The sequence below is a fragment of the Pan troglodytes genome, chromosome 12 (assembly GCF_028858775.2).
Source record: "Pan troglodytes isolate AG18354 chromosome 12, NHGRI_mPanTro3-v2.0_pri, whole genome shotgun sequence".
In the NCBI taxonomy this organism is placed as follows: Eukaryota; Metazoa; Chordata; class Mammalia; order Primates; family Hominidae; genus Pan; species Pan troglodytes.
In genome coordinates, this window is record NC_072410.2 from 17,337,110 (window position 1) to 17,913,825 (window position 576,716).

The 576,716-nt window shown below is 42.3% G+C and overlaps 5 protein-coding genes and 6 long non-coding RNA genes across 30 annotated transcripts; 5 read left to right on the top strand and 6 right to left on the bottom strand.

The window, feature by feature from the left end:
• The first annotated feature begins 58,683 nt into the window (after positions 1 to 58,683).
• Positions 58,684 to 136,616, top strand: FHL2 (four and a half LIM domains 2). Of its 8 annotated transcripts, none has more exons than XM_016949218.3 (7): positions 58,684 to 58,815; positions 100,527 to 100,577; positions 110,815 to 110,994; positions 123,716 to 123,890; positions 129,710 to 129,879; positions 133,974 to 134,160; positions 136,008 to 136,616. In XM_016949218.3, exons 3-7 carry the CDS (start codon positions 110,839 to 110,841, stop codon positions 136,157 to 136,159), a joined length of 840 nt encoding a protein of 279 aa, XP_016804707.1. In that variant the 5' UTR covers positions 58,684 to 58,815; positions 100,527 to 100,577; positions 110,815 to 110,838; the 3' UTR covers positions 136,160 to 136,616. The 8 variants fall into 8 exon arrangements, with proteins under 8 accessions (XP_016804707.1, XP_016804706.1, XP_016804703.3 ...); XM_016949214.4 differs by lacking the exon at positions 58,684 to 58,815 and adding an exon at positions 97,909 to 98,377; XM_016949216.4 differs by lacking the exon at positions 58,684 to 58,815 and adding an exon at positions 98,164 to 98,249.
• On the bottom strand, positions 85,768 to 93,801 carry LOC129143188 (uncharacterized). Its single transcript, XR_008546338.1, has 3 exons — positions 92,885 to 93,801; positions 88,889 to 89,157; positions 85,768 to 87,530 (listed from the first exon to the last, which is right to left on the bottom strand). It is a non-coding gene; the product is annotated as an uncharacterized LOC129143188 (long non-coding RNA).
• A 745-nt stretch (positions 136,617 to 137,361) lies between the features above and the next one.
• Positions 137,362 to 160,098, bottom strand: C2AH2orf49 (chromosome 2A C2orf49 homolog). Of its 8 annotated transcripts, none has more exons than XM_063788926.1 (6): positions 159,770 to 159,930; positions 157,716 to 157,882; positions 154,493 to 154,619; positions 154,244 to 154,366; positions 152,083 to 152,157; positions 137,362 to 137,694 (listed from the first exon to the last, which is right to left on the bottom strand). In XM_063788926.1, the coding sequence occupies exons 1-5, from the start codon at positions 159,866 to 159,868 to the stop codon at positions 152,101 to 152,103; spliced, it is 573 nt and encodes a 190-aa protein (XP_063644996.1). In that variant the 5' UTR covers positions 159,869 to 159,930; the 3' UTR covers positions 137,362 to 137,694; positions 152,083 to 152,100. The 8 variants fall into 8 exon arrangements, with proteins under 8 accessions (XP_063644996.1, XP_009441298.1, XP_063644995.1 ...); XM_063788925.1 differs by lacking the exon at positions 137,362 to 137,694 and adding an exon at positions 147,896 to 148,218; XM_054678128.2 differs by lacking the exon at positions 137,362 to 137,694 and adding an exon at positions 148,706 to 149,807.
• On the top strand, positions 160,080 to 165,187 carry LOC134807792 (uncharacterized). Its single transcript, XR_010149040.1, has 2 exons — positions 160,080 to 162,304; positions 162,395 to 165,187. It is a non-coding gene; the product is annotated as an uncharacterized LOC134807792 (long non-coding RNA).
• A 2,291-nt stretch (positions 165,188 to 167,478) lies between these two features.
• TGFBRAP1 (transforming growth factor beta receptor associated protein 1) lies at positions 167,479 to 246,413 on the top strand. Of its 4 annotated transcripts, none has more exons than XM_063788923.1 (12): positions 167,479 to 167,837; positions 189,209 to 189,905; positions 198,828 to 199,022; positions 201,020 to 201,174; positions 213,128 to 213,210; positions 216,797 to 217,138; positions 219,821 to 219,878; positions 221,790 to 221,933; positions 223,803 to 223,949; positions 224,479 to 224,638; positions 227,779 to 228,212; positions 229,925 to 233,002. In XM_063788923.1, exons 2-12 carry the CDS (start codon positions 189,218 to 189,220, stop codon positions 230,099 to 230,101), a joined length of 2,583 nt encoding a protein of 860 aa, XP_063644993.1. In that variant the 5' UTR covers positions 167,479 to 167,837; positions 189,209 to 189,217; the 3' UTR covers positions 230,102 to 233,002. The 4 variants fall into 4 exon arrangements, with proteins under 4 accessions (XP_063644993.1, XP_009441293.2, XP_009441294.2 ...); XM_009443018.5 differs by having other exon boundaries at positions 167,629 to 167,837; positions 189,204 to 189,905; XM_009443019.5 differs by lacking the exon at positions 229,925 to 233,002 and adding an exon at positions 245,406 to 246,413 and having other exon boundaries at positions 167,739 to 167,837; positions 189,204 to 189,905.
• Positions 246,414 to 250,593: 4,180 nt separating this feature from the next.
• Positions 250,594 to 312,252, bottom strand: GPR45 (G protein-coupled receptor 45). Its single transcript, XM_024354612.3, has 3 exons — positions 312,038 to 312,252; positions 272,575 to 272,643; positions 250,594 to 254,209 (listed from the first exon to the last, which is right to left on the bottom strand). The coding sequence occupies exon 3, from the start codon at positions 254,145 to 254,147 to the stop codon at positions 252,846 to 252,848; it is 1,302 nt and encodes a 433-aa protein (XP_024210380.1). The 5' UTR covers positions 254,148 to 254,209; positions 272,575 to 272,643; positions 312,038 to 312,252; the 3' UTR covers positions 250,594 to 252,845.
• Positions 312,253 to 347,839: 35,587 nt separating this feature from the next.
• LOC134807793 (uncharacterized) lies at positions 347,840 to 349,575 on the bottom strand. The gene is made up of 2 exons (XR_010149041.1): positions 349,128 to 349,575; positions 347,840 to 348,814 (listed from the first exon to the last, which is right to left on the bottom strand). It is a non-coding gene; the product is annotated as an uncharacterized LOC134807793 (long non-coding RNA).
• A 38,326-nt stretch (positions 349,576 to 387,901) lies between these two features.
• On the bottom strand, positions 387,902 to 390,278 carry LOC134807794 (uncharacterized). 2 transcript variants are annotated; one of them, XR_010149043.1, is made up of 3 exons: positions 389,585 to 390,278; positions 388,174 to 388,341; positions 387,902 to 388,082 (listed from the first exon to the last, which is right to left on the bottom strand). It is a non-coding gene; the product is annotated as an uncharacterized LOC134807794 (long non-coding RNA). The 2 variants fall into 2 exon arrangements; XR_010149042.1 differs by lacking the exon at positions 389,585 to 390,278 and adding an exon at positions 388,454 to 388,858.
• On the top strand, positions 389,216 to 396,124 carry LOC104005117 (uncharacterized). Its single transcript, XR_008546336.2, has 4 exons — positions 389,216 to 390,566; positions 394,130 to 394,182; positions 394,765 to 394,831; positions 396,035 to 396,124. It is a non-coding gene; the product is annotated as an uncharacterized LOC104005117 (long non-coding RNA).
• On the bottom strand, positions 393,470 to 454,993 carry MRPS9 (mitochondrial ribosomal protein S9). Of its 2 annotated transcripts, XM_515671.7 has the most exons (11): positions 454,095 to 454,993; positions 442,997 to 443,176; positions 421,975 to 422,037; positions 421,861 to 421,891; positions 413,319 to 413,398; positions 404,347 to 404,432; positions 403,422 to 403,497; positions 400,850 to 401,018; positions 399,797 to 399,905; positions 396,109 to 396,278; positions 393,470 to 393,760 (listed from the first exon to the last, which is right to left on the bottom strand). In XM_515671.7, the coding sequence occupies exons 1-11, from the start codon at positions 454,227 to 454,229 to the stop codon at positions 393,669 to 393,671; spliced, it is 1,191 nt and encodes a 396-aa protein (XP_515671.1). In that variant the 5' UTR covers positions 454,230 to 454,993; the 3' UTR covers positions 393,470 to 393,668. The 2 variants fall into 2 exon arrangements, with proteins under 2 accessions (XP_515671.1, XP_016804702.1); XM_016949213.4 differs by lacking the exon at positions 442,997 to 443,176 and having other exon boundaries at positions 454,095 to 454,273.
• On the top strand, positions 453,781 to 557,854 carry LOC746383 (uncharacterized). Its single transcript, XR_127150.7, has 3 exons — positions 453,781 to 453,867; positions 549,026 to 549,099; positions 557,328 to 557,854. It is a non-coding gene; the product is annotated as an uncharacterized LOC746383 (long non-coding RNA).
• The last annotated feature ends 18,862 nt before the right edge of the window (positions 557,855 to 576,716 follow it).

Consider the following 576,716-nt stretch of genomic DNA (forward strand, 5'->3'; position numbering starts at 1 on the left):
AGCTATTCTCAGCACTGTCCTGTTGGCCAGGTTGACTTGGCAAGACTGTCCCTTCACCCCTGCCTTCCTGTGCTGGGTCAAGAGTGAAGGACACTGCCTTTGGGATGCTCTTTTAAGATCCTCAATAAACCTGCTTAAGCCAGTTATTTTTGATGTGTTCTTCATGTGATACTTATTGCACCTATTTTCTATGCAAAAACCCCCATTTTTTTCTATGCAAAACTATTTTATACTAAAACATGCTCATAATATGAAATGACATCGATATTTGACACTTATTGCTGATTTTGCTTTAATAACATGTCTGTTTTTTTTCCCTTTCTATATGTATCTAAACCTCTACATTTAGAAATAGGATCATTTGTGTTGTGATTTTGAGCTCACAGTAGGGCATGAAAATACCCTATTTGAATTTGAGAAGGTTCATCATTTGACTGGGAAGGGGGTATGCAGGTGTGAACCAGAATTAGGTTACTGAGATTCAAAGAATTGTTCTGATGTTTATTTGAGATAAATTCTTAGGAACAGGCTGGGCACGGTGGTTCACAACTGTAATCCCAGCACTTTAGGGGGCCGAGGCTGGAGGATCACCTGAGGTGAGGCGTTCAAGACCAGCCTGGCCAAAATGGTGAAACCCTGCCTCTACCAAAAATACAAAAAATTTAGCCAGGCGTGGTGGTGGGCGCCTGTAATCCCAGCTACTTGGGAGGCTGAGGCAGGAGAATCTCTTGAACCTGGGAGGCGGAGGTTGCAGAGAGCTGAGACCATGCCATTGCAATCCAGCCTGGGCAACAAGAAAGAAACTCCATCTCAAAAAAAAAAAAAAATTCTTAGAAACGTTGTTCCTCGGGAAGGGAACTTGGGTGGGAGTGAGGAGGCTCATGTTTGTGATATCTAAAATGGGAGATTGGAAGGAGATTCCAGAGATAGTGCAACCAGTTGACAAAGTGATTCAGTTGAACCACATGAAGTTCCCATGTTGACCTTAAGACATGGCAATTGTATAGCGTTTAACTGAATGGCATGAAAAGGGAAATAGGAGGGAAGGGAGTAGAGGGAGAAAGAAGGCAGCGGAGGCCAGGAGGACAGGGACTGCCGAGTTGTAAGAGTTGTAAGGCCACTCCCATCAGACAGCTCTTGGGCTAGGCAAGGAATGAGTTACCCATAGTAATGGTAAGGACAATTCAAAAATTATTTAGGGACCTATTCCAGGAAATACCAGAGGAACAAAGAAGCAAACTAGTTCCAGGAGATTCATTTATTCCTGAAATTGAAGGGCGGATCTGAAGCCTAGTAGGAAAAGTTGCTTTGTATCCAGAGATCTTTGTGGCTTCAAGGATGGAAGTGTGGCAAAGAAAGAACACTGTCCCCAGGAGGACTGAGCAGATAATGAGGATAAACAGTGCCTTTGAGACCAAATACAAGCACACATACACGTGCACACATGTGTATATAATATGCAACCCAGGCCATGTATTTTGCTCATTACATCACCTGTATCTCAAGATTCCCTTATTCCAGTAAAAGGCCTGACCATGTGTGTGCTGGGTGTCAAAGGACAGGATCGTCCAGACAAAAGGGCAAGTGAAAGGGGGCAGAGCATCAATCCAGGGCTGGGGGCTTTGAGAGGGATCTCCTCACCCCTTCTCCTCACATCCCTGTAGCCACGATGGGTGCAGGGAATGTCACATCTGAGAAAAGGCCATGGAAAGTCCCACATCCTGGGATCCAGCTGCCCACCTGGCTCAAAGTTAGACGGTTGACAGATATTGATCCCAACTGCCAGTTGGATCCTGATTCACCACCCCTGAGAATTAAACTAGAGAGAGAGTACTTCACACTGTGAGCACAAAGAGTACAGACAGATGGCCTTAGACTTGCTCAAAATATCTTCCCTAGGGTCTCTCATTAGGTAGCAGGCTGTCCTTTCCAAGAATGTGTTTATCAAAAAGGCGACTGGAAACTTTGCTTTCTCTAGAACTCTGTTAACATGCAACTTGAGATAGCCACACATGCCTCTGTTTGGAGAACAGAGGCTAACTATTTATAATAATAACGGCTGGGGCCATCGCCTTCCCTCTGGGGCCTGCCTGCCCAAAAGGTTAGGACACATTCATTTGTCCCTACATGCCAGGGTGAGGCTTCTTTGCTGCACAAGCAGCAGAATGAGAAGACTGCAGATCCTAACTACAAACCCTTCCTTGCAAGTGTGGGCTTGGATGCTCAGATTAGGAAAACAGTCTAATGAGTCCCAGAGAGGCAACTGTTGTATCTCTACCCTCCCAGGGAACTCAGCCATGCAAATCCCCGATGCTTTCAAGGTCTTTCTACCCCTACAGAGAGCAGGAGAAAGCTTGGCTTATTTCTACTGCAAGAGGCTGGCAGAACACAAGAGAAAAACAAAGATGCTTCTGTATTGAAGTTTTAAAATCTCAAGATAAGGCTTCCATCGTGTATTTAGATTTTTTTTTTTTAGCACAAGAAATAGGATCTTACACTCACTGAAGCAAAAGGGATAAGAAGGATATTGCTCGCTCCATTTCCAGCAGATCACCTGACATTTGACTTAGACATTCTGACCTCAGTTCAGTGTGCAATTAATTATCAAGCCTGAATTTGTGAAATAGTACCAGAGAAAGCCTGATAAATCAAAAACACAAAGCAGGCTGGGCACGGTGGCTCACGCCTGTAATCCCAGCACTTGGTGAGGCCAAGACAGGTGGATCACCTGAGGTCAGGAGTTTGAGACCAGCCTGAAACCCCATGGTAAAACCCCATCTCTACTAAAAATGCAAAAATTAGCTGGGTGTGGTGGCATGCACCTGTAATCCCAGCTACTTGGGAGGCTGAGACAAGAGAATTGCTTGAACCCAGGAGGCGGAGGTTGCAGTGAGCTGAGATTGCACCATAGCGACAGAGTGAGACTTCGTCTCAAAAAACAAAACAAAACAAAACAAACAAACAAAAAACACAAAGCAACACAAAACTGTGTAGGTTTGTCCTCCTTCCATGTTGCCAAAAGTATAACCACAAAAGAGCTTAAAATGCGTTTTCATTTTTAGACCTTACTTCTTGGAATAGAACATGAAATCCTTGAGAAGTTTCTAATCTCTGCACATATGCCTGATGTGTAATGCCCTCGTGGGACCATGGTCTGAAGGGGGCCTTCACACACAGCTCATCACCTCTGAAGAACCGTCAGCAAAGCAACTGACTGAGAAGTCCCAGGATCTGGCTGCCTGTGATGGGCCCAGAGGGTGTGGATTTGTGAAAGCAACACCCTAGATAACAGGCGATAAAAAGCTGTTGCTTGTCTTAGGAGAGAGTTTAGCAAAATTACAATTAAAATTGTGTCTTAAAATAGGAAGATTATGGTGTCTCTGCAGATTCTATAATGAACTGATATTGGCTGATTGGGGCCAGAAATCCAAAAGTAAAAAGTCTGAAAGCACACTTTTCTGAGTAAGGAATTGATACAGGAGGAGGCAGGGAAGTGCTGGGTAGAGAAAGGCGGGTCCCTGGTGAGGGCTCCACCCGGGGCCTGTGCCCACGGACCTGGGTGAGGACAGGCACTCCTGCCTTCTCGCCCAAATGTTGCTTTCCCAAGACCACCCTGGCCCGCAACACCCCCATCCTGTGCCTATTAAAACCCTGAGACCCAAGGGGGCACACACACAAGTGGCTGGACGTTGAGAGGAGCGGATCGGCGGAAAGAAGACACAAGCAGCTGGATGTCAAGAGAAACACACTGGCGGAGGAACACGCAAGCGGCTGGCTGTCGAGAGGAGGTTGGTAGCACACTGACAGGCACTGGCGTGCCCGCAGGCAGTCGACTGGCAGAAAAATGTAGAGTTTGGCCAGGGCGGTGGGAGGAGAGCCCAGGCCACTGAGTGTCCCCACTCCAGGGGAAAACCATCACCCTTCTGGCTCCCCCATCTGCTGAGAGCTACCTACACCCAATAAAACCTTGCACTCATTCTCCAAGCCCACCTGTGATCCGATTCTTCTAGTACACCAAGGCAAGAACCCAGGATACAGAAAGCCTCTGTTCTTGTGACAAGGTAGAGGGTCTAATTGAGCTGGTTAATACAAGCTGCCTATAGACAGCTAAACTAAAAGACCACCCTGTAACACTCCCCCACTGGGGCTTCAGCTGTAAACATTCACCCCTAGACACCGCCGTGTGGTTGGAGCCCCACAGCCTGCCTGTCTGTATGCTCCCCTAGAAGTTTGAGCAGTGGGGCACTGAAGAAGTGAGCCACTCCCCCATCGCACACCCTGAGAGAGGGACAAGGGAACCTTTCCTGTTTCAGAATCATCCTTTAAACCATAGCTCTATTTGTAGGTCTTCTTTCTCAAGCCACCACTATAGAAGTCCATTTTCTCATCCTTGGGCGTAGCTTTAGAATCCAGTTTGGAGGCTAAGCAGTTCAAGAACATGGGTTTTGGAGTTAGGCAAAACTAAGCTTAAATTCCACTTCTGTCGCTTAGTACTGCTTACGTAGAATTTAGCATTTTGCTTCACCTCTGTTTCCTCACCTCCAAAACAAGAAAACTGTATCATAAAATTGTAAAGACTAAACAAGATAATCTACATAAAGAGCATATCACTCACAGTAGGTGCATATAGTGAGTGCTTCGTGGCACCAATTACCACCAGTCCCACATGGGGATAGTCCTCGGATCTGGGGAAGCCACTTCCCTCTCCTCATTTCTGGAGCTCATTTCTAAGCCTCCTCCTCTCTCAGTCTCATCCTCTTCTCTTCCATTTCCTACTCTATTTTCCACAACAACAAATGTCATGCTTTTTTGCAAGATGATCTCTGGCAATAGAGATGGTGTTGTACAATGTTCAACCAGGAACGTTTATTTTAAAGAACATTTTAGAATCTAGTCCTACATATTTGTACTTCAGGCTTTAGAAAATCAAAGTTTTGATTCTTACTTTTCAAATGTAGCATTGAACATTTAATACTCAATTAAAACGAATTAAAAATAAATCAAAGATGGAGCCTGATTTTCTTTCCAAAGGCAACTTTATAAAATTATATAAAATGAGTAATAGCTGCTGCTGTGAGAAATAAAGGGGACTTACCTGAGGTTTCTGCAGCCATAAGGCTTATGAGTGTATAGCCAAAGATAAAAGATTTAAGCAAAATCTCTAACATGAAAGGCAGCAACACACACACACACAACCCAAGACAAGTTCATAAAAAACAGAAAATATAGAAGTAGAAGGACATTAAAAAATGAAGTTAATATGCTGGGAGGTAAAGGAAGACATTGTATTCATGGGACAGGCAGAAGATTCAATAAAAAGAAACATTCAACGACCAAAATGGAGCTTTAAAAAAAATAATATTGTGATAGCAGAAATAAAATTCAGTTAGAAGGATTGAAAGTTAAAAATTGAAGAAATGTCCTAAAGGACAGAATAAAAAGGCAAAAAATAGAGAAAATAGAAAAGAACAAATAGGAACTTTGGTAGATCCATTGAAGATATTAGAACTTCTAAAAAGGGCAGAGAGAGAAAATGGAGGTGGGAAAATAATCAAAGATAAAACACAAGAAAATTTTCCAGAACTGAATGTGACATGTTTCAAGACTGAAAGAATCCCAAGTGATTCAAACCAAGACTCATCATGGTAAACTTTGAGCCCCAGAACCCCAGGGACAAAGAGGACTTCTACATTTCTCCAGAAAGAAAGAAGTAAAATTAACCAGGCAAAATTCAACAGATGCAAATGAAAATGGCATTCAATTTCTCAACAATGAACTGGAACTTAGAGGACAAGGGAGAAATACCTTCAAAACCCTGAAGGAAAATAATTTCCATCTTAGAATTCCATACCTAGCCAAATGACAGTTATATGTGTGCACAGACTAAAGTACTTGAGCATTCACAATATCAGAGATTTTATTGCCCAGGCAGTCTTTCTCAAGAAGCTATGTAAGATATACACCATGCAATCCTATGCAGCCATAAAAAGGAATAAGATCATGTCCTTTGCAGGGACATGGATGGAGCTGGGAGCCATTATCCTCAGCAAACTAATGTGGGAAAAGAAAACCAAATACTGCATGTTCTCACTTATAAGTGGGAGTTGAACAATGAGAAAACATGGGCACAGGGAGGGCAACAACACACACTGGGGCCTGTCAGGGGTGGGGTCGGGGGAGGGAGAGCATTAGGAAAAATAGCTAATGCATGCTGGGCTTAATACCTAATGCATGCTGGGTTGATAGGTGCAGTAAATCACTGTGGCACACATTTACCTATGTAACAAACCTGGACATCCTGTACATGTACCCCAGAACTTAAAACAAAAATAAAACATTAAACAAAAAAAGAAGAAGCTATGTAAGAAAGTATTCTACCAAAATGAGTAAATGTTCAAAAAAATTAAAAAAGAAGGTTTAAGATCCAGGAATCAAGAGATACAACCCAGGAGAAAGGAAAAGGAATTCTCACAAGGGAGGTGAAAAGAAATTCTGCAGCTAGAATGCAATCAGTGCAGTTTGGAACAGGATGACAGGGGGGCTCTAGAAAGGATGTGAAAAAGGGTGGGTTGGATTAAACTGATAGACTATCAGTTTGTTAGGAGATGTACATTCCCAGTGCAGAATTTGAAAATGAATTAATGACAGATAATAAGCAAGCAAATAAGGAAAAAATGAGTTAATTGTTAAATCTATAAAACACAACAAGAAAGGAAATAGAGTCATGGCAAAACAAAAACAAAACCAAGGCTCAGTGTGTATAATATTCACAGAGTCATAATGATAATCACCATAAACTGATTTCACAAAAATGTTTGCTAACACCATATTGAAAGCATGGGAAGGCAAAAGAAAGAGGAGAGCGTGAGGAAGATAGTGAGGTTTAAATTAATCAATACCTTATTTCCCACAAGAACAGGACAGGAAGAGCTAAATAACATTTTAAAATCAAGAAACATTTGAAAAATGTTAAAAGCAAGAAATAGTAGTATAAACAACTTACTTGATAAATGGAGCTAAGTGTTCCATTTTATCAAATAACTTGTTTGTACTACCTGGTTTAGAAGAAGCAGATAAAAGAATTTGAAGTTATTGTCTCTGGGAATAGGAGCTGAGAAGTAAAGCATGGAATTGTCCCTTTCCATTATATGTTGTGTAAAATTATTCCGATGTCTTCCAGGAAGACATGAGACCTATGACTCAGATGCAAAGGTCTCCATGATGACGGTGAAAGTAAGGAGAACAGGTGGGTCCAAGTTCCAAGTTGCAAGGCAATTTGATTTCATTCAGAGAAGTATTGACATTGGCAAGGTGAACTGCAGGCCACAGTAATGTAGCACAAGTGCCAAGCAGAAGGCACATAAGTGGGTCATTCTAAGCTGCTTTAATTGAAAAAAATAAGTAGAGTCCCTGTCTTTGTAGCTGTTTATCCAGAAAACATTTGGGCAGGAGGGGGTTAAGTTTTAACCATCAAACAATGACCTCCAAAATACAGGAATATACTCATTGGCCACATGACTAGAACACCAAGGCAATGGGAAATAATGGTTCTCTGCACACTGCCCCGTTGGGAATACTGGGCTCAGTTGGGGTTTAACATTTCCAAGAGAATGTTAGATAGGGAAAACCCTCGTAATAAAAAAAAAATTCATGTGCTACAGGACATGGCTGACGTCAATGAGGATGTTAAACTATAATACAAGAAGATAAAGGTGGGATACAATTATTATTATAAAAATTACAGAGCTGTTATGTAGATGAAGTGTAACTTGTAATGAGTGTTTCTGGAAAACAAAACATTCAAAACCGAGTTCAGTCACCTGCAGAACTTTCGGCTGAATTTGAGGCTTTGCTGGGTACTCTCCTTATGTTCTGCCTATTTCATTGTGGTTATCCCTTTGTGGAACAGTCACTGGCTGTGACCTCATGGGAGGCAGCATGTATCTTTAATTTACCTTTGTGTCCCCAGCTGCCAGTGCCTTGCTCGACACATGGTAGGGACTTCCAGCCAGAAAGCCAGTTGATTCTGGTTCAGTATAATTTTGGCTCAAAGAGCATCAAACAATAAGACAAAGTCAACAATGGACTGAACTATCCGGTGAGATGATGAGTGTTTAGTCACAAACATAATCAAAAGGAATTGGATTCCTCTCACTGGGTAAAGGGTCATAGATGATCTCTCAGATCCCTTCCAGCTGAAGGAGCTTTCAATTAATATTGATGCCACTCTGCTGTTAGAATCCCAGGCAGTCTCTCTTGACAGTGAATGGCTTCCACATTTTTTATCTTTCTCAGGTAGAGAGACAGAAGAGGATGAGATTAGGGGAATAAGTGTGGCCAAGGTGAGAACTCACTTTTGTCAATAGCCCTTAGAGTGTTCTCAGACTTCCTACAACAAGATCAATAACATCTTAGATCAAAGTGATATTAGGGATTTTAAAAGATTTAAAAGGAAATATTTAAAGGGAAAGCAAAGAGATGGCCTGGGTGACAAAAACACTTGAAATAGGGCAGAGGGAAGGAATAAGGGAGTTCCTTTTAATTCAAATTCCCCATATCTTGAGGGCCTCTGTTCCTACCTACCAGATCACTCTATCAGGATCTGTAGAACAGAAAGAACTGGGGAGAAGACAACAAGGAAATTATGGGTGGTAGGGCTGCCACACTGCACAAGGCCAGGGGACCCTATTAATCTCCTCGTTGATGGGAATGGTGCTGTCTGGACTTGAGCAGTGCACACTCTGCACAGCAGGACATGGTAGCCCTGGTGAGATAGGAATGCCAGCTTGATAAGGGTTTGTTTAATACTTGCTCGGAAATGAGGAGGGAGAGATTATTACTAAAGTCCTGGAAAAACAACAGCAGTAGCAACAACCAGCTGCCTCAAAACTTAATCAAGTTTAAGGTGTCCTACTTGGTAGGCTATTCTCAGTTATATTTTCTGTCCTAATCTTGGAGGTTATGATACCTGTAGACACAGCCTAAATACTCTTTCTTCCTTTTCTGTCTGTCTGTCTTTCTTTCTTTCTCTTTCTTTCTTTCTTTTTCTTTCTCCTTCTTTCTCTTTCACTCTTTCTCTTTCTCTTTTTTCTCTCTCTTTCTCTCTCCCTTCCTTCCTTCCTTCCATCTTTCCTTCCTTCCTTCCTTCCTCCCTCCCTCCCTCCCTCCCTTCCTTCTGCCCATCCTCCGTCCCTCCCCCATCCCTTCCCTTCCCTTCCCTTGCCTTCTCCTTCCTTCCTTCCTTCCTTCCTTCCTTCCTTCCTTCCTTCCTTCCTTCCTTCCTTCCAGAGGAGTCTCCCTCTGTTGCCCTGGATGGAGTACAGTGGTGCAATCTCGGCTCACTGCAGCCTCCACCTCCTGGGCTCAAGCAATTCTCTTCCCTCAGCCTCCCTAGTGGCTTGGACTACAGGCGCACACCACCACGTCCAGCTAATTTTTGTATTTTTAGTAGAGACAAGGTTTCACCATATTGACCAGGCTGATCTCAAACTCCTGGCTTCAAGCGATCCACCCACCTTGGCCTCCCAAAATGCTGGGATTACAGGCATGAGCCACCACGCCCAGTCCACCTATATCATTTTTCTAAAGAAAAAACATCTAACTTGATGTGCCATAGTCTCCCAAATGCTAGGCACAGGGAAATCTGACGGCCAGGTTTTATTGGTCCTTGGCCAGGAATCATTCAGTGGCTCTGCTATAAGGAGGAGACCAAGTGGGAGAAGAAGGGGTGGATAATAGGGAGAAGGTGGGACATCAGAGGACAGAGGTGCTGACAGCTGAGAGGAGGTGGTGAGCATGCGTCAGGGGCAAGTGCCGCCTGCTCACCCCTGGCTATTTTTACGCAAGCTCTCTTAGCTGCTGGTGTCACTGAGCTTTGAGGACATCAGTGCCCGGAGTCCCAGAAGCCTATTTTAAGAGACTTCACTTCAATGGCTGATATCAACAACATGCAGATTCTGCCAAATGACTTCACAGATAGGGGATCTGCAGCAGCTTTCATCATCGAAAAAGCAGAAATGTGGCCTCACTCCAAGTGCATAGACTTCAAGAGGAGCCAGTGAGAGGGTCGTGGAAAGACAGCAGCCCTGGGGAATGGGCTTGCTGTGCCCTGCACAACATTTGACACCTCTCCACCCCTTCCTCAGTGTGGATTGGGCAGCTGTGGTTTTATTTTCAGGTCACTTCTTAAGCCTTACTTTACAAGTGGTCTCCTTTAGGGGCAAAGGTTTTATATTTACAAGAAAATATAAAGGTGGAAGAAAGAACCTTGCCGTCCCTCCCCACCCTCCCAGAAGGATGACAGGAGGGGTGGTGGCTGCTGAGAGTGGAGGCTGGGTGGTTTGGAGGTGGCCTGGTCAGCTTGACGAAGGGGACACAGGACTCTTTCCCTGCGACGGGCCACACTCCAAAATGTTCCTCCAATCCTTAATGATTTCTCATGTTCCGTGCACTTCTAATCACAAACCTGAGTCTGCCAGGATCACGGATCACTTTAGACTTGGACACTGGATACAAAGTTCCAGTTCTCATCAAAGCACAAATGGAGCCCAAGGGTGCCCTTCGCTGTCCTCACGGCAGGGGCTGCCTGAAGCATTCTGCCCAAGCTGTGCCTCTCAGAGGGCAGTGACTGGCTCCTGCCTGATGCGCAGGAAAGGGTGAAGGCATGGGGAGGGATCCGTGACCAACATAGAAAACAACAACGGACCAGTCTCACCGAGGGCCCCGCTGTGGTGGGTGGGGCAGCCTGGGTTCCTTTCTCCAGTCCTCCTCATGCCCTGGCCATCCTTGGGAGAAGGTCAGGGGTGAGGCGCCTCTGGCAGGTGGCCTTGTAGTGGTGAGGATGGAAGCCGTGGGCTGACCTCTTATCCCACCAATTGCCTTCAGACCACAACCAAGGAAAACACCCCAACCCTGAAACACTCAGCTGCCTCCAACAAAGCCTAAGTGACGCCAACTGAACACTTGGAAAGAAGAGAGAAAACAAAACAGGATTTGGATAATTGTGGTTAGAAAAATAACTTGAAGATCACTTGGCCTGAATATTTAGAAGACTCAGAGGGCCTGAAGAATGCAGTGGATTACAGGAAGATGGAAATGAACATACATTCCTGCAGAAGCCCCAATTACCAAGTTTTTGTTTGTTTTCTTAGAGCCAGTATGTCCGAAGAGAGGTCATATCATCTTTGAGGCTGGAGAGCAGAGACGTGCTCTGTGGTCACAGTCAGACAAGACAAACGAGGGAATGGAAGAATGTCTAATACCATTAGACTGTCGTTTCTAAAGAAACCTAATTCTAATTTTAAGCCAGCAAGAAGCAGGCAATGAACATTCAGTTGAAGGAGTCCTCAAGAAATCCTCAGGGCATGAAGGAACTTGAATGCACCGCTAGGGATCTGACTGCTAGTGTAAGTCAACGAGGCGACTGGGATAGAATAGGGAGTGGTGAGGACTGGGGTGAGCTGGCAAGTGCATGCTCTGTCCAAAAGGGCAGCCCCTCCTGAGCACCAGTGTCTGCAAGAATTGCCCAAAGCAGGCCCAGAGTTGCCAGATCTCCTGTTGTTTCAAGAGAAACTGTAAATCTGCATTTTAATATGAAATCTCATAATGTGGACAACACATTTTTGAAAAAATAATATTGTTCAGGCTAAAAAAAACCTCTACTGGCTGGATTCTGTCCATGGACTTCCTATTTTATGAGACTTCAATTGCTTTATAATCGCTGACCCATATAAATAGTCTATAATCGATAACTTTATAAGACAATAAAGATATCGAAGAAATAAGATACAAACCATACATTTATGGCCTTGTGGGAATGGAAAATTACTTCCAGATCAAATCAGTCCAGTTTTTATGAGAAACTGAGGCCCAAAGAATTGGGCAAGCGTCTTGGGTGGCCAGGGGAAGGATGAGAACTAGAAACTCTACCTTCTGATGTGCAGTCCGGCACTCCTTCCTCCACGGCAGCCACCAAGCTGGGCACCCACATCTGAAACCTCAGAGCCCTTTTCTTCTCAAAATCAACTGGAGGCTAACTCCAATGTTTTCTCGTTCATACCTTTACAGCTTCATTGAAAAAGAGAATCGACAGGTTTTCACTGGCTGATGAGAGAACATGAATGGTGGCTGAGGAAGGAGGCTATGAGCGCTGTTCCTATCCAGAGGGATCTCTGCCTGCAGCTCTTGGGCCCACAGGTGCCACTGCCTGGAACGCCATCACATTAAGCATTTGACTTCTCGCCATAAACTCACCCCATAAACTCACATCAGGCTTTCACCTCCAACCCGAAGCCCAAAGTGATCCCTCCATCCTCTAAGCCCTCCAGATATTTGGTAAACCATTGCGTTGGCATGACCTCTCCAACTGGATCTGCCATTCCCAGCCTTGGCTGAGCATTAGAATCAGCTGGGAGTTTTAAAACTCCTCATGCCTCGGCTTCACCCCCATCCAATTAACTCAGAATCTCTGGAACTTTGGTTATTCTAATGAGCAGCCACGGTTGAAAACATGAACCGACGTCTGTGCCTTCTGAGGATGAAAATGCCTGCATGCAGGGCCAACTACATAATTTTCAGGGTTCTGTGCAAAATGAAATTGGAGGCTTCTGTTCCAAAATTAAGAACTTCAAGTTGGTGACGGCAGAGCATTAAACCCTTCTAGGCACAGGGTGCTGTACGACTGCCCTGCGGCACACTCATGCCTGACAGTGGCCTTGGACCTATAAGGATTTCAACAAACCAGGTGTGGGTTGATTAGGGTAGAATGAATACCACGGATCTAACATTTAACTGGAATGAAATTGAGCATAAAAGCACAAGTAAGACCTTGAAAACTGAGATCCAAAAAGAGAGTTTGGATAAAGGATGGGGGGAGGGGATTTCAGGGAGGAAGACTTCTTTATAAACAATATTTAATCATTAAGACACAACATAAACTCAGTAAAAAAGGGCACCAGCCTTACATGGACATTTGATAAATTTCCAGATCAAGGCCAGATGTGATGGCCTCATGCCTGTAAAGCATTTTGGGAGGCTGAGGTCGGAGGGTCACTTTAGCCTAGGAGTTTGAGACCAGCCTGAGCAATATAGTAACACTCTGTCTCTATAAAAAGAATTTTAAAAATTCACCAAGCATGATGTTGTGTACCTGTAGTCGCAGCTACTTGGGAGGCTGAGGTGGGGGGATCACTTGAGGCTGCAGTGAGCAGAAACTCAGCACCGCACTCCAGCCTGGGCAACACAGTGAGACCCTGTCTCGAAAATAAGAGAAAAAATTCCAGATCAAGATGCAGGTCTTTGGCCCCTACACAATCAAATCCCCCCTCAACATAGGCACAATGCTGACTTCCATCACCATAAAGTAATTTTGCCTGTTCTCCAACTTTACGTAGAGGGTATCTTTCATGCCAAACCCCTATGAACCTCGGAAGGGAAGGCTACAGGTTCAAGAGGCTGACGAAGAGACCCAGAGCCAGGAAATGAGACATGGGGTTTTATCAGGGGCTTAAACACAGGGGAGAGTCCAGTGGCGGGGGCCAAGGCAGGAAAACTGCAAGCATCTGCAAACATGTAGTTTATACCGCATTTTCACTTAGCACCTTCCTCCCAGTGACCTCCACCTGTCAACCACCTTCATTTAACCCAAAACTCAGAGCCTCAGTCCCCTGTAGGCCAATATTCCACAAGACAGGACAGGGCCTGAGATTTTTGTCTGGGTAAGGAACGAATCTCAGGGTCGGCCACTCCTGGATTGCCTAGCTTGGAGCACACATTCAAGTGTGTCTGCCATGCAGGGTCATTCTAAGGGTATGCTTAAATTCTTGCTGTCAGGTGTGTTGACCCTACAGTCTCATACTGTATGTATTCTTTCACTCAACATGTCTTGTGATTCATGCATAGACAGTAGCTAGTTGACCCAGCACCATTTATTGAAAGGGCTTTTCTTTCCCTGTTACATGTAGCTGTAAGTTGTTCTTTTTATTGCATTTTACACCACCATTTATGGATGGACATCTGAGTCCTTGATAGTTTTGAGATAGTATACATAAAGCTGCTATGAACATACTCAAACATGTCTTCTGGTAAAAACATGCACACTTGGATATTTGCCTATGATTGGAATTCCTAGGCCATATGGTAGACATATATTTAGTTTTAATACATAAGCGCTTGTACCAGTTTACACACCCACCAGCATTGTATAAGACTTCTAATTGTTCCATATTCTCTCCAACACTGGGTACTGCCAGTCTTTCTAATGCCTAACAGATGTCTTCTTGCGGTTCTAGTGTTTCTTAATGGCCTAATGACATTGAACTGTTTTTTCATAAGGATTTTGGCATTTTGGATATCCTCTTTTTGTAAAGTGCCTCTTCAACTCCTTCCCAGGCTTAAAAACTGATTTGTCTGCCTTTTTCTTATTTACTTAAAGAAGTTTTAAAAAATATCTGCTTAATATTCATCTTTGTCTTTAGTATATGGTTGCAAATATCTATTCTAGTCTGGCTTGATGTTTCAGTCTCTAAATGGTGCCCTTAATTGTTCATTTTAATGAAAAACAATTTTTCAAACTTTTATTTGTGGTTAGTGGTTTGCATGTACAGTTTAAGAACTCTTTGCCTAACCCAAGGGTCATAAAGATACTCTACATTTTTAAAGAAACCACTGTTTCACCCTTTTCATTCCGGCTCACAATCCATCTGCAATTGATTTTTATTTTTTTGTCTGTGGTGTGAGATAGAGGTCAAGACTCATGTTTTTTCATAAGTAGCCAGTTGACCCAGCCCCATTTATTGAAAAGGCTCTCATTTCCCTTAGAACATTAAAGTTGCACCTTGATGGTACATCAGGTGGCCCTTTTGTGTGGGTATGTTTCTGAACTTTTTCTACTCTATTGATTTATTTCTCTAGCCTTGTACCAATAGCATGCTATTTTAATTACTATAGCTTTATAAGAAATCTTAATATCAGGAAGACCTCTGACTATTTTCTGCGTTGTGTGTGTGCGTTTCAAAATTGTCTCAGCTCTTCCTGGCCCTTTGCAATTCCACATAAAACTTAAAATCACCTTGTCAGGTTTCAACAAAGAATCTGTTAGTATTTTATATGAGATTACAAAATACATTTATAGATGAATTTTGAGAGAACTGTCATCATAATAATATTGTGTCTTCCAATTCAAGAACACTTATGTAAGTTTTAATGTTTCTCATCAATATTCTGTAAAAGTTGGTGAAGAGTTACACATTTTGAGTTGCAGTTATTAACAGGCTTGTTAAAAATGTTGAGGGCCAGGTGCAGTGGCTCACACCCGTAATCCCAGCACTTTTGGAGGCCAAGGCACGCAGATCACTTGAGGTCAGAGTTTGAGTCCAGACTGGCCAACATGGTGAAACCCCATCTCTACTAAAAATACAAAAATTAGCCGGGAATAGTGGCACATGCCTGTAATCCCAGCTACTTGGGAGGCTGAGGCACGAGAATTACTTGAACCCAGGGGGCGGAGGTTGCAGTGAGCCAAGATCACACTGCTGCACTCCAGCCTGAGCAACAGAGGGAGACTCCTCCATCTTAAAAAAAAAAAAAAAAAAAAAAAATTATTGATATTTATAAGTGGCAGTATTCTTTTAAATTTCATTTTCTACTTGTCTATTGCTAGTATAGAAATACAATGCATTTTTCTATGTTGATTTTATATTTAATGACCTTATAAACACATTCTAATATTTATCTATGGAGTTTTTTATTTTCTACATTCACAATCATATCATCTGAGAGTAATGACAGTTGTAGTTCTTCTTTCTAGTATTTAAATTTTTATTTCTGTCTTGCTTATCACTCTCACTAGGGCCTCTAGCACTATGTAAATTGAAGTAATGTTAGTGAACATTCTTGTTTTAGTCAAATTCAGAGCGAAAGTATTCAATATTTTACAATTATAATATTTACTATAGGTATTTTGTAGACTTTCTATTTTACAATAAGGAAATTCCCCTCTTTTGCCAATTTTTAAAACCCGATTAGGTGATGAATTTTACAAATGGTTTGTTGGGCATCATTTGAGATGAGCATATGAATTTTATCTTTTATTCAATTAATATAGTGAATTATATTATTTATTTTGAATAAATTATTGAATTTTTTAATTTGTGGAATAAACACCATTGGTCTGCTTCATCATCTTTTAAAAATATCACTGTATTAAATTTGCTAATATTTTGTTCAGAATTTTTATATTTGAGTTTGTGAGACATGTTGGTCTATAATTTTTTTTTGTAATGTCCATGGCACATTTTGGTATAGAGGTTATGCTAGCTTCATGACATGAGTTAATAAAACTTCTTTTATCTTATAATTTCTGAAAAGTTTTTGTAAGATTAATATGATTTCTTCCTATATGTTTGATGAATTCAGCAGTGAATTATTAGAGCCTATTGTTTTCTTATGGGGACAAGATTTTAATTGCAGATTTAACTTGTTTACAAGGATTGTACTTTTTTCAAATTTCTTCAGTCAATTTTAATAAATTGTCTTTAAGAAATTTGATCATTTTATTTAATTGTCAAATGTAGTGACATGAAGTTGTTTATCACATTCTTTTTTATCTTTTTAACATCTGTATATTCCATTCTGATTTTCTTGTATTGGCAATTTGTGTTTTTACCCATTTTTTTTCCTTGAGTAGTATGGACAGGGCGTTACTAATTTTGTAAGTCTTCAAAATATCAAATTTTAGTTTTGTCGATTTTTTTTGTTGTGTGCTTGTTTTTCATTTAACTGATTTATTTTATAATATTGTTTCTTCTATTAGGAGCATTGATTTTTCAACATTTCTCCTCTTTTTAAGATGTGCATTTAGTCCCAGGCATTTTTGGTTTATTTTTTATGTTCATTTACCAGCTTCTTGGGACAGAAACTTAAACTGCTAATTATCAACATTTATTCTTTTATAATATATGCAGTTAGTGCTATATATTGTCCTCTAAGCATTGCTTTAACTGCAACTCCCAGGTTTTGATGTGATATATTTTCATTATGAGCCAGTTCAAAATATTTCTAATTTCTTTTCCATTTTTTGTTTTACCTATAGGCTATTTAGAAATGTATTTCTTATTTTCCAAATATGTATTGATCTAACAGTTTTCTTTTTCCTTTTGATCTCAAGTTCAATTCCATTGTGATCAAACAATATACTGTATGTGATTTCAGCCTTTTGAAATTTGTTGAGGCTTGCTTTATGGCCCAGAATATGGTCTATGTTGATATGTGTTCTTTGTGGTCATGAAAAATTTGTATTCTATCATTGTTGTTTGAATTATTCTACATATATCAAATAAGTCTAGATGGTTTTTTGTGTTGCTCAATCTTTTACATTCTTCGTGGTTTCTTTGTCCACTTGTCACAGTCCCAGAGAGAGGTATGTTAAAATCTCCAGCTGTAATTTTGTGTGTCTGTTTCTTTTTAGTTCTGTTACCTTTTCCTCATATATTTTAAAGCTATGTTATTATTTGCATAGCAGTTTAGGCCTGTTATATCTTCCTGTTGATTTGGTATTTTAATCATTATGAAATGTCTCTATCACTAGTAACTCTTTTTTTCTTAAAGTTTACTTTACATGTTGATCATTTATCTGCACTAACTTTACTTTGGTCAGCATTTGCTTGGTATCTCTTCTATCCATTTACTTTTATCCTATCTGTGTCTTTATATTTAAGATGTGTCTTCTATAATCAGTAAATAATGATGTTTTTAAAATCCAATTTGGCATTTTTATCTTTTAATCTCAATGTTAATCTAGTCACAGTTAATGCAACTGCAGAAATGTTTAGATTTGTCTATCATCTTGCTAATTTTTTCCATTTGTCTTCTCTCTTCTTTGTTCTTTTATTTTTTCCTTATTACCTTATTTATCAATAAGCATTTTTATTCCATATTTTTAATCTATTAGCCTGTTACTTATACATTCTTGTATTATTTTCTTGATTAACCATGAGATTAAGAATGCATCCTTGACTTAGTATAGCCTATCTTAAATTAGTACTTTTACCTGTTTCTGAATAACGCAAGAAATTTAAAACAGTTTAACTTCATTTACACCCCTCCTGTTTTTGTGTGTGTGTGCTATTGTTGTCATATACTGTACCTATATTTCAAACTCATAGTTATTATTATTATTAATTTTATTTGCCTTCATATTTGCTCTTACAGGGTAAGGGTGCTCACTACTTCTTTTTGTATTTTTATAATTTCTTTTAAAATCATTTTCTTTCTGCCTAAAAAATTCCATCTAATACTTTTTTTAATGAGGGTGTTATGTTAAAAAAAAGTCTTGCTGGCATTTTTTTCAACACAATAAAGATGTCATTGTCTTCTGGCCAAATAACTGGCCAGACTTTTATTAAAAAATCAGTCATCAGTCTTACTTTTACTGTTTTAAAGATAATGCATATTTTTATTATGTATTCTCTTAAAACTTTCCTTTATCTTTCATTTTCAACCATTTGACTATGATGTGACTAGATTTTGTTGGCTTTATATTTATCTGCCTGCATTCTCCAAGATTCTTGAATTTATGGCTTTTGGTCTTTTATTAATTTTGCAGACAGTATTTTTAAGCAATATTTTAAAAAATTATATCATTTCTGTCCCATTCTCTGTCTTTCCTCTTCTTCTCCTGGTAATCCAATTATCCATACATTAGCCATTTCCATCATGTCCCCTGTCTTTCAGGTCCCATTTTGTGTTTTCCATCTTTTTTCCTCTCCATGCTTCAATCTGAATACTTTTGCTTATCCTGTCTTTAGTTCACTAGTCCTTTCTTATACTGAGTCTAATCTTATGAGAAAACTGTTCATTTAACTATAGCACATTGATCATAGTTATTTTAAAATCTGGTAACTCAATAAATTACCTGCAAGACTTTATATTTTCACTTTTTTCTCGTCTCTTGGTTTTCTGTCATTTGGTCTTAATTGTAGTATGATTTGTGATTTATTCTGAATTACAGATATTGCATATTGAAAATCACAGGGGCTCTGAAAGATGCCTTTCTGTGGTTGGATTAATTTTCCACCTGCAGGCAGAGAGCATGCCTGCTGACGGCCATGACCCTGCCACAGTTAATTTTACGTAGACAGCATTGGTCTGTTTCAGTGTTGCCCTTGCCTCTGTAGTGTAGCCCTTATTCCTAAGATAGGGCCTTTCTGGAGGCTAGAGATTCAGTAATACCAATGCCTGTCCTCCTTCCTAGGTCTTAAACTCCATCTCTGTCTCCCCAGCACCTTGTGGCTGCTGGAATCCCTGATTATCTCTTTAACCTCCAAGTTGCAAATTTCTGTTGGTTTCTTAGTCTTGCCTGTTACACCTTAAGAGCTGGCAAATGTTTCAAGGGAAAGTGTGTATAGAAGGTTCATTTCTCTGCAGTTCCTTTGTTGATGCGCTTTAGACCTTTTTCTAGCCCTGAACTTCAACCTCTCTTTCTTCAGCCCAGTGGGACTCTGAACATCCTGCTCACCCAGGCAGAGAACTGGCAAATAAGGTCAAGGAAGGAGGCCAGTTCCCCACAGAGGGTTCCTCCTCTCGAGGATTGCCTCATGTTTGGTCCTGCTGCTGTTCCTTGCATTTCAATACCTTCAAACCGTTTATTGTGTATGTTTTCCAGCTTTTATTGTTTTCAGCAGGAGGGATAGTCTAATACTACTGACTCTATCATGGTTAGAAACAGTATTCTCTCCTCCTTCCCCAAACCTCCCTAACATTTCTGTCTTTATAGATGTTTATCATCAGTTAGAGTCATAATTTGCCTTCTTCTGGGGCACTTTAACTGCATCTTCACACAGAGAGCAAAGATGGGATTCTTTTCTTACAAATGATTTCTGATGTTTTTTAAAAAAACTATTTAATTTAAGGAAACTCTCAAAAAATACATAGCCACAATTCACATCCCAAGAATCACTAATATCTCTATGTTCAGTGTGTAACACTATATTCTCCAGCCATGGCTGACCAGAATGTTCCAGACCCACCTTTCCAAGAACACCAGAAAAGCAGGCCGGGCATGGTGGCTTACACCTGTAATCCCGGCACTTTGGGAAGCCCAGATGGGTGGATCACTTGAGGCCAAAAGTTCAAGACATGCCTGGTTAACATGGCGAAACTCCATCTCTACTAAAAATATAAAAATTAGCCAGATGTGGTGGCATGTGTCTGTAATCCCAGCTACTCTGGAAGCTGAGGCAGAAGAATCGCTTGAACCCAGGAGGTAGATGTTGCAGTGAGCCGAGATCGTGCCACTGCACTCCAGCCTGGGTGACAGAGGAAGACTCCATTTCAAAAAAAAAAAAAAAAAAAAACTGGACAAGATAATAGAAAATCTATCTGAAATTATCAGAGAGCTGCCAAGGCAATGCAGACTCAGAAGATCAAGATTTGGGGAGGCGGGGCCATATAGAGGGATTAGAGGGAAGAGCAATCAGAGGGTGCAGGCTAACATTTTGTGCCAGTTTGCCTTTGAAGTCTATGCTGACTCCAAAGGGAACAGAGAGGGCTCAGCAATTGGTCATTAATGATCATCATTGGAATAAATAAACAAAATTTTAATGACCAGACCCTGGACCCAAACTCATGCCTTAAACACCGTCATCAGAAATCCAGAGCCCAAGGGATTCATAGATTTATTCTCCGTGTGTTCTTAATTAACTTGGAAAATATTTGTGGGTAGAAGAGGGTGGCCTGCCTGTGCTTCACCCATTAAGAGTAGCCCAATCAAAGAGGAATGAAAAGTCTGAGGACTAGGTTTCTATTAAGCTCAACATGGAGGTAGGAGTAGTATTTATAGCAGCTCTCTCTACTGCGTGTACATTACCTGTCTATCAGGCACAGGGTGAAGTATCTTAGACCCCAAGGCTCCAGAAGGCCCCAGTTCAGCCTTATCTATGCCACCAGCGAGCTGGTTAGAAGTGCAGAGTCTGGCCAGGCGCGGTGGGTCACGCCTCTAATCGCAGCACTTTGGGAGGCCAAGGCAGGTGGATCACTTGAGGTCAGGAGTTCCAGACCAGCCTGGCCAACATGGTGAAATCCTGTCTCTACTGAAAATACAAAAATTAGCTGGGCGTGGTGGCATGCGTCGGTAATCCCAGCTCCTCAGGAGGCTGAGGCAGGAGAATTGCTTGAACCTGGGAGGCGGAGGTTGCAGTGAGCAGAGATTGCATCACTGCACTCCAGCCTAGTCAACAGAGTGAGACTTCATAAAAAAAAAAAAAAAAGAAGTGCTGAGTCTCAGGCCCAGACCTACTGAGTCAGCATCTGCTTTCTAGCCAGATCACTAGGTGATTCAAACTAAAGTGTGAATGTTGGTCTGGGTTCGTTGTTTCATGACCCCTCACTTAAACAGTGGTCTAGGCTCCTTATTTTAATCCTCATAACAAGCCTACAGGGGAGATACTGTTATCATCTCTCTTTAATAGATGTGAAAACTGCCTCTCATGTTTCTCTCCTTGTCAAACTTTTCATCTCCATGTGGCTGGCAGTATTGGAGACAGATCCTGGACCCAAGTCTCCCTAACATCTGAGCTGCCGCACATAGGAAATGTGGCATCACACTGCCCACGGGCTCCTTCTGCTCTCAGTATCTGGCTGACGTACCACATAATAATCCATTATCATTCCGTTTTTTTCAAATAATAATCCATTATCATTCCGTTTTTTCAAATCTTTAATAATTTCCTTGCATCTACATTTTAATTGTGTTATGACCTGAATTGTGTCTCCCCAAAATCCATGTGTTCATGTCCTAACTTCAACACCTATCTCAGAATGTGACCATATTTAGACACACGGTCTTTAAAGAGGTCATTAAGTTGAAATGAGGTTTTTAGAATGGGCCTTCATCCAGTCCGACTGGTCTCCTTGTAAAAAGAGGAGACTGGGACACAGACACACACAGAGAGAAGGTCATGTGAAGACACATGGAGGAAACAGCATCTATGAGCCAAGGAGAGGGGCCTCAGAAGAAACCAGCCAGACTTACAGCCTCCTGAACTGTGAGGAAATACATTTCTGTTGTTTAACCACTCAGTCTGTGGTACTTAATAATGGCAGCCCTAGCAAACTGATACAAATTGATATACTTACCCCATGGCCCAAGGCTACCAATCTATTCTAATTTGCACAAGTGAGTTAGGTCTAGTGCTCCATTAGTCACCAACTTTAAGTGAACTTCTACTATGTCATCCTTACTGTAATTCTATATTCAGATACAGACACTGGGTTCACTTAAAAATTAATCCACTCAAATCTTATACTTGAAGATCAAAAAGTACCTGTATGATTACATGACTCGCCAAACAGCATGCATTTTTACTTGCTTGAGCGTCTTAGCTGTGCTGTGTGCCATCCAGATTTAAGATGAAACAGCAGGTCTGAACTTATATAAGTGTGGGAAGGCAGAAAGTGACTGGGGGGGAGTTGGGGCCCAAGGATAACACAGAACTTACAACTGGCCTTCACTAGTGAGTCACCTGTGCTAAGCATGGGAGATGCTCTGAGAAGAAGAACACTTGCTCTGTTATCTCAGAAACTTGCAATAGCTGAAGAAGCTGAAAGTTAAGTGACTTAATTTAAACAATGTCATAAAACAATTAATGGCAACAAAGACTAGGAGGCCACCATGAATCCCCAGAGACTGAAGCACAGTGATTCCAGTTACTATTTTTCTCAACGGGCTATGGGATAGATTTCAATTCCATGGGACCTGGCATTGTAGACCACTTTGAAACTACATGAACAGTGCTAGCTTTTGAACGCCAGGGGCATCACACAGGATGTTCTTGATATAGTTGCATGAGCTTGGTGAGACAGATGTCCGGTGTTGTCCTCTGATTTAGGACTATTGCACTCATGTGTGGGGGAAAAATGAAGGAGGATCTCTCCAGTTGGGGGTGGAGTTGGCTTGGTTCCGGGATGGACAGTGTACTCCCCTAGCTCCACCTGTCATTCAAGACCAAGCCAGCAGAACAAAACTCAGCTCATTGTGCTGTCCTGGGTCACCTCGGCAGTCACTTCGCCTCTCAGGCCTCAGGTTCCTTGTCTATAAGCTGAGACAACTTCCCCAGTGCACATGATCGTGCTGGGATGAAGATCACAGGTGGGGAGTGCTCTTTGTTTTTAAGGAATTGGGAGAAATGAGAGCAAGGCAGAAAGGCAGTTGCCTCTGTGACTACGTGGATGTAAGCCCTGCCCTTGTGTCGTGTACCCTGCTCTTCCTCCTGGTTCAGTGGAGGAGCTGTCCACCCTCAAACTGGCAGGCTGGGTGTGATGTTGTTAATGGTTCTCCCTGGAGACGTGCCCTAAAGAGGAGGAGTGGGGATTCCATTTCCAAGGCCTCTGCTTAGAGAGAGTACCCGGTGAATCTTCTCAGGAAGTGCTCGACTAATAAGCCAGACTCTACCAAAATGTGCTGGTGTTGGGGTCACCTGTGAACTTCCCCATAGGCCAACGCAGGGACAGATGTATACATCACTAGCTAAGCCACTGCCGGGTCAATTTAGATATTTAAACTTTTCCTCTTTCTAATTGTTTTTCTCTCTTCATTCTGTTTTCATTTACTCATTTAAGTTCCACTTCCTTTGTTGTTGTTGTTGTTGTTTATAAAACATACTGAAAAGATTCTGGGATGTGAGTTTAAAAACTCCTTCAAAATCCAGATATAACTGCCACCCTATTTGAAACACATCCTGAACTGTGCTTCTTTTAAAAGACATTCAGTGGGAAGGTACCACTTCACATGTATTATGACGGCTGTTACAAAACAAGCAGAAAATAACAAGTGTTGGCATAGATGTGGAGAAATTAGCACAGTGTGCTGGCGTAAAATGCTGGAAAACTATATGGTGGCTCCTCAAAAAGTTAAACACAGAATTACCATATGACCCAGCAACTTCATTTCTGGGGACATACCCAAAAGGATTTACAGCAGAGACTCAGACATCAATAGTCAAAAGGTGGAAGCAATCCAACTGTCCCTCAATGGAAGAGCAGATAAGCAAAATGTGGTATGTATGTATGATGGAATATTACTCAGCCTTAAAAGGGAAGAAAACTCTGACACATGTTGCAATATGGATGAACCTTGAAAATATGCGGCATGAAAGAAGCCAAATACAAAAGGACAAGTATCGTATGACTCTACTTATATGAGGTACCTAGAGTGGCGAAATTCTTACAGAACGTGGAAGAGAGGTTACCAGGGCCTGGGAGGAGGGGGAATGGGGAGTGAGTCGGTCCCCATTAAAATGGGGACAGAGTTTCAGTTTGAGAAGATGAAAATAATTGTAGAGATGGATGGAGGTGCTGGTTGCTGTATATTATAAATGAGCTTAATGGCGATGAATTGTACACTTAAAAATGGTGAAAGGGTAAATTTTATATCATGTATATTTTACCATCACCACAACAAAAAGACACAAGTGGGGAACAGCCTGGACGTTTCCCACTCCCTGGTGTCTGTTTGGTTGATCAGACTCATAGCCCAGGAGATATGTATGGATCTCACAGGCAGCTCATGGGTGCAGTAGAGAGATGCTATCGCAGATATATCTAGTGGAAAATGCGTATTTCTGTAAAAATGCTCTTTACATCACTCAAGCAAAGAAAACAGGGCCATATATTTTCCTTTTTCCAGTCAGTTAAAAATAGTGAATTGAACCCAGGCCGATGTGCTGATAGCTCTGTTTACTTTCCATCTCAAAGAATTCCTGCCTGTTCTGGGGAAAACTAAGAAACATTTTTGCGTGCATTTCCATGTTTTCTGAGCCTGAGGAATGTGATTGATCGTGGCCAGAATTTAAATTGCCAATTTCTTAGAAAAGGTATGTTTTTCAACGCCACACCCCACAACCCAATGTCCTTTTCCTCAGATTCTCCAATACCCTAATTTAACTAAATTTAACTCGGCAGCTGATGTTTAGCTTTGCGGTGCTCCCCACACCCCACCCCAGGTCATGATTTCTAAGCTCACACTCTTCAATTGACAGAGAACGTTGAGAACAAATCAACCTAAGGGATGTTATTACAAAAATTGAAATCTCAGGATCACCTCGTTAAATTTTAAGTCAGACTTTCCATCCCAGGGCATCAGAGAAAGTATTTAGTGACCAAATATTTTATGTGGTTTTGTGGTCCTAATCTTACTGTCACAGCCTAAGAATGATTTTCATCTCATTTTATGGACTTGAGCGTGAACATTGCATCTCATTAAGCCAAAACCTAAGTTGGCACAGATTGGGAGCTGCTGCAGGGTTTCTCAAAGTGGATGCTGAAAAAAATCTTCTGAACCATGGAAATACCCTTGGGCCGCTTGGCCAAAATGCACCTTTAACAGAATTTTTTAGCCGTTCTCTTTTCTGTTCCATTTTAAAATTGGGAGTTCAAAAGAGCTTCTACCCTGAGCTAAAACAGAAGACCAAGTCAGAAAAAAAAAAAAAAAAGATTGGCTCACGGTTGTGGAAAAGTTCAGGCAGAGGCCCCTTGAAAAGGTGTGGCCGGGCGCGGTGGCTCCCGCCTGTAATCCCAACACTTTGGGAGGCCAAGGGAGGAGGATCATGAGGTCAGGAGATTGAGACCAGCCTGGCTAACACGGTGAAACCCCGTCTCTAATAAAAATACGAAAAAAAAAATTAGCTGGGCATGGTGGTGGGTGCCTGTAGTCCCAGCTACTCAGGAGGCTGAGGCAGGAGAATGGTGTGAACCCCAGAGGCAGAGCCTGCAGTGAGCCGAGATCATGCCACTGCACTCCAGCCTGGACAACAGAGTGAGACTCTGTCTAAAAAACAAAAAAAAGAAAGAAAAAAAAAGAAAAGTTGTGCTTGTCTCTCTAGGTTCACGTTGGCTGTTCTGAGCATAGAGAAGGGTCTGTGTTGGGTATGAACCTACTCGAAGGAAGCCTAGCATAGGGCAAGACTGTTGAAGGAGACCTATTATTCCCCTCACAGGTGTAGACATTTGTGAACTCAGAGTCTCTTGATCTCATCAAAGTGCCCAGTTAAGGCATGAGCACCCTGTCCCATGTGATTGAATGGTTCACTGAAATTGTCATCACATTATTATGGAGGAGTGGGGATGGTCACCAAAGAAAAAGGCAGAATGGCCGAGCGGCTAAGAACCTGGGCTTCGGTCTCTGCTATTTATAATTGCGTGACTGTTAGCCAGTTACTGAGCTTTTTTAAGCCTAAATCCCATCATCTATACAATAGGAATAGGGATATTACCTAACTCATGGGATGTTTGTAGGGATTAAATGAGGTTGTCTGGGCAAACACAATATAGTGGCTAATAGAGGGTAAAGCATGTGCTAGCTATTATGTCTAGGTAATTATCTCTATTATAATTGTCATGGACCAGACAGTTTACATGTCTGTTCATCAACTGAGGTCTACACAGCACTGTTTGCATCCAACACCCTGGGAAGTGCTGAGAGGTACATCCCTATAAGGTAGGTGATCTGGGAGTTTACAGGCTAATTCAGGAAAGAAAGAAGGGTACACTAAATTCATGGCGAATTGTTTCAGAGTTCAGAGAAGAGCTAGGTCTTCAAATAAGCAATAGACTTCAGGCTGCCCCCAAATAGCAGGTAGAGTTTGGGCAGAGGTTCTGGGCCAGCATTCTAGCTACACTCATGTATCCAAGGCTGTTCCCACTTGACCTCATGCTCACATCCCTCAGGTCAACATTTCAGAGCAGCCCTGACGTCAGGACACATAGAACCATCTTTAGGATGAGGACCCCAGATTAGGAGGTGACAACTGTGAGGGCCTGAGAAAAATGTGTTCCTGGCTTGATGCTGGGTCACCCTCAGGGGTATGAACACAGGAAGGAAGGAAGTTGAGGGACTGGTCCTTTTTCAACCCTTTAATTTGTTGACAAAGAAATGATGCTCAAAAAAGGTGATCTTCCTTGTGTTTTGCTTGCTCAGCATGTCTATGAATTCAGTCACCCCAAAAAGGTGACTACTACTTACTTCTTATGCCTCTTTTCCTGTGAGATTCTTTTTCTTTTACAATATCCAGTTTTACACGTGGCAGAATGGCTTTTCCAGCCTACAGAACATGCAACTTGGTTTGCTTGATTGAGACTCTAGAGAACCAGAGAAAGCTTGAGGGCTGAGCACAAAAGTCACTGAGCCAGGCAGGGTCCAGGCAGGAAACAGATGGCACTCTGCAGGAGGGAGGTCTGCAGAGGTTTAATAAGAGGACTGTTTTAACAAGGGATAGTGGTGCTCCTTAGGGCAGGCAACAAGCAAAAGCATATACCACCCGGGACTTGGAGGGACGGCGAAAATGTGATAACCACCAGCCTGAGAGAGAGGCAATAGCTGTAAAGAGGGCTCCCTGGCAGAACTGTTGCTTTTCACAATGAAAAACAGAAGGAGGCCAGGCATGGTGGCTCACGCCTGTAATCCCAGCACTTTGGGAGACCAAGGAGGGTGGATCAATTGAGGTCAGGAGTTCGAGACCAGCCTGGCCAACATGGCAAAACCCCGTCTCTACCAAAACTACAAAATTTAGCTGGGTGTGGTGGCATGTGTGTCTGTAGTCCTAGCTACTTAGGAGGCTGAGGCAGGAGAGTCACTTGAACTCAGGAGGCAGACGTTGCAGTGAGCTGAGATCCAAGATTGCACCACTGTGCTCCAGCCTGGGTGACAGAGGGAGACTGTCTCAAAAAAAACCCAAATATATGTATATATATATATACACACATACTATATATAATAGAATATATATAATTAAAATGCATACACATTTTATTATGTAAATAATAAATATTTATTGTTAAAAAAGTAAACTAGAGAAAATTTTTAAGAAAAAAATAAAAGTTACCTATTTTTATTTTATTTTAGGTAATATTTTATTTTATTTTAAGGAATATCTTTCTTCTGTGCACATATGTGGGTGTTTTTATGTAACAAAAGTTTTTGTATGACAGAGTAGGATTGTGCTCCTTATTCATTTTTTATGTTTTTATATCCAACTTTCTTCAGTTAAGGTCACAGGTGAGCATGTTCTTGTGTGGCTGGCTACATGGGACCCGTCTTACTGGGACATCATAATTTATCAGACATCTCCTAGCATTGGACATTCAAGCTGCTTCCTGTTTTTTTGTTATTATAATTAGACCACAATGAGAGTATGCACACTTTTGGAAAAAGGTGTATCTGATGTCTTGTCCTTGTTGCCTAAGCTCTCCGAAGTACAGAAAAGCAGTAGAGTTTTAAACACATCTTCAAGGTAGGCAAAGTGTACAAACATGAGCCACTCATGCATGGATTAGGCCTCGCTCTCGCCATGTACAGATCATATGCGTGTCCTACCAAACTCACCTCGAGTCTCTGTTGTCAGTGGGCTCCTGACATTCAGCAGGAGGAGAGACAACACTGGAAAGCAGGCGACTCCTTCAGACCCTGTGGGGCAGCGTGGCTTGTGTGTCCTTGGCTCTGCACCACCCTGCAGGAACAAGTGATCCCACTGGATAGGGCCCGGGATGGAGCACACATAGGCAGGTGGTTGGGCCTGGAAGACTTTGGATGCATCAAGCTCTAGGTTTCCATTCTGTGTTGGTGTTCATACATCACCATTGCTTTCAACTTAGGGCTGCTGAACAGGACCAATGTCCACACGGGATTACCATCTACACCTCCCCAGCCCCAACGTGTGGAGCGCCTTTTAAGTGACTGGAATCTTCTTCCTTCCCCAACCCTGCGGACACCCCCACCCAGCCCCTGCTCCTCAGTCTCTCTGCTCTGAGCAGCAAGGGTTGTCCTCCTGGCAAAGGCTTAGATGAAATGAGTTTGCAGAAGGAGGAGAAGGTTAGAGGACTCAAAACCAAAATAGAACAGTTAGTACAAAAATGGTTTCCTGTTGCCTGTTCTCTGGCATAGGCTTCTCTGGAACCCATCTGCTCCCAACAGAGTTGTAGAAACATTAAAGAAGAGATTTTGTTAAGAGTTCACTTGGGGAAGTCTTGCAAGTCTAACCCACTCATAGGAAGAGAACCTGCTCTACAATACTAGTGGGGGACTTTAAGAGAATGCGCTGAAAAAATAATACTAGCTCATCTGCAGAGTACAGAAAACTGCTCCGGCAACATCTAACACTCTGCATTTCCAGATTCTCTGGCAACATGGGAAGCACTGGCAACACTGGGCCTGTTTGCCCTCGCGGAGCACCCCGAGGTGAGTAGAGGCTGCTCCTCTGCTGGCACCTCCCCCTCACTCCGGAGCAGCGCTGTCTTGGGTCCTGCATCTCAGTGATGGGGGGTGCGCTTCTGACAAGTCAGGGAGGCCCCAGGCCTCTCCACTCTCCTGCAGTTGCCTGTTTGGCAGGACAAGAGGAGACCAGAGGGTCCGCCGGGGGCCCATTATGGGGCTCCAAGTCCGAGCCAAGGAATTTAGACCTTGTCTTTGTGGGTGCTATTTGAGGGTTTTAAACAGAGGAGTGACAGTCCAGCAGGCAGTGCTGTGGGAACCGCTGGGGGTGACTCGCAGGCATTTCAGTGATCTGACTTTGACCCTCTCACAGCTGGCTTGCATGTGGCACCTGGGGGCCCAGTAGAGGGTGTGAACACCTGCAGAGAAGATGCAAAAACATCTTCTCTCCAAGCGTCCCCAGCACCCTCTCCCCTTCCTCATTCTCACCTGATCATCTTGATTTTTATTTCACTGAGAAAAGAAAAAAAACCAGGAAGAGAACCACCTTACCTCCCCACCACCAACTCTCCCCACCCAACTGTTACTGAGGCTCCACCCTGCTCCCAGTAAGGCGGCTCCGTCTTTTGTTCACTGGGTCTCACCCCCTCCTCCTACCCGAGGACTTCCTCTGCATTTTCCTCCTCCTCTCTCTCACCCTCTTGCCTTTCCTTTCTGCTGATTCTTCTCATCAGCAAACACACTATACTACTGTTACCGGAAAGGAGTCTGATCCAGATGCCAAGAATGGTTCTTGGACCTTGCACGAGAAAGAATTCGAGCCAAGTCCATACAGTAAAGTGAAAGAAAGTTTATTAAGAAAGTAAAGGAATAAAAGAATGGCTACTCCATAGGCAGAGCAGCAGCATGGGCTGCTCAACTGAGTACACTTATACTTATTTCTTGATGATATACCAAACAAGGGGTGGATTATTCATGAGTTTTCTGGGAAAGAGGTTGGCAACTCCCAGAACTGAGGGTTCCTCCCCTTTTTAGACCATATAGGGTAACTTCCTGATATTGCCATGGCATTTGTAAACTGTCATGGCATTGGTGGGAGTGTCTTTTAGCACTGTTCACCACCATCCAGTCCCTCCCTCTGGAAATACTTTCTTGGCTTGGCTTTTGGGGCACCATGCTTCCCTGGCTCCCCGCTTTCCTACCCTGTGATTGTCCCCATGCTCACACCACTATTTCCAATATAGGACTTGGTTACTTAGACTTTTGGTCTCTCTAGTTGAGCTCCAAGCTCTGTTTCTTCTCTACCCTGAGTATCCAGACTACCCTGGCACTCAAGAAAGGTAAGCTGAAAAAAGGGGCAGTAAATGGGCCATCGTTTGTACAATGCCCAGAGGAGCGCAGAGGTACATGTGATGCTTAAGAAGGGGAGTCCACCCTTACAAATGACCACAGACTTGCTTCAAACAACAGAAATGTATTTTCTCACACTTTTTTTTTGAGAGAAGTCCAAAGTCTGCATGCCCATAGGACCACACTCCCTTCCTAGGCATTAGAGAGAATGCATCCTTGTCTATTTCAATATCTGGTGTCTCTTGGCATTCATTGGCTTGTGAAGGAATGACTTTAATCTCTGCTCTATCGCCTTCTCCCTGTGTCTTTCTGGGTCTACGCCTCCCTCTCCTTCCTCTTTTAAAGACACCAGTCACTGGATTTAGAGCCCATCCAAAATCCAGCATCTCAAAAAATGTAAAAAAGTAACTAATTATATGTACGAAGACCCTATTTCCAAACAGATCACATTCTGAGATTCCCAGTGGACATGATTTTGGGAGATCCCTATTCAACCTACTATATACAATAAGTTTAGAACTCCCCTTGATATTTAGATTTTCTAAATACCCAAAACAGTCACTAGAGATTCATTCTACTGAGTCTCAAAGATATTTTAGTTCTTCAAATCATATTCTTGAACATTCAAGAAAATGTTTACAAATTAATGGAGCAGACAGTGGTGTGGCATTTCTGACCTATAAATTCGAATATGTACAAATGCATCTACTTTTATTCTCTTATCAGTGATTTTTTAACATTTACCTTGCGCTCCCATTCCACCTAATGGAGAAAATCCAGCTAGTCATTTCCAGATAATTTCAGTCTTTTTTCAGTCCTTTCAGGTTGAAATACATTGAATCCTACTTTCCACTTCAACCACCATCTCCCCCATTTCTGCTTCCAGCCACAGCCCAGCTGGCACCGTGAGCAGGGTCTCTGGGGTCCTGTTTATATTACCAGGACATCCCTTAGGACTGAGTGCACAGACCCTCTGACCATGGACCCCCAGACTTGCTGGCAGCTCTGTGCCTACCACAGACTCGGCACAGACCCATACCAGTGTCCACTTCCCTACATCATCTCTTACCTCGCCCCGCTCTGCTCCTTCCCTCACTTTATTTAGGCTTGGGGCGGTAGGAGATGAAGGTCATGAATAGAAAACAGGCCAGTTCTGCCGGATGGTGTTATACACAGATTTTCCCTTTTAAAAACTTAGACAAAGGTGTTTTTGTTTTGATTTAGTTTTCATGTTTTAACTTAAAAAGCCAAGAATTGTCCTTCGATCTCAGTTTCCACTGTGGCCATTTTCTCTGAGACAATGACTCCTATTACTCAGGACACAAGTGAAGATGTTCGTTAGAGCAAGGATGGAGAGTCCCTGCTGCCGGGACCACATAGTTACATCATACCATCCACAGTGCAAGGAAAGACCACCCATCCTGCCAGAGGCTCTGCTCGTAGCACCCTTAGTGTCTGAGAAATCACTTCACGCTGCCTCTAGGCCAAAGAAATACCCACCAGTTCTTTTTTTTTTTTTTTTGAGATGGAGTCTCGCTCTGTCACCCAGGCTGGAGTGCAGTGGCGTGATCTCGGCTCACTGCAAGCTCTGCCTCCTGGGTTCACGCCATTCTCCTGCCTCAGCCTCCAGAGTAGCTGGGACTACAGGCGCCCGCCACCACGCCCAGCTAATTTTTTGTATTTTTAGTAGAGACGGGGTTTCACCGTGTTTGGCAGGATGGTCTCGAACTCCTGACCTTGTGATCTGCCCGCCTCGGCCTCCCAAAGTGCTGGGATTACAGGCGTGAGCCACCGCACCCGGCCCCCACCAGTTCTTTATGTTAAGAAATTACATTCAAACAACTTAATAAGCATTTATGCCCTAACAACATAGTAGCCATCTGGAAAAAAAATACATCTAAAATGAAAAAAATAAAAATTTTATTTTATTCTTTAATAACCACAATTTTTTATTATTCAGATTCATGCCTATAGGGCACTGAAGCACTTTTTGAACATCACAATCAGATTTAACACCACCTATTATGGACTGAATTGTGGCCCCTCAAAATTCATATGTTGAAGCCCTAACCCCCAGTATGACTGTATTTGGAGACAGGACCTTTAGAGAGATAACTAAGGTTAAATGAGGCCATAATGACGGGGCCTTCATCCAATAGGACTGGTATCCTTATAAGAAAAGGAAGGGGCCAGGCGCGGCGGCTCACGCCTGTAATGCCAGCGCTTTGGGAAGCCAAGGCGTGTGGATCACCTGATATTGGGAGTTCGAGACCAGCCTGGCCAACATGGTGAAACCCCATCTCTACTAAAAATACAAAAATTAGCTGGACGTGGTGGTGCACACCTGTGATCCCAGCTACTCAGAAGGCTGAAGCAGGAGAATCGCTTGAACCTGGGAGGCGGAGTTGGCAGTAAGCTGAGATCGCATCACTGCACTCCAGCCTGGGCAACAGAGTGAGACTCCACCTCAAATTAAAAAAAAGAAAGAAAGAAAGAAAAGGAAGGGATGCACCAGAAATGTACAAGCACAGAGGAAAGGCCACACAAGGACAAAGAGAAAAGGTGTAAGGGAGGAAAATTTTTTTTAGGTTTAATACTTCGGGCCTGTGAATTAAACTAACAAAAGATACATTAACAGGAGAAAAGGTACATCATTTTTCTCAATATCTACATGTATAGGAATTCACAGAAAAGAAGTAGAATTCAAAGCAGCTGTTAGACTCAGGAGCTTATACATCATTTTAACAAAGAAAGGGGATTTGGGCTTCAAAGGATGGTGAATCTTGAGTTGGTGACCGGGTAATATATAGGAGAACGCATGGCAGATAAGGTTTAGTAAGGTCTGTTTATGCAAACTCATCTCAGTGCGGACTCCTCATCTCATTGATAAGAGTGCTCTTCTCTTCCAAGGGAAAGGAGGAAAACTTCACATAAGGAAATGTATGCCCTGCTTTTAGACAGACGAGGAAAGAGCAGACAGATCTTCCTATATTTGTTGGTTCTTAACTGCCTTCAACTCAAGATGGTCCTTAAGCCGAAAAATATTTTGGGGTGGCATATTTTGATTCCCTTCAATGGTATCTGTCAGGCAAGGAGAGAGGCCTCAGGAGCAGCTAAACCCACTGATAGTTTGATCTTGACTTTCAAGCCTCCAAAACTGTGAGAAAATGAATTTCTGCCATTTAAGCCACCCAGTCTGTGGTACTTTGTTACGGCAGCCCTAGCAAACCAAGACGCCATCATGCACATTTCCTTTCTCTTTTTTTTTGGAGACCGAGTCTCACTTTGTCACCCATGCTGGAGTGCAGTGGCATGATCCCGGCTCACTGCAACCTTCGCCTCCCAGATTCAAGCGATTCTCCTGCCTCAGCTTCCCAAGTAGCTGGGATTACAGGTATGCACCAGTACACCTGGCTAATTTTGTAAATTTAGTAGAGACGGGGTTTCACCATGTTAGCCAGGCTGATCTCGAACTCTTGACTTCCGGTGATCCACCCACCTTGGTCTCCCAAAGTGCCGGGATTACAGGTGTGAGCCACTGCACCCGGCCCACATTTCCTTTCTTTACATTTTATTTTATTATAGTGACTTACCTTTGACATCAAACAGCATATCATTTAGGGCTGAAACTACAAACTACCTCAAGCTTGGAGTCCACATGGTGTGGGCCAGAGTCAAGCATCACAATCTTCCCCACTAGAATTTGAAATACCCCAGGGACTTTGTGAATTTGCTGTAGTATATCCAGGGCACTGCAGTTTGGGAACCATGGCATCAGATAAAAAAAAAAAAAAGTTATGTCTTTCTCCTTCAAGAGCCATAGGTTTAATGATATGGGTTAATATTTTTTTCTTATGTATCCATCCTTACTATTGGGTTCATTTGACTAATAATCCTTGCATCTGCATAGTATTATAAAAATTCGTGGTTTTCAGTATTTGGTATCAATGTTGTAGGCAAAGTATAGATATACCATTCAAAATAGTGGAAGAAGAGAATGTAAATTGTTATGAATTCTATCAAAGAAAATGAATGGAATTGCTTAAGAGTTGTGAGGTGAAGGGCAGAGAGGGGTGCAAGGTGGTGTGGGGGTTTTATATTCTATAAAAGTAGAATAGAAGAATGAAAATAAATATTAAAAAATGAAGAGGGGTGGAGAAGATGGGGGAAATTTCTGTGAGCCAAATTCTTCACATACGTGATGGAAAGATAATAGATTCCATCTAAATCTGATCAATTACCAGAGGGATGAATATGTGTTATTAAATTGTTTTAGAAGAACAAGTAAAATGGATACAGGTGGCTACTCCTGGGGTATAATTCCTGGGGTATGTAGGAGGGGTTTCAATTGGAAGCAAGATGCCTTTAGTTTCCATTTGATAGCATTCTGCTTTATTTGAGTTGTTTTTGATTATTTGACTTGATAGTTTTCATAATCAAAGTTTCTAAGGAGAAAATGTTCACCCAATGTTAAATGGAAAAAACAGTATCCATAACAGAATATACAGTATGAGCCTAAGATTGTTTTTATGTCTAGTTTTAATATATATTAGGGTAAAAAGAGTGGAACTGAAAATTTCAACAACTTAGTTTAAAGCTCAAATTGGCTTTTATCAATGATTCATGAATCAGGCAGCATTCCTTGTAAAGATTTAGAAGGATGCTCTGATGAGCTGAGCAGAAGAGATGAGCTTTATGGGCAGAAAAAGGCTGAAGAAAGCAGAAGCAAGGAACAAAAAGCAGATTGGTTGTTTCAAAGTCATTTTCCTTATAGGATTAAAACAGAGGGGATTCCCTTATCACTCCAACTCAGGTAAACTGGAACCCTTCTGGTTGGTTGTGTGAATCTCATTTTTTGGAAAACTGTTAAAGTTCAGTTTGATCAACTGGCACCTACATAAATGACACCTCTCTGATTTGTCTGGTCTGTTGGGGCCCAGTGCAGGGCTCAGTCGAAAACAATAACCTCCCATGCCTTTTATTTAACAGAAATAAATAAACTATACTATTAGCAATGGCTAACTCTAGATGGTGAGAATAACAGTATTTTTTATTTCTGAAATTAGTAGGTAAAACACTTATAATTGGATAAAAAATCATCCTAAGAGCTGATAACAGAATTTTTATTAGGGAAAGAACTAAATTTCCAGTATACGATATTTTTGAAAACATTTTCTTAGCCCTTAAGGGGTAGGTAATAGCCACAGGCACGGATGTCTGCCAACACTCAGGCACTGCAAGGGAACCTGCTCTGCACTTTTTTTTTTTTTTTTTTTGAGGCAGAGTCTTGCTCTCTAGTCCAGGCTGGAGTGCAGTGGTGCCATCACAGCTTATTCACTGCAGCCTTGACCTCCAGGACTCAAGCAATCCTCCTGCCTCAGCTCCTGAATAGCTGGAACTACAGTTAAACACCAGCATGCCCAACTAATTTCTGTATTTTTTGTAGGGGCAGGATCTTGTTATGTTGCCCAGGCTGGTCTCAAACTCCTGGGCTCAAGCGATTCTCCCGCCTTGGCCTCCCAAAGTTCTGGGATTTCAGGTGTGAGCCACCATGCCCAACCTCTGCATCTTTTTTCAAGCTGCAGAACCAGCTTGTGCTTGATGGCCAACCCCCAGTCACAGAGATAAGACCACACTCTGAATTACTGCTCTTCTATAAACTGCTTTTCTGCCAAATTATTTGGCAATATGGTTCCCACTCTGGTTTCCAAATCTCTGTAAAAGTCCAAAATAGCCCCAGGCTGGAAGGATGGAGATCATGGAAGTCTTCATAGGCCTCACATAGAAATCAACATGTACAGATTGATCCTGGGATTGATGTCTGTGTGTAAGTGTAGCTGTGGTGGATGGGGCAGGAGAGGTTGATTTTGGCATGAGCCGCAAGGACTGTCTTCTTTTTTCCAAGGAGCTTCTGAGGAGACTCAACACATGCTCACACCATGAGATTAAAGTGGGTTAGGAGTCACCAGTGGGTAGGTCTGTGTGGTTAGGTCAACTTAGCATTGTCAAAACTTACTAAGTCAGGGCTATGTGCATAAGAAAAACTGCCAGGTAGGTATTGATGGGACATATTGGGGGCAGGTACCTTCCTGTCCCAATTTTTGCATCCCTTTGGAACCTGGTAAGAAACTTTCACTACTGAATCTACAACCTTTAAGAGAGGGTCCAGAGGTTGCAAACTCATGTGCCAACAGCCAGGTGAGTGCATGAATGTGTGACATGGACCACTTAAGACAAGAGGAAATAGTGGAGAGACACTGAAGGGGACAAACAGAACCACAGAAAAAGGGTGCAGTGGGATCCAAGCCCCCAGCTGCAGACGGGCAGCCCTGGAGGAGAACCTAAGGTCAGTCTGGCCAATTCAGATGATAAGGCCGCTGGAAAATTATACCAGGGTCAGAGGCCTTGGCCCCAGCAGTGCTAGCCAAGGTTTCCAGACATCTAACGTGGAACTCTAGCTCTTCCAAACCCAGTTACGTGCATCAGCCTTCTGCTCTGTTGTTTGCCCCACTTCTTTCCCCTTTCCCTCTCCCTCCTACATTTTTCTTCTCCATTAAGCAAAACAGACCTTGAGTTTCTTGCTTCTGGAATGTTACTGAAAACAGCTTACTTAGAAAAGCTGACTTTCCATAAATATCTCAATTTATGAAGAAGAGAACATGATCACTGAAAGCTGCAGATATTCCTGATTAGTTTCTGTTTGCTTGTTTGGCTTTCTCAGGGACATCGGCCAATGCACACATTCTTTTCAGACCTGCACATTAGTTCTGGAGTCAAGACTAGAATTTCTTAAGCCAAAGGAGTTTACAATCAATGACCCTTCAGAGCCCACTGATGCGCGTAAGAGGAAGTTCATTATGCACATAAAGAACACAGAGTTAATGACATACTGGGTTTAACTGTCTTCATCTGGATATGCCCAGGTATATCAAAACAAGAGATTAAAGCAGGACAAAATCATTTACCTTAATGTCTTCATCCACCTCTCATGATGTGCTAGCACAGTGGGAGAACAGAGCGACCCTTAAACTTTCTAGAATAGAGAGCTAATTGGGTACCACACTTATCAATGTGAGGCCAAATACCTAAAGGCTTCCTTTTCTGCTGAATTAATTGTTTTTTTCATACTGAATTCTAAAACCCTTGGAAGTAACCTTTTACCTCTGCCACTCAAACTTCCCACCACTGGCTGTCTCACCCTTTATTGGAGAGGTTGGCTTTGAGAAAAAAGAAATAGGATGTTTTCGTTTTGTTGTTGTTTTATTTTATAATCTGGACTTCTTCTTCTACCTCCTTCCTACCTTAAGTGTTTTAAAATCAATGAATAGCTTCACAAGGGAAAATGAGTATTGCCTCCTTACTCAAAGTCCTCTCTGTTTGATTCCTGTCGGAAATTGAATATTAACTTGGGATTTTTTTTTTTTTTCTTTTTTGAGACAGAGTCTCACTCTGTCACCCAGGCTGGAGTGCACTGGTACAATCTCAGTTCATTGCAACCTCAAACTCCCAAGCTGAAATAATCCTCTCACATCAGCCTCCCAGGTAGCCAGGATCACAGGTGTGAGCTACCATGCCCAGTTAATGTTTTTTTTTAATTAAAAAATTTCTTTTTGTAGAGATAGGATCTCACTACATTGCCTAGGCTGGTCCTAAACTCCTGGACTTAAGCAATCCTTGTGTCTTGGCCTCCCAAAGTGCCAGGATTACACAGAAATAGATGATTATGAAAAAACAGAGTAAACATTATGCATTCAAAGAATGGATATGTCACAGTACATTATTATCACCAGTTACATAGCTGCTTTTTTTGAGACAGTACAAAACCTTTGCTGTGGTCTGAATGTTTCTATTCTCCCAAAATTTGTATGTTAAAATCCCAAGCCCCAATGTGCTGGTATTAGGAGGTATGTTTTGGGGAGGTGATTAGGTCATCAGGGCTGAGCCCTCATGCAGGAGACTAAAACGACCCCAGAGAGCTCCCTCACACCTTATACCATGTGAGGTTATAGTGAGGAGGCACCATCTATGAACCAGGAAACAAGCCCTCACCAGACACCGCATCTGCCTGCTACTTGATCTCGGACTTCCCAGCCTCCAGAACTGTAAGAAATAAGTTTTTGTTGTTTGCAAGCCACCTAGTCTATGATAGTTGTTATAACAGCCCGAATGGACTAAGACAACCTGTACGTAAGAAAAAAGGACACGTGGAGAAGATTAGGCAACTCCTTGAATTAGTTCCTCATGATATGCTTAGAAAGGTTTGTTACCTACTTTATCATTTTGACTTTTTCTTGGAGGAGCGGCCCATCCATCCCCTTGGCAAATAAATTGTTGAGTGTGTGGTAGCATTTTCATGTGACATTTGATTTTCTGGATGTCTTCTAAATCAAAACAAGATGGCTGCAGTCCCGCTTGTTCCTGGTGTGCATCTTCTATTTATGTTTGTCACCGCCCCCAGCTCCCTCTCTCTGTCCTCTCCCCCGTCCTCTTCTCCAGCACTCTCACATTCTTCCTCCCCCTCATTCTCTTCTTTGTACCCCATCAGCCCTGCTTTTAGAACTGAAGTCCGTAGTTTTCAGCTTGAGGGTGGAAATCCAGCCTGATATGATCACTAATGTCTCTTGGCCACCCTTCACCTCTCCCAGTTAAGTGGCAATTCTTCGTGCCTCTGTGCAAATGTCTTCACTGTAGTACCAACAAGACATCAGAGAATCAATTAGTGCCAAGACCACTCATATGTGTCTGGAGAGTTTTCCAGGTCAATCTATGTTGGCTTAAAACCTTCCATATTTTCATAAATTATAATGGTCTGGTACCGTGAAGTGAACTGGAGAACAAGGCCTCTTGTTCTACACAGGGAAGAGTTCATTTCAAGGGGACATTGACAAATACGGTGACATCTTGATTTTGTCAAATGTCACTATTTATTTTTCAACTATTTTAGCTCAGCAAAACCAAATCTCTCCCTTCCTGGACTTTTTATAACTTTACTGTGACTGTTGAATTTCATGTGTACTTTAGATGAAATACAACCTCTATGTTTCTACAACATTTGCACTTAATAAAACTGACTATTGTTTTCTTAATGTCCAAGAACACTTTCAAGAGATTTCAATAAGCCTCTTTTAAAAGGCTTTCTTCTGCCCAGGCCCCAAACCAGGAAACTATATTTTACTAAGGGTAAATAAAATTTTATCATTTCCAAAATTCAAGTGTAGCCTCCACACCAGGCACCCAACATGATTAAAGAGCCTGCTGAATTTGACAAAATGTGTTCTGTTCCCTTTGGTTCAAAAGTGTGTGCATGTGAAACTCCCAAACAAGTTTATAACCGCTAGATACATATATATATATATATATATATATATGTGCATATATTAAATGATAAATATATTCTATAATTGCATTATATATCTCTATATCACCAACTTAATGCTTCCATTCAAGTTCTGATGCAAAGGTCTGTGAGTGGTCATTCAATCTGCATACAAGCACAATCAATAAAAGGTTTTATATTTAAATCAGGACATGCTCAACCTGGCATTGCCAGAAGCCTTCTCACATGGCACCTCTAGACCCCATTGCCTTCCTACTCGGAGGTTCCCTGTCCACCATCCTCTCCTCCACCCAAATGCCATCCTTGGGCTTTTATAGCTACTTACTTCAGTATGTTAACTAAATTGGTCTCCAAGCTCTTAATGAAGTTGCAAAAGCTCATTTGCAATATGACTGCTGTCCTCTTAAAACTGGTAAATACCACCATTACTTTCCCTCCAACTAGGCTGGGCTTGCAGCAGAATGGAAGTGGTATATGTGTGTTGCTTTAATGGGGAACACTCCTTTAGACCTTGAATGCTCAGAAGCTCAATGCTTTGTCTTCCTAATGATTTCAAAATCCTGCTAAACATGTTACAATTGCCCAGGACCCATGCATCTCAGACATCAAATTAGCTATCTTCCTGTATAGATACGAAGATCTTGTCAAAATAGTTGACCCTATTTTCACCTTTCATGGTGTCACTGAAGAACATAAAAAGCATAATTATCAAAGGAAAGATGTATTATCACAGACGAAGACCTTGAGAAAATCTCTAAAGGATTCTGTTGAGTCTGAGGCTCTCTTGATGTGCATTTTCTCCAAATGGGTGGGTGTCACTGTGAGCTCAAAAACCTGAAACCAACCTTTTCCATTACTTAATAATTCAGATCACCATCTGGTTTATTCCCCCACAATTTATCTCTGCACTACACATGATAGAGTGTCTTCAGTTCAGCCCAGTCAGAAGATTCTGGGGATGCTCCAGGAATATACTTTCCTACCATGATCACTTGGCTGCTAGGTTTGATCCTGGTCAATATGCTCCCTTTTGTGTGTGCCAACAACACACTTAGGAAAGGGTTCACACCTAATTCACATCCCTTGGTACTCTGCAAGTAGACACACGCACACATGCATGCACTCATGCACATAGACATGCACATAGAGGCACACGGGAGTTTCTTTATTCCCACATATCCCTGAATCCAACAAGCTTTCCACTCTCATCCCAAAACCAACTGTAAAATCTCAAGCCCCAATGTGCTGATATTAGGAGGTGTGTTTTGGGGAGGTGAAGCTTGTCAGATTCCCTGAATCCGACAAGCTTTCCACTCCAGGACCCAAAACCAACTTTAAAGCACAGCTTTTACCACAGTTACTCCAGACTTAAGCAAGAGGAATTTCAGTGTGTGACTAGGGACCCAGGACTATTCCCAGGTGGCTTTGACTTGGTAACCTCAGAAGGATGCTTGTCCTGTAACCAGCTGTCTTTTGTGGTATGGCCAACAGCCAGGTCTCTGCTCTCTGATGCAATCAGTAGAAAAGACAGGAGAGGCAAAGGCTGGAGGGGATGGTATTTGTTCACTGACTCAAAGGCAAATCATTCACGTTAATGCTTCTTTATTGGCATTTGTTTCCTGAACGCGTTGATTACTGGCTTTCCTGCCTCTCATGTTGTGTGTCCATGGCACTGCCCTAAACACAAACACCCTAGCTAGAAATTGGAAGAAATGAAAATATAGGAAGAGAGTGACTGATCCTGATGATTGCTATCTGAGGGTAGGAGAATGCAAGTGGAGGTTTACAATTTAAAAAGGAAGTAAACAACAAAACAGGAAATTCTGACACAAAGTACAGGAATAGCCAATTAAGATAAACATTTTTTAATAAAAATTTCTTTTGTCCAACCCCTAATCCTCAGCGTTGCTGGAGATCCAATGGCACATAGTTCCGGGGTTGTTGATCTTGGATTCAGTTTTCTTTAAAAGGCTTGCCTGCCTGCTGCCTGACTTCTTTCAGTCCCAGCCTAATGTCATTCGGGTTATAGGTTATTGGCTGTTGGCACTTGAAGCATCTGTGTTGTGTGTGTAAATCAGTGACTATAGTTAGAGGAAGAAGTTCAAAGTCTGGAATTAATGACTCATGTTGCTGGGAGCCATTTGACCCAACTCTCTGCTGCGCCCCAAACCCTAGTTTTACTTGGCCAGAGTTCTCATGAGTACTCAGTGAGAAACTGGAATTAGAAATCAGTTCTCCTCTTTGAAATGCAAGCCTGATGGCAGTACAATGATGGAAAGAGACAGCATTATCCAAGCACAAAACCAAGGCTTGCCCTCTGGTTATTAAAATGTTGAAATACTTCCTTATTCCTTGGTAATAGCAGCCTCACAAGCTCCCCCAGGCGGCCCCACTATGGCATGAAGATGCCTAAGTCCCCCCACACTCTACTGGACTGCTGCCTGTTCCAGCAACCTGATGGTTACCCCCGTACCTGCACAGCAGGAGGCCTCTGTGCCCACCTCCATTCCGATTGGCCAGCATCCCATCAGTAAAATTCTTTGAATGTTATCCCTGCACCAATCATCACTCGTTTTCTCTTTGGGAAGTTCTGGTTGCCACAATTTTAAGAAGACTCAGTGGGACTGAAGTTAGGTAACTGAGACGTTGCCACAGAAAGTCAGAATACAGTTGAGAATTTTTTGTCAAGAGACACAAAAGCCTGGAGAAGGCGATGGTTGAATAGGATGTTCCAGGTGAACCAGGGCTCAAGCTCAAACCCAAAGAGCACCTCTTACCAAAAGTATAAAACAGGTGTGCTTAGATAAATGCAAGAAAGTACTACCTTGTACAGCCTGTTATAAACTCAGGAACACTACATAATATCCAAGATTGTTGAAGATGTAAACAGGTTCAAAATGCATAATCAGTTTTTAAAACGTGAGCATCTGTTAGCTTGAATGTGCTCACTGTAATCTCGCCTCCTGGGTTCAAGCGATTCACCTGACTTGGCCTCCAGAGTAGCTGGGATTACAGGCATGCGCCACCATGCCCGGCTAATTTTTTGTATTTTTAGTAGAGACAGGGTTTCACCATGTTGGCCAGGATGGTCTCGAACTCCTGACCTCAGGTGATCCACTCGCCTCAGCCTCCCAAAGTGCTGGGATTACAGGCGTGAGCCACCATGCCTGGCCGAATGTGCATTCTAAAGGGGCAAGTGGAATCTCTGCTGTAGGATTATAACTGAGGCTGCTGCCAAGGATGGTCATACCTCCAATTATTATCTTGGTGCTTCTATTAAAACAGAATTTTGAACTGAGAGTGATGTGTCCACTTGGACATCAGACACTTTTGTCACAGCTGTCATTGTTGACATGGTGGGGTTCAGAAGAGGATGTGGAAATTCTTCACAAATGGATGGGGGAGGAACCTGAGAACCTTCCTGTTTCTTGCCAGGGAAGTCTCAGAAGTTTCTAATGGAGCATCCCCTGACTCCCACCATATTGCTACCCATGGAGAGAATTTACGGTTTGGGATTGCTGGTGCAACGTACAGCGGCTGCACAACAAGGTGGGTGAGAAGAGATTAGACAGAATCCTGGAGGTAAAATTTTAGTTCCAGCTGAGTCCTGGAATCTTTGTGGAAATTTATTATTTGATTGAACATAACTTACCTTTTTTCTGACTAAAAATGATACATATTTGCTGGGTGAAGTGGTTCATGCCTGTAATCCCAGCACTTTGAGAGGCTGAGGCAGAATAATTGCTTGAGCCCATGAGTTTGAGACTAACCTGGGCAACATAGCAAGACCCCGTCTCTACGAAAAAATTAAAAATTAGTTGGGTGTGGTGGCATATGCCTGTGGTTCCAGTTACTCAGGAGGCTGAGACAGAAGGATAGCTTGAGCCCAGGAGTTTGAGGCTACAGTGAGCTGTGATCATGCCACTACACTCCAGCCTGAATGACAAAGCAAGACCCTTTCCCCACCAAGAGAAAAGAAAAAAAAAAAGAAAAAGAAAAAAAGAAATATGTTTATTATCAAACATAGTAATGCAGAAAAGTATAAAGCATAAAATAAAAACCCAATTTCCCACTACCCACACATGACCCACTGGATCTAATGTCAACGTTGTACTAAATGTATTTCTGGACAGCTTTCTCCATAATATGCATATACACACAAGTAACATGCCATTTACAGCAGTCGAATCATACTATACATGACACTTATGGTTTTTTTGGGGGGGGTGGGGGGGAACAATTTTCGCTTTTGTTGCCCAGGACGGAGTGCAATGGAGCAATCTCAGCTCACTGCAACCTCTGCCTCCTGAGTTCAAGTGATTCTCATGCCTCAGCCTCCCAAGTAGCTGGGATTACAGGCCTGTGCCACCACGCTCGATTAATTTTTGTATTATTAGTAGAGACAGGGTTTCACCATGTTGGCCAGGCTGGTCTCAAACTCCTGACCTCAGGTGATCCACCTGCCTCGGCCTCACAAAATGCTGGGATTACAGGCTTCAGCCACCACGCCCAGCCTATAATATGCTTTTTAAACTCACTGTATAATAAATCAATAAATACAGCGCTATTTCTTTTTTTTTTTTTTTTTTTTTGGAGTCAGGGTCTTACTCTGTTGCCCAGGCTAGAGTGCTGAGGTGCTGTCACGGCTCACTGCAGCCTCAACCTCCCGGGTTCAAGAGATCCTCCCACTTCAGCATCCTGAAATCCTGAGACCATAGGCACATGCCACCATGACAGGCTAATTTAAAAATATATATATTTTTGTAGAGATAGGGGTCTCACTATGTTGCCCAAGCTGGTCTTGAACTCCTGGGCTTAAGCAATCATCCTGCCTTGGCCTCCCCTTACCATTACTTATAAAAATGGCAAAAACTGTAATTACTTTTGCACCAACCTAATAAAACTCTGTAGGAAAGCACTTAGTTTGTTTCCATTTTTTCTACTATATGTTCATGATGAAAATTCTTGCATCCTATCAAACATATTCTTAGACCAGAGTTCTAGATATGGAATTTCTACATCAAATGGCATGCTTATTTTAAATTTTAACAAACATTGTTAAACTGCTCTTAGAGACCTCTAGATTTGTGCGCATATATATGTATATATATATACACACATATATAAATATGTATATGGAGAAAAAGAGAGCAAGGGAAAAAGGATAGATCTATTTACCTATGTATACAAAAAACGACAGAGAGACTTATAAGGAATTGACTCATGCAGTTATGAAGGCTGCTAAGTTTAAAATCTGAATAGCTGATGTCTAGTTGTAGTTCAAAAACCAACAGTCTGCTGTACAGCCAAGAAGACCCAATGATTCATGGCTGATGAAGACCACCAGGGAGAAGGATTCTCTCCTACTTGGGGTAGGGCCAGCCTTTTGTTCTTTTCACGCCTTCAACTATTTGGACGAGGCCCACCCATGGAAGGCATTCTTCTTTACTCTGTCCACTGATTCAAATACTAATCTCATCCAAAATCTCCCTCACAGAAGCACCCACAGTACTGTTTGACCGAATATCTGGATGCCTTGTGCCCTAGTTAAGTTGACACAAAATTAACTATCACACTTGCCCTCCAGAAATCTGACCTTATACTCACACCAGCAGTACACCAGAGTTGCTGTTTGCCTCCAGCTGCACCTGCATTGGCCTCTGCCAATTTCTAATTTTTACCAGTGTGGTAGGAAAAAGTGGTATCTTTATATTGCTGGGGTTTTTTCACTTTGCACATTTTTTTTTTTGAGACTTTCTCCTCTGTGGCCCAGGCTAGAGTGCAGTGACACAATCATGGCTCTCTGCAGCTTTTACCTCCTGGGCTCCAGCAATCCTCCCACCTCAGCCTTTCTAGTAGCTGGGACCTCAGGAGTCCACCACCACTCCTGGATAATTTTTGTATTTTTTGTAGAAATGGGATTTCACCATGTTGCCCAGGCTGGTCTCAAACTTCTGAGCTCAAGTGATCTGCCCACCTTGGCATCCCAAAGTGCTGGGATTACAGGTGTGAGCTACCGTGCTTGGCCTGCACTTCTTTATAACTAGTGAGGTTAGGCACATTTTCATAAGGTCATTGGCGTCTTTTGTTGTTGCTTGGTAAATTAACAGCTTTATGTGCTTGACCAAATTTTCTATTGGATTGATTACTTTTGTTATATTAATGTATAAAAACTCTGTATTAGTAATATTAATACTTCATCATATATATTATAATATTTTCTCCAGTTTGTGTTTGCTTTTTAATCCTTGCGTGTTATGTGTTATGTTATGCCGTTTACTGTTCAGGTGGTCCAATTCAATGTCTTCCTGCATAGTTGCTATTATCGATGCCTTCCCTTATCTAAGGCTTCTGAAAATATTCCATTGGGAAAGTTTCAGCATCTGACAATTAGGGGGACATCCAGCTTCCAAGTTCAAAAATCCTATGTGTTCTGCTTGTTAACACTCACCCTACTCTTTGCCTACAGAGCCAGTTTCTACCCCCTTTCCTAAATTCTCTTTATAGTGCCAAGATGATCAAAACCAACCCATCCCTCCCGCTGTAGTTATAGAAGCTCTCCATCAGCACTGGGCCAGCCCGGTGCCAGGGGTTGGGTTACCAGTTAGGTGCCAGGAGTAACTTTGACATGATCACAGAAGATACACATCAGTTAACACAGCAGCAGCTGTGTGGCTGTGCTTCCAAGACACCTGGGTCCACATGTCTTCAACGGTGCCCACGTACTGAGCGCAAGCTAATGCCAGTGACTGCAGTCTGCAAAGTTAACCCCTCATGGGACTTTAAAGCTCAGAATGATTTTTGTTTGTTTGTTTTGTTTCTTAGGAATTTCTTCTACAGGAGACAAGAGTTTTCAAACTGTACCAGACTCAAACTTTTAACTCTAATTACACAAAGCTGAAGAGTGGCTAAAGACAAAACAGGGACTAATTGAAAGTAAATTAGGGGGCCAGATGCGGTGGTTCACGCCTGTAATCCCAGCACTTTGGGATGCCGAGGCAGGAGGATCACCTGAGGTCAGGAACTCGAGACCAGCCTGACCGACATGGTGAAAACCCCTCTCTACTAAATACAAAGGATTAGCCGGGCATGGTGCCGCATGCCTGTAATCCCAGCTACTTGGGAGGCTGAGGCAGGAGAATCACTTGAACCCAGGAGGCGGAGGTTACAGTGAGGTAAGATTGCGCCACTGCACTCCAGCCTGGGCAACAAGAGCAAAACTCTGTCTAAGAAAGAAAAAAAATTCAATTAGGGGATCAAGAATGAATCATTAAACATGGATTTTATTTGGACATCTCTTCTTAATATGGCAGATGCATTGGGTTTTTAAGGTAATAAGAAGCCATTACATTAAGGTAGTGTGAAATGAATATGCAAGGTTGTGTGCACTAGCACCTGTCACTTAAGTGGTAGTCTGTAGGGGTTTGTTGAATGAATGTATGACTGAATGAAACTCAAAATACATTATTGTTGGATCACCTAAGGCTTAAATAATGTATCTATGGTAAACCATGATAAAGGAACAAACACAAATGATTCTGATCTCTAGTTTCTTCGTATGCCATTAAGAGAGGATTGTTGCAAATATCTTTGAGGGTAACTCTCAGGTTGGAGGTGGAGGCAGGGATTCATTAGAGCAATCTGAGCAGCTTTTCTAAGCTAAACATACCCCACTTCCTCCCACTATAATGGTGTGCGTGCGTGGCCCACCTCCCCATTCTTTGGCTCACTTGGAGTTTCTATACTCTAAGTGGAACTCACTCCTTTGGTGAAATGTGTTCCACTTACAACGTGAGACATGCCCAAAAGAGCCCATCCTTTGTTTGTAAGTTTCTCCACAGGTCTTCTACCGAGCCAGCACTAGCCATAATACCAAGTGCTGCTCCACCCCTCATCAATGTCAACCTCCTTTGCTTGTTGATGACCTCACTGTGATACTGTAAAGGGCAGAGTAGCTGATAATGCACCGAGCCTCTGTGCTCAGGAAGTCTTGGGTGCTCAACATCTGTTGTATCTCTGGCTCAGGTGGGTAATAGTGCTGTAAATCAACAGGTGTTCATGAGTTCACTCTGCCTTACGTGCCTGGGGCCCTGGGTGCATGGAAGGAAGCTTTGGGCACTGGACTGGGTGCTGCAGTCCTGCCCCTCCCAACCTTGCCCTACGTGAACAGGCACTTGGGCAGGGCTCTGTTACACCCTCAGCTGCCCAGCCCATCTCTTGGCTCTCCTGCTGTTGGATACACAGTCCCATGAGCTCACTGATTTAATCCATTTTATTACCACTAACTAAATTTAAGACATTTTCTCCTCTAACACAATAGATTTTTCTTCTAATTAAATACTCATCAAAGTGATTAATTAAATGAAAGGCTAGTGTATTTGTGCTCCATTTTCCATGTCTGCTTTGCTGGTACCCTTTGCAGTCCGGACTTTCCCATTTTCTAGCTGTCAAAATCCCTTTTTCCCTAATTTGGAATGTATTTAGCTAATTCCCTCTGCAAAATCCTATTCACTGATTTAGGCTGGTTAAGGAATTCCCCTTCTCAAAGCGTCGCTCTACTGATCTTAGAGGACACTGAGCTCACTTTAACATGAAAATATAAAATAGCCTCTGAGGATGGGATTATATTTCTAGTTAATTTGTTCAGAACTTCATATAAAATGACACTTTAATTTACATAAAATCTGTCAACCTCCAGAAATGGTTTAAAAGGTCTAAACAGGGCCGCACACAGTGGCCCACACCTGTAATCCCAGCACTTTGGGCGGCTGAAGCGGGTGGATCACCTCAGGTCAGGAGTTCAAGACCAGCCTGGCCAAGATGGTGAAACCCTGTCTCTACAAAAAGTACAAAAAAAGGTGGCAGGTGCCTGTAATCCCACCTACTCAGGAGGCTGAGGCAGGAGAATCGCCTGAACCTGGGAGGCAGAGATCGCGCCATTGCACTCCAGCCTGGGCAACAAGAGCGAAATGCCATCTAAAAAAAAAAAAGGTCTAAATAGGGAAACAGAATCTACATCAAACAATTTCAACAGAGGGAATTTATGCTAGGAACCGGGTGCGTGGATGATGGGGTTGTTGAGAGGCTGAATTGGGAGAGTGAGGAAAAGCCACTGCCAGTGGCCCGGGGTCACCCAAAGGAAGCTCAAACCATGGCAGGGGCCACAGCTGTGCCAGAGACACCAACATAGGCACAGAGAGGGGACCACCCAGCTAAGCCCCAGAAGCTGAGAAAGGAGGCTCCAGGGCAATGTGCTCTGGCAACCTGGAGCAGAGCAGGCAGGAGAAGGGCTGAGAAGTGGACCCGAGGCAAAGGCCCAAGCTAGGGTCCCAGCCTTCCTTCTCCAGGCTCCAACACAGTCCACATGATGTGGGCAGCTGAGGCTACTCCATGGCTCCCTGACAGTGAGACGTGTGCCTCTGTCCACTGGGAACCACTGCATGTCCACAGGATTGAAGAAAATAACTGTCTCAACCCCCCTTCCAGCCACATACTCAGGCAGAGTCTTAGCCATAGTGCCTCCCACGTTGCATCTTTTAACAGCCTGGCTTATGTTCCCAAAATGGTGTTGGACAACTAAGGAAATAAAGAGAGTGACATTTCCTGCAAACTTACATTTCTAGGCTAGGATACGCACCTGCTTCATGAAACACCCACCCTTCTGACATTTCTTCTAACTGAGTCACACAGGCTGAATTTTTCTGATGCTTAAGTTATGTCTGTGCGAAGTTATTCTGAAGGGTATTTGGTGATTTAATGAAGAAAGCAAATATTGACCTTGTACAATGCAGGTGTCCATCCACAGGTAAAAGAATAAACAAAATGTTGTGGTCTATCCATATAATGGAGTATTATTCATCCTGAAAAAGGAAGGAGATTCTGCCACGTGCTGCAACATGGATGAACCTTGAGGGCTGTATACTTAATACAATAAGCCAGTCACAGAAGGATCAAATTCTGTATGATGCCACTTAGAGGGGATATCTAGAGTGATCAAGTTTATAGGAACAGAAATTAGAGTGGGGGTCACCAGGTGCTGGGTTGGGGGGACAGGGAGTGGAGAGGTGTTTAATGGGGACAGCGTTTTAGCTTTAGTTGGGGCAAGTGAAAAGAGTTCTGGAGATAGATGGTGGTGACAGTTGCACAGCAATTTGAATATACTTAATGTCACTGAACTGTATATTTTAAATGGTTAAAATGGTCAATTTTATGTTTACCACAATAATACATTTTTAATTTCAAAAATGTCTATTTACCTTGTGGTTTTGTCCTGAACTGGTATCCAGGGAAGACCTGGGCACCTGAGGACCTGACCTCACTCTTCTCCTGCGTTTGGTCTCTGGCTGGTACTACCCAATGACTAAACCCAACCAGAGGCCAGACAGCAAAGGAGGCCTTTGATGCTTGTTCACATCAACCATCCTGGCACACAGCAAGGGTGTGTGGGGGAGCAGCAGAGTTGCCCAGGGCCCCTTCCACCCCAGCTTTTCCAATGATCCGCCACATGGTGGTTGTAAATGGCTCTAGAATTAGAGTCTTGTTGACCAGATTACAGCCCATTATTTACAGTAATTGACAGGGCACATCTGGGAGTGGCTTCCTATATAAACTCAGGGGCTAGCAAGGCATTTGGTCCACTCCATGCTCTCCCTCAGCTCCTATTTGAGGCTTGGCATGTCACCGGTTCATGTTTCGTCCCTCTAATTGAGGGTGTTGATCGCTGCTAGAGTACAAATAAGTTTAGCCAAGGGGTCACCAGCTGTCATCAATAATGTCAGTTGGTGTGGATGAAGACTCTATGCATAAATTTGAGAGAGAAATTTGAGGGAGACAAAACAAGGGTACACAGTATCCGGAATGTGCAGAGTGATGCTGACCTGTTGGTATACTGTTGTGTTCCATTTTTTGTGTATATTTTTAGCATGTGACTTGAGACAGAGTGAAGTCCTAAATTTAGCGGATGTTTGAAAAGCCCAGCCCAGTCCTCAGCATACAGTAAGCATGCTTACTTTCTTGCTGAAGATATAATAGCGTAACATGAGGTGCTGATCGTAGTCCTGGAAAGCATTACAGTCCTGAACGCTGTAATCCCAGATTCTGAAATCCCTAAAGATCAAAATTCCTAAATCCTAGAACCCTAATGTTTAAAACAAAGTGACACACAGCGCTGTTGCTGTTTGATCAACAGTGTTGTTTCTGCCAAATTTGTGGTCTGTATAGGCGTGCGTGCAGAATGGATTTCACTGTACCCAAAGCAACTTAGACGCATGGCACAGAAGATGGGAAAATTTAACAAGGAATGCTCGTGTCAGTGTACACGGACTCCTAGAAGAATTTCTAAAAGAACAGCATCATATAGAAAATGGAGGTGAATGTATTCTCTGAGGAGGGCCATGTCCTAAAAGAAAATTTGTGATGTAAGACTTCAAAATAAAATTAATGATAGTGAAAGTCAGCCAGCTTTTGTGAACTATCTCTGTGCAATCGCCCATAATCCATCCCTGTAATACACGTTTTCACATGCTGAATTTTCTTTTTAGTTTATTTGGGGGAGGGTTCTTTTTAAATTTGTTTCCCACTATTTTAAACTGTCAGCATTATTTTTTACAATTCTCTCTGCTATGTATTTCATTATTGCATCATTTCCAATACTGGAGGTTTAAATCGTGTAAAGACTTTAAGAGAGTTCTAATTTGTTTTACGCATTTTTTTTTTTTTTGCAAATTTGACTCCATGAAAGTGCATTATCACAACGTTATTTTGTATGTAAGCATTATGTGTGTACATTCTCATTAAGTGAAGACATGTCCTTTTTCTATATCCGGGTTTGTGAAAGACAAAGTTTCTCAAGGTCTTGATTCTTTGGGTGACTGCATATGTGGTAGTGACCATCATGTAGTTTTGTTTTGTTTTGTTCTGTTTTTTTGTTTTTTTGAGACAAGAGTCTTACTCTGTTACCTAGGCTGGAGTGTAGTGGTGCAATCCTGGCTCACTGCCACCTCTACCACCTCCTGGGTTCAGGTGATTCTCCTGCCTCAGCCTCCCAAGTAGCTGGGATTACAGGTGTCCGCCACCACGCCTGGCTAATTTTTGTATTTTTTTTAGTAGAGACCAGGTTTCACCATGTTGGTCAGGCTGGTCTTGAACTCCTGACTTCATGATCCGCCCGCCTTGGCCTCCCAAAGTCTTGGGATTACAGGCATGAGCCACGGCACCTGGCATCAAGTAGTTTTTGATCAGTCTCATCAAAAGGCAGGTTGTCCATGATGGTAGTTCACAAGACCACAGTTAGCAATCTGGTTCACCTGCTCATAACTGTTATACCTGTGCGACTATCATTAGTATACCTAGAGTGGTTATGCTTGTAAAAAGATGTATGTTATTATTGCCTATTTTATTGCATTTAGTGGCCTATGAAGTGGTCTGTCATTTTTTTGATGTTTCTCTAATAAGTCCCCTTTTAAAAATGTAAACAAATGTCTTGTAAAGAATTTTCCATTATTTTTTCTAGAGTTATACTTTGGAGATTTTGATCTTTAAGGATTGAGATTTTAGGGATTTAAACTTTGGGGATTTGGGTCTTTTGGGAATTCAACATTCAGGGTTATGGGCTTTGGGACTGTATCTTTCCAGGTTATGGCCCGAACTCCTTAACACCATACTGAGATTATTATTGGGTCAATTTTCTGATAGGGTAACATGGTTCATTTCAACACCCAGACTAGGTCAGCATAAGCCAAATTCAAAAATAAGAGGTGCCTGGATTCTGTACACCAGCAAATGGTGGTGCTATTTTTCAGGTTGAAACTTCCCAGAGCTGATCATAAATGTATTTACACTTACTGGACATTTATGCAGCCGTTCCTGCCTGTTTATTGTTCTGGGAAGTGCAGAAGGAATGTTTATGTAGAGGTTTCAGGAATAGCAAATGGAGTGGTTAGGCAATGAAAGGTATTCACTTGAAAACGAGGCTGGGCTTGTCCTTCCAGATTCTGCAGACAGGCGCTTGGTAGGCAACACGGTTCACAAACCACTCATCCTCTGCACCCCAACACACACTGGTTCTGCATCTGAGGACTTTCCAGTCCAGAAAAACAACACTTTCCTCGGTCTACACTCTTTTCAGCTTACAAAAAATGATATCGGTCCACGCACTCCCTCCTAAAACCCTATTCTCTCTGCCCCAGAACTAAGTGCTTCTCCTCTTACCTCTCTGCTATCCTTCTCTGGCTCCTTGGCTAGCTGTCTTCCTCTGACATGCAAACCACCAAGCCAGCAGGGAAAAGCCTGCCCATGGTGAAAGAGACCCAGCTCCCTCCAGCCAGGGGCCAGGTGCATTACCCCCAACCCCATGGCTTCTCAGCTCAGGGAGGGAGAGGAGGGAAAGGCAGTCCCAGCAGCAGTCAAGCTGGGTGGGATAGAGGAAATGGAGGGAAACGTGGGCCTGGCTGGCCCTTGTGACAGATAAGAAGCACAAACACCCCCCAGCAGGCTCAGCAGCACTAGGCTTACAGCAGTGGCCTGTGCGGCACTCAGGTGGCTGAGCTTTGTACCATCCTACGTACAAAGCTCAGCTCTGGCAGGCTCCAGGAGCCACAGAACCAGGTTCACAGAAAGATTAAGGCTGCCCACCCCAGAGCAAGAAGCTGTAGTGACAGCGACTCCCTCAAAGATGAGGGTGGTGGCAACAGTGGTAAATGGCACCTACAGTGACTATAAGGGAAAGGTGCTCCAGGTTCAAGGTGAGAGCCTCAGGCTATGACAACAGTGCACAGTTAGTTCATTGCAAGCTCGTTGAGCTGAGGTTCTTCTCTTATGTTCAGGGCTGAGGCACCAAGACCTAGCACAATGCTTGGCACATGGAGGAAGCTCCATGCACAGTTCTTGGAAAAAATGAATGAACAGCAAGGATGGATGAACAAGAAGATTTTATGTCCCACAGGCAAAATGCCTTAGTGCATGGGCCTAGGGGTGCTGAGATTTTGCAGGAGACTCTGCCCATGGTGGGGTGCCCTCACCCAGGCTGGTAGCTGGGGATAAACTGGAGGAGCTCATGGCCATCTGTGAGTCTCCATCCTGTCGATCCTTGTGCCTGCCAGTGTCTGGTTCCTGGTGGAGGCTCAGTACATATTTCCCGAATTGAATAAAAAATGCTTGTTTCAGACCTATCTGTTTTGTAGTTTTGGTCTCCAAGTTTTTGAAAACATGACCAAAAGGTATCTGTCCACCTTTCCCCTATGATACCATAAAAGACAGGCAAGTGCCACATTCATGGGCAGTTCCTCTCCTTGGCACGCCCAGTCCTGACCACAGCCCCAAGTCCTGGCCACGGCGCTCCCTGTAGATATGGCTCCTTCCCACAGTGTCTGCTGTGGGTAGTGAATGTCAGGCAGGCACCCTCCCTCACATCTCACCCATCCCCAAGACTGTGAGAGTGAGTCAGTGTGGAGCGGGAAGAATGTAAAACAGGGCTGCGTAGAGGCAGAAGCGTACAATACCTTTCCTTGCCTTCAGCAGGGTCACAGCCAACACTTCTCTAACAAAAGACAGACCAACAAGAGAAAAGCATAATAAGCTTGGTGCGATGGCTCACATCTATAATCTCAGCACTTCGGGAGGCTGAGGCAAGAGGATCACTTGAACACAGGAGTTGGAGGCCAGCCTGGGCAACATAGCAAGACCCCTGTCTCTACCAAAAAATAAAAAATAAAAATTAGCCAGGCATGGTGGTGCATGCCTGTGGTTCCAGCTACTCAGGAGGCTAAGGCAGGAGGACTGCTTGAGCCCAGGAGTTTGAGACAGCATTTTGTGAGTTGTGATAATGCCATTGCACTCCAGTCTGAGTGACAGAAACAGACCTTTCGAGAAAAAAAATTTATTTCATCAAAGCTTTATGTGACATGGGAGCCTTCAGAATGAAGCCCAAAAGGCCCAAGGAAAGCTGTCCATTATTATGCTTAGATTTGATGAGGGATGGACAGTCACGTGGAAACATGATGAAAAGGGAATGATCTAACGCTAACAGGCTGAGTGGGAAAACTCAGCAAGGCCTGTCTGTTCAGATTCTTTTTGACCTCTCTGTGTGGCAATCCTTCCTCCCAGCTATAGAGCAGAGCCCTTCTGGAATGAAGATCTTATGATCTACTTTCAGACATGGCAGCTCAGAGAATTTCTTTACAGCCAGCTCTTGCCCAGAAAGGTAGGAAAAGGGTAGAGTAATACTTTCAGGATTTATGGCTGGCTTTGCAGGAGAGTTCTGATTTCTATGACTCACCTTGGGAAGAGGATTCTGCTTTCTTTGAAAACTTCAGGGGAGGAAAAGAGGTGGAAGATAGGAAGGCTGGAAAAGGTCAGAGGGCCTTGCTGCTGAGGCCTTCTGAGTAGCCAGTTTGCCAAAGCATCATACTAAAGAGTATTGTTTCCTGAGTCCCAGCAGATGCTGTTGTTAGAGACCAAATACACCACCCCTAAATATGCTGGAAAAGTTACCCTTTCGAAGAGGATTTACATCTGTAAAGGAAATCTCCATTCCTGCACCAGGAAGAGAAGGATGACTAAATCCTTCGAGATGTATCTATGGAGAAGGTGCCAACTTAACATGATCCATTTTGTTCATTTTCTGTGCTTTTCCTGGGCATTCTTCTCCCCCATAACAGGGTTTTCCCATGCCATTCTTTCTGTGTTTCAGAAAATGATATTTCAGCCCAAAGTTTCAACTCCCTCTTGGATCTACCCTAGAGATATGCTCAGCTCACTGTGTAACTCCCATGGATATAGAAGGTACCCACGCTATTTAATATTCAACTTGTTTGTTTTTCTCCTGTTGATCTGTCTTGTGTTCCAGGGCATCCCAGCTAAGAACTCATGAAGGGTAGAGAGAAAACTGTTTTTCCTCTCGTTCATTTTGGGGGGCTGTTCCCAGAGATCAAAGATGAGCCCTGCAAACTGGTGAGCCCTTTCAGAAGTCCTTTATTTGGGCACCCCAATTCCTTGTCCTCCAGCCCAGCTTCCTCCAAGAGAGGTCCTTCCTTAGGACTCTCAGTGCCATCTCTTCCTGATCTTGTCCTTCTCTTGAGAAACTCTACCCTACTCCAGAGGCTGACCTAAGACTGGAAGCCCCACTCTTCCCTGGACACCTGCAGGATGCATTCCATGGTTCAGCTGGCTAGTCTCTGAGGTAGGCAGTCAGCACTTACTTGAGAGGGACTTTGGATAGTCCAAGCAGGGCTTTGGCACTGCAAATTCAAATAACAGTCCAGAGGATGGGGCTCAGCCTGCAGGCTCTGCCCTGGGCTGTGTCTGTCATAGAGCCTCCTCTGGCAGTAAGACCCAACACAAAAGCATTGAAACTACCCCGTGCTATGTCTTAGGCCAGGTCCTGTTCATGGGGGAGGCAACCCCATGCTGGTGTCTGTAGACAGAAGAGGGAATTAAAGGATTTCGGACCCTCTGTACTGCAGGAGCCAGGTCAGGAGAGGGGTCCCCTCTTCCATCATACATATCACTGAAAATGAGTTGGAAGTAAAAGAAGAATTCGTCTATATCACACAGTCAGATCAGGAGGTCATTACTTAAGTTAAAAACAATTTTTAAAAAACAAAATAATCATCAGAACATGCACCTCCTTTAAATAAAAGGCCCATTAAGTGCCTTTCTAATGTCCTGATTGGAGCATAAATTGGGGCATGTTAGGTCAGATAAAAGTGACCTGTGTGATACAATTATACATTATGATTACATATATTATATTAAGTTTATTTTCTGTTTCCTTCTTTTTCTCTTAGTGTTTTTTTTTTCTTTTCTTTCTCTTTTCTTGCCTTGCCTTTGCCTTGACAGGGACACTTAGAGGATTTGACAGGACCAGCTACATCAGATCATTGGAACTGGCATGATAAAGAGCTTCTGGGCCTTACGTAGGTTTTTCCAAAGAGTGGGGAAACCCCAAGGAATTCTGTAGCCTTAAAATAAACTGAGATTCATTAATGCAGAAACACAGAAAGCTGTCTTCTGATTCTCAGAAACTAAGATTTTAGATGAAGTTAATTTTCTTATAAAAGGAATACAACATTATTGTAAATAATTTAGAGATTGCATATAAGACAAAGAAGAAAATAAAATCAGCTATATCCGTTCCTCCAGCCATCACCACCTTCCACATTTGTGGCACATCCTTTCAGGATGTATGTGTGTGTGTGGGAGGGGGGTGCTTACCTGTGTGTAGTAACTTCATGTTATACATACACCTTTTTCCCTCAAGGGTGACCGCTGTTGTTGCCCAGGCTGGAGTGCAATGGCGCGATCTTGGCTCACTGCAACCTCCACCTCCTGGATTCAAGCGATTCTGCTGCCTCAGCCTCCCAAGTAGCTGGGATTACAGGCGCCCACTACCACACCTGGCTAATTTTTTTGTATTTTTAATAGAAACAGGGTTTCACCATGTTGGTCAGGCTGGTCTCGAACTCCTGAACTCATGTGATCTGCCCCCCCTCACCCGCCCCTTGGCCTCCCAAAGTGCTGGGATTACAGGCGTGGGCCATGACCTGCTTTTTATTATCAATATATAATTATATGTATTGTTCCTATATCATTAAATTATTCTCCTTTGACATTTCTAAAGGTTGCAGCATGTTTTGCTTTCCTTTATTTTTGATTTTATTTTTAGAGACAGGGCCTTGCTTTGTTGCCCAGGCTGGAGTGCAGTGACACGGTCATAACTCACTGCAGCCTTGAACTCCAGGGCTCAAGTGATCCTCCTGCCTCAGCCTCTCACAATGCTGGGATTACAGGCATAAGCCACTGTGATTGGTCTGTTCTGCTTTTTTATATACTATTTCTCATTTAATCAGCCCCCTTTTGATAGCCATTTAGGTTGTTTCCAACTTTTCCTAATTCCAAGATAAAAAGAGCTTCGAGAGATGTCCTTGCAGCTGTATCTCTGCCCACATCCACTATTCTTTCCTTGGGATAAATCTGCAGGCTTAGAATTGTTGTGGTAATGCAGACAGCTGTCGCCAAATAGTCCTCAGAAGAAGTTGGCCCTCGCCATGGGTGAGTGCCTTTTCAGCATACTCGTAAGTAAGACATTAAGGAAGAATCAGGAGCTGTTGGTCCCCCAAATCAGTTTCTCTTCCTCTCCCAGCATATGGCTTTAAAAATGCTCTGGGAAGATTTCACTGTTTTAATTCTATAGAGAAAACAGTGTATGGCTCAAGAAACCCTTATAATCATGCATGAGCAGGGAGGATAGGGAGGGAGAGAACTTTCTGCGAATGTATTCCACTCCATGGCTTCACAAATGCCTGGCATTTATTAAGCCGATTGTTCGATCTTCCCAACATCCTCTCACCCAAGCAAAGGCCCTTGTAAGCTAGAGAGAAGGTCAGTGAGCTCGTTCCAAAGGCAGCACTAGAAATCCACATTTCCCAGCTCACAGAGGTGCTGTGTAGCCTGGGGGAAGTGTCCTTCCACTCCTGGGCCTCCATGCCAGTTACCTAATCTGGGGGGTGCACAGAGGTGGAGCTGAGCAGCCTGTTGGAGGCTCTGCCTCTTGTATGACAAAGTGAGGTCCCTTTCTGGTGCTGGTGGCCTTCCCAGTTTAGCCACCCTTTGGATTCCTGGAAAATATGAGGCCTCGTGTGTCCTTGAAGCAGGCAGGACAAACGAGGACATGGCAGCCCCTTCCCATCTGGGAGCTGAAGCTTCTTTAATCTGGAGACCTTAAAAGGCATGTGGGAGCCAGGGGCTGGGTTCTTATCTCCTGGGCCTGGCCAATGTCCAGACGTGCCTTATTTATAGCGCCACTGACAAGGGCAGCGCAGCTGGCTGGCAGCTGCACAGAAGGTTGGGGCCATCCAACCAGGCAGTCCGCCTGCACAGCCGCTGTCCCTGCTCATCGGGCTGGAGGACAGAAGACAGAACCCTAACACCACAGGTAAGGGCCACTGGTTCCCCCGTGCCCTTCTCTCACCCTTGCCATCCTTCCCAGCCTGTCTCTGCAGCAGCTCTGCAGGCATCTTGTTCCATGCAGAGGGAGTGTCCAGCCCTGGGAGGAAGCTCTCAGGCACTGGGAGCTCGCTGACCCCAGCAGAGATGCAGGTGGTGCTGGCAGCTGGCTCCCACCAACGGCAGAGCCTAAGAACAGAAGCCACCCTGCCCAGAGCTACAGGGGGTGTCAGCTTGAAGATAGAGAACCCCTGCTCATCGGGAATGAGGAGAGATTTAAATAAAATTGAACCTCTGCCCCCTCTCAGTGGGAATCTGTTTTGAACAACGGAAAACATTTTTTAAGGGGAAAGCAAAAGAAGAAATGTTATAAAATAAACATTGGAAAGGGAGAAAACCACAGTGCACTTGAACTTTTTCTCCCTGACAGAATTTCCGGAAAGCCTGGGCTGAAAAGGCAGATTACTGATGAGTCTGATTACTGTGGGAAAGTGTGTTTATACAACATGACTCTTCGCAGCTGATGGTTTGAAAGCCCAGAGAGCTATTGCATGCTTTAAAAAGGAAATGCATGAATATTTTACGATTTCCAGAGCAGGGCAAACTCCAAAATGCACAGTCCTGAGTAATGCCCTGGCCAATTGTGTAATAATCTCAATATTGATAGGATGCCATATATATGATAATAGACATCATATATATAAACATCCTCTAGCCAGACTCCATGTAAGACACTTTATCAAGTCTAATCTAAAAAGAAAAATAAAGTTGTCAGTCCAGTTTATTTTTCTAAATTATTCTGACGTCCAAAGATAGTGTTAATAAACACCTGCCTTACAGATTAATGCTATTGTAGCTCATATTTGCTATATGTAAGTTTACTATAGTTGTTTTATTTGTTTCTTGGGAATATTATTTGAATTTTATTTTATTGCTAGGCTTTCAAAATTTTATCGATACATAATATTTTACATATTTATGGGGTACATGTGAGTGTTCAGTACATACATAGAATGTGTATCAGTACATACATAGAATGTGTAATGACCAAGTCAGGGTTTTGGGGTATCCAGGATGGGCTGGAATAAGGTCTATTATGTGTTGAGATCCACCCGACCCCTTACACAAGTTTTTGTATTTAACTGAGTAGGTGACTAATCCACTCAAATGATTACACTTTGGAGGCATTTTCTTATATTAAAAAATATTTTAATGCATAACTTCCATGAAAAGTTGCATATTTTCCAATATGGGGTTCCCTGACTGCTCACCCACCATCTTGCCTTTCAGCAGGTTTCGTACTTTTAGGTTTCATTGTTCTATTCAGGGCTTCCAGAGTTCTCCATTGATTTCAGATCCCCAAGGCCAGGCCAAGCCATGCCTCTCACTGCATTCCCATGACCTAAAGCACAGGGACCTGCACTCTTTCTACCGATCTCTAAAATATTTCATATTTACAAGATATGGCCCAGAGACTGATTCTAATTCATTCTCTCCCCACCAAAGAAAGAGGTAAAATTATATTGATTGTTTATATTTTTTTCACTCTACAAATAATCTGTTTACTATAAAAAATACAGACCAGCAAAAAGAAGAAAATGGAAAATCATATATAGTCTTACTACTTAAAGATAACTATTTTTGCAGTTAATTGTTTATCTTAATTATTTATTCATTCTAAGATATCTTTGATTGAAAGATTAACCATTAACTTAATATTCGTTTTTTTAAAAAAAATACCACTATGAGATATTTTAAGGTGAATCCAGAAACATTAAATTATGTGGGAAACTGTAAATAATAATTAACAAAACATATATATATGTATATATAAATCAAGTTATTTGCTAATCTTCTTTCTTCCAATTTATGGCCAATGTCTTTTACTGTTGATTCAAAATCTAATTCCTTGAAAATTGGTTATCTCTATAGATCATTATGACCAATTTGTTTAGTCAACATATTAAAATATTCATAATAGTTGGATAGATGAGAAGTAAAAAAGGATAAAGATTTAGATAAGACATTTTATTAGAATATAGCAATATAACATGAGTTCAAAGTATGATCTGGTAATTGACTTCTACACTATTACTGGTCCCTTTTGAATCATGAAAAACTCAACCACCTTGCGCCTTGATCTGCATGCCCTCCACACCCCACAAAATCTGGTTTACTGATTTTTTTTTATTACCGTTGATTTGTCAGCACCTCCTCACTTAATCTCTAATACACTAAAATGTGGATGAAAAATAGAAAAGAACTCACATAAGTTCTGAGCAATTTAATGTTTTACAATTTGATACTTCATTTGAATTTAATGGATACATTTTAGATGGAGAAAAGAGGAATAAAAATCCATTTTAACACAGGACTTTTGTTATAGTTAAAAAGTAATACTGAAAAATTAAACTGAACTAAGACCATATCAAGGCAACAATGCATAAAACATACTTGATCTGTTTTATTAAGGAGGAGCATATAATTAGATATTAAGAAGAAAGTGCAAGAATTTCATTCTGGTCTTTTTTATTGTTTGTTTGTTTGTTTATTTATTTATTTATGTTTTGAGAAGGAGTCTCACTCTGTCACCCAGGCTGGAGTGCAGTGGCACAATCTCGGCTCACTGCAAACTCCACCTCCTGGGTTCAAGTGATTCTTCTGCCTCAGCCTCCCGAGTAGCTGGGATTACAGGCGCCTGCCACCATGTCCGGCTAATTTTTGTTTTTTTAGTGAAGACAGTGTTTTGTCATGTTGGCCAGGCTGGTCATGAACTCCTGATCCCAGGTGATCCACCTGCCTCAGCCTCCCAAAGTGCTGTCATTCTGGTCTTTAAAGAGTAAGCATGTCTAGATGGTATCTGAAGCGGCTATGGGAACCACCTATTTTCATGTTAAGTAGAAGCCATCATAGTGCTTTTTGCCTGGGCTTAGTTCTGTGCAGATAAATCTAGAGTAATTTCAACGTATCAGTTCATGGTTTCGTATGAACACAAAATAGAAAATGACATGATTTGAATGTTCTACTCCAAGTCGTATCCTTTGTAGGAAGATGAAATGGTTAAGATGAAGGCACAATGGGTTATATGAAAACATTATATATATGTAATAATATGTAATAACTAAAACCAATAAACAGTGCAATAGCTCAAAAGTGAAGTATGGTTAAATAAAATATGATATAGCCATAGTATGGAATATATGCAACCATCAAAAATAAAGTTTGCATAGAACTTTTGATTTTTAAAACTCAAACTAGAAAGCAATATTCATAATATATGAACTGAAAAAACACACCAAAATATATAAAATTATTGATTCTGAAGGATAAGATTGGTAGTAATGTTACATTTTTCTCTACATTTTAAATAGTTTACTAAATTTTCTATACTAAGTCTGATCATGAAAGTTTTCGTAATGCAAAATTCTATGCAAACATAAAACAGTCTAATTATTACCACCAATTATAAAAATCATAAATAACCAACCAGAATGATTTAGTCTATTAAAAATAATAGCTAGTTTCGGAGGCTGAGGTGAGAGGATTGGTTGAGCCCAGGAGTTTGAAAACAGCCTGGGCAAGAGATCAAGACCCCATTTAAAAAAAAACGTTGAAATTTATTGAAAGATCATTATATCCAGTAACTATGTTTTAGCTCATTTAATACAACAGCACTATAGGTAAACATTATTATTAATTTTATTATTATTCCTATTTTCAGAGAAGGGAACTGAAGCTTATAACCATGTTATTCATTGCCGAGGGTGCAACCAAGTTAAAGATAATGTCTTGTTTTTTTTGTTTGTTTGTTTTGTTTTTTTTCTGAGATGGAGTCTCACTCTGTTGCCCAAGCCGGAGTGCAGTGGCAAGATCTCAGCTCACTGCAACCTCCGTCTCCCAGGTTCAAGTGATTCTAGTGCCTCAGCCTCCTGAGTAGCTGGGATTACAGGCATAGGCCACCACTGCTAATTTTTGTATTTTTAGTAGAGACAGTGTTTCACCATGTTGGCCAGGCTGGTCTCGAACTCCTGACCTCAGGCGATCCGCCCACCTCAGCCTCCCAAAGTGCTAGGATTACAGGTGTGAGCCACCGTGCCCGGCCAATGTCTTTCTTTCCAGTACTTTCCGATCCAGTTGGCATTAGACTTCAATTGCAAAAGAGCAACCCTGTTGCCATATGCAAGGGACAGCATGGTTTGAATGACATAAATGAATGCTTCAGGTATTGAGGGCAAAATCTATGAATGTTTTTAAATACTTGGGATAAAGTTTACAGAGAAAGGGACGTGGTGCCTCAAGGAAAGGAGAAATTAGCAGAGGCTGAGAACATTACAGGTGAGAAGGAATGTGAACAATATGGAGATAGAAAGTGATAGGATTCCTTTGAAGGTACCAGAAAATATGCTAAATGTGTTGAGGGGTGGGTAATGACTTAAGGACAAGGGCTACCTCACTTCTCTTTGTTCTCTTTTGGACATTTTGAAAACTCGACATTCTGTAAGATGAAATAAGAAAGTCTCTTGACTCCCCAAAGTAAAAGGGGAAAAAAGAAAAAAATCATTTTCATAAAGAATCTGGAATAGGACTGATTTGGATTCCAGATTTAAAATAAAATAAAGCTCTGAATTAGAGAGATAATAGTTGTTGGCGTTCGAGTGCTCATGGTGTGTGCAGCAGTGTTGTGTATGATGCACACACACTCAGGATGTACAGGGTGGCTCTATGAGGAGTGTTCCTGGTTTCCTTGTTTACAGGTGAGAACGCCGAGGCACTGAGAGGCAAAGGGGCACAGAGGCAGTACAAGGGAAGCCAGATTTAAATACAAGCAGTGCAATGCCAGTTTCACACTAATCCCACTAGAAACTTGGAAAAGTCTCCACAACGGAGAAAGGACCTCATCTTTAAAATGAAGCCAGGCGCGGTGGCTCACGCCTGTAATCCCAGCACTTTGGGAGGCCGAGGTGGGCAGGTCACCTGAAGTCAGAAGTTCAAGACCAGTGTGGCCAGCATGGGGAAACCCTGCCTCTCCTAAAAAATACCAAAATTAGCTGGGCATGGTGGAACGTGCCTGTAATCCCAGTTACTCAGGAGGCTGAGGGAGGAGAATTGCTTGAACTTGAGAGGTGGAGGTTGCAGTGAGCTGAGATCGTGCCACTGCACTCCACCCAGGGTGACAGAGAGAGACTCCTTCTCAAAAAAAAAAAAAAAAAAAAAAAAAAGAAAAAGAATGAGGACTTTGAACTTATTTTTATTTTTCATTTTCAATTCTCCCTTTAGTTTCAGCACCTTCTCAAGAGGCTGGGAAGGGTATTCATCCACCCTAGTTAAACCCTGAGAGCTAGCACTGTAACCTGCACAGAGTGCACAGCTGACTAATAAATATTTGCTGAACCAAACTGTTGTGTTTAATTCAGTTGAGTTCTAGGAGTGTTGAAATCCAAAGGAAGGAGCTAGAAGTTTCTCTTCTTGGCTAGTACTTTTCCCTTCTGCAATCCTGGCTGGGAACCAGGTTTCATATTCACTCCCTACCTTTCAATACGTAGCACAAGGACGTGTTTTTTACATGGAATTTTTGGACGCAATAAGTATTAACATTCGATGATAATGTATGCTTAAGGAGTAGATTCTCTGACTTGGAAGCTTCCATTTACTAATTTATTAGTTTGTGTGGGTGTGTCTGTACACACATGTCTCTGTTTGTGTACACATGTCTCTGCGTGTGTCTGTGTGTGCCTCTGTATGAGTCTGTGTGTGTTGGGGGAAGAGAAGAGGATGGAAATGCTGAAAAAATTCTAAACTCTGTAAACTTCCTTTTTGAAAAGCATCCGATTTCTTCAGAATCTTTTAATTAACTTACTAGGAAACTAATATTTTGCTCTCTTTAAATATAATTTAGGAACCAAAAAAGCAGGTGAGAGAGAATAGTCTCTTTCCTTCAACTTTATTTACATTGAATAGAGAACCAATGGCCAAATGTTATGCCCTTCCAATCCCAAAATCAAAGACAGAGGTCAAACAAGACAGTCAAATCAGTTAGGTTCAGAGAAAAAATAATAGCGAGTGTAAGACATAAAGCTGAGATGTGGAAAGTGCATGAGACAAACTCCTTTTAGGTCCCTGTTTCTCTACTCCTGCAAATTGAAAATGCAAAAATCTATGAGCAGGTGCAAATGTGTTGGGACTCAAATGAACCAGCATGGGCGATCATCCAAGTGAGGGGAGAAATAAGCACACTCACAATTCCATGTCTACAAACACTCTCAGAAGGAAAATCTCTGCAGGCAGCAAGGAAAAGTGGGATGAGGACCTTCTAATTAAGACAGGGCTCTCCACAAGTCAGACAGTTTGGAAACTCATAGTGGCAAGTTCAACATTGTTTGAATAATGAAAGTTGGGTAGAAGGACTGATAAACCCTTCAGCTACTTTTATTAAGCAGCAGCAGCAGCAGCAGCATATCCTCCACTCTGGTTGCTGATGAGCTCCGGCGGGATCCTGGCATGCTGCCCTGAGCTGCTTCTACTTTTGTCTGCTGTGCTTCACTCTTTCCTGGGAAGTGTCAGCAAACCTCCGCCAGCCTGGGGCAGGGGCAGCCAGGCAACCCCAGAGGCCAATGTGAGCTCAATTTAACCACAGGTCTCTCTTTAAAATTTGCGATCATATTTGTAACTTAAATTAGACAGTGTGTCTCCTTTTCCCAAATGTTCCAATGGCTTCCCAAGTCGAAATAAAATCCTAACTCCAACCATAGCCAACAGAGCCCTACATGATCCAGGCCCTAGGAATCTGACCTCATCTCTTCCTTCTCTCCCTGTCCATCTAGAGAGGCGCCAATCACACTGCCCTGACCCAGCTGTGCCAAGCACTGCCCTGCCCCAGGGCGTTTGCACCTGCTGGCATCTCTGTCAGACTCTTCCCTGAGACAATCACATGCCTTCCTCCTTCCTTCATTCATACCCAATCTGAGAGCTACCCCTAAACACTTCATCTAAAATGACACTCCTTATCAATCTCTAGCTCCTTACCCTGGTTTACTTGCTATCTCACACATATACACATCCACCTACATATATCTCTCCTCCAATAAAATGTGAACTCCAATGAATGCAGAGGCTCTATTTTGTTCACTGAGATATGCCCAATACCTACAGCAGTGAGTGGTGTCTAGTAGGTGCTAAATAAATGTCTGTTGAAGGATGAAGTTGTGAATAATCTATTTTCATGTATTTAATTTGAGATCTTAGAAACTTTTTGACTGTAATTCATATTGTAGAGGCGAAATGTTATAAAACTCTTCCTCCCCATCATAAGGGTCATGGCAGGCATTCCTATCACAAAATCTAGATTAACAAGAGAAAAGCATAACTAATTTATTTCGTGATATGGGAGGCTTGAGAAAGGAAGACCCAAAGATCAAAGAGAAAACTGTCCATTTTTATGTTTAGAGTCGACGAAGAGTGTACAGTGGTGTAAAAATGTGATTGGACATAATGGGTATGGCCTAATGGCAACAGACTTAGTGGGGAACCCCAGCAAGGCCTGTCTGCTCTGATTCATCTTGGCCTCTGTATGGGGCAGTCCTTCCTCCCAGACACAGGGCAGGACCTCTATGGAATGAGGTCTTAGGATCTCCTTTCAGACGAGGTACGTTCGGGAATTTCTTTATAGCCAACTCCTACACAAAAGGGCTGGGGAAAGCTTAAAGTAATATGTTTAGGCTTTTGTTAGATGGAGTTTCGCTCTTGTTGCCCAGGCTGGAGTGCAGTGGCGTGATCTCAGCTCGCTTCAACCTCTACCTCCCAGGGTCAAGCGATTCTCATGCCTTAGCCTCCAGAGTAGCTGGGACTACAGGTGCCCACCACCACGCCCAGCTAATTTTTTGTATTTTTAGTAGAGACGAGGTTGCACCATGTTGGCCCGGCTGGTCTCGAACTCCTGACCTTGGGTGATCTGCCTGCCTTGGCCTCCCGAAGTGCCGGGATTACAGGCATAAGCCACCTCGCCTGGCCTGTTTCTAGGTTTTATTTTGAAGGAAGAGTGGTTCTGGCTTCTCTGACCTGCCTTAAGGGAGGAAAGGAAACAGGAGGAGGACAGGAGAAGATCAGACAGAGACTTTGCTTCAGAGGCCTTTCCAGTGTGCTTCGATTCAAAGCACTCAGCAAGCCACGGCGCCACACTTTGGGGTGTCGTTTGCTAAGCCCCAACGATGCCTATCACTGGTCACAGTGTTCTTGTTAGGATCCAAGTCTAATGTCCCTTGTTCACCACTTAAACTTCACTTTAAAAATTTCCACTACACTTGCATTTTGTCAAGGAAGGGAGGTGGGAGCTGACGAGTCAGGTTGCCAGGGCACAAGGTCCTAGTTCTGCTGTTCACACTGGGCCCAGGCAAGATTTTAACTTCCCAGAACCACGTCTGTAAAATGGGAATAATAACAGTAACCTTGTCCGTCACTTGCAGGGATTCAAGGAGGCACTAACAGCCATGGCTACCATGAACTGAGCCCACGTTGTATCGCAGAAAGTACCCCATACGCTTGACTTGCTTTGCACTGTCCCGTCTTCACAGCAGCCACCTGGTGCAGGGACAATTACAATTCCTAGGCTGCAGATGAGGGAACAAACCTAGAAAAGTATCTGAACTAAGGAGCTAGAGTTGCTGTACTAGTTTCCTATGGATGCCGTAGCAAATTACCATAAACTTACTGTCTTAAAGCAACACAAATTTACTGTCTTTCATTTTTGGAGGTCAGAAGTCTGAAACAGGTCTCATTAGGCCAGAATCAAGGTATCAGCAGGGCTGCATTCTGGAGGCTCTAGGGGAGGAATGTTTCCCCACCTTTTCCAGCTTCTGGAAGCTACCTACATTCCTTGGCTCATGGCCTCTTCTTCTATCTTCAAAGCCCAGAGCATAGCATCTTCACATTTCTCTTTCACCCTGGCTCTCCTGTCTCCATCTTTCATATATAACGACACTGGGGATTACATTGGGGGCTGTCCAGATAATGTAGAATAATCCCCCTATCTCATGATCCTTAACTTAATCACATCTGCAAAGCTCCTCTTGCCATGTAAGGTGTCATATTCATGGGTTCCAGGAATTCAGATGTGCACATTTTGGGAGACCATCATTTTGCTACCAATTACTAAGAGGCAGAACTGCGATTTGACTCCCAGCCGATTTCTTGACCATCATATTGTGGGGCAAAGTCTTTGGTGTTTATTAAGTCCTTTTCCCCCACTTGTGGCAGTGGAGGGAGGGTGGAAACCTCTGGATCCCAGATTCAGGTTTTGTATGCCACATTAAACAGGACAGGTCATCCCTTTCTGCCCTTCTCCTCTGCAGTATAGGACGCCAAAGGCTCACAGTTAACTTTCAACATTGTTTTATCTTATGAAGGTAAGGTTTAAAACAATCCATCTCACCCCATCTCCAAATATATTATTGGCTTTTAAGCAACCACAGACGTTTGATAAAAGTAGGTTACAAAGTAAAATTGAAAGCCTAACATGGGGACAGGCCATGACATGCCTCCTGTCCAACAGGGTGTCTGTACAGAGTACACAGCAGCCGCCAAGGGCAGACCTGGAAGCAGGATCCCCACAGTAAGAGGAGCAGGTAAGGAAGAGCTGAGGCAGCCTAGCTCAGAGTGCTCCAGTGAGGGACACAGAGTCTGGGCACACAGGTGACCAGGGAGAGGGTGGCGACCCAGGCCACAACAGATAGAAGCTCCAGGAACCAGCCTAGCAAGGTGGCAGAACAAGCTGACCCACACGAAGCCAAGGGACAGGGCAAGCATGGTCATGGGGCAGCCATGGGCGGGCCTGTCCGCAGGAGGGGGTAGGAGACGGTCCTCCGAGTCAGGCTGGCGGCCTATGAGGGGCCCAACCTCTCAGGGATGGAAAGATCCCGAAGGTAATTCCAAGGCCCAGCAAACCAGCCAGGTTTGATCCACCAGGGAGGGAGCAAGTCAACAGGACATGAGAATTATTTGGGTACAAAAGAAGTGGGGTTGCAGGGAAACTAGAAGCTGGAGATGAGCTGTAGTTTGGGGAAGATGGGGTGTTCACAGCTCAGCAAGCCCCTGGCTCCCAAATCTGTGTCAGCTGAGCTATGTCCAGACCTCACCTATGGGTGGCATGGGCCGCCCTTACACATATATGCATACCTCCACTCACTTGGGGGTGGCTCAGGGCCTCCAGGACTGGAATCTAAAAGGCCATTTGTTCCTCCAGGTGGGAAAGACTAGGGGCCACCCTCAGCAGGTTTCTAGTGGACTGAGACCTTTTATAACCATGAGTTCTCAGAACAGGATTACTTACCTGGTACCCAGTTGTTTTGATCCTTTGCTTAATGTGAGCATCACAGTGTTAGAAATCAGAGGGGAATTTACATGGGCTGTGTGTTTTTGTGACAAAGCAACAAGAATAAAGTAGATTGCATACTCTAGACATACTTTCCTCAGTTACTCATACTTAGGGTGACTATTGAATTTATGGTCCAAACTGAGGCACTTTTGAGAGCACTTGTAATAAGTATGTGAGGTCCACAGGTGTAACTGCTGGTTCTCGGGGCCCTGTCAGAGGGTGTCCCTTCTCTGAGCCCAAAGCCTCACACCCAGGCACCCAGGGCCTAGTGAAGCTGCCTTAGCTGTAAGCACAATGGTTTAGAGGGATTATTCAACATCTAAATGCTTGCCTGCAACCTCAAACACTCTCATTCCTTTCACATGCAAGACAAGAAATGCCGAATAAAGTTTCTTTTGAGGCAGACCAATGATGTAACTCCCTCACAAGGGCCTCTGTTCGAAAGTCAGGGACACGTTTCTCCTATTGATTATTGACATTTGAGAGTTGCACCTCCATCCCCCAAGCCCTGGAGCTCACTTTTCTTTTGTGACATTATTCTAAATTGAGGTGCTTTTCTGCTGCCCTCTCCACCTGTTCACGAGACACTCTCTCTTGTCCAGACTTCACTGAAACAGAAGTGTTTCAAGCTCCGGGTGAGTTTCATAGTGCATATCATGGGTCATGAAATCAGTTCAGTGGATTGAGATCAGCATATTTTTAACAACAAAATGAAATTGACTAGAGCAGGAAAAAATAGAATTAAAGGGAATAGGATGCTTTTCACATAGTAAGAAATTCTTTCCAGAATTTTTTCATGACAGTATATTTTTCTGGCATTAAATGTGAGGGTGATTGATGTGGTTATGATGTAAAAAATGTACTTCCTGGTGTGGGCAGCCACCAAAATTTGCAGTCCCCTGCTATAAACCATCTTTGCAGGTTTTCTTTTTCCTTTCGCCTGGATTCTTACAGTGCCAAGGGCGGCTCTCTTACTCCTACACACCCCTCTCAGGCATCCTCCATTCTCTGCAGATGGCTTAGTTTGATCCTTTAGGCTAGAGCCAATGAAATGCCTTCCTATTTGATCAGTTCTATCAACATAAGTCTTTATCGAAAAAGGAAAAGAAAGAAAAAGCCAAAACCTTGCACCGTTCACCAAGGAGTGATAGGGCCATGTGAGTAGAGATCTCTGAGAGGCTTCAAAGCAACCCGGCTAATTCTCAGCAATCCCCACACCTCCTCGGCAGCATCTGCACCCCAGCACTATTTGTGCCTAAGTGTGGGAGTGCTGGGTGTTGCTGTGCGTGTGTTCTCATGCACCTCCCTTCTGTGCCACAACATAAGTGGAAAATATCTCCGCCTGAGTGCCTGGCCCCCCTTCTGCATTGTTTTGGGGTCTTTGCAGCAGCACAGGGGCTTCCAGCCTCTTCCTGTAATTTTGCAGAAGGTAGGTGCAGGAGTGGGGAGCCCTCACATCAAAGGCTGCCTTCCAGGACTGCTGGCTCAGGGAAGGGAGGAGGGTGACCCTGGTGCAGAGCAGAAGAGAGCGACCCTAGGCAGGATGTCTGGAAGGAGAGATAAAAGCAAACTGCAAAGGTATTTTAATAGACCATGCTGTTTCCATTCTTTACCATGTGTTTTTCATTCTGCTTTTGGTTACTTTTGACTTGAATTATGGAGCCTGGTTAAGGTAACATAGATGCAATTACTTTTATACATCAAAAATGAATACTGACTTTTCCTAGTGGGGCTGGGGGTGATGGGAAGTGGCTAAGACAGAATGCACATTGCCTTTTAGAAAGCTGGAAAACTCTTTTCTTCTCACTTCCTTATGGCAGCAGAGAACCTGTTTTTCCAAGAGCTAAGAGCACTTTGACAAATGCACCGGGTAAAAGCTTGCATGCAAGATAGAAAGACACCCCCGATGATGACATAGTGTGGCCATTACATTGCCGAAGAGGAAGCAAATACCAAATACATCTATATTATATATGAAGGAGTGGCCTGCCCCTCCACACCTGTGGGTATTTCTAGTTGGGTGGGACGAGAGACTGAGAAAAGAAATAAGACACAGAGACAAAGTATAGAGAAACAATAGTGGGCTCAGGGGACCGGCGCTCAGCACACCAAGGACCTGCACCGGCACCGGCCTCTGAATTCCCTCAGTTTTTATTGATTATTATTTTCATTATTTCAGCAAAAAGGAATGTAGTAGGAGAGCAGGGTGATAATAAGGAGAAGGTCAGCAAAAAACATGTGAGCAAAAGAATCTATGTCATAATTAGGTTCAAGGGAAGGTACTATGACTGGACGTGCACGTAAGCCAGATTTATGTTTCTCTCCACCCAAACATCTCAGTGAAGTAAAGAATAACAAGGCAGCATTTCTGTAAACATGTCTCATCTCCCGCCACAGGGCAGCTTTTCTCCTATCTCAGAGTTGAACAAATGTACAATCGGGTTTTACACCGAGACATTCAGTTCCCAGGGGCAAGCAGGAGACAGTGGCCTTCCTCCATCTCAACTGCAAGAGGCTTTCCTCTTTTACTAATCCACCTCAGCACAGACCCTTTACGGGTGTTGGGCTGGGGGACAGTCAGGTCTTTCTCATCCCACAAGGCCATATTTCAGACTATCACATGGGGAGAAACCTTGGACAATACCCTGCTTTCAAGGACAGAGGTCCCTGCGGCTTTCCGCAGTGCATTGTGCCCCTGGTTTATTGAGACTAGAGAATGGCAATGACCTTTACCAAGTATACTGCTTGTAAATATTTTGTTAACAAGGCACGTCCTGCACAGCCCTAGGTCCCTTAAACCTTGATTTTATACAACACATGTTTTTGTGAGCTCCAAGTTGGGTCAAAGTGGCTGAGGCAAAGTGGCTGGGGCAAAGCTACAAATTAACAACATCTCAGCAAAGCGATTGTTTAAAGTACAGGTCTTTTTCAAAATGGAGTCTCTTATGTCTTCCCTTTCTACATAGACACAGTGACAGTCTGATCTCTCTTTCTTTTCCCTACATTATATATATACTTTAAGTTCTGGGGTACATGTACGGAATGTGCAGGTTTGTTACATAGGTACACATGTGCCACGGTGGTTTGCTGCAACCATCAATCCATCATCTACATTAGGTATTTCTCCTAATGCTATCCCTCTCCCAGGCCCCCACTCCCTGACAGGTCCTGGTGTGTGATATTCCCCTCCGTGTGTCCATGTGTTCTCATTGTTCAACTCCCACTTATGAGTGAGAACATGTGGTGTTTGGTTTTCTGTTCCTGTGTTAGCTTGCTGAGAATGTTCCAGCTTCATCCATGTCCCTGCAAAGGACATGAACTTATCCTTTTTATGGCTGCATAGTATTCCATGGTGTATATGTGCCACTTTTTCTTTATCCAGTCTATCATTGATGGGCATTTGGGTTGGTTCCAAGTCTTTGCTATTGTGAACAGTGCCACAATAAACATATGTGTGCATGTATCTTTATAGCAGAATGATTTATAATCCTTTGGGTATATACCCAGTAATGGGATTGCTGGGTGAAATGGTAATTCTAGTTCTAGATCCTTGAGGAATAGCCACACTGTCTTCCACAATGGTTGAACTAATTTACACTCCCACCAACAATGTAAAAGTGCTCCTATTTCTCCACATCCTCTCCAGCATCTGTTGTTTCCTGACTTTTTAATGATCACCATTCTAACTGGCATGAGATGGTATCTCGTTGTGGTTTTGATTTGCATTTCTCTGATGACCAGTGATGATGAGCATTTTTTCATGTGTCTGTTGGCTGCATAAATGTCTTCTTTTGAGAAGTGTCTGTTCATATCCTTTGCCCACTTTTTGATGGGGTTGTTTGTTTTTTCTTGTAAATTTGTTTAAGTTCTTGTAGATTCTGGATATTAGCCCTTTGTCAGATGGCTAGATTGCAAAAATTTTCTCCCATTCTGTAGGTTGCCTGTTCAACTCTGATGATAGTTTATTTTACTGTTCAGAAGCTCTTTAGTTTAATTAGATCCCATTTGTCTATTTTGGCTTTTGTTGCCATTGCTTTTGGTGTTTTAGTCATGAAGTCTTTGCCCATGCCTATGTCCTGAATGGTATTGCCTAGGTTTTCTTCTAGGGTTTTTATGGTTTCAGGTCTTAAGTTTAAGTCTTTAACCCATCTTGAGTTAATTTTTGTACAAGGTGTAAGGAAGGGATCCAGTTTCAGCTTTCTGCATATGGCTAGCCAGTTTTCCCAACACCATTTATATAATTGGGAATCCTTTCCCTATTTCTTGTTTTTGTCAGGTTTGTCAAAGATCAGATGGTTGTAGATGTGTGGTGTTGTTTCTGAGGCCTCTGTTATGTTCCACTGGTCTATATATCTGTTTTGGTACCAGTACCATGCTGTTTTTGTTACTGTAGCCTTGTAATATAGTTTGAAGTCAGGTAGTGTGATGGAAGTAAATACCTTTAACCAGAAAGACAAGACACAGAGATAAACATTCTTCCTGCTACAGAAATATGGTGGCTTCCTCAATGGCTGTGATCTTTAAAAAGAGAAGCAACTGTTGTCCATCAAATAGCTAAAAATACTGTTAGAAGTATAAATATGTCCCCTGATATTGTCAGAAGTTTCATCGAAGCCTCAGGCAAGCAAAATGTGTCCTCTGTTTGTACCTCAATCTCTACTCCTGCAAAATGCAGATAATTATACCAGTAAAGGACTGTTGTTAGAGTTGATGCAACAGGTTTATGAAATCTTCAAGTGGCTTGCAAATAATTCAAAATCGAACTGTAATTTCCAATCATTCTAAAAGCTGCATGTTTCATTTTTTGGAGACATTATTGCTCTGTTGGCTTTTTCTAACATATGGGTATCACTGACAGCCTCCATTATGTACTAAAATTTAGAAGAATCTTCATTCCTCTGGGGGCAAACATCAGAGAGAGGAATGGAAGAGCTGCCCCAGGGACCTGACGCTTGATACCACTTCCTGAGTCAGGCCCAATGCAAGCATCCTCAGCTTGCTTTCCACTATGAGGGAGTTGTAATGGGTTCCCATGCCGTCTGAGCTGCAGGAAAAGGAAAGAAGTGGGAGAGTAAATTAGTGTTCTGACATTATTGACGGAAGCCTTTACTCTCGTTTCCTAGTTATCTGAGAGGTACAGTGTCTATTGAGTAAAACTGTCAGAACGAAAAACAGTGGTTCTGCAATGATTTTGGTATCTTGTACAATGCAACCTGTAGTATAACTGATACAGACAATCCTTTTCTCAATCAAGTAATCAATTGATAAAATAAACAGGACAAAAAAATCAACCTAAAGATGCAATCTCGTGGCAGTATTAAACTCCAGACAGTATTTAATTTTGATTTCTCTCACCTGGAGCATTTTTTTTTTTTTTTTTGCCAGAGATGAATCACATCTGTCACAACAACAACAAATTAGCAGAAAATTGATTTTCATGGTCCTGTTGTCTCTAAGTGGCTTGTGGTTTAGTTTGTAGATCATGTCTTATCTAGAGCTATAATCCTATAACGAAAAAGTAAATTAAACCAAGAGGAAACTATAAATAAAAAAAAATTTCTCTTATATGTGATCCACTATTCCCATCACAGTTTTGCTTCCTAAGTAGTTTTGTCTTATCTGAGAAGCACCAAGGATCCATCCACATAGGGCCCCTGCAATCCCCATGCACATGACATGCACCTCCATATGCATCTTGCCACCAACTTGAGAATGCCGGGAGCTGGTTATGGTTCACAAGGCATGGGAGTTCTTGCCATTCTCACCAATAACACCAGCATCTTGAAAACCCAAAGCATAAAAGCAAACAAGTTACAAACATAAGCAAACCAACACATCTTCAAGCCAAACAGCTGTTTCTTACTATGGCTTTTCCTTTCTGGTCCACAACGCGGCCAAGATTGCTGCTGGACATGCATGGTGTTGGAGGACTTGCATGTATGTGGGGAAGGGCTGCCCTCCACTGTGATTCTTTCCTAGGGCAACTCCTCTGAGCTACGCTGCCAATGCACGCAACAGGACCCCAAGAGGGACAAAAAGCTAATGGGAACAAAAAGATGGAACAGTGAACTCTGGTCTCAATATAAAAATAGCATGGTGGGCAATAGAAACATCTTTTCCATTAAATCAAAGAAACAGATCTGGAAAACTAAATCCTAGAATGTTGAGTCCCTGATGTCAGAGACTGCATTGCAAGCTCATGCATGGAACTGTGCCCTCTGCATCACAGAAGTGCCTCCATTTGACAGTTACGATATCAGTGTCATGAGGCTGGGATACCTCTCTTGGTCAATGCAAGCCATAGTATAACTGAGCCAGACACTTTCTCAATCAAGCAGCCTTCTGATAAAGAGGACACAAAAATCAACCTAAAGATGGAATTTGGTGGCAGTGCTAAACTGCAGACAGTATTTAATTTTGATTTCTTTCACCTGGAGCATTTTGTTGCCAGAGATCTGTCACAACAACAACAACAACAACAACAACAACAACAACAAATGGGCAGAAAATTGATTTTCATCATCCTGATAGCATTTGTCCTAGAGACAGCATTTGTCTTAAGAGAATAGTGTTTGTCTTTTTGATCAGGAGAGTTGAGCTTATGGTCTTAACTTCAGGCATTGGGCCTTCTGTAGCGTGCTTGTGAATACTCCACCCAGCATCTACACTCCAGTGACCAGGCTTTTGGGTTGCTGGTCTTTGAACTTTGGCCTGTAACCTCAAGCAGGGCAGAACATTGCCACAAAGCCCCAGATCACTGACACCAAATCAAATTTGTGAGGACTCTGTCCCAGACATTCCATGTGAAACTGGCTGTCCTTACAAGCCAGAGAGAACCCAGTGACGATGGGACCAGGGACAGTTCACTTTCTTCCCATTGGATTACCTTCTTTATCAAGGGAGCACTGGACCACATGGAGTCTGACCGTAAACTGCATCTGTCTCATGAGCTGGATCCAGTATAGGACAGGGACACTGGGCCACCACTGGCTCTGTACAACCCCAGTGCCCCATTCTCATGGTGTGGATGGAGCCCCGTTTTCTCCTAAAACTTGTCCCACTAGTTCAGGGGTCCCCAGTCCCCAGGCCATAGATCGGTACTTGGTTCATGGCCTGTTAGGAACCCAGCCGCATAGCAGGAGGTGAGCAGCAGGCGAGAAGCATTCCCCCCTGAGCTCCGCCTCCTGTCAGATCAGCGGAGGCGTTAGATACTTACAGGAGCATGAACCCTAATGTGAGCTGCACATGTGAGGGATCTAGGTTGCATGCCCCTTGTGAGAATCTAATGCCTGATTATCTGAGTGGGAACAGTTTCATCCTGAAACCCTCTGCCCCCCACCTCCCAATTCACGGAAAAATTGTCTTCCACAAAATGGGTCCCTGGTGCCAAAAAGGTTAGGGATATCTGCACTAGTTCCTCCTCGCCATCCCTCTCTCTGCCCCACATCTGTTAGATTCTTCCTCATGTTACTATTAGTTATGAATAATTTGCTACTATTATTAGTGAAGGTGTTATGGGTTGAGTGTCTCTCCCCCAAATTGATATGCTGAAGCCGTAACTCCTAATAACTCTATGGCCTTATTTGGAAATGGGGTTGTTACTGAGTAATTAGTTAAGAGGAGGTCATTAGGGTATCCCTAATCCAATATGAGTGGTGCCCTTGTAAAAGGGGATATTAGGGGGACATTTGGGCAGACGCACACACAGGGAGATACTATGTCCACGTGAAGACAGAGATCAGGGAAGTGAGTCTACAAGCCAAGGGATGCCAAAGATTGCCAGCAAACCACCAGCAGCTAGGGAGAGGCATGGAGCAAAATGCTCCCTCACAGCCCTCAGAAGGGACCAACCCTGCTGACACCTTGATCTTGGACTTCCAGCTTCCAAAACTTGGAGACAATAAATTTCTGTTGTTTAAGCCATCCAGTGTGTGGTACTTTGTGATGACAGCCCTGGCAGACTAACACAATGGGGCATTGGGTGGCTTATCTTTGAGCAAATGAAGAACTGAATCCAAGCAGTCAATTCTCCTCTTGAGACTTTGGCCAATGCATCCCCTCCCACCCTCAACTGAACACTTTCCCTTAATGACTATGCATGTTCAGTCATACTGGACTACATAGTATAGGGGAGGAAAATAAAACTTTTCCTCAACCTTCTTCTGTTCCTTAGCTGGGGTCTGTTAATTACACTGGCAAAAGTGAGACCATCAGGAGAAAAGACAGACAAATCTTATTTTATGTTATTATTTTAATTTTTATGTGAAGGGACATTCATAGAAAAGAAGTGAAGAACCAAAGAGGCTGTTAGACCCAGGAGTTTATATACCATTTTAACAAAGGGTGATAAATTTGCAGAGAAGTAACAAAACAAGCAAAAAGCAACCTGGGCTTCTAGGACTGGGAGAGTACACATATAGGGGAACCTAATGAAAGATAAGGCTGATATTGGTGAGGTTTGTTTGTGCAGACCTGTCTTGGTGCTGACTTTCTGTTTCCAGTGACAAGAGTTGGTCTCCTCTTGGTATGGAAGATGGGAGGAGAAACACCTTCACAAAGGGAAATTTATGTCCTGCTTTTTCTGCATTTGCTGCTTCTTAATTGCCTTCACCTCAAAACAATCCTTATACAAATGATGCAATAGACTTTGGGGACTCTTGGAGAAAGGGTGGGAAGGGGGTGAGGGATAAAAGACTACAAATTGGGTGCAGTGTCTACTGCTTGGGTGACGGGTGCACCCAAATCTCACAAATCACCACTAAAGAACTTACTTATGTAACCAAACACCACCAGTTCCGAAAAACCTATGAAAATAAAATTTTTTTTAAAAAATCCTTATGCCAAAGTGGCATATTCTGGTGTGACATATTTTGGTTTGGCATATTTTGATTCTCCAGTGGCCTTCTATAGATCTACATGTCTGTCTTTCTGATGTATGGGTACAGGAAAGCCTACTTTGTGGACAGACATACACTAAAGAAAATACTTGTATACAAATATTACACACCAGTCTCCCCTTATCTGCTGGGGATAAGTTCCAAGACTTGCAGTGCATGCCTGAAACTGTGGATAGTCCCAAACCCTGCATATACTATGTTTTTTCCTGTGTATACATACATATGATAAATTTTAACTTATAAACTAGTCACCGTAAGAGATTAACAATAAATAATAATAAAATAGAACAATTATAACAATATGCTGTAATAAAAGGTATGTGAATGTGGCCTCTCTCTGTCAAAATATTGTACTGTACTGTACTTAACCTATTTTCAGCCCCACAGTGGACCATGAGTAACTGAAAGCGTGGAAAGAGAAACTGCAGATAAGGGGGGGCGGGAGGAGAGCGCTACTGTGTGAATAAATACACTTTATAGAGAGATATATCCTTGAAGAAGAAATAGAATACTCTATGTCTGCGCATACTTTATCCACAGTTGTATTCATAAAAATGTAAAGTGCAGAACGGAAACTGCTCACTAAATCAGCTCAACTGAAATATCTGGATAATCAGTGGTACCTGGTTTTTTGGACCCAGTTCTCATGAAATGTGCAACTCTGACCTACTTATGAGATTAAAATGGGTTTTTTGTTTGTTTTTGTTGATGTTGTTTGACCACCTGGGTCTCTGAGACTTATTTTCAATAGGAGGAAAATAAGTGGTTTCTGTTGGGGAGAGTGTTTCCCTGTGGCCCAGGTGGCTTGCCCTGGTGCTTATCTGCCTGGCCCCCACATCTTTCAAACCAGAAGGCCCAGGAGTTAGGATATCCAGCTTAACAAGCCCAGCACTATCTCAATGATGAGTCCTTGGCAGCCTTGGGTGGCCATTCGCAGAGTCAAAAATAAGGACAGATATGAAACACTAGCTATACAGACTGTGTCTGAATCTCCACCATTTACCCACATGGTGGAAAATACACTACCTCCAGTCCTATTACAAAATATAATGACTTCCCCAGCCTAAAGTGTTTTAATTCTGTGGTTCTCAATGTGTGGTCCCTATACCCCTGAGTCCTTTTCAAGGAGTTTTTGTGGTTAAAGCTATTTTCTTGATACTATTAAGATATTACTCATCTTTTCACTGTGTTGACATTTATGCTGGTACAAAAGTTGTGGTGGGAAGACTCCTAGTGCCTTAGCAGGAATCAAGGTGGTGGCTCCAAACCAAACTAGTAATCATGATATTCTTCATCACCAAGCAGTAGGGGGAAAAAGAAAAGCCCAGCTGCTTCCAGAATGACCTTGACAAAACAACAGTAACAATTATTAATGTTATTAAATCTGGACCCTTAAACACACACATCCTCTTTTTTTCTTTCTTTTTTTTTTTTTTTTGGAGATGGAGTCTCGCTGTATTGCCCAGGCTGGAGTGCAGTGACACAATCTTGACTCACTGCAACCTCCACCTCCCAGGTTCAAGCAGTTCTCCTGCCTCAGCCTCCTGAGTAGCTGGGACTACAGGCACGCGCTGCCACACCTGGCTAATTTTCTGTATTTTAGTAGAGACTGAGTTTCACCATGTTGCCCAGGCTGATCGCGAACTCTGAGCTCAGACAATCTGCCCGCCTCAGTCTCTCGAATTGCTGGGATTACAGGCGTGAGCCACCGTGCCCAGCAACACATTTTTTTTTTCTTTTTTGAGATGGAGTCTAGCTCTGTTGCCAGGCTGGAGTGCAGTGGCAAGATCTCGGCTCACTGCAACCTCTGCCTCCTGGGTTCAAGCGATTCTCCTGCCTCAGCCTCCCGAGTAGCTGGGATTACAGGCACGCGCCACCATGCCCAGCCAATTTTTGTATTTTTAGTAGAGATAGGGTTTCACCGTGTTAGCCAGGATGGTCTCAGTCTCCTGACCTCGTGATCTACCCACCTTGTCCTCCCAAAGTGCTGGGTTTACCGGCGTGAGCCACCGCGCCCGGCCGCAACACACATCTTTTTAATATTCAGAGTGATGAAAGGGAAGATGCATGAAGCACTTCTGCTCATATCAAAGAACTGTGACTGTCTTGAGGAAAGGAAGTTGTGCAGTGGCCCAAGTCGTGAGTTCAACAAGATGTTTCTTCCATTTTCACTTGGAAGAACAACTGACAGACAAAGCATACTTAGATTTTGGCAGTAGGTATTTTCCCAAAAATGAAGAGTAGCCTGTCATTCTAAGGGAAACAACTGACAGTATTTGTTTTTGTTTTCAAGGATAAAATTTGAGTTTTCAGGTGAAAATTAGCATTTTGGGAAACTGTGAGTGTGGCAACTTCCCAGTGTGTAAAAACTTTTCTGATTAGATGGATGGTGATATCAATTACTGTAATTTGTTAATATTGTATAATGAAATGTATCAGCATTTGGAAGATCTATAGAAGCAATATTTTCTAAATCTAACAAAATAATGTGTAGGTTAAAGATCTGTTTAAAGCTTAAGATAGACCAAATGGGCTTTAATGTAATAGAATATGAAAAGTATTGATGTGATTTCAGATTCCACATTGCAATCTTTAAGCAGTAGTTAAGAAACATCTCTTTTTCAAATTTTGGTGTAGAATCTATCTATTTATAGAGAGAGATGATGATCTGAGATGGCTATCAAGATATTTCTCTTTTCCAACGACATTTCTGTATAAGGTTGCATTTCCTTCATAAATTTCAACCAAAACCACATACTCCACAGATCGAATGCAGAAGCAGACATGAGCATTGAGCTTTCCAGCTGTCTTCTATTAAGCTCAATGTTAAAGAGATTTGCAAAAATTCAAAACCACACCACTCTTCTTACTAGTTGTTTTGTTTTGGAAAGTGTAATTATTTTTCATGAAAACATTCTATGTTACCTGTTACGGATTTATGTTAATTTTAAATGAATTAATTTTTTAGCTTCTAAGTTTTATTTTCTAATGCAGTAAATATAATAGATATAACCTACATAAACAAAAGCACTTTGGGATTCTTAATAATACTAAAGAGTAGATAGGGCTGTACTCTTTGAGGCACTCTTTAAAAACAGGGGTTAAGAGTAGCTGGTTTAATTAAACTTGAAATTGATTGAATATGGTTCCACACACAGTTTCAATTCTTGTTAATATTCCCCATCTATTCCTATTGTATAGAACACTGAGTCAAATACGTATTTTTTGCTGAAATCATCTAGATAATTGTACCATATGGGCCATTTTCCCACCATGGGGTACCATTCAGTTCCAAGGAGTCCCTGGTGCTTAACTTGGGGTTAGGGCCACAAAGAAATAACTTAAAAACACAGGAATCCCGGTGCTTTGAAGAAATTTGCATTGCTTACTTTATTTGTTTATTTATTTATTGTTGGTTCTATTTTAGGAACAGTTTTTCTTCAGGCTGTTTCCCAACACATTTTAATGTGATTTTCACAGACACGGTTTTCGTTCTTGCAAACTGTGTCACATATTATTTCCCTGCCCATTGTGAAGCCACCTTCAATCTCTGTTTAAAAGTGTTATTGAATTTAATTGTTTAAAGACATTATTTAAACCACCTTTGCTGTGGTAAGATATGTTGATTATTTATTTACTTTATATTATTTTAGTTATTAACAGATAATCAATGCACACGGTGCAAAATTCAGAAGGAACAAAAAGAGAATAATTAAAAGTAATTTTCCCCCTCCCTCCATTCTCTTCCTTAGTTCTCCCCAGAAGCAACTACTATTGCCAACTCCTTGTGCATCCTTCCAGATATTCCAAACATGTATAATAGCCACACATCCTTTTCTTACAAATGGTAGGATACTCCACACAATGACTTGCACTTTCCTCTTTCACTTAACACCCTGTCTTGGAGATTGTCCCAGAGAGTGAGATTTTGCCTCACTATTTATAGCGGTGTAGTGCTTGCTCCATTGTATGGACGAATGACTTGACTCTGCCCCTACCTATAAACATTTAGATTGTTTCCCAACTTATGCTACCTTAAAGAATGTTCTAGTATCTGTATACATCTGCGTTTGTGTACAACAAACATATACTAATATAACTTTAAGGATCAAAAGATATGTAAGCCAACATTACTTAGACTACAGTTGTATTAGAGAAAATTGTAAGTCATAGGTTACTGAGGAATTGTAAAGAAGCTGGTGATATTGTGAAACAGATATTTGGTCTTCTTTCAGTTTCCTGATGTACAGCTCCTAAAATCCTTTAAATCTGGCCAGGCACAGTGGCTCACACTTGTAATCCTAGCACTTTGAGAGGCCAAGGTGGGTGGATCACTTGAAGCCAGAAATTGGAGACCAGCCTGGCCAACATGGCAAAACCCCATCACTACTAAAAATACAAAAATTAGCTGGACATGGTAGCGTGTGCCTGTAACCCCAGCTACTCTAGAGGCGGAGGCAGGAGAATTGCTTGAACTCAGGAGACAGAGGTTGCAGTGAGCTGAGATCCTGCTACTGCACTCCAGCCTGGGCGACAGAGCGAGACTCTGTCTCAAAAACCAAACCAAGCCAAACCAAACAAAAAACTTTAAATCTCTTGAGTGACAAGAGTACTTTTGTATGCTAATGAGATAATGGCGGCGGAGGGGGGGCGGGTCCTAGGTAGCTTCAGGATGGGGGTTGGTCACTGGAAAGAACAAGGCATGACTAGAGGGTTGGGACTTTCAGCCCCAACGCCAACCTCCCAGGAGGGCAGAGGGGCTCAAGGTTAAGTTGATCACTAGTGGCCAATGGTCTAATCAATCATGCCTATGCAATGAAGCCTCCATGAAAACCCTAAAGGGCAGGGTTCAGATGGGTGTCCGGATGGTTGAACATAGGGAGGTTCCTGGAGGGCGGTGATCCCAAGGAGGAAACAGAAGCTCCACGTGTCTTTCCCCATGCTTTGTTCTGTATCCCTCATAATATCTTCATAATACATGGTAAACATTAATAAAGTGCTTCCCTCAGTTCTGTGAGCTGCTCTACCAAATTAATGGAAGCCAAGGAGGGGTTCTAGGACCCCCTCCCCAACTAATAGCCTGTTGGTCAGAAGTATAGGTGACAACCTACTATTTGCAAGTGGCATCTGAAGTACAGAGTGGCAGTCCTGTGGGACTGAGCCCTCATCCTGTGGGATCTAACTCCAGGTAGATAGTGTCAGAATTGAATTTGAGGACACCCAGCTGGTGTCTTCTAGAGAATCGTTTGCAGAATTGCTTGGTATATGGAGGGAAAATTACCCCCATCTGGGGTCACAGAAGTGTTCTGCATTGTGAGCATCCAATAGAAGAAAAACAGCTTGGGGTTGGGCGTGATGGCTCACACTTGTAATCTCAGGGCTTTGGGAAGCCAAAGAAAGACAATTGCTTGAGGCCAGGAGTTCAAGACTAGCCTGGGCAACATAGCAAGACCTTGTCTCTACAAAAACAAAAATTAAAAAAAGATTAGTTGGGTGTGGTGGAGCACCTGTGGTCCCAGCTTGTCGGGAGGCTGAGGTGGGAGGATCACCTGAGCCCAGGAACTTGAGGTTATAGTGAGCTGTGATCATGCCACTGTACTCCAGCCCGGGTAACCCTGCCTCTAAAAAAATTTTTGTAAACTGTTTTTTTTTCTGATATCTTACAAAGTTCTATGGTAAGTAGTGCTTAGCTTTGTTGTTAACTGCTAGAATAGCTCCAGGGAGCGGTGCTGTTCCTCTTTTCTTTAAAAGAGAGTGGAAAGAAAATAAATCGTTTCGTTAGTCTGACTAGAAAAAGAAATCAGGCTTTATGCTTCTGGATTTTGGAAACTTTTCAGTCCCTTTCTGTCAGGAGAGTGAAGAAATAGGGAAGAGGGTTGCAGAGAGGCTTTGCCTTTCTGTTTTGACTATTGTATTTCTTGTGCTGGTTGAGAAGGAGACGCTATGAAGATGGGTCATGAGAGCTCAGAAACTGATCACTGCCTTGCTTCAGGAGGCAGCCTGGTGGAAGGGATGGAACCAGGAAACGTGAGCAGTCACACCAGTCACACGCTGTCCTCATTTGCATCCTGTCCTTCTACACCATTAACTCTGACTTTGAGTACATTATTTGCCCTCTCTGGGCCTCAGTTTCCTTACTGAGCTACGTGGAATTTCTTCCATTTTCCCATCAGACCTCTTACATCACCATCTCCACACCCTCCATTGTCACTGACCCTCAGCCCACTGCAATGTGCTTCTGTCCCCATCATGCCACTGATCACATTCAGACGTCACCAACGGCCACTGTGCTGCCACGTGCAACACACTCTCAGCACCCCCTGGCCACTGCTCCTCGGCTGTGTCAGTCACTGGCTTCACTGCCCCCGCCTCTGGCTCTTTCTCCTCATCCTTCCTTGACGCTGCCTTCTCAGCCACCTCTGCGGATGCTGCCCCCTAAACCTTAGGCTCCCCTGGAGCTTGACCTTCGACCCACTCCTAACCATCCACGTGCTTTCTTGCACGACCTCACTCACTCTCCTGGTTTATTTATTTGCTCTTTTGCTCTACTGGTTTTTACCTACCATTTGGCTAATGACCCCTATGTTCGTACCATCAGCTCCAACCTTCTCCCTGAATCTCATCCTTCTACAAGTTTGGGAAAATTTTCTATTTGGATGGCTGTCCCCAAACTGCTTCTGTTTCAGTAAGTCAAAACTGAATTCATCCTCCACCACCAGTTTGTTTTTTTTCTATTTTCCTGATGATTATACCTTTTGGTTATCCAAGCTACCTCTGCCTTCTGGGTTCAAGCAATTCTCATTCAAGCTTAGCATAATGACCTCAAGCTCCATCCCTGTTGGAGCATGTGTCAGAATGTCCTTCCTTTTTAAGTGTGAATAAGATTCCATTGTATGGATGTACTACATGTTGTTCACACATTCACCCATCTATGGAAGCCTGGGCTGCATCCACCTTTTGGCTATTGTGAATAATGCTGCTATGAACATGAGTGTGCAGGTATTTCTTCCAAACCCTGCTTTCAATTCTTTTAGATATATACCCAGAAGTGGGGTATACTTTCATATCTTAACCTTGACCGGAACTTATTGGAGTTTCATCTTTACTCAGCTGGCTCCCTCCCTTCTGGTCACACTGGACTTTAACCGTTAGAAGGGATGGAGTGAGATTTATTCATCTTGGTGGCATTGTGAGGATGAGTCACTTAGCAATCAACAAGTTTCTGCTCAATAGTTTCCCTCGGGCTCTCTACTCAATCCAATTACTAGGAGAAGGATGCCATGTGAACTTTTTTTTTTTGAGATGGAGTCTTGCTCAGTCTTGCCCAGGCTGGAGTGCACTGGCGTGATCTCGGCTTACCACAACCTCCGCCTCCTGGGTTCAAGCCATTATCCTGTCTCAGCCTTCTGAGCTCACCACCATGCCCAATTAATTTTTGTATTTTGAGTAGAGACAGGGTTTCACCATGTTGGTCAGGCTGGTCTTGAATTCCTGACCTCAAGTGATCCGCCCGCCTCGGCCTACCAAAGTGCTGGGAACCATGAGAACTTTTAAAGTCAAAAAAAAAAAAAAAAAAAAAAAAAAAAACCCTAAGTTCAGGACCATTTACAAATTCATCATTTCAAAGATGAGGATTCTGGGTGAGTAGGAAAAAAGAATTCCATCTAAAACCAGGAGTAAGAGACAACGTTTATCAAGCTGTGCTTGAAAAAGAATTAGAAAAAAAATTGTACATTATACTTTTTTAAAAAATTTGCTCAGTATGTGACAGAATTGACAGTTCATAGTATTCTTTCTAAAGTTATAATTTGTCTTTATCTTAAAAAGTTACTTTTTAAAACAAACTCAAAGATAATACTAGGAAATTGTGCTAATAACCTTTAATGCATCTACAGTTTAGGACGCAGTGGGTGTCAGTCTGCCTTAATTTTAGAATCTGTTTTTTGACTGAAATGAGAAAGAATGAATCTAAGGATTAGAGCGATGGTGGTTATGCACACACCTGTGTCCACAGAGGCTCGCTGGTACTTCTCTTATGTTGGGTCATATTACTGTTTCCCTCTCCCCTTCAAATTTCACAAAGATTTAATAAGCAAGCTGTAGTTCAGGGTGGATATTTTGTAAACGATGAAATGGAACTGTAGAATCTTAAAAACCTTCTATGTACTGGTCCCAAGGCATCTCAACTGAGGTTGGCTCTATGTGCAGCACTTGGCTTCCTAAAATAACTAAGTCCATTTTCGAATGTTGGCAGCTGTAACTGCAACCTCCAAGGTCCAGCACTGCTAACTTCTATCTGAAAGGATTACTCATGCCATTGCTCCTCACCTTAAATCTGGCAGCATTTTTTTTCCACCAGTGTGGACACCTCAGGTCTCCAGCATAAGAGAAACACAAGCTGATACAGGAAGACGCACATACCACACACTTCCCTCTGCTTGCCTATGCCAAGAATCCTTCTCGTCTGAGAAAGACCAATGTGTTGGTTTTGGACACCACCACCAAATAATAGCATACGATGTGACACGTTTCCCAGAGATTAGCAGTCAAAACTTTAGACTTCAGAAGGCATCACCCTGCTAAATCTGCTAGTAGGTAGCTTAGCACCATTCGAGTGGTATCTACTGAGAGACTGGTGCTGTTAGAGACCCTCCATTAAAATGGGTCATGGCCCCTGACACAGGCTCACATTCAGTTTAACTCTCACCTCTCCAACTGCCAATAGAATGGTCATGGACCCTCTAGAAGCAGACAAGAGAAAATAATTCATTTTGCAGCTATGTGGGGTTATCTGCTTGGGGAAAGCTGGTGTGCAAGTGAGGCCACTAGATGGTGAAGCAACTGCCAGTAACCTGCCTGGGTTTAAGACGCTCAGTTGTTCTCCTAGCTGGCAAGCTGCCTCTCTGGCCTCTGCCTGATTCCTTTTGGGAGACAAAGCTGTCCTGCTGACCTCCTTCTCTGAATCTGAATCTGATTCTGGGTTGGACCTAGGTTAGCAAACTTCTCCTGTGTCCCGATTCTGGTGTGATCCCTGAACTCTGTCTGGGTCCAGCCTTCTGGATGGCAGACTCAGCTTCCAGCTCTGCCTGAGTGTGCACAGTAATCTCGGCATCCCCAGCTCAGCCTGGTAAGTGGGCTGAGCTCCGGTATTCCTGATCCTCGGCGGTGTCCCTTCATTCCAGCATACTTGGCACTGGCCCTCGTGTGGGAGTCCAGGCATGAGTCGGCTTGCTCTCCTGGCGGAGATGCTAGGGCAAGTTTCCCAGGCATGAACTGTGGCTTTGTTACCTACTTCATGGAAAAGTGCAGCCACGTGTTTTTCCAGTCTGATTCACACAGGCAGCTCCAGGTCTTCAGAGGAATCAAGAACAACCAGCCCTGAGATGGCTCCAAGGTGGATTTTATATCACCCCTTTGCGTCCTCCTTCTGGGACAAAGAGCCTAGATGGGCATGTGAACAATAATATCACATTATTTACTAACACATCAGAAATGGGACTCTCTTAAACAATGATCAAAATGGTAGCATTGATCCTAAGCACATACGCATATTTAAACTGGCACCAAACTGTTAATTATGTTAATGCCTTTATTGCACAAAAATGTAAAATTTACTATTAACTTGGGGGCTGACCTAAAGAGCTGGCAAGTCTCCCCTATCCTTCCCTATCTGGCTATCTTGCTGGGCTTGCAATGCCAGGGCCTACTTAGAATAGCCACAGCCACACATGAGCATCATGGGAGACTTCTGGGGGCAACTTCAGCTTCTTCCTCTGAAATGATTCCCGACTCCCAGAAATCAGCAGGTGAATTACACCCAGCGCCCTTGTTTGCACATATAAATTGCACAGCTGCCAAGTACAGACTCCTTGAACATTTCCCCAACAAAAACTTCCTTTGGCTTGCTCTCCCCATAGTCTCCTTCTTTCCCTCACTTGCCCATTTTTCCTGCAGAGGGTCTCCTTTTGTTCTCACTGGGCCTGCTCCTCCGAGCTGGTCTCTGAGGTTCCCTCTCTGTGAGCTAAAGCCTCAAGGCATGAAGCCTTTCTCCTTCTTTGGGTCACAACACCCTCTCTCAGCCATTCCTACCCCCACCTCCTGCTGCTTTCTTGCGCCCACAGAGAGGACACCATGACCTGGTGCTGCCTTGGCTCAGCCTGGTCTCCCCTCTGCCCTTGCTCTGCTGCCTGCTACATCACGTTGGATGTAGGGTCCCTCTGAAACTGCCTGTCTTCTGAGAGCTTCAGACGGAAAGGAGAAGAAAGTAATCTTTCAAGACTCTAAGAGTAAGATCCACTCTGGATCTCACCTTCCTATACCAAAAATGTCACCCTATCAGCAGTCAAAATATGCTAATAAATAAGATGAACATCATAGTGGCAATCATGGTGGTAGTAGTGATGACGAAAGATTGCTCCTCCAAACTCTGCATCTAGGATCAGGGCCATCAGGTGTATGCTTACTAACTGTCTGCCCCATTAGTTCTGCTCCAGCCAGGAGCTGCTGTCCTTTCTCTGCATCCACGTGCCAGTCGTAAGTGAGGAAGAGTGACCTGTCCAAAATAAACGAATTCTCGATACAAAGCCAACTGGCTGGGTGAAGCCGTACTTCTCGTAAGGGAAGGCTGTGATTCTGCAAGTGCCAAAGTGCTGGTTCCAGTCTTGGTTGGAAAGTGTTCTAAGACAGGCTGTGGATGCTCAAATCAACATTAGGATTACATGACTTGGAAATTCCCAGTCATCTCTGTGGGTTTGGATGGTGATAGTCAAGGAAGGTGTGCATGTATTAGTCAAACTTACCTTTTGAAAATATTTATACATCCAAAATACGTGCAAGTCAGGGGAAAATACCAGTTTCTCAATCCAAGTGAGTCCACCTTAAAATAGGTAGGGTTGAAAGGCAGTGGTCCTATGTGGGCCATCTCTGCCGAATGCCTAGCAAAAGCACAGCGCAACTGTGAGGGTACCTCTGCAAAGCCACAGAATAGTTGTTGTCATGGCAAGTAGGCCTGCTTCCACAAATGACACATGCTCATGCTGGTAGAGATGAAAGAATCTTTATGGAATTTCTGTGGGAGACAGAATTTTTGTTTAACTTTGTATGTTACCATTTATACAGACAGAAATTTTTTAAAGCATTTGATAGAAAATCAACAAGCCTCAAGCAGAAACTAAAGCCATGAATTCCCCAGATAGACTCCTAAAAATTAAGATGGTGGCTTCCATTTGCAGGATGCAGATTTCAAGGAAGTCCCTCAATGAGTGGCCTTCTCTGCGATTAAGGCCTAGGCTCGTGGTGGTGGTGGCAGCGGGGGGAGGATTGGGGCAGGAGAAGCAGCCTCTCACTAGCAAAGAAAAGCTGGACTCTGAGAAAGAAGCACCATCCCAAGAACGTCCACATTTACACTTCCCTGCAGCCTCATTTTCAGCTCTTCATTGTATCTGCGGATGCTATAACCTGGGGGTTACTTCCTTTAATTCAGGCAGAGATTCCCAAGTTTGCATCTGCTGATATCTGGAAGGCCGAGCTCTCGGCTTTGCTTTAATTCAAGTTATTTGCCAACTGGATCTCAGTGCAAAGCCCAGATAACTCGACTGCCTAAATGGGAAATGGGCCTGATGTTTTTGTTCTGAGCAGGGTCATATAGAGCCATTGTATAGCAGCCTTATGTTGGCTTAGGCATTTTCTTTTCTTCGTTTTTTTTTTTTTTTTTTTTTTTTTTTTTTGAGACAGAGTCTCGCTCTGTCACCCAGGCTGGAGTGCAGTGGCGCGATCTCAGCTCACTGCAAGCTCCACCTCCTGGGTTCACGCCATTCTCCTGCCTCAGCCTCCTGAGTAGCTGGGACTACAGGCGCCCACCACCACGTCCAGCTAGTTTTTTGTATTTTTAGTAGAGACAGGTTTCACCGTGTTAGCCAGGATGGTCTCTATCTCTTGACCTTGTGATCCGCCCGCCTTGGCCTCCCAAAGTGCTGGGATTATAGGCGTGAGCCACCAAGCCCAGCAGCTTAGGCATTTTCAAGAAAAGTGAATTAAATTCAGTAATACTGATCAAGCTGCAAAGTGCTGTGAACACAGATTCAAATGTCTCAGTTCTTGCCCCTAAGGAGCTCACAGTCTCCTCTGTTGTTATAAACATGGGAAAGAAGGAGTGGACTGGTCAAAAATGAGGCTATGATGGCTACCCATGCAGCTTTCCTAGTGGGGATACCTTATTTGGTCTAAGGATAAACAGGAGTCCACCAGGCAGAAGAGAGGGAGGAAGGGAGTTCCAGCAGTCACAGGATGAAAGGCTCTCCCCTCACTGGCCGCAGGTAGAACATGTGAGGTGCAAAGAGAGTGAGCAGCGAGGGCTCTCAAAGACTCTCTCCTGCGCAGGATTGCAGTGTCTGCTTTCCTGGCCTCATCATTTTCCAAACATATTCTTAGAAAAAGAAAACCTCTCAAGCATTCTTTCCATCTGCTTCTACCCTGACCTGGAAATTCAAGGGACCAGAAGCAATACAGCAATACAGACAGACCCTCCATGCAAAGAGCATGAGACAGAGAACTGAGTCCAGAAAGTGTTAGCAAGGCCGGGGAGCTAGATTACATTACAGCCATGTGCCAAATGGAAATTGAATTTCAAGTTATTAAAAGGAAGGCAAAAAAAAAAAAAAAAAAGATAAGAAAAGAAAAAGCCCTCGAGTTTAAAGATGGCTACATGAATAGTTCAGCTATCTGATGGTGATTCACCGCTGGAACCCCTCCGGCCCTCCGGGGAGACAATGACTCCTCTGGTCTTAAGGAGGAGTAATTGCTCAGCATCTCTGACTGTACACATGATTCCAAGCATATTTATAGTGTTAGGATGGCCCAGAATTTTTGAAGGTTTTTTATTTTTGCCAAACAGTCCTGCCAGGAGATGCTGAAGGTCAGATATTTTAGAAAATCTGTTTCTGGTACTTCAGCAGTCAACTACTATTGCAATGATGGAGAAAGATGCTTGGTTGTTCCAGGAAGCTCTGTCATGACTCCCAGGTCCAATTTTAAAGTACCTTCTGAAATAGGTGAAAGGTATTCCTAAACATGCTCTCTAGAACTTAAAGCATAGCTTTTCATCACACACAAATCTGTACCATGGGGCAGAATTAGCCACAGGAGACATTCTCAATTGTCAATTAGCCATAAAAGTGGCTTGAGGAAAAACTAGATAATGTGAAATGACTCTTTAAAGGAAGAAGAGAGGTGGTACATTCTTTATTTCACAGATATTGTAAAGAAGACATACAAAGGTGAAGGGTGTTACCTGTGGCCACATACACTGCTCCATAGGAGCTCCTGGACCTGGGGTTCACCCCCTGCCTCCTAGAGCCTGGCCAGCCCAGGATCTTTCTAGTTAGACTATTTGGATTTTCTGTTAATGACCCTAATCAAAGTGGAAATAGCACAAAACGACCTTGGTGGCAGTGGAGACAGAACTTGGGATTTCAAGTTTTTAATGTTGACTCATAAAGTTAATTCACAAAGAATAACAGATCTTGGTGTGGTTTAAAATAAAAACTCTTGCCAGGCATGGTGGCTCACGCCTGTAATCCTAGCACTTTGAGAGGCCATGGCAGGAGAATCACTTGAATCAGGGAAGGCAGAGTTTACAGTGAGCGGAGATTGCTCCACTGCATTCCAGCCTGGGTGACAGAGTGAGACTCTGTCTCAAATAAAATAACATAAACATTCTGAGGAACAAGTGAGGCATGAGACTCCCCCATTTCAGAAATGCCTGGAAGAATCTCCCATTTCAGGTATTTTAGGGAAGCAAACCGTTCACTCAAAAGAGAATTTTGCCAGGTTTGCACAGACTTTAGACATTAATACTTCCTTTAAATGGATTTTGGAATCATTGACAGAGGAAAAAAAGAGTAAAACTCCAAGAGAAGGCAGGCAGAGAAGTGAATGGATTGCTCCTGAAAAGGACTGAAATCAGAGACAAAGAGATCTCAAATAAGAAGCAAAGTTTTTCAGAGTCTACCTTACAAATACTTTTCATCTGAAACCATCCAGCAACATTTACTGGCCCAAATGAACTATGGGTGTGAATAGTTTCATTCTATTGGTCATTAATGTACCAAACAGAATCTTTCTTAATGAGGTATCAAAGCCACAGTGGAAACTGTATCCGACGCTCCAAATAAACTCTAACCAAGGATGGGAAACTCGGAATCATGGAGTTGTTTGTGGATTTGACTAAAAGTCAGGCATGTTTTGAGGCTTTAAACACTGATTATTTATATCCAACAAATAGTTTGTGAAAAAGGAGAGAGGGAAGAAATGGGATATGGAAATTTTGTATCTCAAGAAAGAGCCAAGCATTTTCCCTCCTAACCAGAGCATGGCAGAAGGGAGAAGAAAAGGAAAAGAGCTTGCCCTTTGTGGAAAGCTGAGCTTTTCCTGAAAGTCTGACAGGCAGAGGAACAAAGTTTGAATCCTGCAAGATCATTCCTGTAACCAGATCAAGTTCCTCCTGTTTGCTGGAGGCCCTTGGGTCTCCCGTCACAACTGCACCCAGCTCACGGGCACAGGCAGGTGCATACCCTGCCCGTAGAGTCATCTTTCATAGACTTCCCTGCTGGATCTGGGCAAATAGTGTTTCCAGAAAAAGCGAATCCAGCTTTCTGTGCCACCACCCTGGGATCTGGTACTGTGTCATGGGAAGGCATGCAGGGACTTGCCTCCTGACCCCACTGCTAGGAGGGGTGCTGGTTTGATCACTCCTGACCCCTTCCCGCCAGCGTTTATGATCTTAGACACTTACTCACCTTCCAACCATGTGAGGCAATTAAGAATGATTGCCTCTGAATCAAGGGCAAATCATCCACCAGTTTCCTGGCCAAGGTTTGAGTGGGAGGAACAGCTTGTGTGAAATCCTTTAACGGTGACAAAATGCTTAACAATCTTGATGGCAGTGGTCAGTTAGGGTAACGAACATAGGGCGGTCTGACCTCCAGCTCATGTTTTCCTGTGTTCACTTTCTACCTGGTAATGGTGAGCTCATCCTAATCCCCCTGGGGTAGCCCCCATCCGGGTAGGAGGCTACTGTTGGCCCCTGCACAGATGGGTCTAGCCCACCAGCCTCCCCCGCCACGACCCCACCACAGGGTGGCAGTTGCGAGCACACGCCTAGAAGCCCTGCCTTTCTTTGGCCTCTCCCAGAGAATGAAATGTCAGCATTTGTACAGCTCAGACCCACTGGCTGAAACTTCTACCTCCTGGCTCAAACTTCTACCTCCTGCTTCCCTGAGTGAAGTAACTGACAGAGGAAGTAATACTTCCAACTGGATTTTAGAGTTCCTGAGTCTAGTCTATGTTTAGTCTATCTCTATTTCACTCTCCCTCCCCCACGCCCTAAACTGACATTTCGTAGGTTTCTGGTAAATTACCGAGTCCAGAGTTGGAAGCCCTAAGTGGTATTTATTTTACTTCAAATCACCTTTAGTCATCAGAATCACCTGGAGGGCGTGTTAAAGCAGGAGCCGGCCTGAGAATGTGCACTTCTAACAGGTTTGCAGGGGATCCTGCTGCACTCTGGGACAAGGCTTTGAGACCTGCTAGCCGCAGGAAGTCTTTTCCTCTCTTTCCTCCCTTCCTAGCTGTGCCTCTCCCTGAAGCCCACCTACAGGAGAGATGGGAAAACGTTATGGGCAGTGTTGTCTCAAGAAGGAATGTCAGGATAATTGGAATAAACAAAAGAAGATCTTGAATAACTGATCACAGTCACCGTTGATCCTTTCCCCAGGAAATAGTACTTCTTAATGTTTTTTTTTTTTCTTCCATGAACTAGCCTTTTATCCATAGCAGAGAGGTTTTCTCTCAAGAAGATAACCTGTCGTCTTTAGAACAGGATCTGAACCTTAATTCTTCTTCTGGTGGGAGTTCAGTCCATTTCCTTCTTATTCTGGATTAATTTCCCCTTTGCCATTGAATAAAACAGAGGACTTTACAAAGGGCCTACTTCATGCCAAGTAATGTGTTAATAGTGCTAAGTGGTTTACGTGCATCTCAAAAGACCTTCGCCACAATTTCACAGACTATATGTTATTAGCCCATTTTACAAACTAGCAAACTGAGGGTTAGGGAAGTTTTGTAGTTACTGGAGATCACAGTAGTCATAGGTAGAACAGAGATTCAAATCCTGGCTTGACTTCAAAGATCAAGCTATGCTGCCATAGATAGCATTACGCTTTCTATAGTGAAAGACTTGTCACAAACAATTCTGTGATCTGTCACTTATTCAATACACATATTTATTAAGCACATACTATGTGCCATGCTCTATAATTAATTAGGTCCTAGGAATATAATGATGTACAAGATGGATGGAACTTTTCAAAACACATTTTCTTAGATTGTCTCATGAAAATTTGTTTTTAATACTTTGTCCTTCGATGGAATTGCTCATGAAAGCATATGTCATTAAACCCAGAAATTGCATTCCCCTCCTCAATTTCTTGCCATCCTCCTTTGACTTACGATTAATGTCAGTTTAACAAATTTGTTTCCTAATTTCCTTAAATGAGTCTGTTGCTTTTATTTTTAAAATATATTTAGTTTTTGGGCCAGGCATGGTCGCCCACGCCTGTAATTTCAGCACTTTGGGAGGCCAAGGGGGTGGATCACAAGATCAGGAGATCAAGACCATCCTGGCTAACATGATGAAACCTCGTCTCTACTAAAATTACAAAAAATTAGCCGGGTGTGGTGGCACATGCCTGTAGTCCCAGCTACTCAGGAGGCTGAGGCAGGAGAATCACTTGCACCTGGGAGGCAGAGGTTGCAGTGAGCCAAGACAGTGCCATTGTACTCCAGCATGGGCAACAGACCAAGACTCCATCTCAAATACATATATATATACACACACACACATATATACATATATACATATATACATACATACATATACATATATACATATACGTACATATACATATATACATATATACATACATATATACATATGTATATGTGTATATGTATATATACGTGTATATATGTGTATATATATGTGTATATGCACATATACATGTATATGCACATATATACGTATATATATTCGTGTATATATACGTATATATGTATGTATATATGTATATATATATTCGTGTATATATATATTTAGTTTTTGAATGAGTACAACATTAACATAGCTCAAAATTTACAAGAAATAAAAATGTGTACAGTAAAAATTAATCTCCTTTCCACCCCATGACCCCTAGCCAGTCAGATCTCCCCAGAAGCAACCGCTTATACATTGTCTTCCCCCGTCCTTTCTTTGCTCATGAACACAAATGGTTGGTTTCTACCTACAAAGTGTTCTCTACTTTTATTTTTCTCAGTTGATTTATCTTGGAGATCATGCCAAATCAGTAAATATAGTTACTTCGTTCATTTTAACAGCCGCATATGTAAATAATTCTAAAATGCACCATACTGTATTTAACTAAGCCCTTGTTGACGAACACATAACATGGCCCAGTATTTTTCTATTACAAACAATTCTACAATGACTACTCTTGTGTGTCTATCATTTTACACAGGAGCAAGTATATCTACAAGATAATTTCCTATAAAGGGAAATGCTGGGTAAAGAGCAAGTGGTATGTTCATCTGTAATTTAAAAATTTTTTCATTATGGAATTTTTCAAGCATTACGAAAGGAGACAGACTAGTAAGATGAACTGCTGCATATCCGTCATCAAGCTTCAGCGATTATCCACAATCCATGGCTGATAGTATTTTGTATATATATAGGCCCTATCCATTTCCCCACCCCAAATTATTTTGAAACAACTCCAGGCATAATGTTATTTCACTAGGAAATATTTTGGCACTGTTCTTGAAAAGCAAGGACTTAAGAAAAGAAAAATATATGTGTGTGTGTAATCACATTATCACCCCTAATATAAATTGTTCATTAATACTAGAAAATATCCTGTCAGTGTCATATTTTCCCAGGTTGTCTCATAAAAATTGATTTTCTACTAGTTTATTCTTTGATTAGAATCCAATAAGATCCAAAAAAAAAAAAAAAAAGCATCCAATAAGATCCATACATGGCAGTTGGCTAAGTCTTTTTTAAATCTCTTGGTTCTGTCTCCATCTCCCTTGTTTTTCTTTGTGCATTGTTGTTGTAGAAACTGGGTATGTTTGTTTCCAGAGTCTGGATTTTACTGACCCTATCGAATGACCACAGGGTCATTTAAAATGTTCTGCTACCCATTAGGTCAAAAATTAAACACAAAACTAAATTGCAGAATTTCTTAATAATAAAACACAACATAGCTGAACCTATGTGACACAGCTAAAGCAGTTATTAGAAGAAAAATAACAGAACTAATTAACTCTATCAGTAAAAAAGCAAAGCTAAATGGATTACACCCGTAAGTCAGAAAGCTAAAAAAAAAAAAAAATTAAAATGTAAGACAAAAGGAATCAGGAAGAAGATAAATGCAGAATTAATGTTTCATCATTTTAGGGCTTGTTTTTACAAACTGAAGCTTAAGACTCACCATTTGAGAACTAGGAGACCATTTCCTAATTTGTAACGATATCAACAACACATCTAGGTAGCTGTCAGGGGCTGGGAGCCTTTTCTACACAAACTTTGCTCTGAATTTCAAAATACTAGCCTGCCTTGACACTTAGTGGAAATTCAGGTAGGGTGGCCTTAACTCAGGTTCTTCAGGAAAGCGTCCTGTTTCAGGGACACAGTGGGGTGGGGTCGGGGGAGGGCTGTATTCCGCACATCTAGTTCTGGCTCGGCTTATGGCAAGTCTCAGTCCTCTGGAGTCACCTGAGTGACTGAGGGATGAGAGGCATTTCTCATCCCGTAATATACTTACATGGCTTTGCCATCTACCACACCCCAGTTCAAATCTCAGCTGGCACAGTTACCGTTCACGTGGCCTGGAGCCAATCTGAGCTGAACTTTCCTCACCGTAAATCTGGTAAAAATCTTTACCTTAAAGGAGTGTGGATCAAATGAGATACCAGGTAGAGCTAGTGCTCACCGAGTGGAAGCTAAGGTGATGAAGCCCCTTTATTCTCAAGTTCTGTGATTCCATGATGGAGATCCATGAGGCCTACCAGACGGAGAGTATCAATTAAAAGAAAGCAATCACGGAGTTCTTCCCGCCTTCTCTGCAGGATGTATTCCTATGAGCTGCCCTGAATGATAAAAATAATACACCTGCCCCCAAAGTGCCTAGGACGCCTTTGTGGTCCACCTACTCATCGTCCACCAGTTTCTGCAAATGGACCGGTTACTTGCTCAGGAGCAAATGTTTCCATCACGACGCACCCTCTCCCAGGGATGGGCTCAACCGGTGCTCTCCCTGCGACAGTGCTGAACAGTGCCATCTGTCCCTACCCAGCGTCAGCGTCACGCAGAGGGCCCGGGCTTGGAATGTGGGAGGCACGCTCCCAGCTCACTTTGGTTTTCCCGCCCTGGAGGGGAATCCAAGATGTCTAACTAGTCTTCTGGCCCCGAGAGGGAGAGGTGGGGATAGGACCTTTCTTTAGTCCCCTCCGTAGTGGAACGAAAGATTCTTTATGGTCATCTGTGGTGTTCATTTCGTAAAGAAGCATCTGCAGGGTAAGAAGGAAAAACGTCCACCGTGCAAATATATCCCAGGCACATGCCTCCTGAGAAGTGACCCCCTCCTCCCTCCGCCTCCCCCGGCACGTCCTGGGGCTTCTCCAGCCTCCCGCTCCTGGGAGCAGGCAGAGATCCCGGCGTAGGCAGACCCCTGCCACTGCGCCCAGGCCTCGTCTGAAACTCGCGCCCGAGAGCCCACGCCGGAGGCGACGCTCCCGATAACCACTGTGCTCCCAAGACCCGGAGGGCACGAAGAAAAGAGCCCTGGCAAACAAAGGGTACGGGCCGGGACCGCCGCAGCCCGGGGCGGGGGCACGGCAACCGCGAGGCCTGGGGGCGCCCGCCCCCCGCGCCCCACGCCCGGTGCCAGCGAGCCGAGGCGTGCATCTCCTTATATGGTCAAATGACACGGCGGGGGTTCTCGAGGGCGGGAGCTGCGCAGCGCTCCACTCGGCCGGCAGCGGAGCCGCAGCCACCAGCCGCCCGCGCCCTCCAGCCCTGTCCGGGAGTCCCCGGCCCGCTGCGGCACGGTGAGTACCTCCAACCCCCTGCGCCCCGGAGGGAGGCCGAGGGGCTTAGCCACCAGGGCTCGGAAGAGGGGGCCGAATCCGGTGCGAGACCCAGGGAGAGGGGAGCAGAGCCGGAGGTGGGGAGACTGGTGAGAGGAGAGCAGAGCTGTGGGTCCGGGAAGACCACTGGGAGAGGGGAGCCAAACCGTGCGGGGAGAAGCCGGGAGAAAGGAGTTGAGCTGTGGGGTAGACCCGGGAGAGGAGAGCCGATCCCTGGGGGTTGGGGGTGGGGAGACCACGGGGAGAGGGGAGCGGAGCAATGGGAGGGGTCTAGACCCTGGGGGCGCTGGAGCTCAGAGGAGCCCACCGACTCATCCCCAGAGGGAGGACTGCAGCCCGCGTCCTCACCAGGTGGGGCACCGCCATGCGGGCAGGGACCGGGCGAGCCTGGGTAAAGGCTGGCCGCGGGTCCCAGCCGGCGGCTGCGGGGAGGTGACGCTGTCCGCCTGCTTCCAGGCCCGACTCCCGAGCGGGCTGTCCTGGCACGGTGGTCTGCGCGGGGGAGTCCGGGCCATTTCCCTTTAGTAGAAATAAGTGGAGTTTGCAGTGTGACCTCGCTCCTTGACTCAGGTAGACATTTAATAACTGAACCATTCGGTTAAAACAAAAATGGCTTATTTTAAATGAAAAAGATTCTAAGTTTTTCTTAAGTCGCACTCGTGTGATATCTTAGCATACCAGAAATTGAGGGAAGAAAATATTGAGTGTTTTTCTGATTTTAAATGAATCAGTCATATTTATTTTCATATCCTCAGTCGGGTTTTAACTGGAAGTAGGCTAATCCGGTTAGCTGAAATGTGTAGCTGGCCTGCAAGCAGCAGTGTACTTAGACATCACTGAACTTAAGGCCGGCACTCCCTTCCACATATTTTGGAAGGTAATAAATCACAATTTGGGTTTAGAATCAGGAGAACTGTCTTCAAAACACAACTCCCAATACATCTCACATCTCACATTTTTGGTGCTGACTCTACTAATGAGTGTTTTATAATAATATATTAAAGAAAAGAGGTTTTGCACTATCCTGAAGATGTTTTAGACAAAAAAAAAAAAAAAACAAAAACAAAAACAAAAAACCATTTGCAGCAAGTCTTAGAAGTACAGGAATTCCTAGTCTATCAATTAAACTTTAATAAAACCAAACTCAAAGAACATTTCATTGTGCATTTATATAAAATTTTGTCAAGTGTTACTGGATTTAGATCACCCCCCAGTTTAGAAGATCATCAGTTAATACACAGAATTGTGTTTCCACGGTGTTTATTAGCCTGCCATGGTTTAAAATGCGTTTACACCATAACATGTCGATGAAGGCTAATGATGGGCTTACTACAGACCAGAAACTGTTCTGGGCACATAGGTTCTGTCTCATTTTAGCTCACCGTCTCACAAATAGCCACAGGCAGATGCAGTAGGCTAGGGGATGCCGGGGACTGCATGTAGGCTGCCTAAATTTACATCCGGGTCCCTCAACCTGTGCAGCCTGGGCCAAGTCACTTAATCTCGTGGTGTCTCGGTTTTCTCCACTGGGAAACAGGGACAATGATGTTGTGTTTTTGTTAGGGTTGTTAAAAAGCCTGGACATCATAGACAGTGTATACATATTTGATAGCCTCATTTTTACAGGTAAAGACACTGAAAACAGAGATCAAAGTAACTTTAACTCAGGGTTTCCCGGGCTGTAAATGGTAGCCCTGAGATCTGACCCCAGGCAGCTTAACTGGAGAACCTGAGTTCTAACCACTAAACGCACCACGGGAGGAACATTTGAATATTTATTTATTTTTTTAACATTTGAATATTTCTATGAGGGCTTATGATGCATACTTTGACCCAAGATTGCGTGTTAAACCATTTCCCAGTACTGAAAGATATTTAAATTGCAGTCAAAAACGCCCAATAGAATATTGCCAAAAAAAAAAAAACAGACTAGATATCAGGAGTAGTTTACTCCTGTCCTGTGCCGAGGGCCAGTTACTCAGCCTCAGTGACTCAGGCAGCCTCCTTTGTCAGCACCGGGCCTGAGTTGCTAAGCGGCTCTCTGACTCAGATGCCCTGAGGTACAAAGTTCCTTGAGCTTGGGTGAATGGAAACATTAGACATTGGGTTCTTCTGTGCGGTTTTATTATGAGAATTTGATCAAAGCCACATTTATTAAGTGTCCATCTCAAGTTGCGTTATACTGAGTTCGCTTCCTCAAGATGACCATCTGAAACAAAACACGTGTGCTTTCTCTAGTGGCTGAGAACTGTGTCTTCCTGGAGACTAGGCTGGCATTTTGACTTTGGGGTGAGTCAAGTGAATTTCCTCTGTTATCCTAAATTGTGGATTTCAGTTTTAGCTACTGTGATGGTTACTTTCATGTGTCAACTTGACTGGGCCATGTGGTGCCCAAACATTCAGTCATACGTTCTGGGTGTGTCTGGGAGGGTGTTTTTGGATGAGATTGACATATGAATGGGTAGACTGAGTAAAGCAGGCTGCTCTCCATAATGTGAGTGGGCCTTGTCCAAACAGTTGAAGGCCTGAATAGAACAAAAAAACTGAGTAAGAAGGAAGCCCCCCTGCCGGACTGCTTGAGCTGGGACATTGGTCCTTTCCGCCTTTGGACTCACACTGAAACATCGGCTCTTCTTGGGTCTATAGAGTCTGCTCTTTTCAGACTGCAACTTGCACCATCGGCTCTCCTGGGTCTCCAGCCTACTGACTGCAGGTCTTGGGACTTTTTCACCTTCGTAATTGTGTGAGCTAAATCATTGCAATAAATCTCCCTATGTACATCTCTTGTTGGTTCTATTTTTCTAGAAAACCCTGACTATTACAGCTCTCTGGTAACATCTACTTAAAAAGTCTCCCTACCAACTGTCATTCTCCCTTTTTTTAAGATTTGATCACTACTTTGCTCCTGGGAGTCTTGGCTTTCCTCTTGCTGTAAAACATGCTCTCTGCATGGGGATGTCACGAGGGGTCTGGAGCAGCGTCTGGTCTCCCAGGTCCATCCCAGTGCTCGTGGGTGGTGTCTTGCCTGGTGTGAACTTAGACTTCACACTCATCCTCAGCCTTCGGTGACCCACGCCTTTACTAGCCTGATTCTGTCTGCGGCTTCAAGATCCTCCAGTCATACGGTCTTGAGTGAGATGTGGGATGTCTGTGGCAGAAGCAGCTGCCCTGTTTTCATGGGTGAACAGAAGTAATGCCAGAATGTCCTTGCAGTATGTAAATATGGAGCTTGTCAGTCAACAAGGAAATAGACCTGTCTGTTTGGGTTAATACAACTTTTGGAGTCAGTAAGAAGCAGGCAGTCAATGAATGAAGCAGAAGGAAGTGTGCAAGCCTCTCGGGACAGAGTCCTGTTGCAGTGCGCCAGAGAAACCCCACAGAGTGGCAGGACTGCAGTGAGAAGGAGGTGGCAAGTCATTCATGGAAGCTGCTGGATGCCAAGAGAAAGGCCAGCATGGGGGTGGGGGTCATAGGCACCTCAGATAGCTGGGAGAGTGAACAGTGAGCCGCACTTGGGAGGTGAGAGGAGACCCCTGCCATGAAGAAGAATGGGTGGTTTTCGTTTTGTAGGTGTAGAAGTGTTCGTAACTCACTCAGGGAAGGCATGGTAGAGCCATAGCATGCAGGATGGAGTCTCCCTTGGTCCCCACACTGGTGTGATTGACGGACCCGAGGCCACCCGCCATTCTAGCCTGTGCAGCTATGGTTGTCCTGCATGGCTGCAATTGATGTGTTTTGAGATTAAATGACAAGATGGGATCTTAAAGGTGATTTAAATTATTTGGAGCTAGAACTAGACTGGAACTCCTTCATAGACTGTGTGTTTTATCTCAGCTTCCCAGTGCCTCACGTAGCACATGGAAAACAGTGGTTACTAAACACATTCTTGTCGGCTGGGTTCAAAAGGCTGAACGACATCAAAACAAGTGGAACTCCTCTTGTAGTCATGGACTTCAGATCAGAAATTTGATATTTATTGTTTTCCCATTTATTTTTAGTATTCAATATTCAAAAGATAATTCAGAAGACAGCAGTTTACCTTATTCAAACATTGCCTCACACAGAACCACCAGAGATGAAGATGTTTATTTATTTTTTTTAAGTTGGAAGTTACCAGTTTATGTAAACTATAATACACCTCTGACACCTGTCTGTACATGCATGTAGTAAAGGCTCATTAAATTAATCTGTAAATATATTATACAGTGGTAAGCATAGTCAATTTTATACCTTACAAACTAAGATTGTTTAAAATCCAACAATTTAAAAATAGATTTCAAGTGGATGCTAGATACATTTTTTTCTTTCTTTCTTTTTTCTGTTTCTTTCTTTCCTTCTTTTCTTTTTTTTTTCCAGGGTCTCAGTCTGTTGCTTAGGCTGGAGTGCAGTAGCTTTTCACAGGTGCCATCATAGCTCACTAAAGCCTCAAACCCCTGGGCTCAAGCAGTCCTCCTGCCTCCGTCTCCCAGGTAGCTAGGACTGTAGGCACACATCACCATATCCAACTGATATAAATTTTTTTTTTTTTTTTAGAGACCGGGTCTTACACTGTGGTCCAGGCTGGAGTATAGTGGCAGCACTACAGCTCACTGCAGCCTCGAACTCTTGGGCTCAAGAGATCCTCTCTCTTTAGGGACTCCAAGGCTTGATCCATTATTCTAGTTTATAAAACAGCAACTTTCCTTGACATGATGGCCCTCTCCATTTTATCAGAATTTCTGTTTAAAACAAACCGTTTAGCTAGACAAATGAAGAGTGTTGGGGGTGAGCGGTTTTTGTGTGTAGATACTCCCATCCATAGGAAAATAAAATGGTGCAGGGTATTCTCTGAGCACATTTCCAGGTGTGAGAGTCCCGTGCCTTTGAGTGGAGGATCTTTGATTATAGGCATCACATGTCTGTAGAACATCAGGGCCTTCTGCTGACACCTGGAGCCCGTGTTGGGGATCTGTGCGTTCTTCCCAAAGTGGGCACGACTCCCAGCTGGCTTTTTGCTTCTTGACCTGGCCAGGCTGCATCCTGGACTGTGCAGCTGTGTGTTCACATGGGATTGGAGTCCAAACACAATAAGAAGAGTTATATCCGCTGCGGAAGCAGCAGCTTATCTGGAAGGAGGGACGAGGGCAGCGATGGAAGCTCATGATGTCATATGCCAAACCACATTACATGTTGGGTTTGCTATGCAGAGTGGATTGTTCACATAATATGTTTCTAATTTTTCATGCTTGATTTTTGCCTGTATGTTTGTACTCTGACATGTTTGTATTCATCCACTCGTCAATTCATTTGTTCATCCATTCCACAAGTATTCACAAAGCCCCTGGTCCTGTGTGTGTTCCCTGCTGGTGAGGTCTCAGCGACAGGTAGTGGGCACCCTTCCCAATGCTTACGGTTGGTAGAGGACGGGGCAATTGCATGAAAACACTGCACTTTTATAATGTATTTTTTAAAAGAGCCCACATAGACCAGTTTTCCTAATTGGCTCTGGAAAGCTCTGGTTGATTATTGATAAGTAACTGAATATCCCATGCGGATCTCCGGTGACATCTAAAGATACAGGGACTGACTTACTGAAGCTGCTTTTGCATGTGTTGAAGGGCTGCATGCAGGAAGGGCTTGGGGACGTTCACAGATTTCTCCTTAGGAAATGACTATGTTAGAGGAGCCTCCTGCAGCAGGGTTGATAGGGAGAAGCACTTAGGGTTTCAAAGGGGGAGGAGAAAATGGGCCCATTGGGGTCAGATCAAAGTAGGTAGTCAATAAAAGGTGCATTGAAAAGGATGCTTAAATAGACTTCTTTTGCTAATCTGACCTCTTCAGGCTTTACCTGTAGGGATCTGCCAGGCTCCTGGAACTCCAAGGCCTGAGCCAGCAAGCCAAGGGAGGCTGTCTATCATGGCAGCCCCTCCTTTGATCGAAATCTTTCTGGTTAAAAAAAAAAAAAATTAGCTGGGTGTGGTGATGCACGCCTGTAATACCAGCTACTTGGGAGGCTGAGACAGGAGAATCGCTTGAACCTAGGATGTGGAGGCTGAAGTGAGCCAAGATAGGGCCAGTGCACTCCAGCCTGGGTGATAGAGTGACACTGTCTCAAGAAAAAAAAAAAAAAAAAGAGCTTCCTGGCATGCAGGGTCCTTGCCTCTCTTCTGCCTCATTTCATTTACCCTCCTCCTTCCTTTTTTTGTCCTGTCACCACCCCTCTCCCCTTCTGTTTACTCTTTCTGTTTCCTTTTCCCTTTATTTTCCTCCAGCTTTGATACTTTCCTCACTCATACTTTGTTTTACAGTTTTTGAATCTGAAAATTTAAAAATAGATCACATTGATGAGCTTGTGAACTTTTAAAATTAGTATGAATTGTGAGTAGTAGAGTGCATTGTTGCTCCCTGGCCCTCTGAACCTTTATTCTTACATCCTTTTTATTTCTTTTTCTTTTTTTTTCTTTGGAGACATGGTCTGTGTCACCGTTAGGCTGTTTCCTTGAGGCTGGAGAGCAGTGGTGCTATCATGGCTCACTGCAGCCTTGACCTCCTGGGCTCAAGATCCTCCCACCTCAGCCTCCTGAGTAGTAGGGACTACAAATGCATGCCACCACACCCGGCAAATTTTTTGTGTTTTTTGTAGAGATGGGGTTTCTCCATGTTGCCCAGGCTGGTCTTGAACTACTGGGCTCAAACGATATGTCTGCCTCAGTCTCCCAAAGTACTGGGACTACAGGCATGAGCCTCTGTACCCAACCTATTCTTACATCTGAGTCAAAGCTGGGCTAGCGAGAGACTCAGAGATCAAAGCCTTCCCTGGGCCATCCCCAGACCTCCGAGCTGCACCTGGCACCTGCCTCACCCATTGCAGTTCCCTTGGCCTGGAGTCAAGCCTGTACCCTAAGATCCAGCTTTTTCAAATACCCTATTCAGGGCCGAAGGGGTAATGACATCATGGAATGATTTAGCTTGGTGAGGAATAAGAACTCCAGGAAACTGTGATTTGGAATATGATTCAATGAAATAAAAAGGAGGGGTCACGCCTTATGTTTGGGCATCTCCCTGCAGGCTGTTGCCTGATGCTTTCAGCATTCCTGTGTACCAGCTAAGGAGCAGGAATTATTGATAACCTGTCAGGAGGGATGTGGAGTTCACAGAGAGTAAATGGATTGTACACAATTAGGTTAATAAGTCCTTGTAGAACCAAGATGTCCTACTTTTATTTGAAGAAATCATTCAGAAATGGACTCTGATACCCTGATACATTTTTTAGGAGTCATTGCCCCCTGTCTTGCATAGTAAAGGCAGGCTTCCATGCAGTAAACTTTCACTGGGCTGTCCGTCTCTCCACTGCCTGCGAGGCACACCCAAGTCCATGAACAAGGCACCCAGGCCCTCATTGCCTTGGCTGTTGACTGCGTCTTCCATCTTCCTGGGCTCTCTGCCTACCCTACTCTGTCTCTCATTTCTCTGGCTTTGCCTACTCCACCCCTTGACCTGACCTGCCATCTTACCTGGCTGACCTGTTCCTAGCACAGATAGCATCTCCTCTGGGATGCCTGCCTGCTCTCTCAGGGGCTCCTCCTCTGCGTGCCCATCATACCTGTGCACCTCCAGCACGCACTGAGTAAGGGGCTTGGTAGTCTGTTTGGTATATATCTCTTTTCCTCACTAGGTAACAAGTTCCTTGAGGGGAGGGGCCTGCATTTTAGTCATCTTTGTATCTTCTGCACTTTTCATGACTTTAGACACATAGTTCCAGCTCAATCAATGTTTATTCAGTGAATGAATGAGCAATCAGGTATTTATGGGATTTAAAAAATGCAAGTGGCTCATGCCTGTAATCCTAGCATTTTAGGAGGCCAAGGCAGGCAGATCACCTGAGGTCAGGAGTTTGAGACCAGTCTGGCCAACATGGTGAAACTCCGTCTCTACTAAAAAAATATATATATATATATATATACACACACACACACACACACACACAAATTAGCTGGGTGTGGTGGCGCGTGCCTGTAATCCCAGCAACCCAGGAGGCTGAGGCAGGAGAATCACTGAAACCCGGGAGGTGGAGGCTGCAGTGAGCTGAGAGCATGCCACTGCACTCCAGCCTGGGTGACACAGCAAGACTCTGTCTCAAAAAAAAAAAAATGCAAGTTATAGGAGATTTCTAATATAGGACAATAGGTATACTTTTAAACACGTTGTAATAGAAGGGAAGCTCTGAGCTTGCTTATTAGCTTATGGACTTTTTATTCTGACGCTCAGGGCTTGTGCAGTATGTAACTGTGTGGAACTCCTTCAGGGGCCTGCTTTCACACAGTGCATCCTGCTGTGCTCCTAGGTAGCAGCAGGTGCTCATTTTATGCTCTGCCCTGTTGGTTGGAGTAGAAATGCTCTCTGCTCCTTGTAGAACTCTAGTGTCCTCTTAGAAGATGAGGAACAAGGTAGAAGAGGGATCCACCACTCTCAGAAAGAATTCTGTAGAATTAGGAGCTGAACCACAGGGCCAAGTGCCTCCTCCCAGGTGGACCCACTGAGCAGATAGCAGCTGCTACTGTTCCTGCTGGGAGCTGGTATCACTGATAATGATATTCATCATATCACTGATGATGACATTCACCATGATGACATTCATAACCTCAGTCATACTTTGAGCAAATGTGGAGCCCTACTTATTTTCAGAGTTTATTCTCTTAGATTTTATTTTTTTAGATGGAGTCTCGCTGTGTCGCCCAGGCTGGAGTGCAGTGGCACGATCTCAGCTCACTGCAAGCTCTACCTCTTGGTTCACGCCATTCTCCTGCCCCAGCCTCCCAAGTAGCTGGGACTACAGGTGCCCGCCACCACACCCGGCTAATGTTTTTTTTTTTTTTGTATTTTTAGTAGAGATGGGGTTTCACCGTGTTAGCCAGGATGGTCTCAATCTCCTGACCTTGTGATTCGCCCGCCTCAGCCTCCCAAAGTGCTGGGATTACAGGCGTGAGCCACCGCACCTGGCCAGATTTGTTTTTGTTTTTGTTTTTTTCTGTCCTGGTCCTGTAGAATCAGAGGAAGTGGAAAACACACATCAGGTATATGAGCACCATGATCATGATTATTACCTCAGAGGAAAACAGGTGTACCCCTTTCACCAGCTGCCAACATAAGTGGAGCTCTGCAGACATTAACAGAGGCTGTAGACTGTCTCCCTTCCCTAGCAGGGCTGGTGCTTGTCCTGACCCACACAGATGGCCTTTCAAATTAGACTGGAAGTTCATTTTCTGTAAGTCAGATGGCCATTTGAGAAAGCTCAGTGGACCCTCTTTTTCATAAATATGCGTGGGCTTCAGTTTTTCCATCCATAGAATGAGGAAGTTGCCATAGATAATCTGGGGATTTGTTTCCAGCTTTTACAATTCCACGATTTATAGTTCTCTGTCCTTTCATGGTTCTTATTTCAAATTCCCAAATTATTATACTTATGTTTGTGGGCACGGAATGGGCAGTGAGCCTCTTGTTCCACAGCTAAATCACACCCTTTATTGGAAAAATATATATGTTGGAAAAACAGCTCTCAATTGTGATGAAATAAATGACAGCAACTTTCAAGGCCAATAACTGAACAATTACAGGAAAGCATTGAATCTTGTGCCAGCATGGCTGCTCCAACTCGAGATGGCTGCGGTACAAGGGATATTTATATGTTGGGTTTCAGAATAATAATTCAAGTGCTCAAGAGCCTCATCTTGTGATGTTATCACAAGAATGTCCAGACAATGTTTTCTTTAACTCCAGGAAGAGTGATTTAGAAGGACGGATCTTGCCACATGTGTCCAGCTGCATATTTATTGCTCTTGGAAGAGAATTATTCTGTAAACACAGAAATATCCAAGAATGAATTCTTGAAAGATGATCTTTTCCTTGCTTACAGTTGTCAGGATCGTGTATACGCAATAGCACAAAATTAATGTAATCATAAACCAGGCGGCAGTATTTTATTTGCATCAGAAGGTCTGATTCTGGGATTTCACTCTCCTGTCTTTTGAAGACTGCAAATTGAACCAAGTTTTCTTAGAGCCTGTGAACCCTTGCTCAGAGTTACATAGCCAACCAGTGTGCCTATTTTTTTTTTTTTTTCGAGACGGAGTCTTGCTCTGTTGCCCAGGCTGGGGTGCAGTGGTATCATCTCAGCTCACTGCAACCTCCACTTCCTGGGTTCAAATGATTCTCCTGCCTTAGCCTCCTGAGTAGCTGGGATTACAGGCATGTGCCACTAAGCCCAGCTAATTTTTTTTTTTTTTTTTTTTTGTATTTTTAGTAGAGACAGGATTTCACCATGTTGGCCAGACTGGTCTCAAGCTCCCAACCTCAGGTGATCCACCTGTCTCAGCCTCCCAAAGTGCTGGGATTACAGGCGTGAGTGACTGCACCCAGCCCAGTGTACCTATTTAAGAACAGAGAAAACTTTCCACTTTTAGCAAATGGAATATTGCCATTTATTCCTGAAGAAAATTGTCTGTGTTTTTAATGCCCTATGGCCGTTTCTCCACACCAGCTATTCCTGTGGTAGGCTTTTTCTCTCCAGGATCATTCTAACATGATTTTATAGGAATGGTCATAAGAGGAGGGCCCATCACTTGCTGCTTATGCACACCGCGTATTCATCCTAGAAAAATGCAGTGTGCCGGGCATGGAGACCCCTCTTTTTAAACTTTTATTTTAGGTTCGGGTTACATGTGCAGGTTTGTTATACAGGTAAACTCTTGTCACAGGGGTTTGTTGTACATATTATTTCATCACCCAGGTATTAAGCCTAGTACCCAAGTGTTATGTTTTCTGCTCCTCTCTCTCCTGCCATCCTCCCTCCCCACTCAGGTAGACCCCAGCGTCTGTTGTTCACCTCTTTGTGTTCATGTGTTCCCTCATTTAGCCCTCACTTACAAGTGAGAACATGCAGTATTTGGCTTTCTGTTCCTGCATTAGTTTGCTAAGGATAATGGCCTCCAGCTCCATCCGTGTTCCCGCAAAAGACATGATCTCATTCTTTTTTGTGGCTGCATAGTATTTCATGATGTATATGTACCACATTTTCTTTATCCAATCTGTCATCGCTGGGCATTTAGGTTGATTCCATGTTGTCGGTATTGTGAAGAGTGCTGCAATGAACATTCATGTACATGTGTCTTTATGGTAGAATGATTTGTATTCCTCTGGGTGTATTCCCAGTAATGGGATTGCTGGGCATTTATGTTGATTCCATGTTGTCGGTATTGTGAAGAGTGCTGCAATGAACATTCATGTACATGTGTCTTTATGGTAGAATGATTTGTATTCCTCTGGGTGTATTCCCAGTAATGGGATTGCTGGGTCAAATGGTAGTTCTGTTTTTAGCTCTTGGAGGAATCACCATACTGCTTTCCACAAGGGTTGAACTAATTTACACTCCCACCCACAGTGTATAAATGTTCCCTTTTCTCTGCAACCTCGCCAGTGTCCTGTTCCTGTTGGAAGGGCTTGAGGTGTTGCCCAGGGAGCCACTGACTGCAGCCGCTGCATTTCTGACTATTTGATATCGTTGTTTTGGGGAGTGAGTCTTTCCCTTTATCCTGCTCTCAGGGTACCTGGGCAGCTGCAGGATGATCTTACCCGCAGGGAGCAATGATTCATCCTCAGGGACTTTGGCAGTTTTTCTTGTGCAAGGTCAGCTTGCACTCCCAGGTCAAGGGTAATAGCGCCCTCATTGCATCTAATCTCAGGTTTCCCAGGTCAGATCTCCCTCCCTTTTGCCACTGTGATTTCTTCCTATTCAAATCATGAATCATAAAGAGGAGCTCACGGAAAATCTTTTTATAGAAATGGATGTATTATTTCTATGCCTGCCTTTCTATTTTGGAGGCAGGGAGAAGGGGAAGATGCAAGGCCGGGTCACAGCCAGACAGGATGGGGGCTCTGGTGTCAGCCCTTACCTGCATTTAGAACTGAGATAGCTTTTTCTGACACAGTAAAAAATAATTTGTGCTTTTCAAGAAGTGGAATGTGACCAGGCGTGATGGCTCACGCCTGTAATCTCAGCAGTTTGGGAGGCTGAGGTGGGCAGATCACCCGAGGTCAGGAGTTTGAGACCAGCCTAGCCAACATGGTAAAACCCTGTCTCTACTAAAAATATAAAAATTAGCTGGGTGTGGTGACAGGTGCCTGTAATCTCAGCTACTCGGGAGGCTGAGGCAGGAGAATCACTTGAACCTGGGAGGCGGAGGTTGCAGTGAGCCGAGATCGCACCACTGCACTCCAGCCTGGGCAAAAGAACAAGACTCTGTCTCCAAAAAAAAAAAAAAAAAAAAAAAAAAAAGTGGAATGCATTCAAGCACAAAACCGCCCTAGCTAATGAAAAAAGGTGTTATCATTAAAAATTATGACCGATTAAAGGGTGAGTTTTAATTATTCATCCAGAGGAATTAGCAACCTTTCGGCTAAAGATGACAGACAGTGGGACAGTTAATGCCTTTGCGTGCACCCCTTTCAGAGAGTGCTTAATGGGACTTGGATTTTATTTTCTTTTTGATAGGTTGCTGAAAAGCCAGGAGTCAAAATGACTGAGCGCTTTGACTGCCACCACTGCAACGAATCTCTCTTTGGCAAGAAGTACGTCCTGCGGGAGGAGAGCCCCTACTGCGTGGTGTGCTTTGAGACCCTGTTCGCCAACACCTGCGAGGAGTGTGGGAAGCCCATCGGCTGTGACTGCAAGGTACCTGCTGCGGGCCTCTGCGGGTCCCCGGCGCTCCCCTAGGAAACACGGGTTTCTCTGTGGTTTGTGCTGAAGCCCTGATCCACCACTGAAGTCTGTCTCTTGAGCCCCCTCTGAGGGGCGTGGACCCTGCGTGTAGCCTTTCGGAAGCTTCTTCCCTCTAGCGAATGTGATCTCTGCCCACAAGCACTGGGTGACGGCCTTGCCAGGACTTTTGTGCTTAGTGTCTCTAAGTACATTTTCTGTATTCTAGCAATTAGTGCCCTTATCTAACTACCCAGCTGCCTACCAATATTGGAACTTTCTTAAGGGTGGTGCTCTCTTCCTCTTGTCTGTTTGCCCCGTGGTGAGTAACGTGGAGCAGGTGCTGTGCTCAGTCAATATTTGATGAATGAATGTGTACATGAGACAACCAGCGTTGGTTCCTGGATAAATGGGCACATAAAAGCACAAAGTCCTGGGAAGATTGTGAGCTCTTTTCCTTTGATGAGAGAAGGACAGGATTTGTATTGTTTCCTCTCAGTGGGGAAATGTGTTCACGGCTCTCCTGGCATGTCACAGCGCGGTTCAGCAAAGACCACTGGTCACTTGTACCAACTGCCCCGTGGTTGAGGGTGGTGAACCCTGACCTGCACTTCTCAGCAGACCCTTGTTCCAACCTGGATTGCTGAAGGACACCCTGGGGGACCCATCCATAGCTCTGAACTCTCTGATACCTTCACCCGCAAACGGCTTCTAAAACACCCCAGTGAAACCCCTCATGTGGCTGTCATCCTGAGTGCCGTGAAACTGGCTACAAAATGGGGTTCCTTTGGCATCTCTAAAGGGATTCCCAACTGAATGGGCACCAAGTCAGTTCATGGCATTTTACTATCTCTTTTCTGCTCTCGTTGCTTTGCGCTCTGTAGGGATTTTTGCTGCTCTCCTCCCTGGTCGTTAATATCAGCACATTGCCGCTGACTGATTGACTTAGGCCATGCGTGCAGTTGGATCATTCTAGCACATCCAACATGTGTTCCTTCTATTTCCTTCTCTGATCACATCATTCTTAGGAAAGACAGGAATCAGAAGGCTGCACCATCACTTTCTGTTCCCAGGGATTTAGTGACAGTTGAGGGTGGTTTCCATCTTGTAGCGAAAGAGACCTCTGCCCTGAACAGAGACGAAAGAGGTACAGCACCAGCCCCCTAAACCAATGCTGCAGCCGTGTGTCTTTTGGCTTCAGGGCAGATGCTGCGCTGAATGTAAAAGAAACGAAATTCAGCAGTGGTATTGTGCCAAACCTTTGAACTACCATAAGCAAAAATAGCTGATCTGGCTACTCTAGAAGTTGTGTATCTTCCTGTATCCTGTCTTGCCTGCTGCGTGCCTCACTGCACCTGACGACTTTTCTCTGTCCCTTTTCATGTATTTAACAGGACAAGCATGAGAGCTCAGCCACCAGACTGCCCAGTTCCAGCCCAGGCTCTGTGTCTCACTTGCTGTGTGGCCTTGGGTCAGTTACTTGACCCTTCCGTGCACATCTCCACATCTATAAAATGGGGAGAACCAGGCCAGGGGCATAGGCTCAAAGCCTATAATCCCAGCACTTTGGGAGGCCAAGGCGGGTGAATCAATTGAGGCCAGGAGTTCGAGACCAGCCTGGCCAACATGGCGAAACCCTGTCTCTACTGAAAATACAAAAATTAGCTGGGCGTGGTGGTGCATATCTGTAATCCCAGCTACTTGAGAGGCTGAGGCACGAGAATCACTTGAACCTGGGAGGCAGAAGTTACAGTGAGCCGAGATCATGCCACTGCACTCCAGCCTGGGACACAGAGTAAGACTCTGTCTCAAAAAAAAAAAAAAAAAAAAACAAAAACTGGGGAGAACCAGGGGTCTGCTTCATAGGGTCTTTCTAATATGTAGATACAAGCCCTTGCACTTGCACTCGTACTCTTCTAGCAGCTGACAGGGTAAGCTCCAGACTGCCACCTTTCTGCTGACTACTTCCTTATTCTTTTCGTGACATGTCCCTTCCACACACCTTTCAGAAGCTTCGCCCTCTCTCTTTGTCGCTTTTCATTTTGGAAACATCAATAAAAATGTCCAGTTTGAGGAAGAAGTAGATAGCCTGAGAAAAATATAATTATAAAAGCTTTAGCTGGAAAAGAAATACTTACGTAGGTGAGAGGTTCGGATATCATCTGGCAAAAGGTAAGTCTCACTTTCAAGGACAGATTTTGGATATTTGGGGCTAATCATCCCTGACCAGTGGCTGAAATAAAAACAAAACAAAAATCACTTGCTGTTTCTCCAGTGATTTAGTGGAAAGACCCTTAAAAGCCATCATCCTTACACGCATGTTTTATGAGCAAATAAACAAGAGTCTCCCAAATGGAGCCAAAATCATCAAGGCTGCTGTCAAGCCAGGAGTGAATTGTGCTGAACTTTTCAACCCGGATTAATGTTTTGAGATACGTGGGGTTACACTGTATGATTTTCTACATTTTGGAACAAAAAGAGACATTGAGTTGAAGCGAGACCTTGGCATTTGGGGCTTTTGATGCTTTAGGCGTGCTTTGCTTGACTTTCAAAAATAATCGGGTAGTTGGGTTTGTAGTGGAAGCAATGATAGAAAAAAATGTTCCTGTTTTTTTCTGGAAGTAAAGCCCACAGTCCTGGCAGGCGGGGAGATACCTGATAGAGGAACTGTGCTCTTCGGTCTGGTGGCCAATCTCTTCTCTTAAAATAGCACAGCCACCACAGGCCTCAGCTACTTCCCTCTAAAGGACATGTTCATGTGTGTGAATTTTAAATGTTGGCATGCCTATGGGAATTAGGCTAATTTTGAGAGTCCTCACCTACTTAAATGAGACAGGCAAGACTTCAGAGCCTGTTCTATAGTTTGAACATCCTCTCTACGTAGCCACTGAATTGTAATCTTTATTTCTATGAAGTTACTCTGGGAAAATGCTGTGATCTCAAAGGGTAAAGATTATTGATTTGTATGGCCAGTGTAATAGTGGAGAATAGGCAATGCTAATACAATTTTATGATCCTCTGACGTTACATGCTTCCTGAACCTTTTCTTGGATACCTGTTAGCATTAACAAAATATTTTCGTGGACTGATTACAGAGTTTTTGGGGGATCTGCCTACGTTCTGGGCTTCAAAAATTCAACAAACTAAAGAAAAAATAGGGCTGGGCACAGTGGCCCATGCCTGTAATTCCAGCACTTTGGGAGGCCGAGGCAGGTGGATCACTTGAGGCCAGGAGCTGGAGACCAGCCTGGCCAACATGGCGAAACCCCGTCTCTACAAAAAATAAAAAAATAAGCTGGGTGTGGTGGTGTGCACCTGTAATCCCAGCTACTTGGGGGGCTGAGGCAGGAGAATCATTTGAACCTGGAAGGTAGAGGTTGCAGTGAGCCAAGATTGCGCCACCGTACTCCAGCCTGGGTGACAGAGCGAGACTCCATCTTAAAAAAATAAAAATTAAAAATAGGCTGGCCAGTAACTCCAGAGACTGCTGCTAATACTGTGCATTGAACAAATTGGTGATTGTAAGCCCTGGGCGACACACGTAACCTAGACTTTGAATGTTCCATGGGTCTGCAAGCAATGCCATGAAATTGGACTGGCCGCCATACCCACCCATGTGCTTAGAGGGTGCTACGAAGAGAAAAAAATAATAATAAACAGGAACAAAAGATCTGCAGATCAGAAACTAGCATTCAGGGTTTAGTTTCTAGTGGTAGTCATTGAAACCACTGTGTATCGCCTGATGACTTGTTCCAGGCACTTGTAAATGCCTAAACTGCATGATCTAAATTGCTCCTAACACCCTATAGGTAGGAACTTTTTTCATTCCATTTTATGGAGTAGCCGCTGAGGCCTAGAGAGGATGAGGATCTTGCCAAGGGTTAAAGGGATTAGGAAGTATCCGAGGTACAATTTGAGCCCAGACCCAGAGGGTCCTCACCTAGCATGCGATACCACCTGCTACCTGCAGCCTCGGGCAGGACCCTGTCTATGCGACTCTCGGGCCAGATGTGGTCAGTCCTTATGAGTAAGAGATGGTGACCACCTGGCCTCAATCAAGTGACCTTCAGTCAAAGGCCCCTACTCTTCTCATGGGCCCCTTTAGATGGTGATGATTACATTGCAGAATTGAGGCTCAAGTTGTTTCACAAACTCTCTTTCCAGCTTTTGTAGTTAATAGGAAACATTGAAGTGATGATCAAATTGGCTGTAAAAGTCTCAGTTAATGTTTGGTAATGGACAGAAATGTTCAGTGATATTTTGGCAGAAGGCAACCTGGCAGGGCTCTGAAATAGGAGACGAAGGTTTTCACACATACGGGTTAAATCTAGATGCCCCTGGTATATTTTGGAAGGTTTCTGACCAAGCCTAGTGAAAGTTATAAGGTCAGGTTTGAAAAACCCACCCTTCTGTCCTTGGTGTGACACAGGCCTCCCTCGCTGGTCTTTCTGGACCCTTTTCTGGGAAGAGTGCCTGCTCCAGTCACATTCTCAGGGTCCAGCCTGCCAACCTGGTGCTTTTTTATTTGTTGGGGTGGTTTTTAAGTTCTCAATGAGCAAATTACCTTTTTGGATCTTCTTCCGTGTAGAATTTGTCCACAGAGTTTGTAATGAGCACTGAAAACGCGTATTTATTTGGATTTCCTCCTAAAAGACAAAAATCTGTTTGTGAAGGGAATTTAATCAAGCAGGGTCCTAGGATCAGGAGCAAAGCTGTCTGGATGGATTTCTTGAGAAGGGCCTGTCAGTGCATGAACTTGGCCTGTCAGTGCATGAAACCAGAAGTTCAGCCACAAGACATAGCAGCAGAGGTGCACAGCGCTCAGCAGTGACCTCGCATGCACCGAGGCTGGACCCCGGAACCAAATCTCCCTGGCTCCACCTTTGACAAGCTGTGCGAAGGGGACAAGTCCTGCCACCTATAAGCCTCCGTTTCCATGTCTATACACTGGGGTTCCTAGCTCACGGGACCGTCGGGGTAATCGAATGAGTTAACGTCTAGGGAGCACCTGTGACATGCCAACACAGTGCTGTCATTTCTGCTGTTGTCCATTTTTCTGCATCTTTATTTGTAAGGATTTGAAAGAATGTACAGTTGGAAACCTGATGATCTCAAGCAGAAAATATCTGTTCATAATGCTGAGCATGAATGATATGAGAATCCATGTCTGAAGTGAAATCGTATGGATCTCAAGAATGGTTGGTGCCAGCCCTGGTGGAATGGGGTGCGAAGGAGGGAGGATGAGAGCCAGACGTTTCAGTCTGGGTGACCCTGCCACCCAGAGCCACCTTCCATTAACTGAGAGGTCCAGGGCTCCCTCCAGGCCACTTGCCACTAAAGCTCAGCTAAAGTCTCAAAAAGGACACATTCGGAGCCAAGCAACAGGCACAGCCCATGTTAGGAATGTTTCTGCAATGGAAAAATACAAAACCAGAAAGGAAGTGTGTGGGCCTAATCTTACATGTTTATCAACATTTTACTGCAATGTATGACATTTCTGTGAGCACAAGATTAGCCTTGGTATTTTTTTCTGGGAAGTATAAAAGACTTTTTTTTTCTTTCTTTTTGTTTTCAATTTCTCTCTAGAGGAATTTAAAACCGGATATTTCCATCTTAAAGTTCTTGAGCAAGTCTGTCAAGGTGTCCATATTTCTTACCCTGTTCCTCTCAGCATCTAAGTGCTATCTCTGTTACACTCATGTTTGCTGTTCACAATGGAGTACTAATGAAATAGCAAAATTAAGCTACCGGCATGGTGCTAATAACTGAAACTAAAAATCGGTTTGGAGCTTTTCTGTTTGGAAAGAGTCACTTGAGCCGGGTGTGGTGGCTCATGCCTGTAATTCCAGCACTTTGGGAGGCTGAGGCAAGAGGATCACTTAAGGCCAAGAGTTTGAGACCAGCCTGGGCAATATAGCAAGACCCCTGTCTCTAAACAGATAGATGATAGATGATAGATAGACAGACAGAACAGATAGATAGAAGAAAAGAAAAGGGTCACTTGGCACTAGGTCTTTACAGGTAAAGATTCAGAGTGTGGTAGGAAGCACAGGCTCAGGCACCCGGGTCTAATCAATGACAATCTTGCTTCTAGGCCTTTTGGTGGCATTTTCTAGTCTACCTCTAAGCTCTAGGGAATCGTGTGGCTAAAATCTTCCCTCCTGCTGAGACTCAGAGAATACCATGTTGGCCAAGATCTCTAAAACAATCAAACCTGGCAGTATTGAGTTACCTTCCTCTTATCATAAAGTCTTTCCTCACTTCCTCCTTATTGTGAACTTTCTTAAGAAGCGAGTCCAGGAGGAAGCAGTGACATGAATTTATTAACTTGACTCAGACTTCTAAAGACAACACAAACTGGGCGCCCCATTCAGAGAGTGACAGGGAAACCCCATGGCATAATTAGTTACCTACGAGTTTCCAAATAGGGTTTGGAAAGAGACATACAAGCTAGGTAGCCGGCGTGGCACATGGCTTCCCTGAAGCCAGCATTGCCCCAGCCAAGGAAGCTTTGCAGAACAGATGAGATTTCAGCTGGGACTTGCAGCCAAGTGGGATTTGGCCTTTTGGGGAGAAGGGAAAGGGCATTCAAAGGCCAGGGACAGAGTATGGTCAAAGGCATGGAGATGAGGAAGAGGGGACCAGAGCAGTGGGTCAGGTTGGAAAGCGAGTTGGGGTCAATCTGCAAAGGGGCTGACGTGCCAGGTAAAAAACAGGAGCACAGTTTAGTTTTGTCGGATCATTTCAGGTGGAAGGGCAGTGGGAATGTTGGAGAAAACACTTTTTGGTGTCGTTACATTGAATCTGCTCATCTATAAGAATAAAACTTTATTTCATAGAGTTATTGTATGGCTCAAAATAGGTATGAAGAATTAAGAAAAAGAATTTTAGATTTAAAATGAAAAAGCACCTACAAAAGTAGAGTGGTAGAGTTACCAACGTGGAGCTTTAAGGTGGCAGATATTCTCATTGATAGGACTGTCTTCATAAGGAAATGTAGGTTCAGCAAGTGACACATTGAGGCAACTCTTCTCATTATTAGCTGTGGTCTAAATAATGACTTATACTAACATCCATTGAGCAATTGTAATACATACCAGCAACTGTTATACATGCTTGCTACAGCCAGTGGTAGGTCCATTATTCCTGCTGTACAGGTCAGAAATCTGGCAAGAGAGGTTCGATTACTTGCCAATGGTGATGTACCTGGCATAGGGCGGAGCCAGGATTTAAGTTTAGTCAATCTGGCATTTGGGCCCTTGAATTGAAACCCTAGGGTGAAATAACCAATCAATTTAATCACGTGCTCCTGGGATCCCAGAGGGGCGGGCGCTTGGCCCACAGTGATACAAGAGATGTGGACTGTGGGACCTCATGCTCTCCCATCCTGCTTGCACACAGCAAGCATTCAGGCATTTCTGGCCCAGGAAGCCCACCACCCTGTACTGCAGCAGGGAGGTGGGCCAGTTCTGTTCCCACTGAGGACCCACCCACAACGATGATGCAAGCTTGTTTACAGAGTATTTTTAGTTATTGTACACCACAAAACTTAAGAACGTGAGCATAGGTTAATATTTATCTTCAGGGAAAAGAGTTTCCTTTAGAAGGTTTTAGAATTAGGAACTGCTGCATGCATATTCACTCAGGAATGCGTGTGTGTGCAGTCATAAAGGTAGGCTGAGAGAAACACTGCGGAGCTGAGTGCAGATGGCCCCAGGGAATGATGCCGAGATAACGCAGCCCTGGGCAGGAAAAGGCACTTTGTGGAAGGCACTCTGTCTTCTGTTTCTTAGGACAAAACCTGGATCTCTGCATGCCCCAACCCGAATGGGACGGGGAGCACTTTCAGGTGTCCACTCTACACCAGCCTGAAGGGAAAGGGCAGCATCTGGCAGGAGCCAAGGCGAAATGGTTCCCAGGGGATATAGCAGACCAGGTTGTCCTGAGAGAATGCGGCCTTCACCTTGCGAGGTGGGATCCGATAGAGCAGGGTGTGGGGGCACAGGCTGCGCCTGCAGAAGGTCTCCAAGTCTTGCATGGATGCTTAGTCCAGTAACAGGTGGATAATATCCACATTTAGAGGGACAGTTTCAAGTGTCACGTGTCAATGAATCAGTCTTAAACTGTAGCTATTGCATTTTTGTGCCATAAATATTAACTGTAGGAAAAATGGAATTCTGCAGTGCCTTGGACCCATGCGCATGTCTTAGCCAGCTTTTCCATGTCTGTGCAGGCATGCTGATGTGCTCTTTCCTCCATCTGGGGACTTAATGACCAGACCACTGGCTGTGGTGACATCTAGTGGCTTTGCTTTCCTGTTGACCTTGGAGATTTCTCTCTCAGTTTTTCTTGAAGGTCAGTCCCAAAAGGCAAATTTTCTAGAAATCGTATTTCTCTTCCCTCTCTTGTCACTGATAACTTGCCACCCCTCTGGGCGTAATGCCTCCTCCCTGGGCAGGGCAGCCACCATGTAAAAAGTAACTATCTTCCCAGAGAGAGGCCAAGGATCTCCTCCCCTCTCCCTGGCGCCTGCTCCTTCAGGTCTCTTGTCCCAGCCAGACAGTGACTCTTGGGTCATGGAAAACATTCTGCAGCTTTTCCCCAAACGAGCAGTCCTCTATGAGGTGGCTCGCCGGCACAGGGGGACAGAGATAACTTCTGAAAAGGTGTTTTTTACCTACTACATAACAATCAAAACTTACTTTTTTTTCTTTTGGAGACAGTTTCACTCTTGTTGCCCAGGCTGGAGTGCAATGGTGCGATCTTGGCTCACTGCAACCTCCACCCTCCACCTCCCGGGTTCAAGATTCTCCTGCCTCAGCTTCCTGAGTAGCTGGGATTACAGGCATGCACCACCACGCCTGGCTAATTTTTGTATTTTTAGTAGAGATGGGGTTTAACCATGTTGGCCAGGCTGGTCTCGAATTCATGACCTCAGGTGATCCGCCCACCTCGGCCTCCCAAAGTGCTGGGGTTACAGGCGTGAGCCACCTCGCCTGGCCAAAACTTACTTTTTTATTCTTTTAACTATGGTAAAATACACAGAACATCACACTTACCTTCTTAACCACTGTTAAGTGTACTGTTCTGTAGTAAGTGCATTCAGATGGCTGTGCAACCAATCCCCAGAGCTTTTGCTTCTTGCAAATCTGAAATACTACCCCCATCAAGCCCATTTACGCCTAGTATTCCATTAGTGGAATGCTAAGCATGTGGGACTTATGTATATCTTACTGCTCAAGATCATCGCCAAGGGCTGATTGCAGAAATTCAAAAAATTGCAACCTCAGGCATGAATGGGTTACAGAACCCAATGGGTTACAGAACACATTCTCACTCCCATTCCCCTCTCATCCCAGCCCCTGGCAACCACTCTTCTACTTTCTGTCTCCATGAATGTGACTTCCCTAAGTATCTCACATGTGTGAGATCATGCAGTATTTGTCCTTTTGTGACCGATTTGTCATTTCACTTAGCGTCATGTCCTCAAGATTCATCCATGCTGTAGCATGAGTCAGAATTCCTTTCCTTTCTAAGGCTGAATAAAATTCCATTGTATGCACAGACCACATTTTGTTTACCCCTTCACCTATTGATAGACATCTGGCTTGCTCCCACCTTTTGGCTCTGGTGAATAATTCTTCAATGAATGTGGATGTACAAATATATCTTCGAGACCTTACTTTTAATTCTTTTGGGTATATATCCAAAAGTAGAATTGCTGAATCATATGCTAATTCTACTTTTAATATCGGCCATGGTGTTTTCCACACAAAATTTATTCTTAATGCATTTCTTCCACAATCAGCATTCTAACAGTGATAACATGAATAAAATCTCCATCTCTTCTTAAATTAGGCTGATTACTGTTTTGGGTGGATAGGGCTTCTAATGATTTGTTCAATTTTATTCAAAGTCTAAACAAAGGCAATACTGAGCCACATTCATTTAGGTACAAAATACGTTCTAGAAAGTTGCCAGAGTTTGGTCGTTTCTGGATTTTTTTTAATGGACACACACACACATCTCCTCAAGGCTATCTGTTTTGAAAGCAAAGAGTAACACAGACCCGACCAGGATTTTGCCTGGGCTGGTTCAGTGGAAATAACTTTCACATCAGGAGGACTTGAGCTCGAAGCTTGGCTCAGCTCCGTGCCAGGTATGTGACTGGGCAAGTTACGGAACTTCTCTGACCTTCAGTAATAACATTTACCTTGCAGGGCTGTACCGTGCCTGGAGCTCACAGATGGGGTAATGATGGTCATCACTAGTGTTTCAGATGTCTTTTTGAAGCCGGGGCATGTGCATGGAAAGAATGGAGACCATGCCTGTTCCTGAACGATGATGATGTCCATGTAGATTGTGGGCTTTGCTGTTTCTCATGAGTTCGCATGTGTAGACATCAACTCAAATCAAAGCAGTTTGTCCTCTATTTCACTTGTCAAAATAACCAATAAAGCACAGGTGATGTTCCCCTCAGATTTCTGAAAATACTTTAAGCTAAAAATACAAAAGACGGGTTAGCCCTCTGCCCCCAACTCCCAGTGCATACCCAGTTTGGGTTCTCAAGGATGAGGAGGGCTTGGACATTTCAGCAACCTGCCCCCGAGTCCCCCTGAGAGGCAGTGCCTACCCCAGGGGACCCACAATACCCAGAGGTGCTGGGCTCAGGTGAGAACGAATTCCGCAGAAACAAGGGTGTTTAGTCCAGCTTTGAGAGCACTCTATGTTCCTCTCACCTTCATTCCTTTTGTTTTGAGACGGAGTCTCCTTCTGTCACCCAGGCTGTGCAACCTCCACCTCCCAGGTTCAAGCGATTCTCCTGCCTCAGCTTCCCAAGTAGCTGGGACTAAAGGCATGCACCACCACGCCCAGCTAATGTTTGTATTTTTAGTGGAGATAGGGTTTCGCCATGTTGGCCAGGCTTGTCTTGAACTCCTGACCTCAGGCGATCTGCCCGCCTCTGCCTCTTAAAGAGCTGGGATTACAGGCGTGAGCCACTGTGCCCGACCTCTCCTTCATTCTTTATCGTCTTGCGTCAGCAATAATCCTATTCCCAGATGTTCCAGGAAGCAAACTTCCAACAGGGATAGCACAAGAGGTCACCCCTCACAAAGGTCATAGTCATGACTGTCTTCAAAGTGTCTCAGCGTTCACATTTTTAAAATTCCTTGAACTAAAACAAAATGCGCAAAGAGATCACTAAATCAAATAACTTTAGTTTGGTTCCAGGTTCCGGGAAAACACACATACATGCACATGTGCACGTGCATGCGCATGTGCACACACACACACAGATACTTCAGCAAAAGAGAACTGTTTGTTCTAGTTTTGGTTCCGAGTTAGCTGGTGTTTTAGGACTTTCTAATCAAGGCCAAGATCCATGTCTTCACGTCCTACATTCAGCATAACTCCAGCTTCGACTTCGGTTTCAGTAACAGAGACATCGTGGGCAGGCTCTTCTTCAGGGCCATCGCGTGAACAGCCCTCCTGCGCCCTGTTCAGGGTACCTACCAACTGGAAGCCTGCCCAGGAAACCGTGCAGAGCCTAATATTCTGTTTCTGCCTCATGTATAAATGGATGATGATTTGGGGTCAGAGCTGGGAACACAAAGACAGCAATAGAAACATATCCTTTCTAAGATAAAGCTGGGCATAAAGAGATTGTTATTTTAATTTTGTATTGGCACTTTAAAAAGGCCGTATGTCATTTTTAAAAGGCAAATGTGGAGGGTTCTCTTATTCCTCAGGCAAGATGAAGCCAAGTGTGGAGTCGAGTTTTCTGCGGGGCTCCTTTCTCTCCCTCATCTTTTACTCAAAAGCACACGTCTGTCTTCTCAGGGCCTCTCCCATGTGTGCTCAGTTTTTGTCTCACTTCTCCCACCCTCACCCCCCTCCACTCCCACATCCTTACCCGTCCCCCAGTCTGAGCACTTCACTCTCCTGGTGAAAAGCAGCTGTCCACTGCCTTCAGGATCAACGGAATCTCTACACAGACATAAAAGGCAAAAAGGCAGCCATATGTTCCAGTCCAGCCAGGCCGGGGGGCCCTCCCCCCTCGCCCCGGCCTGTGGTCCCTCCAATCTGACATGCCCCCCGTCCCCAGATCTTCTGTGTCTGTGCTCTTTCTCTGCCTGAAATTCCCTTCCTCCCCCAGCTCACGGCCACCCACAGAGGTAGCACCCACACACACAGCCTCTCCTGACCGTCTCCCACCAAACAGTCCTTGGGCCTCCTGTGAACATCCCGACACCCAGAGCCTCTCTGCCATGCCGGTGACCAGAGTGATCTGAGTTGGGCAGGGCTCCCTCAGCCAAGGACGTCCTGCAGTCTGTTTCTCTGTCGCCGGATGTGGTGTGAGACGAATTGATAGGTGTTCATGTTTTCTGTTTCTCTTTCTTGCAGGCAATACATAAGGGAAATCCCTTTGTTTTTTAGAAGCATCTCTCACACACAGACATGTGCATACATGCACATCTGTCTAACCTGTTGCTCTAAAATGCAGCAAGAGAAAAGCAGCCTAGTCTTAATTGATTTCAGCAGTTAGGTGGTCCTGGGGCATGAATGTGGGTGCGCCAGGGTGCCTCGGCCCAACTTCTTTCCTTGTTTGCCCTGCAGATTCGCAAGGGGCCCCTATGCTGTGGGTCCAAGCCCTCCTGTCCCACCTCTGACTGTCTTGTGTGGTCTGGCCCCACAGGACTTGTCTTACAAGGACCGACACTGGCATGAAGCCTGTTTCCACTGCTCGCAGTGCAGAAACTCACTGGTGGACAAGCCCTTTGCTGCCAAGGAGGACCAGCTGCTCTGTACAGACTGCTATTCCAACGAGTACTCATCCAAGTGCCAGGAATGCAAGAAGACCATCATGCCAGGTCAGGAGACACTCCTTTCTCATGCGTGAGCCAGTCTAGCTACAAGCCTTGTGCACGTTCCTCTGACCCCCTGTTCACATTGACTTGGTTCCAGACGCTCGTGTTGACTTTCCAGTTTGACCTTGAACTACAGAGGAGTATTTAGAGTACTTACGAAGCAGGGACATACAGGTTCTATCATGGGCAGTAACAGGATCTTTTTGCTGTGCACGTGGGGCAGTGTTATGCAGTCAAATTGTTAGAGTAAGTAAATGGTGGGTATCCCCCTTAAAAATACATCTCCTGCATCAGCCCCCACTTTCCCACCACCATAGATAGTTTCTCTTTTCTTCCCTTCTACCTGCTGAATTTGTACTCATTCAGTTATTTCACCAAGCGTGCATGGTGCCCTTGCGTGCCAGGCACTGGGCTCGAGCTGAGCATTCGTAGGGTGTGAGCCGAGGTGCACCTGGTCCTCTGCCCTTGTAGAGTTGGTGTTCTAGACGGACAGTCAAAAAGGGCACAGCTGCAACTGGGCCAGGTGCCGAGGATGGCAATAAAGGTGCCTTGTGTGTTGATGGGACTGTGTCCCTCATGGTTTTTTTGTGCGTGTATGTGGGGGGAGTTATTTGTTTTGTTTTGTTTTTTATGTAGGAGAGCAGAATCTTTTATTTTAAAAAGCAAAGTGGACAAAAATATATGGAATTTCAAAATACAGAAAGAAGCTGGGTGCGGTGGCTCATGCCTGTAATTCCAGTACTTTGGGAGGCTGAGGTGGGTGGATCACTTGAGGTCAGGAGTTTGAAATCGGCCTGGCCAACACGGTTCAGTGGTGCAATCTTGACTCACTGCAACCTCTGCCTCCCAGGTTCAAGAGATTCTTCTGCCTTAGCCTCCTGAGTAGCTGAGACTACAGGCGTGCACCACCACACCTGGCTAATTTTTGTATTTTTAGTAGAGATGGGGTTTCATCATGTTGGTTTGCTTTGTTTTTGATAATAAATAAATACTGAAGAGACTGACATATAGGAAATAGTTTAGAAAGATATGTAGGATGCCAGGTGTGGTGGCTCACCCCTGTAATCCCAGCACTTTGCAAGGCTAAGGAGGGCGGATCACGAGGTCAGGAGTTTGAGACCAGCCAGGCTAACATGGTAAAACCCCGTCTCTACTAAAAATACAAAAAATTAGCCGGGCATAGTGGCGGGCGTCTGTAGTCCCAGCTACTCGGGAGGCTGAGGCAGGAGAATGGCCTGAACCCGGGAGGTGGAGCTTGCAGTGAGCCGAGATCACGCCACTGCACTCCAGCCTGGGTGACAGAGTGAGACTCCGTCTCAAAAAAAAAGAAAGTTATGTAGGATAAGGAATAATCATTTTTTAAAAAGGCAAGGAGGTAATTTGACCTTTGGTAAGATGGTTTCTTACTGCTACTACATTTCTCTGGTTAATATAACTTTAAAACAACTGTGACACACTATGACAGGGAAGAAAAATGCCCAGGCTGACACAGTCCCAGCCCGGTTGGCAGCTGTAAGGGAAAACAGCTGGAAGGGCTGCATGGTGACTTTAGATGGGGCAGCTCCAGGCAGGAAGGCCTCTTCTAAGATCATGTGGATCCTGCAGAGGCTGGAAACTCGGGCCCCAGTGCTGTGCGACAGTGCAAATGAGAACTGAAGCCCGTAGAAAGCCAGGCTGACCTGTGTCCTGCCCCACAGGGAGTCACTGCAGAGACACAACACTCAGTAACAATAAGAACCACAACATTAATTGAAAAACAAATTAAACCCTTACTAGTTTCCTGAACAAGGGCCCAAGGAAGCTTCCACTGGGGACTCTAGGGGCTGTTTAAAGACTTTAACTGTTAGCACCAACCATGACATAAAAAGTATGCATATTTCCCGGATTTTGAATTTTTCACCTGTCTTGACTTTCTGTGTTAGTCAGGTTCTCCAGAGAAACAGAATCAATCAAAGAAATGTATACACATAGATACATACATATGGAGAGAGAGAGAGAGAGAGAGAGAAAGATATATTTCAAGGGATTGGCTCATGAGACTGTGGAGGCGGTAAGTCTGGAATCTATAGAACAGGGCAGCAGGCTGGAGGCTCAGGGAAGAGATGATACTGCGGTTCCAAATGGGAGCATTTGAATTCCGTAGGGCAGCAGGCTGGAAACTCAGGCAGGGTGTGTCTATTGCAGTCTTGAGAAGAATTAGTTGCCCTTAGGGAAACCTTAGTCTTTGCCCCTAAGGCCCACTACCGATTAGATGAAGCCCGGCTCTGATACGTGGGTAACGTGCTGCACTCGAAGCTTACTGACTTAGATGTTAGTCACATCTAAAAAACGCCTTCACGGCAACAAGTAAACCTGTTTTTTGACCAAACAACTGGGTACCAGAGCCCAGCCATGCTGACACATAAAATTAACCATCACACCTTCCCTTTCTCATGGTGTTTACTCGGGAGGGAAAGAAAAGAAAAACATGATCAGATAAGAAGTAAAAACCTAAAGTTCAGTGAGAGGTAACCCATACTGAGTATCTGAGAATTAACTGGCCGGCAGCCTCTTCTACTAAGGAATGAGGGAAGCAAGAATTCAGGCTCTGTGGTAAGAAATGCTGTGTAGTAATAATAACAACACAGCTACAGCTTCCAGCCCCTGAGCACACACACCAGGGTCAGACACTGCTGCTTTACAGAATCCCATTGAATCTTCAGTGTTCCCTGGGTTGGATGGCTTCATCCCCATTTTACAGGTGCCTCTGCCAGAAGAAACGGACTGGGCACCAAAGGCAGGGCATCTAGAAGAATCCTGGTGTATGCAAAACAAACCAGCACCGACAAAACACTGAATCAAAGCACTTGCTTGCCTGGGTTTGACTTTTAAAAGTGTTAGAACCCATTCAAGATGAATATGGGTTACAGCGTCAGTGCACAGCTTTTACGGTGAATTTACATTTAGAGGACAAGTGCAAAACTCACCCACCAGCTCCACACCCCCCACACAAGTCAGTTTCCTGATGACCAATCAGGAAACTGGAATACCATCAGTAACCCCAGTGCTGGGGTTTACCAGCTCTCGCGCCCCTATTAGCAGACGTTGCTTACAGTTGCACCACAGCCTCTGAGCAGACTCAAGTAGCGATTCTGTCTCCAACCCTGCAACCAAATTTCTGGCTCCTCATTTGACTTTTTTTTTTTTTGAGCCAGGATCTCGCTCTTTCGCTCAGGCGGGAGAGTAGTGGTACGATCACTGCTCACTGCAGCCTTGACCTCTTGGGCTCAAATGATCCTCCCACCTCAGCCTCCTACATGTCTAGGACCTCAGGCACACACCACCACACCCGGCTAATTTTTTTTTTTGGGGGGTAGAGACAGGGACTCCCTATGTTGCCCAGGCTGGTCGCCAACTCCTGGGCTCAAGAGATCTCCCGCCTTAGCCTCCCAAAGTGCTGGGATTACAAGGCTGAGGCACCGCAGCCAGCCTCATTTGACTATTTGAATCAGATTAAGACATCCCTTCTTCAAGACTGCGCTTCCGCCTGCGGGAGACTTGGTTCAGAGTGTGCGATTCAGTTAGGAGAAGGAACGCTCCTGCCACCTGCCGGTATTGCTGCATATGACCATGCAGACTTGCGGCCACTGCTGTCGCCATGCCTGAGGTGCACGCACCATGTCCCTGAGGCTCCAGGTGCCCTGTGCATTCCCTGCACGTAGAGTTGACCTCGAACTGGTGTTGATCTGATCAGACTTATTTCAGAACTCGACAAGAATGCCATGAGAGTCATAATTGCCCCATATTCATTGGCAAAATCCTTTGGCTTCTGGGCTGCTTGATCAGAATGAAGGTCAGAGATCCAAAGAGCAAGTGACAAAAGTATGCATGGAGGTTGAAGAAAATCTTTGTGAATTCAAAGTCCTTCCACTATTTTTACTTGAATTTCAATTGCTTCATGTAATGTTTGTTTTAGGATTCATCACCCCACAATTGAATTCCATAGACTGTACAGCTTAGTTTTGAATTATAAGATCGCTGCGTGTCACCATCCCAAATTCCCTCTCACACATTGCCCCCCAACACACACCCTGCTTATTTTATATAATCTCAAATGTCCGGTCTTGGAAGTACAGGAAGCTGAGAAAATGATCCTAAATAACAATCGTGATAATTCTCAGCACATTCCTAATTACTGGAGGACAGACATTTCATGACCAACTTTCTAGCCAGCTAAAATACAACCCCTAGCTTTGTCCTTGGGACCATAAGATTTTGGGGCTGAGAGCTATGGACTAGTCTATAGACTCCTATAAGCCACCTGTGTTACTGCAGCTGCTTCCACCTGGTCTGGAGCGGGGCAGTCCCCCTGTTGGCTTGATTCCCCATCATTCCCTGACCCCCAGTTGAAGTCACATGTATGTGACCCTCATGCCACAGTCCCCAGGGATTGGCAACATTTTTCCTTCAAAAACCAGATAAATATTTGGGGCTTTGTGGACCATACAGTCTCTGTCACAACTACTCAACTATTACAACTACACAACAACTGCACAACTGCACACAGCTGCACACTACTCGGCCGTCTAGTTTGAAAGCGGATGTAAACAATGGAAGTAAATTAATGGGCGTGGCTGTGTTCCAATAAAACTTCATTTGAAAAGCAGGCAGCAGTCTGGATTTGGTCTTACACAGTGGCCAGGCCCCTCAGCTAGTCCGGGCACTTACAACACTTTCCTCTTTCTTTGTCCCTGATACTTATTTCCCCAGATTGTTCTTTACATTTGCTTTATATGAAGGGTACTTGTTTACATGCCTATCTGGAATCATCTGTTACTATAAATAGATACACTTCTTTCTGGCAAACAAAAATGAAAAAATGTCAGTCAACAAACACCGAGCATTTGCAGTGAGTCCAGCTTGGTGGTGGCAGGGGTGACCCATAAGTGTTTCAGTTCTCTAGAGCTCCTCAGTTCACTTGGAGAAATGGTAGAAATGTATCAAATGCTAATAGTTATTCAAAAGACAATGGATGGTGCAGGTTTAGGCAATTACTAAATGGGATGTACAAGTAACACATGAAGATTTCAGCCAGGCATGGTGGTGTGCACCTGTAGTTCCAGCTACTCAGGTTGAGGCAGGAATTTCCCTGGAGCCCAGACGTTCAAGGCTGCAGTGAGCCAGGATCGCACCACTGCACTCCAGCCTGGGTGACAGAGTGAGACCCTGTCTCGAAAACAAAAAAAAACTACATGTAGGTTTTAATTATAGCACTTAGTACAGTGCATAAAACTACCTAGATACATCACAACTTGGTTCAACAGGCAGTATGTAAACTGAGTGTTGTAGAGGCTGCTCACTGAATCAGGTTCGAGGTTCCAGGTTCATTCACACTCCAGCCATTTCCATCCTGATGTGAACCAGACGGGGTGTTCATTATCAGGTGTGCAGTAGGTGAATACAGTCCCTAGACTCCAAAAGTCATGCTCCATGGGAATTCATCAGAGCTATGCCACACTTCTCTTTATACTTTGCATTGCTGAGAGAGACTTAACTTTTTTTAGATTTAACATTCCTAACCACGATATTCAATAAATAAATGTTAAGTACCTAAAATGTACACGTGTTGTTCTAGGAGCTGGGTGTACAGTAGTGAACCAAAAGACAAAGTCCACGCCCTGCACAAAATAGGAATTACCTCCATTTAGAGGCCAGCCTTCAAGAGCTGAAGTGGCTTGCTCTGGTCATAAAACTAGAGGGCAGCAAGCTCTGAAGGCGGATTGCTGGGACTCCACACCCCTCTAACCATAACTCTGCTGTGTTCCTCTTGACCCTGATGACAGGTACCCGCAAGATGGAGTACAAGGGCAGCAGCTGGCATGAGACCTGCTTCATCTGCCACCGCTGCCAGCAGCCAATTGGAACCAAGAGTTTCATCCCCAAAGACAATCAGAATTTCTGTGTGCCCTGCTATGAGAAACAACATGCCATGCAGTGCGTTCAGTGCAAAAAGGTATCTCAGATGCCCCCTTGGCCCTTGCACATTCTGGCCGGTTTGCCTCCATGGTCCATGTCTGTCAGTTCTCGTTCCAAAACCAAGGATACCTGTGATACTTAAGTGGCGTGGGAGCTGTACCTGTCCTGCCTTACATTCTGAGCATTTATCCGTTGGGTCTGGGTGTCCATCCTTCTTTCAAAGACATCAATATTGTTGAGCTCTGTGATCAAATCGTTTAACCCAGCCTTCTTCTAGACCATTTCTAAATATGTTCTTATGTTGATAACCTGAGGTTAGAGGGAAGGGGAGCCACCATCCCAAAGCTGTCTTGTTCAGCTTCTCTCCATGAATAAAACAAGAAAACAACTGCAAACTTGAGAGGGAGAGAAAGATGGAAGGAAGAGGGGGGAGAGGAAGGGAGGAGAGAGAGACGGATGTGAGAAGAAAAGTAAAGGAGAAAAGTCTGCCCCCATGGATATGGGACAGATCATTTATTAAATGTATCTACTCTGGCCGGGCATGGAGGCTCATGCCTGTAATCCCAGCACTGTGGGAGGCCAAGGCTGGTGGATCACCTGTGGGAGGCCAAGGCTGGTGGATTACCTTAGGTCAGGAGTTCAAGACCAGCCTGGGCAACATGATGAAACTCCATCTCTACTAAAAATACACAACCTAGCTGGGTGTGGTGGCACACGCCTGTAGTCCCAGCTACTCAGGAGACTGAGGCAGGAGAATCACTTGAACCCGGGAGATGGAGGTTGCAGTGAGCCAAGATCCCACCACTGCACTCCAGCCTGGGCGACTGACGAGACTCCATCTCAAAAAATTAAAAAAAATAAATAAATAAACTTATCTACTCGATAATGTGCTATTCCAGTCATGGCTCTGTTAGGGTTAAAGAAAGAAAGGGAACTGCATATCTGTAGGAAGCCATCTCTCTGCCCAGTTGCCCCCCGACCTGCACCCTTCCGGGTGTAGCTTAGTTTTCTGCTGTGCCCTCTGACTCTTAGACACACGCAACTCTTATTATGCTGTAGCTTCCAGCGTCTCTGTCCTGTTAGGATTTGCATCAGCCTGTTGAGTGGCACCCTCTGACTGCTCACTCGCCCTGGGCAGTGCCAGCTGTGGAACTCATCACAGGTTCTGTTTGCTCTCCTCCTCTTATTGACTCTGCTCACCCAGCTTCTGCTGTTTTGCCCTTGGGGCCTCTACCCTTGTGTCTGGGCCATGGAGAAACATCCCCGATGCTGCTACCTGTACCTGGCTGGCCTGGGCAAGAATATCCCCACCTTGCCCACACCTTTTCTAAGTGCTGAGTATTCGTACCAATTTCCATTCAGTCTTTCTCTCATTTCCATTTTTTTTTTCTTTTTTTGAGACAGAATCTCACATTGTCGCCCAGGCTGGAGTGCAGTGGCTCGATCTTGGCTCACTGCAACCTCCGCCTCTTGGGTTCGAGCAATTTCTCCTGCCTCAGCCTCCCAAGTAGCTGAGATTACAGGCGTGCGTCACCATGCCCAGCCGGTTTTTTTGTATTTTTAGTACAGATGGGGTTTCAACATGTTGGCCAGGCTGATCTCGGAACTCCTGACCTCAGGTGATCGACCTGCCTCCACCTCCCAAAGTGCTGGGATTATAGGCGTGAGCCACCACGCCTGGCCCCATTTGTTCTTTACTGTTATTTTAAATTTTATTTCTCTTTATTTCCTCTCCTTTTATGCTTCTGTTTTTTTCTTTTTTTGAGACAGTTTCACTCTGCCACCTGGGCTGTAGTACAGTGGCATGATCTCAACTCACTGCAACCTCTGCTTTCCGGGTTCAAGCGATTCTCCTGCCTCAGCCTCCTGAGCAGCTGGGATTACAGGCAGGTGCCACCACCAAACCCACCTAATTTTTTTTTTTTTTTTTTGTAGTAGAGACGGTGTCTCACTTTGTTGGCCAGACTGTTCACAAACTCCTGTTTTTTTCTTTATTCCTAGATTGAGCTCTCATTCCTGCTTTTATTTTAGGAACCCTCTTCCCTGTTCTCTCCCCTTTTTATTTTTATTTTGGTTTGTTTTTCTCATCAAGACCTAACGGAAGTTCATCTGAGTTGCTCTTCCTCTGTCATCTTTCCAATGTGTGCTTTATTCATTTGCAGAAATGAAAGCAACACATCCTTCTGGGATGCATGCTTTTTGTGTGCATGTTCATTAAATACACAAAAACATTCATGCCAGAAGCATCCATTCCTCGACACGAACTTGGCCCTCTCAGGCACTGGGGATCTGATGCTGGACAAGATGCAGACACTTAACTGTAGTCTAGGTGGAAGTACACTCCAGTGTCAAACCCGTCAGTAGTTACTGAGCAGTGTGCTATGGAGGAGAAGAGCAGAGTGTGGAATGGAGGGACCTCAACTAATCTGAGGAGTTGGGGGCCAGGGTGGTGTTTAGGGAAGGAGTCTCTGAGAAAGTCATGCTATGCTCAGAGGCATTGAGTTAGCTGATGTGGGTGGGAAGGATGGAATCCGGAGCAAGGGAGGACTGAGGACGCATGTTGCAGGCAGAGATGTCTTACACACACAGGCTACTGCATTCACATGGATACGTTGCAACCAAGCGTGTTTGGTGTTCATTCTCTTGTGCAGTGGGGTGGGTTATAGTAAGATGCTTCATGATTTATGGTTTAATGAAAAGAATACAAGATAGAAGGGAGTCCGGAATTCTAGTTCCTGCTTCGTCATTAACCAGCTATGAATTCTTTGGCAAGTCACTTTTTAATTTCTCTGAGTCTCAGTTTACTCATCCATAAAATTAAGATAATATCTTTCCTACTTCACAAGCTTTATGTAAAGACCAAAAGAGTTACTGGATGATACTGAAATGTTCAAAAAATAAAAAGCAAAAAAGTTTGATTGTGAGGTGCTTGCACTCCATCTTCCACAGCCTTCGTTTGCCAAGCTGAGGCCACCTACACTCCTCTCTGATAGCTTACTCAGCTCCACCAAGCACTCATTTTGAAATAGAATGTGAGGTGCAACATTTGGAGAAAAATATCAGGTAAAATTGAGGTACTGATGGCCAGTTCCACCTCATGTGGCTTTGCAGCTTCACCTCACAGATGTTCTAAGACCACAAGGCAGGTGAGAATGAAGGCATCCAGCTTATTTTTCCCAAAACTTCCAAGATGCCCATCTCTTCTTGTGGCATCAGCAGGTGCTAGTCCTGGCTGTCCTTTAAGCATCTTCCTTCTTTCACCGTAAGTGGCTGGAGAGACAGGCTCGTGAGTGGCATTGGAGAGGTTACCACTTGCCAGGGTTTTTGTTTTGTTTTGTTTTGTTTTTGAGAAGGAGTCTCACTCTGTTGCCCAGGCTGGTGTGCAGTGGCATGATCTTGGCTCACTGCAACCTCTGTTTCCAGGGTTCAAGCGATTCTCCTGCCTTAGCCTCCTGAGTAGCTGGGAATACAGGTGCACCACCACACTCAGCTAATTTTTTGTATTTTTAGTAGAGATGGGGTTTCGCCATGTTGGCCAGGCTGGTCTCGAACTCCTGACCTCAAGTGATCCACCTGCCTCGGCCTCCAAAAGTCCTGAGATTACAGGTGTGAGCCGCCAGCCCTGCCAGGCTTCTAAGTAAGGACTCCTCATCAACTTGCCCATTTAACCTCATCACCCTCACTTCCTGGATGAGAAAACTGAAGTGCAGAGATCTTTATTATGACCTGCTCCCAGCCACAGGGCTGGTAAGGAGTAGGGTTAGGATTCAAACCCAGGTCTCCTTGATGCTGTATTGAATCCCGACCCCTCCACTGTGCTGCTTCCCTGCTCAGAAAGGTGGCAACACCACTGAGGCACCCTATGCCTTAGATCCCCAGCATCCCTGGGAAGGGCTGAGGGCAACCCCAAGCTCCAGTTTCACTAACAGGAAAGCCAGGGCCTATGACACTGGAATGACAGCGTGTGGCGAGGGTGACGAGTGACTGTGAAGTTTGTAAAGCAGCTTCTTGGTGACTTAACAAACTGGACGTTTCTGGATGAGGATCTTGCATCATCCAGTGGCAGTAGCTGAGACTGAAGATGTCTGCCAAGCACAGAGGCCACACTAACTCTCCCCCTCATCCCTGCAGCCCATCACCACGGGAGGGGTCACTTACCGGGAGCAGCCCTGGCACAAGGAGTGCTTCGTGTGCACCGCCTGCAGGAAGCAGCTGTCTGGGCAGCGCTTCACGGCTCGCGATGACTTTGCCTACTGCCTGAACTGCTTCTGCGACTTGTATGCCAAGAAGTGTGCTGGGTGCACCAACCCCATCAGCGGTGAGTGTCCCGGGGTTCCCACTTCCAGGGGCGATTGGAAGCTTGAACAAGGCCTAGCATTTTAGCATGTGACCCTGTCTATATCCCTAAACTCCCCAGACCTCCCTAAGGCTCTGAACACAGCAGACTTTTCTGCCTATCTGCTTTCCTCTCCTTGGTGCACTGGCTATGCTTCAGCAAGTAATGATTCCTTCCTCTGCAGCCCACCTGATCACAACCATATGGCCAGTGCTCCGGTTTAGTTTCTGCTTTGGGTTGGATTATCTCTAAAACTGCAGTCTGTGAGCCTGTGACATCACAAAAGCACAATAAAAACTGGCCCTTTCAGGCTTAGCAGCTGTGCTGTGTTCTCAGAAGTGTCCCCTAGCATCTTAGTGGGACGGTTGTACTCCAAAACATCTTAATGGGAAGCTTCTACCACAAGGCCATAGCTATATGAGGGCAGAGGGTACATTCTAAGGAGTTTTTCATATTGTATTCCCCCAAAGAATTCAGCTAAGTGAGAGCCCAAAATCTGGCTGGCTGGCAGACCAGGCTTCTGGACTAGACTATTAAGCAGGCTGGAGAAATTCAGTGTGAACAGATGACTTCACACTAAAGTCCTTTAAATGGTCACCACATATCGCTACACAAATGAGTGACTGGGTGGGGAGAGAAAAGTGTGTGTTCTGTAATAACACAGGAGAAGTTTTATGATGTGGGATTTGCAATCCCGTTGCATTCAGTTGACTGGTTCGTTCCTATCAGAGGAAGGTGGCAGACACTTGGAGTACCCGGTGGCCTGGCTTTCCTGTGTGGCTTTTCAGTGTAACTACAGAAACACATCTATACACCCCCTGTGTACTTGTCCTTGACTTTCTTTTCCCTTAGGCCTAGAACCAAGTTCACCTAACTCAGCTAACTCACCTTCCCAGGTCGCTAAAACAGTACTCTCATGTGTAATGCAGAGCTCATTACATTTCCATGTGAAATTAAAATATGAAGAAAAACACAGTATTTACACTTTACCTATGTTAAAATATCTGTTTCTGGTCATTTATATACCAGATTTCCCTTGGAATCATTTCGGGGGAAAATGTAATCTTTTGCCAGAACATATTCATCTTTAATGCTGTTTTCAGCAGTAACTTCTGTTGAGGTAAATGTTTATAACATTAAGCTTTATAAAGTGATACAATCTATATAAAAGCACTTTTAAATGTAAAACATTAGATATGAATGTGAATTGTGGTTATTGTGGCACTGAGAAAAAACACTAGGTAAAAACCAACTGTATTATAATCAGGGACCAATGTACCTTAAATATTTGATTCCATTCTATCTGTCTGCAGCTTTCTCAGGATCTTCCCACTGCGACAATATCCCTCTCCCCTCATTCCCACCCACATCGCACTTTATCTGTGAGGCCTTTCCTGGCCATCCCAGGGAGGATTAACCTTTTCCTCTTCTACACTCCCTTCAGTGCTTCAATCATTAAGTCATAAAAATTTGAGCACCAGGCAACGTGAGGCACCTGGTGAAGACATAAGAGAAATCTGCTCCCTCTTCTCATGGAGTTTCATTTTGTGGGAAAACACATAACAAATACACAGTCAGCATTCTTTGATCGCACTTATCCCATCATTTTGGAACCAGTTTATATATCTCTTCTGATATTCACGAGATCCTCCAGGCTGTGCATAGAATCTGATTTATATATGGATTCCCAACACCCAGTCACTAGAAATTCACATTATCCATATTACACAATCCAAACTTTGAAATGGATCAAACCAGAATTCCTTCTTCAGTCCCAGTTGCCTGATTCTAACTTTCTTCATCCGGTATTATTTTCTCTCTGTTAACAGGACTTGGTGGCACAAAATACATCTCCTTTGAGGAACGGCAGTGGCATAACGACTGCTTTAACTGTAAGAAGTGCTCCCTCTCACTGGTGGGGCGTGGCTTCCTCACAGAGAGGGACGACATCCTGTGCCCTGACTGTGGGAAAGACATCTGAAGTCAACACAGAGAAGTTGCTGCTTGTGATCTCACACACAGATTTTTATGTTTTCTTTCTCACCCAGGCAATCTTGCCTTCTGGTTTCTTCCAGCCACATTGAGACTTTCTTCTAGTGCTTTTCAGTGATACTCACGTTTGCTTAAACCCTTTAGTGCTTTGTGATAGTTCAGTCCCAGGGAAAGAGAAAACTCGCCCTAGGCCCTAGGTGGGAAGATGGTTTGAAATTTTTGTAATCGAGTAAGGCACACCCAAATGTAAAAATCCTTTGGAATGATGCCTTTATAAATCTTTCTCTCACTGTCTATTTAAGTGCAATTAACATATGTCACGAACTTGAAAGTTTTCTAAACTCAATAAGGTAATGACCAGTTAGTATTTACAGCTCTGTAACCTCCTGTTGCGTCAAGTCTAAACCAAGATTATGTGACTTGCAATAAAGTTATTCAGAACAGAATCTTTTGCCAGGCACAGAGTGTGAAATCATGATTACAGGTCGAGGCACTGAGTCTAAGTAACACTTTATTGCATGGTCCCATGGTCACTGTATGAAGTGCAGTTCCAATGTTCCAATGGCCTGGGGCATTGCCAACTGGAATAGCATCACACCCTTTCAAGGAAGCCTTCGGCTGGGCACGGTGGCTCATGCCTGTAATCCCAGCACTTTGTGAGGCCAAGGCGGGTGGATCATGAGGTCAGGAGATCAAGACCATCCTGGCTAACATGGTGAAACCCCGTCTCTACGAAAAATACAAAAAATTAGCCGGGTGTGGTGGTGAGCGCCTGTAGTCCCAGCTACTCGGGAGGCTGAGGCAGGAGAATGGCATGAACCCGGGAGGCAGAGCTTGCAGTGAGCTGAGATGGCACCACTGAACTCCAGCCTGGCAGACAAAGAGACTCCGTCTCAAAATAAAAAAGCCTTCAGTCAGCACCAGGCACCTCTTCCTTGCTACCTTCTCTCCCTTTTTTTTTTTTTTTTGAGACAGAGTCTCGCTCTGTCACCCAGGCTAAAGTGCAATGGCACAATCTCAGCTCACTGCAACCTCCGCTTCCCGCGTTCAAGCGATTCTCCTGCCTCAGCCTCCTGAGTAGCTGGGATTACAGGCACCCACCACTATGCCAGGCTAATTTTTGTATTTTTAGTAGAGATGGGGTTTCACCATGTTAGGCTGGTCTTGAACTCCTGACCTCAGGTGATCCACCTGCCTCGGTCCCCCAAAGTGCTGGGATTATAGGCATGAGCCACCGCACCCAGCTACCTTCTCTGTCTTTCCCATACTCTTTCTCTTGGAATGTAATCCTCTGCATTTGACACAGTAACATAAACTGACAGTGAAGCCAATTTTCAGGTCATTTTTCTTGGCAGAGCTTATCGGCTCTGTCCCAGTGTTACGGATCCACATCTTACACCGACTTCCATAAAGTGAAAGATTGCACAAGGACATAAGCAACTTGAGGCCAGAGACGACATTCTGTTCATCTTTATGTTCTCAACACCCTCGCAACTGAGGGCACACTGGGAGCCTTCAGTGTTTCTGAAAAGCGCAGTAAAGCAGGAGAGACACACAGTCATTACAGTAAAAATAACATTCTGAGCTACTAGTGTGGCAGTAGTCTGTGGAATAATCTCAGATAGCAGTATACAGTTGGGAAGCATGGAGCCAATGTATGGGATAGAACATTGCACAGTTCTCTTTAGAATGGGAGCATCAGTGACCTTTTTGTCCTTAGTTTTCTAAGACAATGCAATATAATAAAATGATAGGCTGAGCAACAGAAAAATTTGGTGGAAATCAAGTCTGATATATGCTGAGCATATGTGAAATCAGTTTCTTAATCTGAGTGTTAGTCACTGTTAGAATGTTTGATAATGTCTTGAATGAGTCTTTTGGTTTTATAGTTGACTTGAGGTTTTGCTTAAAAAGAACAATTTCATCCCTTGTTAGTTGTTTTGCTGTTTTCTACTTCATAATATAAAAGTAAAAGCACTCCAAATTTCATTTTGGAACATCTTACTTGTTCCTCATTAAAACCATAGACTCTCCCAACCTTAAATTACCCATTCTAAAATTAATGGTTAGGGGGAATTCCACTTCTAGTAAATAGCTCCAATTGGACTAATTCTCCTCCAAATTAACAGTCATTCTGGACAAAATATTTATTTAATTGTTGAGAACACTGGAGCACGATCCAAAGCAGGCAGATATTGGAGGGCAGTAGACACTTGGAAGAAGAGAACGACACTGGGTGATTTTCCTGTTTCGGCCTTTTATTCAATGGCAGGCCCCCGCCAGGGATCTAAAACTCTGTTAGGAAACCTGCAGTCTTACTGGCCTGAGGAACCAGAGGCCAGAGTTCGGGACAAACAGCCTCTGGAAAGTGAGGAAGAAAATCCTGAAAAGGAGAGCCCCAAGTTCGTTGCATGAACTTAGAAATTTCTGGCTGACAACGGAACCGTGTATACTTAGGCCAGACTCCAAGCAGCCCAGCCAAGGCTAAAAGCATTGACTGACAGGACTTTACGGATAGTGGTTTGCAGGGCTTAGCTGACCGACCCTCTTCCTACTGAAGGAAATTACTTGTATATAAACCACACAACACAAAGTCTCTGAAAATTTCCCCAGAAGCATATAACAAATAAACATTCATTCAGGAAAATCCACTACTAAGTCTTAGAAAGAACAGTGAGTCTGTGGCATTTGAGCCACAGCCTCATCCTATCCCATCCCCACTCCCCAGCTTCATGTGACAAACTCTACTCTGGACCAATGCAGCCAAAAATTAAGGGGTCTCTCTTCCTCCAGCTACCAGTCTAGGGCTTTGCCCCAGGTGCGACAGGCTGAGAATCGTAGAGCTCCAATTGCCCCTACCCTAGCCTGCTTAGTGCGGAGGCTCCACATTGGGAGGGGCAATCTGAGAAGACCAGTGGCTATCAACCCACTCACAGAGAAGGGATGTCAGTCCTGGAGAAGCAGGCTGCTGTCCAGCCCCCAGAGGAGATCCAGGCTCTGAGACTGGTAACTCAGCAGTTATGCCCAAGGGGACTGGTATTTGGTAGGGAGAACGAGAAATCTTTGCCTAAGGGGATTGTCAAAAACAATAAGACATCTTGCCAGTGAGCCATTAAGGAAGGGGCTGGTAACTCCATGCTATTAGTAGCAAAAAGCAAAATGACAGACCAGCCAGAAGTTTAATACAGAAAACCAGAGAAAGAGATAGCCAAGAAGAGCCCTCCTGGAATCTGGTTTATCCTTGAGGTTCGGGAAGTATGTATGGACTGGGCTGTATCCACTCAGGAGCAATCAGATGTGAAACAAACTTGCAAGCATTCTCTAAGGCATACACAGATCCATCAGCAAAGAGCAGAAATCTTATTAGCTCAAAGTGCTTAAGCAGAACCTCTGACCAAACACTGGCTGAACATATAAACATGTTTGTTCAAAGAACTAAAGGAAATCATATTTAGAAAAGGAAGGTAAAAGAACAATTACAGTTGTTCCTCCATATCCATGGATTCCTCATCTGTGGATTCAACCAACTGTGGATCAAAAGTATTTAGGAAAAAAAAAAAAAAGTTGACACAGTTCCAAAAAGCAAAACTTGGATTTTCCACATGCTGAGTACTATGTTGAATCCATGCAAATGAAGTGATGTGTAGGCATCGTATTAGGTATTATTATAAGTAATCTAGAGATTTATTTAAAGTATACAGAATGATGTGAATAGGTTATATGCAAATTCTATGCCATTTTATATAAGAGACTTGAGCATCCATGGAGTTTGGTATTTGTAGGGGGTCCTGGAATTAATCCCCCACAGATACCAAGAGATGACTTTACTCACCAAACAAACCAATAAAGAGATAAAAATTATTTTTAATAAATCAAATGGAATTCTGAAGTTGAAAAGTATACTAAATGAAATGAAAAATTCACTAGAGGGGCTCAGTAGTAGATTTGAGTTGGGAGAAGAAAACCAGTGAACTTGAAGACGGAACAACAGAAATTATACAATCTGAAAAACAGAAAAAAGAGTGAAGAGAAATTAAAAGAGCCTCAGAGAAATGTGAGAAACCATTAAGCATACCAACATATGTGTAATGGAAGGACTAGAAGGCTAGGAGAGAGAAAAAAAGAACAGGAGAAAATATTTTTCAGAGTTCATGACTAGCCAGGTGCAGTGGCATGTGCCTGTTGTCCCAGCTACTCAGGAGGCTGAGGTGAGAGAATTGCTTGAGTCTAGGAGTTTGAGGCTGCAGTGTGAGAAAACAGCACCTGTGAACAGCCACTGCACTCCAGCCTGCACAACATAGTGAGACCTTCTTAAAAAAGAAAAAGAAAAAAAGAGTTAATGGTTGAAAAAGGCCCCAAATTTGATGAAAAATATTAATCTACATATTCAAGAAGCTCAATAAACTCAAAGTAAGATAAATGCAGAGACCATACCCAGACACATTACATTCAAAATGCTGAATGCCAAAGATAATGAGAAAACTCTGGCTAGATGTAAAATAATATAGCTATATGATTAAGACTTTTTATTAAATTGGGAAATTAAACATACATATACAAAAGTACACAAAACAAATGTCAACAGGCAAAACTAAACCAATGAGATGTTGGAATATTCTGTATCAGGGGTTGTAAACTATGGTCCCTGGGCTAAATTCTGCCCACTGCCTGTTTTCTTTCCTATTTTATTTTTTTGAGACAGGATCTCGCTCTGTTTCCCAGGCTGGAGTGCAGTGGCATGATCACAGCTCACTGTAACCTTGAACTTCTGGGCTCAAGTGATCTTCCCACCTCAGCCTCTCAAGTAGCTAGGGCTACAGGCACGCACCACCATGCCTGGCTGTGTGTGTGTGCCTGTGTGTTTTGTTGTTGTCATTTTGAGACGGAGTTTTGCTCTGTCACCCAGGCTGTAGTGCAGTGGCATGATCCTGGCTCACTGTAACCTCCGCCTCCTAGGTTCAAGTGATTCTCCTGCCTCAGCCTCCTGAGTAGCTGGGATTACAGGCGCCTGCCACCACGCCCAGCTAATTTTTGTATTTCTAGTAGAGACAGGGTTTCACCACGTTGGCCAGGCTCGTCTTGAACTCCTGACCTCAGGTGATCCACCCATCTCGACCTCCCAAAAGTGCTGGGATTACCAGTGTGAGCCACCACACCTGGCTGATGCCTATTTTTAAAATTTTTTTTGTAGAGATGAGGTCTCACTATGTTGCCTAGGCTGGTCTCAAATTCCTGGGCTCAAGTGATTCCCCCCATCTTGGCATTCCAAAACACTGGGATTGCCAGCATGAGTCATCACACCTGGTCTGTTTTCTTAACAAAAAAGTTTTATTCAAACACAGCCATGTATGTTCATTTACGCATTGGTTTGCTGGCAATGTTTTACTATCTGGACCTTTACAGAAAAACCTGCCACCTGTGCTGTACTGTGTATCTTAATCTGGGTAGTGATATACACACACACTGTGCTGTACTGTGTATCTTAATCTGGGTAGTGATATACACACACACACACACACAGACACACACACACACACAATTTTTTCTCCTAAGCTATATAACTTAGAACTTTTCTAACTTTACAGCATTTTATTATAACTCAATAAAAATTTTAAAAGTTTAAAATGTTACACTTTGAACTTGAGTGCACTTGAGTACACTCTGAGTTACTTTAAAGCTTGTCTTTTTTTTCATTAAACAGCAAGCCAACTTGTTTGATCTTCACTTGATTATTACAATATGTGAAACCTTTGGGGGTCAGTCTCTACTGCCTGATGTTTCTGTTGCAGCCCACACTGGGTCCACTGTCTTCTTGTATGCAAGGGTAACTCTGACTTGTGTTAATCACTACCTTTAAAAAGTTATCTGGGGTGTTTCTTGAGACTTAGAATAAGGATGTCTTCCTGCAGAGACGATTGTCATTGTCTTTACCAGACACATGGGCTACCAGCAGACTAGAACTACTTCCCAATCATTTCCAGAGTTACTTTCACCTTCCTGGGGATGTAAATCTTAGCTACAAGTCTGTATGAGAGTCGGCTTGCCTGCCTCCACCCCACTGTGTCCCCTTTCCCTTTCCTATTCTTCCTTCCTTCTTTTCCTTCTTTTTCTTCCCTCCCTCCATCCATGAAAAGGAAAGATGTATTTCTAATTCACACTTATATGTGGTGGTGTTTTTTGAGGTCATACCTATTAGGTTCCCCTCTCGGAACACTCAGAGATTCGACTTCTCTCTCCCTTACATTACAGTCACCTAAACTACAGCTGAGTTTCAACAGAGCATCAAACAAAATTGCCTGCTTCTCAGGGTTCTTGCTGTCTCTTAGCCTGTCAGCTCTTCTGTGCTTTTATGTTTAAAAAACCCATTTTTTTTCCCAGCAGAATTGCTCCTTCCATTTAAGAGCAAGGCTTTTTCTCTAATGTTTAGCAAATGAAAAACCTAATTATACATATTGTATTAGTTACTCCTACTTTGTTACACATTCTACAATGTTAAGATTTACATTGATCGCATCTATTTCATTGGCTTAAGGTTTAATTTAAATGCACAACTACCTTGTAGAATAAATCACATACTTAAACTTTGTGATAATATTTAATATTTAGGATATTATAAAATTCTTTTTTAATTTTTTTTGAGATGGAGTTTTGCTGTTGTCGCCCAGGTTGGAGTGCAATGGTGCGATCAGGGCTCACTGCAACCTCTGCCTCCAGGGTTCAGTTGAGTCTTTTGCTTCAGCCTCCCAAATAGCTGGGATTACAGGCACCTGCCACCATTCCTGGCTGACCTTTTGTATTTTCAATAGTGATGGGGTTTCACCATGTTGGCCAGGCTGGTCTCGAACTCCTGACCTCAAGTTACCAGCCCACCTCGGCCTCCCACAGTGCTGGGATTACAGGCGTGAGCCACCACACCTGGCCAGGGTATAATAAAATGCTTAATAGAACTAGTCTACCCTCAACCGGAACAATGAAAATTTAGTCACTGAAGTAAGTCAAAGAAACAGTTTCACTGATGAGGGAATCATTCTACATGAACCATAAACAAGGCAAGAAACTCATTAAATATATCTGCTGTGGTGCAATGTGCCCTGGAACTACAATGGTTACTACTCCCTCAATATTGCCCTTAGTGACAGCTTTATCTCTGGAAAAACTTTAGAGAAATGCCTGCAAAAGAACTCAGTGGTGTTAATAGAGCAGAACTTTAGAAACTAGCAAAGAAAACCTTGTGATCACAAAAATGAAGCCCGAGGTATATGTATTGAACATTGTGGACTTGCTACAACTAGACACTATCCAATTTGTAAGCAGAGGGCTGCCCTCAAGTCTTTAAGTCAGCACAATAAATAAACCCTAACTCCTTTGGATAAGACTTTGTAAAACTAGTTATATTAAAGCAAAATAAAAGTTATATTAACTTGCATATCACTTAATCATATTACTTTAGAAACTTAAAATATATACTCAATTCTCAATCATCTTTAGTGATGCCCATTCAGACTTGAGGGTACCTCTCATTTTCTGCCTAGTTATTAAATGATAGATTACAGAGGCTCAGGGATAAGGATAAGGTTAATTCTAGAAATACCAAGAAATAAGATCTGGAAGAGTCTTAAGGATAAGAGTGAAATCCATCTGCTTTGCAAAGGAGGAAGTGGAAGCCCAGGAAGAATAAAGCTTACTCAAGACTGCAAAGAGGCCAACACACTAGAAATCAGAAATCTTGACTCCTAGCCCACCGTCCCCTAAAACATGGGCTTTTTTCTTACACAGAGATGAAGATGGGGTAAAAACTAAATACATGAGTTTTTAAACACTGAGAGGGAAATGTCCAGGTGACATACATGCCAAAATGTATGTAGTGACCTTTCAGTGAAAAAGAAAAAAAAATTGAGACTAGAACTCCATTATAAAAATAACAGCAGACTGACTTCATCCCTGACATCTATTAGCATTTATGCATTTTACTCACTACGTTCTGAGGGTGCTATGGTTTGAATGTCTCCCCCAAAAGTTCATGTGTTGAAAACTTAATTGCCATAGGAACACTATTAAGAGATAGGGCCTTAAAGAAGAGATTAGGCCATGAGGACTCTGTCCTCATGAATGGATTAATACCATTATCACAAGGGCAGTTACTGTGGAAGTGATTTCTTGATTAAAAAAAAGAAAGATGAGTTCAGTCCAAGTTCTTCTGTGCTTTGCATACTCGCTGCTGTCTTTCTGCCTTCTGCCATGGGATAACCCTCACCAGGTGCCAGTGCCATGCTCTTGGACCTCCAGAACTGTGAGCCAAATAAACTGGTCTTTATCAATTACCTAATCTGTGGTATTCTGTTATAGGGAGAGAAAATGGACTAAGAGAGGATCTTCTACAAGAAAAATCCAGTTTGTTTTTGATGGGTTTCTCTAGGCTTCAAGGAATTAAAAAAATATAACTAGTAAACTACCTAGTGCACAGAATACTGTGACTTTAATTGTTAAATGTTCTTCAGATTCCTTCTCAAATTTTTATCTAGATTGAACAACTGGGATTAAGAAGAAGAAAAGACCCAGCTGGGCGCGGAGGCTCACCCCTGTAATCGCAGCACTTTGGGAGGCCGAGACGGGCAGATCACAAGGTCAGGAGATCGAGACCATCCTGGCTAACATGGTGAAACCCCGTCTCTACTAAAAATACAAAAAATTAGCCGGGTGTGGTGGTGCGTGCCTATAGTCCCAGCTACTTGGGAGGCTGAGGCAGGAGAATCGCTTGAACCCAGGAGGCAGGGGTTGCAGTGGGCCGAGATCCTGCCACTGCACTCCAGCCTGGGCGACAGAGCGAGACTCCATCTCAAAAAAAAAACGAAAAAAAAAAAAAACAAAAAAAAAAACCCAAACAAACAAAAGAAGAAAAGGCCCTTGCGGACAGGGACCATGTTTTATTTACTCCATTTCCTTATTTAGAGCCTAAGTACAGACACCTTAAAACTGTTGAATGGATGTTTGTCTAGGGATTTATTTTGTTGTTCTTAATAGAGAAAAGTCTATTTGACATTCTTTTTCATTAAAACAAAACTGTGAAACTATCTTAAATGATATGACTTAAGCAACATTAGAAATGAGTGGAGTCTGTAAGATTAAAGGCAAAAGGAATGAACATAATCACTCTCATCTAGCTGGTAAAGTCGTTTCTCACATGGGTACAGGCTAACAATTCTGCAACCTCTATACATGTGTACTGCAATTGAACAATTAAGTAAATGGACGGTGGTTGGTAGGAGCCATGTTTCTCACTGTTGGAGTGGGAGGTTCCAGACATGCAAGGGAAGTCTGGAATGATCAATATGGTAATAGATTAGAGTTAGAGACATAGTATGAACTCATGTTTTAGTTACTGTAGATATAGATGGTTACATATAGAAATATCTATAGAAATATACACCTATAGGGGTTAATATAGGTACATATATTTCCTTGCTCTGTCAGTTGAGGAGGCCTAAAAACAATGACACCCCAGTAGCAATCAGCATACTTAGTACCCAGATCTCAGTTTTTAATAAAAGGAGCAAAGGCTCCTTAGAAAAATGGCTCATTCTAGGGCTTGGGCAAGAAATATACAAAATGACGCTAGAGCATCCTATAGTACCAGAAAGGATGTGTTCAAAGAAAACACAATGATGGGATAAGTCACAGGGAAACGGGAGCGAACTGAAAGAGCTTTCAATGGCCAAAGCAGAAAGAACTGGAGTTAAAACAAAACAAAAACACACATTAGACTTTAACCCAAAATATAAAATAAGTATCCATGAGTCATACTGACATAAATCATTGAATAAAATTAATGGTAGAGAATACTTAAGTCTCCTGTGCAGAATTCCAAATAATTTAGGTACTTCACCAGCAAAGTAACTCTGCATTCCTTAAGTGAGTTTGTTCCAAAGAGCACAGTATGTATGAAAAGGGGAAACAGAAATAACCTTTTTTTGGGGGGGGGAGGGGCGGTGGGCAAAAATGACATTTAGAAGGGAAAAGCAATAACTATAGTGGAAAAAAATGACAAACACTACGTCGGCCAAATGAGGTTAAGGTTAACCTCAAAAGTAGTATCATGTTTACAGCATGTGTCCTCAAAATAATGTGATGAAAATGGCAATTTACCTCTGTAGTCCTCCCCGCAAAACACATAGCCCCAGTCTAGTCATGAGAAAAACAGAAAAATCCCAACTGAGGAACATTCTCCAGGTATTTACCTGACCATTACTCTTCAAAACTGTCATCAAAAACAAGGAAACTCTGAGAAAGTGTCACATCCAAGAGAAGCCTAACATGACATGACAACTAAATAACATGGTATCCTGGGTAGGATCCTGGAACAGTAAAAGGGTATTAGGGAAAAACTCAGAAAATTGAAAAAAATTAAGAACTTTAGTTAACAATGAGTCATTTCAACAAAGGTACCATATGAATGTATGTTAGTAGGGAAACAGTGTGGGGTATGTTAAAAATCTGTACTACTGTGGCAATTTCTCCAGAAATCTAACTGTCCTAGTTTATTTTTTAAAAGTTTATTTTAAAAACTTATATAGCAAGGCAGAACAGACATAACAGAAGGCTTCGAAAGATAGGATGGTTTTATATTTATGAAAAGCATTTGTCTTTCACCATAACTGGTAAAGCATTTTACAGTCTCCTAAAGGTTTGTTAGTCAAAGAAGTAAGTTTTAGTTTAAACTATTTACCTGAAGATTAAAAAAGAAAACAAAACTTGGCTAATTTTACTTGAGGATAAAAGATAGGGCTATTACAGACTTACTCAACTAGTCTATTTTTGATTAAACTGAATGCTTGGTTAAGTCTCAACAGAGTTAACAAACAGCTTCCAATTGGTATTAGAATCAAATCCAAAGTCCTACATTCATACATCATCTGGCTCCTGCCTACCTTCTTTGACTTCATTTTATACTACCACTGCCCCTGTTTTCATTCACTGGAGCCACACCAGTCTTTCTGTTCTAAGAACCTAGTAAGCCTTAGGGCTTCCATGTTTTGTCCTTGTCTGGGACCTGTTACCTACCGCTGGGTAGCAAACTACCCCCGACACTTAGTGGCTTTATACAACTCCCATTTTATTCACTCATGATTCTGAGAGTCATCAATTTGGACTGATCCCACCAGGAAGCTCATCATACAGCTTTAGTCAGCCGGCAGCTAGACCGGGGGGGATAGGTGACTAGTAGTCACATCTGGCAGTTAGTGCTGGCTGTTGGGTGAGCCATGTATTTCCAGTGGGTATGCCTGGGCTTTTTTCACATGGCTGCAAGCAGAAGTCCAAGTGTAAGAGTAGAAGCATTCACTTGATCAAAGCAAGTTACAAGGCCAGGTCCACATACAAGTGGTGGGAAGCTGACTCCAGCCTTGATGGGAGGAGTATGCAGCCATCTAAAATTGGACACATGTAGAATGCTTCTCCTGAAAGCTTTCCATAGCTATGCCTTAGGCATGCTCTCTTCAAAATACAGTATCTTCAGAGGCCTTTCCTAACCACTGTATTTAAAACAGCTTCTCATCCTGCTTTCTTCATCCTTCACCATTTCTTGACCCTGTTTTACTTTCTACCATTACAATTACCCATTATTTCATGGTTCACTGTCTGTTTTCTCTAGGAAAGCAAGTACTTAATCTGCCTTGTTCATTCCCAAGAAAGAGCTAGCATAGTAGGTACTCAACAAATACACAGGCAATTCAAATCTCTATTTTTTATTCCACAATAAGATGATCAAGCTACTAAACAACTGAAAAAGCAATGCACTTTATTTAGTAAAATGCACTTTAGTAAAAACAATCTAAGTGGAAATAAGATTTTTATCTCTTCTGTCCAGACAAAAAAAATGAAGAATCTATGTGTTAAGTACAAAGTAGAAGCTGGGTGTGGTGGTGCATGCCTGTAGTCCCAGCTACAGGAGGCTGAAGCAGGAGGACCACTTGAGCCAAGGAGTTCAAGGCTGCAGTGAGCTATGATCATGCCACTGCACTACACTCTGGGCGACAGAGCAAGACCTCATCTCTAAAACAAAACAAAAGACAAAGTAGAAAGTTACCTGAGTCTTTTCCAAGTTATTTAATTTACAGCATCAGTCTCCAAATATAATAATAGTAAGATAGCAGTTTAGAAATTAACTTTTTTTCAGATCACTCTAACATAAAATCTCTCAACTGAATCTCTAGTTTGTCTCATTTTGTTAAGAGCTTTAATATTACATGGGAAGTTCAGAGACTTCTATTTCCATCCCTCAACATGTAGTGACAGTCAACATGTCAGGCTCTGTAGCACCGTGATATCCCAGCAACAGACCACGCCAGCCACCCTCTCTTTCAAAGAAGGGCTACAAGATATGGCTGGACTACTCGAATCACATCTGATCTTAATCAATCCAGGTACAGAAAGTTGTACTATAAAGAATACTTTCCAAAATTGTTCACTCAAATAAAAACAGATCAAGTCATTACAGAGCATTTTTCCATTTTAATAAGAATAACAGACCTACTCAAGGTAATTTTATTCTGTTTATTTAAATAAGGATAAGGCTACTTAAAAGACTTTTTACATACAAAAATGTACAAGGTTAAACTTTTCTGTACTGAATTACAAAACCTGCACAAGCATGTAATAAAAGAGCACACTTAAAAACATTCTGACCATTATTTAGCCTCTAAAAATTACTGAAGTTCAACAGTAGTAAATAGAGGAAGCTCTTACATATATATATACATATATATATATATGATTTAATCTACTGGCAGTTTTACTTAATGTAAGTATTTAAAAGGTCACATTGCTATTGAATGAGTCTCTAGATCAATTTTAGAATTGTCTCTCAAAACTTAAGTCAACCAAAATATTATTTCAAATAGTAATTCCAATTCTGAAGAATTTTAAAACCAGCAAATATATTATGGCCTCATAGTAGTAACTGAACCAACTTTCCAAAGTGCCTGGTAGCTGTCCAGATGAATTAGGCTGCTTTGGAAAACTGTACTGTCTCTACAGCCATTGAGAAGCCATTCAGTGCCCTGGTGCTGTAGGGACCTGAGACTTTCCAGAATTCACACAGCAGTCTATGATCCCTCAAATGTAAGAGGACAGGGGGTCAGCCTATCTTCACCTCTCAGTGAATGAGGAGGGCCAAGCAATATGACTTGCAAACCTAAGCTAGAAGCTTGGGATCTACAGTAAGGAGGAAGGAGAATTAAAGTAGAGAAAGAAAATGTATAAGGAGAAAGGGAAAAGAAGGAACAAAGAGGGAAAAGAAGAAAAAACAAGGATGCCTGCTAATGGCAGGAAGTGGTAAAGTGCCTATAACTACAACTTACAAGCCACCCACTAATTCTAATGCCATTCATTTGCCTACTCCAATAATAAGAAAAGCTGGCTTTACTGGAATATAGAATCTAGAGCAACATTACCCGCCTCATGTTAGTGAGTAACTAGTATTCTAAAGTTGTTTGCCATACATATCAAGTTCTTCTAACCTTTGAAGCAAACCAAAACACTTCAAAACTCAGGGCTCCCAGGGCTGCTGCTCCAGATTCCCAGCATTCAGCATGCTTCATTATGTGGAGAAAGACATTTCAAGACAAGCTGTATCTATACACCTTCAGAAGGAACAAAGCTCTAAGAAGGTGGGATTATGTTAACACATAGTACATGGTTTAGCGTTTCTCCACATTTCAAACTCAAAATAGCTCAATAATATGCTGCTACATGAGCATTGATTCTGAATGTTCATAATATAAACTTCAATTTGAAGCAACAATGTTACACAGTTCAGCTGTTATTACCAACCTACTCTGTAAGTTAAAATACAAATAAAATATTAATTTTATTGAGTAACTAAAAATAAGTTCCCACTGACTTAAAATCGTCAAATGGCTAACTCTCTCTCAACTAAGAGAGAAACACAGATGGAAGCAGAAAGGACAACTGAATATAAAATAAAATTTGTCAATCTACTCTATAATCTGCACTTTTAAAATCTCCTTTTGCATATATGTATGTATAGGATCACAGTTGCCCACCAACATTATGTCTGTCAGCCCTGCAGATAACAATTTACTGTAACGTTAACAATTTATGCAATACTTAGTATGTTTTATCTTATGTGTACAGATTTACAGTTTGGAATAAAGGCAGAATGATTAAAAACTATTGGGTTAAAGTCTTAGTATGGTACTTACCTGCAAGGCTAAATTAATTTTTTGGAAGGCTATTCAATAGCTGAACTAAAATGCTTGTTTAACAAATCAAAAGAGGAATAAGACTACTTTCAAACATATTGAAAAAGGTAAATCCCAATTTGAAGATCAATCATATAATGAAAAAAGTATGAAGTATCCTTTGCTCTTGCTTAGAAACACATAGCAGAACAGTAGAAACTAGAACTCATGAATATAAGGTAAACCCTATTTTCCCACTGATTTCCATTATACAATTGGAGTGAAAATACCACTCAAACAAAAATAAACAAAAAATCTTAGCAGGTAATTCTGTGTAGAACAGCCATGTGGGAATTGTCTATATTACAGCTGCAGGGAATCTCATGTAAGCTTGGAGTCCATCTTCCTATGTTGCACTCTGCAGTGACTTCCGACTCCAGTAGCTCCTCTATTGCCTACTCCATATTACACTAATTTTTGCCCCTGACTGCTATGCTTCCTGGACTCTTATAAATTCTAGAATTCTACCCCCCACTCCTAACTCTCTAAGCTTTCTTCCATCGAATACCACCTCTAACATGATTACTCTGCCTGAAGACTTTTTAAATCAACTTCATTTTGAAAAGATTAAGCTCCCACGAGCGAGTAATAGCTGAACTCACACAGTGAGATCACAGACTGCTCATGAAAAGAGTACGTAGGACTGCTACATGACAAGAACATTCTAAAGGATGGGCCAGGTACAGAATCGACCAGTCAACTCATAATATAGGTATCAATTGTTACAACTTCAAGGAAAGGAGCAATAGCAAGCACTGATTCCTTTTTGCTTTTTATGGGAAGAAGCAATGTAAGCAATTAAAGAACAGCATTTTTATCTGTATATTCTGAATAGTTTTCCAGCACTACTACAAAGATGCTTTTCTTGGTGAACCTTTAAGGATGAATGCTGCAATATTTACTAAAATACTGTGATAAATTGGTATATGCTTCTGCTTTGTAAAAGAAATAAAATGGCAGGCAAACTAGTAAAATATTTGAGTTTTTAAAAAAAATCTCAAAAATCTCAAATTTCCCCCAAAGACTCTGAACAAGGCTAATGAGAGTAACTCCGAAAATTCACTGAATGCTTTTTTTTTTGAGATGGAGTTTCACTCTTGTTGCCCAGGCTGGAGTGCAATGGTGCGATCTTGGCTCACCGCAACCTCTGCCTCTCAGGTTCAAGCGATTCTCCTATCTCAGCCTCCTGAATAGCTGGGATTACAGGCATGCACCACTATGCCCAGCTAATTTTGTATTTTTTAGTAGAGACGGGGTTTCTCCATGTTGGTCAGGCTGGTCTCAAACTCCTGACCTCAGGTGATCTGCCCACCTCAGTCTCTCAAAGTGCTGGGATTATAGGCATGAGCCACTGCGCCTGGCCAATTCAATGGATGCTTTATAGCACATTTGTAGCTAATAATTTCAGTAGGGTCAATATAAATGACATATACTAAGCCATTGGTTTAAAAAGATATTCTTTCCTAATCAGGGCAAGACAGGCAAGAATTTTAAAAAAGGAAGGGAGGGAGGGAAGAAGGGAAGGAAAATAAATCCTTTATTTTTTTAAACCTATTTGAAACCTCTTAAGAAAATTCCACAATAATCAGGATTTCTGTAAATATTGTCAATATATATGAACATATTTGAAAAACTACAGTTACAGTATATTTACATTTTTGGAAACTTTTCTTCAGGGCCAAGTAACATGTTGTATCTTCCTTTTTGCTTGTGGGGGCTTCAGGTTATTCTGAAAGACATGAACAGAAATCAGTTTATACTTGCAGAAATATCAGAAAACAACTAAAATGAACATTTTAAACAACCAAGGTTTACTATTAATGTATTAATGGAAGATCACTGCTGCCATCTGGTGGGAATATATTTAAAGAAACAGGGGTGAGTTCTCTAGCTCTGTGGTTCTCAAATGTGTGTAGTTTAGAATAACTTAGAGCACTTCAAAACATGCCCCAGGCCTGGTCTTATCACAGAACCAATTAAACCAGAATCCATAAAAGGTAGGGGGATAAGGCTCTGACTTCTTTTTGCTTTTTTTGGAAGCTCCTCAAGTGATGTTAACATACAATCAGAGTTGAAAACCACTGACTGCTCCAGATCTGCTTTCTCCCTGTCCAGCCTATCTCCTCCATCAACTTTACAACTTAACAATCCAAAGTCAATGCAAATAGGCTGGGCAGGTGGCTCACTTCTGTAATCCCAGCCGAGTCACGTGGATCACTTGAGGTCAGGAGTTTGAGACCAGCCTGGCCAACAGGTTTGGTGAAACCCTGTCTCTACAAAACTAAAAAAAAAAATTAGCTGGGTGTGGTGGCAGGCGCCTGTAATCCTAGCTACTCGGGAGGCTGACGCAGGAGGATTGCTTGAACCTGGGAGGCGGAGGTTGTAGTGAGCTGATATCTCACCACTGTACTCCAGCCTGGGAGACAGAGCAAGACTCTGTCTCAAAAAACAAACAACACAACAAAAACACAAAGTCAATGGGAAATGTTAATAAGAAGAAAAAGATTTATATGTGGGCCCTACATAAAAAAGAATCTTTTATCCTTAGTGTTTCACATATAGCGCGCGCTCTCTCTCTCTCTCTCTATATATATATATCTCATATCTATAAAACAGTAAAATTTTGTAGGGTAGAGAAATGCTGTTTAAGAGCCTGGAAAAAAAAAATTCTCTGAGGCTTACTCCTTATGGCAATATTTGAGATGTGGCTTTATCGTTCTAACTCTTATCCCATACCTTCCTCCTCTCTCCCACAAAGGTAGCTGAAAGGAGTATGGAGGAAGCATGGCCTCCAAAGTGTGTGCCCCGGGATCAAACAAACCTAAATTCAAATCGCAGCCTGGTGGCTTACTAATAACTCTGGAATTCTGGACAAACTTATTTAAATTTACTAAGTTTCTGTTTCCTTATCTGTGAAATAGGAATAACGAAGATGCCTACTTCATAGTTACTGAAAGGATTCAATGAACTAATAAAAGTAAAAAACTCATGACCAGTCAGGTGGTTTTCTTTTTCCAGTCTACTATTTTAGAATGTTTGAATTTTCTGAGTTTTGATCCCTTTGATACATGATTAGATAATAATAATAAAGGCAAAGTATTCTACAGAATAATGGCTATTAAACTACTAGGTATTTAAAAGTAAAAGCACTTTTCTGAAGCGCCTATATATATTTTATATATATATATATATAAATCATCTCACAAATTAAACTCTAATACATTGTGTTAACTGCACTAAATGTGCCAACAAGCATCCAAATGATTCAACATAGTGGAGCACAACATAATAGATTTCCCCAACTTCTGCTATCCCCACAAAGCTAGGTAAATTGAGCAGTAGGCGAGGCAAGTGGTAAATCTTAAAAAGATTCTGGAGTCTGGTGTGGTTTTAAGGTACGCACAGACAGACAGACTTAAGGTCAGGCCTCAAATGCTACTTAATAAATGTGTGACCCTGGACAAATTACTTAATGTTCTAAACCTTGCTAATAAAGGAATATTTATCTGTTTTAGTTCCAAGACAGTTAAAGGAACTAAATGAGAAGAATCTAGGAAAACTGCCTAACAGATCCTCTCTCTACGTATTTTAAGCAGAAATAACTTGAGTGAACTTTTAAAAACATTAATCACCATGGATTTTAAAATTCCAGGATTCAAGTACTAGAGTAATAAGTTGTATTATACAAATCAGACAGACCATCAAAAGGGTTCAAGAACAGAATGTAGCACAGTCGACCCACCTCCCGTCATGAGGCAGACTGCTCAAGTTTCATTCAGACCACTTACCAGCATGGAAACCACCCCCATACTTACCATGGCCTCTGCCTCTTCTTTAGGAGCAGCTCGCTTTAACTTCACTGGAGTAGTTCCAACAGGGGACAATGGTGGCGACTTCACAGGGCCTGAAGGACTTTTCCTATGCGTTAAGTCATGGTTCTGTTTAGTGTCATTATTATTGTGTTCCGTTTTATTGTTCACAGGCAAATTGGAAGACAAAATTAGGGGTGAAACACTTGAAGAGGAATTTGATAATTTTCTAAAGGCATTACTGGTAAAGCTTGCCTGAGGGGGAGGCTTCAGTCGATCATTATCTCCATTCTCTGTCTTTTTCACTTTTATGCTTGTACTTGTTGAACTTCCATCAAATACGATGAGGGGTCTTTTCCTTAACCCATCTACAGTGCTACTCCTGAAATCAAAGAGATGCACTCTTGAAAAATACCATCTGGAATGGCAAACCAGTTCACTGGAATTCAAGTTAAAATAAGCAGTAAACAAAAAGATTTTCTGATAAGACTAATCTAAGTGAGACTATTAAAAATGAAATTTTCTATGTTCATTCTAAATGAAAGAATTTCCTAGTGTTTTATTTCAAAGTTTAAAATATTTATGTACAAGAAATTCAAAGTTAGCTTTAATGTATACACAACATGCAGCTATTTTTAAAACATCAATTAACCATCTAGCCCTGGAACTTAAAATGAGATTTCCTAGTTAAAAAACAAACACCAGCTTATTGATAGGGTTATCTTAACCATGTAATCAGTTATTATTTTAAAAGGATGATAAACTATAAAACTATACCAAGACTACCACAGTAGCAATCTACAAATGAGGCACAGCATTCTACTCCATTCAGTAAAGGTCTCCAAAGCCAAGACATTTTCTAAACTAATCGTAACTATGACATTTGTACCAGTTCAATTGTAAAATTTGGCAAGTGTCTCATATTTACCTTCTGGAAATCTAATTTCCACTCTTAATAGTAAAGGTTAATAATGAAAGCATTCATTTGCTTATTACTTATTATACCTCAGATAATATCTGTATCACAGATTAATTGAAAAAAAATTTATTTTTGAGACGGAGTTGCGCTCTTGTTGCCCAGGGTGGCGTGCGATGGCACGATCTCGGCTCACTGCAACCTCTGCCTCCCAGGTTCAAGTGATTCTCCTGCCTCAGCCTCCCGAGTAGCTGGGATTACAGGTGCATGCCACCATGCCCAGCCAATTTTTGTATTTTTAGTAGAGACGGGGTTTCACCATGTTGGCCAGGCTGGTCTTGAACTCCTGACCTCAGGGTGATCCGCCCGCCTCGGCCTCCCAACATGCTGGGATTACAGGCGTGAGCCACTGCTCTTGGCCTAAAAAAAACCCTTTTAATTAAACATGTTGAAAGAATCTGAGATAGCCAGTTATCAGGAAGAACATTTTAGCCCTGCCACTCAAAGTGTGATCCAGGGACCAGCAGCACCAGCACAGCAACGTCAGTATCTTAGGAGCTTGTAAGAAATGGAGAATCTGGGGCATCAACCTGAATACATCAGAACTCACCTTTTAACCAGATTCCTAGGCAGTTGGCCAAACTCAACAATTTTTGGGTCATCACTGAACATCATTTGGTAGAAAATGAGAAGTAAGCTCACTGTATACCCACTGCCTTTGTAGAAGGGAAACAGGGACTGAGAGCAGGGTTTGACAGCTTGTTTAATCTAAGATTCAAGAGGCACATTAAAGTTTGAGAAGCACAGGGCTATGTTGCTATGGACCTGGTCCTAGCTCTGTGTGACCTTGGGCATTTTATAGCACTTCTCAGGATCTCAGTTCCTCCACAGATAAAATAATAAGTAGTTCAACAATACAAGATGATCTCTTGGATCCTTCCAGTTTTAATGCTCTGATTCAATTGTGAATTTAAAAAATAGAGTCAAAGATCCTTTCCAAAATGATTTTGGGGGACTAATCAAGACAGTTGTACAAAGATTGCTTCAAAGGAAAGTATGACTGGCACATAAAGTTTTGCTTACTAGAACAATATGCCTGAATGTGCTGATCAAGAGGAAAATACTGGCTGAATAACAGCAAAAGTAAATTAAAAGCCATATGCAGTGTAACCCATATTTATGAAAGTTAACACCACTACATAGTCTGTACTAGTAAGTAAAGTAACCATCAAGCTAAAATGGTCAATCTAAAATGCATTCTTGATCAAAGGTCAGACTGTGTGTGTATTTTCCAAAAGACAATGAGCAGACATGTATTCTTCGACTATTCTTCATAATTGGAGAATAATCTCAATCATTAAGTTTTTCTTTGTAAAACAGAGATTAAAACTCAGAGGAACACACTCCTCTTTACCCCTACCCTTCTACTCTGTCTTCTCTCACTGCTTCTAGTGGATTGCCTATGACGGTGCCTTACAAATAGAAGGCCCTAAAAAAAATTAATTGATCAATAGTATCCACTTGAGATATAATAGACACAGAAGAGTTCACTTAAGGATCTTAGGACACTTTGTACTTATTAACCAATCAACAACACTGATTAATCAAATGTAATTTTCTTTAAAAAAGAAAAAATCACTTGCTTGTGGTTTTATAAAACTTTTTTTCAAATTAAATAATTTTAAATAGCATAACTTAAGCTAGTTAACAGGCCCTTCATTTGTGTATTATTCAAAGACCTTAGAGTTTTACCTGACTTGACTTTTTCCTCAAAATTCAGGAAATCCTATTGGCTCTATCTTCAAAATACATGCATGCTCCAACCTACCAAATTTACTATTGTAGTCAAAGCTGCCGCCATCTATTGCCTGGATTACAGTACAGGCTTCTAATTTGTTTCCCTGCTTCCAGTCTTATACACACCCCTTCCCCTCCCCACACACCTTAAATCACTTCTTAGGACAGCAGCCAGAGTCATCTTGTCAAAATGTACATCTAATGATGTCACCACTCTGCTTAAAACCTTCTAGTGGCTTCTCATCTGAGTACAGCCAAAGTCCTTACAATGACTTACAAAGCTTTACATGATCTGACAATCTCTCCCGTTTGCCCCCAGTACAACTTGTTCTTCCTACTTCTCCATCCAGCCCTGATAGCTGCTTTGTTGTTCCTGGTATATGATGGGCACATTCCAGATCCAGCCTCTTGTATTCTGCCTGGAATGCTAGCTTGTTTTCTTCTTCCTACAGGTCTCTCTACTAAAATGTCATTTTTCACTAAGATCTTCCTGGATAATTTACCAAAAATTGTAATCTTTCTCCCTGGCCTTTATTACTATATAACAATACCATATCTTAACTGTTGTTATGTTTCTCCCATCAAAAATATGAGCAGGGAATTTTGTCAGTTTTATTCACCGCTATACGCACAGTGCCTGGTGCTCAATAGATAGTTATTGAGTAAATAAATTTTTTACTTAAGTTTATCTCAGGAAAAATCAATAACTTACATATAATTTTAGTTATATAAGATAAATTGAAAGCTAGAACCACCAAAAAGTACCTTTTAGTCTCATTTTTAATCTCATGTTGTTCTCTTTTCTTTTCCATCATTTTCCCCCATCTATTCTTCGGCAAATCCCTCTGAGGCAATGGTATTGCATGTTGGACATAAAGGTCAGTAAGACTGTCTTTGTTTACTCTTACATCAGTTTCAACAGCTATGTTCTTCTGCGGGAAAGGAAACAAAAGTAATTTCAAAACAACGTTTTTAATTTTAACAAGTAACCACCTTACCTAACATGGTAAAACATTACTGCTTAAATAACAAATTATAAAAAACCATTTTCACAATAACACGCGCACTTAAGAGACAGTGTTAAAGGTTAAATTCTGTAGATACGAGGTTCAGCCTCATCTTAAAAACAATGGTCATATTTTCTCAGTGTGACAGGGATTGCTGTCCACAACTGCTCAGCCAACACACCAAGCATGAAAGATCATTTCCAGTAAAATTATCTTAATATACAAAGGGGATTGAAAATGGGAGACTGCCTGTTGACAAAAGAAAGCTAACAATGATTAACAATCACCACATTCTGTCAATAAGCTACCTTGAGTGTTACTATCATGATCAGATTAGTGGGATGAAGGTCTCAGTCTGTCTTATATTTCTCGTGCTTCTCTAATCTGGTGCTTCCTAAATTGAAGTTAACTACCAAGATTTCAAATAATACCACAAATAGAAACTGTTATTCCCGTACTGACCACAGTAGCAGTACATCATTAGAAAAGCCTGCACCCCATTTTCACTGGTCAAGTAAGCTTCCAGTCATTGTCCAACCATCTCTATCTAAATCACCAAATTCTTCCTCATTTTCCAATTTGTTCTTGACATCATGAAAAACATAGCATAAGCACAGGAGTAGTCATGAAGACAGAGTTTGGATTTAAGAAGGAGAAATGAGAATGGAAATGAGATCACAGGCTCTTCAATTTCAACTCAGAAAGGCTTGAAAACATTTGTGTTTAGTACCACTGACAAGCCTATATCCTCTAACAAAAACTAATAAAAGCACATTTTACTTCTCTTTCGTATATTAGACTAATCTATTTTTAGCCCGTACTCGCTCAGAAGTAGGGGAAACTACCAGGATTCTCTTGGACAACATTCCCAGAGAATTCATAAGCCCATTACTTTGGAAAGTATTGCCTTAGGACAGTGGTTGTCAAAGCATGCTTTCTGGGCCAGCAACAAGCTCGTTAAAAATGCAAGATTTCAGGCCACATTCCGGAACTACTGAACGAGAAACTGAGGACGGAGCCCAACAATCTGTGTTTTAGCAAGCCCTCGACTCATTCTTAAGTATCTAAAAAGTTTGAGAACCACAGGTAAAAACTTACTGACATAATTAAGCTCTACGTGGCAAGAGGACTTGAAATTCAACAAAGATAGGGTACTAAGGGGAAAGCCATATGAAAAACAACAAAATACGCTACATAAACCCCAAGGAAACTTCCAGTAATTCTCTATCACTTAAAACATCACTTTTTTCCTTTCTCATTTTTCTCCTATTATCAGAGGCCACACCAGCTGGAAAAGAGCACGCACTACATGGAGAGCCAGGAGCCCTGAATTCTCCTCCCGGAAGTACCATTTACAGATGTTGTGACCTTAAACAAGTCATTTCATCTCTCTGGAACTGTTTTTATCATCTTTAAACGATTAGAAGGTGTGGAATGGACGGTTTCTCAGATGCTTTCCAGTCCTGACAGTCCATGATTTCTACATTCCATGTCTATTCCACGCTTCTTTCTTCCTCAGGTCGGGGCTTACACACAGGCAGGGGGTGTCGCCTGGGACTCCTCTTTACAAGCCATTGGGACTCAGATAAGCCCTATTTCCCAAGCATTCCTGATATTCTACGGACGTCTCATTTTTGGAGAGGGGGCGAGGAGCAGGAGCGAGGGGACAGCTGCCTGGTCTGTGTGGGTGGAGAGTGACACAAACCCGGCGGGAGTGTCCGTGGTTGCCGAGGGCTACTTAAGGCAAGCTCGGGTGCAAGCGCCTCACCTGGGAAGGCCCACCCGCCCACCCTCCGACCCGGCGCGCCCAACCTGCTCCAGAGTGAGGAGAAGGAACTCCTGGGACAGCAGCTCCGGGTGCAGCAGCAGTTCCGAGTCCGTGCAGCTGCGACCGCCCACATCCCCCGCCATGGTCGTCGCCAGGAGACCCCAGTCGGCTACCCACAAAGCCCCGCGAAGGAAGCGTTGCGGAAGTGACGTACTCGGGCGGAGACTCGCGTGTGTCGTCACTCTGAGTGCGCCGCATGCCGGGCTCCTTCTCTCGCTGCTGGTTCGGGTGTTGCGGCCTGGTCCCGCTTGCAAAAGCTCCCACGGACCAGAGAAAAGAGGAGGATGTCAGACATAGAAACAAATGGCGTGTCAAGTTTCGCAGGAAGAGTGAAGCTCTGGGAGCCAGCCACGATTAGTCGCGCCTTCTGTGACGTCCAGTGGCAGAGGTCAAAGGGATTCCTGGGGCAACCTCAAGGGAAAGAATTCTGGCTCCGAGGGCCAGTGTACAGTGCTTTAAATATGGCAGTGGTTGTGTGTGAAATTATCGTGTTTTTCTGTTTAACCTGTTTCTTGTCTCTTCATCGCCTTTCTATATAATGTAAGACCAGAGGCTTTATGTAGTGAATTCCCTATAACCCCGGCTGCTTGGACAGATAGGTATTCAAGTATTTGTTTCTTGAAGTAATCCTCTGAATTAACCTGCTCACATGTAAAAAATAATAACGGGCTGGGAAACGCCAGTAATAGCCGCCAAACGTTTGTTAGACATTTACAGTGTGCCAGGGACTGCATTTTACGTGTATTACCACATTCCTCAGAACAGCCTAATGAGGTATATATTACTAGAATGCCTATTTTTCAGATGAGGAAACTGATGCATAGAAAGGATAATTTACTCAAGAGCGAGGAAGTAGCAAGCATAAAATCCAAGTACATTTTTTCTGCATGTATTAATAGGTACAATGAAGTAACTTTTTAAATTGCTGTAGGTATCAATTATAGTCTTAATTCCCAGTAATTCACTTACTAAGAAATATTTTCTGCTTCTCTTTCATCATTCATGGGAGAAATACATATCCTTAAATATTTTGCACATTTAAAACTTAAACTTGGGTGTGGTGGCTTATGCCTGTAATCACGGCGTTTTGGGAGGCTCAGATGGGAGGATTGCTTGAGTCCAGGAGTTCCAGGCCAGCCTGGGCCACATAGTAAGACCCCGTATCTACAAAAAATAAAAAAAAAAAATTAGCCAGGCATGGTAGTGCCTCTGTAGTACTAGCTACTCGGGAGGCTGAGGTGGTAGGATCACTGGCGCCCAGCAATTCCAGCCTGCAGTTAGGTAGGATTACCACACTGCACTTCAGCCTGAGCGGCAGAATGGGACCATGTCTGAAAAAATAAATAAAAAATAAAACTTGCAGGTATGTTCTGAATGTTTATTGTATGCATCCTCTATGATGTATCATTTTATTGGAAATTATTGCATTGTCTACAAAAATATGAAGAACTCTGAAGATGCCAAAAGATAAACCGTGAAAGAGTACTAGAAGTGAGCTCCTCAAAAAGATAAAGCTGAGAAGTGTTTCCCAATTTTTCTTACTCATTTATGTATGTAATACTTTATGTCTAGAAACTGAATTTCAGAGCTGGGAGGAAACTTAAAAGTTAGTCCAGTTCTTTCATGTTAGTGCCAAGAAAGCTGATCAGAAAGAGATTAAATGACTTGCCCAAAATTGAATAGTCTTAAATCTGAGCCGAGGCAGGCGTCTGAATGTCTTAAATTGGAGTTAAATGTATTAGCGTCATAGTATTAACATCATCATATTCCATATCTCTGAAATCTGATTTGATTTTCATTACAATAGAGAAATAAGTGTGATTAGTATTATCCCCATTTCCTTCACCGGGAGGCACATTGTTTTAGTATCAAAAGCAGCTACCTTGGGAGAATCCGGGGCTAGAAACCTGGCTTCATTTCAAGTTTTACTCTTGTTGCACCAAAACCTTGGGTGAGTTAGTTTCTCAGCCTCAGTCCCCTCATCAGGAAAATGCTGTGTTAGCACTTTCTGTGAAGAATGATCAAAGGAGTGGAGATGATAGAGGTTATAAACACACTTGACACAGAGTAAGTGTTTAAGAACTGGTAGCTGATTTTTACAAAGTTATGGGTCATAGAAGGCAGTTTAGAGAAAAGGGCAGGCTTTGGAGTAGGAGTAGCTCAGAGTTGTATTATAACCTTGGCTTCTTTACTCACCTAGGACATACACTCTCTCTTTAGCTGTAGCTTCCTCCCCTCTGAGATGGAAATTATAAGCCATCTCACAGTGTTGTGAGGATTGGAGCTCAAGTGTGTAAAATGCCTCCTCTGTGGGCTCTCCTTGGAGAGTTCTTGTATCCTATTGATTGTCATCAAAGGCAAAAAGTGGCAGGATGATGGCATAAGTGGGAAGAACCTTGAGTTTAATAGTCTGAAAAAGTGGTTACAGGTTCTTGCTGTGCTTTTCCTCTCTGTGGTTTTCTGAACCCATCGCCTAACCTGAAGCCTTAAACTTCATCTGCAAAAATGTTTTGTGGCAGGTAAGATGTCTTTTTTTTCTTCCAGTACTTCCCAGTTTAAAACTAAGAGTACTTCCTTGCTTATAACTAATTCTATTAATATTATTCTAGGTGACTCTGAAGCAGAACTCTTGAGATGGAAGGATTGTCATCTGAGGAAAAAAAATCAAGATTAAGAGAGGAGGAACTAGAATGAGATTCACATACCGTCTCTCCTCCAAGGGAAGGAGAGAGTGGTGATGCCTGCCCACTCCTTCCTGGGCAGAACATTTGTAGCATGGAACATTGGAGAATTTGCAGTCTGCTGACTTTCTGATTTAGGAGGTTGATGGGGAGGCCTTATAATTTGCATTTCTAACAAGTTCTGAGGTGATGCTTCAAGTATGTCCAGGCAGAAGGGCCGCCTCACAGAGAATTCTGCCATACCACGTGGGAATTGAAGTCACAGACATCTCTAACCCTCAAGCCTGAAACCAAAAGACTGAAAACCAACACTACAGTAGACAAAGAACATCTCTGAACTTGTGTGGGGACCAGTGACACAAGGACCTAAGGTCTCTCTCTTCTCATCTTGGCACTTCAGAAGTCTCCCCAGTCTTGACAAAGCCCTGGAGAAAGGGCCGGGCCTCCCGTTGATAAGAATATCACTGCAGATAAATGGAGGTTTCAAATTGAAAGAAAGGAGGAGGGCCTCCTGTTGATAAGATTATTGCCACTGCAGGTAAATGGAGGCTTCAAATAGAAATACATTTCAGTTACAGAAAAAAAAATTATCTTTGTTACACATTTGAGTTTGCAGGCCTAAGGTTACTCCCGCTACACTATCATCTGTAACCATAAGGCACTCAACATTTTTAAGCTAACTATAAGGATTGTTGCTTCACTCAAAGATCCTGAGGTTTTATTCACTAACATTTTTATTTGGTGACTATAGTTGACAAGAACAAAGCTGTGGGGAACCAACAAACACTGCAATGCCTGGCATTGTCACCTCACTAGATTGTGAGTTCCTCTCGGACAGGGTCCGTACATTTTCTTAGAATCCCTCACTTAGCCATTAGCCTGCACACTGCTTGTACTTAGTAAGTGCTCAGTAAATGTTTGTGGAATGAATGCATGATGAACAAAATATATACTGAGGACTCTTGGTGTTGATTCTTGTTGATAATAGTTAAGATATGTTATAAATATGTTATAAATATTGTATCAAAATATTGTATCAAAAATATACTTGAGCAGGCTGGGCGTGGTGGCTCACACTTGTAATCCCAGCCCTTTGGGAGGCTGAGGCGGGTGGATCACTTGAGGTCAGGAGTTCGAGACCAGACTGGCCAACATGGTAAAACCCCATCTCCACTAAAAAAAAACAAAAGTTAGCTGGGCATGGTTGTGGATGACTGTAATCCCAGCTACTCGGGAGGCTGAGGCAGGAGAATCGCTTGAACCCGGGAGGTAGAGGTTGCAGTGAACCAAGATCGCACCACTGCACTCCAGTCTAGGGGACAGAGCAAGACGCCTCAAAAAAAAAAAAGTATATATATGTAGTATATACATACACACGAGCATAAAGGAGCTTCAATGTGAAGGTAATAATTTAAGCAACATTTCACATTTTGGACCTGTGTTAGCTATTTAGAGCAGTTAAACTACTAGCTTGCTTTTAAATCCATTGTCTTAGTCATTTCAAGTTGTTATAACAAAATACCATACACTGAGTAGTTTATAAACAACAGAATGCATTTCTCTCAATTCTGGAGGCTGGGAAGTCGAAGATCAAGGTGCTGGCAGATTGTGTGTAGTGAAGATCCATTCATCAGAGATGGCACCTTCTCGCTGTGTCCTCACATGGTGGATGGGGCAACAGGCTCTCTTAGGCTTCTTTTATAAGGGCAATAATTCATGAAGTTTCCACACTTATGTTAGAATTACCTCCTAGAGGCCCCACTTCCAACTACCATCACCTTGAGGATTAGGTTTCAACATACAAATTTTGGAGGTACACATTCAGATGATGACAGCACTCATAGGTTACCTTTCATCTTTGGGTTCTCAGTGCCTGCTACAACAGCACAAGAACAGTAAGTGTGTGCTGAATGAATACAGATGAATGAACCTTTCCCCATCCTCTTAGATACTTCCCAACTGAGCTCCACTATCACCAAACTTGTAGAGCACATTATTTTTTGCCTTATGATCTCGTTAAGTGGGTTTTTCTTGCACATACCACACTAATCCAGTGGTCCTCAAAATTGTGTGCCCATTAGAATCCTCTGGAGGGGTTGTAAAAATAGTTTGCTGGGTCCTAACCCCAGAGTTTCTGATTTAGGAGGTTTGGGATGGGGACACCAAAATTTGCATTTCTAACAAGTCCAGAGGTGATGTTGATACTGCTGGCTACCAACTCTACCTTATAAACCATTGCACATTAAACTCTTGAGGGTAGAGACTGTCTTCCTCATTTCAGTATCTGCTGAAGCCTCTGGCATAGTACCTGGCACATAGGAGCTGCTAAAGAAATAGTTGATTGAACAATAGTTCAAAAAAGTTTATTTTACTGAAGCTAGATTACAAGTATATGAATGTGTGTGTATATGAGATTAAATGAGCTATTACATGTAAAAGCTCTTAAAACATGGCACATAGTAAGCTGTTGCTTTAAAAAAATCAAAAATGTAACCTTTCTTTGCTTATATTCTAAAATGACACCAACCATCCTACATGTGTGCTCTTAAATAGCTTATATATTAGAATAATGGAATCTTAGTACTAAAGGCTGGATGTGGTTGCTCATGCCTGTAATCCCAGCACCGTGGGAAGCCGAGGTGGGTGGATCACTTGAGGTCAGGAGTTCAAGACCAACCTGTTCAATATGGTAAAACCCTGTCTCTACTAAAAATACAAAAATTATCCCTGCGTGGTGGTGCATGCCTGTAGTCGCAGATACTTAGGAGGCTGAGGCAGGAGAATTGCTTGAACCCGGGAGGTAGAGGTTGCAGTGAGCTGAGAAGATTGTACCACTGCACTCCAGCCTGGGCAAAAGAGACTGTCTAAAAAAAAAAAAAAAGTAATCTAGTTAATATTTCAATATTGAGCATCAAGAATTTTTAAAAATTGGTTGAGTGTTTTCTACATGCAGAAAGATACAGCAGAGAGCATAGACACAATCCTTGCCCTCCCAAGCGTATACCCAGTGAGAAAGTGAGAAGCACAGAGTATGTGTAAGCATAAAAATACTAAGTTTTGAGAGTAGACAGCAACTATGAAAATATTCAGTTATATCGATGCAACTCAGTCTTCATTAATCGTTCTCATCGGAGCACATCTTTTTCACATTCTGTAAAGTAACGCTCGGTATGGGCCCAAGGAATATTTAATAAATATTTAAAAATGAAGTTAATAATTGTTTTGAAAGCCATATGGTTGATATTTCTTCTTAAATGTAACCAATAGAAACAACATAAGGAATTTGGCCTGTGCACATATTTGCACATTTATGGTACAGGCATTTACATGGAGGTGCCTGTCATTTGTGACACAGACTTCTCATAAAGTTTCAGAAGGAACAGATGTTTCTAGATGGAATAATATGGAGCTTGCCATTGTAAGAATCCTGTAATAAATCCTTTCATAAAATAAATATATCTGAATTATCTCTTGTTATACATTTTCACTCCTGGATCATCTAAAGTAGAACACAAAGATTGTTCATAAACTATTCATTCAAAACAACTTTATATAAAAATAATTACTGTTGCTGAATTCTGGATTCTTATTGTTGCGCTTTCTTACTAGGATGGGGTTTGGGAGAAGTCACCTTTTTAAATTTTTTATTTATATTTTCCTAAGTGAATTAACACAGGAAGTCATTCACCTTTCTTTGCCTCAAAGAATTAAATTAATTCTTTGACGCTATTAAGTAAATTAATAGCGTCCACTTCATTGCTCAGTCACTAGCAGTTTCTGAAGTCACTGTCTGGCAGTCAGTAGATATCACCTCTGTAACTAGTCTTGTGCAGCTCTCTGTGATGTGATCTGGTAGAGGACTAAGATACAAAAGCACAAGGGTGAATTCTAGGCCCACCTGAGCCAGTGATTAGTTGATGACAAGTCACATAGTCTCTGTGAGCCTGGGTAAAATGAAGAGACTGGATTTGCTCTTGTACCTTCCCAATCCCTGGCTCCACTAGCTGTTGGCCACCTTAGACTTGAAGGTCCATTCACTGCTGCTTGCCCTTGAAGCTCAATTGCTGGTCAGAGCTTTACACTCCTGGGAAGCCAGTCCCCTACCTGGAGGCTGAGCCGGTGACACTGGTTCCACTGGGTCAGAGCTGAAGCACCACTGGGGATGGGGCATTTATGTGGCCATGAGTCACACTAGGGTAGGGGTAGAGGGCAAGTCACAGGAAGATTGTTGGGTTTTTTTTTGTTTTGTTTTGTTTTTTGGCCAGTTTCTTTTCTTTCTTTTTTTTATCCCTTTGAAACAGAAGACCATGGCGTACAATCTGGTATCTGCCTTCAGGGTTGGGATAATCTCTTTGTTTTACAATACTCAGAGTGGCTGGAAGAAAGCTGAGGCCACAGGTCACCAGCAGGTTCTAAAGTCTGAAAATCCCTGGGAAAATTTGACTTTTTATATGCTAATAATTGAGTACTGACAACTCTGGAGGGAGCTTTCCAATTCTTCCGTCATGAAAGTGGACTTTGTATACTGAAGAGGGGTTCATGGATTCATGGTAACCTACAATTCTTCCTTGCGGCCTGAACCAAAGGAAGCAGCTACAGTTGGGTTTTCCTAAAAGGAGTAAGATAGTCCCAGGCCTCCCTTCTCAAATAAGTGTATCAAGCAGGTGGACTCTGCCAGTCAGGGGTCCCAGTCAATCCCTAGGAACCTGGGGCGCTATGGGCCTCGTGGGAGGGCTGCGCATCCCAACCATGCCCTCGTCTCCCGGTGGGGCACCGGCGGTACGTCCGATCCTCCAGCCCGCGTGGTCAGGCGGCCGCGGGCCCAAGCATTTCCCAGGGCCCAAGCATTTCATTCATTTATTCATTCATGCAGCAGGTATTTCCCGAGCGCCCTCGTCCTGTGTAGGTGACAGAAACTGGGTGGCGAGCGAGCCAGGCAAAGCCCGGCTTCCCTGAAGCTCCCCGCAGCGGCGGGGGCGGAGAAGAGACCTCAGCCCCACGGGCTCGCACAGCTGGCGCGGACCACGCTCTCGCCCGGGTCCGGCGGCCTCAGCGCCCCCCGAATGAACACCTTCCGCCCGCTGGCCGCCCCGCGAGGCGGGCCGTGTCGTGGCCCCGGTACACGGAGGGGGACGCCGAGGCCCGGAGCAGGGCCCGTCTCGGCCTGTGCTCGGAGCCAGGCGGCAGGGCCCGCGGGCCGGCGGGCGGCGCGGGGACGGCTGCGCTCCCGCCCTCCGCCAGCGCCTGGCGGCCGCCCCACGTGACGGGAAGCGGCGGCTGCGGGGTCGGGCCAGCCCAGGAGCCGCGGGCCGGAGCGGGGCGGCGGGGCCCCAGGCCGCGGGGCGGCGCGGGACGGCGGGCGCCGGCGCCGGTGAGTGAGGAGGGCGGCGGGGCGCGGGGCGCGGGGCTCAGGGCGCGGGGCGCGTGGGGCAGGAGAGCGGGGAGCAGGAGTGGGGGGTAGGCGGCGGGGCGGGGTGGAGGGCGAGCCCGTGCGTGTGCGCTGGGGCAGGTGTAGTGGGGGCTGGAACGCGGGGTGGGGGGAGCAAGTGGCTATACACTTGGGGGCAGGTGTGCGTCTTGGTAGTTGTCCCTTGTGGGGGCCGGCTAGCCTGCTGGGGTGAGCAAATAAGTGTTCACGTGTGTGTGGGATGAAGTGTGCACGGGTGTGGGGTCGGCAAGTGTGTATGTTGTGTGTGAGGAGTGCGTGTGTGTTTAGGGCAAGGGAAGACCTGAGAGACCTCGTCCTTGATTTGGGTTTTCCGGGGAGAAGGGCCAGGAAGGACTTGCACCTCCATCCCTGGTATGGAATGGTTTTGGCGCTGTGATTGAGGTTTCTGGGAGCTCTTTGGATTTGAGAGCTCAAATTCGGGTCACACTCAGGCCTGAATTGTCCTGATCTGGAGAGTAGGCAGGGGTGTGTTGCGGAGTAGGGAAAAGTGCTGTGCTGGGCTTCCTGGCCCCTGTTTTTAGCACCAGGTCAAGGGCTGGAAGCTGTCATCCCTGTGGAATTGTTTTCTTTCCATTGCCTTCTGGAGGTGCAGGTGCAAGTTAGTCCGCCTGCCTCCCTGTGTTAAGTGTTGATATACTTAAACACGGAAGCTGTCCGGTTGTCTGCACCTGCCGTGGCTTCTACCCAAGGACTGTTGAGTGACCCTCAGGAAGCCTCCTACCTGGCTGCTAAAAATGGGGGCTCACAGATCACACAGCAGGCCTTACTGCACGTGGACTGCACGCGCAGCTGTGGTCAAAACATGTCTGAGCAGAGTTTAATCACTGATGAAGTGCTCACGGGCAAGCACCTTGTCTATCAGGAAGGAAGGCAGCTGCGGGTGTGATTGTGGTGGCAAGTTAAGGCACTGAGAAGGTGTGCAGGGAAGATCCTACTGCGTTGTGTGTGTTGGCTTGGTTGGAGTCAGGATGAACGAGTGTAGAGGGACTGTGTGGTGGCTGCTACTCTCTCATGGTGGACATGCTTCTCTCTGTTGGTCAGCCGGAAGCTGGCAGACAACTGAGAGCTCGCAGCTCCATGGTCAGTCAGAAGGAACATTTGGTCAGCTGCTTCCTTTTCTTTTTGCTTCCATTTCTGCCAGCCGAGCAGCCTCAACAGTCATTGCAGCTGCTTCTGTGATGTGTAGCAAAACGCTGCCTGGAGTACTAGAAAGTCTACTGGCTGGAATCTGCTGGAACCTGTCCATAACTAGCGGGCCCCAGGTCATCTATGAAATGGGAGTGATGCTCTGTGGTGGTAATGAATGTGGAGTGTGGGTTCAAATCCTGCCTCTGCCATTTCCTGTGACCTTTGGGCAATTTGCTGGACGTTCTGAGTCTCAAATTCCTCCATCAAAATAGGGATAATATTAGAAAAGCCACATGAATTCTAATAAGAAATTGTGCCTGGAAAGGATCCGGCACAGGGTCTGGCATTTAGTAGGTGCTCAATAAATTATTGCTGACAAATATAAATGAGGATGTAGAGCCAGGTCTCCCTCAGCTCTGAAAATATGTAGTTTTATGTTTTGAGTAATTGTTAACCTAACAAATGATTTACTCTGGAGTTAGACTTGTGGGTTCTGAATTCCAATTTGCTATGTGCATCAAGGTTTGCATTACACAATTGAATTGGGTGAGAGGTGAGGTGCCACTGTTAGCCTTCATTCACTCTGCCTTTTCTTCTCCACTCATGATTGTGCATGGCAGTCCTCTTGTCATAGCGTTGGAGGCAGAGTGTTTTCACCACTGCAGGAATCCCAGGACCAATCTAACCTCAGCTTAAACCCTCCAGAGACAGGGATTTGTAAAGGGCCCATTCTTCATTTAGGCAGCTCCAGTTGAGGAGTTTTAAAAGCATAGAGCTCACTATTTTAAACATGCTATATTTTCTTTTTGTTGTTGTCTTCTGGGTGGTTTTTTTGCTGTTGTTTTTGAGACAGGGTCTTGCTCTGTCACCCAGGCTGGAGTGCAGTGGTGTGACCATGGCTCACTGCAGTCTTGATCTCCCAGACTCAAGGGATCCTCCCACCTCAGCCTCTCAAGTAGCTGGGACCACAGGCTCGCACTACCACACCCAGATAATTTTAAAATTTTTTCTGTAGAGATAGGGGTCTCCCTGTGTTGCCCAGGCTGTTCTCAAACTCCTGGCCTCAAGCAATCCTCCTGTCTTGGCCTCCCAAAGTGCTGGGATTACAGACCTGAGCCACTGCACCCAGCCAAAAAACTTGCTGTATTTTCTGGGTCTGATATGCAGCTAACATTTCTCTTAGGAAAAAAAAAATGAAGTTATTTGGCTTATTCCTTCATGCTAATATTACAAATTTGTGATCTTTTAAGAAAACTTGAAGAAATTTTACTTAATGGGTTAAGTGTCTTCATCTTGGTCTGAATCCAGCCCTCATTAGAAATACATTAAAGTAGTCATTTGTGGCAGCCAGGTGTTTGGATACTGCCGAATAATTTGGCTCAGACTTTACAACTCATCTCTGTAGCAAACCTGACTCGTTTTTCTTTATTTAAAAAAAAAATACCTACTAAATGAATGTAGAGTAACAACTTAATTTGGTGCTGCCCCAAATGACTTTAAGTGCCTCATGAAAAGTGAATTATGAAATCTTGCAGATGATTTGAAATCAAGATCTTTTCTTGATAGTCAAGTAACTGCTGTTGAAAAAGTTAAAGATTTAAGGAAAAAATCATGTATTTAAATATGACAACTGACTGGATATTATGGACTATCAAGTCCTGTAGGTACTCAATAATTTTTGTTTTCTTTTTTTGAGACAGGGTCTCACCCCATCACCCAGGCTACAGTGCAGTGTCGTGTTCTCGGCTCACTGCAACCTCCATCTTCCAGGCTCAAGTGATCCTTCCACTTTAGCCTCCCAAGTAGTGGGGGCTGTAGGCACATGCCACCATGCCCGGCTAATTTTTGTATTCTTCTATAGAGACAGAGTTTCACCATGTTGCCCAGGTTGGTTTTGAACTCCTAAGCTCAAGCAATCCATCTGCCTCGGCCTCCCGAAGTGCTGGGATTATAGGCATGAGCCACTGCTCCTGGCCAGTACTCGATAATTTTTTGTGGCTGTTTGAAGGTTCAGTATTGAGGAAGATGTTATGAAGTAAATGCCATATTTCTATTCTGCTCTTCTTCTACCTCCCACTTCTCTTCCTAAACCCTTTTAATTCTAACTGCTGATGGTACTCTTATAGGATGTATATTATATATATGTACATACACACACACATACACCCTTATGCATGTGTATGTATACACACACCATATATAGTGTGTGTATATATGTGTGTGCATATAAATATGTTTATATGTATTTAAATAATTTTGATTAGTATTGCCCAGTAAAAAGGATACCAACTATGAATAGTTACATATATTAAATATACATTGTGATAATATTAAGATGACAAGTTAGATATTAGACCTTAACCGTCTTTTTTTAATCCTCTTTTTTTAGATACTCTTGCAGATTATCAGAACAGGTTCATTGCACTATAACTAGTCTTGCTGTCTCTGTTGCATGCGTGCAAAAGATAACATAAAATGGTTGTCAAGCAGTATCTTCATTTTCAAAGGGGGGAAAAGTTGACTTTTGTACAAGCCAGTAAATTTATTGTTGATTCCTGACAAATTTCAAGATTCAGTCATTCAACAGATGGCTGTGGGACTTAGAGAAGAACATGGGACCAGCATGGGGTGCAGCTCAGGAAAAGCAGTTGCTGTCACATAAATGTGTATCCTGTTTTGGTAGATTACTATGTTAGTAGAGAAGTGTGTCAACATACTATTCTGTGTCTGAATTTCAGCAAGCAGATAGAGCCACAGGATTCCTCTTCTAGACTCACGGTGGGGAAGCAATAGCAAAGACTCCTCAGGAACTGCAGCAGCATGCCACTCTAAGTACCATAGTGGCCTCCTGCTGAGAGTTGTTGCTTTGTTCAGAACTGAATTCTAGGAGAGGATCTGAAATCATACTTGTTCCCCTCAATCAATAAGAATATGGCCTTGGAGTCACGAACAAAAACTAGGGTCAAAGCCCTGTTTCATCACCTTGTAGCCAGGTAACCTTGAGCAAGCCACCTAAGATCTCTGTATCTCCATAATAATGTCCACCTCTCAGCGTCAAGGTAAGAACGAAAGGATAATGCTATATCGAGTGTGCAGTATCCCACCAAACCCAGTTTTGGGGCTCTCCTGAGGGGGCAGTCAGGGTGTCAGCCAGGGCTGCAGCCTATGGGTGCCATCCATCATCCAGGCTTGGGGCAGCATTGGCCTTGGGAGCCAGTGTGGCATCTGATTAAGGATGTGTGCTTTGGAGCTGACTACCTGGGTTGGAATCCCAGCTCTCTACTTACCAGCATGGCTCTTCCACCTTTCAAGACCTCCATCCCCTTCCTCTTCATGCAGAAGTAGCTGGAGAACGGTATAGGAGAAGCACACAGCCCAGTCCAAATTTCTGTTTTATAGAGAACACAGGCCCAGACAAAGCCTCTTAGTGAGTTGCCTAAGATCATCAGGAAGTGACCAAGCAACAAGCAGAGCTCAGGATTCCCAGATTAATGTCGGGAATGTCTGCTATGCAGCGTGCCCACATTTACCACAGTTCACTGCCGGAGTGGCCCAGTTTCGCTCTGGGGCCTTGATCCTTATTACTGAGGGGCTGTGCTCCTTCCCAGCCTGAGTGTCCACCCTCAGAGTCCCCCACTTAACTGCTTCTCCCAAAGCTCACGGTATATCCAATTCTGAACACAGCAGGAGTCAGCTCACATTCACCCCAACCCAATCTCAGCCCCTCTGTCGGGGGAAAGACTCCAAATGAGTAAAACTCCCAAACTCTCCTCTGAAATGCATTTTCAGAAGGAAAAAAAAACTTTTAATTTATGGGTATTATTCATGCTTGTAATTTTAAGCGAGGACACTTGGCTGGAGAAAAATCACCTCTAAAAGTGGCTCAATAAAAAAGGCTCCAGTAGCCCAGAGTGTGCTAGCGGAGTCCTGGGCTGGACTGATGGGCATTGGTTCATGCTTGTCCTTTTTAGTCACTGACACTCACTGTCTTATGACTGTTTCCTTTCCTGCTAGAAAAGGAGATTCCCAGGTTTCTTTTCTATTTCTTGATCACTCTAAGGTGAGATAATTACCCAATATACCACGATTACATTTTCATTTTAAAATTTGAAGTAATTTTGGACTTACCTAAGAGTTGCAAAATAGTGCAGAATTCATGAGTACACTTTACCCAGCTTCCTCTTTTGTTAACGTCTTGCATGGCTGTAGTATAATGATCAAAATGAATCAATTAGTGCTAGTACACCACTATAAAGTGCACACAGTATTTGAATTTCACCCGTTTTTCTGCGTAATGTCTTTTTTCTGTTCCAGGATCCTTTTTCTGATCCAGTTTCCCCACTTTGCATTTAATTGTCACTTATTCTTGGCTTCTAATCTGTGACAGTTCCTCAGCCTTTCCTCTTTTTTCGTGACCTTAACACGCTTGAAAGGGTGTGAGAGATTTTGTAGACCATCCCTCAGTTTGGATTTATCTAAACTCCTCCAATTCCCATGGGGGATTCGAGATGCTCTCTGACAATCACCTTCACAATCTATAGAAACAACACATTTAAGAAAACCACATCAGTATCTCAAGACTTTAAGTCAACCCGTAAACCTACCAAAATGCATTTTTCAGATGGGACTTCAGTGATTGTCAGAGAGCCTATCAAACCCCCCATGGGAATTGGAGGTGTTTGGCAGTTTGTTTTCTAGTAGGGACTTTTGTTGACATCTCATTTCACTCATTTAGCACAAACACTGCATCTGAAGGTAGCTTGCAGTGGGAGAATATTGCTGGCAAGGTTTGCCTTTTCTCACCCAATATAGAATTTTGAGGCTGTGATTTGGCTCTTCATTCAGTCAGGAATGCAGCATGGGAAATAGAGGTTTTCAAGCCTTCACTCCCTGCTGCCTGCAAAAAAAAGCGTCCAGTCATACCTGCCTGTCCTGCTCAATACCCACGATATGATGGTCAGGAGAGGAAGAATGGGCATGAGGTTGGTGCCTGTGCCAAAGGGAGATAGGAAGGTCTGAGTTTGCACCGAGTCCCAAGGGGTCGCAGAGATAGAGGCTGAGCAGCAGGCCCCTTGGCAGCTGCCCACGCTGTTTCTGTTTCAGGAAGCTGACAAAGCCAGAGGTGGGTGTCAGCACATCCCCCCGCCCCCTCTACTGAAGTCACCACCTGACTTTTCCAGGCTCTCCCTCCTCATCCAGGCGTCACAAGAGCCACCATCACTGGGACCACAAGAAAACTGGCCTCCAATGCATGCTTCTGAGTCTTTCTCTCTTAAACTTCTCAGGACCAGCCTCAAGAAACATGGGGAATAAGGCAAGGTGTCCCACTGTGTTGCACACTACCCTTTTCCTTCACCTTCCTCCTCACCACCATGGTTTGCTTTTGGCTGAGTCCTTGGTGATTTAGCTTTCTCTCCTAATTATATGGCACCAGCATCCTAACTGGTTGATTGGGAGCTGTGAACGGCCGAAGTGTGCCAAGCTCTGTCTGCCCCCCATCCCTCTCAAAGGCTGTTAGGATCTATGGCAACTTTTGTCAATTCACTTATAGGTTTGGTTTTTAGAGCTAATATATGATATACAGTCATGCATCAGTTAATGACTAGGTTATGTTCTGAGAAATCTCCCATGGGGCAATTTTGTCATCATATGAACATCATAGAGTGAATTACACAAACCTGGATGGTACAGTGTATTATACACCTGTATAGCTTCATACCCTAAGCTATATGGGTATGGCCTATTGTTCCTAGGGTGCAAACCTATACAGCATGCTACTATCCTGAATCTCTAAGCACAAGAGAATCTTGTAACACCAAAGTATGTGTGTATCTGAACACATCTAAACACAGAAAAGGGGTAGTAGAAATACTGTATAAAATACTAAAAAAAGGGTCCACCTGTATGGGGCACTTACCGTGAATGGAGCTCGCAGGACTGGAAGTTTCTCTGGGTGAGTCAGTGAGTAAGTGGCAAGTGAAAGTGAAGGCCTAAAACATCACTGTACAGTACCATAGACTTTGTAAATATTGTACACTTAGGCTACACTAAATTTATTCTAAAAATACTTCTCTTCAGTAATAAATGAGCTTACTGTAACTTTTTGACTTTATAAACTTTTTAAAAAGTTTTTCACTCTTTGTAATAACATGTAGCTGAAAACATGTTGTATAGCTGTACAAAAATATTTTCTTTATATGCTTATTGTATAAGTTTTTTCTTTCTTTTTTTTTCTTTAAACTTTTTGGTTAAAAATGAAGACACAAACACACACACATTAGCCTTGGCCTGCACAGGGTCAGGATCATCCTTATCCCTGTCATCCACCTCCACATCTTGTCCCACTGGAAGGTCTTCGGGGGCAGTAACATGCGTGGAGCTGTTGTCTGTGATAACAATTCCTTCTTCTGGAGTCCTCCTGAAGGACTGTTTTACAATTAACTTATTTTTTTCTGCATAAGTAGGTGTACACTCTAAAATAATGATAAAAAGGGTAGTGGAGTAAATACATAAACCAGTAACATAGTCATTTATTATTATATCAAGTATACATACTGTATGTAATTGAATGTGCTAGACTTTTCAACGACTGGCACTGCAGTAGGTTAGTGTACGCCAGCAACACCACACGTGAGTGATGCATTGCGCTACAATGTTCCAACAGTTAGATTGTCACTAGGTGATAGGAATTGTTCAACTCCATTATAACCTTATGGGACCACTGTTGTAGATGCTGTCTGTTGTTAATGGAAATGTCATTATGCAGCACGCCACTGTGTTCAGTTTTCCCCTGTGATGGACATTGCTATCTGTCTATGGCTTCATGGTCTTAGTAGATATGTTTATCCAGGTTAATTGAGAAACTGCTTCTCAGAGGAACATTTTTTTTTTCTATAAAAGTTCTATATTAAAATGGCAAAATAGAAACTTGAAAAACATCATTGTAGGCCAGGCATGGTGGCTCACGCCTGTAATCCCAGCACTTTGGAAGGCCGAGGTGGGCAGATCACCTGAGGTCAGGAGTTCGAGACCAGCCTGGCCAACACAGTGAAACCCCATCTTTACTAAAAATACAAAAAATTAGCCAGGCATGATGGCGGCTGCCTGTAATCACAGCTACTCAGGAGGCTGAGACAGGAGAAGCACTTGAACCTGGGAGGCAGAGGTTGCAGTGAGCCGAGACCGTGCCACTGCACTGCAGCCTGGGCAACAAAGCAAGAGACTCCATCTCAAAACAAAAAAATAGTAAATAAATAAGTCATTGTATTTATACAAAAACTGTAAATTGTAGGAAGATGCAAAGAAAGAAAGATACTCATGCCTAAAGCCAGGATCCCTGCCATCAGCCAGTCAGAGGAAGTCCAGTGTGTGGGAATCTGTGCCGTCCCCCAGAGCCCATTCTGAGGCTGCCCTTGTCCACCAGATGTTGCTACTTTTCATATGGACAAGCGACAGATGAGAAGGAGGCAGTGTGTTTTCCTTTAGGGATTATTACGTTGTTAAATTCGATCCCACCACTGTAGTTAATGGTAACTATTTTCTGACTCATTGTGTTAATCCTTTGGAAAGGTATCTAGAGAGTAGTGTTTACTGAAATCCCTTTTGACAACTGCTTGGTTTGTGGAGTGCCTTGGACACTTACAGGCTCTTTGGAACTCAGCAGCAATTCCGAACTGATTGTAGCTTATACAACAAGAGACTGATATTATGGAACAATAAGAATAGGTTAATAGCTATAATTTTTCTTACTAAATAAAGGAGGAAAGGTTGGCTGAGGTTAAAATTTTAAGGGCTGTGCATCTTAAGCTGAGTCTGGAGTTTATCTTTTGGGCAGGGAACTACCTTCTGGTATGTTATAAGGAGGATAATGACCTAGTGTTTCAGGTGTGTGGCCCACATTCCTGCCTCCTTTCTGCATTGCCTTCAGATCTGACCTGGCTTTGGTCCAAATGTTAGAATGACCACTTGATCTCTATTCATTTTTGATGGACTATCATAAAGAAAAAAAAAAACTTCTTGCTGTAAAATGAGAAAATAACAAATCTTACTTGAGGTAGTGTGTCCTTTTTAAAATGCAGATACAGAATTAATGTTTAGCTTATTCATAGGACAGTGCCTTCTATTATAGGGCTGAGTTTTTGCGGTTCCTCCCCCAGGGTGATGAAGTTCTGGTGCACATATAGCTGCATAGGTTTCTGAAGAGTCTGTTTCATTTATAAGCTGTGAAGTAATTAGAAAATGTGAGGGTTTTTTGCAGACACGTAGGACACCAGGCCAAGCTTAAAGTTGGCTCTCAGGTGGACATTATTTGGTAGAGCAGATAACAAAGTGTCATTCTTTGGTTCAAGAATAATTACTGGTAAAGAGCCCATCTTAATAAATGCCAGTTTGTCATAGCATTCTTTTTGGCAGAATATATTTATCTCTGTACCAGATTAGGAGTTTCCTATTGTGCGTGTGTGTGTATGTATGTGTGTATATAACATGTATGTATGTGTATGTGTATATAACAAATATATATATTTCAATATATAACAAATATATATTTCAATATATAACAAATATATATTTCAATATATAACAAATATATACACACACATATATGTATATATGCATTAAACATATATATACCTATATATGTTAAACATATATATACCTATATATGTTAAACATATATATTAAAATCTTATATATGTATTATGCTAATATTTATATAGTTAATGTTGGAGTTACAAGCCTCTTTTTTTTTTCCTTCCTTTTTTTTTTTTTGAGAGAGTTTTGCTCTTGTTGCCCAGGCTGGAGTGCAGTGGCATGATCTCAGCTCACTGCAACCTCCGCCTCCTGGGTTCAAGTGATTCTCCTGCCTCAGTCTCCCAAGTAGCTGGGATTACAGGCACCTGCCACCATACCCAGCTAATTTTTGTATTTTTAGTAGAAATGGGGTTTCACCATGTTTGCCAGGCTGGTCTCAAACTCCTGACCTCAGGTGATCTACCCACCTCAGTCTCCCAAAGTGCTGGGATTACAGGCGTGAGCCACTGCGCCTGGCCTACAAGCGTCTTTTTATGTCTAGATTATCTACTTAAAATATTGCTCTTGGCCAGGCGCAGTGGCTCACGCCTGTAATTGCAACACTTTGGGAGGCTGAAGCAGGCAGATCACTTGAGGTCAGGAGTTTGAGACCAGCCTGACCAACACGGTGAGATTCCCGTCTCTACTAAAAATGCAAAAATTAGCTGGGCAAAATGATGCACGCCTGTAATCCCAGGTACTCAGGAGGCTGAGGCACGAGAATCGCTTGAACCTAGGAGGCAGATGTTGCAGTGAGCCAAGATTACACCACTGCACTCCAGCCTATGTGATGGAGTGAGACTCTGTCTCACAAAAAAAAAAAAAAAAAAAAAAAAGGCTCTCATTCCATGTTTATTCTTCCTGCTGTGACTTTTTTTTAATGAGGCCTGTCCTTGGTGAGTTTTAGTATAGAGGAAATGGAAAGAAGAGTAAGATAGTAAAACCAGTTTTGAACTGGTTGAAACTGAGAGTGGAGATACTTATGTGGCCCTGGAAGTGGAAGGGAGAGGGACAGAGGCCCATGAGGTTAGGGGCTAGCCTCACAGAAGCTGCTGCCCCAGACGGTATACACGCCCATGGGGCAGGGTGTTCGCCCCCTGAGCCATCTACCACATGCTGGTCTTTCCCTTTACCTTCTAGGGTATGTTTATGGGAAATGATGGATGGAATGCCCCAAATTGGACTTTGATATCCTGAGAAATGGCCATTAAATATGGATATAAAATAAACTAAGCACTGCATTTAGATAAACTAAGAAATTATAAATCACTTATTTGATAAATGTGCTTCCATGCAATGAAATTTTTAACAAGGAACATACAGTTTGTGAATTCTACCAGGTTTATTAAACAGATTCTTTCTCTATTTCCAGGGTAAGCTGGTTTGGGGAAATGAGTAGAATTTTATACATTCTACATGTATGTGTATATTTTTAATTAATATTTAATGCCTATAAAAAGATATTTGTCATCTGTATAAGATATAGAGAGTCATAATAAAAGCAACCCTCAGCTTCAGAAATAAAACATTACTGACCCTTGGGAATCTCATGCACACCCATACCCAGTCCCATCCTCCCCGGATTTGTGTTCATCATTCCCTTAAGATTCTCTTAAGATTCATCCTTGTGGGCGGCTCTAGTTCATTCTCTTGCAGCTGTACAGTATTTCAGCCTTTGGAGGAAACATGAGGTGTTTCTAGTTTTCCTCTGTCTCAAACAGGATTGCTGTGGACTTTCTTTGCCCTGGTAAGCACAAAACAAGACTCAGTAAGGCAGATGCCTAGGAGTAGAGTCATGGCTTACTCAGTCATGGCAGGGGCTTCCTAGGTAATGATAACCTGTCCTTACCAGCTCCGAACCTTCCCCTGGCATGGTGGAGCCTCCTCATTGTGCTGTGTTCTTAGGAACACCTTGTGTTGTCAGACTTCAAATATTTGTCAATTTAATGGGTAGAAAATGAAATATCATTGTAGGTGTAATTTGCAAATTCCAGGTGCTAATCAGGTTGTGTTCTTTCGTGTTTATTGGATATTCATGTTTCCTCTCCATTGAAAGGCCTGTTTGTGTATTTCGCCCATCCTTCTGTTAGATCCTTGACTTTCTTGCTGCAGGAGTTCCCACATCATCCAGATGTTTCTGGTCAGATACATGATGTCAGTGTCTTCTCCCCAGCCCCCTTTTCCCCTTATCTTTTCACTTTCTTCATGGTGTCTTTTGAAGAACAGAAACAGTACATTTTCACATGGGAGAATTTATCATTTTTCCTTAGGGTTTGTGCTTTTTTATATCTTATTTTAGAACTTCTCCCTTACCCTAAGAAGGTCATGAGAGTATTTTTTCATGCTTTTTTTCCAGTGTTTCAAAGTTATGTCTTTTATACTTAAGAATATTAATCACCTGGAGTAATTTTGATGTGTGGTGTGAGGTAGGAATCTAGCTTTCTTCTTTTTTTTTTTTTTTTTTGAGATGAGTCTCACTCTGTCGCCAGGCTGGAGTGCAGTGGCACGATCTTGGCTCACTGCAATCTCCGCCTCTCAGGTTCAAGCGATTCTCCTGCCTTAGCCTCCCGAGTAGCTGGGACTACAGGCATCTGCCACCGCGCCCAGCTAATTTTTGTATTTTTAGTGTAGATGGGGTTTCACCATGTTGGACAGGATGGTCTCCATCTTTTGACCTCGTGATCTTCCCGCCTCGGCCTCCCAGAGTGCTGGGATTACAGGCATGAGCCACTATACCTGGCAGAGTCTAGCTTTCTTATATTTTCTATGGACATCTAGTACATACAAATACTGTACTTATATTTCTATGGACATACAAGTACTGTTTACTGTACATGTGTATACACGGTATATGACCCACATGTACAGTGCCAACCTAGTCAGGTTTCAAGTTTCCACATATGCATGGCCTGTTTCTGGGCACCCAGTTGTGTTCTCTAGGTCTGTCCTCGTGCTAGTCCAACATTATCTTAATTACCACGGTTTTTGATTATATTGTATCTGTTGAGTCAAGTCTCCTGACCTTTTTTCAGAAGTGTCTAACTTTTTCTGGCCCTTTCTGCCATGTGAATTTTTTTTTTTTTTTTTTTGAGACGGAGTCTCACTCTGTCACCCAGGCTGGAGTGCAGTGGCATAATCTCAGCTCACTGCAACCTCCGCCTCCCAGGTTCAAACGATTCTCCTGCATCAGCCTTCTGAGAAGCTGGGACTACAGGTGTGCACAGCCACACCCAGCTAATTTTTGTATTTTTAGTAGAGACGGGGTTTCACCATGTTGTCCAGGCTGGTCTCGAACTCCTGACCTCAGGTGATCCACTTGCCTCGGCCTCCCAAAGTGCTGGGATTACAGGATTACAGGCATGAGCCACTGCTCCCAGTCTGCCATGTGAATTTTAGAATCTGCTTTTTGAGTTACGTGCACACACACACACACACACACACACACACACACACTCCCTGTACCTGTAAGAGTTTGTATTGGAATGGCATTTTTTTTTCCTCTGGATCAGGTAGGGGAATTTTTTTTTTTTTTTTGTAAAAAACATAATTTGCATACAGTAAAATACACAGAACATAAATGCACAAGCCAATGAATTTTGATAATTCCATACACTTGCATAGCTAATACCTTAAATAAAATACAGACTATGTCTGTCACCCAGAAAGTTCACTGTGTCCCTTTCCACTTACGCATCCAGTTCCTTCCAAAGTAAACACTGTTCTGATTTCTGTCGCTATAGATTAGCGTGGCCTACTTTTGAACTTCAGATAATTGGAAATATACAATATAGGCATGATTTCTTCCACTCGGTGTTTTTGAGGGTCATGTATTTGTTGCCTTTGTCAGTAGTTTACTTCTTTTTATTTCTAAGTAGTATTCCACTGTATAAATATGCCACAATTAAATGGGGGTAAGTGGGGAAAACTGAGCCGTTCCCTTTTTTTGGGTAATATGAATAAGCTTGCTGTGCATATCTTATATCTTATACAGGTCTTTTTGTGGATATAGATATATACCCAAGAGAAATGGAAATATTAAACATGGTGTAACTGGACAAATGCATGTTTAAGTTTATAAAAAACTGCTGAACAGATCTCCAAAGTTTACCCTTTTAAACTCCTTCCAGCAACGTATGAGATTTCCAGTTGTTCTACATCCTCATTAACATTTGGTGTTGTCGATCTTTTTGATGGTAGCTCTTCTAGTAGGTGTGAAGTGATAGCTCATTGTGGCTTAAAATAAATATCTCGGTTAAAGATAGGGAGCATCTTTTCATGTTCTTATTGGTCATTCATATGCCTTTTGTGAAGTGTTTGAGTCATTTGCCCGTTTTAAAAATGTTTGTCTTCTTGTTATTAGTTTGTAGGAGTTTTTCTATATTCTGGATATGAGTCGTTTGCCAGATATATGCATTACAAATTTTTCTCCCAGTCTGGGGCTTGACCTGTTTGTCTATCCTCATGTCTTAATTATTGTAGTATTAGAGCAATTTCTGAAATCAGTTAGTGTAGGTCCTTCAGTTTTGTTCTTCATTTTCAAGACTGTTTTGACTATGCTATGTTCTGTGCTTTCCATTTAAAATTTAAAACCAGCTTTTCAATTTCTGCAGAAAAGCCTTCTAAGATGACAATTTGGGTCTTCCTTAATGTCTAACAATAAAATTTTATTATTTTATCCATAAATATCTTAAATATCTGTTAGATAATTCTTTCGTACCTTATATTTTCTACTATTGTAAGTTTTTTTTAAGTATCTAATTTTGGGGCTAGAAATACAAACTACTTTGGTTTTTTAAAAAATTAAACTATAAAGTCATTAATTCTAATAGCTTTTTTGTGGGTTTCTATGTAAACAGTAATGTTATCTGTGAATAATTATAATTTTATGTTTGTGTTTTCAATTCTTTTTTTTTTTTTTTTTTTTTTTTTTGAGATAGAGTCTTGCTCTGTTGCCCAGGCTGGAGTGCAGTGGTGCGATCTCGGCTCACTGCAAGCTCTGCCTCCCGGGTCCAAGCGATTCTCCTGCCTCAGCCTCCCAAGTAGCTGGGATTACAGGTGCCTGCCACCACGCCTGGCTAATTTTTTGTATTTTTAGTAGAGATGGGGTTTCACCATGTTGGCTAGACTGGTCTCGAACTCCTGACCTCAGGTGATCCACCTGCCTTGGCCTCCCAACATGCTGGGATTACAGGCATGAGCCACCAAACCCTGCCTGTTTTCAATTCTTCATCACTATTCTTGTTTTATGGTACTGGCAAAGACTCCTAATACAGTGTTGAACTGAGATGGTGTATTACTTTCTAGGGCTGCCGTAAGAAAGTACTACAGGTGGCTGGGCGCGGTGGCTCACACCTGTAATCCCAGCACTTTGGGAGGCTGAGACAGGTGGATCATGAGGTCAGGAAATCGAGACCATCCTGGCTAACACAGTGAAACCCTGTCTCTACTAAAAATACAAAAAATTAGCCAGGCGTGGTGGCAGGCGCCTGTAGTCCCAGCTACTCGGGAGGCTGAGGCAGGAGAATGGTGTGAACCCGGGAGGTGGAGCTTGCAGTGAGCCGAGATCACACCACTGCACTCCAGCCTGGGCGACAGAGCGAGACTGTCTCAAAAAAAAAAAAAAAAAAAAAAAAAAAAAAAGAAAAAAGAAAGTACTACAGCAGGCTGGGTACCTTAAACAACAGAAATATTACTTCAGAGTTTTGGAGGGTAGAAATCTGAGAGCAAGGTCTGGTAACTTCAGACATTCCTTAGCTTATAGATCTCTTTCCTCTTTCTGTGTCTTCACTTGTCTTTTCTCTGTATGTATCTGTCTCTGTGTACAAATTTCCCCTTTTTATAAGGACACAGTCATATTGGATTAGAGCTCACCCTAAATGACTCCAATCATCTTATTTCCACATAAGGTCCCATTCATGGGTACTGGGGGTTAGGACTTCAGCATGATTGGGGGAGAGTCATTTCAACCCATAACAGATGGCAGATTCTTGTCTTGTTCCTTGTTTCAAAAGGAAAGATTTTAAAATTTAATTTAATTTAATTTATTAATTTATTTTATTTAATGCTTTTTCTGCATCTTTTGAAATAGTTTTTTCTTTTAATTTATAAATGTGGTAAGCTAAACAAACAGATTTTATTTCCTTAAACCAATACTGCATCCCAACTTAGCCATATTGTATTTTTAATATGTATTTGTGGATTTTGTGTGCTAATATTTAGTGTTTTTGCAGGTTTATTTGTGAGTAAGAATGATCTATGATTTTTCCTTTTTCCTGTATCCTTATCTGGCTTGAATATCAAAATTTTACTTTCTACTACTTTCATAAAATAAAGTAAGGATATGTTCCCTCTTTTATTTATCTTTTTATCCTTAGAAACATTTATTATGTGAAATTGGAATTAGGTGGTTCCTAAGTGTTTAGTGGAACTCGCTAGGAAATCCATCTGGACCCAGTGCTTGCTTTGTAGGATAGACAGTGTCTATTAAATCAGAATCAGTGCTCTGTGCTGCCCCTAAACTCATCCCAGTCAGCTCTCCTGGCCTTGGCCTTGTGCTGTGAAAAGAAGTGGGGCCTCTAGAAGCCTACATAGCTTTTGTAACAGGTCTCCAAGTAAAGAACACAGAAACTTCCTTTGAAACTTATGGGTAATATAAAATCTGTGGCGCCCACCCCATGTATAGCCGGAAAGAACAGAATTGTCATTTTTGAACTGAGGTTTAGGAAACTTCCTAAGGAGTAAGGGAAGATGCCAAAAGTCATCAGTTCTTTTTTTTTTTTGAGACAGAGTTTCACTCTTGTTGCCCAGGCTGGAGTGCAGTGGCGCAATCTCTGCTCACTGCAACCTCCGCCTCCCGGGTTCAAGTGATTCTCCTGCCTCAGCCTCTCAAGTAGCTGGAATTACAGGCATGTGCCATCACGCCTGGCTAATTTTTGTATTTTTAGTAGAAACGAGGTTTCACCATGTTGGCCAGGCTGGTCTCGAACTCCTGACCTGAGGTGGTCCACCTGCCTCGGCCTCCCAAAGTGCTGGGATTACAGGTGTAAGCCACCATGCCCGGCCAAAAGTCATCAGTTCTTTTAAAGTGATGCCAGATACTGACTAAAAGATAATGTTTCTGTGTACATTTGTAGAAAAAGATTTGTATTTTTACATTAGCATCTTTAAAGATGCTGACTAAGATTCTGACTATCACCAGTGGCAGAATCTTTAAAATGACAATGTGCATATTCTTAACCTGGTAGGAAATAATTACTAATATTTTTATTTTGACCCTTAGCATGTATTGCTTTATACTCTTACTGATTTATTTTTCTAGTCCTATTTCCTTAATAGGACGGGGAGACTCTTAGGAAGTGGGATTGTGTCTTGTAATTGTTTAGTTTAGTTTTTTGCAAACTTAGAGGTGCTTGCTGCATATGCAAGGTTAGCTTTAATTAAATTATGGTCCTTGAGCATCCTAGCATTTTCCGATCTCTTCCCTACCTGGCTATGTATTTTGAAATTTTAAGAAAACATTAAAATGTTGATCTTTTAAATTATTATAATCATACTTTTAAAGTGAATTTTTTAAATTTAATATTCTTATTTTTTTAAAAAATAGAGACCAAGTCTCAATATTTTGCCCAGGCTGGTCTTGAACTCTTGGGCACAAGTGATCTTCCTGCCTGGGCCTCTCAAAGTGTTAGGATTATAGGTAAGCCTTAAAGTGAAGTTCTAACAAAAAGTTTAAATTTTAGATCATTTTGAGATCACACAGTGAAGTATGAATTTTACACCTTAGAGAAACGTTTCCTTTTGAAACATTACCATGTTGAAACTTCTCTGATTCAGAACCCCAGCAAGTTATATTTAATAGAGGTGTGGCCTAAAGTTTATCTTTTTATGATTCATATTTTATCTAAGTAAATACATCATGTGAATTAGATCATGGAGAGAATTTTCCCACTGCTTAAAAAAAATAGTTTTTTAAATTATTATTTTTTTTTTTTTGAGATGGAGTTTTGCTCCTGTCACCCAGGCTGGAGTGCAGTGGTACGATCTTGGCTCACTGCACCCTCTGCCTCCCAGTTCAAGCGATTCTCCTGCCTCAGCCTCCTGGATAGCTGGAATTACAGGTGCCCGCCACCATGCCTGGCTAACTTTTGTGTGTGTGTGTATTTTTAGTAGAGGCGGGGTTTTGCCATGTTGGGCAGGCTGGTCTTGAACTCCTGACCTCAGGTGATCCGCCTGCCTCAGCCTCCCAAAATGCTGGGATTACAGGTGTGAGCCACCACTCCTAGCCAATTTTTTTTTCTTTTTTCTTTTTTTTTCTGTGTGAAAGCATCTCACACTGTTTCCCAGGCTGGAGAGCAGTGGTGCGATCATGGCTCACTGAAGCCGCAAACCACTGGGCTCAAGCAACCCTCCTACCTCAGCCTCCTGAGGAGGAGAGAAGACAGTGTGCCCCACCAGGTCTGGCTAAGTTTTTATATTTTTTTTGTAGAGACAGGGTTAAGGATAAGTCATTTTTAAGTGCTAGCATGTTACTTCTTCAGCTTTCATTTACCTCTATGTAATTCTGCATTATTACCATTGAATTACCAAAGCAAGTCCTTAATTTAAAGGCCTGTAATAGGAAGCTTATCTTTAGCAAGGCTCGAATAACAGTTTACTAGATAATGAAACAATATTGCATTCGTTTTTAAATATGATAGTTATGACTTTTTAGTAAACGATGTTTTTTTTGTTTGTTTTGTTTTTTGGTTTTTTTTTTGTTTTTTTACAGCTCTCTCTCCCTCTCCCCTTCTCTATCTACCCCAGGATTTAGACTAAATATGAGGAGTTTGATTGTTTCTATAATATTCTTTACTGCAAATGTGTTTAGTTTATCCCTTATGCTAACTGAAGACAGGGGCTGGAATTATGAATATTATACTTTTAAGAAGCTAAATAAAAGGAGTTTGATTGTAGGTGCCCAGAGTTTGTTTCTCTATTCCTTCCGCAAAGGGAGACACAATTTATATTTTAAATGGCAGAACTGCTTACTCCTGCCATTTAAAAAAGACAACCCTGATTGATTAATCAATGAAGGAAGAAGTATTTTATATTACTTCACTTTCACTAACTTAGATGTCTGGAAGCCGACATTTCAATATCTGGGTTTTACTCATTAGCTCTTAAATGGAGAAAAAAATGTTGTCTAGGTGGGTTTTGGTGGTTATGTTTGGTTGGGACAAATACACGATGTTGTTTAAGAGCTGTTTGTGCCAGAGACTATTTGTAGAAGCCTGCAAGAGTTCTGCACCCGGCCTCACCTGGGATTCTGGGGATGTTCCCACAGCCCCGAGGTAGATGGACATGATTCCTTCTCTGTGGTGCCTTTAGAACCTCCCTCTACACTTCCCCCAGCTCTTTTCCATAGTTTCTGTGAAGATGAGCTCCCGTAAATGAGTGTGAAGATGTCTTAGGGGTGGGGCAGGTGTGTGAGTGTGTGTTCTGGCTTATGATGCAGGCTGTGTTTTGGCGGAGGTGAACAGGTTACCCATATCTGAGGACAGAAGACAGCATAGTCTAATCTCTTGGTGCCCAGCTTGGGAAATAAACACCTGAAGCAAGCTGGTAGTTTGAGAGAGGAGTGAGAGCTGATCCAGACTGGGAGGGAATCATAGTATTTATGATGAGATCCAAAAGTTTGAGTGCTGTGCACCAGCTGTCAGCATTTTACATGAGGTCACTTACTTAATCGTCCAACAATCCTATGAAGTAGGTACCGTTATTCTCATTTCACAGATGAGGCAGTTGAGGCTGGAATAGCCAAGTGTCCATTCCAGCTGCTGTAACAAACTACCATACACTAGGTAATTAATAGATAATAGAAATGTATTGCTTACCGTTCATGGAGGCTGGGAAGTCCAAGATTAAGGCATGGTAGGCTCAGTGTTTGGTGAGGGCCCATCCCTCAGGGGTGGTGCCTTGCAGCTGCCTCCTCACATAGTGGATGGAAGGAACAAATAAGCTCTCTGGGGCCTCTTTAATAAGGGCGCTAATGCCATTCATAAGGGCTCCACCCTCATGACCTAATCACCTCCCCGCCTCCCAACACTACCACTCTGGGGATTAAGTTCCAACATATGAATTTTAGGGGAACACAGACATTCTGACCATAGCACCAAGTAATTTGCTCAAGTGATGGGAAGAAAACAGGAAGGACTGATGTGTCTACAGACAAGCCTCCTCCTCAACCCTGGGGTATCCTCCCTCCTGGGGGTTTTGTTGAGCTAAGGAAGGGGGCTGGAGTCTCACTTGTGTGTAGCTGTCATTGCCCCCATGGATGGGGGCAGACACAAAATTGTAGAATTCCAAATTTTCTATTTGAAAGGCACCAAAGAAGTTCTCTGATTCCTTCCCTTCCCTGATGCGTGAACCTTTCTTGAATATTTCTGAGAGGTCTTCCCCGCTTTGCTGGAATGCCTCCAAGTATTAGGAACTTAAGCTCTCATGAAGCAGCACTGTTCCATGTTCAGACAACTTGAGATGAGGAAGTGATAGTGATAGGAGCCTTTCACTTCAAGCTCTCTGAACATGCAGCAGTGCTGACGCAAGCCCAGCCAGCTGCCCTGCAGCTCCCGTCATTCTCTGCAGTCCTCTTTCCAGCTCTCTGATCCCCTGCCCTGCTCCCGATCACAGGGACTGTGCCTTTGAGTTTGCTTCTGGCTGCCTGAGAAGTCAGAAAGGCCACCTTGCCTGATCTTCTCCCTGTGACTTTGTGGAGTGTGAAGCCACAGTTCTCTGCAGAAGATGAAGTAGGAGGCCACGGGCTAGTGTGTGGGAAAGTCTCACTTCCAGTGGGAGCCAGGGACCGGTCCACACATCCACTAAATAGCTCCACTCACCATCTGAAAGCCTTTCGAGATCCGAGGCACACCTTTACTCTCCACATGAATACATTTACTCCGGAGCTGGGGCTGATGCGCCTGCCTTATTGGGAAGAACACAAAGGAATCCAAGGCCTGGCGTCTGCCTCGGTGTTCCTGGCAGGATCCTGTGACTGTGGTTGTGTTCGTTGACTAAAGTGCATATTCAAGTAGCTGTAGAAACTCAGGGAAGATCAGTGAGGATCATTTCTGCCTTTTTCAGAAATCCTTTTTGTTTTTTTTTTTAAATGGGGTCTCATTATATTGCCCAGGCTGGCCTCCAGCTCCTGGGGTCAAGCCATCCTCCTGCCTCACAGAAATCCTTTTGTTATGTTGCCCGTGGGTGAATGCATGCATTTGTCTTCTGCCTTCAAGCGTGTCTCCCAGGAGCAATGTGAGGAGGCTCCAGGTGACTCTGTGTGGGGACTGAGCAGGATGGCACGTGATCACAAGCACATACATATGTGTGTATGGGTGTGTGTGTGTGTATGTGTCTGTGGTTTTCTTCTTGGGTCTTCTGCTGTCTGATGGGGGAGGTCTGTGGGGAAATGGTTTCTTTCCATTTTTTGATAGCGTGGAATGATTTTCTTTAATGAAAATGATAACTAGGGAATCCACGTATCATTTTTGCAGCCTCTGTTTCTGCTTCTTCCTTGTTCCTCTAAAATTAGTTTTCCTCTTTCTCTTCCGGCAGATCAGCCAGTAGACATGATGAGCATCAAAGCCTTTACGCTTGTCTCTGCTGTGGAGCGGGAGCTGCTGATGGGCGACAAGGAGCGCGTCAACATAGAGTGCGTGGAGTGCTGCGGCAGGGACCTCTACGTGGGCACCAACGACTGCTTCGTCTACCACTTCCTGTTGGAGGAGAGGCCAGTGCCTGCTGGGCCAGCCACGTTCACTGCCACCAAACAGCTGCAGAGACACTTGGGCTTCAAGAAGCCCGTGAACGAGCTGCGCGCGGCCTCAGCACTCAACAGGCTGCTGGTGCTGTGTGACAACTCCATCAGCCTGGTCAACATGCTGAACCTCGAGCCAGTGCCTTCGGGGGCCCGCATCAAGGGGGCAGCCACGTTTGCACTGAACGAGAACCCTGTGAGTGGGGACCCCTTCTGTGTAGAAGTTTGCATCATCTCTGTCAAACGCAGAACCATCCAGATGTTTCTGGTGTACGAGGACCGGGTGCAGATCGTCAAGGAGGTGTCGACTGCCGAGCAGCCCCTCGCTGTGGCTGTGGACGGCCACTTCCTGTGTCTGGCTCTGACCACTCAGTACATCATCCACAATTACAGCACAGGCGTCTCCCAGGACCTGTTTCCCTACTGCAGTGAGGAGAGGCCGCCGATCGTCAAGAGGATAGGGAGACAGGAGTTCCTGCTGGCGGGCCCCGGAGGGCTGGGTGAGGAGGATGCATTTGTGCGCCTGATCTTTTTGGGTGGCCTCGGTGACTGCGTGTTGAAACTGGAGAGTGAGATTGGCGCTGTGCAGAATAAATCCTCAGTGACGTTGGGCGTGTGTGGCAAGACAGAGGTAGCAGTGCTTGACCAGTGCTTGATGAAATCCAGTTCGATTGTTCTGTGAACATGGGGTTGGAGTCATAAAACCAGTTTCTTTCACATTAAAGTGGAGCTTGAAGACAGCTCTGGTGGTGTTACTGTTGGGGATATTCTCAGCTCTTAGTTATCTTGGGAGAAAGATTTTGGCCAAGAGACAATTCAGAGATAGCAGAGAGCTTTCTGAAGGGAAATAGAGAACAGAGAGTTTATATGGAGAGAGACAGTACGTTCTGAAAGATGAGGCAGAGTGGGATGCTGAGAGAGTGAGCCAGCAGCCCTGAGAGTTCTGCATCGGGTTTTTATGATGCTGGATTTTTTCTTGAAGTTCCCACCTCTGTCTTAAGTTTCTGCCTTTTTCCTTTATCTAGTTTTCCCGCTTCTGCCTTAAGTCCCCACCTTTTCCTCCCACCTAATTTCTACTCTAAGCTTGTGGGACCCTCTCTTACTAGTAGTTGGTGCACATGTACAGCCGGTGTTGGATGTGAATCCCACCTAATGGCTGCATTGCTCATTACCTCCACCCCAGGATGGTTGTACAGCGGTTAGGTCCATACTTACTGCACCTGCATATCTCTTTGGAATTTCTCCTTTACCCTTTTTCCCTCCTCTCTGCTCATATCTAGCATGCATGTTTTGTTTGTTTGTTTTGTTTTGAGACAGAGTCTCGCTTTATTGCCCAGGCTGGAGTGCAGTGGCACAGTATCGGCTCACTGCAACCTCTACCTCCCAGGTTCAAGCGATTCTCCCTGCCTCAACCTTCCAAATAGCTGAGATTTCAGGCATGCACCACCACGTCTGGCTAATTTTTGTATTTTTGGTAGAGATGGGGTTTCACCATGTTGGCCAGGTTGGTCTTGAACTCCTGACCTCAAGGGATCCACCCACCTCGGCCTCCCAAAGTTCTGGGATTACAAGCATCAGCCACCATGCCTGGCCAGCATGCATCTTTTTGATGGTCTCTGGGATGTGGGATTTTCCAGACCTCCCTTTTCTCAGGGGCTCTTCCCTCCCATTCATGTCTAGCTAGCTATCTACCCACTCTAACAGTGGGAAAATTCTTTTAAGTAAATAACTACAAAAATAACTCTGGGCTGGGCGCAGTGGCTCACGCCTATAATCCCAGCACTTTGGGAGGCCAAAGCAGGCGGATCACCTGTGGTGGGGAGTTCGAGACCATCCTGACCAACATGGAGAAACCCTGTCTCTACTAAAAATACAAAATTAGCCGGGCATGGTGGTGCATGCCTGTAATCCCAGCTACTCAGGAAGCTGAGGCAGGAGAATTGCTTGAACCCAGGAGGCAGCAGTTGCGGTGAGCCGAGATCACGCCATTGCACTCCAGCCTGGGCAGCAAGAGGGAAACTCTGTCTCAAAAAAAAAAAAAAAAAACAAACAAAAAAACCAGAAAACTCCATAAGGGTTCCTGGTAAGATTTTCCCACAAGAGTGGGTTGTCATTTGGTTGTTTTTGCTCCTCATTCTAAAAAGTTGTTGAGGCTGGGCTAGGTGGCTCACGCCTGTAATCCCAGCACTTTGGGAGGCCGAAGCAGGCAGATCACCTGAGGTCAGTAGTTCGAGACCAGCCTGGCCAAAAGGTGAAACCCTATCTCTACTAAAAATACAAAAATTAGCCTGGTGTGGTGGTGGGCACCTGTAATTCCAGCTACTCAGGAGGCTGAGGCAGGAGAATCGCTTGAACCTGGCGGGGCGGAGGTTACAGTGAGCTGAGATCGTGCTACTGCACTCCAGCCTGGGTGACAGAGTGAGACTCTGTCTAAAAAAATAAATAAAATTAATTAATTAATAAAAATAAAAAGGATTTGAGGTAGCTCACTGAGTATTTTCAATGTCATGTCCATAACATTTTCTCTTTTATGTCCTGTCATTTCATCCTACCAAAAAGTTTTTTGTAGCTGGCTCCTCAAAAGGGGCTTCAGCAGTGCTCTTATGGACCTAACTAATTCTCTGGACAGCCTTATCAAAATGAAGAATCAGTGCTTTAACCTTAGTGATGTCTCCTGGTATTTTCTTCCAGCCAGGGGTGGCTCATATTAGAGTTAGTGTATATGTTTATGGTACAGGGATGCTGGTGAGAGCGCATTCCTTTTAACACTGGTATTTTTTATCCTTGGCGAGTTTTTGTATAGACACCTCATTTCAAATTGCTGAGTGCAAACACATTTTCTTGTGATAACAAGAATTCCTGTCATGAACTATTTCATGTATATCTCTTGTTTTTCACTTTTTTAAAAAATAGACTTTATTTTTTTAGAGCAGTTTTAGGTTCACAGCAAAACTGAGGGGAAAGTACAGAGAGTTCCTGTAGACCTCCTGCCCTCCCGTTATCCACACGACAGTGGTACAGGGGGCACATCATTAGCACCCGAAGCCCATAGTTTATATTAGGGGCCATGCTCGACAAATGTGTTATGTGTAATGACATGAATCCACCATTGTAGTGTCATTCACAATCCTTTCACCACCTTAAAAGTCCTTTGTGCTCCACCTGTTCATCCCTCCCTTCCCCTAAGCCCCAGCAACCGCTGATCTTTTTGCTGTTTCCATGGGTTTTTTTCTTTCTTTTCCAGAGTGTGATCTAGTTGGGACCATACAGTATGTAGCCTTTTCAGATTGGCTTCTTTCGCTTAGTCTTAGGGTTTTCTCTTTTCCCACCCCCAGAACGGAGTCTCGCTCTGTCGCCCAGGCTGGAGTGCAGTGGTGCCATCTCGGCTCACTGCAACCTCCGCCTCCTGGGTTCAAGCAATTCTCCTGCCTTAACCTCCCGAGTAGCTGGGACTATAGGCATGTGCCACCATGCTCAGCTAATTTTTGTGTTCTTAGTAGAGATGGGGTTTCACCATGTTGGCCAGGCTTGTCTTGAACTCCTGACCTCAGGTGATCCACCCGCCTCAGCCTCCCAAAGTGCTGGGATTACAGGCGTGAGCCACCGTGCCCAGCCAGTAATATGCATTTAAGTTTCCTCCATGTCTTTTTATGGCTTCACACCATAGATTCTTACTTTTTGAAGAAAACATTCTTTAGCCCAGCCACATTCTTTTCGGAAAATTGAGGATTTCTGTACTGTGAAATTTTTTATTGTAGAAAACATATGTAAACTTATATAATAAAGAGAATAGCATAATGAACCTGGTAGAGACATCACCTAGCATCAGGCACTCTCAGTTTATACACATCATGCCCTCTGTTTATTTTGAGGCAAATCCCAGACATCATAGCATTTCATCTGTAAACATTTTAGTACATATTTCTAAGTTACAGATACCTAAGAAAGCCACAATTCCTAAAAAACCTGACAGTAATTCCTAAATATCAAATATATGTAGATGTGTCATATTTCCCCTATTAGCATACACCATAATCGATGTAAATATATATATACACTTATGTTTAAGTATTTGTATGTTTATTTTTCAGTTTGTTTGAATCAGTTTCATACAAGGCCCATACATTGCAATTGATTGATCTGTTACTTTGTTTTAATCTTCAGTTTTCTGCTTCATCTCTTTTTTGCTTTTCTTTAATTTTTTTTGCTGAAGAAATTGGATGGTTTCATGTATGGTGTCCCACAATCTGGATTTTAATGATTTCATTCCCATAGTATTGTTTAACATGCCTCTCTGACCTCTGTGTTTTCTTCAAATAGTAATTAGGAGATTCAGGGTTTTTAAAATTTTGCTTGTTTTGTGGGGAGGCAAGACCACTTCCTAGTGGTGGAGTACCTCTGTCAGGGTTACATAATGCCTTCATCGCTCTGTAATGTTAACAGCTGTTGACAGTTACTGCCCAGATCAATTCAGTTATTCAGTTTTCAATATGGGGACCTCTTCTGTCTTACAGAAATGGCTTTCTGAAAAGTATCATTATAAACTCGTGGACGCGAATGTATGTGATGTGCTTGGTTTCATCCATGCCTGGTGGGAGTTTATTCAGGTGGACTTGTCAGTCCTTTTTCATGCCACTAGAAATCTGATTGCTTCCTTGACTTTCAGGATATTCCTAGCTCACCTCGTACATTTCTTGCCCTGGGTCTGGTTTCAGCCATTTCTCCAAAAAGCCCTGATGTTTACAGACCACAGTCTGGGAGCCAGAGGTGCTTACTGCTCATTGTTTCTAGGCCCTTCTTTCAGTAGACAGTGCTGGGAAGTATGTCTTTTTTATTTTATTTTATTCTTTTAGAAACGAGGTCTTGCTATGTTGCCAAGGCTGGCCTTGAACTCCTGGGCTCAAGCAAGCCTCTCGCCTCAGCTTCCCAGGTAGCTGGGACTATAGGCATGCACTACTGCACCTGGGTAAGTATATGTTTGTAAAGATAATTTCATTGTGAAATCATGTTGATAGAACCAATCCATCATTGTACCTGTATCTCCTTTCAACCACACCAAAGATCTGACTTCTCTACTACCTCAACATAATTACTCCTTTGATTTATCCCACAGTACATACAACAGAGTAACAGGACCAACACTACCGCTCCCACAGTATAATTATTGGAAACTTTGATGGTTTGTGGTTCTTTCTGTCCTTAGGGTATTAGAAATACGGTCAAATTACTGTGTTTTAAAGTCACTTGGAGTAGCTCTCCTCTGTGTGGTTATGCCATCAACTAGATTTATAGTTAGATTTGTTTGTTTCATTTTACTTTTGATTTTTAGAAATTGCTTTGGTGTGTTTTTTATTATATAAATGTTTACAAAGTTCCAAGACAGATGGATACAGCAAGATATCATCAAGGAGGTCTAAGCTTACAGCCAGTTTTTTACCAAGTCTCCCGCTCCCATAGGTAACCTTTATTTTTAGGGTTTATTCTTTCATTTTAAAATACAACATAAATATGTAAATATTTGTATCTCCTCCTTGGCTAAATGGTAGGGTACTTTTCCTCACCTTGCTTTTTTTTACTTAATATACTAAAGTGATCACTTCAGAGTGTAGAGGTATTCCTCCTTCATTTTTATAGCTGCGCACTATTCTGCTTTGTGGAGGTACCATAATGCATTCCATCTATTGATGGACATTTGGGGTCTTTTTTAGTCTTTAGCTATTCCTAGGGACTTATATTTGTGTGTATGTGTGTGTGTTTTCAGTGTATCTGTTGGAAAGCTTTCTAGAGATGAGATAGCAGAATCAAAGTATAAATGTGAGGTATTGCGATAGTCTCCCTTGATAAAGGTTGCACCATTTTATTTCTCCCCAGCAACCTATGAAGGTACCTGTTTCCCTCCAGCTTTGCCAACAGAGGATGTTGTCCAAACTTGTGTGTTTTTGCCAGTCTAGTATATGAGAAATGGTTTTTCAGTGTAGTTTTAATTTCCATTTCTCTTGTTTATGTGCATGTTTGAACATTTTTCACGTTTAAAAGCCATTTACATTTCTTCTGATGGGAATTATCTCTTCTTATCTCTAGGCCTTTTTTTTTTTTTTTTTTTTTTTTTTTTTAGTATTCTTTATATATTTGAGATACCAACTTCTCTGTTATATAAGTTTCAGGTATTTGTTTCCATATTTTACTGTGAAAAAGCTTTTTTAAAAATTTCGATATGCTCTCACCAGGTGTGGTGGCATGTGCTTGTGGTCCCAGCTACAGGAAGCTGAGGCAGGAGGACCGCTTGAGCCCAGGAGTTGGAGGCTGTGTTGCTCTGTAATTGTGCCTGTGACTGGGCACTACACTCCAGCCCATGCAACACACCAAGACCCCATCTCAGAAAGAAAAAGAAAATTCTGTATAATCAAATGTATCAGTATTTTCAGGTATTGCTTCTTGAGTTTGAGTCATAATTAGGAAGAGTTCTCTGTCTTCCAGGTTAAAGACAAATTCACCTGTGTTTCCTTCTAGTACTTGTGTGGTTTTTTTTCTTTTTTTTGAGAGAGTCTAGCTCTGTTGCCCAAGCTGGACTGCAGTGGCACAATCTCGGCTCACTGCAACCTCCACCTCCTGGGTTCAAATGATTCTGCTGCCTTACCCTCCCTAGTAGCTGGGATTACAGGTGGGTGCCATCATTCCTGGCTAATTTTTTGTATTTTTTGTAGAGACAGGGTTTCAGCATGTTGGCCAGGCTGGTCTCAAACTCCTGACCTCAAGTGATCCACCCGCCTCAGCCTCTCAAAGTGCTGGGCTTACAGGCCTGAGCCATTGCACCTGACCAGTTTCATTTCTTATAGTGAAGAGTGTAAGGAATACATTCAATTTTATCTTTTTAAATTATTTATTTATTTATTTGTTTTTGAGACAGGGTATTTCTGTGTCACCAAGGCCAGAGTGCAGTGGCACAATCTCAGTTCACTGCAACCTCCGCCTCCCCAGTTCAAGTGATCCTCCTGCCTCATTCCCCTTAGTAGCTGGGGAATAGTACCCGCCACCAAGGCTGGCTAATTTTTGTATTTTTTGTAGCAACTGGGTTTCGACACATGGCCCAGGCTGGTCTTGAACTCCTGGACTGGAGTGATCTGCCTGCCTTGGCCTCCCAAAGTGTTGAGGTTACAGGTGTGAGCCACTGCGGCCAACCTCAATTTTATCTTTTTTATATAGCTGTCCAGTTATCCTAACCAACTGATTAAAGAGTCTATCTTTTCCTCACTGATGATGGCCTTTAATGTACACTAAATTTCCTAATGTATTGGGTCTGTCTCTGGACTTTCTGTTTTATTCTGTCAGTTCATTTGCCTATTCATGTGCCAATACCTAACTGTTTTAGTTATAAAGATTTGATAGGCTGGGCGCAGTGGCTCATGCCAGCAATCCCAACACTTCAGGAGGCCGAGGCAGGCAGATCACCTGAGGTCAGGATTTCGAGACCAGCCTGGCCAACGTGGCGAAACTCCGTCTCTACTAAAAATACAAAAATTAGCCAGGCATGGTGGTGCATGTCTGTAATCCCAGCTACTCAGGAGGCTGAGGCAGGAGAATTGCTTGAACCCGGGAGGCAGAGGTTGCAGTGAGCCGAGATGGTGCCACTGCACTCCAGCCTGGGCAACAGAGCGAGACTGTCTCGGAAAAAAAAAAAAAAAAAAAAAGATAGATTTTACTCCATTATCCTATGTTGGTTGTAGTGTTAGGATTGATGGGAAATAATAGTCAATAATCTTTAAGATGCACTGTTGTCTCAGCTACATGGGCATCTGGCTAAATGAACCAACCTTCTTAAGTTTTGTTCTGCTTGTAACTGGCACAATTATAAGCAAATTGAAAGATTACTTGTAACGCCTCTCACACAGTACCTATATACAGATTCTATCTTCAGCATAGTAACCACCAGACTTCAAACCAGAGGTTTAAAGTCTTAAACACTGTCCTATGACAGTGCTTCTTGAAGAAGGTAAATAATTCAGCTACTCTTCACCACACATGGTTCCCTCTCCTTCTCCCAGCTTAGATAAGGGGGTGGATGAAACATAAAGGGTACACAATTGAAAATAATGGTTTTAAAAGGTGTGCCATTTACACATTTGTTACATGTGCCTGTTGACAGCAGTCGCACTCCTGCAGCACTACAGAAACAATAGACTTTATCACCTATTTGGCAAGAATAGAATTAGTTTGTGGGTGTTGATCACAGTCCCCTCTGTTCCCAAGTGGGGCTTCGAGGCTTCTCCTAGTGCTTGTCCTGGACTCCTCTTTTGCCAGTTGCTGCTTGCTTTTTTATTCTAGTGAAAGCTTTGCTTTGCTTTTTGCGTGGATGCCTTTGTTACTGACTCCTCATCCTTTGCCCTTTATTTATTTATTTTGAGGTGGGGTCTCACTATGTTGCCCAGGCTGGTTTTGAACTTCTAGGCTCAAGCAATCTTCCTGTGTCAGCCTCCCAAGTAGCTGGGATTATAGACACGCACCACTGCCCCAGGCCCTTGCCCTTTTTATTTTAAAAACAATCATCAGGGCCTCTGTGCTGCATAGTTCTCTGGTTGGGCGACGTTCAGCCTTAAGCAGGTAAATGCAGTGACCCTGTTTGACCTCCAGGGTGAGGCTGGGCGATGTTATTGGTGTCCATGTGACCATGAGAGCTGTGCTGTCTAGAGCATGTTACTTGAGCAGAAATTCAGCAGAATCCTCAGGATTACGCCCTATTTGAAAGTCACTTTGTCCTCACGTGAGGACACATGCTTTGTCAATCTTCATGTGGCTTATATGGAAATGTATTTTTAACCTCATTTTTATTTTATTTTACTTACTTATTTTTAGACAGGTTCTCACTCTGTCGCCCAGGCTGGAGTACAGTGGCATGATCACGGCTCACTGCAGCCTTGACTTTCAGGGCTCAAGTGATCTTTCCACCTTAGCCTCCCGAGTAGCTGGGACTACAGATGTGCACCACCACACCTGGCTAATTTTTATATTTTTTGTAAGGGTGAGGTTTTGCCATGTTGCCCAGGCTAGTCTTGAACTCCTGAGCTCAAGCACCATCTGCCCGCCTCTGTCTCCCAACATGTTGGGATTACAGGTGTGAGCCACCACGTCCGGCCTATTTTATTTTTTATTTTGCTAAGTTTGTGGTAATATTATTACAACTTCATTTTTAATTGGAGGTAAATATCAGATATACATTCTGGGTAAGGTAGTTCTCTTCACAGAAATAAATTCCTGTAGGGCTCTTCACACATACAGCATATTATATTGTTTTTCCTTCCTTGAAATATAAGACTGTACAGGAAAATTGCTGGTGGGCAGGGGTCGGTCTGCATCCAGACATAGCTACAGGAAAATGACACCATGCTTATTTGGAAGCCCACCTAACTCTTTCTTCTTACTTCTAGGCATGTTTGCCACAGTCGCAGGGATATCCCAGCGCGCCCCCGTGCATTGGTCGGAGAATGTGATTGGGGCGGCTGTGTCCTTTCCATACGTCATAGCGCTCGATGACGAATTCATCACAGTCCACAGCATGTTGGATCAGCAACAGAAGCAGACGCTGCCCTTTAAGGAGGGCCACATCCTACAGGACTTTGAAGGTACTCATTCACATAGAAGTCTTAGTGAAATTTACTTAACTCTTTTATGATATTTCTTCGGTAAATATCATTTAGGAACTGGGCCTTGCGCTAAGCATAAAAGATACACAGATGACTCCAATACAGTCTCTGTGCTTCAGGGGCTGCACAGTTAGTGGGGAGACAGACATTTAAACAAATAGCTATGGCAGTATAAAAGCTTGATCACGATGGAATAAGGCCCATTGTGAGAGCAGAGGAGAAAGTATTTCCTAGAGATATCAGGGAGGGCTTCCTGAAGGAGGTGCTGTTTTAGCCAAACCTTTAAGGATGCATAGGAGTCAGCCAAGCAGATGTTGTGTGTAAGAACCTTCTGGTAGAGAGAAAGGTGTATGCGAATCTGTTCAAGAGGGTACTACGGGCTTCAGGCCACACAAGCAGTTCACTGTGACTGTAGTGCATGGTGTGTGTGAAGGGGCAGCGTGAGCTGAGGCTGCAGCAGACCAGGGTAGTCAGGGTGGCGGAGGCAGGAGGGACTTCATTTCGTGTGTACGGTGAGCCACTTGAAGGATTTACTCTACTTTTCCTCAGTTTTATTTTGAACACTTTGAAGCAGACCGAAAAGTGGTAAGAGAGACAAAGTAAACCACCAGAAACCTTTCACCTAGATTCAACGCTTGTTAACATTTTGCTGAGCCATTTGAAAGTACGAGGAAGATATCATGATATTTAATCCCAAAATTCTTCCACACATATCTCCCAAGAATAAGGGCATTTCCCTACAAAACCACAATGCCATTTTCACACCTGAAAAAAATTCACATTAATTTACAATACCATCTCATGTCCTGCCAATATTCAGATTTCCCCAGTTGACCTAAGAATGGCTTTTATCATATTTTCTTCCAACCAGGAACGAATCTAGATTTATGCATTGCATTTGCCACTTAAGGATTTTCGTTCACCAAACATTACCCTTGCTGTGCCAAGTGCTGTCTTATAGATGCTTATAGGAGATAAGAAGACTCACAGTTCCTGCCATTAAGTGGGTTAATTCCAGTGGGGCTCTGGCGCATGCGCTGGGGTCGCACACAGAGCAGTATTGTGGTGCGGCGCCTGTTGAGTGGTAGAGGCGGGCTCAGGGTGTGGTGGACACACAGAGAAGGATGATGTAACAGGCCCAGGGTGAGAACACAGGGAGGCTTCCTGGGAAAAGTGACTCCAGGCAGAGCAGGGACAGAATGTCATTTGAGAATGAGAAAAACTGCCTTAGTTGTGATACAGAAGACAGAAAGAGTTAGATTGTTTCCTATAAACAGGTGGTGCTTAGCTGAAAGTTTCTGCAGAAGGGAGCCAGTTTTAATCTGGAAGCTTAGTAGTAGGAGCTAGTCTTGGACTGCGGTTCTGACTCGTCCACAGACTACCTGTGGAGGGGCTCACAGGTAAAATGAGGATGGCAGTGTTGGCCATGGGCCAGGTTAACTTGCAGGATTGTGGGGAGATGAATACATTAGTGGCAAGACTTTGGAGGTATTTTTGGTTGGCAGATGAGCATGAAATATTATCTCATGCTTCAAAATATCACATTAAAATTTTAATTTTATATAAACTAACTTGGAGGGAAAAGAATGTTTTAAAAATGTTGTGTATTCTTATTGATAATGTTCCCTGATTGAACTCTGCATCTTCATTGGACTATGTATTATGCGTTTACTACACTGATTTTACATTTACCAGCATTTCTCAGTAAAAAAAAAAAAAAAAAAAAAAAAGGCAAAAAAAGAAAGCAAGATATTATTCTTTGGAAATGTCATAGTAAGAGTTTGCCCTTTTCTGACAGTTGACAGTGTAGGAAAAAGAAAAGCATTATAATTTATAATTTTTGTAGGAATCCCTTTGAGAAAACTATGGTGAAGTTGTTGAACAAATCAGGTAATGATCCGGTTTGGGGAAAGCAGTGTGTTTTTTTGCAGGCAGTGTGTTTTTTCTCTTTCCAACAATGCTGAATTTCTTCACAGGAAGAGTGATCGTTGCCACAAGTAAAGGAGTTTACATCTTGGTTCCATTACCTTTGGAAAAACAAATACAGGATCTTCTAGCAAGCCGCAGAGTGGAAGAGGCTTTGGTTTTAGCAAAAGGAGCCCGGAGGAACATTCCAAAGGAAAAATTTCAGGTTTGTAATTAACTGGTCACAGAAATATGCCTGTAAGTCACCAGTTAGAGGACATTCAGATTTAACTAACGTGCATCGGCCCTTCCTGTGTACTGGGCTGTACACACTGCTTTTATATCTGTTGTTTAATTTTCTCAACAAATACATATTGTGTAGATAAGGAAACAGGCTTTAGGGCGGTCAAACAGCTTGTGACTGAGAAGGCACTGCCAAGAGTGGAGAAGTCAGGCTTCTAACTTGTGACTTAATTCTGCTACTTTAGATATAGGCTTGTATTTCTAATCAACTTTCCTCTTCCGTGGACCTTCAGAGAAGGATCAATAACATAGTTCTTATAAAGCAAAAGAGTGAGGTCAGGTTAATTTGTCTCTGAATTTAGAATTTGTATTTGTCTGGAAGGGGTTGAATTAAAGTTTAGATTTCTATCATCTATAGGAAAAGCTTTACTAAACATATTGATAACCATTTTGCTAACTAAATTGATATTGTAGGAACCCCATCTAGTTGATTTCCTTAGGAGAACTTTTTTTCTTTTTTTTTTTTTGAGATGGAGTCTTGCTCTGTCGACAGGCTGGAGTGCAGTGGCGCGATCTCGGCTCACTGCAACCTCTGCCTCCCAAGTTCAAGCGATTCTCCTGCCTCAGCCTCCCGAGTAGCTGGGAATACAGGCGCCCGCCACCACACCCAGCAAATTTTTGTATTTTTAATAGAGACGGGGTTTCACCATGTTGGCCAGGATGGTCTCGATCCCTTTACCTCGTGATCCACCCGCCTCCGCCTCCCAAAGTGCTGAGATTACAGGCGTGAGCCACCGTGCCCGGCCAGGAGAACATTTTTAATGCACTTAAGAAACACTCATTTTAAATATAATTTGGTATAATAAATGCAATTGGTATAAATCGAGTCTCCTAAAAACTGTTACTTGATGAGTTATTAGGTTGTACAGGTTATTCCATATTTGAGGGGAACAAAACATAATATTGCTATGTATGTGTGCTTCGTATGAATATCTAAATTAATAATGAAAAAGTTCTTAATATTGGTCAGATTTTAGAGAAGACAGTGTAATTGTTGTGGAATGAAATGTTCTTTGGCCTCAGGCGCTTTATGCAGAAAAGGGTAGATTCTGAAAATGAAAGAAGACAGGATGTGTGATTTATGGTTGTGGGCTGTGAAGGTGGGCAGGACCTCTTTTCTACATTTAAACATTGATAAAGTTTTCATCTTTGTTCCTAACTTTTGAGTAAGACTGATCTACTAGCATTCAGCAGGGGGCAGCAAAGGCAAAAAGAAGAAAGCTGCTGAGCTTCTTGTGCCCTGGAGGGGAGGGTGCAGACCAGAGGCAGATCGCCAGTCCCAGGCCTGCCACTGCCGCGTGTGCTCTCAGCCCCTTCTCCTCTCCCGCGAGCTGCCCTCGGTGGATGTGTGGAAGTCCAGGGGGGCCACATTCCAAGGTTTTCCAGCTGCCACTGTGGAGTATTCCCTTCTTGCACACACACCATGTGCACATTTTAAGCGTGTAGCATTTTCTTACAGAGGCTTTCAATGCTGTTTATCTGATTTTTGCTCTTTTCTTCCCTATGCTTTTTGCCAGGGTAGAGCTACACAGTCAGTATTAGAAAATATTAGTCATCTTGTTTTCCAATCTGGTATCTCAGGGTTTTTTTGTGTTTTTGTTTGTTTGTTTCTTTTCTAACCTGCTTCCCGCTTCTCCCTGTATTACTGCAAGCTCCTATCTCCAGCCCTGGAAATACACCTTCAGAATTATCTCGAGTTCACCCATTATTCTCAGTTCCCACTGTTACTGCTGGTATTCAGACCATGCTCACTTTTGCCCGCGTTTTTAACAGCCTCCGTGTGTGATTGCAGTCCATCATCCATGCAACTATATGGAAATGATCTTTCTCCATTACGGACCGAGTCCTTTGCTTAAAATACTTTAGGGGGCATCTCGTTGCCCAGGTCAAGTCCACAACCTTGCAGCGTGGCTGACCCCATCCTCTTCTGTGGCCTCCTTGTCTTTTACACACACACACACACACACACACACACACACACACACCCCCTCAGTCCTATGAAGCACATGCCTAAATTCTACATTTCTGCCTCAAAGGGTGGAAGACAAAGAGAACAAACAACCAGTGAGCCGGATAGTATGTCAGGAACCCTGCAAGGCATTTAAAAACATTTGTTGTTTTAACCCTCAAAAGAATTCGGTAATGACTGGTACCATTGTCCTCATTTCACAGACAAGACATGGCAGCGCAGATCAGCCATGCCTCTGGGCATCAGGCTGGCTAAGTCAGGCTGGCGCTTCCCATAGGGCCCTTTACCCTGCAATTACTGGAGGGTACTCCTCTACTCGAAAAAATAGTTTTGATACCTCGCTTAAATATCTCCTCTTCACTAAGCCTTCCCTTTCCTCTGAGCAGAGCTAAAGACTTCTTACCTCATGCACCTGCGATTTGTGGCCCATACCATTTATCATGTCACCCCTCAGCTCCATACTTCTCCCTCCCCTAGGTCCTGGGTAGGTTCTTCCCTTTTAATACCAAGGAAAGAATGAATGAGTAATTCAGAGCTTCCAACTGGCCTTCCAGCAGAGCTGTGATATAATGGATTGGCAGCACGGGGTTTTTGTTTGAAATAGAAACCTTAAACAATAAAACAATATTGATGCAAAAAAAAGGTTTAGAGATGACTTTTCATAAATATGTATGTTTTAAAGGATTATATTCAGCTCATATGGTTAACTACATTGCTTCTTTTAGTCTTAGAGTGTTTGTGACCACATGCTAGACCCTAAGCTTAGAGAAACCAGGAAGGGAGAGGATGAGAAGCTTGAGCTCAGTAGACTTCTTCACCATTGCACTCCTTTCCCTTCATTTAAAGCAAGGGCTGGTTTCGCTTCTCTGAGTTCTGAATTAGCAAGGGGTTTGTCAAGAAGTTTGACTGTGGGGCTGGGATTAAGGATCGTTTCTTCAGGAGATCCAAAAGGGTTGTTCAGAACTTTAGAAAGCAAGCCTTAAATTATATTACAGTTTAGAATGCTGTATTTAAAATAAGAGACAGTAAAGGGACATCTTGCTTTATAGACAAAGATTTGTGTCACACACACAAAATATTACCTGATTTCTGTCACATAATATGGATGGTGTTTATATTTAAGCTTGGGCTCCGATAGATTTTTTTTCCCATTTCATCTAAAAACATTTCAATACATGTCTCTAAAAGCACGGATGCCCCCTTTGAAATGTAACCACAGTACCATTGTCGTCACTCCCCCATATCAGCACTGATTCCTTTGTGTGCTGGGTATCTGGTCAGTGCTCATATTTCCAAACTCGTCCAGTGAATGTTTTTGCTTTTTTTTTTTAATCCTTAGGGAAAAATCTCGCTAGCCTGTACACTCAAATTACTGTTTTAATGTCACATGGGATAGTTCTCCTCTGTGTGGTTCTGCCACCAACTCTTACATATGTAGTTAGGTTCATTTGTTTCATTTGACTTTTGGTTTTTGGGGGATAGCTTTTAAAAATTTAATTTGTTTTATAATTTTATAAAATATTTACATAGCTCAAAAGTCAAATCAGTAAAACAAAGTATATTCAAAGAAGTCTAAACTCAGTTTCTCTCCTTCACTCTGTTCACTGCCTCCCCCCTTTTACTGTGTGGTCTGTTTTATTTGCATATATTCTTTCTCTCTCTCTCTCCCTCCCTCTCCCTCTCCCTGTCCCACCTTTCTACCCGCCTCGTTCTTTCTTTGCCTTCCCACTGTCCCTCTGTGTCTCTCTCTCTGCCTCCCTTCTTCTCTGCCTTTTGATGTGAATGTTTGTGTTGTATTTTTTGTTTTAATGATTACCTTGATATTATTCATCTTATAAAATTCCTTTATGTTCTCTTTTTTGGGAGGGTTTCTATTGTCTGTTGCTTCCCCACTTGGAGCTGTGTTTGAAATTAGCCAGTAACATCTTCGTCACTCTTCCCCTGTGTTCCTCAGCATCCACTTTGGAGGAATAGCCCTCAATTCCCAGCTGATACCCGGAAGGCAGTCAGCAAGCATCTTGTCTTTTTTGTATAATCTCTCATTCTTCCCTATTTTTTGATGGTTATATTGTCTGTACTTTTTCAGAGCATCGAGCCTTCTACATGCTATTTGGTTTCTTAGTTCTGTGGACAAATATGTGTGGAATGCTCACCATTGAATTTTCTGTTGATGTCTTTCCAGTCATTTTGGTTTTCTAAAGCAGTCCTACGGTAGATATTTCACAATGGGAATATGGGGACACTGTCTCTTGAGTTTGTGCTTGTTGATGACAGTGACAGTTCATTGCAGCCTTTATACTTGAGGGCCAGTTTGGCTGGAGACAAAATCCTCCACTCATCTTTCAGTGAGGAACTTAAATATGTTCTACCATGATAGAATTGCAGTGAAAAATCTGATGACAATCTGGATTTCTTTCCCTTGTAGTGACTTGATCTTTTTGCTTAGAGGCTCAAAGCATACAAATTTCTTTTATGTCAAATTTCTCCATGTTGACACACATGGCAAATTGGAGCCTGCAAAATCACTTCCCACTTCCCACTGTATGCCCACCCATTCCCTCCGCACCCGGCCCAGGCAATCCCCACTTCCACTTCTGTCTCTATGAATTTGACTACTCTAGGAATCTCACATAAGTGAAGTCATACAATATTTGTCCTTCTGTGACTGGCTTATTTCTCTTAGCATAATGTCCTCAGGCTTCATCCATGTTGCAGCATGGAAGAATCTTCTTCCTTTTTAAGGCCGAATAATATTCCATTGTATGTACCTACCACATTTTGTTTACTTATTCATCTGTCGATGAATAAGTTGCTACCACCTTAGGCTGTGGTGAATAGTGCTGTTATGAACCAATCATTCTCTCTCTTTTCAGAGGAGACTGAGAGATTAAAAAACTACACCTCTACTTTCTTAGTCATCTCAGATTGCTGGAACAGAATACTGTAAACTGGGTGACCTCAACAAGGAACATTTATTTCTCAGTTCTGGAGGCCAAGATCCAGGTGTCTGTACGTTTGGAGTCTGGGGATGGCCAGCTTCCTGATTCATGATGGTTGTCTTCTCTGTCTTCACATGGCAGAGACAGAAGCAAGCTCTCTCAGGATTAGTATAAGGGCACTACTCAGATCCCATTCATGAGGGCTCCACCCTCATGACCTCATGTAATCCTAATTACCTCCCCAAGACTACACCTCCTAATACCCTCAGGGGAATAGTTTCAACATAGGAATTTTAGGGAGACACAGACACAAGCATTCCGTCCGTAACAGCCACCACCTTCCCAGATACCTTGGTTTTAGAAAATTTTATTGATTTATTTTTTTGAGATGGAGTCTCTCTCTGTCACCCAGGCTGGAGTGCAGTGGCGCAATCTCGCAATCACTGCAACCTCCACCTCCCGCGTTCAAGGGATTCTCCTGCCTCAGCCTCCCGAGTGGTTGGGATTACAGGCACGTGCCATGACACCTGGCTAATTTTTTGTATTTTCGGTAGAGATGAGGTTTCACCATGTTGGCTAGGCTGGTCTCGAACTCCTGACCTCAGGTGATCTGCCCATCCTGACCTCCCAAAGTGCTAGGACTACAGGTGTGAGCCACCTTGCCCAGCTGGTTTTGGAACATTTTAAAATAATTTATTTGAAAACCCAGAATCCACAAAGAAAAATTAAATTCACACACACACACACACACACACTGTCTCTCTCTTTCTCTCTCTCTGTCTTTCTCTCATATACACATCCTGCATGGCAAAACCTATAAACAAATTCAAGAGAAATAGCACATTAGGAAAAATATTTATAGTTTGCAGCACAAAAAGAGGGCTAATTTCTCTAATATCTGAAGAATTCCTTGGGCTATATGAAAGAAATATGAATAGCCCAATAGAAAAATGAATATGAACACATTTTATAGAAAATGAAATTGCTGGCCAGGTGCAGTGACTCACGCCTGTAATCCCAGCACTTTGGGAGGCTGAGACAGGAGGATCACTTGAGGTCATGAGTTCCAGACCAGCCTGACCAGCATGGTGAAACCCCATCTCTACTAAAAATACAAAAATTAGTTGAGCATGATGGCATGCACCTGTAATTCCAGCTACGCAGGAGGCTGTGGCACAAGAATCACTTGAACCCGCGAGGTGGAGGTTGTAGTGAGCCAAGATTGTGCCACTGCACCACTGGACTCCAGCCTGGGCAACAGAGCAAGACTGTCTCAACAACAACAAAAAAAGAATTGCCAGCTAATAAATGTATGAAAAGATGCTTTTTCTCTCATATAGCGGTATGCACAATAAGAATACACCAATACATTTTTCATTCCTTAGATTATCAGAGATCAGAGAGTTTGATAATACCGTATTGGAGAAAGTGGGGAAATGGGCGCTTTCAGGTGTCCTGTAATAATTTAAATTGATGCAGCCTCTTGGGAGGGCAGTTCAAGAATATCTGTCAACATTAAAACTTACAATTCTATACTCAGAAGTGTATTTTACAGATCTGATCACTGAAATTCGAAATAACAAATGTAGAAAACTTTTCACTCGATCATTGTTTGTTAAAAAGCAACAACCACAACACCTAGAGGCTGCCAGTGGGGCATGATTAAATGTATTATGGCCCAGAGGGGTGCTGCAGCGCTGTGCAGCCAGGAAGAGTTTCGAGGCCTGTAGGGCTTAACACATAGCATTAAGGTAGAACAAGTTACACAAAGTGCAAGTGAGCCTGCATAACATGCTACCACTATTAAAATGGCATAAAAGTATTTGCTCGTCAATACATAACATATCTCTGGAAGGCTACCCAAGAAATTAATAGCACTGATTCCTTCTGGAGGGCATCTGCTGGCAGGGACAGGAATGAGGGGGCTCACTCTATCCGTTTTCAATGCCTCAAAATTTGAGCCGTATTGAATATATTACTTAGGAATTTTGAAAAGTACAGAAGAAAAAAATACATGCATGTGGTTAAAAGAAAAATCAAATGGCAAGTCCCTTTTTCTTCCTTAGCACATCATTTTTCTCTCTAAGTCACCAGTGTTGCAATTTTTTGTGTATACCCTTCCCAAGAGAGTTTGGCCCCCCCTTTTTTTTTTTTTGTAAATTTTGCTTATGTGTGCTCTCCCTCTTTTCTTGCCACCACCTCGCTGCGTCCCCTCCCCATTCCCATGTTTGGAATTGACCACCTTTTGTGCTTTGCATGTGTCCATTGCAGGCTTCCTTCTGAATCAAGGCTTTCCAGTTTGTTTCACCAAACACATGTGCAGGGACAGTAACAGGTGCAGGGTGGGAAGAAGATTCTATTTTGGAAGGTTAAGTTAATTGGGCTTCTTAATTAAAGGTTTTTTTCAGAGCCTCTTATATTCTAACACTTATTGTGATTCCCCAAGAGGGTATATATCATATATTATTATATTTTTATTGTCTTTCTGTGCACCCTCACAAAGGGATATATATACACATATACATGCACACCTGTTTACAAATTTATTCAATCAGGACACATTGCCTTTTAACAAGGAGAATGCCATGGTCCTCATGTTCCACCTAATATATTTTGGGAAAGATGTTTCTGTTTAGACAATAACTTACATGGTTTTTTAATAAGTTAAAAAAAAGGGGGGTTGGTATGAATATAGTTAAAATGGTAACACTCATGCCAATTTTTGTTTAGAATTTAGCTGTACTTACAAGAATGATACTTATGTCTCATATATTCCTGTTATATTCTCCATGTTATGGGGCATTATAACATAAATCTCAGTGGTCTGCCCCATGCCAAGAGTAGACTGTCCTCTGCGCTTTGGTAGCTGGCTGGCAACAACTGTGTTTGCCAGTTTCCCTTCTCCAGGTCTGCAGTCGATCGTATAATCTAGCCAGGGTGACCCACTGCCTCTTAGCCCCATCCTGTCCCTGAATTAGAGAACCAGCCATAGCCGAGAGCCCTGGAGAGCCGAGAGCTCAGGAAGGGGAGAGGCAGCCTGCTCGTGCTGTCCTCAGCACTGGCTCAGGGGTGCACTGGCTCAGGGGTCTGTGTCGTCCCCGTGTGCCTGTTCATCTTCCCTCAGCTCCAGGGTTTACATGGTGTGTGTCCTGCTGTGGTATTTGCAGACTCATTTGGTTGTGGTTGTCATCTTTCTCAAAAAATTCTTACTATAGCTATGAAAAATATTCTAGTCGGAGCCCACATTTGACCTACCCAGTTTTTACAGACTTGAAAGAAAATATCTTTCTGAGTTGCAGTAAATGACTCCATTATATTCCTTATCCACACCTCACCACTTCATGCGTTTTTGTATCACATTTGGCCTAGGAGTTGGTGTAGCCACCTGAGGCCCCATGTTTGAGAAACTGGCTTTTGTCACGTGAAGGTGTCGGTGCTGCCATCGTGTGGTTGTTCCAGGTGCTTGTAGGAAGTTTCCTTTTAAAATCTGATTTTCTTCAAGTCTTTCTTTCATTAAAAAAGGATTTATCCACCTCCCTCCATTACTCACAGAGATGTGACAGAATCAAGCAGATAGACCTGGAAGGTGATGGAAAAAGTTAAAGCCTGGGATTAGTTAGGAGTGCTAATTACATACTCAGCCTGAAGAGACAGACAACATTTATTGTGTGCTTACTGCATGCCAGGCACTGTTGTGACGGCCACACCCAGCTGCACTCTCTTAATCCTCACCCCAACTCTGAGGTTGCACGGTTCTGCTCCCTGTATAAAGATGAAGATGCAGCGTGGAGGGAAAGAATAACCCACCCAGGGCCACACAGCTAATGATGAGCAGAGCCTGCACTCAGACCCACACATTCTGATTTTAGAGCGTTTCACCTCCGCCTCCACCACAGATCACCACAGACATGAGAAGCCTTGGGCTACTACCAAAATTCAGTAAAGGAAAAAAATCTACCTGGAGAAGTTATTTTTTTTGTAGTGTGGTAAAATATACATAACATAAATTTTACCATTTTAACTATTTTTAAGTGTGTAGTTCTGTGGCATTGAGTGTATTCACCATGCTGTGCAGCCGTCACCACCCACCATCTCTAGACCTTTCATCTTCCCAGGCAGAAACGCTGTGCTACTGAACACTAACTGCCCACCTCCCCACCCTACACCCCCACCAGCCCTTGGCAGCCCCCATTCTGCTTTCTGTCTCTATGAATCTGACTGCACTAGGGACCTCGCATCCGGGGAATCATACAGTATTTGTCTTGTGACCGGCTGACTTCACTGAGCACGTTGTCCTCGACGTTCATCTGTGTTGCAGCCTGTGTTGGAACTCCCTTCCTTTTTAAGACTGAGTAGCATTCCATTAGTTAGAAAGGTGTATTTTGTTAGGCAGTGCATAGTAAGGAGCCATGAGAGAAGCTGCCCTTTGAATTAAGTGCTTAGAAGAACTGTTCTTTCCAGAAGCGCTGGTGTTATGTTTAACTTGGACAATGCAACCTTGGAAACAGGTTTAGAAGTCTTTAGATTAGAATCTTCTTTCAATTCCCCAAATCACAAATGTTAGAAATCTCAGTTCAGAAATATAATATTGATAATAAGGATTTTGACTTCAGTTTCAACTTGCTTCCAGAATCCATGCAGCCTCTTAAGCCTGCCTGAAGCCAGGTGTTTGGCCTGTAGCCTCTGTACAGAGTAGACATAGAGTGGCTCCTTAGAGGGCTAGTTTGCTGACTTACTCTCTTCACCTGGCAATTTGCACCACTGCCTTATAATGAAGGATGAGCTGATAATGAAAAAAGAAACTTGGAGCATCCACTGATGAGTTAGCTCCGGAGATAAATGGACTTTCTTGTTCTCTGTCCTTCGTATGTACTCATCCTTTTCGTCTTTTCCCTGACAGCCTACCTGGCTCCAGGTTTTATAGCTCAGGATCATCTGAGCAGAGGGCAGGAGGAGGCATTGATCGTAGTAGACAGTTTGGAAATGAGACCGTCACCTTCAGAGAACCAAGAATTGGCTATGCTTGGTAAAGTTTCTGATCAGGCATTTTTAGGTGGAATCCGATGGTGTTCTCTGTATCATCCTGGGCTTCAGCATCCATGATGCTTACATCCAGGATGAAGAACCTCTTTGCATTCCCCTTCCAAGTGTGCATGTAGCATTCCCAGACTAGATTATAGAAAATAACACCTTATTCTTGGAGATTTGGAATGTCCACAGGAGTAATTTCCATTTCCCTGCAGATAGAGGAAGAGCGGATGCCATTTGAATCCTACCGCCATAAGGAATAAATTGCCGTTCAGCTGATTTCTCCTCAACAAGCCTGGGTGTGATTGAGAATTCTTCTACTGCAGCTGATGGGTCCTTTGCATCCTTTTTGCTAAGTGGCTGGCCTCTAGTATTTCTGCTTTCAGAAATGTTACTGGCATTCCCAGGCAACGGAACGTTGCCTTGCTCCCTTTTGCTTATTGTTGGGTGGCATAATTGGTTTGGTCTTTAGGTCAGAAATGGCTGGTTTCAGTGAAGAAAATTAAAGACTGATGGTAAAGGGAAAACTGAAAGGTTTAAGCAGCCTGCTTTGTCTGACATCTCTAAAGGGATTTCTACTGGAAGTAGGTGAGGGATGGTTGCTACGCTTCTGAGAGTCCTTTAAAACTACTGTGTAGTGAAAGCTTTTTTTCCTTCCACCCTGTCTTATGGTGCTGAGTGAAAGCCCTTTGAAAGGTAATTTGAGAGAACAGGGTTGATAGCATTTCAGCACCGAGGTTCCACTTCCGTTGTACCTTCAGTGGGTAACACACCAACTGCCTGCTGTGTACCTGGAGGAATCAGTGAGTGGAAAGATCTGGCCTCTAGAATCAGAAAGGCCTGGTTTTAAATCATGGTCCAACCAATTCTTACTTTAGTAAGTTGGGGCTAAAAACGTAGCATCTCTGGGCAGAGTTTTTGTACCTGTAAGATGGGGATAGTGAGTGACAATGGAAGTGGAGTTTCATACAAATGGATCAGAGAGTTGATCAGTAAGCACCGACTGAATGGCAGACACATGGCTAGTAGTGGGAGACGCTAGGTGAGTGATGTATTTGCCGTGCCTTCACAAAATGTGTGGCTGTCAAATGGAAGGATGAGTTAGAAGGAGGAGGTGTCAAAGTCAGAGAGAGTAATTAAAACACAGTCTTTACTCATGAGGCGATTAGAGCCTGGGCTATGGTGTTGGCATCTGTAGGAACAGAGTGAAGAAACATGTCCAGGAGCCATTTCATATAGACAATGGCAAGACGAGGACACCAGCCATGCTGGACGGTGACAGAGTGGGGCGTGGGATCAGAGACACCACACAGCAGGTTCCTAATGTGCATTTTGCTATTGCTGGATGTAACAAGAACAAAGCGGTCATGGAAATGTGGGTCATAGTGGAGTAAACAAGATAAACTGGCCCCTTTATTGCAGGAGTGTCGGATGTTGGTGTGTTCATGTGGGTTGGACATCACCAGCAGGAGATGGAACATGCAGCATTTCTGCATCTCTGACTAAGAACGCCTGGGTGTTTGTCTGTTTCGTTATGAAATGAGTCGGCCCTGTGCTCTGAGGGATGCTCTGAAAGGTAGTACTGTGAGTTCAATTCCAGAAGAGTGGAAGAAGGCCAGGCGGTTCCTGGACTGCCAGAAACACCAGGGTTGTTGATATCCGTCTCAGCAATCACAAGTACAGGGACTCGTTGAAGCCCTGTGAGTTAATGAGGAGGAGTATTGGAGATCAAGAAGTGCATTTGGGAAAGATTGGGGAATTACAAAAATAAAACCATAAAGAGACAGATACATATAATTTCATATACACCTTGTTTTTTCCTCAGCTTGTAATGTTACATTTCTATGTTATAACGAACATTTATCTAGGGTTAGACGAATTTAACCCTGCCGTGATGGTTTCAAGATTCGCTAAGAGATTACACCTGTCTTTCCTTGCAGGTAATGTACAGAAGGATTCTGCAGCAGGCGGGATTTATACAGTTTGCACAACTTCAGTTCCTGGAAGCTAAAGAGCTCTTCAGGTAATTTGAGGTGCTGGTAGCAAGACTGCCACCACAGTGTCCCTCTGTGGCCAGAACCTGCGTTTCCGGTGTGACGTCGCGGTGGGATGTGTTGCATGGTTAGATTGTGCTTCAGGTGGATACGGTGGGGGTTGCTTGTGACAGCAGACCCTGCCAATGCTGGTTCCTCAGCGTCACCCCTCACCTGGAGCCTTAATTTAACTGGCCTATGTCTTAGAGTGGGAGCAGACAAAGGGCACAGACACTAGTCCTGTGGAGGCATCGAGATTGTTTTGCCAGGAGAAAATTCTAAAGAGCGGATCTGATAGCACGCAAAGGACCCCTAGGAAAGTGCTGTGGTTCATTCTTGCTTCTCTCCAGTGTTTTTACAAGAAGCTATGAGCTTAGTGCAGGGGGGAAAAAAACAGTGCTTCTGGGAAGACTTATGAAACTTTCTGTCATCCTCTAAAGACCTTCTAAATGTTCTATTCCTGGTCAGCTCTCAGAAAGTTGAGTTTCTCTTAAGGAGGTCCCTTCTGGCACCGTGATTACTCCTGTGCTTGTCGGATGTGCTTGTGGGCTGTCGATTGTGTTCTCCCCTTTCCCCTGCCCGCCACGCCTGCCTTACAGGCACGCCTCGCTGTCATGCCACCTCCAGCTGCCCTTGTCCCACAGCTGAGTGCTCAGTGAGGCAGGAGTTAGCCGTCCCAGGCCTTGCTCAGCACTCTTTGCAGAAGATGAAGTTAGACCTGCTATGAGAGTCTTGAAATATCGTACTCAGGCACTGCCTTTACAGTAAGTTCTCAAAATGTCTCTCCAGAATAGATTCTGCACAGTTTACAGCTATCTAAGAAATAACATGTATAGGAAGCCCCTGAATAGATATTTTCATCTAAGGAGTGACTTGAGCAGAATGCCTCCCTTGCCTGTTCTGTAGGAGGTCTGCCCATGACCAGCCACGTCCTTACATCCACGGTGGCTCTAATCTTTCACTCTATGCTGGATATTTGAAGAATGGCATTACTGAAAATGATTACAGTTACACAATCGGATGTAGAGAACGGATTTCTAAGTAAAGAAGGAATCATTCCTTGAATAATGATGCTCCATATAACTTTTTCTTGTACAACTCTTACATGCTGTTCTCTGTTCTTGCAAAGACCCGTGGCTTCAGGGTTTAAGTCCGTTTTTTGCCCCTTTGGACCTAGGCTCTTTTCTGCCGTATCTTGTGTTAGCCCTACAGTGTTGAAGACCTCCTCACCGGGGTCATGGGTGTATCCCAAGGTGTCTTCTTTCTCTCATGGGTTAATCTGAAACATTAGGTGGTTGTCCACAGATGGATTCCTAGAAGAGTCCTCGGATTTTGTAAGAGAATAGATGTGGGGCCTGTTATTAGGATGACATTCCTGTACTTCCGCACCTCACTCTCTTAATGGCTTAACTTTAAATTGCTGCTCGTCTTTGGTCCAAAGTGTGGCTGAGAGAACGGATTTTTTTTTTTTTTTGAAGCAGCATCTCATTCTGTCTCCCAGGCTGGAGTGCAGTGGTGCAGTCATAGCTCACCGCAGCCTCGACCTTCTGGGCTCAATGATCTTCCTGCCTCAGACCCCTGAGTAGCTAGGACTTCAGGTGTATGCCACCACGGGACCTGGCTAACTTTTTATTTTTTGTAGAGATGGGATCTTATTGTGTTGCCCAGGCTGGTCTCAAACTCGTGGCCTCAAGTCATCCTCTTGCCCCAGCCTCCCAAAGTGGTGAGATTACAGCCATGAGCCACTAGGCCCAGCCTGAGAATTGATATTTGAAGAAGATACTTCTAAGACAAAGATGATTCCACTTCCTTTTCTGTGCTCACAGCAAATGTTGCTAATAAATTGTGATTTTCTTTTCCTCGTTGAACTGGACCCGTCCTCTGACTCCTCAGTGCCGTGCCGGAGGCCACAGTTACCAGCTAGTTATGGTTGATACTTAAGAGAAAATTGATCATACATAACCTGGGGATGTGGGCTCTGTGTCTCTTCCTTTAGACAACCTGCAGCCTGTCGTTGTATCAGCTAGGTTCAGCTCTTCTTTCATTCAGCAAACGTGGCCTGAGCATCTGAGCAATGGATGGAAGGGTAACCCAGTGCCTGCTTCTCTGGCATGCCCATTCTAGCTTGGAAACTGGATGTGTGCCTTTCCTGCAGCACAGGTGCTGCTCTGCTGTGGGAGCGTTGCATGGGCTCACATCAGCCAGTGGAGGAATCTTCGCTGGATTCGTCCTGGGTCTTAAACAATGAGCAGAAATTTCTCAAATCAAGAATTGTACTTTAGGTCAGGGATTCTCAGCTGTGGCACTGTAGACGTTTTGAGCCAGATAATTCTTTGGGCAGGGGGTTACTGTCTTGTGCATTACAGGGTGTTTAATGGCAACAGCCCTGGCCTCTACCTACTAGATGCCATAGCACACCCCCGCCCCAGTCATGATAAAATTGTCTCCAGGCATTGCCACATGTTCCCCAGGGAACAAAATTGCTTTTCACCAAGAACCACTGCTTTAGGCCAGGAAACAACCACAGCAAAGGCTGAGAGTCATGAAATGTACAAACTAGCAACATAAGTAGGTCTAATAGAAGTGTTGGGGTGTGGGAGGGATGCTTGAGGCTGAAGGTGTAGGGTAGCTTGAGATCAGTTTGGGAAGGGCCTTGAATGCCATACTAAGAGGTCTGAAATTTATCCTGTGGGTTATACAAATCATTGGAGGTCAGGAGAGGCTGAGTGAAGTGGAAGGAAGGGCAGCCAGAGGTGGAAGCCAGTAGAGGAGGACAGCTGATCAGAGCTTGGGTGAAGGAGGATGCTCTGAACATCGCAGGCAGCATGGATCCTGGGTCCTTCCTCGCCATTCCATGTGTCTGGGGTGGGGTGGCCCCTGCTTCTGTTCCCTCAGGAGGTTTTCCACAGCTGGGTCTGACACTGGGCCAGGTTTGAGATCCACAGCTCCTGCTCAGATTATAGCCAGGACAAGGAGGTTCCGGAGAGGAGATGGGAAAGGAACTGTTTGTTGCATTCCAATGTTAGGCTCTGAAATTCTACGAGAGTCCCCACAGAAATGGCCACATGAATATTTCTGTGTCTTCTGTTGTGAGATGTTGGTGAGGAAGTTGTAAGTTACTGTTTTTATAAAGTCCCTTCTTCAAGGACCATTCAACAAATCTGTTTGTAATTTAGTGCCAGGAAAATGCTGGTTTCAGCAGAGCTGTGATGGTGCCTTTGTGCAGACACTGATGGCGTGTTATCCTGGGTGTTGCTTTTCTGCCTTGGTTTCCAGGCTCAGCTGGGTATTCTCTTCATCATAGGCATTTTGGTGCTCCGCTCTCACACCAGTCCTGTATGTGTCTTTCACCTTCGTGCCTTCTGTTCTTTTTTGGAGCCAGGTGGCAGCACCCACTTGGATGGTGCTTTGCTGCACTTCAGATTAGAACGGTTGCTCTGACATGATTACCCTGTCCCCAGCTCCCCAGCCCCCTGTGAACGTGTGCCACCGTGCACTCCCCTCCAGTGCTGTTTTGTGTGCCTATGTGTACTCTTCTCTCTTTTTGCTTCATTTAGTTTGACACTGTAATTGCAGAAGCGGCCAGCTTGATGTCCGGGAGCTGATCTCTCTCTACCCCTTCCTGTTGCCCACCTCCTCCTCCTTCACCCGGTCCCACCCTCCTCTTCATGAGTACGCAGACCTGAACCAGCTGACCCAGGGGGACCAGGAGAAGATGGCCAAGTGCAAACGCTTCCTCATGAGCTACCTGAACGAGGTCCGCAGCACAGAGGTAGCAAATGGCTACAAGGAGGACATCGACACAGCCTTGCTCAAACTGTATGCAGAGGCTGACCACGACAGCCTGCTGGACCTCCTGGTCACTGAGAACTTCTGTCTTCTGACGGACAGTGCTGCCTGGCTAGAGAAGCACAAAAAGTGAGTGTTCCCTTCCCGATATGATCAGGGCTTCCCGCCCTGCACCCTTACTGAGGCCCTTTGCTGGGGAGATCCTCGTGAAGTGACTCAGCCAGTGTGATGTTTGCGTTCCCAAGGACCTATAGGTGACTGCCACGAAATCATAGTGACAGCAGATGCATGTGCTCCTCAGATGCCCTCTCTGTCACCACCATCTGCAGACCCCTTGAAGGGGTCTTGGAGGGCATTTGTTCTCACTCCCATTCTTTAATAATTTGGAGTATAGTTTGGAACTAGTAATGTGCTTTGTGAGTAAATGAAGTTACTTTTCTTTCTTTTTTTTTTTTTTTAATGACTATTTTTTTTGAGACGGAGTCTCGCTCTGTCACCCAGGCTGGAGTACAGTGGTGTGATCTCGGCTCACTGCAACCTCCACCTCCTGGGTTCAAGCAATTCTCCTGCCTCAGCCTCCCAAGTAACTGGGACTACAGGTGCATGCCACCACACCCAGGTAATTTTTGTATTTTTAGTAGAGACGGGGTTTTGCCATGTTGGCCAGGCTGGTCTAGAACTCCTGACCTCAGGTAGTCTGCTTGTCTCGGCCTCCCAAAGTGCTGGGATTACAGGGGTGAGCCACTGCGCCCAGCCGTGAAGTTATTTTTCAATTTCCTTTGTAGTCAGCCTCGTATTCACTTGTGGGAGATGCCACATGTTTATTGGTAAAATTTACAGTGCATTTTAGTTACTGACAACTGAATTGAATAGATACCTAGATAAACAGATTCAAAGGGAGGCTTCTTGATCTTGTTGATACATGGTATGGTTTTAAACTCTGCCTTCCTTGGCTGGACATGGGGGTTCATGCCTGTAATCCCAGCATTTTGGGAAGCTGTGGTGAGCATATTGCTTGAGCCCAGGAGTTTGAGGCCAGCTTGGGCAACACAGTAAGATCTTGTCTTTACTAAAAATTAAGAAGAAATTAGCTGGGTGTGGTGGTTCACGCCTGTGGTCCCAGCTACTCAGAAGGCTGAAGCAGGAAGATTGCTTGAGCCCAGGAGGTTGAAGCTTCAGTGAGCAGTGATTGCACCATTGCATTCCAGCCTGGAGACAGAGCTAGACCCTGTCTCAAAAAAACAAAAAACTCTGCCTTCCTTATGTGCATGAGTTAGTAGATGGCCTTATGTATCATGGACTATTAATGCATAGTGCCTGGCTTAGTTGGGGCCAGCAGCTTCTCCATTCTGGGCAGCTAACACATAGCCCAACCATTCTAGGCCTCAGTTTTTTCATCTTTAAAAATGAGAGGGGTTGGGTGATCCCTCAGTTCCATTTACAGAATAAGATTTTTTCGGTCTATGATTTTCATTAAGGATTTGAAATGACAAAAGCGTGGATGAACTCCCACAGAGACCTGGGGTCACTGTGCTAGTGCCTGAGATGTCAGAGCCTTCCACGTGGGTATTGGCCTTTTCAGCAGTTTCCATCAGCCACTCGGATATGCTATGGAATCTGTGTTAGTTTTTTCAGGAGCCAGAAAACACACTGCCACCTCATGGTAGTGACAAGGGATGGTGGGATCCGTAGAGTCAGCATGACTTTCCAAAAGGTTGAGGAAAAGAGAAGGATTCAAGCAGATGCCTCAATATCTTGAGAGTGTGCCCTTGGAGGGAAGATGCTTGACCTCTCACTGGTCAACTTACTCCAGTTTCCTGCTGGGAAGGAGGACCAGGAGTGTGGCACCCTTGCAGACTTTGGGAGGGTGCTGAGGGCTCGCTGCCCAGGCAATGCCAATGCTATTGCCGATCTTTTCCATTTATGGGTGAGGAGTTAGAGGCTGGGCAAGTTAACCTACTTGCTCAAGGTCACGCGGGTTATAAATAATGAAGCTGGACTTGAAACCCAGGTTCTTGAACTCTGGGCACTCTCCCCCAGGATGCTCCCTGACTCTGTGGTCTGCGAGTCCCGGACACTAGCACTTCCTGCTGTTCCTCATGTTCAGAGCACCTGCCCTCCTTCTCAGTCTCTGCTTAGGCAAAGTAGCTTCTGCATATTCTTCTAGTACCTCATGTAGGTTAATAGTAGTAGACCAAAGATATATGAAATTATATTAATATTTGAAGCAAATTGTAAAGCAACTCCAGCTGTGATTTTTCCATAGTTTACTTTTTCAGCTCATCTTAGATTGGAATCAGATTCTTTTTGGAAGTTGATAGAGCATATATTTTTAGTACCATAAGTAAATATATAGCAATGAGAATCCTTTGGTTGGTTGTTTGTTGTTGTTGAACTACACACACACACACACGTGTATTTTTTGAGACAGGGTCTCACTCCATCACCCAGGCTGGAGTGCAGTGGCACAATCAGGGCTCACTGCAGTCTTAACTTTATGGGCTCAAGTGATCCTTCTACCTCAGCACCCCAAGTATCTGGGACTACAGATGTGTGCCCCACACCTGGCTAATTTTAAAAAATATTTTAATAAAGACAAGATCTCACTATGTTGTTGCCCAGGCTGGTCTCAAACTCCTGGGCTCAAGCCATCCACCCACCTTGGCCTTCCAAAGTGTTGGGATTACAGGCATGAGCCTGAACTCGAGTTGAATAGAATATGGGGAGCTTGGACTGGGGGTGTCACTGTGTGAAGGTCGCCTCCAGGAGCTGATGGGGAGAGGTTGTACTTACCATGTTGTTCTGTTTCAGGTATTTTGCACTTGGACTGCTCTATCATTATAATAACCAAGATGCTGCTGCAGTTCAGGTGAGTCTAGAAGGGTTTCCACATGATTTAAAAATCAGCACCATGTAAGTAATACTTAGTATTACTTAAAAAAAATTCACAAGTTGATAGAGACCACTTTTGCCTGATCTACACCCTTTTATACAGAATAAAAATGATTCTGTTTTAGAAAGTGAATTCCTGGAGAAATGTTGGCCAAGAGTTTTCTTCTCATTGTCTTTCCATCTCCTTAAAGAACATTATCAAGACTGAGTTTTTGAAAACTTAAGAAATGAAAATATGATTTCTCACAGAGTTCCAAGTCATAATATATCACTACCCTTATCAGAAAATTTAGGCAGCGAATGACAGTCGGATTTATCATTTCCACTGTTAGTGACGATCACTGTTGCCAATGAGCTGGGTACATTATTATCCTTGTGTCACCTGTGACAAAACCAAAGCTGATGCATGCCAGTTGCTTGCCCGAGGCCATGCGTCCGTGGTAGATCTGGGATCTGAACCGCGCTCCATTGGCCTGGCAGGGGTCCTGCACCCTAATCAAAATGGCATCGATTTATTAGCATTGTCACATTTTGTATCTTGCATCTTGCTACTGATCTTGAGAAAAGCCTCATCTCACACTCTCAGGAGGAGACTTTCTCCCCTTCGTTATTAGTCGTGCATTTGTACTGCACCATGTTGTTTCCTGATGTGCCTTTTTGCTTTATTTTGTGAGGGGCCAAGAGCATCAGCCATATTCCCCAAGCTAAAGTTAACCTCATGACTCTGGCAAGACTGAACATGTATTTAGTGTTTGATTGCTTTGTGAGACTATTGTGGTAACCTGATTGCAGAGCAGAACAACAACAACAACAAAAAATGGGGTCAGGTGAATTAACACATACCCAATGGCCAAGAGTAGATTTGGGTGTCAGTGATAAAATTTTCATTTTCAAAAACCTGGTGTTCTCAGTTACAGCTTTATATAAGTATAGTAATAACTTTAGCAGAGCTGTAGAGAGATAGATTTGCAAACTTGAAGTGATATGGGATAAATCTCCATACGTGGTAGAATTTTATATAAAATGGCATATTTCAAGGTATGTGTGATTATTTGGTTTCGGCAATTCTGTGTTGAAGAAACTAGTATCATAAAAAGTGTTCGTATGCTGACATCAGAATTCCAGAATTCATATGCCACCCCTGTTTCTGGGCTCCTTACTGGTGCTGTGGCTTGGAGGGGTGGTGCTGTGTACGGGTAGGTGAGGCACGCCATGCAGGTAGTGCAGAAGGAACCCACGCAACCGTCATCCTTTCCACCCCCAAGTGATGCTGCCTCATTCTGGGGTCCTGAAAGTAGGCTTCACTTAACACGGTAGGGAAGTTTCTGGCTGAAAAAGCAAAAGGCTTTTATCACTGGAGTCTATCCTGAGCCCCCTGTGCAAAAGACAGTGTGAACTCAGGGGACAGAATCACTGAAGCTTTTGTAAAAGCACAACATCTGCCTATCACAGTCCAAAGGGGACTTCAAAATCAAGAATGTCCGTGACGGAGAAGATGGAAACAGAGCCTGGCTGATGGTTGTAGGTGAATCTTCTCTGTGTCGAGATGTTATCAGTGACCGTTTTGTTTATTTCATGAAGAAACATTTTTAATATATTCACCTGCCTGCATATATTCTGTTTACTGTGTTATTGTTAAAAAAAAGAAAGAAAGATAAAAGAACCTGGAGCTTAATTTTTTTTTATTTCTTGGACTATGTCTTTTTACATTTCTTTATTTCTCCAAAAAAACTAAAATTTAAGCATTTACAGTTTTTCCAACTACTTTAAAAGGTATTAAAAAGCCAAATAAGTAAACATATGCCATTTCTCAACTAATTCTAAGATATGTGCCTTTATGATTGTTTTTTCTTTTCTTTTTCTTTTTTTCTTTTTGATTCCTTTCCAGTTGTGGGTGAACATTGTGAATGGCGATGTCCAGGACTCCACACGCTCAGACCTGTATGAATACATTGTGGATTTTCTTACCTACTGCTTAGATGAGGAGCTAGTGTGGGCCTATGCTGATTGGGTCCTGCAGAAAAGTGAAGAGGTTTGTGCTTCATAAAAATGCATTCTCTTTGGTTGGGGGAGGTGGTAAAAACAGACCCCAAAAGCTTTGCTTTTAGGAGGGGAAAAGAAAGCTACATTTCAACCTCCTCCTCTGTTTTTTGTTGTTGTTATTATTCCCCTTTTAATACCTTCCCTTGAGCTCTCTGGATTCTAGCTCTAGGGCAGTTCTGCATCTTGCTGCTGAGACATTCCACTGAGAATCCCCTTGCTGGGGCAAGTCACTTGTATAGAAAAGCAAGACATAGCCAGCTTGCATTTTTAGCATCTTCTTAAGAACTTGTGTCTGTGAACCCCGCTCCTCGACCCCTCAGAAGTCTGACACTGCTGTTTTCTGGAGCAGGATTAGGTGGTTGCCCTGCAGGACTTGATCTTTGGGAGGAGGAAGCACCCAGACCTGGGCCACACTGGGCCCTCATCCCTGCTCCCACCACTGCCAACATGGAGCCTGTGGGCCTGGAGGAGGGAGGGGAGCCATGAGCAAGACTCGGCCTGTCCTGGAGGCTGAGAAATGCTGGCAGTGAAAAAGCACCTGTTGGCTAGAGGGAAGGTAGCAGGCTCAGGACAGTATCCTTAGTAAGGCCCCACAGGTGACCACAGGTGACTGGGAAGAAGACAGCAAGCATTTCAGTTCTCATCGTGAAAAACGTATATGCTTCCATGGCTCCCCTTGGAGAGACAAAATGAGCTTTCTGATGCAGGACGTTGGTCCTGAATGGAGAGTTTCTGAGTGCTGCATCTGCCTTTCTAAGACCTGAGTTGGAATATATTCTCATATCCTCCGTGGTGCTGGCTTCCCTGGAAAATCAGAGCCAGGCACTTGCACTTTGCATACTTGTTTCTCCATCTTTACTTTGCCTCTGTGCACACGCCTGCAGAGCACATCCTGACCTGCTCACACACACCTACAACATGGATCTCAGTGCCGTTGCAATGTTTAGGCCTCTCCCAATGCTTATGGATGATAACAGCAGATACTGCACGGTGGACAATCCCCTGACAAAGGTCATCGCTTAAACATCACAGCAACCCCTCAGTGGGCATTAGCTACAGATGAGGAAACTGAGGCTATAGTTGGTAGAGCTGGGACACAAATCCAGGCTTATAGAATCCAAAATTCATACCATAATACATGATACGTGAATGTATTGGCCTTGGAGGGGGGAGGTGCGTGTGTGCGTGCACATGATAGAACCTCCCACACGTAAGTGCTCAGGGGAGGTGCAGTGGAGAGCTGCTTTCCTGCCTGCCTCACTGTCCCTTCCTTGAACCAGAGGATTGGACCAGTGCCTCCACTTGATGGACACAGGAAGGCAGCCTGGAAACTTACTCAGGGACTGGAAGCTCAGATCTCAGATTAACCATCTATCATAAATAACCCAGAGTAGATAATCCATGTTCAGAGAAGTGAGTTTACTGTACAGAAATTTCAGCACTTTTGATATCTTTTCACATACTGTTCGGCAACTGGCTATCCCTGTTCTTGGATGATCTTAATGTTATTATTATAGGTTGTCAAAATCTGTCACCAATAAATGCTTTGTTCTTCAGTTTCCAATTTGCATGGGGTGTGTGAGGAGGACTTCAGGGTATAGGCTGGCTTTTCTATCTTGATTTTTTGCCCTCTGGCCTTTGACAGTGCTTCATGCTGGGCTGTTTTTCTCCATAATTATATTTTTTAAGCCACTGTATTGAGATATGATTGACACACAAAAAGCTGTGCATACATAATAATTTCATCATATTTTAAGTGATGATTTTATCCAAAGCTTGAATGTGCAGTGACCAAAATAAAGTTGAAGGAAAGGTGGGTTTGAGAAGCACAGTCACTGTATTGTCGCTCCTCTTTCAGGTCGGAGTTCAGGTTTTCACCAAGAGACCTTTGGATGAACAGCAGAAGAACAGTTTTAATCCAGACGACATTATCCATTGCCTTAAAAAATACCCTAAAGCCCTTGTGAAGTATCTGGAACATCTTGTGATAGACAAGAGACTGCAGGTGAGCACTGCAGAACTTAGACTAAAGAGTGTGGGCTGGAGAGACGGAATTGAGCTAGAACACTTTTTGGCATGCGATTCTGTGTAATGTCTGTTCCCCGGGTGATCCATCCATACTTGTTGATGGTCTGATGGGGGCCTTGAGGCTTGCGGAAAGAGACCTGGAGCAATAGGTAGCTTTATTTTTTTCTCCGTCCGTCTCACACCCACTCAGCTTTTATTTTTCCTCTCTTTTCCTTCTTTGTTATTATCCTTAAAGGAAATAAAGGGAGCTATACCTTTTTGTAGGTTATCTAAATTCTGTGGCCCTTACTTCTCAAAATAAGAGGTGACATTTTGTTCTACTCCCCATAGATGGTAAACTCATCTCAGTATCATGGTTTCTGAGAGGGTTTCGATCCAGCAAGTGAGCATCTGCCCAGCTCATGTCAGTGCAGACCCGGTCTCCAAGCCCTGGCTGACAGGGGAGAGCTTTGACTTTACCACTTGAAAACACTGTCTGTCTGCTTGGCTCCCCCTGTTTCCTGCAGAAAGAAGAGTATCACACCCACTTAGCTGTGCTGTACCTGGAAGAGGTGCTGCTGCAGAGGGCCTCCGCCAGCGGCAAGGGTGCAGAGGCCACCGAGACGCAGGCCAAGCTGCGGCGGCTGCTCCAGAAATCTGATTTATACCGAGTCCACTTTCTTCTCGGTGAGGATGATCTCAGTATTGTCTCCCTTTGGAAAAAACTCATATCAAGGGGGTGGGAGGAAGCAGAGAGAAGGGCTTTGGCACAGCTGCTGGTTGATTGCACAGGGTGATTCTTTGAGCCTCTTTTTTTAAAAAGATTTTTTTAAATGAAGACAGGGTGTCGCTTTGTCACCCAGGCTGGTCTCAAACTCATGGCCTCAAGTGATCTTCCTGCTTCTGCCTCCTAAGGTGCTGGGATTATAGGCGTGAGCCACCACACTCAGCCCTTGAGCCTCTTTTGACAGAGTCAGCCTCCCTGCAGGGAGAAATAAGGCTTCTTGTGCCTCTAGAGATGGACCGTGCCTCTAGATGGACAGTGCCCTTTGATTGATGATGTTGGTGGTGCCCTGGTAGACTTTAGACGTCTGTGTGTCTCTTGACACACAGGGTCTTTATTCAATGTCAAAGCACTGAGTCATAGTTCCCTCTGACGACTTCAGTCTCTGATCAAGGCTTTGCAGTAGGCACTGCCCCCAGCGGCCCACTCCCGGGCTGCTCAAGGCTCGAGCTCTAAGCAAGAAGGTTATGCAGGTGTCTTGGAGGGCATTTGGGTTTCTGTTCCTCAGGGGTACAGAGGCCACAGTTTCTGTATTGTGTAAAGTTCCACAGCGCAGCATGGTGCTTGCAACTGGTAGAATTAACTAGTTTCTTGCCACATTAAGAATTTCTGCATTTATACTCACTGGGGTTAGTGATGTGTTTTTCTTTAATGGCCTTTAATACCATTTTTTGACCAATAACAAAGCATATCTAACACACGTGTTGTCTCCATAAAGCACATCACAACCTTCCAGAGCTTAGGAGCGCTAGGCAGCACTTCAGCACTACACTGAAATCACCAACAAGAAGCACCAAAATGCAAAAAAGCATGGCAATAAATAGCCTGTGAAAAGGAAACGTGTAGGTAGTATGACAGCTGAAGCAAGGAGGGAGGGCGCTCCTTCTTTGGCCTCAGCTCTGCGTCAGGCTCTGTGCTTGTCGTAAATGACCTTGAAGCTGCTGCGAGTGTTGATTGGGAGGTTACAAATAAATTTCAGCGAGTAGATGACTTTGTAAATACAGAATCCACAAATAATGAGGATTGACTAGATATGCCCAGCATAGGTTGAAACGCTGAGGCTGCCTTATGACACAGTTTCCACAACAACCCTGTGAAGTGAGGCCCGTTTTTCCTCCATTTTTACAGAAGAGTGCACTGAAGCCCAGAGAGGTTACCCCGCTTGCCACAGGTCACACAGCCCACGAGCAGTAGAGCCAGAACACAGGTGTGGGTTGGTATTTCATGAAACCAGCAAACACTAGTTCTGGCTTGTACCTGCACCTACATTAGGACTTTCTGTGGCAATCCGCTGTGCGATCTCTGTTCACTCACAGCCACCGTCCCTGACTGATCAGTGCCAGGGTGTCCCAGCTATTGAATTTTTACTCACTCCTGACTTATCCTTTTTGCTTTACAAATCTCCTTATAAAACTCTCAGGCCAGCCACAAGTGTGTGGTTCAATGTTTGCATTCCGCCAGCTTTTCTGAGTATGTAGAGTGTGTCACTGTGCATTGAGGATACAAAGATGGATGAGACTTGGTCCCGGTCCTCAGAGACTCAGAGTTTAATTGGAATGCAGTTAAGGGCAGGTACAGTTCTAGAAGGGCCGAGGAACCCACGAGCTGTGCCTTGGGGTGGAGGGGTCAGAGGCAGCCTCCCGGAAGAGGCCCTATATGAGCAGTCATTAGGTATAAGCCTGGGCTTGCAGGTAGCACAGGGGAGCTTTCAGGCAATGGGGGTATCCCCCGCGGCACTGTGGGAGGAGCCCTGGAAATCCAAACACTGACTTTGTATCCCTTCTTAGTTAGATGACTTGGGGAAATGTCCGTCTAGGGAAGTTGTAAAAACGATTCCAGCCCAACCTATCCACTCGGGGTGGCTGTGGGAGTCAAATATAAATGAGATGATAGATGTGGAAGTGTAAATCACCACAGTGATCTTTTCTTAACTGTCTTTGTACCTCACCCAGGGTCTTAACTATGGCAGCCACTTAGTAATTATTTGTTGGCCTTCCACTGTGAGGATGAAGGCGTTGCGTATTGTGGCTTCTGTGTCTAGTGCTATAAGGGATGTACCTTGCAGGGCCAGCCCTTGGCTACACAGGTAGCAATGTCTGCCATGTTCTTCAGGCCTAAGCGACAGCCAAGATTCAAATGCCTATAATTTGATTATTAGTCTTGACCCTAAACTAGGGGTTGTCCTCATAATATTTCTTCACAGTAGGAAGAGATCTTATAATCTCTTGAGGATGTAAAAACAGATGAGCCTCACTTCTGGTCCTTAGAGACTCAGAGTTTAATTGCAATGCAGATAAGGGCTGGTGCAGTTCTAGACGGGCTGGGGTGGGAAGTTACAGATGGGGTTACAGATGGGGTAGGAAGCAAGGTGACTTTGCCAGTGAGACACAGCCCACTAAGGGTGGGGCCTTGGTCAGGAATGACGCTTTGGGTTATGTCATTTTCCTTAGGACCTGGAAGCTTAATTGCAGGTGAAACAAACAAAAAATCCTATTATTGGCAACCTTCTGTTGAGTAATGTAGAGATGGATTTTGAATAATATGAGCTCATATTCCATTCAATGAAATCTACTTTAAATTGGAATAAAGGGGTTCAGCACATCTTTTGGGGGGAAGTAGTATTTGTTAGGAGTTTAGGGGACATAGTGTCCTTCTATTTTAGTCAAAAGATACTGTCCTGGGAGGATAGGAGCGATGATGGAGTGACTGGAGACCTGGAAGGCTGATACTCACTGAGCCACTGGGCCTTTCTGTAGTTGTGGTTCATTTGTTCTTTTCATCCTCTGAACACTGGAGAAAGGAATTATTCTGTGGTCCAGCTATACTTTTGAGTAGAGTCTGCCTTCTGTTTTACTAACACCTGGATTCACAGTGTGAAAATGCAAGAAAACCTACCCTCAGTCATCTGGGTGGCAGCATTTGGCATTGTGAGGGAGCCAGGTTGACTTTTCCCCTCCTGAAGCCCAGAGCAGCAAGGAGGCCAGTCGCTGGGCGGGTGGCCGGCGAGCCCCTTTCTTTCTGAGCTGCGGGTTCTGTCTTGCAGAGAGGCTGCAGGGAGCTGGCCTGCCCATGGAGAGCGCCATCCTGCACGGGAAGCTGGGCGAGCATGAGAAGGCGCTGCATATCCTGGTGCACGAGCTGCAGGACTTCGCAGCGGCCGAGGACTACTGCCTGTGGTGCTCCGAGGGCCGCGACCCACCCCACCGCCAGCAACTCTTTCACACGCTGCTGGCCATCTACCTGCATGCTGGCCCCACTGCCCACGAGCTGGCCGTGGCTGCCGTGGACCTGCTGAACCGCCACGCCACCGAATTTGATGCAGCCCAGGTGCTGCAGATGCTGCCTGACACCTGGTCAGTGCAGCTCCTCTGCCCATTCCTGATGGGGGCCATGAGGGACAGCATCCATGCCAGGAGGACCGTGCAGGTGGCTCTCGGCCTGGCCAGGTCCGAAAACTTAATCTACACCTACGATAAGGTAAGTGCTGGCCCCCACGAGCTGCTTCCTGGTCAGTCAACATTGTACTGAAGGTAGATTTTACTGATGGAAAAATAGTCTTTGTCGGTTTTTCTTTTTTCTGTCTCTATGACTATAACACATCAATATCTGATCCTACTCATAGAAACTGAGGTCTGTGTGAGCAGAGGCAGAGGCTGGGCTGGTAGGTGTAACATCGGTGTAGTTTTTCTCCCCTTTTGGACGCTGGTGATTAAGAGAGTCTGTAGGGAGGAGAGCAGCATCAGAATATCAGGTGCTTACCCAGCATGTGCTGTGTGCCAGGCACTGACCTAGGCATTTTATATCATGCTTGCATTTTGTCATCATGACAGTTTTATGCAATATTTACTGTCAGCATCTCCATTTCACAGGAGAGGAAACTGAGGCAGAGAGCAGTCGCATGCTCAGGAAATGGGCGTGCCCAGAGCTGCCTCCCAGGCCAGTTGAGAACCCCACATTCTTCGTCCCCACACTGTACTCCCCTTCGGGAGACTTCTTTCTTGTGGGCCTAAATTCCACATGGCTGGCAGAGTCTTCTTTCCAGAGCGGGTATCCGACGTGTTCCCCTCCCACTTAGAAGCCTTTGCTGACGCTCCCTGTCCTGGAAGATGCAGTCCCACCTCCTTCAGCATATCCCTCCCCACCTCTCTCTGCTTCCCAGCTCATGTCCTGGCTTTAGCACAACCTTCCAGATGTGATTTGGTATTTCATACTTTGTTGCTTTTGTAAATGCTGTACCCACTGCCTGAGATATTCTTACCTTTTTCTTTGTCCCCAGCAAATGCCCAGTCAAAATTTAGCCTTTATTTTTTTCCCTTGGTGAAGCCATCTCATACCTCTTAAGTAGAGTAATCACCTTCTCTTTCACCCACTTTTACTTGGTGTTCGCATTCACAGCTGTTACCCTGTACTATTAGAGTTTGGGTTCTTTGAGGACAGGGAACTTCATTTCTTTATCTCAGTGTCTGTAGGGCTAAGCCTGCCATGTCGAAGGCATCTAATCCGTGTTTGTGGAATGACTGATGCAACTAAGGAGTGCAGGATGAATCGCTAAGTTGCTGCTTGATCCTGCCAATAGACCAACCTGCCTCGGTTGACACGAGTGAATTGTGTAGAAAAACTTTATAACTTTCAGAACTCAAGTCCTGTTGATCAGACAGGGACCGATGGCATTAAGTCTCAGTTTCACCAGTTACCTCTAAGGAAACGGAAGGGTGTCTCCCAGGACCAACCAGGAATATGCCACTTGTTAGCTGTGTAACTTTGACTACATCCCTTATTTGTTTGTGCTTTACTTTTCTTATTTGCAAATGAGAGAACCCTGGAGTTACACTATTATATGGTCTCATTCAGCATTGACATTCATGACTTTCTAACAGGCCTTGCTTGAAATGATCAGAGCCAGAGAATGTTGGAGAGAGGATCTTAAGTAGAAATGCCTCAGCCAGACAAGCAACAATTACTTTTGTGAAATAAGAAAAGCAATTGTGTAACTTTCTTCCTTGTCCAGTTACTAAGGATGGTTTTATTTACACCTTTAGCATTTCATTTCAAGAAGTTGATATTAAAGAAATCCTCATCGTAATAATAACCCATGGAGTAATGCATGTCAACTCTGCAAAACTAGAACGTAGCCACTTTAAATATACTTAACACATGACAGCATTCTCAGTCTTGGTTTCTTCTTGCAGATGAAGTTGAAAGGAAGCTCAATCCGACTCTCAGACAAAAAGCTTTGTCAGATATGCCAAAATCCCTTTTGTGAGCCTGTGTTTGTTAGATACCCAAATGGTGGTCTTGTGCACACCCACTGTGCTGCCAGCAGACACACAAACCCCAGCTCATCCAGTCCTGGCACTCGGACTTGAAAAGCTTGGCCCAAGGGTGCGAGGGGAACTCCAAGTTCTTTCTGAGCCTGCTGGACATGAAGAGCACATGACCACCATGCTCTGTGTCAGCCAGGACGAAGGGAGACATCTGGGTGCCAGGGAGCCTTCCGTCCATACGCAACAAGGACTCCTCACTGCTGACCAGGCTCTATGAATGTACATGGAAAACCCCTAAAAATCCCCAAAACAGAAACATACAAGAGTTCACCTGTCCAGGTACATGGTAATCCAAGACAGAGGTCTACTTTGAAAAAAAAAAAAAGGGGAGTCTTCCTCATGCAGTCCAGACCCAGGTGGGGGATCCCTCACCACCCCCACACTCCAACCTTTAGACTCATGTTTGCACTGGAAACGTGGCTTCACCATGGCTGGCGACAAAGTCCTCTCTTGCCTGGGTGAGTGGCGAGGGCACAGAGCCTCATGGGGGTCAGCCTTGCCCTCCTGCAGAGACATGTTCTCCATCCACGCCGCTCACTCATGGGCCCATTTCCCAGGGTTACCTCGTGGGCTCTGCCTTTGCCCTCAGAAACGGCTGACCCTGGAGAAGTACCTTTGTTCCTTCTTTCTTCCTCTCCGGCTCTCAGCTCCCAAAAGATTCTGCCTTGTGTACCCAAGCACTCACTCTTGGGTGAACTAATGCTTCTGGCTGCCTAGCAAGTGAAGATCTGTTGAGAAACTGAGAACGCTCCAAGAGAGAAGCTGCTCTCCCCGCCTTGAAGAAGCCGCGGACACGGGAAACCCACGGCGGGCAAGGGCCCAGCTGTGTGCTCCTTTCCTGTCATGGCATCTGCTGATTTGAAACTCCATGATGAACACGTTGAACTAAACATTTTTATTTAAATTTGTATCATGTTCGTAGTTGCTCTCTTGTTGAGAGAGTCATCTGTCCTGTTTGTTAGGGATATTTTTTCTTGTTAAAATGTACCTCCTGTTGAATACTCGGGAAATTCAAAGGGAAGTGTGGTCAGCACACACTGAGCGTTCTTTTCTGGAGAGGCCGGTTTTAGCCTCGCACCTTTAGCAGGACCGACAGCGGGTGGAAGGGCCCGTGTGCTGGACGGGGGTGTCGCCTCCTGGATGGCACACCCTCCCGAGGACATCCAGACAGGCTGTGTCACCCTCCAGCACTTTATGTGCCTGCTCTGAGGTGTCCTGAACACACAGCAACGGCCTCTCCTTCATCACAGGCCAGGGATTCCTTTTGTGTTTCTGTATAACATCGATGACGAGCTGAAGCTGTTGTCACTTCACTGCCCTCTTTGGAATTTCTTCATTGTGCTGACTGATTCTATTAGGGGCTAACAATAAAGGCAGTCTACCCACTACTATCATGCTTGGGAAACAAGCGTCAGCTTGTACATATGACAAGAGAGGACCCTGAATACACCCTCTCTTCATCAGCCCAAGCCTTACTGAGGTGGGATGAAGACCTCATTCTCTGTTCTTTAAAACATGTTTTGTGAACTAATATTGGTCCATGTATTTTTTGTCCTTTTGAGACTCTAAGTGGGTCAAGAAGCAAAAACATCCATGTGTTGTTTGGGGGGAATTGGCACCATTTTTTCCTGACTATGTTTCAATTAACTAAAGAATAAATGATGAAGAAATTCTCCTTGTAGCACAACTGTATGCTGTGTAAATTGGTGTGAGCTCAAAGCCCAGTCATGTGTTTTACCTGTGGGGGACTCTGTTGTAGAATGGTCATATTACTGCATATGTTATCATGACAACTTGTGAGTTTGAGTTTATATTTCTCAAAGAGCAAGTTACCCGTATACGCAACATTGCGCCATTAAAAGCTCTATTTCTCTGTACACAAAATGGGTAAAATCTTGAAAAAGCTTAGCAATTTCTCATTCCTAACACACAGACAGAGTCTCACTCTGTCACCCAGGCTGGAGTGCAGTGGTGCAATCTTGGCTCACTGCAACCTCCACCTCCTGGGTTCAAGCGATTCTCCTGCCTCAGCCTCCCGAGTAGCTGGGACTACAGGTGCATGCCACCACGCCCAGCTAATTTTTGTATTTTTAGTAGAGACAGGGTTTCACCATGTTGGCCAGGATGGTCTCGGTCTCCTGACCTCATGATCTGCCTGCCTCGGCCTCCCAAAGTGCTGGGATTACAGGCGTGAGCCACTGCGCCCAGCCAACACTAGTCATTTTTATTTTTTCACTGAACATTGATCAATACTCTAAAATGTTTGTCATCCTTTAGAATAATGGGAATTAAAGTTGAGCAGTTTTCCATCTCTACCAAATCCTTCACCACAAGCAGCATTCTATTACAGTATGAAGAATTGTCTCATATGTTAAAACTGCACTTTTCTCTAACCTTTCTCTCACTCCTACAAGGTCCTTTTCTCAAATCATATTTCTGAGAGAAATGTATGGTTCTTTCTCGCAGGCCTGCTGATTTGTAACTGTGCCATCGAATAGAGCAATTAGATCCATCCGTCCTTTTTCCCCTCATTAGGTTCAGTGGAACCATTCTGGTTAAAACAGCATGAACTGAACTCAGTTTACATTCATATTCTATGGGCAATACCATTTGGTTTTTGGAACTGTTTATCTGCTGTTCCCTATCAAGTATTAACGTAGGGATGTCACTGAGGCTGCATTGCACTGGGCTGAGTTCAACTGCGACGCTCTCACTGACGCGTGCTTACATGTGCTTCTCACTTCCGGAGCACAGGCAGGTGGCTGCGGGGTCCCAGCTCTGAATGGATGCCCGTGATGCAACTGGGGCAGCCCTCGCTTTTTGCTTGCTCTCCCACAGAAACCTTTGTCCTTGCAACTTTATCCTTTGCCCCAGTTGGGTCCCAGATACACAAAATGTACAAATGTAAACTTGCTCATTTTATTAAAATTCTTTTAGTTCTTTGTTCTTTCTGTAATTTTTTAAAATAAAAATTGCCTTGATGGAGTGATGGTTTTCACTCGCACCATACCTAGTCTAAATAAAGAGTTCTAGAATCTGTACCTTCTTGCTTTTCCTAGCACCTACAGAGGACTTGAGTTGCCAACCCCTTAAATTCTGCTATTGTTTTACCAAATTTTAACGTGTCTGCTTCTGAATTTACCCAATGCATATTTTAGGGTGCTCCTTGACATTGGTTGCCGTCAGATTAATCATGCACTGAGGAATTCAACCAGGGAGATTTCTGATTACTTCTTATCTACTTTACCTTTTAGCCAGATACTCTTAAATAAGGCTGCACTCTTGGATTTCTAACCCTGAGCATATTCAAAGAACATAACTCTTACAAAATCTTACCTTTTAAATTTTGCTTCATCCCCTACATGTTGTTGATGGCAGGTCTTTCAGCTATCCTGTTGAATTTCAGAGCACTTTCTCATGTTCTTTAATTCCAGGTGCTATTCCCACCCTGAAGAAAGGGGTATGTTCACACACATGATAATCCTCTGAGTTTTGTTTTGTTTTTTATGAGATGGAATTTCGCTCTTGTTGCCTATGCTGGAGTGCAATGGTGTGATCTCGGCTCACTGCAACCTCCACCTCCCGGGTCCAAGTGATTCTCCTGCCTCAGCCTCCCGAGTAGCTGGGATTACAGGTGCCTGTCCACCACACCCAGCTAATTTAAAATATATATTTTTTTAATAGAGACAGAGTTTCACCATGTTGGCCAGGCTGGTCTTGAACTCCTGACCTCAGGTGATCCACCTGCCTTGGCCTCCTAAAATGCTGGGATTACAGGCGTGAGTCACCATGCTTGGCCCCCCGAGTATTCTGACCCTATTTCATTTCAGTGGATTGGGGTGAATCCCAAATACGTGTGAATAGAGGCAAGGTGTCATGAACTCACGCATATTTGAAATTGAAGAAGCTGAGGTGCAGTGTGTCAAGCGTGTTTTCTTGGAGTTGGAGGAGGTGCCAAGCTAGATCTGTGGCTCCCACCTGCAGGTCCTCCCACCTGGGGCTTCACCAACCATGAGGAGATAACCAGAACACAGCCCAGGGTGGACTCGCATTGGCTTTTAGATTCCAACCATCGCATTGCGGTTTTTAGAAAATCATAAAGCAGCAGGTGCAATATTCTTTTCTCATTTTTACCTCATTGGTATCTGAAGGCCCATTAGCATATTAGAGAATAAGTAAGAGGGGGCCTTTAGACTTATAAACCTGACTGGAAAGGAAGACATGTAGATTCACACTAACTGCATTGTGAGAATGTTACAACGGCAGATTAGGCTAAGTGGTTGGAGAGAGAGTGTGTAAATTGATGTCCTAAATGTGTCTGTCAGTGAAAGCAAAGACTGGTGTCTGACTCAGTTAAATGGGCTGTGACTCGTGTTAGAGTAATTAGATATTAACTAACACCCCATTTGCTCTTAGCAGATCTGTCAACCTTAGCGTTTGAAATGAAAATGTACAAGAATCTAGACCATATGGACTAGAGGCCCTTTCACCTTCTCAAAAAAGCTAACTGGCTGGAGCACCGTCCAAGGCTTGTTAACAGTTGTTGGGAGATAAGCACTTGAATTAATGAAGCCTACTTTTCCTTAGCTTGCAACTGGGGGAGGGAAACAAATAGCTATCATTCAGCCTGCAGTCCAGAGTCGTAAATTAGTTAAATGAGATCACGTGGCAAGAAGAGCTTGGAAAGCAATGCACGCAACTCAACAGGACAAGCATGACTTGAGAAGTCAAATGTCAGGTGTCGGGAGCGTGGGCCTCTTGGGGCTCTGACACACCTGGCTGTGGTCCTCAGCGAGTCAGGTCACCCAGACTTCTGTGCCTGCTTCAGTCCATTTTTGCATTGCTCTCAATAAATATTCGAGACTGGATAGTTTATAAAGAAAAGGTTTGTTTGGCTCATTGTTCTACAGGCTGTACAGGAAGCGTGGTGCTGGCATCTGCTTCTGGGAAGGCCTCAGGAAGCTTCCAGCCATGGCGGGGGGCCAAGGGGGAGCAGATGCATCACATGGCAAGAGCTGGAGAGAGACAGTGAGGAGGAGGTGCCAGACTCCTTTAAACAGCCAGCTCTCACGTGAACTAACAGAGTGAGAACTCACTCTTTACCACGGGGAGGTAATTTGTGAGGGATTCGTCCCCGGGTTCCAATACCTCCCACTAGGCCCCACCTCCAACACTGGAGGTTAATTTCAGCATGAGATTTGGAGGGCGACACGCATCCAAACCATATCAGTGGCATCGTCCATAGGCAGGAGGTGGAGCTGGGCAGTATCTGAGTTCCCTTCTCGTGTTAACCTTCTGTTCCAAGCAATGGAAGTCAGGGCAGGGTAGCAGTATGGTCTCAGTCTTCATTACCAAAAGATGTCCTATAGGACCAGGGTCTCAGGTGGCCCTTGAAAGCACCCAGCACAGGGACTCATGCACACATCCCACAGATGTGCCCCCACAGGTGTGTCTGAGCACTCCGGAATCTCATTGCATGGTTCCTTGATTTGGAAAGTGACTCTAGCCCACTCTACCCCTCAATCCCGGTTCCAGCTGGACCCAGGAGAGGAGTTGGTCTACACATACCTTTTTTCAAGTGGTTTTCAGTTGCCCCTTTTCCTCCAGCCTCTGCCTTGCCTTGCCTTGCCTGTCCTGTCCTGTCCTTTTTTGAGATGGAGTCTTGCTCTGTCGCCCAGGCTGGAGTGCAGTGGCGTGATCTCGGCTCACTGTAACTTCTACCTCCCGGGTTCAAGCGATTCTCCTGCCTCAGCCTCCCGAGTAGCTGGGACTACTGGTACATGCCATCATGCCCAGTTAATTTTTGTATTTTTAGTAGAGATAGGGTTTCACTATGTTGGCCAGGTTGGTCTTGAACTCCTGACCTTAAGTGATCCTCCTACCTCGGCCTCCCAAAGTGCTGAGATTACAGGCTTGAGCCACTGTGCCCGGCTCCCCTTTCCTTTTCTCATGTGCTCTAGGTTTCACAAGTCCTTCCTCTTTCTCTAGAGAACATTTTCCATTTGTCTTGCTTGAAATATCAGTTTTTCCCTTTCAGAATCCATGTGTGTGCAACGAAGCTGGGGTGGCCAGTCCCCAACCTGACCTCAACAGGAATGTGAGCTAAGATGACGCGATGTGCTTTGAGCTGACTCACCCAGCCCCTGCCTCTGTCTGGTTGCCCACACATGTTTATGATTTACCTCCACAGCAATGCGCATGATAGAACTGGGGTGGTCAGTTGGCCTACCCTCCCTCACTCCCGCCTCTGCAGCCAGCACATTATGGTAAAACCCCACCAACTATTTCCAAACTGGTTTTTAATATGTTGCTGACTTACAGGCAGCTATTGACTGAAGCTCATAAACGAATATAACTGAAATCCTAAACTTACTTTCTTAAGACAGAGTACAGGAGAGCATTTCTCAGTTGTTTACAAGACATAATGATGTACACCTCAAAAGAGATTCAGTTTCTTTGACTTCAGTCGGTTTACAAGAATGTATTCCCTTTATATGAGTAAACATAGTCAGAAACTCAAATTTTATGCCCTCCCCAAAAAAGACAGGTTATCATATTACTGGCCTGGCTATATTTAAGTGCATTTTGCTTGTATGTTAATATTCTTGCCATTTTCATAGTATTTTTTTATTGTGGTAAAATATACATAACATTAAGGTTATCATTCTAACAATTTTTAAGTGTGTAGTTCTGTGGCATAAATACATTTACATTGTTATGCAATCATCATCACCATCCATCTCCAGAACTTTTTGTATCATCCCGAACAGAAACCCTGTCCCCATTAAACATTGACTCCCTGTTTCTCCCTCCCCAGCCCCTGACACCCACCATTCTACTTTCTATCTCTATGAGCTTGACTATTCTAGGTGTCTCATAGAAGTGGAATCACACAGTGTGTGTCCTTTTGTGACTGGCTTATTTCACTTGACATAATGTCCTCAAAGTTCACCCATATTGTAGCATATGTCAGAATTTTCTTCCTTTTTTATGGAGACAGAATCTCACTCTGTCACCCAGGTTGGAGTGCAGTGGCACGATCTCAGTTCACTGCAACCCCCGCCTCCTGGGTTCAAGGGATCCTCCTGCCTCAGCCTCCAAGTAGCTAGGATTACAGGCGCATGCCACCATGCCTGGCTAATTTTTTGTATTTGTGGTAGAGACAAGGTTTCACCACGTTGGCCAGGCTGGTCTCGAACTCCTGACCTCAAGTGATCTGCCCGCCTCAGCCTCCCAAAGTACTGGGATTACAGGCATAAGCCACCATGCCCAGCCATGAATTTTCTTCCTTTTTAACACTGAATAATATTCCACTTCATGATTTTAAAATAGTATAGTCACCAAGAGTGTATGTGCATAGACTCTTTGCATGTATTTTATATAAAATTAGAATTGCTATTTTTTATATTCATATCAACATAGAAAAATATAACCCTATATCAGCCCATCTAACAGTCTTCTGCTTATTGTCCTAATCCCTTCTATTGGGTCCAAACAGACCAACAAGCAGAGCTCATGAATGGTCTAAGGTGGTCCCTTGAAAATGGGTTCAAAATCAGCACAAGGTCTTTGCCAACAAGGAAAGGCACAAAGGTTTCCCCATCCATGATGTGACACTTGTTCATATGCAGAGGTCTGCGTAAAGCTGATTCAGAACGAGATCCAGACTAACTTACAGGAAAATGTGGCCAGAGCCAGGGCAGCTGCTGCCCTGTAGGTCAGAGCAGATGACAGAGTGGCCACCTGCCCTGTGTGTTTCATTAGCAGGTCTCCTAATGAAGGTTTGCACATTTTCCATCTTTTTTCCCAACCCCTCTTCATATAAACCTCTACAACATCTTTTGGGAAGGGAAGGAGGTGTGTCGTGTGCCCAGATCTCTAGTCATGCCCCTTCTTGGATGGTTGCTTCAGCTAGTAGGGTTCCAATTCCTGTTTTTGAGAGGGTCACCACTGCATGACATCTGGAAGTGCAGAGAGCTGCTGAAGCTGATCACAGGACAGTAAGGGGACATTTATCCTCACTATCCTGGGAGGGCAAGAAGTGACTTTGCAGGCAGTATAGACAGCATGCGTGTTTGTGTCTGGGCTTGGGAGGGGAAGGGCTGGTATTCACTTCTCCCTGTGTATCAGTCGGGGCGCAGCGCCTCAGCAAATTAGAACCAGCCTGTTTCCTTGGTCAGGCTCCTTCTCCCACTGCTGTGGTGTCTTGATGCTGTAGATTTCCTAACATATTTCCGCACCTGCATTGCAGGCCAGTGTCCTGGGCGATTCCGAATAGACCACAGCAAAGGTTATGCAATTATAGAGGGAAGGTTGGCTGTCACATCACATCAAACTTGAGAGCCTCCTGTAAACCCATCATTATCTCTGCTCCCATAACTGTAATTTCATGCAACTCAACATTGGAAACATGCAGCGGCAGTGCCAGTTTCCCATCTGTGCTCGATTTGCGCCTACTGGTGTAATTTTCAGGTATCTTGTGTTTACACAAATGCTGGAAAACAAGCTGCTTCTTAAGCAGCAACCGACAGGGAAGGTCAGCTTTTCCCACCGCCATGGCCGTGCCAGGACGCACATTGCAACAGGCAGGGTTCTCCAGAGAAAGAGAACCAATAGGAGAGAGAGAGAGACAGTGCGCGTGCGTGTGTGTGTGTGTGTGTGTGTGTGTGTGTGTGTGTAGGGGTGGGGAGAGAAAGGGCGTGTGATTGAGAGACTGATTTATTGTGAGGAATTGGTTCAGGCCATTCTGGAGGCTGAGAAGTTTCTATGTGCTGCCATCAGCTTCTGGAGACCCAGGAAGACCTGTGACATAATTCAGTCCAAGTCTGAAGGCCTGAGAACCAGGGAGCTGATGGTCTAAATCCCAGTCTAAGGGCAGGAGAAGATGAGAGGAGATATCCCAGCTCAAGCACTGAGCCAAGTTAAGAAAAAAAAAAAAGGCAAATTCCTCCTTCCTCTGCCTTCTGTTCTATTCAGGCCCTCAGTGGATTGGATGATGCCCACACATAGGGAAGGGTAGATCTTTCCTGAGGCCACCAACCCCAAAGCTAATCTCATCTGGAAACACCCTCACAGAGGCACCCAGAAAGAATGTTTAATCTGGGCATCCCGTGGCCCAGTCACATTGACACATGAAATTGACCATCACATTCATCCAGTGGGCCAGGAAGACGGAAGGATCTTTCTGTCTGGGAAGCATCTGGGGCTGCTGAGCTGGCCCCTCCTGGGGCAGAGCCTCAGCAGCAGTGACTTACTCCAAGTTTATGATCATGTTCATGCAACTGCAGAATTAGCAATAACCTGGTCATAGAGGGAGGCAGCTCAGGGACTGAGGGACTCATCAAGAACTGTGTTTCATGCAAAGGGGGCAGTTTTTCCATTTTCCATTCATTCATTCATTCATGTGTTCAATTATTCATTCATTCCACAAGTATATGTTGGGAGACTGCAGTGTGCCAGGCATTGTGCAAAGTTCTGTGGATAAAATGATGAAAAAACCAACAGGTCTTGGCAAAGACCTTGTGCTGATTTTGAAGCCATTTTCAAGGGCCCACCTTAGACCATTCAGGAGCTTTGCTTGTTGGTCTGTCTGGACCCAATGGGAGGGATTAGGGCAATAAGCAGATGACTTTTAGATGGTCTGATATAGGGTTATATTTTTTATGTTGATATGAATATATGAAATAGCAATTCTAATTTTATATAAAATGCATCCAAATAGTCTATGCACATAACACTTTTGTAACTAAATATACAATTTAAAACCCATGAAATGGAATATTATTCAGTGTGAAAAAGGAAGAAAATTCTGACACACACTACAATATGGATGAATCTTGAGGACATTATGCCAAGTGAAATAAGCAAGTCACAAAAGGACACATACTGTGTGATTCCACTTCTATGAGACACCTAGAATAGTCAGGTTCGTACAGATGGGAAGTAGAATGATGGGTGCCAGGGGCTGGGAAGGGAGAAAGGGGAAATTAGTGTTTAATGGGGACAGAGTTTCTGTTCTGATGGTGGTGATGATTGCATAACAATGTAAATGTATTTATGCCACAGAACTATACACTTAAAATCTGTCAGAAGGATAAACTTAATGTTATGTATATTTTACCACCATAAAAAAATACAGTATGAAAATGGCAAGAATACTAATGTTACCAGAAAGGGGTCCGGATCCAGACCCCAAGAGAGGGTTCTTGGATCTCGCACAAGAAATAATTCAGGGCGAGTCCATAGAATAAAGTGAAAGCAAGTTTATTAAGAAAGTAAAGGAATAAAAGAATGGTTACTCCATAGAGCAGCCCCAAGGGCTGCTGGCTGCCCATTTTTGTGGTTATTTCTTGATTACATGCTAAACAAGGGGTGGATTATTCATGCCTCCCGTTTTTAGACCATATAGGGTAACTTCCTGACGTTGCCATGGCATTTGTAAACTGTCATGGCACTGGCGGGGGTGTAGCAGTGAGGACCACCAGAGGTCACTCTCATCGCCATCTTGGTTTTCGTGAGATTTAGCTGCTTCTTTACTGCAAGCTGTTTTATCAGCAAGGTCTTTATGACCTGTATCTTGTGCCGACCTTCTATCTCATGCTGTGATTAGAATGTCTAACCGTCTGGGAATGCAGCCCAGTAGGTTTCAGCCTTATTTTACCCAGCTCTTATTCAAGATGGAGTGCTCTGGTTCAGACGCCTCTGACACTAACATACATGGAAAATGCACTTAAATATAGCCAGACCAGTAATATGATAACCTGTCTTTTGGGCGGGGCAGGCTTAAAATTGAGTTTTTGACTGTGTACTCATATAAAGGGAATACCTTCTTGTAAACTGACTAAAATCAAAGAAATGGAATCTCTTTAGACGTGTACATTGTTTTATCTTGTAAACAATCAGGGACAGTTACAACAGAGTGGGACAAATGCTAGAGTGGGCAGTGCGGGTAAGCCAGAAGCCCAGGAGGGGAGCCTTAAGTCGGGGAAAAGTGCCCCAGGCAGAAGGAGCAGCAGGACCAACCCTAGAAGTGAGCGAGGTGATGGCCCCTTGGAAATGAGAGAAAGGGGTCAGTTTGAGTAACCAGGACCCCAGGGAGTAACAGAGGAATGGTGAGAGATAAGGCTGGAGGGGAGGCTTTCTCCTGGTTCTAAGCAAAATAATACAAGTATTTGAGCTATGGAAAGAGCAACAATTCTACCACCCAAGAGAGCCACTGCCAACATTTCCTTCTGGTATTCTGCCTGTTCATCTTGAGCTTTGCATAGTCAAAGTTTTTTAAAACATAAGAAAGGGAGGGGGTGCAGAATGCAAATTGTTTTAGCCAATCAGCTCATCATAGAATACTTTGCTTTAAAATAGAGAGTATTAATAGAAAACGTGAGGTATGGTCAGGCCAACAGATCAGGAGATGACTGCTGCTGAACAGGTTGGTTGTTACCACAGCTCCCACGAGAAGGGGCACAGCATCCCACGCAGGGCCACATGGAGAGGCACCAGGTTGGTCAGGAGGCAGAGGGAGGGGTGGGGAATGTGGTCAGGAGCCTTCCCGTGGTTGTGGCTTCCATGGGAAGGAATGGGAGAGACAGGGTGAGCAGGCTTAGGATTGGCTGGTTTGATTTCAGTGGGCTTTGGGGTGCAGGCGCTTCCCTAATTGTTTGGTACCTGGCTCTGGGGTGATTGGCACAGGTGGATGGCGACCCCATGGGTGAGAGCTCCATAAAGGAGGTGGTTGGGGTGTAAGCCCTGGAATGGTTGTTTTGCATTTGAAAAGCATTCTTTGGTGGGGTGGCTCATATCTGTAATCTCACCACTTTGGGAGGCCAAGGGAGGAGGACCGCTTGAGGCCAGGAGTTCGAAACCAGCCTGGACAACATAGTGAGACCTCATCTTTACAAAAAATAAAACATTAGTCAGGCGTGGTGGCACATGCCTGTATTCCCAGCTACTCAGGAGGCTGAGGCAGGAGGATCACTTGAGCCCATGAGTTTGGGGCTGCAGTGAGCCATGATTGCCCCACTGCACTCCATTGCACTGTGGGCAACACAGTGAGACCCTGTCACTGAAAAAAAAAGAAAGAAAGGAAAGCATGCTTGTGGGCGAGCTGTTTACTGCCTCTAGGAATTGGCTGATGCTGGGAGGGGCAGTCTGTCCTCTAGGGTCAGCAAGGGCCCAGTTATCAAAGCATCAGTTATAGAAAATAAAAAATATGGTTATTATATCTTTTTGATTAGGCCACTGGGACAGCTGAAATTGTATTCTGCTTCTCAGGACAGAGAATAGAACATTAAAATTTTCATATACTTCTCACAACAAGGCAGAAAAGTTTGCCTCCGAGTATCTATCTTAGTCAGCTTGGTCTGCTGTAACAAAATACCACAGACTGCAGACTTAGGCAACAGAAACTTAGTTCTCACAGTTCTGGAGGCTGGAAGTCCAAGACCAAGATGCCGGCAGATTCAGTTCCCGGAGAGGGCTCTCTTCCTGGCTTCAGATGGCCCCTTTCATGCTGCGTCCTCACATGGCAGAGAGAGGAAGCTCAGGGGTCTCTACCTCTTTTCCTAATTCATCATGGGGGCCCCACCCTCATGACCTAATCACTTCCCAAAGGCCTCACCTCCTAAGGCCATCACATTGTGGGTGAGGATTTCAACATATGAATTTGGCAAGGGAGACGCAATTCATGCCATAGTAGTAGGAAGGGGCCAGAAACAGGACACGAGTCTGGAAACCCTTCCTAGGCCAGCCTGGCAGGCAGAAAGCATACTTACTTCTGCTTGTTCAAAGGGTTTCTTGAGTCTAGGTGACTCAAATGGGCCTGAAGTGGCCACGAGCAATTCTTCCAGCCCAAATTGGTTCCTGGGAGGTGCAAAATACTTTCAATAGTTGTTTCTCTTATACTCTCCTGTATATAATTAGCGAATATATATTAATTGGTCTTAGCTTCTGTAAAACTGCAAAGTTCTTGAATAATGCCTCCTAAGTCAAAAAGGCTGTGTTTGCTCTCCCCAGTACCTTCTTAACCTGATTCATAATCCAACCTGTGGCCCAAAGGAGCCTGGCACAGCCTGCCTGCGAGGGCCGGGCGGTGGCTGATGGGAAGTACTTCGTGACCTCCCCAAGACTTTCCCATGGTTCTGGGAATTCTCCAGCTCAGCTGGTGAGAGAATAACTTGACACTAACTTTCTGAAAAGCGATTTTATTATAGCACCAGAAACCACCATTTCCACTTTTAGAAGTTTATTTTAGGAAAATAATCAGCAGCTAGGCAGAAAAATTTATGTCAAGGATGCTCATTATAGCATTTGTTTAAATGGTAAAAAATAGAAAAAAAAAAAACCTTGAATATCCAAAATAGGAAGCCTTAAGTATCAGAGGCATATCACCACAATGGAGAACTCCTGGCCACCAGAAATCACTTCCAAAAATGGTACAAAAGCAAACAAAACCAAAACAAAGATAAAAACCGGGCCACAAAGTTGTGATGCTGTATGATCTGAATTTTGCAAAAGAAAAAGCATATTTTTATACATAATAATAAAACTGGTTTCAAAAACCCTCCAATAAACACACTGGTTGTTTGGTTTTTGTTTTGTTTTTACAAGGAGCACGTTACTTTTATAATTTTAAAGAATCAGGAGATAAAATTTTTTTAAACTAGGAGGCCAGGTTCATTGGCTAATGCCTGTAATCCCAGTGCTTTGGGAGGCTGAGGTGGGGGGATTGCTTGAGCCGAGGAGTTCCAGATGAGCCTGGGCAACATAGTGAGACCCTCTTTCTACAAAAAACGTTTTAAAATTTAGCCAGGCATGGTGGCACACGCCTGTAGTCCCAGCTACTCAGGAGGCTGAGCTGGGAGGATTACTTGAGCCCAGGAGTTTAAGGCTGCAGTAATCTATGATCACGCCACTGTACTCCAGCCTGGGAGGAAGAGTGAGACCCTGTTCTTTAAAAAAAACAAACAAGGCCGGGCGCGGTGACTCACACCTGTAATCCCAGTACTTTGAGAGGCCGAGGCAGGCGCATCACCTGAGGTCAGGAGTTTAAGCCCAACCTGGCCAACATGGTGAAACCCTGTCTCTACTAAAATACAAAAAATTAGCCAGGTGTCATGGCACATGCCTGTAATCCCACCTACTCGGGAGTCTGAGGCAGGAGAATCACTTGAACCCGGGAGGCGGAGGTTGCAGTGAGCCGAGATCGCACCACTGCACTCCAGCCAGGGCAACAGAGCTAGTCTCCATCTCAAAAAACAAACAAACAAAAAACTAAGGGGCATTTATTCATATATGTCATTCTTGTACACAATTTATAACTTAAGTTTTAAGATGTTAGTATCACCTTGGCCGGGCGTGGTGGCTCACGCCTGTAATCCCAGCTCTTTGGGAGGCTGAGGCGGGCAGATCACGAGGTCAGGAGATCGAGACCATCCTGGCTAACATGGTGAAACCCCGTCGCTACTAAAAATACAAAAAAAATTGTCCGGGTGTGGTGGTGGACCCCTGTAGTCCCAGCTACTTGGGAGGCTGAGGCAGGAGAATGGCGTGAAGCTGGGAGGTGGAGGTCGCAGTGAGCCGAGATCACGCCACTGCACTCCAGCCTGCGCGACAGAGAAAGACTCTGTCTCAAAAAAAAAAAAAAAAAAAAAGATGTTAATATCATCTCACATCACAGGAAGGGCTGGTATCTGCTTATTGCATGGTTTAAGGAGAAGGAAACCAGAGAAGAAGGTAGGGGAATGAAGAGGACATGCAGGCAAAAGGAGGCTCCCATGAAGTATAACAGAGATTTAGATATGAGTGGGAGAAAAAATCATGGATCATCATCCTGGGGAATGTGGGAAGCAGCCAGGGGCACCATCTGGGCTTGGCTGGAGGGAAACCGCATGGTGCCCACAGCCACCTGTGTGGGTCTGAAGGGAATGCATTCCGGCACTCCCCAGAACCCCCTGCAAGGGGGAAAGGACTTTCTAGTGGCCTAGACTGGCTGCTTCCCAAGAGCCCCTTCAGATTCCAGAGAGAATTCCAAGGCCTTGGGGAAAAAGAGCCTCCTGTTTCAGATAGTTTCAAAGCAAATTAAGCTTCCCATTGTTCCTTGTGCATTTTTAAAATCATTCAGTCTTTTTATCTTGTACAGTGAGCTTAGTGACTCTCTTGTTATGGTGTAATAAAGCATCTAAAGTCTTCATGAGACCACCGCAAAAATGCCAAAAGGAGGAAATACGGCAGCAGTATTTTAATGAGGGAGGAAATGAGAAATATATTCCTCCGAAGGACCATGAATAAGGAACAGCAGGACTTTCTTTTAAAAAATGCTTCCGAAAATGAACTTGGTTATTTTTCCTAGACAGGAATAGCTGGCAGAGGGACAGCAGATGCCAGAGGCAGCAGCAGAGAGAACGGAGATGGAACATAGAGACCCAGGGCAAGTAATTTGTTCTCATTAACTGGACCTTGGGGATCTTCAGGAGTTTACCTGAACACCCAGGAGGCTGAACTTGCATATCAGTGCCCTCGGATTGGTGGATGCAGAAGGTAAAGTTCTGGTCTCATCTAAGTGTTTCTCACACAGATAAGTTCTTTCCGTTCTTATCAGACTAACTAAGAGAAGTCTGTGCTGCAGCTCCTACTGGTTCCCTCTTTGACCATGGCAATCGCTGGCACCTCTCCTATTCCTAGAACACCTTGTTCCCTGCTCCTCCCAGATGAAGGGGCAAGAGAGCAGAAAGGACATTGGAACTCTCTGCTAAAGTAACCTTGGACACCAGCCCATAATAATGCACACACCTGTGCATGCACGCACACACATGCACACACCATACTTTTGCATGCAAACATCCTTCTATTCTTACAAAATCCAGATGCTGACCTCCCATTGAGGGTTCCCAAGCCCTCCGTCCCCTGGAATAGTTAAATTATGGTGCCCTGGCCTGAACCCCGCGCATACTCTGTGGTGCTCCCTCTGTGCCGTGGCCACCAGCCTCCACCTTTCAACAGCCAGAGCATTGAAACTACCTTCTTTCCTTTAATGTAATCAAATTCTTGGGCAGAGTTGATCGTAATCAGTGTTGACTGTTTGTTATTTTAAATAGTAATTTTTTTTTCTTATCCTGGCAAAGTTCATCTCCTTGTGGCTCCAGATTTTCAGTCTAGTTATTTTATGTCTTCCACCATTTGTGTCTGAAAGGTTAAATGTGGTGCCTTTTTTTCCTTACCGCATGCATAAATGCATGCATTTTCTGTATTTGGACGTAGAACTCTGTATGTTGGGGGCTGGGATAAAGAGAGAGGCAACCATCTTTGGCTGATGTGTTAGAGATATGCTTACTTTACAATAAACAAAGGCTCCTTTGTGAAATTCGTAGTTTGTATGTGTTCCTAGGATCTCCTGTTTTTTTCAAAATTGTGTAATGTTTTGGCAGACACTGCCAGGTGTCCACCAAATCCTTCCCGTCTTTTTTTTTTTTTTTTGATAGAGTTTCTCTCTGTTGCCCAGGCTGGAGTGCAATGGCGCCATCATGGCTCACTGCAGCCTTGACCTCCTAGGCTCAAGTGATCCTTCTGCCTCAGCCTCCTGAGTAGCTGGGACTGCAGGTGTGAACCACCACGTTTGGCTAATTTTTGTATTTTTTTGTAGAGACAGGGTCTGCACTATGTTGCTTAGGCTGATCTTTAACTGAACTCTTGGGCTTAAGCTATCCTCCTGCCTAGGACTCCCAAAGTGCTGTCCTTATAGATGTGAGCCACTGCACCCAGCTCCCATCTTCTTCCACAGTAGGTTGCAGCTGGGCAGACGACCTCCCGATGAGGGACTCCATTTCCCAGGCTCCTTTGCAGCTAGGTATGGCCAGCAGCCTCCACTCTTGGTGGTGGAAGACCAGGGTGGAGTGTGGGGTGTCTTATTGCACATGCTCCCCCTCCTCTTCCCCCTCCTCATGAGCCGGAACATGGAAGTGGCTGCAGCCCAGAGTGACCATAAAGATAAGGACAGTGCCCCGGGGACAGTGGGAAACTAGATGGAAGGCAACTGCATCCTAAACAAGCATACAGAGCAGAGCACCCGCCTGGCTGCCTGGGCTGTTAATCGGAGGGAAACAAAGTTTGTCTGTTTCAGGCCCTTAGTGTTGGCTGTCTTTGTGACAGTAGCCTTTTACCCAATCCGCCTCCACCCTCCTCTTGCCTCTCTGCATTCCCAGACAGGCTCCACAGTGCCCTGGGGACCTCAGAACAGCCCTGAGAGCAGTGATGTGCACCAGAGGCTGTGTTTTCTAGGCATGGGAATGGGTTGCATCATACATCCATCTCATCCCTCTGTGCATCCCTGTGAGGTCAGCTTACAACCTAGGGAGAGTTTTGAATGGAGTGAAGTGGTGCAGTTGAGGCCAGCAAGTAGAATTTTGCTCTTTAAAGCCAAACTCATGCTCCTGGCTTCTGTGGATGTGGTGTTAGTGTCAACTCAACCCTGAAATCCTAGACCACATGAGGATGAGGAACGAGTCTGTGATATTGTGATATAATATATTATATATTTGGTCTCTGCCCCTGGTTCCTGGCCTTAGTATCTACAGAGTGGTAAGAGTGTCTGTTGTAGTCTAATGAGATGACTGGTGGCTGGGGGCCCCTAGGTGGCTTCAGGAGGAGGGCTGATCACTACAAAGACTGTGGCAGGATTAGAGGGTTGGGACTTTCCCTCCACCCCCAAAATCTCATGAGAAGGAAGAGGGGAGAGGGGCTAAGGTTGAGTTGATCAACAATGGCCAGTGATGTAATCAGTCATGCCTATGGAATAAATCCTCCATAAAACCTGAAAAGGTCTAGGTTCAGATGGGCTTCTGAGTAGCTGAACGTGTGGAGGTCCCTGGTGGTGATCTGGGAGAGGGCATGGAAGCTCCACATCCCTTCCCACATGCCTTGCCCTGTATCCCTTGTAATAGCTTTGTAATTAATGTGGTTTGGCTTTGTCCCCACCCAAATCTCACCTTGAATTGTAATAATCCCCACGTGTCAAGGGTAGGGCCAGGTGGAGATAATTGAATCATGGGGATGGTTTCCCCCATACTATTCTCATGGTAGTGAATAAGTCTCATGAGATCTGATGGTTTTATAAAGTCGAGTTCCCCTGCACAAGCTCTTTGCCTGCCACCATGTAAGACGTGCCTTTACTCCTCATTTGCCTTTCGCTGTGATTGTGAGGCCTCCCTAGACATGTGGAACTGTGAGTCAATTAAACCTCATTCCTTTATAAATTACCCAGTCTTGGGTATGTCTTTATTAGCAGCATGAGAACAGAGTAATACAGTAATACATGGGTAAACATAAATAAAGTTCTTCCCTGAGTTCTATGAGCAACTTCAGCAAATTAATCAAACCTGAGAAAGGGGTTGTGAGAAACTCCCATTTATAGCCTGTGGGCCAGGAGCACAGGTGACCAACTACTTGTGGTTGGCATCTGAAATGGGGGTGGTAGTCTTGTGGGACCGAGCCCTCAACCTGTGGGATCTGACTCTAACTCCAGGTAGGTAGTGTCAGTATTGAATTGAATTACAGGACACCCAGCTGCTTTCCACTAGAGAGTTGCTTGCTTTTTTGTTGCTTTTTGTTTTTTTCCAGAGTGACCAAATAGCCATTTTCTCAAAGAACTTTCCACCCTTGCCCAAAAAGAACAAACCTTGGCTATCAGCAGGTTGACAGTGCAACTCTAATGCCTCTGTGTCTTCAGCATCTACCATGGACTCAGCCTTGGACTAGATCTTTTACATGTATGATTTTGTTTATTCCTCACCGTGGTCTTCTGGCTGGGAGTATTTCTGCCATTTCAGAGATGAGGCAGGTGGGGTACAGGAATGCCGTGTCACTTGCCCAGGAACCCACAGAGAGCGAGGTACCCTGGGGTTCAGACTGTCCTGTTTCAAGCACATTCTCCACATCCCCTGTGTTTCCATAAGAGCAGAAACTGAGCACTGGGCACTCCTGCAACTGTGAGGGTTCTGGGACCAAAGTTCCCAACTACATGAACAAGGGAGCTGAGCAGTGTTGAAAATACTTAACGCAGAAGGTATTTTTAGTCCAAAAAAAAAAAGCACTCACCATGACTTGTGTGCAGGGAAAATACACCCAGGGCTCAGAATGGCAAAGTAAGAATTGATCTAGGTATTTGCTGCTCATCTTGGTCATCAGAACATCCTAGGGAACCTTTGATTTTGTTTCACCCTGACCTTGGGGACTACAATTCAAGATGAAAAGGTGGCAGATTTGCAGGAGTAGTTACAAATAGGAGGACACTTCTGAGACTTCCTTGTGTCTCATTTTTAAGGCAAGAATCTCCCAAGGATCCCGTGTCTGCCTCCAGGGTTATTATCATGGTCAGCCAGTTTCCAGCTCTTGCATAAGGCCCTACAAAGACAATTTAGCTGTGAAGCTGCCCAGACTTCACACAGAGTCCAGGGTTTGGGTGAACCATAGGACTAGAGAGAAGATGCAAAATAATAATAATAATAATAAATCAATGGGTTGGGCACGGTGGCTCACGCCTGTAATCCCAGCACTTTGGGAGGCCGAGGCAGGCAAATCACCTGAGGTCAGGAGGTCAATATGGTGAAACCCCATCTCTACTAAAAATACAAAAATTAGCCAGATTTGGTGGCACACCCCTGTAATCCCAGCTACTCAGGAGGCTGAAGCAGAAGAATCGCTTGAACCCAGGAGGCGGAGGTTGCAATGAGCCAAGATCACATCACTACACTCCAGCCTGGGTGACAGAGTGAGACTGCATCTCAAAAAAATAAAACAATCAAGCAGTGCTTATCCTGCGAGTCTCAGGGAAGGAGACCAGAACCAGATATCTTGGTATCTTAGGAAATCAATGTTCGTTAAAGGTTCAAGTAAGGCCAGATAGGATTATGAAAGTGGCACACTGCAAGTCAGAGAAGACTAACTGGCTGGAGTGATTTAGCAGCACCATAATAAAAACCAAAACAAAACACCTGGGCACCCAGCTGTGACCCATGTTATTGCAACAGTCTCCCAGTTGTCATCTTATCTTTAGTCTTTCCAGCTTTGCTAGTAACTTTCACGCTCTAGACTTCCTGAAGTCTTTTGTCTTATTCAGGCATTGCTATGGCCTGAATATTCGTGTCTCCAAAGCTCATGTGTTGGAAACTAATACTCAATGTGATAGTATTAAGAGATGGGGCCTTTGGGAGGTGAATGAGATTGGTGCCCCTGAAAAGAGGCTTGAGGGAGTGCCCCTTCCCTTTCTGCCATGCGAGGACACAGCAACAAGGCGTCACCTAAGAAGCAGAGCAGGAACCCTCACCAGACACTGAATCTACCTAAACCTTTATCCTGGACTTCCCAGCATCCAGAACTGGAAGAAATAAGTTTCTGTTGTGTATAAATTACCCAATATAACACATTTTGTTACAGCAGTCTGAACAAACTGATATAGGAGTATTGGGTATTGGATCCTGGGCTTAATATGTATGGTCTTGGTGCAAATTTTGGCAAGAACTTAGGCTTATACACCGAAAGAGCAATAATACTTTATTTAAAATATATACAAAATTATTACTTTGAAACATATATATTACTGTCCAACATACATCATATAACACTGATTGATGTAAATTTTGGTACCTTCATTTATTCAGTTGTGATTTCCCTTTTGTTCAAGGCTCCTGAAGAAAATTATCTGAAATGCCCACCAGAGGGGAGGTGCCCACGGGCTTGGTCCCCTTGGTGACTTGGCTGTGCTATTGGGCACTGCTGGGGCCCTAGAGCCCTGCTCCATGGAGCTGAAGGCAAATCCCCACCTTGCTGGGGGACCTGGGGACACAGAATTGATGGAACCCACCTCCGTCGGTCACACATCAATTGCTCATCTTCTCCCTCTCTCTCCATCTGGGTATAAACAGGGAGGGAGGTGAGGGGGAACAAGTGTCAGTTATCTTCTTAACCCTCCTCTGGGCTGAAGAGGAGGGTTAAGGGAAATTATGTTTTCCCTTTCACCACCCCCTCTTTCTTCTCTGCCCATGTTACCACTACTGTGGGAAGAAAGTATGAGAAGGAGGAGCTGGCTCTTAATGCAGTTCAGAAAGAAATGGGAAGTGAAGCAAAAATGGGGCTTCTGTGCTCTTAGGCTGAATTTGAGTTACCATGATCCTGAGATAAATCAGACAACTGCTTTTGGGCATGGCCTATGATGCCTCATTCATCACTGTCTCCCCCACAGTGCCTTACACCTAGTAGGCACTTAATGCATGCTCTTTGCATGGATGAATAAATGAATGCAGGGGATCTGATGACTACAGACAGAAAACACACATTTCAGAATCAGAGTGTTTGAGAGATGAGAGGGGACATTGGAAATCATCTAGATCTGCTTCCTCATTTGGCATATGGGGAAACTGAGGCCCACAGAAATGAGGAGAAACGAACAAGGTCACATGACTAGTTCCTGATGGAGTCAGACCTGGAATCAGATTTTCTAAATCTCTCCTTAAATTTCCCACCCTCTTCAGATCTGGAACAATAAAGAGAGCTCAGTGGGCTCAGTGCTATGCCCTGGACTCAGGACCCTCATATGCCAGCGTGGGGACCCCTGGTGGTGGCCGAATAGGGCACAAGCAGAGAAGCCCCCTTTGGGCAACTTCACTTCTGGGATCTGGTCCCAGTAGGTAAACAGGATGGCAGCAGTGGATCTGAATGAGGTAGGAGGAACACAGAGACCAGTGAGGACCCCGAGAATTGGGCTCGTTGGTGCGGCGCCTGCAGCGGGTCCAGTGCTGAAGTGGATTTGGTGGGTTGAAGGGCTCTGGAGCTCCAGGGTGTCCAAAGGAAATGTGTAAACTAAGCCCAGCCTGCTCACTGCTGACACTGAAAGCAGGTCACTACAGATGCTTGCTCAGCGGGTGAGCTATAGCACACTGGAAATGGATGGGAGGAAAACGAAGGGAGGCAGGGAGAGGGGTGGAGGAAACAGGGAAGGGCCAAGGGGCTCTCCAGCAGACAGGGAGGCCTAGCGGCCTCAGGGTGCAGGGACGGGGTGGGCCCAGCAGGTGGGGGGCGCTGGGGACATGCAGGAGTTCCCGGATGTGCTTCTCACTTCAGCTGGGCTGCCCAGGACCTTCTCCGGGCTTCAAGCCTCTGAGGCCTCCCATGCGTCATTCCAGGGAGCTCAAAGCACAGAGGCTCACTCTGCTTCCCCGTGTGATTTTGGTTTCTTTCTAGAAAAGATACTTAGGCATGGGAAGAAATGCACATCTGATCAACATAAAGAACCTCATGTGAGTCCCCACACACCACAAACATCAATAGCTGAAGAACCCTGGTGACAAACAAAATGAATGAACACCCGGGAGCTCACACCTACTGGGGTTTCTCAGGGTTTCTCTTGAGCAGGTGCAGAGAGGGCTCGCAGGGCAGGTTGAAGCTCTTGTGACTGACCAGTCCTCCTGCCCCACACTCAACCAGCTTTATTCACTGTTGCCCTCCTCCTCCCTTTCTGCCCAACTTCTGCACTCCCCAGCCCACTCCATTTTTGCCTTAATGACTTTGCAGTTCCCATCAGCCCCATATTTGGCTCTTCTGCAAAGAGAAACAAAAATAATTCATCGTGCCAAAATTTGAAATTTGGGAGCTGCAGCTCATCTGATTACAAATGAGTACCTTTGTGCTTAAATTGCCACCGCAAAGTGCAGACTGTGACCAACATGCCAGGGAACAGAGCAGGACAGATCCACCCTGGGACTGGGGCTCAGCTGCCCCTTCTCTGTGGCCCCCTGACCCCCTAAACCGCAGACTGGTTTTCATTGCACACGTAGACTGTGCTTGGCTGGATTCTCCTTCGGATCCGCTCAGGCACTTTGGGGAGGATTTGGAAGGTCTGGGGCAGTAACTCTATGCAGGCCTCGCGGAATTTTTTGATTCTCCAGCAGTAGACGATGGGGTTAAAGACGGACTTGAGGTAACTGAGCCACAGGACGCAGGTGCTGGTGGCGTAGAAGGAGGAACCGCAGTAAAAGCGCTGGCTAAACACAGACAGGAGGCTGTAGACGGAGTGGGGCAGCCAGCAGAGGGAGAAGCCCACGAAGAGGATCAGGATGGTGGTGAAGGCCTTGGTCTTGAAGCTCAAGTCCACGCTGACCTGTTGCTGCCGCTGCAGGCGCCGCAGGCCCGCCCTGGTGAGCTGCCGCAGGTCCAGGCTGTCCGACTGGTTGTGCACGCGCACGGCGTTCTTGCGGACCGTGTTGAGGATGCACATGTAGGCGCACAGCATGACGCCAAAGGGCGCGAAGAACACGGCCACCACCAAGGTGACCACGTAGGCGCGGTCAGCGGGGAGCTCCGTGTAGCCCAGCACGCACTGTGGGGCCCGCGCTGGCACCTCCACCAACGTCCAGCCCGTGAGCGAGGGCCCCGCGATGCAGAAGGACAGCACCCAGGAGACCGCGATGATCACCTTGGCCCTGCGCGGGTTCAGCTTGTCCTGGCGCTGGACGATGATGAGGAAGCGGTCCACGCTGATGATGAGCAGGATGGCCACGCCCTCCAGGACAAAAAACCAGTAGAGCGTGGCTGAGAGGCGGCAGAAGTGGTCCCCAAAGTGCCAGCGCACGGTGATGAGGGTGACGGCGGTGAAGGGCATGCAGCAGAGGGACAGCATGATGTCGGAGAAGGCCAGGGTGGCCAGCAGCAGGTTGATGGCCGAGCGCATAGCCGGCCTCTGGTACACGATGATGCAGACCACAGTGTTGCCCAGGAACCCCACCACGGTCATCAGCAGCATCACTATGGCCAAGGAGATCCTGAGGGGTGCGGGCAACTGGGTGGACCCGGAGTCTGAGGCATTGCTGGTGTTCAGCAGCAGGTATGGGTAAGCCTCAAGGGACGTGCTGTTGCAGGCCATCGTGGAGAGACCCTTGGAGCTAGGACAGAAATGGCCGGGAGGGCTCCCCTCAGCGCTTCGGTGGCTGCCATTCTTTGTCTGCTGGCTGCATCTTCCTGGATGTCTGTGGACCTCTGGGGCACTGGAATGGTCTTGGGGAGAAATGTCCGTCTTTGTGAGCACTAGCTGGGATTTGCGATTCATGGATCACATCCTAAGCATCTCTGCGGAGAGCGACTGTGTGCACAGCTTGGTGCTTGGACCCTCTGTAGTGGACAGCAAGAAAAAGTACAAAAGAGAAGGGAGTTAGAGTTTCCAAACGCGTTGAAGAAAGCACGCGTTTAAGCTTTACAGGTGTTTCTAAACAAGTTTATTTACCACTTGGGACAAAGCTTGGTATTCACAAATACTGTCTGAGTCTTGTCAAGCAGCCCAGAAAAACCTAATCAGCTCTCTTCTGAGGAAACTGAGGAAGTAACCTTTGTAGTTAGTGTTTATGTAATAACTTGAGTTTTCAGCAACCTGTCGGAATGAAGCCTTGGTCTAGCCAACTAACGTTAGAATCCTGCTCCACAAGAGAAAGGTTTTGCTTGTTTCATTCTCTGCTATCTCCCAGTACTGACAACAGTGGCTGGCATGCAGTAAGTGTCCTTGTTGAGGACACTTGGATGCTTGTTGAGTAGATGAATAAGTGATAGTTGATGCTGCTGCTACAATATTTGTTTAGCTTTAAAAAAACCCACTTCATCGAGGAATGACTGACATGTCAAAAGCTGTACAAATTTACATCTCAATATACCAGAAACCCATCACCACCAAGGCCAAAAACATATCCCACTCCCCCTGCCAAAGCTCCCTCCTGCCACTTTTCTGGTATTATCATTTTGTTTTGGTGGTAAGAACACTTCACCTAAGATCTCCCCTCTTAGCAAATTTTAAGTATACATTTTTAAGTTTTAATTTTTTAAAAGAAATTGTAAGTCTGTTTGTTTAACTTTATTTCATAAGTGTAAATTCACATGGATAAGTGTAAATTCACATGGAGTTATAATAATAAATACTATGGTGAAATTCTGTGTGCCCTTCACCCAGTTTTCCCTAATGGTAACATCTTGGATAACTGTGGGGCTGCTATACTATTACTTCTGGAAGCACAGACTGGGAGGAGGGAACTTTCCCCAAAGGTAAGGCCTTTTAAAATACAATGTTAGCTGGGTACAGTGGCTCATGCCTATAATCCCAGCACTTTGAGAGGCAGAGACAGGAGGATTGCTTGAGGCCAGGAGTTCAAGACCTGCCTGGGCAACATAGAGAGATCCCATCTCTACACACAAAAAAATGAGCCAGACTTGCATCTATAGTCCCTGCTACTCAGGAGGCCGAGGCAGGAGGATTGCTCAAGCACAGAAGTTTGAGGCTGTCATGAGCTAAGAAGGTGTCACTGTACTCCAGCCTGGGTAACAGAGTGAGACCCTGTCTCTTAAAAAAAAAAAAGTAAATGAAATGAGCTTTTATTCCTTATATTCTTGATAAACTTGCTTTCACTTTCAAAAAGATAAATGTAATTTTAATTTTGTCTCACTGATGTGGCAAGAGTGTGTTCAGTAGCTCAGGTCTGAAGTCACATCGCCTGGGCTGGGGGAAATCCAGCCTGCGCCATTTATCCACCCTGGACATCTGGCTGTTGGATGCACCTCTTCTTGTAAGAAATTTCTCTTTTCTAAATTCCTTGTGGTCATTGTTACAGATAACTCACACTGAGAGGAATGTGGGCAATGTAAGAAGCCAGGAGGCCTCAGAGCAGGCTTAGAGGACCTGGGAGTGGCAGTGTCTTGGTGATGCTATACTTCAGTTTAGACCCAACCAATCCTTGGTCTTCCTTCCCAAACACACCCAGAATGGGTTCATCTCTCAGTGGTGGGCACCGGTATCCAAACTTTTTCTGAGCTATAAAAATCAGAAACCTGGTGTGTTAATTTATAAGTGGGAATTATCTCTCATTCAGACCAAAATTATGACCCTTCTTCATCTCAATTTTCTGATCTGTGAAATGGAGGTAATTACATATTTACCTCCAGAGTTGGTAAATATAATGTGCAATGTCTGGTAAAAGAAGGGCATTAATAAATTAACTCCATCTCCCTCACTGTTTCAAGTTTAGGGGTTTCTGTCTCTTGGATTAAACTGCAAATTTCTTCATGGCAGGAACCATGACCTGCATGTAGGAAGCCCTAATGGATTAAGCTCCTCTTGGAGCACAGAATAAAGGACCACTGAGAAAAAACACAGTATCGTGCATCCATGTGCCTGTCAATCTTAGCCGATAGTGAATCCTTCATCTGCACTCTTCTCTGTGCTATAAACTTAGACTTTCCCCACAATGATAGTTACAGAGAGTGATTTCATGCTTAATTAAAGGAACAAATAGTGCAAGGTATTTTTTTAAATGTATATGTCTTGTGGTTGAATCTGATTAAAATTCTTTTGGCTTCTGGACAACAACCTGTCTTAGGTATTTTAATCTAGCATTTTGGTCACAGTCCTCTTGTTAATATCTGAATCAACAGTGCTTTTATTACAAGGGACTAGGGCACTAAGATCTAAGTAAAAGGTAACAAGTGAACAAGAAATATTCTGCTGGTGTTCTTGGAGTAACAGCACTCACCGTCTCCAGCGATTTTCACGATGAGAAATGGGTGCCACAATATGAATTTAAAGCTGCGAAAGAAGCGAGCTGGGAACTGAACCGTTTCAAGGTATTTGTTTTAGTTCCTTTCCAAATGATCTCACCCTGGAACTGGGAGGCTGTGCAAGTGTCAGGAGGTAAATCTTCATCTCTGACTGAAGTGTGATTAATCAACTAAGGAAAGTGTGACCAGGCTGTGTGCTGCTGTGTGCCATGGTGTGGCTAGCTGTGCACTGGCAGAGGCTTCAGTGAGCTGTGTCCACGCAAAAGATAGAAGGCGCTTTCAGCAAAGCGGACATGAGGCCACCCATGCATTGTATTTACTGCAAGGTTTTCTAAAGCCTTCCCTCAGCACCCTCACGCCTGGCAAGAAGGCAGGGAAATTATGAAAGGGAAGCTCAGATACAGTCACGACAAGCTCCAGTTCAGCAAAGTAGTGACCAGTGGAGCGGTGACTGGAAGCTGAGACTCCAAGGGAAAGATGGTTCTGTGGTAAGGACGGTGGCTTGGGGAGGATGACTTCACGTCTGTGACACTGACAAGCATAGGGAAAAGAAAAACCATCCTCCCACCTCCAAAGCTACACCAGTTGAGGTACAGACAAATTTCAAACAAAATCCCACTCTGTTCTCCTTTCCCGGTAGATAAAGAAGGGGCTTCTAAAAACTGACCTTCAGCGGGGCGCGGTGGCTCACGCCTGTAATCCCAACATGTTGGGAGGCCGAGGCGGGCGGATCATGAGGTCAGGAGATCGAGACCATCCTGGCTAACACGGTGAAACCCCGCCTCTACTAAAAATACAAAAAATTAGCCAGCCCTGGTGGCCGGCGCCTGTAGTCCCAGGTACTCGGGAGGCTGAGGCAGGAGAATGGCGTGAACCTGGGAGGCGGAGCTTGCAGTGAGCCGAGATTGCGCCACTGCACTCCAGCCTGGGCGACGGAGCGAGACTCCGTCTCAAAAACAAACAAACAAACAAACAAACAAACAAACAAAAAAACAAATCAACTTAGTGAGGATGAGGGAAAGAACCTTTGTCTCTGCTCTCCAAATAGGACAACTCTATGTGCCACCACCAGGGGGCGCGCTGGGGCAGCCTCGGGAGGCTGGGACGTATCAGTGTCTGGCCTGCCAAAGCCTTTCTTCCTCCCTCCCTCCCTGCCTCCCTTCCTTCCTTCCTTCCTTCTCTCTTTTTTCCTTCCTTCCTTCTCTCTTTTTTCCTTCCTTCTTTTTCTCTCTCATTTCTTTCTTTTATCTTTCTTTGTTCTCTTCCCCTTTTTCTTTTGCCAACTTTAAAACTCTTTTTAGTATGTTAAATTTCAAACATGCAAAAATAGATAACATAGTATAGCAAAGCACCACTTGGCTACGCTTTTGAGCTGTGTTCCCTCCGTTTCCTTCCATTTAAGCTGGCACTTCCTGGTCCCCATACACCTCCCGTCCAGGCTTTTGTTTCCAGTACAGTAGGGAGATCCTGCCAGGTTTTCTTGGGGAGAGGAGGCCAGGCTGTGAGTGGCCTCGTAAGACAGACATGAGAGGGGAAAATGCGGCCCAGGAGAGCTTTGAGGGACTGGGGGACACAGCGGAGGTCCCTGCAGCGGCGCCAGGGCAGCTCTCCAGGACTCCACCGTCCTCCTAAGGCCTGGTCAAGCGGGGATTCGAGTGGCCTTCTGCTCGCAAACTTGGCGTTTCAGGTAGCAACTCTCATCTTCGGCTGGGAATATGTTTGGCTTTAAGTGGTCAGGAAGGAGAAGGTAAGAAATGCCTGTCTCCCTTTCCCATCCTCAAGATCAGGCGTGAAGACGATCCGCCGGACCCTGATTGAAGCGGGGAGGGATAATGCCTTGCGAGGGGACAAAGGCGGGCAGAACCAGAGAGACCTGCGGAGGCACAGTCGGGGCAGCCGCGTGGCAGGGAGCCGAGCAGCAGCGGCGATTGCCACGTGGAGGAGGTAGACTTCCTGGCAACCGGTCCGTGAGCCCCGCGCGACCTTCGGCAAGAGCGCACGCCTCTCCTTCCTCCCAGCGCTGAAACTGAATGGTCGAAAGGCACTGCGTGGCGACGGCGGAATGGATTATTGTGTCTGAGGTCCCGACCCGTCCAGAAAGCCTGCAGCATCACTGTTAGGTGTTCAGGAAAATAACGGAATCTTCCCCACCTTCAAATCCCACATGCTATCGTATCCTCCCCAGCAACTCCACTTGCCCCCTGTGACACTGCCCCTGTCCCTCCAGCAAAAGCTGCCCTGAGCTCGTCCTTGTTCCCACGTGGCTTCGTCTGTCGGAGCATCCATTCCTATTGGCCCCTTCCCCAGCTCTGCGTCGAAAGGTGTTGCGTGCATCCCGGTGCCTCTGCACCTGGACCCTGTGGGATCGAGGCTGCGCCCAGCTGCGTTCCGGGGGTAAGGCTGCCAACCCCTGATCCGCGAAGGAAACGCTCATATGCGCAGTGGGAGTAGGCGCAGTTCTTTTGGAACTGTTTTTCACAAACATTAAGAAAAAAGTCAGGTACACACTACACACAGGTACATCTACATTTTAATTATCAGATTTTGAATTATATATATATATGCATTTACATATATATGTACATCTGATAGAATTTGCTTTCTCTCTGCTGGTTCTATTTCAGCCAAATGGTGGGAAATTTGTTGGGCTCTTTCTCCATAGTCTTTAATATTGCTGCAGGTAAAACCAATTGGTTTTGTGATATTGGATTTTTAATCCCTGCTCCAGAAGAACATATTGGTTCAAAAATGCCAAATCTAAGAAATGAAGTCAATTTTGGCAGATGGGGAAGCTAGGAACAGCCCTTTGCTGTGGGAACAGCTTGACTCTGTCATTACCTGCAACCTTGTCACCTGTCTTTTTGATACAAACTCTCAAACAGATGGTATATTTCAATTTCAATAACTTTATTGGCGGTGAAAAAATATGCAAGAGCTGCCAAAAGTAATACATCAAGTAGCTGTGTTTAGAAACAGGTGTCGTGCCACGTGTCTTAACTTCAAAGAAAAGTGAGCTGAAAGGAACCAGATTTTTTATTCCTCGACTTGAACAAGATTCTTGGGGAGAAATTTTCAAATAGAACACAACTGGGAAGTCTTTTAATGAGGCAAATCTTCATTGCCTATTCTTCTTAGTAATGGCTAACATTTCTCGCGTTCTGATAGCATGCCAGGCTAAGCCCCTTACGTAGCTCAGTGGTCATGAAGCTCGGCCCCTGCGTCTTCGGCATCCGCATCGCCTAGGAACTTGAGAAAGGAAAATTCTCAGGGCCACTCCAGACCTGCTGAATTAGAAAGCCTGGGACGCCAGGGGGCGCAAACTGCATTTTGATAAGTCATCCAGGGTAAACGTTCTCAGTTGTAGGAACTACTGACATGGTTTCTCTCAATTAACCCTCACATTGACTCCTCTTTACAGATGAAGAACTGGATGCACAGTTATTTACCTAAAAAGTATAGTAGTAGGGTCCTGCATTAGAATCAGACGGTCTGACTCCAGGGCCCATGCCTTAACCCCTAGGCTATGCAAAGAGAGGCCACTCGGATAATGATGTAACTAGCAGTTCCTATCAGACTTTTATATCAGAAATGAGTCAGCATTGGGAGCCACAGGAAGGATGTCTTTCAGCAGGAAAGGTAGGATGTGAAGGCCGTGGGTGCAGGGTGTGTGTGTGGGACTGTCACAGGGCTACGGGTGTCTTGGCAGGCACTCAGGACACAGGATGCCCTTGGGCCTGTAGGACCGTGTGTGCATCTGATGCGGGAGCTTTTGCAGATGCTTCTCAAGCAAATGTGGATGAGACCTATTTGTCTCCTCAAATTTAAAATCTGCTGGCTGTCAAGAATGTAGGATTTAACGCCAGACCCATGGGAGATGCAGGGTGGCTGTGAGGATTCAGACACTGTCTCATCTCTTTGTTCAATCCTTGGTGCTTCCCCACCCTTCTAAAGTCAAGACTCATATAGAAAATGTTATTTGTAGGGCACACTAGAGTGACCGACCGCAGGCCTGCGCTGCTGCTGGCAGGGCTAAGAGGTTACTGCCTCAGACACCCCAGCAACCCATTCATAGCTCCAGAGCCTTGCATACCAGCTGGTGGCTGGGAGACTCTAATCTTAGAGTCCAGCTTGAAGATTTCAGGCCTCTACATATCCCCAATCTAATGATGACTGAAATGTTGCTCTGACCAAAGAAACAGTAATAGGTAGTATTAGAATAAGACTTTAAATATACAAAGTGCATCTAAAATGTGCTTTTACTTCTTTCTCACAGCCACTGGGATGATACGTGACTATTCCCATTTACAGATGAGGAAACTCAATCAATGCAATGAGATGATTTGCTTAAGCAGATACAAATGGAAGAATGGAAAATCGAGTCATATCTTCTCTTTTACTCTTTGACTCTTCCCTCCTTCCCTCTGTCCTGGGTAAGCCCCATGTTAGTGGTACCCATTCAGTGTACGTGAGGGTTTCATAGTGTGGACAAATTTATTTCTACAGATTCAGATAGATTATGACTCAGACTGACTGCCTATGCTTGCTCTGGTTATGAGAAAGAACAATTGATTGATTATTTAAGAACTTCTGAAAAGTCCAAAATAACCCACAGGATGGCCATAAAATACTCATTTTTAAGTATCTTTGTGCTACCACCTTTCTTTAGAGCAGGGGTTCTTAAACCCTGGGACCACAGACCAGTACCTTTCCCTGGCCTGTTAGGAACCAGGCCACACAGGAGGAGGTGAGTGGAGGGCGAGCGAAGCTTCATCTGTATTTACAGTTGCTCCGCGTTGCTCACATTACCACCTGAGCACCGCCTCTGGCCAGATCAGCAGCATTATTCGATTCTCATAGGAGTGGAACCCTATTGTGAACTGTGCACGTGAGGGATCTAGGTTGTGCACTCCTTGTGTGAATCTAATGCCCGATGATCTAATGCCTGATGATCTGCTGAGATGGAACAGTTTCATCCCAAAACCATCCGCTCCTGGTCCTGTAGAAAAATTGTCTCCCAACAAATGGATCCCTGGTGCCAAAAGGTGGGGGACCACTGCTTTAGAGGAGGCCAAAGCGTATAATTCACTTAGGGTCACCAGCTTCCAAATTAATCCTTGAGAATGTTGTTTGTGCATTTTACTATTAAAAGCCAACTTATTCACTTCCTTTCTTAACTAATTTAGAGGTGTTGCATCTAAGGTAGGATTTTAAAAGTCCCCAAACCATGTAGGAAGATTTTGCTAGAGGCACAAAGCATATGGCACTTGTTTAAAAATGGAGCTTTATATTTTAACAGAATCTGAGACAATTAGCACTTTTTCAAGATGCTAAAAAATAATACCTGCCAATTTGTGTTTCTCCAGGTAGAGCATTTGACATCTCAGGTAGCCTATACCCAGGGGCTCCCGGGACAGGTGCGGCTTACACAGGAGAAAAACCCAGTACTGACACATCAGATTTCACAGGGCTGCTTTATAAAACCTGTTTCCTTCTCCAAAATTACATCTGCAGGGCCCTCTACTACACTTTCACCTGACTTTCTCAAAAACTAATTTTAAACTTATTTGCGCATTTTTTTCTGACATTTTATGCCCTAATAAAACAAACAAAATCCCTAAGCCTGGTAAAAATATACTTTTTCATTTGTAATGTAAAGAAAACAGACACAGCTTACTTACTCTAGTAAAATTATTTTTGATATTTGAATTTTTTCTTTTTTTTTTTTTGAGACGGAATCTCGCTCTTGTCACCCAGGCTGGAGTGCAGTAGCGCGATCTCGGCTCACTGCAACCTTCACCTCCCAGGTTCAAGCTATTCTGCTGCTTCAGCCTCATGAGTAGCTGGGATTACAGGAGCCTGCCACCACGCCCGGCTAATTTTTGTCCTTTTAGTAGAGATAGGGTTTCACCATGTTGGCCAGGCTGGTCTCGAACTCCTTACCTCAGGGGATCCGCCTGGCTCAGCCTCCCAAAGTGCTGGGATTACAGGCGGGAGCCACTGCACCTGGCCGATATTTGAAGGTTTTTAACAGCTTCATTGAGACCTAGTTTATGTGTCATGACATTTGCCCACTGCACATGGACAATTAAATGATTTTTAGCCAATTTAAAATGTTGCACAACTATCACCACAATCTGCTTTGAGGACATTTTCATCACCTCCAAAAAGATCCTTCATGTCTGTTTGTGGTCAGCTGATTGTACTTTTTATAATTGCTCCAATTTATTTTTGAAAAAAGTGTTCTTAATATAACCCAAGAACTTGACAATTCCGGTGTTTTTTTTTGTTTGTTTGTTTTTGAGACAGAGTCTAGCTCTGTTGCCTAGGCTCAAGTGCAGTGGCGAGATCTAGGCTCAGTGCAACCTCCACCTCGCGGGTTCAAGCGATTCTTGTGCCTTAGCCTCCTGAGTAGCTGGGATTACAGGTGCCCGCCACCATGCCTGGCTACTTTTTGTATTTTTAGTAGAGACTGGGTTTCACCATGTTGGCCAGGCTGGTCTTCAACTCCTGATCTCAGATGATCCGCCTGCCTTGGCCTCCCAAATTGCTGGCATTGAAGGAGTGAGCCACAGCCTCCAGCCATAACTTGATAAGTCTAATTGACAGCCGGGTAACTCTAGCAGCACCTCTGCCCTTCCTACCCAGGCCCATGACATGTGGAGGAGCAAGGTTAGAACATCGTTTAAGTCACTGAGCCCTTGTGCCCTGTCCCATGTTAGTATCCATGATCTGAATTAGGAAGTATTAGTGGGGCAGGAGGTGGGACATGCTAAACTTATTTGCCCATGTAAAGCCACCAAAGTACCAACCAAGATCAAGGCATGATGAACCAATGAGATACAGGAGGAAAGAGGCCCTCCGTAATAAAGTCCTAGTCAAGGCTTGGACTCAGAAGATCGAAATTATAGTCCTGGTTCTGCCTTATAGCCTGGGAAAAATTCCCAACTGTTCAGTTTCTTCTTTTGTAAAATGATATGAGGGTGCCTACCTCACAGGGTTGTTGTGAAGATTCAATACGTAGAAAAGCACGCTGCATATCACAAAACACTACAGGGGTAGGGAAGGGTCTTGTGGTTTTTGTGGTGGTTGTTTTTGGGGTGGGGGTGGGGAGCACAAAGTCTCGCTCTGTCACCCAGGCTGGAATGCAGTGGTGTGATCTCGGCTCACCGCCACCTCTGCCTCTCAAGTTCAAGGGATTCTTGTGTCTCAGCCTTCTGAGTAGCTGGGACTACAGGCGCGCATCACCACGGCCAGCTAATTTTTGTATTTTTAGTAGAGACGGGGTTCCTGCCATGTTGGCCAGGCTGGTCTCGAACTCCTGACCTCAAGTGATCCGCCTGCCTCAGCCTCCCAAAGTGCTGGGATTACAGGCATGAGCCACCATGCCCGGCCTGGGAAGGGTCTTTATTGGGACAGTTGATAAGTTCTGTCCCAAGCACACAGCATGCCAGCTTTTGGGGGCTGTCTGAACCAACTGTGGGTATGTGGGTCCCCTGGGGTGGAGTCCTGAGTTCTTCCTTAATGTTTTGCTTCATAATAAAGTCAACTTTAAGTGTTTTAAACGTATGGTGTTTAATGCTTTGTACAACTTTTCATGGTCTTATTACCTGAACTGTTTTACTCCCATGAGGTCACACAACATTGCATAGTGAGGCTGAAGCCTGTCACCTGGGTTATCCTTTTGAAATTTCTCCAAGCTGGACTTTTGCCATTCTTCCCTAACAGCAGGTTAGAGCTCTCCAGCTGGCAGAAAGCACATATCCAGAATCCCAAGGAGTGCCAGACCCTTCCTTCCCCAGTACGGTCAGCAAACTTAGCATACTATGCCATTTTCCTTTTCTGTCACGTCAAAAAAAAAAAAAAAAAACTTGGATGTAAAATCCTCCTAACTTTCTAAGACACTGGACAAGAAATTAATGTATTAATTTGTTCAGTTAATATTTCCTGAGTAGTGTTACCATGGGGCAGGCAGGAGGGAGTCAATGGTGAGCTCTGCCTTTTAGAGCTTTATAATCTGATTTGCTTTTCTCCAGATGTGATCTGCAGATAGCTGCATAAAGATGACACGGGCTGCTTATTGAGAGGGCAGATTCTGGGGCCCCATGGCAGACTCACTGGATTAAAATCCCGGGTTAAGGGGCCAGGACTCTGGTCTCAGAGGCCTCTTAATGCCCCAACCTTCAAGACTGCCAGCCGGTGGTAACAGCACAGAGAAGTGAAAGAGGCTGATCTCTGCTGCCTTGTGATGCAAAGAGAATTTATCATCTACAATTAAGAATTGTGGGCCAGGCACCATGGCTCACACCTGTAATCCCAGCACTTTGGGAGGCCGAGGTGGGAGGATTGCTTAAGGCCAGGAGTTGAAGACCTGCCTGGGCAACACGGTGAGAGAAAAAAATAATAAATAAATAAATAGATAAATAAATAAATAAAAGAATTGTGTCAGACTCCTGATGAAACGAGAAGCTATAAAAGATTGTGTCTTATACGGTTGTGCTGGGTGGTTGGCGGGGGTGTCATATGAACCTGCCTGCACTGAGATCTACGTGCCTAGTTCTACTTCCCACCCCATTGCTTTTTTTTTTAATAATTGTTTTTGGAGCAGCTTTAGGTTCACGGCAAGATGGAGAGAAAGTACAGAGATTTCCCATCCACCCACTGCCCCACATAGACACAGCCTCTTCCATTATCAACATCTCCCACCAGAGTGGTCCATTTGTTACAGCCATGAACCTGCACTGACACATCATAATCACCCTTGGTTCACTCTTCGTGTTGTATGTTCCATGAGTTTTGACAAATGTATAATTTCCAGGGTTGTAGTGTCACAGAGAATAGTTTTACTGTCTTTAAGCACCCCCATGCTCTGCCTGTTCATCCCTCCCTACTCCTCAATCCTTGGCACCTAACTGATCTATTCCTGTCTTCATAGATTTGCCTCATCCAGAATGTCATATACCGTCAGCCCTGTAGCTCTGAGCACCACAACTGTGGATTCAACCAACTTCAGATTGAAAATATTGGGGAAAAAAATTGCTTCTGTACTGAATATATTTGGGTATTTTTTCCTTGTCATTATTCCTTAAACAATACAGTACAGCAACTATTTACACAGCATTTACATTATATTAGGTATTATAAATAACCTAGAGATGATTTAAAGTATGTGGGAGGATGTGGTTAGGTTATATGCAAATACTATGCCATTTTATATCACAGAATTGAGCATCCAAAGATTTTTGGTATCTGAAGGAATTTCTGGAACCAATCCACCATGGATATTGAGGAAAAGACTGTAGTTGGAATCATATTGTATGTAGCCTTTTCAGACTGGCTTCTTTCACTTAGTAATACGCATTTAAGTTTCCTCCATGTCTTTTCATGGCTTGATATCACTGAATAATATTCCATTGTCTATAGAGGGACCACAATTTATTTATCCATTCACCTACTGAAGGGTAGTGTTATGGTTTGAATGTTTGTGTCCCTCCAGAATTCATACATTGAAATTCTGATGCCCAAGGTAATGATATTAGGAGGTAGAGTCTTTGAGAAGTGATTAGGCTAGGAGGTAGAGGACTCATGAACGGGATTAGTGTCCTTTTCAAAGAGGCCCAAAAGGGATCCCTTGCCTCTTCCTTCATGTAAAGACACAGTGAAGGTGCCATTCTATGAACAGGGAAAAAGGCCCTCACCAGATGCTGAATCCGCTGACACCTTGATCTTGAACCTCCCAGTTGCCAGAAGAGCAAGAAATGAATTTCTGTTGTTTATAAGCTACCCAGTCTATGGTATTTTGTTACAGCAATCTGAACAGACTAAGACAGAAATCATGGTTGCTTCCAAGTTTTGGGGATTATGAACAAAGCTGCTATAAACATCCATATGCAAGATTTTGTGTGGACCTAAGTTTTCAACTCCTTTGGGTAAGTACCAAGGAGTGTGATTGCTGGATACTATAAGAGTATGTTTAGCTTTGTAAGAGACTGCCAAACTATCTTCCAAAGTGGCTATACCATTTTGCATTCCCACCAATAATGAATGAGAGTTTCTGTTGTTCTACATCCATCTCAGCGTTTGGCGTCGTCAATGTTCTGGAGTTTGGCCATTCTAATCGGTGTTTAGTAGTATCTCATTGTTGTTTTAATTTGCAATTCCCTAATGACATAGGCTTTTGGACCATCTTTTCATATGTTTGTTTGCCATTAGTCTATCCTCTTCCATGTCTTTTGCCCATGTTTTTGATCAGATGTTTCATTTTTATTGTTGAATTTTAAGAGCTTTTTACATATTTTGGATAACAGTCCTTTATCAGATATGTCTTTTGCAAATATTTTTCTCCCAGTCTGTGGGTTGTCTTTTCATTCTCCTCATTATGTCTTTGTGGAGCAAAAATTTTTAATTTTAATGGAGTCTGGAGTCCCTCTTATCAATTCTTTCTTTCATAGATCATGCCTTTGGTGTTGTATCTAAAACAAATCTCCAATCTCCATATATCTTCTAGGAATTTTATAGTTTTACATTTTACATTGTGATTTATTTTAAGTTAATTTTTGTGAAGGACATAGGTCTGTGTCTAGATTCATTTCTCTTGCACATGGATGTCCAGTTGTCCCAGCACCATTTGTTGAAAAGACTCTCTTTGTCTTGTCTCCATTGTATTATTGCCTTTGCTCTTTTGTAAAAGATCAGTGGACTCCACCCTCACTTTTTAAGTATCCATCATTTTAAATAGAAAGTGCTCACATTAGGCTGAGGGAGAGAGTGATATTTGCATGTTTGCTAGCAAAGGGAAGAGGATATCAGCCGTGGAGTCCCTCCATCCTTCTTGACTATCCAGATACATCCCAGAGAGAGTGGTATGCCTAATGCATTACTAATTAAGTGGTTATCTAAGTTACCCAGAAGCCACCCTTGTGATAATGTTTGCTGCTCAAAAGGTTAACATTGGAAGGCTGCTTTGGAAACCCCAATCCAGGAAGACCTGTGCTCTGAGAGGAGGCACTGCAGAATGGTTAGTACTGGGGCTTCGGAGTTGGTTCTTACAACCTGCATGACTGGAGGGAAGCCCTTTAGCCCTCTCAATTAATTTTCCTGACATATAAAATATAGACAATAATATTCATTACCCAGGGTTGGTGTAAGAAATACATAATGCACTCTGCACAGTGCTTAATACAGTGACTGTTATTATTACTGAAATTGTTACTAAGATATTATTTCCTCTTCCTCCATCCCATTGCTCTCTTTCTCTTCCCCACAATTCCAGGCTCTGTCATCCCTAAAGACTTGATGTTATTAATCTATTATTAATCTATTAGGCCATGAGGGGGCTGCTTCATCTTGTAGCATCTACTGATCTGGCTTGAGTGAGGCCCAATGAATGCTAGCCTCTTTGGCTGGAATCTACCTAGGGTTACCATAACAGATTACCACAAGCTTAAGGAGCCTAAAACAACACAAATTTATTCTCTTACAGTTCTGGCGGGTGAAAGTTCAAAACCAAGGTGTCGGCAGGGCCACACTCTCTCTGAAGGCTCTAGGGGAGCATCCTTTCTTGCCTTTGCCAGCTCCTGGTGGCTCCTGGCAATCCCTGGCACTCGGCTTGTAGCCGCATCCCGCCCATCTCTGCCTTTGCCTTCACCTGGCATTCTTCTGTGTCTCTGCCCCTCCTCTCCTTTTCTTGTAAGGGCACCAGTCATTGCATTTAGGTTGCACCCTAATCCAGTAAGACTTCATCTTAGCTTGGTTACATTTGTAAAGACCCTATTTCCAAATAAGGTCATATTCTGAGGTTCCTGGCAGATGTGAATTTTGGTGGGGACAATACCCAACCCAGTGCAGGGCCATTTAGGTTCAGCACAGCAGGTTTTAAATATCAATAAGAACAAGTTGGTCTGTTCTGCTCCCAGATCCCATCCCCAGAGGCCCCTTCTAGACAGGGGTAGCATGGAGGGACCAGCTGAAGTCCGGATATCATCTTTACCCAAACCAGAACTCCAAGACCATTCAAAAACTCCCCCAGTGACTGACTGTGAAAACTGATTTGGGAAAAAAACCCTTCTGGACTTATTATATATTGTTTGTTTCTCTTTTCAAAGAACTGTTTCTGAAGCTGTCCTTGAAATAAATAACACAAAACAGTGCCCTTGAATCTATGAATTGAAAAGAGCCCAAACGGATAAAACAAACCTAATTTTGGCAACAGAGAATTCATAATAATACAGAAGAAGGTATTTAAAAGTTCCCTGGGCTGGGCGTGGTGGCTCACGCCTATAATCCCAGCACTTTAGGAGGCCGAGGCAAGTGGATCACCTGAGGTCGGGAGTTTAAGACCAGCCTGACCAATATGGTGAAACCCCGTCTCTACTAAAAATACAAAAATTAGCCGGGCATGGTGGCGTGTGCCTGTAGTCCCAGCTACTCTACTCAGGAGGCTGAAACAGGAGTATCGCTTGAACCCAGGAGGCGGGGGTTGCAGTGAGCCGAGATCGCTCCACTCTACTCCAGCCTGGGCGATGGAGCAAGACTCCATCTCAAAAAATAAATAATAATAATAATAATAATAAAAGCTCTCTGACTTAGAATATTACTATTTGGAGAAAATTACTCTTAATTAAGAGAAAAGTGATATTTTAGTTTTCATTTCCTAAAAAAAGTTCTTCTTTCCTTTCAGCCTTTCTCTCTCTCTCTCTCCCCCTCCTCTCTGTCCATTCTTTTACAACCTCAGGAGTTAATGGCAGTACATTAGTTTGCTTGAAAGATTAAAAAACTTAGAAAAAATTAATACAAAACAATATTTTTCCTACAACTTTTTACAGAATATTTATATTTATTGGTTTGTTTGTTTGTTGAGGCAGGATCTGGCTCTGTTGCCCAGACTGGAGTGCAGTGGTGCAATCTGGGCTCACTGCAACCTCACCTCCTGGGCTCAAGCAATCCTCGCACCTCAGTGTCCTGAGTAGCTGGGACTACAGGGCACATGCCACCACACCCAGCTAATTTTTGTGGGGTGTTTTTTTTTTGTATTTTTTTTTTTTTTTTTTGTAGAGGAGCAGGTTTTGTCATGTTGCCCAGGCTGGTCTTGAACGCCTGAGCTCAAGCGATCTGCCTGCCTTGGCCTCCCAAATTGCTGGGATTACAGGTGTGAGCCACTGCTCCTGGCCAAGAAAATTTATTATAATAAAATGAATATGGGCTTTGGAGTCTAGCCATGACTTGAGGTAGATCCGACAGCAAAACTTTTGAAGGCTATTTTAATTCTGACTGATGTGACTGTAGTTGAAAGGAATAATGAAAAACATTTACATCAAGAAGGAGAGGGGCACATGGCCTGCATCTGAGGACATATTTCCTCTGTATGTGTGAAGGTGGATAATCACCGCAGTCCCCTGACCACCTCCCCGGTGTGTCCTCACTAGGTATGGAAACCGCGGGGCCAGGTTGGTGTGTTTTTCATCTTGAGAATGGGAGTGGGGTTTTTCGAATGTTTCCAAGAGTTCCACCATGTGGAGGTACCCTGCTGGCTCCTTCAATTTCCCGGTCAGGCCTTTCTTCTGCACTGGCCACAGATGATCAGGGGGAGGTCCGAAAGCTGACTGTGTACACAAAAGAGCCCTTCTCAGTTGAAGCAAAGCAATCATACTTTACTGTCCTTTAAGTTTTTCTACTTTAATGCACCTCATTTTCTTGTTACAAAATTCCAAAATACTATGAAATGCAAAAAAGAGAAAGGAAAGAAGAGCAAATAAACTTTTAGAACTAGGTCAGTCTTTAGGATATGTTTTGAAATACGTAGTTGCCCCATTTGAGACCCAAGCTTCTGTAATCTTCACAACTACTGATAAACATTTCTTCACCTATTTTACATGATGATCTTCTCAGTGCAATATTTTCTATTTTATAAAGTTGTTAGCAAAACATTGATCTCTTGTAGGTACTTGATTCAGTAAGGAAGAAAGCAGAAAGCACGTCACAGAATGGGGAAAACGTGGAAAAAACTGGGTGCTTCTCAGCAGAGCAGATTCCCACCAGAATAGCACTTTGGGGGTGAGCCTTAGGAAATGCACCCCCAGCACCCACCTGAGTGATTCTGCAATGCCCCATGACAGAGAACCCCTGGGCTGCGTCATTGCCACAGTTCCCTTTGTTTAGCTTATTTTCAGTCTGTGCTGGCTGGGACTGGACGCTGCACATCTGAGAAACGACAGCCTGAGTGATGGGAAAACAGCAGCACGAGGAGGAGGAGGGTTTTGGGAATGAGGTATTTTTTCCTAAGGAGGAGTGAAAAGGGGGGTTAAATCCAGCGTCAGCTGCACTTTGGAATTATCAGGAACCCTAAAGCTGCCTGGCGCTTGTGCCTCTCCCTGGAGTGGCATAACTGGTGGGAGACGAGGCCAGGGCATTCAGATCTTTATATCCCTTCTAGCAATTCCTCTGGACAGCCAGGGGTGAGAACCTGTGACACAGGATATCATGCGGTGAAGGGCGAAGCCTTGGAAGAAAAGAGCGGACTTAGCAGTTACGGAGAGAGGAGATTCAGGGCAGTGGGGAGGGGCTAGAGAGAGCATCTTAGCTTGATGTTCTGACATTTGAGGCTTTACTGGTCCTAGAAGGAGTGCCCTTCCCAGGGCTAGCCAATTCTTAGCGATAGCAAACACAGGATGCACCCATGGGTGTGCCTTTCTTTTTCTTTATTTTTTCTTTTTCTTTTTTTCTTGTTTTTGAGACGGAGTTTCGCTCTTGTTGCCCAGGCTGGAATGTAATGGCACAATCTTGGATCACTGCAACATCGGCCTCCCGGGCTCAAGGATTCTTCTTCCTCAGCCTTCCGAGTAGCTGGGATTACTGGCGCGCACCACCACGCCCAGCTATTTATTTTTGTATTTTGAGTAAAGACGGGGTTTCACCATGTTGACCAGGCTGGTCTCCAACTCCCGACCTCAGGTGATCCGCCCGCCTCGTCCTCCCAAAGTGCTGGGATTACAGGCGTGAGCCACCGCGCCCGGCCGGTGTGCCTTTCATCTGCAAACCAAACAATCCAGCGCCCACACTCCAAGCACCTCCGCTGTAGGGCTCTCACGCTCCCGGCCACTATCCTCTGCCCCAATCACTCCAGGGCAGATACCAGACAACCTAGGGCGTATGCGCCCGAGCTCACAGAAATTCAAACTAGCCTATCCTTGGCCTGCCTCGCCTTTCTCAAGGAAACCACAATGAAGGCTCCTGCCATGTTTTGCCCCTTCCCCGCTTCCCCGGATTGGCCCTGGTGCTCCCCCGTGTGGCCCTGTGTGGCGTGGCATGCCCCCTTGTTTTGGGAACTGTGAACAATAAACTCTTTTCAATGGCGGTCATTCCCTGATCTGTCGGCCTCACCATACCTGAATAATAATAAAACCTGCATTTTAAAACAGGGAGATGTAAGCCGAGGTGCAAGAGGAGACGTCAAAAAGTAAAGTATTTTTGAAAGGTGGAGGGTGTGGGTGGGAGAAATGCAGCAGGCTGGCTAGGGGCAGAGGGTCAAGGGAAGGTTTTGTGTTTTATAAAGTCATAATACCTGTTTCACAGGGATATCGAAGACTTGGATTTACATTTACATTAAACAAAAAACAAACAAACAAAAAAACACAACAAGACTTCATTAAAAGAGATCTTACCCTGCCAGGAATGTGTTCACCCTGCCACCCGGCTGTGGTTTCCATGGGCTGCATGGGGCAGGGACGTGGAAGAGGAGAGTCTGAGACAAGGGCAGGGGCCCAGCTCACTGTATGGGAGCTTTGGAAATGATAACCAGAAAGCATAAAGCGTACCCTTGCCTTGACCCACCAAGATTAATGAGAATATTGTGGTGTAAGCACATTATTTCCTGAACAAAAGTTTTTTTTAACTTAAAAAAAACTGTGGTAAAAGGCATATAATATAAAATTTAGTGCATTACCCACCTGTAAGTGTACAGTCCAGTAGTAAGTACATCCACACTGGTGCGCAAACAATCTCCAGAGCTTTTTCATCTTGCAAAACAGAAATTGTACCCATTAAACTCGAATTCCCTATTCTGCCCTCCTCCAGCTCCTAGTAACCACCAGTCTACTTTGTTTCCATGAATTTGACTACTCTATGTCTCTCATATAAGCACATTCTTTTCTCTTAGCACGTATTTATATTCTGGTAGCAGAGGACTGGGAGGGGGAAGGGAAGCATAAGAGGAGGGAGGACACATGATGGTAAACCTGAATGAAGCTGATGATGGTATTAGCCACGGTTTGCTGAGAGCCTCATCTAGGCCAAATATTAGCATAATAGACTGTCAAATTTTAACTTTTACCACAAACCCAGAGGTAGGGGTTATTTCTACTTAGAGATTGCATAGCTCGTCTGCCCAGGATGGCAGGGTGGCTATGGGGCAGTCCTTGAAGGTCTAACTCTAATACTGTTCCATCCTTTCATTCCTGGGCTGGGGCGGGGGCCGGAGGGGCATCTAGAATGTGACAATGCCTCTCTGCCCTGGCATACTGTCATGGTGCAGCATAGCTATTCAGGAGGCATCTGCCTGAATCTTTGAGGGGTGGGATCTGGTGTGGGTGTCTGCTGTAGAGTACTGCCACCAACCTGTCTTGGGGCACATGGAGCCAAGGGCCGGAGCTAGAGAAATGCCTGCTTATGCTCGGTCAAGTTCTTGTTCAGGAGAAACTATGTAAATAGGAAGTTACATTTTAAAGAAACCCCAGCAGACCAATGGTAATTACTGCTTGTAAATCAATTGTCAGTTATCGTGTTCAATATATATGTGGTTCCTCTAAGCATCTGAAACAATTTGTTCATAATTGTTTAATTTACAAAACAAATATCATTTCTTTGTCACCTTAAATGAATTGACTTAGAAATTCCATTCTAGGAATTGGTTCTAGGAAAACAATTATTGACATTTACAAAGATTTAGCTACAGGGATGCTTTATGCCTATAAAAGAGACAAGTTGCAAACTCATTCAAAATTCAATGACAGCAAGTTGGTTAGGAGGAGAGGTGATATAGCACTTGGGATAAATGTTAACTGTGCTCTTTGTGAGTCTTTATGAACCTGGGCCAGTTCCTTACCCTTGGTCCCTCATCTGAAAATGGGCATCTTGAGATTCCCTTTCTCAGCGTTATGGGGAAGAGCCCTGCGGTGCCTAGAATATGGTGAGCACTAGGTACAGGCTAGATTTTTTAATCCTTCTGCCTGGCCATAAATGTCTAAAACAAAATTGTCTTAGGCACCAGAAACCACACTGTAGGCAAATATTCAATGGCATGGAAAGATGTTCATGAATAAACAAGTACAAAATGAAGGTTCAAGAAGAGCTTGTAGAGCTTGACCCATTTATACGTGTGCGAGTGTTAAAAACAAGATTGGAAGTAAGTGTGCATGTGCAATGGTTGTCTTGGGCTGACCCCGTTGATCTCCTTGCCTCTCACCTCCCCCTCCTGAAGTCCCTCATCAGCACAGCAGCCAGGGTGCTCCTGGTCAGATGCAAATCAGATCAAGTCACTCTTGTGCATCAGTTTTTCCATTGGCCCCAAACTCATTTGGAAATGGGAGGGAAAGCCAAAGTTATTACTTACAAATCTAGAAAGCTTTCTATGCTCTTTCCCTCAGCTCCACCTTTCCTCTCTGATCCCCATATTCTCTCCTTCCCCCACCCCCCACTCTGCTCCTCCACACTGATTTCCTTGCTGCGCCTTCAACATATGGGGCATGTTCCAGCCTCAGGACCATTGCATGTGCCCTTCCCTCTGCCCAGAATATTCTTCCTCCAGCTCTCCACATGTCTCCTTCCCCCACTGCCTGCAAGTCTTATTTCAGAAGTTACCTTTCAGTGCGTCCTTCCCCGTTCATCATAGTGACCATGTTAACAACAAACCCACTGCTATTTCATGCCCCTGTCCTCTTCTTAGCGCTTATTACTAACATGCATGATAGACAGGGATTCCTGTTGGTTCTGTTCACTATTGTGTCTCCAGCACCTTTTAAAGTCTCTGGAGCAGAGTGGCCACTAAGTAAACGTTTACGAGATGGATGAATTATTTTACTTTCTTCCATTGCTAACTTATATGTTCTAAGATTTCTGCAGTTAACATATTTTGCTAATAAGGAAAAGGCCAATTGAAAAAGCGAGTAGCGTTTTATCTATATGTTTCTACTTTATGCAATTTCTGTTTTAACTCAAGATACTTGGATGTGATGGGCAGGAATGGAAAACAGAGACAGTGAGATGAAGGGAGAGAGAGGGAGACAGACAGAACCTGCTATTTCAGGCCGCATCCTGGATAGCAGCCAAGTCCTTTGCCAAATTTGGGGGCTGGAATTTAATACTACTGCTTATCAAGGAAGCCAACTTACTCATTGAAACCTAGGGCTAGAATATTTCAATACCAGCTGCTCCAATTTCTAGTAATTTCCAACATATTTTAATTGTTCAGGTTTCTAATAACATCAAACACATGTTTTATCCAGCATGAGGAACACATTCAGTTCAAAAACAGCCAAGATGGAAAACACTGGAAGTACATGGCCAAGCTACAGGAGTGAACCAGCCCCCAGGTTAGCAATTTGCATGTGGCTTCCCCCGTATTCAGCCAGGAGAAGAGGTTTATTTGCCATAATGGAGGCTCAGGTCAGGTTTCTTGAGACGCTCTTTAACAATCAGGTCAAACACAAGCCTGTTCTGTGTTAACCTCCTCTGAGTAATATTATCGGAGGCCTGGAGTGCATTGCAGATGATGACTTGATTCTTACTCGGATTCAAAGATCACTCTGGAGAAGGACTGTGATTGTCCCAAGTCTGTCCTTGCTTTTCTCACATATCCTCTCTAGGATATCTTCTCTATTCTAAGTTCTGGAATGCTGCTCAGCCCAATTCCACACACCAAACCCAGCTCCCTCTCTTGAGTACCAAAATCCATGGGACATCGGCTCTTGGATATTTCATACCCAATCTGCCCAACATGGAACTCAGTACCTTCACCCTCACAGGGGGCTCTCCCCACGCTCTGTATCTCAACAGACAGCCTATTTTCCTTGCAATTTCCAAAGCAGAATCCTGGAGTTACACTTGACTTCTCCCTCCTCTCACCTCATGCTTCCAGCCAACCATCTATTCTCTGTTTTAAGAATCTCAAAAATCGATCCACTTTTTTCCATCAATGCTTGTGTTTGGGGTGTGCTCCTCTCTCAACTGGATCACAGCAACCAGCAGACCCCAGGGTGGCCCTCCTGACATCCACCACAATCCACCCTCTGCAGCGGCCACAATCCACCCTCTGCAGTGTCATCCCACCAAGGAAGCTAAACCACATCACTCCCCGGTTTAAAACCCATCAACGGCTCCCTCCTAACCTTGGGATAAAGTCCAGACTCCCTTCCATGACTTACAAAGGTGTATGCAGAGTCATTAGAAGGTTGTAAAATCAATTACCAGCACTTAAAAAGTAGAATAGAATAGAAATACTGTAGAGTGGTTTGTGCATGATGAGGGCCAGTGTTGTCTGTGACTGTTGATTCATGCCTGGGTGTGTGCCCTGGGTGTAATTGTAAGATGTATTATTATTATTATTTTTTACCCTGGATTGCAGTCAAGACAAGTTTGAAAAATACTAGTAGACAAGACCTTTTGGGATCTGGCCCAACTCTCCAGGATCCTCTTTTACTTCTCCTGCTTTGCGATATTCTCTGGTCACAATGTAGAATCTGCAGTATCTAGACATGTGCAGTATCTCAAACATACAGCTCCAACTACCTCCAGCCCTTTGTGCATGATGTTCTCTTTTCTTGCAGTTCCTTGCTTGCCCTTCATCTACTGAGCCCTGCCACAGTCTTCCTTGAGCCCCAGGCAGGGATGGGTCACCTGCCCTATGTCACACTTACACTGTTGTGCATCCCCTGATTTGTGTCCATCTTTTCAGGGCAGGAATCATGTCTATCTTTTCACCTGTGTACCCAGCACATTGCAGAGGGGCCAACATATCAGAGGTAATCAACAACCTTGTGTTGGATGAACAAACAAATAAGCCTGTTCATTAACTCAAGAGTAGTTCACCGAGGATTTCTTGAGCCTCTCTGATGTGCTAGACCCTGTGGACACATAGAAATAAATGAGACTGCATTCCTGACTCAGATTCAAAGAGAATATGTCCCTGACCTCTGCTGCAGAGTGGCTTCTCCCCCAGAGAATGGCTCTCAGGCAAGTTCATGAGCAAAGCATGCTACAGGGCGATGCCTCCGAGAGGATAAAGGAAGGTTCTTTTGTGCTCCCACAAATAGAAATTAAACAAAATCTCCCCTAGCCACATGACTTTACCCAAAATTTCATTACTAGATATGAACCCCGTGGTTCATGCAGAACTGTAATGTTTTGGGGCGATGAGAAGTGTCATTCCTTGGGCCTCAGCCAGAAATAAAGACTTTGCCAAGCTCCCCTACTGCCCCGGGGAGAAGGAATACATAATCAACCTCAGTTATTCACACCTCATGATGGATAACTTTATTAATCTGTTCTGAAATAAAGTGATGTTGGGCAGAAGTGGAGAAGCTGGAGAGTTCCAGCTCCTGAGACCAGGCATCTCATAGAGAAGGAGAGAGTTAGAGGAACTAGAAGGACATGCTCCACTTCTGCCAGAGGGCTTTGGGATCAGCCAACCTGAGTCCTGATCTTGCCCTGGCCCTGCCTGCTTGGGTAGCTGTGGCCAAGGCACCTAAACTTTCAGAATCAGTTTACTTACCTGTAAAAGGGGAGGAAATATCTATGCCCAAGCTTGTTGGAAGGATGAAAACAAAATTTGGAGGCTAACTCTCCATGTGGGCTTTCCATACAGAGTGCCCACGGTTATGAGGGCAGCTGGGTCAACATTCAAAATGGTCATGAGCGAGAAAATGTGAGCTCTTAAGATAGAGAGGGGGACCCTGGGTGAGGCTGGGAAACAGGCTCAGGCAACTGTCACACACCCTGGAGCAAAGAGTGGGTCACAGACCAGTTCTAAGAATGAAAAGTACCATGGCCCATGATTAAGGAAGTAAAGAGGGACTTTTGCAAACCATTAAGCCACAAGGCACTTTCTGCATTAGTTTCATTTGATCTTTCCTTTACATATGTTATGAGCTTCTGTGTCCGGCAAACCCACCACCAGCAATGGAAAGCTTTCCGCAGTGACCACGTCAATTTGAGGAAATAGTTAAAGGAGTGAATATGCCTGCCTATTATCCCTTCGGGCCTTGCAGTCCTTCTGCGTATCTGATGTGAACACGCCTCGGGAGCATCCCAGGATGGCGTGTTCTCTATTTCCTGACCTGCTGGAAGACAGGCAGGAAATGAGAGGGTAGGTGAGGCCAGCTGGGCCCAGGGAAATGGAATACCCAATGTCTTTGTTCAAAATAACTTCCACTGATACCTTTGAGAAGCTAATATAAACCATGCGAGGGTGTCTTTGTGTTCCTGCAAATATTTAATATAAAACATGCACAAAACAGTCATTGGACTTTGAAGGAAAGGTGGTTTGTGTTCCCCAGAGAAATTCTAAAGTCAGATTTTCATGGAGTTTCTATAAGAAATTTGTAAAAATGAGGAAAATGAGAGGCCCACTTGGCTCTTCCCACGTTGGGGTGCAGCATAGTGAAAAGTGGAGTGCACTTTACAGGCAGGACTAGCTGGAGGCTCACCAAGGTGGATGTGTTGGTAAGTTTATGTGTCAGCTTGGCTAGGCCATAATACCTACTGGGTCCAACATCAATCAGGATGTTGCTGTGAAGGTATATTTTGGATGAGATGAACATATAATGCAGTAAACTTCGAGTAAAACAGATGTCCCTCCATAATGTGAGGGGATCTCATCCAGTCAGTGGGAAGGAAAAAGACTGAGGTGCCCTAAGAAAGAGAGAATTCTGCTTTTTCAGATTGCCTTACACTTAGCCGCAACATCCACCCTTCCTGGGAGCTCCAGGCTGCTGGCCTGCCCTCCAGATTTCAGACTTACAGCCTGTACAATTTCACAAGCCAGTTCCTTAAAATAAATGTATCTCTTTATATACTCACATCCCATTGGTCCTGTTTCCCTGGAGAACCTTGACTAATAATACAGGGCTGAACACCACACTCCCACTCCAGGTAGGAAGCCAGGTGGTCAGGGTGACAAGGGGGCCGGGGAGGAGGGTATTTATTGATGAGGGGGAGTGGAGTCAGGCTAACATCGGGGTAGTAGGAATCATAAATGGTTCTTGTGTCCCCACCCAGCTAGGAAATAGCAAGCTGGTTCTAAAAGGTTCAGGGTCACACATCTGTCCATTCATTCCTTCTTTCGTGTAACAAAATCTTGATTCTAAGGCTCTCTCTAGGTGCTGCGGGGCAGCAGAGAGCAAAGCAGGCCCTGCCTTCCTAGAGCTTAAGGTCTAGCAGGGAAGTGGTGATACACTGGTAAGTCAGGATTTGAAGAGGAGGAAAGTAAAAGGATAGAGATAAATGGACTGCTTATCTTAAGGCCCCCTTTTTGGTGGCACACACTGTGCTAGGTCAATAGGAAAGAGACAACCCCTCCTTCAAGGAGGTTTTCTGAGGGAGGCCAGTGAGTTACTAGGCACCTAAAATTCAAACTCTGTACAGGGGCCACACAGCATCCTGTGAGGCCACCGAGTTCTTAGGAATGCCCGGCACTTAGACTCATTCCTAGAGGAAGTGTCTTCAGAGCTTCTGAGCAGCTGCAACCCTCCTCAGGTCTCCCCCTTAGGGAAGATATGCACAGCAGCAGACTTATGCGCCTGTGAAGCCCCACAGGTGGGCTCCCAGGGGCCCGGTCTCGCTCAGGCACTCTTCCCCCCGGATGCTGCTTCCTGAGTCTTTGCTTATTGAGTTGGTCCAGACCAGAAGGCTGCCTCCTCCCTTGATTCAGATTCATGCAGGTCTGCATGGTTTCTAGTCTAGGACATAAGTAATGTCTCCATCCTCCTACATAGAAAAACCCCAGTCAGTCAAGGGGGCGGGAAAAAGAGAGAGCCTAAAACTGCAGTTCAGATGGGAGGGAAAAACAGGCTGGGGTTTCCAACCACACAAACTAGGGCCTCCATGAGCTGTGGTCTCTCTGGTCAGGCAGACTCCAGAAATCAACAGAGGGGACGTGCCTGGGGCTGGCTTGGTGGCAGTGGGGGCTCTGAGCTGAAAGAGCTGAAAGAGTTTTTCCTTGCCAATGGCAAGTTGTAGACTGCACACACTGAGCGTGGGCTGATGACCCTTCTCTGTTGTTAGTAACTCTTCCTAAAGGCAAGGGTTGACCACAGCATTAGCAACATTTGCAACGTGTGTGTCTTCTCCAGAGCCCTTTCATTTTGCTTGAATGCCTGAGGGAAATGTCCCCTTAATTGCTAGAGATGTGGTGGCAACTCTCTCTTGCATTTTGCACACATGGTGATGCAGGAAGTCCAGTTGGAAACAAGCAAAGTATTAATAACAACTGCAAATGGAAAGAATGATTGTACCCCAGTAAGAGCAGAGGCTACAAGGGAGCAAAGAGGTGGCATTGAGAATACACAAGACTAATATTTTATCTCGTGGATTAGGCTTTAGTTAAGAGAAAGGATCACGTCTTTCTATTTATTTCATATTCCTTCTACTGAGATATTAGAGAGATTTATGTGAGTGAACACAGTTACTATTTATTACATTAAAATGTACTGCAGTAAGCTCTTAATTTTCTGCATCAATGGCAGGAGGCATTTCTGGGTGGCAGAAGTAGTAATAATAATGATAATGATATTAATACTAACTACTACCTAAAGACTTAAACCTTCAGACCTGACACTATGAAACTCCTACAAGATAGCATAGGGGAAAGTTCCATGACATTGAATTTGGTAATGATATCTTGGATATGACACCAAAAGCAGGGGCCGCAAAAAGAAAAGTAGATAAATGGGACTACATCAAACTTAAAAACTTCTGTCAGGCAAAGAAAACAGTCAATAGTGTGGAAAGCCAACCTATGAAATGGGAGAAAATATTTGCAAATCTTATATCAAATAAGGGGTTAATATCCAGAATATATAAATAAATCACCACTCCACAGCAACAAAAAAATCAAATTACCTAATTTCAAAATGAGCAAAGAATTTGAAAAGATATCTCTACAGAGAAGATATGTAAGTAGCCAATAAGCAGATAGAACAACGTTCAACACCACTAGAAAGCCAGGAAATGCAAACCAAAACCACAATAAAGTTGGGCACGGTGGCTCATGCCTGTAATTCTAGCACTTTGGAAGGCCTAGGCAGGCAGATCGCTTGAGTCCAGGAGTTCAAGACCAGTCTGGGCCACGTGGTGAAACTCCATTGCTACAAAAAATACAGAAATTAGCTGGGCCTGGTGGCTCGCACCTGTGGTCCCAGCTACTAAGCGGGCTGAGGCAGGAGGATCGCTTGAACCTGGGAGGTGGAGGTTGCAGTGAGCCAAGATTGTGCCACTGCACTCCAGCCTGGGTGACAAGAAAGACCCCGTCTCAAAATAAATAAATAAATAAAATAAAATAAAAATAAATTTAAAAAAATTTAAAAAGATAAAATTGAATGCATTCCTTACACTCTTCACTATAAGAAATGAAACTGGGGGGAGGAGCCAAGATGGCCGAATAGGAACAGCTCCGGTCTACAGCTCCCAGCGTGAGTGACGCAGAAGATGGGTGATTTCTGCATTTCCATCTGAGGTACCCGGTTCATCTCACTAGGGAGTGCCAGACAGTGGGCGCAGGACAGTGGGTGCAACGCACCGTGCACGAGCCGAAGCAGGGCGAGGCACTGCCTCACTCGGGAAGTGCAAGGGGTCAGGGAGTTCCCTTTCCTAGTCAAAGAAAGGGGTGACAGATGGCACCTGGAAAATCGGGTCACTCCCACCCTAATACTGTGCTTTTCCGACGGGCTTAAAAAACGGCGCACCAGGAGATTATATCCCACACCTGGCTCAGACGGTCCTACGCCCACAGAGTCTCGCTGATTGCTAGCACAGCAGTCTGAGATCAAACCGCAAGGCGGCAGCGAGGCTGGGGGATGGGCGCCTGCCATTGCCCAGGCTTGCTTAGGTAAACAAAGCAGCCAGGAAGCTCGAACTGGGTGGAGCCCACCACAGCTCAAGGAGGCCTGCCTGCCTCTGTAGGCTCCAACTCTGGGGGCAGGGCACAGACAAACAAAAAGACAGCAGTAACCTCTGCAGACTTAAATGTCCCTGTCTGACAGCTTTGAAGAGAGCAGTGGTTCTCCCAGCACGCAGCTGGAGATCTGAGAACAGGCAGACTGCCTCCTTAAGTGGGTCCCTGACCCCTGACCCCTGAGCAGCCTAACTGGGAGGCACCCCCCAGCAGGGGCAGACTGACACTTCATGCGGCCGGGTACTCCTCTGAGACAAAACTTCCAGAGGAACGATCAGACAGCAGCATTCGCGGTTCACGAGACACCACTGTTCTTTCTGCAAACACCGCTGCTGATACCCAGGCAAACAGGGTCTGGAGTGGACCTCTAGCAAACTCCAACAGACCTGCAGCTGAGGGTCCTGTCTGTTAGAAGGAAAACTAACAAACAGAAAGGACATCCACACCAAAAACCCATCTGTACATCACCATCATCAAAGACCAAAAGTAGATAAAACCACAAAGATGGGGAAAAAACAGGGCAGAAAAACTGGAAACTCTAAAAAGCAGAGCGCCTCTCCTCCTCCAAAGGAACGCAGCTCCTCACCAGCAATGGAACAAAGCTGGATGGAGAATGACTTTGACAAGTTGAGAGAAGAAGGCTTCAGATGATCAAACTACGAGCTACAGGAGGAAATTCAAACCAAAGGCAAAGAAGTTAAAAACTTTGAAAAAAATTTAGACCAATGTATAACTAGAATAACCAATACAGAGAAGTGCTTAAAGGAGCTGATGGAGCTGAAAGCCAAGGCTCGAGAACTACGTGAAGAATGCAGAAGCCTCAGGAGCCGATGCGATCAACTGGAAGAAAGGGTATCAGCGATGGAAGATGAAATGAATGAAATGAAGCGAGAAGGGAAGTTTAGAGAAAAAAGAATATAAAGAAATGAACAAAGATTCCAGGAAATATGGGACTATGTGAAAAGACCAAATCTACGTCTGATTGGTGTACCTGAAAGTGACTGGGAGAATGGAACCAAGTTGGAAAACACTCTGCAGGATACTATCCAGGAGAACTTCCCCAATTTAGCAAGGCAGGCCAACATTCAGATTCAGGAAATACAGAGAACGCCACAAAGATACTCCTTGCGAAGAGCAACTCCAGGACACATAATTGTCAGATTCACCAAAGTTGAAATGAAGGAAAAAATGTTAAGGGCAGCCAGAGAGAAAGGTCGGGTTACCCACAAAGGGAAGCCCATCAGACTAACAGCGGATCTCTTGGCAGAAACTCTACAAGCCAGAAGAGAGTGGGGGCCAATATTCAACATTCTTAAAGAAAAGAATTTTCAACCCAGAATTTCATATCCAGCCAAACTAAGCTTCGTAAGTGAGGGAGAAATAAAATACTTTACAGACAAGCAAATGCTGAGAGATTTTGTCACCACCAGGTCTGCCCTGAAAGAGCTCCTGAAGGAAGCACTAAACATGGAAAGGAACAACCGGTACCAGCTGCTGCAAAATCATGCCAAAATGTAAAGACCATCGAGACTAGGAAGAAACTGCATCAACTAACAAGCAAAATAATCAGCTAACATCATAATGACAGGATCAAATTCACACATGACAATATTAACTTTAAATGTAAATGGACTAAATGCTCCAATTAAAAGACACAGACTGGCAAATTGGATAAAGAGCCAAGACCCATCAGTGTGCTGTATTCAGGAAACCCATCTCATATGCAGAGACACACATAGGCTCAAAATAAAAGGATGGAGGAAGATCTACCAAGCAAATGGAAAACAAAAAAAGGCAGGGGTTGCAATCCTAGTCTCTGATAAAACAGACTTTAAACCAACAAAGATCAAAAGAGACAAAGAAGGCCATTACATAATGGTCAAGGGATCAATTCAACAAGAAGAGCTAACTATCCTAAATATATATGCACCCAATACAGGAGCACCCAGATTCATAAAGCAAGTCCTGAGTGACCTACAAAGAGACTTAGACTCCCACACATTAATAATGGGAGACTTTAACACCCCACTGTCCACATTAGACAGATCAATGAGACAGAAAGTTAACAAGGATACCCAGGAATTGAACTCAGCTCTGCACCAAGTGGACCTAATAGACATCTACAGAACTCTCCACCCCAAATCAACAGAATATACATTCTTTTCAGCACCACACCACACCTATTCCAAAATTGACCACGTAGTTGGAAGTAAAGCTCTTCTCAGCAAATGTAAAAGAACAGAAATTATAACAAACTATCTCTCAGACCACAGTGCAATCAAACTAGAACTCAGGATTAAGAAACTCACTCAAAACCGCTCAACTACATGGAAACTGAACAAACTGCTCCTGAATGACTACTGGGTACATAATGAAATGAAGGCAGAAATAAAGATGTTCTTTGAAACCAACAAGAACAAAGACATAACATACCAGAATCTCTGGGACACATTCAAAGCAGTGTGTAGAGGGAAATTTATAGCACTAAATGCCCACAAGAGAAAGCAGGAAAGATCCAAAATTGACACCCTAACATCACAATGAAAAGAACTAGAAAAGCAAGAGCAAACACATTCAAAAGCTAGCAGAAGGCAAGAAATAATTAAAATCAGAGCAGAACTGAAGGAAATAGAGACACAAAAAACCCTTCAAAAAATTAATGAATCCAGGAGCTTGTTTCTTGAAAGGATCAACAAAACTGATAGACCACTAGCAAGACTAATAAAGAAAAAGAGAGAAGAATCAAATAGACGCAATAAAAAATGATAAAGGGGATATCACCACCGATCCCACAGAAATACAAACTACCATCAGAGATTACTACAAACACCTCTATGCAAATAAACTAGAAAATCTAGAAGAAATGGATAAATTCCTCGACACATACACTCTCCCAAGACTAAACCGGGAAGAAGTTGAATCTCTGAATAGACCAATAACAGGAGCTGAAATTGTGGCAATAATCAATAGCTTACCAACAAAAAAGAGTCCAGGACCAGATGGATTCACAGCCGGATTCTACCAGAGGTACAAGGAGGAACTGGTACCATTCCTTCTGAAACTATTCCAACCAATAGAAAAAGAGGGAATCCTCCCTAACTCATTTTATGAGGCCAGCATCATCCTGATACCAAAGCCGGGCAGAGACACAACCAAAAAAGAGAATTTTAGACCAATATCCTTGATGAACATTGATGCAAAAATCCTCAATAAAATACTGGCAAACTGAATCCAGCAGCACATCAAAAAGCTTATCCACCATGATCAAGTGGGCTTCATCCCTGGGATGCAAGGCTGGTTCAATATATGCAAATCAATAAATGGAATCCAGCATATAAACAGAACCAAAGACAAAAACCACATGATTATCTCAGTAGATGCAGAAAAGACCTTTGACAAAATTCAACAACGCTTCATGCTAAAAACTCTCAATAAATTAGGTATTGATGGGACTTATCTCAGAATAATAAGAGCTATCTATGAGAAACCCACAGCCAATATCATACTGAATGGGCAAAAACTGGAAGCATTCCCTTTTAAAACTGCCACAAGACAGGGATGCCCTCTCTCACCACTCCTATTCAACATAGTGTAGGAAGTTCTGGCCAGGGCAATTAGGCAGGAGAAGGAAATAAAGGGTATTCAATTAGGAAAAGAGGAAGTCAAATTGTCCCTGTTTGCAGTTGACACGATTTTATATCTAGAAAACCCCATTGTCCCAGCCCAAAATCTCCTTAAGCTGTTAAGCAACTTCAGCAAAATCTCAGGATACAAAATCAATGTACAAAAATCACAAGCATTCTTATACACCAATAACAGACAAACAGAGAGCCAAATCATGAGTGAACTCCCATTCACAATTGCTTCAAAGAGAATAAAATACCTAGGAATCCACCTTACAAGGGACGTGAAGGACCTCTTCAAGCAGAACTACAAACCACTGCTCAATGAAATGAAAGAGGATACAAACAAATGGAAGAAAATTCCATGATCATGGGTAGCAAGAATCAATATCGTGAAAATGGCCATACTGCCCAAGGTAATTTATAGATTCAATGCCATCCCCATCAAGCTACCAATGACTTTCTTCACAGAATTGGAAAAAACTACTTTAAAGTTCATATGGAACCAAAAAAGAACCTGCATCACCAAGTCAATCCTAAGCCAAAGGAACAAAGCTGGAGGCATCACACTACCTGACTTCAAACTATACTACAAGGCTACAGTAACTAAAACAGCATGGTACTGGTACCAAAACAGAGATATAGATCAATGGAACAGAACAGAGCCCTCAGAAATAACGCTGTGTATCTACAACTATCTGGTCTTTGACAAACCTGAGAAAAACAAGCAATGGGGAAAGGACTCCCTATTTAATAAATGGTGCTGGGAAAACTGGCTAGCCATACGTAGAAAGCTGAAACTGGATCCCTTCCTTACACCTTATACAAAAATTAATTCAAGATGGATTAAAGACTTAAACGTTAGACCTAAAACCATAAAAACCCTAGAAGAAAACCTAGGCAATACCATTCAGGACATGGGCATGGGCAAGGACTTCATGTCTAAAACACAAAAAGCAATGGCAACAAAAGCCAAAATTGACAAATGGGATCTAATTAAACTAAAGAGCTTCTGCACAGCAAAAGAGACTACCATCAGAGTGAACAGGCAACCCACAAAATGGGAGAAAATTTTCGCAACCTACTCATCTGACAAAGGGCTAGTATCCAGAATCTACAATGAACTCAAACAAATTTACAAGAAAAAAACAAACAACCCCATCAACAAGTGGGTGAAGGACATGAACAGACACTTCTCAAAAGAAGACATTTATGCAGCCAAAAAACACATGAAAAAATGCTCACCATCACTGGCCATCAGAGAAATGCAAATCAAAACCACAATGAGATATCATCTCACACCAGTTAGAATGGCAATCATTAAAAAGTCAGGAAACAACAGGTGCTGGAGAGGATGTGGAGAAATAGGAACACTTTTACACTGTTGGTGGGACTGTAAAGTAGTTCAACAATTATGGAAGTCAGTGTGGCGATTCCTCAGGGATCTAGAACTAGAAATACCATTTGGCCCAGCCATCCCATTACTGGGTATATACCCAAAGGACTATAAATCATGCTGCTATAAAGACACATGCACATGTATGTTTATTGCGGCACTATTCACAATAGCAAAGACTTGGAATCAACCCAAATGTCCAACAATGATAGACTGGATTAAGAAAATGTGGCACATATACACCATGGAATACTATGCAGCCATAAAAAACGATGAGTTCATGATGTCCTTTGTAGGGACATGGATGAAATTGGAAATCATCATTCTCAGTAAACTATCACAAGAACAAAAAACCAAACACCGCATATGCTCACTCATAGATGGGAATTGAACAATGAGAACACATGGACACAGGAAGGGGAACATCACACTCTGGGACTGTGGTGGGGTGGGGGGAGGGGGGAGGGATAGCATTAGGAGATATACCTAATGCTAGATGACGAGTTAGTGGGTGCAGTGCACCAGCATGGCACATGTATACATATGTAACTAACCTGCACATTGTGCACATGTACCCTAAAACTTAAAGTATAATAAAAATAAAAAAAAAAGAAATGAAACTGGCCAGGTGCAGGGGCTCACACCTGTAATCCTAGCACTTTGAGAGGCCGAGGCAGGCAGATCACTTGCGGTCAGGAGTTCGAAACCAGCCTGGCCAACACAGAGAACCTCATCTCTACTAAAAATACAAAAATTAACCGTGTGTGGCGGCGTGTGCCTGCAGTCCCAGCTACTTGGAGGCTGAGGCAGGAGAATCACTTGAACCCAGGAGGCGGAGGTTGCAGTGAGCTGAGATCGAGCCACTACACTCCAATCTGAGCAACAGAGCAAGACTTCATCTAAAAACAAAAACAGAAAAACCACAATAAGGTATCACCTCACACCCATTTGGATGACCACTACAAACAACAACAACAACTAGAAAATAATACGAGTCGTTGAGGGTGTGGGGAACTGGAACCCTTGTGCACTGTTGGTGGGGGTGTAAAATGATGCAGAAAACAGTATGGCGGTCCCTCAAAACATTAAAAATAGGATTACCATATGATCCAACAATTCTACTTCCGAGTATATACCCAAAGAAGCGAAAGCAAGATCTTGAACAGATATTTGTACACTCATGCTCACAGCAGCATTATTCATAATAGCCAAGAGGTGGAAACAACTTGTGTCTGTTGATGGATAAATGGATAAAGAAAATGTGGTCTGTCTATACAATAGAATATTATTCAGCCTTAAAAAGGAAGAAAATTCCAACATATGTTACAACATCAATAAACTTTGAGATATTATGCTGAGTAAAATAATCCAGTCACGAAAAGAAAAATATAGTATGATTTCACTTATATGAGGTACCTATATTAGTCAAATTTACTGAAAAACTAAAAGGATGGTTACCAGAGGCTGGGGGAATTAGAAAATAGAGAATTATTGTTTAATTGCTATAGAATTACAGTTTTACAAAACAAAAAGAGTTCCAGAGATTGGTTGTACAACAATGTGAATGTACTTAATGCCACTGAACTGTACATTTTAAAATGGTTAAGACAGCAAATTTTAGATTATGTGTTTTCTTTTTAACTACAATTAAAAATGCACCAATTCCAATTTTTTGAAGAAAGAAATGACTACTGCTTATGATTACTATGTGTCAGGGACAGAACCAGGCTTCTTACTTATAACATTATATGTGATCGTTACAATGACTACAAAGCATCCTTCGAGGGTAGTGACTATTAGTTAACCCATTCTGCAGAGGAAGTAACTAAAGCTTAGAGGGCAAATAACGTACCCAGGGTCACACACTGGTCAGTGGACTGGAGCATACGAGGTTGACTAAATTATACAACTAGTAAGGGCTGAGCTGGAATTAGACCTCACTCCAAGCCCAGTATCATATTTCAGGCAGTCAGAGAGGCTAGGGTGGGGTGTCATTTTCTGACCTTCATATGGGACTAAGCCATCTTTTTCTCCCAATGAGGAGTGCTTCCTGATCAGGGAGGCAGGCTACATGGCTAGTTATTTTGGAACCAGGGATGGGTGATGGGTGTTGTGGACTATTAGGGGATATATTTCTAAGTTAATGCAGAGGGTTTGGGGAAGGTAGTGTGGACTGAGGAACCCAGTTTCCAGAAGCAACAAATGGGTTAGTTTCTAGTGATGCCAACTTCTGTGAGACCCGTGCACCAAAGAGAAGGAAATGGAAAGCAGCATTCATGTGAGTGAGATCCTGTGTTATGGTGTTTACTGATTTCATTTAATTCTCAGAGGAAAATTCATTAATCAGGGCTCTTATCACCATGAAACAGATGAGGAAATTGAGGCTCATAGCAGTTCAGGAACTCACCCCAGGTGCCATGCTTGGTATGCAGTAGAACTGGGACTACATCCCAGGTGCTGGGAGTGCTGGCTGCGCTCCCTGCAAATCCACGCACAGAACCGCTGACTATCCCAGCTGTCTACACTTTTCTGGTCAACTTGGCCTCCCTCTCTCCTAGAAAGTCCCTTCCATATCTTTTCCTCTCTCTTCAACCCTTGTCATCTCCCACATACCCCTGTGTTGTGTGACTTGCTTCCAGCCTAACAGAACCAGCAGAAGCACCAAGAATAGAGCCGCCACAGGCTGTGCCCAAACCCAGCACAATAATTGCATCTGCCCTCTCCCAGTCACGGCTGAACTGTCGTTAGGAGGCCATCCCCTCCCAACAAGGACACTCTTCCAGTACATCTCCTTTCTGTCTCTTGTATTGTTCATTTCCCTTCACTATTGGCTCACTCCCAACAAAGCACAAATATACAACAGCATCTCACTTTTTTTTTTTTTTAACAGAGTCAGGATCTTGCTCTGTCACCCAGGTTGGAGTGCAGTGGCATGATCATAGCTCACCACATCCTCGACTTCCTAGGCTGAAGTGATCCTCCTGCTTCAGCCTCCCAAGTAGCTAGGACTTCAGGTGTGTTCCACCATGCCTGGCTATTATTTTTCATTTTTGTAGAGACAGTGTTTTGCTATGTTGCCCAGGCTGGCCTTGAACTGCTAGGCTCAAGCAATTCTCCCACCTCAGCCTTTCAAGTAGCTGAGACTAAAGGTGAATACCATCATGGCTGGCTATTTTTTTGTAGAGACAAGGTCTTGCTGTGTTCCTCAGAATAGCATCTCACATTTTTGAAAGCCCTCCCTGGATTTCACAGTACCCGCTACCCACTGTACAGCAAAGCTTCTTGAAAGAGTTGTCTCTGCTCTTTGTTTCCTCTTCGTCTTTTTCCATTCTCTCTCAACCCCTATCGTGTTCTCTTCCCATCACTTCCACAAAACTGCTCTGTTTGACGTTACCCCATGACCTCCAAAGAAGACATCCCTAGCATATTTCACACCCATCCAGGTCATTTTCAACAGCCTCTCCTCTACACAGCACGATTATAGTCAGCAATAAACTTTGTTTTCTTGATTCATTCTCTAATTTAAGCACAACTAGAGAAGAATAAATTTCCATTTCAAAGCTATTCAAATTCAGTGTATTTCACAATGAAAATTTGCTCTTATGCAACCAAAACATTGCACCTTGCAGTTTGCACTCTATTTTACTCTCCTAAATTTGAAACACAAATAAAAATGTCAGTTGGTTACACAAAATGACAGAATTGAAGTAACTCAAGTTCTGTTTGTTTGTTTAGAGACAGGATTTCACTCTGTCACTGATATGGTTTGACTCTGTGTCCCTACTCAAATCTCATGCTGAATTGTAACCCCCACATGTCAGGGGAGGGGCCTGGCCGGGGGTGATTGGATCACGGGGGTGGATTTCCTCTTTGCTGTTCTCCTGACAGTGAGTGAGTCTCATAAGATCTGATGGTTTAATAGTGTGGGCACTTCCCCCTTCACTCATGCTCTCTCTCTCTCTCTCTCTCTCTCCCTCTCTCTCCTGCTTCACCATAGTAAGATGTGTGGGCTTCCCCTTTGCCTTCCTCCATGATTGTAAGTTTCCTGAGGCCTCCCAGCCATGCTTCTGTACAGCCTGCAGAACTGTGAGTCAATTAAACCTCTTTTCTTCATAAATAACCAGTCTCAGGCAGTTCTTTATAGCAGTGTAAAAATGGATTAACTCACCCAGGCTGGAACACAGTGGTGTCATTATGGCTCAGTGCAGGCTTGAACTCCTGTGCTCAAGCAATCCTCCCACCTCAGCCTCCCTAGTAGCCAGGAATACAGGCAGACATCACCATGTCTGGCTAATTTTTAATTTTTTTTTTGTAGAGATGGAATCTTACTATGTTGTGCAGGCTGGCCTGTGTTTGTTTGGACCATCTCTCTGCTGTCATTGTCCATGGCAAATCTGTTTAAATGTAGGAATATGGTCTCAAGGGGGCTGGAGATGGTGAACTGGGCTCAAACCATTTTAGACTGTTGCAAATGACTCCAGAAGCAAAAAATGTAGTTGAGTATGCATCTGGAGGGCTGACTATATGCCGGTCATTCTCTGGAGGTACCATTTTATTAAGAGAAAGTAACACAAATGTGCTAATTTGAAGCTTTCACATGTGTTATTTAAACCCAATAACAACTGCAACAATGTTTAGAACTAGACCAATTAAGGATTTTTTTTCACTTACATTGTTCAGAATTGCCACTGCATGGTGAGGATAATAAGAAGGCTCATTTTTAGTCAGTTAATTGTTATTTTTAAATTCTGTCCAGACAACATACCCCCTTATTGCCTACTCCTGGGAAAGACCCCCTCCTGGCCCACCTTCCACATTGCCAAACCCAGTGGTCACTTCTCAGCCCTCATCCTAGCTGACCTGGCCACAGCATTGAACACAATTCCTTCTTCTTAAAACATTTTCTTCACGCGGCCTCTGGTCCCCCAGTGCCTCTGGATTTTCCTTCCGTTTCTCGAGCTGCTCCTTCTCAGTCTCTGTATTGGATCCTCCTCATTTTCACAGCCTCTAAATACTGAAATCACAAGGCTCAGTCCTCAGATGTCTCACTCTGCAGGTGATCTCCTAAAGTCCCGAGGCTTACTAACTGGTAATTCTCTGGAGACGATAATCTCCAGACACTTAAGGGCATCTGTGTGCTGAACACTTGAAAATTTGTATCTCCCAGTTGAGACTTCCTCTCTGAACTCAAATATTTTTATTTTTAAGAGATGGGAATCTCACTCTGTCACCAAGACTAGAGTGCAGTGGTGTGATCACAGCTCAATGCAGCCTCTAACTCCTGAGCTCAAGCAGTCCTCCCACCTATGCCTCCTGAGTAGCTGCGACTACAGGCGCGTGCCACCAAGCCTGGCTAATTTAAAAAATTTTTTATTTGTAGAGATGGAGTCTCACTTTGCTGCCCAAACTAGTCTCAAATTACTGGCCCCAAGTGATCCTCCCACCTTGGCCTCCCAAAGCACTGGGATTACAGGTGTGAGCCATTGTGGTGGCTGCGGATACTTATATTTAACAAATATGTTCTCAACACCTCCACCAGGATGTCTTGCTGGTGCCTCAGATTCACTCCTTGCCCCATCCAAATCCAGCTCTGCATCCAGTCCTTTCTCTGGGCAGATGGCAACTTTAGTTGTCTTGTGGCTTAAATCAAATCTTAGAATTAGTCCTTTGCTCCTCTTTCTTTTATACCCCACATCTAACCCATTAGCAAATCCTGTTCACTTCACCTTCAAAATATATCCAGAACCACCTGACTCTTACCCCTGCACTCTTGTTCAAGCCACCATCATACCTGCTTGGACTATTGCAGTAGCTTCCTGTCTCTATTCCTGCTCCTCTACATGAGAGCAAGGGTGGCCATTTCAAAATGTAAGGGAGATCACTTATTCCTTTGCTCAAAACCCTCTTTCCATCTCACTCAGAACAAATTCCAATACCTTCACCAAAGCTTTTAAGGTCCATTAATAATAATCCAGCACTATCCAAATCTCCAGCCACTATGTACTTTTACCCACTATCATTCTCTAGCCTGCTCACTCTCTGCAGCAACACTGCTTCCTTAATGCTTCTCAAAACTCTCAGTTACATTATTGTCTCAGGGCCTTTACACCAGCTTTCCCTCTTTCCTGGAACACTGTTTCCCCTGATACCTACAAAGTTCACTCCATCATTTTTTTTACTTAACAATCATGTGATCAGAAAGGTCCATCTTTTTTAACACTTTTTATTTTTGTGGGTACATAGTAGGCATATATATTTATGGGTTGCATGAGATGTTTTGATACAGTCATGCAAGCCATAATAATAACATCATTGAAAATGGGGTATCCATCACCTCAAGCATTTATCCTTTGTGTTAGTGTTACGAACAATCCAATTATACTCTTTTATTTTAGAATGTACAATTAAATTATTATTGACTATAGTCACTGTACTAGTCCATTTTCATGTTGCTGGAAAAGACATACTGAGACTGGGCAATTTACATAAGAAAGAAGTTTATTGGATTTACAGTTACACGTGGCTGGGGAGGTCTCACAATCATGGTGGAAGGTGAAAGGCACATCTCACATGGTGGCAGACAGGAGAAGAGAGCTTGTGCAGGGAAACTCCCCTTTTTAAGACCATCAGATCTCCTGAGACTTATTCACCATCATGAGAACAACGTGAGAAAGACTTGCCCCCATGATTCAATTACCTCCCACTGGGACTCTCCCACAACATGTGGGAATTCAAGATGAGAGTGGGTGGGGACACAGCCAACCATATCATTCACCCTGTTGTGCTATCAAATACTAGGGCTTATTCATTCTTTTCATTTTTTTATTTTTTATACCCATTAACCATCCCTATCTCCCCACTACCCTTACCAGCCTCTGATAACCATATTCTTACTCTCTAACTCCATGAGTTCAATTGCTTTGATTTTTAGCTCCCACAGATAAGTGAGCACATGTGATGTTTGTCTTTCTGTGCCTGGCTTATTTCACTTAACATAATGACCTTCAGTTCCATCCATGCTTTTGCAAATGATTCAGTCTCATTCTTTCTTATGGCTGAATAGTACTCCATTGTGTATATGTACCATATTTTCTTTATCCATTCATCTGTTGATGGACACTTAAGGTTGCTTCCAAATCTTGGCTATTGTGAACAGTGTTGCAACAAACATGAGAGTGCGGATGTCTCTTTGATACACTGATTTCCTTTCTTTTGGGTATATATCCAGCAGTGGGATCACTGCATTGTATGGTAACTCTATTTTTAGTTTTTTGAGGAACCTCCAAACTGTTCTCTGTAGTGGTTGTACTAATTTACATTCCCATGAACAGCGTAGGAGGGTTCCCTTTTCTTCACATCCTTGCCAGCCTTTGTTATTGCTTGTCTTTTGGATAAAAGCCATTTTAACTGGGGTGAAATGATATCTCATTGTAATTTTGATTTGCATTTCTCTGATGATCAGTGATGTTGAGCACCTTTTTGTATACCCATGTGCCATTTGCATGTCTTCTTTTGAGAATTGTTTATTAAAATCTTTTATCATTTTTTTAAATTGGATTATTAGTTTTTTCTTATAGTGTTGTTTGAGTTCCTTACATATTCTGGTTATTAATCTCTTGTCAGATGGGTAGTTTGCAAATATTTTCTCCCATTCTGTGAGTTGTCTCTTCACTTTGTTGATTGTTTCTTTGCTGTGGAAAACCTTTTGAAATTGATGTGATCCCATTTGTTCATTTTTGCTTTGGTTGCCTGTGGAGTACCACTTGTGGGCTAGTGCTCAAGAAATGTTTGCCCAGATCAGTGCCTGGAGAGGTTCCCCAATGGTTTCTCATAGTAGTTTCATAGTTTGAGGTCTTAGATTTAAGTCTTCAATAAATTTTGGTTTGACTTTTTGATATGGCAAGAGACAGGGATCTAGTTTCATTCTGCACATGGATGTCCAGTTTTCCCAGCATCATTTATTGAAGAGACTGTCCTTTCCCCAATGTCTGTTCTTGGCACCTTTGTTGAAAATGAGTCCACTGCAGGTGTGTGGATTTGTTTCTGGTTTCTCTATTCTGTTTTATTGTTTTATATGTCTGTTTTTTGTGCCAGTACCATGCTGCTTTGGTTACTATAGCTCTGTAGTATAAGGTCAGATAATGTGATTCCTCCAGTTTTGCTCTTTTTGCTTAAGATAGCTTTGGCTATTCTGCATCTTTTGTGGTTCCATAGAAACTTTAGGATGGTTTTTTCTATTTATGTGAAGAATGCCGTTGGTATTTTGATAGGGATTGCATTGAATCTATAGATTACTTTGGGAAGTATGGACATTTTAACAATATTGATTCTTCCAATCCATGAATATGGAATATCTTTGCATTTTTTTGTGTCTTCTTCTATTTCTTTCATCAGTGTATTATAGTTTTCTTTGTAGAGGTCTTTCACTTCCTTGGGTAAGGTTATTCCTTGGTATTTCATTTTATTTGTGGCTATTAAAAATGGGTTACTTTCTATTTCTTTTTCAGATCATTCACTGTTGGCATATAGAAATTCTAGTGATTTTTGTACGCTGATTTTGTACCTGCAACTTTACTAAATTTATCAATTCTAATAGTTTTTGGTGGTGGTTTTATGTTTTCCTAAATATAAAATCGTATCATCTGAAAACAAGGATCATTTGACTTCTTCCAGAAAGGACTTTCTTGACCAGCATCTGCCCCATCACTCTCTATCTCCTTATCTAGCTTTATTTTTCTTCTTAGCCCATGCCACTATGTGATGTCTTAAATATCCATTATTATGCTGCTCACTTTAATTATGGAAAGTGGCCTAGGCATGAGCTTGATTGCTTGGCTGAAGACCTCCTGCAAGGCTTAGGTCCAAGGGCATTCTGAGGTGTCAGCAGACACTGCCAATTGGTCATAGCCCTGGGTGTGGTCTCCAAAGTGTTTGTGATTCACAGGCAGGACGGAATCCCAATGCAGTAAGCCATCTCTGTAGGGGGTAGTTTAGGAGGCCAGGAGCTATCATCTTCCCTCATCCCAACCCATCTTAGCCTCTGGATCAACCCATCAGGCAAATTTCAAACTACAGCATCAGCATTGAGCATGGGAACAAGATGCATACATTGGATTAGTTTCTTTCTCTCTCTTTTTTTTTTTTTTTGACAGAGCCTTGCTCTGTCGCCCAGGCTGGAGTGCAGTGGTGCGATCTCGGCTCATTGCAAGCTCCGCCTCCTGAGTTCACGCCATTCTCCTGCCTCAGCCTCCCAAGTAGCTGGGACTGCAGGCATGCGCCACCATGCCTGGCTAGTTTTTTGTATTTTCAATAGAGATGGGGTTTCACCGTGTTAGCCAGGATGGTTTTGATCTCCTGACCTTGTGATCCACCCGCCTAGGCCTCCCAAAGTGCTGGGATTATAGGCATGAGCCACCGCACCAGGCCACATTGGACTAGTTTTAAACTAGGGATGGCACAAGAAATGCCATCTCACATGCCAACGCTCTCCGTCATGCCTGTGAATCACAAACACTTTGGAGACCACACCCAGGGCTAGCAGGAGCTAGCGGCTGATGGAGGGCCTGTTTGTCTGGGAGACTGTGGGTGGGTTGGTTGGGGTGGGAGAGGCGGTGGCAGGGGCATGGTGATACCTTCTTAAGGACACAGGAGGCTGGGGGAGGCCAGATGGAGGGTGGCTGCTATGGAAACAGGGTGAAGTTTCAGATTTGACCTTTAATAATGTTTAGTTGGTATCAGTAATGACATCTTCTGTCTCTTTTGTAAATAGGCAAATGCCAGGCAGGACTATGTAAAGAAAGAATCACACGCTAAAACAAATTCAGATAGACTTAAATCATCGTCTGTGACTTCTGTGATCTGAACATTTGTGACCCTGTCCCTCCCACCCCATAATGTATATGTTGAAATCCTAACCCCAAGGTGATGGTATTAGGAGGTGGGGCTTTAGGGAGGTGATTAGGTCACTAAAGCAGAGCTCTCATGAATGTGATTAGTGCCCTTATGAGACAAGACCCCAGAGAGCTTGTTCACGCTTCCCATCATGTGAGGACACAGTGAGATGGTGCTGTTTATGAACCAGGAAGAGGGCTGTCATCGAGAACCAAGTTTACTATGCCTTGATCTTGGGACTTCCAGCCTCCAGAATGGTGAGAGATATATTTCTGTTATTTATAAGCCACCCAGTCTATACTACTCTATTATAGCAGCCAGAATAGACTAACACGATGCCTATATATGTGTATTTTTAAAAAATGTGTATTTCATCTTTGAATTTAAATACAGAAAACACTCCTTGGAGATAGATTTCTAATTTAAGATTGCTTTGAAAGACATGCAGGTTTAGTGGATGACTAGTCTCACCACACATACTCAGACTGCAAGGCAGACATTCTCCAGTGCCATCATGGCCGGAAGACAGTCTCTCATTTCACCTGAGCTGTCCTCACAACTTGGTAGTGCTTCCCAACATAGGCAGTCACCAGATTACGGACAAAATCATGAACTTCAGGAAAGACAGTGCCTGGGGCAATTTGGATACTCCAGTAGCCGCTGTGCATGGAGACAGAGGAGTGGTTAGGTGGGAAGGATGTTTTGCAAAATATTTTTCAAGTGCTAGTGGACTTGGGTCCCAACTCTTCCCTCTAGGTTCACCCCCTTTGGGTAGATTTCCCTTACCATCCCAGTTCTTGACACCAGCCTCCTTCTCTAAAATCCTAGGTCTTCTCTGTCTACCCACTCATTTGGCACTTTGTCTATATCACTTCAGTGATGGCCAGTGATGACATTTCCCATGGCAATTGTCCTTCGCTGCATGGGTGTAGAGTCAAGTCTCTCAAACTTTCCTCAGGACCACCTGGGGTCGAGTTACAATGGAGAATCTAATTCAGTAGATCTGGGTGAGGCCAAGCCTCAGGTGAAGGCTGTGCTGCAAGGCGGGATCCATGCTCTGAATAATGAGGCATAATAAGATTGTGGCATGCAAACAGACATAACTAGGCTCAAGTTCTGCTTTGCTCTTAACTAACTTTAACTCTGCAGCTTTAAGATCTTTAAGCCTCAGTTTTCTCTTTTCTTTCTTTCTTTTCTTTTCTTTTTTTTCTTTTTGCCCTGTCACTCAGGCTGGAGTGCAGTGGCGCAAACATGGCTCACTGCAGCCTCAATCTCCTGGGCTGAAGCCATCCTGCCTCCTCAGCCTGCTGAGTAGCTGGGACTACAGGTGTGTGACACCACATCAGACTGTTTGTTTGTATGTTTGGTAGAGACGGGGTCTCATTTAGTGGCCAAAGCTAGTCTTGACCTCCTGGGCTCAAGTGATCCTCCCACCTCATCCTCCCAAAGTGCTGGGATTTCAGATGTGAGCCACCATGCCCAGCTAAGCCTCGGTTTTCTTAACTTCAAATGGGCATAAATACATTGTAAGCTGGTGGATAAAGGATACTATCCGCACCCACAGAACTTCTAGTTTATGAATTCTTCACAACTTTCTTAATTTTCTTTTTTCAAGCTCATACTGGAGGCCAATATGTCATCTCCTGACTGCTCCCAGGGTTTGCTGGGCTGCTTGGGTGACACGATGGATGTGCATGTTTAGCACACAGCCTGGCGTATAGTACATGGCTGCGGTTGTGGTGATTATTTTTATTATTTTTGCTCAAAACTTCCCCAAACCCATATGATTAACATAAAATAACTACTTCCATAATCTACATCACTATTAATTTCCAGAGAAAAACACTGAAGAACTGTGTGGGCTGCCTTTGAGGATGAAGCAGATGTCTGCCACGATCTGTTTCCATTCTGAGGAGCACAAGCTAAACATCGGCCTCTTCACTCCTCATTTACACGCTTACCCTGAGTCGATCCATCAAGACCCTCCACTGAGAGGGACAAATTATAATGATCTTTGTATGAGGCAGTTTGAACTTGCCTTTCTGTTGCTTGTAAACTAAGTCGCAACCCAAACTGCTGAGAAATCTCTGCACGTCAGATATTTTTCTCCTAATTGATAAGAAAGTGCTCAAAAATAGAACTGTCATCTGACAAATCCTGGAACTAATTGCCTTACACGTAGCAGGCTGCTAAATGTGACCAGCATTCTCCCCTCCATTCGGTGGTTCCCAAGGAAACGAGGTTAATGCATTCATGACTAACGTTTGCCTTGTCAATCCTAGTTCACTGCAGTAGGCATAGAGCATGAGGGGAAAGTGCCGAGAACGTCGTTTCATGCTTTTTTTCCTCTTCTGGTCGAAGTACAAACGTCTCAACCAAAGGTTAAACACATGCTCAGCCAACCATCAAAAATCAATCAGCATCTGCACTTGTGCCCTGCTTCTAAAGGTTTGCCTGAGTATCCTACTGGTACCAGAACGTTGAGGCATTCAAACTCCTCAACCACAAAGTTTTAACAGGAGTTAACTCTTTAGCAATGACTGGTTAGAGTTTTCTTTGCATGTATTTTCACAATTTATTAATTTTCTTCCCCAGATATGTGTCACCTTATTTTAAAAAAAAAACCTATAAAATATTTCTAACCATAGAAAATTGCAGAGATTTTTTTTTCCACATTAAAATTTAAAAAACTTTTTTTTTTTTTTGAGACAGAGTCTCGCTCTGTTGTCCAGGCTGGAGTGCAGTGGTGCGATCTCGGCTCACTGCATGCTCCACCTCCCGGGTTCATGCCATTCTCCTGCCTCAGCCTCCCGAGTAGCTGGGACTACAGGCGCCCACCACCACGCCCAGCTAATTTTCTGTATTTTTAGTAGAGATGGGGTTTCGCCGTGTTAGCCAGGATGGTCTTGATCTCCTGACCTCGTGATCCACCCACCTCAGCCTCCCAAAGTGCTGGGATTACAGGCATGAGCCACTGCGCCTGGCCTAAAAACTTTTTTATATATTTAAGGAGTACAAGTGCAGGTTTCTTACATGCATATATTCATCATGGTGAAGTCTGGGGTTTTAGTGAACCCATCGCCCAAATAGTGAACACTGTACCCAGTAGGTAATCTTTCAACCTTCCTCCCTCCCTCCTGCCTTTAGTAGGCTCTAATGTCTATTATTACATTCTCTGTGTGTGTATACACACACGCACACACACACACACATACACACACACTCATATATATCCATGTGTGACCATTGTTTAACTCCCACTTGTAATTGAGAATATGCAGTATTTGACCTTCTGTTTCTGAGTTATTTCACTCAGGATAATGGCATCTAGTTCCTTCCATGTTGCTGCAAAAGACATGATTTCATTCGTTTTTATGGCTACGTAGTATTTCATGGTATACATTCACACCACATTTTCTTTATCCAATCCACCACTGATGGACACTTAGGTTGATTCCATATCTTTGTTACTGTGAATAGTGCTGTGATAAACATACAAGTGCATGTAGCTTTTTGATATAATGATTTCTTTCCCTTTGGGTGTATACCCAGTAGTGGGATTGCTGGGACAAATGGTTGTTCTACTTTTAGTTCTTTGAGAAATCTCCATACTGTTTTCCATAAGGGTTGTATTAATTTACATTCCCACCAACAGTGTATAAGTGTTCCCTTTTCTCCATATCCTCACCAACATCTGTTTTTTTTTTTTTTTTTTTTTTTAATTTTGAGATGGAGTCTTGCTCTGTTGCCCAGGCTGGAGTGCAGTGGCACAATTTCGGCTCACTGCAATCTCCACCTCCCAGGTTCAAGTGATTCTGCTGCCTCAGCTTCCTGAGTACCTAGGATTACAGGCGTCTGCCACCACACCCAGCTAATTTTTGTATTTTTAGTAGATACTGGGTTTCACCATGTTGGCCAGACTGGTCTTGAACTCCTGACCTCAGTTGGTCTGCCCACCTTGGCCTCCCAAAGTGCTAGGATTACAGGCGTGAGCCATTGTGCCCAGCCCAATATCTGTTGTTTTTAGACTTTTAAACAATAGCCATTCTGACTGATATAAGACTGTCTTGTTGTGATTTTAATTTTCATTTATTAGATGACAAAATCAAAGAGATTATTAAAATGAATATTTATGTATGTGTCATGTTTCACACTTATAATCAGAAATGACAATAGTAATAACAACAACAAAATCCCTATTTCATCATCTTTTTCTCCAATTCACTCCTTTCTGACTTCCAACTTTTGAGTAGATGGCAACACAGTACTCAAGAAAATCAGCATGCACCCCCTAGAGTTGTGATTGAAGGTTACCTATTCTCTAACCCACAAACCCAATTGATGGCACCTCCAAGTTTCTTTAAAAATTTTTTATTTTTCTGGTTCCCATTTCCACTTTATTTTAAAAGCCTCAGTTACCATCCTTTACCCATTCTAGTCCTTTGTAAGTTAGCAGTTTTCGTCATTTGAAGACATCATTCCACTGTCTCCTTGCTTCACTGTAGGTTGAGAAATCAGCTGTCAGTCTTGTAATTCCTTTGTGTTTAATCTGGCTGGGTTTATTTTTCTCCTCTCTGGATGACTTTAAAAATTTTATTTTTGGTGTTCTATAATTTCTCTATGTTATGCTCAGTTGCAGATGTCTTTTTTATTTTTAATCTTTGTTTTATTTTTTCCATTTTAATTAATCAATGAAGTAGGGACAGGCTCTGTTACCCAGCCTGGTCCTGAACACCTGTGCTCAAGTCATCCTCCTACCTCAGCCTCCTATAGTGCTGAGATCACAAGTGGGAGTCACCACATCTGGCCCTATTTTTACTTTCGAGTGCCATTAAAGAAATACTTTATTATGTCTGTATCATTGTGGATGCTACTACTGTTATCTTAGTAATACAAAACTACCACATTCTCCTCTCTATTTAAAAAGTATTTGGCAAAGCTCTGGAGAATTTTTATAGGCACATTCTTCTGTGTGGGCTGGATCAGCAATATTTCAATAAAATCTATTTCCAGGAAGAATAGACTGTGTACTTTATCAGCCACAGTGAATCCTATAGGAGAGACCTTGTCTAGCAGAAGCTGGTACTTGCATCCCAAATTCTTCCATAATTAGGGAAAAAGAAAGTTTGGAAAAAAGGAATATTTACTGGTTAATTATAAAGAATATTTCAAAGGATACAGATGAACAGCCAGATTGAAGAGATGTGTAGGATGAGGTGTGGGAGAGAGGATATGGAGTTTCTATGCCCTCTCAGGGCACACTACCCTCCAGGAACCTCCATGTGTTCAATTATCTAGAAGCTCCAGATTTTTAAAAAATATTCTACATGACATTAGTTAGGCTACCTAAAGCTGAGGAAGCTAAAGTCTTCCCTTCATTTCTAGAAATTCTTAACCATTATGTCATCCAATTTTGCTTCTTTCATTCTTCCTTTTTCTCCTTTTGTCACACTATTTAGACATTTGAGGGAAGTTCTCACTTTATTCTCTGTATCTTCAAACCTCTCTTATTTTCCATTTCATCATCTTTTGGTTGTGCATTCTGGGTGATTTCTTTAGGGTTTTCTTCCAGTTTACAAAGTTTTTCTTTGCTGAATCAATTCTGCTATTTAATCTGTTTAGGGAGTTTCCATTTCCACCTTTTTTATTTGCATGTTCATGGCACAGAGCTTTAAAACTCTTGAAATTTATGATAGAGACGTCTTTCTCCTGCTAATGAGACAACTCATGGTGGGACTCTAGATAGCTTCGGGATGGGGCTGATCACCAGAAAAACCAACCACATGATTAGAAGGTTGGAACTTTCAGCCACCCGACCTCCAGGGAGGGTTTGGGGCTAGATATTGAGTCCCTTATGGCATCAATGATTCAATCAATAATGTACATAATGAACCCCAATAAAAACTCTGGACACTGAAGCTCAGGACCAGCTTCCTGGTCAGTGAACAGATCAATGTCCCAGGAGAGTGCTATGCCCTGATTCCATGAGCAGAGGGCATGGAAACTCTATGCTCCTTAGAGCTCACTCTGTCTTTCATTTGGTTGTTTCTCCTCATTGTATCCTTTATACTAAAACTGTAATTGGACCAGGCACAGTGGCTCAGGCCTATAATCCCAGTGCTTTAATAGGCCGAGGTGGAAGTATTACTTGAGCCCAGGAGTTTGAGACCAGCCTGGACAAAATGGAGAAACCCTGTTTCTACAAGCAAGGCAAACAACAACAACAAAAAAAAAAGAAAGAAAAACAAACAAAATACAAAAATTATCCAGGTATGGTGGTGTGTGCCTGTAGTCCTACCTACTTGGGAGGCTGAGATGGGAGAATTGCTTGATCCCAGGAGGTCAAGACTGCAGTGAGCCATGATCATGTCACTGCACTCCAGCCTGGGTAAGAGGGAGACCATGTCTCAAAAGAAAAGAAAAGAAAAGAAAAAACACAAAACTGTCATTGTAAGTATAGTGCTTTCCTGAGTTCTGCAAGTTATTCTAGTGAATGATTGAACCTGGGTTGCAGAGGAATTGTGGGAACCCTTGAATTTGAATTATGAAAAGTGTCATAACTGTGAGTAGCCTGATGACTCTTGAAGTGCAGCTGGCATCTGAAGTAAGGGAGGTCTTGTTTGGAGACCACGCTCTGGGTCTTGTGGAGACTATGCTGACTTTGGATGGTTAGTACCAGAAGTGCATTGCTGTACATCCAGCTGGGGTTGAGATAGAAAAGAATCCCAACCTTTCTATTTACTATATGTGAGACTTTGGGCAAATCACAAAAACCTCTCTGCAACTCAATTTCCTTGTCTTAGAAATGACAATATTAGCAGCATGTACCACATTAAATGTATGAAAAATAAATGAGATAACTCAGTGTCTGGCACATAGCAACTGCTCAACAATGGTGGTGAGTGCTATAGTTTTTGCTCAAATATCACCATATCCAAAGAGCCTACTCTGCCATTCACAAGAAAATAGTACTCCTTTTCCCTTGCAATGAGTACTTTCTGTTCCTTACTTTGCTTTATTTTTCCTTTAGCCTGTACTATCACCTCCATTACTCAGCTCTTCCTATGATAATGCTTCATAACAAATCACTCCTAAAGCTCAGTTGCTTGCAGTAGCAAGCCTTTATTCTCAGGCTCATGGACCTATAGGCCTACTGGATTGGCTGATTCAGGCTGGGTTCAGCTGAGTGGTTCTTCCTCCTTCTTCAGGTCTGCTGGGCTTGTCTCCAGGCTGCATGTTGGGTCCAAGTTGGCTCCATAAGTATCTCATTATTCTGGGACCAGAGACCACCCAGGGCATGTTCTCATGGCAATATGTATTTGCAGAAGTAAAAAAGCAGGCCAAACCCTACAAGCACATTTCAAGCCTCTGCTCACATTATGCTCGCAAATATCCCACAGGCCATAGGGAGTCACACAGCCAAGTCCAAAGACAAGGGGCAGGAAAACATACTCTGTCTCCTGGGGGAGAAACTCCACTGTTACATGGTAAAGTGTGATGCATAACTCTAATATGAGCAGGGTGTAAAGAGTTGGGGAACCAACTCACCATACCACTTGACAGATTACATTTTCATTTGTTTCTAGCTAGAGTACATTTCCTGCCATATAATATAAACTCTACGAGAAGAGGAACATTAGTTAGTTTGTACACAGTTCTATCCTCAGCACCTAAAATAGTAGCCTTTCAGCAGATATCTGCTGACTGAATGAATGAACAACTGAGTCAAGTGAGAATAGTAGTAATAGTCATGCCCCTCACCATTCTATGAAATAGCTTCTAATAAGCTGTGAAATGGCCAAGAAGAAGCAGAGGCGAGTAGATGGGGCTCCCTTGATGTTGAAAGAAAGGGCACTGCAGCAGCAGCTGTGGGCTGATTGCCTGCTTATATCAGAAACCCACAGTGGTATGGTGGAGTCACAGGTTCTGAGCCAGGCCACCGTTTATCCATGTGGTTAGCTTTATATTCATCTTCAAAGCAAGATTCTATAGCAGGAGCTACACTGAAAGTACCAAAAGTGGATGATGAAACATTTCAGTATCTCAATTCCCCTGGTTTTCAACCATTCATTGTAAGAAAAGGCTCTAGTACCAAGCTGACTTTGTTAAAGTAACGCTCACAAGCTGGCTGACGACAAAATCAACCAGCTTCAATTCCGTATGTAGGATTCTTCTACACCTGGAGCTGGAAACACTGAGCAAAGCCAACTTTTTAATATTTCTTTGGCTTTCCTCAAGGAATGACACCATGAATGGAGAGAATCCTAAAAATACAAATTCTCTGCAATTTAGCAAATAGAGGAACAATGAAAAGTCTAATAATAAACTTGAGACAGACTAAATACTACATAATTAGCACACTTGAACCAAAGGCAGAAGAAAAACATGTAATTAAATATGAATACTTTAGGAAGAAATCAAAATGGTCTAATAATAGCTAAATCAACCAGAATGAGAAAGCTTATAAAAAGCAACCTCTGACTGATTTCCTCAATAAGAAGATGACACGGGTCCAAATAGAAAAGGCTGGAGGGAAAGGCGAGAAATACATTGGTACAGAAAAGGGAAGATTATATCGTATCTGAAGAGAAAATAGCTGCTTCTCCAGGAAGACCCAGGAGGCTAAGTTCTCTTACGGTTGGTAAAAACAAATAAATCAAAATGTGTGAAATGTCATTTACATGCATTCATTAAATCCTTACTATGGACAAGTCCAAGGTTAGGAGGTCTTCTGAGGAGGGAATGTGACTCAAGTGTAAGGAATTTGGTCTCCACGCTGCTACACTTAGAACCCTCAGGGGAAGACATTTATCAGTGCAAAAAAACTCCAAACCAGAGAAGTCTTCTAGTTCTTTGTATCACAGGAGATTCAGTGTTGTATGTGCTTTTGCCGAGTCAGGAGTTCACCCCAAAGTCCGACTGAAGGGCAATAAAAGGTGTTCCCGGTGGGAAACTGCTGCCCCCCGCTTCATTTCAGCCTGCAGTTTCTTCACAAGTCCTCTCTTCAAATTCAGTGGTAGACTCCAGTTAGGTACAGATCTGCCTTGATTTCAGTTACACTAATTGTAATCGGATTTAAATATGCACAAATGTGCATGTCGGTGTTGACAAAGAGTCTCTGCTTGACCAAACTTTAGTCAGGCTTTTCAATCTTCTGCTAAGCCCATCTGTACACTTCCTTGTAAAATCCAGTCCTAGCAAAGAATCCTGCTAAGTCAGTTTGGCAAGAACCTCCTATCCTTGACATCTAATCATCCTCTATACTTGATCAGGATCCTCAGCCTCCACCATCCCCAGGGGATATCCGGTCACCCTGGCCTGTTTTCAGGCCTGTTAGGTTTGTTTTGCCAGAATCCCCCATACGCTTGATGTTTCCTCTCAGTAATTTCCATCCATTAACCCTGACCCTGCTCCCATTTGCCCCTGCTGGATTCGGAGTTGAGCCCAATCTCTCCCCCACTGCAAAATGCCATTGTAATTGTCCCTACATCTATCAAGATGGTCCTGAATAAAGTAAGCTCTATTGTGCTTTATCAAGTGTCATTGAATATTTTTTTCTTAACACTGTAAGCTCTTTATTTGTGTGGCTCCTATACTGCCAGAAAATTCAACAAAAATATAAATTCAATATAGATCCAATGATTTAAAAAAAAATCAAATGAACAGCAAGCAATAAACATTCTGCACATAACACTGTACAGCACAGAGCAGGTGCATGATGCATGTCTGTGGAATGAATCTCCACAGACTGAAGAGTGATTTTTTTTTCTTTTTTTCTTTTTCTTTTTTTTTGAGATGGAGTCTCGCTCTGTTGCCCAGGCTGGAGTGCAGTGGTGTGATCTCAGCTCACTGCAACCTCTGCCTCCCGGGTTCAAGTGATTCTCCTGCCTCAGCCTCTGTAGTAGTTGGGACTACAGGTGCATGCCACCACGCCCAGCTAAGTTTTGTATTTTTAGTAGAGACTGGGTTTCACCCTGTTTGCCAGGATGGTCTCCATCTCTTGACCTCGTGATCCACCCGCCTCAGCCTCCCAAATTGCTGGGATTACAGGCGTGAGCCACCATGCCCAGCCCTGAAGAGTGATTTTAGCATGACTGATGTTTTTTAACTGACTTTGTAAAGGCTAAGATGAGACATGGGGAAGACTGCAGCCAGAGCCATTGGTAGAGCAGTTTTGATCCCTGAGTCGCGACAGCAGAAACTTTACTTGGGAAGGAAGGGGCAGCTCAGCTAGAGGAGCTGTCTCCCCCTGGCCTGTCAGCCCCCAAAGGCTGGGTCCTTTGCCTGTTTCGTTAGCTGTGTCCCTTGAGCACCTGGGATTGTCTGATTGTCTTTGGCACACAGTGGGAGCTGCACATGTACCTGCTGGGTGTTCTCCCACCTCCTCTGCTGTGGGCTCCAGCCCTCCTTCCTGACCTGCACAAAGGAGGGCCTCCCAAGATGCTGCACCCACTTCCCCAAAGCCTGGCTGCAGCCTCACCTGGTTTAACCTAGGTGCCTGCTGTGAAGTACACAGACTGGTAAATAGCAGCAAGCTGAGCATTTATTTCAGGCTGGAAAAAAGCCCAGCACTGACTGAGGCCAGGAGGTCCTGGCCATATGAGAGTGCTCAGATGCTATAAAGCCCCCAGCTGGAAGGAGGGACATCCTGTCCACCAGAGCTCAGGCACCCAAGGAAGTGAACACTTTGAACCCTGAGGTTATTTCAAGAAGCCATTCACGGGTGCAGAAATTCTGCTTCTAACTCTTCTGGCCTTCTTGTCTTTCTTTCTACAGAGAGAATGGAATAATTGCTGGGAGAGAGAGAGCAGTGGCAGCCCTCAGTAGCAAGGCCGTGAGAGCTGGGGGTCACTGTGAAGGCCCAGGGCACCAAGAGCTGCTCCTGAAACCCCGTCTTGCAGGAGTGTGCCCACCCCTGGGCCTTAGGCAGGGTTCAGGAAGTGTTCTCAGCGAGGGTTTGCTCTCTAGGGCAGGTAGAAGGTTCCCATGGCAGGCAAAGCCCCGTATCCCCTCACTGGAGGCCTCTACAGCAACCGTTCCCCCACTGCCCCACGTGGCTAATGCATTAGGATTTATTAGCCTCTTTTATCTCTTGATAACATGTATAAAAAGTGATCAAGCCATACTACACTCTCCCCATTCAAACCTTCCCATGGCTTCCCATCGCATTCAGAATATGAACCCAGAACCCAATCCCTTCCCCTCCCACCAGTCTCCAACCTCTCCCATTTCACTGCAGCCGTGTGGGCCTCCTGGAAGAGCCAGGAGCGTTTCTACCCAGGGCCTTTGCACTATGCTTCCTCCAGATGAGGTCATGGCTCACTCTACCTCATTCATGGCTGTGCCCTAGTGCCCCCCAGTTCCTGGCTTACATAGCACCCCCAGGCTCTCTCTGTCCTTCTATCTCACTTTATTCTTCAAAGCACATTCCTCTACTTCACACTGAATGATACATTTGCCTGTTCTTTGACTTATTCTGTCTCTCCATAAGCACTACAAGGGGAGAGGCTTGGTCTTTTATTTTCCCCCATCCTGGCCCTAGTGCCTAGTTCTCAGTGGGTAAATAACAAATATTTATTCCCAGACTACATGAACATAGGTTCCCAGAGGAAAGCACAGTGAATCTACCCAACGCACCTGCAGAATCTGTCCACTCGGCTAAAGGAATACATATATTCACCTTCAGTGCCGTTATTATGAAGTTGAAGTTAGTTAAGTATTAACAGTGGTAACAATGGCTGCCCTTTGCTGAGGCCTTAGCACATTCCAGGCACCGTGAACGGCATTTGCTTTGAGTTTGCTTCTCACAATCCCCTTACAAAGGAATATGCTGTTTCTGTGGGGGAAGGTGACACTGTATCCTGGTGATGCCTAATGACCTGCCATGACAGTCAAGGCAGGATTCAGGACCGTCAGCTGGAGAGCGAGCAGGTGAGCCAGGAGTGAGCCACCAGTCTGCGGCTGCAAGGGCTCTCCAGGAACCTATAAATCTGGGCTTGGCAGAAAGATTCCCGACTTTTGGCTTTTCTCCAGTTTCTATGCAGGAAAAATAAAAGTATAATTACTCTCTTCTGCCTCTCTCTGCCCCAGAGGAGGGGTGGCTGGCTTTCTAGTGGTCCTCCGGACTCCGGCAGTGACTGTTATTAACCTAAGTATGGCAGCGTTTTAACTCGGGGATTCTCAGTCTGGACTGTGCCATAGAATCACCTGGCGATGCTCAGGTCCCACCCCTGACATTCTCTTTGCAGTGACTTGTGGTGGATGGAGCCCAGCCACCTGCATTTTCTTAAAAGAGGAATGATTGATTTCAATGTGCAGGCGAGTCTGGAGGAGGCTGTGGAGGCCGGGCCCAGGCTGAGGGAAGTGGGGAGCTTCACTTTCTACCTAAAGATAGGGGCAGAATTCAGATCTTTCCTTTCGCCTCTGGCTCCAATAGGGTGAGGTACTGTCAATGATGCTGTCTTTTAAAAAAACATTTTGATATTTTGTTCATCATGAATTTTTTGGCACTAATTTTGGTTTTTAAAAATATTTTGCATTAAAATATTACTTATCTTGATTATTGAGTGTTTTGGCACCCCCTTGTTTTGCACCCGAAGCAAGTAGCACGCTGACCTCTCTCTAGTCCCAGACCTGGGAGGGACTAGACTATCTTGAGACTGAGAACCATCTTTGTTTTCAGGATCTGAGATGTAGGTGTGGCCGTGTGGGGTAAGGAGTGGAAAAAGAGGCTTGGCAGAGAGGAAATGAAAATTTTTCTATCTCCAGGTCTAGGCAGACAAGGGTCATGATTGCAGCCGAAATGGCATCTAACTCCATCAGCAGAGCCTCCCTCCAGGTTCTTCACTCCCTTGGGCTCAACCCAGGGCTCATTCAGGCTTTGGCTGTAAATCCCATCTTAGTGCGGATGGTACCTTCAGCCCACATCATTCCCTGAAGCCCCTGACTCCTCTACCCACTTTCCTGCTTGACAGCCTCACTTGGGTATCTAAGCACATTTCAAACTTGTTCAAAGCAGGCCTCATGGTTCCAAATCCCTCCTTGCCAAGAGCAAAACAATAGTAACAAGGAACCCAGGTGTTCCTAGACTTCCCATCTCAGTATCAATGACACTGCTGTCTACAGCTCCCGCGCATACCCTATCTGTAGGCAATCTCACCAGCCCTTTGAGAGGCTGAGGTGGGCGGATCACTTGAGCCCAGGAGTTCAACACCAGCAACATGCCAAGAGTTCGTCTCTACAAAAAAAATGCAAAAAATTAGCCAGGTGTGGTGGCATGTGCCTGTGGTCCCAGCTATTCAGGAGGCTGAGATGGGGGATCAGTTGAGCCTAGGAGGTCAAAGCTGCAGTAAGCCATGGTCATAACACTGCACTCCGCCCTGGGGAACAGAGGGAGACCCTTTCTCAAAAAAAAGGGGGGAGCAAAAGACCTGAATAGATATTTCTCAAAAGAAGACATAAAATGGCAAACAGGCATATAAAAAGTGCTCAACATCACCGATTATTAGAGAAATGCAAACAAAACTACAATGAGATATCATCTCACCCCAGTTAAAATGGCCTTTAGGTAATAACAAATGCTGGTGAAGATGTGGAGAAAAGGGAACTCTCATACACTGTTGGTGGGAATGTAAATTAGTACAACCACTATAGAGAACAATTTGGAGGTTCCTCAAAAAACTAAAAATAGAGCTGCCATATGATCCAACAATCCCACTGCTGGATATATACCCACAAGAAAGGAAATCAGTGCATCGAAGAGAGATCTGCACTCCCATGTTTTATTGCAGCACTGTTCACAATAGCCAAGATTTGGAAGCAACCTAAACGTCCATCAACAGATGAATGGATAAAGGTAGTACATATACACAATGGAGTGCTACTCAGCCAGAAAAAAGAATGAGATCGAGTCATTTGCACCACATGGATGGAATGGAGGCCATTATGTTAAGTGAAATAAGCCAGGCACAGAAAGGCTAACGTCGCATGTTCTCACTTATTATGTAAGAGCTAAAAATTAAAACAATCGAACTCATGGAGATAGAGAGTAGAAGGACGGTTATCAGAGGCTGGGAAGGGTAGTGGGAGGTAGCAGGGAGGTGTGAATGGTTAATGGATACAAAAATATAGTTAGAAAAATGAATAAGACCTAGTATTTGATAGCATGACAGGGTAACTATAGTCAATGATAATTTAGTTGTACATTCTAAAATAATTAAAAGAGTATAAATTGGATTGTTTGTAAGACAAAGGTTAAGTACGTAAGTGGATGGATACCCCATTCACTCTGATGTGATTATTACACATTGCATACCTGTATCAAAACATGTCATGCAGCTCATAAATATATACACCTACTATACACCCACAAAAATAAATATTTAAAACAGAATAACTTCTCTAATCTTTACAAGGCAGATGGCATTAGCCCATTCTACAGACTCTCAGAGAGGTTTGCTGGTGACCTGCCAATGGTCCCGGAGGGGGGAAGCAGCAGGACAGGATGTAGCTGAGGTCTCACTGGCCCTAAGGCGTATGCTCTTTCAGTGACATTAAACTGTATCTCAAGACAGAAAACGTTTCCGTTATTTTAATAATCGCATGCCCAATGTTTCAATGACAGTATCCGCACTGCTCACAGTAGCCCTGTGTAGAAGGCATTGCTACCTCCATTTCACAGGTAAGGAAACTGAGGCTCCCAAAATCACACAGCTAATACATGTCAGAGCCAGGGTTATTGGTCTCCAAATCCCATGCTTGGTCCACACGGCAGGCAGCCTGTGGCAGAGCCCTCTGCCTTAATTCTATCTTTTTAAAAACACCATCTCCACCTCTGCCATTCATTCGTATCTTTCCTCTCCAGTAGACTGTCATGCAGCGTTCCACCCCTCCTCTTCCTCCCCTGGACGTCTCATCCCACATGCCTGGGTTCTGGAGTCAACACTGGGCTAGAGATGGGGAAATTGTTTTCACCAGGAAATCAGGATGAGCAGCTGAAGTCTTTGAGGAAACGCAGTGAAAACAGGAAGCAGCTTCTGTCAGAGGCCAGCTCCTGGCCGAGGAGCCAGGGTGGATGCTTTTCTGTGGGGGTGACCACAGTGCAGAATCCCTGGGGTTTCTATGGAGACACCTCTGTGGATTTCTCTGTCTCGCTCACCTGTGGCAGAGCTCAGGACACCAGCTTTGAAGTGGGCAGAGGCTCCTCATAAAGGGAGGGGAGTTGGTGGCCCCATCTTCCCTCTGGGTCATGACAAAACCTACCATGGGCTCTGTCAAAACAGGATTCCTAACAAGGTGCCCCTTGCTAGGAGAGGGAGTAAAATAGAGGCAAGCCCTACATTTTGCCAGTGGAATTTTCCAGAAGTGGCGTTGTAAAGCAGATTATCCTGAAGCTCATTTTCTTTTCCATGGCAATAACACTATTAATGTCGTGATTCTGACCTGAGAAACTCAGAGAAGCCGTGGATATGGCTGGCTTGGCCAACAGGCTGCCTGCTCAACAGGAGTCTCTCTTCCTGCTGCCAACAGAGCTCAGCTTTGGTCCGGACACACCTGGACATTCAGGCAGGTGGGCAGGCCCCAGTTCTGGCCATTGTGATGTAAGGGGAGCCAGCCGGGGTGCTCTTCGGAAGGATTTTTGCTCCTGTATGAAGCACAACAGTGTAGGAGGGGGCCCAGCCATTTGGCACCTAGGAAGCCACACAAGGCTGAAAACCAGCGGCAGCTGCACTGCGGAGCCGGCAGCCCTGAATCGGGAGCCTTTGCTTCCCTTTGTTGACCAGGCATCTTTATTGCTAAAGCCACCATTCACTCAGTTTTCTCTTCCTTGAAGCCCAACTTAACAGGCAGGCCAACACCCAGCTGTAAAAGCAGACAGCTCTTTCTCTGGCCTCGGTGAGTGCTGCTCTAGTTAGTGATGCCACGGATGGAGGGATCCTGAAGGGGCCTCTGCGCTGTCCAGCCCAACACCCTCCTTCAACATGGCAGGAAGCTGAGTTCAGGGAGGCAGAATGCCTTGCCCAGCAGAAGAACCAGGAATAAGAACTACACTTCCAAGATTTGGAGAGCTGGGAAGACCTACACCCAATCCTGCAGCCGGCCGCATTGGTCTTGTGCTTTAGCCAACCCCACCAGAGCCCGTAGGGACAAGGCAGCCTCTAGGGGCCCCTCCTCTGGCTGCCTCATGCCTGCCTGCCATCCGGGCCCTCCAGTCCTGGAGGGACTGTAATGAGTTAACTGTCTCCAGGGTGGTGGGAACCACTTGGGTTACTGCGTATATTTCGGAAGATGCAAATTCAAAGCTCAGGAGAAAAGGACTAATTTTCCTATGGCAGAATTTCAGAACGCTTGTTTACAATCCCTCCCCCACACTCCTAAAGCACACTTCGTCGGGCCCTGCTATTCTGTCCCCCATACATCAAGGGGTGGCTTCTCAAGCTAGGACGTTTTCTGCTTGGACTTAGAGAAGATGGGACCCATTTCATGCTTTTCCAGCACAGACTCGCAGCTGTTTCACCACTTGGAGGAGCTCAAGAGACTCAGCAACCTGGGTTCTCTTCCCACTTTGGTCACTCAAAGCGGAAGCAATGCTCCAAACTGCTGGCCATCAGCCCAGTTGTTCTCATGAGCCATCTCATTTACTTCCACAATAGTACCTTAGCGTATAAAGGGTTAATCTTATTAAAAAGACAACAACTAAAAAACAACAACCGAGTAAACAAACCTCTGACAGAAGAATCAACTCCCCAAATCCACATGCACTGGCTAAAACAGGGGGTTCCACAACATCCCTGGGTCACTGACTTCTCTTGTCTGGGTCCAGGCAATGATTACTTCTATTGGACTGTAACACCTTCCACCAAGAGGGAAACCACAATGATAAGCCCAGTACTGTTGACAGTCTTTTATTTTTATTATGTACAAAATAATAATTCCATGTGTGACTAGAATCTCTAAAAGTCTCGAGAAGGATGAGAAGCAATGCATGAGAGGAAAAGCATACACCAAATCTCCAACTTAAAACAGAGTGCTCCCTGGCCAGGCACGGTGGCTCACACTTGTCATCCCAGCACTTTGAGAGGTCGAGGTGGGTGGATCACCTGAGGTCAGGAGTTCGAGACCAGCCTGGCCAACATGGTGAAACCCCGTCTCTACTAAAAATACAAAAATTATCTAGGCATGATGGTGCGTGCCTGTAATCCCAGCTACTCGGTAGGCTGAGGCAGGAGAATCGCTAGAACCCGGGAGGTGGAGGTTGCAGTTAGCTGAGATGGTGCCATTGCACTCCAGCCTGGGTGTTGCAGTGAGACTCTCTCTTTAAAAAAAAAAAAAAAAAAAAAGTGCTCGTGGATGCTGTGTTCATTTCCCAGGGCCTCTGTAACACGTCCCACAAACTGGATGTCTTAAAACAACAGGAACTGAGTCTCTGACAGTTCTGGAGGCTAAAAGTTTGAAATCAAGGTGTAAGCAGGGTTGGTTCCTTCTAGAGGCAATGAGAGAAAATCTGTTCTAGGCCCCTCTCCCAGCCTCTGCAGTTGGACCAATCCCGTGCTGGAAAAGCATGAAATGGGTCCCATCTTCTCTAAGTCCTAGCAGAAAACATCCTAGCTTGAGAAGCAACCCCTTGATGTGTGGGGGACAGTCCCAGTTGCTGCAATTCTTGGGGTTCCTTGACTTGTAGATGCATCAGCACAACCTCTGCTTCCATCCTCATGTGGCCTCCTCTCTTTGTGTCTGTGGGTCTCTCTGCCCATCAGTCATTGATTATGTCCACCCTAATCCCATGTAACCCCATCTTAACTTCATTACATCAGTAAAGATCTTATTTCCCAGTAAGTTCACATTCACAGGTACTGGACGTTAGGACTTTGACATATCTTTTTGGGGGCCCCAATTCAACCAACAACATATGGTGCTGTGTTTTTACTTATATATGTCTATATGTATAGACATATATATGTGATACATACTTATAATCACCTTTCTAGATAAATGCTAGAATATGTATAGATGAAACGATATAATGAAACATATGAGATTTGCTCCAAAATAATATAAAGTAGAGCCACTGTGTGAGTTTAGATGTAACAAGATTGGCCTTTAGCTGATAACTGTTGAAGCTGCCGGGTGGGCACATGGGTACGTGGGGTTCATCAGATGTGTTTTGGTTACCTGTGGTTGTGCAACATATCACATTTAAGATGTTGAGGCTTAAATCTACTGCTGTCATCTTATTATTCTCTCTCAAGCTCCTAGGGATTTAACAAACACTGCTAGGTGGTTCTTGCTTTGATGTTTTTGTTATGGACTAAATGTTTGTGTCCCCCCACCCAAATTCTTATGTTAAAACACCACTCCCCAGTGCGATGGGATTAGGGGTGGGCCTTTGGTGGGCGATAAGGATGAGAGTCCCGAGAGAGCTTGCTGCCTGCCGCTGGCTGATACCTGAGGACCCAAGGAGGAGTCAGCAGCCTGCAGCCGGGCAGAGGCCCTCAGCAGACCCCGGCCATGCTGGCATTCTGACCTCCTACTGCCCAGCCTTCAGATCTGTGAGACATAAGTTTCTGTTGTTTACAAGCTGCCCAGTCTGCGGTGATTTGTTTTAGCAGCCTGAAGGGACTAAGACCATCTCTCGTGTAGTTACAGTCGGCTGGGCTGGAATCAGCTCAGGGCTCACTCAGGCACATGTCTGGCACCTGGGCTGGGGAGACTCCCACATCAAAGGCTCCCCGGGCTCCTGTGTGTGTGATTCTCCAGTGTGACAGCTCTTTCAGACTCCTTACATGGTGGCCCTAGGCTCCCAAGCTGTATGTCCCTGTGCTGCCCTCTCTCACCTGTGTCAGAGTCTCCAGCAGGATTTCTGTCACATTCTTTGGCCAAGGTAGTCGCAAGGTCCATTCGGCTATAAGGGGAGAGGGACATAGACTCCACTGCTTGATGAGAGATGTGTCAAAGGACTCATGAACACATTTTGAAACAACCATGTACTATGCACTCTACATTTGCCTATGTTTAAAATGCTTCCGTAATGATATACACCCACGTACAATTTATAAAATACTATTTAGGAACTCTCTTTACTTCCTTAAATTAATTTCAAATTAAAGTAATATAAAGGTTCTGCATACAGTTTGGAGGCAAAAGAAAGGAAGCAGGGAAAGGAGGAAAGAGGGAAGGAAGGAGAGAAGGAGGAAGGAAGGAGGGAGGGAGAGTAGCGAAGGAAAGAAGGAAGGGAGGGAGGGAGAGTAGCGAAGGAAAGAAGGAAGGGAGGGAGGGAGAGTAGCGAAGGAAAGAAGGAAGGGAGGGAGGGAGAGTAGCGAAGGAAAGAAGGAAGGGAGGGAGGGAGAGAGGGAAGGAAGGAAGGAAAGAAAGGAAAGAAATAAAGAAATAAAGAGAAAGAAAGAAAAGAAAAGAAAAGAAAGAGAGAAAGAGAGTCTAGAAAACAATTCCTTTCCAGTGTTATGCAGAAAATAAACACTGATGTCAAGAATCTGGGGAAACCCGAATGCTATTTTATTAGACTTTGTAGCCTGTAATTTCAGTTATCCTTTTATATCATCTTTCAGGTCTACGGTCTGTAAATGTCTGCCGACATATATATGCAGTTCCCATAGGAGAAACAATAAAGATTTTGGGATTTTTTAGCCAGGCAGAGGGAGATAATGGGGAAAGCAGAGTGATGTACAGGGAGGGGTGGGGGCTCTGCCATCCAAGGATCATCTCAGTGCTTCTCTGGGGGCCAGGAGGGGCAGAAGAAAAAGCGTGGTGGTGATCCCATCGCACTGCCCACCAGGTATTTCCTGCGTATTTCCCAGTCACGCAGCAAACTTGCCCTCTCCCCTCCCTTGAGGATGGGTGTGGCAAGTGGTTTGTGTGCCTGGTGAACTGTGAAGTGTGTGCTTCTGGGCGTATGTTTACAAGCCAGCACAGCATAAGTCACTCTCTTCCTTCTCCTCTCCTGGCACTTAAGAGGTGGCACCTCCCCTGGTCTGGGTCCCTCGCGTATTCCTATGTGAAGGTGACAGCAGAGAAAAGAGCCCCTGCCAATCCATGGTGCACATAGAGCACGAGCTATAGACAGCCCCTTGTCACTCTACGGGCTGTTTCCGCAGCATCACCTTGCCCCTCCCAATGGATGCAGCAGGCGCGGACTTGGGGTTTGGGCCAAAGCTCTGCCAATAACTGGCCATGGAGGTTTGCCTTCACTGACTGAGCTATGCATATTAATGCTTCCAACAAGCTACAGAAAATATTTATGAGGCTTCTCTGCAGGACATATGAAGGAGCAGCTAGCACCGGCCAGGCACAGAGTGGGTACTCAGTGGAACTTACTCTCTGCCCAACCCATCGCCCTGACAGCCTCAGTTTCCTCATCATTAAGATGAGAGCATGCGGTTGGAGTGGATGGCCTCTGTCTTGGTCCATTTGAGGTGTGATAGCAAAGTACCATAAACTGGGCAGCTTGTAAACAGCAGAAATCTATTTCTCACAGCTCTGGAGGCTGGAAGTCCGAGATCAGGAAGTCAGCAATAGTCAAATTCTGGTCAGGGTTCTCTTTGGGGCTGCAGGCAGCCACCTTCTCACTGTATCCTCACATGGCAGAAAGAGCTCTCCAGGGGCTTCTTTTATGAAGGCATTAATTCCATTTTTGAGGGCCCCATCCTTGTGACCTGTTCCCCTCCCACTGGCCCTGCCTTGTAACACCGTCACACTGGGGCTTAGGTTTCAACATGTGAATCTGTGAACTCAGGGGCACCAACTTGCAGCCCTCCACAGTGCCTAGGAGCACTTCCTGCTCTCGCTCAGTGGTGGAGTCACAGCTGGAGAGCCGGAAGCTGGGGCATCCACCCTTGCTTTGACAAGGATGGATTATTTGGAGGAGGACACTGAGTGCCCAACTGTGCCTTCCTCCTTCTTGGAAGAGAAGCAGGATCGTTCCTCTGCCCTCAGAGTCATTTATTATGTTTGTAAAATACTTGGCAGTCCTTTGCAAATAAATAAGTGCTCGGAGTTATTGGATGTCCCCCTGAGGCTTCGTGGATAAGCACCAGGAAGATGACCAGCAGAACTCGAGGAAAGCCACAGATGTGTGTGTTTTTGGCTTCTAATCAGCCATTCCCTACATTGGCTGCATATTTTTCACTTGCTTATGTGATCAGATCCAGTTGGCTGACCGCATTTCCTCCTCAGCAAAACCATTTTAACACTTAATAAGCCTTGGGGTGGAGCACAGCTGCTGTTAAGTTGTGGGCAGTGCTGGCAATATTAACCCTCCCTTCTCCCCTCAACATCATCCTAATGTTTTCTTCTCCATGAAGTTCTGTTTGGCACACAAATATTTGTAGACTCCCCCAACCCTCAGGAAAATCCTCCCCCTTCCCCTGGCACCTGGTTTCTTCAAACAACAAAAAATTACTGAGCACCTACTCTGTGTGGGGCTTGGCAGGCTAGGCTGGATTCAGCATGGGGTCTGATCCCATGGCGTCTAAGGGAGATGGGCTTTTCCATCAATCAGCTGAATGATGGAGAGGGAGAGGCTGGTAGGAGCTGTGAAAGTGAGAGATCTATGGTACAGAGACCCTGCCTGGTGGGGGAGTGTTGGGGAGGCCCCCCTAACACGTGCGTGTTCCCCAGGCGTGTGCTGCCACTTGCCAGCTCCCACTCTGGGGATCTTACATGCTCCCACCTCCGTGCCGAAATTCCCAGATCTTTACCTCTAACCCCTGCCTGGAGTTACTGGCTTGTTTTTCCAACTGCCAGTGACACAACTTACTATTATCCCTTGTAATCATAAAATCAAACATATCTAGCACCTACTCCATGCCTGTTTTACACACATGTACACAATCCTTATTATTCCTGTTTTACCCAGGAGGACTCTGAAGTGCAGAGGTGTTAAATACTTGGCTGAGGTCACATGGCTAAGAAGTGGCAGAACCTGCGTTTGAACTCTGACACTGAGTCTAAGCTCTGCACTAGCCTTTATCTCATTGCCACCTGCCTGGCTCTTGGCACCTCATGTTAAAATATCTAAAAATTGGCTAATCTTCCTCCTTTCCTCCTAGCCCCCATCCACCATGGTGTGAGAGAGCTGTTCCTCCTTCTGGCTGTCTTTTTCTGTAAACTGCATCTTCACCTGCCAAGGTGCTCAGGCTGAGCGCCTCGAGTCACCTTGGACTCCCCGCTCTGCCTCTTCCATCCTATCTAACCAGTTGCTAAGTCCTGTGGCCATTTCCCTGCAAAGTCTTCAAGATCACGATAGCAGCTCTTAAATGATCCAGTTTCAGCCTTGCCTTTTCCCAACTGATCTTGCAAAAGACATGCATGCAACGTTCACCTTCCTAGATTCCAGGTCAGTTGGGTTCCTCCGTTGATCAAACACCGGTGACTTCCTAATGACAATCATAATTCCTAAGTCCAACATTCCCCCTAAGAATTCTCTTTTGGGTTGCACATATCTCCACTGGAAATTACTGTGGTCACCTGAAACTCAATGTGTCCCAAACTGTACCACACCTTCTGTTGCAAAGACTTCCCCACCCCATCTATTCACCCTTTCTTCCTTTACTGTGGAACCACAGTCTTAGCTGAGCATAAGCCATTTCCCATTTCCCATTTCCCCTGCAGCTATGCATGGCCGTGTGACCAAGTTCTAGGCAAAAGGACGTGAGCTACTCGTGGGTGATAACTTTCAAGGGGAGAGGCGTATTATTCTTCTGTTTCACTTGGGCCACGTGCACCTGGTGGTGAGCTGTGCTGGACCAGTAGATAGTGGAACAAGGTAGTTGATATGGTTTGGCTGTGTCCCCACGCAAATTTCCACTTGAATTGTACCACCTAGAACTCCCATATGTTGTGGGAAGGACCCAGGGGGAGATAATTGAATCATGGGGGCCAGTCTTTTCCATGATATTCTTGTGATAGTGAATACGTCTCATGAAATCCGATGAGTTTATCAGGGGTTTCTGCTTTTGCTTCTTCCTCTTTTTCTCTTGCCACCACCATGTACAAAGTGCCTTTCACCTCCTGCTATGATTCTGAGGCCTCCCCAGCCATGTGGAACTGTAGGTCCAATTAAACCTTTTTTTCTTCCCAGTCTCAGGTATGTCTGTATCAGCAGTGTGAAAACGGACTAATACATTAAATTGGTACCAATAGAGTGGGGTATTGCTGAAAAGATACCCCAAAATGTGGAAATGACTTTGGACCTGGGTAACAGGCAAAGGTTGGAACAGTTTGGAGGGCTCAGAAGAAGATAGAAAAATATAGGAAAGTTTGGAACTTCCTAGAGACTTGTTGAATGGCTTTGGCAAAAATACTGATAATGATATTGACAATGAAATCCAGGTTGAGGTGGTCTGAGATGGAGATGAGGAACTTGTTGGGAACTGGAGCAAAGGTGAGTCTTGTTATGTTTTAGCAAAGATACTGGCAGCATTTTGCCCCTGCCCTAGAGATTTATGGAACTTTGAACTTGAGAGAGATGATTTAGGATATCTGGTGGAAGAAATTTCTAAGCAGCAAAGCATTCAAGAGGTGACTCGGGTACTGCTAAAAGCATTCAGTTTTATAAGGGAAGCAGGGCAAGAAAGTTTGGAAAATTTGCAGCCTGACTATGTGATAGAAAAGAAAAACCCATTTTCTGGGGAGAAATTCAAGCTGGCTGCAGAAATTTGCATAAGTAGCAAGTCCTAATGTTAATCCCCAAGACCCTGGGGAAAATGTCTCCAGGCCACGTCCGAGACCTTCACAGCAGACCCTCCCATCACAGGTCCAGAGGCCCAGGAGGAAAAAGTGGTTCCATAGGCTGGGCCCAAGGTCCCTGTGCTGTGTGCAGCCTAGGGACTTGATGCCCTGTGTCCCAGCCACTTGGGCCATGGCTGAAGGGGGCCAACGTACAGCTTGGGCTGTGGCTTCAGAAGGTAGAATCCCTAAGCCTTGGCAGCTTCCATATGGTGCTGAGCCTGCAGGTGCACAGAAGTCAAGAATTGAGGTTTGGGAACTTCCACCTAGATTTCGGAAAATGTATGGAAACGTCTGGATGCTCAGGCAAAAGTTTGCTGCAGGGGCAGGGCCTTCATGGAGAACCTCTGCTAGGGTAGCACACAAGGGAAATGTGGGGTTGGAGCCCCCACACAGAGTCCCTACTGGAGCACTGCCTAGTGGAGCTGTGAGAAGAGGGCCACCATCCTCCAGACCCCAGAATGGTAGATCCACTGACACCTTTTACCACACGCCTGGAGAAGCTGCAGACACTCAACAAAAGCCCATGAAAGCAGCTGGGAGAGGGGCTCCACCTTGCAAAGCCACAGGGGCAGAGCTGCCCAAGACCATGGGAACCCAACTCTTACATTAGTGTGATCTGGATGTGAGACCTGGAGTCAAATGAGATCATTTTGGAGCTTTAAAATTTGACTGCTGGCCTGGCGCAGTGGCTCACGCCTGTAATTCCAGCACTCTGGGAGGCTGAAGCAGGCAGATCCTGAGATCAGGAGATCGAGACCATCCTGGCCAACACAGTGAAACCCCGTCTCTACTAAAAAATACAAAAAATTAGCCGGGCGTAGTGGCAGGTGCCTGTAATCCCAGCTACTTGGGAGGCTGAGGCAGGAGAATGGCATGAACCCGGGAGGTGGAGTTTGCAGTGAGCCAAGATCGTGCCACTGCATTCCAGCACTCCAGCCTGGGCAACAGAGTGAGACTCCGTCTCAAAAAAAAAAAAAAAAAAAATTGACTGCCCTGTTGGATTTCGGACTTGCATGGGTCCTGTAACCCCTTTGTTTTGGCCAATTTCTCCCATTTGGAACAGCTGTATTTACCCAATACCTGTACCCCCATTGTATCTAGGAAGTAACTAACTTGCTTTTGATTTTACAGGCTCATAGGCAGAAGGGACTTGCCTTGTCTCAGATGAGACTTTGGACTGTGGACTTTTGGGATAATGCTGAAATGAATTAAGACTTTGGGGGACTGTTAGGAAGGCATGATTGATTTTGAAATGTGAGGACATGAGATTTGGAGGGGCCAGGGGTGGATTAATATGATTTGACTGTGTCCCTACCCAAATCTCAATTTGAATTGTATCTCCCAGAATTCCCACATGTTGTAGGAGGGATCCGGGAGATAATTAAGTCATGGGGGCTGGTCTTTCCCATGCTATTCTCATGATGGTGAATAAGTCTTGCGAAATCTGATGCGTTTTTCAAGGGTTTCCACTTTTGCTTCTTCCTCATTCTCTCTTGCCGCTGCCATGTAAGAAGTGTCTTTCGCCTCCTGCCATGATTCTGAGGCCTCCCCAGCCATGTGGAACTGTAAATCCAATTAAACCTCTTTTTCTTCCCAGTCTCAGGTATGTCTTCATCAGCAGCATCAAAACGGACTAATACAGTAGTACAAGGCGCTGGCATCCCAAAACCATGGAGCCACCACCTTGGTTGTAAGCTGCTTAAGCTTTAACATTTAGGCAGAAAATAATGTTGTCTAAGTCACTTTGTGCATGTGTGTGTTGTGTGTGTGTGTGTGCGTGTGTGTGTATGTTTTGTTTTGGTCTTTGTTTAAACAACCAAATCTGTATCCCAATAATGCTTTGCACCTCCCCCTACCCCAACTCCCTCCTTCTAGTTAATAACACCCTGTACTCCTACTGCTTAAGTCAGAAAGCTGGGTACCACCAGCTGACTCCTCCTCTTGCTCACCCTGTCCCTCCAATCAGTCGCTGATTGTTCCAGTTTCACTTTAACTATTTCTTAGACGTGGGTGCCCTCCTTTCCATCTTTACTGCCTTGTCCTTGCACACTTTTCCTTTTCCAACCATGTTTCTGGGTCACCTGGCCCTGTTCTGTATACCCTCCCCAGGGGATTGTTCTAGCCAGCACCCCCGGCCCATGACACACCTGCTCAAATCCTCTCCATGACCAAACCAAAGAAATGTACATGGTCTGTGAGGTGGGGCAGGTGGTCGTGAGGAGTGGAGGAATTGTTATGATCTAACAAGAATTCAGAGACTTTCCAGCCACATGCAATGTGTGGGTCTTGTCTGGATCCAACACACCACTGTACAAAAACACTCTGAGCCAAATGGGGAAACTTGAAAACTGGCTGATTATTAGTGACATTATAGAATGATTGTTCATTTTTAAGGTGCAATAATGAGATTATGGTGTTTTAAAAAATAGTCTTTTTGTCTTAGAGATACATCCTGAACTCCTGACAAATGAAATAATATAGTGTCTTGGGGTTGAATTAATTAAAATAAGTCATCAGGGGGAGTGGAGCAATGGAAAATAGAAATGAAACAAGATTGGCCATGTACTGATAATTATTGCACCTGGATAACAGGTATGAAGAGGCTGGTTATACTATTCTACTTCTGTGTTAACTATTCTACTTCTGTGTCTATTTTAACATTTCATGGATGAAATTTTAACATTTCATCCATGGTAAAATATTTCTTTCAAAGCCAAAAAATACAAAAATCCAGGGTGCAAGGAAACCTGGATGAATTCTGCTGCCTTCAGAGTCAAGCACCAAGTCCTTCAAGTAAGGCAGGACATACTTCAGGCCTTCCCTCAACCCCTGACCTCTGTCCTCTGAACTCCTGTCCCTCTCCCTCCCCACTGGGATCTCCAGTTCTGCCAGGCCCTTTGCTGCTGCCATGTGTGCCTCCTCACAGCCCTGAGCCTCACAAACCTTCTCACACCTGCAGTCAGCATTCCTTCCCCATCAGTCCCCCTTGCTCACTACATGGCCCTTCCGAAGTCTGTGCCTTCCCATGACCCTGCCTCACACCCCACCCTGCAGGGAGGAAAAGCAGTCTTTCCTCAACCATCCTCAATTCATGGCAGAGACCCTTATATCAAAAGACGGATTAACAAGAGGAAAGCATGCAAATATGTTTAATGTAAGTTTTACATGACACAGGAGCCCTCATGAGGAAACGAAGACCTGAAGAAACGGTTACACACATATTTTTATGCTTGGTTTGATGAAGAAGAGGATAGTTGTATAAAACTAAGTTTGGACAAAGGGCATCTGATCTAATGGCAATAAAATGGGGAGAACTTAACAAGGCCTGGTTGTTCACATTCTTCTCTGTGTCCCTGTGTCTTCAGAGATAAGGATGTTTATTCCCTCTGGGTACAGAAAGGACAGATCTCACATGAGTGTCTCATGACCTACCTCTGGGGGGAAGGTGAGAGAGACCTTCCTGCTTCTGCTGTTTTCTCAAACGCCAAGGTGTTGGGGTAGCAGGTCTTGAACCCCATCAACCCCCACAGTGCTTAGGGCTCCATGGAAGACGGCACCCTCCAAACAGTTCTGAATCCATTTGCTTTCTTCTGCATCCCCCTATAGAGCCTGAGCTCCTTGGAGATGGCAAGTGTGACCCCTGAATATTGTCTCCAGAGGCAGGGCACTGTTCCGGGCCACAGTGAGTGTTCAATAAGTGAGCAGAATGACTTCAGGACAAGAAGGCTAAGCCTAGTGACGATGCTTCTGCCGTGGACCAGGTGCAAGCATGTGCTCACTCTGAAGTGATGTGGGATCACACAGATGGAGGACAACTTTCTGGTTGTCAGCAAATCCCCGCGGTCAGCCCAGAGAGGGGGGACTTTTCCAACCTAGGGGCAATTTTAGAAAAATACCAATCTTGGCTGCCACCCTTCTTTAAAAGTGAAGAGAACAGATGATGATGTCTCTGCTGAGAATGTGTTTTTCCCAAAGAAAAATTGGAAGCCACTCCTCCTCCTGGAAACCCCAGGCGACCCTCTGCCCTCTTAAATGTGGTCCTGCAGACACAGGGTCAGTGCCTCCTCTGTGCTCTGTCAGCACAAGATAACTTTCGAGCAGCAGGGATGGGGGCTTCCTTCCTCTGGGAGTCTGAACTATAAATATCTGCAGAGACAGATTTCTCCATAGGGAACAAAAATGGAGAAATTTGTGATAACAAATAAGGAAGCGCCTCCTATCTCTTTAATGAACAGGATTCCAATTCTCCTCACTTGCCTCTGGGCTCGGTGGTGCAGTCTGTTTACAATTTCTTATAAATCCTTTAACCCTGCAAGTTTCTTTTCACACATTGCTGTTTCCCTTTGCTCTTTCCTGGGGGCAGAAATAGCACCTGGAGGAAGCCATTCCATTCACTTCCTGCTCCGATGAAATGAAATAGATTAAAACCAAACCATCAACTCTCCCATGGCCTGCCTCGGTCTCTTTTCTCATGTGGGCCTCAGGTATGAGAAAATCATATTGCATTAGATGAGGCCCAAAAAACGGCTGTTTGCTGGATGCAGGTGAGTGGTCCTCATGAGTGCTGAGGGCTCTCCCGGAGGAGGGCTGGGTGCTGAGATGCAGCCATGAATGAATGAAAGAAATCCAAAGCTTCCTTCCATGCAGTTCACACCACGTGGGGAAATCTGACATTGGTCAACGCGGCCATCACAACTCACTCAAACCAACCCAAATATCTGGGGCAATTTGGAAACAAGTCATGGAAATAAAGCAAACTACAAACCAGACCATTCTTCCAGACACAAACCCAGTTTTTGATCCTTCACTACCACAGCTCCTTTCTCTAGGGACTCACAAATGTTTGATGAAGGAATCAGTAGATAATTAGTAATCACCTAACAAATAATTCATCCCTGGACTGCTGTGTCCATGACAAATGCCACATACAGCAGAAGGGGGAGGTTAGGGGCTGATATTTAAGCAGCGTATGTGACATGCTTTACAAATGCTGTTTCATTGAATCTTACAGCAGCTCTATAAGGCGTTGTTCATTATCCCTATTTTACGGATGAGCAAATGGAAGCTGAAGCTGGTTATATAACGTGTGCAAGATCATAAGAGGGAAGTGGAGGAGTATTGTAAGGACTGAAACCCAGCTTTTTCTAAGTTCAAAACCCTGCTCTTTCTAGAATGTCATGACTTTTCAAGCTTGCTCCAGTAGGACAAAAATGGCTTATAAGCTTGATTGGGATGTTCTGTTGCTAAAATTAAATAATGATTTATAATGATAGCCTCGCCCCAATTTGCACAAAAGTTAACTGAGAGAATTTTCTTAATTTCATGTTTTTGCTTCTATTATTTTTTCCTAGGCTGTGGTGCCTGCCACCCCTTATCTGATAGTGACACCAGAAGTCCCAAAAGGAATGAAAAAATTAGGAAAGGATAATGAACAACCATTCATGCTCTATTCAGTAGATGTTCTTTTATTGTGGAATGAATGCTCCCAATTTTGATTTCATATTGAATTTGTGTTCCAAGATTCTCAGGGGCTCATGAGGGAGCTATATACACAAAGTTCACTAAAAAGCTGTCTGGACTGGCTGCCCTGAGACCAGCCATCTGAGGGAGAGCATCATGGTGAAACCAGCTCCAAATTAGCGAGGACACACCAGGGTATGAAATTAATTTCCTATTCAGGAGTAGCTGGTCATGTTCCTTCCTCACCTTCAGCAACTAACTTGTCTGTACTGGTTTCTATTATGGACAGAAACAGTCCTTGGTCACTCAATAAATCACTGATTTCCCACAGAAGACATGTACCTTTTATTAAAGGAGGGAAATTAGGCCACTGCCTGAGAGCTATAGAGCAGTATTGTTACACTGCAAACAATTATATAAAAGCCAGGTCCCACTGAGAAGCGACCTCCCAGGACAATGAGGAAAGAAAAAAAGAGATTTGCAAACAACCAGGGCTGAAGCTTTGCAGCCCTGCTGAGAGGCCAGTTTCTTCCTTCCTGAAGCCATTTATTCAGTTACCCCTTCATTTACTTCTCACTATTTACACAGTCCCACTCTGTGCTGTGCCAGCCTCTCGCCAGGACCCTTGATGGACAGGAAGTGAGACTCTCTGCATCTGGGAGCTTCCAGTCTGGTGGGAAACAGAGTAATAAACAGAATTTATATGATCCTGTGCCTCACCCGCTCTGCTGGGTGTGTAAAGGGGTCTGAGTGGGGGCCACCCAGGAGTACGGGCTCTGAGAGGAAAGAATATTGTATTTTTGCACTGTAATGATGCCTCAAAGAATCTCCAAATCTGATAAAGGCAACAAAAGAAAAGATAGATTGGACTTCATCAACATTAAAAATTTGTATGCATCTAAAAACACTATTAACAAAGTGAAAAGGCGGCCAGGTCTGGTGGCTTATGCCTATAATCCCAGCACTTTGGGAGGCTTGGCGGGTGGATCACCTGAGGTCAGGAGTTTGAGACCAGCCTGGCCAACATGGTCTACCAAAAAAAAAAAAAAAAAAAAAAAATTAGCTGAGTGTGATGGCGGGCACCTGTAATCCCAATCCCAGGTACTTGGGAGGCTGAGGCAGGAAAATCACTTGAGCCCAGGAGGTGGAGGTTGCAGTAAGCCAAGATGGTGCCACTGCATTCTAGCCTGGAAGACAGAGCAAGACTCTGTATTAAAAAAAAAACAAAAAACAAACAAATAAAAACATAAATAAGTAAATAAATAAATAAAGTGAAAAGGCAAACCATAGAAAATATTTGCAATGCGTATATCCAACATGAGATACTACCCGGAATATATGAAGAGCTTCTGCAATCAATAACAACAACAAGCAACCCAATTTAAAATGCACAGAGGACTTGAATAGGCATTTCTCTAAAGAAGATGTACAAGAGGCTAATGAGTACACAAAAACATACTCAACATCATTAATCATTAGGGGAACACAAATCAAAACCACAATGAGACACCCCTCAGGCCTATTAGGGTGGTTACTATTTAAGAAAACACAGAAAATAAAAAGTTTTGGTGAGGATGTGGAGAAACTGCAACCCTTGCGCATTGCTGGTAGGAATGTAAAATGGTACCACTGCTGTGGAAAAGAGGGCGGCAGCTCCTCAAAAATTCAACGTAGAACTACCGTATGATCCAGCAATTCCACTTGTGGGTATATACCCAAAAGAACTGAAAGCAGGAATGTTTTCAAACCGCTCCCTATACACCCATGTTCGTAGCAGTATTGTTCACAGTAGCCGAAAGATGGCAGCAGCCCAAATGTCCATCAATTGGTAAATGGATAAACCAAATGTGGGATATTCATGCAATAGAATATTATTCAGTCTTAAAAAGGAAGGAAATTCTGGCACACGTTATAACGTGTTCAAGTTTTGAGGACATTATGCTGAGTGAAAGAAGCCTGTCACAGAGGGAAAGATACCGTATGATTCCATATATATGAAGTATCTAGAGTAGTTAAATTCATATCAGCGGAAAGGAGAAGAGTGGTGCAGGGGATGGTGGGAGGGGGGATGGAGAGTGAGTGTTTAATGCGGACAGGGTTTTAGTTTTGGAAAATGAAAAAGTTCTGGAGATGGACAGTGGTGATGGTTGCCTAACCGTGTGAATGTACCACTAAACTGTACACTTAAAAATGGCTAAGATGGCAAATTTTATGTTAGGTCTATTTTACCACGATTTAAAAACATCTCCAAGTCAGAGACAGTGCTCCCTTAGTTACTTCAGTTATTTTAGCCTTTTCTATAATAAAGAACACAGTATTCTTTTCTCCCTCAAACAAAGGCAAACAAGCTCTGTGTGAGAAGTAGTGTTCATTTATCTTCATCAATTCAAGAATTATTTAAATATTTGTTGAACTTCCCTTGTGTGCCAGTGCTTGCTTGAGCACTGGGGTTATAGCGATAAATATGAATTGAAACTGGTAGAAATCTATGCTCCTCTGACTTCTTCATTGTGTTATCATGCTAGGGGAAACTAAGAACAATTATACAGACACACATACTATATATGTGTGTATGTGTGTGTGCATACATCTATATATATATATGTATAAAATATATAACTGGAATATAGTTACAAAGGGCCTATATATCAAGGTCCTTTCCTTTATTTTCTATGGACCAATCTGAAATCTAAGGTTGTATCAATCAAGGTCTCAGCAGGAAATAGATGGTACACTCAAATTAGGGCAATTTGAGGAGGGTTTGTTTATTTATTTATTATTTTTATAGAGACAGGGTCTCACTCTGTTGCTCAGGCTGGAGTGCAGTGGTCCAATCACGGCTCACTGCAACCTTAGCCTCAGGCTCAAGTGATCCTCCTGCCTCAGCCTCCAGAGCATGCCACCACACCCAGCAATTTTTTTTTTTTTGTAGAGACAGGGTCTTGCTATGTTGCCCAGGCTAGTCTCAAACTCCTGACCTCAAGCGATCTTCCCTTCTTGGCCTTCCAAAGCGCTGGGATGACAGGTGTGAGCCACAGTGCCTGGTCTTGAGGAGGGCTTAATAAAGGAGCTCTTTATAAAGATGTGGACTGGCTGTAGGGAAACCACACAGGGAGTACTTCAGAAACCCACACTAGTAACAGTGGAGCTGCTACCACCACAGGTTGTATGGCTAAAGGAAGGAAGTAGATGCTGGAACTTGGGAAGATAAAATGGTAAGAAAGGCTGTCATGAGAGGAGCAGTGACTTTGGTGGAGGGACACAGTCAGCCCAAGGCTACCCCACAGTCAGCTCAAAGCTACTCTACAGGTGGCCCAAAGCTACCCCACAGTCAGTCCAAGGCTACCCCACAGTCAGCCCAAGGCTACCCCATAGTCAGTCCAAGGATACCCCATAGTCAGTCCAAGGATACCCCTCTGCTAATCCAAGGCTACCCATAGTCAGCTCAAGGTTACCCTACAGTCAGTCCAAGGCTACCCCACAGTCAGTCCAAGGCTACCCCACAGTCAGTCCAAGGCTACCCTACAGTCAGCTCAAGCCTATCCCACAGTCAGCTCAAGGCTACCACACGGTCAGACCAAGGTTACCCCACAGTCAGTCCAAGGCTACCCCACAGTCAGTCCAAGGCTATCCTACAGGCAGCTAAAGGCTACCCCACAGTTAGACCAAGGTTACCCTATGGGGAACATATACTCAACCTCGCTCTCCTCCCTACTACAATTTTCTGCTAGTTCCTTAGTGATTCTTCAAATCCAAGCAGATAAGTCCATATAACTCAGAAGGGTAGGAAGTGGCAAAATGGTGGGAGGTGGGAATGAGGATGGGGACTTGGAGAGAGAGATAAAATATGTTTCGCACCATGAAGAAAACATCAGGTAGGTGACCATCCTGAGCCTAACTCCAGGAAGCTGACTCAAGGCAAGGCCATCTTCTAGGAAGTAGGCAGTGCCAATGCAAGGGGAATCTGAACATTTTTCCAGCTTTGAGCCATCCCAGGGAATCAGGCTTAGCTCACTGCAGCCTGAGATTTGATGAGGAGGCCAAGACAATTTTACCATCAATCTGAGTGGGTGAGATTAGACTGTTCCAAGCATCTTGAACCAAAGTTTGACCTAAACTAAAGCCCAAACCAAATCAAGACTGGATTCTTGTTGAGCAAATATTCACTTCTCACCATCATCTCCTGTGGTTGGGACAGATTTCCCTACCCTACATATTACTTGTTGCTTGCACTGCAAGGGAATGTTAGCAGACACAAGCAAGCTGAAACATGCTGCAGAGATCTGCCTTGAGAACATGTGCCCTGGGTAGTTGCAGCCCTCAGTCTGGCCCCCAGATAAACGGAGGTGTGGCAGATCCAAACCCAATCTGAAGTCAGAAGCCAGGCCCTGCTGATCCACAGCATAAAGAAAAGTCCCACATCTGAGCCCATCCTAGGTCAGCTGAACCACAGTGGACCTGCAAATCCATGAGCATGAGAATAAATGTTTGCTGTTGTCAGCCACTGTGGTCTAGGCTTATTTGTTACACAGCACTATTGTGACAATTGCTGATTGATAATAATATGGCAACAGACACTTGCATCAAGATCAAGAAAAGCCTGAAGCCAATCCATGCATCTCAGGCCTATCTCAGGCTGCAGCAGATGCCAATGCCCTTTTTCTACTGGGCCCACAGCAGCAAGCTAATCTTATAGAATGACATGCTATCACATGTATTGCACTCTCCAGTTCCAGTGGATTTTCATGTAGAGGGACTCATTTAACCTCCCTTCTTCTCCCCATTTAACAGATGAGAAAACTGAGGACTAGAGGTGTTAAATGATTTGCCCTGGTCACATCTGGTAAGCTGGAGTTGGAATGATTTGTTCCCAGGAGTTTCAGCTCCATGCCACTGCAGAGCATACTCCTGTCCACTCATTTTTTTTTTTTTTTTTTTTTTGAGACGGTGTCTTGCTCTGTCACCCAGGCTGGAGTGCAGTGGTGCGATCTCGGCTCACTGCAAGCTCCGCCTCCCGGGTTCACGCCATTCTCCTGCCTCAGCCTCCCGAGTAGCTGGGACTACAGGAGCCGCCACCACGCCCGGCTACTTTTTTTTTTTTTTTTTTGTACTTTTAGTAGAGACGGGGTTTCACCGTGTTAGCCAGGAGGGTCTCGATCTCCTGACCTCGTGATCCGCCCGCCTCTGCCTCCCAAAGTGCTGGGATTACAGGCGTGAGCCACGGCGCCCGGCCTCTGTCCACTCATTTTAGCTGCATCAGCTACCTGGGAGATGTGAACCAGTTGCCCATGGTTTACAGAAGGGGAACTATATCAGTCCAAATGAACAAAAACTAGAGTTACTAGAGTTTACACGTAAAAATACAGGGAGTCCAGTTAAATTTGAATTTAAGATAAGCGACATGTAATTTTTTAGTATGTCTCATGAAATAATTAGGACGTATCTGTACTAAATAATTATTCAATGTTCATCTGAAATCCCGTATTTCGTGTTATGGATATACCACAGTTTGTTTAACCATTTATCTGTTAAAAGATGTTTCCAGTTTTTGGCTGTTGCAAAGCTGCTATGAACAATGGTATTTGTGTGCACATATGTTTTCATTACTCTGGGACAAATGCCCAGGCGTGAGGTAGTTGGGTGGCAATGCAAGCATATGTTTAGTTTCTTTTCTTTTCTTTTTTTTGGAGAAACTGCCAGATGATTTTCCAAAAATGACTGTAACATTTTAGATTCCCACCGGCAATGTATGAGATGTTTCTTCACATCCCTGCCAGTATTTGCTATTGTCAGTACATTTTATTTATGTGCTTTGATAGGTGTATGGTGGCATCTCACGGTGGTCTCAATTTGCATTTCCCTGATGGTTGATGATGCTATCTTTTCATCTGCTTATTTGCCCTCCATATATCCTTTTCAGTGACATGGCTCTTCATGTATGTAGCCCATTTTAATATTAGATTTTTTTTTTTTTTACTGTTGACATTGGAGAGTTCTTGATATATTCTAGATAAGAATCCTTTGTCAGACATGTGGGTTGCAAGTATTTTCTCCCAGCCTATCGCTTGTCTGTTAGTCTTTTTAACAAAGTCTTTTACAGAACAAATAGTTTAAATTTTGATGAAGTCTAATTTTTGAGTTTTTTCTTTTATGGATTGTGCTTCCAAGTGTCATCTCTGAGAACTCTACACCAAGCCCTACTATGTTTTCTTCTAAAAGTTTTACAGTTTTATGCTTTATATTGTAATTTATGATTCATATTAACATTTGTATAAAGTGAAAGGTTATTTAAACATTGATTTTTTTCCCTGTGGATGTCCAATTGCTCCAGCACCATTTGTTGGAAAGATGATCCTTCCATTGAATTGTTTTTGCACTTTTGTGTTTGAATTTGGAATCAGTTGCGGAACTTGTGTGGGTTTCTATATGGGTTCTCTGTTTCATTCCATTGATCCAAGTGTTTATCTTCCACCAAGACCATGCAGGCTTTAATACTGCAGCTTCATAATAAGACTTGAAATTGTGTAGATTAATTAATTCCATTTTATCTTTTTTAAAAAACAAAATTACTTTAGCTTTTCTAGTTCCTTTACCTTTTAAAATAAATTTTAGGACAATCCTGTTTATATAGACAAAAAAATCTTCCTGGGATTTTGATAGAAATTGCATTAAACATGCACATCAATTTGAATAGAATTGCCGTCTTCATTATGTTGAGTATTCCAATCCATGAACATTGCATGTTTCTCCATTTATTTAGATTTTCTTTGATTTATTTCATCAATGTTACAATTTTCAGCATTTTTATACATGTTTAAAAAATTTTTACACCTATTTCAATTTTTTAATTACTACAAATAGTGTTGTATTTTAGTTTCCAAGTATTTATGGCTATTTTACAGAAATATAAATTTATTTTGGTTAATTAATCTTTTATACTATAATGTCACATATTTCTAGGAGAGTTTTTAGAGATTCTTTGGGATTTTCTACATAGACAATCATGTAATTCTCCATCTGAGTGCTTTGTATCTCCCTTGCTTACCTTATTACACTGGCTTGAACTCCCAGTACTATGCTGAAAGGGGAATGGTGAGAGTGGACATCCTTGTTTCTGATCTTAGAAAGCATCCAGTCTTTCACCATTTAAGTGTCATGTCAGCTCTAGGATTTTTGTAGATTTCTTTGTCAAGTTGAGGAAACTTTCGTCTATTTCTTGTTTTCTGATAGTTTTAATTATGAATGGCACTGGATTTTGTCAAATGCTTTTTCCACATCAATTGATATGATTGTGTGATTTTTCTTTTTTAGCCTGTTATTATAGTGGATTACATTGATTAGTTTTCATATATTTAACCAGCTTTGCATACCTGGAATAAACCCCACTAAGTTATACTGTGTCATTCCTTTTATATCTTGCTGAATTCTATTTGCTAAGATTTTATAAAGGAATTTGAAACTATATACATAGTGTTTCTTTTTTTGTATTCATTGGTATTGTCTGGTTTGGGTATAGGATAATAATGGCTTCATAAGAAGGATTGGGAAGTGTTCTGTCCTCTTCTTTTTTCTGGAAGGCATTGGGTAGAACTGGTGTCAATTCCTTTGTAAACTTTTAGTAGAATTCTACAGTGAAACCATCTTGACCTGAAGATTTCTTTTTCAAGAGATTTTAAATTAGGAATTCAATTTTCTTAGAAATTATAGGGCTATTCAAATTATCAGTTTCATATTGGGGCAGTTGTGGTACTTCGTGCTTTTTAAGTAATTGGTTCATTTCATCTAAGTTGTTAGATTTATGTGTATAGGGTTGCTCATAACATTCTTTTATATCCTTTTGATATCTGTGTGATCTGTAGTGATATGCTATTCATTCCTGGTAATAGAAATTGTGTCTTCTATCAGTCTTGCTAAAGGTTTCTCAATTTCTTTTAATCTTTTTGAAGAACCACCTTCTAGTTTCATTAATTCGCTCTCTTCTTTTGTTTCCTAATTCACAGATTTCTTTATTTTTAAATTATTTATTATTATTATTTTTAAGATGATGTCTCTCTCTGTTGTCCAGGCTGGAGTGCAGTGGCAGGATCCTAGCTCAATGCAGCCTTCCACTCCTGGGCTCAAGCAATCCTCCTGCCTCAGCTTCCCAAAATGCTGGGAGTACAATCATGAGTCACTGTGCCCGGCTCTAATTCACAGATTTCTGATTGTGTTTTTATAATTCTCTTCCTTCTGCTTGCTTTGAGTTTATTTTGCTTTATTTTTTTTTTTTTAGTTCCTTGAGGTGGGAACTCAGATCATTGATTTGAGATTTTTCCAAATTTTCTAATGTAAGCATTTAATGCTACAAATTTCCCTCTAAGTATTGGTTTAACGGTGTCCCACAAATTTTGATATGCTGTATCTTCACTTTGATTCAATTTAATGTATTTTTATTTCCCTCGAAGCTTCCTTTTTGACCCATGAATTACTTAGAAGTGTGCTGTTTTGTTTTGTTTCCAAGTATTTAAAGATTTTCCTCTTATCTTTCTGTTATTGATTTCTAGTTTGATTTCACGTGGTCAGAGAATATCACATTGTATGATTTTAATTCCTTTAAATTTGTTGAGGCTTGTTTTATGACCCAGGTATAGTTTATCTTGGTACATGTTCCATGAGTGCTTGAAAATAATGTGTATTCTGCTGCTGTTGGATGGATTGTTTTATAAATGTTGATTAGGGCCCATGATTGGTGGTGTTATTAAGCTCAGTATTCGCACTGATTTTCCTTCTAATTGTTTTATCTGTTGTTAAGAGAGTGTTGAAAGCTCCAACTATGATTGTGAATTTGTCTATTTCTCTATCAGTTTTTGTTCAGCTCTATCAGTATTTGCTTTACATTTATACACTCTGTTGTTTGGTGTATGCACATTTAGGATTGCTATATATTCTTGGAGTATTAACTCTTTTATCATAATGTAATGTCCCTAGGAATAGTCTTTGCTCTGCATTCCACTTTTTCTGATACTAGTATAGCAGTTTCTGCTTTTTAAAATATTACCATGGTATAACTTTTCCCATCGATTTATTTTCAATCTACTTATATGGTTATATTTGAAGTGGGTTTCTTATAGGCAGCATATAGGAGAATCATGTTTATTAATCCTCTTTGTGGAATCTGTCTTTTATTTGGCATATTTAGACCATTTATATTTAATGTAATTATTAAAATGTTAGGGATTAAGTCTGCCATTTTGCTTTTTCCTTTCTGTTTGTTCTCTGTTGTTTGCTTTTCTATTCCTGTTTTTGTTTCCCTTCTTGTGGGCTAGTTGAACATTTTTAGTATTCCATTTTTATTTTTCTATAGTGTTTTTAAGTGTATCTCTTTGTATACTTCTTTAGTCATTGCTGAAGATATTACATTATAGATATACAACATATCACATTCAACTGGTGTTGACATTGTACCAATGTTAGTGAATGTAGAAACTTACCTCCCTGTATGGTCCTTTACTCTTTCTCATTTGTAATGTCTTCAATATTTCTTCTACATACTTTGAGAACTACATTATATCATGTTATAATTTTTATTTCCATCATCAAATATAATTTAGAAAACTCAAAGAAAATAAATATATTCTTTTTCCCTATATTTTTGCTTACTACATTTTTCCTTCTTTCACATTGTTCTATGATTCCTTCTTTTTTTTATTTCTCTTTCTGTTTACAGAAATTCCTTTAGCCATTCTCTAGGATAGTTCTATATTCTGTTATTTTACAGTACATCTGCAAATTATGTGATTTTTCCTTCGCCTGAAAAGGTCTTGATTTTCTCTTTATTACTGAGATATTTTCACCAGATATACAATTTTAGATCGACAGCTCTTTTGTGTCAAGACTTGAAACATATTTGGTCACTTTCTTTTTGGCTTCATGGTTTCTGATGAGAAGTCTGCTGTCATTCAAATTGTAGCCCCCCACCTTGCCGCTGATAAGTAAGGCATCACTTTTCTCTGGTGGTGTTCTGGAGTTTTTCTTTGCATTTAGTTTTCAGAAATTTAATGATGATGTGTCTTGGTATGTATTTCTTTGGGTTTCTCTTGTTTGGGGTTTGCTCAGTTTCTTGACAAAAGGTTTATCTCTTTGGTCAAATGTGGCAAATTTCCAGCCATTATTTATTTGAGTACTTTTTCAGCCCTGCACTTTTAATCCTCTTCTTTCTGGACTCCAGTGACATAAATGTTAGCACTTTTTTTTTCTTCTTTTTTATAGTCCCCAAGCCCATGAGCTTTTGTTCTTTTCTTTTTCTTTTTTTCAGTCTACTTTCTCTCTATCATTCAGATTGGGTAGTTTCTATTTTTCTATTTTCAAGTTCACTGATTTTTTTCTTCTCTCCCTTCCATTCTGCTGTCAAGTTCATCCACTGAGATTTTTATTTTACTTACTGTATTTTGCAGTCCTAAAATTTCCACTTAGTTCTTTATATTGTCTATTTTTACACTGAGATTTTCTATTTTTTCATTTGTTTCATGTGTGTTTGTGATGCTCAGGGTATATAATCGCTGTTTTAAAATCCTTGTCAGATAATTCTAATATACCATCTTGGTGTTGACATCCGTTGCTTGATTTTTTTCATTTAAGTTGAGATTTTTCCCAATTCTTTGTATAACGAGTGGTTTCTATTGAGGTCTGGACATTTGGGGGATTAGGTTATGTTGGAGAAGAAGCTATCATGCAACCTGTCACCTGCCCTGAGATTGTCTAATCACTGCCCTGGGCCTGGAGCTTCCCCCCATATGAAAGCTGGGTACTGAGCTGTTGTGTAGCTGAAGATTCTTCTCACTTATTAGAAGAAAATATTTTCCTGCTCTGATTACACAGTAAGCTTCCTTGTACTGCTTACACATGTATCATATGGCACTTGGCCAGCCCAAAGATTATATCTGTCCCCACCAGGAAAGAACAGGGTCTTTGCCTGCAGCAAGAGAGGGTTGTGTGTTTCACCCATTGCCCCACACCTGCTGGCCATGGGAGACCAGCACACGCTACAGATGCTATCTTGCTGCATCTTTTCTTCTTTCTGTAAGTACAGCATTGTCCCAATCAGTGCCTTGAGTGTAAGTCCCCCTTGGCAACTCTGAAATCGCAGTAGATGCAGTGGCCAAGGTCTGTAGGCTCCTTCTTCTGGTTATTGGCATTGCTGTGCTTCTTGCTGTCCTCCATGTGGTGGAAATCCTCACTTGGGATTAGTAGCTGGATCTTCCTGCTCAACATATTATGAAATTCTGTGGTTCAAAAGGTAGGAAAAAACCCAGGGAACTCACTTTCATGTCATGCTTCAAGTTCTGAGATCCCTAGTGGGTCTGTCTGCCTTCTTCCTTCCCCTTTTCAGAGTCTTCTTAAGTTCATCTTATACACAATGTCCAGAGATTTTAGTTTGACTTAGCAGGAAAAATAAGGACAACCATGTTTACTTCATCTTTCTGGAGGAAAAAAATCCATATTTCCTTTAGTTGAACTATCTTTCTCCTTGCTTTAGGAGTCATATCTTCTTCCTTTTCCAATATTAGAACAATATTTAAAGATTTCACATCCTCAATACTCCCCAAGCTAAAAGTATGCTTCTTTCTATGTTCTATGCTTTTGCCCTTTTTGGAAACTTGTTATTTCTCACTTAGATCATTTCAATGGTTTCCTAACTAGTCTCTAAACGGACAACCTCTCCCTTTTTTGTAGTCTCTCCTGTTCTATAGATTATGACCAGGTTTATTTCCTTAAGCACAAATCTTATCCCTTGCTTTCCTTCCTCCATAAGTTTTGTTTTTAAAATAAATTTTATTGTGTATATTCAAGGTATACAACATGACCTTTGTAACTTTTACCAGCTCATTACTGGCTACTTAGTAAAATTGGAACTCCTACTTGGGGTTCAAAGCCATTAACATAATGGTTCACCTCCCTGTTTACAGCCTTATCTTCCTCTGCTCCCACACAAAGTGATCCACTTCCAGATCTTGGACACACACTGTGCATTTCCATCCCAGGCCTTCACTCATGCTCTTGTCGGTCTCAAGGAAACCTTCCTTGATTACCTAAGTCAAAACTGGTGCTTCCTCCCCATCCACAACCATAGACTTTTGCTTACATCTGTCTTATAATCCATGTCATAGTTACAAGACACAATATACAGTTCTGACAGGGTCTCTGCTCTTGCATAGAATCAGGCCTTCTTGGATTAGGAGAGAAGCAGACCTATCAATGGCTACAAGGCTGGGCTGGCTGCTTGTGAGTAGGAGGTATAGTGTGGAAGCATCTGTTTACTTCTAGAAGGTGCACCAGTTCCACCAGTTCCAGGAGATTCTATTCTGCCCTGGGATTCTCTGAAGGTCCAGAAAAGGAGGCTTTAGACATAAGTCCACCAGGTGTGTCTTGGAAGCAACTGTGGAGATGCTCTAAAGCAAAGCTCTCTGCCCTTCCTAGATTTATGACAAGTCTGCAATATGGACAGTACACCCTCTGTAGCTGAAGGTGCTTTCTCTGTAAGGGGAGTGGGTGGCATCATGAGGAGTGAGGGAAGAGAGGGGCTGCTAGGGTTTACATCTTACCAGCTGTGCAAACTCTGGACAAATTACTTAACTTATGTAACTCATCTGCAAAATGTGGATAATTAGAGTACCTAAAAAGAATCACATAAAAATGCTTAGAACAGTTCATGGTACTCAATAAATGTTAGCAATTACCATTTGCAATATTTTCCATCAAAGGGCCCTGAACGGTAAAGGAATACTAGGGATGATCTGGAGGAGCGCCTCAGATCAGTCTCTATATGCATGAAATTTCTTTTAAGGCTCTTGTTACATGTTAAATACTTGTGCAATTTTGCATTCCACTCCAAGATAAAGTTGAGTTTGTTTTAATATCTGACTAATATTTCTTCTGGAAAAATATCTAAGAAAAAACTATATTCTAGAAAGACACCTCTCTGATGAATCTCTGGCACCAAGTGGAGTCTCAGTGGCATATTCATACATTGGAGGTGCACAATCCCCACAGGCCTTGAGCCAAAGATGCACAGGACCAGCCATCAGGCCAGCACCAGAAAGCGTGTCTCACTTATGACTGTCATGTGGGGTGGGTGCAGCCCCTGCCCTCCCATTCCCTGACCTTCCATAAACTGAGGCTCACAGTCTCAGTCCATCTTTTTCATTCGGGAGCACTTGCCTCTTGTTGGATGTGTGAAATGTGGTCAATGTCAGCACGGAAAGAAAAATCTTGGCTTGGATTTCCTGGGCTATGATCATGAATAAAATAGGGCTAAAGAGAGCTATAATCTAATGCACTATATTACTATAATTAGAGCTTCATGCATAGAGCTCTCTCCCGCCCTCCCTCCAAAATAATAAAACAATTTAACATAAACAGTAGTGACTTTAGTCTCTATCATGCAGTGTTCAGTGATTGGGTAATTATGGTAACAGAATATAGTTAATGGATGCTGAGTTCAGAATGTAAGAGAAAAGAGATGAGAAACAGCACACAAATGAATAAAGTCATAGAATCATAGCACTGCAGAGCTGGGTGGGACCCTGGCAGTCATTCACCTTACATACCCATTCTACAAAAGAGGAAAGTGAGATTCAGAGAGATTAAATGACCTGCAAATGTCAGATGCTTAGATAGAAGTGGAGTCAAAACAAAAGCAATGTTTCCTCTCTCATGTCCAATATTCTTTCCCACTCACGATGTTGTCTCTGGGAAACTGCATAAGGCAGTTTCTAGAAAACTAGAAAGTTTTCTGCATGGCAAGTAAACTGTGTTAGACAAAATTTGCTAAGTAGAGACAATGTTTCTGTGAGATTAAGCTGTTGTCTGTCTTTTCATTGCATGTCATGGCACTGGATGTCAACAGCAGCCAGCAGTAAATATTTTTCATTATATCCGTTTTGTTCATTTGATGTAGAAGAGAAGAGAGATTAGCAAATGCGCAAATTAAGATTATGTTTAACTGCTGATGAGATTATTTTAATTTTAATTAATTTTAATGTTGTTAGATTTTTTTCATATTACTACAATAAGAGCATCTAATAAATAATAAAACTTCTCATATGAATATTTACATTTCATAGTCCTTTCTTTTTTTTTCCCTTGAGACAGAGTCTCACTCTGTCACCCAGGCTGGAGTGCAGTGGCACAATCTTGGCTCACTGCAGCCTCTGCCTCCCAGGTTCAAACGATTCTCCTGCCTCAGCCTCCGGAGTAGCTGGGATTACAGGTACATGCCATCATACTTGGCTAATTTTTGTATTTTTAGTAGAGAGTAGATTTCACCATGTTGGCCAGGCTGGTCTCGAACTCCTGACCTCAAGTGATCCAAGCACCTCTGTCTCCCAAAGTGCTGGGATTACAGGCGTAAGCTACCGTGCCTGTCACACATTTCATAGTCCTGTACTACACGGAAGAAACTTAGGCAGAGTCAACACTTTTTGTAATGAAGGCACATGGACTTCCTAAAAAAAAATAAGCCAAAAGTCCTCATGGTACAACTCGGAACCAGATTCCAGCTTGTAGATGTTTTACCCATATTTTTCACAGTGTGTTGGACATAAACACAGTCACAGTCAAAGTCATCTACACACCCCCTCTCTTCTCTTCTCCTTCCTGTAGAAAGGGAGAGGCTGATGTCACTGGAGAAAGGGTGAGCTCATGTCTTCCACTAATCCCTGCTGACTGTCATCTGCTTCTCGATCCCAGAAAGCCAGACCTAGGGGATGGGGTCAAGGTTCTTCTTCTTTCCTACACTGTCCAATAACTGTCCAATAAAATGCCCCTGACACCACTAGGAGCTGAGGCTAACCTGAAGGAGGTGGATGTGTAAATCCTATTCTGCCTGTGATGAGAACATGCACCACTTTGGAAAGAGCAATGGGGGTCATAAGGCCAGGCACCAGACCAGGTGGGTACTTGCAGGAAGTAGCAATGCAGTTGGAAGTCTTCTCTAAAGAAGCAAGGTGTACGCCATTACATCCAAGAGAAATAAAGACACCACTAAGAAGCAAATTGCTCCTCAAAGATAACAGTCTTCCTTTCCTGGACTTTGACCTTCCTCCTCCCCTGAAAGGCAGTCAGGGGTCAAAGTCAGACTTCACAGAGTCACGCCAAGTCAGATTTCAAGATGGGAGTAGGAGGATGTTGAGGTGGCGAGGGACACAGGCATGGGAAGCAGAGCTGAGGACAGGGACATGAGCATGGAAGACCCCTTTTCCTGGGTGCCTCTGCCTTCCTGTTGGGGCTATCAGTGGGGCCCCCCTTGGTGCCCAGTCCAGTGTAGTAATGGGTTCAGTCAGTGGCCCCACTGACCTGACATCTGGGAGTGTATGTGTCTCTAGAGCACGTTCCCATCACAGTACTTTCATAGTCAAATTTTTATTTGAATGTTCTGGCAGGGCAAGTACTATTGTCTTCATTGACTGGAGGAAACTTAATTTAGCACGTATAGATGCTAAATTTTCTGAGGATCTACTATGCTCCAGATACTCTATAGTGTTGTATCTACTTAGTTTCCCCATCTGTAAAATGGGACTAATAATGGTACCTCTCTCATAGGTTGTTATAAGGATTAAATAATATATTGCAGGAGAAATGTGTCACATGGTGCACAAGAGGCCTTCAATGCAAGTGTTAGCTGATCCCTACAATATCCCTACAAGTGTCTATTATAAGCTCCATTTTACGGATAGGACACTGAGGCACAGAGAGGAAAATGGCGAACTAGGAGTCAACCAGCATGTTAAGAGGCCTCTTCAGGCCTTCAATGCAGATCGGCACTCTTTGCACTCAAAAACATGATTTTTCTGGGAGCTTCTGGTCTGTTTACAATTTCCATGCACTTTCCTTGACCCATTCCTCCTGACTAGAGACAGTCTTCTACATACCATGTTGTGACCTTGTTTGAAGGGCGATCACAGTCTTTTGTCTCCAAAAATACACAATGATTTGTCATCTTCCAAATAAAATTTCAAGCACCAGGCTTTATGAAGACTTCTATGACATAAAGAAAGAAGCTCTCACAAAAGACCCTAGAGCTGTGAAGCAATTTTGAAACAGGTTGAGTGTTTGAGGCCAGTAATAATATGAAAGTCAAAAGGATGTTCTCATCAATATTCTTACAATTTCACAACTCCTTTTTCTTTATTGCCTAATTTCCATCTCAGTCCTTTTTTCGTAAAAGGTTAAGGGATGGAAAAAAGATAACTGGAAAAAAACATTCCTTATTTCCGTGGCTTCTTGTATACAGTAAGCATTCCATAAATGCTTGTAAGATGTATGAATAAACTGGTGGTGAAAGAATGCATCTATTTTCTTCATGGGAATTGGTTCAAAGACCAGTTTTATGGAGACTGCTTATAACCCGCATCCTTAAGAACATCCAATAATGCTTTCCTATAAGTCCCACTGCCTTTATATTTTTTATGTACCCGATGCAAGGATATACCCCCTGAATGCAGCCCAGAGGCTCAGGGGGTATGCTAGCTCCATCAGAGCTCACTTCTGCTTTGCAGACAATCAACTTGAGCTTGAGCTTGAGTAGGAAGCCCCCGTGCTTATGTCAGGATCAAAAGCACATGCAGGCAGTCACCTTCCTTTGGGTGGTGTGCACATTATGTGCTCTTTACTGGCGACTTGCCAATTCTGATCCCATTTCCACCCACCTGATGAGTCTTCAAAAGAATCAACACTCAAATGAGATCAATAGGCTGACACCTCTGAAGTACGACACATGTTTTGCTGGGAGTTTCATGACTAAGAAGTTCTCAGGTGAAAAGAGAACTGGACTCGCCAGAGCACTTGAGTTGGAGTCTTGGCTCAGTGGTCTCACTGGGGAATGTTTCTCCTTCTTCCTTATCTGTAAAGTGGCAACACCTACTTAACAGGATCTGTGTGCACTGAAAATGTTTGTGAGAGCACCTTGCAAATGATGGAGAGATAAGCTGGCCTATTTCTAAGGATCATTAGCACCAGCAGAGGGGCAGGACGAGGAGCTCATTGTGTGCCACTGGCTTGCCGTTGACTTGGAATATAAATCACTCATGATATATTCTCAATAGCAAGTAACTTCAGATTATTATTTTTTTTTTAGACAGAGTTTCACTCTTGTTGCCCAGGCTGGAGTGCAATGGCGTGATCTCGGCTCACCGCAACCTCTGCCTCCTGGGTTCAAGCGATTCTCCTGCCTCAGCCTCCCGAGTAGCTGGGATTACAGGCATGTGCCACCACACCTGGCTAATTTTGTATTTTTAGTTGAGATGTTAGTTTAGTTCTCCATGTTGGTCAGGCAGATATGCACCCCATGCTTGGATACATTAAGCTTACCAATGACAAATGTGTGTGCACAAATGAATGAGACGTCCCCAAAACAGAGTAAAACTGCAGTCCTAACATTTAAAAGCAACCCCAAATGACAATCCATTATCTAATCACATAGAACGTGGATTATTTACACTTCTCTAGCGCTTTACAATTTTAACAACACATTCACGGCCATTATATAATTTGGTTCTGACCACAAACCTGGCAGCAGGTGGGGTGGGTGATACTATCCTTTCACATCAGGAGCTCAGAGATGTTAGAGAATTTGAACAAGATCACATTAGAAATAAGGGACAATGTCACTAAGCCATCCAAGTCTTCAGCCCAGTTCAGCTCATTGTACTGTACCTTCCACAGGTGGAATAATATTTTTTTAAAATACTGTTTTTGCCTCTTTAGGTAGAAGTCTCTCACACCATCTTTTATCCATTCACTCTTTCACCTCCCCATTTATTTACCCATCCATCTACCCCATCCATCTATCCAATGATTAATCCATCTACTCATCTGTCCATCCATGCATCCATCCATGCATCCATCCATCCATCCATCCATCCATCCATCCATCCATCCATCCATCCATTTATTGATCCACCCACCCATCCATCCACATATCCATTCTTTTGTCTGCCCTCTACATGTGTATCTATATCTATCCATTTATCATCTTCCTACCCACCCACTGATTCATTCATCTACCCACCCACCCATCCATCCATCCATCTGTCCATCCATTCCCTCAACATTTGTGGTCCTTCTTTGTGCTTGTTACTATACAGAGTACAGGAACTACTTACCAGTTTTTGTTCTTATAAAAGGCAAAGTTTTCAGTAAACAGGGATAACTATAAGAGTAGTATCTGCATCAGTTTCTTCTCATTTACCATAGGTTTTCCCTGATGATAGCAAAACAAAATATTGTGCTCTAATTCTTCCCGTGAAATGCAATAAAGTACCTGGGAGGCTGGCAACAAAAGCACCAGGAAAAGACCTACTTAGTAAGAGTTCTTTCCTTTATAAGTGCATCAGAAGTACAATAATTATGGTTATGTTATTGGATCACTTGAGATGAAAAGGGCACACTTCCAATTACTTCTCATGAGTAACAAGCTCAAATAATTAGAAATATATCCCCAATAGGGTCTTGGAACTTTTTGGAAGAGCTGAATTAACCATCTAGGTGTTTTCTCAGGCTGCCATTCAGAGTTGAGACTCACTTATCTTTATGATTGCACTCTGTTTTGGGCAATGAACCAATATCAATGATGCAGGTGCCCTAACATGTTGAGACCCTGTAAAGTGATGTGTTTCAAAGGAGATAGGAACGAAACTTCAAAAATCTGAACAGATGGGAAAAAAATATGGATCAATTATCAATGAATAATCAAAGAGGGGAAAAAACCCAAACTGTGCAAAAGAAAATAACAACATTTTTATTGCAAAAGAAAATAAAACATTTGAAATTTCTAAACAAATAGAATAAAACTTTAACAGTCCCACGAAACATTTTTAAAATTTGCCCAAACAGGGTGTAAATTTTATGAAGTTACTTTCACCAAGTTGCTGCATCACCAGTGACTTATCAATTAACACAATAGAGCTGTGGTGCTCAAACATTAGCATGCATCAGGATCACTGGGAAACCTTGTTAAAACATAGATTGCTAGGCCCTTCCCTCAGAGCTCCCAGAGTCACCAGGTCTGGAGTAGATCTCAAGAAACTGCAATTGCAACAAGCTCCTGGTGCTGCTGCTGCTGGTCTGGGGACACCACTTTGAGAAGCGCTGCAATAGATCATCTCTAGTCCTCATCTCCCTTAACTTCACAGTTGTGTATGACACCAGGGATCACTCCCTAGGCCTGTGAAGCCCAACTTTTCTTGCTTTCCTTGCCATCTCTCCTTTGTTCCTTCTTAGTCTCTTAGCGTTCTTGAGATTTTATCCTGGGCTGCTGCTCTTTCACTGAAATCTGACTGAGCCATCTCATTCACTCTGAAGCCTTCTGTCACCACTTAAACCTTGTGGGTCCCCAGGCTGCAGCTCCCACCTGTGTTTCACAAAGGCAGGGTTTTCATCGTCTTGTTCACAACTGCATCCTAAGTGACAGAGCATGCCTGGCATATGGAGTGTGCTCAGTCAGTATGAGTTACAACTCCCCAGTAGATATTTCTACCTGAATGCATCACACTAACTTGCAACCGAAACTAAGTCCACACAGAAAGAAACATACCAAAGGAGCATATAATATATACAAGATTCTTCTCCCATCTCTCCAAGAGTACCATTATCCATCCATTTTGTAAGATCCAAGAAACTTAAGGGCTATCCTTGAATTCTCACCTAGCAAACATCAACTTGTGTTCATTTTACCTTGTAATTCTCTTTCCATTTCATTCATTTCTCCCCATTCCTGTTGCCACTGCATAGTCCAGGTCACCACTGTCTCTTACCTGAATGACCACTTGGCCCCCCACCTGCGCCTCCTGTAATCTCCCGACCCTAAGGCCGCCTGCTGAGTCCTCAAGTCTCCTCCTGCCATGCCCACCACGTAAGCCTGTCCTAGAGCTCTCCTAGCTCTTACAGCCAAGCCCCACCCCTCAGCAGGGCCTTTGTGTCCAACTGAAAGGGTCCCTATGGCCTTTCCAGCATTATTTCCCACTTTTCTCCCACAGCCCTATACTCCAAGCATCTTCAGCTTAGCTTTTCTCTTCAAACACTCCATGCTCTCTTATTTCTGAGGCTGGAATTCAAGATGTTCCTTCCACCTAGAATAGGCTTTCATTTTCCTCCTACCACGTTTTAGCTGGATCACTTCTACTCAGTTTTCCATTTTCAACTTAAAATTCACATCCTCCAAAAAGCCTTCCCTTTCCCCCCACAAACAAAACAAAACTGGGTTAGACCCAGACTCTTGTGGGTTCCCCTAACCCTCCGTATCTGCATACAGGGTATTGCTTCTGCTTGTGGAAGTTTTTGCCTTATGTATTAATAATACCATGTCTTAGGTCTACCCAGTCTCATGTCTACCCAGCACTGGGCTCAGGGCCCCCAGATTTGGTCATAAATGGAATAGGCCAAATGCATTTAAGGAATAGGCCAATTGCATTTAATGGAGTGAAATGCAAAATAAATTACTTAGAAATTATTTTAAAAGAAATTATTTTTCTATGTTGATAGAAGTCCAATAGTGGCTCCATTGAAGGGATAGTGGCTCTGTTGGGGGGGTACCGACTAGAAAGGGCATCAGGGGATCCCTTAGGCCTGTGGAAATAGTCTGTATCTTATTGCAGGGGGCACATAGGCAAAAATTCATCAAGCTGTCCACTGAAGAGTTGTGCATTTTATGTATGTAAATCATATCTCAACAAAAGCAAATGAATTGTTCCTAAATTAACATAGAATTAGTATAGGCTATAACAATTTGTATGGGCTAAAACAATGCGTGTTGGATATAACTTGGTACTCAATGCCAACCTGTCACAGTCTGAATGTTGGTGTCCCCACAGATTCATACGTTGAAACCTAATCCCCAAGGCAACAGTATCAAGAGGTGGGACTTTAGGAGATTAGCTTCTGAACGCCCGATGTCATGAATGGGATTAGTGCCCCTATAAAAGAGGCCCAAGGGAGCCTGTGTGCCCCATGTACCATGTGAGGACACATAGAAGGTGCCATCTATGAAGCAGAGAGCTAGCCCTCACCAGACACTGAATCCACAGCACCTGGATCCACGACTTGCCAGACTCAAGAACTGTGAGCAATACCTTTCTCTTGTTCAGAATCACTCAGTCTAAGGCATTTTGTGATAGCAGACCCAAAAGACTAAGACACTATTATTGGCATGAAGCTTCCTTGAGATGCTAATTATTTCCTAAAGATCCAGAATTAAAAACATAACTAAATAATTCTTTAAGTCTTTGTTCTGACAATGTCATTGTTTTAGACTGACTATGCCTTACTTAAACTTCAGGTCCTCAGAATGATTTCGGAGTCATTCTCCACAGAATTACATACCCTATTTAAAACCCTACTTCACAAATTAGAGAGGTTTGAGTTAATGACATATAATTATACTTCAACATTTGAGAAATCTTAAACTATGGTAACGACAAATGCAGCTCAGCTGGGTTCACATTATTTTTAACATGATCACTTTCCTTCTTGAATTGTAAAAACAGGACACAGGGCAAAAAAACCACCAGGTGGGGGACTCCATAGCCCTATTAAAAAGGAGCCCTGGCTGGGCGTAGTGGCTTACGCCTGTAATCCCAACTCTTCGGGAGGCCGAGGCGGGCGGATCACCTGAGGTTAGGAGTTTGAGACCAGCCTGGCCAACATGCTAAAACCCTGTCTCTACTAAAAATACAAAAATTAGCCAAGCATGGTGGCCCACGCCTGTAATCCCAGCTACTCGGGAGGCTGAGGCAGGAGAATCACTTGAACCCGGGAGGCGGAGGTTGCACTGAGCTGAGATCATGCCACTGCACTCCAGCCTGAGAGGCAGAGTGAGACTCAGTTGAAAAAAAAAAAAAAAAAAAAAGCCCTGCTGCATGACTTTTAGGGAAGATGATTTTCCAAGCATGTCAAGAAATGTAGGCTTGTCTAGCTGTCTTTTATTAGACTAGAACATAAAACACAGTTTAAGATTCACTTTCTAACCAATAGGGGAAAAGGCGGAGGGTTTAAGAGCTTGTTTTTTGTAAGTTTTACTTCTCCTAAGAAGGTTCATGCCCTCTGGTGCTGGGCTTCCCAACAGCCCTGGGGCTCTGTCCCTGTGTTTGTTCTGACTGGTCAGCCGTCCCTGGGGCCTGGTGAAAGCCAATTTTGAAAAACAGCAATTAAAGCATTCTTTAGGTAGGGTGAAAACCCCACGGGAAACTGTGCATCCAGATTGAGGAGCTCCCACAGCCACTTGGCACTGATGGGGTGCTTTCTACACTGCAGATGAAAACCATTGCCTGCAGGTCTCTTGGGTGATGTCCCTACAAAAGTGCCTGTTTTGCATCTATTCTTGGTATTATGTTAGCCAAAGTTTCACTTTCCTTATGTTTCTATTTGCTACTGGTATACTGACACTCAGAAGTAAAAGAAGAGTAAGTCTGAAAACTCCCAACTGTCCAATTTAATGAAGACATTACTTTATCATCATCATCACCAAGCATGTATAACCGTCCAGTGCCAGGACTGGAAAAACTGGAAGCAACCCAGCCATCTCAGTGTGATTTAGAGGAATGAAATGCCATTGTGCCCCCTTTCCTGATGAGAAAATTGAGGTAGCTAAATAGAAAGGGGAAGATAAATGTCCCACAGCGGATGTACTTATTCCTGACTTGGCGCACTCTGTCGCTTTTCCAAAGTAGTACCCAGTGAAAAAGAGATGATCTGATAAAGTTGGCACTGCACAGGGATATGAGATGGGAGGTGAGGCAGGGGAGCTGGGATGGGCGACAGTCAGTGATGGTGATGGTGGTGGTGGTTGGTGATGGTGGTGACGGTGGCGCCTGGCCGGCTCCTCTCCCGTTTCTCCATCACAGCCCGTCCTCTCTGCCTCCTCCGTCCCCGCGTGGCCTCTGCCCAGAGAAACAGGATTTGCACCCAAGCCGCACGTCTGTGGGCGCCAAGCTGCGGCGCCCCGCGAGCCTGCACCCCCTCCCCCGACCCCGCGGCCCGGCGGGCCCCGAGCCCCTCTCTGCGTCCCGCGCCCTCCCGGGCGGTGGCCCCGCTCGGCTCTCCTCGCGCCCCCGCGCGCCGGCACCGCCCGAGCATCCCGGGACACGCGTGGCGGGAGGATCTGGCCGGCCCGGCCTCCCCACTGCAGGGAGCGCCCGCGACCCCCAGCCCGCTCCCCGCCGACCCCCCGCGGCCCGGCCACCGGTCACTTACGCCTGCGCTGGGCCCCGCGCGCCCGGCGGCCCGAGACAAAGGCTGCGCGGCCGCGGCGCCGCTGGCTGCTCCCCGAGCCGCAGCTGCCGGGGGCCGGGAGGAGGATGGGGGACCGGGAGGAGGGAGAGGAGGAGGAGGACGGGAGGAGGAGGGGGCGGCGGCCAGGGAGAGCGGGGGAGGGGCCGCCGCGGCGCTGGCCACCCAGCTGCAGCAGCCCGAACCCAAGTCCTCCTCCCGCGGCCGGCCACCCTCCTGGGCGCAGTCCTCCGCGGTCCTCCGCCCCAAAACCTCCCCCGGGAGACTAGGGTACCGCCCCCCGGGGGGCGGGGTGAGAGGAAGAGGAGGGGAAGGAGGAAGGAGGTGTGTGTGTGCGTGCGTGTGTTCCTTCTTAATCGTGATGCTCTCCACCCACCCCCGCGTCCGCGAGCAATCTTATGAAAATGCTCGACTCCCGGCCTCACCTGGTCACCTCTAGGAAGAACCCTCACCTTCCTCCTTCCACCCGCCCGCACACCTCGCTTTCGGATGGTCCAACCATTTTATGAGCAGCAAAACTGAGACCTGGGAGTTGAAATGCCCGAGGACGCAGGGATACTGAGTGGCAGGCTGAGAGGAGAATGCTGGATCTGAGCCCTTTAAGAGGAGGACCCAGATGCTACCTGTTCTGTCCTGGGTCCGATGCCCAGCACCCGTGGGGATGGGTCCAGGCTGGGAGTGGGACAAGTACGTGCCATCCTGCCTGGGCCTGCGAGGAGACTCCTAGGCTTCCTTTCTGGGAGAAGTAAGATTCTCAGTCATTTGCTTGACTCAGACGTTTGCATCTTGGTATAAAGAGTTGCTTTGATTTATTTTTATTTAAAAAACTTTTTATTGCGAAATCTAAAAAATTTAAAGTAGAATAGTATAATGAACCCACAAGTGCTCAGCTTCAAAGATTGTCAAGATTTTCCATTCTTTCATCTACTCCTTCCCTTCCCCATCAACGAGGCTAAGGACTTTTAAAAAACATAATTACAATATTATTATGCCACTTTACAAAATTAAGAATTCCCAATGCCCTCCGACTATCACCGAACAGCTGATAGTTATTCATTGAACAGTTATTTTCCAGGTCTGTGTTTAGCACTTTGACTGTGCTGCTCAGCTTTGGTTGGACCCGAATTTTGTCCAAAGCTGCTGGTGGACAAGAGTCCTGCAAATCTGTTGCTGGCCTGCAGTCACTGAGGGACCATGAACTAGAGAACATGATCAGTCAAGGGCCAAACACTCATTACCCTGTCCCTGCCTTCTTGAAAATTTTGATTGAAGCCTATCCTTCTAGAAAAATGCATGCATAGAACTTTGATTTGAATGATAGAAGTTTCCATTCAATTCACACAAACTGTCTGAACCCTAGTGCAGGTTACAAACTACAGAGGTGGGCTGAAGTGTCCCCTGCAGCCCCTTGGAGTCCCATGAGTGGGCTCCTGAAGGCTCTGCAGGGTCTGGCCCCCAGCAGGAGAGCTGCATTTGCCACTGGTTTCCCTGGTGTCCTGAGGCTGGAGCACAGCAAGAGAGGGAAGTTAGTGTGCCAGCTTTATTCTGTATTTAAGACCTGTGGAGGTGTGGGTTGGAAGTGGATGCTCGGCTGTACCTTAGACGACCATCTGAAGAGGATGAAGAGGCTCGGCTCAGGCCGTGGCAAGGGCACCTGGACAGTCAGCTTCCCTGCACTCCCCTAGTGGCAGAGCCGAGGCTGGCTGTCCGTAAGTGGCTTGAAGGGCAGTGTTAAGAGGTGGCAGGGCAGAGTGGCCAAGAGGCAGGCTCTGGACTCAGACCACTTGGCTTTCAATCCCACACCTATTGCTAGCCGTGTGACCTTGGCTGAATTACTTGGCATCTCTGTGCCTCAGTTACTTCATCAGGAAAAATTGGGGTTGTGGATCGAACCTGTGTATTGGGGCTGCCAGGGGCATTTATAGGTGTACAGTGTCTGGCACAAAATGGCTGGCAAGGTGCTTGGGGCATTCACACTGCTGCTATCCCCTACATGGGAGACCACAGTGACTGAATCCCAGAGGGATGACTGCCAGAGGAGTCACAGCTTTACTTTAAGCAGACAAACAGGGCCCATGCCTGCTTTCTGCTGCAGTAGAAGCAGAATGTGCAGAAGAGAAAATGGCTCTTCTCTCCTCGCCAAAGGCCAGAGATTGGGTGCGGATGCCTACTGCCGGCCTCAGTGGGATTCCTAGACACTGTGGGTTTCCCTACTACCATGGATCCAGGAAATGATCCTTGGGATGCTGAAGGGAAGGGTTCATTCTCTGTCCCCTCACCCCAGTCGAACTGGTCTCAGTTAATGGAACATAATATTCCCTCTCCTGCCTCCCCACGCCTTACCTCCTCTTGTGAATCTGTCCCTGACAACCTCAGGCTGAGGAAGGTCTCTTCAGTCTGAGACCCTGGGCCTGCGCTGCATTCATGATTAGAGCTGTTGGTTGTGATGAGAGCTGTCGGTTGCTGTGTGTGTTGTATCAGCCTCTCCAGACTGTGCACGTGCTGAGAGTTGGAACTGTTATCAAGTCTCCGTGTTCCCCATAACATCCTGTCCATTGCCCCACCTGGTACTGGTACAAACAATACTTCACATAACATACACACAGATAATAGACTGTCCTCCCAAGGGGTTCGGCCCAGGCCAGGATTTCCATGTCCTGTAGCCAGCCCAGCAACTAGCCCAGGTGACTCAAACCTGCTCACCTGCCAGCACCTCCCTGGGGTGGGCAGGGTCTGGAGAGGAAGAGACCTGCCTCTGTGAGGGACATTAGAGTGCCCCGATGATGAGTCTCTGATTTTGTATCTTCACTTCCTGGTTGCTGTATATTCTCATCCCCAAAAGGGGAAGCGCAGTTACTTGCCCTGGCGTGGTCCTGGATTTCAGTGACCTTGTTCTGAAGAGAATAAACCTTTCTCTTTTCCTTGTACCTTTCTACCACTTTCTTTTTTTTTTTTTTTATTATACTTTAAGTTTTAGGGTACATGTGCACATTGTGCAGGTTAGTTACATATGTATACATGTGCCATGCTGGTGCACTGCACCCACTAACTCGTCATCTAGCATTAGGTATATCTCCCAATGCTATCCCTCCCCCCTCCCCCCACCCCACCACAGTCCCCAGAGTGTGATATTCCCCTTCCTGTGTCCATGTGATCTCATTGTTCAATTCCCACCTATGAGTGAGAATATGCAGTGTTTGGTCTACCACTTTCATTCCCTCACTTGCAACTCTCTTTTCCTTCCCTCTCTTGTAATATGGATTATAGTGATTTTTAAAGAAACTTTTTGGTGTACTTTGTATCAATTAGACATAATGTAGCCATAATGTAAAATTGAGTCTAAGGCTTTCGTGGAATGAGATGAACAAGTGAAATGTAGGGTCTGGTTCTGCTCGTGGGAGAACTGTCAAATTGTAGGTCTTCTTGAAGAATGAAATATTTGGGGGATACTCAGATCTTCTGATTCTTTTGGGAAATAATTTTTACCAAAAGTGTCTAGTAATGTGTTCAGATGAAGCACAGTGAGGAACTTTATGAGGACCCATTTGTTCTTTGTGGACAATCTGACACTTCAAACCAGCTCTAAGAGAGAACCCTATAAACTATGAAAATGACAAAGAACTTCAGTCTTGATAAAGAAATAGAGTTTGGTTTAGCTAAATGGAAGACCATACAAGTGTGGAAAGGACAGCTTGTGGTGATGAATGGATTAGATGGCTATAAAGATCAACTTAACAGAAGATTAATAGAAGGGGAGATGTATAATATCTGGGCTTCCAGCTGTTGAGGAATGCTAAGCTTATTGACACTGAAGATAAGCTTAGATAAAAGACATTTAGACCAAATGGAGAGAAAATACTTTAAAATAGGCCTAGTGCTAGCAACTAAATTAAGGCAGTAAATATATCTGTGGCTCCAGCCCATTTACTATTATAGAGACGACAGATCATTCTAATCAACAGCAGATTATTAACCGCAAAGGGCCCTATGCATCACAAGGAATTTGAGCCACTCACTCTCCCACATCAGAGAAAATCCAGTTGTCTTCACAAGGAAATTTCATATCCTAGTTGGAAACTAAAAAAAAGTTCAGAATGTCATATAGGGTGGTTCTAAAATATCAGGAGGTGGGGTCCACGTCCCCTCCCTGTGGACCCCTGGATGGACTTGCCAATGGGGAATGCTGGAAGAACTGATATGTGGTCTCCTGGGACTAGATCATAACAAGCATGCACCCTCTGGCTCACTTGGAATGCTTACCTTCCAATATTCCCTCCTGGGAGACACCCACTCGGAACTCAGCCTGGGAGAGGTCCAAGCCACAGGGAGAGGTCGGAGAGAGGTGCTCAGGTCAACCGTCTCAGCCTTTGAGGCATCTCAGCCCAGGCACCAGGTGTATGAATAAATGTGGTGATTCCAATGTCTGGCCTTCAAGTTACCTCCAGCTGTTTGAATCTTTCTAGCTGTGACCCCAGCATTGTAGAGAAGAGATTACTCATCCCCTCTGTATCCCATCCAAATTCCTGACCAAGGGCATCCATGAGCATAATAAAATATGGTTGTTCAATGCCATCAAGTATGGGTAGTTGTTATGCAGCAAGAGATAACACGAATACCAAACAATAAACAAACATATGTCAGGTGGAATGAGACAGATTTTGCCTTCAAAAAGCTTACGAAGAAAGCTTGTGAAGAAAGAATACGCGTGAAGAACTTGGGACATGGTGGTACTCCATAAGTGCCAGCCCATTGTTAATACTATTATGCTCCAGGCACACTTATTCTGTGGCACACGCAGGAGAAACGGCTGCTGAACCCTGACCATATCACTGGGTGATTTGTGTTTCAAGAAAAGTAGATTCACGTAATGGGTTTGATTAACAGGCCCCAGGGTTTTATAATGAGTTCACAACAACTTCTCTTCAATCAGGGTTTTATCATCTTTTCTGGACTGTCACCTGCAGTAAGAAATACATTTCACATTGTGACCCATGCACATATGTATCTGCCTATATAAAACTATATTAAAATTTTTATAATACTTGACGTTACTATGTGCAACATACTCTATTTTCTATCTTGCCCCATTGCACTTTTCAAAATCCACTGAATCGATTTCACAATACATGAACGAGTCAAAACCTGCAATTTGAAACCCACGCAATAAATAATAATTTTTATATGGTTTCTGTGATGGTCCATCTCATGTGTCAACTTGACTGAGCTAGGAGATGCCCAGATAACTGGCAAAACATTGTTTCTGTGTGTGTCTGTGAGGCGTTTCTGGAAGAGATGAGCATTTGAATCAGTGGACTGAGTCAGAAGATCATGCTCACCAGCGTGGGTGGGCATCGTCCCATCCCATGAGGGCCCAAATAGAACAAAGAGCAGAGAGAAGGGCAGTTTTGCTGTCTCTTCTTGAACTGGGACATCCATCTTCTCCTAGCCCTGGACATAAGAGCTCCAGGTTCTTGGGCCTTTAGACTAGGACTGGTACTTACACCATTGGCTACCCTCACTCTGAGGCCTTCGGGCTTGGGCTAGAACCAAACCACCAGCTTTCCTGGGCCTCCAGCTCGAAGATGGCAGATCATGGGACTTCTCAGCCTCCATAATCGTGTAAGCCAATACCATATACGCAGTCTCTTTGTATAAATCTCTCTACAGTCTATGGGTCCTGTTTCCCTGTAGAACCCTGATGAACACAGATTCCTTGCCCTAAACTTTGTGTTGCTTTTGCCCTTGTTTGCCTAACTCTCCTTCACTTTCTGTAAGTCCTGCCCCTCCATGACCGCCAGTCTGTTGCCTCCCCAGCACAACTGACAGTTCTGAGTTCTGGCAGAGTTGTGGATCTGTCCCACGCAGTAATGCTGGATGTCAAGCTGTTTGATGTCATGGTTGCTATATCAGATGCATTCCTACTGTTTCCACAGTCCCTAGCACCACGCCCAGTACATAGTAGGTGTCAGACAGGTTCTTCTGAGTTGATCTTGGCATGAGAATACTAACCTATATTTTTCTGTTCATGTTATGTGTGTGCTAAGCAGTTAGCTGTTCTCAGATGGTGTGTAATCTGATGTTATTATTGATGACGATGTAATTTAAGTGTCAGGGAGAAGCGAGTTGGCCAGGCTTCTTTCCTCTGGTGTCTTAAGCAAACATACTTGAGGAGTTCTACCTCCTCACCTCCGACGTGATGCCTATCCTTCTTGAAAGCTGTTTTCATTTTGTAACAACAAGGCATTTAAAATCAAAATCCAGAAAATGCCTCCCATTAAAATTTTACACTGCCTATTGCTGCATGCCAGCTTTGTTACTGCTTGTTGTTGCTGCCTATTATAAATAATGACCCCAGGACATATTTTGTTATGAGAGCCATTAACCAACACGCCAGTCTGCTCACATGAAAGAAGCCACGTATCTGCTAAGGCAACTCGTGGACAGGTTTTTTGTTTGTTTGTTTGTTTGTTTGGGTTTTTTTGCTACATAAAGTGGAAATTTTACAGAAATGTAAATTACAGCTGCTCCTGATTTTTCAGGGCTCATAGTTCAAAACACTTTTTTCTGTTCTCAGGCTGCTGTGTCAAGAGTGTATTTGCATGGGGGTGTCACATTAATTAAGGCCACCTTAATGCTGTGGCCTCAGATGAAGAGAATTGCTTTCTCTTCAAGGGTAGCAGTGTGATGGGGTAGAGTGGTTTTGAAGTCACACCAAATTTGGGATTGAATTGCAGCTCTGCCATGTATTAGCTGAGCAATGGGAAGCCGTTACTTTAGCTCCGTAAGCCTCAGTCTCCTTATTTGTAAGGTGGGGATAATATTACACCTCTCGAGGTCATAGCACTAGAGAAAAGCTCATGAACAAAAAGTGGCCAGAAGCCATTCCTTGTTCATATGAGGAATGCCTGCCTTGTGCCATGGCATTCTGTCTTCCTGACTAAAATGGAAGAGGCCAGGGCTGATGGCTAAGTGAAAAGCAGCCCACTACAGGCTGACCAGTGATCAGGTTGTGGCCTAAACAGAAAGTCAGCAGTGATAAATGGGCCTAGTCAATTCATCTTTTAAAAAAACTTTATTCAAAGAAATGATTACCATAAACATCCAGACAGTCGGTATGGCAGTCAGAATAATGGCCCCAAAGATGTCCACATCCTAATCCCCGGAACTTGTGAATATGTTACGTTATATGTTAAAAGGGCTTTACAGATGTGAGTAAGTTAAGGATCCTGAGGTGGAAAGGGTCAAAGCCCTGTTTGCCTTGTAAGGTAACATATTCACAGGTTCCCGGTGAGCACAGAGTAATCACAATGGTCCTTCTAAAAGGGTAGTAGGAGGGTCAGAGGAGGTGCCATTGTTGGGAAAGGCCAGGAACAGAGGAATGCAGGTACCTCTAGAAGCCAGAATAGACAAGAGCCTGATTCTCCCCCAGAGCTCCTGGAAGGAACACAGCCCTGCCGACACCTGGATTTTAGCCTGCAAAACTCATTTGTAGACTTTTGATCACCAGAACTGTAAGATAATAAGTTTGTGTTGTTTTAAGCCACTAAGTTTGTGGTAAATTGTGACAGCAGCCATAGGACACGTCTCTGAATGGAGAAAGGAATACACAGAGTCGGTGTGGGCTTCGGACATACTGACCACAGTCCAGTTTTCATTTTTGGATGGTGGTAGCATGGGTGTTCCATTTATAACGACCTGTTCAACATTAGATCCATGTTATATACGCTTTTCTTCGTGTCAATTATATTTCACAATTTTAAAAAGAGTTTCAGTGGATTTTTTATCTTTTATTTTATTTTGTTGTTTTCAGACAAGTCTGAGATCCAGCAAGAAGTAAATCAGGCTGTCCAACTGGAATTGAGAAGAGTTTAAAGAAGGGATATTGACAAGCTGTGGCCAGGGGTTAGGGAAGGAAACAAAGACTAGTGCAGAATCCTGCGACTAGCAATGGTGGTAGGCGGTGACCCCTCATGGCCCTGCAGAGGCCAAGGGAGAGGATTGCTAGCAGAACCTAGAGGAGCAGCTCCAGGCAGACAGGAGCTGTCAGTAGAGAAACCCACTGTGGGGGTGGTGACCTCAGGCTCCTAATGGTGCCACCATTGGCTGGTCCCAGCCAGAAACCAGAGTGCAAGGGACCCGGTGGATGCCACCCAGAGAACCTGCCTCCCAGCCACGAAGCAGGAGAAGGATGGAAAGTGGATCTGGATGGGCTGATGCAAAATATCCTGTAGAGTCTCTCTCCTCTTGTCTTCTGTTCAGCTAAAAAATACTCATGGTCTCTAAAGAGGGACATGCAAAATCTCGCTAGATATTGCATCATTGCACGTGATGTCAGTTCAGCCATAGGCCCCTGTGCAACTTGACATTTTAGCCCTAACAGTGCTCTTCATGCAATGTAGCAGGGGTGATGAGAAAAAAGGAAGAATGAAAACAATGAACACAAACGTATCTGCTGCCGTCTCTTCTTCTGTAGCTGGTTCTGAGGCCCCCCCGGGAACTGCAGCTGATTTTATAACATGTTCCTCCTACTCTCCGCAGCCCTTAGCTGGGCGAGGGTCTCTGTTGTAGGGTGTTGACCTAAACCTCCAATCCAAACAGGTTTGAGTCCTCAGTTCACTGCAGTTTTCTGTGGGTGAGGACTGCTGGGCAAGAAAGTACTAGAAGGCTGCGGCTCCTGAGAATCCCTGGGCTACCTATGCAATCCTCCCTGTCCCCATGGGGTAGCAATAATGCAACTTTTTTTCCCCTGGTAACTAAGATCTCAGTTCAGTGACCCTTTCCAGGCCCTTTGGTTCAGCAGCTGAGGAACCCCAAATGGCCAGGGGTCATCTCAGCTTCTAACTTAACACAGTGCCATGGTTGTGTTCCTTCTGGGACTTCCAAAATCATCCATTCCAAGACAACAGAATGAGAAGCAAAAATTCCTCCAGTGAGTTTTTAGGTATTACAGGCTCAGAAACACAGACACCTCAACCCTTTGATTCTTAGACCCCATATATCTGGCTCCTGGAGAGATCAACCAAATATTGGCCATTGGTTTGAGGTATTTGCTGATTGTTGTTAGACAGCCTCCAGCAACTCTGAGGGTGCCACCTCCCATCTGCTACCATAACTGAGCCTCCAGCAGACCATCCCACCATTCTGTGAATGCTGCTTCCAGGTGATGTTGGGGCTTGGGGTAAGACCAGTGCATTTCATGAACTTTCATCATCATACATGGTGTCTCCTGGCTATTTGGCTATGAATCAGGAATTCTTGAAGCCCACACTCTGAGGGTCTGGCAGAACCCTGAGGACAGGAGAGGCAAATTCATACCTAGATTATGAGTTTATCCTTTTGAAGACAGATTGCTATCTCCTCTATGATGACAGAGGCCAGCGTAATAAACCCCTCAAGAGGTAGCACATTGCCCACTGTATGTTCCAGCTCCCCAGGAGAATGGTGCCATATCAGGGACTCAGCTGCGTACTATTGGAAGTACCCAGATCCATATTAGTAGGGAGAAGGCCCCGTTGTTCAGTCCTGCACAACCCTCATCCTGCCCCCAGGGCCACTTTGTAATTGTACAGTGTGGTAGGGAAACGGGCTGACTGACAGCTACAGGACATGCCATCTTGTGAACCTGATTATTGTAGGAGGGCCTTGATTCTGGTCTCTTGGGAGGATTCCCTTGGATTGTGAATTACTTCACATTCCAAGAGCTTTATTCACATTCCTTTCTCCAAGAGCTCCTTGCCACCAGCTCTCTAATTTTGTTCTTTCATCCCATAAGTCACCGCTTGTGAATCAGTGTAGATCCAGACCTCTTCGTCCACACAAGTGGACATGCTGATGTATGACCTGAAGTTTTGGGAAGATTTCCTTTCACCAATGTCCCTGACTGTGACTGCAGTGCCATCTACCTCTGGTAAAATAATCAAACATAAAATTTGGTATGTTAACCATTTATAAGTAGAAAATTCAGTGGCATTAATTCCATTCACAATGTTTTGCAACCATCATCACTACCTATTCCCAAAACTTTTTCAAGATCCTAAACCAAAATTCTGGAACCATTAAGCACTAACTCCCCATCTTCCCCTCCCTGCAGCTGCTGGTAACCTCTAATGTACATTCTGCTTGCCTAATCTAGATAGATCATAAAAGTGGAATCATACAATATTTGTCCTTTTGTGTCTGGCTTGTTTCATTCAACACAGTGTCTTCAATGTTCAGCCACACTGTAGCATGTGTGAGAACTTCTTTCCTTATTCTGGCCAGATAACATTTCACTATATGTATACGCCACATTTTGTGTATCCATTCATTCATTGATGAACACTTGAATTGCTTCCACCTTTTGGCTATTGTAAATAATGCTGCTGTGAATATTGCTGTACCAGTATCTGTATGAGTCTTGTTCTGAATTATTTTGGGTATAAACCTAGGAGTGAAATTGCTGAGTCATATGATGATTATATGTTCAGCATTTTAAGGAAGTGTCAAACTATTTTCCATACCACTAACAATGTACAAGAGTTCTAATATCTCCACATCCTTGCCAACACTTGTTACATTCTGATTATTGTTATTATAGTCATCCTTGTAGGCATGAAGTGGTATCTCATTGTGGCTTTGATTTGTGTTTCCCTAATGACTTAAGATATTGGGTATATTTTCATGTGCTTATTGGCCATATATATATTTCTTTGGAGAAATGTTTATTCAAGTCCTTTGCTGTTTTTTAATTGTGTTGTTTGTCTTTTTATTGTTGAGTGTTAAGAGTTCTTTATATATTCAGGATATTAATCCTCATCAGATAAATAATTTCCAAATATTTTCTTCTATTCCATAGGCTGTTTTTTTACCCTCTTAACAATCATCCTTAGATGGAAAAAGTTGTACAGTTTGATGAAGTCCAATTTATTTTTTCATTTGTCACTCATGCTTTTGGTCAGTCAGAGAAGGAGCTGTGATGACAGAAGTGGAGGTTGGAGTAATACCACTCCTGGGAAAGGGTCATGAGCAGAGGAAAGCAGATGCCCCTAGAAGCTGAAGAATACAAGGAATGGATTCTCCCCTAAAAGCCCAGTGCCCAATCCAAGGTTATGAAGACTCACCCCTATGTTTTCTTCTAAGATTTTTTTTTTTTTGAGACGGAGTCTCGCTGTCGCCAAGGCTGGAGTGCAGTGGCGAGATCTCGGCTCACTGCAAGCTCCGCCTCCCAGGTTCACGCCATTCTCCTGCCTCAGCCTCCCAAGTAGCTGGGACTACAGGCGCCCGCTACCATGCCTGGCTAATTTTTTTGTATTTTTAGTAGAGACAGGGTTTCACCGTGTTAGCCAGGATGGTCTCGATCTCCTGACCTCGTGATTCGCCCGCCTCGGCCTCCCAAAGTGCTGGGATTACAGGCGTGAGCCACCGCGCCCGGCCTCTTCTAAGATTTTTATAGGTTTCTTTCTTATATTTAGATCATTGATCCTTTTTGAGCTAAATTTTATTTATATGTGAGGTAGGGGGTCTAACTTCATTCTTTTGAATGTGGAAATCCAGTTGTCCCAGCACCATTTGTTGGAGAGACTATTCTTTCCCCATTGACAGACTTGGCACCTTATCAAAAATCAATTGGCCACACATGTATGATTAATTTCTGGACTCTCAATTCTATTCCATTGGTCAGTGTGTCTATCTTTATGCCAGTACCATATTGCTTTGATTACTTTAGCTTTATAGTAAGTTTTGAAATCAGGAGATGTGGGTCTTCCACCTTTGTTCATTTTTTCCAAGATTGTGTGGCTATGTGGGGTCCCTTGCAATTACATATAAATTTGAGGGTTGGCTTTCCCAGTTCTGCAAAGAACACTGTTGGAATTTGAACAAGGATGGTGTTAAATCTCTAGATTGCTTTGGGTAGTGTTATTATCTTAACAATATTAAGTCTTTCTATCTAGAACACAGGATGTCTTTTCATCTATTTAGATCTCCCCTCTTTCAACATGTTTTTTAGTTTTCAGTGTACAAGTCTTTCACTTCCTTGGTTAATTTTATTCTCTGGTATATTATTCCTTTTAGGTCATTATAAGTGAAACCATCTTCTTAATTTTCTTTTTGGATTGTTCATTGCAAGTGTTTAGAAACAAAACTGATTTTTATGTGTTGATCTCGTACCCTGAAGCTTTGCTGAATGTATTTATTAGCCCTAGTAGCTTCCATGTAGATTCTTTGGAATTTTGTATATGTAGGATTATGTTATCTGAAAATAGAGACAGTTTTACTTCTTCCTTTGCAATTTGGATGCCTTTTATTTCCAAAATATATAATTAGATCAACATATTTAGCAGTTGATGCAGCCCTCACTTTGGGTCCTTGGCCTGTGGGGTAAGAGGTACTGCGAGAATGGCCAAGTGGAAACCTCTGAAACTGCCCACCTTTCCACCCAGACAAGATAGTTGGTCATAAATAATATTGCATGGGGTGGTGGCAATGCAGATATTAGGGACACTTTTAAGAGTGTAAAGGATACAGAGATTGTAAGCCCTATCATATCTCCTTTTGATCACCAGTTAAACTGGTTGGATCCTGGAGGAAGACTATAGATATACCACAGGTTCAACCAAGTCATGCCCTGATTGCAGCTGCTGCACTAGGTGAGGTGGCTTTGCTAAAGCAGGGTGATGGCCTTAGTCTCTTTGAGCTGCTTTAACAAAATACTTTAAACTGGGTAGCTTGCAAGAACAGAAATTTATTTCTCACAGTTCTGGAGGCTGAGTAGTCCGAGATCACAGCATTGGCAGATTTGGTATCGATTCACTTTCTGGTTCATAGATGGCGCTTCTCACTGTGTCTGTACATTGTGGAAGAGGCAAGGAGTCTCTCTCAAGCTTCTTTTATTAGGGCACTAACTAATCTCATTCATGAGGGCTCTGCCTTCATGACCTAATCCCCTCCCAATGGCTGTACCTCCTAATGCCATCGCTTTGGGTGTTAGCGTTTCAACATATGAATTTTGGGTAGACATAAATATCCAGAATACAGCAGCGATTCAAAATGAGGCACATGCTATGCAGCCATTGATCCAGCAAATGTGTTATTTTCTATCACAATTAGAAAAAGAGGATCAGAAATAGTTCACTTTCACATGGAACAGACAACAATATACATATACAGTTTCCCCCGAGGTTATGTTAACTCACTCTCTGTTGTAATGTTGTCTGAAGATATCTGCACTATCTGGACCATCTGCATTGATCCATTACATAGCTGACATCATGTTGACTGGGCTAGATAAGCAGGAGGTGGCTAGGACATTGGAGGCCTTGGTAAGGCACATGTGCTCCAGAAGGTGGGAGAAAAACCCCTACAGAGATTTGAGGACTGGCCACATTGGTAACATTTTTAGGGGTTCTATGGACAGAAACATGCTGGAACATCCCTTCAAAATGAAAGACAAATTATTCCATGTTGCACCTCTCATGGTGAAGAAGGAAGTATAATGCATGGTGGACCTCTCTAGTTTTTGGAGGGGGCCTGTGTCATGGCATCTTCAATACCACTTCTGCCCATGTACTAGTAACATAAATGTCTCCCAGCTTTGAGTGGGGCCCAGAATGAGAAATAGCTCTGCAGTGGGTCTAGGCTTCAGGGCAAACATTGATGCCACTTGGACCTTACGGTATTGGAAATATCAATGCAGGAAAAGATGATGTGTGGAGTTTGTGACAGGGTCCAATGGAAGAATCTTGTCATAAGACCCTGAGGTTCTGTAATGAGGCCATGCTGTCTTTTGACAAGCAACTTCTGCTATGCCACTACAACCTGGTAGAGTCACGTCTCCTGACCACAAAACAGCAAGCGACCAGTGACCAGGCAGGAAGAATTACCTATCACGTGCTGGTTCCTGGCAGACTCCTCAAGTCATAAGGTTGGGTGGACTCATAAGCAATCCTCTGTAAGATGTTAGATGCATTCAGGCATTCCAGACTCAAGGGAATGCATGCGCAAGCGTTCCAAACCTCGATGACATCTACCTCTGTTGTACCAGTTCCCCTAATCTCAATTCACATCTATGGCCCTGTGTGTTTGTGTGGGTCCTTTATAACCACAAGAAAGAGGAAGAGAAAGCCTGAGCTGGGGCTGCAAATGGGTTGGCTTGGTATGTGGGTGGAAGCTGCAAATGGACATCAAGTACACTACAGCCTATGCTGCAACAACTACTACTTTCAAGGGTGACCTTGAAAGACAATGGCAAGGGAAAATATTTGCAAAGGCCAGAGCTTTGAGCAGTATACTTGATCAATGACATTGTATGAGAAGGGAAGTAGCATGAGTTAGAATATATATTGACTCCTGGGCAATGGTGAATGGCCTGGTTGACTGGTTAGGAGCCCAAAAGGAAGAAGATTGGAATATCATGTACAAAGAAGTCTAGGGTAAAGTCATGTGGATGGATGTGTGGGAGGCATCATGAAGAATGAAGATAATTGTAAAACATGTTGTCTTCCATAAGAGTGCATCCACCTTGGAAGAGACACTAACTTGTCAACATTACTGATATTTTGGGCCATATAATTCTTTGTTGTGGGGACTGTCCTGTGCATTGTAGGATGTTTAGCAGCATCTTTGGTCTGTATCAACTAGACACCACTAGCACCCTCCCACTTGTGACAACCAAAAATGTCTTAGGCATTACTAAATGCCCTCAAAAGAGGGGTGGGCAAAATCGTCTCAGTTGAGAATCATTGTGCTAAACAACCAAATAGACAAAATGAGTCAAATATTTGATGGCCAGCCAGTCTCTATCACTAACCACTCCACTGCTGGCATGGTGAGCACATGAATTAAATGGCCAAGGCAGCAGAAATGGAGGGTACACATCGGCAGAATAGCATAGATTCCTACTTACCAAGGCTGGTCTTGCCACAATCTCTGCCAGGTATCTGACCTGCCAGCAACACACACAGACAATAGGCCCTAATATGGTACCATTCCTCAGAGTCCAGTTGGTCAGTTGGCAAGATGATTACACTGGACGTCTTTCTTTCTGGAAGGGTCAATGGTTCGTTTTCACAGGAAAGATACACATTCTGGATCGAAGTTTGCCCTTCCTGTTCATGCGGCCTTGGCACCACCATCATAGGCTTACATGGTGTTTGAGTCACTGGCATGTGAGCCTGTATCATGCATGTCTTTTTATTCTGATGCTTTGTCATGTGGGTCCTTCTTGACCATAGGGAAGCTGCCCTTCTTTTTTTTTTTTTTTTTTTTTTGAGACAGAGTTTCGCTCTTGTTGCCCAGGCTGGAGTGCAATGGCACAATCTTGGCTCACTGCAACCTCTGCTTCCCAGGTTCAAGTGATTCTCCTGCCTCAGCCTCCTGAGTAGCTGTGATTATAGGCATCCACCACCATGCTCATCTAATTTTTTGTATTTTTAGTAGAGACAAGGTTTCTCCATGTTGGTCAGGCTGGTGTTGAACTCCTGACCTCAGGGGATCCGCCCGCCTCAGCCTCCCAAAGTGCTGGGATTACAGGCGTGAGCCACCGCATCTGGCAAAGCTGCCCTTTTTAGGGCTTGCCAATTCCTGGGGACAGTAGATGACTTAACCTGTGAGTGTACTTTTCATATGCACCAATCCAGAGCCCACATACCGACCACTTCCTCTATGAAGGTCTCACACTCTGGGCTAGTATTTCCCTGCCCTTCATACCCCAGGGCCAGGTACCAAATAACTAGGGAAGCCCCTGCACCCCAGAGCCTGCTGAAATTATTCAAACGAGCCAATCCTAAATCTGCAAACCATGCCTCACTCATTCCTTCCTGTGAAAGCCACAATGAATGTTCTTGCCCATGCTAGCCAGCATCCATCCCTCTGCCTTCTGACTGACCCTGGTGTTTCCTCATGTGTCTCTGCATGGTGTGGCTGCCCCCCTCGTCCTGGGAACTGTGAGGAACAGACTATCTTTTCAAAGGCAATCATCTCCTGATCTGCTGGTCTCACCATACCTACATAATAACAAAATCTGCATTGTAAATAGCGGGCCCCTCACAGCCTCAGACTAGAGGACCAATTTACAATGACAGCAAAGGAGGTGTGCGGCGAGTTCCTGACCGTGGACACACTGATTGTATTACAGACACGTTTTCTCTCAGAGACGGAGGTCTACTGGGATCCAGGAGAAGATGCAGTTACGTGAACAGGGCGAGGGGTGGGCTGGGATAGACACGGAGATGTGCCACTTTCTGTGAGGCAGCGCTGCCCTGCCCAGTGCAGGAAGCACAGGCCACAGGCACAGGCACCTCCACTCACCAGCGCCTTCTGGTCCTTCAAGCTGCAGAGAGCTGCCTTGCCAGAAGTCACACTCACATAAGGGCCACTCACATCCGCAGACTAAGTGAGGAAAAAGAGGAAGGCACAGGTGTCTTGTGATTCTGGGGAGCCATTCTTGCTCTAAAGCATCCTGCCACATTGGCTACAGCTTTGTGGGGGTGCATGTCACAGTACAGTTTCCCTCACTGCCCCCTCTTTCCTCTGCCCTTTTCCTTTACAGGGTCTGATCTCTGTGTTAGTCATCTTGGACTGCACAGCAAAGTACCACAGGCCTGTGGCCTTAAACAACGTAAATTTATTTTCTAACAATTCTGGAGGCTGAAAGTCCAACGTCAAGGTGTCAGCAGGGTTGGTTTCTTCTGAGGCCTCTCTCCTTGGCTTGCAGATGGCCGCCTTCCTGCCGTGTCCTCACATGGTCTCTCTTCTGAGTGTGTCTGTGTCCTAATCTCCTTTTCCTCTTGGAAGGACACTAGTCCTATTGGATAAGGGCCAACCTAAGGGCCTCGTTTTAACTTAATCATCTCTTTAAAGACCTATCTGCAAATACAGTCACATTCTAAGGTACAAGGGGTTAGGGCTTCAACATGTGAATAATGGGAAGACATAATTCTGTCCATTTAAATCTCCAATGAACATCTTGCATCCAAGCTCCATCTCAGCATCTGCTTCTAGAAAACCCAGCCAGGGACTCCAAACCAACGGGCAAAGTACTGATTCCTGATGTTAACAGACCTAGCCTGATCTATTCTTCTATGTCCTCCCTTCTGGTCCACAACCCTTATCATGCACCCATCTACACTCCTGCACTGCTCCTTCAGTCAGCATAAACACTGTCTCCTCCTGGAGCAAACAACTGAGGAAGAAGACTTAACATCTTAATATCAATACTAAGTATTTCTTTATCTTATTTTATTTTTTGGAAGTAAGTTTATTAAGAAAGTAAAGGAACAACTAATGGCTACTCCATTGGCAGAGCAGCCTAAATATTAATATTTGTTTAATTTGCCTCTTTGAGATTCCACCGCCCCGCCTTAGTTAAATTCACCACGATGCCTTGCCTGGGTTTTTGCAACAGCATCCTCAATGGCCTCACTGTCTCCTGTCTTGTGCATGTTTAATTCATGTCCTGTACTGCAGCCTGAGTGATCTTTCTGAAGAACTCTGTGGGCATAATGTTTTTGTGCTATTAAACTGCTGTGTTTTCCTTTCTGGTAGATGATGTAGACTCCCCTTGCATGGAATCCGTGGCAGTCAGAGCTTGGGAGGAAGACTGCAAATGCCTAGAAAAAGGGATCCCTGCTCAGGTTTGATGACAAATCAGGTATTTTCAATCCATAGCAGGAGTGTACTCTTGTAAACCTGGCTGAAGTGAGAAAAATGTTCATTTGTTTTTATTTCCTTCTATGTTTCAAAAGCATTCCTTTGCACATCAGGAGTCAAGGGGAGTCCTGAGCACAGTTTGCTGAGGACACAGAGTAGCAGTACAAGGAGATTCCCCACTGAGGGGACTAAAGGGAGCCCCTCTGGAGTTGGGAGGAGGAACTACAGGAGAGAAGGCAGGCCAGGATGTGGAGGGGAGGACGCTGGTTTTGCCTGGGGTTGACCCGCCCACACCTACACCCATGTCCATGCCCACCTGAAACTTCTAGACAGCTTTGGAGGAAACCTCAGGACAGGGAGGATTTCATCTCTATCCTTTGGGCAGAGGCCATCAACTACAGAATACCCTCCCTTCCTTCCTCCCTCCCTCCCTCCTTCTCTCCTTCCCTCCCTCCCTCCCTCCTTCCTTCCTTCCTCCCTCCCTTCCTTCCTCCCTTCCTCCCTTGTTTCCTTCTTTCCTCCCTCCATCTCTCCTTCCCTCCCTCCCTTTCTTCCTTCCTTTCTCTTTTCCTCCTTCCTCTTTCTAAATTAACCAGTCCTGAGGCAGGGGTATAACATGGTCAGGAGGGAGGACCCAGAGATGCTAGCTTTGAGCAGGCTGCTACAAACGGCTTGAGCGCTTGCTTGCTTGTATGCCTGTGTCACCTGATTAGCCTGTTCTGGTGGACAGATGGCTATAAATGCAGCAGTTGAATTGGAAGGACTGTAGGGGGCTCCCGTGATCCTGCCTCCTCCTCATGTTAATCTCCTCCCCTTGAGTGTAGGGGGACCCACCCAACAACTAACCTCAAGATTGGCCTGGAAGGAAAGACTAGAAAAGGCGATATTTGGACTTTCAAGAAGCCATCTCCTTGAAGGCAAAGCTCCCTTCCCAGATATTAGCAGCACGTGCCATGTTTGCATCTACGATGATGAGCAGTGCCTAGGTGCACAGAGCACCCGGATGCCCTGGGAAGAATTTCCTTGCTTCAGGGAAGAGGGTGAAAAGTTGGTAGGCTTGGGGCTGGGGGTGGGCTTTAATCTGCCCTCTGTTGAGGGGTAAGGCTGCCTGTCCTCTGAGCCTAGATGCTGGTGAAGGAGTAAGGTTCAGAACCCAGGGTGGCCTCTTAGAATTTTCCCAGGTAGATGCTTATCCTGCAACTATGTGATTTTGTCTGAACTGAATGCCCCCAGAATATCAAACATACACATAATGAAACATAAGTACAAGCCCACATTTGAAAGTCAAATAGAAAAGATTCCTGGATTTGTATCATTTTGCATTATCCAGGCCTCTGCTTTCATCCACAAGAATGAATAAATAAAAGTAGTCTCAAACCAAAATAATTTTCTGGGCAAAGCAGAACAAATGTGTTAAAATGAAGAAGAAGAAGAAGATGAAACCTCTGGAGATGAAAAGGTTTTCACCCAAGATTGAGCTCAGAGAGATGGAATCTGCCTGTTATTTTCAATTTTTATCATCCAGCTTTTTATTATCAAGGTAATGATAGGGGAGTGGAGCCATTGTGGAGGGAAGAAAGGAAGCAAAAATGAACACAGAGTGCTCGTCGATTAGCCCCAAGCAGGCGCTGCTGGAGCCCCCGATACAAACCTCTGAACACATTAGATTCCAATCAGTTCTCCTCAAGGTCCTAATCAAATTCTTTTTTTTATGAAAATCAAATTTCGTTTGATAAACTTAATTAATATTTTCAGAGGGAGCTTGAGAAAACAGCCCACCTAAGACCCTCAGTAGGCTGGATGTTCATTCAAATTAAGGAGATTCTGCGTTCTGTTTCCTCTTTCCATTTTTAGAAAAGAGTAGACATTTTATAGCTTGAGGAATTTTCAAATGCTTCTACATTGAAGAGAGATAATTTACTATAAAGCTATTTCTCTTCTGACAACTTGATATTTCTCATCTTGGGTTCTCCAAGAAGGCCTATCTGTAGTTGTAAAAAAGGCTTTCTTGATAACATTTATGCAAGAATTAGTTCTATTTTTAATTACACACAGATCTCCCCTTGTCAAATTTAATAGGTGCTTGGATTAGAGAAATGGAATCCACGGCTTGAAATCATATTTTTAAAGGGGCTACTTAGATTTTTCCTTCTCTGAATGCAGAGAATGCACTTTTTACTGTGGAATACAACGTGCATATAGACATGCACAGTTTAATAATTCTGAAGGGAACACTAGATATATCCACTACCTAGATCAAGAACTAGAGCATTTCCAGCACCCCAAAATCACACCCTGTGCTCGCTCCCTCACCCACAACCCTGACTTTGCTGGCGACCATCTCCTTCCTTCTTCTTACATGTTTACTTCCTAGATATGGATCCCTAAAGACAAGCTTCTCTCTCCCTGCACTTCTCTCTTCATTCACTCATTATGGTCCCCTAGATTTTTGTTTATTCCTTATTTTGTTTTTATTTTTCATTTTTAGAGACAAGGTCTTGCTCTGTTGCCCAGGCTGGAGTGCTGTGGCCTGATCACAGGTGACTGCAGCCTCAAACTCCTGGGCTCAAACAGTCCTCCTGCCTCAGCCTCCAAGTAGCAGGGACAACAGGCACATGTCACCACACCTGGCTAATTACATTTGTGTGTGTGTGTGTGTGTGTGTGGAGAGACTGGGCCTCACTGTGTTGCCCAGGCTGGTCTTGAACTCCTGTGTCAAATGATCCCAGGTGAACACCTTGGCCTCCCAAAGTGTTGAGCCACCACGCCCAGCCCCCTCTTCCTTATTTTAAAGTGATGATTTTTTTTTGAATGCTCAGATTGTCCTGATTTGACCAGAGGAAGCCCTTCAAGGTGGCTTCTGTGTCCTTTTGACTTCCCAGTTTAATCTTTTCTTTAAGCGTCAATTTAAGTGCAATATTACTTGTAGAAAATAAAATGCAATCATTCTAACTTCTGTGGAGTTCAGAAGTCTTTGACAAAGGTAAACACCTCTATGATCCCACCACTATTAAGACACAGAATTTCTGTCATCCTACCAGTTTTCTTGTGCCCCTTTTGGGTGAGTTTTGGCACCACAATCTACTTTCATCACCACTGATTCATTTTGTCTTTCTCAGTTTTCGTATCAATTAAATCATACAGTACGTGTTCTTTTGTGTCTGTTATTTTTTCATTGGCATAATGTTTTTGAGATTTATCTACACTTTTGTGCATATTTGTGGTTGGGTCCTTGTTTTTTCTCAGTAGCCCTGCACTGTAACATATATCAAATTTGTTTATTAATTCACCTGTTGATAGACATTTGGGCTGTTTCCAGTTTGGGGTTTGTGAGAATGAAGCTGCTATGAAATTTGCAGTGTTCGTGTGGACATATTACAGTTGTCACAGGTGTGGGATTGCTGGGTCATATGGCAAGTGTGTGGTTAACTTTACAAGACATTAGCACAAGACAACCATGCTCGCTTTGCACAGTCACTGACCTAGACACTCCTGCCACTTCTCCAAGGAGTCAGGATTTCTTTAAAATAAATATGAATCTTTAGAAATTGGGATTGGGGGCTTGGTGTGCTCATTTTTACTGGTACCCATAGGCAGAAAAATGAATTTTGACTTAAACATCACAACTTATACAACTAAAATCAACTGAAAATGAATCACAGGCTTTTAAAAACACAAAATGTCAAACTATAAAACTTTTAGAAAAATATAGAATATTTTCTGGACTTAGACTAGGAGTTGGAACTCAGACTTGATTCCAAAAACACAATCCATAAAAGAAAAAATGGACCTAATGAAAATGAACAACTTTTGCTCTGCGAGAGATCCTGGCAAGAGGATGAAAAGACAAGCTACAGAGTGGGAGGAAATATTTGCAAATCCCACTTCTGATAAAAGACTAGTATCTGATATAGAATTCTCAACACTCAACAACAAAACAAAAACAAAAACAATCCAATTAGAAAATGGGCAAAAGATATGGACAGAGACATAACACATCTTTACTGAAGAGGATACAGATGGCCAACAGGCAAGTGGAAAGATGCTCAACATCACTGACCACTAGGGAAATGCAAATTAAGCCATAATTAGATATCAATATAGACCTGGAAGAATGACTAAAATAAAAAATAGTGATGACACCAAAGGCTAGTGAGGATGCTGTGAAACTGGGCCACTCATACATTGCTGGTGGGAACATAAAATGGCACAGCCAACTGGGGAACAGTTTGGTAGTTTCTTACAAAACTAAACATGCAATTACCGCACAATTGTGGTCTTGGGCATTTATTCCAGAGAAATGAAGACCTATGCTCACTCCCAGACAGGTACATGGATGCTCATAGCAGCTTTAGTCATTCCCAAATTGAAATAAAAAATATTTTAAGTTAAAGAAAAAATTTTAAAAAGCCATATTCATCAGTACTTGCAAAAATAACTGCCCCCCCCACTTAACAAAATTAAAAATAAAAGCCTTTTATGAAATTATTTCCTGCTTTGTAGATAATGCGAATCAGTGGATAATCAGGAAAAGTTCTTGTTATGATAAGCAGTTTTCTATTTAATTTATTAATTTTTCAAGAAGATTCTCTCACATCCGAAATGCCTTTTGAGAACAGAAGTAGAGAGAAATTTCTCCTGTTTAAATGCAGAGACTCTGCCAGACCCCGGCGGAGAGCAGCACACTTCCTCCTAACAACGTTTTAACGCCTCTTATCATTTCGATGAATCGGCAGAAATTAGCACTCGGCTTCATTTCTTGCCTCTCTCATTAGAAAAACCCATAAACCTTATATTCTACTTATGCTAATGTTTTTAAACAAAACCTTTCTATCTTATGTGCATAATATCAAAATATTGTTTGAAATCTTATATTCATTTATCTTGGTTCATTTCAAGCTCAGAGATATGTGAGGACTGAGATAAACCAAAACCTTCTGTGACCCCTAAATTCAACTGCTCTGTGAAACCTAGGCCTCTCTGACTGACAGGTAGGTGCTTTCATCATCACTGCTGCTGGCAGTGCCAAAGATGCTGAGAGAGCGGCCTCAAACAGACCAGCCTATGCATTCCTTCCCGAACTGGAGGTATTTCTCCTACAACTTAGTGCTGGATTAGAGACTTCTCTACAACTTGCTATGTGCCAGGCACTGTTCTAAGCAGTTTATATATGCTAATTAATTTATTTCTTATAACCACTTCATGAAGTAAATAATACTGTAATTCTCATTTTACAGTTAAGAAAAGTGATGCAAGGGGAGGCAAATAACATGCCCAAGATCACACAAGTAGGTAGCAGAGCCGGGATTCAGGCCAAGAGGTTCAGATCTGGACTCAGGCTGTGCTACCTCCCAGTTGAATGAAAGAGTAAATGGCTGGAGAATGTGTGAATGTGTGAATGACTGAGTCAACAAATAAGCAAGTTTGTCCCATGTGGCCCTAAGGTGTGGGGAGGATCCCACCAGCCCAGAAGCTCCGTGGTGCCTGGGGCCTATCTGGGACCTCTGACCTTGTTCCTGGCCAGGACTCGCTTTTCCATGAATGTTATGGTTGCTGAAACGTAGTATCAGGAGCTCAGAGTTGGGAGGCGGGAAACCTGCCTTCTTGTTTTGGCAGCACCAACCAACTTACTGTGTGTTCTCAGGGGACTCAATGACCTATTTCCCCTTCCCTAAATGAGAGTTCAACAAGAATCATTTCTAACATTCCACAATGCCATATGCTGGCTTGACCAAGTGAAAGTCTATTGGCAAGGCTAGAAAAGTCCAGCTCTGATTTTGAGACTGATTTTGGAGACCATCCTCATCCCCATAGGGGAAAGCACGGGGCCTCAGGTCTCTACGTGGTCTCCACGAACAGGTTTTATATGGGCAGGTTACAGTCTATGTACTGTAGACATGTATATTCACCTCACAACTTGGGAGTCAACTTGCGTTGACTGTTGAGTTTAATGAGTGAAGGGTAGAAGTGAATGCTTAGTTAGCCCTGCGTTCAGAGCTGAAGCAAAGCTCTGCACAAAGTAGGAATTACAGGGAGTGTGAAAATACACTTTCAAAAGTTGAATAATGCCCTAGAGAAAACCTAATTCATTTTACAAAAGGGGAATTTACAGTCAGATAGCTCCATTCCTTCTATGAAACCAAGTGTCCTCGCAGAAGTGTTCATCATCTGTGTGGGTTTCAGAGATTGGGGACAGGACTCCAGTAATCCTGCTGCAAACGTCTCCATAGATCTTCAAATACAAATGGCTTTTCCCTGAAGTCCATCCACTTTGACTCTGCCATTTCTGTTATAAAAGTCTTGCTTCTTATCTCTATGGGTGAATCAAGTTGGAAAGAGAGAGAAGTTAGCTCTTTTTTTCAGTTAACAGGGCATGAAGACGTGTAAATTCTCTGCATTCATCCCGAGTCCCTGGTTCTTCCCATTAGTAGGAACTGAGCTGTGTTGAGGTTGTCTGAGAGCTCGGGCATAGCACAGGACATGCTGCCCACTTCACAAGTGACATGGGGCACTCCCTGGTGAACAGCTCTTCAGTTTCTCTGCTTACTGCTGAATTTACGGCAATGCCTATAATTGTTTCAAATATACACTAGTTCTGGAGAGACAAGGTACTGGGGAGGGGGCATCAGATTATCTTGCACTTGCAACGTTTGCCCAATTTTCTCTCGAGTCAGCTTCATCTAAACCAGTCTTCCTGACGAGGAGGCAGCCAGGATGGTCCTGCAAGCACACCCTCGTCAAAAACATTTCCACAGTGAAACACTGTCAGCAGTTGTTAGGGTGAGAAGGAAGTTTAGGTAGATGGACTAGAGGATAATTACTATGATTAGCATTTAGAGAAATTAAAAACTGCCATTTATTCCACAGCCAAGGGACATAATGAAACCAAGGAATATGACCGCCTTGCTATAGCCCTTGTCTTGAGAAGATTCATTTCTTCATTTCCTCATTTGGCAAATGTGAGTTGATGTTTTACTCTCCATCACAGACTGGGCTGAGGCAGAGACGACAACTGAGTCACGTAAGGGAGACTGGCGCAGTGGATGCCCACGCATGGGGGTGGGCATGTGCGGTGAGTGCGCGTGCTCAGGGCCCTCCTGGGGCTGCATGGAGGCCTCGCTTCCTGAAGGCGGCGCTGTGGATCCAGTCCCACGGACGCGGAGGGCCAGGCCGGGGACCAGGGGAGAGCCGGGCAGAGGCAGGGTGTTGGCCAAGGTCACGGCCCCAGAGACCACAATAGCATTGTGTCTCTGCAGCCAGGAAGAGCAGGCGACAAGGCCTGAAAGGTGAACTGAGACAGATCCCCCAGGGCTCCGCCCATGCCCTGGCCTCTCAGCTGCGTCTGTAGGCAGAGAGGAGACACTGAAGGGTTTTTTTTTCAATTGAATTTTTCTTATTGTGGTTTTAAAAATATGTACATATGCACATAAACTATATATGTATGCATATTTAATATATAAACCACACATTATATATACATTTTGTTTTATATATAACATATTTTATTTTGTTATGCAAATATTTTATATACAAAATATTTAATATAAAATATACAAATTATATATAATTTAAATTATTATTAAATTATATTATTAAATTATTAAATATAAATTAAATTATATTATTAAAATATACATTGTATATATTTTAATACATATAAATATACAAATTATATATAATTTAAATTATATATAATTTGTATATTTATATGTATTAAAATATATACAATGTATATTTTTATGTTATAAAAAACAAACATAAATATACATAACATAAATATATATGTAAATTTATAAATATGTATAAATACGTAACACAAATATATATATGTATATAACATAAAATTTACCCTTTTATCCATTTTAAGCACAAGTTCAGTGGCATTAAGTACATTCACATTGTCACACTACCATCACCACCATCATCTCCAGAAGTTTTCCATCTTCCTCAACTAAATTCAACCATCGTAATTCAACTAAACGTAACCATTCTACAATAACTCCCTACTCCCCTCTCCCCAGCCTCTGGCAATCACAATTCTACTTTCTGTCTCTATGGACTGTCCACTCTAGGTATTTCCTGTGAGTAGGATCACACAGTATTTGTCTTTCTGTGACTGGCCTGTCTCCCGCAGCACAGCATCCTCCAGGTCCGTCCATGCCGCAGCATGTGTCAGATCTCCTTCCCTTTAAAGGCTGGATGACATTCCATTGTGTGATACACCACGTCTTGCTTATCCACTCATCCCTCGATGCTCATTGGGTTGTTTTCACTTTTGGCTGTTGTGAATAATGCTGCTAAGAACACGGGTACACATATCTGTTCAAATGGATGGGTTTTGAGCAGGATAGTGGTTGGAAAAACCCTTTAGAAAGAGCTCCCTGCTGGTGCAGAAGATGATGATGATGATGATAACACAACTAATACTGAATGTGTGCTAGGTGCTGCGCAAAGTACTTGACGTGCATCAACTCATTTAATCCTCACAACTGCCGCATCCTCACACCTACTTTTTTGAGGTTGATGTTGTTATTATCTCCATCTTACTTAGGAGCCAGTGGAACCTACCCAGGTTTGCAGACAGCAGAAGACGGAGCCAGGAACTGCATCTGGACAGTCAGCTTGCAGAGCCTCGGCACTCACACTGTACCACATGGCCTCTCCTGGCAGACTGGAAGGGGTGAGATAATGCATGGAGGCTGTTGCTGGGCCATGGGAATAATACAAGCAGGAGCTGACAAGAGCTGTGAACTGAGCTCAGGAAGCAATAAAGAAGAGGCATGTGGCCAGAGACTTGAGATTCTTAGGGAGTGAGATGGACAAGCTCCCCGGAGTGACTGTGGGTGTGAGGAAGGGGAGGGGTCTAGGATGACAGACAGCTTTTGAACTTGATCACCTAGGTGGAGAGTGGTGCCATTGACTAAGAGAACATGGGTAGATTGGCAGGTGTAGTGGGAGGGGAAAAGAATGATTCTATCCAGTACCTGCTGAATCTGAGATTCCACAGGACATTTGGATACAGGTGCCCAGCTCATATGGTATGAATCAAATTCAACAGAAAGATCTTGTTGGAGACACAGATTGAGAAGTCATTAGCATAGGGGAGAGTTGGAATCTTGGAAGTAGATGAGCTTATCCGTGGATCATGTGTGTGGAACTGAAAAGAAGAGGTGGAAATTGAAACCCAGGAATGGGGAGTTGAAAAGCTGGGGCAGTGGGAACACGCTAGGGCTTCAGAACTGACATGACAGCAGAGAGTGGGTGAGGCCCCACTGCATTGCCACACATGCATTAACCTGCACTGTGCTCTCTTCTGGGGGAAAACCAATGGTTAGGGGCTGGGTCAGCAAAGAGGGGACAGCAGGCATTTGGTGGGAAGCATCAGAAGGATAGGAGGATATGGAAGCCAACGTGGGGGAAATATTTCTGGAAGGATGGTATCAAATGCCTCAAAGAGATCAAATTAAATGGGACCAAAACAGTGCCCACTAACTTCTGCAGGCAACATTGCTGGTGACCTTACAAAGGGACATTCTGTGGAAAGGGTAGGAGCAGTGGCCATCTTGCCCTGGACTGAGGCATAAAGGAGAGTGTGGGTGTACATGGAGTATAGACGTCAGGAGAAGTGTGCATCTGGGGACTAGGGGAACAGGCAGTAGTTCCTAAGGCCTGGCCTGCGGGAGGCCAATGGAAGATCTTGAGCTCATTCACAGTTAGAGAGACAAAAACCAGTGCAGAAAGGTGGTCAGGGGGACCAGGCCTGGGAGGTCAGAGGACAAGAGGAGGAGCTCATGTTTACGAGCATTCCCCTTCAGTAGAGGAGGGCTGCCTCAGACCAGAGAGGAGAGCGGCTGGGCAGGCACTGCACAGGGCCATGGGGAAGCCACAGTCTTTGGAAAATGCAATCTCTCAAAGCTGATCTTTACACAGCGAGGCTGGGACACACACATCGGAAATGGCAAAGTCCTTTGGGAAGTTATTTGGCAATGGATATAAAGTTAGTTTTGGAAATTTACCCAAAGGGTAAATGAAAGAAAAAGCATCCATACAATTATGCTCCCAGCACATTATTTACAATATTATTTTTAAAAAGCACATGTGGCTAATGGTATGGAAACGAGTTAAGTAAATTATGGAACATATGCTCAATGGATGGAATATTATGAGGTCATTAAAGTTATAATTACGAAGCTTATAAGCTACACAGAAACATGGTTATGATAGTAAATGGAAAATCCGTCCTAAAATTGTATGTATACTCTAATTGCAACTATGTGAAGTATGCTTTCCCATGAAAGTACATTACAAGAGAATCCCTAAACTGATACTAGCTGTTGGCTGGAGATAATGGTAAGATTATGGCTGACATTTTTTTTTTCTTTTTCTATTTGGAAAGCTTGTTTTGAATCCTAATGCTACAGTTCTCATTAAAACAACAAGAAGAAAAAGTAGCCTTATATCTTATTAGCTATTACCCTATTTAAAACAGAACATCACTGGATTTTTTCCTCTCTACCTGGCAGTATTGAGGCCTAATAGAATGGATTTTATGTGGTGTGGCCATTCCATTCAAAGCTCCTCACCTCTGATGTTGAGATTGAGTGTCGATGGTAATGGGTGTCTCCTTCCCGCAGTCCAAAGTGTACTTGGATGCTTCTAATAGAAAAGATGCTCGCTAAACCTTCAACAACATTCCCAGCCCAGGAGCCATGCTGGGATGGGTTGCGAATGGCAGGCAGGGCAGAGACAGCCGTCCTTGCCAGTCCTGTATCCAGCACACGGGTACGTAGCTTTCATTCTACTGGGGCATGTCCCTGGAGGAGCCCACTAGCAGCTTGTCATAGAACCCTACCTTCCTCGCGCCCAAGTCTTAGGATAGACTGCAGTCCTAAGCCTCAGCCTCTTAATATTTTTCTTCTATTTTGAGTTAAATTATCTCTATTTTTATCTTTTTTGGGTACACTAACATTTAGAGTTTATGAATGGTTCAAAACATTGATAAAAATAGGCATTTTGAAATGGCAACTCAAAGTCAAATGGTAGCCATTCTATGCTAGGGACAGAGCAACGTGGGGTGGGAGAAGTGGATCCCAGCCTCCCATCTGCAAGAATTTCCCTTCATTAGAAGAAGCTGCTGTTGGCTGGGAGCAGTAGCTCATGCCTGTAATTCCAGCGCTTTGGGAGGCCAAGGCAGGTGGATCGCTGGAGCTCAGGAGTTCGAGACCAGCCTGGGCAACATGGCGAAACCTCATCTCTACAAAAAATACAAATTAGCTGAAAGTAGTGGTGCATGTCTGTGGTCCCAGCTACTTGGGAGGCTGAGGTTGGAGGATCGCTTGGGAGCAGCAGCCGGTGGTTACAGTGAGCTGTGATGGCAGCACTGAACTCCAGTCTGAGTGACAGAATGAGACCCCATGTCAAAGAAAGAAAGAAAGAAAGAAAGAAAAAAGCTGCTGCTGCTTTTTTCTAGTACCCTAGCTCTGGCTTCTAGTCTTCTCTAATAATTTACCTCTTTCATTGAAAGGAATCAATGCAATAGGTGAGATAATTATAGGTTCAATGTAAGCATAAGAAAAAATCAGAATTTAGAGATTCATCTGCAAAAGATGGATTAGAAAGGATAATTAATACGCCTGATGTTTTCAAGAGGCATTAAAATGCGCATGAATCACTAGATTAAATCCAGGCGTGGGGCAGGAATTGCATCCTCTTCCTCCTGGTCTCTGCGCGCCTAGTTGCTTATTCGGTTGTAAACTGCTCCATCTTGTGGCTAAACTAGGGTACTAATAGAGATCGAGATGCTCTTATTTTCACACCAAAAATCACTGTATTTTCCCCTCTTAAAACTTATGCATAGGTTTTAAGAAATCCAAGCCATTTAAGAATTATGAACAAGCTTTAAAAAATTCCAAGCATATATAAATGAAGAAAGTAAACATTATCCACAATCTCGTTATCTAGACTTATCCACACAGACATATATTTTTAGGCAAATACAGGCACATAACATGCATACTGCTTTATATGAGAACTAGTTACAATTTGTCTTTTTTCACTTCAAATGAATCACTATGTTAACACAATTCAGGAATGAGGGCTGGTCAGTATTTGATAAAATTAACAGGTTGAACTTTTTAGTTGCTATTGTAAACGGAAAAATCAGGAAATCTATCACTTTGGACAGGAGAGTTTTATTTCTTATAAAGGGTTACAGACTATAAGGTGGGCATTCCGATATGCTGGGAGGTGTAGCCTCCAGCCAAAGCCATAAAGGCAGGCACTTGGAGGGAGGGAAGGAGAAGACAGGAATTTCAGCTTAACTGGTATACATATTCAACAGGATATGGGAGGATCCATGAATATTCATGAAAGGGGGTCTTGCACATGTGTGATAAGCAAACATGCATGTTATATACATCCCAGGTTCTCCTTGGGGTGGAGACGTAACATTTAAATGCATTATAATTAGGCCCTATATGTCAAAAGGTGAAGCAGGGCGTCAACACACCCAAGTGGTCGGCCTCTGTAAACCAGCCAGAACCAGTCCATGGCCTGTGATCTCTTATCAGGAGAAAGTTACAGAAATCAGTCTCTTGTCCAATCAAAGCTGTAGTTATGGCTGGTGGAAAGGGGGTGAGTTAGTCAGTGTCTGGTGGTGGATGAGCTGCAACTAGTTCAACACTGCTTATGTCAAGGCCAATGCTGGTTTAGTTGCTAGAGAGAACAACCTCTGGCAGTTAGAACCTAGTTTATTCTTTAAATGTTGGGTGCATGACTTAACCCTTCCCTGCCATGGCCTTAGGTCTTGTTTATAATTTGGTACCATAATGAGTTTGTTCTGTCAGTCTTATGGTCTCTATTATAACATTAATGCCCGGCAGTTTTGTCAAAACTGCAAAAGGGAGAAGGTGTTATATAATGAGACTGACCTCCCGTCCTGTTATGGCCCAGAATTTTCTTTAAGGTTTCTCTGGGGTCCCCTTGGCCAAGAGGGAGTCCATTCAGCTTGCTGGGGGCTTAGGGTTTTATTTTTAGTCCTCATTCTACACATTTTCATAGCAGTTAGGGTAACCACAGTCTGGGCCTCCTGATCTGTTAAAGCCAATGAGGGGCGGGCGTCAGAGATTGCACACCAGTGGACCCCAAATCCCCCCTACAGACCTTCTGGCCTCCAAGGTGCCTAGGGTCTTACAATGCACCCTGCATTTGTTGCCTGCCTGCGGAAGCATGTGGCTTGCAATAGTGGAATTAAATGATCCCTAAATTCCCCGCCACTTGAGACATTGAGTTGATGCTGTTCCTGTCCTGAGAACATTTAATAAACTAGAGAAGTGGTTCTCAAAGTGGGGTCCCTGGACCAGCAGGATCAGCATCAACTGTGAAGTAGTGAGAAATGCAGATTCTGAGGCCTTCTCTCGGGTGTCCTGAATGACCTGGGGGTGGGACCAGCCACGCGTCTTGGGCCCTCCAGGTGATTGTGATGCACACAAAACTTCCAGAACCACTGATGCAGAACATCAATGAGATCACCCCTTTCTTATTCATGTATCTTTCACCCTCTCACTACTAATTTTCACAATCTTATCTCTACACAGATTAGGCTACTGCGATTCAACTGATCACAATACAATAAATCCAGAGTCGGGCTCCTTTCCTCCAGCTCCACTGCTAGCACCGAGGCCCAAGCCACTGCCATCTGTCACCTGACTCGCAGCAGCCACCGCCCTGGGCTCCCTGCTTCCATTCCCACCCACTGCAGTCAGCTCCGCTCAGAAGGCTCCCATGGCTTCCCTCTCACCCCAGGAAACACTGCTGCCTTAAATAACGTCAGGGCCTTATAGGCTGCCCTTTGGCCTCTCTGACCTCATCTCCTACGACTCCCCTGTTCTCTCTGCTTGAGATGCATTTGCCTCTTCCTCATCCCACCACAGGGTCTTTGCATTAGCCGAGCTCCCCGCCGAGAGCCCTTGGGTCCCATATGTGCGCATTGCTTGCCCTCTCGCTGCCTTCACACCTCTGCTCAAACACCACTGCGGTGTCGAGGCCCCGCGATCACTCTATTTAAGTTGCAACCTCTTCTATCTTGAGAACTCTTAATAAACTAGAGAAGTGGTTCTCAAAGTGGGGTCCCTGAACTAGCACCCCTCCACATTCCTCCTTCCCTCCTTCCTGGTGCTTCCTACAAGGGAGAACATCAGGTACTTGGATCAGTTTAAGGTTTATTTCCCCAGCTGGAACTTGAAGAACATGAGGGCTGGGCTTTTGATCTGCTCCAGGGACATCCTCAGCGTCTAGCACAGGGCTGCGTGGGGGCAGTGATCAATAAGCGCTTGCTAGATGAATGAAAGAAACAGATGCTTATTAGGGGCATGTGCACCCTGATGTGGGGGGCCCGTGACTGAGGGCAACCCCACTCCCACGCTTTGGCCAGCTTGCATCATGCTTCACCACCTGTGCGTGCTTGGACTGCCCAGGAGGACCCTGGGAGACGCTCTCACAGCCCCTGCCCCGCCGAGGTTACCTCCAGTCCCGCAGGGCTCTTTCCCATCCAGTGAATCTCAGATTCTGAGTCCTCCCAGCACAGGGCTCCAGGCTGCCACACCCAGTTAACCCATCCATGGGCAAGGCCCAAGACTCGGCCAGTGAGAGGCTTCGTCATACATAGAGGAAAAGAAACATATTATTTGGTTTGTATCTGGAACATCTCCCAGGCACCTTGAGTTGTCGCACTAGCCTGATCTCATCATTCTTTTTATCTGTTCTGAAACATAAAACCACCAGTCTCCGTTCTCTCTAGTATAAAAGTAACAACTCGTACTCTATAAACACCTGTAGCAGCTTCTATGGCTGCTGTGATGGATTACCACAGGCTTAGTGGCTGAAACCAGCACGATGTCTGATCTGATGACAACTGAGGTGCAGCCTCGCTGGGCTAATAGCAGGTGTGGGCAGGCTATGCTCCCTTCTGGAGGCTCCCAACACCTTCACAGGGAGGCTAGGAATCTATTTTGAGGTTAAATTAAAAATATAGAATATGAAGGAGACTCAGATCTAAGAGTTACTGTGTGCTTATTGAGCTCAGAAGTTAACCAAATAGCTTAAGATTATTCTAAAAGACTTTAGAGCTATTAATATAATGAAATGGGTCACAGCCACATACTAGGTGTGTTAGAAATGAGAAATACCAGGCTGGGCACAATGGCTCATGCCTGTAATCCCAGCACTTTGGGAGGCCGAGGCGGGCGGATCACTTGAGGTCAGGAGTTCGAGACCAGCCTGGCCAACATGGCGAAATGCAGTCTCAACTAAAAATACAAAAATTAGCCAGGCGTGATGGCGGGTGCCTGTAATCCCAGCTACTCAGGAGGCTGAGGCAGGAGAATCGCTTGAACCCAGGAGGCGGGGGTTGCAGTGAGCCAAGATTGTGCCACTGTGCTCCAGTCTGGGCAACAATGTGAGTGAGACACCGTCTCAAAAAAAAAAAAAAAAAAAAAAAAAAGAAAGAAAGAAAGAAAGAAAGAAAAGAAATGAGAAATACCCAACACTTCCTTCAGAGCCACTTTTGTCCTTTTGTCTTGTTATCCTTCCAGCTTCACAAGCATCGAGGCACGCTCCCTGGACAACAGGACATTGTGGCTCTCCTTCTAAGTGACCCAGGAGTGGTTCCATTCTGTCAGGGGAGCTGAGTTTGCAAGTTCAAGATCTGATTGGAGTTTGGGGTGGCTTATTAGAGGTCACCAAATTCTCCTGCTGCTTTCTCAACCCAAGAAACCCACAAAGGTTTCTACCGATAAGCAGGGCAGCCTCAGCAGTGGCGAGTGGAGACCCAGGCGGCTCTGTGGTGATGGGCTGCACCCCGCCCAGCACAGCCCCCTTCTTCCCTGCAGATCCCACATGCAAAGCAGGAGGGCTGGGAGCAGAGGTTAGGGAGGGAACGAGAGTCAGTCTGAGCAAGGAGAGTCCCCACGTGGGGAAGCCCCACAGGCAGCTAGAAATACCCATCACACACCACAAGATACCTGGGGCTTATGTTTAGGGAAATTATGTACAAAATTAATCAAAATTAATCCATGATGCCTTTTAAACAAGTATTTTAAAGGCAGGAGCAAGAAAATCGGAAACTAAATAAATGGTGATAAAATTTGACTACAAAATTTTGAAGGCTGGGCAGAGTGGCTCACGTCTGTAATCCCAATTACAATTGAGAGGCCAAGGTAGGAGGATCACTTGAGGCCAGGAGTCTGAGACCAGCCTGGGCAACATAGAGAGATCCCATAGCTATAAAACATTAAAAAAAATTAGCTGGGCATGGTGGCACATACCTATAGCCCCAGCTACTCGGGAGGCTGAGGTGGGGGCATCACTTGAGCCCAGGAGATTGATGCTGCAGTGAGCTAGGACTGTATCATTGCACTCCAGCCTGGGCAACAGAGTGAGACCACATCTCAAAATAAATAAAAATTTTGAATGTGTCCCGTCATAGTAATGAACTGAACAGGAATTCTGAAGCTGGTGGTATGTGGACCCCAGCCCACGGTGTGTGTCAGGGGCACTGTGAGTCCCTCGCTGCCATACAGCATTGCTTGTCCATGCTGCTGGCCAGGGTGAGAGTCCTTTGCTTTCATCTGACTCCATTACCCCAACGTGGCTTAATGGAATTCTGGGGTCGTTTAAATTCACCTTATTTTGAAAGAAGGCCAAAGTGCTGACTGTGTGCACAATGACCTCTAGCTTTGATGTTCTTTGTTTGCAAAGATGTCTATTGAGAAGGCCTCCTAACCTTTGAGTCAGGCTGCAGCTGCTCACCCTGTAACTACTGTGCTGGAGCAGGCAAGGTACAGGGAGACAGGTGAGGACCAAGCAGGGCCCCCAGAAGAAAGAACATCACCATGAACTCCAAACCAGCCAACGCAAGCCAAACCAGCTCACAGATGGAGAAATAACCATGGCCTGGGACTCCCAGACCCGGTACAATAGCAGGTAAGTACCATTTTTCCCATTAATTCTTTTCTCAGGGAGAAAGGCCTGCCTCTCTAAACGCTACCTGTGAGTCAGCCTTCACTTTCCCCTTGGGACAGCCTTGCTTTTGCTGTTGATGCGGTAACGCCTGTTTACCTAGGGTCTAGCCTGTGTCAGAAACTCTGCTGGTGTTGCATCTAAGTCCTCGAGTGGCCCAGAGCCCTGGAGGGTACGGTTTTGTCAACAATTTTCAGGCAGGAAAACGGAGGCTCACAGAGACGCAAAGAGAGGCGTGGCACCTGAGCACCTAAGATGTGCCAGGCACCATGCCAGGCCTCTCCCAGCGAGAGCCCAAGACCCCACAAGGCTGTTACCTGCTCCCAGCCTGACCCAACAGGTGAGGTCATGCCCCCGCCACGTGGGGACAAGCCCTCAGCATTGAGTCATTACCCTGACACTCACAGTCAGCACCTCACAGCCAGGACTTAATTGCCTTCTAATTGTTTTCTCTGTTTGTTGTTTTTCGGTAATTAGACTCGAAGCTCTCAGGACAAAAGCTCTGACTTGACTGTATCTTGTAACCCTGATTGCTGGACCCAAAGGCGTTATTAGTAAATATGGATTGACTGACAGAAGAATCCAGACTGCACAAGGCCGATGGGTGGGCAGATGGCCACCTTCCAAATTACCTGAACACCGTTATGAGGCATTGGTCATGAGGTCCTCCAGCTACTAGGCAAATACTGATTTCTGTGCTTTCTGTGTGCCAGGCCCTGGGGACCAAGGATGGGTGGAACAGGATCCCTGTGTGTCTGGGGGGAGGAGAACACACGCACGACTGGCCCCCATAAGCACCCTCATCAGTGCCCTAGGCAGGTGCTGCGGGGCATGAGGAGACGCAGGGTGGAGGTGGGAAGGGGCCAGGCCTCCCTCGTGGGCAGAGGCGCAGGGAGGTGCTGGGGCCGGTGTGGGCTCAGCCATCTGGGATGGCGGGTGGGAGGGTACTGTGAGGAGGAAACAAGCCTGAATGAAAAGATGGGACACAAAGATATTTTGTGAGGGGCCCCCAATAACCTGTGGCAGAGAGAGGCTTCAGACTGCATTCTACAAACTGAAATGACAACTTCAAGATGGCTCTTTTGTCTGTGCGACTCACTGCCTTCTGGGAAGGCACAAACCACAAACTTCACTGGAGCTGCCATCATTCCAACATGATCCCAGCTCCCTAGAGCCAGCTCAAGATAAGCCAGTGGGTGATTTCCTGACATCTTTTGGAAGAAGCGGTTCTGCCTGGAAGGGAAGAATGCAGACACGGTGGCGATGGGCACTTTGGGGGCATTTCAGCTGTGAGACCCAGATGCTACTGCCCTGCCTGCAGGTCAGCTGTTCAACTCTTCTCTCAAGAACACTGGACATCCCAAGAGCGTCTCAATAAACTGAAAGAGCTTCCTCCTTTCAATTAAAAGATAGAACAAGTTGGACTTGCGCAGCCTGCAACCAAGAGTGTCCTAATGTCACCGAATACAACCCCTGACTGAAATACAGTCCTCAGCGTCCTTTAGTTTATCTATTAAACACCACTATGAAAAAACACCTTCCCTCCACCACTTCCTCCCCTCACTTCAAAGAAGCAATATTCTGAAATTACAAACAAGAGATTCAACTTAATAGAGGGGACACTGTGAGGGAACAGTTTACTCCGCAAAAGTAATGATGGCATCCTTGGTGGAGAAGGTTTGCCATGAGGTTAGATACAATTATGGAGAGTTCGGGATGAATCTTTCATTCCTGACATGGAGGGAAAGACCTCTTACTGTGAGCCTGGCTCCCCTGGAGAGGTTTCAATCTTTCTTAGAAAGTACAATCAAGTCCTGGGAAAATGAAAAAGGAATAAATTTGAAGTTCTCCTGAACAGTTTTCATAGAAGATCCAACAGTGGCTGTAACTTTTGTTAACGCTTCCGTAGCAGTGATTTAATGAAAAGTGATATGAACTCACCAGTCTAATAAAGGGGTCTTCCTTCTTCCTTTTCAAAAAATTTCCTAGAAGGAACTTTGGCTGGCTGATGTTTATCACCTTAGTAGATAAATATTTGTTGAGTGAACGAAAATCAAATACAAAAAGACACAAACACAGGAAAGTTACACTCTGATCTCTCTGTTTTACTCCTGTAGTAACAGTGCCCGACACAGAGGCCTTGCTTAAAAAGATGGGTTTTATTATTATTCGTATGGGGAGGTCAACAGATCAGGAGACGACTGCCATCGAAAAGACAGTTTATTATTCATAGACCCCAGGAGGGGGCAGCCACGCTGTGCAGGACCACGTGGGAAGGCAGAAGGAGCGAGGGTACCTATGGGCAAGAACCTTGACTGTGGCTTTTCCTGGAAGAAGAGGCAGGGTAGGCAGCTGAGTGGACTTAGGATTGGCTACTTTGAATCATTTCATTTGGTTTATGATTAGCTACTTTGAGTAATTCCAATGGAATTACTGGATTAGCTACTTTGAATAATTTCAGTAGGTTTCGGATTGGCTACTTTGAATAATTTCAGTGGTTTTAGAATTAGCTACTTTGCGTACTTTCAGTGGGTTTAAGATTGGCTACTATGCATCATTTCAGCAGGTTTAGGATTGACTATTTTGCATAATTTCAGTGGGTTTAGAATTGTCTACTTTGCATTAAATTCAGTGGGTTTCGGATTGGCTACTTTGAATCATTTCAGTGGTTTTAGGATTAGCTACTTTGCGTAATTTCAGTGGGTTTAGGATTGGCTAATTTGAGTAACTCCAGTGGGTTTAGGATTGGCTACTTTGAATCATTTCAGTGGGTTTAGGATTAGCTACTTTGCATAATTTCAGTGCGTTTAGGATTGGCTACTTTGAATAATTTCTGTGCGTTTAGGATTGGCTACTATGCATCATTTCAGCAGGTTTAGGATTAACTATTTTGCATAATTTCAGTGGGTTTAGAATTGGCTACTTTGCATTAAATTCAGTGGGTTTAGGATTGGCTACTTTGAGTAATTTCAGTGGGTTTAGGATTGACTGCTTGCATTAATTTCAGCAGGCTCTGGCATGTGGGGGTTGTCCTTAATTCTCCGATGCCCTGGGGTGATCAGGGCTGGGGAATTTCTGCCTGGGGTGTGACAGCCCATAAAGGAGGTGGCTGGGTGTGGCTCTGGATTGGCTGGTTTGTATAGGAAAGGTGTACTTGCAGGCTAGTCCTTCACTATCTCTAGAAAATTTACTATTTTTAGACATTGGCCAGCCCTGGGAGGGGCTGTCCCTCCAGGATCAGGAAGGCCCCAAAATTCTGTCAAAGCATCAGAAAAACATGGTTAAATACAGGCCTTCGCTCCATAAAAATCATGATCTTTAATTCTCTTCTAATTCTAATATAATTCTATATTATTATTATTATTATTATTATTATACTTTAAGTTTTAGGGTACATGTGCACAATGTGCAGGTTTGTTACATATTCTAATATAATTCTTAATTCTATTGTTTTCTTGGCTATGACATTAATTTTATTGATTATTTAGTTTAAAAGGCTAATGGCCTGTATTGAAGGAAAAGTAATGCAGTAACATGACTTGAATTATTTTTAAAATACATTTTAATATTTTGTACCTCAGTATTAATCTGTATTTTCTGTGAAATGACAGAAAAATTCATTGTAAGATTTTGCTTTTGTATTCATTTTGATTTTGAGTTGAGTTTCAAGTAATTTTTATAGCTTAGTGTTGAAAGATTACTTTCAATTTTTAGTAATGGGTTTATTGCATTTAAAGTGTTTTAACCGAAGATTTAGAATAAGAAGAAAGGCTTAAGCTACACTTCTGTAGCCTACAAAGTTATTGAGCAAAGGTGGCAATAATTGTTTGCCTGATTATTATTATTACTCCTTGCCTCTTAATTTTGGAGAATGCATTATAGCCTTTCTATTAAACTTCAATATTTATAAAAACAATGTACTGATCCTTTCTTATAAATATTTATAAGTTCTTAGCAGGAGCTACCTAATATGGTTCTGATGGTTCTGTGAGAGGCTGAACACACTCAATGCCTGTGGGGTTTCCTGAATGGAGACTAGCTGAGGTATTTTAACTGGCATAAAAACATCTGGTCTACAACATCAAATCACTCCAACATTGATATCATCATGTTTTAATTTTTTCTGAGTAGTCAGGTCAATGAACTTAGTGCTAAAAAAAGGAGGGAAAATGTACCAAATGACTTTGTCATTCATTTTCAAGGAAACCAGTTATTTATTCCATCACTCTATGGCTTCCTCTTCCACACTCTTGGGTCTCTGTGCACCCTTGTTGAACCCTATGACAGAGGTTAAGAAGGGATTTTCTGAGGGGGGAAGAGAATCATAACCAATGTTTATAGAGCTCTTCCTATAGACTAAGTGGCTCACGTGGATTGTTGCGAATCCTCGAAATCCTTGGACAGGTGTTGCTAATTCTCTCTTCTTCACAAATGAGCAGTAGAGGTTTAAGGTGATCAACTCGTCCAAAGTCACACAGGAACTCCAGAGCCCGTGTTCTGGACCATGCACATACTTCTTCGGGTGGTTTTTCATCGACTTTTATGAAACAGTAGTGCATAATAAGCATGTGAGTCGTATTTGGAAGGTATAATAAAGTGGACACTAAGGCATCCACCTCCCAGCTTCAGATAAACATCACCACCAATACCTCTGCAGTCTTGGGGGCCCGCCTTCCACTCCCACCTGGTACAGGCCTTATCTCCAGAGCCTCCTACCAACACCTGCTGCACTTCCCCCACTGGATTCTGTGCTGCACACAAAGGCTAGGCTCATTTTCCTTAAAAAAAAAAACAAAAAAAAAAAAACAAAAACCAAACTCCTTACGCCATGGGGATGGCCCCCTTAGGGCATGTTCTGAACAAGGGACCTATGCCCAGAAACAACGCACACATCTATGACACTCTGCAAATGATTTCAATGTTTGGCAGACTTCCTCAAACTCATGATTTATCATTCAAACCGGGACACTTGGGAGTAAAAGGGGGAACTATCTAGTAGTCACACTGGGATAGCGTGATGGTGGGGCCATCCTGGGCAAACAAGTGGCACAGTCACCTTGACTTCATCCCTGGACTCTCATAGCTCTTCCCATCACATTGCCCGGAATGCTTTCCTCCAATCATATGGCCCACTGACTGTCCTCATAATGATCCCAGCTTGATGGAGTGGTTATGACATCGCCTTCCTGAATAAGATGAGGGTTCTAGCTTGGTTGGAGAGCATAGTATAATGCTTACTAATCAACACCCATCCATTAGGATCTGGCTGACATCCACCTCTCCCATCAAGTCTTCTGACTGTACCAATGCAGTCTTCTCTCCTTTCACAGACGGTTTTAGCACAGGCTGTGTGCCTGGCTTGCATGCCGTCATAGACGGCCTGGTATTCTTCCACAGTGGTTCAGAGCACTAGCTCTGGAGCCGGGATTCTAGGTTCCAACCTGGCTTGGGCACTCACTAGCTCTAGGACTTTGGACAAGTTATTGAACCTCTCTGAGCACTAATTTTCTCAATATCTACCTCATAGGGTTGGCTGAGAGGATCGAATGCGTTACTTGCATTTAGAACAGTACCTGGAACAGAATAGGAGCTACAGAAGCATTAGCTCTCACTGTCGCCTTAAGGCAATAATCTTGTCAAATGCCTATTAAAAAAAAATAGCCCCTAGAGAGCCCTTCCCAATGTAGGCACACAGTGTGTGTCAAAAATACTTCCCAACAGGTATTTCCCACAAAGGTGTGGGATGTCTGAGAAGCTAAGTGCTCCTGTGGTTAACAAACCTGGTGACAAAGGAGACTGTGTCAAGCCTGAACAAAGGAACAAGAGCTCCGATATACTTTAATCCTCTTCCCTGGAGGCCTCACATCAACACTGTCCACAGTCTAGTTCCTGTTACAGCTGGAATGGAGCAGATGGCCGGTGGTTTTACACTTATCTTACTTGATCGTCACACAAGGGCAGATGGGGCTGGTAGGACAGAAAATGACCCCAATTTGACTCAAAGAAATTGAGACTCAAGGGGTCCAGTGGCCTGCGAGGTTACAAGCCAGTATTTCCTCCAGACGTCACGGGGAAAGGCACCTGTAACATCTGCCTCTCCTGGAGGCCGCTTCTTGGTCATCACTGATGTCCCTGACCGCTGTGCCTGGCTTGCTGTCTTCCTATCACCGCTCACCACCCCCTTTGCTGGCTCTTCCCTCCTTCCTACTTTAATTTTGATGGCTGTTTCTCCACTTGAGCCTTGGCCTTCTCCCTGCCCAATCCTCCGTGCTGATCCAGCCCATGTTTCAAATTCCCCTTCCGTGCAGCAGCCTCCCAAATCTGTCAGCAGGCTGACCCGTCGCCTGAGTCACAGCCCTCGTTTCCAACTGTTTCAAGCATCTCATATGAGGTGGCCCCAAACACCTGAAACCCGAGCCGACCCCTCTGGTGTCTCCTCCTCCTCCTCCCACCAACTTTTCTTCCTGTCTTCCTGGCTCTGCATTCCCAGCAGCCTGTGGAACTCATACCGAATACCCGCCCCCAGCTCTCCTGCAGCCAATCAGCTATCGCACTTGGTGCAGGTGAGAGTGGCAACGTTTCTCACACCTACTTCCTTTCTGTTCCCTGCACTGGGTCCCATCCCCTCCATGTACAATAGCTGCCTGGCAGGTCTCCTACTTCTAGCAACTCCCTGCTCCTGCAGTCCTTCCGTGACCTTCCTGATGGGGAGATCCTCAAGACTTTTCCCAGGAGCTCGGGGTTCCTGAGGCCCAGAAGAAGGTGAGAGTTAAGGCTCCGATTTTGTTGTTATATTATGCACTATGACTCTACTTAATATATATATATTTTTTAAAGGTTGCTAAAATATAGTTTAAAAACACAGTTCTAATTTCAACCCTCATCTGTTCTCTCAAAGGAGAAAAAAAGGCTGATTCCCCTTTGGCAGTGCAGGAACATCACCATGAATTTCAGGCCCTCCACAAACCCACCTCAGCCTCCTTCCCAGCTGGTTTCCGCAGGGACCTCCTCCCTCCCCAGCAATGCCCTGGCCCGCCTGGCTTCACTCCCTGCACACTTCCTGAACTTTCCTTCCTCCTTTCTCGCCATTTCCTCCATCTGTACTCCCACCCTCTCCTTCCATGGCCTCTTTTTTCCCCACCACCTCCTCCTCAGAGTGCTACTGTCCTCAGGGCCCCCTTCCTCAGCTCTCCTCCTGGCACTGTACGAGCAGCACTCCAGGTCTCCCGTTAGACTAGAGGACTTTGTCTCCTCCACGATACCAACAGTAGCTGATGCAGGGCCAGATGGCATATACTTCAGGCAGCTCTGCACTGCCCCAGGACACCAGGTATGGCAAGAGCTCAGCAAGCGGGCGATCCGTGCCGGCAGGGCTGCCTGCCATCCCATCTCAGCACACCCACGCCACGTGGGGGAACCACTTGTCACTTCTCTCTTGTCAAAGTGGTAAAAAGTATACTCCAACAGATACAGGCTAAATCAACGCCACCGACCAAAACCTGCCACAGACAATTTCACTAGAGAATGACCGCCACACAGAAAAAAACCCAGGAAGTATTTTCTACAGTTTCATCTGAAATGAAAAGGGCACTGGGTACCGCAGGGTACTGGGTACTCACTCTCACTTGTTCATCACCATGTTATTTTATTTTACCTCATAAAGGATTTGATGTGTATATACATGTCTCAGAACTTATTCAAGATTATTTTAAAAAGACACTTATGAAGAAATCAGTGGCATACAACTCTTTATATAAAGGATAATTGAGCATTGACGGTCTAATTCTTGAAGCAATATTTTTACTTAAAATAACTGCAGTGAAATGGATTTTTTTTTTTTTTTTTTTTTTGAGACAGGATCTGACAGTTACCCAGGCTGGAGTGCAGTGGCACAATCTCGACTTACTGCAGCCTCTGCCTCCCGGGTTCCAGCGATTCTCCCACCTCAGCCTCCCGAGTAGCTGGGACTATTGGTGCACGCCACCACACCCGGCTAATTTTTGTATTTTTTGGTAGAGATGGGGTTTCACCATGTTGGCCAGGCTGGTCTCAAACTCCTGGCCTCAAGTGATCCACCTGCCTCAGCCTCCCAAAGTGCTGGGATTACAGGCGTGAGCCACCACACCTGGCTTAAAATGGGGTTTAAAGTACCCCTGTTACCAACTGCCCCTTTCCTCCCTCAAAAACCTACTGCACAATTGCATTAGAGTTAAAATGCCAAAGTTTCTTCATTTTAAGGTACTTTAGAAATCCTAGAGCAAAACTCAATTGAACGCTTAGCTATGACTGAGGAGTCTCACTCCTGGCCAAACACCTATGTGTGATCTTTCATGCCAAACCATGGTCAATCATAAAGACTGCCTGGTGGGCCTCACGGGGGCAAGCTACACTCCCCACACCTGACTTGTGCACAGCCAGTGCATCACAGGTCCTGGGGGCCACAGTCAAGGACTCAGCCCACCTCCCCGCAGCCCGTGCTCTTCCAGAGCTATGTGCACTCCTGGCTGGGTGCCTTCATTCAGAGGGATCTGTTCCCTTCATGCAAGTCCTCCCTCAGTCACCTCAGCTGAGACTTCCTGGGGAAGGGAAGCTTGAAGCCACTTTTCTCCATATCTGTGCTGATCCAAAATGGAATCCACAATTGTTTCAATAAAGAAACTGTGGCATATATAAACACAATGGAATATTATTCAACCTTGAAAAAGGAGATCCTGCCATTTGCCACAATGTGGATGAACTTAGAGGATACTATGAAGTAAGCCAGGAACAGAAAGACAAGTAGTGCAAGATCTCACTTAGCTGTGGGGTCTTAAAAGTCAAATGTATAGAAGCACAGAGTAGAATGTAATCACTGGGGGCAGGGGGTGGAGGAAGGTGAGATGCAGGTCAAAAGGTACGAAGCTGCAGTTACATAGGATGAGTAAGTCTAGAGACCTAACGTACAACATGAGGACAACAGTGAATCATACTGTATTGTATGCTGGAAATGAGAAGAGACCTTAGATGCTCTTTCCACACACCCACACCTGGGAAACTGTATGAGAGCTACGCTAATTTGCTTGACTGCAGTAATCACTTCGCTCTGTAAATGTGTATCAAAACATCCTGATGCATACCTTAAAGATACACAATAAAAAGATTTTTAAATACCCCCAAAACAAAACTGATCCAAAATAGGGGGCAGGGGTGCCTTCTTTGCCGCAGCCTTGCTCGTATTCCTGCAGCGAGTGAGCACAGACAGGCTCGACTGTGCCTTTCACTTGGCTGTTGTGTATACCAGCACCTCCCACACCTGGCAGCTCAGCTCCCTGGCTCTGCTGAGCTCCTGACCGACTCAAGTTACTTCATTCTTCTGGGCAAGCACTCTCACTTCTCATTTTGAAAAATATGTGGTGACAATTGCCAAGTGGGGAAGCAACAGAATCAGGGGAAATGAGTCTAGCTCTAGCATTGAAAGTACCAACAGTATGGCTCTGGTTGGTTGCTTAATTTGGGGGGGCTCTGGTTGGTTGCTTAATTTGGGGGGCTAAGCCTTCTTGTCTGCAAAATGAGGTAACTTGACTATATTTTGCTGAATATTCCTTTCAGGTCTAATATGCCAGATTCTATGAATTATGCTTCTTAAAACTGTATTCTGAAAAAGTTAAAAAAATAAAGCGGCAGAATGAAACTAACATTCTTTATTTTCCTTTTATTTTTTAAAGGTCACCTTTAAAAAGTAGCATTTAAAAATAAATCCGTCTCACAGCTCAAAGAAATTTCTGACAGTACTGCCCTCGTGCTGGTCAGCCATTATTTACTGTGTGTCTGCCACCTGCCGGCACATATATATAGCTCTTCCTCTTCTTTCCTGGGAGCAAACCCTTAGCGTTTCTTCCACGTAAACTTTCTGCGGGCTCCCTCTTGGCCTGGCTTCTTCCGTTCCCTCACACGTGGATCAGTAGTAAGTAGTCCAGCTGCAGCATAAAAAGAGAAGCCTTTAGGAACCATTAATATGCATGCTGCCAAGAAGAAAAGCAGGTTCATAAATTTATAGGTACTGTTGTCTGAGAAAAAAAACTAGAGGAAAGCAACCAGACCAGTAATAATTTACCAGCCCAGTATCAACCTCATGATGGCAGTTTGCTTCCACTCTTTCAGGATATTTTTCCAACCTCTGAGACAAACACAAGTTACATTATTTAAACCTGCTTTCCTTAAATTATAAGAATCATGGCTCCCTTTTGGTTTTTAAGCTTGCTCAACCTAAGTGAGATAAAGCTGCTCTTGTGTGGGCGGTCACTATTCACTGTAAGGGAACTTAACCTGCACACTTACTATTGCAGAGGACAGAGTTTTAATGGAGACAAGAGGCAGAGAAGAAAAACTTACTGTAAAGGTGAAGTATGAGAAAGTACTTAGATACCATCTATTAACAGTTTACATGAATATGCATATACATACAAATATGACTTGTCAAACATTTAAAAAAGGAAACTTTCATTATTTTAATTTATGCCATAATAATATTCCCTGTTTTTTTTTTGTTTTAGAATCTAAAAAATAAGTTTTAGAGTTGTATTCTCAGCACAGGCAGTTTCTTCTAGAAGAATAAAGTCAGTTTAAACGGGAAACTTTCATTCTCCCAATCATCAGGAGTGATTATGTTTCTAGGCAACTGCTGGTGTTACTCTTAGCTATGGCCCATAAGGAAGAGCCCCAGCAGTGGCTGGAGCTATAGTAAGTTAGTAAAGACCATAGATTCCAAGAATACCACTGATGGGAAAGCTCTTACATTGCTTTTATAAATATGTAAATGGACCATACTTTTTCCTTGTCTTTTTCACTCTTCCAACGTTAGCACTCCTCCTACTGTATACAAGGCTTGGGTATTTTATTAAGGACCATTTAATGTACATACAGCAAAGGAAAACCTTGTTTATGATATACCCATAACATTTACACTTGCTTGTACTTAAAGGACATGCATGGAATAAAACAGCAGTATTTGACAAAATACAGAAAAGACCTAAGTTCTAGCTTCAACTGTAAGTAAGAATGCTTTATTACTTTCAGATATGCACAGTAGCTCAAACTCATCAAATTGTTAAGATTCTAGCAAATTACTTCAATGACTAGATATGAATCCCATATGATGACAAATTGCTTATAAGCAAATGGATTTTTAAGAGCCTTAAGCAATTAAGTAGCCTAAGCCATAGGTAGTGTTTTTATTGAACCCCAGCGGCTTGTACTAGAAGGTCTGGTGCACAGAGACCAACCTACTTGCCCAGAGGAGGAGCTTATAGACTTAGGTGCTAAGTGACTTGCCCACGACCATGCAGCCGCCAATAGCACACATGGTGCTTTCCTCTTCTCATCAACAGTGCGAAGATGGTCTTCAGCTCAAACTTCCCCGATTTATTCTAACTTCTAAAGCAGTAGTCTAAGGAAAGAATCAACTGCCCATCCTTTTTCACATTACACAGGGACTCTTGTATTCATGCCCAGGTAACAGCGTTACACAGAGTAGGGTAAAAGAAAATTCAAACACCACAATGGGAAAAAATGGAAACTTCCAATAACTTACAAAAACAAAATACCCAAAGAACTTTATCACTAACCAAACAATTATTACAAATTTCTATGACAGGCCAGGTGTGGTAGCTCATGCTACGTAATGTCAGTGCTTTGGGAGGCCAAGGCAGGATTGTTTGAGGCCAGGAGTTCGAGAACAGCTTGGGCAACATAGCAAAATGCAGTCTCTACAAAATATACAAAAATTATCCGGGTTTGGGAGTGTATGTCATAGTCCTAACTACCTGGGAGGCCGAGGCAGGAGGATTGCTCGAGCCCAGAAGTTTAAGGCTGCAGCTAGCTATGATAATACCACTGCACTCCAGCCTGGCTGACAGAGAGAGACTGTTTAAAAAACAAAAACAAAAAACCCACACATTTCTATGATAAAACAAAAACAAGCAATTTGTCTCTTAAATATAACTAAGCTAAGCACTTTGTTAAGCTGGATAAAAGGTTATGCATTAAGGCCAAAATTAACTTTTCCCTGACCTTGGAACTGAACATTTTAGCAGGGCTCAAATAATCAGTGTGGGGAGTTCTCCCCTTTTTCTAATTCAAGCTCACCTTGTAGAAATCAAATCTGAGAAATACTGTTATGGTTCTGTAGCAAGAAAGAAGACAGCGAAGTGAAATATTACATATGTAACTATGTATTTTCTCACGAACTTCAGGCACTAGGACAAGAAGCAGATGAACATGTACAGCCAGTATTGGGCCACCATGCCCGTCCCACCTAGACTCATACCTTGTCTCATCCACTCGACCTCGTCCTCGGTGACAAAGCTGCACAAGGCTTTTGCCATTGCCAGTCGTATTGCTCCAGCCTGCGCCGACCTCCCGCCCCCTGAGACTGTGCAGGTCACGTCGTGCTTTCCCAGCCGGTCAACAAAGTGGAAAGGGAACATCAGCTGTTCTCTAAAGCACAGCACAAGTAAATGTGGTTACGTTTACTATAAAGACACATAATTATGTAAACAACTGAAATTCTGAATATTCATAAAAACAATATTCTGCATGCCACTGTTATACTTTTCATATTTCTCAATCAATCCACTTTACCAAGATATAGAAACACCAACATTTCTGAAATTTCAAATGATTTGCTGAGAGATTAAGATTTATTTCTTTTTCTTGGGTATAGCAACACACTCTTACTGTTTGCTGATCCCCTTTATCTCAGAAGATCTTTTCAAAGCTTGAAAATAATCTCGTAAAGAAGTCTTACAGTTGGGGAACTCCATTAATCAACTGAATTTAATGTCTCTGGATTGAATGATCAGATATAAAATCAATAGGCCTTTCCAAACAATTATCACATGTCATTTGGATTCACTAAATAAAGTCTACTATAAATGTATCTGTATAATGTATAATGCTCATCTTGATATGGTTAGTTTTTAAAGTTTCTAAAACTATTTTTGACCTTGCACTTCCCTGACACCAAACACCTATTCCCAATATTCTTAAAGTTCTCTAAATCATAGGGTCCTGCTACCTTCCTGGGGCCAGGTGACATTCTACACAACCCCTGTCAGGCCTGCTCTTTCAGGGTCGGTCAGGGCCCACAAGATCCTGGGGCAGGCACCACAGACAAAACACGGCCCTGGACTTTCTCCTGCTCAACTGCACAAGTATTTGTTGAATATCATTTTCACGCCAGGTAAGATGTTCACCATTACCTCTGTCAAGCACTTTGATTTTGCTATTTTGCCTTAATATCTTGCTACACTTTTATGCAGAAAAGCTCACTTATATTGCGTTTGCTTTCTTTGATGCTGTAGCTTCTAGACCCAAAATCAAGTTTATATAACACAGTTAAGCTGAGAGACAGGTATGGACAGGACATTCAAGTGCTATTCTTCATACCACACTAGTAAAATAATCACAAGCAGATGGGCAAAAGATGATTTTCAAAAGCCATAGCAAATCGGAATTTATAACAATACGATGTAGGAATGACATAACTCCTACAACAACAAAAAATTCATAAATCTATACTGTCTTTTTGAACAAATGCTTCCAAGAAACCAAATAAAAAGTAGCCATAAGTTATAAAAACAGTATTATAAGTAGTATCTATTAATATACTATGATAACTAAAGAAAATTTAAGCTGAGCACCTAAAGTACAAGCTACTCGGGAGGCTGAGGTGGGAGGACTGCTTGAGCCCAGCAGCTTGAGTCCGGTCTGGGTCCAGAAGTTTGAGTCCAGCCTGGGTGACATAAAGAGACCTTGTCTCTTAAAAAAAAAAAGTAAATATAAAAGAAAATTTAGGCTGGGCGCAGTGGCTCATGCCTGTAATCCCAGCACTTTGGGAGGCTGAGGTGGGCAGATCACCTGAGGTCGGGAGTTTGAGACCAGTCTGACCAATATGGAGAAACGCCGTCTCTACTAAAAATACAAAACTAGCCAGGCATGGTGGTGCATGCCTGTAATCCCAGCTACTCAGGAGGCTGAGGCAGGAGAATTGCTTGAACCCAGGAGGTGGAGGTTGTGGTGAGCCAAGATTGCACCACTGTACTCCAGCCTGGGCAACAAGAGCGAAACTCCGTCTCAAAAAAAAAAAAGAAAAAAAAAAAAGAAAAACAATGTACAGACTGAAAATCTAATTCCACTATTGCATTTACCTCGACCATCTGGCTCCATGACTCAGTTATATATCCAGTAATTACATTATGAAATCTATTTTTCTAGATTTTAATTGAAGTCTCTTTTTATTTATATAAGCATTTGTTAAAGAATCATAAAATTTTAAAAATTAAGCCAGGAAAGTGTTTAAGCTCCCAAACAAATGGCTGTCCAGAAGCCTCCCTTGTAACTTCACTTATGTGGCTAACCCACTTCACTGTGTGTTAGGTGATGACAGAATTCCGATCAAGATCCCTGATTCTGGGTTGGTTAGTCTTCCTATTAGTCAATGGTCACCTCACTGCTGATTTGTAAGTTCCTGAAGTGGCTGCCCTAAATCCTTACAACTACTTTAAAATAGTTGTAGGTGCCCATTCCAAGACTAGCCTTAGGCTTCCCAACCATGTAGGAAGTTTCTTGCCAATAGGAATCATATCTTAAATATCTCTGATATCTTCACAATGCCCAGAACAAGACTGGAGACATAGATGTCCTTAGTAAAAAGCTGCTGAATTCAAATCAAAGAATAAGATCTAAAGATGTAATTTCACTATGAGATCAAGCCAGAATTGAGACTTGCTGTTAAATCATCAGGAGTTATGTCTGAATACAAATCAACAGACAGGTTATTGGTTACAGAACAGTCCTCCTATAGTTCCCAATGTTGAAGTTATCAAACCCTGGGGTATGGGTTTCTCTCTGGCTTTTCCTAAGGGAAAATAAAAGCTTCTTCCATCCCCTGCCCTGTGAGGATAATAGCAGAACTAATTCATCTTAAATGGAGTTAAGAATGCACTGCTTGTTGACACAGGCACACACAAATAAAATAAACACACATTTCCTAAAGTAATTATTGTGTCCAGAAGCTTACACTGTATTAGGAGGGTCCTCTTTTGCCTCTATCAGCATTGGTATCAAAAGAGTTTTAGCCCTTTTGACCTGAAATACCGTAACACATGCAGGAAACAGGAGAAGGATTAGGAAAGGAGGAACCAATCATACCAAACTTCTGTTACTCGTGGATAACGACAGTAACTACTGGGAAAATAACAACCATATCAAGAAGAGGCCTTTATATAGCAAGTCAGAGAGAGTTCTGAGATGAGTATATTTAGATTAGAAGAGCTGTAGTATCTATTTATGATTAATGTCTATTTCTCCATAGGATACAAAGTTTAAAAATTAAAACTGCCATATTTAGCACCCAGAACTAAGCAAAGCCTGATGAGTTCTTATTTTAACCCATAAATGCTAGGTTTCTTTGCTTGCTCAATATATATAATCACATTCCTCTGAATAGGAAAAAATCCAAAACGATAAAGCAGAATTTTTCTAATATTTATGATCAGAAAAACATACACCAGCCACAAGAAATTACTTGCACTTTTCTTTGCCTAGTGAGTTAGGTCAGTTTTAAGTGCCAAGGCTGGTTGTTGTGGTGGTGGTTTTGTTTTGTGCACGCCCATCCCCAAACTAGAAGGTGGAAATCTAAATCAAAATTTCTTACATTTTGGCACAGTCTGCACTTCAGAACATAAGCTACATCTAAGACTACTCAAACTGCAGTAGGATCTGATGAAAAGGGGAAGAAGAGTCAATTAATGAGGAATTCTAGAGATGCTTTTTAAAAAATCTGGAAGCTGCTTTAAAAACTAGCTTCAATTAGCTAGTTTGATGTTACATTGGTAAAGAGAAATAATCATTCAGATAAACAGAATTAGAAGATCACAAGCCTTCTTAAATGATCATGATGTATTATAAAGTATGTTTCCTTTAAAAACAAAAAATCGGAACCCAGAACGAACCTGTCCTGTGTGATCGGGAAGTAAAGCTGGTAATCAATTCCATTTACTTTTATTCTTCCACTTCCATGTTTATAAACAATTGCTTCTGCTTTTGCAGTCTTTCTTTTACCTTCAAAAATATAAAATTCCTATTAGTAAATATCTTGAAGACCTGCGCTTTGAGACAGGTAAAACTACATTAAAATTTGTTTCCCCAAAATAATACACAAGTCCTATAACTATTATTTCAAGTCAAACAAAAATAAAGCAGGTAAACTACACCACAACAGATGCAATAAAGCTCACTGTGGGGTAATTTTGTTCTTCAATTCCATTTTAGAAACACTACAATGATTTTAAATTAGTTTGAACAACCAACAAAGTAATTTATATTCATTTCCCTTACGAGAATCCACAACCAATTTACATAGCATTCTTCTTTTATAAACAGTAAGAATATATCTAACAACATAAGTTTTAGAAATATATAAATAGTATGATGAAATATAACTAGTAGAAATAAAAAAATACTCAGGAAAGGTCACATTTCTTTGAAAACACCACAGGAGTTAAAATTGACAATGACGTGAAATCTTTTAAGAGTTGTAAATATTTTAATAGTTCAAGTCGTAAAAGTTGGACTACGTCTAATGGCTCTGAACAAGAAAAATGTGAGTTAAGGACGTGAAGTTTTCACATTACATAGTTTTGGCATTTGATATGCAGATTCACTGAGCATTTTCATTTTTTGCAAAGAAAACTTTATTATAAATATTTTACCCATTCTAGCAGCTTAAAATGTGAAAATTAAAAGATTCAATAATATAAATGTGTGAAAAGAAAAAGTGTTAATATGACTGTATAGGTATGCATCCACATTTTTTTCTTAGGATATTATACAGTTCAGTTTTGAAAAACTTCAACAGAATCTTAAAAATTAGGAAATCCAAAGTAACAGTAGCAAAAATAAACAAATAAAAAATCTAATGGATACCAGAAAGCAATAGCAAATAAAAATAATTGTAGTTTTTCAACCTTCACTGAATTTATTTTCTCTCCACAGAATGTCATTACCTTCGCTTTTGCTAAAGGCCATTCCTTGCTCATCATACTGTACAGGTTCAATCAGCTGTTTTTTTGATTCAAGAGTTACACTTCTTCGAAACCTCTGCACAAATTCTTCCTCAGCAGCACCACACTGCAATGTCAATAACTTTTCTAGCAGCCGAATGAACTGCATATACTGCAGACAATAAAAATTCATTAGAAGGTGCAAGTGTAATCGCATTTGCTAAATTTTTTCTATTTTTTGCATACTTGATCTTTCCAATGTTGCTTTTCCTGATGAATTTTGACAGGATGACACTTCCGCATCTTCACGCTGCTTTTAAAACAGCATGCAGATGCATCACTTTTCCTGCGTATCTTTAGTGCCAAATCTTTTCTTTCAAGAAACAAAGAGATTTATCGTTCAAAGAAAAATCAATTTCTCTGTATTATGTTTATGAAATTGAGATTTAAATTCACTTTCAAAAAGTATTTAGATGATCTTCAAGTGTAATTTGCTCTCTTTTATTAGAACTGTATCAAGAGGAGCTCTATAAATAATTTCAAGTAAGTTATGTATAGTAATATGGAAAGAGTTTGATTTTGAGAAAATGTACCTCTTAAATTATATTTCATAATACATTTGGCAAATATATCTTTGGCTGTTCAAGCTGTGTTACTTTAATGTTTATGATTTCCTTTAAAACCGAACAATCAAGCTATTTAAAAATTCAAGAGATACTTGACTTAAAGGGCAACCTCTTGAAATAAATTATCCTTGCTCCTCTGTGCATTTTTTTTAATAGTTCTTGAACATGTGATTAGAAAGTAAACAACTTGGAATTAACCCCTTAAAATTAGAAGCCAGAATAATCACTCTAAAGTGTTTATGGAAAAGGAAACAACTAATGCTTGAGATTCTTAGTTAATATGGATTGTGAAACTCAGTTTTTTATAACCTTATTTATGTTTTTTGTCGGCCTTAAACATCATACTCATCTTTGTCACTATTGCCTTTATTGTAAAAATCTGCCATTAATAGTTTGAAATTTTTAAAAATCTTACCAGTAAGATTAATATTAAAAGAACTACTTTGACTACAGCTTCCTATGATGTAATGAAAGAGAAGCCACTCTTCTAGTAAGGGTGAAATACTCAGCTACCTAGGATATTGGGTGGACAGAGCTCCACGCTCCTCTCCAGTCACTGGCCTGGGCGTTCTGTGCTCAGCTACTCTCTTGATTCCATCTCACAGACTCTCAATGACTACTTCTGCACCTACAAAGGGGCACTATGGGTGGAACTCAGCCTTGCTTCTGAACTAGGTTAAGAAGTCACTGACCACCTCCACATCTCTCATCTTGATACCAGCCATAAACATTAGGATTTCTTCTGATATCCAGTACCCCAAAGTACAAAGTATCATATATAACTTGTTTCTTTTGTTTTCATAGTTGTACACCTGTATTAAAGTCCGTGGGATATTACAAAGCAGAAAAAATACCTGAGTTATTTAAAAAAAATCAAAGCAGCCAGAAACAGAGGAAATAATGAAATTACTTGTTCAGTGAAGAAGCAAAGAGATTTTTCAGTTAATTCAAGTAGAGCAGTACTTGGCAGTTAGGATATTAGAAATTAACTCTGGATCTACCACTAACCAATTGTCTGACACTTTGTTTAAGCAAACTGCAACTTTTCCAAATCATTAATTTCTATAATACATTAAATGAGAAAAAGAACAATTCAACTACATGACTTAAAATCTATATATGGTGGCAAAGTACTAACAATGTTAGCCACCGCCATCAAAGAAAATCTCCATCTTGGAAAAATTTGTGAAATTTATCTACACCCCAATCTTCCAGAAAGTAATAAATTTGGAACATCAAAATGTTTAAGACATCAACTGTCCTGTGAAAATGTTGATATATTAGAACATTTAACAAAATAAGAATGCAATTAAGACCTAAAGCAGGGGGTCACAAACTTTATAGGGTATAAGATTCGCCTGGAAAGTTGGTTAAAAAGATTCCTCGGTAACTCCCTAGAGATTCTGAGCTAGATCTAGGGTGAGGCTTAGGACACTGTAGTTTGTAACCAGCATTTCAAGGGATTCCGACAGAGGTGGTTTGCAGATCCCAAGATAAAAACCACTGACCTTACAGATATGGCACACAAGGTAAGCAGTAAACTGCATGAAGGCAACCATGTGCTGCATCCCTTTTCTACTTAACCTATAATGACTCCTTACACTTATCATCAGCTTGTAAAATTAGCTACCGGCCTTACGTAAGGAGATGAAACAACATCTGCCGTGCTTCCCTAAAACAACTGGCACAGGATATGAGGGCACTTACAAGAGGAGGACTTGGAGACTCGACAAGTCACCTCCCTGACCACAGATAAGGTCCTCCCAAGGCAGAAATCAATGATGAATGTGTTTTGTTTTTTTGTTTTGTTTTGTTTTTAAAGAAAGAAAGAAAAGTCATCGTAGGAACACCTGCCTCTGAGGAACATTACTATTAGGATCCTAAATACAGCAATTGTCTGCATTCTTACTGCACAGGTCCCCTTAAATTAAAAAAGATTAATTACTCACATCTAGATCTGACAGTTTTTCCACTAACATTTCTTCTAGTTCCTCCTTAATCAGCCATCTGCTGCCAATCACGTCCCTGTTAAAATATCACATACATTCTCTTTTTAATTAGCCATGCAATTAGAGTTATATCACAAAAGATCCCACATATAGTAGCAATTCTATGATTTGAAAATCAGTTTTTATATTATATAGCAGTAATTTTACCCAACTAAGCTATTTTTGACATACATTCCATTTCCTCAATCTACTTTAGAAAAGGTATGTACTCTAGCAAATGTTTTAAGAGTTAAATATGGCACTATGGAACTCATTTGGTATTAAAAGCCCACCAGATTTCTTAAAGATTAAAATTGTGCCTGTATAACTTACTTCAAAGAAGATGTTATAGATACAACGTTAACCTGTCAATAGACTAATGTGGTAGCAAGTTCAACTAAAGGGACAGGAGTGCATTTAACTTAACTTAAACAAGGTGTTCTTCCTTTATGGAAGAAATCTTGAATAGATAGGCCAAAATTTAACACTGGCTGATCAGTTTGATGGATCTGATCTATCGCTGTCTGCCAAATGGAAGCAGAAACCTTGAAATCCCAAAATATAAAAATAAAATGTAAAAAATTAAAGCATGCAAATGCTAAATAAATGTGCAGCTATATACATAAAAATTCTGAGGACATCATATCCAGGTATAGTAATTAAATATTCTATCATATATAAATCTGGGATAAAATAACATAAAAATAACTTCAATTCATGCTTCCTCCTAAACAAAAACTATCTATTATTTTGAACCCTAACCTTAATGCTTAATGCTGAAATACTGAACAAATTTTAGGCTTCAGGTATGTCTAAAAAAATACCAATGGGTGGCATGTTTTTAGTTCAAATTTTACTTATATTTTAATGCAAGAAAAGAGCTTACCTGGTTACAGTTTTTTCTGGAAGCAGACTTTTGGCTTGCAAGTGACTTTGATGTTTTTCTAAATTGAGTAACATTCCATATACATCCTATGGCAAACAAAATATACAGTACATGCTAAAAATAAGAGCAATGGTACATCATAACTTCTGATATATTTTATAGTTTTCTCCTCTAAGTACTTCCTAAGGTGTCCTCCTCCTCAGAGAATCAAGCTGCAGAGTAAATAAAACTGAAAATGCTTTTAATAATACTATTTCTCATTTAAACTAAAGGATGATAGAGTAATTTCAATGAGAATTTAGTGTCATACACCACAGCACACTTAATTTTAGCTGATTTTAAAATAACTCTATAAAAATTTTACAACTCTACTTCAGTGAGGTTGGTTAAAAAAACCAAAAACCTTTAACTATTTCCCTTTTCTTTCAGAAAAAATCGTAATTTATATGGCAATGTGTACTTTAAACTTAGAGAATTATCCAGTAAAATATATGGTATTTATAGATACTTATGTATTATTTAATACAACTTACTACTTATTTAATATTTAAATAATATTGAAGTCCTTATCATATAGTTTTTATCTTAAAAAGAGCTATATTTTTTATTTGATTTCCTCCTATTAATTTACTTCCTAACAAAATCTGTGAATGCATGTCACTTGTTAAATTACAATGGCAGTAGAAGTTTGCCATTTTGTTAAAACTTGCAAAAAGCAATAATCCAGCAATAAGGATCATCAATGAAATATATTTTCTAGGCAATGAGTTTACAACAAGCAAAATAGTACAGCTTTTGCCTGAGCAAACTTAACTTTTTGAGACTAACACTCAATACATTTGTATTTATTCATTTATAATTTACACATAACCTACCATACTAATACCCAATGAGCAGATAGGCATTTTAAAAGAATGAGCTAGAGATCTAGAGATGACATAAATTGACTTTTTTTTTTTTTTGCTAATCATGATACCTCCTAGTATCAGCAAATCTCAGAAGATACACCTTGTTACTGATAGAGATGTGTCAATCCATATCTCCAACAGTCTTAATAATTTCAAGTTTTCAGGGGCAACTTCTTGTGGGCTCTGATTAGACTGCCATATTACCTCATAATGTTGCTGATCAAGTTTTATCTAAGTGTAGGAGAAATGTCCCTTTGCCACTGTCATCACATTTACTAGTGCTTGCATTTTAGCACGGTCTTCACTCTGCAACCTGTTTTCAGGAATCAAAGGAAGGAAGGAAGGAAGGAAAAAAGGCAGGGAGGGAGGGAGGGACGAAGTACAGACTGAGCCTTTGAATTTTTGTAACACAGATGAGAAAAGCTGATATAATACTCAACAGGTAGGACTCCTCAGTGAATAAGGATGTAAAAGTTCATTCCTTTTGGCTGGGGAGATTCATGTAAGTGTTTTTTGCTTTGTTTTTGATTAAGGGTAGTAGAATTGATAGTTTAGAAGAGAAAAGAAAAAAGAAGCAGAGAGAAAAGAAGAAACAGCACTAGAAGCTACAAAACTGGTGGTGAGCTAGACATTACCAGTAGACACGAATATCTCAAACTGAAAGTAAATCCATCACTCTAGCTCAGCAATTCTAAAAGTGCAGTCCCTAGATCATCATCATCAGCAGCAGCATCCAAGCCTAGACTGGCTAGAAATGTACACTCTAAGAACTACAGAGAATCTAGTTCAACACAATAGCAAAGGGACAAATGAAGTTAATTTCATCCTAGTATTCACATTAAGTGGAACTGTCCCTACAACTACACCCCAAGTACATATCCATCACCTGCAGCAGCAGAGGAATGTATCTGACAATTAAACAACAAACAAAAGCCAACTGTCCACCCTAAAGCAAAACCACAAACCATCCACATATAGAAAAACAGGGGTATATATCCACATATATATATCCCTGTTACTCAACTGAAAGTAAAAGTTTACAATTTATCTCCCAAGAATTGGTAAGCCTTGCTGACTGTGGTTAGGGTACCTTTAACTCACTTTTAAAGGCTACAATACTGAGTTGGGACTTCAAATGGATAGTATATCAGAAAAATTTCAATACACCTCTGTTTCTAGAAGCAATTCTCAAATGACCTGAATAAAGAACTCCCCCCACCAAAAAAAATGAATGCTCCCCACTTATATGAAATGGACAGACGCAGGCAAACAGCATGCCACTGTGCACCCAGCACAGCCTGTCAGCAGGCTGGACCACAGGCAGACTGTGGCTCCATCAGGGTGCTCTGGTAAGGAAACTACATTCCAACTACATATCCATCACCTGCAGCAGCAGAGGAATGTATCTGACAATTAAAAAACAGCTCTCAGCTGCCGGGTCCAGAGTCCTGAGGTTCAGAGACTGCAAGTCTATCTTTCAAACTAGCGAAGAATATATGAACTTAAAAGAATGCCAGCAATAGTAGTAAATTGCTGAGTAATTTACTACCCTCCTCCGCTTACAAGGGTTTACTTAATTTTCTGAAATAATTAAGGCAACTAAAATAACAACAATCAACCGTACGTAAGTTTTAAGTCAAAGTATAGGCTGTCATTTCCCAATGACTTTTGAGCAATTTTTACTCTCAGTCCTTATTTTTCTTAAAGTATTCTTCCATGATGCCATTTCCTCCTGTTGTACTGAGATCTATAATAATTTATAAATGGTACAAGTAAAACTATCAGAAAAAAATGTGGAAGAGGAGAAAACAACCCATGAAAAAGACATGTCAGATTTCAAACACGATGAATTCGATTCATTTGTGGCAAATGCTTACAATTTGATGATTGTAACCCATCAAATCACATAATGCCCATTAAGCCACTCCATACACTTCTTTAAATAGGAAAATATATGTAAAGTACGTACTCAGCACAGTGCCTGACCTATAGTAATGGTCAAGAATCATAGCGGGGGTGAGGTATGGCTTTCAAGAGTCAAACAGTTTTACTGGTGCATCATTTCCATTTATTCTTTCTCTTTTGCATAATAAAACCACTCTTAAGATTCTACCTTGGTTAGTTAGAGACAACAGTTCTCTGGAAAGTAGATTCTATAGCTTCAACTCCCTGAAGAGATGTGTGCTAATTTACATCAAAAAAATCCTTAAGGGTATAAAATATGCCAAGAACTGTCAACATCACAGATTACCACTGGTAGCTTCTGGTATATTGTTAAGTTTCCACTTAATTTTTAAGGGACACTAGAGAATTAGTATGACCCACCTACACTAAGTTTATATACTGTATTTAACAGTGTAATTTTCAAATATGACAGGAATAACCCAGATGTGAAATGCTGAATCATTAATCACAGCTATGATTAATATTTCATAAAATCAAAGCAAGCCTATCCACCCCTCGTGTCATCAGATTTCCATAATGTATGAGTCAAATTTAGAAGGTGCCTAATTTGAAAATACCAGATGCTCAGGTTGCAGAAAAGAAATGCTTAAACTAAACCCTTCTGAGAGTATGAGCACTATGATTTTTAGTATCCTTCTGAAATCTGTTTTGGTTCTATTAATCATGTGGAAATTCCAATTTTAGGAAGTGTAAACAAGTAACATTTCACGGGGAGGTGACACAGAAAAAGTCTATTGTATTTTGGTACACAACATAAATAGTAACTAATAGTAATTATCTTAGATACTAGTATGGTAACAGTAAAGTAACTGACTTAAAATCTGTGTTTGTTAAAGAAATCACAGAAAATCAATTTCTTAAATTATCTCCTCAATTTTTTGGCCACTGGCATATACAAAATCAAATCAAACAAATAAAAATGTAATCCACTTATCATTAACTAAGAGGTTTACGCTATGTATCTCAAGTTCCAAGTGACATACTTCTGTTATAGACTCTCGCTATTACTTTGTGAATACAATACAATATACTACGTCGATTGTACATCATGTTAATGCCATTCAACATACAAAGAAAATCACCTCAAGATGGAACATATGAAAAAGGACTCTGGGGAAGTCCACACCCAGGAGTGATGACCTGAAAGTTCTTATAACTCGGACAGCATATATTTTTACTATTCAAATTAAAGGCCCATCATATATTATAGTAATTATACCATTACAAAGAGGTAATCTAATTAAAGCCAACATAGAGACAATAATATGTTGAATCCTTTTCTAAAAAATTAATTTTCTTAATTGGTACACTTGGAGCATACTAGATATACAATGGTAATTATTCATATGGGAGGAAAATATACATTAAAGACACCTCTAGAGCAGCAATTTCGACTGCTGAATTAATTACTGAATTAACTCCTGCTGTCAAGGAAAGTCTTAAAACAGCATGCAAATATATTTTAGCACCAGTTTGTAGCTTTTTTAAAATAAGCACTTTACATAGTTGTAGTTATTTCATGATACCTCACTGCGAGAAGGGTCACTATCTTAATTTTTAAAAGACAGCACTACGTGCAAGAGTTTTAAATATTCTCTGCAAGGTCACAAAGAGGATCTAGACACATCTGAACTAAGTAAGAATTCTGTGATACTCCGTCCCCAGGACTTCTGCTAAGAGTCTGGAATCTTCACATAATGAAGCAGCACACTTCTGGGGCTGCTGTTCCAGGCTTTAAGAACCGAGTAGGTTACTGAAGTCCTTTAAAATGAACTGGAGATTCTCCAAATACGCCAGGAGCTTCCTTCACAAGGCAAATGAACCCTGTTTACACATACGTTACAAGGATTAGAATTACCTGGTTTTCTCTCACATTTTAAACTTTACTACTTATCCCTTCATTTTACATATATATATGTTTTGGTATATATTTCATCTGTGGCCATGTAACTCCTTCAATTTAAAGAAATACTTTGAAAATACTCAATTGTTTACTGCAAAACCGGTTCTAAAACATAAATGAAGTTTCTACACAATGCTAAAACCTAGTGCAGTGTTTAGAGTTGCATACCTTCCTTTTAAAGACCGGGATGAGGGGAGCTTTTGTAAAACTTCAATAAATGCTTAGGGTATTGGGGCTGATATCAGTCTTAAAACTGGGACTTTATTAACCTCTCTTTTGAGAAAATGTATTTATCTAAGGCGAGTAATGCCTACAATGACAATATATAGAGTTTTCAATATTCTGTACTATGGTCCTCCCCAAGCACTGGTTTCATGGGACATTAAAAGGGGTTTGGAATAGGAAGTGTTCTACAGCCCACTCGGTTTGAGCAGCAGAGTGTTAAAACAACATGTTTCTTAAGGACTTCACAGAGCTTTGATCCTACTAAGTGTCTCCTTATTAGAGTTCCCCAGTACACAATATGTAACATTCCTAAACTAACACCACTTCAGAGCCTCTTTCCTGAAGAATATTTCACAGTCTGTATTCTGCAGAAAGCACTTTGGGAAGAGCTGTGTTACAGACATGCCTTGACTTAATGAGCCATGTTTTACAAAAGGGTTACCACTTCAGCGTCAAATAATCCCCTCCCATTACGAGTTTTAAAGGATTTTCGACTTACTTTTAGTTAGTGAATTTTAATTTTTCAGAAACATATGTATTGGTAAATGGTTTTTTCTTAAAATTAAAGGACCTTCACAAACTGAACCATGAACACCAAGGCTGCGGCCCGCCGTTCCCTCTGCCACCAGCTTGGTCGTCCTGGACAGGCCCAAGCTGCTGCGGGAAAGGGGGTAACCCTGGTGGGGTTTACAGCCTTGGACCCAAAGGGCAGCCCACTCTCTGGCCTAGTCCTTTCTCCACTTCCCGCAGTCTATACCTAGGCCAGTCACAGCTCGGTTATCTTGCTGTATAGCATTTTATTTTTTACACAGACACCTATATCCTCTTTAACATTCTTCCCCCTCCTTCACACCTTTGCTCAATTGTTTCAGGAAACTTTATTCTTTCTCTCTTTCTTGAAACCTAAAGCCCTAAATCATGTCTGAAAAGCAAACAAGTTCTACTGGTTAAATGGCTATTAAGGAAATGAGAAGCCATCCATTTTTGGTGAAAAAGCCAGCCAAGCCAGTGCCACCATGCAGGGGATCCCTTCATGGTACTCAATGATGTGTTGAGAAACTCAAGAAGTTTCTTATTTCTTCTTATTTAAATTACTTTTTATTAAGAAATCATTTGTTACTATGGTTTTATACTTTTTCATTATATACATACATCTTATTAGTGTAAAATAAATGAGTTTTTAATCGACTTTCCCAGGAACCTGAAGACATGTGGATCATTATATCCATAGGAAAATGGGAGCCCCAAGTGCCCTGCAAGTGAACCTGTGGAGTGTGGCACACTTCCAAAACATGAGAACATCACGGATTAGCAAATCCCCCTTCACTTTATACTTTCCTATCACGCTTCATTTCTGGGCAGGAACAATAAACTGTACCTTATATTTCATGGCCATTTTTCCTCAAAAACCTCCCCATTCCTCCACAGAAAGTGGATGGACTAAATATAGGTCAACTGGAAACAGGATTCACTAAAACGTCATACACAGATCTTAAGATGCACTGCAAGGTGCATCAGGGCCATCTTTTATTAATTGCTATAACGTACTATATATGCTTCCTATGCAAACAGTCACCAAATACTAAAAAGAAGATTTGCCAACTTTACAGAGGATAAGAAGGTTAATCGGCATCAGAAGGGTCTCCTCACACAACTGCACACAGGCACTAGATGTGTTTTCCCGTCAACAGCTCCTGGCCAATGGCATCCGGGCCTCATACAATTACAGTTGGGCAACGACGTGGGAAAAACAATTTGGCTTAGTGTCTGTTACCCTGCCACATAGGGAAAAAATTGTATCAACAAAAATAAATGGTAGCAACAAGGATTCATTTCCAACTCTTTAAAGCTTGCCACAGTCTTCAGGGGTGACCTCCCGTGCTGCAGTGGGGACAGCCATCCTGTGATCACTCACGGTGGGAAGGGGACGGTTCCCCGCACCACCAAGACCAGGCAGAACAAAGAGAGTGCAGACAGGCGAGATGGCTCCAAGTGTTATAGCTGGAATTTCTACGCAGTGCCTGGCCACTACAAAAACGCTTCTGTAGGGTGAATGATGAACATTTAGTCACTATTTCAAAGTCTCAGTATCTCCTGCAGATGATCGTGATACGTGTTATCTGGGAAACTAGGCTGGTGTGACTGCGGCTGTAATTAATGACACCTGCTATACATAATGCTGAAATGTATGCATAAGGCATACACTTAGAAATTACTGCATTGAACTAAAATATAAAAGCCCAAAGGACTCTTCTATAGATACATAACAAAACTTAAATTACTCAAAAACAAAGAATGTTTATTAATCAGATATCATTTGACATTTTAGTCAGAGAGTATGGTAACATTTCATCCACTTAGAAACTGATCAGTTTCTTGAACAATACCTTTTAAAACATAAAAACAAACTTAGAAAAGTTAGGTCTCTTATAGGATGTGTAATTTCCTCATTATGATGGAATATAACAAAATATCTTGCCCTTGGGTTGCCCAGTTTCAGCCAAAACAAATGCAAATGGCATGTCAGATGACAGCTGTTTGATAAGGCTCCTCTACAAGACCTGCACGCTTTACTTTTTTCCGTGAAACTTGGGATGAAAGGCAGAAGGCAGGAAGAGAATTAATGTAGCATACAGTCTAAAGGCAATGCTACAACCGTGATTAAGTAGAAAAGTTAAAAGGCACAGATTTTCCACAGCTTCGCTGTGTGCAACCCATCCGTGTAACAAGTTGACAGGCCTAGCGCGTCAGCTCCATCATCCCCTCCGACAGCTAAAACGCAGCATTGCATCCCTTTTCAGAGAAAATTTGCGTCTGCACCATGAAGCGTTGTACATTATTTCTTAGCACTGCAGGGGGCTCAAGTCCATATGGAACCTTCACAAATATTACCACAGATCAAACCGGCGGCGTTTGGAGGCAGATTTGACATACCTATTTAAATGAACAGCAGGGGTCCCGGGGCAGCCTCAGGCTGTGCGGGAGAGAACCTCTATGGAGCCGGAGCCGCAGCTCCATTACTCAGCAAAGACACTCTGCATTTATCATTCATTTCATTTCTGCCAGGGCAAGAAGCTCATTTGCCCAAGGTCAACAAAAAGCGAAAAGAAGGTTTTCTTTTTTTTCCCCAAGAAATAAATGTACCTGACAAGTGGGAATTTTGTCCTTTGGGTTTGTGGAGCACAAATAAACAGCAGATAATTCTAAAAAGCAGAGTAAATGTGTGCACTGATTCAAGCCACTGCAATCTGACTGTAGATGGGGGAAGCCCAATAAATATTTTTGAAACTTTAAAAAATCATATAATGAGTAAAATAGAACTTGATATCATGTTCTAAAAATAAAAACAGAATATTGGCATCCAGCCTTTTTTTCCATAGCAGTTCTGGGGAACTCTTCCAAATTTGCACACTATCAGACACTTATAGCTCTGAAAACAAAACAAAAATTGTTCACAGCATACTAAATGCAGTTGGAAGTCAAACTGTAATAAAATAATTTCTTAGGTTGTTTTGGGGCCCAAATTCTAGGCTCATACACTGCATTAACCTATGAAAGGCAAAAATTATATATATATAACAACAAAAAATGAGAAATAACCATTTGATTCTTTTTCAAGGCAAATGCCTCACAGCCCCCGACAGCATCATACACTTGGCCTCCTCCTTCTTTACCCTGGAAGCACATGCACACACTATAATTGAGTTGAACATCTATCTTGGAACATGATTTCAATTTCTAAGTAAAAGCATTTTAAAGACAAACCATTCTGATATAAACTCTATAAAGTTCACCTTTAGCAAAAATGAATTACTATAAATCATTTCATCAACACACTGTCCTACCTCTAGAAGTCTTATTTTTGTCAATTATAAAATACTAGGTAAATTCTGAAGCTGCGAACAGTATCCAGTATAATTAGTTTTGTAGCTTACAGCTCATATTATTTATCATAAATGCAATATACTTACATGCATTAATGAATAGTATGACTGTTTGCCAGTATAGAAGAGATAGTGAAATGGACGGCCATCTTCTCCCCACTGGATTGCTGATTTAAAAAAGCCAGATGAAAGCAAATAAAAATATACACAGAGACAGACCAAATAGCTGCATTTAACCACAGTTATGAGACACATTTATAATTGAGTAATAAAAAATACAAAAAAATCACCAACATTTAGAATTTTAATATTTAGTTTAGCATATTTATATGCAAATATTTAGGATATTAAATATTTCATACCATTAACATAAAACAATGTTTACATTTAATTTAAAAATTACTAAATATTTCACTATGAGAATTTCTGTATTGTTTCAAATAAAAGCTTATAAAATAGCCCAAATCATCTTGTTAGAATAAAAAAATTTAGGTTTGGCCATAAACATAACTCCCTCCCATATTTTTAAAAGGGAAAACTGATAAAGTAAAAACATACAGTGCATTCAGAAAATCTAAAACAGGTAAACAAATGAAAACTAAAGAATGTATTTTTCTATGCTACATCATTTGTTTCAACCCAGTGGTCATCAACCTCCGAGAGTTTAAAACATCAACAACAGAAAAGCCTCAAAAAGGTGTTGGGTGTAATTCCTTCTGAAATACAGATGGGCACTCCTATCTAACTAACCACCACCAAGCAAACTGAGAAGTGGTGTTAGTCTAAGAAACAAGACGAATGCTAACTCTGTGTCCTTTGCGCATACTATCTCTGTTGTTTCTCTGAAGCAGATTATACTTCCTGGTCCATTACAGAAGTTGTAAACTATTTGCCCCCAGGCTGTCACTTGCCTTTTACTTTTACTTATGTTACCTTTCATAATCGAGAAGTTTAAAATATGTAAATAGTCAAATCTGTCGCTTTTCCTCTACGGCAGCATGACTTGTTTTTTCATGATTCATCCCATGAAGGAATCCTTTATAGGCATTTTCTCCCTAATTTCCGCCCCCGCATGAAATGTTAATACCGCAGATACACTACACATCTGCTGAAGTATACTGTGGCCCACTGGAGGGCCACAAACCATTGTAACAGTTAGGTTTCCCCACCCCCGTGAACCAGTCTTTGCCCCCACTGAGGAAACATGCTTTAAGGCTTTGGGCTCTCTAAAACTATTTTCCTGTATTGCTTCTGGAATTTTTATTTATTTTCATGTTCAAATATTTAATCTATCTGGAATTTATGTTTGTGAGGCAGAAATCCAAGAACTATTTTGTTCAGTAAAGAGTCATTATCTCTCTACAGTTTTTTGAATAGTACATGCTTTTCTATTGAAATACCACCTGTATTATATGTAGGATGTCTTTCTTCTGAAACAAAGACCACATTTTCATAATAAATGCTGAAAAGAAAGTCTTGCTTGGGTATTTAGCTTGAAAAACCAAATTCTTATTTGCTAATGGCTTATGGTTGATTTCAGCACTTTTCCAAAATCATTGTCATAGACTTCATGAATCAAATCCAGCATATTTTCTAATATTTTTCTTTTCTTATGCAATTGATTTTCACTGTATGGTTAGTCCGTCAGAAAGTGATAAAAAATGGCAAACATCATGGCTGCAGACAAGACTCTACTGGTAAGCTTGGAGAGATGCTTGAGTTGAGTCTCATATCATGGGATTGATTTCATTACATATGTGAATGTGTATACACACACACACACACACACACACACACACACACTTACTTGACTTCACCGAACTTAAGGTATCACAGATTTTAAGATGCCTCATCATGTATTTTATATATCACAAAGAAAGAGAAAAAATACTGTCAAACCATGATATGTATCACAGCTCACAAAAACTGTGAAGTGTTCCCTGCTGTCAGACATTAAAATTTGAAAAAAAAAAAAAAAAAAGTCTTAGAATTAACTGAATAAGGCACAAACATGTGCTGCCAGGACTTTGCTCATTGGTCTGTCTACTCTGCGTCAGCAACCACCATTTTAATTAGCAGAGCTTTTTGCTGGGTTTTGATACCAGGTATGATGAGCTTCCTTCATTACTTAAAACAATTTTTTTCCCACTGCTTCTTGCACAACTAGACTTGACAAGTTTCTCCCAAAAGTTGTGCCAAAACTTTAAGTAAAGTTATATTCAATTTATCAATAATTTAGAAAGCAGCAACTCTGGAATATTGTCTTCCCTTAGAGAACCATGGAATTTTTCCAACTGTTCAGATTTTCACTTCTGATCTTTAACTGAGTTATCATAATTTTCTATATAAATCTCATATATTTTGCAAGTCTTATTTGTGTATTTTAGTTTCTGTTTCTCTTGATACTGCCCTCCCCTATTCAGTTATCTATAATATAAACATAATTTTACACAAGTAACACATACTTCCCAGATCACATGTTAAAATTCCTTTGCCAGAACAAGGCGGGAGTTAATTGTTCTGGACTCTCTGTGCATTTACCTATGTATGCCTGCATGAAATAGGGTTGTTTGTGTGGTTCTTTTAAAGATATAAATGGTATTAACCTGTATTTATGCTACATACACCATTTTTACTTGCTTTTTCCACTCAATGTTACACCTCTACTAGCACAACTAGCTCTATCTCACTCTTTTTACGGCCTGTATATTATTCCACAGCATGAGTTTATTTAGCTACCCTATGATGAACATTTAGACTTTTTCCAATTTGTTGCTGATACAATATTTACAATTTCCAACCTGATGACTGTGATAATTGTCTCTCATTATTGTTTTACAAGATGTTATTTCTTTTCTTCTTCTTTTTTTTTTTTTTTTTGAGATGGAGTCTCCCTCTATTGCCCAGGCTGGAGTGCAGTGGCACAATCTTGGCTCACTGCAACCTCCACCTCCTGGGTTCAAGCGATTCTCCTGCCTTAGCCTCCCGAGTAGCTGGGACTAGAGGCGTGCGCCACCACGCCCGGCTATTTTGTATTTTTAGTAGAGATGGGGTTTCCCCACATTGGCCAGGCTGGTCTTGAACTCCTGACCTTGTGATCCACCTGCCTCAGCCTCCCAAAGTGCTGGGATTACAGGGGTGAGCCACCATGCCCATCCATAAGATGTTATTTCTGATCTCTGATATTTTCAAATGCTTACTGGTACTTTAATTTTTTCTATTTATGAATTGCTTATTTTCCTTTGCTCATTTCTCTAGTAAGCTGCTTTTGTTAATTTGTGAGTAATTTATTCTAGGTATCAGGCCTCTGTCATGTTTCAAATTTCCTAGTGTCTTTGTCAAAGAGAAATTTTTAACTTCAACATAAGTAATTTGTCATCTTTGTCCTTTAGTTTTTGTGATTTTAAGGACATAATATCTATTACTTTAAAAGTATTGAAAGCTGTATGTATATTCTTCAACTAGCCACCTTATTTCTGTTCTAGAGTTTGAATTTCTTAACTCCAAAAACACACAATAATTTTTAAAGTCTTGACCAAACTCTGTTATCTTCTGCATACAGTCTATTTTTCAGCATTCCATTAAATGAATTGAGAAAAAGGAGGTACATGTATGTATATACGCATGTATGTGTCTGTATGAATATGTAGGTATGTATTTGTATAGTTGGAATTCAGCGTTTTTAAAACAGTTCTTGTCTGCCAAAATACATAAAGGAAGTGAAAGATTGCAATTCATTTGCTACCAGTAAGACCATCATGTTATTTAGTTCATCATTACCTGCCATTCCACACTGATTTGTGTGTAGATGTGGCCGCCACAGAGTCATCAGCTGACAGGATGCTCATATGATCTCTGCAGGATCAGCATTTCGCCCGGTAACTATACTGTGGCATGCTTTTATAAGAGGGTATCATTTTTAAAATTTTCAGAACAATTCATAGTTTAAATGTTTTGAATTCAGGTACCCAAATAATGGTAGTCTACTGAAATTCTAATATAGTTTTTAGTGAATGTTTTCCATTTTCTAAGTAGGCAGTCATAACATCTGTGAATAATAATCAATTTTCCTAATTTCTTTCAGTTTTCTAATTCATACTTTTTTAGCCACACTTTTTTTTTTAACCATGCTAGGTAAAACTTCCAAAACAATGCCAAATAACACAGGCGAGTATGCACATAACTGTCTTATTCCTGAACTTAATGGGATCTACTGATATATTTTTAAATTTGATGTGTTTCTGTTTGTCTTGATATGCTTTCTCAAACTAAGAAAGTTTCTTTTTATTTCTAGTTTGTGTTTTTACCAAAAAAATTAATGCTCAATTTTGTTAATTAACTTTTTTATTGAAATGTTTTAACCTTGACTCAATTAACACAGAGAATTACATAAATCATCCTTATTTTCCTGGAGAGAAAAAAAGGCCCTCTGGTATATTCTCTTAATATAAAGCTTTACTTGGTTTGCTAGTGTTTTATTTAGTGACAACAGACTATAGCTTTCTTTTTCATGAAATTTATGTCCAGATTTGATCATTGTGTGACCCTCTGAAGGGAATTTGGAAGCTTTCATTCTTTTCTTCTGCTCTACAACAGTTTAAATGATAACAATAGTTACATCCTCCTTCAAGGTATGTCAGAGCTTCCCGACAAAACCTTCTAGGCCTGGGCCTTTCTCATTAGACCTTTGGTGCTCCTTTATAACTTCTGCAGCTTTTAGATTAACACAGGGGTACCCAACCCCTGGGCCACAGACAGGTACCAGGTTCTATTGATTTGTATTTGCTGTCATGACTGGTCAACTGGGACCAGAGTGGGTGTTTCACAATAAGAGCACTTGGTTCTACAGTAGGGGTCCCCAGCCCCTAGACCACAGACCAGCATAGCTTCATCTGTATTTATAGACGTTCCCCATTGCTCACATTACCGCCTGAGCGCCACATCCTGTCAGATCAACAGTGCGATTAGATTCTCATAGGAGCGTGAACCCTATTGTGAACAGCACATGTGAGGGATCTAGGTTGCATGCTCCTTATGAGAATCTAAGGCCTGACGATCTGTCACTGTCTCCCATCAACACCACATGGGACAATGTAGTTGCAGAAAAACAAGCCCAGGCCTCACACTGATTCTACATTACGGTGAGTTGTATAATTATTTCATTATATCTTACAATGTAATAATAGAAATAAAGCTCACAATAAATGTAATGAGCTTGAATCATCCCGAAACCATCCCCCAACCCCTGGTCCATGAAATCGTCCTTCACAAAATTGGTCCCTGGTGCCAAAAAGGCTGGGGACCACCGGTTTAACCATTATTCTCCTGATTGAGACAACTGTGGCAATTATATTATTCTTTCAACTACATGTCTGAGAGTCAGTTGAGTCTGGTGGTCATACATATGTGTGTGTGCCACAACTGCCTGGGCCTCCCTACATTCTGGCTCAACTATTTCCTGGCTGTTACGTCCTTGGTAAGTTAAACTCCATGTGCTTTTAATTCCTACATTTGTGCAGTGGGGAAAATTACAGTATCTACTTAAAAAACCTCTTGTGAAGAGTGTAAGTTAACACACAGGAAGCACTTAGAACTATGCCTGGCCTACTCTGTTTCAATAAATGCTAACAATTCTTACTTGAGAGATTTTTCAAGTTAGAATAAAGTTACCCATAACAATTGCATACTTTAAAATTACCCTGTGAATATTATTATTTACAATTCTTAATATTGTCCTCTTATGTTTTCTCTTTTTTCCCTGGCCAGATTTGCTAGAAGTTGATTGATTTCACTAGCTTTTTCAAAGAATGACATGGTTTTATCATACCCCTTCTTTTCAATTTCTTCGCTATGTTCCTCTATTCTATTTTTCTTTTTCTGGCTTCCTGAACCGAAAATTTAGTTTATTTATATTCAGTCTTTCTTAATTTCTAACAAATATATGCTTGTCTCTGTATAATACAATGTCCATATTCCATAGGATTTAATAGGAACTGTTGTCATTGTCATGTCTGTAACCTCAATTTTGATTTTCTCTTTAACTCAACAGTCATATGGTTCTATTGGTCTTAACTCAGAAAAATCGAATGATATGATTTTTACTACTTGGAATTCGTTAGGTTTTATGTCCAATTACATCATAATTCTATTAATAGTCCATAGGCCTCTGCATAGAAAATGTATTCTTTGTATCTGTAACTATAAAATCATGCTGTGTTATTCAAATTCGTTATAGCCTTAAGTTAACGGCTTTTGCTTTGAACATTTCGATGCTAAATGTTGGTGCAAAAAGGTTTGTGGTCATCAAATCTACTCAATGGAGATTAGGTTTTATCAACATAAATTAACATTCTTGCTTCATTGAACTATTCCTCACACTCCTTGAATTCCATTTTGTCTAATATGAGTGCTACTCTTTGCTCCTGTTGACCCAGTAGTTATCTTTGTTTCACTTAATATTTTTATCACTTGCTTTAAAACATACAGAGCAAGATTTTATGTTAACTCAATCTAGAAGCTTCCATCTTTTAATAAGGAAAGCGTTAGTACACTATAAGTGTCAAAATCTATCCAAATCTAAAATTCACTGTTACTTTTTTAGCATACAAAAAAATCAGTTTATCCTATATTTATGAAATACAACAAAATTGGGAGGTAGGTAGGTAAGCAACAAAAAAATTTTACTAATTCTAGAGGAGTACTGTTTACATACAGTTACATATAGTAAACTACAACTTAAGATAATCCTACCAGGAGTGACATATTTTCAAAATAACACATGGGCATTTTGCAGGGATATATAGAAGTTTCAGTTGTTACAACCTGGCTGCTAGTAACAATAAACTTCTAATACTGAGAAGCTGGTATGATTTGAAAGAACAAACCAGTCTTAGAGGGGCAGATGTATAAGAAGAGATGCAACTAGTAGAGATATAAAGAACAAACAGAGAGAGAAATAGGTGAGGAGCCTGAGAGGTTAAAAAAAATAGAAGAGTTAGTAAAGAAGAAGAAGAAAAAAAAAATCACTGTCATTACAAACATTTACCGAAAAGCTACTAGGTGTTTAATGTAAGTTACTGTGCCCTGTGCATAGTTTTACTTCTGTAACACTGAGTTGTATCTGCAAAAGTGATGTGCATTTTTAACATAGTCTTCATTTATTATTTCCCCAAAAGCTATTATTAAATCGATGGTATAATTTATAATCAACCATGATTAAGAACTGAGGGAATACAAATGATAGAGCATATTTATAAAAAGATTCAAAACATTTATAATAAGATTCAAACTAAAAGTTATCATTTCCAAGAGTGAACTGGAATAAGAGAATAAATGCCTAGCTTTGAATAAAAATATGACTTAGCAGAAATACCGCTGCAAAATAAATAACTCTTCTATAGAAATATCTGCTATCTTACCAATTTCTATTTAATTCTAAACACACTGATAAAGCGGCCTGCATATTGAGAACCTGTGGCCACCAAGCTATTCTCAAGTAGATCCACACATTTTTGCTGCTGAGTTTCATGCTTACTAATAGTTATGTTTACTCCCAAGCCTATTTTATTACAGTTGTACTTATTTCTATAAATACATGAATTAAGTATTACATAAATAAATTAAATATGAGTGCAAACATAAAAGTTGCTACTTCTAAGAAAACTAGGTTGAATGCTCTAGAAAGGCAAGTTGCTAAAAAAAAAAAAAAAAAAGTTGTGTCAACTTCAGTAAGGTTGATGGGAAGAATTTGTAGAAATACAAAAATATTCTGCACTCAGATTTCTTAGGAAGTGTAAGTTCACTGCTCCACTGCAAGAAAATCAAAACTGAAAGACTGCGATGATGCATCAGCAGCATGGTTACATAAAAGCAACGGGGAGCAGCAGACACACTCAAAACCACCAAACCTCTAGGGTCACAGCAAAAGCTTGATGGGTAAGTACACGTTACATTTTGAGTGTTTTTTAAAGAAATGATTTCTAGCTTTAATACTTTTTAAGTTAACAGAGAACTACTGGTCCTCACTGGATAAGAGGCTTCTAATGTATAGTAAATATATTATTCAATTTCTTGACAACCTTAAAGCTTGCTGTGTATTTTCTTCAATTTTTTTTTACACATTTAAAAGATAAAGAGAACATCTTAATAGAAGCCAGAGAAAACAGGAGACACAATTAGAATGATGGCTAACTGCTCATTAGAAACTATGTAAGACAAGACAATGGAATTACATCATTAAAGTATTGAAAGAACAGACAAGAAAATCTACAGTCAGTGAAAATGTGCTTCCAAAATCAAGAAAAGTTTTAAATTTTCATATAAACAGAAGTTGAATTAGTTGCCAGCAGATCTGTACCAAACTCTCCCTCAAAAGGACATATTGGAATGCAAATAATTAGTATGACATTGGTATAGTCCTAAGCTCTAAACACATCTAATTTTAGTATTTAATTTAAAAGATATGGTTTGCAAACTTCACTCATTCATTGTTACAAAATTTTTTGACCTACTTCACAACTACCGTGACACAGGAAGCCACCCTACAATATGTGAGCAACTGCTGATACATAACCTAACACCGGAATACGGTAAAGAAAAAACTGTTTCTCTCATTCTTGAACAAACTTACCTCTTTGTCTTGGAAAAATCTGTTCAGGATGCTGTAAAATAAATTAATAATGTATTAGATAATTATCATAACATATAAAAGTGAAATTTTTAAAATAGTAATTAAGATAACTACCTTCATTACTGGCCTGGCTCGTTTCTCAAACAAACCACTTGGGAAAAGGTAAGCAATAGCTCTCTGAAAATATACACAAAGGTTAGTTAACAACTGTTATATAAACAAGGTTAGAACTAATAGTTATAGAGTGCTTTCTATATGCTGGACATTGAAGCATTATCTTACTTCATAAATGTTTTTCAATGGGATGATAAAATTACTACACACAAATCCAAAAAGAAAAAAAATTAATTATTAAACTGGTTATTGACAATTTTCAAGTGTCAGCTTTAAACATGTCATTCCTTGAATATGAGAGCACAAATAATCTCTCTTTTAAGGGATCACTTAGAGATGCTCCTGTCCGGATTCTGTGGAAATGTGCTTAAGAGCAATTGTTCCAGCTCCCAGCTGGTCGTGCACATATCAAAGAGCAGGCTGCAAAGAGCAGGCTCTAAGTCTCAACCATCATGACACCCCTGATGTTTTTAGATGTTCTTTCAACTTTTTCCAGAGTTTTTAAACTCCACTCTTTCCAAACAAGTTCTTCTTCCATGTCTGTTTTTCAATAGGGATGCTACTGGCATTGTGGGTGTGACAGCACCATCATAGGCACCCTTTCCCCATACTGCAGGTCATTTAGTATTCCTGGCTTTTTTCCAGTTGGCACCAGTAATACCCAGTGCTCATGACAAATCTCACCCCCACACCTTTCTAAATGCCCCTACGTCCTAGGGAGCAGCACTGCCTCCCAGCTGACAACAATAGCTTAAGCCTTTTATAGTGTCTTCTCCAATGCCCCGCCTCACAACAACAAAACGTACACTTTCTTGTTGAACAGTGCCGATGAAGAGGCTACGGCCTGGGATCCGGTAGTGCATTTAAATACACTTCTGCTCATTTAGAGAGCCTGTTCTGAGCGGGCCTTCTCTGCCTACCCGCATAGTAAATGTGCTGGATCAGACTCTGCCACCAAAAGGAGAGGTCTATAATTTGGGGATGTAAATTCATTCATATTAGGGAGCCTAATTGTGTCTCTGGATCAAGCTTCATTCTCTTATTCAACTTTTTTCAGAACAAAATTACACTTAAAACAAAACAAAAAACCAAGGTCGGGCACGGTGGCTCATGCTGGTAATCCCAGTACTGTGGGAGGCTGATGTGGGAGGATGAGGCCAGGTGTTATAAACCAGCCTGGGCAACATGCTTTGTCACGCAGGCCGGACTGCAAAATAAACAAACAAATAAAAAACTTAGATCAAACATCAGTGTGCCCCTTTAGCAAACTCTTTTTTGTTTTAACCAGGTCCCTCCCCACCCACCCCCTTCCTTTGCTGCAGGGAAAAAAGGTAGACTTTTTCTTTTATTAGATCAGAACCTCACTCTGTCGCTGAGGCTGGAGTGCAGTGACACAATCATGCTCACTGCAGCCTTGACCTCCCAGGCTCAAGCAATCCTCCCACCTCAGCCTCAGGAGTAGCTGGGGCTATAGGCTTGCACCATCACACCCAGCTAATTTTTTTTTTTTTTTGTAGAGATGAGGGTCTCACTATGTTGCTCAGGCTGGTCTTGAACTCCTGAGCTCAAATGATCTTCTTGCCTTGGCCTACCAGTATTGGGATTACACACATGAGCCTTAATAAATGATACTGCAACTGATTGCCATTTGGAAAAAGATACAACCAAAATCCAAACCTCACATCATATACAGCAGAGTAAACTCCAAATGAGTGAGAGGGCTAAACATACAAAATAAAAACAAACAAATACTCACATATGACATGAGTGAATTCCTTTATAACTAAGCAATGGAAAAGTCTTTCATAACTATGACTCAAAATTTATAAGTAATTTTTTAAAAAAGATTGACAGGCTGGGCCTGGTGGCTCACGCCTGTAATCCCAGCACTTTGAGAGGCTGAGGTGGGTGGATCACGAGGTCAGGAGTTCGAGACCAGACTGGCCAACGTGGTGAAACCCCGTATCTACTAAAAATACAAAAATTAGCTGGGCATGGTGGCGGGTGCCTGTAATCCCAGCTACTTGGGAGGCTGAGGCAGGAGAATCGTTTGAACCTGGAAGGCGGAGGTTGCAGTGAGCTGAGATTGCGCCATTGCACGCCAGCCTGGGTGACAGGGCGAGACTCTGTCTCAAAAAAAAAAAAAAAAAAAAGATTGACCAATTAAACTATATTTGTAAAAGAAGTATATGGCTCATAAGATAAGTGCAATTAAAACTACTGAGAGAACACATTTTATTTAATAGGACTAGCAAAAGTTCAAAAGTCTGACAGCACACTGTTGGCAAGGCTATAAAAAAACACCCTGCCACCTTGCTGGTGGGAATGCCAAGTGCTATAACCTCTTCAGCGGGAAGGTGGGAGCTTTCTAACAACATTACATATATATTTCCCTAGCAATCTGACTCGATGAATTTACCCAGAAGATACACCCCTATGAATACGAAAGAACATAAGCACGTGTTATTCACTGATTTATGAGAACAAAATACTGAAAAAAACCAAATCCCCATGCATAAGAGGCTGGCTGGATAAATGAGGGCACATCTGTGCAATCAAGTACTACAGAGCTGTAAAACAGAGAGAAAAGCCAAGATACAAAAGAAATGTACCTAGAATGCTGCTTTGGTGTAAGAAACAGAAAAAGAAAAGACGTATAAGTACAGGGGGAAAATACACATAAGCTTCTTTTTGCAAACATAAAACACAAAAATGTTAAGTAGAAACCAATAAAAATGATTTCTCAAGGGTTGGGTGAGAGTAGAGGGAGGGACATAGGGATAAGGCAAACTCCTCTGGGCCTCCCCTGTATAGTTAAGCCCTGAAGCATGTAAATGTTTCATGTATTAAAGAATAATATTTACAAAGAAACTCTAAAAATATAACCAGAAACAAATAACAACAACAAAATAATTGCAAAGAAATCTTCATCTTTACTCGGTAGGCTTATGGTCAGTCATAACACTGATACTATAATTCTGAAATATTTTCTGTATACTGCAGCATAAAGCAAATAAGTAAATATATTAATTTTATGGAGACTGATATTTTATTATAGAAGAGATATAAATGTACAAGGGAAAACCCTATAATGTTAAGTAATATAAACTATTATCTTAAAAACTATTTCCTGTAATATTCAAAAAATATTATTTCCTAGTTCTGTTCCCTGAAAAAGCATAAAGCAATGGAACTTTAGGAGCAATGGGAGGGTCAACTGGTTTCTACATACATCCCAGTATAAGGAACCAAGTACCTTGGAGAAATGGCTGATTCTAGGTGTAAGGCAGACAAAGCACAAAATGAGTCTGAGACATTCTCACTATCTCTTTTTAGAGATACTGAGATCCCATCTCTACAAAAAAAATTTTTAAGAAGTGTGGTGGCACATGACTGTAGTCCCAGCTACTCAGGAAGCTAAAGTGAGAGGATTGCTTGAGCCCAGGAGTTCAAGTCTGCAGTGAGCTATGACAGCATCACTACACTATAGCCTGGTTGATGGAGCCAGACCCTGTCTCTGAAAATAAAAGAATAATGATAATGCTTCACAACACACTCAATATGTGACATGCACGTTCATGTGCACGCACACGCACACGTGTACACATACACATACACACACACACACTCAGGAGAAGGGGCAAGAAGAAAAAGAAAGCTACTTTACAGAACAATATGTTATAAAAGTAAAAGGAGTGACAGAAGTAGAAAATCAACCATTTTACAACTTCCAAATTAACCATCAATTTCAGGCAAGGATCACCAACAAATGCTAAAGCCACTGGCTGAAAGGTTACTAAAGAATGGAAAATTCGCATGAACTCAAAATATTACCCTACAGACTGGTTTACAAAGGGAAAAGGCTACTTTTACAACAAAGAGGTCTAGTGGTCATCACTGTAACCAAGGGATCAGTCATATCATCATCAACAGCAGGACAAACTGAATATCTACCTCTTAGACTTCGTGGATGTAACGAGAAGTATACAATATCACCTAAGCAGTATCCTTTATACATTCTAAGTCTGATCACGAGAAAGCAAGCAGAAAGCCAGAATGTGACACAACTGTACAAGACAAGTGGCCTGGATTCTACAAAACAACTAGTCAGCTACAAAGACATTCTGGGGAAAACTGAGGAAATTTTCACGAAGATTATATATATGGCATATAGAATTATTATAATTGTATCAGATGTGATAATGATATTGTGGGAGATTAACAGTATGAAGAATGCAAACATTTAGGGGTTAAGTACATACTGATGTATTTGGGGGTTAAGTTTATAATGTGCAGTTTTCAGTGGATCAATAAAAAATGTTTTGCATATACAAAGCGATAAAGAAAATGTGGCAAAATGTGAAAATCTGGCAAATGTAGGTGATGGGGGTATGCGTTTGTATTTATTCAATGAATATTCAACTTTTCTGGAAATTTGAAAAGTTTCAAAATAAAAAGGTGGGACAAATGTTAAAAATTTAAAAATAAATAAGATTTTCCCAAACGCAACCTGTCTCAGCAAAGCCAACACTAGCCTACAGCACTTGTGGGCCATCTAGACCTCAGGCCTCGTTCTCAGTCATACAGGGCAGCCCAAGGCTGGTTGGCATCTTAGCAAAGGGACCACTGAAGCCAGGGCCTGGATCAGAATACTAGATGGCGTGGAAGACTAAGCGTAATTCTTCAACTTAGAGTGAACACACTGCAACCACAAAGGAGACAATTCAACTGAGTTTCAAGCTGTCATCGGCATCATTTCCAAATATGAAAATTACTGTTAATTTAGGTGACCAATGAATAGAATCCTAGATGGAAATGAAAATTGAAGAATTCCAACCTACAGTTGGATCTGTCATGAAGACTAAGACAGAAAAGTCATGAGGAAGCTAATTGGTGGAAACTGAAAAGAAAGCATTGATTGCAAAGGATGTCTGGGGCTTACAGGCAATCTCTCTTTTAAAAAGACAAAAATAAGCCAACAAAGAAATCGCTAGAAGTCTTCTGAAAGTATCAGAAAATGTGTCTTTGCCTTTAAAAATTTTTCTCAGCTAAAAGTAAATTAATACACACTTATTAATTTATAATCCCTCACTATACTAGGTATTGTACCAAATACTGTGGAAAAGGTCCACAGAGCAAAAGATACCATGTCAGATAAAAAGCAATATTGCAAATTCAGTAAAACAATGAAAAACAAAAGATGAAAGAAAAACGAACAAAAGAGGGAATAAGAAATAAAATAAGCCAGTTGTTTTAAAACCAAATAACAAAACATACAAAACAGAAAAGGCATATTCCTGGCACGCTGTCTGCCATCTGTTTAGTATGCACGGAATAGTACTAACACGACCTAACCTATTACTTCCATTTATCTCCTATGGGCATTCTATGCAGATTTTTTTCTTTTTCTTTCTTTTTCTTTTCTTTTACAAATTCTGAAGCAAACAAAGTACTACCTGGCTATGAAAAAAAATTATGTCGCTTTCTGTGTCTGCTTAACTTTCAGTTACCACACAGTTGTCAAAACACAAGTAGATGAATATCCTTTTGAGATAAACAACAAATACATATAACAAGAGAATCTTGAGTGTTAGTACTGAGTTGAACAGCCTACAGATATGTTTTGGGCAGACCATTATGTGCTATAAAACAGGAAAATCTTTACTTCCACTAAACATTGCAGAGTTCAAAAGAAAGGAAGCAGTGAACACGAAAACATGGTGAAAGTGTAAATAATGACATAATCCTCACTGTGTCTTATTATAACCATAAAAAGACTTTTCAAATACTACCACTCCCAGTGATTCTGATGTGCAAGGATATCAATTTTATCTAGTTGTTGTGAGAATTTAAAAAGGTATTTATAAAAATACAACTAGTAGTCATTCAATAAATATTAATTAACTATACAAAAATATTCACTTTTGTAAAGCACATTATTTCACATAAAATAGCATGCATTCATGAGCTCCATTTTACAGACCAAGAAGCAGCAGTTAAGTAGCTTACACGGAAATAAACGGCAAAGCCAGAACCTGAACCTTCTGAAATTTAATTTCATAATGTACTCTCCTTTGTCCATACCAGGGAACCAATCTTCTCTCAGATAACAGATTCACTTCTTCACTGACATCAAGGATATCCAGCTATTTAGTAGTAAAATTAGGAGAAAAAGCCAAATGTGCTTAAAGAGAAAGAAATAGATTATTTACCTAAATAAATTTTACTCAACAAATATTTATCCCACCTGAGTTCTAGGCACTCTGCTAGTTTAGAAAGATAAAAATTAAGATATGGCTCCTGACTTCATTCTATCAGTGGAAACAGATGTATACATAGTCTCAAATACAGGGGCTGCTGTAATAGTACACATAAAATGGCATGAAAAAACAATATACACAGGACCTATGATAGAAATACTTACAGGTTACACAGAGGGTACAAAGGAGAGTGGTCATCTACTCTTTTCAGTGATACTTTGCATCTGTCTCTTTTTACCAGTCATTTCTTCCTTTCTAAACAAATGCCTCTGCAAATTCTTTTGTCTGCCTGGAATACTGTTGTTCTGCTTCTCCACTTAACACATTGCTGTTTGTCTTTCAAGATCTTTCAAGATTGTAGATCAAATGCAGCCTTGTCTGGAAGTCCTCCCTATTCCACTGGGCTCTCCATTACTTCTCTTAGTGCCACCTCAGTCAAACAGAGAACGAGCCTCTTTCAAGGTCCACACCATCTGGCCATTCCGTTCCCTCCCCATCCTTGTCACTGCCTTCAGCTTCCACATCGCTCACAGCACTCACAAAGGGGTGAGGCCCACCTTTCTCCTTTCCATACCAATGATGCCACATTTGTGAGCAACCTCAAGGATTATGTGAAGCATCCATCTAAACAAGACTGTGCTGCTGGTGGCATCTAGGCCCATAAAGAACTCAATTCTCACTCACATTCCTGTCCTGAGAAGCATCCACCCACTCCCTGAAGTACCCACTGCTTTCTTCCCCAGATTTCAATCTGGCCTAGCCATAATTCTGGTCCTGTAATTACTTTGTCAAGGGTCACTGAGGGCTTTTTCCAAATCCTGTGACCTACTTTCAGGTCTCATCCATATGAGACTGCTGTCTCCCTTCCTTCTTGCAGCCACATTCCCCTCGTACATCTCTGAAAGTTTCCTCTTGATCTCTCCTAAACACACCTCTGCTCATCCCTTAAGTGCTGCTTCCTCAGAGTTCCATCTTTGATTCTCTTCCTTTCTAGCAAATTTATGTAGGGAGAGAGACCAAATCTATTTCCGTAGTTCTAAACTATTTGTCAACTGCCTTAGGGATTTTTCCCTTTATGTATCCAAACAGCACATCCAAAACTGTTCCTCAAATAACTTATTTTGCTTTCCACCAGTTCTTCTTTCTCCTATGCGCTGTTGCCAAATCTTTGATTTTACCTCGGTCGTGTCTGCAGGTGTGTTTTTGAAGGCAAAGGACCTTGTCTTAGTCAATAATTTCTCACTTCAGAATTAGAACACAGCAGATACTCAAAGAATAAATCAACAACCAAATGGATTGCAGGGCCCTTGAGAGAACCAACTATAAGAACTCTTCTATAGACAACTAGGGAAATGTAAATACAAACTCACAGATAAAATTTTCTACCTCCTGCTATAGACTATATTCAGATTAATTTTCTTAGATGTGATAGTGATATTGCGGTTATATAAGCAGATGTCCTAATTTTTTGAAGATGTATTTAAGAGTGAGGCATCATGATGTTTGTAATTGTATTTTACTTTAAAATAAAATAGTGCAGCCAAAAAACATACAGTTGAAGCAAATATAGCAAAATGTTAAGAAGTTAATCCAGGTGACAGACATTCTCTTTTTCTGTATGAATGAAATTTTTCATAAGAAAAAGTACACAAATTAGTATTTACTGCTGTTGCTATTAGAGTGTTTTGATATTTCTCAATTCTGGTTCCAACATCCATGCAACATACATGTTAATACATAAATACATATGTATATACACATAGAAGTCATATAACCTTTTGTTCTTCTATAATTTGTGATTGTTTTAATAAATTTTTGTTTGTTTTTTAGAGACTGGGTCTTACTATGTTGCCCAGGAGAGCAGTGGCTATTCACAGATGTGATCATGGCGCACTACAGCCTTGACTCCTGGGCTCAAGAAATCCTCCTGCCTCAGACGCCCAAGGAGCTGAGACTACAGCATGTGCCATGGCACCTTGCCCATTGCTGTTTTATTCAGATAAAAGAAGCAACCATGTTCTATACTTCTAAATTTCTATTTTCTCTTTTGTAGTATTTTTGAACTGTTTTCGAAGCCAATTCTTCAGGTGTTTTTAATTGTTTCAATGAAAGACAAAATACAAACTGCAAACAAATATTACTTATACTTCCAAGTACTATCTTTCTTGTAAGTAACACAAAGCAAAAATTATAAATTCTTACTTGGGAAGAAATGAAGGGCGCAATCCTAACATGTCCGGTAGAACTTCCTGTGATAATGGAAATACTCTATATAATCTGTGCTGTTCAAAATGACAGCCAGTAGCCTATGTGGCTACTATGCTCACTGACATGTGCTTGGTTTAGCTGAGGAAGTAAATTTTCATTTTATTTACTATCAATTCCATTTTATTTACTGCCAATTAATTTTAATCATGCAACTCAGCACTGTACTAATGTTACTGAGGTGTATTTCAGCAAGGTTTTTAAAACTTCATTAAACGGTTACAAGGTTAAAGTCTGTAATGTAATGTTACTGGTCTAAATTAACAAACACATATCTATTGTTACAAGACAGAATATTAACAACCAAGTAGTCTCCGAATAGAGGATTTCTACGACAAAGCTGGTAATAACGGCCATTCCTAACTTTATCTCCTGTGAAGTGAAAAGGCTGGAAGCAGTGTTTCAGTACTTAGATCTATGACTCGATTCCTTGAGGGCTTGGACGGGTAACTCAGTATCAAGACAACCATCTGTAAGGCTGCGTTTCCTGACATCTCTTAACACTACAGAGGCCCTCTGCTACTAAGCATGATAGCCTAACTTTACTCTCTTAAAGAGTAAAGGTAAGAGAACTGGGTTTATATACCCTATTTCATTCAGCCTGGACTTCAAAGTTGGGTATGTGGGTGGAAATATTTACATACAGGAAGGAGTAGGAAAATGTAAGAGAGAAAGACAGATAGAGAGAGAGAGTGTGTGTGTGTAACAGAAGTGTGTATATGGAGTAAAAATGAGAGTAATATTACAAAAGCCTTCACTTTCCCAATCAGCCTTCTTGTAGTCTGTATTCATTCAGAGGTCCTTACTGGATCAGCTCCAGTTTTCCCCCTATCCTTTGTTGTTCATTTGAATCATAGTTAATCTTAACTTGCTACTAGAAAGAAAAATATATAAATATCAAGTTGTGACAAATACTGAAAACCTTTTATGCTTGTTTTTGCAGTTTCTTTGTCCTAGAACAAAGCATAAGCAAGAAAAACCAACAAAGCAAAATGACAAGCACAGACCTCCATCTTACGTTCTAGGAGGGTCCACCTGAAGGAATAATGTCCTCTCTAAGCACCCATACGAACAGTATCTTACTTGCAACGTGCCCTCCAGGGAATACTGTCCCCAGTGCTCCTCCCCCCAGGCAGTGCAACTTTCAGTCCAGTTCTGGAATAAGTCTTCCCCATCACCATTCTAAAAGCAGGGATGGTGGGGAGGAAAGGGGCACTATCACCTTTCTCTCTAAACCTGCTGCGGGTAGTGATGCACTATTGGAAATTCTGTGTGTCAGAAAAACATCAAAATGCATCTGCTGCAGTCTGCATTTCAGCGCCAGGCACAATCTTACTAGCACTGTCTTGCTGAAGTTACTGCTGTCTCTTGTCACTGGAGGCTCTGCCGCAGGTATGAGGAAGCTCACCCCATACTACCCCTGTAGCAGCAGCAAGGCCCACTCAGGGAGCACAGCAGCTTTCCAGCTTTCTTCCTCTCAGACTGCCTTCCCACCCCACAAGGCCAAATGTTAAGATTTCAACTTCTTTGACCACGATTATGCAGACCTAATTCAAAGCCAGGCTACGCAAAACCAGCTCAGTGCCACACCTCCGACTGTTTTAGTTTTGACTGCCTGTAAGCTGGTCTATTAGGGCATTGTAACTTGAGGTTTATTTCAGTAGAAAGGCATTTGCTCAAGCCCTTCCAATACAATATTTAACTTTTTTTTTTTTTTTTTTTTTTTTTTTTTGAGACAGAGTCCTGCTCTGTCGCCCAGGCTGGAGTGCAGTGATGCGATCTCGGCTCACTGCAAGTTCCGCCTCCCGGGTTCACGCCATTCTCCTGCCTCAAGTCCTGAGTAGCTGGGACTACAGGCACTCACCACCATGCCCGGCTAATTTTTTGTATTTTTAGTAGAGACAGGGTTGCACGGTGTTAGCCAGGATGGTCTCGATCTCCTGACCTCGTGATCTGCCCGCCTCGACCTCCCAAAGTGCTGGGATTACAGGCGTGAGCCACTGCACCCGGCATGATATTTAACTTTTCATCTCTACTCTTACCCCCAGTAATTTGCTCTTTGGCTTCCTCTATCTATTTCTCTCAAATGCCAATGCCTCAAGAGACTTTCCCAAGTTCTCATTGCAAATGGTAGACAACTTTGTTCTTACTCCTCAAACTCAAAAGCCTTTGCCTCATATTGAGAAAACACTTCATTGAAGATAAAGTCTTCCATGAGCTGATCTCCTGAGTCCTTGGGGTTTTCCAAAACACACAATAGCAGCCAGGTGCGGTGGCTCACGCCTATAATCCCAGCACTTTGGGAGGCCAAGGTGGGCAGATCACTTGAGGTCAAGTGTTCAAGACCAGCCTGACCAACATGGTAAAACCCCGTCTCTACTAAAGACATAAAAATTAGTCGGGCGCGGTGGCGCCACGTGTAATCTCAGATACTTGGGAGGCTGAGGCAGGAGAACCACTGGAACCCAGGAGGCGGAGGCTGCAGTGAGCTGAGATTGCACCACTACACTCCAGCCTGGGCAACAGAGCAAGACTCTGTCTCAAAAAAATAAAAACAAAAACACACAATTGTAATTTCCCAATCCAACATAAAGCATTAAGCTTAATATAAAATTAACACTAAGGAGGGTATTTCAAATAAGATAATTACAAAGAATAAGTAACAAAAACGGTTGGGGTAATAGGGCTACTTCACAAAAAATTTTAGATTAGGGCAAAGATGTGGTTGGGGAAGGCTCAGAAATATAAGAAAAGAAAATGAGAACCATGAAGGCAAATAAAATGTTAGAATACTTCAGGGTCTTTTTTTTTTTTTTTTTTTTTTTTAGCAGTTTTCCTGCTATGTGATTCAGAAACATCTATATTAGCATGAAAAATAATGCAAAATTTAAATATTATGAAAGGTAAAATTAGGTCAACCAGAAAATCACTGGGGGAAGGTGGTGAGGAAAAGACTCTCTGTTAATGTTAACCTATCTGTTCACTGTCAGTGTTCATTGGCCCCAGAACGTGTGTGGCACTTACTAGGCACTAGAAAAAAAGTGCCAGCAAGTGGTTTGGGCCCCCAAGCATCTTACAATTAAAGGAAAATTGGCATTTCACATCCAAATTGTGGTTTGGCCCACTTGGACAAGTTTATCAACCATGACAGAATTAACAGAAATTTCATAATTATCTGAAATAAACACCTTTTCACTCCTAAACCAACCTTCATGAAAAATTATTATTTAAACTAAGAAATACCCAACCCTTCCACAAAAAAAAAAAAAAAAAAAATGAAAATATATGTATCAATTGGGACTCAGTTAATGGTTTTTCCATAAGCTTCAAAACAATCCTGCTAGCCAGGTATTTGGGTTTGTATTTGGTTTAGCATTAGTGTTTCAAGATACCTTTTTCCCAGTCTAAGAACCAGATTTTGGTGGTGCCTCTAGTAAACACACTAGTATTCAAACATCCTCACCATCCACGTCCATACAGCTCAACTACATACAAAAATCATCACCTTACTCTTTAAGGTTGCCGATGTCCTAATCTTTCAGTTTTAAATTCACTCAGAAGAAAATCTGCCACAGGAATAGAAAACAAAAGGCATTTTCCCAAAATAAGTGGTAGCTTAAAATTTCCCATATTCAATTCTAAAATTGGTATGAAATTTAACTTGGCAAAGTTGTTAGGTGTTTCAAACTAACGTTACACTTTAAGAAATTGTTACACATATAATTTAGGTTCAATGGTTGGTTGGTCACCAAAAAAAAAAAAAAAAAAAAAAAAACAACCCCACAGAACAAAAGCAAAAAACCATGCTTTTTCCAAAAGAAAAAAATGGAGCATATATTTAGTAAGTACAGAACTCTTTAGAAACTCATTAAACTGCCAGGCGCAGTGGCTCACGCCTGTAATTCCAGCACTTTGGGAGGCCGAGGTGGGTGGATCACAAGGTCAGGGGTTCGAGACCAGCCTGACCAACATGGTGAAACCCTGTCTCTACTAAAAATACAAAAATTAGCTGAGCATGGTGGTGGGCACCTGTAATCCTAGCTACTCAGGAGGCTGAGGCAGGAGAATTGCTTGAACCTGGGAGGCGGAGGTTGCAGTGAGCCAAGATCGTGCCACTGCACTCCAGCCTGGGCAACAGAGCGAGACTCTGTCTTGAAAAAAAAAAAAAAGAAACTCATTAAACTACAGCATGTCATCTATACTTAATGTGAATCCAAAACAAAAAGTGCTGAGAGAAAAGAAAGAAAAAATAAGAATGCAAATTTTAAAAATTTAATCCAAATAAGAAATGGAGTAAGGTAATCCTCATTAGTAAACATGTTTCTTCCATTTTTAGGTTTTAACTAGAATACTGATATTCCACAGTTCCCTAAAATGAAGGCAAAGTATTTGAGTATGTTCTTAGACTTAAGTCAAAGTATGAAAGAATTGCAGACTCAACCCAGAAGCACTGGGTCAGGAATGCAATCTCTATTAATTAGGCATCCCAGCTGGGCAGTGGGTTTGCAGCTGTTAACTTGATCAATGACTTACCTAAATGTCATCTCTACTGATTCGCTTATAAATTACCAGCAAGTGAGACTAATGTACAGGTGCTAATTTATTTAAACTGTTCTCTACAGTTCTACATAGCTTTATAAACTGCATCTGGCACCTAATGTTAGCTGTCAGTTGTACTTAGACATGCCTGTCCTAACGACTCTGTTCATTAGAAGTGAGCACAAATTATGAAATATTGTGAAAAATGATACATCAAATGGAATGGGCACAGCAAATCAATTAGAGAAACTTCATACAGCATATTCACACTTAGGAGAATAAAGCATTCTGGTTTCAGAATGAGGTCTATAATACCAATTAAAAAGTAATTGGTAGACTTCAGCAGTGCTATATATCAATTTGCTGGCTTTTTTCCTGAAATTCTATAGTAATGTAGAACTTAACTTTTAATTCCCAAATAAAGACATTAGTAAACACAAGTGCAAGTCTGTATTCATAATATTCAATATAACAGAAAGGTCTCCCAACTAAACTTTATAACAACTACATGCTTCAATGGAAAAGGAAAATGCAAATATCAGTGGTCCTCAACTTTTTGGTGTTTACAGTATGATTTTGAGTAAAAGAATTTTTGATGGTACACATGACAGGATTAAGAAACTTCACTAAACAGGTTAGCAATCATTGTTACCCCACGTCTGCTCTAGCACAAGGAGATGTTACAAGGTCTATAAAGTTCCATTGGCACTTGCTGCACTCCTCACCTAGCTGTTCTTTAGTCTTGGGGTCAATAAGGAAAACTGTTTCTGCTGCCTCTGTTACACACTCATGGGCTTAGTTCTTCAGTTTCCATACACACCAAATTTTCTTTACACTAAACAAGACTCACTCAGCTCAAGGTTCCAACTGACAGATTCCTCCTAACAGTTATGTATACTGTTAACAGCCAAAAAAAATTTTTTACACACTGATCAACATTTGGCAGTAACCTGTGAAAGACTGATGAAACAGGAGTTGAGGATAACAGCATTAAGGTCTATTTGCTAAATATTTAGCCTGCATTTAAAGTACTTTCAGCATAACACCATATACACTACTAATTTTGTTAGAGGCTACCCGTTTTTCCTCCTGTTAGATCTTCTAAAGGTTATCAGTAGCACCATCGTGGTTCAGTGGGTAAGAACAATAGGTAGTTTATTTTGTTTCAATATAATTTAAGAAACTGGGCAAAAATCAAACTACTTTGAAATGAAGAGATTCTATACCTGCCAATTACTAATTCCTTTTTAGTTATAATACTTTACTTTTTCACCAATAAGATAATATTTTTCTTGTAAACTTAATAAAAAGATCGAGCACCAATTTGAGCTAATTCTGGAAAAAAAATTCTGAAATATATAGAATCCTGTAGCCTTACTAATGATAAATCTTCTAAGTGATAAAACTTTAAAATAAGTACCACTAGTGACAAGCAGAATTATTTTTATTAAAAAATTTTATCCATCTTACTCCTTTTTACCAACTCACATTGTACTCTTTAATAAACCGTATTAAGGAAGCACTAGTATATTACATTAGCTAGGTGTAATTTTCACACATAAATTATATATGCTGTATTCAGCAAGGCCAGATTTCTATTCAAACTTAACCCTCTGAAGTAAAGTTGTAAAACTGGAAATCAATGAAAAAGACCTATAAAGAACTGCAATAGCTGACATAAATTCATGAATTTTACTTACTAGGAGGGGCACGTAGGGCCTCATTCAGAGTCCAATGGCTTTTAGTTTTAATTCACACACTTAACAAGTTTAGTTATGCCAGAAGGTTGGAAGACAGGTGAGGGTGGCTAGAGGCAGACACATAGACATAAGACATCCTGACAGCAAGGGAGATGACAAGAATCAGTAATACAGCATAGCTGAGCCATTCACCACAGGGACAGTTGTGCTCTACAAGCCACAGTCAGGGGCTAACAAACATACTAAAAAGGAAAATACTAAAGCACTGTAAGGTTAAATTATACTCACTATATCCTACTAAATAAGGTTGGGGAGACTGAAATTTATTTTAGAAAATGTTACCTAAAAAATTAATCTGAAAGAGTAGAAAGAACAGTGTACAGCCTTAGTATTGTTAAAAAAAAAAAAAAAAAAAGATACCTATCCCATAAGGTTTTTACAAAGATAAAATGTGGCAATGTACATCAGGCTCCAAGATGGCACTTCACACATAACATAGAAGGTTTTTAGTATGTGGTAGTAGTTTTCATTACAAATAACACTTAAAAATAGGTTTCCCTTATCTGGAAAATTCACTTTTGTGGAATATCTAACTTCCTGATCAAACTAAATAATTAGAGAAAAGCTACTGCACCTAGTCTTAATTAATATATTAAAAGCCAAACATTTTAAAACCATTATAACTTCTAAATATGTAACAGCAATTGCAAAGGAAGCTTAAAATATTTTCTTGATTTTGGATAAATTATTTTTGTTTTCAGAAATAACCCACTGTTGCAGCATGGAAATGCTGACTCATCAGCCATAGTGTTTCTTTCAGTTGATATATACTGCTGAGCCACTTATAAAAACAATGGTTTAAAAAACATAAATGAAAACAGAAAACCATATGAGTATATAATTTTAATTATTTGGTAACGGTTGTCACTGTCTGTCCTCTTTTGCTTTTACATCTACTCAGGTGCCACAAAGGTGGAGGAGGTCCAGTAAATTTAATAAAATGCAATACCAAAAGGAGTCCGCTATATTTAATAAAATGCCACAAGAGTCAGTGAAGCCGATCAATCACTTGCAGCAAAGTCTAGCCCAGCAGAATTATGTCACTGGTGTCAAGGAAAACGGTTAACACTCACTTCCATATGGGCTTTTTAGATACCAAGCTATGTGAGACAATATCAACCTACAGGAGATAAAGCAACCTCCCCTATAGTCAATCAGTGATAAATCAATGTACCCAACAGTGTTTCAGATGATTCTCCCCAGCACTCATTCTCAGGTGGCATGGAAGACTTGTGTGACAGAGCAGAGAACTGGGGAATGATTCTAGTTATGGCAGATGGTATTTATTACTGTTAATAGTAACAGGAATAATAACACACTGCATTAATCTCATGCCTTTTAGATATATTCTGAGGTAGACAAGTCGGTATTATTATTTTAGAGATAAGAAAATCAAGTGACAGAGAGCCCTGACTTGCTCAACGACACTAGTTAGTGACATCACAAGGAATCTCTAAATCCCAGGTCCTGTATTTTTCTACAAGATCATTTCAACTACAATGAATTTTTAATAAAAAGACAGAAAAAAATCAATCTAATAAAGCTTTCTGTATGTTCTGCATTTATATTCCACACAATAAATTCAACCTCATTTTAGAAGAGTCTATATATTTTTAAAGAAGCAATTGGATGTTTTTCCTATTACTTCATGATTTGATTACTTAATTGGCTAAATCTAAAGGTAGATTTTTATAATATTCTGTTAACACAATCACACAAGATGACATCAAGTTGCTTTTACCATATATACACACACAGAGTTTTAAAAGTACAGAATAGCTGCCACCACTTATCTTTACATAGTGATGTTAAATATCTCTTCTCTGGAAAATAATTCTATATTTTGAGAACCAGAACTAAATACATTGTTTAAAATTGGTTTCTACCTGATTGAATGAGAATGTATTCACTAAGCTACAGGATCCTTTTAGATTTCTCTAACTATTAAAAATGTACTCTAGATGGAATCACCAGTTTGTATCTGTTGTAAATACTTTAACAACATTTTTAAAAGATATTTTAATATATGAAAGGGTTGTTTTAAATCTTAAATGCTTTGCTCAAATGCAATTCATAAATGGTCTTCACGATCATTATTTTAGTAATTGGATAACTAGTATGAAAAAACTAGTTTCTAAAATATATAAAATAACTAATAGCTTAATCTGAATACACTGGTGCCTAATTTGTCTATGTGAAAATTATAGTGAGCCTAGACTTTTAACTATGTAATTGAATTAAATTATAGACCATAGCTACTCTATATAAATTAAGTCCTCATGAAAATAATATTAACATCCCAAACTAATATTCTGGGTAAACATCCAAGCAATGAACAAACTACTCCAAACAACAAAATTCATGTTTAATACTTACACTGTGAAAATACTTATACCTTCAGATAAAATTACAAAATTGTTGAATGATTCTGCTTTTTTCAATAAGCTACATATGTCCAATGTACATCCAAAAAGGTCGTTAAGTGGGGCTGGGCATGGTGGCTCATGCCTTTAATCTCCCAGCACTTTGGGAGGCCAAGGTCAGAGGATGGCTTGATGCCAAGAGTTCCAGACCAGCCTGTCAACAAAATAGCAAGACCTTGTCTTTATCAATCAAACAAACAGACAAACCAAAAAGGTAGTTAAGAGTTGCTCAAAAACATCTTAGTAGTAAACTCAATTGGGTAATGAAATCCTCCTGCTAAGAACAGTTACTCAGGGACACACAGACCACAAGGAGGTAGGACCATTTTAAAAAGTAAGCAGTTAAAAAAACCCAACAACAACAACTCACAAAGAAAAGCCCAGGCCCAGATGGCTTCACTGGTGAATTCAACCAAATTCTTAAAGAGGAATTAATACAAATTCTTGACAAACTCTTCCAAAAACAGAAGAGGAGAGAACACTTCCTAACTCATTTGATGAGGCCAGTATTACCAATATCAAAACCAGACAAACATTGTAAGAAAACTACAGACCAATATCAATTAGACATAAAAATCCTCAAGAAAATGCTAGCAAACCAAATCCAGAAACATATAAAAAAAGAGTATACACACTGAAGAACTGGGATTTATTTCATGAACACAAGGTTGGTTTAACATACAAAAATCAATTTGTGTGATACAGCATACCAACAGAACAAAAGACAAAAACCAAATCATCATCAAAATGGAAGAGCATCTGACAATATCCAATACCATTTCGTGACAAAAACACTAACCACAACAACAAAAAAGTTCAACAAACTAGCTATGGAAAAAAACTTACTGAATCTGATAGAGCATCCATGAAAAACTCACAGCTAACATCATATTTAATGGTGAATGACTGAATGCTTTCCCCCAAGATCAGGAACAAAATTGGGATGTCCACTCTTGCCATTTCTACTTAACATTGTTAGAGGTTCTAGCCAAGGCAATTAGGTAAGAAAAAGAAATAGAGGTATCCAAATTAGGAAAAATGAAGTAAAACTATTTCCATTTGCAGGTGAAATATCCTACTAATTCTCGTAGTTTTTAGTGGATTCTTTGGGATTCGTAAATGTATGGGATATCCTGCTATACCCTTCTATATATGGGCTATCTTGCTATATCCTGTATTTAGAAAATCCCAAGGAATCCACTAAGAACTGTGAGAATTAGTAAGTTCAGCAAGGATGTAGATTCAAAATCAAAAATATACAAAAATCAACTGTATTCACTTGCAATAAGAAACCCAAAAATATTATAAAATAAAACAATTCTATTTACAATAGAAGTTTTTAAGACATTAATACTTAGAAATAAATTTAACAAAAAAGTGCCAAATTTAGACTCTGAAAACTACAAAACATCACTGAGAGAAATTAAAGAGGATCTGTATCTATAGAGGGACACCCCATGTTCAGAGATCAGAAGACTTAACTAACATTAAGATGGGAATACTCTCAAAATCTATCTAGAGATTCAGCACAATCCCTATCAAAATCTTAGGTGGCTCCTTACAGGAACTGACAAGCTGATCCTAAAATTTCATATGAAAATTCGAGGAGCAAAGAACAACCAAAATAGTCTTTAAAAGCAAGAAGGAAAGAAGAGTACTTACACTTCCCAATTTCAAAACTTACTATAAAGCTACAGTAATCAAGACAAAGTGGTACTGGCATAAGGATAAATGTATAGATCAATGGAATAAAATAAGGTCCAGAAATAAGCCCTCATAGTTACACTGATATTCAATATAAGTGATAAAATAATTCAATGGGAAAAAATAGTCTTTCCAACAAATGATGCCGGAACAACTGAATGTCCATATGTAAAAGAACAAAGCTACATCCCTGCCTCACATCACACACAAAAATTACGTTAAAATGGATCAAAGACCTAAATGTAAGAGCTAAAACTACAAAACTAGAAGAAGAAAATATAGGGGTGAATTTTCATGACCCTGGATTAGCAATGGTTTCTAAGGTATATACATAAGAGAAATAAAAACATATGTCTGCACAAGAACTTTATAGCATGCACATTCTTAGCAGTATTATTCATCATAACCAAAAATGGAAACCCAAATGCCCATCAACTGATGACTGAATTCTTAAAATGTGGTATGTCCATACAATCGAAAACTATTCAGTAATAAAAAGGAAGTACTGACACATGCCATAATGTAGATAAACATGAAAACATTGTGCTAAGTGAAACAAGCCAGTCACTAAAGACCAAATACTACATGATTCTACTTATATGAAAGTCCGGGGTAGGCAAACTTAGAGTCTAGAGAGTCTACGTTCTAGGTGATTTGAAAATTAGCACCTGAATTCTATTCCTGTTGCACTCTTCAATTATTACATTCCTGACAAAAGCAACAATGGTCAATAATTTTTTTTGCTAAATGCCCCAGGATAGCTAGCAAAGGAACTTAAATTTAACAACTTTGAATCTTGTTCTAATTTTTAAAATGTAATATCTAACATCTCATGATATTTTATACTTAACTGAAGAATAGCATCTCTTTATAGAAAATATCCCCCAATACTGTCCAGATTATCATAAAATTCAAAAAGAGGACAGCAGCTACAAAGTCCCTAACTACAAATCACCTAACCTAGAAGAGCAATAAGAAATCCTTCTGGACTGGGCCGGGTGGCTAACGCCTGTAATCCCAGCAATTTGGGAGGCTGAGATGGGTGGATCGCCAGAGGTCAGGAGTTCAAGACCAGCCTGACCAACATGGTAAAACCCCATCTGTACTAAAAATACAAAAATTATCTGGGTATGGTGGTGCGTGCCTGTAAGCCCAGCTACTCAGGAGGCTGAGGCAGGAGAACTGCTTGAAGCCGGGAGGCAGAGGTTGCAGTGAGCCAAGATTGTGCCACTGCACTCTAGCCTGGGCAACAGAGCAAGACTCTGTCTCAAAAAAAAGAAAAGAAAAGAAAAGAAAAAAATCCTTCTGGTTGAATAAAAAATGTTGGTCTGAAAGTGATACTACAGTACCATTTATAAATAGGAAAAGTATACAGAAAGATTGAAATTAAACTAAAGTGCATAAAATGACTAAAAATAATATTAAAATCCTATAAGAATGTTATTATCTATACAAAGATGTTGTTCTTCGATTAAATATAAAACATCATGGGATATTAGATGTTACTTTTTAAAAATAAGGACAAGATTCAAAGTTGTTAAATTCAACTTCCTTTGCTAGCTACTCTAGGATGTCTAGCAAAAATATCGACAATTACTGCTTTTATCAGGAATATAATAATTCAAGAGTGAATAGAATTCTGATCCTAATTTTCAAATCACTTAGACTACGCCCCCATTTTGAAAACTCAGATATATATTTAAGTTGACAAAAACACTGGGCCAAGGTTTACTTATAGGACTTGATATAAATTTGACTCTATTTTCATTACCATCTGTTTTATCATTTTGTAAGAAAGCTGAGTCTAAGACTACACAACAGGTTAAACATTTCCCAATAGTGTATGAGCATTTATAGACTCATTTCTAGGTAACACCTAAAACTCACCATACTAAGTAAATCCTGCACATTTGTCTTTGAAACCATGGCTCCAACTTACAATGTATAGCAGCATTTTTCCTTATTCTGACAGCTTGATTAAAACACAGAGCTAAGGGGCTCATGAAGAAAAGTGCTTTTAATATCTAAAACTCTACAGCAATTACTTTTTCAACAGAGTAACTGTACTTACATCAATATCTTCTTGAGTGAAAGTTTCTGGATCTTCTCCCATCATGTTGGCTAAATGTCTCTTTCCTATGTTGAACTCTTCAATCTGCTTTTTAATAAAATCCTCTGTGTAAGTTTCACGTTTTGAGGTAGGAACGTTTTTCTTTGGTATTACAAATGCAGTATGTCTTAGCCTTAATATCTAACAGAAAATATAGATGGAAAGAAAAGAAAATAAATTAAACTGTGATCTTCTAGGCCATTGTCCTTAAATAAAATAGTATATGCAAGTAGTTGTCTTTTTTTATTATTGTATTCAAGTGACAGGAGTCCAAAAAAACAAGTTTAAAGGGCCTGCTAAGAAAGTTGTTAGAATGTGTCCCCTACTCAAAGCCTTGCTTACAATGTAGTTTAAGCTACTAGCATTTCAATACATTAAAACCAAAAATACCTGTAAGTGGTATGCTACCTTCTGATCTATTTTAAACATCCACTTTTGATAATGATTGGTCAATGTCAGTGAGTTTTGATATTTGGCACATGGGATAGAGTAAAAGGCTACTCCCTTAAGGACGCAAATACACATGCACCAGAAACCAGCAAGCAGAAAACACAACAGCAAACGGCATGGCCTGAGGAAGAGCACCTTACACTGTGGGTATTTACCTTATTTGTGGGTAAAAATACATCCTATCATTAACCATCTTTTAGCTTAGCTTAAGACTTTATTCCATGGTCCTTATATTAAAGTGATAAAAAGAAAAAATTGCTTGACTAAACATTGAGAAGATTTATTAATTTGGTTCAACATGCTAACTGCAGAAATAAGGGCTCGCATATCTTTTATTTTTTTTTAATTATTATTATACTTTAAGTTTTAGGGTACATGTGCACAATGTGCAGGTTAGTTACATATGTATACATGTGCCATGCTGGTGTGCTGCACCCATTAACTCGTCATTTAGCATTAGGTATATCTCCTAACGCTATCCCTCCCCCCTCCCCCCACCCCACAACAGTCCCCAGAGTGTGATGTTCCCCTTCCTGTGTCCATGTGTTCTCATTGTTCAATTCCCACCTATGAGTGAGAACATGTGGTGTTTGGTTTTTTGTCCTTGCGATAGTTGACTGAGAATGATGATTTCCAGTTTCATCCATGTCCCTGCAAAGGACATGAACTCATCATTTTTTATGGCTGCATAGTATTCCATGGTGTATATGTGCCACATTTTCTTAATCCAGTCTATCATTGTTGGACATTTGGGTTGGTTCCAATAGCAATAGTCTTTGCTATTATGAATAGTGCCACAATAAACATATGTGTGCATGTGTCTTTATAGAGAGGATGTGGAGAAACAGGAACACTTTTACACTGTTCGTGGGACTGTAAACTAGTTCAACCATTGTGGAAGTCAGTGTGGCGATTCCTCAGGGATCTAGAACTAGAAATACTATTTGACCCAGCCATCCCATTACTGGGTATATACACAAAGGGCTCGCATATCTTTTAAAGGCATCAGTAATTACATCACACTTGCTGCTGCTGGTCCTTTTATGCTGTGGCACTAGGAATTTCCCTCCAAGGCATGAAGATTTCGCCTTCAATCAAAGATGCTAAAAAATGAGAAAAATGTTTTCAAATGACATTCAGCTGCATCCCGTAGCTGGAAATAACTAGAACAGATCTTTCTGGTCCTGGCTTTTCTTAAGATCTCAAACCTGTAGTTCTCAACCTTCATCCTGGCCCCAACAATTCTAAACACTCTTAAAGCAATATTCAGGCCTTAAAACCACAATCTTAGGAATCCACCCACTTCCGTTTTCGTAAACCATAAATCTCTCTCAGACAGACATCATTCACCAGCACCATCCCTCCTACCTCCATCCCCTTCCCTTCCGAGAGTCCTAAATTCAGATGCCTCTACGGTAATTTGTCACTAAAGTTACACCAGAAAATATAAGAAAAAATACAGGAGAAATGTAACAATACCCAATTAATGAAAAAAATATATGTTTTTAAGCTCTTCCAAATTAAGATAGTAAAAATAGAGTTTCTTCTTACTTTTTAATGAGTAAGAAAAGGGCAATTTAAAATTCTCTGAAACTTGAGTTTATTTTTACTTAGGAGATCACATCCTTCTAAAATATATTACTAACCAATCATTATCGTTTCTCACAATGCTTTGTGAAGATACAGTATTGCTGTCAATGAGTAAAAGCATGACCACAACTGGCTAATGCATGGTCCGCTCTTTTATAGACACAGCCTGTCTGTACACCCCTGCTCCCCTTGCCACAGCCCAGCGCCACCAGCACCAACTCCCTACCATAGTGGTTCCCATCTTAACGTTTTTACTGTTTTCCAGGGGATTTTAAAATTTGTTCTTTATGAGTCTACGTCTTCTTTGGGCAACGGAGAATGTTGCTTCACATATTCAAAGTGAAGAGAAATTATCTTTCTACCCCAAGAATCATAGCAAAGGTGTGATCTGGGGGCCAAAAAGTAGCAATCATATAGTAGATAATTCTCCCAAATGTTCCATTGCCAAAAGGATGATTACACTGCTGGTTTTTATAGATAACACGACAAAATGTTTTTGTTCGCAGCTAAAACAACCCTAATACAGGTGAACCCACAAAGACTTTCTTTTGGGTCACTACAACCCCACTCCCTGCCAATCACCAACCACAGCCCTCAGGAAATGTGCCTCCTGGAGCGTATGGCTCCTTTCACTGAAGGGATTCCAGAGGAGGAGCAAGATCAGGGAGGAAAGTGATGCGTTCAAACTTGAGAACGTGTATGAGATGTGGATGGACACCCCAGGAAGACAGATGTCCAGGAGGCAGGTGGCTTTGTGGGTGTGAGCATGGACAGACCTGAGCTTCAGATACAGGTCTGTTAATCACCTGAGACATGAGGTTGACACTTAAAAGAGAAGGAGAAAAAATGGCAAGCATTAGCATTAGGACAAAAAACATGTCTTCTACTAGTAATGAAACAAATTGTTTGTAGGTGAGGGAAGGTAGGCAGAAAGGCAAGGTTACTTATGTCTTACACCCTCTATTTTCTCTATGAAATAGAAGATGGTCTGCTGAGAGCAAAAGGCAGTAGGTTTAACAGACTGAACACCTCATATTCAAAGAACTGTGATGCAGTGGTTGTAAAGTATAGACAGAAAAACTGTCAGAAAGAAATTAGAGATGTCTGGGTGCGGTGGCTCACGCCTGTAATTCTAGCACTTTGGGAGGCCAAGGCAGGTGGATCACTTGAGGTCAGGAGTTTGAGACCAGCCCGGCCAACATCGTGAGACCCCATCTCTACTAAAAATTACAAAAATTAGCAGGGCATGGTGGTGTGCGCCTATAATACCAGTTATTCAGGAGGCTGAGGCAGGAGAATCGCTTGAACCGGGGAGCCAGAGGTTGCAGTTAGCCAAGATCGCACCACTGCACTCCAGCCTGGGCAACAGAGGGAGACTCTGTCTCCCAAAGAAATTAGAGAAAAAAATTTTAAGTATTCATTCATACTTAGAGGTAATTCTCATTACTAGTGAGCCAGAATAATTCCAGACAGGAATCTATATCCATACAATGTCTGTAATCTTTTGTCAATTTTATTTCCCTATGGTTGGTTTCTTTTGTATGTTTCATCGGTATATTCAATGTGCTATTTAGTTCCAGAGAGTTACATCTTAGGGTAGATTGTACCGTTCAGCATTACAAAGTTTTCTACTCCTATGTAATATTTTTTTTTCTTCAATTCTGTTGGGTCATAATATTGCAACCCTTTCAAACACCTATTTACATTTCCCTGGAATATCACTGCCCATCTTTTTCATTTAAGTTTTAGACTATTTTAGGTTTTGTTTTTTTAACCCAATCTGAGATTTTAGTAGATGAGAATACCCAAGTTACATGGGGTTTAACAGCTATTCGGTCTTGTCATTCATCTTATTTAATCTTTACATTTTTTAATGCTTCCTTCCTATTTTCTTTCTTTTGCTATATGAAAAAAAAAAAAAAGAATTGGGTTTTCTTTTTTTTGGCTTTTGAGCTGGCAATTTGGACCATATACAGCTTGCTCTCATTTTACCAGTGACAATACATGTGTCTCTGAATAAAATGTTTAAATGTACTATCAACTTCCAAAATAAATATCCAATGAATTCTTACTGACTTATTCAGCTCTCTTTTTCAGCCACAGCAATTATCTGTTCTTCTGTTCTCCATAGTTTAGATCAGCTTCTCTTAGTCTTATTTCTTATCCCTTTTCTGCATTCTGTATGATTTTGAAATCTTTACTCCATGGTTTTTTCCCTCTTTCTACAGTGTCAATTCTGCTTACTGCAGCCACTATGAATTTTTAGCTTTTTATATCATTGGTCTATCCTCAAAATTCTTACCTCAACAGTTTCCTTTAATCATATCTTCTTGTCTTATCCCATCTCATACAGCTCCTCCTCACTCAACTGATTTTTAAATGTCCTTGACAGTGTTAAGTAGCTGTGGTAAAATAATTCTTCCATTTTGTTAGGTAAATATCCCTTTGTATTTTCTTCAGCTGTCTCTTCCACACTGTTCCTTTTGCTCCTACAACATTTTAGCATCTTCTCAAGCAAAAGATCGATTATTGAAGACTTGGTTTTTCACTTGATTTAAAATTGTGTCTGCCTATAGTCTCCAGAGTTTGTGACATAAGGTGGCGGCTTTCCTACTTTTAACATAATTGAGGTTTAAACATATTTATAAACATTTTCATTGTTGTCCATTTAGAAAGGGCTTTAAAAAAATGGCCCTAATTTGCTATTTTTCATAAAAAGTCCTTAGGATCTTTTTCAAAGACATTTCTACACATTGCTTAAGAGTATGACATTCTGGAAATTTATAATATTAAATTTACAAAGTTATCACAGCATCAGTAGCAGGATATTGAATATGTTTATTAAAAGTCCAGAATTATTCCAGCAATGAATTCACACAAAAATATTTACATTCAAAGGAGTCCATTATTCATTGGTACAATCCATTAAATAAGGTGAGGCTAAGAGTGTGAAAAAAACAGATCTTTAGCTAAAAACACCAAGAATTCTTGAAGGGAATTTGCTTTGCCACTGTTAAGAACAATTTGCAGCCAGGCGCAGTGGCTCATGCCTGTAATCCCAGCACTTTGGGAGGCCGAAGTGGGCGGATCAACTGTCAGGAGTTCGACACTAGCCTGGCCAACATGGTGAAACCCCGTCTCTACTAAAAATACAAAAATTAGCTGGGCATGGTGGCAGGCACCTATAATCCCAGCTACTTGGGAGGCTGAGGCAGGAGACTCACTTGAGCCCAGAAGGCGGAGGTTGCAGTGAGCCGAAATCACACCGCTGCACTCCAGCCTGGGCAACAGAGCAAGACTCCATTTTAGAAAAAAAAAAAAAAAATTGCAGCCGGGCGTGGTGACTCACGCCTGTAATCCCAGCACTTCCGGAAGCCAAGGCAGGCAGATCACAAGCTCAGGAGTTTGAGACCAGCCTGGCCAACAAAGTGAAACCTTGTCACTACTAAAAATATAAAAATCAGCTGGGTGTGGTGGCGGGCACCTGTAATCCCAGCTACTTGGGAGGCTGAGGCAGGAGAACTGCTTGAACCCAGGAGGCGGAGGTTGCAGTGAGCCGAGATTGCACCACTGCACACTCCAGCCTGGGTGACAGAGCAAGACTCTTGTCTCAAAAAATAAAACATAAAAATACATAAAAATTTTAAAAAAAAGGAAAGAAAAAAGAAAGGAAAGCAGGCAGGGTCCAAGGGATCTCTATCAGCTAAAAGTTATCCATGCAGGTTCAATCAGAATGTGTCCATTAAGACAAAATGGTATTCCAACTGTCCTGCCTCTATGCTCAGGATCTCAGGAGGAGGAACATCTGATAGGATTACTTTGAGTCAGGTGCCCCAGATTATTCGGGACTATAGCTAGGTCTTCTCAACTATAACCAGCGAAAAAGAACTAATTCCTCCTGGGGAAACTGGGATACTACTATGAAGGGGAAACGGATACTATGTTAAACAAATAAGAAATCCACTTACTTAAACAAAATTTACCATTTACATTAATTCTACAACCTGTTATAAATTAAGACACTTAACGTACTTACCAATCAAATAAAACTCATAAACCCTGTTTAACTCCCAATTAAAATAAACCAACTATAAAAAGCTGCTGTTGGGACATTCAGGGAAATTTGAACATGAAATAGGTAATAGATGATAAGAAATTACTGTTCATTCTGTTAGATATGGCGGTGGCAAGGAATCTATTTTTTTAAAAAAAACCTTTATGTTAGAGATGCATATTCAAGTAACTATAAGTAAAATAACAGAATGTCTGGGGTTTACATTAAATGACTCTGGGGGGTGGGAGGGGAGAAATAAAAACAAGACTGGGAAATTATTAATAATTGTTGAAGCTGGTTGATGGATCTGTGGAGTTCATTATATTATTCTATTTTTATATGCTTGGTTTTGCAGAATAAAATTCTAAAAATAAACTACTTTACAAGTTCATTTAACAAATCTGAGCAATTATTATAGACCAGGCTCTGTATTAAATGTTAACAGAAATAATTGTAAAGAAGAAATGAGTGATGTTAAAGTGAGAATGTTGCCATAATGAGATAAGAAAACAAAACATAGTAAAGATGCAGTTTTCTTTAAGCTAATAATCCTATCTGACAAAAAGAATGATACAGCAGGTGTTCAGATGTACCCACATGTGCACACACATAGGTACCCATATATGCCCACACATAAGAACCATAGAAGAAAGACCTAAATACATGAGAGAGACACTTAGATAACAAGAAAATAAGTATATGTGGGTTTTCCACTGTTGTAGGCAGCTTCCAAGATGGCTCCCAGTGAATCTGCCGCCTGCTGTTCTTCTCTCTTGCTTACCTTTTCTTCATCAGCCTGAGGGAAGCCAGATGTGCTGAGCTGCCCTAGAGGCCCATGTGGCAGGAGCTGAGGGAGGGCTCTGGCCAACAGCCAGCAAGGACCTGGGGCCTTCAGCCCGACAGCCTGCAAGAATCTAAATCCTGCTAACTACAACACTGAGTGAGCCTAGAAGCAGACTCTCCCCACCCACAGTGGAGCCTTGAGATGACTGCAGCCCTGGCCAATACCTGGACTCTTGCCTTACCAGAGACCCTGAGCAAGAGGAACCAACAAAGTGTGCCTGGAGAACCCTGACCCACAGAAACTGTAGATAACAAATGTCTGTTGTTTAAGCTGCTAGGTTTTAGGATAATTTGTTATGTAGCAATAAATAACTGATACATTCATCATCCTAATTACAACAATGAAGCATAGTACAAGAAAGTTTACTTATCTTGTTTTACAAGGAAAAGAGAGGTGGGAATGATAGTAGCATTTATTATCAAGCTCTTATTATATAAGAAACGTATAAATTGCCAAATAAAGACAGTGTACATTTTAATGTAGAGGTATTTTTCATAATTACAGCAATGAGGAACACACTCAATTCTATCCTTACAAGGACAGGATTAGATCTCAAAGGGAACAGTTTATCCTACCAAAGGGCTTTTCTGTCGCTAATAAACTGGGATTAAAAATAAATATATTCAAAAATTATCAGGGGTAGGGCATAACTAATTTACAGAGCTGTACAGAGCATCTGATACAAATTCAAGTCAATTATACAATTTGTTTTTCAAAGCGTTTTTTAGCCATTTGTCAAAAAAAATGTATTAAGATCCTACTAAAGCAGATCAATAGAATGCTGTGATAAATACAGGATATTATAACCTCCAGAAGCATGAGAGATTAAAAAAAAAAAAAAACAGATACTTTAGACAGAGACAGGAATGTGTTTACAGTGGAAACCAAAATATAAAGGGCCAAGCCATTTAATGTCATTGATCACTTCTCTGGCAGACAGTCTAAATTAACAAAGGCATCTTGGCTTGGCAAAAACTGAATATTTAAGCACTAGGAAAGTGTTCAGTAGTAGAGAATAATTAAGAAAACACCCTATTAGTGTTTTGTAGAAATATTTTTCAAAATAGCAATTGGTCTTTTGTTTTTCCTTATTATAAAAATCACAAATATTATAGAAAACCAAATTAGCATTCCTATATTAGCTATATTGATACAGGATTTATGAATTCATGGGTAACCTTTGTAGTACAGCATGGAAGGAAACTGTCAACTGCTCATAATAATGCTAACACTATTTTCATTTGTGACAGGTAAAAAATTCAGCTACCTTAGCATAGCAAAACAGATCATACTGATTCCTGCCAAACTTTCCAGACCTGTCTCTGCACCATTCTCTCACCAAAACCCTATGCTATAACCAATTGTTGCTGACAAAGCCCACTATTACTCAGTACATCTCTATGTCCTTATGCACCTATTATATCTTCCTTGAATAGAATAGCTTTCTGTTTTCATATAACTCCTATTTGCTGCTAAAGACGCTATTTTCCTTTGCCTCCTCTGGGAAGCTGCCCATGACAATCCTCTACCTGGTCAACAACTCTAGTCTGACTCAGGCATGTTACTTCTGTGCTCTTCTGTATTTACCTCTGTAAATATCACAGTACACCATAGATCCCTGATATTCATGGATATACAATCTGAAAAGTTTGGCCATTCATAAGACTGCCTCTTCTGCCCCAAATTTGGGACACTCAGACATTTGCAATTGTATTGAGGCATTAATACAAAACATGCATACCACAAGATTGCTATGCAAGAGGTAGTCTGCTAGTGAAGGTCTCAACTGAGAACCTAGGAATAGCTTAACAAAACTCGCTTCTTTTTCCTTATTGTAACAGTGTTTCTCAAACTTGTTAAACTGTGACCCATTGTAATATCTACTGTTTATATCACCACCTAGTATACATTTACATATATAAACAAAATGCAAAAATACTCTGCATGAAATGCACTTTATTATTATTCTATTCTCCCACACCCTTCAAGTTTTCTGTAACCTCTGAAGAGATTTTGTAATTAAGGAAATTAAAAGTTGAACAAACAAAAGACCAGGTATAGTGTTTTGTCACTCATTAAGTGATTAAAATTTTTATTATTTTATAAAACATGGGCTACCAAGAGAAATCTATCTATTAATGTTGGAGGCAGAAGTGAAAAAATGTTAAAGACAGATAAGCTCTGCACCACGATAAAAAAAAAAGCTTTATCAATGTCTTTAGGTATATGTATGCAATCATAAGAATCTAAAGGGGGGTCAGCTAAGTGTTTCAGTTATATCTGAGCTGTACTTCATGTGGTAAAATATATGCTGTAGTAGTATTCAGGAATCTGGGGATTCAGCCATTTCAGGACCATCCCTTAAGAGTGCTAAGGGTGGATACTATCTTGTAATTGTTTGACTTTAAATTGTTTACTTCACAGTGCCTGGCTCAGGTAAAGTGCTCAGTAAACATTTGCCATATGGGGGAAAGAGGTTGTTTCAAGAGTGGTCAAGGAGATGAAAATTAAAGTAACAGGAGAAATCATTCTTCATCCATTTTACTAAACCAGTACTTAAGAACTAGACCAGATGTTTACTGAAACTTTATTAGTGCAAAGAAAGTAGAAACAAAGCAAATGTCCATCAATTGTTACATTAACTTTGATATATTCTTATTATGGAATAGTATGCAGCAGTTAAAAATGCTTTTAAAAACATAATAGGGGACCCTGAAGGATTTCTACTTTACAGTATACTGCATATGTACAAGAGAAAAGCAAAAAGTAAAATGCAATCAAATATGGTACCATTTTTTGTAAAGTACACCTGTGCATGTATGTTTATGCATGATTATAAGAACATGGAAAAAACATAGAAGAATAGATACCAGGAGGGACAGCAAGTTAGCCATCCCCCAATACACACATTAAATGTCAACAATAAAAATACTCTGTATGATATAGTCCCTCTCATAATCATGCGTATGTAGCAAAGATATACTTAAAGAAATGCATGAAAAAATAAAAATTTCTAGCACATTTTCCAGTAAGAAAAAAAAAACAAAACAAATGTCCACATGAATAGATACAATGGACTGGTTGATCTAGGTTAAAATATAAAAGAAAGAACATATAAAAAGATGGGTTTTTTTTAAATATAGTTTTTAAAGTATGGTATTTGACTTTCCTGCAATAATTGGTACTGGTTATCACTCTCCCTCCTTGAAACATTCACCTGTTTTCCATGACACCACACTGGCTGGTTTCTCTCCTGCTTCTTTGGTCCCTCATTCTCAATCTCTTGGGGCCTCTTATTTCTTATTTGTCCTTCAGGGCCCTGTCCCTCTGCCTACTCCTCAGTACACTCTCCCTAGGTAATTTAATTTGTTTACAAGGCCTCAGTTACCATTTACAAGGTAACAGGGCATTTCGAAATTAGTTCTCCTCCTGAGCCATAGACTTGCCTATCTGTAGACCTACTGGAAATCCCAGATGCATAAAACATAATCCCAAACTAAACTCGTTTCTTCCCTCTCAAATCTTTTTCCTGCTCTGAGATCGCATGTCAGTAAACTGGCATCATCAGCCATCCAGCTGTTGACTCCCCACTTCTCTCTGGATTAAACGAAATGTACAAGTTCTGGCCTGCATCTTTCCATAGAGGGAGATTCGGGAAAATTAAGAAGCCAGAAATCGCGCAGATTGAAGGCACTTTTAAAAAGTCACTGTCCTCTACAAAACGTGACTTTCTCCATTGTCTTCCAGGCACCTGCAGGAATCCAATTCCCAGCATTCTTCTCTGGCGCGGCCCTCCTCCTCCCTAGACAGCAGGGCAGGGTAGGACTGGACCCAACGCCGACCCTTAGCTCAGCAGCCAAATGAAGGAAGAGGTCGCTCCACTTCTACCTGCAGGTAAGTTCCCCTCGCTGCATCCCGCAAAAAAACAAGTAACAACCTCCAGAGCGGCTACTGCACGCCAATACCCACCTCCTCACCCCCCAACCTCAGACCTCCACTAAATACCTAAGACCCTAGGGTCCCTGCCTGAAGGCACGCGAGACGCTGGGGGAAGGTGTCCGCGCTGGCTCCACATCCTCGCGCGGCAGAGATAAGCCGCTTCCAGTCTTCCCAGGCCTTACCTGGGATCTGACATTTGTTTGCAACTCAGGGGCCGCGGTTTTCCAGAGGCCTTGCTTCCGGGCGAGGCTACCCCTACCCCAGAGAAGAAGCCGGTAGGAAACTGCTCCGCCGTAGAACACACAGGGCGCCGCCATGTTAGCTGTGGGAGTTCCAGGACCGGAGGGGTGAGAGGGCGGGGCCTAGAGACGGCGCAGGCGCTAATGGCGTGGGGTTCCAGAGGCTGTCCTGTGCAAGAGCTTCTCGGGCCTTCGGATCAGGGGGCGTGTCCCGCGATCCGCGACAGCTCGTCGCTGATTGGGTGCATGGTGTCCGCAGGGCGTATCCGACTCCACCCTTGCTCGGTGTCGACCTCAAGAAGGATCGCTGGTGGGTCGTTTATCTCGGCCTCTTTCTCTTCACGTCCTGAACTCAGTCTCTTCGGGACTCACTTCCACGCTCTCCTAGTCTCTTTGGCACTCACATCCATGTGGCGCTTTAGCCAGCCCTTCCTTCCCAGCCCCCCTGCTGCACCTCGAGCCTGCTCTTCCTCCACCTTGGCAGGGCGGCCGGGGACCCAGATGCCCTCCAAGCCTTGATTCCTGTCTGCCTTATCCTAGTAGGGGTTTTCCCCTCCTCTAACTTTCCAGGTTCTTCTGGTTCCAAGTCAAGACTCTCCTGCAGCAACTGTCAAACCCCTCTCGGTTCCCTGGCACTCCCCTGCGTTGTTTCTTAACTGTATAATGCACAGGGTAAACCTTAAACCGGTGAGGTCAAACACTACCTTTCTCGTTTTTGCACGCCCCTCCCTAAGCGATGGTACTAAGCCTTACTTGAAACCCAATCAGAACTGATTAATTGTTGAATAGAGATGAGTATGTCTTGCTTTCTGAAACTTGCGTGCTCCTGGCAGTTAACTCCCAGGTTGCTTTCTACGAAACACATATTAAATGATGTAGTAACGCACTTTAAAAGGGTTTACACACACTTAGATTTGAAAGGTCAGTAAAAGTAAAACAAAATCTGAGATCATACAAAGTTGTCAAGCAAATAAATGCCATCTACTATCACCATCATTTCACGAAACAGAACTTTTTAACATTAAAAAGGTAGAATGACAGAATTTCACAATAAAGAAAAATCTTTTAAATGGAATACATTTACTTGTATAAAATGCTCATCCTGTTGTTCTTTTTGTTATTAGCTTTTAGACTAGCAAAAAATATCTTGAGAAATTGGCAGAGGTCGGAGGACTAAACTCTGATTTTTTTATCTTGCCCAAGATTCATATCTACAGGATTTGGGGAGTCATGCCCTACAAATCATAAATTCTTATTAGATGGGTTTTACTTAACCCTATATATGGTGACTTACTTTCCAACCTGACTCTGGCATAACATTAAGAGACAAGGAAGAAAATCAAAATATTTTACCCCAAAACATGTTTCTTTGCCATATCTTGAAATGGCCCTGCAAAGCTGTCCTTGGAGGGGTGGGATACGCATCTGTAAAGAATCTCTATTAACATAGCTAGATCTTTTTCTTCCAGACCCTCCCAATCCTAAAGAGATTAACTAAGATCTGAATAGGAAACATTTGTCATCCATTGTCTCTAAGGGCAGCCACTGTAAGACTTACAGAGAACTTTGGTCTCCACAATCTTTATCTTAAACTGAACATTCCCTTTCTATCAGTCCCAGGTCTTTCTGGACCAAACCAATGTATTTCTTAAATGTGTTTGACTGATGTCTCATGCCTCCCTAAAATGTATAAAACCAAGTTGCGCCCCGACCACCTTGGGCACAAATTCTCAGGACGTGCTGAGGACTGTGTCACGGGCCATGATCACTCATATTTGTCTCAGAATAAATCTCTTCAAAATATTTTACAGAGTTCGACTCTTTTTGTCAACAGATGGATAAACTAGCATTTGGGAATCAATACTTTATTTATTTATTTATTTTATTTATTTTGAAATGGAATTTCGCTTTTGTCGTCCATACTGCAGTGCAGTGGTGTGATCTCGGCTCACTGCACCTTCTGCCTCCCGGGTTCAAGCGATTCTCCTGCCTCAGCCTCCTGAGTAGCTGGGATTATAGGTGCCCACCACCACGCCCAGCTAATTTTTGTGTTTTTAGTAGAGACAGGGTTTCGCCATGTTGGCCAGGGTGGTCTCGAACTCCTGACCTCAGGTGATCCGCCCGCCTTGGTCTCCCAAAGTGCTGGGATTACAGACGTGAGCCACTGCTCCCAGCAAAGAACCAAGACTTTATAGCTCATTAAAATAGATGTCTTTAAACAGCAGTTCCTACACATTGTGAGATTATTTAAAAAATTTTTTAAATCTTAATTGTGGAAATTTAACCAAGTAGAAAACAGTAAGTATGTGGAAGCAGGATTTATACTATTAAAAAATTATTGATATTGGACCATATAAGAACTAAGTACTAAAATTAAGGTTAGGAGTGGTGGAGATTTTTCCCTTTTTTGAAATTCATGTCACAGTCCTTTACTAGCATGTAGTCATTCACTGCATTATGCAGTTTCAGTCAACAATGACCTTCACATAAGACAGTGGTCCCATAAAATTATAATAGAGCTAAAAAGTTCCTATCTCCTAATGACCTTATAGCCATCAAGACATCATAGTAAGGGAGGATACCACCCCTCATATTGTCTTAGGCCCAATTTCTCCCTCCAAAGAAAGAAGAAGTACAAACTACAAGGCAGAAATGGAATCCACAGGGAGATAGCCCAGCACTGGGCCCTGGGCCTGGTAGTTAAAAATCAACCCCTGACCTAACTGCTTGTGTTATCTAGAGATTTCAAACATTGTATGGAAAAGCATCGTGAAAATCCCTGTCCTGTTATGTTCCATTCTGATTACCAGTGCATGCAGCCCCCACTCACGTACCCCCTGCTTGCTCAATCGATCATGACCCTCTGATATGGATCCCCTTAGAGTTGTAAGCCCTTAAAAGGGACAGTAATTGCTCACTTGGGGAGCTCGGTTTTTGGAGACGTGAGTCTGCCAATGCTCCCAGCTGAATAAAGCCCTTTCCTTCTACAACTCGGTGTCTGAGGGGTTGTTGTCTGCGGCTCGTCCTGCTACAATAGTACAACGCATTGCTTACCCATTTGTGGCGATGATAGTGTAAACAAATCTATGCACTGCCAGTCCTATTAAAGGACATACAATTATGTGTAATACATAATACATGATAATGAACTATGTTACTGGTTTATTTATTTACCAGGCTATACCTCATAGTTTTTATTGTTAATTTGGAGTCTACTGCTTCTACTTATAAAAAGAAAAAGTTAACTGTAAAACAAACTCAGGTAGATCCTTCAGGAGATATTCCAGAAGGCATTATTGTCATAGGAGCTCCATACGTCTTATTGCTCCTGAAGACCTTCTAGTGGGACACACTGTGGAGGTAGAAGACAGTGACATTGGTGATCCTGACCCTGTATAGGATAATGTGTGTGTTTGTGTCTTTGTTTTTAACAGACAAGTTTAACAAGCTAAAAAAAAAATTAAAGAATGAAAAAAGCTTATAGAATAGGAATAAGAAAAAGAATATAAAGAAAGAAAATGCTTTTGTCACCTGTACAGTGTGCTTGTTTTAAGCTAAGTATTATTACAAGAGTCAAAAACTTTAAAAATATTAAAAAGTTTATAAAGTTAAAATAAGCTAAGGTGAATTTCTTATTGAAGAAAGGTAATTTTTTAATAAATTTATTGTAGCCTAAGTGTATTGTGTTTGTAAAGTCTACAGTAGTAAACAGTAATGTTCTAGGCCTTCACATTCACTTACCACTCACTCACTGACTCACCCAGACCAACTTACAGCCCTGCAAGCTCTGTCCATGGTAAGTGTCCTATGCAAATGTACCATTTTTACCTTTTATACAGTATTTTTACTGTACCTTTTCTATGTTTAGATACACATTTACTTACCATTGAGTTACAGCTGCCTACAATATTCCGGTAACATGCTGTGCAGATTTGTAGCCTGGGAACAATAGGCTGTACCATACATCCAAGATGTATAGAAGGCTACACCACTGAGATTTGTGTGGCTACACTCAATGATGTTTGCACAGTGACAAAATCACCTAATGACACATTTCTCAGAATGCATGATCGTACAGTAAAGCAAACGTAGTATATTTTCCACCTCTGGGAGCAATACTTGTACTCCTGCATTAAATTTCCTGTGTAACCTTTGAATTTGGGAACAAATGCACTGCTATGTGTTCACATTAGGTTCATAATTTGGAGACACAGGAAAGATTGAAGTGTGCTGATTAATCTTTAAATTATGAAAAAAGGGGGCCGGGTGCGGTGGCTCATGCCTGTAATCCCAGCACTTTGGGAGGCTGAGGCGGGTGGATCACCTGAGGTCAGGAGTTCAAAACCAGCCTGGGCAACATGGTGAAACCCCGTCTCTACTACAAATACAAAAATTAGCTGGGAGCGGTGGCACATACTTGTAATCCCAGCTTCTCAGGAGACTGAGGCAGGAGAATCACTTGAGCCCAGGAGGCGGAGGTTGCAGGGAGCCGAGATCGCACCACTGCACTCCAGCCTGGGCGACAGAGCGAGACTCTGTCTCAAAAAAAAAAAAAGAAAGAAAAGAAAAAAAATGTACTTTACCAAATGGCTAAAGCTTAGATTCTTTTCGCTTTGTTCTCACTTATGGAGCACCTATTGTAGGCATCGGGAATCCTAGGTCCTAAAAATCCAATATAGTGGGGTCATGTCTAATGTGAGGGTTTTGTTCTAAAGTCAGCTTGTTAAATGAACATCAGGAAAATCAAAATGTTGTACTAACACCAAGTGTTGTTGAGATGTGGGGTAGCAGGAGCTATTAGATGCTGCTGATACTAGTGTAAATTGGTACAACTCTCATGAAATCAACCACATAACTAGTAACCTATTCAACTTAAGATGAGCACACCCAACAATTCATCAATTACATTCCTAGATATATACCCTGCAGAAGGTCTTGCACAGTGCATCAGGAGACATGCATTAGGATGTTCATAGCAATATTTTTTTTTGGTAACAACAAAAATAACTTGTCTGTTGATAGGAGGATGGATGGATAAAGGAGCACCATACAGCAATGGCAATGAATGAACCTTAACTATACATATGAATATGGTTGAGGTAGAGCAAAAGATAGGAAGTCACATATGCATAGCCACAGTAGGATTCCATTTACAAAAAATAGGCAAAACTAAGCAAGATATTGTTTTTTATCTTTAGATGACTGCCAATGTTTTTTATCTTTAGATGACTGGTGGATGCATAAGTGTGCAACTTACCATTATTCTTGAAATGCTACATACTTGTTTTATATACTTCTGACAGGAAGAGTTGTTTTTCACCTTGCATCTGTCTCTGACTCACACTGAAAGGTATGGCAGGCTGTGGCACCAATGTAAATTGGCACAATTGTAATTTCTTTCTCCTGTGTTCCTCATACCTCATTTCCTTATTCCTTTATCACCTCTTCCCCATCCTCCTCCCCTCTTCCTACCTAGTGAGCATAGCTAAATGATGTAGTCCTCAAAAAAATTGATGTGCCCTTGCTCTGCCCTGCATTACAGGATTCCTGAAAAGCGTCCCTGGAGCTGCAGAATTTTGGGGATCAATACAAAAATCTAAGCTTAGGAAAAAAACACAAAGACTTACTGGTTTCCACAGACAAGTGAGATCTTCAGAGAACATTGGGTCAAAGATTACCAAACACTGAGTGGTTTATGAAAAGTGCCTTAAATGTGGACCAAGAAATAAGGGTTCTCATCTGACCCTGCCACAGAATCACTCTGACATTTGCATGTCATTTAGCTTAGAGGAACCTTACATTTCTCACCAGTGTAATCAGGGAGTTAGATTAGACCAGTGATTCTCAAAGGGTGGTTCCCAGAGCAGGAGCATCAGCATTACCTGGTTAAACTGTGTCCAACAAAAAGATGGTAGAGTCCCACCTGCTATACCTCCTAATGTGACTTTACTTGGACATAAGGTCTTTACAGAAATAATTATGTTATATAGAGCGATTAGGATGAGCCCTAATTCAATAGGACACATCCTTACAAAAAAGGAAATTTGGGCACAAAGTCAAACACATAGAGAGGGAAAGCAATGTGAAGATACAGGAAAAAGATGGCCATCCTCAAGCAAAGAATCACTCAAGGCTACCATAAGCTGGGAAAGAGACCTGGAACAGATTCTCTCTCACAGGCCTCAAGGGAAATCTATCCTGTTGACATCTTGATCTTGGCTCTCTAGCCTCTAGAAATGTGAGACAATAAATCTCTGTTGTTTAAACCATTTAGTGTATGGTACTTTGTTACAGCAGACTCAGGAATACATCTAGTGTATGGGCTTTAAAAGTCCACTGACAGAGCAGGATCATTGCCATCTTGGACAAGCACGGCCATTTTAAAGTTCCACTTGATCAAAAACCACCTAAATCCAACCCAAAGGGCATCAGTCTAATAGCTAATGTGAGCATGACCATAAACCACAAATGACATCTCCAACCAGAAACATTCCAACCCTAAAATAAACCCCTCCCCGACCAGAGACATGCCAGCTCTGAAATAACCTCCCCTCCAGCCGCAGAGATGTCAGGCTCCAAGATAACCTCCCCTCCGACCAGAGACATTCCAACCCCACAATAAACTTCTCCACACAGAAACATTCCAACCTGTGATAAGCTCTCTGCCTGAACCCTTAAATACATTTAGTCTGTAAGAGAGAGTATGCCTGACCAAAACTAGCCAGAAGCCCCTCTCAGGTTTATTCTCTAGAATAAACCTGTCTTTGACTGTTGAGCCACTTTTCCTCTGTCTTTAACTCTTACATCCACCAATTTCTTTGATATTTCTCTCTTCAAAAGGTAGAACCTTTTTTCCTGAGCATGAGCTGAATTTAACAACCTGTCTCTGAAAAACAGAAGAAAGTGGAAGTCTTGGTGTATAACTTTGGATACTAGTTACAAAAATTCTGTGGCTTCCTGCTTGCTCTCTTTCTCTGCTGAAGGAACTACTCTGGGAGAACTCAGATGTCATGCCCAAGACAGCCCTATGAGAGGCCTACCTAGTGAGCATTCGAGCCTTTTGCTGACAGCCATGTCAATAAGCCATCTTGGAAGTGGGTCCCCCAGCCACAGATTTCTGTGACTGCAGCCTCTGTCAACATCTTGCTTGCCACCTTGTGAGAGATCCTGAGCCAGAACCACTGATTTCAGGCACTTGGACCACAGAAACTGTGAGATAATTAACATTGTTTTAAGCCACTGTATTAGGCTGTTCTTGCATTGCTATAAAGAAATACCTGAGACTGAGTAATTTATAAAGAAAAGAAGCTTAATTGGCTCATGGTTCCTCAGGTTGTACAGGAAGCATGATGCTGGCATCTGCTTGGCTTCTGGGGAGGCCTCAGAAAACTGAGAATCATGGCAGAAGGTAAAGGCAGAACAGACACCCAGAGCAGGAGGAAGACAGAGAGGAGGAAGATGCCACACACGTTTAAACCACCAGATCTCCTGAGAACTCACTCACTATTGTGAGAACAGTACCAAGTTCATGGTCCTAAACCATTTGTGAGAAATCTGTTCTCATGATCCAGTCGCCTTTTACCAGGCCCACTTCCAACATTGGAGATTACAATGCAACATGAGATTTGGGCAGGGACATAGATCTGAACCATGTCAGCCTCTAAAATGTGGGACAATTTGTTATGCAGCAATAGATAACTTGTATACCTGGGAACTTGTTAGAAATGCAAATTTTTGGGTCACTATAAAAACATAGTTTCTGGATGTGAGACCCAGCACAAAGCCCTTCGAATAATTCAAGATTCTTATTTTGGTTTGTTTGTTTTAGTTTACAATATTTAATTTATTAATAGGTCAGATTTCATTATATTTAATTCACTGGCAATGTTCTTTTCCATCTTGTTCATCTGGCAGATTCCTATACACTTTTTATTATTATTACTGTGATAAAAATATGTAACATAGTATTTACCATTTTAACCATTTTTAAGTATACAATTCAGTGGCATTAAGTACCTTCACTTTGTTGTAGAAGCATTGCCACCATCTATTTCCAGAATTTTTCCATTCTCCCAAACTGCAACTCTGTACCTATTAAACACTAACTCCCGGCTGGGCACGATGGCTCACGCCTGTAATCCCAGCACTTCGGGAGGCCAAGGCGGGTGGATAACCTGAGGTCAGGAGTTCGAGACCAGCCTGGCCAACATGGTGAAACCCCATCTCTACTAAAAATAGAAAAATAAGCTGGGCATGGTGGCACGTGTCTATAGTCCCAGCTTCTCGGGAGGCTGAGGCAGGAGAATTGCTTGAACCCAGGAGGTGGAGGTTGCAGTGAGCCGAAATCATGCCACTGCACTCCAGCCTGGGCAACAGAGCAAGACTCCAGATTAAAAAAAAATAATAACAATAATAAAATAATAAATAAACACTAACTCCCCAAACGCCTTTCTCCAGCTCCTGACACCCAACATTCTACTTTCTGTCTCTATGAGTTTGACTGTTTTATGTACCTTATATAAGTGGAATCATATACGATATTTGTCCTTTTGTATCTGACTTGTTTCACTATGCATAATTTTTTTTCATTTTGCCATTTTTTTCCAACTTTTATTTAGATCTGGGGGTACATGTGCAGGTTTGTTATATGGATATATTATGTGATGCTGAGGCCTGAGGTATGAATAATCCCATCACCCAGGCACTGAGCATAGTTCCTAACAGGTAATTTTTCAGTCCTTACCCCCTTCCCTCTTTCCTCCCTCTAGTAGTCCCCACTGTCTGTTGTTCCCAACTTTATGTCCATGTGTACCCAACATTTAGCTTCTACTTATAGGTGAGAACATGAAGTATTTGGTATTCTGTTTCTGTGTAAGTTCACTCAGGATAATGGCCTCCAGCTGCATCCATGGTGCTGCAAAGGACATGATTTTGTTCCTCTTTTATGGCTGCATAGTATTCCATGGTGTATATGTACCACATTTTCTTTAGCCCTCCACTGTTGGCAGGCATCCAGATTGATTCCATGTCTTTGCTATTGTAAAAAGTACTGCAATTAACATACTGTCTTTTTGGTAGAATGATTTCTTTTCCTTTTGATATATACCCGGTAATGGGAGTGCTGGGTCAGATTATAGTTCTATTTTTAGTTCTTTGAGAAATCTCTAAACTACTTTCCACAGTGGCTAAACAAATTTACATTCCCACCAACAGGTTATAAGCATTCCCTTTTCTCTGCGGCCTCACCAACATCTGTTATTTTTTGAGTTTTTAATAATAGCCATTCCGACTGGCATGAGATGGTATCTCATTGTCATTTTGATTTGCATTTCTCTGATGATTAGTGATGTTGAGCATTTTTTCATATATTTGTTGACCAGTTGTACGTCTTCTTCTGGGAAGCGCCCGTTATGCTTTTGCCCACTTTTTAATGTGGTTATTTGTTTTTTGCTTGCTGAATTATGTTTCTTATAAATTTTGGATATTAGTCCTTTGTCAAGTGCAGTTGTGAAAATTTTACCCATTCTGTAAATTGTCTGTTTACTCTGTTGATAGTTTATTTTGCTGTACAGAAGCTCTTTAGTTTAATTAGGTCCTACTTGTCAATTTTTGCTTTGGTGCAATTGCTTTTGAGGACTTAGAGATAAATTCTTAGCTAAGGCCAATGTCCAAAATGATATTTTCTAGATTTTCTTCTAGGATTTTTATAGTTTGAGGTCTTACACTTAAATCTTTAATCCCTCTTGAGTTAATTTTTGTATACGGTGAAAGGTAGGAGTCCAATTTTATTCCTCTGCATATGGCTAGCCAGTTATCCCAGCACCATTTCTTGAATAGGGATTCCTTTCTCCATTGCTTATTTTTGTCAGCTTTGTTGAAGATCAGATGATTGTAGGTGTGTGGTTTCATTTCTGGGTTTTCTATTCTGTTCCATTGATCTATGTGTCTGTTTTTATACCAGTACCATGTTGTTTTGGTTACTGTAGCCTTACAGTGTAGTTTGAAGTCAGGTAATGTGATGCCTCCAGCTTTGTTCTTTTTAGCACAATGTTTTCAAGGTTCATCCATGTTGTAGCATTTGTCAGAATTTTCTTCCTTTTGAAGCCTGAGTAATATTCCGTTGTATAGATATACACATTTGTCTACTCATTCATCCACTGGTAGTCACTGGGGTTGTTACCACCTTTTGGCTATTACGAGTTATGCTGCTATGAACATAGATGTACAAATATCTGTTCAAGCCCCTGCTTTCTGTTCTTTGGGGTATATACCTAGAAATGGAATTGCAGAATTCTTGTTTTTAAAATGGCCAGATTTTTAAACTCAATCCTCACAGCAAGATACCCACAAAAGATAGCTTGAGTGGTATTTAAATCTACAACTTGAAAAGTCTCTAATTATCTAGGCCGGAGGTCCCCAACCCCTGGGCCATGGACCAGTACTGGTCCATGGCCTATTAGGAATCGGGCCACACAGAAGTGGGTCAGTGGCAGATGAGCCAGCGTTACTGCCTGAGCTTTGCCTCCTATCAGATCAGTGGTGGCATTAGATTCTCATGGGAGTGAGAACCCTATTGTGAACTGCATATGCGAGGGACCTGGGTTGCGTGCTCCTTGTGAGAATCTAACTAATGCCTGATGATCTGAAGTGGAACAGTTTCATCCTGAAACCTTCCCCCAAACACCATTGGTGGAAAAATTGTCTTCCATGAAACCGGTTCCTAGTGCCAAAAAGGTTGGGAACCGCTGATCTAGACCACTCCCAGCTAAATAAATATATACGGGGTAAGAAAATGAGTAATGTAAATTTCACTGAAATTTAAAAGTATTTATTAGAGGTAATTTTAGTATATAATTGCTATATATTAAGCTTCTATACTATTCAAAATGGAACCTGTCCTAGCCTACAAGTAAATCTATCCCAAGATGCATATATTTTACCATGTTAATTGAATCTTAATAAAAAACAAATACAGCAAGTATCTTCTTTGATTTTTTTTCACTGTGCTCAGCATGGACCAAACCCATACACATATGCAGCTCTTTAACTATGAGCTGTCAATTATGTTTGCTATAAAAGATACAACACTTAGGGAGCTGTCAGTCAATGAAGTTGTGATGCTTGAAGCATCATTTCTCCAAGTTTAGCTGTCAAAAGTAAAACAAATTTACATGAAACCTAAAGGTAGATTGATCATACCACTTGCTGTGCATTGAAAATGACTTCGAACATACCCAGGTTCAGAGACAATATGCTTAAGGTCAGTGTTTCTTTGGCCATGTTTGTAATTACTTTACATAGACTTTGTCATTATTATTATTTTTTAAAGTGCAGGCCAGGCACAGTAGTGTGCGTTTGTAGTTCCAGCTACTTAAGAAGGCTTGACCCCAGCGGTTTGAAAGCAGCCTGGGCAACATAGTGGGATCCCATCTCAAAAAGCAAACAAACAAACAGCCCCCTAAAAGTGCTTGTAGACAATGAAAGTAGTTGTTGTGAAATGGTGATGGGATTGTGAGTGCTTCCTCTATTTGAAATAATAGTGTGTAGACAATTTCTATGGTGTTATGGACATCTCTTTCACTCATGGATTTGGAGTTAATGTGGCACTCCCCTGTGATGAACAGAGTACAGGTAAAGAAGATCTAGCAAAAGAGAACTGAATGACCACAATTATAAACTGGATTTATTCAGGATACCAGGACTTTCTGAATGAAAGAAATGAACGTGAATAAGGAATATAACTAAAATCAATAAAATCATTAAGGGCATGGTGAAAATAAATAAGACTTAATCAAATTTCAAAAACTAGAACTGAAGTTAGGCTGCTTCAAGCATAAAAGAGAGGAAGTACCACATTACACAGCAAGGAGGCAACTTAAAAATCACATTGTCCGTAAGAAGTGGATGCAGTCTGAAAATACAAGTCAGTAGAAGATGGTAATTCAGATCCCAAAAATAAGAAACATTCTGAAGTGGGTAATTTTCATTCTTTTTTTTTTTTTTTTTTTTTTGAGATGGGAGTCTCGCTTTCGTTGCCCAGGCTGGAGTGCAATGGCATGATCTCGGCTCACTGCAACCTCCACCTTCCAGGTTTCAGCAATTCTCTTGCCTCAGCCTCCCAAGTAGCTGGGGTTATAGGCACCTACCACTTCGCCCGCCTAATTTTTGTATTTGTAATAGAGATTGGGTTTCACCATGTTGGCCAGGCTGGTCTGGAACTCCTGACCTCAGGTGATCCGCCCACCTCGGCCTCCCAAAGTGCTGGGATTACAGGCGTGAGCCACTGCACCCAGCCAATTCAATTTTCATTCTTAATCTTTTTTTAAAATTTATTTATTTGTTTTTATTTTTAGATGGAGCCTCACTCTGTCACCCAGGCTGGAGTGCAGTGGTGCGATCTCGGCTCGCTGCAACCTCCAACTCCAGGGTTCAAGCAATTCTCCTGCTTCAGCCTCCCGAGTAGCTGGGATTACAGGCACACACCACCATGCCCATCTAATCTTTTTTTTTTTTTTTTTTTTTTTTTTGTATTTTTAGTAGAGATGGGGTTTCCCCATGTTGGCCAGGCTGGTCTCAAACTCCTGACCTTAGGTGATCCACCTGCCTTGGTCTCCCAAAGTGCTGGGATTACAGGCGTGAGCCACTGCACCTGGCCTCATTCTTGATCTTTTGAGGAAGCAAAGGTAAGAGCGACATATCTCTTGTGTCTCCATCAGAGAAAGAGTATTGACTGAGAGAGACCATGGGATGCAATTCTAAGAAATACAACAAAGAATAACATAAATTATACATATATGTGCATATAAACAACACACATTATATATAACATTAAAAATTTTCAAGAACATTATATAACATTCAGTGTCCAGGCGTGGTGGCTCACGTCTGTAATCCCAGCAATTTGGGAGGCCGAGGTGGGTGGATCACCTGAGGTCAGGAGTTCAAGACCAGCCTGGCCAACAAAGTGAAACACCGTCTCTTCTAAAAACACAAAATTAGCTGGTGTGGTGGTGCATTCCTGTAATCCCAGCTACTTAGGAGGCTGAGGCAGGAAAATCACTTCAACCCGGGAGGCGGAGGTTGCAGTGAGCCGAGATTGTGACATTGAACTCCAGCCTGGTCAACAAGAGTTAAACTCAGTCTAAAAAAATAAAAATAAAAATAAAAATAAAAATAAATTCAATGGCATTAATTGAGCACTGTACTGAATACCTTAAAGGTTTAATCTCTGTTAGTCATAACACTGTCCCTGTGAGGAAGGTACTGTTAGTATCCTTGCATTAGATGTAAGGAGGCTGAGGCACCTCCTAGTCCTAGCCCCTCATCCTCGCCTTCATCCATGCCCTCTGCTCTATGTAGCCCTTCTCTTCAGGGACCCAGCTCACTTGTCCTCCTACTTCAGCACCCAAGTCCCACTGGTTAACTCTGCCCGCTGTTCTCATAGTTATCACCTCCGGCTTCTCCTGTGTAAGGACATGAGATATTTGTCTAGGTTGCTTTTTAGAAGTGAAAATCTGGAAACCCTTCAGCTATGGTTTGTATGACCTGAACAGTGTTTTGGGGGTGTGTGTGAAATTTAAATGTGGATGCTATGATTGATCACACAACGTCCCTTCACCATGTACCCAGCACCCGTGGTGTGTTCCCACGTTCATATGACAGCCTTGCTTTCTACAGTGCCTATCATGATTCAACACATGCACACTTGACAGATGCAAACATGAACCCCAGAATTGTTGACGCTTTGCCTACTCAATGAGGGATCAGAGTGCTGGGGCTCTAAGACCCCCAGGATTCTTCCAGGAAGGCCAACTGGGGGACTGGATATTTCACAATTTGGAGACATGGACAATCCTGCCCAGCATTCCTGCTGACTTTGCTGCCCTGCTGGAAAGTAGAAATTTGGTACTTTAGGAATTAAAGTAAGAATTTAATCTACACAAAGATGATTTTATCAACCAATATTTAGTGACACATGCTTTGCGAGGCTCTGTTGTCAAGAACCATCTAGGTGTTAAGATGATACCTGCCTTTGAGAGGCTTATTAGCTTATAGAAAAAGAAAAGATATTTACATGAATATGATAATTCTAGGAAGACCATGATAGAGTCATGAAAAAATTTACAAAGTAAGTTGGGAGTTCAAGAAGGAAAACATTACTTCCTGCCAAATGGTTCAAGATGGTTTTATTTCCTAAATGTTTGATAGAGTTGCAAATCAAAATAAAGAAACTGTCTAATTCATTTTTTTACTCTTATGCAGAACCACTTCTAAATGCTCTCTGAAAGCAATTAACTCATCCCATTTTATAGTACCTACAAAGTAGAATCTTCTGTCTCAATTTATCAAATCATGTGATTAACAATTATTCTTCAGTAACCTTAAAAGATTCTTAAGCATTTGCATGCCACCTTTCTTATTTCCACTGGAGAAACATTCTTGGCCCATTTTCCAAGTGTTTTCCAAAATCAAGTATCATATCTGATATTTAAAATTGTGTCCAATTTCAATGAGCATATCACAGCCTAGTGTGTGATTAAACTATCTCATCCCTTTATGAACAGAGTTTGCTGTGATTAAATTGTAAACACCTGCATGATGTTATTTTGACTTTAGACTCAAAGGAACATTTTATCCTGGGAAATACAGACTTCCTGAAATAAGCATATCAGTTTTCCAGCCAAGCTATTAGCATTACCTTCTTAATAACCTTTGAAGCTTAGAAATATTTTTGTTTATATGGCAAATCCATGTTTTCCTGTCATCTAAATTATGTGTCCAGCACTATTTAGATATAGATTGCTGACCTCAGGGCATCCACTTGTCAAATATTCATATTCTCTGTAACTTCTTATCCAGTTGGGCAAAATGTTTATGTTGTGAAAATTAGAGTTCGATGTAGAAATTCAACAAGCTCATGCAGTTTATAGCAGGGAAGTTAAAACTGATAGGACAAATTAGCATAACATCTAGATTAAAAATATATATATATATATATACACATTTGGCTCATTATTGGAAAGAGAGAATGTTAAAAAAGCAATGGAATTGTAGCTTTTGCCATCTTTTGTTTCTTGTGTATGTTGTAATCACACAAAAAATCATCGGTATTTTAGATTCACACCATCCTAGCAGCAGAGAGAGATTTCTGCTAAACAGTAGGCACAAGCATTGGGTCAGAAACTGCACATCCATTGTGGTCAGTTGCAGGCAACAGAAAGAGCTCTAACTGGTTTCAGTGAAAGGAATTTATACCAGGTATTAACCATATAAAATTACTGTAAGGGAAGCTGGGTCAAGCCTTAGCTGAACTTTGGGAACACCTCTAGCCCCTGAAATGACATGGCCTCTGTCATGAACTGCACCAGCCAAGGGATGCCTCATTCTCTGCCCACCTATTCCTACTTAATTCGCTTCCAAATTCAAGTCTCATGTGAGTGTCTCTGATCAGTAGAAATTAAATCAAGTCTAGAACTCTAGCTCGCAAGAGAGTCTTTAACTTTTCATCATTAACTGTAGAGTAGGAAAGTTATTTTTTTAAACTGTTTTACTCATTGCTGTAATTCCTAACAATTTTCCAAACAGTGCCCGGTGTCTAGAACCTGGAACATAAATGTTTTTGAAGGAATGAATTGGAATGGATGTTGAGCAAGCTAATCCACAGTTTTTGTAACAACCACTTAATGCGGATATTGCAGAGGGGTCTTCAATGTCTACTAGATGGTTTTGATGAGAGGAATTTGAGGTCATTTTCAAATGCTTTGAGGGCAGGATCCATGTCTGTTTTGTTTATATTGTATCCCCAACCCAAAATATGCCTGGCACATACAAGGCAATCAATAAACACTTGGTAAAATGAGTGACTGTGTACACATCAGTTGCCTTTTTCTCCTATCTCCACCATCTTTCAGTGGCAAACATTCATATTCTTCCATTTTTTGGTGTCATATAGATATTTATGACAAAATATATTTATATTATATTTTGTCATTAGTTTCAATGGCAAAAACTGCAATAACTTTTGCACAAACCAAATATTATCTTTTATAATTTTATCATTTAGTTTCCTTTTTCTGACTTGAGGATGTGTACAATACAAATTGAGAATTTATATGTTTTTGTGCACTTTCTCTATACTGAAAGCTAACTTTATTTTGGTGCTTAGTTAACTCGGGGAAGGACTGGCTGTTACAGTGACTGTGTGTGGTTGTCTAATGGGTTCATCTCTATTTTTACTGCACAGCAAATTATCATTGAATATTTTTACCCCCACAGAAGATGCCTTCCTTTTAACCTTAGGAAATGGTACCTTAGCTCTCAAAGGAAGGCAAACACAGCATGATTAATTGGATTATAATGGTCATAATGACAGTTTCGAGCAGCAAGTCCTTGATTCAGCTTTATTTCTGAGATATCAGGTGAAGGCTAAACAAGGAGAAGTGCCAGTTGTTTGGCAAATGGTCCGTTATGACCATATTCACAATAGGGTTTTTTTCCTACATATTTTTTACTTATAAAGAACAACCGATTTTTTTCCTTTCCTAAAAAAAAAATTCATTGGTGCTTTATTTTCTGTTCAGATACGTGTAGAAACCTCCATTTTATTTTGCATGCAGACCCAGCATCTGTGTATTTCTATAAATGAAGTATTGTAATGATTATTTAATTGAAGTACCCAAAGTTCAGCACCTTTAAGAATTTAAGTGAATTTCTTGCACATTATACACAGCTCCATGTTTTATTTTACAGACTTCAACTGCGTAAGTTTTTTTGTCAAAATTAGATTTGTAACTAACAACTAAATTCATACTTTTATTATTCAATAATTTATGTTTTTCATATTTTACCTTGAGTCTTACAATGATCTAATTAGATTTAAAACATACCAGAAACTGTTAAGTTTGGATACACTGGCTTGCATGTTTTAAATACTAAAAACACATGTTAACAATGGAAAAGTGTTACTTTAACATCAAAAAAGAGAAAAAGTGCTACCTATTCATATCATGAAAATTAAATACTTCAAAAGAAAACAAAAATGTTATCAAGCTAGATTGGTCGAGAAAACAGAATAATCTCTTAAATTTCTTAGATGTTCTTAATTTCTTCCCACATACACACACACACACACACACACACACACACACACACACACACACAGAGAGAGAGAGAGAGAGAGAGAGAGAGAGAGAGAGAAAATCTAAAGCACTCTAAATAATATGAGAAAATCCTTTAAAAGTTTTTGAAATAATTTCATCACCACAAACACTAATTTGCCCTAAGGATTGGTATCCACATTTCATGGAATGTTCCTTTGGCCAGATGGATCAAGTTTATTCTTCAAATTCAGAACAAGAGTGAGTAAATGAGGATTTAGAAAAAAAAAACAATTTGCTGGGATATTCCATCATTTCCTTGCCATTTTCCCTGATTGGCTTATTATCCTCTCCACATAAACCATTTCTCTCTCAGCTTGATAGTGGTGTCTCTTTAATTTTATCTTTTTAAAAAATTGTAAAATATACAAAACATAAAATTTACCACTTTACCCGTCTTGAAGTGCACATTTAGTACTATTAAGTGCTTTCATATTGTTGTGCAACCATTATCACCTTCCAAGAGTCCCTCCTAGAACTCTTTTTATTTTACAAAACTGAAACTCTGAGCCCATTAAACAATAACTCACCATTCCACCTTTCCCCTCAGTCCCTGGCAACTATCATTCTACTTTGTGTCTCTTTCAATTTGACAACTCAAGGAATCTTATACAAGTGAAATCATACAGTAGTTGTATTTTTGTGACTGGCTTAGTTTGCTTAGCATGATATCCTCAAGGTTCATCCATGTTGTAGCATGTTTCAGAATTTCCTTCCTTTTTAGGGCTGAATAATATTCCATTGTATGGATATGTCACATATTTTTTATCCATTCATCTATTGAGGGACACTTGGGTTGCTTCCACATTTGGGCTATGGTGAATAGTGCTGCTATGTGGTTACTATTTGCATCAAAAATCTTTTTCCAGCCTTTCACGTTCAATCTATTTGTGTCTCTAGAGTTAAAATGAGTCTCTTGTAAATAGCATATAGTTGGATTGTTTTTTTTTTTTTTCTGTATTCTGCTAATCTCTATCTTTTGACTGGAGAGTTAATTAATCCATTTACATTCAAAGTAGTTACTGATAAGGAGAGACTTCTGTCATTTTTCTTTGTTTTCTTTTTTTTTTTTTCTGAGACAAAGTCTCACTCTGTCACCTAGGCTGGAGTGCAGTGGTGTGATCTCAGCTCACTGAAACCTCTGCCTCCCAGGTTCAAGTGATTCTCCTGCCTCAGCCTGCTGAGTAGCTGGGATTACAGGTGCCTGCCACCACACCTGGTTAATTTTTGTATTTTTTAGTAGAGACAGGGTTTCACCATGTTGGCCAGGCTGGTCTTGAACTCCTGACCTCAAGTGATCCACCTGCCTCAGCCTTCCCAAAGTGCTGGGATTACAGGCGTGAGCCACCGCACCCAACCTGTTTTCTATATGTCTTATAGATTCTTTTGTTCCTCATTTCCCAGATTTCTGTCTTTTTTGTTTTTAATTGAGTTTTTGTGGTGAAACATTTTAATTGCCCTTTCATTTTCTATTCTGTATATTCTATAGATATTTTCCTTATGGTTACCATGTAGATTATATTTAACATCCTAAAGCTATAATACACTAGTTTGAATTTATACCAGGTTAACTTCAATAACAAATAAAACTCTGCTCCTTTAACTGCTCAATCCCTACCCTTTTATAGTTATTGATGTAACAAATTACATCTTTATACACTATGCATTCAAAAACACAAACTGATAATTGTGTTGTTATGCATTAGTCTCTTAAATTATTTAGAAAACAAAGTGTGAAGTTACAAATCAAAGTTACAATTATACTAACTTTTATACTAATAATTTTAAAATATGTATTAGTTCCTTAAATCATGTACAAAAACAAAAAGTGGAGTTACAAACTGGTGTTACAACAACACTAACTTTTATAATTGCCCACATATTTACCTTCACTGACATCTGTATTTCTTCATACAGCTTTGAGTTCCTGTCTACTGTCCTTTATTTCAACCTGCAGTAGTCCTTTTAGCAGTTCTTGAAGGGCAGGTCTAAGTGATTACAAACTCCTCACTTTTGTTTATCTGGAAATCTCTTAATTTCTCCCACATTTTTGAAGGACATTTTTGTTAAAGATAAGATTGTGTTGGCAGTCTTTCTTTCAGCACTTTGACTATATCAGCCCACTGACTTCTGGCCTCTAAAGTTTCCAATGAGAAATCTGCTGACCTTCTTATTGAGGATACTAATATGTGACAAATTGATTCTCTTTTGCTGCTTTCAAGATTCTCTTTGCCTTTGGCTTTCTATAGTTGATTATAATTTGCCTTGGTGTGGTTCTCTGTTCATCTATTTGGAGTTTGCCAAGTTTCTTGAATATTTCTATTCATGTCTAAATATAATATTTATATTCATGTCAACTTTAGGAAGAGTTCATCCGTTATTTCTTTGAATAATTTTTCTGCTGCATTCTCTTCTTCTTTTAGACTCCCACAATACATATATTGGTCTGCTAGATGTCCCACAGGGCCCTTAGAATATGTTCAGTTTTCCTCAATCTTTTTTTTTCATGTTGCTCAGACTCAATAATTTCAATTGTGTCATCTTCAAGTTCACTTATTCTTTCTTCTTTTTGCTCAAATCTGCCTTTGAATCCTTAGTGAATTCTTTTTTTTTTTTTTTTTGAGACAGGGTCTCGCTCTGTCACTCAGGCTAGAATATAGTGGTGCAATCCCAGCTCACTGCAACCTCTACCTCCCGGGTTCAAGTGATTCTCCTGCCTCAGCATCCTGAGTAGCTGGGACTACAGGTGTGAGCTATCATGCCTGGCTAATATTTTGTATTTTTAGTAGAGACAGGGTCTCACCATGTTGCCTAGGCTAGTCTCGAACTCCTGAGCTGAGGCAATATGCTCACCTTGGCCTCCCAAAGCACTGGGATTGCCGGCATGAGCCACCGAGCCCGGCCCCTGGTAAATTTTTGTTTCTTTTTTCTTTTTAATTTTTTAATTATTTCTTTATTTTTTTGAGATAGAGTCTCACTCTGTCACCCAGGCTGGAGTGCAGTGGTGTGATCTTGGCTCACCGCAACCTCCTATTTCATATTTCAAAACAATAAAATATTCTCTATGTAAATCTCCACAAAATTCTTAATAGCTTGTCCCTGCACCAGCTAAATAATTTTTCGATAAATACCAAGTAATATATTAATGGGGAAAAAAGGGTGACTTTTTTTGCCAAAAGCAAGACATTTTTCTATTAACATGTTATTGTATTGAGGGGCAGAATGTTTTGTTTTCCAGATTATAAACAAAAGGCATCTTAAGAAAGAAACTACATCTTTTTGCAAGTGCCATCAATATGGAGACTGTTCTCTATGCCAAAGTTTCTTAACACTGGCTACATGTACAGGCTGAAAAGATACATGTTGAAAAGAGACATGTGTGGTCCCAGGCCCAGAGATTCTAGTTGAATGATCTGGGGTATGACTTGGGCTTTGGGATTTCTAAATGTTTCCCAAGTAATTCTAATGGGCATAGGAATCTCTGCTCTATGCCTTTTTTTTTCTGATGGCAATGAGCATGCTACTCAACATATGATGCTCAGATTTTTTTATATTTTTCTTTTATGACAGAGCTCATGATTTCTGCATGCACATTTATCCTTACATTATAATTCCAGGCATATTGTCACATGCCATACCTTTTATGTGAGCCGACAAGGTATTCTTCCATTCTCGCAAGGAAAATATTGGGTTACTTTTAAGTAGGTCATGGTGGTTCAAGAATCACTTTGGGATCACTTGCAGATGGAATGACATAGTGGGTTCAATGTAATTTCTGATTCATGAGGATCCAGAAAGCATTGCCCTAACAGTTGCTCATTTTTCCACTTAAGGCTGCAACCTTAACCAAGAAGCAAATACTATATCAAGAATAAAAGTAACCTAAGCCCTCTTTTAAGAAGTAGTCTCTCTAGTGCGAAATTGAGGCCAATAGCCACATAAAGGCAGTTCTTTTCTGAATACACTAATTCTGAAGCTGAATAAAAGGCTTCATTTTTCAGAGCTGTCAGTCTGGTGCCTTTCTCGACAATTAGATTTACTAAAGAATTTTATAGAGAAAAAAGAGACAGAGAGAAATTAAGCAAAATGTCCAGATGTCATCTGTTAAAAATGCTTTATTGAGACAATAAACAAATAACATCAACAAGTACTAAAATTTTAATTAAAATATGATTTACAATGTTGCTATACACCACTAGAAGCATTCTTATTGATGGAAGATAAGATTGCTTTGCTTGTATCCTTAGGACACTCAAACACCCCATTTGACTTTGTGGGTCTCCCATCCAAGTCTTATAATATCTTTTCCATGCCCATGAGCATGAACATTTTCTTCAACACTTTAAAACACAATGGCAGTATCAATCGTTCCCTTTCATTGCTGGCTACATCACTAAAGATATGTATATTATGTTCTCTTGCCTTCTGCTCAGAAAAATCTAAGTATTGCATTTCTGTCAATTCATTGATTGAAGAGCTTCCCCTCAGAATGTTGACAGCTGTTTCAGACATTTATAAAATAACTTGGATAACAGCTGCAAACGGATTGGCTAAAGAAGATTTTGAACCATGTAATTAGCATTCATCAAATGCACACATTTCCATTGAAAAACCTCTTCAACCCAAAAGTTGACTATCAGGAAGCTGATAATTCTTGCTAAGTCTCCAAACAGGACTTGCTAATGCTTAACTCTCCATTAGCTGATTTTAGATGAGCATATTAATGTAGTTACTATTAAATAATTTAATATTAAATGCTGTCTGTAACTAACACTGCTTTAATTTTTGTCCTTTATCCATCTAGACACTCATCCATGTAAGACTGATCTCAGGTAAAAAATTAAAATAAATACATATATCACACACAAAAATAAAAAAAGATGATAGCTCATTGTGGTGTGTGATGATCTCTTAATGATATAATGCACTGATAAATCCTGTGTATGTGAGCATATGTAATTCCCCAGATATAAAGTGGAAATAAACCTAGTCACCTAATTACCCTTATGTACATACAAAATAATCTTAGTAGGACACAAAAATGTTTATGTATTTTAATCACCACTATATTAAGAAGTGCATTAAAATCCTAGAGGTAAACACACAAATATTAGTGATTGTTGCTTAGTGTGGCATGAATATAAAAGACTTTTTCTTCTTCCTATATATTGTAAATATATTATTTGAACATGTGATTCTTATATAACTGAAAAAGTAAACTTTATATTAGAGTTCTTTGAGTACCTGAGGGAAGCTACAAGTGTACCTTCAGAGCCAAGGAAACCACTAGTCTACTTAACCCTCTTGAAAGCATCTTCAGTTTAAAGGAAATTCCCGAGGGACTAGGTTCCTACAGCTAAATAAACAGATCATACACTGTTTGTTGCATAAACATTTCAGTACCTATAAAAAGACTAGTGTCCTCCAAAGAATGAAGTTACTCAAACATAGACTCACATTTAAAAATTATACTTGATATTAGAAATATGACTGCAAATCTGAATATCCTTGGAGCAAAACTTAAGAGACCTGGAAGAAGGGATACTGCTTTTCAAGACCACCTATAAATATTTCCAAATCTGTGCATTTGTTCAACCAGCTCAGTCTACCAGAAATTCCCTTCTTTACCAACCTATTTAAATCTCTTAGGGCCTGCTTTAAATCTTGCTTCTTGAAAGTGTTTGTGCATATCTGGATTGCAGCTCCCACAGAGATGGACAGAGCAGTGTGTGAAGACTTGCATCATGAACTTTTGCTCCAGAACTACTGCAGAAATAAATCAGGAAAGCTGAGAGAACTCACAGACCCTCTGAAGGAAACAGATTGCTCCTGCAGGACCCAGGAGACACCCCAAATACTGTGCCGGTATCCATGGCTGAGAGATCTGCAAATGGTTCACATCACAAGACTGTGCAGACAACCCCCAGTACCAGCCCAGAGCCTGGTAGACCTGCTGGGTGGCTAGATCCAGAAGAGAGATAACAATCACTACAGCTCAGCTCTCAGGAACACATCCCTAGGAAAACGGAGAGAGTATTACATTAAGTATTACATTTTGTCCTGTGGGACAAAAGAATCTAAACAGCAGCCTTGAGCCCCAGACCTTCCCTCTGACAGAGCCTACCCAAATGAGAAGGAACCAGAAAAACAATTCTGGTAATATGACAAAACAAGGTTCCTTAACACCCCCAAAACAATCACACCAGCTCACCAGCAATGGATCCAAACCAAGATGAAATCTCCAATTTACCTGAAAAAGAATTCAGAAGGTCAGTTATTAAGCTAAGCAAGAAGGCAACTTGCTTGGAGGTACCTTGCTTGCAGTTGAAGTCCAATTTAAGGAAATCAAAACAATGATACAAGAAATGAGGGGGAAATCTTCAGTGAAAGAGATAACATAAATAAAAAACAGTCAAAACTTCAGAAAATAATGGATGCACTTAGAGAAATGCAAAATGCTCTGGAAAGTTTCAGCAATAAAATTGAACAAGTAGAAGGAAGAAGTTCAGAGCTTGAAGACAAGGTTTTTGAATTAACCGAATCCAACAAAGACAAAGAAGAAAGAATAAGAGAAAATTAACAAAGCCTCCAAGAAGTCTGGAATTATGTTAAACAACTAAACCTAAGAATAACTGGAAAACATATTTTGGGGACTAATTGAGGAAAACTTCCCCAGCCTTGCTAGAGACCTAGACATCCAAATATAAGAAGCTCAAAGAACACATGGGAAATTCATTGCAAAAGTCATTGCCTAGGCACATTGTCATCAGGTTATCTAAAGTTAAGATGAAGGAAAGAATCTTAAGAGCTGTGAGTCAAAACTACCAGAAAACCTATCTGATTAACAGTAGATTTCTCAGCAGAAACCCCACAAGCTAGAAGGAATTGGGGCCCTATCTTCAGCCTCCTTAAACAAAACAATTATCAGCCAATAATTTTGTATCCAGCAAAACTAAGCTTCATAAGTGAAGGAAAGATACAGTCTTTTTCAGATAAACAAATGCTGAGAGAACTCACCACTACCAAGCCAGCACTACAAGAACTGCTAAAAGGAGCTCTAAATCTTGAAACAAATCCTGGAAACAGAACCTCTTTAAAGCATAAATCTCACAGGACCTATAAAACAAAAATACAATAAAAACCCCACAAGGTATACAGGTAACAAATAGCACAATTAATGGAATAGTACCTCACATCTCAATACTAACTTTGAATATAAATGGCCTAAACGCTCCACTTAAAAGATACAAAATTGAAGAATGGAAAAGAATTCACCAACCAAGTATCTGCTGCCTTCAGGAGACTCATCTAACACATAAGGACTCACATAAACGTAAGGTAAAGGGGTAGAAAAAAGACATTCCTTGCAAATGGACACCAAAAGCAAGCAGGAGTAGCTATTCTTATATCAGATAAAACAAACTTTAAAGCAACAACAGTTAAAAAAGACAAAGAGGGACACTGTATAACAATAAAAGGCCTTGTCCAATGGGAAAATATCATAATGCTAAATATATATGCACCTAACACTGGAGCTCCCAAATTTATAAAACAATTACTACTAGAACTAAGAAATGAGACAGCAGCACAATAGTAATGGGGGACTTCAATACTCCACTGACAGCACTAGACAGGTCATCAAGACAGAAAGTCAACAAAGAAACAATGAATTTAAACTATACCCTGGAACAAATGGACTTAACAGATATTTACAGAACATTCTACCCAACAACCACAGAATATACATTCTGTTCACCAGCGCATGGAACTTTCTCCAAGATAGACCATATGATAGGCCACAAAATAAGCCTCAATAAGTTTAAGAAAATTGAAATTATATCTAGTACTCTTTCAGACCACAGTGCAATAAAACTGGAAATCAACTCCAAAAGGAACCTTCAAAACCATGCAAATACATGGAAATTAAATAACCTGCTCCTGCCTGGGCATGGTGGTTCATGCCTGTCATCCCAGCACTTTGGGAGGCCAAGGTGGTTGGATCACTTGAGGTCAGGGGTTTGAGACCAGCCTGGCCAACATGATGAAACCCCATCTCTACTAAAAATACAAAAATTAGCCAGGTGTGGTGGCCCATGCTTGTAAACCCAGCTACTTGGGAGGCTGAGGCAGGAGAATTGCTTGAGCCTGGGAGGCGGGGCTTGCAGTGAGCTGAGATCACACCACTGCACTCCAGCCTGGGTGACAGAGCGAGACTCCATCTCAAAAAATAATAAATAAATAAATAAATAGCCTGCTCCTGAATGATCATTGGGTCTACAATGAAATCGAGATGGAAATTAAAAAATTCTTCGAACTGAATGATGATACTGACACAACCTATCAAAACCTCTGGGATATGGCAAAGGCAATGCTAAGAGGAAAGTTCATAGCCCTAAATGCCTCCATCAAAAAGTCTGAAAGAGAAAAAGTAGACAATCAAAGGTCACACCTCAAGGAAATAGAGAAACAAGAACAAACAAAACTCAAACCCAGCAGAAGAAAGGAAATAACCAAGATTAGAGCTGAACTAAATGAAATTGGAAGAAGAAAAATACACAAGATAAGTGAAACAAAAAGCTGGTTATTTGAAAAGATAAACAAAATTGATACACCATTAGCAAGATTAACCTAGAAAAAAAGAAAGAAAATCCAAATAAGCTACATTAGAAATGAAATGGGAAATATTACAACTGACACCACAGAAATACAAAAGATTATTTGAGGCTACTATGAACACCTTTATGCACATAAACTAGAAAATCTAGAGGAGATGGATAAGTTCCTGGAAAGATACAAACCTCCTATATTAAATCAAGAAGAATTAGGTACCCTGGACAGATGAATAACAAGCAGCAAGATTGAAATGGTAATTAAAAAAAAATACCAAGAAAAAAAATCCAGGACCAAATGGATTCGCAGCTGAATTCTACCAGACATTCAAAGAAGAATTGGTACCAATCCTATTGGCACTATTCCACAAGATAGAGAAAGCAGGAATCCTTTCTAAATCATTCTGTAAAGCCCAATATCACCCTAATACCAAAACCAGGAAAGGACATAACCAAAAAAGAAAACTATAGGCCAATATCCCTGATAAATATAAATGCAAAAACCCTTAACAAAATACTAGCTAACCAAATCCAGCAACATGTAAAAAAGGTAATCCACCATGATCAAGTGGGTTTCATACCAGGAATGCAGAAATGCAGAAATGCAGGGATGGTTTAACATATGCAAGTCAATAAATGTGATAACACCACATAAACAGAATTAAAAACAAAAATCACATTATCATGTCAATAGATGCAGAAAAAGCATTTGACAAAATCCAGCATCCCTTTATGATTAAAACTCTCATACAAGGGACATACCTCAATATAATTAAAGCCATTTATGACAAACAACAGCCAACATAATACTGAAGGGGGAAAAGTTGAAAGCACTCCCTCTGAGAACCGGAACAAGACAAGAATGCCCACTCTCACCACTTCTATTTGACATAGTACTGGAAGTACTAGCCAGAGTAATCAGACAAGAGAAAGAAATAAAGGGCATCCAAATTGGTAAAGAGGAAGTTAAACTGTTGCTCTTTGCTGATAATATGATTGTATACCTAGAAAACACTAAAGACTCCTCCAAAAAGCTCCTAGGACTGATAAAAGAATTTAGCAAAGGTTCAGGATACAAAATTAACGTACACACACACACACACACACAAAAGAAACAAAATTAAAGTACACAAATCAGTAGCTCTCCTATACACCAATAGTGACCATGCTGAGAATCAATCAAGAACTCAACTCCTTTTACAATAGCTGCAAAAAAATTAAAATACTTAGGAATATACCTAACCAAGGAGGTGAAAGACCTCTGCAAGGAAAACCACAAAACACTGCTGAAAGAAACCACAGATGACACAAATGGAAACACATCTCATGCTCATGGATGGATAGAATCAATATTGTGAAAATGACCATACTGCCAAAAGCGATCTACAAATTCAATGCAATTCCCATCAAAATTCCACCCTCATTCTTCACAGAGCTGGAAAAACAATCCTAAAATTGATATGGAACCAAAAAAGAGCCCACAGAGCCAGAGCAAAACTAACCAAAAGGAAAAAATCTGGAGGCATCACATTACCTGATTTCAAACTATACCATAAGGCCATAGTCACCAAAACATCATGGTACTGGTATAAAAATAGGCACACAGACCAATGGAACAGAATAGAGAACCCAGAAATAAACCCAAATATACTTACAGCCAACTGATCTTCTACAAAGCAAGCAAAAACATAAAGTGGGAAAAGGACACCCTATTCAACAAATAGTGCTGAGATAATTGGCAAACCACATATAGAAGAATGAAAATGGATCCTCATCTCTCACCTTATACAAAAATCAACTCAAGGTAGATTAAGGACTTAAATCTAAGACCGGAAACTGTAAAAATTCTAGAAGATAACATCGAAAAAACCTTTCTAGACATTGATTTAGGCAAGGATTTCATGACCAAGAACCCAAAAGCAAATGAAATAAAAACAAAGTTAAATAGCTAGGACTTGATAAACTAAAAAGCTTTTGCACAGCAAAAGGAACAGTCAGCAGAGTAAACAGACAACCCACAGAGTGGGAGAAAATCTTCACAAACTATACATCTAACAAAGGACTAATATCCAGAATCTACAATGAATTCAAACAAATTAGCAAGAAAAAAACAATCACATCAAAATGCATGCTAAGGACATGAATAGACAATTCTCAAAAGAAGATATACAAATGGCAAACAAACATGAAAAGATGCTCAACATCACTAATGATCAGGGAAATGCAAGTCAAAACCGCAATGCAATAGCACCTTACTCCTGCAAGAATAGCCATAATCAAAAAATCAAAAAATAATAGATATTGGCATGGATCCAGTGAAAAGGGAACACGTTTACACTGCTGGTGGGAATATAAACTAGTACAACTACTGTGGAAAACAGTATGGAGATTCCTTAAAGAACTAAAAGCAGAACTACCATTTGATCCAGCAATCCCACTACTGGGTGTCTATCCAGAGGAAAATAAGTCATTATACAAAAAAGATACTTGCTCACTCATGTATATAGCAGCACAATTTACAATTGTAAAAATGTGGAACCTACCCAAATGCCCATCAGTCAACAAGTGGATAAAGAAACTGTGGTATATAAATATGATGGAATACTACTCAGCCATAAAAAGGTATGAATTATGCCATTCACAGCAACCTGGATGAGATTGGAGACTATTATTCTGAGTGAAATAACTCAGGAATGGAAAACCAAACATCGTATGTTCTCGCTTATAAGTGAGAGCTAAGTTATGAGGATGCAAAGACCTAAGAATGACACAATTGACTCTGGGGATAAAAGACTACAAATTGGGTTCAGTGTATACTGCTCAGGAGATGGGTAGGCCAAAATCTCACAAATCACCACTAAAGAACTTACTGATGTAACCAAATACCACCTGTTCTCCAAAACCCTATGAAAATTTAAAAAAAAATTAAAAATCTTGCTTCTTCCCCAAGGTCTTCCCTAATTCTCAGAGGAGGTGTCCCTTCTCCTCCTTGAACTGACCTCTTTTTTTTTGAATTTCTCTAATACACTCATGGGCTCTGGCTCCCTCCAGTCTTCCAGACCACTAGTTGCTCTCTCACAGAGCTCCTGTCCTGCAGGGTGTGAAGTTTTCACAGGCAGAATTAGTCTCCTTCATTATCCATGACTATGAGCTATAATATTTTTTATTTTTGTGTATGACACACATATTTATTTTCATTTTTACCTGACGTCAGTGACTAATTCATAGTTCTTTTTTATAAGTTAATTCAGGTATAGTTGACATACATAAACTACAGATGTTTAAAGTGTAGATTTGATAAATGTTGACATATGCAATACAACTGTGAAACCCTCACCACAATTATGATAATGAATATGTCCATCATGCCCCCAAATTTCCTCATACCCCTTTGTAATCCCTCCATCCAGCCCTGATCCCAGGCAATCACTGAGCTGCTTTCTCTCACTGTGGATTAGTTTACCTTTTCTAAATAAATGAAATTATGTGGTACATACTCATTTTTGGTGGTGACAGGGAGGGTATCTGGTTGCTTTAGCTCAGACAATTGTTTCAAAATTAATCCATATACTTTTGTATCAATAGTCTTTTTGTTTTTATTACTGAGTAGTATTACTTGGCATGGATTAACCACATTTGGTTTATCCATTTAATAGTTAATGGGCACTTGGGTTGTTCCCAGCTTGTGGTTATTATCAATAAAGCTACTAAGAACATTTGTGTACAAGTTTTTGTGTAGACATGAGCTTTCATTACTCCTAATTAGATAAGTACCTAAGAGTGGAATGGCTGGGTCATATGGCAAATGTATGCTTAACCTTTTAAGAAACGTTGAACAGTTTTCCAAAGTAGTTGTGACATTTTACATTCCTAACAGCAGTGTGTGAGAGTTGCCCTAGATCCTTGCCAACATTTGATGTACTCAATCTTTTCACTTTTAGCCATTCTAGTGGGTGTGTAGGGGTGTCTTATTGTTTAAATTAGTAATTCCCTGATAACTAGGTTGAACATCCTTTCATGTGCTTATTTACCATCTGTATACCTTATTTGGCTAAATATCTGTTTAAATCTTTTGCCCATTAAAAACATGGTTTGTCTTCTTATTTTTGAGTCATAAGCTTTTTATGTATTCCATATGTAAGACACTTTTTTCAAATAATTTCTTCTAGTATGTGGCTTGCCTTTTAATTTTCTTAACATTGTCTTTTGCAGGGCAAAAGTTTTAAATTTTGATGAAATCCTCTTGTTCTCATTTTTCTTTTTATAGTTTATACATTTTGTGTCGTATTTACAAATTCTAGCTGGGTATGGTGACATGTGCCTGTAGTCTGCAGCTACTTGGGAGGCTGAGTGGGGAGGATCACTTGAGGCCAGGAGTTCAAGCCCAGCCTACAGAACACAGCAAGACCCCATATCTAAAAAAAGAAAGAAAGGAAACACAACAACAAAAATAACTCTTTGCTGAATCCAAAGTTACTATGGTTTTGTTTTGTATTCTATTCTGGATATTTTTAAGTTTTTGCTCTTATATTTACATATATGATCCATTTCAAGTTAATTCTTTTCCTCCCTTGACTGCTCAGCAGAATCAAGCTAATTTTTTATATGATGGAAATGTGAAGTAAAGGTTATGGTTATTTTTTGTATATGGCTATCCAATTGTTCTAACAACTATTTGGTGAATAGATTATCCTTTTCCTGCTGAATTAACTTAACACTATTGTTGAAAATAAATTTACCATACATATGTTAGTCTATATCCTAGAATCTATCCCATTGATCGGTTTGTCCAGTTTTACACCAATACCACACTGTTTTGATTATTGTAGCTTTATTGTAAAGCTTACACACAGATATTTGTGTTATTCATCTTTGTTATTCTTTTTCAGCATCATTTTGATTCTTCTAGGTCCCATGCACCTCCATATAAAGTTTAAAATGAGCTTTTTCAATTTCTATAAAAAAAAGGCAGTTGAATTTTGACTGGAATTTCATTGATTTTGCATACCAGTTTGAAGACTCTATATTTTAACTACATTAACTCTTATCTATGAGCAAGATATATTTTTTCATTTGTTTAGGTATTCTTTCATTTTTATCAGCAATGCTTTGTAGTATTAAGTATAGTGGCCTTGGAAATGTTTTGTCAAATTATTCCCAAGTATTTTATATATATCTATATATAAATACATATATACATATAAATACATATATATATTTTTTCTTTTTTTTTTTTTGTGAGCCGGAGTTTCACTCTGTCGCCCAGGCTGGAGCGCAGTGGTGCAATCTTGGCTCACTGCAAGCTCCACCTCCTGGGTTCATGCCATTCTCCTGCCTCAGCCTCCCCAGTAGCTGGAACTACAGGCACCCACCACCACACCCGGCTAAGTTTTTGTATTTTCAGTAAAGACAAGGTTTCACCGTGTTAGCCAGGATGGTCTCGGTCTCCTGACCCCATGATCTGCCCACCTCTGCCTCCCGTATTTTATATTTTTTATGCCATTGTAAATGGTATTTCTTTTTTTAATTTCAATTTATGATTGTTCATTGCTATTATGTAGAACTACAACTGATTTTTGTTTATCGATCTTGTATGGTGCAATCTTGCTAAACTTACATATTAATTCTAGAAGCTATTTTGTAGATTCCACCTGCTTAGCTATATATCTGATCATGCCATCTGAGAATAAAAACAGTTTTAATTCTTCCTTTGAAATATGGATGTCTTTTTTTTCTTTACTTATGCATCAGTTAGAAACTCCAGTATGTTGTTAAATAGAAGATAGTGAACGGTCTTGCCTTGCTTACGATATTATAGTGAAAGCATTCAATCTTTCATAATGTTAGCTAGAGACTTTTCAAAGACTTATTGTATCAGCCTGAGAATATTTCTTTCTATTTTTAGTTTGTAATTTATCTGAAATAGATGTTGGATTCTTTAATTGCTTTTCCTGAATCTGTGGAGATATTAATATAGTTTTCCTTTCTAGTTTGGTGAATTATTGGTTGATTTTAATGTTCAACCAACCTTGCTTTCTTGGAATGAACTCTAGTTGAGAGAGAGAGAGAGAGAGAGAGTTGTATTTGATTTTCTAAAAATGTATAAAGAATTTTAAATCTGTGATCATAAAGCATATATTGGTCTTTAGGTTTTTTTTTTTTCAATGTCTTTGTCTGGTTTTGGTATTTGGGTGATTCTGGCCTCATAGAATGAATTGAGAAATATTTCTTTCTCTTCAGTTTTTTGGAAGAATTTGTTTAGAGTTGGTGACTTTTGTCCTTAAATGTTTGGGATATTACCGTTGAAGCCGTGTGGGTCTGGAGTTTTAACTACAAATGTAATTTATTTAATAGATAAAGAGATATTCAGGTTATCTCTTTTTTTTGCAGGGATGTCCAAGGGACAGAATATAGTCATGGGTTCTTAGTTTCTGTTTCTGGTTGGGCCAGTGAAGCCCCTTCCTCATCCTTGTTTTCCACTTATCACTAGAGACAAAAACTAAAAACCATGGCTTCAGGCTGCTAAAAGCCTAAAACAAAACAAAACAGAAAGACAACAACTACAAAAATAAGGTAGGTTGGACAAGCTTGTAAATCTAGAGTGAGTTTTTGTAGTTTATGTCTTTCAAAAATCAGTCTGTTTTCTATAAGTTAGCAAATTCATTGGCTCAAAGTTTAAATTGAAGGTAATGGCAAAAACCGCAATAACTTTTGCACCAACCTAATATTATTCCCTACCTTTAGAGTCTGTATTAATTGTCACCTTTCTCCTTCCTGATACTGATTTTTTGTCTTCTCTTTTTTGTCCTGATCAGCCTAGCTAGTGATTTATCAATCTTATTGATTTTCTGAAAGAAATAACTTTGCTTTCAGGGTTGTATATTGGTTCTACTTTGCATTGCAGTGTCTAGTTGCATGGCAACTGATGAATCTGTTTCTGAAGTTAGAGGGTTAGAGAAGTTAGCAGGCTCTCTTCTCTCTCAGAGGTACTAGTAAGGTTTTGCATCTCAGTTTCTGATGGTATCCATCTCATTATTTTGTGTGCCTTCTTTTGAAGAACTTGGAACAAATTCTTTTTGAGCTGGGTCTCAAAGAAATATGAGTGGTATTACACACAAAAAAACTTAGTCCACACAAGCTCTCCCTCACGTCTGACATCAATTGCAAATTTAAAAGGGTCCCTAATAGCACTCTCAGGTTCAATAATTTCTTAGAGAGATTCACAAAACTCACTAAAAGGCTGTTATACTCATGGTTACAGTTTATTACAGGGAAAGGGTATAGATAAAAATCAGCCAGGAAGAAGCACATCAGGCAGAGTCCAGGAGGAAGTGGAATGTGGAGCTTCTGTTGCCTTCTCTGTGTGTAGTCAGGATGCATTCATCCTCCACCATCAATGTGTGATAACGTTCATAGAGGATTGCCAACCATGAACACTCCCCCAAGCTTCAGTGTCCAGAGTTTTTATTGGGTCTTCATCACACAGACATTATGGATTGATTGAGTGCTTAACCTCAGTCTTAAAGCAAACTGACACTGTGTGACTGCAATCCAGAGGGACAGAGATAAAGATTTGATAAAAGGGGTGGATTAGAGGGATGCTGGTTAAGTGGTGGAACTCTGGATACTTCTTGGGATATAGAGACTGATTAGAGACTGCAGTGGCAGGTACAAAAAGGCTTTTAACAATAAGAACAGCTAACAGCAATTTTTAAAGTTTTGTTTCGTGGTATGCATGGCAACTCTTTCCTATAACCATGCTCTTTATAAAAGTTTAAATTCTCACTGTTATGGGCTGAATTGCATTCTTCTCAAATTTGTACTGAACAGACATCCTAGCTCCCGGTACCTCAGAATGTGAATGTATTTGGAGACAGGGTCTTTAAAGAGGTAGTTGATTAAAATAGGGTCATGAGGGTGGGCTATAGTCCAATATGATTGCTGTCCTTATAAGAAGACGAGATTAGGGCACGGACATGCACAGCAGGACATGCTCATGAAGATATAGGGAGAAGGTGGCTGTCTGCAAGCCAAGGAGAGAGGCCTCCAGAGAAACCCACCCTGCTGACACCTTGATGGTGGACTTCCATTCTTCAGAATTGTGAGGAAATAATTTTCTGCTGCTTTGTTAGCAGTCTGTAGTGCTTTGTTAGGGTAGCCCAAGCCAACTAAGACACTCACCAAAATGTAGTAAAGGGGTTTAGGAAGTGTGTAAATCAGTGCACAGCTTACGTGCATAAATCAGAGTAGACCAAGTATGGACCAGAGGCAGCCCAGGCCAGAGCAGAAGTCTAGAGCTAAAATCCACTTTAAGAAATCTCAAAATCTTTAAAAAGTTTGAGGAGAGATTTGGACACTCACAGGAATGTTATGTCAACGTTACCCAGATCCAGCTGCCCACAGGCCTTAGCTGTACTTAATCACCTAGGGGAGTCAGATTCATCTCGGCAAGTGCTTATTTAGATTAGGCTTTGGCAAACTAAGGCCTGTGTGCTTCATCCTGCTCACTGCCTTTTGTAAATAAAATGTTGCTGGCACACAGCCCTGCCCATTTGTTTACATATCATCTATGCTGCTTTCTTGCTGTAATGGCAGAGCTGAATAGTTGCAACAGAGACCGTATGGCTTGCAAAATCTAAAACAGTTATTAAACATAACATAAAAAGTTTGAAAAGTTTGAAATGAAGTGAATGTTACAATAAAATGCTCCTTCCTTTCAAGCACATGAGTTTGCTGATGTTCAGGCGCCTCAAGTTCAGGGTAGTGTTGTATACTTACCATGAAACTGTGAGAGTAGTGGGGGTGACCCCATGAGTCAGTGGCCTGGGGAAATCAGAAGAGATGTACTTGGGAAGCTTGTGTTGGATTTGACAATGAAAAAGCATCAAGGCATGCTAATGGAGGTGAAAGGCTGAATACAAGGCAGCAGAGGGGGAGGTCTGAGAACCCAGAAGAAAGGGAGGCATATTTCTCAGAGAGTTCATACACAAAAGAACCCAAGGTGCAGGAGGCATCCTGGAGAGAATGTTTTTGTTCTGGAGGTGGAAGTACTTTGTAACCCAGGTGTCAGCTGGAATGAAGTTTTCCAGGTCCTGGCTTATCCAGATGGGCTTGGCTCAAAACTTTGTGGAAGTCTAACCTTCTCTCCCTCCCAAGATTTCTACAAATGCTGGGCTTTCATCCTTTCCGTTGTCTCTGCCTCCAGGTTCCTCATTTTGGTGAGACTGCCTCTAGTCCAGACACATCAGCCTAGATGTTACACTCAACCCCTTCCATGAATTTTATGCCCACACAAACACACACACACTCTTACACATACTCATAGAAAGTATTCAGGAGCACAAAATATTTTACTCTCAGTTTCTGAGGTTTGTGGGAGCATGAGAAAGTAGTTTATGTTGTAGCAATATAAATCACCTTAAATTAAGTTTTGAATTTTTTTTATACTTAAATCTCCTTTGGCTACTTCACCACTGGGAAATTTCTTGTGGGTGTATCTCACCACATAAAGTCTCCACCCTCAGACCTTCTCACTCTCCAACACTACCTTCTCTCCCCATTTCTTTCATCTGTTTGATCTATCTATATCTCAGAAGCAAGAAGAAATTCCTCCCCATGTTTTATGCAGACCCATTTAGCCAGCCTCTTTGGGTCTCTTTAAAGTTTCACTGCTGGGCCGGTTGCAGTGGCTCATGTCTGTAATTGTAGCACTTTGGGAGGTGGGGCCATGAGGATCACCTGAGCCCAGGAGTTCAAGACCAGTCTGGGCAACATAGTGAGACACCTGTCTCTAACAAAAAATTTAAAAAATTAACTGGGTGTAATGGTACTCGCTTGTAAACCCAGCTACTCAAGGGGGCTGAGGTGGGAGGGTTGGTTGAGGCTGGGAGGTTGTGGCTGTAGTGAGCCATGAACGCACCACTGTACTCCAGCCTGGGCAATTGAGCCAGATCTTGCTTAAAACAAAAACAAAAATAACCAACCAAACAAAAAAACAAGTCTCGCTGATGTCTTCTTGGTGCCAATAATATTGTTGAGAAGCCTGATGTCTTTTGGTCTGTTGTCTGTGACTTGCTTTTTCTCTCTGAAAGTTTTAGGAATTTTAAGTCATTATGAATTTTTTTCAAGTATTTTCTCCCCTCTGTTTGTTTTCCCCTCTCCTTTTGGCACTCCTGTTACCTGGAAGTCGACTTATTACCCCCGATGCTTTCTGGAAAGATTCGTTGACCTGCTCTTCTGCTCATGAAATCTTCATTCTGTGGAATCCATTCTAATGTGCATACCATCAACCCAAGTTCTTTATTTCAGTAATTACAGTTTGTAAGCAGTATTTCTACTGGGTTTCTTTCCTTCTTTTTTTAGAGACTGGGTCTCTCTCTGTTGCCCAGGCTGGAGTGTGGTGGTGAGATCATAGCTCACTGCAGCCTCAAATTCCTGGACTCAAGCAATCCTCCTTCCTCAGCCTCCTAAGTAGCTGCGACTACAGGCACTGCCACTGTGACTGGCTAAATTTTTAAATCTTTTGCAGAGATGAGGTCTTCCTATGTTACCCAGGCTTGTCTCAAACTCTTGGCCTCAACAAGCCTCACACTTCAGCATCCCAAAATGTTGGGATTACAGGTGTGAGCCACCCTGCCCTGCTGTTTCTTTTTGTTTGTTTGTTTGTTTTATATATATACTTGCATAGTATTAAGTAGAACATAGTAAACTATTTGCAAGAATGAAGGAAACATGAAAGACTTCAGAGAGAAGAGTTCAAAGACCTCAGGTTGAAAGAGTTCACAGGATAGATAATAAAATCTTACATTTAAATACGGTATAGTAAAATCGAAGAACCTCAAAGACAAAGGTAAAATTTACCAGTTCTGCTCTATTTCTTTTAAATTTTCATGATCTATACATTCATTTGGTAGAGTTGTTTAGTGTATTTTCTTTGCTTTAATCTCAGAAGGGTGTAAATAATCTACAGATAGCAGCCATTGTAGACCTATTCTTTATTTAGTGGTAATCCCTTGGGTGGTTTGTGAAAGTGGTAATCTCTGGATGGTTTGTGATGTTGGCGTTGTTTTGAGTTAGATATTCTTTCTCATGTCCAGGAGGTAGAACTCCGTTTTTGGTTTTATAAGACTTCTTATTTTTCATTATAATTAGATGTTAATTTTAATCATATACTTTCTAAAGCAAACAAAGCCTGCATATTGTAAATTAATAATACTGTTTGAAAGTACTATTTGTACTGATTGCTTATGATGAAAAACTTTTAACCCATACCCTCCAATTTATTAGTAAATATATGTCTTAAATTCTCTTATAATAAAAGACCAAGCCTCTTAGTCTGTCATTTCCCTTTAAGCCTAATTGAAATTTGATAGTTCTCATGTTTATTTGTTAAAAGTAATGAAAATAAAAAAACCCCAGTAGCCTCAGTCTAATCCAATGTTTTAAACAACCCATTTAGGCTTTCTGCCTTTCTGGTGTGGATATAAGCCCTTATTCTTCCTGACTTTCTTTTTTTCTTGCTGTTTTCTAGCAATGCTGCAGGCTTACTTGCCTACCTTTCTACCTTCAGCCTTTGCTATGCTATGGCCTATCTTTTGTTGGATGGCAATGGGCTCAAAGCTGGAGTTCTCTCAAGTGCTTGTAGCCTCCCCAATTTTGTGCCCAGGAAAGGGCCTCTGTGACTTTGGATGTCTGTTTGTTGAGTACAGAGTTCAATGTGTACACATTAATTCAATTCTATTAATTATATCATTTAGGTATTTTATAAAATTCTTTACATAGATTGTGGACTATATATATTTAGTCTCTACTTCATATCTTTTAACCCTTGTTTAATGTTTTCTCTTCTTTATGCCTCTGTACTTCATTCTATACCATTTATAAAAATACATAAAAATATATAAGTATTCGTATACCTCACTTTTCTAACCATTGTTGTTGATCTCTCTCACTTATGGTGCTTGTTTTTGTTGTTTTGTTTTGATTGAGAATTGCTAATTTTCCTTGAATTTTTGAGGGGAGAGAAGGGAGGAGAATTTGCTTGGGATCTGTGATAAAGGTGCGTTTCTTAAGAGAGGATTTGTGTTTGCTTTTGCCAGATTTCTGGTTACAGTACCAACCCAGGACCATTCTAGTTCAGTCATTGTGTTTTTTTCATTTCAGAATTTCTGTTTGTTTCTTTTTTATGGTTTCCACCTCTTTGTTGAACTTCTGATTTTCTTCCATGTATTGTTTTCCTGATTTTGTTTAATTGTCTTCCTGTAACTCTCTTATAACTCAGTGAGCTTCTTTAAGATGACCATTTGGAATTCTTTGTCAGGCAGTTTATAAATCTCTATTTCTTTAGGTTTGGTTACTTGTGCTTTATTTTTTTCCTTTGGTGGTGTCATGTTTCCCTGATTGTTTGTGATCCTTGTGGCCATGCATTGGTATCTGCACATTTGAAGAAGTAGACTCTTATTTCAGTCTTTACAGACGGGCTTAGGCAGGGAAAGCCCTTCATCAGAGATTCACACAGGCTGCTTACTGTGATCCTTCAGCAGGCTTGCCACTGGAGTCCTTGGGCAGGCTGGCCCAGTGTCAGAGTCAGCAGGTGTGTGGACAGGACATGGCATCTGGGTCTGCAGGGTTGAGCCTGGAGCCTGGGTCCACTGGGGTGGGCTTCGAACTTGGGTCTGATGGGACGTGCCTGGATAAGACGGCTATGTGGGTGGGTGTGGGACCTAAGACTATCAGGGCAGGCCTGGAGCCTATATCTGCAGGGACTAGCCTGATTTTTGGGTCCATGGGCCAGCCTAGTGCTGGGGGTGGGCCTTAGTCCTTGGTTTGTGGAGGCCAGCATACAGCCTGGATCTACAAGTATGTTCTTGGAGTTTTGGTCCATGAAGACTGGCCTGGTGCTGGGGTCTATTGGAATGGGCTTGGACCCTGGACCCAGGACCCACTGGAGCCTTGGACTAGCCTGGTGTTGGGGCAAGTATGAAGTCTAGGTCTGCAAGGGCTGGTTTGGATTTGGGTCCACAGGTATTAGACTGGTGCCTAGAGTTAAGGGGGCTGGCCTGGAGCCTGGGGCAATTAACAACAATAATTATTGTTTCAGATTAACAGACAATTGACAACAATCATTATTGTTCCAGACGAAGTTGAAAATCAATTAAATTCCTTCAAAGTTCCTTTGATATTCTCATTGAAAAAACACCGTGTTTATCTATTGCTTTGGGAAGATAGACTTCTTTATGCTATTTGAGCCTTCCTATCTAGGAGGATAGTATTTTCCTCATTCACTTGGGGCCTCATTTTATGCTTGTTTGTACATTTGCTTAATTTTCTTTATACCTTTACATACCTTTTTCTGGTGGATTTTTTTTTTTTTGAGATGGTGTCTTGCTCTGTTGCCCAGGCTGGAGTGCAATGGCATGATCTCCACTCACTGCAACCTCCGCCTCCTGGGTTCAAGTGATTCTCCTGCCTCAGCCTCCTGAGTAGCTGGGATTACAGGCATGCACCACCATGCCCAGCTAATTTTTTTTATTTTTAGTAGAGACAGGGTTTCACCATGTTGGCCAGGCTGGTCTCGAACCCTTGACCTCAGGCAATCTGCCTGCCTCAGCCTCCTGAAGTGTTGGGATTACAGGCGTGAGCCACCATGCCCAGCAGTTGAATTTTTTTAGTTGCCATTTTTGTGAATGAGGTTTTATTTTTTATTTCATTTCTAACTAGTTATGAGTAGTTGGAAAGAAAAAATACTGATTTGTAAATATTTATGGAGTTTTAAAAGTGATAGCTCTTAAATTTTTGCAGTTTCAATCATATCTTAGGTAAATGTTGTCTTTTCTTCAATTTTTTCCTCATTTATTTGTTACATTTCCTCCATTCTGTAGCCTGTACAAAATAGTACTTAGTAATACAGACAGTAGGCATACTTATCTTGTTCCTGGCTTTAGTCAGAACGCTTTTAAATTTTAGAATTTAACACAAAGTTTACTACTAATTTCTGATAAATAGTGTTTAAAATATTTAAGAAATATTCTTTTATTTTTATTTTACCAAACATTTTTATAATGGATACAGAATTCTATTAAATATTTTGTATCTATTGAAAAAACTCAATCACCACCAGCCATTTGGCTTTTATTTTTGATTTATCGATGTAACATACTATGTTTCCAGTTTTTGAATGCTGAAGCACCTTATTAATGCAAGAAGGCATCCAATTTAGTTATTTTACAACATTTTAAAGTATGCTGCTTGATTGTATATGCTAATTTTTAAAGAACTTTGGCTACTTATTATTATTCTTTGGTTATTTATTCTTAGAAATGTGGTCATTTTGCATCACAGGACATAAACAAGTAACTAAAACAAGGCCACAGAAAAGATGAAAATATATTATCCTGCATAAACAAGGAGTCCCAAAGTACAGCGATTCCAGAGAAGCTGTGAAGAAGTTGAAACTAAGTTCTTTTGCTTAAAGGTGACTGGTCCTTTTTGCCAGAAAATTCAAAAAATATTTTTTATTTCTTTTTAGGTCCAATGACTCCACTAGGATGCCTCTTTGTTGATAATCTTTTAGTTTTTTGAGGGATATTGTATAACTTTTAAACTTGTAGATTTCATTGACTTTTTAAAAAGTGTTTAAAGTTTTCTTGAATTATATCTTTGATTTCTTTTTCTTTTTTTTTTTTTGAGATGGAGCCTCACTTTGTTGCCCAGGCTGGAGTGCAGTGGCATGATCTTGGCTCACTGCAACCTCCATCTCTCAGGTTCAAGTGATTCTCCTACCTCAGTCTCCTGAGTAGCTGGGACTACAGGCATGTGCTACCACACTTGGCTAATTTTTGTATTTTTAATAGAGATGGGGTTTCACCATGTTGGCCAGGCTGGTCTTGAACTCCTGACTTCAAGTGATCCACCTACCTTAGCCTCCCAAAGTGCTGGGATTACAGGTGTGAGCCATGATGTCTAGCCTTTCCCCCATTTTTTTAGTAACATGAAATCTATCATTTTTATTTGATTCATTTATCTCCTTGTTAATTTCCATCTCATTTTGCTCCCCTTCTATAGTCTTATTTTCTATTCTCTGTATTTGAAGCAGTGTCTAATCTCTTTAGTGCTGCTTTCAATTTTGTTTTCATTTATTTTCCCTCCATTTAATTTCTGACAACTGCCAGCTCATATTGTCTCTTCTTGAACTTATATTACTTTCCTTTGCCTTTTCATATTATTATAAAATGCAATTTTTTAATGTAATCACTAATTTAAAAATGTTTAGTTACAGTTTTCATCTGCTGCAGCAACATTTTTCTGCTTCAGAGTTCTTTATCTCCTGCTTAATTTTCCTGTTCCATTCCATGTTTATTTGCTAATTTCAGATAGATTCTTATGTTATTCTTTCCTCACCTAGGACATAGCATGTACCTCCATATAATTTATATCACATTCCCTTTGGGCATTTGTTCTCCTTTAAATAAATGAGATCTTCCTGGACCAGTTTTCTATAGGTGGTACACAGCAGGGAGCAGGCAGGGTCATGCTCCAGGTTGGCAAGAATTCCCGCAACAGAGAGGCTTGTGTAGACAGTGATATAATGGGCTCTAGAGACTCAGAAGGAGGAGGCGACAGGGGAGTCAGGGATAGAAAACTACACATTAGGTGCAGTGTGCACTACTCAGGTGATGGGTGCACTAAAATCTAAACTTACCACTAAATAATTCATTTATTTAACCAAAAACCCACCTGTATGCCAAAAGCTATTGAAATAAAAATGAAAATAAAAAACAAAAAGCAGCAACAAAAAACAGAGAGCTTTGTGTGGTGTTCTTTTACATGTGACCTCTCCCTGGACAATGAACACAGCTGGTTCATAGGGCTGAGCCTCCTTCCTTCCCTCCCACTTCATCAGGGCACATCCTGCTGCACTTGTTGTCTGCCTATGTGATGGTTTATCCAGCATGACCTTTCCTGCTTCTAGAAACTTCCCATCAATCCAAGTCCAGGGAAATTCCATCAACCAGCCCTCAGGCACTATTAATTTTGCCCTTCAGGGTGTGTTTCTTCCTTCTGAGAATGGTGAGTTTCATATTAGAGTCCACTTGGGAAAACAGAACTCCACCAGTTATTTTAGCACAGCAAATTTAATATAATAAATTGATTAAACAGATTCTGGGGCAAAGAAAAAAAAGTGATCACCAAGTTAACCCAGAGATAGTAACTTCAGGAGGCAGCTAACACTTCTAGTACTGAAGCAACAAAGGGGAAAGCTTGGGGTTATTAGAGCCTGCATTCTCTTATTCAAAGCAGGTCATGAGGCATCCCAGATTTAAATGGTGGGGAAATGAGAAGAGCTACAAATAACGTGTGCCTACTTCTAGTAACCGACCATAATGCTTTGAAACCTAAATACCTTCTTCTCAACACCCCGAAGAGCATAAGCCAGGAACAGGAAATAGGGGATTGGCAATCACCATGTCAGTCTATAAGAGACAGCATTAACATCACTTCTTTGACCACCTACACCCATGCAGAGTAAGAATGTTCAGAGAATGAGACACTGCCACTTTGGAGCAGACGAGTGAGACTAGAAAGATGGGCAATTAATGCCATTTATATATTTTCTTTCTGGTCAACAATATGAAATAAATAGGTCTTTTAAATTTCCCTTTATAAGTACCATATTCTAGGACTGTTTAACTTGGCTTCAGGGGAACTGAAATAGGCTTTCTGTAAATAACCCAACCTGTTTACTGAGGCCATTTTGCAGTAGTGAACACGATGAAGTTCAAGTTCAACTGCAGATACCGTGTACAGATGCTGCATCATACTCCATGTTTATCTGACACTCAATGTGGGTAGGGGAGGTGCGTGTGTATGATTATCATCTCCCATCCAGGTTCTTTAAAAGTCCTTTATTGCCATGAATTCATTGCACTTAAGAGTTTAAGAAGATATTTGAGATGTTCTTGACTTTGCAGCAAGCAACTCTTTGAAAAGACAAGTTCAAGATGTACTGAAATAAACTTAAGCTAATTTTCATGTGTACAAGTGAAGGTTCAATGCAAAACAATAAGTATGACAAAGATTTTGGGGCAAAATTTAAATTAGCCTAACTATTTATGACTGTTTATGTTGAAATGTTTTCAAAGTTTCAATGCATAAACATGTCTGCTGAAAAGGATACATTTCTACCCATATCTATCCACCCACTCAGATGGAAGAGAAAGCATATTTTTATAACTTAAAAAATCAGTTATTTTTCTCAGGCAAATGCATGGGTGGAATTTTCAAGGCATTTTCCAGTGTTACACCTGCATACTGGAGAATGGAATGAGCCTCTTTGTGTTTCAGGAAGGGGGAAAACACCAATCACTGAATACCTCTCAGCTTTTGCACAATTACACTATTTAGTATGATATATATTTAAATTATACATGCAAGCCAGCATTTAGGCATGTAGCTAATATATATTCCTAACATTATTGCTGAAATAGCAATAGAATGTGATATAAGTTGGTGATGGAAACTTGACCCATCCAGTTTAGATTTCATAATTTGCTGAGTATCGTCTGTGTCTGTATCTCTGAGTATAGAACAGAATTGTGCAAATTGTTGAGAAGTATATAACAAGGACACTTGCTGTTTTGGCCACAATGTAGTAACATTTCATGGTGATCTCAGAAGGGACCTGTTCAAATATCCACAATCTTACCAGCTGAGTTGAGAAAGTATTTGAACGTCTCCTCTTGCTGGCCACTGTTCTTAGGGCTTCTTTTGAGCTTTCTCAATATTCTGCATAAAGAACAAAATGCATTGAATGCTACAGACTTCTGAATTACCTTTATCCATTTTCTTTTAAGTATCATTATGTTCTTGAGATGCACAATACTCATTTTTCCCAGGAATATTTTTGTGTATAGTAAACATAAAGCTACTTATTTGTGGGGGTTTTTTTTTGTAAGGTATCAAGGTGCAAAGGAAAAAAAACGTGGGCACTGCTGTCAGATGACAACAATTTGGTAACGGCCACTGTTTAGTTCCAAACCTCCATGACCCTGTCTCTGTGTGCATAGGACAATAGCCCCAACTATGCAAGTGGTTGGTAATAATTAGTGATAAGGTATGTACATTTCTTAGCAGATAGTAGGTGTGTTATAAATCATAGATATTGTTATAACTGTACTTTGCAAAGTTAGAACATGTCTATGTTTATATCTATAGTTCATCTTTTAGTTAGGTACTTTACATTTTTCTTTTACTATTAAACATTTAGTTTATACATTCTACCAGTTTCCATGTTCCATAATGCACACTCGTATTCCTGATCATGGCTTCACCAGCAGCACTTACCTCAACTGGAGACATGCGTGGGCTCATTGGGGACTGAGCTCTGAGCTGTCTGCTCTCTATATGGTGTCATGGGGAAAGCATTGCCTTCGGAGGCTGGAGGCTGCTACTTTGCTTTGTGAAATTATCAACTCCAGTTGATAATTTTTACCCTGAGTAGCCCATGTGGTTATATTTGATGAAATATGACCATTTTTAAAATGTTGTTATTTTTAAAACTATCTTAAATTATTTTTAATACTTAATAAATTATTTTAAATTATTCTGTTTCTATGAGTTTGACTATATATATTTTTAAAATTATAATAAGTATTGGTGAGAATGTGGAGAAATTGGAATCTCTGTGTACTGTTGTGAATGTAAAACAATGCCACTGATATGGTTTGGCTGTGTCCCCACCCAAATCTCAACTTGAATTGTATCTCCCAGAATTCCCATGTGTTGCGGGAGGGACCTGGGGGAGGTAATTGAACCATGAGGAATGGTCTGTCTCATGCTATTCTCATGATAGTGAATTAAGTCTCATGATATCTGATGGATTTATCAGGGGTTTCCGCTTTTGCTTCTTGCCCATTTTCTTTTGCTGCTGCCATGTAAGAAGTGCCTTTCACCTACCACCATGATTCTGAGGCCTCCCCAGCCATGTGGAACTGTAAGTCCAATTAAACCTCTTTTTTTTCCCAGTCTCGGGTATGTATTCTTCCCAGTCTCAGGTATGTATCAGCAGCGTGAAAATAGCCACTACTGTGGAAACGTTACTGTTTTAGATATCTCATTCAAGTGGAATCATACTATATCCTTCTGTAGCTAGCTTATTTCGCTTAGGATAATGTCCTCAAGATTCATCCATGTTGTCGCATATGGTATGATTTTCTTCATTTTTTTAAAGACTGAATAGTATTACATTGTTATGGACTGAATTTTTATGTCCTCAACCCCCTGCAAAATTCATATGTTGAACCCTGATCCCTAATGTGATAGTATTAGAAGGTAGGGCCTTTGGGATGTGGTTAGGTCATGAGAGTGGAGCACTTAGAAATTGGGATTAGTACCCTTATGAGAAGAGGCCAGAGAACTTCCTCTCCCTCTCTCTCCTCTCCACTGTGTGAGGCTGCAACAAGAATACAGCCATCTACAACCAAAAAGTGGGACCTCAATAAACACTGGATCTGCCACCACCTTGGTCTTGGACTTCCCAGCCTCCCTAACAATGAGAAATAAATGTTTGTTATTTAAGCCACTCAGTCCATGTTAATTTATTACAGCAGCTTGAACTAAGACATCCATTACATATATATGGATCTATTACATCCATTACACACACACACACACACACACACACACATACAAGCATACCTCAAAGATGTTGTCAATTTAGTTCCAGACCACCACAGTAAAGCAAATATCACAATAAAGCAAGTCACACAAATGTTTTGGTTTCTCAGTGCATATAAAAGTTGTTTACCCTACACTGTCATCTTTTAAGTGTGCAATAGAGTTATGTCTACGAAAAGTACATACCTTAATTTAAAAATATTTTATTGATAAAAGATTCTAAAGGTCTTCTGAGTCTTCAGTGATTTGTAATCTTTATGGTAATGGAGAGCTATGCCTTCATGTCGACGGCTGCTGACTGATCGGGATGATGGCCACTGAAGGTTGGGTTGGCTGTGACAATTTCTTAAAATAACACAACAATGAAGTTTGCCACATTGATTGACTCTTCCTTTCACGAAGAGTTTTCTGTAGTATGTGATGATTTTTGATAGCATTTTACCCACAATAGAATTTGTTTCAAAATTGGAGTCAGTTCTCTCAAACTCTGTCACTGCTTTCTCAAGTAAGTTAATGTGATATTCTAAATCCTTTGTTGTCATTTCAACAATGTTCATAGCCTCCTCACCAGGAGTAGATTCCATTTAAAGAAATCATTTTCTTTACTCATCCATAAGAAGCAACTCCTCATCCATTCAAGTTTTACCATGAGATTGCAGTAATTCAGTCACAGCTTCAGGCTCTACTTCCACTTCTAGTTCTCTTGCTATTTTAACTACATCTGCAATTACTTCTTCCACTGAAATCTTCATGCCTAAAAGATATTCAAGATGGTTGGAATCAGCTTTTCCCAAACTCCTGTTAATGTTACTATTTTGACCTTCTCTCATGAATCACAAATGTTCTTTTTTAAAAAAACTTTTAAATTCAGGGGTACTGTGCAGGTTTGTTATACAGGTAAACTTGTGTCATGGGTATATGTTGTACAGATTATTTCGTCAGCCAGGTATTAAGCCTAGTACCGTTAGTTATTTTTCCTGATCCTCTCCCTCCTTATACCCTAATGACATTTGAATGATGAATTCTTTCCAGAAGGTTTTAAATTTACTTTGGCCAGATCCATCAGAGGAATCACTGTCTATGGCTGGTATAGCCTTATGAAATGTATTTCTTAAAAAATCAAAATTATTCCTTGATCCGTGGGCTGCAGAATAGATGCTGTGTTGGCAGGCATGGAAACAACATTAATCTCCTTGTACATCTCCATTAGAACTCTTGGGGGACAAGGTACATTGTCAATGAGGTGCACTGTCAGTATTTTGAAAATAATCTTTTTTTTTTCTGAGCAGTAGGTCTCAACAGTGAGCTCAAAATATTCAGTAAACCATGCTGTAAAGAGATGTGCTGTCATCCAGGTTTTGTTGTTCCGCTTACAGAGCATAGGCAGAGTAGATTTAGCATAATTCTTAAGAGCCCTAAGATTTTTAGAATGGTAAATGAGATTGGCTTCAACTTAAAGGCAATTAGCCCCTAACAAGAGAGTCAGTCTGTCCTTTGAAGCTTTGAAGCCAGGTATTGACCTCTTCTCTCCATCTATGAAAGTCCTAGATGGCATCTTCTTCCAAAATAAGGCTGTTTTGTGTAACCACCTTCATCAGTGATCTTAGCTAGATCTTCTGGATAACTTGCTGCAGCTTCTACATCAGCACTTGCTGCTTTACCTTGCATTTTTGTGGAGGTGGCTTCTTTCCTTAACCCTCATGAACCAACAGCTGCTAGCTTTAAAGTTCCCCTATGCAGCTTCTTCACCTCTCTCAGCCTTCATAGAGCTGAAAAGACTTAGGCTTTGGCTTAAGGAAATAGTTTATCTGATTTGATCTATGCAGATCACTAAGACTTTCTTCAGATCAGCAATAAGTCTGTTTTGCTTTCTTATTCCTGGGATCACTGGAGTAGCACTTTTAACTTTCTTCAAGAACTTTTCCTTTGCATTCACAGCTTGGCGAGCTATTTGGCACAAAATGCCAAGCTCTTGGCCTGTATTGACTTTCAACATGCCTTCCTCACTAAGCTTAATCATTTGTAGCTTTTGATTTAAAGTGAGAGATGTGTGACTCTTCCTTTCACTTAAACACTTAGAGGTCATTGTAGGGTTATGAATTGACCTAATTTCAATCTTGTGTCTCAGAGAATAGGGAGGCCCAAGGAGAGGGAGAGAGATGAGGGAACAGCCTATTGTTGAAACAGTCAGAAAACACACAACATTTATCAATTGAGTTTGCCATCTTATATGGGTGAGACTTGTGGCATTCCAAAACAATTGCAATAGTAACACTGATCACTGATCACAGATCACTATAACTGACATAATAATAATAAAAAAGTTTGAAATATTATAAGAAATACCTACATGTGACACAGATTCAAGAAGTGAGCATATGCCTTTGGAATATGACACCCATAGACTTGCTAGATTCAGGGTTGCCACAGACTTTCAATCTGAAAAAAAAAATGCAATGTCTGTGAAGTACAATAAAGTGAAGCACAATAAAACATGGTATTTTCTTTATCCATTCATCCAATGATGAACGATTAAATTGTTTCCACATCTTGGCTATTGTGAATAATTCTGCAATGAACATGAGAGTGCAGATATCTCTTCAACATACTAATTTTACTTTATTTTTTATATACCCAGAAATGGGGTTGCTGGATCATCTGGTAGTTTTCTTTTTAACTTTTTAGAAACCCCCATACTGTTCTCCATAGCAGTGGCATTGTTTTACACTCCCAACAGTGCACAAGGATTCCAATTTCTCCACATTCTCACCAATACTTATTATAATTTTTTTAAAAATTGTAGTCAAATTCATAGAAACAGAGAATAGAATGGTGGTTGCAGAGGCTGGTGGAGGAGGATGTGGGAAGTTGTTCACCAAGTATAAGTTTGCAAGATGAATAATAATAATTCCTAGAGATCTACTGTTCAACATAGTACCTGTTCCTTTTTTGTTTGTTTGTTTGTTTTTGAGATGGAGTCTTGCTCTGTTGCCCAGGCTGGAGTGCAGTGGCACAATCTTGGCTCAGAGCAACCTCTGCCCCATGGGTTCAAGCAATTCTTCTGCCTCAGCCTCCCTAGTAGCTGGGATTACAGGTGCCCGCCACCATGCCTGGCTAATTTTTGTATTTTTAGTAGAGACAAGGTTTTTCCACGTTGGCAGGCTGGTCTCGAACTCCTGACCTCACGTGATCTGCCTGCCTCAGCCTCCCAAAGTGCTGGGATTGCAGGTGTCAGCCACCACACCCAGCCAGTACTTATTCTTAACAATATTGTATTGTGCACCTACAAATTTAAGAGAGCAGATCTCACGTTAAGTGTTTTTACCATCATAAAAAGTTATTACATTAATTAATTTTAAATTATTTAAAAATGTTATTAGAACATTTCTCAAAAACCCATGGAATGTACAACACCAAGAGTGAACTTTAATGTAAATTATGAACTTTGGGTGTTAATGATATGTCAATTAGCCCCAGGACTACCAGGTCCCAGGCTCTGGGCACTCCTCCACTTCTTTATCTTCGAGTGCTCACAGCATAGTTGTGGAACCTCTCATTTCAAACTGCACTCATCCCCTTGATAATTTCATGCACTGTTGTGGCTTCAAATTCCAAATTTAAATCTTCAGTCCTGATTACCCCTCTGAACTACAGACTAGGAAATCTTATTACCTGCACGCCCCCCATCCCCACTTGGGTGCCTAGTAGACATATCTGACTTAAGCAAAGTGAACTGATGATCTGTGGCCCCCTCTCCCAGCCCTGCGGAACCCTCATGCTTCCTCCTATCAGTAACGGCAACTCTGCCTTTCCAGTGCACAGACCAAAACATGGAGTCATCTTTGACTCCCTCTTCCTTGTCTCACACCCCACATCCAGCCCATCAAGAATTCCTGTTGAGTCTGTCTTAAAAGTAGACCGGGAATCCACTCCTTTTGCATCACTTCCACTGCTCACCAGTCTGGTTCAAGCCACTCTTGTCTCTCATCTGGAGGGTTGCCATCACCTCCTAAGTGACTGCTCTGCTTCTGCTCTTGCTGTCTTAGATGTTGGTCGGAACGTATCATTCTTCTACTCAAAACCCACCTCACACAGAGTGAAAGAAAAGTCTTTACAATCATCTACAAAGGCCCTACGAGATCAACCTACCCATCTCCCCAAAACTGCACTTACCCTCCAACCTCATCTCCTACCAGGACCGCCTTACTCACACTGCTCCAGCCATGCTTGTTTTTTTGTTGTTGTTATTGTTCTGTTTCTGAAATATGTCAGACATGCTTCTATGCAGGGCTTTTGCTGTCTCCTCTCCCTCTTTCTGAGTTCCCCTTACCCCAGATATTCACATCTGGCCTCAGATATTCATGCGGTCAACTAATTCCCTCAAGAATGTGTTCAAGGCTGGGCAAGGTGGCTCACATCTGTAATCCCAGCACTTTGGGAGGCCGAGGCGGGCAGATCACGAGGTCAAGAGTTTGAGACCAGCCTGGCCAACATGGTGAAACCCCATCTCTACTAAAAATACAAAAATTAGCTGGGCATGGTGGCGCATGCTTATAGTCCCAGCTACTTGAGAGGCTGAGACAGCAGGATCGCTTGAACCCGGGAGGCGGAGGTTGCAGTGAGCTGAGATCCTGCCACTACACTCCAGCCTGGGCGACAGAGGGAGACACCGTCTCAAAAAATAATAATAATAATAAATTAAAAATAAAAAAATAAATTAAAAAAAGAGAATGCATTCAAATGTTCTCTTCTCAATGAGGCTTTCCTGGGTCACATTATTTAATTGGCAGCCCCAAGGTTTATCTTCCCTCATCATTTCATTTTTCTTCAAAGTATTGATGCCTTCTTAGAATATAGTTATTCGTTGTGTTTATTGTCTCTCTCCCCCAGCTAGAAGGTAAGGCATGAAACTTGTGAGTGTACATGATTTTCACCCCTGCAGCTGTATCCCCCGGTGCCTAGAACGCATGGTAGGCACTCCACCGATACATGAATGGATGGATTAGTGAATGAAAGCATATATTCCCTCTGAAGTGATAGTTCTTCCTCATGCAAATGAGGAATAAGTATTTAACTGCTCTTGAAGACCTTTCCAATGCTAAAAAAAAAAAATTAAGCCAGAATCTCTAAAAGGATTATTGCTGTAAATATAGCCAACGTATTATGCTGCAGCTTGAAATGTAAAATAAACACTATTTTAATCAGAAAGAAAGCGACTTATTTGCACTAAACTCTCGCTTACCTAGATGCTGAAGGGTAACTGAAAGGGCACCTGCCCTCTGTAGAACCCGAAAGGCAAGAGAAGTCTTATTTTTGAGTCAATGTCTTGATTATGTCAATTTGTCATCCTTCTGCTTTTATTACTCACTGAATGAAAAATGAACTGAAATATTTAGCTTTATAATTCCTTGCACTGAGGAAGTTTTAAAATTTAGTAAGAAATGTGTCTTGATTTTTTAAAACTCTCCATATGTATAGAGTTGAATTCAGATTGGAAGGAATTTCAGTGATGCTATTAAGAACTGGTAAGCAATGTGATCTGGTGGAAAGGAATTTTTGTTTGCTTTTTTTGGGGTTTTTCCCCTTCTGCCTTTGCCAATAATTTGCAATGAAATTTCAAGGGACTCTCATTACTTTTCTGTTTTCAGGTTGAAAAATATGAAGAAGAAAAATTACTACTCTTTTATAACAGTATTGTCATGTTTTATAAACTAACGTCAGTTAAGGTAAAAGTACTTTAAAATCTGAGGAAGAATTCACAATGTATTTATTTTTATTTTTTAGAAACAGGGTCTCATTCTGTCACCTAGCTCATGGCAGCCTTGAACTCGTGGGCTCAAGGAATCCTTCTGCCTCATCTTCCCAAGTAGCTAGGACTATAGGCACGTGCAACCACACCCAACTAATTTTTTTTAGCTTTTTGTAGAGACTGGATCTCGCTATGTTGCCCAGGCTGGTCTTGAACTCCTAGCCTCAGGAAATCCTTCTGCCTTAGCCACCCAAAGAGCTGGAATTACAGGCATGAGCCACTGTGCTTGGCCAAATTCATAGTTTAAGTTTAAAGTGCTATTATATATTCACCACGTGAATGGAATGGTACTTTTGCGGTCTAATATTATGAACACAATGATCAAAGACTTCCGCAGGGAACGTCTCCTCCATGTGCCATCCTTGTCCACAGGGAGGCCTGAATCCATCTCCAAATTTGTACAGTTTACAAAATTTTGTTATACAAATGCAAGGTATTATATTATTATTATTTTCTTAGAGTAAGAGAAGTTTAACTAAAAGTTTTGAAAATACAGAAAGCCTCAATTTGCTTTTTTTCACATACTTCTTATAATGTCTGAACTGTTCATCTACTATAGCAACCATTCTTTTGACTAAATGCACTTTCTCTTTTTTGTTTTAAATTTTTTGCTTTAAGTTCTGGGATACATGTGCTGAACGTGCAGGCTTGTTACATAGGTGTCCATGTGCCATGGTGGTTTGCTGCACCTATCAACCTATCATCTAGGTTTTAAACCCTGCATGCATTAGGTATTTGTCCTAATGCTCTCCCTCCCCTTTCCCCCCATCCCACTCCCTGTGTCCGTCTGTTCTCATTGTTCAGCTCCTACTTACGAGTGAGAACATGCAGTGTTTGGTTTTCTGTTCCTGTGTTAGTTTGCTGAGGATGATGGTTTCCAGCTTCATCCATGTCCCTGCATGAACTCATTCTTTTTAATGGCTGCATAGTGCTCCATGGTGTATATGTGCCACATTTTCTTTATCCAGTCTATCATTGATGGGCATTTCAGGTGGTTTCAAATCTTTGCTATTGTAAATAGTGCTGCAATAAACATATGTGTACATATGTCTTTATAGTAGAACAATATTATAATATTATATTATTAAATTAAATTATTCTTTTCTACTTTAGAAGAACTCCTTGATAGAAAATGGACCTCAAAATTTACACAACACTTTATGTTATATTAATATCTTTCATGCTTGAGAGAATCAAGAGCAATAAAGAATCTGTTGCCCTAAATTTTGGGAAAGCATTTTTAACTGTAAGTAATTTGTACAGATGTAAGATCCTATCATAATGCAATTCTGTAAAGCAGACATGACATATTCCCACATCTTACACAAGGATATTGAGGGCTCACAAGGTTGAGATGTGTGCGAGGTCACATAGCTGGCAAGTGGAATAGTGGAGATTCTAAATCGGTCCCCTTGACTCCTCCCCCATTCTCTTCCCATTATTCTTGAAAGGTGGTTCAGGTGTCAGGAGTGGGGCATATTCACAGTACTATTTTTTATTTTTATTTTTTGAGATAAAGTCTCACTTTGTCACCCAGACTGGAGTGCGGTGGCACTATCTTGGCTCACTGCAACCTCCACCTCCCGGGTTCAAGCAATTCTCCTGCATCAGCCTCCCAAGTAGCTGAGATTACAGGCCTGTGCCACCACACTCGACTAATTTTTGTGTTTTTAGTAGAGAAGGGGTTTTACCATGTTGGCCAGGCTGGTTTCAAACTCCTGACCTCAGGTAATCTGCCCACCTTGGCCTCCCAAAGTGCTGGGATTACAGGCGTGAGCCACCATGCCCAGCCTTACAGTTCTATTTATATTGATAAAATATTATCCTGTTTTTTTCTATCAGAAATTTAAATATTTCAAAAAGAAAATCTGAAAAAAATTAACATTTGGTGTTCTTGAAAAATCACCTTTTCATGCCCGTCAAGAGAAATGAACATAGATCTTATACAGATGCACAAATTCCAACGGAAATGTTTTAAAATATCTTGTGATTGTAAGTGTTATTAGAAAGTACGATTATATAACTGTACTATATTGTTTTGCCCCCTCTGCTGGGTCTCCTCCATTCCCTTTGAATTTCTTTCCCTGAAATTTGATGCCATCAGCTTAATTAAGAGACATTACATGGTTTAGCCCTGTGGAAAAAAAAAAAAAAGGAAGTACGATTATATTCTAAGATTTCTGAAACCATGTATCTTCAAATCCCCCATTATCTGGTAAACAATAGGCACTCAATAAATGTTTTTGAATGTACAAATGAATAAGTGCAAGTATTTCTGTATTCATTATTTGCATAAATGTATCTTTTCCATGTGCTAACCTATATTGTTAGTTATCTTTGCTTGAGTGCCTATCTGACCTTCCTAACTAGATTTTCATTTTTGAGGCCAAGAACACTGTCCTGTTCTTGGTGTTTCCATCCTTGGGGAGCATTGTGCACACAGCATGTTTATAGTGAACATTGACTTGAAATGGAAAGAGAGATGAGTATCTGTTTCTGACCCTTCCTAGGCACTTCCTCGGATGCTGTCAGCCTCCTCACTACCTTTAGGACTCTTTGCAGCTTGTTTTCTCTCACAGCAGCCATGTCCACCAGCTCAGCTGGGGCTCCACCAGCAGCCCCAACATTGCAGGCTTCCCAGGGGTGGACCACATGCTACCTCCCCTGTGTTTATCCCCTCCTGCCTCCAAGGCCTGGGAGGTGGAAGGACCCACATAGTACCAAAGTCCAGTGCAGGTGGTTAACATTCTTGGGCCAAACCTTGATAGATAGGAGCTAGGAGCTATGGATGCATTCTTCTCCTTCTCTCCCCTTCCCATTTGGAGACTGTAGTTCATGGGGTTTTCAGAAGATGCTTCTGTGAGATGAAGCAGTCCGTTCTGACAGCATCCTTTCAGAAAAGCTCTCCACCTTCCTTTCTTCGTGCTCTCTTTCCATCCTCTTAATTCCCTAGGAGTGTATTTCCTAATAAAGTGGCTGCTCAAATGTTTTGATCTCAGCCTCTGCTTTCTAGGGAACCCTGGCCAGGACACTATTTTGAGCAGTGCTGACAGTGGCTCCCTTTGCTTTTGTGGGGTAAGGGAGTGGGAGGCAGCTTGTGATGGATTTCTGGGGTGCTGACTCCTGGCAGCCTTCTCTCCTCCTTCCCCTGGAAACTGGTCCCCTCTCACAAGCCCATCTCAGGGGCTTCTGCTTTCTTCTATGGTCCTACCTCTCGGGCCCCTGCAAAATGGGTCATGCACCTAATTTGAGCTGTTGACTCTTAGTCCTGCTCCCACCCCCATGGCACTTGATTGGTCTAGGGTTGGCCCAAGCCAAGTCCTTCCTGTTATTTTGTTTTGTTTGTTTTATTTAGTTCTGAGGAGAGCAGTCCCTTTCTCCTGTGGCAGAAGCATGAGATGTAAAATCAGGGAGCTTGTTTCATGAGGTAGAGGAAGCTGGTTAGTAGTGAGAGCGAAGGAAGGCAACACACAGAGGAGAAGGAAATGAGAGGCGGAGGAAACATGAAAGGTACTGACTGGTACAAACCCCAGTTGTCCTTTGTGATGATGAAGGCATAGTCCCTAGGCCAAACATTGGTGTTTGTCCCACTTCCTATTTTCTTTGCTACTAGAATCCATATTTTGTTCAGGGCAGAAATGAGCCATTATGACAATCCTGCTTTCCTTTGTCAGGCACACAGTTTTCCAGAGTCATATGACCCTGTTCTATCCAATAAAAAATGTCCTGGAAAGCTCTCCTTTCATGATAAGATTGGCATAAGAGGAGAGTTACCTGGTGCTGCTTCTTTCCCTGTCTGAAACATGGATGAGATGGCTGGAGCCACAGCAGCCACCCTGCAACAGAAGGCCACCAGCATGAAGGTGTGTCTTAGCAAGCCTGGGCTATGATAACAAGGTGCCAGAGCCTGGGGGGCTTACAAAATACAGAAATTTATTTCTCACAGTTCTGGAAGCTGGAAGCCTGAGATCAGAGTGCCAGAATGGCTGGGTTCTGGTGAGGGCCCACTTCTGGGTTCCACACTGCTGACTTCTCATTTTATTCTCATATGGCAGAAGCAGGGTGACAGAACTCTTGGGGGTACCTTTTACAAGACTACTAATCTCATTCACAAGGGCTCCACTCCCTCATGACTTAATTACCTCCCAAAGGTCCCACCTCCTATACCATCACCTAGGGGGTTAGGATTTCAACACAGGAATTTTGGGGGTACAGAAACATTCCGCCCATAATAGAGCGAAAAGCCAGTACTCTAAGGATGTTGGACTAGAAAGAAGAAATAACCATGATCTTTCATGATGTGGTTGAGCTGCGGAACCAACTCTGAGATAACTTAATATTCAAACTTCTGATTAAGTAGGCAACATGTAGTTTTAATTAGGTGTTCTTTCTTCCTGGCAGTTGAATCTATCTTAACAGAATATAATAGAGTAGAAAAAACCTAGAATTTGTCCTCTGGCTGCTAGAGATGTAGAAGTTGTTCTGGGATCCAAAGACACAGTGAAGAGAGTTGGGAGAAAGGTCCAGAGACGTCATGGTAGGCTGGGATCTGGTGGTGGTGTTGGTGGTGACGGTGATGATAATGAGGGTGGTGGTGATGATGGTGCGGTGGGTGGTGATGGTGATCCTGCTGGTAGTGGTGACGGTGGTGGTGCTGGGGCTGACAGTGGTGATGTGTTTATTATGGCTCAGTGGGTTCACCAAAGTGATCTGGCTCAAAATTAAAGTGCTGGCTTTAAATGAATGACCGAACATAAGAGCCCAAATGCTGGGTCTCAATATTTTTACAGTTTTTAGAAATGGATAGAAAATTAAATAATCAGCAAAGGAATCGTAATAACAAAAGTACTTTTTTTTTTTTGAGACGGAGTTTCACTCTTCTTGCACAGGATGGAGTGCAGCAGTGGTGCTATCTTGGCTCACTGCAACCTCCGCCTCCCTGGTTCAAGCAATTCTCCAGCCTCAGCCTCCCAAGTAGCTGGGATTACAGGCACGCACCACCATGCCCAGCTAATTTTGTATTTTTAGTAGAGATGGGGTTTTATCATGTTGGCCAGGCTGGTCTCAAACTCCTGACCTCAGGTAATCCACCCACCTTGGCCTCCCAAAGTGTTGAGATTACAGGCGTGAGCCACCGTGCCCAGGCACAAAAGTACTTTTAAATGACTTTCTTTTAATTTAGGAAATTGGGTGAATTAACTGGAGGTCCCAGAATAACGAAGATCTGTTTTGTGTTGGACACCAGTGGGCTGGTTTTCTTATACCCCCATTCTTTGTTATTCTTTCTCTCTCTTGCCTCCTTTTATTTACTCACTCTGCTTTTCTTTCTCTTTATCAAGTAATGAGAAATAAACTGATGTCAATAAAATTTGCCCCCATCTCACCTCCTTGATCAATATGTGTTCCATCCTGGTGAGGGAGTCTTGTGGGTTTTAGCTGGGAAGGCCTCCACCTCAGTCTGTTCTCACAAGTTCCATTCTCCTGTGCTTCAGCTGAGGTATTAATATTATTTGAGCTTACACAGGCTGAGAAGTAGCTATTATCTCAATATGACAGTAAAACAGTTGATTACTTCCTGAAGTACCTCTTTAAATCAAGAATCCCCCTAATAAAACCTTTTAAAAATTCTTTTAAATTATAGAATCTGAACCAACCAGTCTCTATACTCCATGGAGCCCTCTCCTAGGCTTAATCCTGAAAAGCCCCCTTTCTCCCTGAATGGCAGGAGATCGGAGAATGCAGACGCAGTGATAGTGGCCAAGGTGTCTGTGAGAAGCCAAGGTCCTGCCTCAAAGTTGGCCACCAGTCTCATGACCCGGGATGGATTGCTGGTTGTCTCTCTGTGCCTGCTTCCTACCTAGAGCTCAACGTAGCAAAAATGCCTTCATTACGTCAAATAGCAAAAAGCTATGAGAGGGAAGGTGCTTATGGAAGTTCCACGTCTGATTGTTCTATTTTGATTATATTTTGTTTTAATCATTTAAACTAAAAAACTAAGACAAACTGTTTATAGTTGGCCAGAGTGGAAATTCACAGGCTTTTCCATCATTGTTGTGTCAAACATTTCCGTCTGATAGTGCTTTAATAATGCATATTCTGGCCGGGCATGGTGGCTCAAACCTGTAATCCCAGCACTTTGGGAGTCCGAGGCAGGCAGATCACGAGGTCAGTAGTTCAAGACCATCCTGGCCAACATGGCGAAACCCTGTCCCTATTAAAAGTACAAAAATTAGCCGGGCGTGGTGGCAGGCACCTGTAGTTCCAGCTACTCGGGAGGCTGAGGCAGGAGAACTGCCTGAACCCCAGAGGCGGAGGTTGCAGTGAGCCAAGATCGTGCCATGCACTCCAGCCTGGGTGACAAGAGCAATACTCCATCTCAAAAAAAAAAAAAAAAAAAGCATATTTTTTCTCTGTCTTTAGGCCTGATGGCTTTTGCCATTTTGAGTGCTACATTTAGAATCTAGCTCCCACGCCCGCAGATTTCCCATGGAGGAGCCTGCTCATGTCACTGTGGAGGAGTGTCTTCAATTTGAGACGATTTCATCTGATTGTGGTTGGCAGAAAAAAGCAGAATTTGATTCTTGCTGAAGGGATTTTTACTGGTTCACACTGAAATGTTAATTCTGCCTAAACCATTAATTTATAAAACCTTTCAGTGTACTTTAAACTCTTCTTTTGGAGGTAAAGTCATCCTGCCACCTCCTTTCAGTTTTTCAGAGCTAGGTGAACTGTTATCATTGGCAAGATAATGTAGACTCCCTTGAGCGTATTTGGTATTTTTTCTTTATGGGTGCTATGGTCTGAATTTTTGTGTCTCCCTTCTAAAATTTATATGTTAAAATCCTAACCCCCATCCTAAATTTATATGTTGAAAACCTAACTCCCAAGGTGATGGGATTAGGAGATGGGGCCTTTGGAGGGTGATTAAGTCACGAGGGTGGAGCCCTCATGAATAGGATTAGTGCCCTTACAAAAGAGAGCCTGTCTACCATTTTCACCATGTGGGGACACAGAGGGAAGGTGCCATCTATAAATCAGGAAGGAGGCCCTCACCAGACACTGACTGCCAGTCCCTTGATCCCAGACTTCCCCACCTCCAGGACTGTGAGAAATAAATTCCTGTTGTTTATAAGCCACCTAGTTTATGTTATTTTGCTCTAGTAGCCTGAATGGACTAAGACAGTGAGGATGATGCATGCAAATGTAATCCTTCCTTATCTAGTGTAAAATATTCTCTACAGCATCTACCTTAGCTAGAATATTTGAAAATGAGAAATGAAATATTCATAATATAAAGCCTACAGCCCTGAATTTTAAAATATTTTGGCATATTTTGGGAACTTAACCAATGAGATGAACTTGCTGAAAATCAGCATTTCAGTGTCTATTGAGTCCGTGGGAAGGGAAGCCCCTCCCCTTATTCCATCATCCGCCAGAACGCATGCTCCATACAGCCAGGGCAGGGCATGTCTGGTTAGCCAAAATTGTATCTGGCACTTGGATGACTCCCCCTTAAAGTGGCTAAGCTTTTCTCAATTCTGGGACAAAATCACTGTCCTATGACCACACTACACATAGACCACATATGTGCTGGGAAGTAAAATTTTAATGGCTCTAAAATTGTTCAGGAGGTTGGAAAAGGAAAAGAACGTTAATCAAACAATATTCTCTTTACTTATAGAAACTAGTGTTGGAGGAACCTGGGCCCAAACATAGGTCCTCCCATGGTGTTAAAGGTAGAGACCAGATGAATGAGTCCTTAGTCTGACAGATCACCTCAGTGAATTTCAGAGTGTGGAAAGGCAGGCCTGGTGCTTAGTTTAGGGTCCACTGCGGTGCAAAGCTTATCTGAGGCAGAGGATGAACTAGTGACTTTGGATGTCAGCAGCCAGCAGGTAGTGAGAGAGAAAAGGGCACCCGAGAGGGAAAGTGGCTTGAAAGATGGCAACAAATTGGGCCCAAAGGGTCAAAATTGGCTAACAAAAATGTCAGGGGATGGCAATGGCTTTTGAGGATAGTTATGTCTAATAACATTTTATTGCACCGCTAATTCATTCAGCAGACGTTTATTGAGTATATATTATTTGTCAGGCCCTGTGTTAGGCACAAGGAATACAACAGCTAGTTACAAAAAGAAAAATCCAATATTCCTACTTTCCTGGGGCTTACTTTCTAGAGGGGAGCAGGATATTAACTAAATAAGCACACTTGGATTTTAAGTTATGATTAGGATCTGAAAAGAAATGAACAATGTGAGGACCTTCTCTAGGCTGGGGAAAAGGAAAGGGGAGAGCAAGGCAGGGATCTTCTGAGGAAGTGACTCTTGAGCCCAGGAGCTCAGGTATCTCCCTGAGCTCTTTGGGAATCCACATTCCCAAATGTGGATTCGCCTCTTCACGTGGAATGAAATGGTTCCTACAAGATTAGCAGGACACAATAAACAAAGCATTCCTTGAAATATATTTGTTTGTCCTCACCAAGCAGAGATTTCCAGTGGACTTTTAGTAGGTTTCCTAATATTCCTTCTTGCACTAACACACAGCGTTGTGGTGCCAAGCCTCTGCTCTGCTGGTTCCTCCACTTGGAAGCCCTCTGGTAGACATTTCTATCACACGTCCGGCTCTTTACTGTCTTCCGAGGTCCAGTTAAAACACAACCCCTTAATTCAGACAGCTTTCCTGACTGGTCTCAAGAGAAGCACTCTCTCCTGCTCTGAACCCTGTCCTGTTTTGCTGGTTTTTCACGTACGTCACCTAACATTTCCTGCCTCACATCAGACTCATTTGTGTACACTCAGCTCCTTGCTGCCTGGAATGTAGCCTCCCTGATGGAGAAGCCGTGCTCTCTGGGTATCTCCCGCAAGTTCTGGTGTCATGATTTATACACATCATTGTGGGCGCTTAGAAGTTATTTCTAGAAGGATTTCCTTGGAGTTTAGGTCATGGATGAAGAAAAGACCATAATGGGAGAGGCTCTTAGGGCTTCTAACTTCTATCTCAGACCGGCTCCATGCTCAGACGATTTGGTCTCCGTTCTTCATTGGTAGGGAACATTAGGCCATTAGGCAAAGGAAGGGACCCGCTATGTGTGTTTTTCTTTCTTTCTTTTCTTTTCTTTTCTTTTCTTTTCTTTTCTTTCTCTTTCTTTCTTTCTTTCTTTCTTTCTTTCTTTCTTTCTTTCTTTCTTTCTTTCTTTCTTTCTTTTTCTTTTCTTTTCTTTTCTTTCTTTTCTTTCTTTTCTTTCTTTCACTCCTGAGCCCAGGGATGAAGAATGAGCAGGAGTTGTATATGCAAGACATGGGGAAGAGAACATTTCAGAGAGAGGCAACAAGAAAGAGCAGCAGGCACCAGCGAGAGCAGAGTGAACAAGGAGGATGGCGCCAACTGAACCTATTGGGCTACCCAGAGATGAGATCACAGAGGGCCTTGTAATTTTTGCTAAACAATTTTTTGTTTTACTGTAAGTGAAATGGAAACTTCTGAAAGCTTTTCGATAAGGAAAGGGCATGGCCCCATTTGAGTTCCTAAAGACTAACTCTGCCTGCTTTATGGAGAATAGATTGAAAGGGGATAGGAATAGGATTGGAAAGACCAGCATGATGGTTAATTTTCTGTGTCCACTTGACTGGGCTAAGGAATAGCCAGATAGCTGGTACTATATCATTTGGGGGTGTACCAGTGAGGGTGTTTCCAGAAGAGATTAGCATTTGAATCCACAGACGGAGCAACAAAGATTTGTTCTCACCAATGTGGATGGGCATCATCCAACCCATTCAGAGCCTGAACAAAACAAAAACACATTCCAAATCACTCTTTTTTTGAGGTGAGACATCCAGCTTCTTCTGTCCTCAGAAACAAGAGATCCTGGTTTGGGGGCCTTCAGATTCAGACTGGGGCTTACACCACTGACTCTCCTGCTTCTCAGGACTTGGGCTTAAATTGGAACTGCACCACCAGCTTTCCTGGTTCTCTAATTTGCAAATGGCAGATCGTGGGACTTCTCAACCCCCATAATAGCATGATCCAAACTTTTACAGTAAATCTCTCTCTCTCTCTCTCCATATATATATATATCCTATTGATTATACTCTTATTGACTTTATATATATATATCCTCTCTGTATATATATATAGAGAGAGAGAGATCTCTCTCTATATATATGTATATCCTATTGATTATACTCCTATTGATTTTATATATATATAATCCTCTATGTCTCTCTATATATGTAGAAATAGATAAACATCTCCTCTCTCTCTCTCTCCATATATATATATATATATACACACACATACACACACATGCACACACACAAAGAGAGAGACATATAGATAGATAGATAGATAGACAGATGGATATAGCGAGAGACATATATACATCTTCTATTGATTCTGTTTCTCTGGAAGACCCTAACTAATACAACCAGGTGAAGGATGACTGCAGAAGTCCAGGCAAGAATCATGACAGCATGGACGGAGGTGTTGCCGTAGAAATGGAGAGAAGGCTTAGGGCTACACATATGTTTAGGCGTGACCAACTAGAAGTGAGTCAGAATAGAAGTGAGTCAGGAACTTCATAAGTTCCTGCAGCATCTCCTCTACAGAATTTGGCTGAGGAAGTATGCAGTACATTCATTGCTAGCATGCTAATTAGAGGAGAGACACCAGGCATCAGTCTGGTCATCCAAATAGTGAGTAAGGAAATAAGCTCCTTCCTTTTGGATAAGCCATTGTTCATGGGAACCATTGCCCTCATGATTATTTCTTTTCAGAACAGGTGCACACAGACAATGCCTTTTATTTTGTTGGTAGATCCCTTTCTATTGGCACTGCTTCCAACTGCTCTGTTAGCCTGGCTTACCTTTTGCCTTACACCTTTTCATGAGCCACCCATCTTTGAGTGCCATTTTCCATGCCAGCATATGTATGCCTATTTTCCCAGCAGCCCCCACTGTGGCCCCCTTCCTCCTCACCATGTGTCAGGGTTCCCTTGCTGTATCTATTCTGAGAAGTCTGAAAAATTCTACGGTTAGAGTTTGGAGTTAAAAGGAGGGAGAAGATAGAGCGAGGCTGTGAAAATACCCTGCTAATAGTAGCAGAAATGTACATGAAAAACACTTACCGAGAGATGCCTTTTATAGCATCTACATTATTATACTAACAGAAGTAAATTGTATTTTGATTGTGGCCGGTTGAAAACCACATCCTCCATGTATGAAGTATATAATCAGCTTAATCAGTTGCTGATCCCAGGACAATTTCATCCCAGTATATTGGGAGAGTGCAAATAACATAGAGTTTATTCCATTCTTCTTAGTAATTTAAATGTCACTTTGTTAAATGAACTCGAAGACAGATTTGCATTACTTGAATTCAGGGTTTCCAATAATAATGTAACACTTTTCCTCCTCCCAGTACCAAAGCAATGGCTTAATATAAAAAGCAAGTGGTTAAATTCAAAACATTTTCCCACATGAGTGTCTTTTACTGCTATAATTTTTTTTTGTTTTTGGTGTCAAATTTATTTTTAAAGTCTTGCTAAAGATGCCAGTTATTAGGCGATTGTCTGTCAACTTCAAACCCACTTCTGTGTGGTTTTGTGTTGCTGGGGCTGGGACTCTGCAAACCACACTTTACCTTTCCAGTGGCTTCTCTGATCAACTCTGCCAATAGGCGGTGCTAGAGGGAAGTTGTGCTTTGGAGGTGGAAAGGGGGACCTGGCTCCTTCCTGTTTCCTTCCAGTTCGCTTCCTGTTCCTGCAGTGTCACTCCAGCCTCATCTCTTCATGCAGGCAGCAGCAGTTCATTGCAGTAGTAACAGCCGGACCTAGTTTGCAGCTTTTCCAGCACTCAGAACCAGCTTCATCTCACCCTGTGAGAGATGCCTGCACCAGCCAGCTGGTGTCCCTCCTCAGAAGTCTGCATCCCAGCACTGTGGGGCCTCTTCTTCAAGCTTCTAAGCTTTAATAATCTCTACCTCTAGTCGTAGGGGAGGCAGCTGCTTCCTGCTGTTGCTACCTCTGTGATATCTTAGTGTTCCCTTTTTGCCTTTTCAGTTCCTCAATTTCTAGTTAACGGGTCTTTATGCTAAAAGGTCTCTGTTAAAATAGCTGGTGTGGCTTCAGTATCTTGGCTGGACACTAAATGATATACAAGGTACCATGAAGCCACTATGAATGACTGACACCTGTGCGACTTTCCAGCCTCTCTGAGAATTCTGAGCTGCATTAAACAAGACTTAGTGTTGCTGGGCTGTAAATGCCCCAGTTTCACGGTGATGAAGACCCACTGTAGCCTAGTGCAATTGATACTGCTGAAAACCTCTGGTCCTGCCAAACTTTGTTTTATGCAAAAGCCCATGCAATAGAGACATTTGGAGAAACAAGAGAAATCGAAGCCATAAAAGTAGGATTTGCCAGTTTTTCCAGCTGATGTCCACTGAGAATTCTTTATAGGAGATTAGAAGGATTTCTTTCCCTAAAGAGAGCTGATAAAATAAAAGAATTTTAAGTTCTGAGCTTGCATGCCTGTAGCTCAAAGCTGTCATTAGACTTCTTGTGGCCAGGGTGACAGTATGGTAGTCAGGGAACTACCCTCAGCTGTAAAGTCCTTTTATTCTTCATTTGCAAACACTCTGACAACAAAATGCTGAAAAGGAGCTTATAACAAAACCATGTAGGAGATAGCATGCCTGTGGGGTCAGAAGCCAGCGTTTCTGTTCCTGTAAGGCGGGTGATCTGGGGGAGTTATGTTCCAGCTTCCTCATCTCAAAAAACACAACGATAATTCCTGCCCTGGATAGCTCTTTTGAGAATTAAACAAAATAATATTTGCAATGAAGTGAGCCAGGGCTTGATATCCAACAGGTGTGTGATGATGTGGGCAGCCTTTCCACTCCCACCAATGTCTGCTCTCTTAAGTCCCAGTTGGGCTAAGTACTCCTAAGTACCCCTAAGTCCCAGTTGGGCTAAGTACTCCAAACTACCCCTAAGTCCCAGTTGGGCTAAGTACTCCTAAGTACCCCTAAGTCACAGTTGGGCTGACTACTCTTCAAAAGCAAAACCTGCCAGGTTGGTGTGAAAATGAGGTGCAGACTCCTGTCATGGGATAGGAGTCACAACTGTTTCTTGCTTTTAGTTTCTAGTTTAGTGCCACCTCCACCAACCTTCCACTTCCCCTCATTACCACGTCCACACTGTCATGGAACAAATAGAGCCAAGACACATGGTGTACAATTTATGTAGCTGCTTTCATGTTCTACCAACCCTGTTTTGTTTTGTTTTTGTTTTTGTTTTTGTTGTTGTTGTTGTTGTTTTTGAGACAGAGTCTTGCTCTGTCTTCCAGGCTGGAGTGCAGTGGCGCGATCTTGGCTCCCTGCAAGCTCCGCCTCCCCGGTTCACGCCATTCTCCTGCCTCAGCCTCCCGAGTAGCTTGGACTACAGGCCCACGCCACCACGCGTGGCTAATTTTTTGTATTTTTTTAGTAGAGACGGGGTTTCACTGTGTTAGCCAGGGTGGTCTCAATCTCCTGACCTCGTGATCCGTCCGCCTTGGCCTCCCAGAGTGCTGGGATTACAGGCATGAGCCGCCGCGCCAGGCCCCGACTCTGTTTTTAATAGTTTGCCATTTCTTTGCTTCCTCTGGGACATTAGGGAGTTATGTTGGAGTGTGGCCGAGAGAATTTAAATCACGTGAAGCTTCTCTCTTGATGTAGTACTTGCTGTTCTATCTATATGGATGGAGACTCACTGCTTTGGGACCACAGGGATGTGGGCTCTGTACCCCCTCTAGGCATTTGAGAGATCTCCAAGCCTCCCCAGATATCTTTGGTGTCGCCCAGAAAGGAAATGGGTCATTCCCTTCCCAGTCTAGTTCACTTAGTCCCAGAATGATTGAAACAAAACTGAAATCAAATCCCTCTCCTGCTTAAAAGCCTCAATGACTCTTCATTATCTACAGGATAATAGCTTAGCTGCCACTTAGTCTTCCAAGATGCCCCTTTCATTGAGCCATGTCTTCTGGTAGCCACTCCCTTGTATGGTGCCCTCAGCATTGAATCTGGGCTGGCAGAGAGGCTTTCAAGTCTAGGGCATGGGACTTCGCATCTTCTGTCCTGTTCTTTGCAACTTCCACTTTGGAGAAGCCAGCTATCGTGAAAAAAGCCCAATTACCCTGATACCTCCATGCTGTGAGGAAGGCAGGGGTAGCCACATGGAAGGCACAGAGGCTGCATGGAGATGGAGAGAAGCCAGCCGTCCCTCTGTTGCAGTCCAGCCTTCACATGACTCCAGCCCAGCCATCCACTAAGTGCATTTGTACGAGACACCCCAGTGAGACCAGCAGAAGAACTTCTTGGTGGGACCCAGTCAGACAGTGGTTGAAGCTGGAACAGTGAGGATCTGGAGCAGGTGGAGACCGGCCACATCCCTGTCTTCACGATGTCTCAGCTTCACCCTGTGTTCACCCCAGGGGGGCTACTTTGGGCTTCCGCCAAGCATGTGGTGGCTTCCAAGAGCAAGTGATCTAAGAAGCAGGAATTGGAAGTTGGCAGTTCCTTGGGCCTTCCCAGGCTTAGAAACCAACATGGCATCACTTCTGTCTTATTCTATCAGTCAATCAGTCACAAGATCCAGGCTCAAGGACAGGGGACTCAGACATGCTCTCTCGATGGGAGAAGTCTCAAAGAATTCAGAGACCACGTTACAAAGTGTTTCAGTCCTATCTCTGGCCAAAAATTACTTATAATTCTCTCAATTGCAAAATACACTCACCCTTTTTCTTCTTTGCACACATTCCTACCATTGCAGGCACCATACTGTTTTAATTAATCATTTACATGTTTGCCTGCGTTTTGAACTTCCTTAGAAACAGATAGGGTGTCAAATTCATCCTTATTTCCCTTGTGCCTGGTATGCTTATTACACAGCATATAATAATACCCAGTGAAGGATGAACCACTAGGCCGGGTGTGGTGGCTCCTCCTGCCTGTAATCCTAGCACTCTGGGAGGCCGAGGCAGGTGGATCACCTGAGGTAAGGAGTTCAAGACCAGCCTGGCTGACATGGCGAAACCCTGTCTCTACTTAAAAAAATACAAAAAATTAGCCGGGCATGGTGGCAGGCACCTGTAATCCCAGCTACTTGGGAGGCTGAGGCAGGAGAATCGCTTGAACCCGGGGGTTGGAGGTTGCAGTGAGCTGAGATCATGCCGCTTCACTCCAGCCTGGGCTAAAGAGCAAGACTCTGTCTCAAAAAAAAAAAAAAAAAAGGATGAACCACCATAAACTATACTGTGCACACATACAGTCAATAGATTGTGATGAACATGAATTGAGAAAGTAGAATATCAAGTAATGGTTGGACTGAACATGGTATTGAATGACACATTACCTAAACAGCTATCTCCCTCTTCTCAAGTCTATTCAAATCGTTTTGAAAATTAAAAATAATTTTTAAAAATTTGGAAGTAGAAATGGAAACAGCAGAAGGCTACTCATAGTGTTGCTAGGGGAGCAAATAATATTAACATTTGTTATCCTGTCCTATCTGCTCACTCATGTTTTATCTTTATTTTTGCCTTCCTTTTCTACTGAGCTGGGTCAGGTGAGAGCAGGAGTCAGGCTGTGGCCTTCCTCAGTTGGCAGGTAACTCACCAGTTTGTTCATCCTTCTTTTTCTCTTATTGAAAGCACTTTGATCCAACCTGTCAGAAATATAAGCCAGGGCAGTAGGTCAGTACTGCCCTGAGCCATCATGAACTCTTGTCCATGGGAAAGAGGGGATTTGGAGAGCAGAAAAATGGAGACAAGTTTCAATTTAGATTCAAAAAAATCTAGGAGACAGTCCCATGGTCATTGGATCTTTTCTAAATTTGCAGCAAATGGAGGAGTTTTGAGCTCCAAATGTTGTGATGTTTGTCCCACATCTGAATCTTGAAAGAAACCAGTTTGTGCCTCAGTCAGTTTGCGTGGAACCTGGTGCAGGATTGAAGTTACAGGACGGTGCTCCTGGAAGGGGGTAAGGATTCAGTGGTGAGGATCTAGGGCTAGCCAAGAGAGGGAAAACCATCATTTTATTCATTTTCTCACCAACACCTAGTTATGTACAACCTGCCTTGTGCCAGGCACTGATCCAGTCCCTAGGAATATGATGGAGCACTAGGCAGTTAGGGTTCCCACCCTTGGGGAGCTTACATTTCAGTGAGGGGGACACATATGTTTTAAGCTAAAAATCCATGTGATACTTATAAGTTCTAGAAAGGAATCAACAAGGAGATATCATGGACAGTCAGTGGACAGGGCAGTATTTTAGGCAACGTAGTCAAACCTTTCTGAGGATGAAACATTACAGTTAAAACATGAGGGGTGAGGAGGAGGCAGCCAGATAGACCTCTGGAGGAGGAGATGCAGCACCTGGTTCTAGGTACCTGACAGAGGTGGACGGAGTGAGATCCTGCAGCCCTCTCAAGCCAGCTTGAGGGGTATTTTAAGGACAATAGGAAGTCATTAAAGGGTTTTAAGATGGAGAGTAAAATAATTATGCTTTAAAACCTTCAGCCTGCATACTGTATGGAGAACAAAACAGAACTGGCGACATCAGTCTTCATACTCATCCAGTAGTCCAGACAAGATAGGAAGATGGCTTAGACATGAGGAGTGCCAATGAAAGTGGGGAAAATCAATGGATTTGAGGCATATTTTGGCAGTATTGCCAACAGGACCCACTGGTAAATTGAGGGAAGAACAAAAGAAGACTCAAATTTCTTCAGAACTGTGTGGCCCCTTATTGAGAGGATCATCTTAAGATGCCTGTAGACATCCAAGTGGAAATGCCAGCTCAACAGTTGCATATATGAGCCTGGAACACAGAGGAGCATTCTGGAGGTGCCTGCACAGAGACTTAACACACAAGATCAGATGTGTTCACTAATGAGAACATGTGATGCAAGGCAGACAGGAACCCAGGACCAAGGCCCAAGGGCCCCAATGTTTGGAGGCTGTTAGGGAAGCAAAGGACTAGGGGTGGGTTGGTGAAGCATATTTTTACACCTTCACTCATACTATTCCTGTTGTCTTTAGTGTTCTTCTTCCCTTTCTTTGACTGGTAAGATCCCAATCATCTTTCATAACCCAATTCAAATGGCGTCACTCCAATGTTGACACACTGTCTCAACCAGGCTCCATGTGAGCCTTTGCTGACCCCACCAGCCCCATCCCCAACCGAGCAGAATCAGTTGCTTCCTCCTCTGTCAGCCCTTTGTTCAAATGCTCCCTGGGTTCCAGGCAGTTACTGACTTGTCCTTTTCCCAGAAATGATTGGAGCTCTTCCAGTCAGGAATTGGTGGCTTTATTTCTTCTTATAACTGGATACAGACCCAGTACTTAGCAAACTATACATATTCGTTGAATGAATGAATCAATGAATGGATAGATGGAAGAATGGTCTATATAGTATAAAGTAACCTGACAGTCAGCTAGTAGATGTGGGCTATCTGAAAAGATTGGATAATTTAGGTTGGGAAGTTTAGGTTAGGAAGGGTGGACAGGAATCCTCAGAGCAGATCTTTGAGAACCAAGCTGCCTATAGAATGATCCATACATAAGATGTTGCTTATAACTAAGCTCGAGGAATATTCACTGATGAATGTTCACCACCGAGTCATTGATCTCCTTGTACAGCAATGAGGTTTCTTGTGGAAGTCACTGAAGAGAAACAAGGGAGTCTTGCCAAATATCAGGGAGTCAGGGTGTGCCGAGCTTCAGCAGAAATACAGATTCTGGAATGTAAAGGTCAAGACGGTTGTGAGAAGACAGAGTCCACTACTGGCCTCTGGTTCTTTTTCACTGAGTTAATTTCCTGAATGCATGTGGTTGCTGGCAGCAAAAAATCCATCTCTCCCAGTAACAGAAGGGTTTTTCCAAAGAGTAGCTCTGACAGGTTGTGTAAAAGTTGTGTAAAAGCAGCAACAAAACACGTCTCTGTTCATTCTCAAGTTGCTGCTGCTTTCTGCACTTCCAGCAGTGCTGGGGCTCCAGTGTTCCGGCTACAGCAGTGCCACTGACACAGGCGTTGGGGGCAGGAGTGGGCCTGCCTGGCAGAGAGATGGCAGTCTCCCGAGCCTGTGCCATGTCTCTAGGCTGCTTTTTCTTTTACTTTTTGAGACAGAGCCTTGTTTTGTTGTCCAGGCTGGATTGTAGTGGTGCGATCTCGGCTCTCTGCAACCTCCGCCTCCCAGGTTCAAGCGATTCTCCTGCCTCAGCCTCCTGAATAGCTGGGATTGCAGGCACCCGCCACCATGCCCAGCTAATTTTTGTATCTTTGGTAGAGATGGGGTTTCACCATGTTGGCCAGGCTGGTCTCGAACTCCCGACCTCAGGTGATCTGCCCGCCTTGGCCTCCCAAAGTGCTGGGATTACAGGCATGAGCCGCCACACCTGGCCTAGGCTGCTTTTTCTTGTTATCACCATGGCAGGGTGTGGAGGCAGAGGGCCCTGGTTTTCTGCTCCACCTTCAACCCCTGCTGCTCACTGACTCCCACAAGGAGGTCATCTTGCCCTTTCTTTTTCATCACAAGCTAGGAAACCACTACACCAATTCCTCTTAAAAATCTGCCTGCAAGTAAAGCAATACAAAAACAACTTTACTGCCAATGGTGAGTTTAGTCGGTGTATCGGTCGGAATCCTGTCTCATGGCCCATTCAGAGCTGGGTAACTGGACAGAGCTTAATAAAGGAATTCTTTACAAAGGTGAGGACAGAGTTTAGGAAAAACCATCAGGTATGGTGCGGTACCTGTGGCTCTTAACAGCAGGAGCTTGACCACACCTGGACTTGAATGAGAGCAAGGGGAGGGAGTGATGACCAGGTGTGTGTTGAGGAGGTGTGGGCTGGGGAGCACACAGGAAGTACAAGTGTGAGTTGGCTGAATGAGTTGTCTGATGTGGGTTGTAGCCTTCTGTAGAGGCAGTGACTCAGCAGGAAAGATGCTGAGGGATTAAATACCCTTCCTTCACTCTTTACCCTCCTGCTGGCTTGCTTTAATAGCTGAACCAACCAGAAGCCAGAGAACAATGGATGCCATTTATACCAGTCAACCTCCCTGATCACCCAGCAGGTCCGAGGCAGGAGAGGAGAGGAGCTTGAGGCCAAAATGAAGGATTCCCCTGCCCAGTCCTAGCCGGATACTTTGACACATTTGCCAGAGTTTTCAAAGGCCAATCCCATGTATGTTCTTTGCATAATGATTTAGGGGTCAAAAATGCTATCTGCTCTTCTCAACACCCAGGACTTTAGGGCTGACGGGAAGGCACCCGTGGTGGGGTATGCCTCCAAAGGAGGTCCTCTGGCAGGTAGACATCCATCCATAGCCGTTACCTGTTCTGACAGAGAAGTAACACTGGCCCTTGCTCTCTTGTTAGTGCTTAATGACCTTGACTTGAGATTTTCCCCTGGACCTTTACTTAAGATTACTCTTACAAGGATCTGACTTCTAGTTGGTTATTTGAGTTCTTGACCCTACCTGCATTCCTTCTGCCGTTAAACATTGGTTTGATACCTTGCTCTCCTGGAACCTGACTCCAGCACTCCCATTTCTGCGTGCTAACTGGCTTGATTCCATCTTAAATAGAAAGACAGCACCTTTCTGTCTGCAGACTTTATGCTTTGGGAGTCTTGATTCATCCCAGGATTCACCCATTCCTACACTTGTTACCTTCTCTAAGTCACCCCAGTGCCAGGGTTTTGGAAAGTAAGGCCATTTCCTTAAGTGTCCCAGGATCACCATATCGGTTTAAAGTAAAATCCATACCAATCATAGAGCCACTTCCTCATCCTAGCTGGGTTTCCCCGATCCTGTCTATGTAACCCTGTTAGCCCTGTTTGCCTCTGTCTCCCTGCATCACACATAAGGCTTTTCTTCTCTCTTGATGTATCTTGGGTGCTGTGCCTTGCATAGTCTTTGGTTTGATTTTTTTTCTAGAGATTCCAAGTGTCTATTTTAATGTTTCACCTGTTTCTCAACCCTGCAGGTTGACATTCTCTGGAGCCGAGATCTGGTTCCCACTCCCACCTTTCTTTTCCATTTTCTACATTTACATCTACTGCCCTTTTCTGATTTATCTCTTTCTCTTGATTTGAGCTGTGTCTCTACTATTCCCCTCCCCAGACAAGGAGATGAATTTTAATATTTTCTGCTAGGTGGTAATTTCTAGCACTCCCCATATCCAGCCTGGCTCTTAACAGTGAGACCTCTCAGTAGCATTTTAGAGGTTTAAGAATTATCTTAAAGACTTTCTGATTCATTCTCTTACATTTTTCAAAATATGCAATTTTCTATTCAAATCTAAGATGAGGAGCTGTTTCATCAAATACGTAAGATTGCATGCGTACAGGATATTGCTGGGATTTAAATGTAGTTTTTAGGATGCATCACATTATTTTGTGTGTCAAAAAATATTCCTCAAATAAGAAAGACACTGTACATTTTAAAAATGCTTTTGACAGTGCCTTACAATCCATGTATGGGGACTTACAATTTTGGGAAGTCATGTAAACTTTCCTGAGTTGCGAGTGAATTCAGTGCTTCCTCCACTCATAAATGTTATTACCCTACAAAGAAATTTCAAGATTATCCCACATAAAAGAGAAAACCAAACTCAGGAAAGACCATAAGATTATGAGCTGGTACCTTTTCCCAGCACAGAAATCAGAACTGATAGCTTTAAATTAGAAGTGATATATAGCTCGTTCTTAGAGAGCTCTCTGTGCAAAATTTCATCATTTTGTGCAATGCTTTATACAGAGTACACACACAAGAAGGATTGACTGACAGTAAATGTTTACCCGTTCAAATTTTACTGAACACCTTTAATATCAGTATCTATCCCGGTAGTTTTTAAAATAATGCTATATTCATCACCATTACCACCATTATCATTCTTGATTTTTTGTACTGATTAGAATGTTTTCCATTGCAACAGAAACCCCAACTCAAACTAGCTAGCAACAATGAATATTTTCTCTCTCATAACAGGAGATTCCTTAAAATGAGGGGCTTTAGAGTTAGTTGATTCATCAGATTACTAGTGTCATTGAGTATCTCCTTGGTGTAGTAGCAAGGTTGGTAGTAACATTTCCAGATATGGCATTATTCAGAGAAAACAAAAGTTATTTGTCTCTATGGCTTTGTCTAGCAAGAAAAGACCTTTTCCCAGGAGCTTCTCAGGAGCATCCCCTCATGACTCAGCCATGAGGGTAGGGTCACAAGCCCATTCTCAGATCAGTTACTAGCATGATTGATTTCTGTGCACCCTCTGAAGTGGGATGCATCTTGGGGGATCAACTATGGTGTCTACCATACATTTATATAGTGACTTCAGCTTACCAAATGCTTTATGCATCCATCCAAGGTATAAGGTAAGGTAAGGTAAGGCAGGTGTTATCATCCCCATTTTATATGAGATGATGGACGCTTATAGAATATTACCTTGTTCTTATGAAATGTGCTTCTGCAAGGAATGGTAGAGTAGCATGTTGCCATTTAAAAATCCCAAATAAAACAATCAATGGAGCCAGTGATTATTAATGTCTGCTAAACTATCAGATGAGTAGCCGATGGGAAACATTATAATGAACAGATCTGTCTGACAATGCCTAGACCTATTAATCAAACTTAACATCACAATAAAGAGGGGTAGTCAGATAGTTCAATCTCCTGATGTGACATAATAGGTAGTACATAAACCTGAATCTCATCAAGCCTCTAAATCTAACAGTTTATAGAAAATACAGGGGACAGAGGAACACATTAAAAGACATCATAGGAGTGCAATAAAAATCCAGAATGTGAGAAATTTTACATAATAATCTATTTGATTTCTTCAGTAGATACATTATAAGAAAAAAAGAGAGGCAGGAGGAACCAAAAGATCAAGAGTCTTAAAGGACATATCATCTAAGTGCAATTAAGACCTTGTTTAGAGTGTGATTTGGATAAACTAAGTTTTAATAAACAATCGTGGAAAAAGTGGAAAATTTTCATGGTAGTTGGAAATTTGATAGTTATATTAAGGACTTTTTGTTAATTCTGTTGCATATACCAATAATTTTCTTTTAGGGATATATTCTGAAATGTTTATGGATGAAATTATACAATGTCTGGGATTTGCTTTCAAATAATTCAGGTCAAAAGAGTGGCATGAACAATATGGCAGAATGTGAATCCCAGGCCCTCCTTCCTCTACAGAGACACTGACACAACAACACACACACCAGCTGCCTTTGTGAAAAATCCAGAAACAAGTTAAGAGGCTCCTGAACTCCAGGAAAACATGAAGCCAACTGAATCAAAGCCAGGCAGGAAAATCTGTGGCACTCACTCACTAAAATTTCTCCTCTCCACACAGTACTGTATGATTTGGAGAAAACTTCCAAATCCCAACTTCTCCCCAGGGAGAGAAAGAGAAGAGCAGAATATGTGTCCAACAAGTCTGACTTTTGGAGGGGACTGCCTGAGAGACTGGTTTTTGTCTTGTCTGGATCTAAGTGGTGACAGGAACAAGGCACTGGGTTAGAGACCACTGAGAACAAAGACAATAAATGTGGCTTAGTCCAGCATGAGAGTCTGTACTGCCACAGATAGGCAATAGGAGGAGCTCCCAGGTAGAAACTGGCAAACCTCTTCAATTAGGAGATGACACACATGCACAAGCCCAGAAAGAACATATCCCAGAAAAGACTTGCAAGATCTCTACAAACTCTAGCTGGGACAAATGGTGGAAGATTTCCCTGTACAAACCAGACCACATAGACTAGGAGAGGTGGCTGATTTTTCAGATGCCAAGGTCTCATCAGAAGATAACAAGGCATACAAAGATCAGGGAAACACAGCTCAATCAAAGGAGCAAATTAAACTTCCAGAAACTGACCCTAAAGAAACAGAGCTAAACCAAGCATAGTGGTACATGCTTATAGTCCCAGCTACTTGGGAGGCTGAGGCAGGAGGATAAGTTGAGCCCAGGAATTTGAGACCAGCCTGGGTAGCAACATAGTGAAACCTGTATCTAAAACAAACAAACAAACAAACAACAAAAAAAAGAAAAACTTAATAAGAAAAGAAATAGAGATATATGAATAATTTAAAATAATTGTCATAAAAATGCTCAATAAATTAAAAGGGAGCGCAGACAGATAACTAAACAAAATCAAGAAAACAATGCATGAACAAAATGAGAAATTAATAAAGTGATGGAAACTATGAAGAAAAAACAAAAAGAAATTCTCAGCCTATGCAACATAGGAAGACCCCATTTCTACAAAAAATTAAAAAACAAATTTTTCAGGCATGGTGGTATGCACCTATAGTCCTAGCTACTCAAGAGGCTGAGGTGGAGTATTGCCTAAGCCTGGGAGGTTGGGACTGCAGTGAACCGTGATTGTGCCACTGCATTCCAGTCTGGGTGGCAGAGTGAGACCTTGCCTCAATAAATAAATAAATGAATAAATAGATAAATAAAATTCTGGAGGTGAAGAATTTGATAACTGAATTGAAAAATTCACTAGAGGGAGTCAACAACAGACTTGATCAACCAGAAGTAAGAATCAGCAAACTTGAAGGCAAGCCATTTGAAATTATTGAGTCAGAAGATCAAAACACAAAATGAAATTGAAGAAAGCAAAAGGGACTCATGGCACACCATCAAGTTGACAAATATGTGAATAATGGGAGTTTCAGAAGGAGCAGTGACAGAGAAGTAGACAATGAGCTTATTTTAAAATATAGTGGCTGAAAACTTCCCAAAGCTGAAGGAAAAAAATGGACATTAAAATTGAAGAAGCTCGAAGGACTCTAAATAAGATGAACAAAAGAGGCCTATTCTGAGACACGTTATGATCAAACTGTCAAAAATCAGAAAGAGACTTTTGCAAGCAGGAAGAGAAAAGTGACTTGTTAGATATGAGGGAGCTCCCATAAGATTATCAGTGGATTTCCCAGCAGAAACTTTAGAGGCCAGAAGGGAATAGGATGATATAGTCCAAGTGCTGAAGGAATAAAACTGTCAACCAAGAATACTATTTACTGTAAAAATATCCTTCAAAAATGAAGGAGAAATAGATTTTCTCAGATAAACAGAAGCCAAGAGAGTTCATCATCACTAGATCTGCCTTATAAGAAAGACTAAAGAGCATCCTTCAGGTTGAAATGAAAGGACATAAGATAGCAACATGAAAGCATACAAAAATGTAAAACTTGCTAGTAAAGAAGTATAGAGACAAATATAGAATACTATAACACCGTAATGGTGGTACATAAATCAGTTTAAATTCTGGTATAGACTTTAAAATATGAAAGCATAACAAATAACTACAACTATAAACCATGTTAATAAACACAAAATATAAAAATACAGTCATCCCTCAGTAGCCACAGGAAATTGGGTCCAGGAACCCCTGCAGATATCAAAATCCATAAATGCTCACATCCCTTATTTAAACTGGTGTAGTATTGCATATAACATATGCACATCCTCCAATGTAATTTATGTTATCTCTAGATTGCCTATACTTTAATAGATTACTTATTACTTAAATCTAATACATGTAAATGCTATGTAAACAGTTGCTATATTGTATTGTTTTAATATCTGTATTATTTTTATTGTTGTATTGTTATTTTTGTTGTTGTGGAGGTATTTTTGACCCACAGTTGGTTGAATGCATGGATGTGGAACCCACAAATGCAGAGGGATGATGGTGCTAATTTGTGTCATCAACAACATAAAGTTGGGAGGGATGAAAAAGATTTGAGATTTTGTATGCAACTGGAATTGTTATCAGCTTAAAATAGATTGTGATAACTGTAAGATATTTTTTGTGGGCCCCATAGTAATCACAAAGGAAATACATATGGTAGATACACAAAAGAAAACGAGAAAATAATCAAAGCATTAAAAAAATCAACAAATCACAAACGAAAGCAGCAAGAGAAGAAAAAAGAGACAAAATAACTACAAAACAGACAAAAGACAATTGCCAAAATGGAAATAGTAAGTCATTCCGATCAATAATTACTTTAAATGTAAATGGACTGGCCGGGCGCGGTAGCTCACACCTGTAATCCCAGCATTTTGGGAGGCTGAGGCAGGCGGATCATGAGGTCAGGAGATCGAGACCATCCTGGCTAACATGGTGAAACCTCATCTCTACTAAAAATACAAAACATCAGCTGGCTGTGGTGGCACTCGCCTGTAGTCTCAATTACTTGGGAGGTTGAGGCAGGAGAATTGCTTGAACACGGGAGGTGGAGGTTGCAGTGAGCCAAGATGGCGCCACTGCACTCCAGCCTGGGTGACAGAGTGAGACTCCATCTCCAAAAGAAAAAAATATGTAAATGAATTACGTTCTCCAATCAAAAAACATAGAGTGGCTGAATGGATTAAAAAAATAAGATGCCACTCTGTATTTTCTACAGAGATTCACTTTACATTTAAGAATACACACTGGCTGAAGTGAAAAGGTGGAAAAAATATTTCCATGCAAATAGTAACCAAAATAGAGCACGTGTGAACATATTTATATCAGACAAAATAGACTTTATGTCAAAATTTGTCACAAGAGGCAAAGAAGAATATTATATAATGATAAAACGGTCAATTCTCCACGAAGATATAGCAATCACAAATATGTATGCAACTAACTTCAGAGCAACCAAATATATGAAACAAACATTGACAGACTTGAGAAAATAGACAGTAACACAATAATTATACATTTCAATACCATACTTTCAATAATGGATAGATCAACCAGACAGAAGATCAATAAGGAAGCAGAGGACTTGAACAATATTGTAGATCGATTGGACCTAACAAACATATACAGACATTCCACCCACCAGAACCAGAATACACTTTCTTCTCAAGCACACATAGGACATTCTGCCAGATAGATCACATGTTTGGTCACAAAGCAAGCCTTAAGAAATTTAAGAATACTGAAATCATATCAAGTATCTTTTCCAACCACAATGGAATGAAACTAAAAATCAATAGCAAAAGGAAAACTGGAAAACTCACAAATATGTGATAATTAAACAACACACTCTTGAACAACCAATGAGTCAAATAAGAAATCACAAGAGAGATTAGAAGTATCTTGAAACAAATAAAAATAAAAAGACAACAGGCCAGGTGCAGTGGCTCATACCTGTAATCCCAGCACTTTGGGAGGCCGAGGCGGGCAGATCACGAGGTCAGGAGATCTAGACCATCCTGGCTAACACAGTGAAACCCCACCTCTACTAAAAATACAAAAAATTAGCCGGGCGTGGTGGCAGGCGCCTGTAGTCCCAGCTACTCGGGAGGCTGAGGCAGGAGAATGGCGTGAACCCAGGAGACAGAGCTTGCAGTGAGCGGAGATCGCGCCACTGCACTCCAGCTCTGGGTGACAGAGCAAGACTCTGTCTCAAAAAAGAAAAAAAAACACAACATACTAAAACTTGTGGGATGCAGCAATAGCAGTACTAACAGGAAAATTTATAGTGGTAAACACCTACATTAAGAAAGAACAAAGCTTGCAAATAAACAAACTAACTTTACACCTCAAGAAACTAGAAGTAGACAAATTAAATCCAAAATTAGAAGAAAAAATGAAATAATAAAGATTAGAGCAGAAAGAAATAAAATAGAGAATAGAATAACAATAGGAAAATTTAAAAAAGTTTGTTTTTTGAGAAGATCAACAAAATTGACAAGCTCATAGCTAGAGTAAGAAAAAACAGAGAAGATTCAACCAATTTAAATCAGAAATGAAAGAGACATTACAACTGATACCACAAAAATAAAATGATAATAAGAGACTACTATGAACAATTATATGACAACAAAACTGGATAACCTAGAAGAAATGAATAAATTCCTAGAAAAATATAACAGACCAAGACTGAAGCATGATGTAATAGTAAATCTGAACAGACCTATAACTAGTACAAAGATTGAATCATTGGTCAAATATCTCCCCACGAAGTAAAGCAGAGGACCATGTGGTTTCACTGGAGAATTCTACACACACTTAAAGAAAAATTCATACCAATCCTTCTCAAATTTTTCCAAAAACATTGAAGAGAACAGAACACTACTAAACTCATTTTATGAGGCCAGCATTACCTGACACCAAAGCTAGGCAGAAATAGTACAAGAAAAGAAAGCTGCAGACCAGTATTGTTGATGAATTTAGTTGCCAAGATCCTCAACAAAATATTTACAAGCCAAATTTAACAGCACATTAAAAGGATTATACATCAAAACCATGTGGGATTTATCCCTGGTATGCAAGGATTGTTCAACATACACAAATCAAACAATGTAATATACTACACTAACAGAATGAACAATAAAAATCACATGATGATCTCAATTGATGTAGAAAATGCATTTGGCAAAATTCAACACTGTTTTATGACAAAACACATATGAATAGAAGGAAATATATAAATATAATAACGACTATATATGAAAAGACTAAAGCTGACATCATACTCAATGGTGAAACATGGAAAACTTTCCTTTAAGTATAGGAACAAGGCAAAGATACCTACTCTCACCACTTCTATTCAACATAGTGCTAGAAGTCTTAGCTCGAGCAATTAGGCAAGAAAAAGAAATAAAAGGCATCCAAATTGTGAAAAAAAGAAGCAAAATTACCTCTCTTCACAGATGATGTGATCAAATTTGTAGAAACTCTAAAGATTCCACACATACACACATACGAAAATTGTTAGAACAGATCAACAAATTTAGAAAAGCTGCAAAATACAAAATCAACACACAAAAATTAGTTATATTTCTATACACTAACAATGAACAATCCAAAAAGGAAAATGAGAAAACAATTACATTTGCAATTTCATTTAAAAGAGCAAAACATACAGGAATAAACATAAGCAAAGAAAATCCCTACCTAAATCCCAATGGCACTTTTTGCAGAAACAAAAAAAAAAATCCTGAAATTTGAATGGAATTGCAAAACACCCTGAATAGCCATAATAATCTTGAGAAAGAAGAACAAAGCTGGAGACTTCATACATACTGTTTTCAAAACATATTACAAAGTTACACCAATCAAAAGAGTATGGTACTGGCATAAAGACAGACATATAGACCAATATAACAGAATAGAGAGCCCAGAAATGTTCCCTTCACATCTATGGTCAAATGATCCTTGACAAAGATACCAAGACTACACAATGGGGAATGGATAATTTCTCTAACAAATTTGGTTAGGAAAATTCATATGTAAAAGGAAAAAGTTAGACCCTTTTCTTATACCATACACAAAAATTAACTTGAAATTAATTAAAAACCTAGAGATAAGACCTGAAACTATAAAATTCTTAGAAGAAAACATAGGAGGAAACCTTCATGACACTGGATTTGGCAGTGATTTCATGAATATGACATCAAAAGCACAGGCAACAGAAGCAAAAATAAATGGGACTACATCAAACTTTAAAATTTCTGCTCAACAAAGGAAAACATCCGCAGCATGAAAAGTCATCCTGCAAATGGGAGGAAATATTTGCCAACCACATATCTGAAAAGGGGATAATAATTGGAATATATTTTAAAAACTCTGACAACCCAATAACAACCAAAAACTTGATTTAAAAATGGGCAAACAACCTAAATGGGCATTTCTCCAAAGAAGATATACAAATGGCCAAGAAGCATATGGAAGACATGTTCAACATCATTAATTAAAAGGGAAAAGTAAATCAAAACCACAATGATATATCACTTTATGTCTGTTAGGATGGATACTATTAAAACAAACAAAAAAAACCCAGAAAATAACACACATTGGAGAGGATGTGGAGAAGTTGGAATCCTCATGTACTGTTGGTGGGAATGTAAAATGGTGCGGTCACTGTGGAAAACAACATTGAGTTTCATCAAAAATTAAAAATAGAGGATTCCATTCCAAGATGGCCAAATATGAACAGCTCTGGTCTGCAGCTCCCAGCGTGATTGACACAGAAGACGGATGATTTCTGCATTTCCAACCAAGGTACCTGCTTCATCTCATTAGGACTAGTTGGACAGTGGGTGCAGCCCATGGGGGGTGAGCCAAAGCAGGGCGGGGCATCGCCTCACCCAGGAAGGGCAAGGGGTCTGGGGATTTCCCTTTCCTAGCAAAGGGAAGCTGTGACAGAAGGTATCTGGAAACATGGGACACTCCCACCCAAATACTGTGCTTTTCCAATGGTCTTAGCAAATGGCACACCAGGAGATTATATCTTGCATCTGGTTTGGTGGATCCCATGCCCATGGAGCCTTGCTTACTGCTAGCGCAGCAGTCTGAAATCAACCTGCAAGGCAGTAGCCTGGCAGGGGGAGGGGCATCCACCATTGCTGAGGCTTGAATTAGTAAACAAAGTGGCTGGGGAAGCTTGAACTGGGTGGAAGCCACCGCAGTTCAGCAAGGCCAGCTGCCTCTGTAGTCTCCACCTCTGGGGGCAGGGCATAGCTGAACAAAAGGCAGCAGAAACTTCTGCAGACTTAAAAGTCCCTGTCTTACAGCTCTGAAGAGAGCATTGGTTCTCCCAGCACAGTGTTTGAGCTTGGAGAATGGACAGACTGCCTCCTCAAGTGGGTCTCTGACCCCATGTAGCCTAACTGGGAGACACCTCCCAGTAGGGGCCGACTGACACCTCATACAGGCGGATACCCCTCTGGGACAAAGCTTCCAGAGGAAGGATCAGGCAGCAATATTTGCTGTTCTGCAGCCTCTGCTGGTGATACCCAAGAAAACAGAGTCTGGAGTGGATCTCCAGCAAACTCCAACAGACCTGCAGTTGAGGGACCTGACTGTTAGAAGGAAAACTAACAAGCAGAAAGGAATAGCATCAACATCAACAAAAAGGACATCCACACCAATACCCCATCTGTAGGTCACCAACATCAAAGTCCAAAGGTAGATAAAACCACGAAGATGGGGAGAAACCAGAGCAGAAAAGCTGAAAATTCTAAAAACCAGAGTGCCTCTTCTCCTCCAAAGGATCACAGCTCCTCACCAGCAACAGAACAAAGCTGGATGGAGAATGACTTTGACGAGCTGACAGAAGTACGCTTCAGAAAGTCGGTAATAACAAACTTCTCCAAGCTAAAGGAGGATGTTCAAACCCATTGCAAGGAAGCTAAAAACCTTGAAAAAAGATTACATGAATGGCTAACTAGAATGAACAGTGTAGAGAAGACATTAAATGACCTGATGGAGCTGAAAACCATGGCACGAGAACTATGTGATGCATGCATAAGCTTCAATAGTTGATTTGATCAAGTAGAAGAAAGGGTATCAGTGATTGAAGATCAAATTAATGAAATAAAGCAAGAAGACAAGTTTAGAGAAAAAAGAGTAAAAAGATGACCAAAACCTCCAAGAAATATGGGACTATGTGAAAAGACCAAATCTATGTTTGATTGGTGTACCTGAAAGTGACAGGAAAAATGGAACCAAGTTGGAAAACACTCTTCAGGTTATTATCCAGGAGAACTTCCCCAACCTAGCAAGGCAGGCCAGAATTCAAATTCAGGAAATACAGAGAACACCACAAAGATACTCCTCGAGAAGAGCAACCCCAAGGCACATAATTGTCAGATTCACCAAGGTTGAAATGAAGGAAAAAATGATAAGGGCATCCAGAGAGAAAGGTTGGGTTACCCACAAAGGGGAGCCCATCAGAGCAACAGCGGATCTCTCAGCAGAAACTCTACAAGCCAGAAGAGAGTGGGGGCCAATATTCAGCATTCTTAAAGAAAAGAATTTTCAACCCAGAATTTCATATCCAGCCAAACTAAGCTTCATAAGTGAAGGTGAAATAAAATCCTTTACAGACAAGCAAATGCTGAGAGATTTTGTCACCACCAGGCCTGCCTTACAAGAGCTCCTGAAGGAAGCGCTAAACATGGAAAGGAACAACCCTTACCAGCCACTGCAAAAACATACCAAATTGTAAAGACCATCGATGCGAGAAAGAAACTGCATCAACTAACGGGCAAAAATAACCAGCTAATATCATAATGACAGGATCAAATTCACACATAACAATATTAATCTTAAATGTAAATGGGCTAAATGCCCCAATTAAAAGATGCAGACTGGCAAATTGGATAAAGAGTCAAGACCTATCGGTGTGCTGTATTCAGGAGACCCCTCTCACATGCAGAGACACACACAGGCTCAAAATAAAGGATGGAGGAAGATCTACCAATCAAATGGAAAGCAAAAAAAGACAGGGGTTGCAATCCTAGTCTCTGATAAAACAGACTTTAAACCAACAAAGATCAAAAGAGACAAAGAAAGCCATTACCTAATGGTAAAGGGATCAATTCAACAAGAAGAGCTAACTGTCCTAAATATACATGCACCCAATACAGGAGCACCCAGATTCATAAAGCAAGTCCTTAGAGACCTACAAAGATACTTAGACTCCCACACAATAATAATGGGAGACTTTAACACCCCCCTGTCAATATTAGACAGATCAGTGAGACAGAAGGTTAACAAGGATATCCAGGACTTGAACTCAGCTCTACACCAAGCAGACCTAATAGACATCTAGAGAACTCTCCACCCCAAATCAACAGAATATACATTCTTCTCAGCACCACATCACATTTATTCCAAAATTGACCACATAGTTGGAAGTAAAGCACTCCTCAGCAAATGTGAAAGAACAGAAATCACAACAAACTGTCTCTCAGACCACAGTACAATCAAATTAGAACTCAGGATTAAGAAACCCACTCAAAACTGCACAACTACATGGAAACTGAACAACCTGCTCCTGAATGACTGCTGTGTAAACAACGAAATGAATGCAGAAATAAAGATGTTCTTTTAAACCAATGAGAATAATAAAGACACAACATACCAGAATCTCTGGAACACATTTAAAGCGTGTGTAGAGGGAAATTTATAGCACTAAATGCCCACAAGAGAAAGCAGGAAAGATCTAAAATTGACACCATAACATCACAATTAAAAGAATTAGAGAAGCAAGAGCAAACACATTCAAAAGCTAGCAGAAGGCAAGAAATAACTAAGATCAGAGCAGAACAAAAGAGATAGAGACACAAAAAAACCCTTCAAAAAATCAATGAATCCAGGAGCTGGTTTTTTGAAAAGATCAACAAAATTGATAGACCGCTAGCAAGACTAATAAAGAAGAAAAGAGAGAAGAATCAATTAGATGTAATAAAAAATGATAAAGGGGATATCACCACCGATCCCACAGAAATACAAACTACCATCAGAGAATATTATAAATACCTCTATGCAAATAAACGAGAAAACCTAGAAGAAATGGATAAATTCCTGAACACATACACCCTCCCAAGACTAAATCAGGAAGAAGTTGAATCTCTGAATAGACCAATAACAGGCTCTGAAATTGAGGCAATAATTAATAGCCTACCAACCAAAAAAAAGTCCAGGAGCAGACAGATTCATAGCCGAATTCTACCAGAGGTACAAAGAGGAGCTGTTACCATTCCTTCTGAAACTATTCCAATCAATAGAAAAAGAGAGAATCCTCCCTAACTCATTTTATGAGGCCAGCATCATCCTGATACCAAAGCCTGGCTGAGACACAACAAAAAAAGAGAATTTTGGACCGATATCCCTGATGAACATCAATGTGAAAATCCTCAGTAAAATACTGGCAAACTGAATCCAGCAGCACATCAAAAAACTTATCCACCACAATCAAGTCTGCTTCATCCCTGGGATGCAAGGCTGGTTCAACATATGCAAATCAATAAACATAATCCATCACATAAACAGAACCAACGACAAAAGCCACGTGATTATCTCAATAGATACAGAAAAGGCCTTTGACAAAATTCAACAGCCCTTCATGCTAAAAACTCTCAATAAACTAGGTATCAATGGAACATATCTCAAAATAATAAGAGCTGTTTATGACAAACCCACAGCCAGTATCATACTGAATGGGCAAAAACTGGAAGCATTCCCTTTGAAAACTGGCACAAGACAGGGATGCCCTCTCTCACCACTCCTATTCAACATAGTGTTGGAAATTCTGGCCAGGGCAATCAGGCAAGAGAAAGAAATAAAGAGTATTCAATTAGGAAAAGAAGAAGTCAAATTGTCCCTGTTTGCAGATGACATGATTGTATATTTAGAAAACCCCATCGTCTCAGCCCAAAATCTCCTTAAGCTGATAAGCCACTTCAGCAAAGTCTCGGGATACAAAATCAATGTACAAAAATGACAAGCATTCCTATACACAAAAAACAGACAAACAGAGAGCTAAATCATGAGTGAATTCCCATTCACAATTGCTACAAAGAGAATAAAATACCTAGGAATCCAACTTACAAGGGATGTGAAGGACTTCTTCAAGGAGAAGTACAAACCACTGCTCAACAAAATAAAAGAGGACACAAACAAGTGGGAGAACATTCCATGCTCACGGATAGGAAGAATCAGTATCATGAAAATGGCCATACTGCCCAAGGTAATTTATAGATTCAATGCCATCCCCATCAAGCTACCAATGACTTTCTTCACAGAATTGGAAAAAACTACTTTAAAGTACATATGGAACAAAAAAAGAGCCTGCATTGCCAAGACAATCCTAAGCAAAGAGAACAAAGCTGGAGGCAGCGTGCTACCTGACATCAAGCTATACTACAAGGCTACAGTAACAAAAACAGCATGGTACTGGTACCAAAACAGATATACAGACCAATGGAACAGAGCAGAGGCCTCAAAAATAACACCACACATCTACAACCATTTGATCTTTGACTAACCTGACAAAAACAAGAAATGGGGAAAGGATCCCCTATTTAATAAATGGTGCTGGGAAAACTGGCTAGCCATATGTAGAAAGCTGAAACTGGATCCCTTCCTTACACCTTACACAAAAATTAATTCAAGATGGATTAGAGACTTAAATGTTAGACCTGGAACCATTAAAACCCTAGAAGAAAACCTAGGCAATACCATTCAGGACATAGGCATGGGAAAGGACTTCATGACTAAAACACCAAAAGCAATGGCAACAAATGCCAAAATAGACAAATGGGATCTAATTAAACTAAAGAGCTTCAGCACAGCAAAAGAAACTACCATCAGAGTGAACAAGCAACCTACAGAATGGGAGAAAATTTTTGCAATCTACCCATCTGACAAAGGGCCAATATCCAGAGTCTACAAAAAACTTAAACAAATTTACAAGAAAAAAATAACCCCATCAAAAAGTGGGCAAAGGATATGAACAGACACTTCTCAAAAGAAGACATTTATGCAGCCAACAGACACATGAAAAAATGCTCATCATCACTGGTCATCAGAGAAACGCAAATCAAAACCACAATGAGACCATCTCACACCAGTTAGAATGGCAATAATTAAAAAGTCAGGAAACAACAGATGCTGGAGAGGATGTGGAGAAGTAGGAACGCTTTTACGCTGTTGGTGGGAGAGTAAACTAGTTCAACCATTGTGGAAGATAGTGTGGCAATTCCTCAGGGATCTAGAACTAGAAATACCATTTGACCCAGTGTTCCCATTACTGGGTGTATACCCAAAGGATTATAAATCATGCTGCTATAAAGACACATGCACACGTATGTTTATTGCGGCACTATTCACAATAGCAAAGACTTGGAGCCAACCCAGATGTCCATGAATGATAGACTGGATTAAGAAAATGTGGCACATATACACCGTGGAATACTATGCAGCCATAACAAAGGATGAGTTCATGTCCTTTGCAGGGACATGGATGCAGCTGGAAACCATCATTCTGAGCAAACTATCACAAGGACAGAAAACCGAACACCACATGTTCTCACCCATAGGTGGGAATTGAACAATGAGAACATTTGGACACAGGGCAGGGAACATCACACACTGGGGCCTGTCGTGGGGTGGGGGCAGGGGGAGGGATAGCATTAGGAGATATACCTAATGTAAATGACGAGTTAATGGGTGCAGCAAACCAACATAGTACATATATACGTATGTAACAAACCTGCACGTTGTGCACATGTAACCTAGAACTTAAAGTATAATTTAAAAAAAGAACAAAACTATAAATTTCTAGAAAAAACACAAGAAAATATATCACCAAAGTGTGATCCATAATAGAAAAAAATTGTATTGATAGACCACATTTTGTTTATCTATTCCCCAGCTGATAGACATTTGGATTATTTCTAGTTTTTACAATTATAAATAATGCTGCTGTGAACATTTGAGTGTAAATGTTTGTGTGCACATACATTTTCACTTCTCTTTAGGTAGATGCCTAGTAGTAAAATTAATGGGTTGTATTGTAAGTGTACATTCGATCTTTTAGATATTGTCAAATAGTTTTCCAAAGTGGCTGTATCATATTACATTTCTACCATCCATGTAAGAGGGTTCCAAGTTTCTTCACATCCCTGACAACACTTGCTATTGTCAGTCTTTTTAATATTAGCTATTCTAGTGAGTGTTACAGGTAGCTCATTGTGGTTTTACTTTGCATTTCCTTTATGACTAATGATGTGATCATCTTTTTATGTACTTATTTTCCATTTGCATATCTTCTTCAGCAAATGTCTATCCAAATCTTCCACCACCCCTCTCTTTTTGTTTTATTATTGATTTGAAAGAGCGCTTATATTTGAATTATAAGGGTTAGTTATATATTCTGGATACGAATTGTTGGTCAGACATATGTTTTGCAAATATTTTCTCCTGACCAATGGCTGACATTTTCATTTTCTTGTGTCTTTTGAAAAGGAACATTTTTAATTTTGATGAAATACAATTTATCAATTTTTTCTATTATGGATCATGCTTCAGTGATATATTTTCTTGTGTTTTTCTTCTAGAAAGTTATAGTTTATGTTCTTTTGCTTTTTGTTTTTGTTTTTGTTTTTTGTTTTTTGGTGTTTTTTTTTTTTTTGGTTCTTTTTTTTTTGAGACAGAGTCTCACCCTGTCGCACCCAGGCTGGAGTACAGTGGCGCGATCTCGGCTCACTGCAACCTCCACCTCCTGGGTTCAAGTGATTCTCCTGCCTCAGTTTCCCGAGTACCTGGGATTACAGGCATGCACCACACATCAGGCTACGTTTTGTATTTTTAGTAGAGTTAGGGTTTCACCATATTGGCCAGGCTGGTCTCAAACTTCCAACCTGAGGTGATCTGCCTGCCTCAGGCTCCCAAAGTGCTGGGATTACAGGTGTGAACCACTGTGCTCAGCCGTTTTTGTTCTTATATTTAGGTCTATGTTCCATCTCATGTTTATTTTTATGCATGTGAGGTAAGGATCGAGGTTTATTGGAGGTTTTTTTTTTTGCATGCAAATATTCTATAATTTCTGCCATTGAATTACACTGACACTTTCATTGAAAATTAGTTGATCACATTTGTATGAGTTTATTTCTGGACTCTTTATTTTGTTCCACTGACCTATATGTCCATCATTACACCAGTATCACAGTCTTGATTATTGCATCTTTATAACAAATATGGAAATCAGTTAGTGTAAGTCACCCAATTTTGTTCTTCTTCAAAATTGTTTTGTCTATTTTAAGTTAGGAGTTGCTGCCTGTTTTTGTAAATAAAATTTTATTGACACATTAAAAAAATTAAAAATAGAATTACCATATGATCCAGAAATCCCACTTCTGAGTATGTGCCTAAAAGAATCGAAGGGAGGAGGAACACAAAGACATATTTGCACACCCGTGTTTATTGCAGCGTTATTCATAATAGCTGAAAGGTGGAAGCACCCTAAATGTCCATACACAGATGAATGGATAAAGAAATGATGGCGTGTGTGTGTGTGACATTCCATGCAATGGGATGTTACCGAGCCTTTGAAAAGAAGGAAATTCTGTCACATGCTACATGGATGAACCTTGAAGACACTGGCTGAGTGAAATAAGCCAGACACAAAAAGGCAAATACTTCAAGATTCTACTTATATGAGTGTTTCTCAAAGACTCAAATTCATAAACAGAGAGTGGAATGCGACTGCAGGGCTAAGGGGAGGAGGCGGGGTGGGAGGGGTGTTGTTCATGGGTGTAGACACAAGATGGAGGGTTCTGCGATCTGTTGCACAGCAGTGTGCATGTGGTTGACAATATTGTCCTGTACACTTGAAAATCACTGCTAGGCTACATTTTATGTTACATGTGGTTTTGTCACAATTAAAAGATAATAATCCAGTGCAGGTTGGGGGGCTGATGAGTGAGTGGGGTGCAGATGTCTGGCCTTACATGGATAATCAATCACTGAAGCTGAGAGATGGGTACATGGGGACTCATCCTATACCTCTTTCTACTTTTGTATATATTTTATATTTCCATAATAAAAGTAGTTTTTTGAAAAAGAAAAGAAATATTCTTCTTTCTTGTTAATTTTTAATTTTTAATAGCATTTATAGGTCTGAGTTTATGAGTTGACCGATTTGCGAAGGGTGCAGCCCTTGCTGCTATTAATAGTTCTTTCTGCTAACAGGCAACGGCTGTGTTCTCTTAAAAATGGTTTAGCCCCAAACCTAAAGTAATGGAGGAGTAAGGAGGTCATAGAAAAGTCCAGGGTAGTGCTGGGAAGTTCAGATCATATCAGTCTCCCGACACAGCCCATGACTTGTCTTCCTACCCACAGCCCAACCTCAGCTCCAATACCAGATGGAAATTGACCATCACACCTGAGCTTCGCAAAGTCACCCATCTATTGAGAATTAGCCAGTGCATAATATAAAAATTTCCTTTTACTGTTTGTTCTGAAACATGTTTTTCCATTCACTTCCTCTCCTCAGAAGTTGAAGATAACTCCTATAAGATACATTGTACCTTTTGCCAACAATTGTATCACATGCTAATATGCAAGATGGTTTTTTAACAATTTGATCACAGTAAGACCTGGAAAATCAACTATTCATTTGTATCTTTGGAAACAGGAAAGCAGAACTGAGATAAGAACCTAGGCTTCTCTGTGAATTAAATGAAAAAAAAACAAACAAAATCAAAATGCCAAACTGTAACCTTGCTTATTGTTATAGCATTATATCTATCACAAGGGATAATGTAATCTTTCACATCCAGAGTCCCACATATGTTCCAGCCTTAGTCCCACCAGACTAAGTGGGTTATAGTTTTTCTTTCTGGAATAGAGACTATGGTATGATTTTTTTCCCTGAGTGCATCAATTTTGCTCTGTTCTCTTTTCCACCCCACCTGGCCACCTGTCTTCCCCACATGGAGTGATCCGTCAGAAAGTTTTGGTAGAAAACCTTTGTAAATTTAGAGGGCAAGGATGTTCAGATACAGGAAGCACAGGAATGAAAGGAGTCAAAAGTGATGAAATCGACGAGAGTGCATCAGCAACGAGGGATTAAACGTCCAGTTTGTGTCTCTCCTGTTCCATTTTCTTCCCTTCCTTCTTCCCTGGTGTCCAAAGGTCCCTCTTTGCGGGCCTTCCCCCAGTCTAGAATTTGAAATACCACAGTGTTCAGTGGATCTAAAGATAAAATAACTCTTGGAATATTTTTTCCCTTAAACAGTTTGTGAGCCCTCCAATAGTTATCTAGTGAGTGTGTCTGGGGAAGTTTTGGGTTGCACGGTTGCGCTAATGACAAGACACGCCCCACTGCTGGGTGGTTTTCACCAGTGTGCGGGTTTAACTTACTTTTCTTCTTAGTTATATATTGTGAAGTTTAAACTTATATTTGTCCATTTGGCTAGAGACAGAAGCACAAAGGACACTGATGTAGTTAATAAGGAGCATAAAAATGGTAACGTCTGCAAATTCCTCTTAAAGCTGTCTGCATTGATCTACACACAGCCATGTCACCAGTATTTCCAAATTCAATGTGAAAAAGATTAAATGTATCCAATGCGGCTTATTACTTATTGGGAATTTAAAATGTAAAACTATACTCTCAATATGTTAGTTGCAAAGTTTTAACAAATATCAGTATGAACTTTCTCCCATATTTTGTCACTGAGAAACAAAAAAAGCAAAAATTATAAAAATAAAGCTGCCGATGATTTAAGGGCAACATGCAAGATTTCTCTATATCAAGGAATAAAAAGGTATTTTAGTATATTTGACATAGTAATGCATAATTGTTGTATTGTGTTTTAACATACATTCAGTCTCCAATGATGAGACAATATATCATTTTAAAGCAAATCGGTCGACAAAATATTCTTTTTTCTAAATTATGACTTTATTGGGAATAAAATGTGCTATGTCATTTATTTCTTGATGCAAATAAGGCATATTTTATAGACAATAATATTTAAAATTATTAAACATGAATTCTAAGACAACATTTTAGTAACAGTGACATAAAATTTTTAAACAAAATTTTACCAAAAACAGTGGAATTACTTGAAACAATTACTAAGAAGATGTAGGGGATTATATTATTACTATTAAAAGAGTTTGGAATAAGAAAGAAAAAGGCAAGGACCATTGCTTGGTAAGATCCTCACAAAATGCCCACTCTGTGATGTCCTGGTGCCACCCTTGGAGGTCTTTCTTTTGGTATGAAGATCTCTGAGGACAGCTAGCACTCCACACCCAGAAGCTGCTGACTGCCAGCACATTTACAGCTGCTCTCTGGAGCTGGCTTTCGGGACTTCTCAATGCTCCAGGAAGGGCTGAGCAGAAAGCCTGTTCTCCCCAGAGATTCCAGCAAGGATGTGAAGCGCACACGGGGGCTCTGAGTCTCCGCTTGGCTGTGTGGGGAGCATGTTTTGCAACCTGATGAGCCCAGAGGTCAAGCAAGGCCAGCAGGTTGCAAAATGAAATCAATAATGACGTTTTCTGTTGGTTAAAGATAATTACCAAAATGAGTAGGGTGACATCTCTCAAAATGAATACAGTGACAGTGAAAAAACTGGGGAGATATGAATGAAGTCTGCAGTTTAGTTAATAGTACTGAATTGATTTTAATTTATACGTTTTGACAAATGTACGATAGCAGTGTAAGATGTTCACATTATGGGAAGGTGGGTGGGGAGTATATGGGGATTCTCCGTATTACCCTTGTGCAAGTCTAAAAGTATTTTAAAATAAAAAGTACGTATATATTTAATATATATGTGCAAATATTTCTTTTACGAGGAGTGTTAGAGGAGTTAGGCTGAGAGATTTTGATGTCACGTGGAGGGAGTCTGCTTGCCGATCTCAAATACAGCGCCTGGCCTCATAAATATTTTGTGAGAAGGACCTTGAAGAATGCATCTCCCGTGCTGAGTGCACACAGTTCATTCTTTTGGAGCACTGTCCTGCCCTGCGGATCACTGCAAGTGCCCCGTGGCAGTCTGTTTGCACCTGGAGTTGCGGGGGCAGCACCCTGCCCCATCACTTTTATGTCCTAATAATGCTGCCTTTCTGACCATCCATTGAATCGGGTCCCTACTGCATTTCACACTTGGATTAACTCAGTCATGCAAATTGTGTCAAGCCTAAAAGAAATCAGGCTGTGGGCAAATAAGAAACGCTAATAAAAATTGAAAATACGGCTCACAGCCGAGATGCTCCTTTAGGACGCTGCTGCTCTCACAGTCCTCAGGTTCCCGGGCTCTGGCAGAGTGGGAGTGGGGTGGGGGGTGGGGGGGTGGGTAAGCAGGCTTGAGTTACAACATAAATGAAACCCACAGGGTCAATTAGATTCCCAAATGTGGATTCACCTCTTCACGTGGAATGAAATGGTTCCGACAAGATTAGCAGGACGCAATAAACAAAGCATTCCTTGAAATATATTTGTTTGTCCTCACCAAGCAAAGATTTCCAGTGGACTTTCAGTAGGCTTCCTAATATTCCTTCTTGCACTAACACACAGCGTTGTGGTGCCAAGCCGCTGCTCTGCTGGTTCCTCCACTTGGAAGCCCTCTGGTAGACATTTCTATCACACGTCCGGCTCTTTACTGTCTTCCGAGGTCCAGTTAAAACACAATCCCTTAATTCAGACAGCTTTCCTGACTGGTCTCAAGAGAAGCACTCTCTCCTGCTCTGAACCCTGTCCTGTTTTGCTGGTTTTTCACGTACGTCACCTAACATTTCCTGCCTCGCATCAGACTCAGTTGTGTACACTCAGCTCCTTGCTGCCTGGAATGTAGCCTCCCTGATGGAGAAGCCGTGCTCTCTGGGTATCTCCCGCAAGTTCTGGTGTCATGATTTATACACATCATTGTGGGCGCTCAGAAGTTATTTCTAGAAGAATTTCCTTGGAGTTTAGGTCATGGATGAAGAAAAGACCATAATGGGAGAGGCTCTTAGGGCTTCTAACTTCTATCTCAGACCGGCTCCATGCTCAGACGATTTGGTCTCCGTTCTTCATTGGTAGGGAACATTAGGCCATTAGGCAAACGAAGGGACCCGTTATATGTGTTTGTCTTTCTTTCTTTCTTTCTTTCTTTCTTTCTTTCTTTCTTTCTTTCTTTCTTTCTTTCTCTTTCCTTTCTTTCTTTCTTCTTTCTTTCTTTTCTTTCCTTCCTTTCTTTCTTTCTTTCTTTCTTCTTTTTTTTTTTTTTGAGACAGTCTGGCTCTGTCGCCAAGCTGGAGTGCCGTGGCGTGATCTCGGCTCACTGCAACCTCCTCCTCCTGGTTTGAAGCGATTCTCCTGCCTCAGCCTCCCGAGTAGCTGGGACTACAGGTGCATGCCACCATGCCCAGCTAATTTTTGTATTTTTGATAGAGATGGGGTTTCACCATGTTGGCCAGGATGGTCTTGATCTCTTAACCTCGTGATCTGCCTCGGCCTCCCAAAGTGCTGGGATTACAGGCGTGAGCTACTGTGCCTGGCCAACGGTGTGTGTTTCTAAACAAAAAACCAAATTTGAAAAGAAACAGGAATATGCAAGGAAGGCCTGGACCCTGTTGGAAGCCCTCAGAGGCATGACTCCAGCTAATTCTTAGCTTCCAGGGGTGAACCCAAATGTGTAGCAGGTGCTTAGTTTGATTCCCCGCTTACTCCTGAATTCTCAATCCACTCAGCACTGGTCTCCCTTTAGGGGTTCCACCTACTTTACTTGAAAGCTATTGACCTAAGATTGCCTGCGCAGATAATTTCCTGTACCCACTAACATGGATTAAAGTTTATTGAGTGCAGAAACGACATTTAAAACTTCACTGTATCATTCACAGCACGTAGCCCAGAATGGAGTCCAAAAGTATTAATTCAATCATTGCCCCAACCAGTGGGATGAGCTGAGCCGATAGGACCCTTCTCCAACCTCTTCTTGTCCCTCCCACATAGTCCTGACAAGCGGATTGAGGATATTGTGTGGAGGATCACAACCTAGAGCAAACAACGCTGTCTCTGATGATGGAGATGATGATAGTACTAATAGCAACCCCAAGAATAACATTTACAAGTGCTTCCACCTATGGGCCACGTACTGTGTTTAAGTGACTTATGTGCATTACCTCATTTAATCCTTAAGAAATCCTCTGAGGTGTGTGCTAAATGAGTGTCATGATGCACCTTTTACACACAAGAAACCTGAGGCTTTGGGAGATTCAGAAATGTGGATCTGAGAGCCCAAGCCCTGAGTCAGCAGGAAAACTCGCATTTCTCCTGGTCCTGTAGTCTTGATCAGCTGTGCTGGTGCAGCCAGCACAGAGTGGAGGCTTTGAAACATACATCGTCTCACAAAGGACCATTGTTTCCAACACAGGGATCGGAATAGCGCTGCTCCTGTCTTCTGGGTTGATGTAAACAGTCTGGGTAGACCAGGGTCTTATCTCCATCTCCAACTGAGGAGGCAGGAGACAATTTGATAGAAGCTGCACTTCAATGACCACAGGCACACACAAAGAGTGTGCACAGGTTCACCCAAAGATCTATCTCCAAAAGCTGAGCTTTTCCTAGAACAGCCATAATATCTGGCTTTATTCCACATTTGTCTTTACCTTACTGCTTCTCCTAAAGAAAGCCCTATGACAAAAATTGGCAATAAAATTATTAACCATAATCATTTTTGTCTTAAACCAACTCACTTATGTTTAATGACCACTAAAGTAGGTGAGTTAAAAATAACCTCGTATTCTATTTCTCCTTCTAGGTGATTGGCGTCTCTTTCCATTCAAAATTAGAGAAAATACCAAAGCTCAGCAGTGATCTTCCTTCTAGAGGCTTGTTGGAACTCCAAACACATACCCCTGACAGATACAACAGGGATTAATGAGCCATGACCAGAAGTTTGATTTTTCTGTCAAGTGCTCCCATCCGTCTTTAATAAACAGAAGAACAACATAAACTCCATTGCCTGCTTTCCACTGCTGAAACTGAGCTGGCTGTTCCTGGTACCATGTGTGTTGAGCTGAGTTACGATTCTAAATGACTTGACAAACGCTTTTACAAGCCCCTTTGGTCTGCTACTCTGGTGACTGGCTTTGCTCCCCAAGTTCCATTTCTTTGCCTCTGTTCAACGTGGGCAGCTCAGTGCTTTGCCAGTGGAAACCGTCAAATGTAATATCACATTTACAACTAAATGACTTCAATTTAGTGTCACTGGTGCACTATCTGTGGTGTAAAACTGCCAAAATACCCACTGTTTTCCCTTTAAGCCATGCTGTGTGCTTTTTTGCAGAAGGCTGTCTCCTGCGAGGACCAGAAGTTGAGCCAAGGCACATGGAACTTACAATAGCAGATGGTAAGAACCAGGTATGATCGCGGAGCAACGCCTGATGTCATGCTTCCTCTATTCTGATGAAGCTGTATTTTGTGTCAGGAAAATATCTGTCCTTGACAAAAATAATTGCTCCTTCCACGTTCACTGAAAAACTGTGTTGCTCAAAAAAAGAGAGGTTTATATTGCAAAAATTATTAAGAACAAGAGTGTATTTCTTTTCTCTTTTCTTTTATCCTCTTGTTCTTGCAAAATAAACTAGGATTTATGTGGGACATTTATTTCTTTATTCCCTGAGATTGTTGCTGAAAAGACTGGCTGCCTTAAACCAAGCTGACCACAGGATGTCCCCAGTGTTCCATGAAAATTCCACTGAAAGGGCATTTACCTGGTAATGCAAAACTTGGTTCTTAAAGAAGAAAGGTCAGAGCACATAGATGTGGTCACATCTACAATTTCAAACAAAATCTGGTTTTGCAGAGGCAGCCTCAGTGTCATCAGATAAAAATCAAAGCAGATCTGTATGGCGGTTGCCCTTGAAGAAAAGTGTGCCACCTACAAGTAAAGCCACTAAACTTAACAGCCCAGAGCTGCTATTTAATTGCCCCTGAAGAGAAGTCACCCTGAGGTGGAGTTAATAACCAATACTAGACCTTTTTTTTCCTTTCACTTTAATTTTCTTTGAAAGCTTCATGCTCAAGCGACGTGGTGACCAATATCTAATGAAAATATGCTGCTCAAATACCTTCCTTGGGCTGACACATTTAGCAAATCCCAAAATGAGAGTCTGAAGAAGCCCAAAAGAGAAAATATTTGAAAGGATCATGCATATGCATCTAAACTTATTGAGTTAACACATTTTAAAATAGAAATTAGTTAAATATTTAACTCAATCTGCTCTGGCACAAGGGCAGGGGTGACATAGCCATGGTGCGAAAAAGCAGCTATGGACTAGCTATTTAACAGAAGATTCCCAGGGAAGGCAGTGGGAAAGGGCAAATCTGTCTGTCACTGAGCTCATGGAGGCACGGTGTGGAACTGCGTGTGTGAAACATTTCCTTCTGTCTTTTCGTGGATTGATAGGTCACAGAGTTCAGTGCTAGGTCAAGTCACCCAAGGACCAAGGCAACTCGTCAGCCTCCTCTCTGGCCTGGATGATCCCAGGTTCAAGCAGATTTCTGTTGGTTTATGTTATCCAAGCTTCGTGAGTTGAGTCAACAAATGTATCACACTGATCAATTCCACTGGTGTTATAATAGCCCTCACCTCTGCTTGATTTTAACTTGTCTGCAGACTGTGAGTGTCTATTCTGTACTGGGGAACAGTCACAGAGCATGCAGCTTCATCTCAGTGAAAGTATTCAAGGGTCTGGATAGAGCCTGTTTCCCCATTTTTTTTTCTTTTTAAATTAATTCCATTTTATATATAATTGACATAATAAGTGAACATATTTATGGGATACAGTGTGATGTTTCAATGCATGTATATACATTGTATAAATGACTAAGTCATGGTAATTACCATATTCATTACTTTAAACATTTATCATTTTTTTTGTAGCGTTAACATTCAAAATGTTCTCTTCTAGCCATCTTGAAATACACAGAACATTGCTATCTGCTATAGTCACCATACTATGTAATAGAACACTGGAATTTATTCTTCCTTCCTAACTACAACTCTATCTATTGATCAACCTCTTTTGTTTCCCCTTACCCCTCCCCTCTCCAGGCTCTGATAACCACTATTCTACTCTCTATTTCTATTAAGGCATCTTTTTAAGATTCCACTTATGACTGAGATCATGCAATATTTGTCTTTCTGTGCCTGGCTTATTTCACTTAATAATGTCCTCCAGGTTGATCCCTTTCATTTATATACCCATGTATACAAATCTGAACTTCTGTTATTTTAAAACTCTTGATGGAAGCCGTGCTTCTACTGATGTGGAGGCTGTTATAAGCTGAATTGTATTTCACCAAATTCCCATGTTGAAGTCCTAAACCCCAGTACTTCAGAATATGATGATATTTGGGGATACAGTCTTTAACAAGCTAAGGTTAAAGCTTGTCATCCGGTGGGCCCTAATCCAATGTGACTGTTGTCCTCATAAAAAGAGATTAGGGCACAGACATGCACAGAGGGAAGACCATGTGAGGACATGGGGAGAAGGTGGCATCTACAAGCCAAGGAGAGGGGCCTCAGAGGAAATCAACCCTGCCCACACCTTGATCTCTGACTCGGAGCCTCCAGAATTGTGAGGAAATAAATCTCTGTTGTTTAAGCCACTCAGCCTGTGGCACTTTGTCATGGCAGCCCTAGCAAATGCATATAGAGGCAAAAAATTTCAGTATGGTAATACTAGTTATGTATTATTAGTCACTAGCTCTTTGGTTAAACATAGCTCTCCTAGGCCAGGCGCGGTGGCTCACACCTGTAATCCCAACACTTTGGGAGGCTAAGGTGGGAGGATTACCTCAGGTCAGGAGTTCAAGACCATCTCTACTAAAAATACAAAAATTAGCCGGGTGTGGTGGTGCATGCCTGTAATCCCAGCTACTCAGGAGGCTGGGGCAGGAGAATTGCTTGAGCCTAGGAGACAGAGGTTGTAGTGAGCCACGATCATGCCACTGCACTCTAGCCTGGCCAACAGAGTGAGACTCTGTCTCAAAAAACAAAAACAAAAACAAAAACAAAACATAACAAAAAACGTAGCTCTCCTAACTCAATAATAATGGCTGACATCAACTTACAACTTGGTAAATTCCGTGTATTCTACCAAGAGATTTACATATATTAATTCAGATAATCATCAAAGCAACCTTCTGACGTTGAAATCCCCATTTTTCAGATGAGAAAACTGAGGTGAGGACCCCTGTCCCATCAGCCTATAAGGCCCACACTTGACAACTAGCACAAAATATTTCAAACCATGAGGAGGGAGGATCACAAAAAGGTAGAAAAAAAAGTTGTGCCATTTTCTTCATATTCCTGTTTTATCTGCTAACTTCTGACACAGTATTTTTGCCTCTTGTGGGTAAATCTTGAATAGAATACACTTGCCCTACACATACGCTGATTACCCAAGAGTTAAGCTTGATTTCCACTCTTTCATCGTGGGGCCACACCTTTTCCCTTTTTTAGGGCTCATCTATATCCATGGGTATATTCCAAATTATTTAATCTAATCTTCCAAATTACCTACTACCTACTAGCGCCAATTCCCCGTGGATTGTATGAAAAAGGCCAGGCTGGACAGGAGTGAGCAGGACACGGCGAGCATTGAGTGAGTGAGGCCAGTGACTGGGCATAACCCAGTTGGTGAATCCATGATTCACATGGAATCAGAGATCTGTGGAGCTGGGCAGGCCTTATAAATCTTCTGGTTCATTTAATTCATGGTTCTATTTCAGCACTTATCATAGTCTGGATCGATTTAGAGTGGGCTGTGTGTGTGTGAGTCTTCCCTTCCCAACCCTGAAAAGGGGTTCCCTGCAGACACAGTGCAGGGAGAGAAGCACTGAGAACTCCTCCTTTAGCAGCGGTACACACTGACACCCAGGGGTGTGTTCTTGGGTTTGTAACTTGCCAGGATGTACAGCTAGTGCTGGACCAGCCCAGAGGCTGGCTTGGTTCATAGTCCAACGGTGTTTCCATGACAATGCACTGCCTCCTAGAAATACCCAAATTTATTTTTTTAAAAAGATACGCTGATAGATAATTATTCTCATCACAAAGGAAGATGTTACTGTGAGGAAGGATTCACTGTCTGGGACTATGAGCTTTGTAAGAAAACAGGGGCATGAGCTTGAAACCAAACTTGCAATTGAAAAATAAAAAGCAGCAGCTAGACATTCACTACCTCAAAAATAGAGAAAAACATATTGACCTTCTGGTTTTGAAATTGTTTAATAACTGGAAACTAGTTTCAAACTTGAGTTTGGCATAGTTTTAAGAACTCAGTCCAGAGGAATACAAAATCCTATTTTTAAAATACAGCTGTTACAGTTTTAAGGCAACACCATCAATCTGCAGTGGAGGGAAACATACAAAGGAAATGTACTTTAAATGTTTTATAACTAATGTATGTATGAAGTAAAATATAAAGAAAATTCATATCGTTTTAACAATTGCAGAGTAATAAAAACATCCATTTTTAAGGATTACGGAAAATATTCAGGTCATTATTTGTCCAACTCAACCAGTTAATTATGTGAATGTCGATTTCAAAATACCCAACTGGAATCTCAGGGGATACGTGTGAGTGTTCTATCCCATGACTCTTTATAATAATAAAAATAAGCAAAAAGTAAATACAATTTGGGTTAAATAGCTTTCCTCTTTCCTTTGGCCACTTGGGCCTTCGTTTTGTTTAATTAATCTGTTCATTTCTGGTGAGACCACCTCTTGGCAATGCTTTGGGATACTTAGGTTTCCTGGAGTACAGAAGAATAGTCCGTGTGGTTTCATATTGAATTGTGAGGTTGGAGGTGGGCCTGCTGCAGTCGTTCTGGACACATTCCCCCTCCTATCTTGTGTGCGATACTAGATTTGATAAGCTTTTAAGCAGCTTCTGCCTGTTTTCAGCATCTGCAGTGCATCACCTTCCTGGCTGGACTCACCAGCTTAGAGAAAGCAAACGACTTAGAAAAACCACAAAGCACAGTGCAGGTGCCCCACTGGATGCAGGGACACATTTTTGCAGTTATCTGCTGCTATGTTGGGTGTTAACTTCTGTAACTGAATATTTAAGCCTGGGAACTTGCTTGTTTTTCGCCCTCACATCGGGCATTCTCCGGCCCTTCCCCTGGAGGGTGAATTGTGCGGGTGGGGTGGGGTGGAGGGAGAGGAGCGCGAAAGCAAGGATGACTGCCCACCTTGGATGCCTTTTCCAGCACGATGCTCTGACTAATGAGCAGAGGCCACTGCTGAAGAGCAAGGCTGGGTCTCCTTTTCCAGAGACTGAGCCCATTACCCTCTCGGCCCCACTAGCCTGCAGGCACCAGCCTGCCTCCCAAATGGATGACTTCCGGCTCGCCATGCCGCTCCCAGTCCTGGTGCCAGTGGCCGTGAATAACCTTGCTTTTGTGTGTATTTATTTTATTTTGAATTTCCCCACCCTGGATCTTTCCACCTCCAAACCCCACCCCCTGCTTGCCGGCCCCATGTGGTGATGTTTCTTGAAATGTTAGATTCTTTCTTCCTCTATGCCCCCCTCCAGTTCTGGAAGCATTTTGTTTCTGTACTGCTTTGTGAAACTGGTGCTGAGTCCAGATCCTTGGGGCTTTAAAGTTGAATTAATTATTAAACAGGAAGGGAGCAGTACTTTCAGCAGGCGCCAAGTAACTATACTTAAACTGCAACCTGGCACTGTTTTTCCCACCCTTGTGCTGTGGTTTGCTGAAGGCAACTGGAGATTTTTATTCTAGTTTTAATCAAGCATTTCTGTAAGTTTTCAGGCAGTTAAGATTTGGCAGCAAAAGGCTAGGAAGTCAGTCTTCATCACCTCCTGACCAGTTTGGCCAAAGAAAAAATTAAAACAAAATCAGAAGTACTTTCCCAGTTCATAAATCAATCTGAAATTGCCCACTCTCTACGGGTTGCTTTTCCTGAGGACAGGGTGGGCTTTTCTCTCAAATATATGTATATTTTTTTATTGATTAGCTTCCACTTGTAGAGAATGGTGCTTTTCAAATAAAACCATCAGAACACTGGCTTTAGTTGCTGTGTGATTGTTATAATCATTGCTTTAATTTAGGGGCTATGTTGAAGATATGAAACCCTGTATTTAAAAATATACTCAGGGAGGGTGGGTGCAGTGGCTCATGCCTGTAGCCCCAGCACTTTTGGAGGCCAAGGCAGGAGGATCGCTTGGGACCAGGCGTTTGAGTCCAGCCTAGCCAACGTAATGAGATCCCTATCTCTAAAATAATGAAAAATTAGCCGGGCATGGTGGTACACCTGTAGTCCTAGCTACTCAGGAGGCTGAGGTGGGAGAATCACCTGAGCCCAGGAGTTCGAGGCTGCAGTGAGCTAGGATATTGCCACAGGACTCCAGCTGGGGCAACAGAACAAGGCACTGTCTCTAAAAATAATAACAGTAGTAATAAAGTAAAAATAAAAATACATGTGAAGACACACAGCAGAATTTCTTACTTTTCTGAGGCTAGGTATTCATGCTAGAAATTCGCAACTCAATGGAGTTGGTGGGTCAGCTTAGCCCAGATACTGAATATAGGCATCCTCACAGAGCTATATGAATGAGACAGTGGCCATGTTTTAGAGAAACCCAAAGCCTTCCTAAAGGTATCAAACTAATACCCTTAAATGACAGCAAGACGCTTTCTGGAGGCTGCCCCTGCAGCGGGCTGGCCCTCTGATTTTCACCTGGCTCCTGGTGTTTGGTGGTGGGCCTTTCCCAGTCTTGGCTGACTGCTCTGCAGGAAGCTCGCTAGGAAATGCTCTGCTCAGCTCCATTAAGTCTCGCCCTGTAGCTGAGCAGCGGTGCAGGCTGTCAGGGTGGGGAGGGAGGAAGAGCTATCTGGGTGCAGCTGGGTGCGTAGGCAGGAGTGTGAAGCAGCCTCAAGAGGGAAGAGAACAAAGATTTGGTTAAAAATTTAGATTCATGCATATAAATTTGGAACAGGGCAAAAAAAAGTAAGCCCAACGCACACAACCCTCCCGCACCCCTCCCAGTTGGCTTGTGATGAAGTGTGCATGTGAGAACAGCTCAGAACCGAAACACCGTACAGTCATGTCACCCCTAAGAATGTGCTGGGAAACCTTGCAACAGATACATCCTTAGAACTTTTAAAAATGAGAGATATTCTGTGAGCCTTCAGTCCAAATACTATTTTTTGGACTTATTTTCCATTCAGGAATTTAAAAATAAATATTCTTGCTGACAATTCTTAATTTTAAAAAATATTAAACATTTTAATCATACATATAATATATGTCTTCACTGTGTAATTTCCATCAGTCAATAGATTTAATTATAATAAACAAATAAATGTACTTACAATAAGCAAAAAACTGTGGTCCACTGGCTTATTGAAAAAGATTCGTTAGAAGAAACCAGATAAATTCACACTTCTAGGAATTGAAGCTCAAAATTTCAAGCACCTCTATTTTTTTCTGAATTGTCACCTTTTCCAGGGACTGATCCTTTCTCAATAAATCATCCTCTGACCTTGGTGTTGAGATTGTCATGGGGCTTCCACTCTCAGGATGTCAAGTTTGGTCATATTCTTTAGGATTCTATTATGGCCACATTGCACTTCTAACCACAGTAAATAATTTAAAACCCAAATTGAAAATGATATATTCCTCATCAACTAATATTTGGAAAATATATTTATTAAATGCACAACTTTTGTACAATTTCTATCTGATCTTTATGTCCCACTTTCTTTCCAGAAAACATATTCTGCACTGGTTTTAAAATCACTTGATAAGATTTCTAATCTTTGAGCAAAAGTCCTCACCCTTTATATTTGGAAATGGGTTGATACTCTCATCCCTCACCCATGGAAAGTTTGCAATATAAAATTTTTAAAAATACTTTATTTAAAATAACCTTCCAGCAGCTGGCCTAGTCTTCTATGTTTAGATATTAGAAAACACTTGAAAAGCACTTTCACTTAGTTAAAAAGGAAAACTAGTCAACGATAATAATAACAACCTTTTAAACAAAAAAAGAAGACGGAGAATACCAAACAGGCATGCATTGGGTTGTAAAAGCCTTTTTTTCCCCCCTAGTTAAGGATAACTCTAAAAATATTGTATATACCCACCTATGGTTTCCTGAGGACTTTCCTCCCTGTGTGCTAAAAACCAAAAGTTAGGAAATTATGTCTGATTTGTGTCAAATATGTTCCAAAGAATCATGAGGCTTTCCTTTCACCGTGAGGAATATTCATGTAGGAAGTCGTCCTCTGAGCAGTTGTCACCTTTTCTTACATGGTATTCCCAACTGCAATGCCAGGCAGTGAGGGCTTTGCCGCAGTGGGAGCGGCTCCAGTTCCTGGGTGAGCCCAGGGCCTGCCCAGACGTCGGCCATCTCTGCAGGTGTATGGGCTGCGGCCCTAGGCAAGACTGTCTCTGCCTTCCCCAAAGGTCTCTGAGCCCTTCTGCGGCCCAGATGGTTCCAATTTGAGGCCTACATTCAGTGCTGGAGCTGTATTGAGTTTCTTCCCTGAAACCAACAAAACCTGCTTCAGCATTTTGCTTGGATTAAAATATTTGTCCCTTTTTTTCACAGGGCAGAAGGAGAACTCCTGAAGCCTCCGAAGGAAGGAAATCATTACAGGGCCCTACAGAAGTAGGTCATGTGCTACAGCTGCTCATAGTTTAAGAGGAAGAAACATAGGACCTCAAACCTGGAACACGACTCTTTCAAAATGCTTGTGAGCAACCCAAGAAAAACATCCTCCTGAGGCTTATCTAATAACCATGATCTCTAATCGTCTCAATGTGTGCTCATGTTTCCTTAGGAGTTTGCACCCACTTCTCAGAGCTAACGAGATGCCGAAACAGAACACAGAGAAAAGTAATGAAGGAGATTTAATAGTTTGTGTTAAAGCTAATATGGTCCATTAGGAGCCGTCATTTTTATAAACAGTGAGGATACGTTACCCTCTTCTTTGGTGTAAAGTCATTCCATGCAGGACCTGTAAACATTCAGTAATGATCTGTAGAACATGCATGAACGACAATTAAAGCGCCACTTGAAAAGTCTGTTTTCCTCACATATTTGTTTTCTTGCTAAATAAACTTGTAAAGTTCATACATGTGTACGCATATGCTTACATTATAAAAAAAAAGTGTGCATTTCATTAAGAACATCTACGAACAGATATAAGTGTTTTTGGTTCCCATTAGCTTGAGAAATATCAGAAGTGATTAGTTAAATGAGGAGCATAGGTTCTGTTTTTTTAGTGCATACTATAATAATAAAACAACCACTCTTTTATGGTAGCTTAGCAAGACAAAATTATAGTTCACAATGTCATGAAAGGCATGATTACAACCTTTGAAAGTTACAAGTAAAAAAGCTTCTATAAAACCTATCTGTTGCCAAAAAAGTATGTTCTACAGTGATTCAGATATATTTCTGAAATTTATTTTTTAATTGTGGCTGATACCAAGCAGAGGCAAGACTTGAGAACTTGCATTCTTTTTGAGACTCACTGAATGTACTTGAGAAAATAAAATCAGATTGACTCCCTCTGACTTTGTAAATAGAGTTTGCTCCCTTGCTTTCTCTCTCTCTTTGAAAGGACAAATGATTCCTTTTTATAGGTTTTAGGTTTGGCAGAATTTGATTAAAAAAATTCTTACAACCACCTAACATTTTCTGCGGCAAACAGGAGTGGGTAGGTAGTAGGGGATAAAGAAAGGTCCAGATTAAAATTATTCTAGTTATTCACATAGACTTGAAAACTCCAGTGATGAGTTTTGAGAAGTAGCCTTAGGCAGAACTTGCTATCAAAGAAGGCCAGGAACAAAAGACATTTAAAAGCAGATTACAAGTCTCTCCTAACAAAGCAAAATCAAATCACTGATCAATAAGTGCAGCTGGGTTAAAATTGTTTCCTTAAAAAGGCTTTAAAAACTTTTTTGAGTGATAAGCTGGAGGCTGACCCTTTTCTGCTTTTCAGCAAACTCCTCCTGGAAAAGTCTTTCCCATCTCTTCCAGGGCAGCCTCTTTTTGGGATGAGTCTCTCTCTTCTCACTTAACACAAGCAGGCCCTTGGCTGGAAAAGGCTGGCAATGTGGTTTCCAAGAAAGGGAAAGATGCTCTTTGATCTAACTCAAGCCCTCTAAGAGAGTTTAGCTACTAGTCCCAACAGCATAGCTGGATTCCCCATGGTCATCTATGAACTATTTGTGTAATGCCCAAGCTGGAATTACCATTAATGGTGTAAAATCAACTTGAAACCTAAAGAAAATCTTCAACAAAGAAAAACCCCACACTCCAGGTCACTTAAGCCACAAAAATGTGCTGGGTAGGTTGTGGCTCGCTGTCTAGATCAAGGCCATGTGGACGACGTTGAGGCATACCTCCCATCGTCAGACGTAACTCAGATGCCGGCTCTTTCAGTGACTGATTTCAAACAGGGCTTTTAAAAACAAGGGAAGAGGGAAAAAAAAGAAAATCAATGAGCAAGTGGTGTTCAATTTATTCACATATGTTCCAAATGGCACAGAGATAAGCAAAAAGGGTTCTGGTACATTTTTTCATGATTTCTTTATCACTAGACAAGAATGGAAAGATCATCCAGATGCTATTGAAAAGATAGAAAAAGAAGATTTAAAAAAATAAGAATAATATCTTGAATGGTTCCCTGCCCAGATACCTAAACAGTGAAGGCCGACCAATGAGATCTTTGAAGTTAGGTCTATTTGCAAGTCCATTTATTTAAAAAGGAAGGTTGAGATGATGTAGAAAAAAAAAAAAGAAAACTTTTAGAAAAATTTGTTCTTGGCCTGGCTGTCTTTTTCTCTGTGTGAGCATTGTTTGCCTGGGGTGGATTGTCATTTGAGCCAGTGATTAAGCAGGGAGGGAGAGTGTAGCAAAGCTACAGTCCCCTTTGGTGGAGCAGGGGCTTGGCCAGTGCCCTTCCCGGGAAGCCTGTATCACACACAGCACACGTGGAGGATGAGGATTATTCCCATTGCAAGGGCTGCCGCTTGAGTCACAGATCTGCCCCTTTCCTTCTCTTGGCTGCTCCTTGTCCATCCATAATAGCGATCTTTGTGTGTCGAATTCTGCACTATTGCAAAGCGCCATGGCCGCTGGGTCTGAAGAAAGCTTTCTCCCTTTTCTGGAGGCTCTGTGAAAAGTGAGCACTCTCCATTGCTTATGTGGAAATGCTTGGCCACCTAAAAAGTGAGTTTATGGTCTCTTTTTAGTTTTATAAAATTATTATTATTTATTGTTAGCTTTTTTAGAGACAGGGTCTCACTCTGTTGCCCAGGCTGGATGCAGCGTGCAGCAGCCTCGAACTCCTGGGTTCAGGCTGTCCACCCGCCTCGGCCTCCCAAGTAGCTGGTACTGCAGCGGCATGCCACGCCCTGCTAAGGTTTATGATCTCTTTATGGGTGTATGTGTGTGTTATGTTTCTAAGTAGATTGTAAGCTTCCTGAAGGTGGGGGCCACAGTCTTCCTAATCAGGTCTATGACCTCCTAATTGTTCAGCAGAAGTTGGTCTGTTGCTGGGTGCATGATAATGAAACAGAATAGACCATGCCCAGGAACGTGCGTACAGGTGCAATTCTTAATCAAGGACGCAAAGCGTGTTTGGCATGACTCAAAGTAATGCCAAAAGTATTGCTCAAAGCAGTGTCTACCTATGGAATGATCAAAACAACGCCTCTTCAGAAAGACAGCATGCCTTTTACAGCACCACAGTTCCCCTTGAATTTTCTTCCCAAAATCCACTGAGAGTTTGGGGACTTGGATTCCTCCATCCCCCGATTCTCCTGATTCACTATCACACTGTCCCTGGACTTTATTAGGGTAAAACTTTCCAGTATCTGGAAAAGTAGTAAAACCCTCCTTTCTCCGAAAGCACTGGAGTTGTGTATGCAGGATGGATCATTTTCATTTACGTTTGGTATGACCGTTATTTCAGCTGCTTCATGTCTGCCAGGCCTTACACATGTTGTTTGTTTCATGGCCAAAATAGTATGTGACCTATCTTGAAACCCCAAGAAAATTTCTCTAGCAACAGCCTTGTTTTCTGACATTGTAAATCATCTCTCCTTCCACACAATTTTGCATGGCCATCACAAAAATAAATGTGGGTATCTGAATTTTGTAGTTGAAGACGTTAAGTGGGTACTTGTAAATTAGATTCTCCAAGTCCCAACAACATCTATTTATTGTTTTGCTTATCATTCTTTAACTTTTACCAAAGGGACCTCCTACTGCTTACAACAAAATAGCAACAAACACAATATCTAGGAGTGTGTTTAGTCCAGCTAAGGGCTGATCTAGGGCTGCCCGTGCAATCAAAACCTCTGCCTTAGCTCTCCGTGTGTCTTGAAAGGTAAAGCTTTCACCCACTAACTCTCTCGGTTCATGGATATGTCGCTGGAGTTTTTTTTTTTTTTCATATGGTAAAAATCATATTGGAAACAGGCAAATTAATCTCTTTAATTCAAAATCATTTACCTAGTACCCACTATGTGCAACACCAGTGACAGAAAAGCTACACATAAAAGCACATCAGTTGGAGATATGGTCGTGTTCAGCTTCTTGTTCATGTAAATAATTGGAAACACAGTCAGTGCATCCCACTCCCATAACTGAGGTGCTGTTTGCCTTAATGGTTCCCTACGTGTTCAAAGGCAGGATCATCCCTGGATTACTGCAGTTTTAGACAACACACTAACATTCACTAATGGGGAATGGAAATTAAAAATGTAAATAAGTGCTTGGGTTCCCCACCCCCAAATAGGTCAGATAACTGCTTATTTTCCTCTAAATTAACGTGCTTTGAGGTTTTGTAGGCAGAGGCTAAACACCTATTACGAATATTATCATATGTCTCGTTTTTACTAATCTTTGGTTTGGGTGACTGGATTTAAGTGATGTAAGCAAGAAGATACGGAAAGTGAGAGTAATCACAACGTGAAAATGCCAGTGAGACACCTAGTGCCCTATGGCCTGTTGGAACAATTTTGCCTGCTTTTACAAGTTTCTCCCTCCCCCATCCCTTCTCCTCCTGGAATTTCCTGCCTTGTTTTTCACTAGTTCAGACACTGTGTCTTCTCACCAATCTCAGCTTCCTTTCGCTCTAGATTTGTTCATTCTGGCCTGGGAACTTTACTTGTCATTTGGTCACCCTGGAGTCTCTTCCACCTCATTCCCAAACAACTTTCTAAGGTTTTCATTTAAGTAAAAACTCTAGTAAAGCACTGGTAAGCATTGGTTAAATAACCTTTGTGAAATAAAGGTTATCTGATGACAATCTATATTATTCATTTTGTGATGTTTCTAGAAACTCTCCAAATTAATCTCAATTTAAATCTAGTCCTTCCACCTTCAGAGGGCCTTTGGCTTGTAAAAATCTTAGTTTTTCGGTTTTATTATATTCGTGTACTTACCTGGAACAAATGCTCTGTGTGCTTGTGCGTGTGTTATTGTGTGTGCGTGTGTTATTGTGTGTGCGTGTGTTATTGTGTGTGCGTGTGTTATTGTGTGTGCGTGTGTTATTGTGTGTGCGTGTGTTATTGTGTGTGCGTGTGTTATTGTGTGTGCGTGTGTTATTGTGTGTGCGTGTGTTATTGTGTGTGCGTGTGTTATTGTGTGTGCGTGTGTTATTGTGTGGATTGTTAATTCCTTCAGGAGGACAGGAACATATCCTTTATCGTCATCATCTTCTTTTTCTTATTTTTTTGTCTTTTCATCATGAGTCCTATACTCACTGAATATAATCACAGAAGTCCCTCAATAAAGAATTACTGGCAGTTTTGTGCTTAAGCAAAATTCCCATGAAGTCTATAAAAAACTATTCCTGAAAAAGAAAGATAGGATAGAGTAGACAACGCAGAATAATTCCGAGCTAGTTGAAATCTATATTATTCCCATTTAACAAGGAAGCTTATTAAAAAATAATTAAAGAAAATGAGTAGGTTTAAATGTAAATTTTGTTCAAAATTTCTAATTTTAAACAGGTTTTGAAATGCATAAAGCATAGTTTGTCATCATATAATGTATTTTCCCTTATCTGACCTACCTTGCAACTCCAAGAAAATGTCTCTGGCAATGGCATTGTTTTCTAACATTGTAAATAATCTCTTCCTCCACAAAATTTTATATTTGAGTAGTTTAAAACATTTGTGGGTGTGTGTGTTTTATGAGAGTTATTCAACCAAATAAGTGATTACCAAAGGTATCATTTTATTGTTTTGTTTTTTGTAAGTATGGATAGAATTTTTAATTCAATTTTTTTTCATTTAAAACTCTGTGGCATAGCAATTAGACCATCACACCAAAAAGCAAGTTAGAAAGGGAACAAAGGGCATTCACCATTTGTTTTGCATTCAAGGACACATATTTCATAGGAAATAAAGAATATCTGCCTGCCTAGGAGATCAGAAACAAAATAGTGGTGTCATCCACAAAGACAAGGTGGAGCTAATGTGTTCCCATCAGATGCCCTGGGAAGGCTTTTGAGTTTTGTTTTGAAATTTACTCAGATATACAAAGCCCGGGCAGAGAGTAAACAGTGTACTGGAGTTGAGTAATCCAGGCGACATTTCTAGTGTCTAACTTGGGAGAGAAGAAATGTACAAATTCTGAATGAGGTAAAGAATAGGCTCCTATTACTTCACTAGGAGATTTCTGCAGGGGAATTTCTGCAAACTCCAGCTCATTACGATGCAGTAACAAATGCAGTTCTATAGAGACACCTACTAAAATTCCTGATTAACGAGGGACAAACCTGGCTCCTTGTACATCTAATGCCACTGTATTTACCTAGAAGTCAGCAAAACCCACAAGAATGTACCATTATTTTCCTAGGAAAAAGTAAATGAATGTAAATCTAAATCATCCAACCCTATTGTGCCTTAAAAAGGCATATGTTCATAGAAAGTAACAGTGGGAACTGCGGAGTTTGTTGTCTGAATTAAATACAAATTTACACACCCAAATGACTAAAATAATGAAAGTGATAGATTAGGGTATTGATGCATAATCACTGTCTAGAATGCAGAACTTACGAGCCGCCTGATTTTGAGAACAATTACTTGTAATTAAAGCTGTGCTGGTTACCCAAAAAATAAATAAATAAATAGAGAAGTCCTTTGTGTATAACACCAATTAATTACTTTTTTTTTTCAGCGAGAATAGCTCTTAAATGTCTGTGCTGCTATTTATATCTGACCACGTTCAGGAGTGGTATGAAATATGTATTGCTTAGCAGCTTTCTCAGGATGCTATTTGCAACTCACGCTTTTCAGTCAGTTTTCCTTAAACCCATTTATAAAACAGTAACATCTGTAAGACTCTAATGTAAGAGTGATATTAAGATTCCTGTTTTCTTCATAATTAATAAAAACAAATACCTAGACCCAACTAGACAGTTTGTAAATCAATTTCTGTAGCTGCCACCCCCACCTGAATAGCGATTCAATTATAAACACAGTGATGCTCAGGTATAGCAAGTATTTTTTTCTTGGTAAGGACTCAAAATATGACTGTATTGTATTTAGCTGTACAGCAGCCCTGTGGTTCTTAGTCAACCCAAAACAGGAGATGGCGGTGGTTGGTGACTGTGTCACTGAGCACTCTTTGTCTTTTGGGAGCGGGGCAGGGTCAGCTGGCTGTCAGGGGCTGAAAGAGGCTTGGCCACTGGCATCCAGCTGCCATCCCAGCTCCCAAAGGTCTGATTACTGACTGGCTCATCCACTGTCCCCATTTTGAGGTCCCTGCTGGAACTGGCCCTAGGGAGAGAGGCACGAGCAAACACATCACTCAGTCCCCTCCTCCACTTAGTGACAGAGCAAGTTCTGGATTTTTCACAACAGTCCTTTTTTCAGGTGAGTTTATTATTTGCTGTGTAACCAACAGTGGCTGAATTCCTTACCTATCGTGAATCCGTTCATAAACCAGGCAACTACATCAGTTACAGGGGTCTATGTCTAGATCTGGAGTTCTGGAAAGAAAATCACTGTAGGAAACAGATCAGAGTAAACGTGAATATGATTTTTATTTGGGTGAATAATCTGAGTGTCATTTTTCTTCCTTTCTCCTTTTTTCCAAGGTGAATGTAACATCTCTGCAATGAATGGTGATCTGTGTTGTGGTTGGAAACGCAGGATCAGAGATCCTGCTGCCCGGGTTCAATTCCTGGTTTAATCCTGTATTGCTGTAAGACTTTAAGAGACTTATCTTCAGCTGGGCATGGTGGCTCACACTGGTGATCCCAGCACATTGGAGGCCAAGGTGGGTGGCTCACTGGAGATCAGGAGTTCAAGACCAGCCTGGCCAACATGGAGAAACACCGTCTCCGCTAAAAATATGAAAATTAGCCAGGCATGGTGGTGCCTGCCTCTAGTCTCAGCTACTTGAGAGGCTGAGGCAGGAGAATCCCTTGAACCTGGGAGGCGGAGGAAGCAGTGAGCTGAGATGCTGAGATCGTGCCACTGCACTCCAGCCTGGGCAGCAGAGTGAGAATCTATCTAAAAAAAAAAAAAAAGGCTTGTCTTCACCAAGGACTCCATGGGTCCTCTCTGTAAAACTGTAATGGTAAGGCTGTTGTGAAGATTATGTAAGATATATACAAAGAAGTTTTTAGGCTGGGCGCGGTGGCTCACACCTGTAATCCCAGCACTTTGGGAGGCCAAGGCGGGCGGATCACAAAGTCAGGAGATCGAGACCATCCTGGCTAACATGGTGAAACCCCGTCTCTACTAAAAATACAAAAAATTAGCCGGGCATGGTGGTGGGCTCCTGTAGTCCCAGCTATTTGGGAGGCTGAAGCAGGAGAATGGCGTGAACCCGGGAGGCAGAGGTTGCAGTGAGCCGAGATTGCGCCACTGCACTCCAGTCTGGCAACAGAGCGAGACTCCGTCTAAAAAAAAAAAAAAAAAAAAAAAAAAAAAAAAAAGGTATATATAAAGAAGTTTTTACATTGCCCAATCCAAAAGAATCATCATTAATTAGTTGCAATTAAAAAATAATAAAAACACAAAAATAAATTATTTTCTCATTATTATGATGCCTCAAATTCTCATTATATAGATCACTTCTTTGATTTAAGATGTTAAGGCATAAGGTTTTCCTGAAACACATTTCAAAAATAATAACATCGGAAAGATTCTAATGTAAGAGGGGCATTAAGATTCCTGTTTTATTCATAATTAATAAAGACAAGTTCCTCTACCCAGCTAGACGTACTAAGTATGGACCTGGTTATACGCTTAGGATATTTTTCAAGAAGGGCGCACACGAAACTCTTAATAGCGATTTCCTCTGTGGAAAGGGAGGGTCGGGAGAAGGAAGGAAAACTTTTATATTTTATATTTTTCTGTAGCATTTGAATTTTTACTGTGCACGGATATATCTTTTACATCACCTATTACAATACTCATTAACTCATAAGTGGAAATACATGTTTAAATTAACTAGCGGAGTACAGGATTCTGAAAGACCGCATGTGAAAGTGAAGGAGCGGTGCAGGAAGTACAGAGGAACCCACAGCCCACCTTAAGCTATCACTGCAACATCCTGGGCCACTGAGCAATTCTGGGCCCCAGAGGCCCCTGCTGACCCCAGCATGCCCTAATGCAGGCATGGCAGCACATAGGATTTGGGCTCAGTCAGACCTGATGTTGAACATTGGTCTGTTCATCAGTGATCTGTGTGCCCTTAGGGAAGTTCCTTAATTTCTTTGTGCAGCAATTTCCTCACTGGATATCTTTTTTTAAGGAGGATCATAACGTCTACTTTCATTTCTCCACTTCTGAGTGTGTTGTGAATACTATATAAGCTCTGGCCTAGGGTAGGGTGAGAGAAAGTTAGCAAATCTTGGCTCTTCTTTACCTCCCCTAACTCCTTGTCCTGTCAACTTGACTTTTTTTTTTTTTTTTTTTTTTTTTTTTGAGACAAGGTCTCACTCTGTCACTCAGGCTGGAGTAGAGTGGCACAATTATAATTCACTGCAGCCTTAAACTCTTGGGCTTGAACAATCCCCCTGCCCCAGCTTTCAGACTTACAGGTGCATGCCGCAGCACCTGACTAATTTTAAAAAAATTTTCTAGAGATAGATGCCTCACTGTGTTGCCCAGCGTGATCTCGAACTCTTTGGCTCAAGCAATTCTAATGCCTTGGCCTCTCGAAGTGCTGGGATTAGAGGCATGAGCCACTGCACCTGACCCATTTTTAAAAAATTGTAAACATGTTAGTATTTATCAGAGAGTTAAATCTCCATCCTTTTCTCTCTCTGTACCCCCTCTCTACCCCCTTTCCCTTTTCTTTCTCCCTGCCTTCTCATCTTTGTTTTTGTGTGTCTTTAAAAAGCCACCAAAAGGAAGCATTCCTGACCTCGTTGTTATGAACTGGATGTCTGTGTGCCCCAAAAGCCATGTGTTGAAATTCTAATGCCCAAAATGATGGTATTAAGAGGTGGTTAGGGTTTGAAGGCAGAGCCCTCATGAGTGGGATTAGTGCCCTTATAAAAGAAACGCCAGAGAGATCCCTTGCCTTTCCCACCATGTTAGGGCACAGTGAGGACTATATATGCATATACATATATGTGTGTGTGTGTATATATATATACATACATACATATACTTTAAGTTCTGGGATACATGTACTGAATGTGCAGGTTTGTTACATAGGTATACACACACCATGGTGGTTTGTTGCGCCCATCCACCCATCATCTACATTAGGTGTTTCTTCTAGTGCTATCCCTCCCCTAGCCCCTCACCCCCTGACAGGCCCCAGTGTGTGATGTTCCCCTCCCTATGTCCCTATGTCCATGTGTTCTCATTGTTCAACTCCCACTTATGAGTGAGAACATGCAGTGTTTAGTTTTCTGTTCTTGTGTTAGTTTGCTGAGAATGATGGTTTCCAGCTTCATCCATGTCCCTGCAAACAACATGAACTCATCCTTTTTTATGGCTGCATAGTATTTGATGGTATATATGTGCCACATTTTCTTTATCCAGTCTATCATTGATGGGCATTTGGGTTGGTTCCAAGTCTTTGCTATTGTGAACAGTGCTGCAATAAACATACATTTGCATGTGTCTTTATAGCAGAATGATTTATAATCCTTTGGGTATAATGGGATTGCTGGGTCAAATGGTATTTCTGGTTCTAGATCCTTGAGGAATCGCCATACTGTCTTCCACAATGGTTGAACTAATTTACACTCCCACCAACAGTGTAAAAGTGTTCCTGTTTATCCACATCCTCTCAAGCAGCTGTTGTTTCTTGACTTTTTAATCATCACTATTCTAACTGGCGTGAGATGGTATCTCATTGTGGTTTTGATTTGCATTTCTCTAATGATCAATGGTGACGAGCTTTTTTTCATATGTTCGTTGGCCACATAAATGTCTTCTTTTAGGAAGTGTCTGTTCATATCCTTCACCCAGTTTTTGATGGGTTGTTTGTTTTTTTCTTGTAAATTTGTTGAAGTTCTTTGTAGATTCTGGATATTAGCCCTTTGTCAGATGGATAGATGGCAAAATTTTTCTCCCATTCTGTAGGTTGCCTGTTTACTCCAATGAGAGTTTCTTTTGCTGTGCAGAAGCTCTTTAGTTTAATTAGATCCCATTTGTCAATTTTGGCTTTTGTTGCAATTGCTTTTTGTGTTTTTGTCATGAAGTCTTTGCCCATGCCTATGGTGAGGACAACCTTCTATGAAACCAGACAAGAACCAAATCCGGCAGCACCTTGATCTTGGACTTCCAAATCTCCAGAACTGTAAGAAATAAACATTTGCTGTTAACACAACCCAGTTTATGGTATTTTGTTACAGCAACATGAACTGACTAAGACACTCGTCCAAAATGGTTTCTTAAACAAACACACAAAATAACTCCCCAGTGGGAAATTTTGCCTCAGAGTCTAAGTTCTTTATGGCTGGGCTAATTTTCTCTGATTCTGTCAGAGTGAAAGTTCAGCCAGAAGCTATTCTTCTATCTAACTCTGAGGAAAATTAATAGATTCTTCTCCTTAGCCTTTATTCTAGGCTAAATAATCACTAATCATTTAGCTTTCATTTGTGGTCTTACTTTTTACAGTTTTAAATTTATTTTTTGCATTCGAGGATGTTTCTCTTACACCTTCTCTAGGTTCTGCATGGCTCACAGTTGTAGCACCCAGTTCTGCATAATTCAGAGAGATTTTGTTTGGTTGGTCCAGTGGCCTCCTCCCCACCCTCTTTTGCTTCTATCTGAGGTTTAACTTAAGGGACATGAGTCAAGAGAGTAAAACCTTGGGAATTTCTTACCCACTCGTTTTCTTTCTTCTCTTATTTCCAATCTCACAAGCACATCCTTCCAAACCTAGAATCAATTTTATGTTCATTCCCATTTAATACCCTTCTCATCTTATTCTCATGTAATGATCTGACATACAAATCAACAAAAGTGTTCTCTAATAAAGACATAAAGGGCTACCTTTCCCAGGCACAAATGATAGCCAACAACGCCCACCAAAGTGAAGACAGGATTTGCTAGTGGAGAAGCTGATTTCCCAGTTCCTCTAATCACTTGTAGGCATGAGTACAAAACCCAGAGAAGAAAACTCTAGATTGCTCCAAGGTAGGCTAGGAGTGAATATTCACTTTTCCAAGGATTGCTTTCTCATTAAAGGGCTTCATGATAGAACCTAAATCACAAATTCTTTAAATTGCACTGAAAGTTGCTGGATTAAGATATCTTTGCAGTATAAAAATTGCCATGTCTATAATGCTCCCTACTTTATTTTTGAAATCTGATGCAATTAATAGATACACAGGGCTATTTTCATAATACGCTAGATTCACAAAGGAAGAAGTGAAACTAATCACCTTTTACAAACTGGCAAAATTTTGGGACTGGTTAATGGAACTAGTGAATAGTGTAGCCAGCAGAGGTTGCATTTCATCAAACAGTTATATGAAGTTCAAAAGTGAGATGCAAGATTTCAGACAAAGAATAAAATCAATTCAGAAAAAGAGAGGATGAATAGAACAAAAGATGAAGAGATGAGGTTATGAAGAGTTGAAAGTGGAAAATGAATTCAAAAACCATTTTGGTTAGAGATTATAAAGGAGAAGGATCGATAATTATTTCATAGTGTTGAAAATCCTGTTAATATGAGTCCAAAGTTGTGAAATGTGATATTTCTTGGAGACAAATCTTACAGTTAATCCAAAGTAATGAGAACAAAAGCATCAGAGTAGGCCGAGGGAGGGCTGGCTGGGGGCAAATGGGTCTTTCCATAACCTTAAATAACCAATTGTCTTTGCAGACAGAAGACTGGGGTTTGAGTTTACTCCCCTCCCCATCGATTCTGCATAGCAGTCAAAATGCTTTTCTAAACAACTCAAATATAATCATGTCCTTCCTTAGTTAGAATTGGTCAGTAGCTTCTCATCTTTCTAAAAATCCAAAATCTGTAACATCATCTTTCCATAGGTGGTCTGTGTCCAGGCTTGCCTGGGACTGTCTGGTTTGTGCCTCTTGTTCTGGAGTGATTTTTTAAATAACATGCTTTTAAAAATCATTGTAAAATACACTTAACATGAAATTTACCATCTTTTCCATTTTTAGGTGCACAGTTCAGTGGTATTAAGTACATTTACGTTGTGCAATTATCACTATTGTCCATCTCTAAAACTCTTACCCTGCAAAACTGAAACTCTGTATCCGTTAAACACTAACTCCCCCTTCTTCTCTCTCCCCAACCACTGGCAAGCAACATTCTACTTTGTCTCTCAGAATTTGACTACTCTATGCACCTCATATAAATGGAACCGTACAGTATTTGTCTTTTTGTGACTACCTTGTTTATAACCACTGCTGCTCTCTTCTGGTTACTATTTGTATAGAATATCTTCTCGTCCTTTCACTTTCAACCTATTTGGTCCCTGGAGCTAAAGTGAGTCTCTTGTGCATAGTTGAATCATGTATTTCTTAAAAAATCGATTCTCCCAATCTTTGTCTTTTGATTGGAGATTTTGAAGTATTTACACTTAAAGTGATTATTGATGAGGAGAAACTTACTTGTGTCATTTTGCTATGTGTTTTCTATATGCCTTATAGCTTTTTTGTACTTCATTTCTTGCATTACTATTTTGTGTTAATTGATTTTTTTGTAGTAAAATGTTTAAATTCCCTTCTCATTTTGTGTATACTCTACAGCTATATATTTTTCGCAACTACCATGAAGATTACCCTTAGCATCCCAAAGTTATAACACTCTGATTTGAATTAATAGCAGCTTAATTTCAATTAAAAAACAACTCTGCTCCTATACAGTCCCTTCCCTACCCCCTTTCAGGTATTGGTGTTACAAACTTACATGTTTAAATATTGCATGGCCAAAACCAAACAAATAATATTTAAAATGCATTAATGTCTTACATTATGTAGAAAACCAAATTGGAGTTACAAACCAAAGTTACAGTAATACCAGCTTTTATAAATTCCCATGCATTTACCTTTACAGAGTTCTTTATTTCATCATAGAGCTTCATGTTACTCTCTAGTGTCCTTTCATTTCAACTTTAAGGACTCCTTTCAGCTGTTCTTTCAGGGTAGGCCTAGTGGTAATGAATTCCTTAAGCTCTTGTTTACCTGAGAATGTCTTAATTTAGTCCTCACTTTTAAAGAATAGTTTTGCTAGATATAGGATTCTTGCTTGACAGGTTTTTTTTCCTTTCAGCACTTTGAATATATCAGCATGTTGCCTTCTGGCCTCCAGAATTTCTGATGAGAAACCTGTTGATAATTTTATTGAAGATCCCTTACTTCTCTCTTGTAGCTTTCAAGATTATTTCTGTCTTTGGCCTTTGACAAGCTGATTATAATATGTCTTGATGTGGGTCTCATTGAGTTCATCCTACTTGGAGTTCATTGAGCTACTTGGATGTTTATGTCTTCCATAAAATTTGGGAAGTTTTTGGTCATTATTTCTTCCAAAAATTTCTTTGCCCCAGTCTCTCTCTTTTCTCCTTTTGGAACTCCCACAATGTCCACAATGTATGTTGGCCCACTTGGTAGTGTCCCATGGGTCTCTGAGGCTGTGTTTACTTTTCTCTGTGTTTTTAAAGCTCAATAATTTCATTCGTCTTAACTTCAAGTTAACTGATTTTTTTCTTCCGCCTGCTCAAATCTACCTTCAAATTCCTCTAGTAAATTTTTAATTTTAGTTATTGCATTTTCAGCTCCAGAATGTCTTTTTGGTTTCTTCTATTGATATTTTCATCATGTTCATACATCATTTTCTTGACTTTTTACATGATTTCCTTTCTTTTTTTTTTTTTTTTTTTTGAGCATCTTCAAGAAAATTGTTTTAAAGTCTTTGTCTAGCAAGGCTGTCATCTGGTCTTTCTCCAGGATGGCTTCTGTTGGTTTATTTTTTGTTTTTGAATGAACCATACTTTCCTGTTTCTTTGTATGCCTTATGATTTTTTATTAAATTGAAAACAAGACATTGGAATCTAATAATGTAGTAACTCGGGTAATCAGATTCTCCCCCTTCCTCAGAGTTTGTTGAATTCTATTTTTGTTTTTGTCCTGTGATTGTTGTAAGCTGTCTCTGTACCAGGGATTAGCATGAGGTATAAACTTAAAGTCTTTTCAGGTATTTTTAAAGGCCTGCATCTATCCTTGAGCATGCACTGTGACTTTCTAAATTCCTGAATATGTGGTCATTTTTCATTCTTTGAGATGGAGTCTCATTATTTTGCCCAGGCTGGAGTGCAGTGGAGTGATCTCAGCTCACTGCAACCTCCATCTCCTGGGTTCCAGTGATTCTCCTGCCTCAGCCTCCCGAGTAGCTGGGACTACAGGTGTGTGCCACCATGTCTGGCTAATTTTTGTATTTTTTAGTAGAGACAGGGTTTCACCATATTGGCCAGGCTGGCATCAAACTCCTGACCTCGTGATCTACCTGCCTCAGCTTCCCAGAGTGCTAGGATTACAGGCATGAGCCACCATGCCTGGCTATGTTGTCACTTCTGAATGTCCTAGAGTTAAAATGCTTGGCTCCCAAAATAGGAAAGATGAGAAAAATGAAGTGAGAGGAGGGCACTGGCCTATTAAATCCCCTGGAAGTTGCTTCAGTCAGAGGAGAAGGGTCCTTTTTGCCCACCCTGGATCTTTGATGCTGCTGGCAAGCTGCTCCAGGAACCCATGTATGGCTGCCTGACTTGGGACTGGGATCTGAGTAGATGTTATGGGTGGAAATTGATCAAAACTAGCCATAATTTACTGTCCAAGCTTTCCCCCAGGAAATTGCAAGACTGCAAATGTACTCCAGAGTTTCAAAATAGTTACATCAGACAGATTCTGCCAGTGCAATTATTGTCTAGGTGGGGAGACAGATTCCTGGGGCTTCCTACTCTGCCATCTTCCCAGAATTCTGTCCAATCCTGGTGTGATTTTTGACAGCACCCCCTTCATGTACATGAGCATCCAGTTTGGACGCTGGCTATGAAGCGTACACCACCAGCCTCATATCATGGCCTCCTCGCCTCTGTCACTGCTGGCCAGATACACAGCTGGTTGCTCCCATTGTGTGGTCCTCTTCTTTCTCTTAGTACTAGACCTCTCAAGCTGAGCCCCTATCTCATAGAGTAAAGATATTTCTCATCCTCCCTAGCAACTAGGTGTGGCCCTGGACTAAGTATTAGACGATGTATGCAAAAAAGATGGATGTAAGTTTGAATAAAGTCCTTAAAGGGAGGAGGTGTGGATCAGGATCTTCCTGATCCTGCTGCTTGGAACATGAATGTGGGGGGAGACGTCTTGGATCATAGCGCTGAGAGTAACACCTTAGAGATTGTAACACAACTGCAAATGACTTAATGGCGCAGAGCTACATAGCAGCTCCAGATCACCTACTGTTGGACAGTTATATAAGTGAGAATGAATGCCTATTTACTTTATGTCACATTTATTTTAGAGCCCTTCTACATGTAGCTACATGTATAGCATACCCAAATAAAATAGAATCTGATACTAGAAGTGCCTAAAATATGTGGTATTGACTTCAAGGTGGAAGCCAGTTTCAAAGACTCAGAAATTGCAGGCTGGAAGGCAATGGCCCCTTTTTATGGTATGGTAAAATGCTTTATAAAACCATCTTCTGCAATAACCTGGGAGCCAGATCACATACTGACCACATCTTAGCTCTAGGGAAAATTGGTCGGGTCAATTTAAAATTCTGTTGGGTGTTTTCTGCTTCTTGCTGCTTTTTGCAAAAGGCCTAAAAGGGAGAGATAAATTCACATTGGAGATAGTCAGTTGGCAAGCAGGGATGGAAGGGGATTTTGTGCTTCAAAGGGCAGAACTCAATGTCTGTAACATAAAATCTAGGTTGACTGAGAGACTGCTTTAAAAAGTCAGCTGTGGCTGGGCATGGTGGCTCACGCCTGTAATCCCAGTACTTTGGGAGGCTGAGGTGGGTGGATCACCTGAGGTCAGGAGTTCAACACCAGTCTGGCCAACATGGTGAGATCCCGTCTCTACTAAAAATACAAAAGTTAGCTGGGCGTGATGGCATGCGCCTGTAATTCCAGGTGCTCGGGAGACTGAGGCGGCAGAATCCCTTGAACCCGGGAGGTAGAGGTTGCAGTGGGCTGAGATTGCGCCAGTGCACTCCAGCCTGAGCAACAGAGCAAGACTCCATCTCAAATAATAATAAAAAATAAATAAATGAATAAATAAATAAATAGTCAGCTGTTCCTGTGCCCAGAAATAAAGCCATTGTAAATAAAGCTACATGCTTAGGAAGAGATAAGTTTGTGATCCAAAGTCCTTTTCGGCCGACTCTGTGTGTGTGTGATTTTTCCAAAGCCAGACAATGAGAGAGAAAGAGAGAGAAAGGAGGAGGAGGAAGAGGAAGAGGAGAGGAGGAGGGGAGAGGAAGGAAGGGAAGGAGACAAGGGAGGAGAAGAGGCGAGGGGAAAGGGAAGGAGAGGAGAGGGTAAATGGCAGTCCAGTGTCAAATACATTGTGTGGCTTCCTTTCTCAAACCTATCGTTTCAGGAGTCTCCAAGTGTTATCATTCAGTTGAGAGAAAGAGAAGTAAATAGAACACAGGGCCAGTAAATAAAAAAACCGAAGCTGCAGGCTTAAAAACTTTGTTAATTGGCTGAAGTTACTTGTACATGGGATTGATAGGCCAGGAGGTGACTGAGTTTTTGAGGCAATTACATTGCCAAATAAGTCGGATGTTTGGCCTGCCCAAGCCTGTGAACATTCAACCCCTAAAGCCACTCCTGGGCCTCTGAAGTGGCGCTGGCGGGAATGGGCTCTGAAAGCTGGACAGCTGCCAAGAAGGACAAACCCAGCAGTGCTCATCTCAGATGCTGTCACAGAGGGGAATGGATTAAGTCCAGAGGGCAAAGTCCGGGAACACTGAAGACAATGTGCAGGGAAGTTCCTCCCAGAGAGCAAGATGTGGAGCTACCAGATGATCTAATGTGCACGCACACACAGCACACACTGTTCTCCACAGGCAGGAAGCTAGCATAAAATGTTTTCATGGACCGGGCATGGTGGCTCACGCCTTTAATCCCAGCACTTTGGGAGGCCGAGGCGGGTGGATCACCTGAGGTCAGGAGTTCAAGACCAGCCTGACCAACATAGAGAAACCCCATCTCTACTAAAAATACAAAATTAGCCGGGCGTGGTGGCGCATGCCTGTAATCCCAGCTACTCGGGAGGCTGAGGCAGGAGAATTGCTTGAACCTGGGAAGCGGAGGTTGGGGTGAGCTGAGATCATGCCATTGCACTCCAGCCTGGGCTTGAAACTCCATCTCAAAAAAAAAAAATGTTTTTGTGAGTGAGCGGTCACTGGAAATTTTTCATCTTTCTCTTTACAGATTGGGGCAGGAGAGTGTTATAATTACTCTATGTATTAGCCTAGTAGGGCTACCCTAACAAAGTGCCACAAACTATGTGGCTTAGTGTCATCTCCCAGTTCTGGAGGCTGGAAGCCTGAGATCCAGGAGTTGGCAGGATTGGCTCCTTCAGAGACTGCGAGTGAGAATCTGCTCCAGGCCTCTCTCCTGGCTTCTGGTGGTTTGCTGGTGACCTTGGGTGTTCCCTGGTTTGTAGAGGCATCACACCACGTCTGTCTTCCTTGTTCACATGATGTTCTCCCTGTGTGTACCTGTGTTCAGGTGTCCTCATGTTATAAGGACACCAGTCACCTTGCATTAGGGCCCACCCTTCACCAGTATGGCCTCATCTTAACTAATTACAGCTACAATGACTCTATTTCCAAATAAGGTCACGTTCTGAGTGACTGAAGGTTAGAACTTGAACATATGAATTTTGGGGAGACCCAGTTCAACCCATAACACTTGATTCCTTCTCTTCCATTGTATTATAGGTATGTCAAGGATAAATAATTTGTCTCTTAGTTCACGGGTCACCAGAATAGAATTCTACATCCGGGCCTGCTGGAGGGAATTCCAAATTGAAAGAATTTTACTGGCAAGAAATCCTGACACTTTGAACCAGATGCCGTATCCAGATGTAGGCTTAGGATTTTACGACTTGGGAAGTCAGTGAGTGTGTTCCAAAGGGAGATATGCACAGCTCTTTGCAGGGACAAAGGAACAAGCCATAGCAGAAGTTATTCTTATGCTATAATCAGAACAGAATCTTCAGGTTTATCTAGATACATGGATGCCCAGAATAAAGACCATATTTCCAGGTTGTCTTGCAGCTAGCTTTGGTTATGTAACTAAACTCAGGCTAGGGTGCACCTTCTAGGTCATATACTGAAAGGAAGAGGATAATATATCTTTCTTCCTTCTCTTGCCCCATTCCCCAACTCCGCTGCTTAGAACATAGATGTGGGGGCAGCTGATGTAAACTCTGAGGAAAAGGGCAACCCCCAAGCAAGGAAGGGATAAGAGAGAAGAATCCTGGATTCTGGTGGTGGAGCTGAATCACC

Excerpts from the sequence above, each read along its gene's own strand:
- FHL2 (XM_016949214.4), top strand. The coding sequence starts at position 98,123 with ATGACACGGCGGGGGTTCTCGAGGGCGGGAGCTGCGCAGCGCTCCACT. Across the intron at positions 98,378-100,526 it reads AGCCGGAGGTGGGGAGACTG|TGGCTGAGAACTGTGTCTTC; the intron begins GTGAGAGGAGAG and ends TGCTTTCTCTAG. Across the intron at positions 134,161-136,007 it reads GTGCACCAACCCCATCAGCG|GACTTGGTGGCACAAAATAC; the intron begins GTGAGTGTCCCG and ends CTCTGTTAACAG.
- C2AH2orf49 (XM_009443023.5), bottom strand. The coding sequence starts at position 159,868 with ATGGCGGGGGATGTGGGCGGTCGCAGCTGCACGGACTCGGAACTGCTG. Across the intron at positions 157,883-159,769 it reads TTCTCCTCACTCTGGAGCAG|AAGAACATAGCTGTTGAAAC; the intron begins GTTGGGCGCGCC and ends CCTTTCCCGCAG. Across the intron at positions 152,158-154,243 it reads AAGAAGAGGCAGAGGCCATG|AATAACCTGAAGCCCCCACA; the intron begins GTAAGTATGGGG and ends CATGTCTTTCAG.
- TGFBRAP1 (XM_063788923.1), top strand. The coding sequence starts at position 189,218 with ATGATGAGCATCAAAGCCTTTACGCTTGTCTCTGCTGTGGAGCGGGAG. Across the intron at positions 213,211-216,796 it reads GAAGCTAAAGAGCTCTTCAG|AAGCGGCCAGCTTGATGTCC; the intron begins GTAATTTGAGGT and ends CTGTAATTGCAG. Across the intron at positions 219,879-221,789 it reads AAGATGCTGCTGCAGTTCAG|TTGTGGGTGAACATTGTGAA; the intron begins GTGAGTCTAGAA and ends ATTCCTTTCCAG.
- GPR45 (XM_024354612.3), bottom strand. The coding sequence starts at position 254,147 with ATGAATCGCAAATCCCAGCTAGTGCTCACAAAGACGGACATTTCTCCC.
- MRPS9 (XM_515671.7), bottom strand. The coding sequence starts at position 454,229 with ATGGCGGCGCCCTGTGTGTTCTACGGCGGAGCAGTTTCCTACCGGCTT. Across the intron at positions 404,433-413,318 it reads CATACTATTCATTAATGCAT|GATGTATATGGAATGTTACT; the intron begins GTAAGTATATTG and ends TGTTTGCCATAG. Across the intron at positions 401,019-403,421 it reads AAAAACTGTCAGATCTAGAT|TATATGCAGTTCATTCGGCT; the intron begins GTGAGTAATTAA and ends TATTGTCTGCAG.